Source organism: Leptinotarsa decemlineata, unplaced genomic scaffold (genome assembly GCF_025532065.1).
Source record: "Leptinotarsa decemlineata unplaced genomic scaffold, Ldec_3_MD MMD2_tig00026299_RagTag_RagTag, whole genome shotgun sequence".
Lineage (NCBI taxonomy): Eukaryota > Metazoa > Arthropoda > Insecta > Coleoptera > Chrysomelidae > Leptinotarsa > Leptinotarsa decemlineata.
This window is the reverse complement of record NW_027412676.1, coordinates 4094353-4612496: the sequence shown is the minus strand read 5'-3', so window position 1 is coordinate 4612496 and position 518144 is coordinate 4094353. Positions and strand designations below refer to the sequence as shown.

Sequence of the window (518144 nt, the reverse complement as noted above, 5' to 3'; positions counted from 1 at the left end):
AAATTAAAAATACATACAATAATATTTCAATCACAAATAAATGAATAATTTAATAAATATAAAATCAATTGAAAAAATTCACTGATTAGCATTACTTAATATAATTTTTTTGAATATCATTATTTTATATATATATATATATATATATATATATATATATATATATATATATATATATATATATATATATATATATATATATACATATATATATATATATATATATAAGGTGTCCCTGGACTTCCTCTTTTCCTCTCGGGAATGTATAGATGGGATCAAAATATCACCAGTACTTCATATAACTTTTTTTCCTAAAAGTCTTCGTAACCAAGTTACGGGCCCTCGAAGTTACAAAATGAAAAATGTTTTTCTTTGATACCTTTTCAAGTGAATATTCAAAATCATCCAAATTTTGGTAATTGACTAAACAAATGAATTTCGTCGATGAGCTTTCATGCAGAAGTCAGTTGTTTTGCTACAAAGTCAGGAACGGACTACCCCCGATGGTCCACACCCCAAAACTTTGAAATGACAGATATTTTTCAATATTTTTCAACAAAATAAGGTTACTTGGACAATTTTATGAATAAAAGTACTCGTGTGGAAAGTCGATCGGAGCAACGAGTCTTGATAAAAATGTAGTTCTACTCGACGACATCAAACCCGCTCGTCCACCATTATTTGAAATGAATTTGTTCCGTGTGGTGTATTGTCATCCTCGGTGGGAATGAATTTCGCAAAGTGTCGACAAAATCTCATTTGTCATCATCTGGCGATTTTTTGTTAAATGTTCGGAAGTCATCTGACCCTACTCAGATGACTTCTTACTGTGTGGGTACAATGATGTTGTTACATAAATACCGTTCGTGATTACCTGACAAATTACTCACAGCTCTTACAAAATGATCTACCAGAATACTTGGAAGAGATAAATTTAGGAATTAGGCAAAATATATGGTATTTACAAGATGGAGCTCCAGCGCATTTCGATAACCCTGTACCCTGGACTTTGGATTGGAAGGGGCCTTGATGCATCTATTTCTTGGCCAGCCAGAAGTATAAATCTTAACCTCATGACTTTCACTTCTAGGACGTGTATTCTGTTGAAATAATCAGCAACATCAAGTTTCAAATCGATTTCGTCAAAAACCTGTGATTTCCCAGAAAATTCGAGTTTCCTTTTCAAAACGGTACCGGATTTGTATTCAGGAAAAATGAAGGTCATTCTGAACATATTTTCAGAAAATACCACACATTTGTTAATATCTTTTGTACCTGCAAATAACATGAACATTCAGTTATTGAATGTATTAAATCAATGGTGTCACAAATGGCAGTAACTGCTCGTTATTTATCTGTAGCAACTACGAATGAATATTCACTGAAGAGTATTTGAAGAATAATGTAAAAGAGTCCCCCCATATTTATCAAAACAGGCTTTTCGAAAAAGTGCTGGGTGGCAAGAAAAATCAAAAATAATTGTTAAACTAATGGCGTTGCAATACCAATTCAATTATGACGCATAGATGAGTTTGGGGGTTTTAGGGGTTCAATATTCCACTACAATTTTTATGGCTGAACACATTTAGATTTAGTGATTTTATATGAAAAAGATGTTCTTACGATAAGAAGGTTATGGATCCATTTTCACTACAAAGTGGTGGTGGTGTACTCTTCAAGGGCTGTATCTTTATCATGAGCCCATTCGCATTATGGTGAGTTATATATCATCGAGTTATTTTTTACTTCAGAATATGTCCTAACTTTTCGTTACACCTTATATATTGAAACTCAATTCATGTTGAGAAGATATCATTCTTTTAATATCGAATTGGACAAACTTTTCATTGATAACTTGTATCTATCAAGAACAGTTTTTCCTCACGAGAACAAAATATGGCCACGATGGCCACGTCACAGGCCCACACCTATCTATCCATTTTTGATTGAAATGATCGTTGAGGTATTCTCGTACCTCAGTTTCAAAATGTGGTTGTGCACCGTCTTGTTATAGTCATATTCTAAGTCTTGTTCCATTATGAAATCCCGTCCAATAAATTCGAAAACTCATGCCGAAGAAATCTTACATATTTTCTTCCAGTGAGATGCCCATCAAAAAAATACGGACCGGTAACTCTTTTTCCAAGAATTCCACTCCAAACATTCAGTGAGCAACGCTGTTGATGGTTCAGGCATCGAACAAAAATGGGGGTTTTCCGTTGCATAATAATATATGTTATGCCAATTCACAGTTCCATTTTTATGAAAAGTCGCTTCATCAGAAAATAAGACGAAATCGAAAAAATCATTTTCCTGATTGATTTTTTCTAAGCTCCATCGGCAAAATTGACCACGTTTTTCCAAATTTCTTCCTCTCAACTCTTGCATCAATTGCATGTGGTAAGGATGAAATTTTCTTGCTTGTATCATTCGAGACACACTAGTTTGAGAAAATCCTAAGTCCCTGCTCAGGTCTCCGGTATTCACATGAAAATGTTCAACATAGTGAAGAGAAATTTGAAATTCTAGATATTTACCGATTCCAATTTGGACTATTATATTTTATTACATTACATGTGATAGCTTTCACTTTCAACACTATTTAACATTAATGCTCAAATATTTTTAGGACCTTTATAGTTTTTATATTTCTTCCATTTGAAATCTTCATCTTCATCTTGAAATATAAAAAATTATATAAAGCAATTAACTCGTTGCAAACTGAATTCGACAAAGGGGAACAATTCAAATATATTTGATGATACAGCAATTATCCCGAATTTTTACATCTATTGATTTTTAAACATCCTATAAGGTTGAACTTTGAACCTTTGTCTTTCAAATGCAATACGTCATAATTGTGATTGAACTCTTGCCCCTTTGTCAAACTATGATTCGCAAATGTTGAATTGGTTGTCCCAATTACTTCTATGATCTTTTATTCCTTTGGAAAAAATTCTTCCGGTTTGTCGAATATAAAATTTTGGACAAGAACCATAAGTCAACTTGTATACTCTTGATTTATCCGACACTGGAGTTTTATCATCATTGTTTCCAATAGATTTACTCAAATTATTGTGTTCTGTAGGCTACGTCTAATTACTTTTTTAACGACCGATATTATTAGTAGGATCACCTAAGTTAGTTGAAGTTACATAATTTTTAGTATCATTATTTGAAACTTTATGGATCTGGTTCTTCAGAGCTTGTTTCTGTAATGTTTTAAGAATAGTCTAGTTTGTGGTGTGTGTATAGCGAAAAACGTGTCGCGTTTTTGTAAAGTTTTAAGTGGAAATCTCACATTGAAGTGTGTTTTTTGAACCCGTTAGAATATGAACATGTCTGCAAATATTGATTAATATTTTTGTCTTCAAAGATTTTTTTGACATTGAAAAGTTTCCACAATCATAAAACGTTAATATTAGTACTCATAATCTAGACTGAATGTCGATTTTTAGCAGAAACATCGATTTCTTTATCGTTTTAATGTTCATAATATAAGTGATGAGAATGAAATCCTGTTCACCAGAATTGTGGTTAATGGATTCAATGTGAATAGATGCGGCTAACAATGAATAATTCATATTGCAACATTAAAAGAAATCATTCCTCTGAAAATACTGATGCAATTTCAACTCTCATTGTTTTGTTTCGGCTTTTGAATTGCATGAAAATGAGGATCTGTGAACGTCTATACCTTTCTCATAGCAAAAATTACCTGTTTTTGCATCGTCAAGTAGAACTCATTTCGCTAATGGTTTAATAAGTTTGTTGTGTAAATAACAATAGCATTCATCGGTTGGTTAATATTTCTAGCGCTTCCTTTCCCATTATTTATTTCACAAATATATGTTCAAGATCACTGAGTTGATGTATTATTGGGGAATTTTGAGTAAATATTTGTGTTTTATATTATTGTGACCCAACTTTCATGAAACCAAAACCCTGTTGGATCATTTCTATAATTCACAAGAATAGGAGAGTTGTAATAAAATGTATTTGGTTAGAAAAGGTGCTCCAACAAAAGTTGAGTTAATGTGTGATTGTAGTTACCGGAAATTCTGGAAATTCTAGAAAAGTGTTAGCTGAATGGACATTGTGTGTTGAATCACATCGTGTAAAGTGGAAACTCATTTCATATTTCACTTCGATAATATCAAAAAGATACAGTTTGGAAATCGAATTAACATTTACAAAGGTAAACAGGTGATCGTACAAAAAGAGTTGATAGGAAATAAAGACTGTTTTCTGACAATCCATTCACGTCAATATATTTCAATACTAACTTGGACGTATACCAACACATCAGATTGAAAAAATATAATGGAAATAATAATGAACTATGAATGAAGCTGCAGTACAGAAATTTATACATAAAATGAACAAAAATTAAGAGGAGCTAATAAACATCATCCTAGCAAGCGAAACCTGATTATTAGTGAAAATAGAAAATTTAAAAAGTGTTATAACAGATCTGAAAACTGGAAACTGAGGAACGAAGTGGAGTTGTTGAAAAGACAGAATAAATTGAACAATATAGTTGTTTATGGATTGAACAAAGAGCCTCATCAAATAAGAACCGAATTTATAACGGAAGAACTGAAAAAACTAATGAAACTCGATATACAGGAATAATAATAATAATATCATTTATTAATAAAGAGAGAGAATGTATATAGGAAATACAATATTTTTTTGCATAAATGATACCTTGTTTCTAGAAAAAATTACCTAACTTAACTATATAAAAAGAAAAATATATTCAATCCAATACAAAACCATTTCGAAAAAAAGCATTACACTTTAAAAATATATATGAAAATAACAATGTAATACAAAGAGCAAACACAATAACGAGAACATTTATACAGTAATTTTTTTTTTGCATAGATGATACATTCTCGATAAGTGAGCAAACACCTGTTTCGAAATGAAAGTACATTACTTAACTATCTGATTAATAAATATTCAGTCCAATACAAGAACACCACGAAAAAAGCAATACCCTTAAAAAATATATATGAGAATAACAGAGTACTTAAACAAAGCAAACATATTAATAAGAATGTTAATAAGAAGTACAAACATTTTGGAATAAGTAATAGTTATGAAAATAAAAATTAAACCCGTGCATGAAGAATTAAAAAGACGAGTATAAATAAGATTGAAGGAAATTAATCAGTTGAAGAAATTTGGTTCGACGATCTCATTACATTTGGCTCTTAGTGTTTCGTATATGAATCGTTTTACCTTATTTTTGAACATGTTAAAGTTCATCATTTCTTCAATATGGTAAGGAATAAAATTGAACGCCTTGGGTGCTATATAAGAAAATGATCGCTGACAAACAGATTTGCTCATCTGTGGTAAAACATAATGGTGTCTTTGTCGCGTACCATAATTATGCGTAGGTAAACTGGCGTGATTTTTTATTTTTGTATATTTCAATATAACATTCAAAAAATATAGTTGCCTCAGGTCCAGTATCCCGCATCCCTTATATAAAAATCTGAAGAATATCGGTGGGGTTTTTCCAAAATCAACTTCAGGAATCTGTTTTAGATAATCTCTAGTGCTAGTGGTATGATATGTGATCGTAGGGACCGACCCCAACCTACAATGACAAAGTTTTCTTAAGGTATCTGAATTTATAAAGGATGCTCTGTAGTTTTTTTGATGAAAACAACTCAATAATTATTATTGACTGGGAAAAACGAAGACAGCCCTGTTGAAAAAAATGTAATTCACATATTTCTAACAAAACAAGAAATATTCAAAAGCGTGAAGGTGTTAAAAGATACTGGCAAAGCAATTGCTCATGACCTGACTTCAATTCAACAGGAATAACTGAATGTTTTGAGAAGACACTTGAAAAATAATGAAGATAAAAATATAAAATGTTACATCAAAAGGAACAAGTTTATATTTGATAACTGGGAATTAGAAAATAAACGAACATTTACACAAAAGCCGAGCAGTCTTCCATCTACTCCTACACAGGAACTTATTTGGCCGGCCACTGATTCAGAGGAAGAAGGCAAAACTTATATGAGAAAACAATCGGAAAATAGTACTCCTTTTTCAACTGGAACTCTGAAAAAACAATTCAAATCACCACTAACACTACTAACAGACAAACGCGTAAAAACAAGATCCAGATGGCAACGATAATGTACCTGATGATCAGCCTATCTGCATATGTTCTGTAGAAATATCGATTGTTGTTTAATATTCTCAAGGTTTTATTATTATCATAAACTTAGCTAATTAGTAGTAAAACCATCAATGTATATTTTACATTTTGTTGTTTTTTTTGTGTTTTGATGAACGATATAAACATATTCAGAAGATCATTCGGTGAACTTTAGGAATGGATTCTTATATAAAACATTTTCGATTTGAAACATTGCCAACTTACACTTTAAATAGCCTCCAAGAAGTGAAGAGGTCTTACAGATCAATAATAATTACACACATTTCAAAATAATTCGAAATAATATCTGTAGTAATAGGAAAAGCAAGGATGAATTTAAAATCATCATTGAGGGACTCCATAAATCTTTTGACTGCATTACTTTAACAGAAACTTGTCAAATTCCTGATGCATTGGTATATGATATTGAGGGTTACATCACTCTCTATAGCCAGGGTAGTTTAAATCAAAACAATGGCGTGATCAGGTTCATCAAATCACATATGTACCAGTCACATGATCTTATTTCAATTAATGAAACTGTTTTAATCAAAACTAAAATTAAATGTAATTTTCATATATGCTTTCTACAGGGGATGATATATTGAGTGCGAGAAAAGAAGACTGTAATAATTTCATATTTTTAGGAGATATAAACATTGATTTATTGACAGAAAATGAGGTATCAAGAAATTACTTGGACCTTCTAGGCGAATATGGTTTTCAATCAACAATTAATTCCACAATCGGAGTCAAAAAATTCAAAGTCATGCCTGGATCATATTTTTATTAACTCTAAAAGCAATAAAAATGACATGATACTACCTATTACAGTAGACACGGCCATAACTGATCACCATACAATATTACTCCAGATAGTAATAAGTAACAAAATTGAATCGAAAAGTGACCAAACCAATAACAAAATCAGTTAATGTAGAGAATTATATGTGTCATGAATAGAAAAAAAATTCATATGATGAAACATTAAAAACTGAATATTTACAAAAGAAAAAAGAAGTAGCAAGCGAAAAAGGACTATTACAAAAATCGCGAGGTAGAGACTTGCCAAAAAAAATCAATAAAGATAAAAACTTTATTAATTTATAAAATAACACTAAATTCTATCTTCTTCTCACCAACTTCTGAGAGTGAAGAAATAAGTTCCATAAATGACTTGACAAACAAAAAATCTCCAGGATACGATGGCATTAAATCGGAAACTTCAAAAATTATTTCAAAGTATATTAGGTATCCTCTGGTTTATATAATAAATAAATCTTTTGAACTATGTCATTTCCTGATGATTTCAATCTATCAGTTATCACTCCCTTACGTAAAGGAGGAGATAAACAAAACATTACAAATTATAGACAAATCTCATTCATAACATCTTTGTGTAAAATATTATAAAAAACAAGAAACATAGGCTAAATGAATTTCTTAACAAATACCACATCCTGTCTGTACATGAGTCTACACAGGACGCAATTCACGCGCTAACAAATACTGTTTGTAAATGTCTGTATCAGGGACAAAGACTACAGAATACTATAAGACGTGTCACTCGCTCATTTTTCGACATCTGAGAAATCTCGCCGCCCGCTAGCGACAGCGGGTAATTACCAGCCGAGGTAGTACAGTATGTCGCTTGAAGTTACCAGTTCTCGTCGGCACACGAGATATAAAGGTTGTCCGTATTGTTTGGTATTGTCAAAGACTACAGAATCGGTAAACTTTGGTATTGTGATTGTGTTGTGTTCGTTCGGAGTTCAAAATATTTATTTTGTGAAAATGTCGACGTATTGCTCAGTGGATGGTTGTCTGAGTACGGTGGGAAGCCCAGGTATTTCGTTTTTCCGCTGCCCAAAGTACAGTGAAAGGTATGCATTCAATATATTCACCATTCATTTTTATTTTACCTATCTATACCATTTATGGTTTTGTTGTATAAAATTATTCATAACAAAATATACCGCATTTGCCAATCCAAACTCATTTCAATCTTTTTTCAAAATGTTCAGTTTATCGATTGATATACTTGAATTTTTTTTTAGGTGTCAACGTTGGAAAAATGTATTAGGCTTCATTGGGAATCATAGATATGCTAATCTTACCCCAGAGCAGAGTCACAATAGAATTAAAATTTGCAGCTTACATTTTAGAGCCGATGATATTGTGAATTCTCGTATTCATAGCTATGCTGTTCCTTCATTACGTCTGCCTCAAGATGGTTCTCAGAAAGGTTGGTTCAGTGAAGTTTATAGATTCAAATGATGAAAAAATCTTATTCCACTTTTTAACATATGAAATTTACAATATCAATTTTGTTATTTAAACCTTCCAGATGATGATGCCATTGCCGGTACTAGCAAGGATTTTATTTACATTGATGCTCAGGTTCAAACGGATCAATTAGGATCACGAGGTGAAATATCTTTTCGTTATATCATATACTTACCTGATCTATTTTTATATGCTTCGGAAACAAAAACGATGACAAGAAAACAATTATTGAAAGTACGCACATCTTTCTTTCAGATGAATGCAGCCAAACATCTGCTAAACTCTCTTCGGGAACTCCAAGAAAAGTGGCATTACGAAAAAAAATTGTATCATTAGAGAAAACAGTAGCTTCAACATCGAAAAGAGCACTGGACGAAACCGGAATTACTCTGGATGATGTTTTCAAGTTTCTGGATCGAAAATATCCTGAGCAATATTGTAAGCTCTTGAAAGCACAGCTTTCTTTGATAAATAAAGCACCAAAAGGGTCCAGGTATAGTGACGAATTCAAACAGTTTGCATTGACTGTTTATTTTCTTGGTCCGAAAGCGTACAAAAAATTTTCAATAATTTGTAGATTACCGTCAAAAACTACACTTCATCGTTTCACGAAAAATTGGATTGTTGAACCAGGCTTCAACGATTTTATTTTTCGTGTTATTGAATTCAGGATTGGACTCATGAAGGAGAAAGAAAGAGATTGTATTTTATGCCTAGACGAAATATCTTTGAAATCTCATCTTTATTATGATATTTCCAGAGACAAAATAGTAACATATATATAACAAAATATAAACATATAACATTATATAATTGTATTATTTTTGTTAATAAAACATGTTTTTCTGAACGTATGTTTATCATTTCATCAGTAAATCACTCTGATCTGTTTCTTAGATCATTTATTCATGAGTTTATCTATCATGTTTCTAGAAGTTAATCGACAAACAACTACTTTCGTATCTTTGTTTATCTGTCTGATACAACCGAGCAAGCGAAGTTTCAACTTCGGAACGTCCCCTGTAGATATCGCGAATAGGAACTGCCCTCGTATAACTGTCATGCGGCCGGCGGCTTCCGGACATCGTCTGTCGGCGATATGATTTATGGAAATCGCAAAAAATGCAATCCTGAGCCGTACCGACAAACGAATTCCTTGGAGTGAACCAACTTATAGTATTCGGTAAACTTTGTCAGGGAGTACCATCCATAGGAGTCTTTCTAGATTTATCAAAGGCATTCGTTGCCGTTGCCGTTGCAACGTTGCCATTGACCCCGGCATACTTTTAGCTCCTCTATAACATTGGCGTCAGAGGTGCAACGTACAACTTATTCAAAAGTTATTTAGGTAACAGAAAACATAAAGGAGAAATTGAAAATATGACAAGCGCTGAAGAAACAATAACGTACGGAGAACTTCATGGAATGGAACAAGGGTCTGTGATAACCTCTTTCTACAGGAAAAAGATGAACAAATACTTCATATTTGCGGATGATACTGTGATAGTCTACACGGCTCTTATTGAACATTGAAAAAACATATTACTCACCATTCAAGAGTCTTGAAAATTCTGTTCTCCACTATAATTTAACCATGAAACAATATTTGAAAATTGAACTTGTGAGAAAAATAAAATATTTAGCTATATTTCTAGATCCACACTTGAGATGGAATAAGCATTATTCATCTCTTGTGAATAAAACTACGTTTTCTTTTATTCAGATATAAACAGTTCATGTCTTATCTAGACCTCAAACAAACAAAAATTGTATACAAAACTTCAGAGGAAACTCATTTAAATTATGGGACCATAGCGTGGGGAGGTGTATCACGAAGTTATCTGAATTTGATAGAAGTCTCTCAAAGAAGATTCCTCAAAATGATTTTACAGAAAGATCTAAGATATTCTAGTGATTTCATTTACTCTGAAACACAAGTAATGGACGTAAGACAACTCTATACCGTACAAATATGTATTAAACAATATTTGAGCAAAGAGAAATCAAAGGTTCTCACCCGTTCCTACATTACGAGACAAAAAAAGGTATGTTATTCCAAAAATTAACAAAACAGTCGGACAAGAAAGTTTCAGTTGAATAGCCCCGAAATTGTTCAGTTACCTGCCGGACACTTTGAAAATTGAACCCTTCCTCAATAAATTCAAAAAACATTTGAAAAGGTTCTCAACAGAAAAAAAAATCTGTTTAAAATCTGTTTTTCCGTTAATCAGCTGTCGCCCCCATACGAACGACAACTCTCAGAAGTTGAGAAACTTGTGCGAGCTAAGGACTAACGAGGTCTTACAATTTAACGTGTAATTCCTAACACGGTTGCAGAATCATTCCAGCTTCAACCAGATAAATTCTCTCGAGAAAAATATCTGGTCGAGGCGGGTATCGAACCCACGACCTTCCGATCGTGAGTCGGGCACACTACTATCGCGGCCAATTCCAAATAGGAAGAAAAGAAATACGTAACATTATAATTATAGAAGAGTAAAAAAATGTGAATGGATTGATTTATATAAAGATTGTAATTTCAGATGTTTGTTGTGTTTTTGATATTGATTGTATTCTATTTAGTTACTCTTTATTGTCCTAATTTATTGTACTGTTTTATTCATACAAAATTGTGAATTATAAATGTTATTTTATTCTATTTTCAGATGTTTCAGATGTTTACTATGTTCAATTTATATTGAGTGTATTTTATTCAGTAACAATTGTCCTAATTCATTGTAGTGTGTCATTTATACACAACTGTGAAATATTAATGTTCATCTTATTCTATTTGATATCTGTATCAGTAGAAGTATCCGTTTATTCATCAAAGTATCGTACCCCACATATTTCACTTTATATTTATGTATCATAATTTACTGATGAATAAAATTATTATTATTAACATTATCTTTTTTTTTAATGTAGTGTGCGCTGGTCAGGCCCTATCCCCCGAAGCCCCGATACATTCGGGAGGGCGCGCCAGCATTATCAACCAACGACCACTCCCCACGCCGTGGGTCCGAGAATCATATATCCTGAGCAAGCGCAGTGAAGCAAGAATGGCAGCCTTCTGCATCTGTCCGACTAAGATTTCTGTCTTATTGCGACAAGCCGGTATGATTTTGAGATTCGAGAGTAGAGAGAGTATCATTCCACCAAGGACTCCAAAATAATCAGAACAACTACCTTGACCGAATAGTCTGGATAGAGTCTGCGGAGTTTGAAGGAAAAATCTCGATATTTTATGTGTTTTTCCTCCTCTTTTTAGACGATTTTCGCATCGCCAGGAGCTGAAAACTCCATGACCAATATCGTTTTTCTCTGGGGGTCGAGAAGGACTACATCAGGCTTATTAGCTTGTATCAGCCTGAGGATGAGCAACGAATAGTTCAAATAAATTCAGCACTTCTCGTTTCCCACAACGGATTTAATAGCTACCGGAGCCTAGGGCAACACCGGTGTCTAGTAATTTAGCACTCTGAGGGCCGCGTTATATCGATGGATATAGGCCGAGATAGCATATGCTGGACATGCTGATAGCAAGTGCATTAGGGTTTCGAAAGCCTCGCGGCAGGGTATGCATCTTGTGTCAGGAACCTCTATACCAATCACATGACTGCGGTAGACCAAGGTGTTGAAGACACCATCCAGGCAAGCCATGATGAAACCCTCAGTTTCCGACTTCAACCCACTCGACCTGAGAAAAGTGAAAGTCAGGCGCTTTGATAAGTCAAGGTCTCCAATGGCATTGGCTAATCTTTGTGATCTCTTCGGCTTTTATATGAGCAGTTTGCTGAAGGAGTTTCAACTCGCTGGCAGAGTTGTGGAAACCTCATTCATTGTCGAAAACTATACCGAGTTCACCAGCTGCTCGGGCAGCTGCTCCAAAGAGAAATGCTCCAATTCCTGCTCTCTCATGGTCACGTATCATGCAGAGAAGGAAATCCAAACTCCTGACGACTTTACAGGCTATACCCAGTACCATTCTGTCATGTAGACACTTCAAACTCAAAAGTCCACGGTCTCCCTGTTATCGTGGAAAGTACATTATCATTATTATTATCATTTTTTACCGAAGTATGCACTGGTCAGGCCTTATCGCCCGAAGCCGCGATACATTCGGGAGGGCGCGCCAGCATTATCAACCAACGACCACTCCGGCCAAATCGCGGTGGGTGCTTGTTAGTTTCTAGACCAATAAGTGTTCAGCCCATCTGGGCCTGGAGCATTATTATTATTATTATTTTCCAACCGTAGTTTGCGCTGATCAGGCACTCTCCCTCGAAGCCCCAATACATTCGGGAGGGCGCGCCAGCATTATCAACCAATGACCACTCCCCACACCGTGGGGTAAGTGATCATTGGGTCCGAGAATCATGTGCCCTGAGCAAGTGCAGTGAGCCAATAATAACAGCCTTCTGCATCTGTGCAGATTTCTGCCTTAGTGCGGCAAGCCAGTATGATTTTAAGATTCGAGAGTATAGAGGGCATCATTCCACCAAGGACTCCAATAATCAGAACAACCATCTTGAAAGGGAGGTATGGAGAGAGTCTGCGGAGTTCGAAGAGAAAATCTCGATATTTCATCCGTTTTTCCTCTTCTTTTCGAACGATATTCGTCTCGCCAGTAGCTGACAACTCCACGACAAATATCGTCTTGCTCTGGTAGTCGAGAAGCACTACACCAGGCTTATTAGCTTGTATCAGCCTCATTCATAAGGAAGAAATGAAAATCACTTACAGAAGTGAGACGAAGACTTTGAAGTGAACTGAATATTAGCAAAATTATAAAAATATGTTGAATTCAAAGTTGGTGGTTACCTACAACTTACAATAATAAGTAAAGTATTTATTATTTTGAAAAAAATATTTATGAAATTTGAGATTTCTATTAAGCATCAGATCCTAGTAAATTTAAGGAATTCGATTCGATTTGAAATATTTAAATTAGAAATTAGAAAAAATATATCATACGGAAGTAATTCAAAATATGAGATGAGCGAGAGGCCACAACTTGATATTTGATGAAAATTTTGCTATATTCCTCGAAACGAAGATTCTTGATTTCACAACTTGTCCTGTTATTTGATTTGAAGTTACTCTGGATGCATCTAATTTAATTGTCAAACATGCATATTTTGTAATGAATAAAATATTTCTCACTTGGTGTACACTTCAAACCACACTATATATTCTGAAACTCATTTCAAATAGATTAGAATACATTACAGTAAGCGATGGCGCGATTCCTCAAAAACCAACTCAAGTTGTTAGAAAATATTTCTCTCATCATCTAAGTATCTGAAATATAAAACCAAATCAAATTTATTTTCAAATAATATACAATTTGTTATATGACATAGTTATTAGATTTCAATTATCTTAAATAACGAGTAACTTTCACCTAGGCATTGGAATGCCTCTACTGTGTTACGTAACCCGTTCAGATATGAGTTCTATATGTACATTTAATGGAAACAATTTGACAATCCCAAGACGATAAACTATTTACCGAAACAAAAAAGTAGATATCATTTGAGTATATGCTTGTATAAGAAAATACAGTAGGAAATCTATTTTTTTCAGTGTATGTGGCTTGAGGGCATATTTGCATTCATAATTTTTTTTATTGTTTTCAATTCTACTGTGGAATTCTATATGACCCATAAGGTATTTGTGAATATCAAATGATAATAGAGCAAAAGAGTGTTCTCTAAAAATTTCTTCAATAATCATTACTTGTTTGTGAGTTTTTCAAGTGTTTCAATTGATAAATATAAAATGTATAGACACGGTGTGCATATTATTTGATTGATATTTCTACTTTGAAATGAGTTCAAAATGAAAATAGAAAGCCAAAAACATTTTCTCTTAGAAAATAATATCTTCTAAAAAATATTCCTCTATCATTTCATGTACAATTGAGAAACAAATTTTCTTTGAAATAAATACATTATACGCAAATTCAATCATATGGAATTGTTTTTCAGCCTCACATTAAACACTAAAAGCTCATAATAGAAACTGATAATCATATTTTTTGTATTTTTCACTTCCTAGTAGATATGCCTTGTGGTACGTTTTCTATGGTCAACCCTGTATTAAAAGCAAAGAAGAAAATAAGAAGATTTTTTGGAAAGTATTCTCTTCATATGCCTATATTTATCATGCATCCGTTGATTATTTAATCATTAGTTTCTGTGGGTAGGAATATCCAGCAGTATAAATCTATAAAATTATCAGTCAGTTAATATGAAATTGGATGTGTGAAATTCACTAGTCCAATAATCATTCTTTATCAACAAAATACACGTTCAATCGCGCTGCCATTTTAATTTCTCATAATTTATTGTTGCCGTATGTTTCACTGATTAGATTAATATGAATTTCTCGATTAGTAATTTTCCCATGGCATATTGCACATAAATTAAGATTCACATGACATGAATATCGTACTATTTCGTTTTACGAAGCATTGAATTTTCAAAGCAAAGTAAATATTACTAAAGCAGAGTACCATTTTTCTTTATTTTTGGCTATTTCATTGCTCATTCTCTTCTACGTTGGTGTTATTTTCTGTTACTATTACTGGCTATTTGTTTTCATTCTATCGGGTAGTTATGACAGAAAACATTTAGGAAAATATTGAGAAAAGTCATCACTCAAAATAGGTTTGGATCATAATTTTCAACACTAACTGATACAATTTAGTGTAAGAATATCACAATAGCTAGCAATAGGAATACATCGATAAGCCAAAACACGTATAACGGTTTTTGTAAAACTCTTATAGTGAACATTTTTCAATTAATTGTCAATATGGATTTTCATCCCGTATTGGCCAGTTTTTTCTAATTCATCATTATTTCTTGGACTGCAAGAACTTCTACACCGAATATCAATAATGAACGGGGCTTCCCAAGCGGTCTGATGCAGGACCAAGCTTCAACATCGACCACCGAATGAGTTTTTTTTCTGCTTTCACTGCAGCTTTTACTACAAGGCAACTATATGAAACTAGAAAAATAAAGCATACTAGTCATTGGTCTCATCAGTGGTGCTAAGCTAAAACACAAAGCTTGAGTTGAGTCAGTATAGGCGATTGCATTTTCTTTATGTCATTTATGGGATCGACAGAAGATTCAACAATGATTATCGATAAAATAGGCACCCTAAAGCGGTCCTTTGCCTCTACATTCGCTGCTGAATGTCTTCCACCACAAAGCAACCGGATGAAAACAAAGTTCAAAGACAAAGCTTGATCAAACACCAGACAGGGCAGTTTCGACCCGTCATAAGTATCATCAGTGGTGCTAGGCTGAACCACAAATGCATTGGTGTTGGATCACGAATATTGTGTTTTTGGGTCCTGGCTTTATCTAATAAAACTATATTATCATCCATTGGCAGGATAATGAAGAAAATGATTCATCGATTTTCCTTTTCTAGACTTTTTTAGAGCATCAATTTTTCATCAGATTTATGTAATTCTTGTAACTCCATCACTTAATATTATGATATACTGGTGTTATTTCCCCAAAACTTTTGATATTTCTTATTTTTTTTAAACTTTCTCCTTCAGGCAATTTCTGAGAAATAATTCACGACATACGTTTTTAGGCTGTCATATATCTATAATTTTGATTTTCTGTTAGATATAAGAATAAAATCAGATATCAGAATGAAAATACATCATCAGACAGATAGACATTAAAACACAAAATTTGAATAAATTTTAAAATGTTTTACTAAGAGGTCTAACTATGAAACAAAATGTCTGTGAATATTGAAAGATTTCATTTGAAGACCGTCAAACAATGTTAAAGAGAAAATTTAGGTTGAAGTGTACAAAAGGAGAGGTATAATGAGGAATTTGAAGTCGCTATTTACCCTCTTTCAGAAATTCACGGAATCTTATCAAGTTGAGAAATTGCTTTCAAAAATTTATTCCTACTCAAAACGTACAAAAATGTTGACTGAAAACCTCACACTTATTCAGTCGCAAATTTTCTAAACCATCATTAGAGATCCCGTTATATTCAAATATTCGTGCGATACAAATACCTTTCCAATTCCGTAATCCATTTTAGACCAGTCACCTACGACTCTCCTTCACAATAAATTCCAATGGAAGCGAAATTGGTACTACAAAAACCTTCGGCATTTCTTTCCTTATATTTTCAGAAATTAATTCATCATAAAACTGTTAATAATCATGAAGTCTTCTGAAGTAATCTTTAGCAATCCACATTGAAAGTATATCAGAGCAATCCTATAATTAAGTGTATTCGTATATCAGATTTTCGAAATTGAATGGCGAGATGCAAATGGTGGGAAACTGACACATTTTAGTTTTTAATTTTTTAAATAATTTTGACTCAGCATGTTACTGACCATTATTTCATTGCAGGGCGGAAGTTCAATCTCCCAGTATCCAAAACCGTATTTAATACGTGAAAAAATATATGTGAATGAAAAAATATTAAGAGGCATTAGAAAAAAGTAAAAAATAGAAAACAAATGAAAAATATATGTCTGAAAATTTATGATAATTATGGAACTGCGAGAAAGTAAATAGACTAAAATCATTCTCTTTTCTTTTTCTTGAATTTTAGATACAAGAAATGATCTATTGCCTAAAATTATTCAAAAAAAATATTGATTTCTTCTTTGAATGACACTTTATGCATATTTTTCTATTTCTGTTGAACCCGCACAAGGTTTGGAAAATATACTGCATCATTACTTTTGTGCAGACATTCATAGGTTTCAATTTAAGTCCTTCATTCAATATTTCTTGTTGAAACACACTTCAGAAACTGGAGGCACATGAGTAAACTCAAGTAAAGACACTGTACATTCGAATCAATCAACTCCAACTGTCCACACTACAACCATATGCCAAAGTTCATTTAGAAAAAATATAAGAATTGGAAAAAGGATTCATATTATTTTTGATCGTGTTATGCTTCCAAATCAGAGGTGCTTTGATCATTCAATAGATCTGAAAGATTTTGTCACACCATACATATATTTTAACATAGTATAAATATCAAATACATTACAAAATCAACATAGAAAATCTAACATAAGCTTCTTCCAGTGTTTAAATTAACGCGTTGACACTCAATAAATGATTTTTTCAAATCAACATTATATTTTGATGGATAAAATTTCAATGGTTACGGGTTCTGTTGAAAGATGAACATTTGTCATTGAATACATCACTTTCCGACTGTATATGTGTATTATGAATTTCCCTGAAACTTCCAACAGTCGAACAAGTGCTAAACAATGAAAAAATTACATCTACGAATAGCAAAAATCTAATAGCTCACATTATGAGTTTTGTGGTGAGCTGGAAGAGATATCAATTAATTGTGATATTGTGATAAGTATCATATTCTTACTTTTGTTTCAAACTCCTTCAGATTTAATTCGTCATCGTGAGCTAAACTAGCATTCACATAAACATACATGTTGTTATTGAATATGTTTGAACTCCTTGAAATATGTGATAATTATTATTGGCATCAATCTCAATATTAGTCATTTATCAAGGATCAAATATTTCTTCTCATTTTTTCTATCATTTAGAATTGGAATAAGAAATCATGAGTTCCAAGTTGAAATTATTCAAGGAACAAAATGCATGGAAAAAAGTGACCACACTAAAAATATTTCATGCATCTTGAAAGAAACTCAGATGTACCATTAACAAAAAGTTTGTTTTCATTGACTGGTCTATAGGCGAATGGCGACTAGATTGTTTGTAGGAAGAGAAAGTGATGACCCAAGGACGCGTGAAAGTTGTCTTCATTTCCTATACTGATCAATATTAGCTTGTGATTTTTTATCCTAATTGTTGTCGTATTCACTTATGCTTTAAAACATGATCTCATTTGATATATTATGTCAATCTTCCTAACACTGGAAATTATTTTCAATATGTTGTGAATTAGAAAGGACCAATTAGACGAGTTTGTGTATTTAGACTTTCATCAGTTCTTCATATTCGAGGTGATGAAATGAAAATTTTTCAATTCTTTTCCTATGAAAAATAATTGCAATAAATAAATATTATGTATATCAATATCTAAGAATACTTTAAACACTCAAAATATGAAATCTTCTTCCATCAAAACAGTTTTTTTATTCAAGGACACTCAAACAATATTCACATCTCACATGAAATATAGGCACGAATTTTCAGAAAATGAAAAAAAAGAGCACTTGAATTTGATTTTTATTTTGTATTCACATCACTAGCCTTTGTTGGAGAGCTAGCCATATGAATACATCTTTTTCTGATGTAAATGATATTGAATAAGGTGGAGTTTTTCAGTCGATATCGTTTTTAATCAGTTGAGTCTTTATAAAATATATACATATTTGACAATTCGTTAGTCTAACGAAATGTAATTTACCATACAACAGAATTGTGAAAATCGTCTCGATGCACAATGCAAGACTACTACTTCATGGAAAGGTGAAATTACGGCGGTCTCTAGTTTCGAAAGTTTTAATCAACTTGAATTGAAAGATCTTATAGGAATTGTTAATAGATTGGAAAATAAATCTGGAACTGAAATCTTAGATACCAAGTTTATTAAAGCTACGTTTGGAGTCATTGGTCATGTTTTGTTACATTTTATAAATATCTCTCTACAATATGGGCAATTTCCTGAGCACCTGAAAACTAGCATAATAGTACCTGTTCCCAAAGTCAAAAATACTAATAAGGCGGGAGAATTCCGTCCAGTAAACACCTTACCAGGAATGGAGAAATTACTAGAAATGGCTGTATACGATCAGCTCCTAAGTTATGTTGAGGCCAATAATATTCTCAAAAGTAATCAATCCGGTTTTAGGAAAAATCATTCTTGTGAAACGGCTTTACAACTTACGATTAGTAAATGTACTCAATCTATTGACATCGGAGATTATGTTGTAACAGTATTCTTAGACTTGAGAAGAGCTTTTGAGACAATTGACCGTAATATATTAATGAAAAAATTGGAAGCTATAGGTCTTAAAGGAACAGTGCTAGGATGGTTTGAGGACTACTTAAGCGATCGAAGACAAATCACTAAAGTGGGTAATGTTCTCTCATCTCCTATTAACACAAAATTTGGGGTACCTCAAGGAAGTGTCTTGCGCCCTTTGCTATTCTTATATATATTAATGACATCAGTTTATGTCAAAATTGTGACTTTATGAATTCATTTGCTGATGATGCAATGTTAACAACATCTCATAAAGATTTAGAGATAGCTTTGACAAAAATGAATATCTGCTTGGAGGAGATTCATAAATACTTGAACGTCAACAAATTAAAACTAAACGTGTCTAAAACAAAAGCCATGATTCTGACCACAGCATATAAATATAAATATATAAACATAAATTACTATTCTTTGGAAATTATTAAAGAAAAAATAGAATTTGTAACCGAAATCAAATACCTGGGATTCATGTTAGTCAACTGTTTATCTTATAATGCACACTTCAAATACATAACTAAAAAAATATCAAAGAAACTTTACTTTTTTACTCGAATCTCTTATCATTTGTCAGTTTCTTCCAAGGTCACTATATATAACACAATCATTCAGCCTCATTTCGAATATTGTAGTACATTACTATATGGGTGTGATCAAAACAAAATTTCTACTTTACAAAAACTACAAAATCGTGGAATGAGAGTCATATTAAAATGTAATCATTATACAAGCATAAAGTTTATGCTCGACGCATTACAATGGTTATCAATACAAGAAAGGTTCTATAGATCAGCAATGATATTTATTTTTAAGACTATTAATAATATGTTACCATCTTATTTTGATGAATTCATTATTTATCGTGATAGTACTCACAACTACGAGACAAGACATAGTTATCTTTTTCACTTGCCAAGATGCAGATTAACCAGCTCAATGAAAATATTGTTTTATAAAGGTTTAAACCATTTTAATAAGCTGCCAAGAGACATAAAACAAAGCGAAAGTATTTATATATTTAAATCTAAACTAAACAACTATATTAAAACAAACACAATTTTGTAGGAAAAGACTCAATTATGCAGAACATCAGTAGTCTTAAACCTTAACATTTATTATCATGTATCAGTATGTTTTAAATTGTTAGTATAGTCTTATCTAAGTTAGTTGATTTTGAATTTTATTTCCTTTTCTATTTTATTTCTCAACATTGTTAGGTTACAGTCATATGTATGACTCTAGTTATTAGTTATTATTATTGTTGGTTAAGGACATATTATTATTGTTTACTGATTTATTATTATTATTGTATATTATTATTGTATGTATATTAGGATTTCCTAAATAAACGTATTCATTCATTCATACATCACCCTTGATTCAGTATCAGGTAGCAGACGTGGTACTCCGTTTGATCACGAATGCACTGTGCACCACTGCCTTTGAAGAACGAAGTCTGAGTAAGAAGTGAGATGTCATTTATGGGATTGACATATAGGTACTTGAAACATGCATATTCAAGATGAACGATAGTATCGACGTCTCGAAATCTCTCATAACCAAATAGGCACTCACTCTCAGCAGACTTCAGTATTAGTCTAATCAACAAGTTCAAACACATGAAAAGTAGAGATGAAGGTCCTAAAAATATGAGCGATAGCTCATTCGATTCGGAATCACTTCTATAAAAATGTTTTTGAAGGATTTTGGTGCAGGTGAAAAATTGCAATTGTTATTAACAAAATAAGATTTAAAAAATTGTATTTAGTTTTTCGGTAATAACTCAAAAAATATTGATATTTAAGCAATTTTGAAAAAATCTCGTTAAAGAGGAGGAAATTTCCGATAAAAAAGTCCTGACTCCCGACTTTAACGGCATGCGCGCGCTGCCGTTAAAGAGAGTTTTTCAAAAGAAATAATTTTTTTATAACATAAAGTGTCATTTAAAAAATTTCAATAAAAACTAGTATCTTCTTAACACTTGAATGAATCAAGTCCCGTAGAAAAAAAATGTAATCGCCATTTTTCAAAAAGTTATTCAATTGTTAACTAATAAATTTTTTCCCAATCTGCGTTGGTATAAATAATGGAAATAAAGGAATAAATAATTGGCCTATAAATTTTAAACTATTGCAAAATGAAATATCTGAAAATTGTTGATATTTGTTTTGTAATTGATATTTAGCTTTGTCTGACATCACATTGAACAATGGCAGTCATTAACACAGGATATGAATTTTTTACATAATTTGTTTATTAAATTGTTTTAAACAAATAGCGAAATTAAATATTTTTGAATGAAAGAAAACTTTAGAACCAGCTACTTTTATATGATAATAAAGTCATAGGGTTCTAAATGGATTGGATGCTTCATCTTGTAATGTTATCCAGATTGGTGCTGATGAGGTAATAAGACAAATGTCTAATTCTGAAACTTCGGAGTTCGCCATTGAGGATGATAGTGTTTCATGTATGTGAAATTTTATATCATAACTCTTTCATATATAATTTTGTGTAGCGTTGTTACGAATGATATCTGATTTCGTTCCATAACCAATGTTTGGATTACAAACTGAATGGAAAAAGTTATTTTTGTATAATTCAATGTTCATATGAATGTAGTTGTTTTGAGAGAACGTTTTCTTCCAGTTTGCAACTAATTACTATTTGAAATAATACTTCAAGAAGTATTCTTTCCTTCACAGATATTTCAAATTTTTAGGAAAACTAGGTATGAATGTTACTTTTCATTTTTGATCTGCTCTAAGAAATGATTTGTTATAATCCATGTTGTCGTTGTGGAGTTGGCCACGGTGGTAGTGCGCCCGACTCACGATCGGAAGACCGTGAGTTCGATTCCCGCCTCGACCAGATATTTTTCTCGAGAGAATTTATCTGGTTGAAGCTGGGATGATTCTGCAACCGTGTTAGGAATCACACGTTAAAAGGTAAGACCTCGTTAGTCCTTAGCTAGCACAAGTTTCTCAACTTCTGAGAGTTGTCGTTCGTATGGGGGCGACAGCTGATTAACGGAAAAACAGTTTTTTTAAAACAAATACCTTGATTATTATAGAAAACATTTTATATCAATTCATTGTGATGTTTCAAATTTTTAAAATCACTTTCATTGATATTATTTCAAAATTGTACGAATCCAATGAAAGATAAATGATATAAATTGTATCTCAAAAAATTTCCAGAGGACAAATTTGAATATTTCGAAAACAAAACTTTTTTCGTGATTTCATGCCATGAATAAAGATACCGAATATTTTATGTCAGATATTGATTTACCTGAAAACATGTCGCAAACCTCTCAGTCGTGATAGTGCCAATTTCGTAGTTTCACACCATAAATTGTTTTCAGAAAAGATGGCTAATTGATGTGTAAAGTAAAATGCCGTTATTCAAAAAGCAGAAAGTGTGAAGCATCTTGTATAATAATTTTATCTAACTGGATATTATAAAAATTTGGACGTATTTTTATGCTAACAAATTAGACGATTACTGTTTAATGAGCTTGAAGAATTGCAATTTACCATACATTTCGTCGTTATGATCTCTGTAATTTAGAAGAAAGGTTTACCTCAACACATGGTCGCATATTCATTTTAGACTCGGTTTTGTTCTCGTTTAGACGTTCAACAACAGCTCTTATTCGTCAGCAGAGAGAAAATAAATTAAATGTGTCTATTATATGTGCTGCTCGATAAACTCCGAAATTGCTGAAATCTAAACTTACAACTTATATACGAGAGTTATTGAAATCTTTTTAAAAAAGGCGAAAGTGAAATGATTAGTTATCCTTCAATGTGTTATGAACTTGCTTTTTCTAGTCAAAACATATACAAGGTGTAACATACGTACTTTGATAATTCAAGTGACAAGTGACAAGTATTCCTGAGACAATTTAAAAAAAAATCTATATGAACTTCGTTTCGGAGATACGGAGTGTTAAAATTGGATTGTTTTGTTCGCTTTTTGAAAATAACTCTTGCCAAAAATAAGTTATTTGCACAAAATTCGGTACCCGGGGTTTTTTTGACGTGAGAAATCATAATTTCGTATTAATTTTCATGTAAATGGCGCTGCGTACGCTATCATTTTTTATTTCAAATTGAGTTTTCATGAAAAAACCTAATTACCACACTTTCTCCAAGTAAAATAGGTACACCTCCTCAACAACGCTGGAGGTGATCGTTTTCGAGATATTTACAATTTTCTATATCGATGCATATTACTTTATAGCCAAATTTGATTTCAATAATTGTTGTCACTCCCCGCTTGCAAATTAAGTTAATTAAATCGAGTAGGCTATGAAAGTTTGTTTATAAAAATAGAAGTTCGCTGTCACATTTTTAACTAATAATTGACAAATTCATAGTTTGGAGTTTATAAAGTCAAAGGCAATTTGAAATAAAAAATGACAGCGTACGCAGCGCCCTCTAGAGGTTACATGAAAATTAATACGAAATTATGATTTCTCACGTCAAAAAAACCACGGGTACCGAATTTAGTGCAAATAACTTATTTTTTGCAAGAGTTATTTTCAAAAAGCGAACAAAAAAATTCAATTTCAACACCTCGTATCTCTAAAACGAAGCATTTTCAGACACAAATTCATATATACTTTTTTTTCAATTGTCTCAGGAATACTTGGATATTTCAACATACTTATGTTACACCCTGTATATAACAAATAAGAAAAATTTTTGTGATATATATTTGTGTGAATTGCTAAATGTGGTCCACATTGCTAAGCAGGTTGAAAAGACATGCCAGTGTCGATAATTTTTGAAACCAAAAAATAGAATTATGAAACCCATTGGAAACAAAACAAAATATGACAAAAATGAAAGGAAGAATAATATAAGGTCGGGAAATGGAATAAGTGAAAACTTATCTTTCCATGTCCCAAATACACTGTGATTTCTTGAATTCAAAATACTATTTTTTTTCCCTTATTTTGATTAAATATCGAAAAAGCATCGTAATTTTCAATACAAAATTATCACGCCAAAATATCTGTGTTTTTAAAAAAATTGGTATGTTTCTTTTTCGTTGAAATCACTCCTTTTTGATTATGTAAGGAAAATACATTACTATTGCAAATCGCAGAAATTTCAGAAAACAAAAAACTCGAATTCAAATTTTTTCCAACTATGTGAAATTTAGATATCTTTATGGAAATGTCCACTAAATCACATGAAAAATGTAAGATTTTATGTTCACATTAATAAAAAATATGCTAAATCAATGAAACATGGAGATTGCTAGAAACATAAATACTGAAAAAACGATTTGAAGGGGTTTGTGTCTAAAAAATGTGACTGTTGCAATTTCTTGCAGTAGAAAATATCATAAATTAAAAAAATATGCTGGAAATTGTAAGATTGATTTTGAATAAAACATTCATCACAATATTTTTAAATATCGTAATACATTCATTCCTTACAATATTTTTGAATACATCATTCTTGCTGAATATTACTGGAGTTCTATCCCAATACCAAACCGTTATATTTAATAACTCGACACTTGTTTCAATCACCAAGTGCTCAGGAGGAAGATTAAGCAGTTTAATCTTCCTTTTGAACCCAAATATTCAACAGTTCAAGAAACCATTTCAATGAACTGTCAAAGTTCTCTTTTCTTTAGCCAAAGTTCTGAAGCGCACAAAATTGAAACAAATGTATGGCACATAATACTTTCCGAACCATTACAAGTAGTTGTGAACTGCCTCGGGAAGAACCCAAGAACGGAATTAATTAACAACACTTCCACTGCGACTCTCCAAACTGATTGTAGTACAACTATTGAAATAAAAAAAAACTCAAGCGTATTCCACATTTTCAGAATTGTCAAATGCTTTTTATAGATCCTTTCCAGTTCCAATCCCATATGATTGCTGTAAAAAGATCTTCGACAAATCGAGCCTTCCGAAGCTGGAGCCGCTGAAACTAAGCGACTCAAACATCGACGATTTGGACATTGCCAACCATAAATTGGATTCTTATTCAAAAACTCTCGACAATTAGATAAATCAACCTTACGTAAAAAAATGGTTTGCCTATTTTACAATCACATTCATTTTATGGTACCAATAATTTTGTACATTTCCTGTAAATGCAGAAGAAAGCGCAGATAAAATCTAGCTATTGAATATTCAAGCTACCCTTCATCGTCATCACTTAGGCCTTTCAGGCCGCTGAAAACCCTAGCCAATATTTCTCCAAGACAAAGACCTAGTCTCAGATACAAATTTCCAGATGATAAAGAAATCGACCTCACGTAATGTGAGGTGTTATATGCTGTTTATTGATCTTCCCTATTCATAACCAAGGTGACATGGATAAAAAAGGTCAAGGTTAATACTGACTTGCTGAATCGACATCTGGCGATGCACAGTTCGTAAAACGACGACACAAAGACCATTTATTTTCTTTGTTTCCTTTTGTTCATTTTAGAATATGTCATCAACTATTTTCCTATAAATAACGTTCTGCATGGCGGAATGAGTTAGTTACATTTTATAGTTAGTTATGTTCAGATTCCTGTTCCTTTCAAGTTATAATTGAAGATGTATAAAGTCAGTTTCTGTTCAAATTGTAACTCAGGGAAATTCAGAGTTGTTTGCCCATTTTCAAAATGAATAATTTTTAAATTGAAAGGGTTACATAATTTTTAAAAACTTATATTTTCAAAATAAGATTTAACATACATGAAATTCTAAACTAATATCGGTTTCTCATAAGTAGAATGCATGATCTACATCTATGTATATAGTTACTTATTTTGAAATTGATTACTTCCTTCCTTCCTTTGGAAGATTTCCATATTTTGTCGTATCAAGATCTTAGTATACATGATTGTAACGGGAATTGCATGTTGACTTAACAATGAAGAATGGTTGCTTTAGTTATTTTCAATGTTATTCGTTCAAGTTATAGGATCTGTTGCAGAGAAAAGACACAATATCCGCTATCTTAGCCCTATTCGTGTCAAAAATGGCAAATACATTAGGTACCTATCAGCTCCGTGAACAGTAATTCAACCTTTCTCTCCTTTTCATTTCAAATCTACTCATGAATAGATTAGCCATGAGAGAAAACAATGGGTTGCCATTGATGTACTCTCATGTTATAAATGAAAGAGTTGAAAGTAACAGATATACTTCAAAAAGTGGGGATGAGTTAATTAGGGAAAATTTTAAAAAATAGAAATTTGAAGACTCATAATATATATAAAAATACACCAACGTATTGGTCTAAATTTTCAACATAAAAGTGGCTTCCGAAACTGCTCGTACATTTGTTCATATGTTGGTTAAACTGGGCGGTTGTTATTAACTCGCTAAAAGGAACAAGTTTCACATTTTCGATGCCATAGACCAGAAAGATCTTGTGTCACTCAACATGCCTCGAAAATGGCCATAGAATAAGTGAGAAGTGTTTGAAATTGTTGAGACCGATAAACGACAATAGGTTTTTAGATAATTTTGAAAATTTAGGAATCAAATATGTGGAATGAAATTTCTTTTAAGTAATAATATTAGGTAGAAACCATAGATGATTACTAATACTGAGAATTCGATACCTAACGACACTCGTCTCGTGATGCACTGTTTGGAACCTTTGGTGTAGTAATGAATATCACTGAAGTTTCTTCCCAACACCAAACCGTTATTTTAACACCTCGACACGTGTTTCGATCACCAAGTGATCATATTCAAGAGGAAGATCAAAAACTCATCTGATAACCTTTATTTTATGACCCTCATGGTGTATATACGATTTCATTAGTCATCTTCATTACTTCATTTTCATTGTTCATACATTATTGACGTTTCACTTATTGTTTTATGAATCTATCAATCCATTTTGATTTCAGTTTGTTTTCTCCACAACTTAGCTAGTTGAATCTCACTCTTTCAAATTTTATTCTGATTTTCATTATATTTTCTTTTTTCAAATAGCTCATCCGAATATTTCGGTACCGGTATTTCAGTATTTATATTTTCCATTCATTGATTTTTTCATTTCCTTTAACAGTTTTTAGACAATGACAATTAGAGTCCGAGCCACTGATATTCACCTCCGTGTGTGTGAGTACTCGCAAAAGGTCAGCTTTGACTAATCTCGCAACACTTTTCACTTTACCGCTGAATACAGTCAACTCTAGTAAATGCTGCTCTTCAAATCATTCACTTTCAAAAGAACTCATCACTCAAATTCAAATACATTGATACAAAAATCAGGGTTGTAAGTAGTATAAGTAGTATACGTAGTCTAATCAACAAGTTCAAAAACATGAAAAATAGAGTTGAAGGTCTTAAAAATATGAGCGATAGCTCATTCGATTCGGAATCACCTCTAGAAAAATGTTTTCGCAGGTAAAAAATTGCAATTGTTATCAACAAAATAAGATTTAAAAAAATGGTATTTAGTTTTTCGTTAATAACTCAAAAAATATTAATATTTAAGCAATATTGAAAAAAGCTCGTTGAAGAGGAGGAAACTTCCGATAAAAAAGTTTCAACTCCCGAAACTCTATCTCCATTATTTATAATTTTAATTTGACTTTGAAAATAGGGTTCCGCGCGGCTGTTACGGCATGCGCGCGCTGCCGTTAAAGAGAGTTTATCAAAAGAAATAATTTTTTATAACATAAAATGTCAATTTGGATAATTTGAAATAATTCGAGTATCTTCTTAACACTTGAATGAATCGAGTCCCGTAGAAAAAAAAGTTTTATCAACATTTTTCAAAAAGTTATTCAATTGTTAACTAACAAATTTTTTCCCAATCTCCGTTGGCATAAATAATGGGATGAAGGTAAATAATTGGCCTATAAATTTTAAACTTCGTGGAGCCCTTTTGATATATATACTTCATACGATCCTGCGATAAAAATTCATAAAAATGTATCAATTTGTTAATTATGATTTTTTATAACTATTGCAAAATGAAATATCTGAAAATTGTTGATACAAATTTTTTTTCAATTGATATTTGGCTATGTCTGTTTTCACATCAAACAATGGCAGTTATTAACATAGGATATGAATTTTGTACGTAATTTGTTTATTAAATTGTTTTAAACAAATAGAGAAATTCAATATTTTCGAAAAATTGTTTTGCTATTTTGTTGTCTAAATATAATTATGATTAAAAAAATACCTTTTCTTAATTTTATATTTCGATAATTTAAATAATCATTATAGAAATAATTTTGCTTGTAAAAATCATAATTTACACTATTAAATAGTTTGGCAGCTTTTTTTTATTCATTGTTTAATTGTTTATCAGTTTAACAATTTGTTATGAACAAATATTGACCAACGTTATATTTTTTTTCTGAAGCAGAAAAAAATTATAAAAACAGCAATATATAAAAAAGTAACATAATTATAAGTGTATTATAATAAACAAAAAAAAATATTATTTATTGAAAGTTATTAACGAAAAACTAAATACAATTTTTTTTATCTAATTGTGTTAATAACAATTGCAATTTTTTACCTGCACCAAAATCCGTCGAAAACATTTTTCTAGAGGTGATTCCAAATCGAATGAGCTATCGCTTTTTAGGACCTTTATCTCTATTTTTTATGTTTTTGAACTTGTTGATTAGACTATAGGTAAACAACATGAGAACCACGAAAGGTGACATCATTGCAAATGAAATGAACCTTATGTTTCTCTTTGGGATGTTGGAAAATATTGCTTTCAGTAATTTTGGACAGGTCATTTAATGGATGTTAAAACAATTCAAAATAATCATGAATAACGTGGTAGAATATTGAATTTATGACTTGTAGGGTTAGTATTGACTTTAGACTATTTGTTCAAATCACATAAATACATAGCAAACCTATTCCCTATATCAGATATAGGTAACATTCCAGGTTTGTCGATGTGTTCATATCGGCAAATACATAGTACAACATAGATCGTTTTATGATGAATCAAAGTATTTGATTCATTATGAAATAATTGTACTCAACACAACTTTATTTCACTTTCGAACTTCAACTAAACTTATCGATCTGCTTATTGCTAGTGTTTATATATGGTAATGGAAGTCACTAGAAACCGATAGGAAAGGCTCTGGAAGTTTCTCGAAGCGACAATCGCCAAGTGCAAGTCGACTTGAGGGTGATCTTGGACAAGTCGCAATGGTCCACGACGATCAGCGACGGCATACGTTTTTTTTTGTCAGGGGGTGATTAACATCATTTTTAAATAATGTCTCTGATCAACTTATTGCGAATATGATTGTTGAAACTGTTTTAATCTATCTGCAGATTCATTGAAAAAATCACTTTATGGCCGACAGCTTACAAATACAATGTTTACTGGGTTGCAAGAGACCATCATGAAAACTTCGTGTTTTTCTATAATTTGACGACCTCGTGAATAGATTCACCACTTCTGAAATTCCCCTCTTTATGAATCAGATATATTTGAATAACTCTTTCACTTATTGAGGTGACTTTTGTTGGTAAATACTCTTCATGTAAACTCCTTTTGAAATCCAAAACAAATAACAATATCTTTTCACTTTTGTGTTACTCAGTTAATTTAATACTTTTCTACAAATCTCAACGTCTCCTTTGGAAAGTATACTGCTTCCAAAGTTTCAGCTTAGGAACACGAAACGATACATTTTGTTCAAAAGTTCAATACAGTATTGAAAATTTGCACAATCTACTGTTATTTAAAAAAAATCTGTATTTCAAATAATTCATCAGAATAAACGACAAATTTGGTTAAGCAATTACACTTTATATCCCAGAGTATTGCGGAATTACAGATGCTAACAAATAAAACTCCATTTAATGAATAAAATAATTACATTGATGAATAAATTCATTAGTAACGATAAAACCTTCAACATGAATATTTGTTCGATTAGGTGATTAGATTAGCATATGGAACACAAATTTTTCTAGTGGCAATCATAATGAATTTCTCTCGTCCCCAAAGCGATCTTTCTATTGATGCACTGGCATGTAAAAATGTTTTTCGTTCGTATTTCGACACACTGGTTTTTCGTGAAACTGTTTCTTGTGCTTGCACTTACTTCCATAAAGCCCTCGGAAGATGCTACTACTGACGTAAGTTTGGCTGATATCGATTGTGACACTTATAAACTGTTCCTTTTCCTTCACTTGGTCATTTGATAGATAATACTTCTAATATCTCGCTATTATTCTTTTTAGAAATTATTATGGATAGATATTATATCAAGAATCATAAAATATTCATTTCAACTTTTCAAAAAGATTTGTTTCTCAGAACTGATACGAATTGCGATAATTTCCCGAAATTTTTCGTAATCTACGTTTATGTAAATATTATATTCCTCAACTGACGTGAATTTTGTGTTTTTTCGATATTATTTCGAATCACAAACTCAGGTCACAAGCATTAAATATCACAAATTATGTTCTCTATTTCCGGGTGTGAAATTCAGTTTCGCGCATTACTGAACACTCATGAGTGGGTGGTTGGATGTGCTTTGGGTTTTGAGTACAGAAAATTTTCAATTGAAAATGAAATCAGTAAGTGATTGATATGAATTTTAGTTTTCAATTTAAAATGATTATTTCCCCCATGGCATAAATACTAAGAAACAGTTGGATGTTGAGCGGAAAATTATCTCAAGATGAATCCGTCAAACACCAAGCTCAGAATGTTATTATCTTGCAAGTCGTTCATATTTCTATCAACAAAATGTAACCTAAAAAACTCCCACTGCATTATCATATTACTTTACATCTTAAACGATTTGATAAATTTCATGATTATGAACCAACATAATGACAATCATGAAGTTATCGTTATTAATGAGAAAATACATTTCTCAAAATAAAATCTCGAAATACTCATCTCTCCCAACTGCCTACACGGTAGTGCCTACTGGAAAACAACTTCTCACCTAGATAATACTATGCTAGATATCACCCAACTAGCAATTTTATATTTTATAATGGTTGTTGGAACGTTTTGAAGAAACAAATTATGAAATTTTATTTCTCCCAGTAATGTTTTCAGTGTGTTTATAAAACAGCTATAAATAGGAAATTGCCACCGTTTTATAAAACATTATAGTCTTTATTGATACTTTGTAAGGCCTTTTACAAACACTACAAAGCAGTTTTATAAACATTTCGGCAGTTACTATTAAAATTTTCTAACACTCTTCATAAGTAGTTTCGTAAAGAAATAAAATAATTGAAATATAACTTTATAATAGTTTTTTAGTAATTTCAAGTAAGCGTTATGAAATATAATGCAGCATATCGATAACGATAAAATAAAAAAGTGATCAAAATGTTTTCTCAAAGGCACAAGAAATCATTTCGTATTGGACATTAGGAAAATATAATCGATATGTCACTAACTACAAACTAACATCAAAGGTTGGGGCCATTTTAATAATTCCACTTTTGTACTTGAAAAACAGGTAGAGACAACATTTGTGTTTCAAAGATTGATATTTTAACTGGAAATGAAATTTTATTGACAAATATATAGCCTTATTAGTAAAATTCAAGGGTGTCACTCTTTTATTAATGAATTTGTAAAAAAATATTAATTATACAAAAATTCACCCTGTTGACAGATTTATTTTTCAATCACAAATTAATTACCTCAGTTTTTTTTTTAAATTATCTGTTTGAAATCTGTTTTTTCTTTATTCAGCTGTTGTCCCCATACGAACGACAACTCTCAGAAGTTGAGAAACTTGTGCGAGCTATATATATATATATATATATATATATATATATATATATATATATATATATATATATATCTCATCTCCTAATATCACTATATGGGCATTATTTCATACTTTCAACTCATCTAATCTCAGTATTCCGAATTGCTATTATTTTAAAATGGCATAGTTCTATAAAATAATTTGCTATCAACAGCAAGAGTTTTAACGTATTTTAGCTTCAATGTTACCCCTGTATTCACTTAGTTCTAGGAGTGATGGCATTGCGGCAGAGTCGGGCTACTTTCAAAGCTATAGATTTTTATAAAAATGAAGATAGGATTTCTATCGTATTGTTTGGATAAATATTATCTGACTGGATGTTTTGGCTAAGAAGTTTGTTCCATCGATTATAAATGCTGAATTTCGAAGGAGTTTTGAGCTAGTTATTTGAGTGTATATAAACATGGTGCTCCACTCAAATCGACGGATTTTAATCAATAATAACATTTTCCTGTTTTCAGCAAAAACAAAATTGGAGCATTAGGTTATGGGTCTTCGTCTAAAACGAACCACTTTTCTTAATTTTTTTCCAATGACCAATATTACACGACGTTATTAGGTATATAGTTATTGGGACGCTACTCATATAAAACTGACAAATTATACTTCATTACACGATCTCTAATATCAGTGTTAGCTGGTTCTTTTCAAATGCTGCATTTTATTCTTGGCGACAGCAAATATTAAGCAATTTGATTTTACAACAGTTATTTTATTGTTTTGGAATTGTAGTAAATATACTATAATATGAAATAGTTGGGAAATTATCATTAAAGTGACAATATAGTAAATAAACAAAATTGTGTTTGAAAGCATTTTAAAAAACTAATGTCATTAAAGCTAGAGGAAGCAGTTATAAAATAATCTTGAAATAGTTTAATAAAAAGCATACAAACCTCACAGGAAAGTGCCATAAAACTGCTACAAAACAATTTACTTTTATAGAAAAATATGTTTTATAAGTTAGTTGTGAAAACATTTTTGTGATAATTTCGTGACTATTTTATAACGGATTTTTAATTTTATTTCATGAACGTTTCTATAACAAATTTATAAAACATTTTTATTGCCTGTAACTGTATTATGTTCACGGCTCGTCTAATATAATCAATTAGCATTTTGGAAGTAATTATGAATTACCAAAAAAATAAAACTGTTGCAGCACCATAAAATTATAAAACAATTTTGCTGGTTGGTCAAATTATATCCGACAGACATTTTTGCAAGATACCTCACAGAGGTGAGTATCGCAGATGTTTCTCGTTCATCCAGCAGCAGGACCATGCTGAAATTTTTCGAGTAGATCACGTACAGACCATCTTCGAGATATTACCTCTCGCAGGAATGATCTGACCCAAACAGAAAAGTGCCTGGGACTCGATTAATTTCAAGGCGGCTCGACTGCATGTATTAAACCTTCGTCTAAATTGAAATATTTATTTACTTATATCCATTCTCGATACAGTCTTCAGGTAGGTTTTGATCTGTTGCTGTTTTCTTTTTAATCAAGCTTAAAACAGAATTGTTGATCCTCAAGCGATACGGGGATTGGAAATCATCTATCATTGCGGAAGGATATATTGAGAACACTTAATAAAAACCGCTAATGAGATTTCAGAAATAGGCTCTATTATTCTCAAACTTAAACAGAAGATTTTTGAGCTATTTCCTGTATGGAAAAATTCGAATGTACAGTTAACTCTTCGGCAGTTTAAGAATGAAACTCAATGACTTATATAAGGAAAGTTGTTCAGCCTTCCCTTTGTGAAATCTAAAAAAAGCTATTCTTCTGTAATTCTAATTGCATTATAGGCCATCGAATGTAGGCCATCGACTCATATGGTGAATAGATATAGGAAAGCAAATAGAAAAATATCATCACTGTTCCCAAATAAGAAAATAATGCCTATTACATTTGGAAATAAGACTTTGATATCACGATTATTATAGAATTCATTGAAGAATATAAAAATAAATAGTGAAATATCGAATCTATTGCGTTTCGCTAAGCCTCTTAGTCATCTCATGATGATGCTAACTTAATTAGCGAAACACTAGTCGAGAAGCAGTATATTTGTTCTGGTGGAGAAAACGTGTTTTCAATAGGTTCACGAAAAGTGGTAGTTTTTGGTTTATTAAATACAACACTATTTATTAAAATTAAAATTTTATTTTCTATTGTCAATTTGAGAAATGTTTGAAATGATTTCCATTTTTCCAATAAAAGAGTCTATTCTCAAAATCTTGACGTACATTGGCAAAGGTTTCTATGGAAATAGCTCGGCATTCTTGGATTATTCTTTCCTTCAGTTGCTTTATCGAGTCAGGTTGCGTCTTGAAAACGACAGGTTTCAGTTGGCCTCAGAGGAAGAAATCAAGAGGAGATAGGTCTGGGGATCTAGGAGTCCATGCCCTAGGAGGGCATTTCTCAACCCATTGATTACCATAATTATTATCTAAACATTGCCTAACAGAAACTATATAATGAGGAGGTGCCCCATCCTGCTGATGGGATGAGGAGGTGCCCCATCCTGCTGATGGGATGAGGAGGTGCCCCATCCTGCTGATGGGGCACCTCCTCATTATAAAGGTGCCCCATCCTGCTGATGGGGCACCTTTCTTCTGAAGGTACATTGACGTGTATGTCTCTATGATTCTCTAATTCATGAACTATCTGGGGTTCGATAGATCTTTCTAGCATGTGAGCATACATTTCGCTATTCAAATTTTCTTCTATAAATAATGGCCCAATAACTGCATCACCCAATATACCAGCCCAAACATTAACTTTTTCGGGCTATTGACTATGCCCTTCTTTAAATAGTCGTGGGTTCTCGTCACTCCAGTAACGATAGTTTTGTTTATTTGCGTGCCCATTCGGATTAAAAGTACACTCGTCAGTAATGCAAATATTTCAGATGAGCCGAGGTTCAGCGATAATTCTAGCTGTCATAATTTCACAAAAATAATTTCTACTGACGGGGTCATCGTCACCAAGTTCTTGAAGGATTTACATTCCATATGGATGAAATGTATGTAGTTTGGGTACTTTCCTCACAGATTTGCGGGATAATCCAATTGCTGTAGCTGCCTGACGACTCGATGGAGTATGATTCATTACCAACTGTCCAAGTACTTCAATTTGCGTTTGTTTGAAGGTGGTTGACAATATTTCGTGATTTATTTCATTAGTTCGGACTTCCATTGTCTAATATGATATAAATTGATTTGAAATCTCTGAAAAAATCTGATTAAAATTAAAAAAGACTAGCTGAATATAACAATTATATTAAGCAAAAAAAACCTGAAACTACAATGAAATAAAATACAAGCAACAACCAAAAAAAGACTAAACTATCAACACGAGATGACCATTGAAAAATTATTAACAAAAAACGCAAATTGAAAAAAAAAATAAATAAAAAATAAAACAAATTAAATTCCAAACCAAGTTACTTCACGATGTTTCGATTGTTAGTATCCACAATCGTCTTCGGGTGATAACTGGGGTCATCTGACTATTTATAGGTCATTCGAGTGCTTTCACCTATTTCCTCTTCACTCTCTCCGCTTTATCGGTTTTAGCGGAAGCTAACATCTTGGCAAGAGTTGGTAGTGTTCCGCTTGATTAGAGGTTTCCATATGTTGCCTATCTCTACGCTAGCTTGGCTAAATGCGTTGTTGGACAACGTATATGTGGCTACTTTGAATTTTCTCCTAAACCAGTGTTCCTCCTTGTGGATGATTTTAGCTTGAGACCACTTGATGTTATGTTGATGAGTTCAGACATGCTCTTATATTCCTGAATTGCTGGTTTTATTTAATTTCAATTTGTCTTTTTTTGCTAAACATATTTGTTATATTTCAGCTAATCTTTTTTATACTTTACAGATTTTTTTCATGGATTTCAAATCAATTTATATCATAATAGACAATGGATGTCCGAACTAATGAAATGCACTTCAATTTGCGTTGCTTCGTCCAGTAATTTCGGCTGATCCCTTTTTTTATTTGTCACAGTACCAGTTCCTTTAAATTTTGCTTCTAGTTGGCGAATGTACACGTGACTTACATTTATCTCCGGGTGCCTCTGGTTAAATACTTACTTTACTTATTTTAAACAAACACTGATCTTCTCTACAATAAATGAAAATCATTTCCACACGTTCACCTGTGTTTTACACGATTGTTGCAAATAGAAACTCTGTTTCTCATATACAACAACGTATCGAAATAAAAATCAACTGTAATAATAATAAGAGTGTCGTTTCTCAAAGTAAAAAAGCAATACAAAAATACCTCTCAAAAACGAATATTCCAAACACATTTTTGTTGTTACTTTCACTTATCCACTGAGTCAAATTTTTCCAGGTACGATTAAACAAATAGTAAAGGCGTGAGAGTTTTAATGTCGATACTAAGATGGTGAAAAAAATGTTTTTGAATGTTTTTTGAATTAATAATGAGAAATAAAATTTGAATTTAAATGAATAGTACCAATGAAGAGCATTTCTTAAGAGTTTTCAGATAAGGTATCACCAATAGGGTGTTGTCTTTTAAGAATTTGAGTCGAGGTGGCTATACTAGGGAGTAAGTGAAAATGAGAAATCTTTGTTTGCTCCTCCCCATTATGGAAGTTGTTTTCAGCAATTTCTTATATTTTATTTGGTTGCTCCGACTGTTATGTTTCGATGGAAAATCGTTACTTTTTAGGAGAAAATAACTTTTATTCAACTCGAAGACTTTCATTTGACAACAACTACATCAATTTATTTTTTATATACATGGTGATATAAATTATACAGTGTAGGAAAAATTCAACAAAACCTAACATCCTCTCCCCCTTTTGCAATTAGAAAAATAAATACAATGGAAAATCAAAATCATAAACTTCAATTGCAAAAAAAATATCTTCATATCCTAGCTGACTGTATTCAAACCTTGCAGGTGGTTTGACGATTCTACCGCATCTCGTAACAATTTTCTTCATCTCGACGTTTTCATCTGCCTTCCAACGCCATATGTTGATCAAAATCAGCTGGCTTGGAGACGTTCATTTGGTTAATGGAGTTGTTTATACCCTGCAACCTGTTTTTGTCTTCTCTGTCAGGAATTTCCAGAGAATGAATCCTTTGAAATGGTCTAATGATTTCTTCGTTACTAGTTTTGATTTGAGCAGCCCTTGCTGTCCCGTCCTCACCAGGAATCAGTTCCTTTCTAAAGGCCAGTTCAAACGTTTGATGTTATCGGTAGTAACGTAAACTATATCTCCAACTCTGGGGTTTCCGGAATTTTTATGACCATAGTGCACTAATTCTGCCAGGTATTTCTTTCTTAATCGGTTTCTAATGCCATCATTGCAGATATTTTTGACGTGATATCAAATGATACCTGTCAATAAGGTCCAAATCGGGGGGTTTCAGTTCCGAGAATGTCTTGAATAAACATTGAGGGACTTGAAGGTGACAAATCCCCATTTTCGTAGACATAAGGTAATGGTCGACTATTTATGGCTGCCTCACAATCACAAATAATCGTGGAGATTTCTTCGAAATTAACTACTGATTTGCCTAAGTTCCTCCTGAGGAGCTCTTTCACTACTCTCACCAGTCGCTTCCACTATCGTCTCCACCAAACAGCGGATGGAGGATTGAATATCCATTCGATTTGTTTTGTTGAAGAGTAGTCCACTATTTCATATGCCAGTCAACTTTTTTTAGCCAGTTGTTGGCACCAATAAAATTATCCTTCCTCTTTTCGCTAGGAACCTTCTAAATATCATTAGAAAACCAGCTGTCGGAAGTGATCTAACCAGTTCCGAATGAATTCTAGAGTGCACAGGTAAACAAAACAGTTATGGAAACAAATTTTGGAAATAGTTGTTGATTTCGTTAACAATTTTTTCAAAACTTCTTTTTCGTTTGATCTGTTCTCCAAAAAATCATATTGTGATTCAAAAAAAATATGGTTATTATTGCAAAACTTTATATGTTTTTTACCACGAATAAAAGTGGTAAAAAACATAGAAAGTTTCGATTGTCTTTCCTTCATAATGATTTCCCACCACGTAGTAACGGCTACATCCATCAATTTACTTTTTCAATATTTTGGTAAAGTTATCAATAAGGGTAATTGGTCGAAAGTTCGTTACTAATTTTTTATCACCAGACATTAAAATCGGTATTATGATTGAGTCTCAGGAAGATTCGAATATTATCAGAAAATGAAAAAAATATATATTGGTGTACGAACAAATCATGAAAAAACTGATATACTTTCATTGAAAAGGTAAGAAAGTCATACCAATAAGTGAGTTGAAACGAAACACGAACTCAATTTTTGGAAGTCTAATTTGATACCACTGCTTCAGCATTTTCTTTCATTTAGAAATTCACCGTGTTCATATAATCGTGAAATTATGTGACCGAGCATTCTGTCTAAGAAAGGCAGTTTTTCATAATGATCTTTATTTTCCAACTGACTTTCTGTTTTTTTTTTTAGGTTTGCCCCGTCATAACATATGAACAAACTCAGAACCCGTTCTGTACTTCTTCAGAAAGTCCATGTCTAAATAACACTATAGATCGTTCACAAAGAAGCAAAAGTGAAGAAACATGGAATAATACATCTGACTGTATGTCAATTCAGAAAACCATAGAAAATCCATGTCCTGAAACTGCACTGCATCGCAACAACATGTGTATATTCATCATTAAAAATACAACATATCCTCCAAAATGTCCTTACGAAGAAACCGTTGGATTCAATAAATATGTCGAAGTAATTGACCCTAAATATTTTCCAATTTGGATGCCAGTTATTAGAGAGATTGGAGACTATGGCATTGGTAGGTACACATTTTTCACTACCTATATACCCATTGTATGGGCTATATAATATAAATAGCGAACCGTCCCGGCTCCACAAGGGTTCAATGCTGGTACCGGCCAATTTTCTGTTCCAAAATAAAAAGATAACCATTCACAGATCTACAATAATACTTCATAATATTCGTTATATTTTATTTTTCCTAGAACAAGTGAAATGTTTTCATATTCTTTTCGCAGATTGGAATGAGAAAAAGGAGGCTAAGCTGTGACTCCAATCATTTTTGATGACACTTTAGGAACTTCCATACCTCACATTGAAACACATAACTCCTCTTGATTGAAAGGTTTTATCTCTATAAATGTTATTCCACCGTAAACTCTTTAGAAACATACATTTGCTATTTATCTCGTCTTCTCTTGACTCGCCTCCACTCTCTCGTTTCGACAAGATTACCTTTTTTCACAAGAGAATAAGGCATACACGACAAGTTCAAATGTGATAGTAAGGCTTTGCACTCTGCTGCGTTCACAACTAGCCAAAAGCCAATTCGGTGTATCGCTGGAAATACTATAACCAAATGTAGCATTAGTTTTTTTGTTCAATTTTAATGCCAGTTTTCCACTGATTGTGAATAACTCTAGATAATTTTAACGTATTCAAAAAACACTTCATTGTGAGATATTCACCAAACAGTTTTACCAAAAATACTAGCCCGAAGACGCCATTGTATGGCGAAACACGAGTTGCGTTTTTGGTAAAACTATTTAGTGAAAATCTCACAATAAAATGTTCTTTGAATACGTTAGTAATGAATTTTCATCAAGTATCGGTCAATTCCATCATATATCTGGATAATTTTATTTTTGTATAGATATATAAGACACCACTAATCGAAAACTTGCTGCTCCTGCTCCAGAAAAATCATGTTCATTTATTTCAAAATCAATATGAACTCGTAAGAAGTCTTCATTTGAAAAAAAAGTTTCTCGAAATAAACACTTCAGAAAGATGTGTAAATCATGCAAAATAGTAAGTTTCAGCCACAAACTAGAAAAAAAGCCCGTTCGAAACAACTACTTTCATATAAATAAATAAACTTGGGAATCCACTACTATTATACAAAAGCACTTTTGTCTGTTCAGTTTGTACTACAAACATTCGTTATGGAATGAAAGCAGATGTCATTCAGAGAAAAGCTACGTAATATAGAATATGAAAGAGTTATGATATAAAAATGTCACTGACACGGAGCAGGCTCTGTGGACTTCGAGGTTTTAGGATAAGACATTTGTTTCATTGCCCCATCACCACCAATCTGGAAAACATCACAAGATGAAGCACTCAATTCATTCATAACATAAGGACATTATGTAAATAATTTATTTTCAAATTAAAATTGCTTTCTTCCTTCCATTCTTTTTTGTATAAAGATGGAGAAGTACTCCTAAAAAGCAAACACCTTTCTTTCTCCAAAATTAATCTCTCCTAAAAACATATCGCTTTCAAGTTAGAGTGGTTTTTTTCATTCACCCAAATAGATTGTAGAAGTTTGGAGTATTTAGACTGGAGTCAAAAGTTGATCACTAAAAAGCGAACATCATTAATAATATCATTTCGTGCACATAAGGTGAAATGGACACATTTTCATTTGAAGGAAAAAAAATAGATTTCTGGTGGATTTGAAAACTTCACTACAAGCCGAGTAGAAACAACAGATACTATATCAAAGAAATAAAGTATAATCTTTTCGTTTGGTATCTACAATGAAATAAAATTGCTTTGCGAGTTGTGCATGAAAAACATCATGAGTTTGTATACGGTAACTTCTATTTTGACTTTCTTTTTTCCTCTCTTGTCGAGATAGGTATATCTTGTTTCGTCTCTTTTTGACCAAGATGACTCAATCTCCTGACTTTTTGATATAAGATTTTTCAAAAGAAATAGATTTTCTTGTCTCGTTCGAGGGAAGACGAGACTAGACAAGAAAGAATAATCTCTTGTCTTGGTGGCAGCATTAGCACTGTTATAGAGTGCGAGTCTCTAACATGGAACAAATTCACTAAATCAAACGTGTTGTTTCTTTCGGAAATATGCTCGGACACGTCGATTAGTATTTTAAATTGCCTTTATTATAATGTAAAAAAATATATACAGTGTGTCTCAAATATGAGATATGACGTCTTCGATAATTTTTCTAAATGACAACGCTGTTTTTTAATGACTTTTATTAAACGGTTCAACAAGTTGCACATGCCTGCCAAATTTCAATTTTTTACTTCTTGTCCTTTGAAATTCAAAATATGAATTCATTTCAATAGTCTTTCTTTAACAAGTGTTCAAAATGTTGTCCATTTACTAACTGACAATACCCTAAACGTAACTGAAACTCGTTTTAAACATTTCTGATTACTTCGCCGGAAATTAGCATACACTCCTGTCTTATTCGTTCTTTTAAATCCTCAATGTTTGCCGGTTTGGCCTTAAAAACTTTGCTCTTCAAGTAACTCCATAAGAAAAAGTCCAAACCTAGGTGGCCATTCATAGGGTCCTCTTCTACCAATCCATCTGCCTGGAAATACATCATTCAGGTACTCACGGACAGGTCTTGCAAAATGTGGAAACCAGATGTTTCTATTCGGGACGTCAGCTTCTATAGGACGAGTGAACAAAATAGACAAATTCGGAACTAGGTCCTCCTGCAAGAAATCTAAATATCTTGTTCCAGTAATATTTTTTTTCATGTTAGTGATCGGTCCTATAACTCGATCACCAACAATCTCTGCCCAAACATTGACTTTTTCTGGATGTTCTTCGCTCATCCAGTGTGGGTTTCTGTCTGCCCAATAACGACAATTTTGACGATTTACCACACCATTCAACATAAACGTTTATTCGTCAGAAAATAGAACGTTTTCTTTTTGTAATACAACATTCCTGTCTGGAGTCTTCTATCTGGATCATCTTCGATGAGTTCCTGAAGGATTGTTATTTTATATGGATGAAATTTTTCAGCTTTAAGAACTCTTGCCACTGAAGACTGACTAATTTCGAGTTTCCTAGCTATCTGCCTAGTAGGGACATGGGGATTTTCTTCGACAGAGAGAAGAACATTCATTTTGACCTCTTCACTGAGCGCAATCCGACGATGATTATTTGTTTTTCTTAAATGTCCATTTTCCCGGAACTGTTTTCCGATCTTGCTTACGGTACTTCGCGATATGGGTGGTAAATCGGGAGAGTTCTCTCTGAATAAAAGGGTAACTTCATTTTGGGTTCTTGTCCTATCTCCGTAGCCAATCATCATTAGAATTTCAATTATGTTAAGTACGGCATTTTACTAATTGCAAACAACAAACTGTGAAACGACTAACAGTTTTTGTGCACAAATATGATTGGAATGCGATACTACTCTCCTTACTTTTTTCGATAATATTTTTATGACAATGTCACTGTCAGGTATCCCTGACATTCTAAGCATTTATTAAAGGAAGACTATTGAATTGAATTCATTTTCTGAATTAGATAATGTTTGTTAAATATCTTTTAAAGGACAAGGAGTGAAAAATTAAAATTTGGCAGGCATGTGCAACTTGTTGAACCCTTTGATAAAAGTCATTAAAAAAATAGAGTTGTCATTTAAAAAAATTATCGATGAAGTCATATCTATATTTGAGACACACTGTATAATTTTTTTTGCATGAAAATGAGGGCACTTCAAAATACTAATCGACGTGTCCGAGCATATTTCCAAAAGAAGCAACTCCTTTGATTTAGTGAATTTGTTCCATATTAGAGACTCGCATTGTTTAACATTATATGGAAACAATTATGATTTCTGAATGTGGTAAAGGTTTTTCAAGCGATATAAGGTTGGAATTTGCCACGCCAATTCAAACAACAAAAGAAGCAGTCATGAAGCATTTTTTGTTGTGTTCTTTGCATAGTCACTCCGAAATTCACTATGCTCATACTGACACACTATCGCAAATTTTCGTAGCAGGTTTTATAAACAACTTGGTGTATCTACGGCTGGAGTACCTTCACAATTTCCAATCCGTAGAATTCACTAATTCCGTTCAACTGTTCATCCAAATACAATCAAATATATTAGAATTAACTAAACAAAGACATGATTCATAATAGATTTGAATATAGACACGTACCATTTAGGTATAACATATATTTGAAATTGAGGATATCATAAAAATTATTCGTAAAATATAAAATATATCTATAGAGTTGCAATGTATTTCTCGGTGACAAAAATTTTGTTTATACATATTCTTTCGATTTTGACCAACCTGAACTGTTGGCCAAATGAAAAAATAATTTTTTCACTACCAACCTGAGAAATTGCTCCATTCCCCTAACGAGAATTGATATTTCTCACCCATGGTAAATAATGATAATAAAAAAACACCTATAGTAAAACCAATAATGATTGAGAGTAAAGCGCGTTGTTATATCTAAATTTTACGTTACCAGTTTATAGCAGAATCAAAATATAGTAAGCAGTAGAGTTGTAAGTTGTGGCAAATTATAGATAATACATAATACTAGTACGATTAAAAGGTATTATTTATGACAAAAATCAGTAATGAGCTTGTAATGAGTAATACTTATACATTTCCTGATTACTGATCAGTTAAAATTCATTATTTTCTGATTAGTGTTAGATATTTATTACAACTAGTGGCAACGCTGTACGCAACAATATTTCTGTCTTTGTCACTTTACCGTAACTTCCATCTCATCGTTGCAGTCCTCACTAATGTACTTGCAGCCATGAGCGTATCATTGGTTTGTGAATTATACAGCGTGAATTGTACGTTTTACAGTTAAGTTAGTCAGCAATCGACGTGTTGTGATAACAGTTGGTGAAAATAATAGTGCTAATAAGTGTTTAAGCGTTACATAATTATATTTCTACACCGTTCTCAAACTACTCAAAAAATGGGAGACATGGTCGGGCCTTCCACGTCGAAAAAGGTAAAACGGTCGGAGTCTCGGTCAGTAAGAGAAAAACAAATTGTACTGCGAGTATTTCACTGTCTTGAAAGAGATCATCAGCCACCAAAAGAAATGGGTAAAGAAACTTTTAGGAAACTTGTACACGAAATGAAATTTACGTACGGAAAAGTCGACAGGAAAAGCATTCTCATTGAACGTCAAGAAATAATAGCATAGAGAAGAAACTATCTAAGAAAAATTGACGAATTTCGGAAGCTCAAAAAAAAATTGTACTTCATGGACGAGACATGGGTTAATCAAGGACATACGGTCAAGAAAGTATGGCAGGATGGTAATATAACAAGTGCACGACAAGCCTTTATTGAAGGTTTGTCAGTTGGGTTAAAACAGCCATCTGGAAAAGGTAGTCGTCTGATAATTACGCATATAGGAAGCGACAGTGGATTTTTACCAAATGGTGAATTAATATTTAAATCTAAGAAAACAGGCGACTATCATGAAGAGATGAATGCGGAGGTGTTTGAAAAATGGTTTGAAGGCATCATTCAACTTGTGGAACCTGGGTCTGTCATCGTCATGGACAATGCCCCATACCATAGTCGACATTTAGAACCATTACCGAAACAATCATGGAAAAAAGCAGCAATTCAAGAATGGTTAATTAATAAGAACATCCAATACAACAAAGATAGTTTAAAGGCAGAACTACTTCAGCTAACAAAATTACACACAAACGAATATAAAAAATTCGCAGTGGATGAAATGGCGTTAAGTCGTGGAATTACAGTTTTAAGGTTACCACCATACCACTGCGAATTAAACCCAATAGAATTAATCTGGGCGCCAGTAAAAGGATATGTGGCACGAGAAAACAGAACATTTAAATTAATGGACGTGCAACATCACCTACAAGAAGCAATTCGAACTGTTTCTGCAGAAGACTGGAAGAAATGCATGCAACATGTTTTAAAAGGGGAGCAAAAAATGTGGGACGTAGACAACCATATTGAACACAATATTGAACCAATCATTATTCACTTTGATGATAGCGGTGGCAACAGTGACGAATCTAAGGTTGAAGATTAGACGAAAATTTGTACATTTACATTTATATTATATTCTATTATCAAAAATTTGTAATTCGTATTTTCTAGTACCCCTGACGATGAGTTTAAGTTACTCGAAAGCTTGAGAATAGTTATAAAGAGTTCACTTATCAATTGCTGCAACCCAATAGTGAAAAAAAGATATATATATATATATATATATATATATATATATATATATATATATATATATATATATATATATATATATATTGTGTTTTTTATTAATATTGTTGATTTATTTGGTACCTACTATAATTACCACGATTATTACTCCGTTTTCATAAGGCCCACCTAATGACTACAACGATTAGGTAAATTACGATATTGCAAAGTTTTAATGAAATAAAAAAAAATGTGTATGAATATTTTAACTAATTGTACTAAGAATTTTTCTTTCATTCCTAACCCTCTGAAAAATTAATAAGCACGCCCCCGATTTGCTGTCAACTGGGCTTACTTCTTCTCTCATCTCAATCATTATTGGTTTTAGTATAGGTAAATAATAAGAACAATTTTATAATTTGAAAGATATTCACAGAAACTTTTGTTAACTTAATTATCAACTAGAAGTAGAAAATTGAATATTGGAAATACGCTTGAAAATTATTTGAAATTATAATTAATTGTACAATTGTGACAAATCAGGCGAATTTTCACTTTTCACCCATTTTTCAATTAATTATATTGACGTTTTACTTATATAAATTTGAATTAAAACCGCATTCGGCAAAGTGACAGCAATAATAATCATTGTACAGTCTTTGGTTGTCATGGAAACGCCGGCAAACGTTTTCATTGCCTAAGTAGATGTTGCGCGCTTGACATGCAACAATTTATCCTTGGGTTGTCATATAACCAAAGAAATTTTTTTCTCACTATAATGCAGAATTGAAAAATTCTCTGAACATACAGAAGCGATGAGAGAAGTGGAACATTGAAATATATCAAAAATGCAATGAGATATTTCCTAGATTCATATCAAAATTTGACACATGCCAAATTTTTACATAAATAAAGCCGGTCTGATTAGAAACACGCTCCACTCTACTTGATATTCCGATATATCTAACAAAGTGTTAGAAAATTACTAATGAAAAAATTAAAATTGTTAATATATCAATGTTAGTTGTGAAAAAAAACTATATATACCTCGGCTGAGAAAGCTATTATTTACCTCGCACATTATATAAAAATGCTTGGTAAATGATAGCTCACTTCTCACCTTAGGTATATAATATACTATTTCGTTTATTTCCAGTTTTTTTGGAAAATACTTTTGAAAAGCAACTTCTCATTTTCCAATGAAAATCTGATTCATTCCATTTGTATTCAGATAATATTCCTGACTAACATTCAGAAATCGAATAGAAAAAGTAAGCAATTTGAAAACAATATTTTTGATGGAGGTCATTTCCTCTGAAACCACTATATAGGATCTAACAAGTCAAATGAATGAGTTTCGGTCCGGTCTGAGTTATAATAAGCTACACCTAAAGGTTGCAATATAAAAACAATATTCATCTCAGTTTCCTCTGTTGAATGTGTTAATTAATGTTGATTGATTTCCCCCGTGATGTTACTAGTTATTAATTTGTAGACTCTTGAAGTTCACCGATCTATTAGTCGTTCCATTACCCCCGTTTCTGTAAGTGTACACTCATTTCTGTATAGGATACAGATATGCAATCGACTCAGACCAGTGAATATTACTGAAATTTTTTCCCAACACCAAATCGTTATTTTTAACACCTCGACACGTGTTTCGATCACCAAGTGATCATCTTCAAAGAGGAAGATTAAAACTGGATCGATTAGATCATGTTTTGAAATTTCCAAAAATCACCTATTTCCATTATTTTTCAGGTATGTTCTACTGGACGGAGCCAACTACAGCATACAAGTTACCGTACAGTTTTTGTGATGATACTTTCTGTTCTTCCTCTTCCCAAGATTCAATAACAGAAAATAATTGTATGATTTTCCACAATCGGACTCATACCAAAGTAGTATCTTGTAATCAATCTTTCAACGCTGTTTGTGCTTACGAAGTAATTACAAACAAAAACAGTAGCTTTTGCTCCCAAAGTTATGCACCTGTATCAGTATGCAGGCAGAGTGATTATTCAACGAAATCAAAATGTTTTTGTATAGGAACTCCAGAAACGAATATGACAGAAAGGGCAGAGTTCTTGCAACCTTATCAAAACTTGATTTACGACTCTTTAGCCACTGACATTTGCTCCATAGGGTTGGAGAGAAGAGGAGATGATTACGTTTGGTCGGAGTCAAATTTGACCATTAATTATACCAATTGGGCTGTAGATACAGTCTTCGAACAGAACTATACCTTTGGGGGTATTTCTCCCAAAGGGTGGATCCTTACACAGTCTAGGGAAGAGCTAAATTGTACTCTGTATCAAAAAGATACAAGAGGGGCAAGTGGTGGACTAATACTAACATATGATAGGAATTCCACTTCATTTATATTATCATTGTACAATCCTACAAGCTGGGTTCACCAAAGTGAAACAGGACGTCCATTGATATTCTGTTTTTCTGATGCATCCACAGAGAAAATTTTTGAACGGATCGATGTTGGAAAGAACTATGACGAAAATTCAGCCACATTTTCTTTTGCACCCCTTACTGATGCGCCGGGAAGTTATTGGTGTGAGGGATTTCTTTATCCTAACATGGAAGTGAAAAAAAGCAACAAGTATATATTGAGGTAAGTGTAATTTGCATATATTCACCATCATTGATGCGCACCACTGACTGATAATGTTTAGACAATGGTGTGAAAAAATTAAAAATTCAAATGTTAACAAACTGTTGAAAATGTTATTTGTTGTTCTTTTCCATTTTTGCTGTCCAACTGTCTTTCAATCTTGATTTTTGTAGGTTTTTGATTCTCCTTATTTTTTATGTTATTGAAAGAGTTTAATTTCTATTGAAACAATGATTAAAGTATTTTTTGAATGGCTTTCCAAGTGGTATTGAATATGATAATGAAGTAATATAAACATATCAAAGCCCTATCAGGCTAGCAAGGCGATTCCAGCAAAATTGCAAAAAAAAATACATAAATTTGTAGCTGAATAGTTGCTAATTAGTTGCCAAAACAACGATTTTGTTGCTCGTGCCGATCCCTAGAAATCGCAAATAATGCTATCATGATATAAAGGTAGCAAGGTAACTTAATGAATTATATACTTTTCCTTTGATCTTTAGAGAAGATTTAGTTACTATTTAGTTGCTTAACCTTGGATATAGGGAAACATTTTAAATTTTTACTATCTTCAAACTGGGTTTTCCGGGAATTAAAGAGGTTCTGAATTTGTTGCTCACCAAGAGTAAACTTAAATATACCTTGAGTATCAGCAACAAAATAGTTGAAACCGATCGGCCGATTTAAATTTTTTTTATTTTCCACGTTCTTGCTATTTCGACACTGGTTTTCCTTGAAATGAAAAGTGTTTCAAATTTGTTGCTCACCAAGAGTAAACTTAAATATACCTTGAGTATCAGCAACAAAATAGTTGAAACCGATCGGCCGATTTTTAATTTTTTTTTTCTTTTTCCTCGTTCTTGCTATCTTGAAACCGGTATTTTCTGGAATACGGAGTATTATGAATTTGTTGCTCACCAGAAGGATACTCAAATACACCTTGAGTATCAGCAACAAAATAGTTGAAACCGAACGGCCGATTTTTATTTATTTATTTTTTTTCATTTTCCTCATTCTTGATTGATTTTCTTTGGAATAAAAAGTGTTTTGAATTTGTTGCTCATCGGAAGGGTACTCAAATACACTCCGAGAATCAGCAACAAAATAGTTGCCTTTGACCGACCGATTTTTAATATTTTTTTAAATTCTCCCTGTTCTTGCTATCTTGAAACCGGTTTTTTCTGGAATACAGAGTATTCTGAATTTATTGCTCACCAGGAGGATACTCAAATACACCTTGAGTATCAGCAACAAAATAGTTGATACCGATCGGCCGATTTTGATTTTTTTTCATTTTCCACGTTCTTGCTATCTTGAAACTGGTATTCTTTGGAATGAAAAATGTTTTGAATTTGTTTGCTCATCAGGAAGGTACTCAAATACACTCCGAGAATCAGCAACAAAATAGTTGACTTTGATCGGCCGATTTTTAATATTCTTCTGAATTCTCCCTGTTCTTGCGATCTTGAAACCGGTTTTTTCTGGAATACAGAGTATTCTGAATTTGTTGCTCACCAGGAGCATACTCAAATACAAATTTAAATACAAATAAATATTTAATTGAAGGTGAATTAGCACTTGTCAATATACGCTTGTTATTAAAAATGAAAAAATGTCGCTGACGTCAGAAAATTTCTACAAAAATTTCTACTAATGAATGCATCACAAAAGTAATAACAGACGAATCAGCACATTTAAAAATTTCTAAAAATGGAACCATACAATTTACAATAATTATTTTATTAAAACCGTTAACTTCTAATTAACTTTGTTTTTCACGATTCATACGTTTGATGAAATAGAAAGTAAATAATCCCTTGATTGATTAAGATATTTGCTCCTAATTCACCTATACAACTATTCTTGAATAGCCGAAACTACCTAAAAAGACGACGAACTGTCTAGCGTAACTTCCATCAGAAAAAAATCAGAGTTGATCTCTGGTCACGCCTAAACAAGATTTACTTCGAATATTTTAAAAATCAGCCGATCGGTTTCGACTATTTTGTTAATGACTCTACAGGTGTATTCAACTATTCTCCTGGTAACCGACACCTTTAATTCCAGGGAAAACCAGTTTCATGATAGCAATTATGAGGAAAATGAAAAAAAAAATTAAAATCGGCTGATCGGTTTCAACTATTTTGTTGCTTACCCTCCAGGGTATTTTAGTATTTTTCTGATGAGCAACGAATCAAGAATACTTTGTATTCTAGAAAATAACGGTCTCAAGATAGCAAGAACAGGGAGAATTAAGTACACTCCTGATGAGCAACAAATTTAAAACACTTTTCATTCCAAGAAAAACCAGTTTCAAGATAGCAAGATTGGGGAAAATGAAAAAAAAAATTAAAAATCGGCCGATCGGTATCAACTATTTTGTTGCTGATACTCAGGGTGTATTTGAGTATGTTCCTGATGAGCAACAAATTCAGAATACTCTGTGTTCCAGAAAAAACTGGTTTAAAGATAGCAAGAACAGAAAGAATTTAAAAAAAAATTAAAAATCGGCCGATCAAAGCCAACTATTTTGTTGCTGAATCTCGGAGTGTATTTGAGTACCCTTCCGATGAGCAAAAATTCAAAACACTTTTCATTCTAAAGAAAATCAATTTCAAGATAGTAAGAATGAAGAAAATGAAAGAAAAATCGGCCGTTCGGTTTCAACTATTTTGTTGCTGATACTCAAGGTGTATTTGAGTACCCTCCTGATGAGCAACAAATTCAAAACACTTTTCATTCCGAAGAAAATCAATTTCAAAATAGCAAGAATGAGGAAAATGAAAAAAAAAATTAAAATCGGTCGTTCGGTTTCAACTATTTTGTTGCTGATACTCAAGGTGTATTTAAGTACCCTCCTGGTTAGCAACAAATTCATAATACTCCGTATTCCAGAAAATACCGCTTTCAAGACAGTAAGAACGAGGAAAAAAAAATTAAATCGAACGATCGGTTTCAACTATTTCGTTGCTGATACTCAAGTTGTATTTGAGTATACTCCTGGTGAGCAACAAATTTGAAACACTTTTTATTCTAAGGAAAACCAGTTTCAAGGTAGCAAGAACGTGTAAAATGAAAAAAAAAATTAAATGGGCCGATCTGTTTCAACTATTTTGTTGCTGATACTCAAGGTGTATTTGAATTTACTCTTGGTGAGCAACAAATTTAGAACATCTTCAATTCCAGGAAAAACCAGTTTGAAGATAGCAAGATCAGAAAAAAATTTTAAAAATTATTTAAAAATATTTTGCTATATCCTGAGTTTAGTTCAGTAACTAGATCTTCTGTAAATATCAAAGGAAAAGTATATAATTCATTGAGTTACCTTACTACCTTTATATCACGGTAGCATTATTTGCGATTTCTAGGGATCGGCATGAGCAACAAAATCGTTGTTTCGGCAACTAATTAGCAACTAATCAGCAACTATTAAGCTACAAATTGATATATTTTTTTGCAATTTTGCGGGATTCGCCATGCTAGTCTGATATGGCTAACATATCATCAATGAGAAAATAATAATGAACAGTGTGATGAAACTTGAAGATATAATAGAATTCAAGTTATTCTCGAATTCATTGACTCTGCCGGAAACTGAAGCAAATTCGAATATAAAATCGATAGAAGTATATTTTAACCTACTTTTTACTCTCAGCTTGCCTTCGGTTTATTTTCCATGTAGATTTTCTGATCCTCTTTATGATTTTGGTCTTACTGTTGAAGTATTTTGAAGTGTTCAATTTTGATATCAAATGTGATCGCCAAGTAACCATTTATAATACTGAAAAAAATATCTAACTGTTCATGCTGATTGAAGTAGAAGGCAGAATGTGTACTAGTTTTCATCAAACGTAATCTTCTATCATTGTTTGAGTGACAAAGATTGTAAATGAAAAAGATCGATATAATGAATGTTACATCCAAAATAATGAAGATGTATGATTTTCTTGTGTTTGCTATCCTAACGAGTAGAAAGTCGAATAAAAGAGGCAAAAATTCTATGCTTATAAATAAATATTTATTTCAAATTGAGATGGGTATATTCTTGGAGGATAATAACTTTCGGGAAAGGAAGGTTTTAGCTTTCTACTTCTCCATCTTTATACAAACAAAAATGTGGAAAACTTTAAAAGAAAGGAAGAAGACATAACACATGTTTGGAGTATAAACTGGATAAGAAAAAGTATCTTTCAGTTTGTGTGTGAAGATGATCTCTATGCACTTCTCTGGAAGTTTCCCACATTTTTTCTATCAAGATGGAGAAGAAGAAAGCCGAAAATTTCCTTTCCCAAAAAAAGTCTAGTGCAATATTGAAATAAAGCAAGCGAAAATTTATATATTTCAACCTTTATAAAAGTTATTGTCTAATTTCTATAATTCCATATTCTAGAATTCATCTATTCTTCATCAATTATTTTGACTATTTAATAAATATCGTGTGATTGAGGAATGGTTACCCAATATCAATAATACCAAAAATGTTTAAAAGTCATTTTCAACAATATTTTTTTATTTTTCTTGTAAATCATTATTTCCATCAAGAATTATATTCCCAAAAACTCTTTTTTGAAAATCTTCTAGATTTTGCAACAGTTTTTTCGAAAGATGTAGATAACGAATTTGAAAAATATAATTATGCAGCTTCTAACAATAAAAAACAAAATGTAATGAATGATCGAAGAAGCTATTTCTTGTTTACAAAAAATAGAAAATTGAAATATTGTCAACTCTTTCAATAGTAATTTTTCAAAAACCTTCAAACAAAAGCTTCAAAAAGTGAAAAATTTCGGGCTTTTATTTTAAAAAATATTTAGGTTTTCATGTTAACTCACAACTAGGAAGAATCAACTAGTTAACAAAAGTAAAATTTGCTTGTCGATAGATTATTTCTCATTGATGTGTCTAGATAATACCTATTTTTTTCAATAATAATAGTTTTCTGTTCAAATATCTATTTGGTCAATGAGCGCAGAGGGTAATGAAAATGTAATACATACTGAAAATATTGATTAAAAAAAAATACAGCATGATACAGAAAGGTATAAATTTCTACAAAATGCAATGAAAAATCAATGTTTTTTGTAAGGGTAAAAAAACAAAAACCTGTCTTTTAGATTATTCAAAAAGAAATTGTAAACCTTCACATCAGTTATAAGTTATACATTCAACTTTTTTCAAGACAATTTAAAACAATTTTCGACCCCTAAAATGCATTCCCCGTACCTGATATGAACTTCAATTCATTCCATACTTGATGAGCACACTATTGTTTCTTCAACTATTAACTATCATACGGTCATTATAATTTTCCTCTTCAAAAATGATTGACATATGCTGCAACTTTATTTATTTTTATTTCGGTGAATGTACGAATTGTCCCAGTACCATTATTATATTTTCCACAAATACTTTTCGTCATAGTTTTGGGTTCCAGTTGAAAGAATAATAGTCGTTAATCAAACTCAAAATGGCAACTTCCCTCGGAATTCAATACCTAACTGTGCTTTCATTCAAATAAACCCACCATTTAGATGATATACCAAAATCAAATGAGTTCTCGTATCTATATCAACGATATACAACACAATACAATACAATATATTTATCTCCGTTGATAACCATTTGAAAAGATATTCAGGCAATCTGAAAATAATGTAACAATAACAATAAATGCATTCTCCGAAGAAGAGATTTTGCAAACTCTCAGAAAATTGAAACCAAAATTCACAGCTGGAGATGACCAAATTCCGAGCTTTCTAGTAAAAGACTGTGCATACATTTTTGCAAAGCCACTTCAATTAATTTTTAACATGGACTCAAAGACTGCGTGTTTCTTCGATAGATGGAAAGTATCTAAAATATGTCCAATACTGAAATCAGGGGCACCAAATAACATTCTGAACTATCGACCCATAACAATTCTGTCCAACTTTGCAAAGGTCTTTGAGATGTGTCTGTATAACAACTTTTTTCCTAAAGTGAGGAATAGTATAACTTTATATCAGCATGGTTTCATCAATAAACGTCCAACAATAACTAATATCAGGTGTTTCACACAAACGGTCAGCACTGCGTTAGATAAACAGCTACAGGTGAATACAATCTATACAGACTTCTCAAAGGCCTTTGATAAATTGAACCATCAAATTTTACTGAATGAACTCTTTTCGGTTGGTTTCGATAGTCAACTGTTGAATTTACTACAGTCTTATCTTCAGAATCATAGGCTATTTGTAGAACACAAAGGACACAAATCAACAGAATTCACTTCAACTAGTGGTGCTCCTGAAGGAAGTAATCTAGCTCCTCTTCTATTTTCTTTGTTTATGAATGAAATTATTTCAAATGTCTCTAGTAACATATTACTATTTGCTGATGACTTGAAGATTTTCAGACCCATTGAATCAACCGAGGACTATCTTATTTTTCAGAAGGAAGTTAATTCGATACATGAATGGTACATACTAAATAAGCTTCCACTGAATATTCAAAAGTTTAAATTTATGAAATGTACCCTCAAGCACAATAATACATAGTTTGACTATGCAATAAATGACGTCATATTAGAACAAAGCACAGAAACTAAAGATCTGGGCATCATATTCGATAAGAAACTTAACGTCACAAATTAATCAAATCACATCTTCTGCAAAAAAAATGCTTGGCCTTATCTTCAGGACGTGTAGAGACTTACAAAACCAAGAATGTTTTATTTATAACACTTTTTAATGCATATGTCCGATCTCGTCTGGAATATGGCTCCCTAATCTGGCCACCAATACACAATACAGCAACTCGAATCTTGTCAAAGAATCTTGATGAAATACATGGCTTACAAACTGTATGGAGCTCACCCATCCCAAGGAATTTATAATAGAGTGTTGCAAAACAGATTTGCCCTCTTGTCCTTAGGAAACAGAAGAACATATTATGCCTGTATCTTCATATATAAATTGATTCATAATCTGGTTGACTGCCCAGATTTGTTATCTCAACTAGATTTTCACGTACCGAGACGAAGTAGTAGAAACGAAATATTTTTCTATTGGCCTTTGCCTAGAATCAACGTGTTGATAGAATCCCCAGTTTATAATATCTGTAAAATTTATAATAGTTTCTATTCAAAATGAAAATTTTTTTTGTTCCATTTGGTCCTTCAAGTATATAATTCGTAACAAACTATTTTTATGCATGTCGAACTACAATCTAATTACAACCCATAAGTCCCAGAAAAAAGTCACAGGGGGCCAAAGCTGATGAATACCGTGGCTGGAGCATGATTACGGTGTTGTTTTTTACTCAAAAATCACTGACAAGCAATGAAAAGTGAGCAAGTGCATTATGATGATGCAAAAGCCATGAATTGTTTTTCCACAATACCGGACGTTTTCTTCGTATTGCTTCTCGCAAACGGCGCATAACTTCAATATAATACTCCTCATTGACCATACGACCATATGTTAAGAACTCCTAATGCACTACGTCATGGTAGTCGAAGAAAACAGTGAGCAAAACCTTGGCATTTGATCGAACTTGGCTTGCTTTTTTGGTCTTGGCTCTTCTATTGGGACGAGTGGTCTTGGGTTTTGATTTCATAATCATATACCCATGATTCGCCACCAGTTATGACCCTTTGAAGCAAATTTGCGACGGTTTTTTGGTCAAAATTCAGCAATATTGAAACAAACTCTGCCACAAGCTTCATGCCCAAAATTTCTGAAAAAATTGCATGACATGAGCCAACCGATTTGTCGACATCATCAGCAAATTGTCTACTAGTGATTCGGTGATTCTCCATAACACCACTCACCAACATACTGAACATGCTAAATAGCGGAAACTGTAAACATATGTTCGAGACGAGTGTAACAACATAAAAAAATTAAAAATCGGAAATCGAATTTACGTAACCTGCGAAATTTAAATATTCACCTTATTTTTTGAACAGCCAGGTTCAAATAAAATCATAATGTTATTGATTTGAAACTGCCAGAAGATGTGTCTTACTCACTTGTTTTGTACTTTTCATTTTTGTCATTCCTCACAGCTTTTTAGTTTATTCTTTCTCCTCGTTAAATTTGTGTCACTGTCAATTCACAGTAGATCGATTCTAAGTCTCATGAATGTTCTGATAGAAAATATTCAAAATTTACAATTTATGAGACAGATAGTGACATTTCTTAATATTTTTCATTTCAGAGGGGATACCGAAGAGTATATAGTAATACTCTCCACCACTTACAGCAGAGGAAGCAACCCCCTGACAGAATCAGGTCTTAAGTATTTTCCGCAACTCCTCGAACAAAGCTTACGAAATATCTCAGTGAATATGAGTTTCTATCCAAGAATATTCAAAGTTATTGCAGTAGATGAGGAACGTTCCAATATAACAATCAACTTTCATTTGACTACGCAAACTTCATCAATGTCATTGAAACACTACACTGTTTTGAGGAACTTAACTGAAAATATACTCGAAAATTTCTCTTTCGGAAATTTTCTAGTTGCGGACCAATGTCTTGGAGTTCAGACTATTCAAAATGATGGCGTAGTTGTAACGTGGCCTACGACGCAGATAAATCACGTTTCCCCACGACCTCGAGAGGGTTGGTGCCTTGACAATCAAGGTGCAATCATCAACAGATTATGTGAAGGTATTCGAATACCAAGTATTCTCTTTTGTTTACATTTAGGAGACTGAACAACTGAAAGTTACAAACGAAGACAAGTAATTTCTTATAAGTAAAGTATAAAAAAATCAAAGAAATTATCATTATATACGAAAATCTGTATGCTTGAGAAAATTATTGATGGAAATGATATACAATGAATATCATTTTAACACCTCGGCACGTGTTTCGGTCACCAAGTGATTATCTTCAAGAGGAAGATCTCACTTTAACACTTCGACACGTGTTTCGATCACCAAATCATCATCTTCAAAAGAAAAATATCATGTTAACACATCGACACGTGTTTCGATCACCAAGTGATCATCTTCAAAAGGTAGATCTTCCTCTTCCACCAAACCGTTATTTTAACACCTCGACAGGTGTGTAGATCAAAAAGTGATTATCTTCAAGAGGAAGATTTTCCTCTTCTACCAAACCGTTATTTTAACACCTCGACACGTGTTTCGATCACCAAGTGATCATCTTCTTCAAGAGGAAGATCTTCCTGAAGAGGTGTTGGGAAAAAACTCCAGTTATACTCATTACTATACTAAAGGTTGCAAAAAGTGCATCATATAAGTGAATTGAAATACATTATCAGTCTATGACTGAATTTTACAAAAATATTACCTAGCGCTCGTTACACGTCGATGCATGCTTATGAGTGTCGTATACTTATATCATCGCATAAGAACATCAAAGAACAAACCTGAATTAAGTGGTAGAACAAACCTGTAGTGTTCTACACTGTAGTTTTGAACTTCGCCTCTTGTATGTTATACTCTATTTCACCCAATTAAAAACCATTATTATTATTATTATTTTTTCACCGTAGTGTTCGCTGGTCAGGCCCTATCCCCCGAAGCCTCGATATATTCAGGAGGGCGCGCCAGCATTATCAACCAATGACCATTCCCCACACCGTGGGGTAAGTGATCATTGGGTTCGAAAATCATGTGCCCTGAGCAAGCGCAGTGAGCCAAGAATGACAGCCTCCTGCATCTGTACGGCTAAGATTTCTGCCTTAGTGCGGCACGCCGATATGATTTTAAGATTCGAGAGTAGAGAGGACATCATTCCACCAAGGACTCCAATAATCAGAACAACCATCTTGACAGAGTGATCTGGATAGAGTCTGCGGAGTTCGAACAGAAAATCTCGATATTTTATCCGTTTTTCCTCCTCTTTTCTGACGATATTCGTCTCGCCGGGAGCTGAAAACTCCACGACAAATATCGTTTTGGTCTGGTGGTCGGGAAGGACTACATCAGGCTACATTAGCTTGTATGAGCCTGAGGGTGGGGAACGAATAGTTCCAATAAATTCGGCACTTCTCGTTTCCCGCAACGGATTCGGTATCCCCCGGAGCGTAGAGCAACACCGGTGTCTCGTCAATACCGTAAGAGTGCCGTAGATGGTAATATAGCACTCTTAGGGCTGTGTTATGTCGATGGATATAGGTCGGGACCGCATATGCTGGACATGCTGATAGCAAGTGCATTAGGGTCTCGGGCGCCTCGCGGCAGGCCCTGCACTTTGTGTCAGGAACCTCTATACCCATCACGCGACTTCGGTAGACTGAGATGTTGAAGACACCATCTTGGCAAGCCATGATGAACCCCTCAGTTTCCGACTTCAGAGCACTCGACCTGAGAAAAGCGAAGGTCAGGTGCTTTGATAAGCCAAGGTCTCCAATGTTATTGAAGAAGACCCCATGCATTGGCTTATCCTTGTGTCTCCGCAGAAGTAAGGTGATCTCTACGGTTTTATCTGAGCTTTTTGCTGAACGGGTTCCAACTCGGTGACAGAGTAGTGGTCACCTCGTTCAGAGTCGAAAACTATACCGAGTTCATCAGCTGCTCGGGCAGCTGCCCTAAAGAGAAATGCTAAGATTTCTGCCTTAGTGCGGCAAGCCGGTATGATTATAAGATTCGAGAGTAGAGAGGACATCATGATTTTTCTCCAACGTATTCTAATTATAATCCTGGATGATTCTTCATCAAGGAGAGTGCCCAGTAAACGTACAGAGCATTGAGTCATGAACTTGCTTGTCCCGAAGTTACTGTTTTGAAACGAGCCTTTTCAGTTATTGACATAGATGATTACAGAAGTTATTTCTCAACAGTAACAGATAGGGATATCCCGGATATGTTATTATGATTTTTTTCCATAAAATATGGCAAAAAACACCTCCACAAATTATAGTCGTCAGTCAAATTAAACTCTGTATTTGAATCTAGAATGAATACCCTGGAAACAACTTTTTTATTATCCTTGAAAACTAAAGAATAACATTGAATTTTCAGGTAACTTTGTGGATGGAGCACAATGGACCGTGTTAAACGAAAGTTGTAATATTATCAGCCCAACAAACATGAGTCTCAACTTAACTAACATTATCAATGCCAACGATCCTGAAAAGTACATTGATGAAATTATAGAACTTGCTCAAAATTATGAGAAATTTGAGCCACGTGACATTTACCTCTTCAGTGAGTTTTTGAGACAATTTTCAAATAAATCGCCACTTGTTTTCAACTCAATTTTGGAAATCATAAATAATATTGGAATGGCACCAGTGGATATTCTGAAAAAATCCCAGATGACATATCAAGCAACTGACAGAATATTGGACATTGTTGGGAGATTGAAAGACACTTCTAATTCCACCACTTCAATTTTGAATCCGAAAGTCGCTGTCATATCCACCAGTTTCGATTATCAGGTGTATCATACCCTCGAAGTATCACTGAAGTTTGTTTCTTTTTCAATTGCGTTCTCAGATTCTATTTTAATGTGGAATTCCAGTGATATCTTCCAACTGATAATAAATGAAACTGTACTGAAACATGTTGATGTGACTCAAAGATTCAAAATCATTGTTACTTTACATAATGACACGAGTTTTTTCAACGGATTCTTTGACGAGAAGAGTTCCAGTGCTATTGTTAGTGTTCACATACCAGAAATACAAGAGGAAGTTGAAGCTACGTTGGTTTACCCAATGGCCTTTTTTGATGAGCCACCTTATTGTTCAAACTGGGTGTATGAAATTGATAAAACTTTTGGTTACTGGAATAAAGTCAGCACAGTACAAACAGAAAATAACAGATTGGTTTGCAAATTTTCAAATTTGAAGAATTTTGGTCTAGTCATTCCTACTAATATTACAAATGAGCTGAAATATCTCATGGAGTCATCTATTTCAAGCCGGGAAAAATCTAACCGGCTTTCAACTCTAATCAAAAGCTACTCCAAGTTTTTTCAGGTACAAGACGTTGTTCATGTTGCTAAAATATTGTCGGGATTCAGCCCAGTACAGAAAGAAGACGAGCTAAATGTAATTGCTGATATCTTTGACGGTCTCATCGATATTGACAAAGGAATTTTAGAGGAAGTACAAGTGCAATTTGGGTCTACTAACACTATCTTAGCAAGTTTTGATTATCTTCTTAGTGAATATGAAAATTCAATGGGAATTTCAAGAAAAAACTTCTACATTTCAATACTTTCCTCCAATCACTACTATAGAAATGAATTCATTATAAAAGATTGCGAAAATTATTGCACTATTGATCCCATACCTGAAGCCAATGGATCACCAAACGACGCCGAAATTATCGTCTCTGTATCAAGTCCAATAGAAAACCGAAAGTCAGATCCTAATTCGAAAGCAGTGATGACAGTATTTTCCAAAAATACATTCTTCGTGTCTGAAAGGGGAATGCCTCGGAAAAATCTTTCAAAAATAGTCGGTATACTATTTCCCAAAATGTATAATGCTGACAGTATGAATATCACATACTCGTACAGGTTTGATAACAGAACTTACAATCACACTTGTGAAATCTGGCAGGAATTTCAATGGATTCATAACTCATCAACATCACCCAAGTTTCATGATGGATTTCATAGCTGTTATCACAGGGGAATGGGTAAGTTTTCATTATTATAATTATTTCAAAATGGAAGGGATATCTTTTTGGGAGAGATTAGTTTTTTAAGGGGGGAAAGAGATGTTTTGGCTTTCTACAGCTCGAGAATCGTATTTATTCAACCATCAGAATGATATCCGATTGCATACATATAAAAACAAGATTGACCTTCACATAGACTGGAGATTTTGTTACACAAAATTTATAAAAATGACATTTGAAAACACTAATATTCATAGGACGCTTCTATGTGAACTTTGACGCAGTGAACGTTAAAATTGTAAACCTAATCGTCATCTCAGGCAAATCTCACAAATACGAGTATTTTCATATTAGTAATTCGGAAATTGTTATTCATTCTGATATATGTTGATAAGTGATAAAAAAATGGAGGCGAATTAGTTTCAGTCATTCATTTTGGCAAACGAATTATTCAGCAAGAATATATTTCGAATGAACAATTTTTTTTTCAATGAATGGAATTCATATAGCTGGGCTCGAATCAAAGAGTTGTATGAATGATTCATAAGAACTGTCGTTTCATATAGTTGAAATATGTTTGAAATATTGAATGAATCGTCTTTGAGAGGTTATCCAGAGAGGTGCCGATGAAGACAAATGTTTTTTTATCAGAAATTTCTGGAATTTCACTCAAAGATCGAAAGATTTCCTTATAGGTAAAATTCTGCACCCTCAAGCATTAAATTTTGAATGCAGACATATATTTTAAACCTCTAATATTTTCAGTGAGGTTTTCCCAGGTCGCCCCCCGTTTCGGCTCTCGCGGACATTGATCTGGAGTCGATTAGTAATTAAAAAATACACATTATTGTTTAAGAAAAATTAAATGGTATTGATCTCAAACTATGAATGAGTTCATCTCTCTTAATTCAAATCTCATATAAAGTTTTTGAAAAGGGTTGCATATTCCAGAAACCAATAACAATAAAAGTTCCAACGAGGACTTGGTTCCGAAGATACTATAAACAATAAGCAACTGAATTATGAAACAATGTACTTCCGACAAAAATCCTGAAAGGAATCAATTTTTTAATGCAAATTTTTCAATGCATATGCTGAAGATAATACGTCACTGATTTTGACGTAGTTACGTCATTGGTGATTTTCCAATTGGAATATAGGTATTGTGATATTTCTCTCTGTAACTTCAATGCTATGGCTTGTCGGATAATTTTTGTGTATGGCTCTGCAGCTTCCTGAAAGAACGTTCCCTGCAAGATGGATATCTCTCGAATACTTTCACCATCAACGCTGGTGTTCCACAGGAAGCCATATTGTCTCCACCCCTTCTCTCATTGTAATCAACGACTTATTGGAAAAAAACCAATCGGACATCGGCTGCGGATACACATCTTGACCTGCAGCAGGAAGTTGGATATCTAAATGAGGATCTAGAAGTAATTTTGAATTGGGATGGAAAGAATCAGATTCAATACAATGCCACAAAAACCCAGGCATCGGTTTCCTCCAAAAATATAATTGTTTCCAAACCGGATATGATAATGTTAGGTTGATGGTTAAAATGGACAGCAATATGTCTTGGCACAATCATGTCGCTGGAATTGCGAAGGCTGCTTGTCAAAAGCTTGGAACACTATTCCGAACCAGAAAACTGTACACACCTCAGAAACTTCTGATGCTTTATAAAGCTCAGATCAGACCTTCTTTGGACTATTGTTCTCATGTATGGAGCCTCGCCCCAGGCATACCCTGAAGCTGCTGGATTCCATCCAGAAAAGAGCCATCCGCCTGATTGGAGATGCAAACATCACTTGCAACCGTGATAGTCTGGAACATTGAAAAAAGGTTGAAGATTTGTCTCTCTTCTATAGATACTTTCACGGGAAGTGTTCAAGTGATTTGGCTAATTTGATTCCATCAAGGGCGATACGTATCAAAAATAAGCGAGGAAGTGTGGCTGCTCATCGTTTTGAGATTCAACTCAGTACACCTCGAATTTCACTGTTTAAGAACTCTTCCATTAGGAGAACAGCGTTTATGTGGAATAAACTTCCTGGGAACGTTTTTCCAAATGGATTCAATATCCAGCAATTCAAATCCAATGTGAATCACTCATTTCACAAAGGCACCGCTCTGAAAGCGCCTTGAGGGTATACAATTTTCAATTGAAGGTGATTCATTAGCAACGTCGCACTTGAAGTGACCAACGGATAATCCTCTTACCAACTCTGCAGAGGCGTACCAAAATAATATTTTTACTTATTTAAACACATAGGTAATTACGTAAAAATTGTTATTGTAGGTGGCGCTACCTGGTGTCAATGATAAAACTGATTAGATTTTCTCATTATGCCTAATACAGTTATTCAAAATAAAATTCACAAAATAATTATTATGTTCCTTTTATATAGAAAGAGAACTACAAAGCAAAGAAATAATTACCTATGTTATGCTTATGAACTTTCAGAATCCATTGACTCGTCCGAAGAGGAATCTCCAGTCATACTTGAATCTCTTATTATTTGGTCGAAAACAGTGTCTACCATCCCGTCCAATCTCCACAATTTCTTTTCTTCCTTGATCACATGTGCTACAGCATTAGCCCAATCTTCTTTCCGTATCCGTTCCATTGCGAGCGCAGAAATTTTATATGTCACGTTTTCACGAGCTACGTAACCCTTGATTTGAGTCCAGATTAATTAACTCGCAATGGTAAGGAGGAAGTCTCAAAATGGTGATGCCTTCAGCACGAACTATTGTATCCACCACATGCTGTCGATATCTGTCACAATGCTGTTTAATGACACTCAAAAGCTCGGCCTCAACCATGTCCTCGGAAAACCAACTCTGCATGTCTGCTTTTCTGGTGGTCATAGTTGGCAGTTGTTCTACTAATCGGCTGTGATAAGAAGCGTTATCCATTACTTCAAACCAACCTTCAAAGCGTTGGGCGTCCATGTCTTCGTGATAATCCCTCGGTTTTTTTAAATTAGTGCACTATCGTCTAAAAAGCCACTCTCGCTACCTATGAGGGCGACAATTAGTCGTTGCCCTTTACCCGTTGGTCAGCGTAACCCTGTTGATAAACCGTCCACAAATGCTTGACGATAACTAGTATTTTGCCAGATCTTAGATACTGTATGACTAGCATTCACCTACGTTTCGTCCAGATAATAAATATTTTTGTGAGCAGAACGCATTTCTCTAATAGAGCGAAGATATCTCCGTCGCCATGAGACTATATCTTCTCTTTCTATTAAGACAGATTTACGGGATCGTTTGGCATATATACATTTTAAATCTTCTTTTATTATTTTCCTTAACTTCTCTTTGCTCATTCTTGGAATGAGATCATTATCCATTACCTTTGTCCTAATGGATTCGAGGGTTGGCGCTTTATTCTCATAAAAGAAAGAATGAATGGTATAGCGTACACAATTTTTCTGGTACTCGTCCAATTCAATTTTTTTTTCTACCACGACAATGGAGCTTGCACAATCCCAGTCACCTTTTTTTCCCGTACAATGCGTTCAATTGTCGACAGGGATATTTCCGTTAAAAATTAACACTGAGCTACAGCTTCCTCTGTAGGCAGTATATTTTTTAAATTTTCGTTCACTCCACAGACAATCTGTTTTTCTTCTGACGACATAAACTTCCACTTTCTTTGTACATTACTTGGACCTGCTACGGCATCCATCTTAATGCTATGAAAATAATAAATTTCAATCAAACTATTCAGCTATTTGTTAGTTGTTTACTTACCTCAAAATCTATTTTAAAGTTATATTTTGAATAACACTTTATTGTGAGATTTTCACTAGAACAGATTAACAAATCCGCAACAAGTGTTTCGCTGCACAGTAGCTTTTTCAAGCGTGTTCACTAACAAACTGAATTCTATATACTTTTTGAAATATTACTATCTACCTAGAAACTAATAATATTCTAGGAACTAATTAAAGACAGTAATATCTGAGTTTAAGTGACATTTATACCTGAGTTTAATGACTAGGTCAACTAATTATCTCACAATAAAGTGTGAATGTGATGTAAATCTATGATAATGTATTTTGAAAAACAAGTATCGGCCAACTCTATCTTATATTCTAAAGTTAATAAATGTAACAATCTATTTAATAAATATAATAAAATATATTTAATAAATACAAAAGAAAGTCACCTTCACAAGAAACAGAACACACTACGCCTATGCAGATAAGGACGTTTGATTATGAAGAAACCGAATGACTAGTTATGGCATTTTAAGTACGCAAATATAATAGACCTGCGAAGTGTTGATCAGTTTACTGATGTTGCAAAGTATGCAACGAACTGATTCACCTATTCGCTCGTACATCCTATCGATATGCAGAAGTTATCTTGTTACGGGGTCAAATTTTATGGAATCATCTTACTTTTCAATTATTTACAATGGCGATGTATAGACAATAAAAATTACCCCGGTTAGAATTTAGTTCTAACATTTTACATTGTTGCCGTTAGCTCTCAGTTCAATTTGTACATGAGTTACCTTTAATTGAAAATTGTTATACTATAGTGCTTGTGTTTTGTTCTTTCAAAAAACGGTAACGACGATTCATGTCGACGCGTGTTTGTGACAGCTCCATTAAAATTGTTGAAAATCTAGTGTTAACAGTGAAAATCTAAAGTTATTTTTACCCGATAAGTTTTTCGGACGTGACAAGAATACTTCTGAAAAATTTTCAAGACTGGAGAGTTTCCCAATGAATTTTGAACTTGATATATTGAACTAAAACGATTATGTAATTGGAAAGTCTCCGTTCCCTCTCCTTGGAGCAAGTAGATATTATCTTGAAGACTGTTGTATATAAAAACTGTTGAGGATTTGGACAATTTATCAGCAGAAGTAAAAAACTTGAGAGAAGAAAATAAAATGCTCAAAGAAAAAAAGACACTCTAGACAATCGAAACAAAACTAGTAGGTTTTTTAAGAGGCTGAGGAATATCACAGTGAATAGGAGAATATATTTTGAATATATTGAAAACCGGTCATTCTTTCAAAAGTAGTCGAAAGAGTTTTCAGATTAGGAAAAATCAATACTGCTTACCGGTCAGGAGTTATGGAATTTACCAATGTCAAATATAGAGAGTTAATAATGGAAAAAGCGGGTAATTTAAAAAATTCAAGTTTTGCTGTATCACCATTCTACACTAGAAGAGGGATGCAAAAACGAGCTGAATTCAAAAAATTCTTGAAGAAAGCGAAGGAAACTGGTACTGAAGTACAAATCAAACCTAATTAACTATATATAGATGGAATAGGATACGCAATGGGTGAATGTGAACTTTATTTTGAATACGATAATCATGCAGAAGAGGCGTCGAAATCTAAGAATATTTCCAACAATCAAGATAATACAAAACAATCTGAGCATAGTTCATCCCGTCATTTAAGAAGTCAGAAAAGTAAATATCTAGATCATGCAGAGGACAACTTCACCATATTGTACCAGAATATGCAATCAAAAATAAAACAGATTTAATTAGCGCCTTCTTTGAGGATTATGACTGTAATCTAAGAAATATAAGTGTTTTGTGCATTAGGTACTGAAAGCTGGGCAAAAGAAAATGAAGTGTCTAGTTTGAATGTGAATAGTTTTAAGTTACTTTCAAATTACTGTAGAAAAAGGAATAGCTATTTGTACCTACAGATCTCTAAGTGGTAAAGTGTTGTTTTTTCTCAACTGTTTTTGTGAGCTGCTTTTCGATTTAATTTAAATTTATGAAAGCTACAATATATTATTATGTGGAGATTTTAACATTCATCTAGAACAGGAAAATACTCAAAAAGACAATCTCATTACCATATTGAACATTTTTGACATGTATCTTACTGAAAATACACACACTAGAGTTACCTGAGACAGTAAGTTCATCACTTCTAAAGATATTGATTCAAAGTATATCTCAAGCATTAAAAATGAATATTTTGGATTCGGAGACCATGATGGAAAAATAATCCTTCAACCTAATCAATGTCAACAGTCAGTTTACGAAACAAAAAGAATAATAAAAGTATCAACAAATACTAACGGCTCTTTTGAAAAATTCCACTTAATTTTCAATGATTGTTTCGAAAAATCATTTCCTCTGAGGAAATTCAAATTGCAAAATAATAACATCAAGACAGCATGGCTCACTACAGCGATAAGAGCGATGTCTCCTCTACATCGAGAGGTCCCAATTTTTTTTATGGACAAAACACTAGCACTACAGGAAAATCCCCAGAGCGGTGCCTGTGCGAAAATAGCGATTCACATTGGATTTGAATCGCTGAAGATTAAATCCATTTGGAAAAACGTTCTCAGGAAGTTTATTCCACATAAACGCAGATGAAGTTCGAGGTGTACTAAGTTGAGCCTTAAAACAATGAGCAGCCACATCCCGTCGCGTATTTCTGATATGTACCGCTCTTGGTGGAATCGAATGTGCCAAGTCACTTGAACACCTCCCGTGAAAGTATCTATAGAAGAGATACAAATCTCCAACCTTTCTTCGGTGTTCCAGGCTATGAAGGTTGCATGTGGTGCAGGTGGATGGCCCTTTTCTGGATGGAATCCAGCAGCTTCAGGGTATGCTTAGAGTTGGAGCTCCATACATGAGAACAATACTCCAAAGAAGGTCTGATCTGAGCTTTATAAAGCATCAAACGTTGCTGAGGTGTGTACAGTTTTCAGGTTTCTTGGTTCCAATTCTTTGGAATTCAAGCGACATGATTGTGTCAAGACATATTGGTGTCCATTATAACTCCTAACAAACTTATCGAAACAGAAAGCGGAATTGTCTGATCTGACATTATTATATCGGGTTCGGAGCATTTATCTTCTTGGAGAAAACCGATGCCGGGATTTTGTAGCATTAAATTGAACCTGGTTACTTTCACTCCAATTCGAAATCACTTCTAGATCTTCATTAAGATATACAACATCATGCTGCCGGTGAAGATTTGCCTCCGTAGGCGATATCCTGGAATCCAAATGGAATGATAAGACAAGTGTGCTGTCGTCAGCAAAGCAATACATTGGATTCTTGCTTTTTTCTAATAAGTCGTTGATATACAATAAAAAGAGGGTAGGAGACCATATTGTTCCCTGAGAAACACCAACGTTGATGGTAAAAGTATTCGAGAAGTATTCAGGAAGCTGGAGAGCCATACATAAAAATGATCCGACAAGCCATAGCATCAACTTTGGCCAGCAATTCCTCATGCCACACACGGTCAAAGGCCTTAGAAATATCAAGCGCAATAGCTCTTGATTCTCCATGTTTCTCGATTTCGTTATTCCAAATATGGGTGACATACGATAAAAAATCTTTGTTTCCGAAAGCCATATTGCTGATCGCTCAAGATATTGCAGCCTTCCGAATATTTGAGGATATGGTGGTTTACGACTTTCTCCATGATTTTTTATAACACGTATAGCAAAGCGACTGGTCTATAGTTATTTGGAAGATTTTTCTTGGCCTTTTTGGGAATAGGCTGCTCGCGAGTACACTTACAACAACAAGGAAAAACCCCTTTCTTGTAAGACAGATTGAAAAGTCTGCAAAATACTGATGCGAGTTCATTTGTGCACTTTCAAGTACGATGACGGGCACTTCATCAGGGCCAGACGCCTTGTTGATATTAAGCTGTTTCAAAATTCGCCTGACTAGACGATGTCGAAAAGTAATTTCCGGCATTGTGGATTCTAGTGTGGGAATACTGGATGGTGCCTTTTCCAGAAATTTTTTTGTGAAATATTTTGAAATATATCTTAGTTTATTGCAGAACATTGACAAAAATCATTAAGAAATCCAAAGAAATCCACTTTTCTCGTCTGATGAATGAACCTGATAACAAAATAAAAACAACATAGAACATTATCAATAATAACCTGAAACCAAAAACTGAATGAATATTCCAGATCCAATATCACTGAAGATGAATGAACATTTAATCATTTAATTGAACAACCCTATGAGGTTGTCAATCATGTTGATCATTATTTTCTCAAAGTTGTATGTGAAATGATCAAAAATCGCCAATGCACTTATACTCCATCACACCATTGGAACAATATACGCATCCCCCTCCCCCATAAAGGTTCATTTTTTCTGAGACCTGTTTGTGAATCAGACGTGAAAGTCATAGTTTAGAAATTGAAAAATATAATTCAAACATTGTGTAGAAACACTTAAAACTGATCTGATCCATCTAATTAATTTGTCTTTAGAAAACGGCACTTTTCCTGATAGCAATCATCAAACCGTTATTCAAAATAGGGAGTAAGAATGAAATTACCAATTACAGACCTATACCTCTTTTTTGCCAGTGTTATCAAAAATTCTTGAATTCATAATCAAAGATCAGCTAATAAAATATTCAGATCTAAACAACTTAATAAGATAGAAAACAATATGGTTTTAGATCAGAGGACATCATTTAATGAAATGAAGTTTAAACGCTCCGAAAAAGTAATAGTCCAGTCATTATAGTAAGTTCACCTCGGAATTCGAGATACCCAGCTGTAAGTCTGTAAATACTTGTATATTGACACCCTAAAAGTTGTCTCAAAACCTACATATGTTAGGTGTAAGCATCTATTAAATTTCAAGCTCAAAGGTCACAAAAATGGTTTTTTTGCGCTTTTTTTGGAAATATCTCATTTCCTATGGGTTTTTTGCTATTTGTATTTATTATCAATATTGTAGAATACAAAATTCTCTACAAATTTTGTTTGAAAAAATTTTTTATACGGTGAACCGTTTTCGAGATAGCACGCGGTCACAGCATCACTTCAGGTCAACCGGTGCCTCCGGTCGAAAACGCGCCATATATAGTTGATGAACTATCGATAAATCAATGATTATAAATATTTGTCAATTTTTATTAACTACTATATTATATTTTATCATTGTTTTCCTAACTTGTCCACTTTTTATTCAGTATTGATTTATTTAACAACACTTACCTGCCCATGTAATTGCAGAATTGTTAATGAAAAATAGGAATTATATTTGAATTTCCACCTAATTAATATTTATAACTTCTCACATGATGAAAAAAAAACAAATAAATTATGAATTAATCTTTTTATTAAAAAATATCATTGAATACATTTATTTTTATTGAAAGTAAAGAAATGGAATAAAGGGTACAAAAACTACAATTTATAATTTTAATCATCTTCTTCCTCTTCATCGTCGTCTTCTGGCTGCTGGTAAATTTCAAACTGGTCTTCATTATCGTCTTCAACGACATTTGTCTCAAGTTCTTCGTTAATGTCGCTCTGATATGGTAGAGCTTTGAGACAAGCTTGCCCATTACATTGGCCACAAGCTAAAGAGCATTGCAAGCCCGCTTTCCTGCATCCGCATCGCGAACCACAACCACTCCTTCAGTTGCAGAAAATTGTATTTAGCAAATCTTCTGGAGCAGGTGGTAAAATTGTCACGATAGGCTCCAGAAATTCGTTTCGCATTGCCCAACCCCATTCCTGGGCTTCCAAATCATATCCTAACCAAGTTTGAACTTGATAATATACACGGTTGAAATGTTGATGAGCAGCTGCACTTGTTGGTGGAATATTTGAAAGCTGCACAGGTTTATTGAGTTTTGTAGACTTGACGTAATGCATTTAACGAAGATGATCGAGACTTTTCACAGATTTTGGAGCATTATAGACTGCCAATAAGGTTTGAGTTCCACTCTCTAATAATCTCTGGGCCGAACAATTTTCTTCCTCAAATACTGCAGCTAGTTCATCCAAATTTGTCAGTTTCTCAAAAACTTTTAAAAATGATTTTTTTTCCTTTTTAAAAAGCGCAGAAGTTGTGTCACAGCCACTCAATGCGTGCAGAAATAAAATACAAAATACAAATACAACAATTATTTTGGAACTGTAATGCCTTCGTAAATTATTCATGTATTTATCAAAAATAATAGAAAAAGTATCTTCTCTGCTCCATACAACATGATGAAGAAGAAATCCGCCATCAATAATGAACGTCACATTATTTTCATTGAGAACAAAATCAATTGGGCTCATGTTGTCATACAATGACGATTTTGTTATTTTTCTCATGCCATCATTATCAAATAGAGCTGTTGGATACGGACTGTATTCATATTCAAGATTACTTTCTAATTGTTTGCAGACAGTAATTCTTTGGGAGAGTAATAATGGATCCACTGCAACTTTACAATCATTTATTTTTACACATTTGTTAACACTGGAAAGCGGCATTATAATCCAGTCATTTAAGCTTAAATTAGGTAAGAATCACGGAATTCGAGATACCGAGCTGTTAGTCTGTAAATACTTGTATATTGACATCCTAAAAGTTGTCTCAAAACCTACATATGGTAGGGTGTAAGCAACTATAAAATTTCAAGGTCAAAGGTCACAAAAATCGTTTTTTTTGCGCTTTTTTTGGAAAAATCTCATTTCCTATGGGTTTTTTGCTATTTGTATTTATTATCAATATTGTAGAATACAAAATTCTCTACAAATTTTGTTAAAAAAAAATTTATACGGTGAACCGTTTTCAAGATAGAGGGCGGAGAGCGCGCGGTCACAGCATCACTTCAGGTCAACCGGTGCCTCCGGTCGAAAACGCGCCATATATAGTTGATGAACTATCGATAAATCAATGATTATAAATATTTGTCAATTTTTATTAACTATTATATTATATTTTATCATTTTCTTCATGCATTAAATCTATATCTATTCAATAATACTGATAACCGTTTACTAAAATTAAAAAATAATTAAGAGAAAAACTTAAATCATAATATAATGTTAATTGAAAAATTACAAGCTGCAAATATTACTACTAAACAAGCCAGAAATGATGCGGATGTTCTTATTGTTGAAACTGCAATTGAAGAATCAAAGTCTAAAAAAACTGCAGTTATAATAGGACAAGATATTGATTTACTTGTTATTTTAATCGGGCGTACACTGTCTTACGAACAAGAAATTTTCTTTAAAAAAGTTGGGAAAGGTAATGTAAAAAGGGAGATATACTCGACTAAAAGTTTTGATAATTATCCTCATTCTAAAAAACATATTTTATTTTTGCACGCATTAAGTGGCTGTGACACAACTTCTGCGCTTTTTAACAAAGGGAAAAAAATCATTTTTAAATGTTTTTGAGAAACTGACTGCATTTGAGGAAGAAAATTGTTCGGCCCAGAGATTATTAGAGAGTGGAACTCAAACCTTATTGGCAGTCTATAATGTTCCAAAATCTGTGAAAAGTCTCGATCATTTTCGTTATATGCATTACGTCAAGTCTACAAAACTTAATAAACCTGTGCAGCTTTCAAATATTCCACCAACAAGTGCAGCTGCTCATCAACATTTCAACCGTGTATATTATCAAGTTCAAACTTGGTTAGGACATAATTTGGAACCCCAGGTATGGGGTTGGGCAATGCGAAACAATTTTCTGGAGCCTATCATGACAATTTTACCACTTGCTCCAGAAAATTTGCTAAATACAATTTTCTGCAACTGCAAGCATGGTTGTGGTTCGCGATGCCGATGCAGGAAAGCGGGTTTGCAATGCTCTTTAGCTTGTGGCCAATGTAATGGGCAAGCTTGTCTCAATGCTCTACCATATCAGAGGGACATTAACGAAGATGGAACCTTTGACCCCGAAATCAAGGAAGAACTTGAGACAAATATCGTTGAAGACGATAATGAAGACCAGTTTGAAATTTACCAGCAGCCAGAAGACGACGATGAAGAGGAAGAAGATGATTAAAATTATAAATTGTAGTTTTTGTACCCTTTATTCCATTTCTTTACTTTCAATGAAAATAAATGTATTCAATGACATTTTTTAATAAAAAGATTAATTCATAATTTATTTTTTTTTCATAATGTAAGAAGTTATAAATATTAATTAGGTTAAAATTCAAATATAATTCCTATATTTTCATTACCAATTCTGCAATTACATGGGCAGGTAAGTGTTGTTAAATAAATTAATACTGAATAAAAAGTGGATAAGTTAGGAAAAAAAAATGATAAAATATAATATAATAGTTATTAAAAATTGACAAATATTCATAATCATTGATTTATCGATAGTTCATCAACTATATATGGCGCGTTTTCGACCGGAGGCACCGGTTGACCTGAAGTGATGCTGTGACCGCGTGCTATCTCGAAAACGGTTCACCGTATAAAAATTTTTTCAAACAAAATTTGTAGAGAATTTTGTATTCTACAATATTGATAATAAATACAAATAGCAAAAAACCCATAGGAAATGAGATATTTCCAAAAAAGCGCAAAAAATCGATTCTTGTGACCTTTGACCTTGAAATTTAATAGTTGCTTACACCCTACTATATGTAGGTTTTGAGACAACTTTTAGGGTGTCAATATCAAGTATTTACAGACTTACAGCTGGGTATCTCGAATTCCGAGGTGAACTTACTATAATGACTGGACTATAAGGTGTACTTCAGGGATTCATAATAGGACACACTTTATTCTTGATTTACATAAATTACCTGGTACAGAACTTTTCATCAATGTCATTCTTTCTATTTGAAGGTAATACAAGTATTCTTAATTTGAAAAGAAATATAGATGAATTGGTATCAGATTGACGAATTGCAATGAACGACATTCTAGATTGGTTCATAGCAATCAAGCTTTTGATCAATTTCAATAAAACAGTCAATATGATTATTCACCCAAATAAGTCCCGCGAACAACCTGAAATATTTACAAAAAATTGAGTATTGAAGCCAACTACAGAAACCAAATTCTTGCCATATATGCAATACAAATTATAAAAAATTAACTGAGTTTCAACATAGCAAAGACTGTATACTAACAGTTATTTCCAGAGTACAATTATGGTGTCAAATTCTGGAGAAATTCTTTCGACAACAACTCGACATTTATTTTACAAAAGTGAGGTATTCTTGCTCTTTTGGGACTCCAAGGATCAGATTAATGTAAAAAACATTTCCTTAAGTTGAAAATATTACTATGTACATATTCAAAGTAAGCATAGCTGCATTCAAAAGAAAACGAAATTTCAAAAAAATTTCTGACATACACAATCACAACACTCGTAACAAGGACACTTTCTTGATACCATAATTCAATTATGAAGTGAATGTAAAAAGACCATCGGACATGGGAGTCGAAATTCTTGATAAATCAGCTAATACGTTAAAAAATACAACTTCAGTTTACAAATTCAAAATAACGTTGCGATAACTTCTACAGACTAAAGTGTAATATTATCTCAATGAATTTTTTGATGATTCTACCATCAAGTACATAAATGGAAAAGAAAATTGATATTTTTTCAGAATATCACCCAGTTTCAATATGATTTTCTGGCAAACTTCCGTATGACAAAAAAATAATGAAACATTTTTTCTCATGCTTTTCAAGCGCAACTTGTCATTTTTTACCTAAATTATACATAGTCATGAATGTAGTTTCTTGGGAAATCAAACTTGTCTTGTCTTGTCATCTGAAAGGTATTTCGATACTGCATTTAGCGATGCTCATTAATTTGATAATTTTTTTACTGGGTGACCAAAAATCAATTTTCAAGTGGGAGAATAGCTTCATATGTAACAAAATTCAACAGATAAATAAGATGTTCAAAATGTCATCCACCAGTCTCTCGATACGGATACATTTCTCTTGCAAATTGTCAATAACTTCTGGGGTAATTCTGCACATTTAGGCTCTAATTCGATATTTCAACTCGTCTAAAACATACATAGACTTTCGATTTCAAATAACAACACAAAAAAATCTTGTGTCATAAGATCTAGAGATCTTGGGTTTCACTCTATTGTTCCGCGTCTACCAATACACCTCGCGAGAATCGCGCGAACATCACGTGCATATTGCGGGGATGCAGCGTCATATTGCAACCATATGCTTCCATTTGGTAAGTTAGAATTGTTGGCGTTTGGAAAAATATTGGCAATGGAAGATGTAAGGGCCAACATCCCTGTCTTTCATTATCCCTGCCCAAGCATTGACTTTCTGAGGGTGTTGAGTATGCCCCTCAATCATCCAATGAGGATCATCTCCGCTCCAATATCTGCAGTTTTGACGATTCACAATACGTTATACAGAACGTTGAGATATGCTATTGTCTGATGCAATTTGCCGTTAAGTACTGTGAGAATTATCCTTTACACTTGATAGAACCTCAAGTTCAACGGTATCTTATATTTTATATGTTTGGCAAGACCAGTTTCTCTAAACTTTTTCTCAAACTCATCAACTGTTGAAGAAGTGATGGATCTAATTTGGTACTTCGCATCAAACAAGTCGCATGCTACTTGCTGATTTCTGGTTTCATCTTCGTATAAAAAAATTAATATTTCTATATGTAGTGAATATTTTCCAAAACGTCTTAACTCTCAATTGACATTTACTTGACACTAACTTTCTTTTTATCACAGTATTTGCGCCTTTTTCATCCATTTTGAAAAAATATCTCAATAAAAATCAAGTATGAGTTGATATAAGAGCTATTCATTCAGAAGTGAAATTTTCCACATAGAAATTCTCCTTACTTATGATAAAACAATCACCAGCCCAGGCTACTAGGAGCAATATTCGTACAATATTACAAACATGCAATAAGCTTGCGAACGGCTCGCGTGTGGCTCGCAAGCCGCATTCCAATATTTTTTCTAACGCCAATAATCATAACCGAATTAAAACATATTATTATAGCATGAAAATGCATCACCACATTATGCCAAGTGATGTTTGCAAGTTTCTAAATAACTATTTTCCTAGGAGATGGATTAGTAGGCGCGGAAGGATAGATGAGTGGCCACAAGATCTCCAAATCTGAAGCAACTGGAATTTTTTGTACGGTTATTGAAAATCGAAACCCTATGTAGGTATACTGTGAAATTTAAATGAGGAATTACTCCAGAAGTTATTCACAATGTGCAAGAGGGATATTTCGTATGAAAGTTTAAGATATCAATGCAATGCAAATTTGGATTTGTCGAATGAAATGAGTTATATTGTTTTCCATATTCGGATTCCGCCAGGAAAGTACTTTTGAAAAATATAATACTGTTTGGGTTTATACCGAGTGATTCAAAAGTTGATTTATTCAACCGTTCCTATTCTCAAAATGGTTTAAAGAATCTGTTCCGTAATGGAGAGGTTTGAATATTTGAGTTTCTTCATTATTTAATTTCAATATGAATTTTCTCATGCTGTAATTATTCTAAAATAGAAAAACATGTTTTCTTGATTTTTTCATGAAACAGTAAATTTTCTATTTAGGATCTGAATTTTCTTCGAAAAGTCCCTTTTGAAAATATGGAGTTGTACAGGCAAATACCTAGCAGTTCGAAAGTTGCATTAAAACTAGTTTCAAAAATATATTTTTTTTGACATTGAACTTCTTCCGTAAAAACTTCGGAAACGAAATTTTTTTTGTGGAATAAATTCAGGACAAATCAATAAATCAACCCTTATAGGAATATTAAAAATATTTTTTTTATTTTTCTCAGGAGACTCAATCTTGATAAAGACCTATCGAACAAAAAAAACATAAAAATTATATATTGAAAATTCTCATAGATAAACGATCTACTGAAGAGTTTGTCAAATATGTTAGTTTGGAATTGATAGTACCAAACAAAATTTCTCTCCGGTTTTCTATGAATTCACAATGTGGAATCTACAAAATAACATGTTTTTTTTTTAATTTTTGCATACTGAATTTTCAGTTTCTCATTCAAACTACTTATCAACTATGGAACAATCATTCAACATCTCTTTGTGAGATATTAACTTCATCAATAAAATTGTGTTCGATTTTGTTTTTGTTTCTATAATATAACTCACTATAACTATAACTATAATAACTGCATATTCATGCAATTCCATTACTTTCAGAAGGCGCTTTTTACAGGAGAATTATTTACTGAAAGTTACTTCTTTGCATGATCTACACATCCATGTATAGCGTTACTTATTTTCAAATTGATTACTTCCTTTTTTTCTTTGAAAGATTCTCTCATCCATTTTTTTTTGTATCAGATGGAGTAGTAGAAAGCCAAAAACTTTCTTTCCCAAAAATTAATCACTCCTAAAAATATAACCCTTTCAATTCAATTATTTACAATAATTTACAATCTTTCATTATTTGATATTGGAAGAAATACATTTCTGAGACATACCTATCCATGAATAAACTCATTTCTTGGCTTCTGGATCGCTCTGTATATATCTATACAGATTTTTGTTTTTCGAAAGTACTTCTCAGGAAGAATTTAAATATCGAAAGTAGTAGACGCGGAATGTTAGAGAGGAACCCAAGATCTCCAGATCTTACGCCACTAGATTATTTTTTCTGTAATTTCATTAAAATACTTACTTACTTACTTTGATATGCCACGCTTCTACTGATAGCCCTGAGTAATGGATTATATATTGATGTCTGTAACTTTTATATAAAAATATTCTGAAAACTTCACACTTTCATCTTTTACCTATAATGAAAGTTCAGTGTGATACATACACACTATATTAATTTTCCTCACTATTTTGTGAACTGAGAGACGAATAGCGTCAGACCGGATTATGTGTTGAAATTATTTAAAATCAGTTATATTATATCCATTGCTACCGAAATATTTTATATGCAAACAAAAATGTTAATATATTTTCATTCATATATCTACTAATTTTCTAGATACACTGCACTATTTTCGGATAAGGTTGACACCACAATTATAATGGAAGAGATACTGAATTCAAATCAATTAATAGAAATACTTCTAGAGAAAACAGTACTGGTCCTGCAGACTTATTACCGTGAATTTGAAGCCGAAGGAATACATGTCATAACTAAGATTTTAAGAAAAGTGACGAAAGTGAATAAGAATATAATTCAACTTTGTGTGAATATTATCAATTCCGTCATGAACATACAAAAAAAAGTATTGAAAGAGTCACAAGTGAAATTCCGAGCTACAGATCAGATCTTGGGTTATTTCTGGAAAATAGTAAAACTCATGGATTACGATGAGGAAAATTATACTCTCGTCTATCCTAACATCGGACTAACGGTATTTTCTTTGGAAAGAAATGGACCAATTGGAGTAGAAATAACAAAATTCGAAACCACATATACTTTCGATTTGTTATGGGAGAAACCCATGGAGAAAAGAAACATAACTTCCAAATCAACAACGATAGCTTTGAGTCAAGCACTGAAAGATGAGATTTTAAACAATCCATCTTCTGTTTCCTACAAAATAATAGTTGCAATGTTATTGAATGATGCTCTTTTCAACGAACCAAATGATAATAGAGAAGTTGGACCGATTTTTGAACTGGCAATTCCAAAATATAACACCTCTCTGAAACACGGGATTTTTTACCATCGGCAAGATCATGATTACGGTAAAAAAGGAAAATGTGCTTATTGGAATGATTCAGAAAATACCAATGGGTCATGGGAAATATGGGGACCGTTTGTTAAAAACTCGACATGTAGGTTTTTTCGACAAGGATACTTTTCCGTAATTTCAGAAGACTACTTCAATGTTACAGAAGCTTTGAAACTAATACGCGCCTCAGTTGTTCCAGATTTGAAAAAGCTTGAGGAAACGGAAAACATTTCGTATCTTTATGATCAGTTCAAACCTATAGATTTGAAGTTATTATTCGAAATTTTGGGAGAGGTAGTCGATTTAGATAAAAGAAGTCTTGATGTGATCAAAAGAGTAGCTGATAACATTTTTGCAATATCTAGTTCCATTTTAAACCAATCTCAGATTGACTATGGTGTATTGAACATTATTTTGGATATTATAAATAGAATTGGAAAATATTTAGACACTAATGTCTTCTACAATGTCAGTAAAAAGTTTTCTGTTTTGGTTTGCTCGGTAAACGAAACTGTAGGTATTGCGTTCAATGGAAGTTTGAGCTGTCTAAGACCTGAACATATGGAAGAATATTATACAGCTAAGCTTGTTTTGAGCAAAACACTAATCAACCACATTATTGTTGATGCGTCTGGAACAGACGACCTCAAAATTATATTTTCTGTGTTTTATGATAATGTTCTCTTCGTTGATGAAGAAAACTTACCTACCACATATATATTTGGACTTGCGATTTCCTATCCTGAAAAAAAATTGAATGGTGATATTTCATTCTTCTACACTGAGAATGAATTTTATAATTTGCCACTTACCTGTTCTTACTGGAAGTATCAAAAAAATAATCTTGGACGCTGGTAGAAGTTAGAACTTCTGAAATATCTTCATATAAATCTTGCCTGTACAGAAGTGCTGGATATTTTGCCTTGGTGAAAAAATCACCCAAAAATCTAACAGAACTGCTTCAAAACATTCAGCAGGATACTGAATCTTATACAGAAAAACTGAATGAATTGTGGAATATCCTATTTGGAAATAAAGACACTATCGAGCCGTCACATGTTTTTATTATGTCAACAATTTTAAATAGCCATGAAGTTGGAAGTGATGAAGTTTTGATGCTAATTGGTGATATTATTAGTTTGATGATGGATTTCAACAGGACAGTTCTTATAAAATCTCAACAACAGTATAGTTCCACTGACTGGATACTTCACAGTGTTGACACGCTAATAGCAAATTACCAAGGTAATATATGATAATTATCACAATTATTTGTGTACAGTACAGGGACTCATTTTGTATTTTTTTGTTATTGAGATACATATTTCTGAACGCTGATTACGAATCTGAAGTAAACACAAAACTTTAATTTATCCAAAATAAATTTTCTTTGAGAGTGATATTCTAAAAAAACGCCACCATTTCATGTTAAAGTGAGAAAAAGAAAGATTGCTTGGCCCTATTTCAGAAATTCTGACGAGCTTTGCTTCAAATAATGAAACTGAGCTTCACATCAATATTTGCAAATATATGTTTGACATTTAACTACCCCTAAAATAACATGATAATACGATACATCATGATTTATTTGATTACAATATATAAACAAGAATCGTTTTAAGGAAACTTTTTTGCACAATTCAGAGCCTTACACCAGTTGTATTTTGATATGACCGTGTTGTATATCGATGACTTGTTGCACAATAACAGAGAGTTTCAGTTTGAGAATTCAAAAAGTTGTACCGCGAAAAGAAAAACTTTTTCAACATTCACGGCCGAGAATAACTATGTGAAAGCTATTTTCCAATTTTTTTGGCCGTGGTCGGCAGGTTTTTTACCTTACGTTTCGTCCACTACTGCGGAATATATTATCAAAAACAACGTAGTAAAGGTCGCAGTGCCCGTGTTGGTGCTCCTGTTGTTCAGTGGGCGTGGCTTGCTTTATCTCAATTTGATCACCTGACCTTGTTTGTGTACCTCTAAGAACAGGTAGCCAGACTTGATTGATGTTCATTCTCTTGTTTTCTATTGAAATTATTTTTAGAAAAATGAGAAATGTCACTGCAGTTTCGTCCAATGAGGACATTTTCGAACTAATACAATAAACTTTTCATTGTATTGGTTTGAAAATGTCCTTATAAGACGAAACTGCAGTGAAGTTAGTTACAAATAAAAGTGGTAAAAAACATAGAAAGTTTTATTTCTCATTTTTCATTATGATCTCCTACCACGTAGTAACGGCTACATCCATCGATTTATTGAAATTATTTCTGTGTTTTTGAATTTCTATTGCCTTTCTATATACTCTTGGATAGTAATTTTGAGTTTCATCGAGTATTACTGAATCTTCCTATTACACTCTCGGAAAAAAATATTGCATATTCTATTTCAAGATTTTTTTCATATTAATTCCTTTTTCCTTAACCCGTTATTCATTTCCATTGATAAATATTCAAAGGCCGAATTATTTTACGTAAATTTTCTTTCAGAATAAATAAAAGAATGCTTGAACATAGTCGCTATTGGTGAATAAGAAAAACAATGGTACAAATCACAAACTTTGAATACTGTGCCTTTGACACTATTAATGTCTATTGTTTTCTTTATTGTTGTCAAAATTCGAGTACTTTATGTCTTGATTCTGTAGTTTTCTCAGTGAGATGCCGCATTTGAGCAAATTAGTTTGTGTTAAAATTGTTACTTCAGTCAATGCGGAATGCAAACAAGAAGATATTGGGCGGAGATTGCATATCCATCAATTGGCTGTTTCTCGTATTTTGAAGCTATACAATGAAACTGGGGAGTACAAAAGGCGGCTTAGTCAAGGATGTAAGAGATGTACAACTCCAAGAGTTGACCAATATTTGATATTGAGTATATTGTATCTTGTATATTGTATATTTTATTATATTATTATTTCTGAGGTGCTCCGCATCTCAGAAATAATATACTGAGCGCAAAGTAAGTTAACATAAGTGTCAAAACAGTGATGAGAAGACTCAAAGAGTTTATTGTTTAAGTTTGAAAATGTCCATATAGGACGAAACTGCAGTAACTTTGGTTACAAATAAAAGTGGTAAAAACTTAGAAATTTTCATTTTTCTTTTCATCGTGATCTCCTACCACATAGTAACGACTACATCTATCAACTTATAGACTCAAAGAAGTTGGTTTAAATCCAAAACGCCCTGCCAGAGTTCCTAGGCTTCTCCCAAGTCACAAATCTAGACGGTTAGAAGTTACCATGAGTTAGGGAAAATTCTTTTCACGGATGAACAAGAATACAGTTATGGAAATCAAATGGACGTGTTCAAATATATAGAACATTGGACTTAAGGCAGTGGAGTGGCCACCAAACAGTCCCGACGCAAATTCTATTGAACATTTTTGGGACATCCTGAAAAGACATATACGAGCACGAAATCTAGCTCCTAACTTAATTGCAGATTTAGGAATTGCTACACAGGAAGATTTGAATCGAATTCCACAAGAAACCATCAAAGACCTTTTGCGGAGTTTGTCCAGGGGGATGCAGGCTATCGTTAGAGCTAGGGGATGAAGCACTAAGTATTGAACTCTCATTATGTTGCCTCAAAGAACTTTAATTTTGTCGTCATTGTTGCTTGTTCTGATTAAATATCAATACCAAAACTAGTCTTTGGCGATCAATATACTTTAAATACTTCAGCATTTACCACTTAGTGATGAAAACTGCATAGAGATTCGGACAAAAAAAAACAAACATGAAAACAAGGCTTTGAACAAAATATGAAATATTTTTGTCTGTGAGTGTATACTAGTCATTATAATGCTCCCATCATTTTTAAATCAAAATAACGTACGTTTCTTCCACAAGAAAGAAAATTGCAAGGAATTTTACTTCGCAAAATTCGATTCATGTTGATGTTGAACAAAAATAAATTCCTCACAAACGGTATTACATTTGTTAACAAAGATGGCTTTGACTGCCTAATTTTTTGTGAAACGTGGAATAATCCATCGTTTTATTCATTGAAATATGATATATATGATTTTCTACAAAACAGTAACTTTTTTATTTTAATAGGGACCACCAGCCTGCTCTTCACAAATCTTGCTATTGTCATTTCAAGCAATATCGTTGGCATAGCTTTCAAAAGAAACTACGATAATTCTTGGATGATGGAAGTGATCAGTACGGAATTTTCATATGAGAAGTTGGCAGACGTAGATGCCTTGCTGGTTGTAGATCGTGAATTGCAAAATCAAATCCAGCAGACCTCCTCAAGTATAAAAATTATTGTTTTCTTCAATGACGCATTATTCCAAGGAAAGTACAATTACACCCGAAAGAACGTAGGCATCATAGTTGGTGCAACATTATCTGACATAAGTGAAGTGAAATTGACAGGACATATCCAGTAAGTAATAAATATTCAGGTGAGGAAATTGAATGGAAACATAGTTTCAACAGAAAATAAAATATCATTTACCATCTGCCATTCATTAAACAAGAAAGAAGGTACATAGATATTGAAAAATTTGAATTTATAAATTTCCATATTTTCCAAAAGGTTAACTTTGAAACCGTTTTTCTGAAAATCAAGGGTCATGAATTTAAGATGACAATCGTATCCCTCTATACGGAGTAGAATACGTTGAGTTCATTTTTTCATTCTGGAAATTGTTCTTTTACGCGTGCTTCAAATTTTTTACAATTTGGCCTGCATGAAATATCAAACCTAATCCATACGACAATTTATGAACATTCGATAACAAACTGTTTATTATTTTCAATATGCATGCTCAAACTCTCATCACCTGAAAATAATTAAAAAATTGTACTTCACTACTTTTTGGCTTCATGAAGTAGAACTGTTTACATCTTCTAGAAAATATAAAAATAAAAAATTAATTGAATTGTTCTCCTGTAGCGCATCAATCCCATTTTTACATTAATGGGCGTTAGCAAAGAAGTATTGACAAGAGATTTACGAACCTTTGAAAACCAGGTGTCCATTTCAATTATGAATTTATTTTCAATACTCTTAGTTGTCTGGCTTATTATTACAGAATTGAAAGCAATATATTTGAAGAAAAAAATACCTGAAATGAAGAGGAGCGAATGAAAATATACAATATAATGTAATACAGTTTGATATTTCATTAGTCACAATATTGTTTCTAAACTTACTCGAAATAGTCTCAGCGAGTCAAAACTCCCAACGTACAGACAAGAAAGAAAAAGCAATCATGTAGCATTACTGTCATGTCATCATAGCAGTCATATGACATGACGGTATGTTCCATTTTGGAAAAAGGAATTTTTAAATTATGGGTTTGATAGTAACTAAAGTATATACACGTATTTATCGTTAGAGTTAAGTATTACACGCAAATTACACACAATTTGGAAGTGTCCTGAATTACACACAACACTTAGAAATCACACACAAACCATATGCTTTCACACACCTCTACCAACCCCACGAGGGTGGGGTTGGTAGAGGACACGGTGTTGAGACTTGCAGAAGCAAGGTGTGTAATGATTTCAATGCAGGAGGTAATTTTTGCGAATAATCCAGTTTGTTGATACAGTTGTAACGTTTTTCAATTTCGATAGCTTCGTGCATTATTCTGGCTGAAAAGTATTTTCGGTTGTAAGGAATTTTTTTCGAAGCTCATTATGTGGCTTGTTTTAAATTGTTGTTTAAAGATCTGGATTTGATTTACGGAAAACAAGGTCATTCCCATAGGTTCTGTTGGCGACTCTTCTGTTGGCTGTAAATAATGTTCTTATGTCGTGTTGTCGTATTGAAGTTCGATTTCACATCTATCCACTGGAAAGGTTATATCATTGATGAGAATAAGAAACTCAGGTCCAAAGACCGGTCCGTGAGGAACTCCGTAGTCATGTTCAAGGGTACTGGACTGACATGGTATAACATAAATTTTCAAAACAATCAACAAAGATCACAATTTCAAAATAATTAACAAAGGCCGCAATTGCAAAACACTCGATCTAGGCTGAATTTTTAAATTCAAAACCAAATTTTTCCCTTTATGACTAAACGCAATCCTAATTCGAATCAACAAAGAACACATTGCGGTAAATATCAAGACGCACGGCCCTTTCAAAATTACAATTCAGAATACGAAAACTGCTATACAGCTAGTAGCCCAGAACATGACTATTATACCGATAAATGGTCAATACCCACAGGACCAGTTTGATTTATACTTTCAATATAATTAATATAACCATTACGATCAATATGATAATAGCCAAAATACTTCAGAGTATCAGGATTTTCTTTCACTCCCTAGACAATATCAACCTGCGGATTTCCATTCACCCCAAGACACAACGTCAGATATCCAAATCCAATCAAAGAACCTGAATAATTATCACCCCGATTCCGGAACACCTCACTTCATGCAATCGAAAAATGTATACTACATAAAAGACATTCAGAACACCTTTGAAATATCAATAGACACTGGCGCACGTACTTCAATATCTAAACGTGGGAAGGAAAAGTATATTCACCAATTCACAGAAAATAATCCAGCAAATCATAGACCAAAAAATTCTAATCACTAAGTCGACCCTAATAGATTTTCTTGAACACCACAACTGCATTATTAATTAGAAAAATACACAATCGATCACAAATTTCAAAACTGTTCCGTCATTCAAAGTTGCAGGTAGCGAAGTACCAGAAAATTTAAAAACCTAACCGAACACTACAAAAAGGATCTTCAAAATTAAAGGCAACCTTATAATACCGACGATATACTGCTATCTATCGTAAAACACAATTGCAATTCCCAAAACACTATCGACTTCATATACATAATTCTCGAACCATTTACGGACTCTGAAACAGTTTTACGATAACTTAAAATGAATCGATAGGATCCAAGAGATGAGGAAATCAATTGAAACTTGACTACTTAAACCTAGAAAAAAACCAATGAACAACCGAATTATGTCTGGAAATTTCTGACATATTCTATCTTGAACGTGACAACATACATTTGAAACTAATGATGCAAGACCCGTGCACACGAAATATTACTGATACCCCCAAATTCATAAAGAGGAATTCAAAACTCGAAAGTTCCAAAATGCTCGATCAAAGTATCATTCAACATTCAGCATGCTCATGGTCATCCTTCGTTTGTGTAGTTCCAAAAAATCTAGGCGCTTCAAGAAAACCCAAATGCCAAGTTGTGATTGACTTTCGGAAACTGAACGGATTATCAGTTGACAAGTATCCGTTGCCTAACATTTCTGACCTGTAAGATCGGCTCGGAGAGTGTCAATATTTCACCACCTTCGATCTTGCACCAGGATTTCATCAGATGTTCCGAAAACAGATTTCTCTGTCGAGAATGGGCACTACGAACTCATTCGCATGCATTTCGGTTTGAAAAACGCACCATCCACATTACTTCTTGGCATCTAACACAAGCGCTGCCTTGTGTACATGTGTGATATTATCATACGACTAAAGAAAGCAAATTTGTGAATTTTCAAGAAAGGGAAGTCACGTACCTTGGACATGTAATCACTAAAAATGGTGTTAAACCAAACCTGTCTACTTTGTAAAATTCAATGAGAATGAGAAAAGGGAATTTTTAATCAATGACAACAGAAATGATAATTCTCATTTTTTCTATCATTGATAAAGACAGACACCAGCTTATCAGTATCATAGATAAATCCATTCGTTTGTTTTATGCGTTTGTGTAGTGTTGTGTTGTCTCGAAAATTTTATGATTTCAGTATTTATTATTTGTATTATGTGTACAATGTGTCTGAATATTTTGAAATAGATATATTTTCAACACGAAGAAACTCTTTTTCGGTGAGTAATTCATTAAAGAATTCATGATCCCTGGTAACATTGAAATGATAACAGTTGAACGTTTTGTGAGAGGTATGTTTATGAAAATTCATTGTTACAGATCCCTGAAACAGAATTCAATTAAATTCGAAAGTTTGGCGAAAAACAAATGTTTTTTAAGAAAAAATGGATCCTGTTGCCAACCAACCCTTCTTTAAAATTCATTATTGTTTTCACAAATGTTTTCAAAGACGTAATTCAACCGAGAAAGCTACGGTGCTGGCGAAACGCGTCTAGAAATAAAAATGTTTGTGAAAATTGTTCACTTATTATAATGGAAAATGAAAAAAGACTAACCAAATATTATTAGAATGTCAATCATTATTATCATTCTTTTAGAAGGTAGTTTATGACATATAAAAAAGAGAAAAAACAATAATAGAAATGTCGGCAGAAAAGTTTTCAAAAAACGCAATAATATACCCAAACACGATGATCGTTAGATCTTCAGTTTCATTATTATTATTCAGACAAAGTACATGACTCACGAAGTATGGGTAATGATTATTCTTCACATTCTTTAGATATTTTTCTATAAACGCGATAATAGTACCAGAAACACAAAAATAATAATCGTTAGATTATTAGTCTTTCTCGTTATTTTGGCAAACAATTCACTCCAACAAAATATGGCACAACCTGTAATCAAAAATGAGGATCAATATACACTATTTCCAGTTCGTTTCATAAAGAAGTAATGAAAATGATATAGTTTTTATGTAATTTTGGCATAATTTGAAATATTTGCCAGTTCAAAGATGGGGGACTATTTAAGTCCGCATTATGAAACGTATAATGGAACCTTTTTTTAGAATTTTGTACAAGAGCGAAGATATCAGAACCGATACTTGTGCCTACTGGAGATACACAACGAACGAAAAACGTATCGAAAGCACATCTACCTATTCGAAACCCACCTGTTCAAACTTGATGTCAGTTTGTGAGAGTGAACTCGATGGATCGTATTTTGCCTTATTGAAAATGGAAAGAAATATCACAAACCAGTTGGAGGATATTTTGAATTCGTCCAGACCAGTTGCAAATCAGCTCGGAGATGTTTCTTCTATCTTGGAAAACCATTTTCAATATATAAAATCATACGATGTTTTTCTCATTGGAGAAATTGTAGGTGAGTTTGCAATGAAAAAAACATGAAGAGATTGTGAGTGATGTTGCACAGAATGATAAATGGGGGGGGTCCCCTTTCAACGCCAAAGATCGTGAGTTCGAATCCTCCTTCAACTTTTCTCGCCAGAGTTTATCTGAAGGTGGGTTGATTCTGCTCCATTGCGAACACCCCTATTCCTGACCAAGTGGCTGGTGGAGTTAGTAGACATGGCCTACTCAGAATACGAACTTGATGACCATAGTAGGTAATCTAAAAAAAACTATCTATGCGCTCAATATATCGTTAATGCTAATATACAGGACTATTTAAGTTCAAGTCAAGGCAATGGAATCTCGTAAATGCAAAGAGATGAAAAGTTAGTTATATCGAGGAAAAGTTGCCTCTTCTGGAATACTATTCAATGATATCGCTGAATCCACTCTATCTTTTTTGGTTCCGAACATATACAGTCAAAACGAATATTTCGAGAAAAAAATTCTGTTGTATTTTTTTTTACAGAATTATTAAAAATATTTTTACATTCCAACATAGCAACTTTCATCAGAGTTTGGTCACAGAATTTTTATGAAGGATGTAGCCCGACTTGAGACACCCTCAACTTTGAAATTGCAATACGGGCCTGACAAATTCTATAATAACTATATTTTATATTTTCAAAAAATCAGTACGCTATGTGAAAGGTGAGATTGATATTCAGGCCAAAAAGTCAATGGCAATCCAAAAAATCAATTAAAATATTAAACTGCGAGAAAAAAAATAATTCCAATGCAGAAAAAATAAAAATGAATATTTCGATTTCACATACTTCAAAGACTTCTCGTCCTAAAATCAGCTTGTAATAATCGATTGTGTGAACCGAATTGAAAAATATTGAATAACTAGGAACCGTATTAGAAATCGCACGTTACAAAATGAGATCTTGTTAATGATTAATTCATACAAGTTTTTACTTTTAAGGGTTGTCGTTTGTTCGTAGCTGATGTTTGACAGCTGGTTCACAGATTTCAAATAGTTTTTTTTTTAATTCTACAGAAAAAATCATGAAAACTCTTTGTCTTCTTATACATATCATAAGGGTTGAAAATTAATCTCTGCGGCCAAGGAATAATTCCTTGTCGTCTGCATATGAGGAATTTTATCACGTAGAAAAAATGTTTTTGATAGATCAGAACGTCTGTAGATCATTCTTCTTCAATCGAAAATTGAGTATATCACAAGGTTGTCAGTCTATTTTCCAGCGTGAAATATTATTTCAATTATCATTGACACATTTGGAAAAACTGCTTATTCTGTTTCAGGTAAACTAGTTGATGAACCATCTATAACTCTGAATCAAACGACCGTTGTTTCCAAAATAGTGAGTCATCTATTTCATGTAAACAAATCGGTTCTGAGGAAATCCCAACAAAAACATCAAGCGACAGATAGGATTCTGTACTACATTGATAACATTTTAAAAAAGTTCTCGGATAATGTTGATTCCAGAGCCATAATTCAGGACCATTTCACTATCATCAGGTACGATTTAAAAAACACCAGTATTGTAGGTGTCATGTTGAGTAGCTGCAACGATAAATATTGCGCAATATCTGCTCTAACCGACAAAATGAACATGACTGAGATTTCCGAAAATGAAAATTTCAATATGGCACTGATATTGAGTGAAGATTTACGCCAACAAATAGACGAAAACAGTGAAAGTGTCCAGCTGGTAACGAGTATTTTTTTCAACGATGATTTTTTCAACGAAAACTCACAAGAGCAGTATACTACTAGCAAGATTTTTGGTGTACTTCTCACAGGTACGTTGAGAATGGATATTTGTCCAAACAATTTCAAATCTGAAATATTTTAGGTTTGAAAAATCATATGACTGCTAAATTATCTCTGATTTATAATTCTGAGAAACATCAAGTGTTCGATAGCAATAGCTGTGCATTCTGGAATTATTTGGTAAGTACTTCATATGTAACCAACGATTTCTCAGCATAGATAGAACTGAGCTTTATTTTCAATTATCAGTAAAGAACTTTTCGACTTTACCCACTGTATTTTTCACAAGAACTTTCATCAAGAAAAACAATCTCAGAAAGGTCCAATCTAATCTGAGTAGTGCGTTTTGTTATTCGTAATGAAATGTGCAAAGTCATTTTTTCAAATACTCATTAGAAATGCAATGGAATGAGTACAGTGCCACAGAATATTGGAACATAAAAGTCAGGTCAAGCTACTACCTACTTCCATTTGTAGTGGATGGTAGTAGACATTTCATTATTACTGGCGACCTGATCCGACTTCGCATGGATAGCAGAACATATATGTCTTCATTTTTTTCCTGTCATAGAGTGTTATCAGCTTGTCCATGAAGAAGGTTTCCGTTTTCACCTGAAGAGCATGCTTTTAAAGATATAAAGGCTGCCATTTTCGCCTTCCCGAGAGTTCTAGAACAGTTTACAACATTCGAAAGTGTTCAAAAGCATTCAAAAACATTTTGGAATATCTCATAATATTCTGGAATAATCTGGAGCGTTCGGTTACATGCCGGGAACAAGAAGTTATAAGTTGTGTTAGCTTTCTATCTCTCATCAATAGAAAATGTGTTATTTTGTCTGACAGGTGGACTATTGTAAATATTGGGGCTGGAAATGTCGTCTTCTAGAAAATCCGGGAACACTAGAGAGTTGGCACCATTGTCAACTCCGTTATTATTCATGTTACGAATTCGGTTAAATGTGGAAACTAGTAACATTTTTAATGGCCTTCTCGATGCCGAAGAAAAAATTGACAGTGACGTTTTCAAAATATTTCATAAAATGATATTTTTTGAAGGAATACTCTATATTTTATCATGCATTTTGATTCGTAAAAACATTCTCAACAACAAAGCTCATATCACCTTTCTTCCTAATGTTGAAAATGAGCGACTTATGTGGAAATATTTATTTATTTCACTATTACAAAAAAAAATCTGATTTGGCAAATAAAACCTCATGATTGTCCATAATTTTGGTACGTATACGAATGACAATATTTTGTTACTAACAGTAAAAAGAAAAATTTGCGCTGGGATTTGAACTCGTGAAACCCACCGAGCTTTCTGGTATTTATCTACAAAACGATAATTTCCATTTTTAAGCCATTCCACTAGCCGTATTAATTTTGTAAATCAAAATATGTCTGCTATAATAATTGCATTAAAGCCGTTTTTATACAGAACAAAAATTACTGGAGCATCATATTAATGCTGTTGGAAAAAAAATTGTTTGATTCAATAAAACAGAATTATTATGAGCAATCAAGTTGCCTTGAAACTTTGTTGAAATACTTTTTGTCAAAAATTTTCAAGTATACAACTATTAACTACTATTCGAATACTTTTCGAAATTCCTTTTTCCCATAAAGAAAAATGTGATATGTTAGAATCCTACTTGGTTTGCTAGAAAAATACCGTAAGACCATTCCAACACTCCAGCAGTTCGTTCCCCGAACGTGAATTACCTAATCGGCGTTTTTTTGCTGTGCTTCATCGTCGATTCAAGAAGTACGAAAACGTTTTTGAGAAGAGGAGAACTAAAAAACGTGTTGTTTTATCTGAAGTTACAGAAATTGACAATTCAGCCTACTTTAAGGTGAATCTAAATAATTCCATCAGAAATTTATCTAGAGAAATAGCTGTTACACCGTCTGTTATTCAACAAATTCTGAAGAAATATAAGATTTCTTCTTACAAGTTGAGACCACTGCAAATACTAGAATGGTGACCCTGAGAGACGATTAGGGTTTTGTCGGTGGTTTAAGAATAAATGCAGACAAGATCCAAACTTCCATATTATATGGAGTAATGCGGCTAATTTTTCAAATTGTGGGATGTATAATAGAAAGAGTTTTCATTATTGGAGTAGACATAATCCATTTCTAGTCCATCTCCACAATTCGCAAGGACGATTTAGTATTAATGTTTGGTGTGGTCCATTCAGAGGCAGAATTTTCGGTCCATTTTTCTACCATGGTTCTTTGAACGGATCCCGTTACATTAATTTATAACAAGAGTGTTGAAAGAGTTTTTCGATGATATTGACCTGGAGGCTCGTCAGAGATCTATTTTCAGCAGGATAGAGCACCAGCACATAATTTCAGTTGCGTAAAAAGAATATTGCGAGACTGTTTTGGAAACAAATGGGTTGCTACAAATGGTCTTGTATTAAGAGGCCTCCTCGTTCACCAGATATCACACCTCTAGATTTTTATTTTTGGTCATTTCTGAGAAATGAGGTGTACAAAATAGATAAATATAATAATGAATATGAACTGAAAAGTTATGTTTAAACTATAATTGATAGAATGTTTTGCCGAAAGCAGCACGTGTTGAAAGCAACGTAGTGTCAAGAAAATGTCACACTTATGTGTTCAACAAGAAGGCAGTATTTTTGCATTTTCACTTGATATTTCATAGCTTTCCATTGGCTAAAACAAAAAACTTTTGTACTAGTGGAAGAAATGAATATTTCTACATAAGTCGTTCATTTTCAACTTTAGGAAGAAAGGTGATGTGAGCTTTATTGTTGAGAATGTTCATTCAAAAAATATCATTTCAAGAAATATTTTGAAAACGTGACTGTCAATTTCTATTAAAAATGCCACTAGTGTTTTGTATACTACAGCGTTCATATAAAAGTATTTTTTTCGAAAGTATCTCTAATATCACGGTTTATCCCATGGTTTATTGACATTCAATTTTTTTTTATTTCAGACCGATGAAGAAAATTTCATTGGTGGTTCGTGGGAAAAGGAGGTAGGTCAAAAAGAAACTGGCAAGACGATCATTTGCGAATTCAAACACATAACCCACTTCGTCCTACTTCTAGCAGAGTCAGAAATTTTAGATAAAGCCACTGAACACATTCTAGATATAATAACAAACATCAACAGCGTGCTCTCTTTATTAGGACTGTTTGGAATTCTATTAACCACCGTTCTATTCGACAGGTGGCGTAATAATACCGGAAACCAGATCTTGATTAACTTCACCTTAGCTGTATCAATTAAAAACGTAATGCTCTATATAAGTGTTGGGGTGTTTACTGAAAATGGAACTGGAATTGGGTGTAGCATTACGGGGGCGATTCTTCATTACTCCATTTTGGCAGAGTTTTGTTGGATGCTGATCATAGCCATATTGCAGTTCAAGAGATTCGTTGAAGTGCTGGGGGGACCACTGAAATACGTTCTATTAAAAGCTTGCATTTGTGGTTGGGTTTTTCCAGCTTTGCCTGTTTTCCTCGTCATCATAATCGATGTTCACAATTACTCTCGAGGCCAACTACATCTCTGCTACCCCTCAGGACTATGGCTCTACGTTACAGTATGGCTCCCTCTCCTAATTATTGTAGTCATCAATTCAGTCATATTTTCTTTCATAATTTATAATGTTTTTCATAACAAGACAGTATCAAGGGATCAAACGAACCATGAGATTTTGTTCCAATGGCGCCTGGCTCTTTTATTATTTACCATGCTAGGGCTCACCTGGCTATTTGGATTTTTGGGGTTATTATCAGTTAGTAAAGTGTGTTTGGTTTTATTCTCTTTCTTAGCTTCTCTTCAAGGATTCTTGATGTTTTTGTTTTTCATTGTGTTCAATAAGAGTACTAGATTCTTATACACTCAAAGTTTTAGATGGTGGCTGTATTCCAAAGGTTACAGAAATCATTATAAGTAGATAGATTCGCGACTATTCACTTCATATATTTAAGGACCATTAATAAAAAAATCAATTGGTTGTAAGAATATAGACGAGCTCTTGAATTCAACAGAATATTTTCGATGCATTGCCAATAGAAACGCGCTTACGTTTTTGATGCACCAATAAATAAATCCATCGAATCAATCGGTGATTTCCCCAATGAATTCAAGAAATCGTCTTCCCATAAATAACTTGAATAATGTAATTTGGTACAATAAATGTCATATGCTATCATTTGGTTTGTATAACGTGTATATAGGTATATTTTAATACAAAAAAGTTATGAAATAATAATTTCTATGTAGCAATAATCAGAATTGGCTATGTAAAAGCTGCATATAGAAAAAATTAGATGGTTATATTTCATTGAGAGTGGAAGGAACAACATATAATATACAAGTTTTTGACACATGATTCATATTAAACCAAAAAATACGTATCGGTAGGTTTCCAACCAGCAAATTAGCAGATATTGGTGGTTTCTTCTACGGAGAAAATACAGAGAAGGGAAGTTACTTCTTCGAAAAAGTAGAACACAATGAGTATTTGAGTCGATATATAAACACCAACAACACAATATATCACATATTAAACGAAAGCAAGCATAGAAAAATTTATCACATCACACAACGGTCATTTTATGGTGGTAATGGATTTAAAATAGGGGTGAGCAGCAGCATCCTTGAGGAGAAGGAAAAAGTAGCCAGAAAATATAGTCAGAAAATTCAACATACCCGAAGTAGAATAATTGGTAATCAAACAGGAATTTGGAAGAAAAACGATAACATCGACTCAGAATGAGATCTGATCAACTCAATATCAATTAAAGCAGCAAACCAAGCAAGTCACAGATAAAATCTGTTTCGTTGAGGAGTCCAGGAGAGAGCTGGTAATCAACGAGAAGGTATAGTTGAAGTGAACGATATAGTGCAACCTACCCTCCAATAGCTCCCCTTTAATAATATTGTTATGGAGCTAACTAATTTCGTTATTCAATAATCATCTTATGTGATATGCTCCTCTCATGCAGACCTTGTAGGTACGTGTGGCAGATACCCAACGGAAAAACAAACAACCCACCCAGCTAATGCCGCGCAGAGAGTTGAAGTAAAACCATCAGGCACCTGTGCAAAGTCTTAGATTTGGAAGATTCGTCGCAAAAAACTTCCCACTATGAAAAGCAGAAATTAATTTTGTTTGGTCGATCCGACCAACCGATAGACCGGTTTCGGGGTGATTGCCTCATCATCAGTACCAGGCATGGTCTCTTCAGAACGATATAAACCGTCTGAGTATCACGACCAAATGAAAATAATTCCAGCTAGTCATAGAATATCTCTGCAGTTGATGTCACAATGCACCTCTGCGAAATATTAATTATTATTCCGATTTCGACCCCGGAGTATGCTTGTGGAATTGTTTCCTGGGTCCGTCTGCAGGTGGCGCAGTGGACATCTCACTGAATCAACTGCAGAAAAATTCTATGACTAGCTGGAATTATTTTCATTTGGTCGTGATACTCAGACGATTCACACCATTCTGAAGAGACCATATATATCCCGGGTGTCCCACATTTTATGTGACAGTCAATATCTGGTTTGTTGAAGGAGATACACAAAAATGTTTCATACACAAGTTTTAGGAGTTCATGAGAGCTATATTTTGATATAATTTTTAAATATACAGGGTGTTTGGTGTAGGTGCCACAGACTAAAATTCTATTTTTTTAAATAGAACACCCTGTATATCATTACATATTCAGATGCTACGTTAAATTCTGATATCACTTCATGTTTGGTTTTTGAAATTCGGTTACGGCGTTGTTGAGTTATTGCTTAAAATGTAAAGTCTTGAGAACGACTATTATTTTTAAAAATATCTCATACAATTATTCTCTCTGCATCAGATCACATGAAAATTAGTCAAAATTTGGGTATTCGAAGTAATGGTTTCAATTTTGAGATGTGGAATTCAGTCGTGAATCATTTTGAATATGAAACAATTGCGAAATTGAAAGAGGTGTATTCGAAAACAAATCTTTAATTAATAACAATGTAAATAATATAATTTGATAAATTATTTCATAAGAATGGTAGGTACCTAGAAATAAGTCATAAAAATTGTTCAAAGTGATGGCCATTAGATATTATACAGGCTTCGAAACGTCGAATCACTTCTATCGTACAAGTCGCTCTTATAATATCAGGCGTAATATCACTGCACGCTAGTCGAATTTTCATTTTCAGATCATCCACATTCAAAGGGGAGTAGTGAAAACAATATCTTTTAAATAACCCCATAGGAAAAAATCAAGCGGTGATAAATCTGGGGAACGAGCCGGCCACCGAATTGGACCCTTATTACCAATCAATCTATTTGGGTACGTTATATCCAGATATTCAGTAACAACTTGTGAATTGTGAGGAGGAGCACCATCTTGTTGCCACCAAATTCCTTGTCGATTTGCTATGGGAATATCTTCCATCAACTGGATCAAATCATTTTCTAGAAAATGTAAATATCGCAATCCATTGAGATTTTCATTGAAAAAGTAAGGTCCTATGATGCGGCCATTGAACAATCCACACCATACATTAATACCCCAAGTAGTTTGAAAATTACTTTCGCGGACTCAGTGGGGATTTTCTTGAGACCAATAGTGACTGTTATGTCGATTCTGTGGAATCGCGATTCATCGCTCCACAAAATTTGACTGAATATGTTAGGACTTTCATGTAATATTACCTGAATACAAGCAATGAATTCAAGTCGTCGTTCAAAGTCCGTGGGTTTCAAACCTTGTACCAACTGAATTTTGAATGGGCGGTATTTATTTTCTTTCAGAATTCTCTGTACATTAGATTTACTCACACCGACTTCTTCTGCAAGAGTACGGATAGAAACATGTGGATGAATAATAATATAAGCCAACACATTGATCTCTCAATCTTCAGATCTCGTATGATGACGATGCTTTATAGTAGAAGGAAATGACCCAGTTCGCAATTTTTCTACAACTCTCGAAAAAGTCATTCGTGACGGAATGGGTCTGTCTGGAAAACGTTCTTGGTATAGACGTTGTGCTTGATGGCAGTTTTTCTGACATTCCCCAAAAATTAATAACATATCAATGCAATCACTTGGACTAAACGCGAAAGGCATATTGGAGTTTTTGCACAAAGAATACAGTTACTGTTTTGCAAAGAATCACTGAATCGAACTGACAAGTAGATACAATTCAACAACATTTGTTACTATGGCATCAACAAGCATAAGCTACTTGATGAAATTGTGCAATATAAAGCAATTCACCCTCAAGTTAGTCACATTCTCAAGAATTTCAATATTATATTCAACTGATATTGATATCGTATCGTAGATGTGAGAATAATAGTTTGTATTCAGTAGTAGTCTAGTTCAATTTAATAAAAGATATAGACTGGATTCGTGTACGAGTAAATAAGTTTTTTTGAAACTTTATATTTAAGGAAAAGTGCAATAACTCAAGAACGCCGTAACCGAATTTCAAAAACCAAACATGAAATGATATCAGAATTTGACGTAGCATCTGAATATGTAATGATATACAGGGCGTTCTATTTTAAAAAATGGAATTTGGTCTGTAACACCTACACCAAACACCCTGTATATTTAAAAATTATATCAAAATATAGCTCTCATGAACTCCTAAAACTTTTGTATGAAACATTTTTGTGTATCTCCTTCAACAAACCAGATATTGCCTGCCACATAAAATGTGGGACACCCGGTATATATATATATATATATATATATATATATATATATATATATATATATATATATATATAAATCTGTTCAATTCGTGAGGTTGCAGTCAATAGCTGGGCTGTTACAAAGAAAACTCTTTGTTATATGTCAATATGTATGAATAAACGAACTGATATTGACAGTCTCAGCAAAATTCACACGTACTTACTGAAATATGATAAAGAAAATGAAAGATCTAGTAATTCGACTATCATTCAGAATTTTCCCACTTGACATTGTCAGCCAAAATTTTATCAACTGTCATTATTTAATGTTTTTCTATCTATTTATATTTTATTCTCACGTTAGTAAGTTTTCCATATTTATATATTTTTTACAAGATATATTATCTTTTTTGAATTGAAGGGGTTATATTTTTTAGGAGTGATTAATTTTTGGGAAACAAAGTTTTTGGCTTTTTACTACTCCATCTTGATACAAAAAAAAGATGGATGAAGGAGTCTTCCAAAGGAAGAAAGGAAGTAACTCTATACATGAATGTATAGAGTCTGAAAGTTACTTCTTTGCATGATCTACACATCCATGTATAGAGTTACTTCCTTCCTTTCTTTGGAAGACTCCCTCATCCTTCTTTTTTTTGTTTTTTTTTGTATCAAGATGGAGTAGTAGAAAGCCAAAAACTTTCTTTCCCAAAAAATATATAATCTTATTATTGTAGTTGTCTTGACGAAGGTGTGAAATATACCGAAAGCTTAACATATAACAAAGAGTTTTCTTTGTAACAGCCCAGCTATTGACTGCAACCTCACGAATTGAACCGATTTATAATGGAAAGCTAATGGAAAGCTTCTTGAGGGCCTATAATTTAATGAGTTGTGAATTTTTTCACCATTGAAAAACATTTGTACAGTAAAAATGAGTGAAAAACAATAAATTGAACATATAAATTGTCGAAAGAATGAAACACGTATAGGATTTTTTGTGGATTTGATAAATACCTTTCATAAAATGTCATTTCTCAATGGGTATGATGATTTTATAATTTTGACTCTCAAAAAAGAGTAATTGATTGATAGAATTTTTATTATTATTTTGTTTCTGATGTAGTTCCAGTAAGTTACTATATATACTGCTGAGATTATCAATGTCAGTTTTCTCATTCATACAATCAGAAGACTTATTAATTTTAACCATTTCACGAAGAAGGCATTTGGAAATATTTTTTCTGTATGTAAAACTTTGATATTAGAGTAATTTGTTTTCATAGAATGTTGTGCAAATGCATATAATTTTTTATTTTGCTTTATATCACTTTTATGTGAAGTTATTCTATCATTGAAAATTCTAGATGTTCCAATATAATCCAAGTTACAATTATTACAAGGAATGTTATAAATCACATTTGAGTTTTTTGTAGTATCCGTTTTATCTTTCAATTTAATATTCAAATTCTTCATAGTTTCAATATTTTTTGGCATATTTTGATATTTTGTTCATTATGAAAAAGTTTTATGATATTTGAAGATAAATTTCCAAGGTTAGGTATAAATTTATGAGAAATATTGATAGGTGAACTATCATTACATACATTTCTGTTGATTACATCGGAATTTGTATTACTGCCGGTATATTATATGAAAACTATATTATTAAAAAGTTTTCTGGGATAAGAATTTTCGATTAATATGTCTCTAAGAAGTCTGAGATATTTTTGCTTGAAGGAAGTGTGTACTTATTTTTCTATTCTTTTTTTCACACTGAATTTCAACTGATTTTTTTGAAAGGAATAGTAATTGATAGATCTTCCTGAATTAGTAAGTTTGACATACCAATCAGTATGATTGGTGTGTCAAAAATTATAAAATCGTCATACCCATTGAGAAATGGCATTTATGTGAAGGTATGACATTCGTCAAATCCACAAAAAATCCTATACATGTTTAACTTTTTCGTCAATTTATTTATTTTTACTGTGAGTATGATTTATAATGTTATTCAATGAGGAAAAATTTCACAACTCATTAAATTATAGGTCCTGAAGAAGCTTCCCATTAGAAGCGAACGCTTGGCAAAGTAGAGCAGAGTTTGATTTTTTGAGAGACCCCATTTTATTGAATATATATATATACATATATATATCAATTCAATTCAAGTTTGGATTTTTGATTTTTTGATTGAGAGACCCCGTCAATTTATTTAACTGTATATATCAAATCAAAAATCCAAACTTGAATTGAGCAACTAAATTTCCTTTATTTTCAGTATTTTAATATCAATATAAGTTACAAAATATAATTGAAGCTTTATAACTCCTATTTAATTAAATGCGAGTGCTGTCATCATCGAGGCTCTACTCAAACTGAACGTGTCAACCTCTTGTTCGTCCTTTTATGCGGTCCGAACGCCTTAGTGCTGATACTTCAGGTACTTTAGGTAAATTTGCCTTATTTGGGTTACACCAGGTAATAATATTTGTGTTGGATCTTCTCTGTGTTTCCTGTTCCTAGAATAGTGTATTGTTTTGTGAATTATATTGAATGTGAGGTTTTGTTGTGTTTTGATTTGTATTTGTTTCTCGATAAGTGAATTATTACTGTTGAATTTATGGATGTTTGAGTTTTCCCAGATATCCATTCGGTTTCCCTTATTGACTTGTTTTATGAATTTTATGTTCTCTGGTGCCATACAAAACAAAAACATAATTTTCCTCCACCATGTTCTTATGATAATCCACATTATTTCAAAGAATTCGAAACCCATCCTTCACTTTCTCCGCAATACACAATGATTAGTTGTGATCCTTTGTTTGCAGGCATGTTAGGCAGACATTCTCGAACCATCCGTCCACCCTTTCGTAACTGTATCGTGAGTATCATAAGTACCAAGATTCGTCCAAATAGAAAATTTGCCGTTGTTCTTGTCTATATTTATTTTTTGGTTCTAAGTATTTGTTACGCAATTCCACTAGTCTTCTGCTTTCCATAACTGCTTGACGTTTGTTTGTTATTTTTAATCTAAATCCTAGTTTTTTATCCAATTCTGAAGAGTTTTCTCACAGCAGCTCACGTTATGGACGAAAGTATTCAATTTCTTCCTTATGATTTCAGTTGTACGAACCTCATTGCTTTTGTAACAGTCGTATATTGTTTTTTTCAATGATTTCATTAGTTGAACATCTAAAGGTTTTGGCAATCCTGTATCACATTTTACGTACAGTTGAGAAAGGAATTTAGGTCAAATCTGATGTTGCTTGTAATAGTTTGTTTCCCTCGAAACCAAACTTGAGATGTAGATTCTTATATACATTGAAATATACTCTCTGTGTTTCAATATTCAGATGCATCCGAATATTATTCACTGGTATCCCTTTTTCGCATTGTTCCCTATCGATATTGGAATCACTTATTACTTGTCCAAGGACGCCATATTTTACACACATAACAAAAATTTTGAGTTATTATAACTGCACCAATATCAAATTTCAACACTCTAATCGCATTCAGTTCCTGAAATGAACACGACGGCTATAACCATCCCCACATTCCTCGATTTCTATTCGTCACCGTAACATAAAATTTAATTTTATGACTCTTCAGCCAATCATTATCCAATACAAAGATCCAATACAAACATCCAAGTCTACAGTCCATGTGGACTAGTTCGCTGTCAGTTCATTTCTATGTCTTTGCCTTTTAGAGTGCCGCCATCTTCAAATGTGTACAATATCGTTTACTTCGACCATTCGAATCAGCACAATACAAAAGTATTGGCCGAAGGACTCGAACCACTATTTCACATTACGGTCAAATGAATATGAATTGAATTATAACCACATTTTCAAAGTGAAGCTATTTCTTTGAATGGTGTTTAGTACTGCTATTTCATTCATATACTATAAGTAATAATAAAACAAATAGAAATTAACTGAACGAAGTTATCACATATTTGACATCACCAGTTAAATTAGTAAATATACGATAAAAAAAAGATTAAATGAGAAAGAGGTGTAGAAGGTGAAGCATTCTGATATAACAGAAAGGATGAAAACTCTACATGGACGATATAACTCTACTGGGGAGAACCAGAAAGGAATTGAGAACTATATTTGAAAAAAGTTAATATTTGCAAAAATTTGTAGATGGCGAATCAACGAAGATAAACCCAAACTTGAAAATCAGGACAAACAGATCAGCAGATGCTAGAAAGTTTTTTATCGACCTTTTTTTTTGGGTATTTGTTACCTTCCACAACCTTTTACGTTTCGGAGGCCAAAATCTTCCTCCGTCTTCAGAAATTGATAAAAAATATGAAATTAATTTCATATTTCAAAACGTCCTTGACATCTGTCGAAGAAGTAAAGAAATAAGCTATCAAAAAAGGAATAACTGCGAATATATTAGAATTTTTTATCAATTTCTGAAGACGGAGGCAGATTTTGGCCTCCGAAACGTAAAAGATTGTGGAAAGTAATAAATATCCAAAAAAAAAGGTCGATAAAAAAATGATTTTTTTCCTCCACAAAAAATTACTTTCGTTGAAAATGGTAGAAAGCATTTTGAATTGTTTAGTATTACGGATAAAGCTAAGAGTGACAAACATATAGAAATAAGAATGAGTAAAGGGATCTAAAGCAGCTATAGATTTAAAAAAAATACAAAAAGCCAAGGAAAGGAAAAAATAGAAGCACAGTGGTAAGAGTATTGAAACAATGGATCTATGAGACTTCAAGTGCTGGCATACATGGATGCGAATATATGCACGAAAAAGTTGAATTGTTATAAAAAAGAGGATTGTGGCATTTTCGAGGAGTCAGTGTCAATATTATATTATTTTTAGATGATCAATCGAAAACACTTCAAGTAATGAAACAAATCTAATTTTTCATAAAAAAAAGAAAAGACAGTCTTTTCATTGAATCATATCATATCAGTCATTATGGAATGTTGTTTTCATTTCAAGCTACACAACGTTAACAATCATGATTTTGGATTCCGTAATCAATAAAATATTTAAAAGCAAGGGGTTACATATAACTTTTATTGTCAGGTTCAATCATTTCAAACTGAATTTTATGGAAATATGCAATGTTTAGTGAAACGATTGAACAATAATCATATTTACTGATTGAGGCAAGAAATAGAAGTTGAAACACTTCTAACATTATACTTACGTCATGTTATGTTATCAGTTGCGAGCTTGAAGCGACGTCTTCTTCCATTCAGTTTCAACTGGAATAATTTTTGGAGGGTAACAAAATGGGTGAATTCCATCAGTTCAGACTTCCATTTTCTATTATGATTAATAATATCAGTAATGATATGAATTTTTAATAATATCAGTAATAATATGAACAGAAGTTGTATTTTGGAAGTATTGTATTTTGAAAGTTGTGCAAAAGAGTGACTACTAGTACCACTATAATTATCATAGCAGGATTATTTCAACTGAAATCAATTTTAATTTTTAATAATATCAATAATGATATGAATTTTCAATAATATCAGTAATAATATGAACAGAAGTTGTATTTTGGAAGTATTGTATTTTGAAAGTTTAACTTATCAGGAATATCAGGAATAATATAATATGATTACGAGATAAGTTGAAGTAATGTGCATTTGTAATTGAAATCCACAATAATCACTCAATGAAGATGATTTAAAATACTTTAATGAAAATAAAAAAAAATGGAAACATCATCCATCAATATGAGGTATACTATCTCTGTTTTTTATGTAATGTTTAAAACAGAAAAGGGTACAAAAAATGTGGGAACCTTCCAAATAAAGGAAGGAAGTAATCAATTTTAAAATAAGTAACTCTATACATGGATGTATAGATCATGCAAAGAAGTAACTTTCAGACAACAACTGGAAGAAAAAGCTCTTCTGAAACAGCTACTTTCATATAAACATTGCATAACACGAAAGAAAATTTCTTTCGAAAACAAATACTTTCACATGTACACTGAATAATACAGAAGACACTTTTCTCTACTCATTTTGTATTCCAAGCATTCATTATGAAATAAAATCAGATATCAATCACAGAAGTTGAATTAATGGTGAAAAATTGCACTTACATGGAACACCGTCATCATCACATCAAGAAATCAGGACTATATAAATTGAAGTGTGGAACGTGTATATATTGGTCAAACTGGCAGAACATGGACCACCGTCATCATCACTGGTAGACATCGATGTTTTTCCATTAGACACTTGCCTTGGGGCTCTTTGGAAGGTTCCCATATTTTTTTGTATCGAGATGGAGTAGTAGAAATCCAAAAACTTTTTTCCCAATAATTAGTCACTCCTAAAAATATAACCTTTTCAATTTAAAGAAGATTCATCTTGGCTGGGATTTAATCAAATAGGTGATTGAATGTCATTACGATGTCATAGATGACATAAGTAGATCAAACTTATTCCGTAACATGAAAATCGTAATGCATAAATGAATTGGGTGTTTTTTTTTATAATGTTATCCAGATTGGTACTGAAGAGCCCCAAGGCAAGTGTCTTACGGCGAAACATTGATGTCTACCAGTGATGATGACGGTGTTCCATGTAAGTGCAATTTTTTACGATTAATTCAATGTAGAATTCCTGTGAATGATATCTGATTTCATTCCATAACGAATGTTTGGAATACAAACTGATTAGAGAAAAGTGTCTTTTGTATTATTCAGTGTTCATGTGAGTATTTATTTCGAAAGAATTTTTCTTTCGTGTAATTCAATGATTATATGAAAGTAGCTGTTTCAGAAGGAATTTTTCTTCCTGTTGGTTTCTGAAAGTTACTTCTTTGCATAATCTACACATCCATGTAAAAAGTTACTCATTTTAAAATTGATTACTTCCTTCCTTCCTTTGGAAGGTTCCCACTATTTTGTATCGAGATGGAGTAGCAGAAAGCCAAAAACTTTCTTTCCCAAAAATTATTCACTCCTAAAAATATAACCCCTTTCAATTTAGAAAAGGATGTTTCTATAGCATAGGGTTCACATTAAACAGGCTAGACTATTAGAAAAAAAAAAGAGCTAGCTAAAAAAAAAGAATGTCAGAAGAGAAGCAGATTCCGTTTCTTTTCGATTTCAAATATTCTTTGATCATCGTCATCAGGTGAATGACATGCACATGACTATACCATAATCAAGCAATCTCCTGAAGACGAATAACGGTCGAAAGTAATAAGTCGTGACAAATCACCCATTCTCCACCAGCCACACTTTCAGTTTCGAATGCAATAACGCCAAACAATTATTATTTATTGTCATGTGATGAATACGAACAATTATACTTTCAGTTTAAGTGTTCTGTGGAACGCCAACGGTTCTATTGTCTTTAACTTTCGTTGCTCTTACATCATTTCATAAATCGAATTCCGCGACGATCTAGTAAAAGTTCACTCGATGTCAACGCGAAGGGAAAACATTTAGGCAGGGAAAGAATGGATTTTGTAGAACTATATCCATAACAAATTGGGAATTTCCTGCATACAACTATCAATTATTTGTTACTAGATTCATGTCGGTCACAGAAATAAGATTGCTGATGCGATCAACACCCCCTTCTCGGGAGGTAGAGTTTCAAAATTCTGAGAAAAGGGGTTACTTGAAAAATTAAGAAGGTACTACACCCAGGCGTAAACCAACTGTTCCTATTTATGTTAAACAGTCACTGTTCCATCAATAATGTTATTATTACTACCGGAAATAGTCTAGATAGAAAACTGAGCTCCATATGGAAATTTCTGGCCACAGTGTTTTTGGTAGCACTCCTGTGAAACGGCTCGAACGATTTTTGTAATTGTTCCATGAAAATTCGGTAGATATATCACAGGGTGATACTATTAATTTTTTTTGACGAATCTTTATCTGTATTTATTTCTTTATTTGGGATCATAAAATACCTATAATCCAAAATTTCCACCCTTTTACTGCACCCTCCATCAATAGCAACGATATTCACCAGAATTAATTCCATTGACAGAACGTTTACCGGGATACCTAGTTCTATATATATTCATTAATCTTCAACTCTGAATAATAATTCTTTCTCGGATTTAAAAAAAAAAGTTCAAAAATGGTGATCTATTTAAATCCAGTTGGTTATTCATTAGAATGTTTCAATTTTCAAGTTTATTGATTTCCATTGCTTCCAAATGATTCAGTTTCAAACCTTTATTTTCTATGTGCAAAATTTTGGACTCTTCGTTAAAGATATGATTTTCTTCTAGATGATTTGAATATGTTAAATTTGTTTTCTTATTTATATAGCCCGTATGATGTTCCTGGATTCGATTCCTAAATGTTCTGCCAGTTTGACTTATATATACCTTAGGGCACGTTCCACACTTAATTTTATATACGTCCGATATCTCGAATTTGGATGTTTTGTCTTTATTATTTTTAACTAACTTTCCCAACATATTACTTCTTCTACTTATTCTAGGGAAAGTTAGTTAAAAATAATGAAGACAAGAGATTCAAATTCAAGAAATCAGGACTATATAAATTCAAGTGTGGAACGTGTATATATTGGTCAAACTGGCAGAACATTTAGGAATCGAATCCAGGAATATCATACGAGCTATGTAAATGAAAAAAAGGAATACAACATATTCAAATCATCTTCTAGAAAAAAATCATATCTTCAACGAAGAATTCGAAATTTTGCACATAGAAAATAAAGGTTTGAAACTGAATCATTTGGAAGCAATGGAAATTAATAAATTCAAAAATTCAAACATTCTAATGAATGACCAACTGGATTTGAATAAAAACCAAACAAAATTATTATTGATGTAGATGTGAGGTAATATGCTTCGTGTGATCATAATTGAACAGGTACCTTAAGTAGATTTTAGGTAACTTTTTTGGGGTAGTCTGAATTATGGTTACCTGTAGTATATAAATATTAGTGTAAGAAGCAACATGAATTATTAAAATCACTTGATATAGCTATTATGTTAGCGAAACATGTGATATTTTTCAAATAAAGTTTGTGGAGATCAAATCGTGATCTTCATAAAGTAACGTCCGAGTCAATCATAAAATTACACTCAATTGTTTAGGAAACTGCAAAACGTATTTCAATATTCAGTATACAAGACATGTTCAATACTGAACTAAATTTTATATAGTGCTGTATGGACGATGATCCAATCGAAGTACAATACTTTCCCTTTTTTAAATTTGTTTTCTAATGATGAAATTGATAAGAAGTTAAATTTTTGAATATTTGAGGTTGATACGAGATTTCATGAAATGTAAATGTATAGGTATTCATATTGAAAATATTTATAAAAAACAATATATATACTTAATTCAGTTTTGTCTCACAAACGAATAATACTTTGATACGTTTCAAGATTTTAATACAGTTACTTGAACTATCGGAGTATTTGGAAAATTGTTGAGAACTGCGTGCCTCTCTTTTTCATAGAAATAAAGTTTGTAAAATATTTGCAACATTTCAAGTGAATTAGCAGATATGAAAAATTGTCTTGAAGTTCTTGGAAAATACAATTTCTAATTTGTCTCAAAAGGATTAATTGTTTCTTAAGTTGGATGTCTTTTGTCTTTGAAAGATAACGTGTATTGCGAATGGCAGAAAGGTAGACAGAGAGGTGATAAAATTATAATAACTACCAAAATGTATAGGATTAGAAAGCCTATTGTTGTCAGTGATTCGCTTTTGTTTTTTCAAAAGCTTTCAACGCCCTCAATTAAATTGATTGGTGTCACTAGAACGAATAAATATAGTTTAAAAAACACGCTTTTGAAGAACATCAAACTAAAAAGTTATTTTTTTTAATAAGCTTCAAACAATAACGAACGAAGAATACTAGTAATTATTGTGAAATGAGCGATGGGCGCTTGATATTCAAAAAGTATGGCACAAAACGCCCACGCTTTTTTCACAATAATACTATTATTTTTCGTTCGTTATTGTTTTAAGCTTATTTTAAAAAAACATATTTTCAACTTTTCAGTTCGATGTTTCTTGAAAGCGTGTTTTTTTGGTTTTTTAATCTAATATTCATTTTTAATTTTTTAGTTTTGTATACTATAAAAGAGGGTTTTTTAGTTTTTTAAAACTTTATTTATTTTATATAAACTTTGGAATCAATCAGCCGTATTTTGTTCAGAAAACTGACCATTGATATTTTCCGATTCCGGAAAAGGAGCCTGAAACTCAGCTACCAAGCCCAAAGCAGCAGGCGCGCGTGTTGATAGAAAAAAATACTTTTTCCAAATGAAGAAATACATGTAAAGTGAGTTCGAATTATATCAAGCAATAATGTCGATAATTCTGTCAACTACAGATCCCGAGTTTGAGAGTTACAAGCAAACAAACAAACATACACACACACACACAGGTGAAGCTAATAAAAGCGTGTTAAAAAGCAGGAAGTGATGCGCTGAATGAGACATGAAAGCCAATTTTTGAATCTCTACAGCAACCGTTGGAAATTGGTGAATGCAAGTACCTTGTTTTCTTGTTTCAAGGTTTTCAATCAATCACAGATGTGTTGTCAAATTGTTCAATTGAATGTAGATACACTTTCCACAATTCGCATTCATTTCTAGATTCATTATATTTTCCTCAATTATTTGGCTTCTTTAATTATGGTGGAATATTTTTCCTATATTTCATCTCCCTTCAGACAAATACGCCATCTATAGTATCGACAGAAGACGCAAACGTCAAATATCAAAGATGAACGGCGCTCCTCCTGGCGTTCAAATTCAAAGCCAAGATTCGACATCGACATTGTCTTCTGTCGGCCACTGCAGCTTTCACTGCAAAGCTACTAGATGTACCTACTTGCGATATGACACTGGGCAGCGCTTTTTCGACAAATGGAGCTTGGCTTTGCAACTGCCCGCTCCATAGAAGCAGATGTCACCATCTTCACTTTCAGGCTTGTCTTTTTTAGGACAGTTATGTGGTTCAGCCTAGACTCATTTATGAGTCCTTGGTGGGTCGAAACGGAACTGTCTTGATTGAATAACAACTACATTTTGTTTAGTTGTGTTTAGGTATCATTGTGGATTACCAATGTTTTCGAATCATTTGTGAACGATCTGAGAAAGATAAAACTGAAATCATCTACAAAAAAACACAATTTGGAAAATGATGAAGAATTATTATCACGCAACATGCACCAATCCACAAATCCCCAAAATTACATACAACCGTTCAGATCTTCAATTCAAGAACCATCATGTGAAAATGTTCAAACTTATCAATTCATTTTCAATGGTAAATATTGAAATGCCAACCTGGCATTGTCAATCAATGCTACTTAGTGTGTGCTCAGCGCCTCTGTGAATGAACACCCGACAGTTACTGGATATCTTAATCAAGAGTACCTTAGTGTGTGTTTGGCAAGTTATTCCATATAGGGATAGGGTTCAACTTATCGCACCAGGAATTCTATGCATCTTGTTAACCATAATTTCCCTTCAAATATTTACAAAACCTATGAGTGTCTAACTTGTGTAGTAAAAAAAAATATCTTTTCTGAGAATCCTATTGGTGAAGATTGTAGTATCATAAAAACCCACCATTATTAGCACAAAAATTATATAGTTATTTGCGTTCAAATTCTAGAACTGAACAATTTTGCAAATTCAAAAAGTATATCACAAATTATTATATTTGAAGATCAGTAAACAACCTGGAAAAATATTAGTCATCAAATTATATGAGAAAATATTCAAATAAACTATTGGACTCATCACATCAAATAAATACATGTGTCCCTAGAGACTAATCTCCCCCCCATGCCCCCTGCCGGGTTGAGTGCCCTGAAGTAGAAGCTTTCCCCACCCAGCTATTTAGCGAGGAGAACCTACTACCCCACTCCATCCACCTCTGCTCTCCGAGCGGTCCTCAACTTGCTGATGGGCACTTCAGCAAGATTGACATCTGACCTCTTTTTGGTCGAAAGTCAGCCTTTAGGTGCTTTTACTTTCTTATCGAATCTTTGTTTTATCCGACTATTCCTAACTGAATTTAAGCATGGGGGCCCCCAAAAACTAACCGGCGGCTTTGTGTTGTGCATCCAGCGTTTCTCAGGGCATCCAAGAAAAAATTTTTGTCGCGATCGCGGTCGAAGTGTTCTTCGCTGAACCTACCTGGTAGAGAGTGTATCTGATTAGTGTTATACTTATCTGAGCCGCCTGATGGCGACTAACGAGGGCGGTCTGTTGTTCTGTTTAGTCGGCCTGGAATGTTTGTCCCTTTCTCGGAATCTGGGGTCATCTATATTTAAGGCATCGTGTAGATCGCGGAACGCTGGATTTGAGTGCGATCTGATTCTATCGAACGTGTTTTCTGCATGTTCTCTCATATACACGTCCACATATTGCGTGTCCAGGTCTAGGTCTCTGTGTATAAATCTGTTGGGTATATAATAAGGTGCGTTTAGAACGGCCCTTACGCTCGCATTCATAAACGATTGGATCTTCTTTCTGTATGTCTGTGCACACTGGCCCCAGGCAGTGCATGTATACAGTATTATTGGCATTAAAATCGTTCTGATCATTAGTAACTTGACTTTCAATGCCATGTTACTGCTTCTTCCTATGATCGGCGCTAGGCGTCTTCTGGCCTGTCTGGCCATTCCTATTCTCTGCTGTACGTGGGCCTGGAATGTTAGTTTCTTGCCTAGGATGACCCCCAGATATGTCGTTTTGTTTGCCTTCCGGTTTTATGAACCTGCAAGTGAACAGTATCGCCTGACTCTTGTCAGGGTTGATGCTGATCTTCCACAAGTTAGCCCACTCCTCCAATCTATCTACCTGTTGTTGAAGGTATCTCGTAACGTGTGCTTGACTCGTGGATCTCGCCAGAAGGGCCGTGACGGCCGCGTAGAGTGCCAACTTGTTAAAGTTGTTCTCTGGCTTGGGCACGTCTGCCATATATACGGAGTAGAGGTGTGGCGAAAGAACTGCACCTTGCGGGACTCCTGCCTCCAGTAGTCGAACTGTTGATAATTCGTCTCCTACTTTGCAGTGGCATCGCCTGTCAGTTAGAAAAAACTGAATTAAGCTTACCATTGGTTTTGAGTATCCAAAATCGCTCATCTTGGCCAGTAGCCCGTCATGCCAAACTCTGTCAAACGCCTTGGAGACGTCTAAGAAGATAGCTCCGGTGTTGTATCCTTTGCCAAGGTTGAAGCCTTCTGTCCACTACCCTCAGGACTTGTAGCTCTGTTGAGTGTTCTGATCTAAAACCGAATTGTTCGTCGGGGAGGATCCCTAACTCTCTAGTTTGTTCTTCCAGTCTTTTCAGGATGACACGCTCCGCCACTTTGCTTACGGATGGCAGTAAGCTAATTGACTAATCTGACGAAGCTTTCTCTTTTTGTTTCTTATCTGTTGAAATTAAATTTTTTGGTTGAAACTTATATATCGAAGCTCGGGTTGCGGTTTTGTAAACTATCCATTGAAAAATCTCACAGAGGAGTTTTACTTGAATACTATTCTAAACACTTTTTCCTCACCATAACTAAAATACTGTTTTTCGACGCGTAAGACTGACGTAAGATTGTGAGTCCTACCTCTCCCGATGGATACTCTTGTTTAAGGGGGTGCAAAATTTCAAAATATGTTTGAACTGAATTGGTAAATGAAGTGAGACACATCAGTTGAAATGTCTCCTGATAACCTAGTACTTCTGTAGTTATTTCCACAATACGTTGCTGGAAGATTATTTGCTTAGTGTTATTTTCAACTATCAAAATTTTATTCCTTGTCCACTTACAATAAGAGGCGAGGTTCTCTGGCTCACAGAGACAGGCTTGTCTGGCCATCAGGGGTGCCATCAGTACCACACCGTCAGCGGCCATATAGATCCTTCAAGATCTACCTCCTCTCCTTATTTTTCTGCAGAGAAAGGCTAGATGGACTACATATAGACTTGTGCACATTGCCAATTTCACAAGTCAATATAATTCCAAGTGAAAAAGACTGTTGGTATACACTGGAGGTCACAGCATTCTAGAAATTACCTCTGACTTTATGCCTCTAACTGTCAACTACGAACTGCTTTATAAAGTACTGTTCCCGAGTAGAAAAGACTGAATCCTCCGGGAGAAGGAAATATTGAGAGCAGATAGTTGTTGATTCACAGATGGATCAAAAACACCTTCTGTTTCCGGTGCAGGTGTTTTCAGTCGCAGAGCCAGGACAGTGATATCAACCTGCCTAGGAACCTATATGACTGTATTTCAAGCGGAAATTTACGCTATTGAATTGTGTGCGGAGATATTGGATGAATCACCTGATACACAACTCAATAAAAATATTCTCGGACAGTCAAGCGGCGTTGGAGGCTCTTGGTTCCTACCGAGCAACGTCTAAATTGGTAGCAAATTGCCAAAAACGACTTTCCTCAATAGGAAGACTTAACAGATTGTCTCAGGTCTGGATTCCTGGCCTTACTGGCCTGGAACACAATGACGCTGCTGACTTCCTTGCAAAGGAGGGTGCTGCAAGCAGCTTCATCGGACCAGCACCTGTCATTGGCATCGCTTTAGGCTTTGCCAAACAAAGATTGAACACCTGGATTGCAAGAAGATTTATGGAATTCTGGCAGACTTTTCCTGGATTGGCTCACTCCAAGGCGTTTAATCACCCTTCGAAACTTGATACCAATAGAAATGAACTACGATGTCTAATAGACCTTCTTACGGGTCACAGTCATTTGAATCATCATATGCAGACACTCGGACTGTAGGAAGATAGTTGTGTCGCCTCTGTTAAGAAAATGATAAAACAGCAGAGCACATACTTTGTGCCTGCCCTGCTGGGGACGAAATAATATTTTTAGAGATCGGCAGAGCCATACTTACCATCTAACCTGAAAGACCACCCACCATACAAACTAATCGGCTTCGTTAAGAAGCTGGGTTTATTTGGTCGAGTGTGAATAGGTGTGAGCCACAATAAACCCTTGCGGGTTGCGGTGGAGGGTCGAATAGATCCACCCACTTTGGACCCAACCCAACCTAACTAACAATAATTATGACAGAATGAAAACTAACTTTATTAGTCCATGGTCCGTTCATTCCAAAATAATATTTAAGAATAACTCGCAATGCATTGTCAAGAACAATTCAGTTTTTCCAGAATTAAAAAAGTTATAGATCACCTCCTCGTAAATATTTACCCGTAAATATAAAAAAAAAACTTGGATACAAGCTATTTGAGAATATCTACACAATTCTATAGCACTCCAATTTTAAGTGTAGATTGAAACTTATTCCTGATATTATTTCATTTTTGAACCTACAAAAATACCTATAAAGGTAAAATACTATCGAAAACTATCGACATATAGAAAATTCATACTCAATATGACAGATAATGTTGAATCAAATCATTAATATTTTTCAAAAACTATTTTCATTTTTTTGAAAAGAATATTTCTGGCTTTCTACTACTCCATCTTGATACAAAAAATGTGGAATTTTTCCAAAGAAAGGAAAGAAGCAATCAATTTTGAAATAAGTAATCCTATACATAGATGTGTAGATGTTGCAAAGAAGTAACTTTCAGACACAAACTGGAGGAAAATGTCCTTCTGAAACAGCTACTTCCATATAAACATTGAATCACACGAAAGTAAAAATATTTCGAAACAAATATTTTTATATGAACACTGAATTATACAAAAAAACACTTTTCTCTACTCAGTTTGTATTCCAAACATTCGTTATTAATTTCAATCAGATATCTTTCACAGGATTTCTACACACTATACTAAATGAAAGGTAAAAATTTCACTTATATGGAATACTGCCTCACTGGTAGACATCGGTGTTTCGCCGTAAGACACTTGCTTCAGGGCTCTTCAATACCAATCTAAATAACATAATGAGAAAAAAAATACACAATTCATTCATAAATTACGATTTCCATATCACGGAATAAGTTTGATCTACTTATGTCATCGATGACATCGTAATGACATTCATTCACGTATTTGTTTAAATATCACCCAAAAGGAATAATGTTTAAATTGAAAGGCTTATATTTTTAGGAGTGACTAATTTTTTGGGAAAGGAAGTTTTTGGTTTTCTACTTCTCTATATTGATACAAAAAATGTGGAATCTTTTAAAGAAAGAAAGGAAGCGATCAATTTAAAAATATATATAACTGTTTCAATGTAATTTCAATTCATAGATTTGTATACAGCAAAGTGTTCTTTTAGGAACAACAGTTGCGAGATCAAGAAACAGGCAACCAAATTTCCATATATTCACTAAAACTGCGCGGTTTACACTCATTATTTACATTACAGATGTTAAATTATATTTATTTTCAGTTTCAATAATCAAGACTCAAGGTAAGTAAATGGCAAGGTGTATGTATTCAATCAATTTGGATACAAAACTTTCTCATTGTGATTTTCTACTACTTGATTACTTCATCAGCATTCTATTAGTGTGACATACAGTGTTTCTTACACCTGAGGCCTCGTCATAACGCACTAGGATGCTGTCAGCGGACCACTGACCTGCTTTCGAGACAGACATTGTTTTAGTTTAAATGAGTTATTCAGGGTAGGTTGATAGTTTGTAGACGGATTATTTCTCGTTTCTCATTTCATATGAGGTAAGTATTATTGAACTCTGGCTGGGTTTCTTCATGGAATTGATATGTTCACGCAGCGTTCTAAATTTTTTTGTACAAAAATTTAATGGTTTTGATATTGACCGCGAATTTCTAACAAAATGATATAGATATCAGTAAAAAATCTTGAGAAAATGAATGATTCTCTTCTCGATCCACTAATAGCCTTAGAAAAAGTTCATCTGAAGAAATTCTTCTCTGACTCCTCTGACGTCTTTGTATTTTCATTTTTATTTGTTTGCCTCCATTCAAAGAAACTGCACAGATTCATAAATTCGTTATTCACTAGTTACCAGTTGGAGAATTTAGAACATTAAGCTGCATTTTCCGGATTTTCAACTCGGAAACTCTGACTTAGGATAGCCTTCCGACGCGTATAGTGACGTCACATCTTCACCTCGAGATATGTGTATCATCTCTAATAAACGGAGATCACCTTAAAATGCAATCCTGAATATACTGGAATTCGTATTGTATCGAGAGTCATTTCGGAGGCAAACCGATTAGTTCCAAACTTGGATTATTTTGGAATTTGGATAAGCAACGAGGTTACAGAGGAAAGTGAACTAGTGGAATGTAGAATAGAGTAAAGTCTATACTCATAAATGCGAAACTTATTCATCTCTGAATGAGTGAGTAAAAGGGGTGCTCACTCATTCATATCTCTATAAATGAGTGAGCTCCCCTTTTCATCACCGTTTCTCCGCACCGCTATATTTTAGGCGGCTGAAATTTCATAACTAGGTTTGTTATATGTTGTAGATGGACAATAGGAAAAGATTTTTGAATATTCCAACTGAGGCGCCAGTCGTATATTTTCGGAGGCTGAAATTTTGATATGTATAGGTTCGTTACACATTATAGATGTGCAATAAAAAAAGATTTTTGAATATTCCAACTTGGGCTCCAGCCGCGGGGGAAAATGGCGCGTCCATAAAACAAAATTATCTTTTCATCACTGTTCCTCCATGCCCTTAAATTTCCGCTGGGTGAATCTATATTTAGTATCAGTATTGCACCTGTGCGGAGCCGGAGCGGATAGCAGGTATTGAATAAATTTGTTAAATTTGCGTCAGCAACAACGTGTTTTGCTATCCAATAGCTACTTCTACTTTATCATGCTTGCTTGAGGAAGCTATTGTATAGCGAAACAAGTGTTGCGGTTTTGTTACCTGGCTAGTGAAAATCTCACAATGAAGTATTTATTGAAGTACATAATGGCCCTCTGCCAAAATATGACCTACAAATGTGTAATTGCTCTTCGCAGTCAAGAAATTACTCCAATTTTGTTATTATTAGGAAAGTAAAATACTTGGAGCGGATTATCAGAGCTGCCTTTGAGGACTGCCTCTGAGGGCTGCCTCATGGGGCTAATATCGATATTTTATTGAATTCGGCTCATCCTCAAGCCCAAAAAGAATTTGCAGAGCAGATTATAGAACAGCACAGCAAGGTATAGCAAATCCTTGTGCTATATCAGCTAACAATACTAGCTGTATTGTTATCTGCTCTGGAATTGTTTGATGCAAAAATTATAGAAGGCTAGAGCACCTGGTATGGTATACCTCATCTACGAATCTTTATGTGCAGGTACTTGGTAAATAATATAATATTTGGAGCGGTCCACGGGTCAACCTTTCGCGGTCCGTAAACGGTCCGCCTGTTGCTGACCGCGGCTCTATAGTAATGTACGCAGCAACCATTGGAAATTGGCGGATGCAAGTACCTTGTTTTCTTGTTTCAAGGTTTTCAATTAGTCACATATGTGTTGCCAAATTGTTCAATCGAATGTAGATACACTTTCCACAATTCGCATTCAATTCTAGAGTTATTATATTTTCCTTAATTATTCGGCTTCTTTAATTATCGTGAAATAGTTTTCCTATATTTCATCTCCCTTCATACAAATACGCCATCTATAGGATCGACAGAAGACTGAAACGTCAAATATCAAAGATGAACAGCGCCCCTCCTGGCGGTCAAATTCAAAGCCAAGATTCGACATCGACATCGTCTTCTGTCGTCCACTGCAGCTTTCACTGCAAAGCTACTAGATGTACCTACTTGCGATATGACACTGGGCAGCGCTTTTTCGACCAATGGAGCTTGATTTTGCAACTGACCGCTCCATAGAAGCAGATGTCACCACCTTCACTTTCAGGCTTGTCTTTTTTAGGACAGTTATGTGGTTCAGCCTAGAATCACGTATGAGACCTTGGTGGGTCGAAACGGAACTATCTTGGTTGGATCACAACTACATTTTGTTTTGTTGTGTTTAGCTATCATTAAGGATGACAAATGTTTTCGAATCATTTGTGAACGATCTGATGAGCAAAACGAAACTGAAATCATCTAAAAAAAACACAATTTGGAAAATGACGAAGAATCATTATCACGCAACATGCACCAATCCACCAATCACTAAAATTACATACAATCGTTCATATCTTCAATTCAAGAACCTCATGTGAAAATGTTCGAAATATCAATTTATTTTCAATGGTAAATATTGAAATGCCAACCTGACATTGTCAATCAATGCTACTTAGTGTGTGCTCAGCGCCTCTGTGGAATGAACACCCGACAGTTACTGGTCATCTTTTTTATCAAGAATACCTTAGTGTGTGTTTGGCAATTTATTCCATATAGGGATAGGGTTCAACTTATCGCACCAGGAATTCTATGCATCTTGTCAACCACCATTTTTCTTATCATATTTGCAAAATCTATGAGTGTCTAGCTTGTGAAGTAAAAAAGAAAATATATTTTTTGAGAATCCTATTGGTGAAGATTGTAGTATCATGAAAAACCATCATTATTAGATAAAAAATTATATACTTATTCGATTTGAAAATCTAGAACTAAACTATTTTGCAAATTCAAAAAGTATATGAAAAATTATTATATTTGAAGATCAGTGAACAACCTGGAAAAATATTAGTCATCAAATTATATGAGAAAAAGAATCTGCAGAGCAGATTATAGTACAGGACAGCAAGGTATAGCAAGTCCTGGTGCTAGATCAGCTAACGATACTAGCTCTATTGTTATCTACTCTGGAATTGTTTTATGCAAAAATTATGGAAGGCTAGAGCCTCCCCGATGGCTCGAAAGATTTGATCTGATAGCCTATTGCGTTGCAAATGAAGAGCTCAGGTGAGGCAACGGAATTGTTTCAGATACGATCGTACCAAGAGCACACGTCAGGAATGTGCTGCACGAACAGTCGAATGGAATAACACTTCGTACCTACTGTTAGCTCTTAGGTCACAAGTATATCAGACCCAACTTCGGAGCAGGCATCAACAAACGTAATCATTTGGGATGCGTGGAAATTATTAGATTTAAGAAATCTGAAAATTGCTGAATGACCAAGTCATTTATTTTTTTAAATGTGGAAATCGGTAATTAGTTGATACGTGAACTCAGGTAAATTGATTAATTGTCTTTTTCAATGAGTTTGTGTAATTTCTTTTCTGATGATCAAATTTTTCATCAACCCACACCTGAACGCAGGTGAAATTATCAATTATTGAGTAGGTAAAAGAGCATATGTTTCAAATTGTTAAATTTCCTAAAGCACCATTGTTAAGAATCACGTGTTAAGAATCACACGTTAAAAGGTAAGATTTCGTTATTCTTTAGCTCGCACAAGTTTCTCAACTGCTGAGAGTTGTCGTTCGTATGGGGGCGACAGCTGATAAACGGAAAAACAGATTTTAAACAGAACAGATTTTGAACCAATCAGGTTTTTTCAGTGTTTACTCGGTATAAACACGCCTGTGGAAGGTATTGTATAGTGAAACACGTGTGAAGGTTTTGTAAACTGGTCACTGTAAATCTCGCAATAAGCTGTTAGTTCAATATGTTGTATTAGTGGTTTAAAATTGTCCACTAGCACATTTTTTATAAATCAAGGTTAGACGAAAAATTTAATTTACCATCAATCACCAATATGTCATCAAAAAAGATAAAAGGTTTATAATATTTCTGGAAAGTGCTGAAATCTCTCATCCCATTTCTCCCAGATCAAATAGTCTGGATCACACGATTCTTTTTTGGAACTTCTGTACAAGGCTCATTCGATTCGTAATGACCTCTAGCAACTATTTGAAAAATTTCAAGAGGAACTCAAAAAAATTGCAAAAGTTATAAACAATTTAGTAAAAAAAGGGGGGTTTAGTTGTTTGCAAATATTTCGGAAAATATTAAAGATATCCAAAATTATAAAAAAAAACTCAAAGAGGAGAGAATTTACTGAAAAAAGTCTCACCTTCCGGAACTCTATCACTATTATTTATAATTTTAATTTGAAGGCGAAAATAGCGCTAAAAGCGGGCGATGCGCATCCCGCACGCTCTGACCGATACAGACCTCTAAACAATAAAAATTATTTGAAAAAAAATTTTCCCTGATTATTTCATCAGATATACCTACTTGAGTTGATTGAATACTTTTCTCAAGTTTCAAATTTACATAAAAACCCTGATAATTTTTAAACTGAAAATAGAAAAATTTTGAATTTTCACTTTGTTATCAATAATAAAAAAGTTGAAAAGTGAAAAATTGAATTGAAGCAATAAAATTTTTTTTCTCAATATTCTCCTTCTTAAAAATGATTTTTTTATCATTTTTATCTGAATTTGTTTAAAAAATTGACATAAACAAATGTATTGTTCATAAGGTATTTGAAGTTTTTCTTGGGGAATTTTCATCAGTGATGACTATTATGATTTTTAAAAATAAAATCATTTCTTTAAAACAATTATTGCTTAAAAACGAATTTGTTTATCAACAATTTTTTTGCTACTAAATTTGATCATTAAGGAACGATTTTTTTCATTTTAATTTCTATATCTCTTTGATATTCTGAAAAAAAAAAACGTTTTTTCAATTTTTATTTTCTCTATGTATTCCGTAAACAATTTGTTTTGAACGAATCAATGTCAACTATATATTTTTTTTAATACAACCAAAAAAACAAAAACAACCAAACCCTTTTTTTTACTAAATTGTCTATAACTTTTGCAATTTTTTGAGTCCCTCTTGAGATTCTTGAAAAAGTTGCTAGAGATCATTCCGAATCGAATGAGCCCCGAATCATAATTTTCGGTACCCTTGAACAAAAGTTTCAAAAAAGGATATTGTGACCCAGACTAAAAGGTCCTCCACGACAGAGTCATATGTGAACTATTCATTACCCATATATTCCTATATTAGTCAATTATACCTTCAAATATATTAATTATTCTTGTAATGTGTGTATCTTGATTATATGACTATGAATAATATTATCATCAAAAGAGTAAGTATGAATAATGGTGAGAAACATCTACTGAAATACCTACATACCAATGTTTCTTACTTACTTTCACTATCTGAATTGTGGGAATATTTCAGAATCATATGGCTGATTCATTCATTTGTGAGATACGCTCTCAATTCTCATTTTTTGGGTCAGATAATACGCTTATTACATTTTCCCGAATAGAATCACCTGAAAGAGTTGAAGACAAAAACAACTCTTTACTGACAGATCTGTGTGTCAATGACACATGGTATTTTTGTTTACTCTTGCACCGTCGAGCAATACTTCTGAAAATCAAGTTTTGATGGACTGACAACTTATTTTTACTCCTGAATTTTCCAGAAATAATCCATAGTTACGGATGCAGAAAATTAAAAACTTCAAATGCCATTGTCATCCCTTCTCATGACACTGAAATGTTTTTAAGTTGAATACTTGTAACAAAACATTAGGAAGTTGACAATATAAAGAAATGGAAATAAATGCAGTAGACCTGGTGAGCCATAGAATTTCGATTGTGAAAATTGTTTTTTGAGTTTATCACCTTTTCATCTGATTCAATGTTCATATGCGAAAGTAGTTGTTTCGAAAGGATTTTTATTTCACGTAGGTAAACCTTGAAAGTGGAAGTAGTTGTTTCGAAAGTGTTTTTTCTTTCACTTTGTCTCTAAAAGAAACTTCCGTGTACGCACTACATATCTTCATAAACATTTTTCATTATATTTTTTTTTGGGGGAAGGAAAGGATTTGGCATTCTACTTCTCCATCTTGATACAAAAAAAATTCCGGCATCTTCAAAATCAATTTTAAAAAAGTAACTCTATACAAAGTTGTGTAAATCATGCGTAAAGGAGTAACTTTCAGACATAAACTGAAAGAAAAAGCCGTTTCGAAATAGCTACTTTCATATATACATTGAATTACACAAAAAAACCTTAGAAACAAATGCTTGTATATGAACACTGAAACATACAAAAACACTTCTCTACCCAGTTTGTATTCCAAACATTCGTTATGGAATTGAATCAGATATCATCCACAAGATTGCTACACACTGTAGTAAATGAAAGAGGTGAAATTTCACTGCCACTGTCATCCTCACTGATAAACATCTGATGTTTCGTCGTGAGACACTTCCCTCATAAGCTCCTCTTCTTTTTTTTTGAATGTTTCAACATTTGTTGTTCAATGATGGAAAAGTACCTACGAGTAGAAAGCCAAAAAGCTGTGTGCCAAAAACTGATCTACTCTGAAATGATTCCCTTTTCAAATTTTCTTCTTCTGAGTGAGGATGAAACAGTGAGTTTTCCCAAAAGACACAGTATGGTTCGTATACTTTAGCATCCACAGTCATCTTACACGAAGTGAATACGATACGATATGTTTTTCAAAACGATTCATTTTTGAGGAAACAGTTTATGAGATTTCTGACTGAGAATATTTCTTAATATATCTATTTGATAAAAGAAAAAAATTGAAAAGCTCACTAAAACTAATTTGAAAAAGTTGAAAAAAGTATTACCAAGTGTAGTAGCTCAAACCTGAAGCGATATAAACTATATAATACCTATACCGTTTTGAATATCCAGGATCTATTTCTATAATATCATTCCAAAATAGTAGGTTCCAAATTATCAGAAATAATTGACGTTTTCGCCATAGTCTGTCTCTTGCAGTGGCGTACGAATATTATAATAATTTTTTCTCGAGGAAAAAACACAAGCACTACAGGAAAATCCTTATGGCGCTCTCAGAGCGGTGCCTGTGCGAAAGTACTGATTCACATTGGATTTGAATCGCTGGAGATTAAATCCATTTGGAAAAACTTTCTCAGAAACTTTGTAAACGCAGTTCTCCAGATGAAAGAGTTCTTATACAGTGAAGTTCGAAGTGTATTGAGTTGAACCTCATAACGATGAGCAGCCATAGTCCGTTGCGTATTTCTGATATGTATCACTCTTGATGGAATCAAACGTGCCAAATCACTTGAACACTTTCCGTGAAAGTATCTATGAAAGAGAGACAAATCTTGAACTTTTCTTCGATGTTTTAGAGTATCAAGATTGCGAGTGATTTTCGCGTCTCTAGTCAGGCGGATGGCTGTTTTCTGGATGGAATCCAGTAACTTCAGAGTATATATGGGGGCTCCATACATGAGAACAATACTCCAAAGAAGATCTAATGAGAGCTATATGGAGCATCAAAAATTGCTGAGGTGTGTACAGTTTTCTGGTTCGGAACAGTGTTCCAAGCAAGAAGCAGCTTTTGCAATTCCAGCGACATGATTGTACCAAGATATATTGGTGTTCATTTCAACCTCCAACAAACTTATCGAAGCAGAAAGCGGAATTGCCTGACCTGAAGCTATTATATCCGGTTCGGAGACATTCATCTCCTTGGAGAAAACCGATACATGGGTTTTTGTGACATTGAATTGAAATGAATTGAATATGATAAAATATATAAAATCAAAACCTGGCAACAATGTTTTTATATTAATGCAATATTTCTGAGAATTCAGTGTCTACTATTATGGAACTTTAGTATAGGCAACTACAGTCAGGTTGCCTATATGAACATTTCATTAGAAGAAACAACACTGAATCAAACCAAATCTCTATAGATACATATATCTCTATCAATTTTCTTGTGATTATATAAAAAATGAACTGAATTGAACTTGAAAATGCAAATATTCTAATGAATAACCAACTGGATTTGAATAGATCACCATTAACTTGTTTTCTTAGACCGAGAAAGAATTCTTATTGATATAGAACTGAGGTAATATGCTTCAGGTGATCATAATTGAAGAGGTACTTCAGTTAGATGTTCAGGTAATTTGTTGGAGGTAGTCTCAATTATTGTTGGAGTTTATTTTGTTTATTTAGTTTAAAATCGTTACTTTCTGTATAATTATATTTGATGTTTTGTAAATCTTTGATAATATGTATAAGTTAGCTGTGACGTTGTTGAAAAAAATAGATAATATTTTGACAGACGAAAATTTTGGATTTTAATTTGGTTTTTCGAGACTGGATATTTCCAATAACACCTAATTCACAGGTAAAGTCAAAACAATTATGGTTACCTGTAGTATATAAATAATAGTGTAAAAGTGTATTTTATGAAATTCAAATATAATTCGTGCCCACAAAAATAATTTGATGATAATTCAATCAAAAGTGAAAGTTCAGAAAACTCTCAAAGTTCAAGAGAATTTTTTGTGTATCTTGATTTTTACTATGTAATTATTGAGGTTTCAATAAAAAACTATGATGTGTATGATGTTGCATTTGAAAATATCATAATTGACTTCAGCAAATTAGGATTCATTTGATGTAATTTCCGTGAAAACTCGTTTATTTAAAAAATGTCATTATGGGTGACTGTTTTTGAGCATATTGGATTGAAACCCGACTGAAAGAATAAACTAGGAAAATGGTCGTACATCAACAACCTCAACAACCCAATCCTGCAATTGCAATAGAAATACACTAAGATCAAGGTTGAACTTATTGATGGAATTCCGTAGTTACAATTTTAGTCTCTGCACCCATCTGAGATATATTAATGGTCAGTGAAAGCTTGATAGAAATTAAAATACCCAAATGAGACTGCAATGTTAGCGATCCTATTTGAAGATTTATGTGAAAGGCATTATTATCTCTGCATGAGAAAGTGATAACGTTTATCATTCACTAAAATTTTCACTTTTTGAATACCTACAGTTCAGTTCCGTAAAAATCTCATTCAAATGAAACAACACTGATATAAAGAATATGAGTAAAATATTGATTGTATTTTTAATGAGTCTACCTCATTCAAAATGATGAGTTACTTATAAATCAAATATGCTTCCTTATAAAGATCAGTTCCGGTATGCTCAAGCATAAGCAACATCACCTTGAGTAATAGAACATCACTCGTAATGGTTTTATCAACTATACCCGTCTATGTCTGAAGATATTTCCACCAGTGGTACCTAAAGATTGTAATCGCCCGGAAAATCGTCGAATGGATGAGGATCCTCAAAAATATTTGATAGAATTGGCAATACTTGATGTAAGTCCATTTTAATAGAGTATCTGCCAATTTCATTATAATAAATTTTAACAAAATTGTGATGAGGATCTCCCTTGAATAATACTGTGGTCCTTAAATAGAAAAACAGGTGATGATCATGCAATTATAATTGCACATTCGTATATTTGATTTCTGAGAATTTTGACTACTGCAATAGCAATGGTTGATAATTCAATACTCATGTGAAAGTAGTTGTTTCAGAAAGATGTTCTCTTTCAGTTCGTATCTGAAAGGAGCTTCTCTATATGATCTACATATTTTTATATTGCACTCATTTTATTGTTTTCCTTCTTCAGCAATTTCCCCCATTTTAATAACGGAAAAGTGGAAAACCAAAATACCTTTTCCCAAAAATCACAATAGTTTATATTTAAAAAATATATCGAAAACTCACATCCGTGCTTTGTGGGTTCTTCAGTATGTCCTATAGAAAAGAACTATTTGCTTCGTGTGGGAAGATCTCTCGGATCCAAACCTAAACTTGAAGAGGACAACAATGATCTTTCAAATTACCATATATCAGTTTCTACATTGTTAGTGAAATTGAAAATCAATAGTGTCAATAATTGGAACGGTTCAACTTCTTGGTAAACATTCAGTACATTTTGTTTCCCAGAACATATAGAATAAAAGATACGTTATGTAGAAACTCGGAAATTCTCAAGCTATTGAATTGGCTATTCTCAAGATGCTTGAGCACGTTTGTCATGAGAGTGTACTTTATAATTTGCAAGAGAACGATAACTTTCAGAATAGTTTCAAGAATACATGGACACATGCTTATACCTGTAATAATGAGTTTGTTGACATTTCACATTTTTTTTCATACATTACATTTTGAGAAAATGAAGGAATATTCAAAGACTTAATGGAAAACACCAAGAATCCAATATATAGCTTTGCTGACGACAGCACACTAATCTAGTTTCATTTGGATTCGAGGTCATCGGCTACGGAGGCACATCTTCACCGGCAGCAGGAGGTTGCATATCTCAGTGAGGATCTAGAAGTAATGTCGAATAGAAGTGAAAATAACCAGGTTCAATTCAATGCCACAAAAACCCAGGCATTGATTTTCTCCAAGAAGATAAATGTCTCCGAACCGGATATAATAATGTCAGGTCAGACAATTCCGCTTTCTGCTTCGATAAGTTTGTTGAGGGTTGAAATAGACACCAATATGTCTTGGCACAATCATGTCGCTGATTGCAAAGGCTGCTTCTCAAAAGCTTGGAACACTGTTCCGAACCAGAAAACTATACACACCTCAGGAAGTTTTGATGCTTCATAGAGCTCAGATGAGACCTTCTTTGGAGTATTATTCCCATGTATGGAGCTCTGCCCCCAAATATACCCTGATTGGTAAGGTTGGAGATTTGTCTCTCTTCTATAGATACTTTCACGGGAGGTGTTCAAGAGCGGACATATCAGAAATACACGATAAACTGTGACTGCTCATCGTCCACCTCGAACTTCACTGTTCTTTTTTATCTGGAGAACTGCGTTTATGTGAAATGAACTGCCTGAGAACGTTTTTCCAAATGGATTTAATCTCCAGTGATTCAAATTAGATGTGAATCGCTACTTTCGCAGAGGCACCGCTCTGAGAGCGCCTCAAGGATTTTCCTGTAGTGTTTGTGTATTGTCCTTGAAAAAAAAAACTGTTGAACTGCTGACATATTCAAAATTCAGTACAATACGAAATATCCTGTGAGGAATTCCAAATTCCACTAACAACAAAAATGGATAGTCCAATAAAAACAACAACAATAGATGAATCGAATTCGCATCTCACTTTCAAGGAAAACCCCTTCTATTTCCACTGTACGATCCACGATACAAGAATATTACTTTTCGACAGCGTATTAGCAGACGAATACAAAGCATAATGAAGTATCTTTCATCGTATCTACCAACAGGGTTCAGTTTTATAAAAAGGATTATTTTCTATTTCAAAATAACTGTAGGCCGGTTCACTATTAGTGATGGTGATCTGGAACAAAATTGGGGTGACATAAAGAAGAAGATAATGCTACAAAGCCAGATATCAATGTCCTCCAGTTAGATGACTATAACAAAATCAAACATCTCCATATCAGGGCACACCATTCCGCTATTTGCATCGAATAATTTGTTAGGTGTCAAATTAGATACCAATATGTATTGGCACTATAACGTTTCCGAAATAGCAGACCCTTCTTAGAAACTTGAACACTATACAGCACTAAGAAATTGTTCACGCTTTTGTATCTTTCCAGACTTCAGGAAGCTCGAACCTTCTTTGAAACTTTGCTCATATATATGGAGCTACCGTGTTAGGTAAGACCTTGTTAGTCGATAATGCGATAGCGATATATATATATATATATATATATATATATATATATATATATATATATATATATATATATATATATATATATATATATATATATATATATATATATATATAGGTATATACTATATATATATATATATAGGTTTTCACGGATGGTAGAATATGATGTGTTGTTTTTCTGGGTGTTCACCCGTTGTGTACTATTCGATAGTCGACGTTTCGCCATCATCTCAGATGGCATTATCAAGACGAGTTACTGCTTCGCTTCGAGAGGTGTAACTGATGTTAGGTTCTTCTTGTGGTGTTTTTATATGGCTTCGCTTGCGTAAGTTGTATGAATTTGTTACCTGTTTTTCCACCTGAGGGTTGTTGATGGCTTTTGGCGGTTCTTCTACCTGCGATGGTTCATTATCAATTTGTGGTTGTCTTTGGTGGTTGTTTTTAATTATTGTTTTACAAATCCTTGGGATGTTTAGTGAGTCATCCCTTTTGTTGATGAGGCCTTGCTTTTCGATTTCGATAGCTTTCCTGTTTCGTTTGCGTTTACGCAGCTATTTTTATCAAGTACTTTCTTGGTTTTTTCTCATTTTGTCTTCAATCGAGGACCGCCTGCCCGGTACTGACGATGCCCAATAGGCTGAAACAGCTGTATACCGGTGGCTCTTAAATTGAAATCAATATGGAATGATCAAAGAGTACTTATCTATTTATTTTTTGATTTTCATGGAATTATTTTCCAGCAGCTTGACTGCATTAACCTTTCTAGATTTCATATCATTTCTAGAAACATGTGGATTCGTTTTCCGATGGCATTTCAGGTTAGCTTCCCAAATTTCTGCTACCGCAGTTGTCGGTTGATTGGTCAAACCACCAACACTGACATAAAAACTTGGCAAGTTGACTTGGGTGTCACACCAATAGGTGGTTCCACTTATGTTTCGTTTGCGTTTACGCAGCTATTTTTATCAAGTACTTTCTTGGTTTTTTCTCATTTTGTCTTCAATCGAGGACCGCCTGCCCGGTACTGACGATGCCCAATAGGCTGAAACAGCTGTATACCGGTGGCTCTTAAATTGAAATCAATATGGAATGATCAAAGAGTACTTATCTATTTATTATATATATATATATATATATATATATATATATATATATATATATATATATATATATATATATATATATATATATATATATATATATATATATATATATATATATATATATATATATATAAATTGGATAATGACTGGAGAAATGTATAGTAAAATGGATTAACATACATACTGTAAGTATGATTTGTAATGTTATTCAAAGGCGAAAATATTCAAAAATCATTAAATTATAGGCCCTGAAGAAGCTTCCCATTAGGAGCGAAAGCTTGGCTAAGTAAAGCAGAGTTTGATTTTTGATTTTTTGACTGAGAGACCCTGTTAATCCATTTCACTGACTTAGGCCGCTTGATTCCAGTCACTGCTCTTTTTGTAAACTACCTTATTTGGAGAACGCCGTCGCTGGGGAATTGAATTTGCGAAACGGTTTCTTCAAATGAAATAATCGCTACTTTCGCCCAAAAACCGTTCTCTGAATAGTCTAGGGCACTGGTTCCTAAACTATGGGTCGCGACTCACTAGTGGGTTGCGGGGGCAAATTGGTTGGGTCGCGGAATCAGATTAAAAACACTCAATACTTTTGAATTGTATTCCCCATTTTGAATGAAGGCGCGGGGAGAGTATCCAGTTCTTTCGAACATAGTCTTAGAAGAGCGGATGTGTTTTTCAACCACAACCTTAAAGATTTCAACTTTCAACCAAGATATTGAATCTCTTGTAAATCGTAAGCACCAGCTCCTCAAGTCTCATTTTTTTCATTTTTTTGTGTTTGTTTAGTTTTAAGATTCTGAATCAAAAGTTTTTTTTCTTACTGTATTTTATCTTCAATTATATCATTTTCTTTTAGAGCTGTATTCCTCAACAGTGAATTTTCCCGATAATAATAATAAAAATATTAGTAGTAATAATAATTATACTTGATATTATTTAATATGTGGGTCGCGAAAAGAAGTCCACAATGAAGGTGGGTCCCCAAGCAAAAAAGTTTAGGAAACGATGGTCTAGGGATATTCCTGCAGTGCTTTTGCGTCTCCATAAAAATAATTTCTGAATTAAAAGTTTTTTTTTGTACTGTATTTTATCTTTGATTATATAATTTTCTTTTATAGGTGTATTCCTCAATAGTGAATTCTCGCGATAATAATAATAAAATATTGTTAGTAATAATAATTATGCTTATTATTCAATATGTGGGTCGCAAAAAAAATCCACAATGACGATGGGTCCCCAGGCTGGTCTAGGGATATACCTGCAGTGCTTTTCGTCTCCATAAAAATAATTTCTTCGCTATTCATTCGTTGAAAATGAATATCGGAGAACCGATGGCGCACTTGTTACTAACCTCCGCACATATAAGTAGCTGCCAGCGGCGGGCCAACTTTCTCGTGCGCCCCTTTCTCCCCATACAAGTCGCCCTTCTCCCCAAGAGATCGTCGGCGGCCGCAGCTTCTTCGAAACTCTTTCAGTATCGTTTGTCTTCATACATGCGCGCCATGACATTTTTCTTGTGACCAGCGACTAACGGGTAGTTCTTGAGCACTCGGTGTAAAGTGATAGTGTTTGGTGGAACGAGCATAATCAGAATGAGGATTATGAGGGCTTATGTGAGTGTTGCTTTCATTGTAGTTTTCACCCTGCATAATCTGGTTATTTCAAAAAAGTATCCTGAACGGCATTAATAACATATCTTGATGTTGAATCTTCAACATTGAAATACTGTGAGAAAACAAACTTATTCGAAAATCGGGTTCTTTTTTTTCCAGTTTTGAGAAAGCTTTCGGGATCCACAAATATTTAATGTAATTCACTTTCGAAAGTCGATTTGGTGAGCTGTCGATAGATTTCAAGTTATATTCGAACATGGAGCAGAACGTATATTCATTTTCAAATTTTCGTGGTAGACACATTTACTAATTCTAATTTCAATAACAGTTTCCAAATTGTTGGAAATCAAAGTTCGGTTGAAGATTTTCACCACAATGATTCATTCCCTTTGAATAATAATATATTGATAGAAAGGGTATATTTTTAGGAGAGACTCATTTTTTGAAAAGAAAGTTTTTGCCTTCTACTTCTTCATCTTGATACAAAAAATGTAGGAATCTTTCAAAAAAGGAAGGAATCAATCAACTTCAAAAATTAACTATATACCAAGATGTGTAGATCATGCAAAGAAGTAACTTTCAGACACAAACTGGAAGGAAAAGCCTTTTCGAAACAGCTATTTTCATATAAACATGAAATAAAAATACATTCGAAACAAATACTTGTATATGAACGCTTGATTATACGAAAAACACTTCTCTCTATTCCGTTGGTATTCCAAACATTCGTATGATATCGAATGAGATTTCATTCACAGGATTCCCACACAATATAATTAATGAAAGAAGTAAAATTTCACTTACATGGAACACTGTCTTTCTCACTGCTGGACATTCGAGTCTTATCGGCTCTTCGGTAGCAAATACGGATAACATTATGAGAAAAAATACTCAATTCGTTCATAACTACGAATTTCCACATTTTTTTGTATCAAGATGGAGAGTAGAAAGCCAAAAACTTTCCTTTCCAATAAATTAATACTTCGTGGAAATTTGAATCAAAATGGATTTGAATTCATCCTACTGAAAAAAACTAGTTTCAAAGGCTTTCAAATGATTACTAGATATCTTTATGAAAGAAACATCCTATATAAATAAAAAAATTCGTAATAAGGTTAAATGTATTTCAGAAACATTCATCGATATATAAAAAATTATATCCTTTTGACAAAAGGAAGAAAATCAACAAATATCAATGAAAGCTCTTCAGAAGAATGTGTAGACATGTGTAAAAATGACACATGTCATTTTTAGATGCAAATCTGAGAGACCTCAAATGAAATAACAACTTTCACCCACGAATATTGAATTAGACATAAATCACTTTTCCTTTCTTGATTTGATTTGAAAAAGGTCGTTTTCCGGTAGGTGCTTTCCGGTAGGCATTTACCACAACCTATTGTGTAGGTAGTTGGGAGAGATGAATATTCCGAAATTTCATTTGGAAATATTTATTTTCTCATACTTTCAAGAGTATTTTGAAAAATTCAATATAATTCTTTAAGAGTTTCAGTAATAAAATGTCATCCAATTGTCCATTTGAAATGATGATAGTATAACTCATAGAGGTTCTACCAGCATTTCGGACAGAATGTCCTACGAAGGACAATCTTTAGATATGCCTTTAAATATTCTTAATAGCTTTTTCTCAAAATCATATATCACCAGCTCTCCAACTGAATTAAGCGATGACCATCCATACTCACAAGTCTTGAACATTCATTACTTCGAAGAAAATGAAGTGTTGGCTGCTTTTAAATAGATAAAACCAAAAATACCAACGGGTTCCGACAGCATCCCTGCACTGATTGTTAGAGATTGTGCATCGTTTTTGGCTCATCCATTGACAATATTAATAAATATCTGCATCAAAACTAGTACCATCTCAGATTTATGGAAATTATCATATCAAAAATATGCAACTTTGCCAAAGTGTTTGAAATCCTTATCTATAGCAGGTTATATCCTCATTTAAGCAATCAAATTACACCTCTTCAACATGGTTTTATGAAAGGTCGCTCGACAATCACCAACATTTTCAATGTTACCCAATATATTTCTGAAACCATTGATAGGGGATCCCAAACTGATGTCATATATACGGATTTCTCTAAGGCGTTCAAAAGACTCGATCACGGATTACTGCTATCGAAATTGTACAGGTACGGCTTTTTTCTGACCCTGATCCAACTTTTTATATCATACTTCACTGACAGGCGTTAGTATGTTATATTCAATGATTTCAAATCTGCGGAATATGCAGCTACCTCAGGTGTTCCACAAGAAAGCAACCTAGCTCCACTTCTTTCAACGCCCTAATAAATGACATAGTTGAGGTCATTGATATCAACTGTTTGATATACGCGGATGACCTGAAATTATATTGTGAGATCAATGGCATCGGGAACTGTTTTCAACTCTCCCTCAATCTGAAACATGTTGAGCAATGCTGTTTTCGCAACAATCTTCCTTTAAACGCGAGTAAATGTAATGTAATGACGTACACACTAAAGAATCGTGCATTTTCATATCAATATTTAATAAATGATATTCCACTTCTACGGCCTCTCACATTCACCGATCTAGGTGTTACCTTCGACCCAAAACTTTCCTTCGTACTACACATTGGCACACTGTCTGCTGTAAACAGAATGTATGGATTTATTGCACGAATCTCCAGAGATTTCTCGGATCCATCTACATCGAAAACCTCATACTATGCAGATGAAAATTAGAATATGCATCCATAATCTGGAATCCATCTCATCAGTTGTATGCAGAGAAAGTTGAATTCAAAAAAAAGATCTTCACTCAAAGTATAAAAATCATTCGTATCGTATTGTAAGTACTTATTTATTTTTTATTTTTGATACCCATTATCAAATCTTGAAGAGTATGAAAATATTTTGAGAAATATTTGAGACTTTGTTGAATGTTTCACATAGGTTTCGGCTTTTCACTTGAAAAAATGAAAGTTATGAAAGTATTACTGATTATATTATTTCTACTTTTGAGCATCAAAATATTTGTTGAGGTAGTATTCAGAAACATTTGTTTCGTAAAATTGTATATGTAAATACAACTGAAAAAAATATTGTATTACTTTCTTAACCAGGTAATATCAATAAAACTTTTTTTTAATTTTCAATATAGATGAATAATTTTAGTTTTAACTGCGTAATGAAACTTTAATAAGGTTTTCCTAAGCAATCCTATTAATAGTTTCAAAATTTTCTTCTTACTTTTTCTTCATCAAGAAACGGCCAAATCAATCAGAAAAAAAATGCTAATTGGTTGGTCTTTCACAAGAACACTTTTACTTAAATAATATTCTTTCAGTCATGAAACACAAAAACCAAACTTGATTCCCCATAAAGCCTGACAAGTATTCCTTCAGGACAATGGAAGTTAAATAAAGTTATTTCGACCCCAATGTTGAAAGATGAATCATTTTGTCAAAAATAACTTGTTTATTATTATCATTCCTCATATACAAATGGAAAGGAGAAGATTTCTTATAGTTATTTCAGTTCCAATTCTATATTTATCAATATTTTTCCCACTGTGAGATGTAGTAAACAATGAAGAAAACTCGTTATTTTAATTTCTGAAATTCCCTGTATACTTATACACAATTCATCTCGAATAAATTTACAGAAAAAAGACTATTCAACTATTGTATTGGAAAAAGCTTTCATCAACAATCCAAATACATGTAGGAATTAACTACATTAACGTTAATCAAATATCACAGGCACGTCTCCAATTCGGTAAACGAGTACAAAGAAATGGATAAAGAGGACTAGAAAGTTCGATTAACAACGTCATTATTCGTAATTTATTAAAATTCAGACATGTCCGTTATCCAGTCAGTATAAATTACATCTTTCATATCGTATAAAAATCAAACATAAGAGCGATAGGTGAAATTTCAATTTTAGTTCAGTGGAATTCAAAATTCAAAAGGATTTTGCTGATTTATGACATCTGAAAATAATAATTTCGGTTTTGTTATTTACTGACGGAGTTCAGTCTGACTCTAAATGAATTTATAGATAGATATAAAGCGACCTTCACGGCTTCACACAGGAAGCAAGCATTTGCCTCGCCCGGGTAACACCGCCGTATTCAATTTTCACATTATTCTCAACATCAATGATATCTATTATATAAAACAGCTGATCTTGAGATATAAATGGTAAAACTGTTACGACAATACAGTGTGTTAATTACATCATTTAGATATATCTCTAAATCTGTTTGACGGATTTTCAGGAAATTTGATTTGTAGGATTTGTTTCCACCCAGAATAGCAGAATAATTATTAAAATATTTGAAAAATCAGAAAAAAGTTTTGAAATTGAAACGTTCGATTTGTTAATTTATGACAGTTGTTATTATGCACGCAAATACGGGTTGGGACATTTGTAACTATTCGAATCAATAATTGTTATGTCATAATAAAAAGTCAGCAATATCCATCATAGAGTTATTGACAATTTCGCGAGCGAAAAGATGAATTCTTTCACAACACAAACGAAATATTCCGAATCAATCCAATACAGAGGAAAAATAAATCGCACTGTTCTACTGTTTGAGAGTTGAATTCTACTGAAGACTCCGTTTACTTTCTATAGCAATTATTGAATGGCTGTAAATAGTACAGATATCATGTATGTAGTACTAGCGACTCGCCCCGATTCAGCACGGGTACAATGCTGATACTAAATATTAATTCACTTACTGGAAAGTTGAGGGCATGGAAAAACAGTGATAAAAAGGTAACTTCATTTTATGAACGCGCCTTTTTTCCCGTGGCTGGCGCCTTGGTTGAAATATTTGAACATCCTTTCTTATTGCACATCTACAATAATAATGTAATGAAAATAATAGATCAAAATTACAAAAGAAAATTCACTGTGAATGTTTAAAGTGATCCCTATTGACAATAACCTACTGTTTTTAATAATCTGTTTTTAATAATCTGTTTTTAAAATCTGTTTTTCCGTTAACCAGCTGTCGCACTCCTACGAACGACAACCCTCAGAAGTCGAAACTTGTGCGAGATAAGGATTAACGAGGTGTCACCTTTTAACGTGTGATTCCTAACACGGAGGTATTGAATTTGTTTGATTGCATTTTTTGCCTGAATCAATCTTTTAGGTACCAGATATTGCCAGGTCTTTGAGTTGCGTATTAAGATTCTTAATCTCTATACAAAGTAGTCTAATGCACTCAGATCAGGTGATCTAGCGAGCTATTGCCCTGTTCGTATTCATCGATTTGGAAAGGTTCCCTTTTCAAACTCGTGCACAAGATAAAATCAGGAATTGATATCAGCTGAAATATTGGACGCTATATATGGAGTATTCTTGCATTCTTCAGATCAATAAGAATGTATGGTCGAATGACATCATCTTCAAAAAAACGATATCAGTTCTCGAACTGGGTGTATTCAATGGAATTATCTGTTCATACCGCTCGGTATCGTCAAACCCAGATGTGGTATGTAGCGCCGTCCTATTGAAACCACATCCAATTCATTCCAAAAGAAGTTGCTAATCATCGATGTTCATCATAATGTTCGCCGTTGTCAGTGATGGTCTGGCCAACGTCGTTCTAAAGAAATATGGACCAATGACGCAGCCAGCCTAAAATCTACACCAAACAGTGACTTTTTCGACAATTTTGTTTGTTCACTTCGGTCGGTAGCCAGGCGGTTCAACGCGGGTCCTTTGTTCACTCACTCGAATTGACTGCCGTGTTGGTCGGTGGTTCAAGCCCTAGCCTGAACTATCGATTTTCACTTGCTATCATCCAACCTTTGTTAGTTATCACACGTTAAAAGGTAAGACCTCGTTAATCCTCAGCTTGCACAAGTTTCGACTTCTTAGGGTTTTCGTTCGTAGGGGTGCGACAGTTGGTTAACGGAAAAACAGATTTTTTAACGTACCCATTCATCCAGAAGTGTGCCTCATCGCTGAGGATGATTTTTTGATGAAAATTAGGCACCAGAGCCCATTTAGCAAACACACGTCGTTGTGCAGATCCATGTCACGACGCAAAATTGGCCAAGTTGTAGTCTGCGTAAGGCCAAGTTTTTGTTAGCAAGGCGAAATCGATTGCCTCGAATTTTCCTACACACTCTCACAGACACCATCGATGTACATTTTGGAGCTACTCAGTTCACAACCTTCCGTATCGATATACGTATCTGATTATACCTGACTAAGAAATTTTATACCGAGTTTCGTGTTTCTGATGTTGAAAATTGCAGGAGTAGCCCACCATGAGGACGTCTCATAGCATAATTATCCTCCCCTTTGAGATAGAAACTAGAAAACCCTCAATGGAAGAGTTGTTGTTTTATCTAGCAGAGAGGTTCACTATGTTTTCAATATCAAGAATGAGAGCCTTCTTGAGAGCAGAATTGGAAAAACCCCATCTTTCTAGTGCTGGACATTGATAAATGAATACGTCCCTGGTTTTGAATTGTAGGAGTTTTACTATCCTAACGGTATTATGAAAACTATCTAGACAAGTGCAGAGTTTAAATTTCTTCACTCAATTTGATCGGATGCGATTTAATAATCTGTTATACAACCATATCCATTTAATTACTTATGTGTGTATACAATATAGGATAGTTGAACTTATGCAATACCTAATGAAATATGAAGCTGCTTGTTGCAGGCATGCATCATTTCTGTCGACATTAACCATATAGCAAAATAATTAATGCATTTGATTCATACAATATGAAGTCATGTCCTGTATACTTCTACATGAGGATTATATCATCAATTATAGAAACAATCATAGATCAAAACGAAAAGAGAGAGTTTCATTCGGAAGAAATGATTTATTGTACTGGGAAATTGATCTGAAAATTAGTGCTACAACAATTAATTACAGATAGGAAAATGAAGAAAGTTCTAGAAAAAGCGAAATTTATTAAAAGATATGTGGTTGTCTGAATGAACATCATTTGTAAATACAGATATCCTTAAAAATCTATCAAAAATAGTTATATAATTTCAAAGTTGCAAAACATTGATGTCTTCTCAGGAGAAACGCGAAGAATTTATAAAAACTTTCGTTTTCACCGCATTCAACGTAACCCAGTTCCAGATCCGTTTGAGTCATGTAGAAAATGATTTTCGTTGGCTAGAATCAAACATCCAATCGCAATCGATTCACTTTTTTGATATTATGCTAATTGAAAAATAACTAATTCCAGGTGTGTCATGAAGAGGGCGTGCTTGCCATAATTCGAAGTTTACCAATGAAATCTAAACTGATATCATGCATGAAAAAGATTTTTTTATTTCATATTGAAGGATAAACTCGAAAACTACTTATCCGGTTTTCACAATTATTTCATCAATAGAAATAGATACATTAATCGCGAGTAACATGGAATGCGTATTTTATGAGTGATGCCTTATAAAATTTCAATAGTGCACGAAGATTTCAGAACTTTGCCTGTAAAACTCCAATATTTTTGGAATATAGCGAGTATTTCCAGAAAAGTGTAAGAAATATATTAAACAATCGTAAATATTATCTACAAATGTCAAATTGATATGTTGAAATTCCTTCCCACTTATTACACCTCAATATCCATTAAAACCAGCAATGCTGACTCCTCTCAACCCAAAAAACTGTTCCTCCAAATAAATTCTAAGAGTTTTCAGATTATTCTCGTATCTGCAATGAAAAAGGTGTCTCAAAATGTATTTATCTATGAAACATTTTCCAGCTTTGCTCGGACGTTTAATATTTCAAATAACGGTTTGATCTCATCAAGTGTATATTATTTTACACAGAGTTTGTAGATTTTCTGATGCAGAATTTCTGAACTTCTTTTCACCGATCAAGATGGGATTCACAAGTTCCTTTGATTATCCAACAAATTGAATGAGTTAGAAGCAATTGTCGTGTCTCCAAACTATCTGCTTTTTTCGAGAACCTGACGTTTTCCAGAATGTATTCAAATAATACGTACTCCCAATTTCGATGAAACAAAGACTTAGGTTAGGTCCAAAATGAGTGGGTCTATTCGACCCTCCTCCGCAACCCGCAAGGGTTTATTGTGGCTAAACAAAGACCTTCTCCTCACTGGATGCTTCTACTGGGTATGTTTCACAATTATACTGTCACAATCCAAGATAAACGAAACGAGGATCTCCACTGAATTAATTAATATTTTCCTTAATAACTTTTACCTACCATCTATAATGAAATTATTAATTGGGTTTCTTCAACAATTAATTTCGTATCAAAATGAAAGTGTTAGTTTCATAATGTTCAGAACAACGATATTGACCTACCTAATCAAGAAATTATCATTGTTTCACTCTGTATATATTTCAGATGCACCAAAAAGTGAATAAACAATATACATATCGCACTGATAATATTACCCTAAAAGTCTCGAAGGTTCCAAAATAAATTAATGCATTCATTCTATTTGATGAAATATAATTTTAACAATATGAGTGATTGTTTATATACCTTGTTTATTTTTATAACTTAATGCCTAATACGATATCATCGCGAAGTGAAGAGAAAAGAGAGAATGATAAAAAGCATTGAGCACATTCTTAATAAGTAAAATGTTTTCACATCACCTTTTATAGATCATCTTTTTCACAATCAGTTTAGAAACTTTATGACTCCAACAGAACACTTGTAACTGAATTCTCTTTTTGCAATAATGATCAGTGTAAAAATTCATGAAGTCGGTCTGATATCAATCGAGGAATTTATTACTGGAATAATTTCTTCAAATAATATTGCTGAATTATGATAATATAATGACTACTGACTCTCTTTTTTTTTATTTCACTTTTTCGTGTGATGATGCGCACGGATTTACAATGAAGTGGCATTCAATTCATTACTGAAGAGATTCCTTGAATAGGGAACTACAAACCTTTTATTGATTTCTTGAATACTGAGAATATCTCAGTATTCAGTATAAAAAAATCATTACACTTTCATGACGGGAAAATTAACAAAAAATAATTTAAAAAATAAGATGGATTGATAACTGTTGTTCAATGTGAAAACCAAATAAAAAAAACAACACTATAAATTCCACACCCTTTGGGTGGATCTGTCATCAATTGTGTGAGGTTATGTATGTAGTTAAGATGCAAAATAAATCTGTTATCGAGTTCGGCGTAGATGTATAAAAAAGATAAACGGGATAATGGTGTATATCAGACACTGCATCAATAAGTCACTAAAACAAAAATCAAACTGCATTGGACAATATCGTTAACATACTAATTGGAGAGGGAATGAAATATGGTTCATGAACAATAGCATCTGTTGCACATTCAGATAAATAATTCGACAACAGAATCAATAAACCCAAACAGCAGCTTCAAGTTCTAGTATATCAAACAACAGGATTGAAGCACCATGAACCTTCAAGAAAAGCTTTGACTCATCTACGAAACCTCACGTGATTTTCAAAGAAACCATACCAATGTCCAGAAGATTCATCGAACTATATATAATTTTTATTGAAAAAAATAGAGGTGATTTATAGCAGACCGTGTATTTGCTTCAGCTTCAGTTTGTTCTCTACACTGAGAGCTTCCAGGATGAATAGGATTTTGATGAAAAGAGTTGGGGAAAGTGCTCTCATAGAAAAAAAAAGGAATTATTTTGTGTCGGCAAAACAAATACGTTTGTCAACGTGACATAAAGTAAAAAAGATCATTGTGATAAATTAAATACAAGTATACAAGTGAACCAACACACTACCATGGGGAACTCCATGAGTTACCACCGAAAGTTCTATAACTAATAATTATTAAACACTGACTGATGTCTGTTGTGTACAGCTACCGGACTGAGTCATGGCCGGTGGGAGGAATCGTATGTGCGTAAAATTTGGGTTGGTGTATGACAAAGAAAGTATTACGAAAAAAGGAATAGAAATTTTTGTTTGCAATATTACGTAGTACGGATTAAGGAATATTCAATAAATGGATGTTAAAATGTCATTTGGGTTCTTGTAGATATATAAAAAGCAGTTTATATGGAAGAAAATTCGGAAAGAGGAGCTTCTCATAGAAATTTAATTTACTTAGTAGTTTTCCGTGATATACACATTCGAAAGTTCGAAAAATCGACCGTGGTGATATCTCTGTGTTGCCCATTTTCAAATCCCTCAACGTTTTCCATAACAACATGTGAAATTATTATCAGATGATGAAAACCGAACTATGATCATTTGCGTGAGCAGAGATTCCTTCTTTAAAAATTGGAATAATTTTTGTTATTTTCTGGTAGTCCAAAAAAATACCTTCGGTGAGTCAATGGTTTGATAAAAAAATAGTTCAAGTATTCGAAAATTACTTGAGGTCATCGTATTCAGTATATTCAACTGATATAACATCAAGTTTTTTGAAGATAGAGTTTTTGACGATATTAAACTCCAAAATTCAAATTAACCTGCCTTTAGGTTGTTCCCTATAGTTCAGGTATATATTTCTAGAGTTAACTATAGTTTAATGCTTTCGCCTATTTTTTTTTTACTTTTTCCGTGAGAAAAAACTAAGACGTGTCATTTATAACGATGAACAAAATAGAACATTCCTGGTTTTGTTTTCTTATATTTTCCAGCACACTCAAAATCAATCACTGATTCAGTCAATATTCACATAATGCGATCCCCGAAAGTTAAACTTGTTCTGCCCACGAGGCCAAGATAAGTAATCAAAACGTGGATAAGTTTTCAGAAATTGAAAACAAATAAAGGAAGATGTATTATTATATTAGATTCTCTGAAAAGGCCAGGCAAATTCTATGTGAACTTGACATGCAAATGTCGAGAGAATAGGATACACAAGTCCATCGTTTGAGTGAGGTGAAAAAAATATGGGGAAGATTTGTTCCCTGAATATCTGTTATTTTTCAGTAAACGATTTTAATTCAGAAATCTATTTCATGTAATCATCGTAAATGATAGCAAAGGACCACAGGAAGTGGTATAGTGGTCGCGTCTATTATCAATTATCCGCTGCACACCTGAAACGAATTAGATAAATGATCGATTTCATGAGAACGCTGTACTCCTGCATAACGCATGCAGTTTTTCGAGCTTGTATTTTTTGTTGAATATCTAATGAAAGAAAATGACTTTCTCTTTTGCATTCGAGATGAAAATATGAATTAACATTTGAAAGTGTCAATTATTTTGGTTAATAAACTGAAAGATGAACCATACCATACCTTTCCAAAATTAATTTTCTGAAAATTTCATGAACAGGAATTTGCGAAATCGGTTAGTAGGTATTTATTGCATGAACTTTCGAGCTGATTGATGATAACTGATTTTTTATTTACAAGATGTCCTAACATGTACAGAGTTCTGCAGCCTGAAAAAGGTTTTTTTCAGAATAAAGTAGGTACACCAAATAGTCACTAACAGTGATTGATACATCCGATTTCTGAGGGACCTGGCTGGAACTTGATATATATTAAATGTATATTGTTAAGTTTTTGGTTACTGTCCACATCCATACAAAAATTGCTTGCTGATACATTCTAACTACTCGAATTGACAACAGAAAATCTTCAATTGTTTTGGACATCTCCGACATTTCACGGATAAGCCTTAAGAATGCGTAAAAACAACAGAATTCATCAGAAATTGAAAGGCAGAGGGATATCTGACAGGTGGGTCTATTCTAATATAAAGTTAGGTCGATTGAAACTGCTGCAGCTTTGGGGCTTCAATTCCAAATCAGATTAACTCTTAAATTGGGAGAGGATCTCTTTCTCTCTCTCTTCTACTGTCACCCTCTCTCTCTCTCTCTCTCTCTTTGATATTTTTCACTTCCAGAACGAAGAGATGAACTCTCACTTCTCTCGATGTGAATGTTTGCCTGAGCGGGATGTAGACCAATCTCGTTTATTGCACTCTGTCCTGCTTAACCTCTCCTGTTCAACCTGCCTGGCTGAGGCGGAAGAAGAACAAACAATTTTTGACATTTCCAATTTAATTCAGCATACTGTAATAGTAGGATTTCATTTTTATCAACAGAAAAAAGTGAATATATAGTTTGTTTTTTGAATTGATATGTCACAAAAACATAATAATTCAGAAAATCAGTTCTTTTGTATCAATCTTAGGTAATTCAATTGTGGTCTCAGAACAACCCATCTATAATATACTATACTAAATTCTCATAAATATTGTTGCATTGAAATGAAAACATTGTTCTTGGGTTTTGATTCTATATACTTTATCATCTTCTATTCAAATCATACGCACGCAACTAAACGGGCAACTTGTTTTATTAATTAAAGGAACTTCCCGTTAATGAAATGTATTCAACAACATCAATGTTTATTAAATGAATATAGAAAAATTCAATTATATTCTGCGACTAAAATTTATGGGGCGAAAAAAAAGAACGGCAGATTAAATTTACCATGAGATGAGAGAGATATGAATATTGGCTTATCAGTTGAGCGCGGTTAGGTTAACATTCATGAGCGTAACATTATAAATTTTATATCAGGTAAAAACCAAGGGATTTGTTTCGGAAATGAAACAAGGAAAATATCATTCAAATCAGTTCAATTTTGTGATGTGAACTGTGAGCAATATGGAAAGTGGAAGCAGTAAAGCAAACGGAGACGCCCGAATTTATCTGAGGAAGAAAAAACTATTATATACAATGTGTATTGTGGGTTCCATGAACGAATGAAAATATGTTGCATGAAGACGTAGTCGATTTGAGTAGTGATTTAATCAAATTGTTGAGAGAATTATCAAAACCTTTAAAGAAAATGAAAGTGAATGTGATAATGTATCTGAAGACAGGAATCACACGTTGAAAGGTAAGACCTCGTTAATCCTTAGCTCGCACAAGTTTCGACTTCTGAGGGTTGTTGTTCGTAGGGGTGCGACAGCTGGTTAACGGAAAAACAGATTTTAAACAGATTTTTTTAAACATTGAAACTAGAAGAAGAAAACAAATTCAGCTTGATGATTGTACCAAATACGCTATTCGTAGGAAATTCAATTTGTTCTTTTGCCGAAATGAAATCTCAACCTCAACCTCAAAAAAAGTCGCAGCCGAAATAAATTCCGATGGACCGATGCCTAAAATATCACGACGTGTATTATCGCGCACATGAAAAGATGTGGGGAAAGCGCTTATATAGAAAGAGAAGAAACTGGTTTGTGACGGAAAAATTACTTGAAAGAAATCTGAGAGTATCGTCTTAAAGGTAGAAAGATTTATATTTAGATGAGACTTAGTTGAATTAGTGCCATACTGTCTCAAAGGTATGGCGAGATTTAGAAATGAAAAGTTGTCGACAAGCTTTTATTGAAGGCTTCTCAACAGGATTGAAAGTGCCAGCTGTCAAAGGACGGAGGCTCTTAATAACTCACATAGGCAACGTTTTGGGTTTTTTGGAAAACGGCTTGTTACTCTTTGAGTCCAAGAAAACTAGCGACTAACACGAGGAAATGGATGCACAAAAGTTGGTTTCAAAAAGATTTTACCAAACTTTGAAACAAACTCTGTCGTTGTTATGGACAATGCCTCCTACCACAGAATTCGACGATAATATGTTAAAAATCCAATTACTCAGTGCTGCAAAGTTGGTTTCAAAAAGATTTTACCAAACCTTGAACCAAACTCTGTCGTTGTCATGGACAATGCCTCCTACCACAGAATTCGACGATTATATGTTAAAAATACAATTACTCTGTGCTGCAAAGAAACAGTTGAAGATATTTGTTGTCGACAAAATGGCTCGTGTACACCACCTCCCTCCTTTCCATTATAAACTAAACTCGATCGAACTCATGTGGGTTCAAATAAAAAGCCAAGTGGCAAGGAAATACTTGACTTTTGAAATGGATGAGGTGAAAGGCCTACTACCTACTGCGATAGAAAATGTCACAACCGAGTCATGGAAAACATACATTAGACATACGATAAAAGAAGAAGACAAAAAGTGTGATGTCGACACTAGAATGGGAATTGCAATTGAACCATTGATTATTACCTTGAATGATAGCGATCGCAATAGTCCGCAGTAGCTCATCATCCGACGAGTTTTCTTCAGACGATAATCACTGCACTAAGAACAATATTCTCAGGAAGAAAGACAGATAGACGTGTTTTCGGATTTGTCATCACTGGGATGATTTTTTCATGTGTAATAGTCTCAGATACTAAGCAATCACATAAAGTTATAATGACCTATAATAAATGACCCACAAGTACTAAATATTTCGAACCAAAAGGTTTCACTCATGATGCATGATCTACACATCTTCGTGAAGAGTTTGTTTTAAAGTAAATTGCTTTCTTTCTTTCTTTGAAAAATTCCCACGTTTTTTGTATGACGATGAAGTAGAAAGCCAAAACCTTTCTTTCCCAACAATTGGCGGTCATTACTACCGAGAATAAAAAGTTGACAGCGTACGATTAGCCATGAATATTACAAGGAAGTAGAGGCAATGACATATTCTCTCATGAAGACGCCATGAGATCGATGGAAGACTCATTTCACATTGATTTCGACCGCTGAACAGGAGTCGTCTGCTGTCTTTTCATAGGATTTCATTGTTGAAATCAGAGATCAAATAAAACGCATTTATGATTCAATATTAGACAGCGCTATTTCGACACGCCATGGGTCTCCTCAGTGGTGCTAGGCTGAACCACAAATGCACTGTTGAACTCAACTGTCTTCTGAGTTTTCTTCATCAAGGCCAGCCACAACTTAAATATAACGCCTGTTCCATCATACAAATAAAACACTCTATGGCTTTTGGAAATCCACACACAGACGATCATTCACTTGCGGTAACTGAAAATTCCAACAGTTTTTGTTTTTCCAGGAGCCTTATTTGTTTCCAGTAAAATATAATATACATATCAGTCTTCGTACAGTGATGACGTTGCTGAAAGAAACTTGAAAAGAAAACTGTGATTTTCATAATTAAAGGTTTACAGAACCGCGATACGTGTAAAATAGTTTTCTCAGGCAGGACGGAAAAAATGACTTCTGAATTATAACATATTATACTTTTGAAACATTAAATATTACATAAAGTGCAATCACATGATCGATTATGGGTTCGATTCAAGTATACCTGGTAAGAGAGAATATAATTTTCAATTTAGTAGTGAAAACAGGTTAACAGATGAAAACAGGACAACAAAGTATAAAATTCACATCGGTACAGAACTGAATTCAATGTTTTGTAGTGCATTTCATTAGTTCGGACTTCGATTGTCTAATCTAACCAAAAAATTAAAAAAAATAACTATTAACACGAGATGAAAAAAAATTATTAACAATAAATAAAGATTGAAAGATCCCAAACCAAGTTACTTCACGACGTTTCGATTGTTAGTATCCACAATCGCCTTCGGGTGATAACTTCGGAAGATAATTGCGGATACTAATAATCGAAACGTCGTGAAGTAACTTGTTTTGGAATCTTTTTATTTTCAATTTCAATTTCTTGTTAATAATTTTTATTTTTCATCAAGTGTTGAAAGTTCAATTTCTCTTTATTTTTCGGTTGTTGCTTGTATTTTATTTCATTATAGTTTCAGTTTTTTTGCCTACTATAATTGTAATTTTTCAGCTAATATTCTTCAATTTTCTACAGATTCTTTCAGAGATTTAAAATCAATGTACTGTACTGTACTATGTTGCTGTATCGCTGCTGTTCCAATCAGAATCAACGAACTTAGGCGTGCGCAGCGTTATAGCACAGTGCTTTCAAAAAATTGTTCTACAGCGCCATCTAGTGGCGAATTACACAAAAATTGATGGACTATAAACCGTTTCTATGAAAAATTACTTATACATGTCAAATTTCATCACGATCGGTTGAGCGATGTAGAAGTTTATCACTTACCAACCAACCAACCAACCAACCAACCAACAAACATCCATTTTTATATATTAGATATAAAAATGAATGTTTGTTGGTTGCTTGGTTGGTAAGTGATAGTATATATTTTATATATTAAAATGGATGTTTGTTGGTTGGTTGGTAAGTGATAAACTTCTATCTCGCTCAACCGATCGTGATGAAACTTGACATGTATAAGTAATTTTTCATAGAGAAGGTTTTTAGGCTATCAATTCTTCGTTACTCGCCACTAGATGGCGATGTATAACAATTTTTTGAAAGCTCTGTTCTATAACGCTGCGCACACCTAAGTTCGTTGATTCTGATTCTGTCAAAACATTGGAACAGCAGCGATACAGCAACATAGTACTAATTAGTACTACAACTACCAAATTCTACCAGGGCGAAGCCGCGGGCAACAACTAGTATATTATAAAACACATAATTTGAATATATACAAGGAAGGTAATAATGTTAAATGATTCCTCTCAGAAGTAGTTCAATATATTTGTACTTTTTCTGATCCAAGTCCCGCCTCAACTTGATCCAAGTCCCGCCTCAACTAAATGCTTCTCTAGAAAGTAAGAAAATACTTCAAACATTTTTTCTCAATTATCTCAATCAAATAAATGGGAAATCTATGAGAGTCTATGAGATTTGGACCAAATACAACAAATGTTATGTGCATAATTAAAATTTTATTTATATTATCTGCTTCAAAGAATGATATATTTTGGTGTTAATCCCGCATTATTCAAGTGAGTTGGTATCTACTTTCACTATTTCAGAACTATTTTACATAGAAAAAATTTTAAAAGAAAATGAAAATTGAAATATTCTAAACTGATTTCAATATCTGAATGTAAGGAATGTTTAGATTTTTTTCTTCCTATTTAATTTCAATCCTCCCAGTTTCTTGAACCGCATTTCATGGTCAATTTCCATTATTTCTGATATTTTTCCATGAAATTGAATTAAACGAAAATTGTTGTTGATAGTACTTCAGAGAATCGATGGGTTAGCTGGTCGATTTTGGATATTTGTTGAATGATTCAGGGGACGGCCGATAATTACTGATCATCCTGTGTTGTCAAATACAATACAAAATTCAATACCTATCTAGTAACTTTGTAATTTAATTTTGATTATCAAGTTGGCGGGAATTCGGTCAAAATGTTGAAGAAAACCAATTTCTAAATTTGTAATTGAATATTTATTGTTGTATTTATTTTATTTTTATCGTTGTTTTAACACATTGTAATAATTGTAATTGAATAAAATTGTTGGCAATCTGTAAGATTGCACTGGATAAGAACTATTGTTGAATTATAGACAGTTGAATATTTTTTTAATACAACAGTGACCTGTAAGGAGGCCTGTTAGACATTGTAGTTCATCCCTACTGTACTCCAACAACTGTTTCGTTTCAAACTTCGAAGGGTGAATGAACGCCTGGAAGTAAGCTAATCCTGGAAGATTTTGCAAGAAAGTCTTTAAATCTTCTTGCCATCCAGGTGTTCAACGTTTATTTGTCAAAACCTAACTCAATGCCAATGACACGTTCTGGTCCGATGAATCTACTTGCATCCTCGGGCATATACCAAAACGTTTAGTGCATTGTTCAAATACTTATTTGGTACATTGAATTATATATCTAGGACACTTGAGCATTTATAACACAAATACAGCTGATGAGTCTACCAAAATTTGTTTGTCTCTTCCTAGGCAAAAGTAGAAAAAATCTCATTTTGACATAAAAATCAAGGAAAACGTGTATACGCATACATTTTTGACACCAAAAACCAACCAAAATCGTAAAAAAAATGGTGGATAAGTTTTATAAAAATGCAATCAAAAGAAAACTGCATCAATATTACTTCAGAAAAATGAACCCCCTACACTTGACAAGGTACTTAGAGACATAAACGACCCTTCGGATTTGCCAAGTTTCAAATGGTAGTTTCTTGTTTCGTCAATTCGTCTTTCGTCACCTAGGGAAATTTTACCTGTTATGACCCATTTTATTTTTGTTTCGTCAACTGCAAAATATACCTGATTAAGGTGTTCTTGTTTCATCACCTCATCTTTGCACCTGCGCTAGTGATTAAGAGGCTTCTATTATACATTTTTTATTTTTATTTTAAAAATAATTAAATACGGTTTAAACAATTCGATTCCAAATAAAGTCTAGAAATTGGGAAAGTTTGCCTTCTTCAAACAAAAAATCAAATATTTCCTCTTTATAATATTAGTGTAGATTATTGATTCATATAATATTATTGTAAATAAGCATTAAAAAGAATTTAGGTTTATGGACTTTTATGGCCTTAGTAGTCCCAGTTGACGAATGCGGAATGAATTATTACCTGTGAAAAGGTCAAAAGGTACAGGTGACGAAACAAGAAATTTTGGGGCAGGTAACGAATCACGAATTGACTAAACAAGAACAAATCTTGTATAAATTATTAAAAAAATTAAATTTGAAATATCACAAACGACAATGCAATAGCTTGCCTTCAGACAGGAATGTACAGCACTTAGGGGGTTTCTACAACTTTTATAGACATCCTGAGGAAAGTTCTGGCAAACATTCTAACTTTTATTTTATAACATCAGAATAATAATATATGTATTTTTGAGTCACCTTGTATAATATTTTCAATAAATTTTTCTTCCAATTTCCGCTGCAGATTCAAATTTTTAAAATTCTCAATTTGCATTGCGATAATATTTTGTCCTCATTGTGGCCTTTGTGAAAAATTATATTCTTGAGCTTTTGTGTATATTTACTAAAGGTATATACTTTAGGTAAGTATTAAAATGTTTGACCCTTCGTCTCCTATAGGTACCTGTGATATCAATTTATTCCTGGAATCTATTTACCTACACCAAAAGTATTGTCAAATAGATTTTTGATTAAATTTCATTCTAATATTTAGAAGGGATATAAGAAATAGCTTGATGATCATAAATTCAATTTGTGCTGACATTCGAACTAGATTTATAAATTTTGAAGTGAACAGTGTAGTGATAAACAAGATGGGTGAGTTACTTATTTTATTTTTTCTATCATTGAGAAAGTGAATCCATTTCAAATGTCGTTGTAAAGTATTTCATAATACACGACAGTTGTGGAAGTAGTCGAAACTAAACCGTAAAGCTGGTGGTATCTTCATTATTTTTATAAGAGACGTATATGTATATGTTCATCAGATAAAATGACGTTTAAAAATTATTACTTCCTTATCTTGAGAATTTATATTTCAGTTTCACTTGAACTATTTAGCCGATTTGGTGATAAACAGGAAAACAAACTTTTGGGAAACATCAGAACGACAGTTGAAAAGTACTGAAAATGTTTTCTGTTATTTCAGACGGAATTTCATCTCTTCAACATTCAAGTAAATTATATCTTACTGCCAGTGCCATTCTTGTGATTTCATCAATCTGATCATTCACTGGATGTATTTAAACTTATAGAGCAGTGTAACTAACTAAATTCAAGAAAAAGTAAATAATTACCTACTTTCTTAGTAGTTTGTGTGAAAAAAATGACGAGAGTCTATCTAACAGTTTGATTTTTCACAACCCAGTACAAGAACAGCGAAGAAGTTGACTAAGTTCTCGTTAAACACATTTAATTTGGTAAAAACATTTCATCTCTCTTTATAGGGAGATAAAATTTTAAGTGAGTACTGTTGAAAAATAACTATTATTATTACTTTTCAGAAACCGAAGAAACCCTGATTCAGTTGCTAGTCAAAGAACTGAGCTGTGAATCCTGCTCCTCACAGGTGTCCCCTCCAATAATTCAATGTTTCTTTGGTCACCGTGAGTGCAGTAGGTGTACTGAAAAATCTAGAGACTGTAACATATGCACTTTACGCAGAAACTACAGTAGAGATAATTTTTTGGAAAGACTGTGTTTCAGAACAATTCTGAAATGTTCTTTCTCCAATGAAGGTTGCCTTTTCTCAGATAAGGCATTAGAGGTTGCAGTTCATGAAAAAAATTGCACTTTTGGTTCCGAATCATTTCGTTCAAATGAATACTGTAATATTGTGGAAAGTGGCGCAGCTACAATGAAGTCTTCAGAATTCAAAAATGATGATTGTGTGAAAACTCTTGAAGAGAATCTGTCCAAACAAAAATCAGATATTAGAAAAGGTGAGTTATCTAATGTTTTGTCAATTGCCCCAGCGGCATTTTCAATATTACTTTACTTCACTTCACGGTTATTTTCTGTATGAAAATTTAAATTTGTTTTATGACTTTTTACAGCTTTGCCTGGAGAACGTTTGGAAGACGTCCTCACCTCCGCATTGCAATGTCCAGTTTGCTTGACGAGAATTATCCCACCAATACCAGAATGTACCAACGGTCATCAGATTTGTTTTCGATGTTGCTCGAGAGTAAAGAATTGTCCTGTGTGTAGAGGCCAAAATGTAGCACAGGAGAACAGGTTTTTGGTAAAAATATTCGAAAGACTAGATATACGTTGCAAAAATGCTGTCAACGGCTGTCAAATCCACAAAAAAGGACGATACATAGTATATCACGAAAATGTGTGTGAATTTGCCTTCAGATCGTGTCCACTGAGAGCTACTGACAAATGCAAATGGGAAGGTTTCAAATCTGACCTCGTACATCATTGCATGAGAGAACATGCTGACATGATTAGTTCGGAATCTGAAAATAGGTGGGAATTGAGGGGTTTCAAGAATCAAAAACGCCCTCAATTCAATCTCCTGTATGCTCACGATGTTGTGTTCAGATGTGGCTGGGAGAGATATGGACTGTCGAAAAGATTCTCCGTGAATCACATAGTAGACGAAAATGACCCGACGTCGTACACTTTCGATCTCAAGATAGTTAAACCTGGAACCGATATTGTATTTATGGTTTCTAGTGGCGTATGTTTTCCAGTAAGCAATTTTCGTTTCATATCGGTGACTACTTCTTATATAGTTTTATCTAAGAAAAATATTTTAGATTTTTGTGATATTAACGGTAATCTCAGCTATATTATAAAAATCAATAAAAACGTTTGAATGTTCCATTTTTTCATGAGACTATTTTTATTGTACCTATTGCATCGGTTTTATCAATTCAGAAACTTAATTCCTATAATAATTGAGTTTTTGAATCGACTTCAACTATTATTCAAATAAAAATCACTTTTGTCTAATTACTGCTAGTGTTTTCATTCATTTCATTAAGGTGATCATGAATTACCATAAAATAGACAAATCATCAGTTACACATATCAAACAAAAATAATTATCGTATCAGTACTTGCAATCAGCATTCTTAGTATTGACAATCATTGAAGAGGCACTTATTGTAATAGCAACAAAAATAAAAAGTGATAAATATCATACCAACATATTTTTTTTATCTTGTACCAAAAATGAACGTTGTTAAAACTAGTCTCTAGACAATATCTTATTTGTTATGTTGCGAAGTGCGTTTCTAGTTATATCATTCATTAATACTTATTCATATAATTAATTTTGTTTCATAAACATGTCATGTTGAATATAACCTCATTTGAATTGATTAACGTTAAGATCCTTATGTGGCAAAACCCCAACAATCAAATGCCTGACAACGTACCATTTGGCATCCAAAAAGTCCGTCTTATGAAAAAAACTCTGGGATAAGGAATTAATAAGCAGGAGATAGTAAAATGAATAATGAATAAATCAAATTAACTAAAAGAACAATTTGATCAGGCCAGTCACGATTTACCTACACTGTAGGTTAATGGACTGACACCTATCAGAAAACAACTATTCCCCTGGCTAATACCATAATGAGCGTTGAATTATGTCCGGCAGATGTCAGGGGGCAGACATCTTCACAGAAGTATTTTGCTGTTGGCGATACAACTGCTGGAATCGATTTTCAATTATAGGAACCGGAATAGTTGTTTTCTGATAGGTGTCAGTCCATTAAGCTACAACATAGGTAAGTCGAGACTGGCTTGAACAAATTGTTCTTTTAGATTGATTTACAGCCAGTCTTCAAGTATGCCCACTGAATATATGTCAATGAATAGTACCTGGGCCCACATAAAAATCTGACAGTAGTCAAATCATCAATGAAAAAACTATCCAACAAATTTTGAAAGAAATCTTAGACAGCAAACATGAAACTGAACTGAAATTAAAAATGCCATCCAAGCAAGTAAGGTTCGGCTACTTCTCGAAATAGAGAACTGTTACAAATAATTGAAGAATTGAAAATATTCAATCGGAAAAATAATATTGTTTTGTTCGGGCTGAATGAACCCGTTCAAGGAATTACCGGTGATTTCATTTGTCAACAGTTGAATAAACTTTTAGGAGCGGAACTTTCATATAAAAACAATGATGATATCTATGTCCTTGTTAAACCAGACAATTCTCCCATCAAAGGTAAACTCAAAACTTCTCTCAGAAATAAAAATTTTCTTAGAAGTTGTGAAAGAAACAAAAATCTCAACTTCAAACGACTTCACTAAAGATCAGCGTCAAGAACAAAAAGTTAAAAAAAACTACCTTGAGGAAGCGAAAGAATCATCGAAAAAATATTCCAGAAGTTATATAAAACCAAAAAATAATTTTAGGTGATACAACGTATGCTTAAAATCTGGTCGCATTATGAGAAGAAAACGAAAAGAAGGCTTATAGCGCTCTATCTATACCAGTTCCCTCTTCCTACTTGCCATCAGTACAAAAAGAAAAAAACAATTACCACCAACCACCAGCAAGAGGTGGAAAAAGTCAAAAAAGTGATATTACTGCAAAAATTACCTTCGTATTCGGTCACTTCACAATCTTCAAAACAGAAAGCGTAAACCTCTTTCAATTTATATTACATTTCACAACTTGTAGTTTGATATTGCGGTTATCATCGCAAAAATGGACCAGTATATCAGGGATGTTGAATATATTCCTGAAGTCATTATCTTCGGTGGCTGAACTCAATAATAATCATGCCAAAATTGCAAACAAACCTATTTTCAGTGAATTCCATCAGAATATTTGTAGTCTAAATAAAAATTTGAATGAGCTAAAGATTCACTAAAGTCAGTTATCCTTTGGCTGATACTTGAACTGATTGTTTAGTACTCAGTGAAACTCATAATATTTTATACTTATTATATAACGAGGGGGATGTAAATAAAAATGACGGGATAAATACATTTCATTTTCCTAATAAAATACTCCAAATTGCTGATTTCAAAGTGTTAACCATAGGAATAACATTGTGTCAACTTGAAAAAAATTGGTTACGGGTATTTATAGATTTCCGGCAACAGACGATGAATATTTTATTGAAGACCTGGAAAATTGTCTGCAGAAAATTAATAAAATATATAGTACTGATCATCACATAAAAATCTAAGATCTGAATATGAAAATAAAACAAGATTCAGATACAGTGTTTGACAATAGAATAACCGAATAACTTTTTTCGAGATCAATTGCCCTAACACCAAACTGATATTTTTGCACTCGACGCGCGTTTCGCCAACAAAGTTAGCATCCTCAAGAGAAGAAAATTGATACCTAGTCTAGTCTGGTTAGTCCTTATATACTAAAATTTGTTACCTGAGGTTGTATACCTGAAGTCCAATAGGGAATTTCTCGGTAATTAACTACCTGCAAGTTTTTAGTAATTATTCTCTTCCTAACAGAATATTAAAAAGCGGGCTAAACGGGATGGGTCCCTTATCGCCATTCATGTTGTTTTTACATTTTGCTATTTCTAGATTCTCACATGCATCGAGTAGCCTGGTGTAGATTGTTTTCACCAATTCTGTGGTCCTTGTCTAGAGCATGTTGGGCGACACTGGATTTTTCTATTCTTCCGTATTTCATGTGTGCACAATGCTCCTTGAAGCGGGTTTTAATCGCTCATTGGCTCTGGCCGATGTATTTGCTGTTGCAATCTTGACAACTGATTTCGTAAATCACCGACCTTTCTGTGTTTTCTAGTCTATCTTTTGGATTACCAAGAAGCTGTTGTAATTTATGAGAAATTTTATATGCAACTTTCATATTTACTTTATCGAATATCTGTTGAAGCCCTCTCGTGTATTGTTGTTCATATGGGATTACTATAAACTTGTTATTACTCTCCTCTTTTTGAAAAGTCGAAGATTTACGAAGTGCTTCCCTAAACTTGCATTTTCTAATTATCTTGTCAACTACATCTGGGATAAAACCGTTTACTTCAGCTACATACAACATACCGTTTGCTCTCTTTTCATTGTCGTACTTATCTTTCTTTAAAGGAAAAGTTATTAACCTGTGTACCAGAAATTGCAGTGCCGCCATTTTGTGTTGTGGACAATGATTCGCACAATATAGTATATAAGGACTAACCAGACTAGACTAGGTATCAATTTTCTTCTCCTGAGGATGTTAACTTTGTTGGCGAAACGCGCGTCGAGTGCAAAAATATCAGTTTGGTGTTAGGGCAATTGATCTCGAAAAAAGTTATTCAACTTTCACACCAAAGGTTCCAATCTCATCGTTATTAATAGAATAACCAATTATAAAGCAACAATTGATCATATACCCTTTCCAGAAGTCAACAAAAAAAACGTGAGAGAAATTAAAACTATTAAATATTTAAATTATAGTAAACTAATAACAAAAATTGCTTCACTTGATCAAGTGAAATATCGTTGTAAATAAAATAAATTTGTTTAAGACAGTTAATTTAATAATTTGCTATAGTACGGAATACTCAGTAAGAATATTTTCAAAATTCACTGAAGAAAGTACTCAAACAAAAAAACTGAATCAGCGGCATCATGAAAACTGGATTACATTAGTATTAATCAAATCAATTACGAAAAACACAAATTATATGACGAACATAAAAAATACGCTTCCAACATTGAAAGAAAGGAAAAATATATATGTCGTAGAAATACATTAAATAAGATGATTAAAAAGGGAAAATTGAATATTAGAAAAAACAAATTGAATGTGGTAAATATGATTCAAAAAAATTATGTAACTTAATAAATCGACTAGAAAAGTGTGATAAACGTAACAATTGTTATATTTGTTTTAACAAATACTTACTGATGATAACCATATCCTTACAAAGGGCGGCAAAATAGCTGAAGAATTCCATAATTTTTTCTCCAATATAGATTGTAGTCTTACTAAAAACACACCTCTACAAAATGATTCTGCTCCTATACTAAAACCAATAATGATTGAGAGTAGAAGTAAGCCCAGTTGACAGCAAATCGGGGGCGTGCTTATTAATTTTTGAGAGGGTTAAGAATGAAAGAAAGATTCTTAGTACAATTAGTTAAAATATTCATACACATTTTTTATTTATTTCATTAAAACTTTGCAATATCGTAATTTACCTAATCGTTGTAGTCATTAGGTGGGCCTTATGAAAACGGAGTAATAATCGTGGTAAATATAGTAGGTACCAAATAAATTAACAATATTAATAAAAAACACAATATATATATATATATATATATATATATATATATATATATATAGTGATAAGTGAACTCTTTATAACTATTCTCAAGCTTTCGAGTAACTTAAACTCATCGTCAGGGGTACTAGAAAATACAAATTACAAATTTTTGATAATAGAATATAATATGAATGTAAATGTACAAATTTTCGTCTGATCTTCAACCTCAGATTTGTCACTGTTGCTACCGCTATCATCAAAGTGAATTATGATTGGTTCAATATTGTGTTCGATACGGTTGTGTATGTCACACATTTTTTGCTCCTCTTTTAAAACATGTTGCATGCATTTCTTCCAGTCTTCTGCAGAAACAGTTCGAATTGCTTCTTGTAGGTGATGTTGCACGTCCATTAATTTAAATGTTCTGTTTTCTCGTGCCACATATCCTTTTACTGGCGCCCAGATTAATTCTATTGGGTTTAATTCGCAGTGGTATGGTGGTAACCTCAAAACTGTAATTCCACGACTTAACGCCATTTCATCCACTGCGAATTTTTTATATTTGTCTGTGTGTAATTTTCTTAGCTGAAGTAGTTCTGCCTTTAAACTATCTTTGTTATATTAGATGTTCTTATTAATTAACCATTCTTGAATTGCTGCTTTTTTCCATGATTGTTTCGGTAATGGTTCTAAATGTCAACTATGGTATGGGGCATTGTCCATGACGATGACAGACCCAGGTTTCACAAGTTGAATGATGCCTTCAAACCATTTTTCAAACACCTCCGCATTCATCTCTTCATGATAGTCGCCTGGTTTCTTAGATTTAAATATTAATTCACCATTTGGTAAAAATCCACTGTCGCTTCCTATATGCGTAACTATCAGACGACTACCTTTTCCAGATGGCTGTTTCAACCCAACTGACAAACCTTCAATAAAGGCTTGTCGTGCACTTGTTATATTACCATCCTGCCATACTTTTTTGACCGTATGTTCTTGGTTAACCCATGTCTCGTCCATGAAGTACAATTTTTTTTGAGCTTCCGAAATTCGTCAATTTTTCTTAGATAGTTTCTTCTCCATGCTATTATTTCTTGACGTTCAACGAGAATGCTTTTCCTGTCAACTTTTCCGTACGTAAATTTCATTTCGTGTACAAGTTTCCTAAAAGTTTCTTTACCCATTTTTGGGACCAATTCATGCTCGCTATGTGCCTCCAGAACTGTTTGTAGTGTGGGCAGCTCAATTCTGAAAAAAAACTGTGAATAGTTCTGCGTATACTGGTTTTGGCTTCTTCATCAACTGTGATTTTTTTTCGTCCGCTACTAGTTTTTGGCGTTTGTACGTCCCCATGAATTTCTGTTTCTCTTTGTATTTTGTAAATCGATGATTTTGGTACACCGGTATAATCAAAGCACATATCAACTAATTTATCTTCTGTAATTGTGGAACTTAATGATGTAGAAATGCCCGGTTGGTTATTCGGAGGTACACACGTATATTTACAGCACATACGCACAAAGTCATCTTTTGGTGGCTGATGATTTCTTTCAAGACAGTGAAATACTCGCAGTACAATTTGTTTTTCTCTTACTGACCGAGACTCCGACCGTTTTACCTTTTTCGACGTGGAAGGCCCGACCATGTCTCCCATTTTTTGCGTACAGCGTTGCCACTAGTTGTAATAAATATCTAACACTATACAGAAAATAATGAATTTTAACTGATCAGTAATCAGGACATGTATAAGTATTACTCATTACAAGCTCATTATTGATTTTTGTCATAAATAATACCTTTTAATCGTACTAGTATTGTGTATTATCTATAATTTGCCTCAACCTACAACTCTACTGCTTACTATATTTTGATTCTGCTATAAACTGGTAACGTAAAATTTAGATATGACAACGCGCTTTACTCTCAATCATTATTGGTTTTACTATAGTAACAATCGTCTACTTCACTAATTTATTTATCACCTGTAGACGAAAACGAGGTTGTAAACTTCGTACGCACTTTGAAAAATAAGAAAGCAGCTGGGCTGAAACGTATCGAAACAGATGTTATCAAGGCCTTACCAGATATAATTTCTCCATTGCTGGTCCATCTAATTAAAAATTTCGCCCCAGTCCATGTATTTTCAAAAAAAATGAAGCAAACAGCAGTCATCCCCAACTACAAAAAAAAGATAAGAGAAAAGTGTGTAACTATCGGCCAATTTCTGTGAAATCCACTCTCAAAAATATTGGAAAAGGCCATTAATGCTAGGTTACTGATTTCACCAACAAATATTAAATATAATCGAATAGTCAATTCAGATTCCGAGAAGGTTTATCTGCACATGACACAATAGCTTCGTTAATGAAAGCTATACACAAATCTTTGAACGAGCTAAAATGTTGAAAATACATGATACTTCTAGCACTACTTGACCAATCATATATGGAATGCCCCAAGGCACGGTCTTGGGAGCTATACTTTTTTCAGTCTACATAAATGACCTTTTATCCCTAAACAACAAAGGTGAAATTATCAGTTTCGTTGACGACAGAGCTGTATTATGTACTGATCAAATCTCAAAGTCTCATTACGAAGGAATCTCATGAAATCATTCAATTGGTTTAGACATAAACAATCAACAGTTAATTTCATTAGTTCGGACTTCCATTTTCTAATATGATGTAAAATCTCTGAAAGAACAAATAAAAATGCAAATTTAAATGAATAGCTGAAAACTACAATCATATTAAGCAAGAAAACCCTGCAAATAAATTACAATAACATAAATGAAGGATAAAATTAAACAATCGAATGAAATGAAAATCAAAAAAAGTTTCGTTTGTTGGTATCTATAATAATCTTTGGGTGATGACTTGACTATTCCTCCGAAAGATGACTATTTATAGGTCATACGAGTGCTTTCACCTTTCCCTTGTATCCTCTCTCCAATTCACCGGTTTGGCGGGAATGCGGGAGATAACCGGTTGACAGGAGTTGACCGTTTTTCGCTTTATTATGGGTTTCCATATTTTGCGTATCTCTACTCCAGCTTGGCTGAATGCATCGTTGGAAAACATGTATGTGGCTCCTTTAAAATTCATCCTAAAACTGTATTCCCCACTATGGATGATCTCAGCTTGGAACCACTTGAAATTATGTTGATGGGTCCAACATGCTCTGCTATTCCCGATTTGATAGGTGTGTTTCTTGTGCTCGGCAATGCGGACTTTGGATGACCTCTTAGTTTCACCGATGTATGATTCTCCACACTCGCAGAGTATCCAGTAAAAGCAATTCTTGAAATCGCAGTCCACGTTTGGTGGCCTGGTTTTCGTGAGGGTGCTACGGATTGTCGGAAAGGATAAGAAAACTTGGTTCCAAGTAAAACATCAGAACCTGTTTCAGATACGGAAACACCGTCATAAAAACCCACGAGGATGAAAAGTCATTCCGAAGTACACATCGTATAGTACGCATCAAACATGTGCCTGATGTAGCAGTGAAGTGAGCCTGAAGTAAAACTCCATTCAGAACACATCGAGTCAGTGTATGATGTAATACTAAAGTTAGTCCAGTTCTGGTCACCTAAAATTCGTTGACCAGGCATCAAATAGTTACTCAACGTATACATAATATTAAAAAAAATAATTATCGTGATATAATATGGACTCCCGTCACAATAAATTCATATTTGTTCTAGCTCTTTTTTAAAAATTAGAAAGGTCTTTAATATTCGGAAATAGGAAACTATTCTACGTTTGTTTGAAGGTGATTGACAATGTTTCGTGATGAATTTCACTAGTTCGGACTTCCATTGTCTATTATATAAAATGATTTGAAATCCCTGAAACAAGTAAAAAAGAATAATTAAAAAGAATAGTTGAAAATAACAATTATATTAAGCAACAATAAACCTGAAATGAAATGATAGTGAAATAACCTACAAGTAAAAAATATAATAATTGAATAAATAAAAATTAAAGGAATGCAAAAAAAAATAATAAAATAAAAAAATAAAAGTGTAGAGATTCCAAGTCACGTTAGTTCACGACGTTTCGATTGTTGGTATCTACAATCGTCTTCTGGTCATCATCTCATGTATTTTATTACTCCTCCACAATATTTCTTTAAATGGTTTGAAACCTGCTTAATGAATAAACAATCACGTCAATATTATTTTTATTTCAGATATTCGTGTGTTGTTTGATTGTCACCACCCTGGCGGTAGATGAACATCGTCCAAAAAGAAAAGATGACCGTGGAAAGAGAAACCTCGAATATCAGGTTTCTCACCACTACTCGGCGTTACCTTCGTACAGGCTGGAACGGAGGATATCCACAGGTTCCCAGTACCAAATTCCATCACAGTATTTTCCCAGACCATATCGTAAAGGTAGACCAAATTCTTATCCTGTTCCTTATTATGCGGTGCAAATGGAACCACTTTTCCATTACTCACAAAGAGATCCCTTGTATGATACTAACATTTTGTCCCTAGATACACACAACGATGACCCACTAACAGAAAACAACCAAGTTCAAGACAACGTTGATCGCTACGGATATCACAAGCCTCGCATCATCGAAAGGCCAGTTTATATCAAGGAGCCGGAACCCATAATCGAAATTATCATCAAAGAATCGAACGTTAGTCTGCCAGCTCCTCCTCCACCACCTCCACCTCCAAAAAAGAAGAAAGAAGAAGTACAGGTATTTTACGTCAAGTATGAGAAAAATCCTCATGGTACTGGAAAAAATAGTATTATATACGACAAACCAGTTCCCGCAATTTCTCCAAAGCTTCCTGACCGTGAAGAAGAGGAACACGCAGAAGAAGCTTCTTATAATTATCATTCGGAATCTGCAACAGTAGTTCCCCCTCCAAGTACCACTTTGAGAACAGTTATTAGACCTGACTCTGAAACATACCATAGCCCAAGTGGAGTTAAAGTGACTTTTGGTAAAGAAGGGTTTGACTACGACAAGAGATCTCCCAAGCCTGAAGACTTCCAACCTCCTCCGTCATCTCAGCTTCCTCAAGGAAGACAACTCTCTTCTTTTTCCAATACTTACTTTAAAAGACCAGCGACGTCTCAAAATTATCAGACGCTTCCTCCTGGATTTAGATCTGATGTCAGACCACCTCAGTCATATAGACCATTCACATTTTCTTCTCCATCTAACTTTAAAACTTTTGGACGTCAATCTGCACCATCTCAATATCAGCAACAAGCTCAACAACCCTCAAAATACTCCTTCCAATCTCCTCCTTTTCCAAAACCCAATCAGCAATTCAACAGTTTCTCTTCGCAGTCACCGCACTTTTCACATACTATCTCACATCCTCCTCCGCCACGTTTCCAGAGTCCCAGACCTACAGCACCACAAGGACGACAGCCTGTCCCCTACAAACCATTTGAGAATTTGAGGCCACAACAGACGTTTTCACAACCAGCAGTTGATAATTTGAAGCATCAACAAACATTCTCACAACCAGCAGTTGACAATTTGAGGAATCAACAGACGTTCTCACAACCCTCAGTCGACACACTGAGGTCACAACAGACATTTTCACAACCCCCTCCTGTTAGCTCACCGCTTACTCAGCATCATATCCACAGACCTGAAGCACATTTTCCCGTACACCAACAGCTCCCTTTGACCGAACAGACGCACACGTTCAACAAGCCAAGATTCAGTCAACCAATTGAATCACAATTTAATAATGTAGAATCGCCACATAAACCTGTTCTACAACACTCAACACAATACAATCCTCCACAAGCTTTACAACAATTACCGAACCAACAACTCCACCAGAACTTCTTGAAACAGCAGACGTCAAATCACCAGCAAAACGTTCTGCAACAAAACTTGCAACAACAGCTTCAAGGAAATTTCAACCAACAAAATCAAAATTACCAACATCAGCAAACACTCTACCATAATCAAATAAATCATAATCAACAGCAACAATCAGTTTCGCAGAATGAACATTTGAGCGAGATACAGGGCTCTATATTGCCAGCGGGAGGACAACTAATTCCGTCAGTATCCAAGTATGAGCAGCATATATCTTCAGTGGAGCCAGCTACTCACGGGCAGTCCACACAACAGTCATCACAACAGTTGTCTCCCCATAGGCAGCCTCAGAACACTTCACCTCAACAGTATCAGCAAGTGTCTTCAGATTATCAGCAAACCCGAAATTTTCCTCAGCAGTATCATCAACATGCGTCCAGTCATGAGCAGTCTCAAATTTTGTCACCGCAGCAATACCAACAGAAAACTATCCAACAATTCAACTCGAATGGCAACTCTCGTGGACAAGGTTCTCGTGAAGTGTCGATCAGGCAACAAAGTATTCAGGATCAGCAAGAAGAACAGTTAAGGCATTTCTATCAGCAAAATCCAGATATTAAACAGAAAAATCAGTTTGGATTTGGATCCACAACACCAAATCCCAGTGAATATCAGGCAACCAGAAAAGCATCTGAATCTGCCAGTAGCACTCCCAGAATAAGTTATCAGTCTACTACTTCGAAACCATCTAGCACTACAACTGAAGAGGTCGCAACTCCTTCCACAACTACGAAAGATCCCAAAATTCTAGAAGCCCAACTACCAGATGAAGTTCCAGAAGAACTCAGGCAACAACTGCTTTCCTCTGGTATCCTGAACAACGCTGATATATCTATATTAGACTACGACAAGGTTGGGGACATTCCTTTGTCTGCGTTACCACCAGATCAACTGGCCAACTTCTACAGTGCCGGAGGAGCGGCTCAAATTGGATCAGGTGACGTTTTTGTCCATTATTTTTAATTTTATATCTTCATTCATTATCTCGACGTCAACTGTTTTCAGTTCTGAATAGCAAGCCCATATGATCATTTGATACCTCTCAAAATTGTATAATTTTCACGGCGTAATGCCGTCTATTAAAAGGGAAGCACGTAACGATTTCGAAATGGTGAAAACGCAACTCGGGGGTATGGTATGGTAAAGTTGAAAAAAACATGTTCTTCTCAGAAAAGTAACCTTTATGTACAAAGGTCGTAGGTTGCCGTACGGCTTTCAAAAATTTGTTTTTATATATCAAGAAGTGTCCTTTATTTGCCACGCCGGATATCAGTTCCCTACTCTTAGACCTATATAAGGGTGTTCATTTGATTACTCATAAAACTTAGACATTTTATCACTTTTTTCGCTCTAGACCAACCTTTTTGTTTTAAAATAATTGTAAGGCATTAATGCAGTCATACACATGCCTCTGGGGTAATTTCGTAAATTTTAATATCGAACCGTCTTTCTATGAAATATATAGAATTTGAGAAAAAATTCAACGTATCCACCGTCGGACTATCATTCATTATCGACCAGGGTCGATAATTTTTGAAACCAAAAATGAAAAATAACAGTACGATGAAACCCATTAGAAAAGGAGGAGAATATGATAAAAATGATAGAAAAATATTATGGGCGAGATGTGGGGAAAAATGGAAAAAAATGATAAAGCAAATTTATAATTAATAAAAATATCTACAACTTTTGTATCATCAATTTTTTCACATAACCTCAAACAACTGTTCATGCAGCTGCAGTTTCGTAAGAAGGTATCATCTTTCCCTCCAACCGATTTCCTGGAGTCTTTGAAGTCCACTAAATACTCGTTAGGACAACAAGAGGATTGTTCCGAATTCTTGGGGTTCTTGTTGAATACTCTTCGTGAGCAAAACAATAGCAAAATCAATACTCCCAGCCGCTCTGGACTGAATGATTCCGTACAACCCATCTCGTCTTGTGTTTGTAAATCTTTTGCTGGAAAAATCCTCACTTGTTTACTTTGTGGTAAATGTTCAAAAAGAACTGAAAACTTATGTGAATTTCTGGAACTTCATCTAGCTTTTCCTAATACGACTAATAACCAGTCCGTGCAAAGCTTATTGTTAAATCATCTGAAAATGGAATTTTTAACAGGCGATGATCGACTGTATTGTCAAACGTGCGCTAAACTAACTGACTGTTATAAGGAAACAAGTATAGCTGAGGCACCAGTCAATCTAATAATAACACTGATGATTTTCAAACAAGACTCAACCTCTAACGGAAGCAAGAAACTCTTTGGAAGGTTCGAAATAGATGAACATTTCAACCTAGCAGACCACTGTTATAATATTCATGCAGTCATTGTTCACTGTGGTTCTGGCGTTGAATGTGGTCATTATTACGCCTTGGTCAAAGAAGAAACGGCCTGGTATAAGTTTGACGATAGTCGTGTCACGAAGTGTTCTGGTGATGCATTGAATTTATTGGAGCCTCTGGAGACACCCTACATTTTGTTTTATGAGAGAGAGGACATTGTTAGATCAAGATCTTCAGATGATGTGATGCTGCAGGTTTTTCCGGGTTTTCCTGCAGCTGAAAAAGCAAATGCGCCACTGGAATCAATGAAGTCGCCCCGGAGCGCCAATTAATTTTTATTGTTGTATTTATTTTATTTTTATCGTTGTTTTAACATATTGCTCAAAATAATATAAATATAATGCATTCACCTCAAAATATATGTAAAAAATTCAAATAATTAGTTTTTGGTTTTTTATTTTCAATCGAAAATTCTCGCGTCAAAATATCAGCTTTTTTCAAAAGGTCGGTGTGCTTTTTGTTCGTTAAAATTTTTACTTTCTGAATTCGAAATATTTTTTTATTCATTATGGACAATTTCATCAAAAAAATGTGATTGCTGCAATTTTATTCAATTAAAAAGTTTATTCATTAAATTCTAATCACATTCATGTCATAGAAAATCTCATAAAATATAAATATACATAGATCGTACTATTGAATTTAGATAGTTCATTCTGATTATGTTATTGATTATAATATTTTTACAAACGTTAATTCTGTTATTCATAAATATCTTATCTCGAATTTCAATCACTTATCCATTAGTTTTTGTCTCTTTGGTGGCATTTCTTCATTGTTAGAATCGACAAACCTTTCCAATTCTAGTTGTTCTTCAAGACCATCACCTTCTTCGTCTCCAATATTACTTCCAGTCTGCATTGGTTCTATATCCACAATTTCATCTGAATCATTAATTTCCTTGTAGGATTTTTCTTCCATATTGGAGCAATTTTCAGAACCATGACAATTTGAGCATAAATTTGTGCATTTTAAACCATGTTTTCGACAGCCACATTTTAAACTGTTACATCCAGTTTCACAGCTGCAGCAAATAGTTTTGGGCAATACTTCTGGAATTAATTAATGCCTTTTCTGTAAATTGATGTTGCTTCCAGCCCCAATCTGTTGCTGCCAGTTCGTTATCCAGACAAGTTTGAAGCTGATAATATACCCTGTAACAATGTTGTTCTGCTGCTTCTTCTGTGGGTGGGGGGTGTGCCAAAATGAAAGATAATTTGATTTTTGCCAATTGATATTTTTGAAATCTGAATTGATTCAGTGTTATTTTTTCATTTTTAAATTCATAAATATATTTGATTAATTGTAATCCATTTTTTTATATCTTCTTTATGAAAAACATTGGCCAAATTTGACAAATTTTTAGCGTCTAATAATGAATTTACGATACTTTTCTTTCCTTTTCTGGCAAATCCAGATGTTGTGTCGCAACCGGAGAAACAATGCAGAAATGCAACAATATTTTTGAAGGAAACACAGCAAATATTATTTAAAGAAGAGTCTACAATTTTCTCAAAATATTGTAGATGTCTTATTGAACATTAACTTTATTAATTTATTTGCTTGTTAATTTTAGCAGTATATTTCGATTTGCATTTTTTTTTTCATCAGTGTAACATAGAATCTTACGTTTTCACCAAATTTCGTAGTTTTTTTTTGATAAAGATAAAAAACCAAAAACTTGGTTATTTGAATGTTTCGCATAAATTTTGAGGTTATGTGAAAAAATTGTAGATACAAAAGTTGTAGACCTGTTTATTACCTACAACTTTGCTATTCAAATTTTTTCCATAGGACTTATAGTTTTGCCGGAAATCGAGATAAACCATTTACCCTTAAAAACTCACCCCCTTCCACTTCCCCAATTCAGATCGGCCGCAATTTATTTTTCCTTCCAGTGTTATCATATTTCCCCCTTTTCTAGTGAGTTTCATCCTACTATCATTTCTTTTTCACTTTTTAGCATTTTTGAAGGTTTCAGCCCTGGTCCATAGTTCAGACAAATCCAAATAAGTTTTTACCTGATATTACGGTTCAACATCATGAGACATCTCCTCATTATGATATTCTGCTTCGAAGATATCTAATAGATGACAATTATTCAAATCATTGGATAGGCAGACGTGATTTCTCCGAATGACCTGCTAGATCACCGGATACTCTCTTAGGTTATATTTGTGGTGATGAATGGAATCTCTTACATAAATGCAGTATATTCAGGGAGTCATAAATAAAATCAGAGATGCTTGCAAACAAATTATCCCAGAAACGTTTCATAATGTATATAAGAATGAACTTCTTTATTATTAGAAGGTGAATGATGGATATTTCGATATTTATTGTGATGAACTGGAGTAAGTTTTGACTGAAATTTCAATTGAAAACGAATATAAAACCTTTAATTTCATTGACAGAATTTTCTGATGTTCCAAAAATATTTGAATAAGGACATAAAGAGAGGACAGAGACAAGGTGGTATACACAAATGTAAAAGAAGAAATAAAATCTCTTCATATCAATTTGACTTGGGTTGCTTATTGAACTGTTATTGGAAAGGAAGTGAAATAATAACAAATGGATATTCAAAGAATGGTGCAATATGAAGCACGTTTAGTAGTGAAAGATAGGAGTGGCAGAGATATTCTGCTTTAGGTAAACCAACAACTTTGACTACTCCTCTCCTTGTGCACATTGGCAACTGCACAAGTCAATTCAATGCAGAGTGCAACAGACTGTAGGTTGACATTGAAAGTCACAGAATTCTGGAAATAACCTCTTACTTTATGCCTCCAACTGTGAACTACGAACTGGAGGATTGGATCCTCCGGGAGAAGAAATATTAAAAGTAGTTGTTGGTTCACAGATGGATCAAAATCATCTACCGGTTCTGGTGCAGGTGTTTTTAGTCGCAGACCCAGGACAGAGTTATCTCCCTGCCTAGGAACTTATGTAACTGTATTTCAAGCGGAAATTTACGCTATTGAATTGTGTGCGGAGAGATTGGATAAACCCAGCCTCACTCACAAGTCAATAAAAATATTATCAGACAGTCAAGCGGCGTTGGAAGCTCTTGGCTCTTACCGAGCAATGATTAAATTGGTAGCAAACTGCCAAAAACAACTCTCCTCGATAGGAAGACTTAACAGATTGTCTATGGTCATTGCCTTCCAGGCCATACTGGCAATGAAGCTGCTGAGTCTCTTGCAAAGGAGGGTGCTGCAGGCGGCTTCATCGGACCAGAACCTGTCATTGGCTTCGCTTTGGGCTTGGCCAAACAAACACAACACCTGGATGGCAAGAAGATTTATGGACTTCTGGCAGAATCTTCCAGGATTGGCTCACTCCAAGGAGTTTATTCACCCTTCGAAGCTTGATACCAACAGTTGTTGGACTACAGTAGGGATGAACTACGATGTCTAACAGGCTTTCTTACAGGTCACTGTCATTTGAATCATCAAATGCAGAGACTTGGACTGTCGGAGGACAGTGTGTGTCGTCTCTGTTTGGAAAATCATGAAACAGCAGTGAATATACTTTGCGCCTGCCCCGCTGGAGACCGAATCAGGTTTTTAGAGTTCGGCAGATCCGTACTCTCACCATCTGACCTGAAACACCAATCACCATACAAACTAATCGGCTTCGTTGAGAAGCTGGGTTTATTTGACCGAGTGTAAATAGGTGTGGGCAATAATAAACCCTTGTGAATTACGGTGGAGGGTCGAATAGACTCACTCACTTCAGACCTACCTACTTACCAACTCCTCTTCTTGCCGTCATGAATAAAGAAAAAAAAATCACTCATCAATTAGATATTGATAGAAACTTCCTGTATGGTTTACTTACAGTAGAGTAGAAATAATCGGCATCCTCGAGATTTTGCAAAGGATACAAAACTTATTGTCGCTGTGAATATAAATTTCTATGATCTGTACTTTTCAATATTACTGGAGTTTTTTCCCAAACAAACACGTGTCGAGGTGTTAAAATAACGGTTTGGTGTTGGGAAAAAACTCCAGTAATATTTATTACTACACCAAAGGTTCCAAACAGTGCATCATCTGTATTTTTGTTGGGAAACTTATTATAAGATATATTATTCTCAATTACATATTACAATTTTCGACGGTTTCCACCATTTTTATCTAGTTGTCAAAATGTAGATATACTAGGAAAGACATTTAGGAATTCGAATATACAGGTCGTTTCTTTCATCATGTGGTATCATTGCTATATTTTAAACCGTAACAGATACAAAGATATAAAATGGAAAAAATGGTAACTGTCATCGAGAACAATACAATAGTCTAAGAAAATTTACTCGAAGAAAATTTACACTCTTCTAGAGTTATATGAGGAAAACCAAAAATGTTGTTTTTCGTTTTTTTGGAATGGAATTGTTATTTCGGAGAGCATAAAAAAATGGAAAAAGAAAATGCATTCGAAATGTACTATGACAATGTGATTTTTAAATACAGGCCTGTCCAAGATTATATCACATTTGATATTTTTATAGCGTTTCATTTGAAATAACACCATCATCAGTGACAACAATCAAACAGAAAAACAATTTATTTTATCATGAACTTTTGGTGAAAATTAAACCAATACGGAAATTCAAAGTTACATGGCAATCTACAATAAATTCTCGAATTAACGACCTCTTTGTTGCATGCACATACGTTGTCAGTCCAGACAATTTCTGTGGCAATATTCTGGCATGATAGGTGTAGTACTAATACATGAATCTCTAATATTTTGTTTGAGATGGTTGATATCTGTACTTGGTGTTGAAAAAACTTTATGCTCAATGTACTCTAGACAAAAAATCTAAAGGAGTAAGATCTGGAGAATAAGCTGGCCAGTTAATTGGTACATTGGTTCCATTCCATTTTCTTGCGAATATTGCATCTGAATGTTTCCTTACTACTGCTGCATTATGGGGAGAAGCGCCGTATTGTTGAAAATATTGTATTTCATGGCGGATACTCAGTGGCAATTCATCTAAGTAGCCATCGAATTCATTGAATAGAAAATTAATATACCTACATTTCACTATAAAAATGATCATCGTATAAGAAAGGGTCCAAGGATGTTCGTTCCCAGAATTCCCAACCAAACATTTATTCCGAACCTTTTTTGGAAATTGATTTACCTATGTAAATGTTCATTTGTATTATTCCACCTATAATGGATATTTCTGTTAAAGCAACCATTGTTGGTGAATTTTGCTTCGTCCGTAGATATTATTTTTTAGAAATATTTCCAACTTCCCTATTTCTACGGCTCAACTACTTCCCAAATCGTACTCTCCTTCCGTAATCCCCTTCATAGAGGTGATGTACTTTGCGTATCCTGTAGCATTTATATTTGTTTTTCAAAATAGTTCTGGTGGATTTTACAGAAATCCCCATTTCGTGGGCAATTTCTCGTAAAGAACAATCTTGATTGGCATAATTTTTGTAACTGGCCAATCCTATATAAAAAAAGATGTTTTCACTATGTACATTTTTATGTGGTAATATTTGCTTACTCATAACATTTATAAGATTCCTCAGACTTCTAGTAACCACACATTTTTTTGTTTTCTGACTGTCAAATGAACCATAATCCCTCAAATTTATTTCTAATCGTCTAAAAATTTGGGTGTTCGGAATACGACGATTAGGGTATAGCTCAACATATATATTCCTTGCCAAAAGAGGAATTCTATTTGATTTTTCATAATTTAATAGCATATCAGTCGTTACATCATTTGAATACATCTTTGGTATCTTCGTAAACGTCTAACAGGTCTCAACAGATATCAACAGCTCATTAATTTTTCCTGCCATAGAAACCAAGCAAAGCCTACGCGTTCAAGATGGTAAATGAATTGAGATGCTATTTGATTATACCAAATTATACAACAATCGAATTTTGACCAAAAACTGATATTTTCGTCACGCCAGGATTGAGATTTTTAAAAATATTACTGATTATAATTGATTAGGGAGAAATAAGCATTGAAAGAAGAATTACGGCAATTCAAAAATTTACAAAACGAAAAAGTACGCATTTACATTATGTTAGGGTACCTATCTGTCGAATTTATTGGGTTGTCTGAATTATATTTTGAAAAAATCGAAACAATTTACAAAAGAAGTAACTACAGGACCGTAATTTAAAATTGTTGTCACTGATGATGGTAGTTATTTCAAATGAAACGCTATAAAAATATCAAATGTGATATACCCTTGGATTCTGAATTTATTGCTTTATCAATATCTGTAATAAAAAAGACAGGCCCGCATCTAAAAAAAAAGGTTGATGGTGGCCATGTTGACACGAAACGTTTTATCGAATATTTATTATTACATCATCATAGAACTCATATTGAACTCATCATGTTTTTTATTTAATATTGAAATGTTTGTTATTTCAATGATTTCATTAATGAAATTAGTGTTAGACATGATGAATATTCAACAAAAAGTTCGTTCGTTCGTCAACTTCATCATTTTCTTACGATTAGTGTTATACTTCGTAAGGTTTTTCTGAGTTTACTAATGTTATCATTACACATTTTCAACAGATTATTTAATTAGTTGAATATTCTGAAATTTTTCCAATAAAAGCACCATATTTTTAAGAGTTTTGAAAATCGTATAGTTCAGAGTAAACATTCCAAGTCTGTGGCTCATTACCAGTGAATTCCAATGTCTGAAACAGTTGACCAACCCATACAAAAGTGAAACCGTCCTTCACCTCTGTTGTCCTTCAGGTAGTGACCCAGTTCCATCCGTCGTACAAAGAGACGGCACCAAAGTGGAGGAACGCCTCATCGAAGACGAAGACGAGTTGGAACCGGCTGCTTCCGACATCCAAGAAGTGAGCGCTTTGCCACAAGGCCCGCCTTCCGCAGTCGACCTCAAGGTGGTGCACTACGATCCGGACACCGACAGCGGCCAGCAGGTGCAGCAAAAGTACGTCGAAGACGAGGCCACGCAGGTGAATCCCGTCGTTCTCAACGACAGCTCGTACAACAGGTGAGAAATTCCAGGGATGGTATAGAAAAAAACATTGCAAACATGGTATAAATAAAAGTATATGGACAACGAAAGGTGACATTGCAGTTGTTTCTTGAAATTATTTAAAATAATTGAAAGAAACAAATTCATTAGAGAGGAAAGTTTCATCTGCAATATACATATGAAGAAGTGGATTTGCAATTTTTCTTTCATTTATGTCATCACAAAGCAAATTCACTTTCATAAGAAGTTTTTCTAATATAACATAAATATAAATAACGATAAGACGTCCCTCTTGTATTTGTGTTTGATTCATGTGAATGATTTCGGAATGAAATAAATTAATCTTTGGAAGTATGAAGTTCAGCTGTTGAGTTCATCATGATTATATAACAAATTTCATCATTTCAGCATATTTGCACTTACACCGCTAAGCTATGGTTTGAAGGACTTGTTTCTGACATTTTTCTTCTTGGTGACTCTGATGACGTAAATGGGAAATGCGCCTGGATGTAGAATATTTATGACTGTATATCTCAAATTAATTTTCTCACGCTAGTCCACAGTAATGACAATAACGATTTCAAAAAACACATTAACATATACATAAACACCCAACTTTCCACTACATAGTATAAAAAAAGTCGTTTCCCGCTGTCTGTCCATATGTATGCTCAGATCTTTAAAACTACGCAATGAATTTTGATGCGGGTTCTTTAATAGACGGTGTGATTCAAGAGGAAGGTTAATATGTATATAACATGCATAATATAGTAGAGAGTAAGAGAGAGTAAGAGGTTTCTAATGTGATATAAATTAACACATTTTTTGCGCTTATATTGCAAACGCTGGCTGAACCCTACGCGACAGTTAAAACATTTTACTAAAGTATTGTAAACTTTTAAAAACTCTACAAAAAAGTCCGCGATGGAATATGTCTATTTCTTTGGAATAACCCAGAATAGGCATTTGTTATTCTCGAGAAATAATGACTTATTTACGAAGCGATTTTAAGCAATACAGCATTAATCCTAATCCAATAAGTACCTTTAATACATTGTGCGTTTAATATAGATTAATATGACACTTCACAGCAATTAATTCAAATGGATATTCTCGAAGAATTTAAAATTCAAGGACATAGCGGTTGCGGCGGTACCGGCCGGGGGAACGACAGCGCGTGCCTTCGCCTTATAGCATTGAATGATTAGCAGTAATTTCATCCGTGTGAAATCGGGGCTGGTCGCTAGTTTCTTTTACAATACACATACACTCGAAAAAACTGACCACAACACCTTAGATTTTTTGAATCACACAGAGCACAAATATGTAATATTGACTTTCTCAGTCTAGTGGGATATATTGGAAATCTGCCAAAACTAGAGTAAGAAGTGAAATGGAAGATTATGTTTACACAGATAGTTTTCAATATAGAATATTCGAAGGGTAACTAGAAGAGTACTAATCGTCTCTAGACACTTATTAGGTATTCAGTTGGGTTATCAAGGTTGCTCTCCAGACTGTAATGGCATATTTTAAGTGACTTTTAAATAGTGCGAGTTTTTTTATTGTGCTATGTGAGTATTCCATTTCAGGTTTTTATTCATTCAAACACCCAAATACTTTATTTCATTTCTTAAATCAATTGTCAGATTTTTCCCTTCAAAAGGTTTGTGAACTTAACATTGTCAATTAACGATTGTTCTGTCAAAAAGCGGATATTTTTGGCACGAAAGATCCTAATTTTTGTAACGAAATATCAGTTGTGAACTCGATGTGAACACGAACTGGAAGGTGAACAAAAATTCAGTCAAAGACGCGCGGTTTAAACAGAAGCCTGTCCACGGATTACTTTTGGTGTCAGCCATTTGGTATGCTGCTCAATTTGGTGTCACAACAGAAACAATAAACAAACATTAAAAACCTCAAGGGTATTTTCCAATGACAATCAATATTATTGCATAAGAAAGAGGCAGAACATCCAAATTCTTACAAAATCCAAATTCTCACTCATCAGTCAGTCTATGAAAAGTACAATTCCAAAATCTGAGATTTAGTCAATTATAGCTGTATTTCTGGACATAAATAACTTCAAACTTCTATCTCAAAAGCTTCATCATAGTGGATACTCCATCAAGACGAAAGATAAAAAAATTATTTCACATCCATTCCCACAATCAATGTCCGAAAGTATATCTTCATATTTGAGATATTGAATGAGGTAGCTAATGAGGATGATTCAGAAGTTATTGGGACGTTTGTCTTTGATTTGTATTTTGAGTTTTCTGAATATCCCATAAATGGCATCTTCGTAAGTAGAGTTTTCAATTTCTATGTCAAGTCAAGTTTGTTTTTTCATGACAGAATGGATCCACAACCCGGTCAAGAACCATTGATCTATGACATAGAAATAGTGCTCTCTAGTATTATATCGTGGATTTTATTGCTTTGATATTGTTTGATTACCTGATTGCAATGAAAGCTTCAGATAGGAGAAGCAAGCAATTTTTTAGTTGTTGGCTTTGCAACGAACTCTTGTTGGAACCATCGTTTATTATTAATATTCGTAATTTGAGTTTCGAATGACATATAACGTCTTCGTGAAAGAAGTCGTCATCTTCACTTCTAAGTCAGGATTATCCTTCATATGGACAGAAGGGGTCAAACATTTCATCCATGATCTTGCCTAGAGCTCTCATGATCAACGAATTGACCTACAGATGGTTCATCAATCCACAATCACCATACAAAACATTACATGTTCTCTTAGAAATACAATGATCACTGAAAATTGTATTTAGGAAAAATTGAATCTGAAATATTTTGAACGTTCACACAATATCTGTTGTATGAAGTATAATGAGTTTAATCATCATTTCACAGATACCTTCCTCTTAAAGTAAATGGTACCCAATTCCCTATCCCAGATGTACCGGAGCTCAAAGGAAAGAAAATATCCAGCGTGGTCGTACTTGCCCCAGTAACCTACGACTTTTCTTCTGACCGAAAAACTAGACAAACAACTAGAGAGCTGTCACAAAAATCAACTGATATTCAACTGATCGAAGGGATTGCTCTAAAGGATTTGTTGGCAAATCCCACACAGGAGAATTACAAGAAATTTTTAGAAAGCGAAAGGAATTCCAAGAGTGACAAACAGTCAGTAATACTGCTAGTTACAGAGTAAGTAGCCATTGTTTACTGTTTTTTCATCAAGCATGAGTATGTAAACGCATCCTCTTTAGAAGCTGTCTTTTTTTTCTACCTTCATTTCGTTCCTAAATATATTTTTATGGAATTTCCACTTCCATTGGAAAAAATTGTCAGCTGTGAAAATTTTTGTACGAACACCATGTCAAAACACACTATAAAGTGTGTGTCACATTTAGCTCCCATCAGAAGTCTGGGATGAAGGAGCTAAGTTATCAAAACATGTTTTGTACGTACCCAGTAGAAACGTATCCCATATTGAGATTCTGTCAGAAATGTACTCTTGTTGTATTGTATGGGTATATACCGAGTGATCAGAAAGTTTGATCTATTCAACCGTCCCTATTTTCAATCAACACTCATTTGTAGAGTATGTTTGTTTGTAAATGTTTGAAAATGTATTTTTTCATTATCGAATATTAACTTGGTTACCCGTTGGGTAAATAGAAATTCAAGAACAATTTTTTTGATTATTTCCAATATTATTGCAGATACTAGTACTCCCTGAAACCCATTTTTAGGTCAATACTCAGGAAAGTTATAATAATCTTTTCAAAAACTTGGATAATGAAATTTTAGATTGAAATAAATTCTAGATAATTTTATAGATCTTCAGATGATCAAACTTTTCGGGTATATGAAATTAGTAAAATTTTATAATAACAGTTTGTTCTGGAGACTCAATCTCAATAAAGTAAAGACTGTTATTGAACACAAAAAAATCTTGAAAATTAGTGAAAATCTTCGAAGAAAAATAATCTACGAAACAGTCTACATCGTCAACTAGGTTTCTATAAAATCACAACGTGAAACGAATGAAGTTTTCTTAATGAATTAATGAAAAATATCCTCCAGTTATTCAGTCAAATTACTTTTCAATAATGAAGAAAACAGTCATTTGAAATTATTTTTCCTGAGAATTCAAACTTTGTCAATAAAATATCCATGACACTCTATATAGGTCACTTTCAGCGGGAAAATCAAATATACAGTGTGTTCCATTTTAGAAAACCAAGGAAAAGATCTTTTTGAGTTACCATTCACCCAATTTCGTAAAAAAACATTTCGGTACAATTATTATTCATTATTTCAAAAATGAACTTTTCAAATGGAATCTAATTGAAAATGTCAGATAAAAAGATACATTTTTTGACGTTATTTTTAGAATAACTTCTGAAACTCTTGGTATATACCTGAACAGTTTTATGTTTTTTGAAATTACTTCTCAGATGGAATCCGAATAAAAGAGTAATAAGTGCCATCATATTTTAAAAAACCCTAACTTTGTTACGCCACACTTCTACTAGGTACGTACCTTGTATGTTGGAGAATATTCCTGAAGAGTCCAATGTATTGTTATTGTTACGTTTTTCTCCGTGGGTTCACCAATGATTAAATACACTGAAAAATAATGAAACTCAACTTTATTTCACTTCAAATGTAACAAACACTTCAACCAAAACTTCAACTTTTATTGGAATGCCTATCGCCTTATTAGATCGCTTCGCGTACCGCACTGTCACTTCCAGTTGACTATCTCGATGGGCGAGTGGCGCCTAGATGTGGCAATCGAAGGCGTCGAAACATTCCTTGGAATTCCAACAAGGCCGGTAGCATTATTCTCTCTAAATCTAGAACGGCAGCGAACATTGTACATTCGCGCGCTCTTAGCTATGTCACAATTGATTCATGGCTACCGGTGGCGGCTCTTCAGAGCATGATTTACAACAATATATACAACTGTTTTATGAAATATTTTTTGATAACTTCACTCCTTGATCTCAAATTCAAAATAGGATCTCGATGTAATACAATGTATAATACAATCGTTATTTCACTTATAATGAAACTTTTTTGAGTGAAGCAAATCTGTCATTTCATAAACATCCCCCTTATCAACCATAAAAACCTTATAATATTTTAAAGGGTACTCAAATAAGTTGAAACATCTACAGATACCTAGTTTAGTGATCCAACAATAATTTTTCTGAAAAAAGGTTGATTGGATAACAGGATCAATTGCTTTTTAAAAAAAACAATTGTTTTTTGCCGCCATTTCGAATTCAATTAAATTTTTCTTCAGGGCTCGAGAACTAGTTTCTTCATGTTAATATTACTATTTTAAAAACCATTGGACATATTTATATACATATACAAAAAATTAAAAAATATTGCAGCAACCAAATTTTCGAGACAACACCACCATGAAACATACGAAAGTTTGTTGTTTGTTTCATGTCATTTTTTTCATGTCGTTTTGTGTTGGTGTTGTCTCGAAAATTCAGTTGTTGCAATTTCTCTATTTTTTTAATGTATCTCATATGTCTAACAGTTTTTAAAATAGTAATATCAACACGAAGAAACTACTTTTCGAGCCCTGAAGAAGAATTCAATTAAAATCGAAACGTTGGCAAGAACGAATTGTTTTTTAAAGAAAAAATGTATCTTGTTACGAAACCAACCTTTCTCCAGTGAACATTTACATTTATTTGAGTAACATTTGATATTTTATTACTGCATTGAACTAGATACGAGTTTAAAATATATGAATTTTTTTTTCAGTCCTTCTGAAGGCAACATCAAAGAAAGGGAAATATTCATGTACGATGTAGTTAGTCAAAATGTCACCAAACTGAGTGGAGAACTATCTTCTGCATTTGTTGAAGCAGCTGAAGCCAATTCTGAAGATAATGTTGAAGAAACTGCCGCTTCGAATGTTATCGAAACACGAGTTTCTTTCACAGGAAAAGTTGACAGACAAGGTTATCTCGAAGAGGATTTAGAAGATTCCGCGAGTGAAATTGAAGAATCAAAGGTGACAATCAGAAAAACCTTTCTATTTTATCATTTTATTTCCAACTAAAATGGGTCAGGTCAAACAGAAAATATAAAAACAATACGCAGTTTTTATATACCTGAGGTACCTCTTCAATTATGATTACCTGAAGCATATTACCTCACTTCTCCATCAATAATAATACTTCCTCGGCTTTTTAAGAAAACAAATTCAATAATGGTGATCTATTCAAATCCAGTTGATCATTCATTAGAATGTTTGAATTTTTAAGTTTATTGATTTCCATTGCTTCCAATGATTCAGTTTCAAACCTCTATTTTCTATGTGTAAAATTTTGAACGTTTCGTTAAAGATATGATTTTTGTTCTAAAACATGATTTCCATATGTTGAACTTCTTATTTACATAGCTCCCACGATGTTCCTGGATTCGATTCCTAAATGTTCTGCCAGTTTGACCAATATATACCTTAGGACACGTTCCACCTTGAGTAACAGGAACAATTATATTGACAAAAAAAATTGTCAACTTTCCGAATTTGCTCAAATTCTTCTTTACAGTTCGAAAGCAAGTTATCAGTGTGTTTAAAAAATTGTCATTTGAAAATCACCAAATATATTAGATACATAATAAAAAATTAAAAACACTAGTTTCAGTAGACGAACACTACCACAACGAACATGTCATTTGGAAAAACGAATATGCTCCTATTACTCATTACTGTTATTAAATGGGTGGAAGATGAAGAAGTTGTACTCTCTTACCAATCAAAATTTGTCGGAGTGAATGCATTCATGAAGACAATTAAATGGAAGTTTCTCACAGTTGAACCGGACATTACCTAATAATTTTTCCAGGCGGTAGCTTGTTGCGATTTTTGCTTACATGACATCAAGAAAAAAAGGTGCCTATTACTTAGTGGTCCAAACCCCTACGAGGGGTAGATGTTACCCTTTGAATTTTAAATGGGAAGGAGGGGTCAAGTGGCACATCATTTTGATTGGCGTTCAATTCTGCATCCAATGGTACCCTGACACATTATTTACACACGTAATTAGAATTTGCCTGTTCTGTCACAGCATTCTGGAAATGACCTCTGACTTTATGCCTCCAACTGTCAACTACGAACTGCCTTATAAAGTACTGTTCCCGAGTAGGGAAGACTGGACCTTCCGGGAGATGGAAATATTATGAGCAGATAGTTGTTGGTTCACAGATGGATCAAAAACACCTTCCGGTTCTGGTGCGGCTGTTTTCAGTCGCAGACCCAGGACAGAGATATCAACCTGCCTAGGAACATATGCGATTGTATTTCAAGCAGAAATTTACGCTATTGAATTGTGTGCGGAGAGATAGGAAAAATCCAACCTCACTCCAAGGCGTTTATTCACCCTTCGAAGTTTGATACCAAACAGTTGTTGGACTACAGTAAGGATGGACTACGATGTCTAACAGGCCTTCTTTCAGGTCACTGTCATTTGAATCATCATATGCAGAGACTTGGACTGTCGGAAGACTGTGTGTGTAGTCTCTATTTGGAAAATGAAGAAACAGCAGAAACAGCACATACTTTGTGCCTGCCCCGATGGGTACCGAATCAGGTTTACAGAGTTCGGCAGAGTCGTACTCTTACTATCTGACCTGTAAGACCACTCACCATACAAACTAATCGGCTTCGTTAAGAAGCTAGGTTTATTTGGTTGAGGGTGAATAGGTGTGAGCCCCAATAAACCCTTGTGGGTTGCGGTGGAGGTTCGAATAGTCCCGCTCACTTTGAACCTAACCTAACATAACTAAACTGTATCAAAAGAGACCTACATATGTATAGCTCAGTTATTAGACTGATTTGTGACTCTCGATGAAACAACGAAAAGTTTTGTATTTTAAAATTACATGCTAAACTTAAATTAACCCTTTGAGTAACCCTGATCTTCCTAAATTAGATGGATTAATTTTTTTTCTAGATTCCCGTAATTGACCCATTACAAGACGAAGTCATGGAAACCGAGTCTTCGGAAAACCTAGAACGTTTCGTGGACATTTCTGATCATCCCTTGGAAGATTTTGCAGTTTCCAGTTCAAATTCTTTACTAAAAACCGAATATACTAAGACTGGTAATTCATAGAAAGGCCATCAAACCCAATCAGGGTGAAATCAATTTTTTTTGTAAATGTAAAGGTGAAACATTTAGATGTTTCCTGAATTTTAAAAGAACTGCAGAAAACTGTTTATCATAAGACAGTTCTCTGCAGTGATGTACCTAACAAAATTTTTGTGGGAGACTGAAGTTCAATATTTTTAATACTTCATTCACATTCAAAAATTGAATGGTAATGTCCGATATTTAATGAAAACTAATGAAAAACTTACTCATACAGTTTTCGAAATATCTAAAAACGTGTCGCGATTTTGAAAACATTTATAGAGAAAAAACTCATAATAGTAAATTTTTATTAGTTTTACCGCGAAATCACTTTTTTGAATGATGAACAATTGTTACATCAAATTTTTAGGTATTTCATTTCAATTATATTAGATACATTTTTATTACAACTACATTTGAGTTTTGTCGATTTAATTGTTTTTTCTGAAGTTAAAGTCTAACAAAATGTTGTAAACTCGAAGTTTTGGCAATTCATGTTTCCTTCAGTAGATGAGTGATAAGATTAATCACAAACAAGTGATATTTCTCTAGCTTAGAATCACACTGAAAAATGTTTTCCAAAAGTATGCTGAAAGTTCAAATGATTGCATATATATATATATATATATATATATATATATATATATATATATATATATATATATATATATATATATATATATATATATATATGTATATATATATATATATATATATATATATATATATATATATATAGATATATATATATATATATATATATATATATATATATATATATATATATATATATATATATATAGTGATTAAATATCATTTCTATTTTTTTTTTATTTTCACACAGGCAGCTAGTCTAGAACGTCTTGAGTAAAATCAACAGTTGAACACAAAATATTGAGATTAATATAATGGATTTTGTGGCTGTTGTGTTAAAATATTAATATTATGATGATAGTATTATCCAGATTGCTCGAAACTTGACCTTGTGATCTGAAACGTGTACAGTGTAAGATATTTTGTATATTTTCTTAATAAAAATATATTTATGCTTTGACATATTCATGAGGCTTATTTCATTTCCATTTCTATTTTCAATCTGTTGACCTTATTCTAAGATTAATTCATCTGATTTCATAATAAATTGGGCAATCTATATGATATCCTAACAGCATAATCTATTGAGATCCCAAGAAAAAAAGCACGGTTGAAAAATAGTCATTGATTAAGTGAGCATTTATGAAAGATGGAACTGGAACTTCTTCAGCACTTCTGCTTCGAGGATTGCTTTCTATCTCTTCAATCGTCGCAAAACGCCGTCCTATCATGGGTCTCTTTATTTTTAGAAACAGGAAAAAGTCACAAGAAGGCAAATCTGGTGAATATGGTAGCTGAGGCATGATTACGGTGTCGCTTTTGGCAAATAATTACGAACAAGCAATCACGAGTGAGCAGATGCATTACCGTGATGCAAAAGCCATGAATTATTTTTCCACAATACCGGACGTTTTCTTTGTATTGCTTCTCGCAAGCGGTGCATAACTTCAAGTTACTCCTCATTGACCATACGACCATGTGGAATTGACCACGGTAATCGAAAAAAATAGTAAGCGCAAAACCTTGATATCTGATCGAACTTCGCGTGCTGTTTTTGATCTTAGCTCTCCTGGGCTTTTCCATCTGGGACTATTGGACTTCGGGTGTTTCGATGTCATGATTAGTCACTAGATATGACCCTTTCAAGCAAATCTGTATCGCCGTTGACGTCATTCAACAACTCCTGAGCAATGCTCATGCGACGGTGTTTTTGTCAAAATTCAGCAATTTTGGAACGAACTATGCCGCCACAGGCTTAATAAGATATGCCGACATCCTCAGCAACTTCTCTCATAGTGATTCGACGATTATCCATAACAATTTTTTTCACTTCCTCAATATTTTCATTGGTTAATATGCTGGGGCTTACAAAGTGAGCATCGTCATTCACATCTTCTCGACCATCTATGAAAGGTTGTACCACTTGTAAACATTTTTCTGACTCACAGTACAGTCACCGTATGCCATTGTCAATATTTCAAGTGTTTTTGAGCTCTTGATTTTATTTTTTACACGAAATTGGAGGCAATTTTTTTATCAAATTTTTTTTCGATAGCAGAAAATCCCCGAACACGCAAAATCCTTTTGACAAGTATGCCTCCCACCAACAAACTGAACATGCTAAACAGCTGAAACTAATAAAATGAGATGATTGCAACTATGATATTTATGTAATTAAGTATTAGAAAATGAACTCAACAGGTTGTAGGACATGATTGACAAAACACATTAAGTTTGACAGAATTTCTTGTTCTGACCATTAGGAGGCATACAAGTTTAACTTGTATGCCTCCCACCAACAAACTGAACATACTAAACAGCTGATTCTGTGGACATATGTTCGAGAAGAGTGTACCAAGATAAAAATAATCGATAATCGAATGTACGTGTCCGGCGAAATTTGAACATTCACCTCATTTTTTTAACAGTCCACGTACAATCCCTTACACACAGTGTTGTTTCAGCTCGAAACAAAATGTAACAGATCAAAAAGTAAGATTTGACAGAAAATTTTGAATTTTGACTGAGTCGCACTCTCAGAGTAATAATAAAACATTGACTTGCCATGCCTGTACGGTGCCTATACCAAAACAATACATGTGTTCTGAAACGGTACCGTACTATTCTTTTCTGTACAACTTATGGGTAAGGGGGGTGGCGGGTAATAAGAGATTATGGAGAGTTTGTTTACATTTGGAGTAAGTGGAACCATAATCGAAAATTAGCATGCGCTGTATACGCCAATTACGGGGCTCAAAACGAATTGACATTCGACATCAAACAAATTGTTTGATCTGTGGCATAAAACCTTAACATTGTTGCAAATTGATTTTCGGGCAATGTCTGGCTGTAGACATCGCATGTTTAAATTCCATTACATTTTAAAACCAAGTAATTTTGTATTTAAACAATATCTGGAACAATTTTTGAGTAAAACTTATCCTAATGGATTTTATATTAAACAGTAATAATGAGAAAGGATGATGATATATTGTATATGGAAGATTCAATCTGTTTGAAGAATACCATTAGATGAGATTTGATGATTTCTTGTTTTGTGATTATCCATACAAATTAAATAAGAGTAAATTTCACTTAGGTGATTTAAATCAGTTTTTTTATTCATGGAGTTTTGTGAGTGTGCTATATGTACCATTTCTAGGAAAAGCCTCTTGGTAGTGTTTTTTTCGGTTGATAAAATTTTAATTGAATTATAATCCATACAGTGTCCTTGTTTAGAGACATGTTCACTCAAAGCACATCTTTCCGGGTGTAACCTACTGTCACTTTTGTGTGCTGTGATCCGATCTTTTAATAATCTAGATGTCTGTCCTATATATTCTTTGTCACAGTTTCTACATGGTATACAGTAAACGACATCCGAACAGTTGTTCAGATGTAGTTTAAATATTGAAAATAAAAAAATCTAATTCGAGATATTTATTCACTGAATGAAATATTCCTGAATATTGTCATGAATATTGTCATGATATTTATTCACTGAATGAAATATTCCTGAATATTGTCATGTTACAAATATTAGAAATGTATTCAAATTAGGATGTTCCTACTCCCAAAAAAATGTATACTGAAAAATATACTAAAATAACAACTCTCTGAATTCATCAGCGCTAATTGAAAAATAATAAATATATCATTTCATTCAAGAAGGAAAAATGTATAACATCAAGAAATGAGCGAGATATAGGTTTCTCACTTCAAAAAATAAACCCACAAATAAAGTATTTTAAATGAGTGGTATGATGGGTTCTTCTATGAATTTCACTTACTCAAAGTTATCCAAACTTTGCTCACCACAAGAGTTTTCCTGCTATTTGTCCAACATTTAACCTTCATTATCACTATTTGAAAGTGGCACACTGAAATTGGAATAAAAATCATAAAGATATTTTTCTCATAGGTTCCTCATAAACATTTACAACTTTTTATGACTTGGAGAGCAACTTGCATTCCCTAGTTGAAAAGTACTCATTACGTTTTCAATTTCTTGGCGCACCGTCTTGTACCAGGTACCACTCCGTTTCCTTTTGGGCATATTGATACTATCTTGAAAAAGAGTGATAAAAATTATGAAAACAAATGATACAAAAGAATGTGTCATTCACTTACTTTTCTCTACTGAAGATACACAACTAAAATCACTCTAGTTTAAACATGTCAAATCAACAAATACCACACACGAACTCTCCTCGGGCCTGAAATGAGGTATTGTAGGTAAAGCATCGTGGCTTCATTATGTCATTTACTTACTTTTCTTAAAGACTGAATATGTAACTCTACTGTTTGAAGATGCAAAAGCAAACTATTCGCTGTGCTGCAAATTGGACAGCCTCAAACTATAAATGGTACACTAAACATGAGAGAATTATACTTTGATAATGACACCATACACCATACATTACACACGCAAACCTGCCATGTCAACCGCCATGTTAAATATCAAATGTCGATTTCAACGTAAAGCTGACAAGCGATGTCTGTCGCGTGCTACACTTCAATTGACCAATAAGAAACGTCCAATAGTTCACTTCCCAATTTCTCTGTTGCCAGGATTTGTCGCTTTGTAATTGAATAATTTCAATTACAAAAAGACAAATAGGATGAGAATTAACCGATACATTGATGCATTGGTTCATTTATTGGCCCAGTCGAATTTTTTTGTCGTTTCCAACAGTCAGAATCTTCGCGTTAAGTTAACAAAGTTAGGTTATGCATTCGATTAAAATCTTCAAATATTTTTCTTTTAATAATATTGAATTATTTGAATACGTTATCATAAGATAATTCAAAATTCAAGTAATAATTATAATACAATATTCCAAAATATACCGTGGGGATATATTCTAAGAATATACCATATGGTATATTCGATCGACAATATTAGTAGAGGGGAAAAGACGGGTCTGGACCTCCTCCCAAGGGTATGCCCCCCCAGATACACACCACTGACTGTGACCTTGATTCGTTTTTTTATTCTCTGCCTATGAGTTGACCTTGAGTTGTGTGTAACATGATGAGGTGAAACCCCTTTTTTACTCTCCGCCCATGAGTGGCATTGAGATGTGTGTGATGTCATGACCGTGAACCGCTTTTTACTGTACAGCTATGATTTGGCCTTGCATGGTCACATGACCTTGGAAATTTCCTAAGCGATTTCGAGCTACGAACACGTCATATGACCTTGGGAGAAAATTCTGATCGATATTGACCTCGGAACACGTCATATGACCTTAAACACAAAGTGTGGATAGACAACCGGCTTTGCCCTTGATACATGAGCTCAAATATAAAGAAGATGTAACCTTGAACCCCTTCCCTCCTGATAATTTTTCTATAAGTATGGAGTTTCATACTTTCACATTCAGTTCATATAATCTCAAGTGTTCGAATAGGTGATTAGTATTTGTTGAGTTTCAAGGTGATAACGAGAAGTAACTAGCAATCCAAGTAGTGAGTGTTGACATCGTCATAGAGGTGAACATATTTTTTATATTCTTAAACTGTAATTTTCACTATTTTTTTTGAAATGGATAATTTGAAATTTGACATTGAAAAGATTAATTTTGCAATTAATCAACAAAATGAAGTTTTAGAGCAGAGATCCATAACATCATTGATTGTCGATAAGGGTTATAAAATTGAAAAAATGACTATGCTTTCTACACGATATGGTAAATCCATCCAAGTAGTTTTATTGGATGAGGAAAGTAATACTTCCTTCAAATCGTGGCTACCAAAACGTGTCACAGAGCAATTCACAGAGGACATTATTCGTGAAGTGAATTCAACCAAATCTAAATTCATTTTTACATATATGGGTCAAAGTTCTCAGGATTATCCTGGTGCCAAGACCCGCTCATTGGTAAAATTTGATATTTTAGATTGATGGTGTTGATTGTGTCTTTATTCTCTTTGTAAATAGTGAAAATATGGTTTATTTATATGAAATATGTATCAACTCTCTCGCTTCAATCATGGTCAAATTTCAAGTGAGTGTTTTTTTTCCATTCACAATATATCTCCCAAACTAATGAATGTGATTTGTATTTTTTCAGAGCTGTTCATTCTGCAAATATGTGGATGCAATATTCAGCACAAGAGTGGCCGGAAGCTGTGGATTTGGATTCTGCCATAAGAAAAATGGCTTGGGAAATGGCTGATCTGAGTTTTGACGCTCTACATTCATCAAATTATGATTTAAGTGTATGTTATGATGCTGAGGAGGTGCGAAAACTTTTGGAGCTTAGTGAAAAGTATGAACTTGGTGTGGCATTGTGTCATAAATATTCGTATGGAAGCAGGAATTTGGATGACTTCTGTAAGCTAATAATTGAAGCAGACTTGAAACATTTTCTTTACGATATATGCACATACCTGCCGCAGAATATTATAGAGAAATATCAATTGGAACCGCGAAGTCCTAACCCACAACTGGAAGAATCATTAACTGATGGTGATGTAAATAATTGAAATCTGTTGTATATGGTATGAATAAAATAATGTTGCATATTTGCCTATATCTAGTGAATAAAAGACAAAAAATAATTATTGATTGTTTTATTATTTATCGAATATTTCATGATGAATTACATGTCAATCTTATTATAATCCAGTCTGAACAGAGCCGTTAAGAGCATTATATGATAAAACAGCATCGTGGAGGATGAGTGCATATACTTTGGTGTTTGCTGGAAACTTCACCTTGCGTGTTTCAAATTCTATTTTGATGTCGACAGTGGATGACTTCATAGCATCGGGTTGATGGGAGCAGTCGATGATGAATAGTGGATTGTTGCGAAAGCTGCCAATATCCATCATCGGCTCACTCATAATTTTATCGTAGTAGCTGCGTTGGAAGTTTTCATATGCATAGTAGGCTGATGAGTCTAACTTCTTATCGAAATCCAGATTCCAACGCTCATATGGATATACTTCAGAGTTCAGAGATAGTCGAATATTATTAATATTCACATGTGAGAATTTAGTTACATCTTTTGATATATTTTCGGATTGATTAGTATTTTGAAAGCCGATAATGATATATCGTGGTCTTTCGAGACTGTTGGTTGTCTTCACAGCCCATATATCTGAGGATGTATCACGAAGTGTGGGTAATTCATAAAGGTCCCACATACGATAAGCCACCTTCACTTTAGCATTATTAGAATTTTTATTGATGCGATTCAATAGTTTCAATTTTTGGCGATCTTCCGGCACAATGTGTCTGATTCTCCATTCTATTTTATTGATTTCTAAATCTGCATCAACTTCTCCTATGAATGAATTTTTGAAAGAGCGTGCTATAATCAAAATGAGCTCCTGCTTCACATTCAATATCCCTTTATTGTAATCTTCAGCAAAACCCATGAGATACTTCAAGGGTAATTTGCCGCTGAATACATTGCTGACGGAATCCAATATATCTTGTTTATTCACATCAAGACCCCATCCTATCGGTAGTAGTGAATTTGCTTGTGTTTGTCCGAATGATATCATCGTTTTCATTGTTGTAGTTATACCAGGTTTTCGAACAACGACCACTTGTTCACCCCCCATTTCATAGCGAATTTCATCGAAGAGAAAAGCGAGGGCGTTATTGGATAGGTAGCACTGCTTCGTGGTATCAGATGGTGTGAACTTCCCCTCGATATAAATGTAACTGTCTGCTATATCCAGTATAAGATCTTGAAAATTGATTGGAATTCTTATTTCATCTGAATTTTTGTAATATGGTGAACCATACGGCTTATATGTATGCTCATGATGGCTAATGAGGGAATGGTCGAACATTGGCTCTTCGAATACCTCCAATTTATCACTTGTGGTGATGGTAGCCATGTTATTACTATTTTTTATATCGCACCTTCAAACCAATGGATTTGAGAAAGTTCACGCTACTAGCACTTATTCTATATCTTGACCGTTTGGCTAACATATGTGGAATGAATCGACTTTTAGATTTCCCCTCCTTTAAATGCACATGACTATACTCTCCACCAAATGCATTACGTTGATTCATCAGCTGCCGCTGCTGCAATCGATGACTATTAAAGCACAATCCCATTTTTTTTACAATACTTGTAGAGTTTATATCTTCATCAAATATTATCATCTGCACAGCGCTGGGAAGTAATAAATACTGAGTTACTATTTTATCAGTTTCAGCTTTATATTGATTTTTTCACAGATGATCATCGCTCACCATCGTTTTTGGTCAATTGTTTGGATACTTATCGAGGGTTGTTTTTTCAAATCAGATTGCATCGATTTGATATCCTTTTCCATATGCTCACAATTTCTCACAGTTTCTACTAACTTCAGTCCAAGCGCAATGAGATCTTTTCTAACAGATGAGGAATGTGTTTCTACTCTATCTAATCTCAAATTAATTTTATCAATGTCAGAATCTATTTCTCCTCTAATCTTTGAGATGTAAAAACCAACATAATCACGATTAACACAATCCGTACTCTCTTCAGGTTGTGCTATATTTTTCAAACGTTTATTTTCCATATCGAAGTTTCCATCGGAAGTCAATTTGAAACCGGCTCCAGGTGGTCCTCGCAAAACAGTATTTGAAACAGCCTTACTTCTGCGACCAAACTTATCGATGCTTCCTCCACTCATTTTTGTGATACACTTATGACGGTCGTTGATGTTGTGATTCAACATATGAGAAATGATGATTGTTATAGCTTTATCAATTCCAATTTAACTATTATTTTTTCACCATTGAAATTGATCAGCTTACCATTATCATCCAATATGCGTAGAGTGATATTGTCGAGATACTGACGACCCCCAGGTTGGATTGGCATATATATAATATTTTGTGGCTCTTTGGTGAGTTTGTAACCGGGCTCTACATCAATATCAAATTCAAAGATGCTATGGATTTCATCACCATTTGAATATGCTCCAGCTGTAACATTACAATCCACACGAATTATTCTTACCTTATTGATATTCACAGGCAATGTTGATTCGTGTGTTTCACCACAACCGAACACATTATTATCAAACCCCAGAAGTTCAGCAATGGTGTTTTCATGTTTGAGATTGATGAAATATTTGGAGCGCATTTCGCATTTCAGAGTGTTGTTGTTTGCATGTAGGAGAAATACTTCGTTGATATTTTCTTCATCCCCATTTTCTAGTTTCACTTCTTTGGATTTGATGAATCTTTGAATCACCTTATTGATTTCATCAATTTCATAAGCCCCAGGTGGAATTTTTATAATAGTGGGGGGTGAGTTTATTGTCTGCGAATAGCCGATAACATTATTCTTAGCATCTACATTAAATATGGAGTTGTAAGAGTAGAAACCATGTAATCCCAGACCATAATTACTGGTGGCATCCAATTCGATGGGAGGGTAGAAGTTGGCGCTCAACTCGCTAGAGTATCCCGACAATGAAAACGTACGTGACATGACTGATGAATTTTCACTGATTCAAGTCTTTTTATTGCTGACAGCAGAAATTGTGGAGTAATCGTTGCTTTTTCGGCGATCTATCCATATCACTATGTGTGACTACATTCACATCATTCACTTTACAATAACAACAGAAAATTTTTCTTGTAGGTGGACCATCATTCACATCAGAAATACAGCTGCTGCCGCCGCTGGAATCATTGTAATGCTCTTGGCAGTACTGATACTTCATCACATCAATATCATTTTGTAGGTTTTGTGGTAACTTATCCCATACAGATGCAATTTCATGTGATGCACACCCAATCAACACCTCTTTCGGCATATCAGCGAGTTGTTCTTTACTCATTTTTCGTAAAGTGCGTGCTCTGGAATATGCGATCAATGAATGACTCATCCTCTTGATACTCTTTCTGTCCTGTGCTGGTGTTATTTCCATGATTTGTTCTGGAGAAACTTCAAACACAAATGACCACACCATACTGTGTTGAATTGTTGTTTACGCTCATAGTTATAAGTAATAGTATTGATAGAATTTGATCCCTTATAGAAATAGTAAATCAATTCTTTGGGAGGGGGTAAATCACCAAAACTATCAAAATATTTCACAGAAGTGCCGCTTTTTCTGTATGCTACCCAATGTGTTCCTCGGCCATGTCGACTATCCAGATTTACTATAGCAGATTCATATCGGCGTGGTCCTGATTTTGGTAAATCATCACGCATATATACCCCCCGAAAATATGGAATCATCATTTTCTTAGCGTGATAGATGAGGTCGATGTTGGAGAGAGCTCTTTGAGGTAGCAAATCTATGAGTTTTTTGGATTTTGAGGTTTCAGATATAGTCCTAATCCTTTACGGTAAGGTTTCAAGTAGATACCACTCCCTTGTTTACCTAAAGCAATTGCCTCCATGTGTTTATTATGTCGATTTGTTTCACTCAACTGCTCCCTACTCGCTCTGGCTGCTTGAACTGCTTTCGTTATGCCAGCTGTAGCACCAGCTAAACTTCCTAACGCTGATAAACCAGCAAAAATTGGAATGAGTGGTAGTATTCCACCAATTTTAGGAATTGGTATGATTCGAGGTGTGCGAATTCTCTTTTTGCCACCTGCATCTCGCGTATATTTGCGTGCAGCTTTTAATGCAATTTCAGTTGCTTTTTTAGAATTTTTGACAATAAATTCACTTCCTCCCGCTTTGTGTAAAACATCGCGCACTTTCTTAACGATTCCAGATCCAAAAGCTATTAACTTAGAATCTTTTAATTTTTTTGTAGCTTTTTTTTTCTTGATAGGACGTTTTTTTTGTATGCGCGACGGCTTGGATGGTGACTTGCAACCCATACCAAATCGACGTTTTCCCTTCATTATATTTGTAATTAGCCAAGCGGCTCCTTTCTCTCCAATAGAAGCGTCTTTTGCCTTGAATCGATTCCAAGAACTTTCAGCAAGTTCCTGATCCGCTATGTGTCTAGCTACAAGATTGTTGGGATTATGTGAATATGCAATATCGTGTTTTTTGCATGCAACATCCAGTTGATTGACACCTGGATCACCTCTCACCAATCTTTTCTGCAATTTGGTGCCGGGACCGCAATACTGATAGCCAGGTAAGTGTAATTCGAATGGTAGATTATTAATGAGTGAATTTACCAATCCTCTACCAACTTTATTCGAATGCAATTTAGTAGATCTGCATCGGTTCATAACCCCCATTTAAATAAAGAAATCGATATGGAACCCTGCTTATATAGTCTCCAACTGTCATACAATGCGCATACTACAGCAAAAGCAACAATTTTCCATCGATAATTTCGATGAAAAAGTGGGTTGTGGATCGGGAAGTGGTGTCAAACAGCGTCATGGATCTTTACTTCCACTATCCATTCGCGGACTGATTATTGGACCTTCTAATTGTGGCAAAACAAATGTTATGATTTCTCTGCTGACTCATCCTCTAGGATTACGATTTGCAAATGTTTATCTGTATTCAAAATCTCTTTATCAACCTAAATATGAGTATTTACGTGAAGTGCTAACTCCAATTAGAGGATTGGGATTTTACACTTTTGCCAATAACGCAGGTGAAATAGTAGAACCGTCAGATGCCAAAGCGGATTCGATATTCATTTTTGATGATGTTATGTGTGAGAAACAGGATGTTATACGATCATATTTCAGTATGGGTCGTCATAAAAATGTGGATTGTTTCTATCTAGCCCAAACATATTCACGAGTCCCAAAACAATTGATTCGAGATAATGCAAATTTTATTGTGCTGTTCAAACAAGATGATATGAATCTCAATCATATTTTTTCCGACCATGTGTCACCAGATGTTACATTCAAGCAATTTCAAGATATGTGTGCGAGATGTTGGAAAGATAAATATGGATTTTTAGTAATTGATAAGGATCGAGAAGTGCTAGATGGACGTTATCGAAAAGGATTTGACGCTTTCATATATCCTTGACGTTCTTGAAATAATTGATTCATTCAAGTGCTGGATAGTGTAGACAACACTTCATTGTACTCATTTTCGGAGTGAAAACAATATGGAGGGGAAAAATGATGACGAAATATGTTTAAAAAGAAAATTAATTGAAGCAACGGATGCCGTTCGAAAGAAATTCAATTATATCAAGAATAGTCGCCAAGGTGATCAATCAACACTCGAGAGAATCTACGAGCCAATAATAACACCATTGAAAGCAATATCTGCCAATACTGGAGGATTATCTCAAATGAATGGAGTTATACAGAAAACAGATAGTGGTACACCATTCACCGCTAAAACTATAATTAAAAGTGAGTTGAAACCAAAATTTGAAGGTGCTTTTTCGAAGGCTCATCAATCTTCTCAATTGTCAACTTCAAATTCAGAATCACCAAATGCACTTGATAATGGTGATGAAGTACAAATGCATATACAAAAGTTACTATCAGGAAATCCCTCATACGATACAGTCTTTGGAGTACACATGAACACTGATACGGGAAATTTACAAATGGGTGTAGCTGATGTGGAATTTATCGATGAGAAAATTGTGTTCAAGAAAAATGGTAAAACTATTGCCACATATCAGGGCACACCAAAATTATATAAATTGATATTCATGAAAGTACCATCGGGAAATATTCCCTCTTCCGATATGAGCACTTATGGTGATATACTCAAATTAACAAAGGCGGCATATAAATATAATGAAAGAAAACAGGGTCTACTATCGAATAATTGGAAGAAATATCGTGAAATAATTCTACCACTATTATCCAATGGAAACCCTCTGCCAAACTCTAGTAGAGAAGGTGCTGGCATGATCAAACCGCCAACCCAAAAAAAATATATCAGAAATAAGCATATAGATTATGTATATTGGAATAAACTCGAAGAATTGATTGATCGCCTTCGATTACTTTGGAGTTCACGAATGGCTGGTCATACCGGCCACGATAATGAAATATTGTCCATAATTGAGGAATTACGTGAAGAAGGATTAGTCTATTAATCACAAAGTCATAAACACAGAATCAGTTTGTGAAACTGACTCATCACTAAATGATTTGAGGAATGTGGAAATGTGAATTAGCGTTATAACTGAATTGATTGGTACTTTTACTGAGCGAGTTGATGAATTTGATCAGTCAGTAATTAAACCTGCACTTGAACAGTAGAGAAGTGAATCCTTAACATAATAATCTTGAGTAATATGAGTGATGCAAAATGGGAGATTGTGAAAGAAATACATAAGCCAGCGCGTCGAAATTTTCCCCGTCGAAAGACAATAATAAAGGGATTTTCGGACTTGTGGCAGATGGATTTGATGGAAATGCAATCATATGCTAAAGAAAATAACGGGAATAGATACATACTCATAGTAATCAATTGTTATTCAAAATATGTATGGTCAAAACCGTTGAAAAATAAATCTGCTGATTCAGTTACTGCAGCTATGGCAAGTGTGTTGGAAGATGCAAAGCATGTGCCGAGAAACTTACAATCTGATCACGGTAGTGAGTTCTATAATTCAAAATTTTCATCGTTAATGAGAAAACACCATATCAATCATTACTCAACATTCAGCACAAAAAAAGCTTCAATTGCCGAACGAGTTATCAGAACTTTGAAAAGTTGGCTTTATAAACAATTTTCACTTCAAGGCCATTACAAGTGGTTGAAAGTTCTTCCTAAAATTACCAATCAATATAACAACAAAGTTCATCGCACCATTGGCATGAAGCCTGCAGAGGTAAAACCATCTACAAAATTGTTCGTTTATACAAAATCTGAGAAGCCAAGTGGTAAACGTGAAAAAAGTCAATTCAAAATTGGAGATATGGTACGAATTAGTAAATTTAAAAACATATTCGCCAAAGGCTATACTGCAAACTTCACCACTGAACTTTTTAAAGTTGTGAAAATTAATAGTACAGACCCTATAACTTATGAGCTAGAAGATGTGAATGGACATCCAATCAAAGGTTGCTTTTATAAAATGGAGTTGAATAAAGCGAAAGATCCCAATACATATTTGGTTGAACGAGTTTTGAAAAAGAAAGGACGTCGCCTATTTGTGAAATGGTTGGGATTTTCTGGAGATCATAACTCTTGGATTGATGAAAATTCATTAATGTAATTGCAGTATTATTGTTTTTGATGAAAAATAAAGATATATAAATGAAATTGATTTTTTTTTTGAATTTTGATTTTAAATAGTAAAAAAAACAAACAATATTCAAACTGATTTTATTCATCACATTTATATCTATTAATGCATTTGTTTAATTATTAGCGTTCGTTGTGATAGGTGGCACCATAACCAATGGAATGTAAGATCGAATAACGTTGCCATAGATTTCTAGTCTCCTCATCTGATCTTCACTCTCCAAACACCAACAATCCCGGAAGTGAAAGTTCTCATCGGGATGGAAATCACCAACATTTTCACATAATATCCATCCATTTCTACACATACTACATAAATTGTTCCAACAATCTACTTTGTAGTTATCACAACGCATACAACGTTGAATTAGTAACTCGCGATTTGATGCACAATTCACACACATACTTCTACAAATTCCTATATTGTTATACACGATTTTGGTAAAACATTTGTAGCACTGATGATGGACGCATACTTCAGGAGATGAATCATTTGACGTCTTCGGAATTGTGAATGGACTCGGAACTGGAACTGGATTCTCCAACACACATCTACGACACAAACCAGTACATGGATTAATATACGTCTCAGGCCAATAACCTTGACAATTATTACAAAATATAGTTTTATCAATTTTAATTGGATCGCCACACACTTTCGGTTTTGAATTCCATTCTTTCGGAAAAGGCATATTAGTATTCACTATTAGATGGTGCAATATTCAACTGACAAATTCAACTGCACTCTCATGAACCTATTTTTCCTATCATAAACTCATAGAGAGAATAGAGGGAGAAGAGTGGTGGGGCTACCACCTCCACAATCGAACAAATCATAAAAATCGAATGCTGATTCTGAAACTTCACTTCACTAGTACTATTAGTAACTTCAAGCTTTTCACTCAGAAATAAAGAAAAATGAATTCTGCAAAAATTAATGAAGTTTTGACAAGGTTGACACTTGAAGATGAAAATAATTGGTTTTCGGATGAAGAAGACGAACTTCCCAACATCATTATCGAAGGAGAAGATAACATCGGAGGAGAAATCGATATATTCGATGTAGCACAAGAAGATGGTGGAGCCATAGCTGCTGCTGATAATTTGCAGGATAATGAAGGTGTAATGGATCCAGAACTTGAAGATGAAGGCATTGATGATGATCCAGCGACAGACAATGGCAACATTATAATAGGGAGCCGGTGGATGAACATTAGTGAGACAGTGGAAAATAATTTAGATCTGTACTGTGTGACGGACTCTCATGTGCGTATACGAACCATTAATGATAGCATCCACACATTATGTTGGTGTTGTTTTAGATTTTATTCCCATCGAAATAGAAATAATGGTGGCGAATATGAACATATGGATTTACATTACACTATATCGATGATGGAAATAACACAAACTTGGTGTGAATCTTGTGACAGACCTCTGACGAATTTTCGCCGTTTAGATGCATGCATTATTTGTAACAATGTCCCTGCACAATGAAATGTTATAATAAATATCATTGATTTCACTATTGTTGATGTTATTTTAATAATGAACCTTTTGATGGAGAAGAAAAGTCCTTCTCAAAAAATATGATTGACACAATATACATGATAAACTAAAGTATATTGTTGAGGCATCCAAGTTTTTTTCTTAAAAAATAATTGTATTCTAGTCGACGATTTGAATTCAATTGAATTCTTCTTCAGAGCTCAAAAAGTCGTTTTTTCGTGTTGATGATATTAATAATTTAAAACCTATCAGAGATAGTAGATATTTGAAAAATAAAAATCATTGCAACAACAAATTTTCGAGACAACATCAACACAAAACGAGATGAAACAAACAAATGGCTTTATCTTTATATTCATCATTCATTTTTCACATTGAATTTTGTATTGAACTTACCTAATTTTTTTCTAACATCTATAAGTGATAGATATGAGTAATCAGTTTTCAATAAAATAATGTCTTAGGTTGAACACTGCCCCAAATCACGCAGTATTCCGTGTGCACCAACCAAATTATGTACACTCCGAGTACACTAGCGTAACCTAACCATTCTGATCATCATCGATAACGACTATTTCAGGATCTGGAGAATCAGCTATCATAATGATTTCTGGGGGTCGGCGAATTGATTTTGTACAATTTCTTCATCCAAATACGGTTCCATAAGGTCAGGGCTGGGTGAATCCCGAAAGATTGGAAAAAATTCATTCATCACACCAAAGTCGCCGTCGCTATCATTTGGGTCGTCAAATAGACCGTATTCGTCAGCGTCGAATTCGAAACCACGGTCCTCATCCAAATCAATTGTGGTGTCTGAATATCCATCGAAGTTGTTGTCCACACCCGTTGAATTGATAATTTCAACTTGAATGTCTCCATAAGCTGAATCCTCAGAAGGAACGAAATATGGTTCACTCGTTGAATCGGCTTCTTGCACAACCGGTGTTACTTGATTCATGATGAGGGAACAAGTGGTCTGTTACTTGCAGTGTGAAGCTGAAAATCTCCAATCTTTCGACATTGACAATGAATGACATCACAAATCCTTGGGATATTTCCCAAGGATTTGTCACATGACCTCGATATATGAACACAACTTATTTATATCTCATATGACCTTGTGTTATGAAATGTCATATACCCGCCGACATGGAGTTTTGGCCTTGGTTTTACTTGATTCATTATGAGGGAACAAGTGGTCAGTTACTTGCAATGTAAAGCTGAAAACTACCAATCTTTCGACATTGACAATGAATAACATCACAAATCCTTGGGATATGTGTGTCATATGACCTTGATTATATTTTGTGTCACATGACCTCGATATATGAACACAACTTATTTATATCTCATATGACCTTGTGTTATGAAATGTCATATACCCTCCGACATGGAGTTTTGGCCTTGGTTTTACTATCTCATACGACCTTGTGTTATGAAATGTCATATACCCTCTGACATGGAGTTTTAACCCTAACGATTGACTTTGTTTTCGACAGATAACTTTTGAATGTAATGAATGATAATCTCATTCTGTTTTCTGAAAAATAACCATTGATTTGTCTTCATCTGAGTCATCCATCTCAATATAGGATGTAGAATTTTTTTTTGATCTGTGGCATTGACGACATTTAATAATCAATGCTACAATCATTTTAATTTTTTCAGAGATTGAAAATAACTTTCTAATTGTTACTTTTATATATTTTTTAAATAATCAGATTTGCACTTTTAGTTATGAGTAGAAAGTAAGATACATAAATATTATTTGTTTTTTAGAAATAAAAATGACTAATCATTATTTTCCTTATTTATTTTTCAAAATATAAAATATACTTTTTTACATATAAATAGAAATTGCATAACATAACTTTATTTTGTTTTTTTTAAACTAAATGATTAACTGATACATTCATTATTCATTTTTTCAAATATGAATAATCAATTTTACACTTTTAAATATGACTAGAAAGTGACACTCACATATAACTTTATTAGCAACATACAAAAAAAAATATTTACAAAATATTTATTGGGGGAGATTTCTCGACACGATTGCTCTGAATAATACAGATATGAAAATAATATAGAAAATATTATGATACATGAATTGCAAATGTATAGGGAAAGATAAAAATTTTTACAAGAGATGTAAGATGGAATTTTCATGTATCTCCTTACTGAAGATTTCCAATTGTCGAATTTTGGGAGAAAGTTTTTTCATGTGAGCAGATCTCTCTCGTTGAGCTGCTCTCATTTGTTCACATTCCACTTTGAGGAGAGAAACTTGCTCTTCCAGTTCAACAAGTTTTTCCTTCTTCGCTCTATATTCCGTTTCGAAGCCATTGTAAGCGTGATACATCTCTAGAAATTTATCTCTCCTGGATCTCATAAATGAAAACCAATCGTCTGAGTTTTCGAGGTCAATCGTTGGGGGAGGCGTGCTTCCAGCACTAACATTATCGTATTCAGGAACCTGTGGAATGAAAGGATATGATGAACTAACATCTTGTCGCGTTTGAGTAATGATAATTACCTGATGGAGTGATGTAGAAGGTCCTGCTATGACTTCCATCTCTCTCACTTTTATCGACTTGACTTTATCCCTTTTTTCGTGTTTCGCCTTGTGTCTCCTTCTAGATGGCGACTTCGAGGTAGACTTTTTAGACTTCTTCGCCTTCTTCATTATTTTTTCATCACTCTCCATTTTTTTTCTTTTTCGTCTCTCAAGGTCATCATCCGAACTGTTCTGAATGATTGAACTATGTGGTGATCCCATATTCTTCGAATATGTTTCCTCCATCTCTAATATGTTACTCACAACAGTTTGTGATAAGTTCGGAAGTGACTCATCAAGATTCTGGGTGTGAGTCGCCATCACATTATCAATGTTTGAGGGATTGTCATTCATCTCCACATGGTTTGGATTGAATCCATTTAAAAATGATTTAGCATTGTGCATCTGCTGAATGGAAGTCATCACCGGTTGTGGTATCTCCCCGCCTTCCTGAATGATCACGTTCTGGTGGACAATTACATCCCTGCGATCCATTTCACACATTTCTGATCGGTTCACAGAGCTTGATGGTTTTAATAAAGCTTCTTTCAACAAAGACATGGTTCTGAAATCAAAAAATAATAGACAATATAATATGATTAAATTTAATTAGCTAACAAAAAAGTTTTCATCTTTTCTTTTCATCACCTTGATACAAAACAGTGGAAATCTTTCAGAAAAAGCAATTTCAAAAGAGGTAACTATATACGAAGAAGTAACTTTTAATCACAATGTACCCTTTCTAAAACAACTACTTTCAAAAAAAACATTGAATTACATGAAACAAAAATTACATTCAAATCAATTACTTTCATATGAACACTGAATCATACAAAAAAAAAAACTTTATAGAAAAACAAAAACCGTTCTTTACCAAAATTATTCTCATCTTAAAATATAACCTTTTCAGTTTGATATGAATAATATAGTAGGTTGTACTTACATCGAGATGAATTTTCAGCTGCTAAGATTTGAAGGCTTTGATGGAGTTGCTTCACCTGCCTGCTTTATTGAACTGAAAGGAAGGAATCAATTTCAAAAAAGAATTCCATATAACATCATCAAAATCTCAATGACCTTTTAGAAACCTTCAAACTTGTTTCACACTTTTCAAGGTTGTATTACGTTCACATAAAAACCAATGACCTTTTAGAAACCTTCAAACTTGTTTCACACTTTTCAAGGTTGTATTACGTTCACATAAAAAACAACTACTTTCATAGAAAACAATGAATTATATGAAAAAAAACTCTGAACTGATAATTTGATATGAACACTGAATTATACAAAAAAAAATTTTGAAACTGAAAAGAAGGAAGCAATTTCAGACAAGAATTTCATATATCATTGTCACATCTCAACTTCCTTTCAGAAACATTCAAATTTTGTTCAGAATATTCAAGGTTATAGGTATTAAGTATAAATAACCGTTCTTTACCAAAATTATTCTCATCTTAAAATATAACCTTTTCAGTTTGATATGAATAATATAGTAGGTTGTACTTACATCGAGATGAATTTTCAGCTGCTGAGATTTGAAGGCTTTGGTGGAGTTGCTTCACCTGGCTGCTTTATTGAACTGAAAGGAAGGAATCAATTTCAAAAAAGAATTCCATATAACATCATCAAAATCTCAATGTCCTTTTAGAAACCTTCAAACTTGTTTCACACTTTTCAAGGTTGTATTACGTTTACATAAAAACAACTACTTTCATAGAAAACAATGAATTATATGAAAAAAAAACTCTGAACTAATAATTTCACATGAACACTGAATTATACAAAAAAAAAAAATTAGAAACTGAAAAGAAGGAAGCAATTTCAGAAAAGAATTTCATATATCATCGTCACATCTCAACTTCCTTTCAGAAACATTCAAATTTTGTTCAGAATATTCAAGGTTATATTAAGTATAAATAAAAACTCTCTTTCGAAAACATCTACTTTCATCAAAATCAGTTGATTTACACAAAAAAAAATACTTTTGGAATAGATAATTTTATATGAACACTGAATTGAATACAAATTAGAAATTCAAAAAACTAAACACTCCTAAAATTATAACCCTTTCAATTCGAAATGAATAATATAGTACACTGTACTTACATTGAGATAACTTCAACTGCTAAGAATCGTTGATGATTATTGGGTTGCTTGAGTCAACTATATCACTTGACTTGAGTGTGTCACTGCAAGTTAGTTCGATGGGTAAGAGATACTAAAACAGAATGATGTGTCGTCCCTTCTGATTCTGTTCTGCTGTTCGGAAAGGTCAGCCCTTTCTGGTGGGGATTGAATTCGAGTCTTATGATTTGTCCCAACGATACAAAATTGAAAATGGAAGAAAAGGGTAGTAACAGTTTATTGTTGGTAGAAACTAATTTGAGATTTTACAATTGTTCAGAGTGCAGGGTCATATAATCACAAAATTGTTAGAATTCCGCCTTTATCACCCTATAAAAACTCCCCGAATATCCTAATGGACATTTCGACGGTTTCTACCTCAATTATGTCAATGCACCTCTGAACGTGCTAATGAATTTTACGATCAGGGTTTCCTACCCGAATTTTTTTTCAAATAAACCATTCAACCTCTTGCATCCCTTCAATAAAATAATATTGTCTAGACACGCTATAAAAGTTCCTGAATGGATACTTCGAGGGTTTCTATCTCAAATATGCCAATGCACTTCTGAACGTGCTAATGGATTTTACGGTCAGGGTTTCCTACCCGAATTTTTTCTTCAAATAAACCAATCATCCTTTGGCATACCTTCAATGAAATAATGAGATTGAGTAGAATACTGCACCATATAATCATAAAATATTTTCTCTCCAAAAATAAACCAAACAACCTTTTGCATCCCTTCAATAAAAGAATGAAAATTGTCTCGACATCAACAGCATATAATGATAAAATATTTTTTCTCCAAATAACCAAACATCTTCTCGCTTCCCTTCAATAAAATAATGAAATTGTCTAGACTTCAGAGACATATAATCATAAATTTTTGTTTGAATATCGATATTTTCTACCCACAAAGTTACAAAACTTAGATACTAAACATCCTTTTTTCCCAAAAATGGCGAATACGCGCAATTGTCAGTTTTTGGAATAAAATATAATAACTGAATATTTTTTCTAAATCATATACTCGCGCTAAACTAATTGTGACTCAATCACTTATGAACATGAAATCTTAATTCTAATTTATAGTGACACCACAAACGATTTGAACGATTCTTTTCGTCAAATATGAATTTTCCAAAATGTTAAAAGCAAAAATTAGATTTGTAAAATTCAATTACTCGATTGCTCTTCCAATAATGCAATAAGGAGATCTAGGTTTTCATCGATGGTATTGTTGGAATCTTTCATTACTTCCAAAAGAATTCTCAGATTCTGTTGGGAGCTTGTTTGATAAAATTCAATATCGGAATGACCCCAAGGTAATGTTTTGGTAGTATTCGGAATTATGAATCTTTTATCATCGTTATGCGACAGAGCGACTTTATTACACATCAAAGTATAAATATCATGTAAATCACTTCTGAATACATTCATCTTTCGCAATATTGTTCCACCTGTTTCAACAATCCTAATGTAATCGTCAATTGAAATCCGATTTTTAATCACGGATTTTTTGACACCCTTAGCCCTTTTAATTTCATTTGACACACTTTGGATGTGATATGCTTTTGCTCCAGTCCCATGAAAACTAATAATAGTATCGTTTGGAAGTTCGTCTTTCATATTTCCAATTACCGACTTCGTAACTGGCACATGGAACTTATTTTCCAACGGATAGTTGGAAGTGTCAAATTTATCAACATTCTCAATGATAAATTCATAAAAATTATCTGTCATTATTTTCAAAATCAAAGAGTCTGTGTCGGTGTAGAGAAGAGAAGAACGTGATCCGAAATGTTTTTTAATAACATCATAGAAAAAGTCGTAAATGACAGTTTTCGACATATCCAATATACTAAACCCCAGATACAATGGTTTGTTGTAACAAACCTTAACTTTATCCATATGTATGACTACAAAGTCTTCTGCAATTATGGATAATGTTTTGAAATTAGGGCGAGCTATCAAAGCGTTAGCACCCATTCCTCCCCGTATAGATTCCCAATGTGTAACAATTCGAATGTCTCTCCTGTTGTAAACATTTTCCAAAGTTTTCCCATAAATAGAGTTCACATTTAATTTGAAGTAATTCTTCTCAAACTTATTGGTGGCTTCATTTCTCAGTTTAGTATTTAAATCGATATATTTTTTCAACCATTGTGACTGATCGAATCTGAGAACTCTATGGGTTCTAATCAGCTTTAAACCATTACGAAGCGCCTGTTTCAAATTTCTATAATGAACGATATATTTATTTTTATCATTCAAATTAGGTATAAGTTTGGCTATTTTAGACTTTGACCCAGGCGGTATGATACTTTCAACCAAAAATGGTAAGTCTGAATGTAAATCGTGCATTTCAACGGGGTAGTGAATATCAACTTCAAGAATGTATCCTTGAGAATTTTCATCTGGAATACTGACGATATCTAGTTTACTTATTTCATCGGAGGTCAACCATGTGAACCCTCCAAAAGGTAGTGATTGAGACATGCTATGACCATACAGATTTGTTGCATCCAAATACATGATAAATGATGAAGCTTCATTAGGATTATAATTTGGAAGGAATTGATTATTTGCAATGTGCTGTCTCTCCGAACATTGACTAACACCGCCACGAATACCTTTTTGAAAAAAATGCACCATGTCTATATCAGTTAATAATTCCAACTTGATGCCTGTATATTTCAACATAGCGTCCCAAGAAAGTCCTGGAGATGTGAAATAATGTGCAGGATCCAATTTATATGTACTCAAACTCATGTTTCTGAAATTTTCGAAAATATCACACAGTAATAGAACATCTGATTTTAAGTAAATATCAGAATATTCACCCAAATCACGACAATTGAATGTTTTCCATACCTGCTTCACTCTATCATATTCATTATCAGAAATATGTCTTTCATTCAGTTTGTCAAAAAAGTCCGCCTTTGATGGTATAGATGAATAATTCAATTTATCTAAAGAATCGATGAAACTGTATGGAAAAACACCTTTCTGTCTCATAAGTTTAAATTTATCATTTTCTGGAAAATGTTTTCTCATTTCCACAAAATGTTTCTCATCTAAATTATCGCCCAACTCTTGAAGAGATGCACTCATAAATTTGAAACTATCAATGAACCTTAATTTCAAAAATACTTTTTTCAATTGCCCATTTCGATTTAATTTGTTTTCCATAAATAAATGTTTCGTGAAAGAAATATATTTCTCTTTAGTTTGAGCGAGGACGTCAACTTTACTTTTATTGGTGCATAAATCTTTTATGAACAAGTGACAGTCATACCCACTGAGATTATGGAAAATGATCGGAATGAAATTGGGCAATTTGAAATTGAGATTACATATGGAATGTGTTGCCCCAATATTTTTTTTTCCTGTCAGGTGACAATGATCACGGATTTTAATGTCATTCTCTTCGAATGTCTTTCCACATATAGCACATGTAGTGGCATTATTGAAATCATTTTCTTCCTCAACAGTCAAAGGGTTCATTGGAACGATATTTTTCAAATATTTGTGATATATATTGGTGACGTCAGCCTCCAACTTTGAAATGAAAACTTTAGATGCATCAGCCCCTCTATACAATACGAATTTTGAAATTGAATCATCAAAAGAGCACTTTATGAAATATGAGAAAGCGTATGGTTCATGAAGATAGGTTCGATTTGTGAAAGACTTAGCAGGATTTGGCTCATTTGTGTGCAGTGGTTTAAGGATTGATTCAAAATCTCCATACACCGTGAATGGAACCCTCAACTGTTTCTCAATATTTTCAAATTTCAAAATATTCTCAGGTACGCATTCACCGAATTTATCAACTCTGAATTTAGGGGTTGGTGTTGTTGTCGATATGTGATTACAATCATTCAATTGATGTCGCAATAAACCCCGCTCATTACTAAAGTATAATAAACAACCATCACAGAAATATTTTCTATGTTCATGTGCTGATATTTGAGATGATACTAATCTCGATAAATCTTTAATCCAACAATAATGACTGTTACCAGAATCATCCATTATATTAAGCAGATTCACATGACTATTAAGTCTACGTTTCGAATAATGTAACGGGCCTACAACATCATATGAATCTTTACCGTTTTTGAAACATTTTTCTAAACCATAAACATTGATAGAGCAATCATTCATAATCTCAAATTTAGGAATATCTTTCAACTTTACTGGAAAATCCATACCTGCTACATTCAACACGGTAGAGAAGTGAGGATAAGATGAAATTTCACACACTCTCACACTGGCAGGATACAAAGCTGAAGTTACAGCCCATGCAAAACAGTATTGATCTTGATTAATAACATTCACAACACTTTTCTTCAACTCAATGAATTTGGGTAACTTGATATAAGAAGAGCCTCCAAGGGGACTATACTTGTTAACATTTACTTCCATAAACAGAATTTCCTCGATAGTCCAACCTGAAAATTTATTTTCTCTTCACATCTAATAACCAATTTTGTGAATACATCACTTACCTGAATCTCGATGTTGAAATTCCATTGCTTGAGCAGTTAAAGCATCAATAAAAATGTTATAAATCACATTCAAATCCATCGATTGATCGACAACTTGATTGGGACTATTGAATGATTTTACTTCTAAATTCTCCTTAGTTTGAAGATAGTAACGTCCAAACACCTCCATATTGACTTTCACACTTTTATGGATAACTAACACTTCTTCGAGTAGTTTAAAAACTTTTTGCTTCAATTCATTGAAAAATGTTGGGTAATCAATGTGACGGTTTTGACTATCCACTCTATAGCTCACAATTCTACACTTGAATGCTGTGCGTATGATTTTAACACCGTCCCCATATTGAATACATGCATTTGTTCTATGTTGCAAAGTCCTCCGATGAATATTCATCTGATCACTTGCAATATTCAAATTGCAACACAAACAGGTTTGCATTTCTGGAGATAATGGAGCGTTTAACCTAGGCCTCTTCGACATTGATGGTCCTTCATTATTTGCAAGAATACATGATTCTCGCTGATGACGACGCAAGTTATCACTCCGAGTGAAACTATTTCCACATTCACTACACGTATACATCTTTTATATAATACCACACGATTATGATGAGAATACGGACAAAAAAGAAACATTCACAACACACATGTTATATGTGCATAACCCCCCACTCCAATGCAAGGTAAATCTACGTCATTTTATCAAATATCACTCAAACTCAAGGTAATACATCAGTAATATCGTTCAAAATTTTTCCCAAGGTCATATGACGTGTTCGAAGCTCGAAATCGCTTAGGAAATTTCCAAGGTCATGTGACCATGCAAGGCCAAATCATAGCTGTACAGTAAAAAGCGGTTCACGGTCATGACATCACACAAATCTCAATGCCAGTCATGGGTGGGGAGTAAAAAAGGGGTTTCACCTCATTACACATCTCAATGCCAGTCATGGGCGGAGAGTAAAAAAGGGGTTTCACCTCATCATGTTACACACAACTCAAGGTCAACTCATAGGCAGAGAATGAAAAAACTAATCAAGGTCACAGTCAGTGGTGTGTATCTGGGGGGGCATACCCTTGGGAGGAGGTCCAGACCCGTCTTTCCCCCTCTACTAATATTCTCAGAATATTGACAGGAGAATAATCCATTTATAGACATTCTATGCACATTCTTTTGGGAACAATCCTGACATATTCTTCAAGCATATTCTATGAATATTCTAAAGGCATGTATATATTCCAAGGATATTCCATGAATATTTGGAATATATACATTCGTTTTATGATATAGAGGGAATATTCCAAGAATATCTGGTGCTGTGTGAGTTAACGTGGTTAGCGAAACGAGCGTCGGGAGATCGTAATAATTTTTTTGTTCTGGCGTTGGGAAAGTGTTTTCAATAGATGCAATTTACGCCAGAAGTTCCAGTACCAACTATCAAGATGAAAGAAGTTGTTTCCAAAGAATTTTCCTTTCGTGTAATTCAAAGTTTTCTACATTTTTGTATAAAGATGGAGGAGTAGAAAAAGCCAAAAACCTTTTTCCCCTCAAAAAGACCTACAACTTTAGCGGGAACTATTTTTTCACGTTTTTTCAAATGACTTTTTTTAAAAAACTTTATGCAATAAAAATCATTTATTTCTTACGAAATTTGAATCAAACTTACCTTTTCTTGTTTAATTGTATTGTTTCATTCATGATATTTAAGATTTAATTTTGATGTTACCTAAATCCAAAAAATACCATATCATAATGTTACTGTCCTAGAAACAGTTTTCTTTGAAAATCAACAGTGAAATTCATCACGGAAACTTTCAGATGTTCTGATATTCTGTGATTAAGTTTTCCACAGTACTTTTCTTTCACACCATCTGAAAGAAGATCATTCAACAAAAAAATGGCAATGATCATTTTACCCATGAGATATTTTTTCAGGTTCAACAAATTATTTTTGTTGAAAAAAAAAGGAAAACATCGGTTTTTCCAATTTTTCTAAGAAAATTTCATTATTTTTGTTCTCAGTTTATTTCAGTAGGTCTGTTTTCACTGGAAATCATAAAAAATCTTTTTCATCCTCTGACATTTACCCCATTTCACCCTTCCCCACTTCACTAGCTTCTCTAATAATTGAATGCCTTTATCTCTTGTCTTGCATTTCTGACAGGCTTTTGCATTGGTCTAATTGTAATATGTATGCGAAGACTATTAGTTTGTGGTATGTGAGCAATATGCACTTCGTGGATACGTATTGTAAGTTGCCTATCAAAAACACAACCATCGGCGCAAGTGTCAACGTCTAGGGAAATAAAATGTCAAATTAGTCACCAAACAATCGTTGTAATGTTAGTGTATGTGGTGTGAATTTGTGCTATTTGAAAAAATATCAAGCAATGGAAGGTTCACTAAGCAAATGGACAAACGTTATGAAGGGGTGGCAATATCGATGGTTTGTTCTGGACGACAATTCAGGCCTGCTTTCCTACTATACGGTGAGTACCCACAATCATGCCATCTTTTGATGCCTTCTAGTTTGGAATATTTTATGAACTTCCAGCAAAAAATCGTCACATGTTTTGTATTTACCTTTTACAAGGGTTCAACACGTTAAATTGTATTCGATTGCATAAACGGGGAGTAATTAAAAACAATCAATTTGAAATAACCTCTGATGTTTGTTAAATTGACTTTGGCGTTAAACATAGACCCTAGGCATTCTCAAATCACATCTTCAACCAATGTGGGATATCCCAGTGTCGATCATAGTCTAGTGATGTATTCAAACAGCTTCTAAGTTGGAATTGTTTATAATTAGTTTAAAACAATAACATCATATCAGTGCTACAGTGGCGTGCACATTTTACTCGCAAATCTTCATAATATCTGAAGAAGATAAATAAATTGTTCAAATTCACATTTGTTTATAATTTTACGGATATCATTGTGATCATTATGATAACGTAATTATGCCCTTATCTTGTTTTATTCGTAAAAACAGAAGAAATGAGAACATCAATGTACACTCAGTAGGTAGATAAATTATTAAGTTTCTTTTGCAAGAGGAGAGAAACAATTTGTTGATGATTTATTATTTCAATGTTTCCTCAGAACTTTGCTAGTTTTCTCCGATTATTAATTTTGAAAATTTTGAATAAAAAAATAGTACTTACTTCTCTTTCCAGCAAGATAGGTACCCTTGAAAAAACACTCAAGTAGACAGAAGTGAACAATTCCAAAAAAGTACTTGAAAGCAAATAGCATTCTTTACTTTTTTCATTTGTAAGTTAGACTTTTGTTATGCTTTGTTATGGAATATCTATATGAATATTACTGGAGTTTTATCCCAACACCAAACCGTTATTTCAACACCTCGACACGTATTTCGATCACCAAGTGATCATCTTCAAGAGGAAGAATGAACTAAATACACAAAGGTACTAACGATGATATCCTTTTACCATAGATACCTCTGCTAGGTACCTGTGTCTTAATTGTCTTAAATTAATTTTACTATGTTGCTAGTCTTAAATTAATTTTACAATGTGGCCTTAGGTAATAGTCAAGTAAATCTGATAATCAAAATATTATTTCAACAAGCTATATTTTATACTATTAGTTATTGGTCCATTATTGTTATTCATAATATTCATTATGTTTAAGTAGGTACTCATTTCTACACTCTAGGCATCAAAATATGATGGGCGATTGCTGATTTTTCAGGTCTTCCATATTTTAGGTGTGCCTTATATCTTAATTTGATAGATCTTTTAGTCTGTCCATAATATTTTGCGTCGCAGTCCTCACATTTAATTTCGTCAATTCCAGACTTTTCCGAATTCTCGACTTTGTCCTTTGGGTTTCCTAAAAGGCTCTGTAGTGTATGATTTGTTTTAAATACCACCTTCATACCTAGTTCGTTGAAGATTCTTCATGTAACGGTGGTATGGAACTGATATTTATCTTGGTTTTGATCCTATATATTGTATAGGTAGGTTTGGGCCTTATATATTGTATAAGTTTCAAAATGTCCTTATAGGACGAAACTGCAGTAACGTTAGTTACAAATAAAAGTGGTAAAAAACATAGAAAGTTTCATTTCTCTTTTCTTCATCATGATTTCCTATTACGTAGTAACGGCTACATCCATCAATTAATTGATTAATTAATAATCATCTTCATCACGATCACATGTGATGGCGTCATGGCAACAGAATTCAGCGTGGGAACGGAGTGAGAGAGTAATAGAAAAAATTGAATAGAGGATAGAGGAATAGAAACTCGGTGAGGGAAATATAGGTATCACACAGCTGTACGTATTAAACTTTATTGGCGAATTTTTGTTATTTCGGCTTGCGGAAATCGTCAGATTATATATTTTTCGTTATCCTTGAATTATTTCCTTCACAATAAAAAAATTAGCTACGCTCGAGAATGTCGAAATGACGTTATTTTTTTACAACTTTCCTGCCCTCCCCTTTCTTTACGTCACTCTCAAATTGTCAGATTACTGGAATATAAACTTTTCAACAGGTAATTAACTCACCTTACCTTAATCTGACGCGCTCGAGAATTTCTGATGATCATTTTTTTTTACTAATCTGATCCTTTATCCCTCACAGGCGGCCTTATATATGGGGCTCATATTTGGTGGAGTACTTAACCGGGTACAAGGTATCCCCCTGTATTATTAATCTGCCGCGCTTCTGTAAATCCCGAAATCCCCGCTTGGGATCCCCTATTATTACAGTGGACACTATACAGTATACACTGTTACATCCGTACAATGGCACATATTGTAAAACTTATAAACATGAATTCATAATTTATAATGTACTTATACTTGATGTTATGTGAACAAGACTCTATTTAAATATAAACATAAGTTGTTAGATCAGCGTGTCAAGTATTACAAACATGTCCAATAAACATATTGCTGCTGAAATTTTAAAGTCTGAAAAGATGCATAAAGGTAGGCTCAATCCGGAATTGAGGCTAGTTGAATCCGTAAAGGAGAAATCGGTAGCAAATAACATTGTTTTCACGCAAGCTAATAAAGGCAAAACGGTCATAGATATGAACATGAAATTCAAGATATTACAGTCCCGGATAAAGTCAAATTGATTTTATTCGATGTAAAGAATCTGTTTCCCAGTATTCTCCGAATAAAACGATTATTCTTGTAGAAAATCTATTAGACGAGAGTTCTGTCAATCCGGATGTGAAAAAGGAAATATTAGACTTGCTTACGGTTTTTTTGTCACAGAATTACTTCCGATTCAATGAAATGTTTTACTCATCCTGCAAAGGTCTCCTAATGGGAACCCACTCAGTCCCATTCTGGCATAGATTTTGATGGACGATTTGGAGAGAAAGATAGACAGTAACCCACTGGTAAGAAGTTTCGTGTATTGGTATCGATATTTGGATGATATCCTGGTATGTTTCACAGGAACGAACAGACAGTTCACTAAGTTATTGAATTTCGTCAATTTTCTCCACCCTTCTCCACATTCACTATGGAGATGAAAAAGGAGGACTCTATAAATTTTTTTGACTTGACAATAACGAAAGTTAACCAACATGACTTTTCAATTTATCGTAAACCAGCACATACAGATATTATCATTCATAATTCGTCTACCCACCGGTATTAGCTCAAAGTAGGAGCATTCAACAGTATGATTCACAGACTGATGAATGTACCCTTGTCAGAGGCGAATTTCAATAAAAAACAGAATATCATAAAACAAATAGCTGCCAACAATGATTACGATAGCAGTCTAATACATTCTCTATCATCAAAATAGTTATACTGCCAAGCTTTGAAGGAAGTTTACCCAATTCGAAGAGATGAGGATAAACTGTATAGAACCTCAACCTACGTAGGCCAACCCATTACAAATATTTCATATTTTCTGCACAACAAAGTGTAAATATTGCTTTCAAAACCAACAACAACTTAGGCATGCACATTAAGAATAACAAAGATTAAAGTTCAGAAAAATAGGGACTGCATTGATTATCATTTGGGTCATGTCCGATGTTTCATATAGGTCAAACTGGAAGAACGTTCAAAGCCCGCATAAAGGAACACAGAATGGAAAAATAAATTCCACATATGCCACTCACTCAATCACAGAGGGACATGAGTTAAACCATGAATTCAAACGCCTCCATTTCCATAAGAAAGGTTTGAAACTTAACCTGTTGGAGAGTATGGAAATAAACAATTTCAAAAACTTTCAATATCTTATGAACGATCAAACTGAACTGAATGGACATTATTGAATCTGTTCATTTCCAGGCAAGAAAAGTTAAGTATAATTACAGTACTTTGGAAAAATTTAATTTATTCGTATATAGTTGATGAATTGATACCTGACCGTTTCAGGTAGATTCCATTTATTAGAAAGTAGGCATACAAAGAAGTAGGCAATATATTATAATAAAATATAGTTGTAATTATGAATTAACTTTTAGTTTATGCTTAGAGAGCTTTTGCATAGCGAAACACGTGTCGCCAACTAAAAAGTAAATAAAAAGATTGGAGCCATTTTAATAATATCACTTTTGTACTTATGAAACTATCAGACATTGTGCTTCTAAGATTATTTTTACTGTGAATGAAATTTCATTGACAAATATATAGCCTACTTTTAGCAAAATTTAAGAGCGCCACTCATTTATTAATGTTTTTGGAAAGAAATTATCAATTATACAAAAATTCACTATGTCAACGTATTAATTTTCTAGTCGCAAACTTGACTCAGTTTGTTCTGAATAATATAATCTTATAATATCTATGTACTTTTCACCTGTAAATATCATTACTATAAGTGCTGTATCAAGCATTTCAACTACTATGTTTACCCCTAGAAAACTGTTAAGAAACACTTAAGTTCTAGGAGTGATGGTATTTCGGCGGAGTCGGACTACTGTTTTCAAATTCGATCCTCACCATTGGGATTTCGGAAACTATGAGAGATACGAAGATGGTTAAATTGGGGCAAAGTTGCGCATTCACCTGACTAACAATATGCCGTTGAGAAAGTTCTGGAATTCCAGTATATCCGGAGATATCCGGAAAAAACAGAAATTTTAAGAAATGATTTCGAAAATAAATTGCACTTCCACATTGCCACTTTTTCCCTGCTACACAATCATGTTTTCAGATTTGCTATCTGACGTTTCGTCTTCCGGTCACCATCTTCAACTTTATTTTTTCTTATGGGCGCTACATTGGATTCTTTCTTTTTTGAATAGAACCAGATTTAACCTTTTCAATGATGTATCATTCTTTTTCGAAAAATTGGAGATATTGGAAAAAAATAATTCTTATCATGATAGCCTTTGACTTTGATGTTTCTAAATTTGACTTTCAATTTGTTACACTCAATGAAATTTGGTATTGTACGAGTCATTGAATTTTTGGCGAAAAATGGCGTTCACGAATGAAGAAAAAGGAGATATGATACAAATTTATTACAAATACGATAAAAACAGTGTTAAGACATCGGAAATGTATTTAAACTTGTATCCCGAAAGACGACAACCACATCAAACTATGTTCAAGTTATTGGATCAAAATCTCACCGAGTTTGGTTCATTCGAAAAGCCGAGGAAAAAATACGAAGACAGAATGGGCCGGGAAAATTTGATAAATGAGGTATGTATGAGGTAAGTTAGACAATGTATCCTTTTCAATAAAAATTAATAAATTGTAGATAAACACGAACCCGGGGAAATCTACAGGTCAAATTTTCTCCGAAATGAATATTTGTCATACAAGTGCTTGGAGACATCTCAAAAAAAGAGCTTTGAAATGTTACAAAATACACACGTTAATACTGAATCGCACTTGAGGTCGAATTTCTCGGAAGTGCTTGAGTTTGTTCATGTTCTAAATGTGTTCGTTATTCCGGTTGAATATCCCACAATTCGTAAAAGTGCTTTCATCTGTCCAAATTACATTTTCCAGGAAAACAGAAAAACCAGGTGTTCTCATTAGCCAATTACAAAATTCTAATCGCCTTTCGGGATCACCTGGATGCCATTTTTGAGATATGTGTATTTTTCCGAATCCTTCGAAAAATAAGGTCAGAAAAAAATAAAAACCATTTTCCAAAATTTCTGTTTTTTCTGGATATCTCTGGATATACTTGGAATTTTAGAACTTTCACAACGACATATTGTTAGTCAGGTAAATGCGCAACTTTGCCCCAATTTAACCATCTTCGTATCTCTCATAGTTTCCGAGATCCCAATGGTGAGGATCGAATTTGAAACACCCTGTAGATACCTATTAAAGTGCTGGTATGAAGATAGGATTTCTCATGTATAGTTTGGATAGTTTCTTCCATCGATTATACAGGCTAAAGTTTCAAGGAGTTTTGAATTAGTGATTTGAGGGTATATATACAAGGTGATCCATTTAAATTGATGGATTTCAATCATTGATAACCATTTTGTATTTTCAGCAAGATAAAAAATTGAGCAATAGGTTACGTGGGTCTTCGTCTAAACGATCCACTTTCTTTATTTTTTTCCAATGACCAATATAACACGACATTATAAGGTATATAGTTATACTTCATTACAGACCTCTAAATTTAATGTCAGCTGGTTCTTCTTAAATGAATCCGGTCAATCTAGACATTGGAAGGTACATAAATTTACAACAAGCTGCAAACGCGGGTAATTGTTTAAAACACAGTTGAAAATAAGATTTTAAAATTCCGAATGATTGCGAAGCCTGGAAAAAAAAATTATTCGAGTTCAAAGGTCAAAAATCTCGAAAAAAATTGTTTTTTTTGCGATTTTCAGGAAAACGGTAAGTTTTATCATAAAATAACCTCAAATAAAAATTGTAGATCATAAAACTCTCTACAAAAAATGTATCATTACTTTTTTTTCTTAGAGCCACCGTTTCTGAGATACGACGAGTCAAAAATTTGTAAAAGTTGTAATCGTCATTATATGCACACGTTTCCACACCACCTATGTCACATGTCTTTTGTGATTCTGTCAAATTGAAAACTGGCATTATAAAATATATTAGGAAGGGTTGGAAATTATAAAAGCGATTGAAATTAAAAAAAATTAAAAATTTATTCATCTGAGTTATAACTTTCAAATACTTCTTCTTGTTGTTCTTCTTCTTGATCTTCTTCTTCTTCTTAATACTCATCCTGGGTATAGGTAAACTGCGTCAAGAGTGATGTATCGCATGTTTCCTTGTTGGTATCAAATGAATCCTCCACTATTAGTGATTCAGCATTAGAACATGACGCCTTGACAATTTGTACATGCCAGAAAACACAACTTTTTTACAACCACATTTAGCGCTGTATCCCTTTTTACAGTTGCAAAAAATTGTGTTCAGCAGTTTTTCCGGCGCAGGTGGGAGTAAAGTCTGAATAGGTTCTAATGCATTGTCGACCAACTTCCAACCCCAGTCTTTTGGGTCTAGCTGATAACCAAGCCACACTTGAACTTGGTAATATACCCGGAAAAGATGTTGATGAGCAGCAAGTGAGGTTGAAGGAAACAAGCTAATTGCACCTGTTTCTTATTTTTAGTGTTTTTTACGAAACATGCATATCGATACTTATCTAAGCAGGTGGTTTTTTTCGGAGCTTTGTACATAGAAAGAAGAAACTGAATCCCGTTGGTGATAATTTCTTGTTGAGTCGAATTACTTTTTTTGAAAACTTCAGCACATTGAACTAAATCTTGTTTTTCAAACATTTTAAAGACTGTTGCTTCACATGTTGTTGCTACATGATTTTGACTCTTTGCAAAAGTAGATAAACTTTTTGACGAATATATTTCAGTTTGACTTTGAGCTTTTCCTGGCGTTAGAAAGAAAATGGTTTTTTCAGGTGGAGTTCGAGCAGTAAAAAGTACGAGTAAGTCTACATCTTCACCAACAACAATAGTTGTATTTGTCAAATTAAATTGCTCTATAGCTGTTTCAATAATCAGTACGTCGGCATCGTAATTAGCCTGTTTAAATAATATATTTTCGCCAATAAACTTATCCTTCAACATTGAAACTAACCGAGATTTGTTGTGAGTATTTGCAAGAAATTTCTGTTGACTGGTAGGAACTGTCATGAATTCATCAAATAGAATATCGGAAGATGAAGATGTTGCTAAAGTTCGACGACGTTGTTCTGCAGCTTTAATATTTCTCGTGCAATCATCAGATAGCGATCAAATACGACCGTAATTGTGTCTACGTACATACTGAACGTATTTATCTAAAATAATGCTAAATGTTTCTTCATTATCCCACACAATACGATGTAGTAAGTATCCACCGTCAATGATGTATGTCGTATTAGTATTGTAAATTTCAATATATACAGTGTGACCCATTTAAAATGGAACCACCCCTGTAGAATGTGCATTTTTCAATCAATCTCAATTTTTTTTAATTGAAATATTAAGCATGAAAAACTGTATCTTGACACTAACTTTCACAATTTTAGTTTCATTTCCAAGGCACTCTATGGTTTTTTTTGTTTGTCAAAAACGGCAAAAATTTATTAGTCAATTTTTGTTTTCAAATTTGACTACACCACTGGATTCGTAGTCGTTATAAATCAAAACTGTCAAATTTTCATTAAAAAATATTTGTTAACAACGAAGTTACAACAACTTCAATTTTGGAAACAAAGTATTTGTTTGTAATTTTTATTCAGATTATAGACATATTTGAGATCTGACAACACTGTCATCACCAAGTAGAACACCAGTGAATTTGTACAGTGAAAATCCGAAGTCAACAGCTCAATGCGTTCTACAGTTATAACTCCTGAAAATATGAGAGATTTGTGGTGCAAGCGTTTTGTAATAAAAATCTGACTACGCCACTGGATTTGTGGATAATATTCCCTTAAAATCATTCATTTGAGTGTAGGTTACGAGAAGTGTATTCTAGAATAACAGAAAATTAAAAATTCATTTTCAAGTTATGCAGTACTTAGTACATTCTTCCGCATAGCCGCTAAAATCAAATTGATTTAAAGCATGGAAATCATGTATTCAATAATAAAACAGAGAGCAGGACAAAAATTGTTCCCTGTAAATTCTTCATAACTCAGCTAAAACAATCTTTTAGAGGAGATATCAATAATTTGAGGAAGCTGAACTCATTATGCAAAGGTTTTATAATAAATCAAACGTAGGCTGTGATTTTGACAGTTAATCATAAATAAAATAATAGTTGTTAGTTACGTGCATTTAATAATGGCTTTGCAATTATCATTAGAAGAAAGAATTGAAATTGTGAGAATTTCTGGGGACAATTATCATAGTGAAAGAGAAGCAGCTAGGATATTTAATCACAAACATCCAAATCGACTTCCCATTGACAGAAGCACCGTCAGTAAAATTAACAAAACATTTAAAGAAACCGGTGCAGTCAGCAAACATATTTTAAAAAATAATCACCGAAGAAGAAATTTAAACGAAGGTGCTGTTTTAGATTATTTTAGAAACCACCCAAACAGAAGTTTACGAGTCGCCAGTTTGGATTTAAACTTACCGAGAGAGACTATTCGACGATGTCTTAAACAAAACAAAATGAGAGCATTTAAACCTAAATTTCTTCACTCTTTAAAGGCAGGTGATGAAGTGAAACGTATGGAATTTTGTTTGTGGGCACAAGGCGAGTACCTGAATACAAGAAATGTTTTAAATTGCATAATGTTTAGTGATGAAGCTTCTTTCAGCACCAATGGGGTAGTTTCATCGCAAAATGCTCGGTATTGGGCTACGGAAAATCCGCACTGGATCATAAATTGTAAAAGTCAATATTCCGAAAAAGTTAACGTTTGGTGTGGTAGGTATAGTACAAAATAGAATAATAGGTCCATATTTTTTTGATGGAAACATAAACGGGCAAAATTTTTTGGAATTTCTAAATAACCAATTATCGGACGAAATAGATGAAATGCCTCTTGCGGAACAAGTAAATTTATATTTTCAGCTCGACGGCTGTTCCGTGCACAATTCGAGGATTGTTAAAGAGTGGCTAAATAACCAGTTGCCAAATCATTGGATAGGACGAGGTAGTGACTTAATTGAATGGCCACCTAGATCGCCTGATCTAACAATATTAGACTTTTTTCTGTGGGGTATTCTGACACAAAAAGTATACAGAACAAGACCAACGAATCGAGCTGAACTCATGCAAAGGATACGACAAGCTTGTGCCGAAATTACAGTTCAACAAATAAGAAATAGTGTAAACAATATTCGGAAGAGATACGATAAATGTATTGAACTTAATGGAGGTTTGGTAGAAGCCACAAAAATTTGAATGTTTAGTTTCAAATCAATGTTTATTTTAGTATCAGTTTTTTCTTAATGGCAATTAATTGTTGAATAAATACTTTGAAACTTGTTTGTATACATTTTGTTTTCATCAGCTATAGAAGAAGGTAGAGTAAGTTCAGAATCTCATAAAATGTGATTTTCCAGGTGCGCTGTTACAAAAGTACTATTATTTATTATTGAGAAACTTCCAAAAAGCTTACAAGTATGACCATTAATACTTCAAGATTCTATCAAGATTTGGTAAAAGCGCAATTGGGAGATCCCATGACATGAGATTCTGAACTTGGTCTACTACTGCATAACTTGAAAATGAACTTTTAATTTTCTGTTATTCAATTATTCAATTTTTATTTTAATTTTCACTTCTCGTAACCTACACTCAAATGAATGATTTTAAGGGAATATTATCCACAAATCCAGTGGCGTAGTCAGATTTTTATTACAAAACGCTTGCACCACAAATCTCTCACAGTACCATATTTTCAGGAGTTATAACTGTAGAACGCATTGAGCTGTTGACTTCGGATTTTCACTGTACAAATTCACTGGTGTTCTACTTGGTGATGACAGTGTTGTCAGATCTCAAATATGTCTATAATCTGAATAAAAATTACAAACAAATACTTTGTTTCCAAAATTGAAGTTGTTGTAACTTCGTTGTTAACAAATATTTTTTAATGAAAATTTGACAGTTTTGATTTATAATGACTACGAATCCAGTGGTGTAGTCAAATTTGAAAACAAAAATTGCCTAATAAACTTTTGCCGTTTTTGACAAACAAAAAAAACCATAGAGTGCCTTGGAAGTGAAACTAAAATTGTAAAAGTTAGTGTCAAGATACAGTTTTTCATGCTTAATATTTCAATAAAAAAAAATTGAGATTGATTGAAAAATGCACATTCTACAGGGGTGGTTCCATTTTAAATGGGTCACACTGTATATATATATATATATATATATATATATATATATATATATATATATATATATATATATATATATATATATACATATATATATATATATATATATATATATATGTATATTATATATATAGATATATATATATATATATATATATATATATATATATATATATATATATATATATATATGTATATTATAAGCAGTAACTCGTCTTGATAATGCCATCTGAGATGATGGCGAAACGTCGACTATCGAATAGTACACAACGGATGAACACTCGAAAAAACAATACATCATATATGTATATATATATATATATATATATATATATATATATATATATATATATATATATATATATATATATATATATATATATATATGAAATCTAGAAAGGTTAATGCAGTCAAGCTGCTGGAAAATAATTCCATGAAAATCAAAAAATAAATAGATAAGTACTCTTTGATCATTCCCATATTGATTTCAATTTAAGAGCCACCGGTACACAGCTGTTTCAGCCTATTGGGCATCGTCAGTAACGGGCAGGCGGTCCTCGATTGAAGACAAAATGAGAAAAAACCAAGAAAGTACTTGATAAAAGCAAAAACTGAAATTACAAAGAGATAACATACAAGCAACAACCAAAAAATACAAAACTCGAAATATTAATAAAAGCTGAAAATTGAAAAATTTAAATTATTATTAACAAAAAATGAAAAAATAATTAATAATAAAAATTGAAAGATTCCAAACCAAATTACGTCACGACGTTTCGATTGTTAGTATCCACAATCGTCTTCGGGTGATAGGTGTTTTTTAGTCTTTTCAAACTATATTCATTTTATCTAAAATCTAAACTTTGGGATTGATCAGCCGTACTTATATTGTTTACAAAAATTGCCAATGATACTTTACGATTCCGGAGAGGGAGCCTGAAAATCAGCTACCAAGCCCAAGGCAGCAAACGCGCAAAGGAGGGTTACAAATAAGGCAGCAGGTGCTTGTTTATAAAAAAAAATACTTTTTTCAAATGAAGAAATGCATGTAAAGTGAGTCCGAATTATATCAAGGAGGTTACGTACAGCGCCATCTGCTCGCGAATAGATCAAGCAATAATGTCGATAATTCTGTCAAATACAGATCACGAGCTTGATAGTTACAAGCAAACAAATATACATACAGTTGAAGCTAATAAAAGCGTGTTAAAATAAAAATAAATTGAATATTTATCCCGCCTGAATCGTTTCCTGAATTCAGGTTTTTTTCCGTTTACTTCCGATTGTTGAATTGTCCAGATATACAGTTTCAATAAAAATGAAGTAATAAACGCAATCATCAAAAGATATTTGTCGGGTCAATAAATTGTGTGTATTTTTCAAATTTCAGTCCATAAGGAGGTCGTTTCAAAAATAGAATTTAATTTTCGTCACTGCTACTATAAATTGATTCCTCGTGGCTCGAAGATTTCTTCCTTGAGGTCACTATTTAACTTATGATAACAACTATTTGTGACCATCAATCCAAAATTTGTCATTAAAACAAGTATGATTCCGATTCATTTCACCAGTGAAACGAAGTGATTCACAAAGGATGAATAATTAGTTCATTTATCAACTTTCTATGGATCCCAGCCACGCGAACAGGTCAATCAATATACATTTTCTATAATACATGCATACAAAATAGTAGAAAATAGCTATTTATGATGGGTGTTAAAAGTAAGGTTTTATTTTGTGAGTTAAAAAGAAAAATTTCACGAACAAAATAAAACTTACTTTTAACACAAATATCATACAAAGTTTTTTGTACAACTTTCCTGTTTTCATAATGAAATAAATAAATTTATATTTCTATAAAAACACATTTTGACATATCTTGTCAGTTAACTATTTTCATGTTATTGCTTTGCTGTAAAGTGGCCGTGTCAGGTGACGCCGAATCACCTGGTTACCACCAATCAGTATTGTTTACAGCTCCCGCGTTTTATTCAAAGTCACATTTAAAGTTCTTGCTGGTGTTTGAGGTCTTGCATAATGAAGAACAATAGTGAGGAACTGTGTGTTCCTGACGATATTGAAGACGTTGCAAAAAGAGCTTCAATTGAATTGTTACCAAAAAACCGGTTCAGCAGTACGACATCGCCTATTCTAATTTTCTTAGCTGGTGTAGACGTCGAAGGAAATTTCAGCGAAACCGTCTTCTTAGCCTATCTAGAAGAGATATCAAAAATATGGAACAACTCGTCAACTTTGTGGAACAAGTTTTCAATGATAAAGTCGAGTGCGCTCGTTAAAAATATTTAATATTTAATACAAGCAAATATTTCAAGGTAATAACATTTTTAAAGCAGAAAAATGAAAGTTATAGGCCCAAAAAATCAAAAACTCTTACGTTTGAACAATTCCAGAGGTTTATAAATAAAGCGCGAGATGAAAAATGTTTGATGATAAAAGTTGCTACTATTTTCGGAATATATGTAGCCTGCCGGCGTGAAGAGCTGTGCCATTTATTAATACAAAACATTAAATTAATGAATAAATCATTGATTGTTCAAGATCCAAATAAAAAAACAAAAATAGATCGTTTTTTTTGCATTGTTGGAAAAAACATTGACTATTTTAATACATTCCTTGCATTACGCCCTTCTATTATTATCAACGTTTTTTTCTGAAATACTCCAATTATGAATGCAGTGCAGTGCCGGTATACACACGTTTGGGAAAATGATCTCTACCATTGCTGAGTTTCTGAACCTCCCGGAACCAGAGGAATATACAGGTCACTGTTTCAGAAGGAGCAAATACAACGGATATTAAGAAGCACGGAGGATGGAAGTCTACAACAGTAGCTGAGGTGTATTTCATCAGTTCGGACTTCCATTGTCTAATATAATATAAATTGATTTGAAATCTCTGAAAGAATATGTAAAAAAATTAGAAAGATTAAACGAAAAAATAACAATTTTATTAAACAAAAACTGAAATTACAAAGAAATAACATAACAAGCAGCAACCAAAAAAATAAAAAATTGAGATATCAATACAAGCTAAAAATTAAAAAACTAAAAATATTATTAACAACAAATGAAAATTAAAAGATTCCAAACCAAGTTTTGTCACGACGTTTCGGGTAATAACAGTTATCACCCGAGTCAGCAACAAAATAGAAACAGTCTCTGCGTTTTAAGATGAGCAACAAATTATTATAGAAAATATTTTACGAAAAATTCGAGAGTTAAGCTAGTGTGGCCGGTTTGCAGGTTTACCAGTTTCCAATCTCTTCCGAACTCCGGTTTTAATTTTGTTTCTGACTCTCTACAGTTTTATGAGGAGCAACAATTTTTTGAGGGTGGTTGACAATGTTTCGTGATGCATTCCATTAGTTCGGACTTCCATTGTCTAATATGATATAAATTTATCTGAAATCCCTGAAAAAATCTATAAAATATCAAAAAGAGTACCTGAAAAAAAAAACAATTATAATAAGCAAACAAACTGAAATTACAACGGAATAAAATACAAGCAACAATAAAAAGAATCATAAAATTGAACTATTAACATGGGATGAAAATTAAAAATGATTAACAAGAAATTAAAATTAAATATTAAAAGATCTCCAGCCAAGTTACTTCACGACGTTTCGATTGTTAGTATCCACAATCGTTCTCGGGTGATAACTGGACTTATTCGGCATCGTCAACAGCCATCTTGGGTTCAAACAGGTTGGAGCCTAGCTCCCTTACCCTTTGTACTGAGGTTCGTCAGAAAGACAAACGGGTCAATACTGATTGTTCGGCATGAATGTCCTCAGACATCAGTGCCGCCCTTCACGTGGACCCCTACCTGGCTGGGGTATTTGGATGAAGATATTGTTCATCTTTTAACGGGGAACATGAGGACCTTACTCGACAGAGTGTCTGGGCCTTCTATATCGGAAGGGGTCGTCAACTGTTTGGTATCAAGCTTCGAAGGGTGAATGAACTCCTTGGAGTGAGCCAATCCTGGAAGATGCCAATGACCGGTTCTGGTCCGATGAAGCTGCTTGCAGCACCCTCCTTTGCAAGGGAGTCAGCAGCCTCATTGCCTTCCAGGCCAGTATGACCAGAAATCCAGACCAGAGACGATATGTTAAGTCTTCCTATCGAGGAGAGTCATTTTTGGCAATATGCTACCAATTTAGACGTTGCTCGGTAGGAGCCAAGAGCTTCCAACGCAGCTTGACTGTTCTAGAATATTTTTATTGACTTGTATATGAGGTTGTATTCTTCCAATCTCTCCGCACACAATTCAGTAGCGTAAATTTCCGCTAGAAATACACTCGCATAGGTTCCTAGGCAGGTTGATATCTCTGTCCTGGGTCTGCGACTGAAAACACCTGCACCAGAACCGGGCCAGAGTGACTGGATTTATTAGCAAGACTTCAACCTTTACAAGGTTATCGACATCTCTTCCGTGACTTTCCAAAAATAAATATTTTTCATATTTTTCTGTCACATTTTTTGGGACAGAAAATAAATATTTATAAATATTGTAATTTAAATTTATTCAAATTTATAATAAACCGTATATGAATTCTCATCAAATTACCCCAACTTTCCCTAGATTCACACTCGCACCACCTATAAAGGACGGTATATGCTGAAACTCATTTTCTACTTCTGGAGTTCTTCGATTATTTATTTGAAGAATACTTTAGAAAAAAATAGGTTTATTAGTTTTTTCTGCAAAAATGCCAAAACTGAAATTGGTCGCAGTCAAGCGGAAAGTGCTAGGTATAATTCAATTGTACTATCACTCTTTATAGTATCCTCCATGATGTTGTTGTATATGTCCAATAAAATGAGGATTCAAATTACCATGCAAAAGGCAAGCCTGCATTTTTCAATATAAGTTCATTTTAGCATACATTCAAAGGATTTATAGTTGAAAAATGTTGAATTTCATTTAGGGGATAGAAAATGAATAAAAACTACCCCAAAAATCCCTTTTTTGAATATATCTCGAAAGCATAAAAATATATGAAAAGAGGTATGAAAAAAAAATTCTCGTGATTATTTTATAAGATATACTTTGGTTAAATAACTAATTTTTAAAAGTTTTTAATTTACATGAAAACCTTCATAATTTTTAAACTAAAAATTTAGATTTTTTTACTCCTTGAAACTTCTCTTGAAAGCCTTTTAAAAAAATATAAAAATTTTGATTTTTCACTTTGTTATTACTAATCAAAGACAGTAAAACAAAATTCAATTGAAGCAATGAAAAATTTTTATTTATATTCAAATTTATTTATATTCTTATTATTGAGAGCTAAATAAAAATGGTTTTTACGCAACTTGTAGCTCTATTGGTTTGAAAAATTATTATAAACAAATGTATTGTTTATGAGATATTTGAAATTTTTTTGGGGATTTTTATCAGTAACGAATTTTATGATTTTTAAAAACAAAATCGTTTCTCAAAAAAAAATATTGCTTAAAGCATTTGTTGATTAACAATTTTTTTTGCTAGTAAATATGAATATTGAGGAATGATTTTTTTTAATCATAATTTCTATTTCTTTTTATTCTGTGTTTTTTATTCATATGGTTTATTCACATGGTTTTTGTGTCAAAAAATACGGAAATTTTTTTTACACAAAAAGAATGAAAAATGTCAATAATTAAATTACAGGAGATTATATTTTTTGGATCTACACGTCTTTGTATATAGTTAGTTATTTGAAATTGATTGCTTTCTTCGTTCTTTGTTTTGGAAGATTCCCCACATTTTTTTGTATCGAGATGGATTAGTAGAAAGCTAAAAATTTCAATAATTCTTAACCAAATGCCTCAATTTTACTTTTTAATGTTTTTTAGGTGAAGAAGAATGTTCAGTACTAAAAATCATTATAATCGAGGACCCTTTCTTCTTCAGAATCCTCATGAGATTCAGCGTTTTTCAAAATATCATTAATAATCAGCCACCATTAATAATTTCCTACGTATTGTATGAAGTCATCATCAAGGCCTGACGCAGTTTTTCTGCATCCACATCGTTGAGTCGCACAGTTGGTATGACAGCTGCAGAACATCTGAAAATATAGTTTCAACAATTAAATTTCAATAAAAAATGAGAGTTTGAATAATAAAATTATAATACTTTGCAAATTACCTGTCTTAACAAATCTTCAGGCGCAGGTTTATCGGTTGTCATAATTGGGATCATCAACATATTAAGTCGTTTCCATCCCCATTGCTCAGGCTGAAGGTTATTTCCACTCCATTGTTGAATTTGATAAAAAACTCGTTTAGCATGTTGAATCAAGCTGAAGATGTAGGAGGTAAACTTGCCAGTCGAATTTCAGTCTTAGTTTGTGTAGGTTAACAAAAAGTTTATAACACAGTTCTTCAATTGTTAAATTTTCATCGAGATGTGCATATAAATAAAATATAAATAAAGTTGCTGCATTTTGTAGATGCTGGAAGTTCCTCAGTCAATTTTTCAACTCGTACAAACTTTGTCTTGTCCGCAGATCGTTTTCTGCAAACTGAAAACAGAATTTATAATAATTAAACTATTGTTTTCAAATAAATAATCTGTACATACTGACCTACTGAGTAAATTCTCAATGTCTTCCGATATTTGAAATTTTATTGATTTGAAAATTTTCATTCAAAATATAGAAGAGTAATAATTTCTGAAACAAAAATATTATCGTCTTTATTACAATGTCATGCTAATCGGCAAAATTTCCGCTACTGGTCAACGGAAAATCGTCACTGGATGAGGTTTTAGCAGGATGGAGCAGGGAGGCGAGGATGGATTGAATGGCCAGCGCGATCACCTGATCTTTCATCATTAGATTTTTTTTATGGGGATATGTGAAGGGCAATGTGTACAAAACTATACCCTCAGATTTTAATGACTCAATAGAACGAATAACGCTTGCGATTAGGTCGGCCATGCCTGATATGTTGAATAATGTTTGAAGACAGTTTTATTTGAGATTAGGATGTTGCCAAGACGTTTGCGGTTAACTTCGTTAACTTCATTAACATCCATAATTATTTTTCGCATTCTACATCCAATTTCGGTAACCACATGATTTCAATTTATTTTATCTTAGTTGTTGCAATGAACTTAAAAGCGATAATATCAAAAAATTCCCCTGTCATGCGAAGGGGTTTCAAGGAAGGGGTGACATTTTTAAGTAGAAGAATGTCAAATTATAATTTACATTTGACGTCTTCCGGGTTTTTTTTTAATATGTAGTGTAACCGTAATAATGAATTTATTCCATTTGGCTTTTACACACTGTATATATTTCGCAGATTAAAAAATAAAAATTTATTTTCGAAAATATTTTTGTGTATAATAAATTATTCAATTTTTTTACATAAGAATGAATAAGATGAATAATTCATTAAATTCTTATAAATCATTTCTTGCAATGAAAACATTTTACTGTTAGGTTCTGTCATCGTAGAGTAAAACATAAAATAATATACAGTATATACAAACCATCATGAAATCGACATGACTCCTTACCTTCCCACACTCTATATTTCAGGTAATTTTTCACTTTACTTTTGTCTATTAATGTCTTTAAACCATTTTTTTCACAGTTGCAATTGTGTCACAATCACTTTCAAGAGGCAATTCACAAATAGAGCACAACTCACGCTCCATTTTCACTTTTCACAGGTTCTTCAATAGAATGCAAAAAAACACTCTAATGAAATGGACGCAAACACTTTCGGAAATGAAAATAAATAGAACTCGCATTCATTCGTATGTGCACCTGGGAAACTCTGACAACACTTAATCTATTTCGTAGTGCTGGAGAGATATAGCCGCTCTACTGCAGCCCGTCCGAACTATAAGTATAAATTGATTATTGCAAATATATCGGTTTCTATTGCAAATACGTCAAAAGTGATCGATAACGATTTTATAGAAAAATTTATTGCCTACATTTGTTTCGACCTTTTTTTCATATATTTTTATGCTTTCGAGATATATTCAAAAAAGGGATTTTTGGGGTAGTTTTTATTCACTTTCTATCCCCTAAATGAAATTCTACATTTTTTAACTATAAATCCTTTGAATGTATGCTAAAATGAACTTATATTGAAAAATGCGCTTTTTGCATGGTAATTTGAATCCTTATTTTATTGGACTATATAGTGGTATTAATGGCTTCAGTACTTGAGCATGACAAAGAAATGTGTTTTTGACCAGTCAGAAATAATGCCTCACAAAGATCTTCCCTTACAAAACCAAGTATTTCGTGAATATCCTAATATTATAACCAATCATCTCTTTTTCATTCGTACATTCGCTTTCTATAATAGAGAAAGAACAATGGTTTCATTAAAATTTTCAATAATGCTCAAATGCAGCAGCTGAAACTTTCATTGTTGAAGAACAAAGGGAGGAAATACTTTTCAATGAAGGCAGTAATTGTATTCTCGCAATGTATGATACCAAAACTGCCTAAAACTTTAATGAACTGTGATACAAACGTTTCATAGCATTGCCTTCAAAGAACAAGAGCGTATTGACAATTTAATCGTAAATTATAAAATCAATGGGTAAATACTCAATAGGGTTTGAATTGAAATATTGTTATATATATAGATCATTTGCAAATGAAATCACATTATATTCATCTGCAAACAAAGGTGCAGGTATTTAATATAATTAATTTAAATTTATGTCGAGTTCCTACCCGCTGGTTTTATCAATCAGTGTCATTTTTGGTATTTCTTTGAAAACACTATACAACTCACTTGGTTGCCTCTGATGAAGGATGCAAGAAAATTAACGTATTTAAATAGTTTCCTTGCAAGTCCATAATAGAAAAATAATACTTATATAGTCGAAGTAAACGATATTTTGCACTTTTAAAGCTGGCGGCACTCTCAAAAGCACAAAAAAATTTATACATAGAAATGAATCGGCTGCGAAATACTACACGTGTACTGTAGAATTGACAGTTCGTATTGGATAATTTTTACTAACCGAGTTTTATAATTGGCTGAAGAGTCATAAAATTAAATTTGAAGTCATGTTACGGTGACAAATAGAAATCGGGGAATGCGGGGATGGTTATCGCCGAACTAATCGCGATTTGAGTGTTGAAATTCGATATTGGTGCAGTTATAATTAGGTACTTGAAGTTTTTGTTATCTGTTTAAAATGTGGCGTCCTTGGACGAGTACTTCTAGTAATAACATGTGATAACAACGTAAATAATAAACAAACGTCAAGCACTTATGGAAAGCAGAAGAACAGTGGAATTGCGTAACAAATACTTAAAACAAATAACTAAATATAGACAAGAACAATGGCAAATTTTCTATTTGGACGAAACTTGGTATGACACTCACGACACAGTTACGAAAGAGTAGACTGATGTTTCGAGAATGTGTATGCCTAACATGCCTGCAAACGAAAGATCGCGATTAATCATTGCGGAGGAAGTAAAAGATGGGTTCCGAATTTTTTGAAACTATGTGAAAAAAATTTGAGGACTGCAATGTTGCCTGTTATAACAACATGGAAGCTAATATTTTCGAGGAATGGTTTAAATACGCATTGATCCCAAATTTGGATGCGAATAGTGTAATAGTTCTTGACAACGCTTCCTATCATTCGCGACAGCTCATCAAAGTACCGAATAAAAATTCGAGGAAAGATGAAATACAAAGTTTTTCCAATAGATAACAATTTGTATTTTGAAGATTACTATACCAAAAACCAACTACTTGAAGTTTTACAAACATACACATTTGAAAAAGTGTAGGCCCTTGAGAGTATTGCTGAAAATTATGGACACACCATTCTGAGACTTCCCCCTCCCCTATTTTTGTGTTTTCAATCCCATCGAGTTGATTTGGGGAAAATTGAAACAAAGCATCAGGCGTAAAAATAATTTTCCAAAATTGATATATAAGGTAATAGAGCTAATTAAAGAAGAAGTATTTAATATTACCGAAGAAGATTTGCAGAAAAGGATTAAAAAAGTAATTTTAATTGGAAAAGAATATATGGAGATTGGACACTTACATATTAACGGTGGAAATAAATTCATTATTTGTATAAACGACAACAGTGATAGTGAAACAGAGAATATGGAAGAGGAATTATCAGAAGCTTTCGAAGAAAGTTAGTGAAGTGTTTTTGAAGCGATCGATTGTATACATAAAAACGAATAACGAAATTAGTTAGCTCCCTACCTATATTATTAAAGGGGAGCTGTTGGAAGGTAGGTTGCACTATATCGTTTACTTGAACTATTCCTCCAGAAGAATGAGATTGCAGAAGATAACTACTTAAAATCAATCAAAATTAATCAATATATAGCTATTTTACAAAAATGTTTCTTCAGAGGCATATATAATTCAAATAAATAATCGATTAAAGTATAACTTACATGTCTACAATTTCTCTGATACGTTATTATGTTCATCAAAGACAACTGCAACTTTAAAAAGGGTGAACTGGCTGTTCATTAAACATCAATTGGAGTACCTATGTTCGATACCGGGATTGAAAAATTTAGAGACAAGAATTAATTTAGAGAGAGAAAATGAAATATATGAGATTCTCAGTTGAATGCAATTTTCATTGCAGTTAAATGGATTTTTAATAATACGTGTAATAACAAACGTTACAGAGAAGGAAATTTTGTGAACCAAATCATTATACGTGATGCTTTCCAACAGCACGTTTTATAATACACTGACAGAAATAAAGACTTCAACAGACGGATATTGCATGAAACAGGGGAGAAAAAACAGACAGGATATAGATGGCTACAGGTTCTCTAAGATAATCAAAAAAACTATCTCTGGCTGGTAGATGCAGTCAATACCCCGCAGCTATGGGTGAACATCTTCCTGAGATATGTCACAGGAGACATATTTCCAAAATTCTTTATTTGTCTATTTGGATACATCAATAACAAAAAATCTATTTACATATGTGAAAAAACGTATTCTTCCTCATATGGGAGTAGGGATAGGGAAGGAAGGGGGATAAGTATAGGGGTGGAAGGGGATTGGCAAGAGGACGACTGTTTTGTTGAGTCTAAAGCCCATTTCACACAGAACAGATGTCTGTCAGAGACGAGGCTTCGGCAAGGCACGGACGTGGCGGAAGCGTGGCGTATGCAATGCACACAGAGGGGCGGGACAGTGGCGAGAAAGAACGCCACTAACCTGTTGGTGTGTACTACAACATGACTTTTTCAAGCAGTGACAAAGATGATGAGGATATGTGGGATTTGGTGTATTTTATCAGCAATTTTCTGCCAAACCTTGTCTTGGCACTCATATTACAATATTCAGCACGATTAAAATTAAATAAACAAGGATATTTATCAACTTCTTCGCAAAGTTGTATGTTGGAGTCAACAACATTTCGCCTTTTTTGGAGGATGAAGACGGATATACACGTGGTGAGGAACTGGCGTGCCCCTTCTTATACGCCACGAGAGACGATGGCGAGGGCGGGAGGGCGACCGCCCGCGCCACGTCACTTCTATGCACATTGGATCTTTTGTTTACATAGAAGAGATGCGAAAGGGACAAAGGTCCACTCCAAGTGTCTGCCAGACGTCGGTTCTGTGTGAATTGGGCCTAACAAGACGGCAGAATACATGCCGCCACACAGTCCCTCTCCGCTCAACAGATTTTTGCTTTAACCTAGGTCTATGACGTCTCGCTTCCTGCCGAAGCTCACGCGAGAGCTCCTCTTGCGGTGCGATTTCGATTTCCTGTTCATGAAAAAAAAGGTATGAGTAAATCTGCTATCACGCTACAGCGAGAATTATCTTATCCAATTTTTCCATGGACTAAACGTGGTCGTGTTCTCGCCGTTCATGGAAGATATCCAGTGAGGCATAGATCAGCCCGTGTTCACGGGGCTGATTATGATAACTCCTAATAACCGTAACGTCCCTCGTCAGCGGACTCTTCGGCAGAAAGAACTTGAAGAATTTCTGAAACAGCCTCCCTGATATGTTTAGTGACTGTCTCGACTTCAGCCAAATTTAACACATCAACCAATGAAATTTATCCGTCACTATTCGTGAAAATACAAGGCACCTTGTCCTACATCCTTTCGAGTCTCTGTAAATGAAATATCTTGAGGCTGCAGAACACATGACTGGTGTACAACATAGCTGGTCTTATTACTTTTTTTGTAAATAAGCAATTTGTTAACACTGAGCTTTGAGTTCCGTGCAATGAGCGGATATGTGCGTTTTTTCGCCGCAGCCGCTCGTTGGGTCGCCAGGCTCAAGTGTTCCTGAAAATTCAGGCGTCTATCCAGGATAACTCCCAGATATCGCGCGCTTTTCTGTACATCAACGCTCACGCCTTTGATTCGCAACTCCCCGAAGATCTTTACGTTGGTAAATTTCTTCGAAAATTTAACGAGCTCGGTTACCGATGTGTTCATCTGAATTTTATTCCTATCAAAGTACGGCACGACCATCCTGTCGAGGTGGATATCTGCAGCTGCTGCTTAGCCACCTCGCTCGAGAACGAATGAGCGTAAACTTCGGTATTGTCTGCATAGATACCCACATTCGTTCGCGAGAACATGAGAAAGTCGTACGTGAACAATGAATACAGATACGGTGATAAGCAGGACCCCTGTGGGACACCTGCTTTAATCGGTTAATGTGCAGATGTGGTTTGGTCCATTCTCACACAAAAATTTCAGTTGCTCAGGTAGCCACATTTTGGCGACAAACCCTTCTGGGAGACATAATTCCCGAGCCACACTTTTGTGGTGCTCATCTGTCTGACGAAGCTAGTCGCAGACTGACCGTCTATCAGGTCTTCACAAGGAAATTCGGGCTCTGTTAGCAGAGAGCATACTTTGTACCTGCCTCGCCAAGGACCGTAGCAGGTTTTCAGCGTTTTGCAGAAATCCTCTCTTGCAAGATGACCTTAACGGTTACTCATCAAATAAAGTAATTTGATTCGTAAAGAAACCGGATCAATTTGGTAGAGTTTGAATAAGTGTGAAAGATAAATTGACTCACTTTACCCCTATCTGCCCACCTATCTACCTACTCTTCGTAGATTGTGTTGGGCAGATAATTTTCAGACCTGCTTCCTTCAAAACTTTTTGGACATATTCGATCGACACTGGCCTCTGACGATAAGTTTTTCAAGATCAAAAACCACTTTTGAAGAACCTATAATTCCAGTTTTTGCGTACCTACAATAATGGGAATTCTCAATATCAAATTCAATCGTATCTTTTTATCGGCGGTGAGTTGAATTGATAACATTTACAGACACAGATAAATGTATTTTCTTTTTACCGACCATTTTAACAATTGTATTGATACAGGAAGTGTTTTGCAAGAATAAACACGACATTTTGAAATTTTTCATTTTCAAACTAGCAGGTTTGTTATCGTAAGTGATTCGTTCTACTCATTCAATCAATCGCTGTTCGTTCGATTTCAACTTTCGTTTTTTTCTCTCATTTGTTTTTATTGAATAGTTATGACGAATTTTGCTTATTTTTCAAGCATATATCATTTGTTTTTTATCGTGTCAATATCAATGTGAAGTGATCTCCTAAAAATTACGATTCAATTGTAATGGCAATTTAGAAGTTTTCCATTCTAATAATTTTAAATACTGACGGCATCATTAGGCAAATTATTGTTGATATTTTTAGACTTTGGCCATGTAAGATGTTAATGATTCAATACCCTATCACTTTCGAAACGAACATTTAATATTTGTCATGATGATATTGTGTACAAAGTTTCATTAGGAACGATATTCCACATCTCTTTCTTTCAATAACAATTCATAATGTATACAAATTTCACATATAACTACGTGTTTCTACATGAATTAAATAACAATGACAATCGGTAAATATAAAATCTTTTTATGAAGAAAATACTTTCACTAGTATTCGACAAAAAATCCAGCATTTTGCATAATTCTTGGTAAACTTCCTTTTTTTAAAATTATCCCCTATGAACTTTGCGATAGTTAATATTCTTAGTTAAATGATAAGAATTGTAGTTCGAATAAAAAGTTATTGTTATCGCTATATTGAGGAACATTATTTTCGAAAGCTTTTCGTAACGAATTCAACATATTTAATGAAATTGGCTTGTGTTTTACAATAGAAACTATCATTTTGTGATATTATAACGAAATTTTGGAAAAAACAACAAAAAACTCTGAAATTAGCATGTTCTAAATACTGTACAGCCGACAACGAATGTATAATATTGTAGAATAGATTCGTATAGAACATTATGTCTAGGCCGTTGAGAATTCAACCAGCAGGACATAAGCCCTTTACGCTTTCCTCTGAATCATACATACTCGAAATGGTATTTCATTTGGGCTCTGTAGTGTTAAAGTTTGCTATAGTAAAGTTGATTATTTCTAAACAGGTGAGGTTACACGAATAAAACACATTTTTTTATTGTAATATTTAGTAAATTACCAAAGTAGATAAATAATAATTGAATAACAAGTTTGTTTGATTTAAAAATAAAATTGCATTATTTTCATTTTAACATATTACTATACACTTGTAGAATTAGAATTGCAACCTCTGGCCTAAAATAAATCTGAAGAAAACACTTTTCCGCGCCAGAACAAAACCCCGTTTCGATATGCGTTTTGCTAAACAAATTACCATCATCAGGAGACGATAAAAACAGAGTTTTGTTCTAGTGTGGGAGAAACGTTTTGTTTGGAAAGTCGAATTAGAACATAAAAACAGTGTGAACTCTGGTCTGAATTGTCAAAAGAAGAAATGGCTTTAATTTTTTAAAACACCCGCTATAGTATAAATTTTTAAAAGATCACTCTTGGTAATGCCCGTGACATCATATTCTATTTACAAACTTACGGTGAAGAAAATATGTTACAAATAAAATTATTGAATTTTGAGAGTGAATGAGTTTAGGAAAAGGTTGCTTTCTCAAACAAATTATGAAACCAGTTTAAGTGATAATAATGTCCAAATGAATGAAGTGGATATATATTACTCGATTACCATGTATAATTGACTGTTTTCTTTATTCTGTTTCTCAAAAATTCAAAATAATGAGTGAAAATGTCGAGAATACACAAGTGAACTTTTTTGAAGTATGAACATTATTGGGCTAACCGCATACTGGCAATTTTTTAATTTCCCTTATTGAATGATTTGTCCATGTAGAAACAAGATTTATAGATGAACAAATTCATAATTTGATTGACAGTTCGAAAAATACCTAATCACTTCATTTATTAATTTTCGCCAGTATTCGGAGAGAGACAGGTATAAACATTTGTTTCCTTTTTTCCAGAAACAATTTAAGTCTACAAGAAATTCGAACGTGTTGTAATTTTTTAGTTGCCGCAACTAAACAATTGCCTATCCCAACTAGCAATTTTATATTTTATAGTGGTTGTGAAAACGTTTCGGAGAAACAAATTATAAAACTGAATATGTCCCAGAAATGTTTTCAATGTGTTTATAAAACAGCTATAAATAGGAAATTGGTACCGTTTTATAAAACATTATAGTCTTTATCAATATTTTGTAAGGCCTTTTACAAACACTACAACAAAGTTTTATAAACATTTCGGCAGTAACTATAAAATAATTTAAATACAATTTTATAACAGTTTTTTAGTAATTCCAAGTAAGCTTTATAAAATATAATGCATCCTAAAACGATAACGATAAAATAAAAAAGTGTTCAAAATGTTTTATTAAAGGCGCAAGAAGTAATTTTTGTATTGGACACTGGAAAAATATTATAGATATGTCACCAACTAAAAACTAACAAATAGACACGTTGGGGCATTTTAATAATTTCACTTTTTCATTTATAAAACTGTTGGAGACATTGCTTATGCTTCAAATATTGATATTTTAACTGCGAATAAAAATTTATTGACAAATATATACCCTATTATTAGTAAAATTTAAGCACGTCACTCTTTTATTAAAATTTTTGGAAAAATTTATTGATTATACATAAATTCACGAGAGCGACGTTTTCATTTTCTCGTCGCGAATTGACTCTGTTTGTTCTAAATAATATAATCATATAATATCTATATACTTTTCATCTGTAAATATCACTATATGTGCAGTAATTCATATTTTCAACTCATCTAATGGCTGTATTCCGAATTGCTATCATTTTATAATGGCGTCGTTCTATAAAATAATTTGGTATCAATAGCAAGAGTTTAAATGTGTTTTAGCTTCTATTTAACCACTATAAAACTGTTAAGAAACACTCAGTTCTAGGAGTGATGGTATTGCGGCAGAGTCGGACTTGTTTCAAAGTTATAGATTTCTATAAAAATGAAGACAGGATTTCCCACGTATTGTTTGGATGAATATTCTCTGTCGGGATGTTTTGGCTAAGAAGCTTCTTCCATTCATTATAAAAGCTGAATTTCGAAGAAGTGTTGAGCTAGTAATTTCAGTGTATATAAACGTGGTGTTCCACTTAAATCGACGGATTTTTATCATCAACAACCTTTGTCTGTTTTTAGCAAGAACAAAATTGAAGCAATAGGTAACGTGAGTCTTAGTCTAAAACGAACTACTTTTCTTAATTTTTTTCCAGTGACCAATATTACACGACGTTATTAGGTATAAGTATATTTATTGGGACGCTAGTCAAATAAAACTGACAAATTATACTTCATTAGACGACCTCAAAAATCAATGTCAGCTGATTCTTCTTAAATGCTGCATTTTATTCTTGGCGACAGCAAATATATATTAGCGGAAGCAATTTGATTTTATAACAGATATTTCATTGTTTTGGAATTGTAGTAAATATACCATACTATGAAATAGTTCGAAAATTATCATTAAAGTGACAATATGATAATGAAATCAAAATTGTGTTTGAAAGCATTTCAATAAAATAATTTCATTGAAGCCACGGGAAGCAGTTATAAAACAATCTTGAAGTAGTTTTATAAAGAGCATAAAAGCCTCACAGAAAAGTGCTATAAAACTGCTACAAATCGATTTACTTTTACAGGAAAATATTTTTTATAAGTTAATTGTAAAAACGTTTCTGTGATAATTTCGTGACTATTTTATAACGGATTTTCAATTTTATTTCATAAACATTTCTAAGACAAATTTATAAAACAATTATATTGCTTACAACTGTATTATATTCACGGCTGGTCTAATATAATCAATTAACATTTTGGAAGTAATTATAAAATACTAACAAAATAAAACTGTTGCAGCACCATGAAATTATAAAACAATTTTGCTGGTTGGGATGTGCCGGCTCTTATGAGAAACAATATATTTTATTCTTGTTATTTAAAATTTGCTTGAATGTAAGTAATTCTGACTGAAAACGATTTTGAAGTCTGATAGAAACGACTGACAAAAAATATCTTCTGATGAAGGTATCAGTCGAAGTCGAAATTAATGATATTCATCTTGTGGGTTGTTGGCTCAAAAGATCATTTGATGAATGAATACGTTGAAAGTAGCAGGATTATATTTAGAAAAATTGTTATTACTAAGAGTTCAATATTTATGAAACTTGTTATTGAAACAAAATGTGGTTTGGGTCATGATTTTTTTTTAATTTGGCTATCAGTTTGGTGTTAACAATTTTTGTGAATAAGAAAATGTAGAAAAGCTTTGATGCAAAACTTATCTGATAAGATCAACTATTAGTATTACTATTAAAAAAACTATATTTCATATTGAAAGTACAATTTCAAGTTTTCGAACATTTCAATTCAGTGGTATAAAAAGTTGAATTTTCGAAAGATATATGTGATGAAGTAGTATATCAACTCAGCAATATATTTTTAGAATTTATGGAAGGTCTCAAGCCATTCATCTCGTTTGTACAATTCTGAATAATCCCAAATTTTGAATTGTTATTTGATCACGTTCTCTTACTTTTGCTACTTGTCTGATTTTTTTGGCTGACTTTCACACCGTTTTGTTTAGAGTTGTTCGCTTGAGGTTTAGAGTTGTTCGCTTGAGGTTTAGAGTTGTTCGCTTGAGTATTGTCCGTTTTCTTGTAACTCTTCATATAAAAGTCGTAGAACATTTTGTAGATGATAACCACATTCGGGAGATATATTAGGAGAAACTGTTTTGGTATCTTGCAACTAGATGGCAAAGCGGTCAATGCGTGAAATATTAGCAGAGTGAATTGTAGCTGAAAGAAAAAGAACATTGCATTAATTTTAGAGTGATTAACACATACGTGTTCAAAACATTTTCATTGAGGTTTCTCACCATTTGGGCTATTGTTAATCTAGGTTTCCACGGTGCTAATTTCTTCTGCCATTCTGGCCCCAAGGAAGACAGGTAGTAGTAGGTGTACATGAGGACGTGGATAAATGAGTTTACCATCACAGGAAATGAAGCCATTCCACCTGAAATAATTCAAGATTGATATATTCATCATCGGAATGTTAACATTTTTTGTTAAATTATTATAGAGTATTACCATTTCGAAGGACAAAATTTAGTCACCCAATTGCTGAATGGCTTGTTTTGGGATCTATTCCTAATTCATCTTGGAATTACCTATCGATGTATATTGTTCAACAGATCATTTTTATTATATACATGATAATATTAAAAAAATTGACTATTAAACTCTACACGTGTGACAAGTATCAATGGTAATTTGGACATTTGATTTTAGTCATCTATTTTGAAAATCTGACATGAAATATATTTACATATATTTCAGCAAGTATATTACTTAGGGGTCGTTTCTTTCGATCAATTTCTAAACGAGTACGTTATACTTTTTGAAAATTTGTTGTTTCATGGCTCTTCTGAATAATTTCGAATAGTCTCATTTTGATTCTCTATATTTCGTGAGTTTTTTATCTCATTCATGCAGAACGAAGCTATATTAAAATACATTCAACTGAGACGGCGACATATAAACATAATAACTCCTATTTATCAGTAATTCATTATTATTGATTTGTAACAAATCGTTTATGTTATATGAATATTATTTTAATAATTGCATTTTTAGTGACAATAGTGATGTTACCCAATATATGAGCAAACATTTTGCCCTATGATTTGTTCTCTCAGATTACTTGTATTCGTCTATGCCTTTTCACAACAGATGATGAATGTTCAACCCATCTCGGATGTTGATCTTATAATAAATAATCCTATTTTTAAATTTGGATACTTTTTCTATAGTTGCACATCCACCTTGTCACAATTTGATACTTGAATGCTTATTTTCTGTTTTCTGGGTGATGATTTGAGAGTAAAGAGTTTCAAACTTTACTTTCAATGTGTTCAAACTGTTTTGTCATTTAACTAGATTTGTAAAATATTTCAAGTCATCTGTAAACATCTTCCCGTATTTTGTCTGTATACACCATTGCTATATTATCAGCATATGTAGAGATGATCTGCAAGATTAGTGATTTAATTCAGCATTTTTTCATATATCAAAAATAATATACGACCCAAGATCGTGCCCTGTGGAGCCTCTATTGAGATACATAAATATATACTCTCTTCACTGCCTATTTTTTCACTCTGGGGTCTGAAACACAATTTTACAGAACATCAAAATCGGGTTTAAGAACATCATACCCTAACATACAAGTTTATTCAGGTGTTTTTTATGAAACTTCGTTTTGGCTAAGTGAAAGAAGACTGCAAAACCTTTCTCGGACTTTTCCAAGCCACCTATTGTATCTTTAGAGAAATCAAAAACAACTGATTCTTTGCTACTGTTGTTAATGAAGCCAAATTTTATGTCATTTATAACTTTTTTTTTCTGAAAACAACTAGTCCATTTTTTAAAGTGTGCTCAAATATCTTGGCTAAATTGCTTATTACGGATGCGATTACGATATTATTGATGAAGTAACGTCATACTTATTCTTTCAACATGTGACAAATAGGGGTGATGTTCTATATTCAGTATGCCAGTTTCAATATAGAAATGAGTCTCGAAATATTTTCATCAATTTACTATTCGATACAGAAATAACACAATCCGGGCTGCAGACCATGGTCGGAAGAAACTTGTAGTAACCCAAAGGTTTTGTCTGCTACTGCGGCAGACGTAACGTTTAGTATAATCGAAGTAACCGATATAGTAATTCTTAAAGCTTCGGCGAACTCAAAGGTAAAAAAAACCAATACAAAGAACTAATGCCGCTACGAATTAGTCCACGTGGACTGAAGAATTGGCGGTTCGTATTGGATAATTTTTACTAACCGAGTTTTATGATTGGCTGAAGAGTCATAAAATTAAATTTGAAGTCATGTTACGGTGACCAATAGAATGTGAGGATTGTGAGAAAAGTCGTGTTGTCAATGTTCAGTTCAGAAACTGATCGTGTTGAAATTCGATAGTGGTGAATTTATACTTACTTAAAATTTTTGTTATTTGATTAAAATGTGACGTCCTTGGACAAGTGCTGATAGTAATAACGAGTAACAACGCAGACTTTTTCCTGTGTGGTGATTCCAATAGCGCTGGTGAACAATGCGAAAAATTGATACCAGTGAATAAGATTCGGATGCATTTGAATATTGAAACACAGAGAGTATGTTTCAATGTATATAAGAATCTAATCAAGTTTAGTTTCGAGGGAAAAAACTATTACAAGCAACATCAGATTTGACCAAAATTTCTTTCTCAACTGTACGTTAAATAGTCAAAAACAAACCTTATGAACGCAAGACGCGATTTAATGCGGGATTACCAAAACCTTCAGATGTTCATCTAATGAAATCATTAAAAAAACCAATATACGACTGTTGCAAAAGCAATGAGATTCCTACAATTGAAATCATAAGGAAGAAATTGAACACTTCCGGCCATATCGTGAGCTACTGTGACAAAACTCTTCATAATTGGATAAAGAAACTAGGATTCAGATTTAAAATAATGAAAAAACGTCAAGTAGTTATGGAAAGCAGAAGAATAATGGAATTGCGTAATAAATACTTAGAACAAATAACTAAATATAGACAAGAACAACGGGAAATTTTCTATTTGGACGAAACTTGGTATGACACTCACGACACAGTTACGAAAGGGTGGACTGATGGTTCGAGAATGTGTACGCCTAACATGAAGTAAATGATGGGTTCGTAATTCTTTGAAATTATTTGGACAAAAACTTGAGGACTGCAATGTTGACTATCATAAGAACATGGAAGCTAATATTTTTGAATCAAAGTACCGAATAATAATTCGAGGAAAGATGAAATACAAAGTTTTTTAATGGATAACAATTTGTATTTTGAAGATAACTATACCAGAAACCAACTACTTGAAGTTTTACAGACCTGCACTTGAGGGTATTGCTGAAAAGTATGGACACACCATATTGAGACTTCCCTCCTACCTATTATTGTGTTTTCAATCCCATCGAGTTGATTTGGGGAAAAAGGAAACAAAGCATCAGGCGTAAAAATAATTTTCCAAAATTATAACAAAAATTAGTTACCTCCCTAACTATTTTATTTAAGGGAAACTGCTGGAAGGTAGGGAGTACTATATCGTTTACTTGAACTATACTTCAGGTTCTATTCGACCACGGCCTATACCAGCCTGTATTTTGTCCTCTTCAATCGTGACTTCGAACGTTAAAGCCTTTTTGAAATGATAAATTATCAAAAACACTTTATGGGATTTCATACCATTTCTTTTGCATGTTCTTCATTTAGTTCATTATTTGATAAAAAAGAGGCATACATGAGTGATGATATCATCATTCTATATTCTGGACCAAATATTTCGAATGCTGAAATATTGGACGTTTTTTGGTTTAATTTTACCGCACTAACATTCCATACTTATTTAATTTTCGTATATAATTCACATTACCTCCTACGAATTTACATCCGATGTAAGTTAAGAGGTATGTCGACGCGTGGTGATAGATGTGCAGTGGTGACACTTGGTTGGATTTTTTTCTGAGAATAAAAAATACCGTTTCAATCAATTCGACCATTTTCAGTAAATAAATCCAGTAAAAAGCTCCTAACAGTTTCACTGGATTTGGATTATTGGAATAGTCAACTGGTGCGCATCCGAACTTGATTTCTCCTTGCGCCCATCCTGCGGTATACATCTGGAAATATAAAAATTCAATGAGATCAAAAAAAACATACCGGAGTAGTCTAAACCAGTGGTTCCCAAACTATGGGTCGCGACCTACTAGTGGGTCGCGGGAGCAATTTGGGTGAGTCGCGGGAGCAATTTGGGTGGGTCGCGGAAACATCTTAAAAACACTTAATACTTTTGAATTGTTTTTCCCATTCTGGAAAAAGTCCAGGGGAGATTATTCAGGTATTTCTAACATAGCCTTAAAAGAGCGGATGGGGTTTTCAACCACATATTTGTGTGAAAGCGCATACTCCACTTTGGTATATTCAAAATATAATTTATAGAAAACACAGCCCACCAAAAAAAAATTTTGTCTTGCTGCCGAAAAAAATTCAACTGATTTTGGTTAATTCATCTGTGCTGATTCCAAACATACAAACCTTTTCTTTGTATCTGCTCTAATTTTCGAGATATAACATACTCATCAAATACTTAAATATTCTTACATTTCTGTATATTCCACCACTATAATTGCAATATGTTTATAAACAAACTTAACAAATTCTAAGACAAATGCATACTAATGACTTCTAATTAAAGTGTACTTAGTGGAAATGCTCATAACATGAAATTAGCGCTAATTATTTCTTACCTATTGTCCGATGAGTAAATAGTATTTTCTCGGAAATGGTCTTCATAAATTTCTATAAAGTCGACTATATTCCATTGTAAAATTTAGTGTGACCTTGAGTTTCGTTGCAAGAGTTCGTTTTTGACAACTGAAATCCCTGGCTTCTACAAGCAGGCGTTGTTGTGTGAATAACCCGAACGTTTTTTGCTACATATGTTGCGAGTACATTGTAAAGAAAAGTAGAAAACCAGTTTTTGATTTTATAAAAAGGGCAAATCAAGCCTATTTTGGTATTCAGTGCGACAGTGGACGAAAGGACAACGAAAATGTTTGGTGTTCCAATGGTATGGAGGGAACCAAAAAATCATTTTGACGATTGCTATTTCTGTCTTGTGAATATAAAAGGCATTAATAATAACAATCGCCATACGTGGACATATCCTAACCTGGATTCAGCAATAAGACCAATTCCACATCAGCTTGAGCAGATGCCCATTCCAATATTAAGCAGCCTACCTACGTTACCGAGGATAATGTCGAAACGTTATCTGTCGAACTACAGACTAATAGATTTGAGGAAGACGACAGTGATTTTGAAGGGGATTCAACACGTCCTGCGCGCTTTACTCAGGACGAGCTAAGCGATCTTATTAGAGATTTGAACTTTCCAAAGGATTCTTCCGAGTTGCTTGCCTCCAGACTAAAGAAAAAGAAACTTCTTCACTCAGACACCAAAATTACGTACTACCGTAATAGAGAAAAAGATCATTTGCCTTTTTTTTTCTTAGCAAGATGATATGGTTTTTTGTATCAATATTAAAGGACTGTTAGAAAAAATGGGTGTGTCGGAGTATACACCAGATCACTGGCGTCTTTTTATCGACAGTTCCAAACGCAATTTAAAGTGTGTCCTTCTACATAATGGCAACAAATATAGAAGTATACCAATTGGGCATTCTACAAAACTGAAACAAGAATATAAAACAATATCGCTGGTGCTGAAAAACATCAAGTATGACCTACATCAGTGGGCAATTTGTGTTGATTTTAAGATGGTGAACTTTCTCCTGGGACAAGGTGGCTATACAAAATATCCTTGTTTCCTGTGTCTTTGGGATAGCAGGGCTGAAGGACCTGAGTAGAAGAAAATGGCGGCGTTCTAGAGATGCTTCAGTTCAAGAAGAAGCTAATGTAGTTAACGAAGCATTGGTCGACCGAGAGAAAATAATATTACCTCCGTTACATATTAAACTAGGGCTGATGAAACAATTTGTAAACGCCCTAGACCAGAATCGTCTTTGTTTTGAATACTTGTCCAGCAAATTTCCTGCACTCAGTAAAGAAAAAATTGAAAGCCGGAATATTTGATGGGCCTCAGATACGACAACTTATAAAAGATTCGCATTTTACAGAATCGATGACTGAAATTGAGTGTAATGCATGCTGCTCTTTTGTGAAAGTTGTGGAAAATTTTCTTGGAAACAATCAATCGGAAAATTACCGGGATTTAGTGGAACAATTTTAACAAACACGGTTGTTATATGAGTATTAAAATTCATTACCTCCACAGCCACTTAGACCGTTTCCCAGAAAATATTGGTGACCTTAGTGAGGAACAAGGGGAACGCTTCACCAAGATATCAAAACGATGGAAACGAGGTATCAGGGGAGATGGGACACTCTCATGATGGCGGATTACTGCTGTAGTCTTCAAAGGGACCGTCCTTTCAAACCCTTTGCAAGAAAATAATATAAAAAAAGTTTTTAGGTGACGCCGAATAACAGATTTGTGCTGCGATGCTAGTTAGGTTACATGAAAAGCTAAGTTTTCTTATATGTGTGATGATTTTTGTAAGTATATTGTTGTACAATAAATATCTTACTTTTTATTCGTGTTTCGTTTATTTGATGGGTAGCAGAACTACATATATGTAGGTAGTGCTGCGTTAAATTACCAAATATGTTAGAAATGTGATCTGTTGCCGTATTTTCTGAAAACGATCTGATGGAGCAAATCTGGTGGCATTTTTGGATTCAGCAGACCCAAATTACCTAGAAACAGTAAAAAAAATTCCGGCAACAAACTGTGTGTTTACCAGTGAAATTTATCTGATAATCTTGGAATGTAGCGAACAAATTGAAGTGGCCTTTTCAAATGAAAACACAATTGGAAAGCATTTTTTCTCGAAACAAACATGAGAGACTTCAAGAAACTGAATATTCAAAAAGAATATGGATGACTTTCTTTCAGTTTGTGTCTGAAAGTTACTTCTTTGCATGATCTACACATCCATGTATAGAGTTACTTATTTTCAAATTGATTACTTCCTTTCTTTGGAAGATTCCCTCATCCTTTTTTTGTATCGAGATGGAGTAGTAGAAAGTCAAAAACTTTCTTTCCCAAAAATTAATCACTCCTAAAAATAGAACCCCTTCAATTCAATATGGACACATTTTTGATCATCCAACTATTCTAGATGTTCAACCATATTTATCCAAAATACTTTTGAGCAAAATGATACATATCCTCAAATGTGATAGTGTTAACACTAGAAGAGATGTCGATGGCCTTAACACTGCATATTTCAATTTGATAAGTAAAATATCTTTATAATTTACCCTTTTTTCATTCTTGTTCTTTCCGCTATTGATCATAAATAGATATCACATCATCGGAATCACAGATAAAACCATTCGTTTGTTTCATGTGGTTTTGTGTTGGTGTACTCTGTACAACTGACTTGGGCCATAAGTTGACAATTAGGCTGGCCATATATACCTTCGATGTTTTTCACGTGAGCTAAATTCCACCAAGATAAAAATAAAAATCATTCATTTTTATTATTAGTAAATAAGAGATGAATGAGAGTTGTCGTTCGTATGGAGGCGACAGTTGATTAACGGAAAAACAGATTAAACAGATTAGAATGAAACTTGCAATTCATGACAATTCGTCCCAGTTTCCTACATACATAAGATTTTTTTCAATAACTATTAGTTATAGTTTCTCTTCCATGGCTCCTCCACCTATTGATAGATTTTGTCTGTAAATTTTTGTTTATAGTTGAACATTTCATATTATGTATTCGATGAAAAAACTTCATGTTCACATATTAGTAAAACAGACTAACACAGTTTACTCTAATAAATAAATACAAATTAGGTCTGGAACTAGAGGTGGTTCATATTATCACCGTGAGGAATAAAGTGTATATTCATTGAAAAAATAACGCTGCAGGTCATCCAATGTATTTTGTAACTGTATCGGATATATAATGAGACTACGATGTGTATTGTTAGATTGTTATCGAGATCATTATACTCACCGTATAAATAATGAAAATGCAGGAAAGTATTTGGAATACATTGTAACATTTAATGGTGGTCTTTAAATTGAATGGCTTCCGATTCTTCATGTACGCTGGTAATATGACTAGGATCAATGCTAAATATATTGCTATAATGACTAAGGTTGGAACAGGGCTACCCATTAGTGTCCAGTGTTTTACTCTCGGATCTGAAAAGAAAACTTGTTATTATGCTTGAATGTGAAAATAAATTGAGCAATGTGGTAAAACACTCAACTGATTGCTAATCAACATCGGAAAGTTCTTGGTATAAATGATTTTTAGCCTGTTTTGTTAATATTATAACTAACCATAATAACTAACTAATAAATAAATGTTATGTGTAATATCAGAAATTTTGTACGCAAGCAAATGTATATCGAAATTATCATTTGAGATTGACAGCAGCAATGTTTCATATATTAACGAAAAATACAATTTGCTTAGAAAACGATTTCCTATTTCAATATGAATGACGGCCGCAGAAAAGTGTGGTCCCAAGTTTTGATACCCACACACAATTTACAGGATGCAGAGTAGAATGTATGATTCAATGAAGTTTCGTGTAAATTTGTTTTCGGAAGTTATCCGTGCGAAATCGGGGTGGAGATGTCCGAGCTTTCATCGAAACTAATCTCTTTGATATAATATAACAAAACAATTCACTGCATATTGTTGTTTAAATTGAAAAGGAAATATTTTTGGAGATACTATTTTTCGAAAAAAAGCTTTTTGGTTCTTTGCTTCTCAATTTTTGTATAAACTTCCAAAAAAAGTTTGTAGAAAAACTCCCAAAGGAAGGAATAAAGTAATCAAAATCAAAATAAACTTCACAAAAATGTGTAGATCATGACGGTACATCCGCAACCGCTATGTCCCTGCATTTTGAATCTGCAATATCTTCTAAAATATTAATTCAAATTGCATGCTGTAAAAGACCGTATCTATCTATATTAAATGCATAATATATGTAAGGTACTTAATTTGATGAGGATTAATGTTGTATTGCTTAAAATCGCTCCGTGAATAAGCCAATTATTTCTCGAGTTTGAGTATACCCTTCATGATAGCACGACCAGCTGTCGAAAGCGCTCGCATATAATAAATAGGAGCTATAAAGCTTCAAATCCTTTTTGTAACATATATCAATATAAAAATACTGAAAATAAAGAAAAATTAGTTGCAAAAAAGCACATGAGTAAAAATTTGTTTCCTAATAAATAAACAATTTTTTTTGTATGTAGGTATATATATATATATATATATATATATATATATATATATATATATATATATATATATATATATATATATATATATATATATGGGATATTTAATGACTGAATCTATGAATTAATTAGATGATATCTTGAGGTTGCAGTCAAGGTCAAGGATGAAACCTCTTTGTTAGTTTGTCAAGCTTTCGGAAATGTTTATTTCCTTCTTCAGGACAACTGAAATGATGATTGTAAAAATATATGTATAAAATGTTACAGATATAACTTACTCAACATGAGATTAATATAAAAAATTAGCAGCAAATCGAACGAAAAATAATTTCAAAGTTAATTTTGACATGAATCAATAAATGACAATTATTTGTTAATAACATAAAAATAATAATTTGTTTTACAATCAGTCAGTTACATACTGGATGAATCAGCATTACTATTATGTCTTCTTCGACTATCATTATCTAATTTAAATGAATAAGTATAAATTTTACTGAGATTATTTAAGCAGTTTTTTATTCATGGATTTTAATTCTTTACTTATATGTATCATTTCTAGAAAAGAATTTCAGTGAATTCATTAACAATAAAAAACTTCCAGAAAATTATGTCATATTCAGTTTAGATGTTGTGTCGCTTTTCACCAATCTACCCAAAGAATTATTAAAATCAGTCTTGAAAGAAAAATGGAATGATATATGTATTCTTGATATTGATGTTTATGGAGATTTTGGATTTCATTTTCGATTCTACATATTTTAATTTTGAAGGAAAATATTATAAACAAATTTTTGGCACACAGATGGGATCTAGTATCTCTCCAATTTTGTCCAGTTATGTACTTGACGAATTATTGAGAGAAACAATTCCTAAACTAAATTTTGATATACCTTTTATAAAAAGATATGTTGATGATCTTGTTCTTTTTGTTCCAGAAGATTGTATAGTGGAGACCTTAACAATTTTTAATAATTACAATGCTGATATTCAATTTACTGTAGAAAAAGAGATTGATAGAAGTGTTCCATTTTTGGATATGACTCTCATAAGAACAAAAGAAAATGTTATAATAAGCAAGTGGTTAAGGAAATCTATTTCTAGTAATAGATGCATCAATTATCATTCTTATCGTCCAACTAAAATGAAATTGAACATGATTGTTAACATAAAAAAAAGAAAGTTTTTGGCTTTCTACTACTCCATCTTGATACAAAAAAAGGGATGAGGGAATCTTCCAAAAATTAATCACTCCTAAAAATATAACCCCTTCAATTAATGAAAAAAAGAGTTATTTATACAACAAATTCCATATTTAAAGATGATTGCCTCAATACTTTAAAAAGAATTCTTATTGAAAACTCATATCCAGAAAAACTTGTGAACACTTTACTTTTTACTACTAAAACAAATTCAATTCAGATAACCTCAAATACATACCAAGAAAACCAAGATTCAAACAGTGAAAAAATGAAAGTTAACAATTAAAATTGAATTGAAGGTATGAATAAAAGGATAAATTATAAATAATGAAAGCTCCAAGAATCTTATTTTATACCTATACCCCTACCAATGGGTAGCTTCACCCAAGTACCTATTTCAATAGGTCATTACTAACAGTTACAAGCTGACGTGACACTGACAGAAAAAAATTATATGTTCTGTTACGCGTTAGAAGCTGATTTCAGTCGCTAGTAATATATAAAAAATGCTTTGAACTACATTATGAGCAATATAACGGTTCAACCGTCATATTGCGTCTAGGAACATACCTTTTGCGATCAGTCGAGAAGTTTCATATGTAGTAACGTGGACAAAACAAGCATATTTTTCCAACTGATTCTGGGGTTTTTAAAACCCGCACTTGTGCGGGTTAAATATATAAGTTTGGAAATGTCCTTATAGGACGAAACTGCAGTAACGTTAGTTACGAATAAAAGTGGTAAAAAACATAGTAAGTTTCATTTCTATTTTTTTCATTAATTATTCAATTGATTATAAAAAATTAAATTTTTTGAGCATTAAAAAAAATTCTTTTCTTATAAAAACAAGTATTCTACTTAAAAAACATACACTTATTTATTTGCATGCTATTTCCTGAGCTTTTCAATTAATTAAGTTCTATGAATTATTTTTTTTTCAAATATTGTTTTTGTCAGATTAAGAAAATCCCCCTAGATAATCGTCAGATTATGAGACGGCACGTCTAAAACATAAAGATGGACCATATATATCTTACTCTGACGCGCTAGAGTATTTCAAAATGGCGAATTTTTTTTGCACATTATAATAATTGTTGCGAGTTTGCGTCAGATCGAAATCGTCAGATTATTGAATAAGAACTTTTTTTGTTGCACTTAACATCCCCTTAGAAAATCTGACGCGCTCGATTAAATTTTTTTCTTTTCACTTTTAACCCTTACGTACAACCACCCACATCATGCAAACGATCAGATTAACATACCAACATTATTGAAAATACGTAGGACAATGATGCTATCGATATCTGACGCGCTCGAGTATGTCCATGCAACAGTATTTTTTTACATATTTAAAAATCTATAGCCGCTTCCCCCACCGATGAAAATGTATATATTATATAACTTTTTTTTCTTATCATTTAAGCTTTGCAACCTAATATGTCTTAATGACGCTCGAGTAAATCCCCATTTTGCATCGTGGGCTCCCCTGCTATTTGTAGAAATGAAATTAATTGAGAAATGTTAGGAAAATTCGAAAAACATAGTTTTTCCAAAATCATTTTTATTAACTGACATATTATATTTATCGGTTATGAAAGAAATAGTTTTTGAAATGTAAAAGAAATTATTTCTGATTAACTTCTTTATCGGCAGAAGTAGTTTTATGAAGTAAAATCATCTAACTTTTTTTTGAGATGATAATATAAGTAATAATATAAGTTTGTGGTCACAAACCGAGTTATCAAGAAATTTGGTGACCACTTAAATTCCTAATTTTAAAAAGGATATTATTGATATGGTTATCAGTTTCAATGCAGCGTGATAATCGCTTCAGTTTTTCTTCTTCGCATGCTGCACGTAAATAATTTTGCCTACCAATCAATTATGCTCTCGATTTTCCGTGGAAAAGTATTTCAATCGGTTGTATTGTTTCAACGCCGACTACATACCATTAGAAACATATTAGTTGTCTAGCCTCCAATATAGAAATAGTCCAAGTTCATGACATTTCCTTACGACTCGAGTAATTGAAATATACCGAAAATTTGACGTGGAAATATTGATGGTATTTGAAAAATGTCAATTATGAGATGAAAAATTAATAGAGATGACCAACTTGGAAACTGGAGAAATAACGAGTCTATCTCGTCGAGCCTTCAGCATTACCAAGATGGCTGACGATAAAACTCAGAACTGAAAAACGCTGGGTGTTGTTGAATTGAAACACCTGAATTCGAAAAGGTTTTTCATGCTGTGATACAGAAAATTCTTTGGTCAATTTTCAGATGAGCCTAGCGGTATTGCCAAAATGCCAGGTTTTTTTATTCACACAGCAATTTCGTATGAATTATATTAACTCCTTTACTTCGAAAAAATTCAACCTTTTTACACATATTCACGCTTTCCATACTCTATCTAACATGTGCTAAAAAGTCCCGGGCCTAAAAAATAGCAGTGGAGCCCACGATGCATAATGGGGATTTACTCGAGCATCATTGAGACATATTAGGTTGCAAAGCTTAGATGATAAGAAAAAAAAAAATGTTATATAATATATACTTTTTCATCGGTGCGGGAAGCGGCTATAGATTTTTAAATATGTAAAAAAAATACTGTTGCATGGACATACTCGAGCGCGTCAGATATTGATAGCATCAATGTCCTACGTATTTTTAATAATGTTGGTATGTTAATCTGATCGTTTGCATGATGTGGGTGGTTGTACGTAAGGGTTAAAAGTGAAAAAAAATTCAATCGAGCGCGTCAGATTTTCTAAGGGGTGTTAAGTGCAACAAAAAAAAGCTCTCATTCAATAATCTGACGATTTCGATCTGACGCAAACTCGCAGCCATTTTTATAATGTGCAAAAAAAATCGCCATTTTGAAATACTCAAGCGCGTCAGATTAAGATATATAAGGTTCATCTTTATGTTTTAGACGTGCTGTCTCATAATCTGACGATTATCTAGAGGGAATCGCCTAATCTAACAAAAACAATATTTCTTTTAAATTTGTTTTAATTCATTGAACTTATTTATTGAAAAGCTCAGGAAATAGCGTGCAAATAAATGAATGTTTTTTAAGTAGAATACTTGTATTTATAAGAAAATAATTTTTATTACTCAAAAAAATTTAATTTTTTATAATCAATTGATTAATTAATTATATATATATATATATATATATATATATTTATATATATATATATATATAAATATTTCATGGAATTATTTTCCAGCAGCTTGACTGCGTAAAAACATGTGGATTCGTTTTCCGATGGCATTTCAGGTTAGCTTCCCAAATTTCTGCTACCGCAGTTGTCAGTTGATTGGTCAAACCACCAACACTGACATAAAAACTTGGCAAGTTGACTTGGGTGTCACACCAATAGGTGGTTCCACCTAACTAACTTTCAAAGCAGATCACACTGCAACGCAACTAGTTAAAATCAAAGCCCCCCAAAAACAAAGCACACCAGATCCCACACCCGACAGTGATGTTTCGATATGTCATTGGTATCATCAGTGACGCTAATTTGGACTCAACTGCCCTGCCAAGCCTGTGGAAGTGAAGGCTATGACATCTCTTCTTCCAACTAATTTGATTTACTTCAATATTCGAATATTCTCGTTATTACTGCGTTGTATTAAATTTCAACATTGATAACTTATTTTAAATATTGAGTGAAAGTTTCAAGAATGTTTTATAGTAATATTATTTTGATCTGATACAAAGACTGTATTGTCAACTTTACCAAAATGACGATACAACAACAGACCAGGTGACGATACAAAGCGAACAACCTTTTGTGAATGATACCCTAGAAAATGCCAAGATGATGAAAATTTCCCTTTCAAAATAATTTGGTCTGATGACACTACAATCTCCAAATATGACATTTTCAATTGGCGGAATGCTCATTATTGTCACACAAAAATCCTCATGTACACAAAGTGTTTAGACATCAACATCGTTTCAATTTTAACATATGGGTTAGGATTCTCGGTACGAATGTTATTTGGCCTTGTATCTAGCAAAACAATTCAACAAAAGAGCGGTACATAAATTTGTTAGTAAATGATTTGGAAGACGCTCTAGATAATTTGCCTTTAACGGTTACTCACAGCTGGTTTCAACAAGATGTTGCTTTAGCACATAACGCTAGAATTGTTTTGATTATTTGAACCGTTGCTTTCCAGGACAGTGGATTGGTATTCATAGTGATACATCCTGGTCTGCAAGGTTCACCGACCTAACCCCACTAGACTTTTTCCTTTGTGGATATATCAAGAATCAAGTGTACTCTCATAATTTTCAAAATGAAGAAGATTTGCAAAGATTGGTTACTGCATCCTTTAACAATATTGTTTCGAATATGTTAACTGAATTCATCTGTGAGACGAGCGTACGTGTGCTTAGAAAATAACGACGGGTTATTTGAACACTTGTTATAAGTTTCTGTTTATTTTCTATAATACATATTAGCTTCTTATTATTACATTACAATTACATTTTATAAACTTAACGTCACAGAAAAATTCGGTTTTTCTCGGATATCTCCAAAATTACTCGGAATATTGAAACTTTCTAAATGGTATATCATTAGGCACATAAATGCGCTACTTACCGTTTGCGATATCACCATGATGTTCATTCTTATTTTGGACACAGTGTATAGTAGACATTTCTATAAGAATGAAGTTAAAGTAATCTTGAAAATATCAGATTGAAAATATCAGAGAGGGCATCTATGAGAATATTCTAAGCAGTTGAAGTGAATAATTTGAGTCCGTTTCATCACTGACGACTAAAGATTTGATGAAAATTCAAAGTTTGTTTTCCAAAAAACTTACAGATTCTGGATATAGAACTTTTCCGTTCTTTCCTGAAAGGTGGATATATTTTAACCAATTATTGTTGCTCTAACTCATCAATCTCTATTATAATATAATATTATATAGTCAAAAGTGTAAATGTTTGGAGCATGTTTATCTGAAGAATCATTTTTAGATTACCCATATCTCTTCCTAAATAAAACCTGAGATTAAAGTTACAGTGACGCTTTTATGTAACATTAGTAAAAGATACAAAACGTATTATGGAACATATTTGCCAGGCACTAAGAATTGAAATGAAATTGTTCACATTATTATTAACATGCACTCTTCAATTTTAATCTAACTACAGCTCAAAATAATCAGGATTAGAATGTTGTTTGATTATAAAACGTTGCGCGATTGCCGATTGAAATAAATATCCAATTTTTGGTACATCTTCCTTACCTGCATTTTTTTCCAAAATGTCATGATATAATTTTTGTAGAGTATCCATGTTTCAACCACACGTCGATGTTTTTCTACACTAACGAACCCCTATTCTATCCCTATCGATACTGGATTTGCATTTGCAAAATTTTCGAATTAAATAAATCATCTTAGACAAACCCGATGTCAAAGAGCACCTATTGTGTGGTAATAACCTTGTTGAGTTACGTATAAAATCGTGATTTGGAGTTTTGTACCAAAGCATTGAACATGGTAGGAATTCGTGAAAAAGTAGAATACTTTTTGTTGTAAAATAGTCCGGAGGATAATGTCTTTATTTACAATGAAACCGAGTTAGTTGAGGAAGATTTTCATTGAACTCTAATTGTAATTGTACTCTGTGTCCAAGATAGAAAGAGGCAGCATGGAAAAATCAAAAACCGGGTGTACTAGAAAAAAAATTGGCTATTTCAGAGCTTCTTCGAATGTTATTTCAAAAAACACTTTCTTTTTTCCACTTTTCAAGCTTTAAAAGATGGCGTTTACATATTTATAATCGAACTTTTCGTCTCCGAGAACAATTAATAGTTTTATATATGGACCGGTATAAATTAGCCTTTTAGGCGACATTTTCACTGATGTATCACCATAATCGTACAAAATTTGCAACCTTTTCACAATTTAAACGACTTTGTAATACTTTTTCCTTACTGGCCTCCTTTTCCTTGTCCGAAATTTGTAAATAGTTTCTCTGTCATTATTATATTTTCTATTGTTTTCTTTTGTGGCAGATGGAATTAGTTTGAAATGGCTTACGCTACTTCCAATCCTCCATTAAAAACAACTTGTGTTTGAAGGCTATAAACATTAACTATTGATACCCATCAAGTTGAAGGTATAGTTCAGTTGTGGTTGAATTATATTCATCATCTTAAAAAAGGAGAAAACCGGAATTGGAAATATCAAAAAGTTATCTCTTCTCGATATGTTCTCTTCGACATTGGGAAGTTTTGTGATTAATCGATGTCTAAGAAACGTATAGTCTATTTTAAATATCAACACGATAATGCTAAATATACTTTTCGAACGTTCAGCGGTTATTATTTCTACAATACTCTTTCAACTCTATCTGAATTTGACCGTTTTGACTGCTGTCTTTTAAGGAAGAATACTAGGAAAAATTAAGAATGTATTTACCTAACTATTGTTATATGGAGCGTAAAATTTGTGGAAAAACTCCATTCATATTCTCCATCTATATTTATAACTTTGATCACTTCACTATCGAAACATTTTTAATTTTGACTATCTAAACGTCGGTGTGAACGTCACCAAAAATGAAATCAATCATTGAAATTTGACCAGTTGTTTAATAACAATGGACATTATGACGATCGAAAATTTGTTATTTTGGTTCCAATTTCTATCGTCTCTACAAGCGGGAGCACGTGGAATTCGCTCATTTCCATGATCACTTGTGTTTATGTTTCATTTTTAATGTCTGCACTTGCACGAGGCAAATTTTTTCCTTCGATGAAGCTATTACAAAATTGAATTTTGAAGCCTTCGTCGTTATAAAATAGTTTTATGTGAAGTTATAACGGAGGCTCCTGGTTTTTAACGGAGTTCAGAAATTTGTAATGTCAATATTGTACTTTTTTATACGGTTTTCAAAATTATGAAACTAAAACTTTATATTTCAACTCTTCTATAAAAATGCTTTCAACATAAATCGTGAGGGTTTAGGTTTTCATTTTTAGCAGCAGCTAAAAGTCAAGTTTTAACAAAAGAGACCGAAAGGCACTATCGCACAACACTAAGGAAACGACTTATCTGTACAACGACACTTTTATTAATGAATAATCCCCTTCGTAATAAACTGAAACATCAGACAGTGAATAATATTAAGAATGAATCATAACCCCTGTTGATTCAGACGGCAAGGAGCGATGCCATAACAATTCGGCCATCCTGTATAATTCCGTCCTCGGTAATTTTCTGTGACTTGGTCAGCTCTTCACATTTGTGACCTGAAAGCGGAAATCAACGGCAGTAAGTGGTTCAAAGAAAAACCCGGTCTAGGTTGGACAACAACTACATCATCCTCTTTCCTTTTTTTTTCAGCAGATTGTTTGGCCAGAGCCTTCTGCTGTGACTCTCCCAAAGCAATTGTATTCGCAGTACTCCACAGGTTACCTTTTAGGTCGTCCCGCCCGACCACCACCATATTGAAATCAAACCTAAACGACTTTTTTTTTCAAAATGAAGCATTATTCGTAAACCTAACCTAGCACTCCACAGGTTACCTTTGAGGTCGTCTTGCCCGACCACCACTTTTCAACTTTCTAAAAGATCGATTAAATCGTCTCTATCTCTCGCATTACTTTCGGTGTCACTACTATCAATATCTTCGGTACAACTTCGGTAGGGTCTCAGGATGTCAGCTGCTACCAACGTTCCAAAATGTTTATATCCCCTCATGCCCTTTATACTTCGTATTTTGTAACTATCATTGTCAAAGACCTTATCTATTTTGTAAGTGCCAGAAAACCGTTTGTTCAACTTTTTATTGATACCCTACTCGTTACATGAATTGCCCCCTTTCCACAAAACTAAATCACCCTTTTTATATTTTCTGGGTGATTTTCTTTTACGATCATATCGGACTTTCATTTTTTCGCAACATACTCACGATGCTCACTGGCTTTTTCCCTCTTGTTGGTAAAGTCAGTGGAACATGAAGGTTTTTCTGGGTTATTAAGAAGATTTCCTTTATACCCGAATAAGAGTTGAAAGGGACTGTGTTGTGTGCTACTATTAATGGTATTGTTGATTCCCCAAATAATTTCAGGAGTTTTGTCGTCCTAGTAGCTATCTTCATCAATACACGCGGTTTTCATTGCATCTAACGATGTTCTGTAAAATCTTTCAACCTGGCCGTTGGCTCTAAGAGTGGCGGTTGCCGTTCGAATGTGTTTATTTTGCTTGCTGTCTACGAACTCTCTGAAATATCTGCTAGTGAACGCCATACTATTGTCAGAAATTATACGTTTTGGATATCCAAGAAATTCTCCAAAAATTTGTCGCAAATTTCTGATACACTCCGTTGAACCTAAAGTCCGAGGTGGCCTTGCCACCACATTTTTCGTAAATGAATCTACTACAGTTAAAATGTATGTAAAACTACTGCTCATAGGAAATGATCCGATATGATCGATGTGAACAGTGTGCATGGGCATATTAGGTTTCGAAATTGGATGTAGTTCACCTTCAGCTTTGCCATAGTTACCCTTGCCAAATCCACAATCTAGACAAGAATGTACATATTTGTTGACAAAACGCGACATTTTTGTAAACCTAAACTGATCTTTAATTAGTTACGCTCTGGACCTGGGTGACCTATTTCGTCATGATATTTTCGAAGTAATTGAAATCTTGCCAATCTTTCTGCATATAATGTTTTTTTTTATACAATCGATTATTTTTATATGAGAATTTCTTAGTCAGATTTTTGTCAAAGCGCTCGTCTTTTTGAACTTGTGGAATTATCCCGCCCGAACTAGTGTCTGTATGTATTTCTATTCTCAAATTAGGATCATAAGGCACCAAAATCGGTTTTGATGACAACAGGTTTTTGAGTTCTGAGAAAGCTGAAATTTGGGGTTGGCTCCATTCAAATGGAGCGTTCTTTCTAGTTAATTTTGTGAGCGGTAAAGCGAAATTTTGAATAAATTTACGAAAATACCCTGCCAAATCTAGAAACTGCCTAACTTCATGAGCATTTGAATGTATTTTGAAATTTTTAACCGCCTCAACCTTAACTGACCTCGACAAAATACCGTCTGGACCGATTTCATGACCAAGAAAATGTACTCGATTTTTCAAAAATGAACATTTTCTCAGATCCAATCTGAATCCAGCTTCGCACAGAATTTTGAAAACCATTTTTAGTAAATCTAAACCTTCGTCAATGGAACTTGACGGAATCAGTAAATCATCCATGTAAACTAAAACTTGATGATGACGTAAATTGCCTAAAGTATTATTTAAGGTCCTTTGAAATACAGACGGAGCATTGGTTAGGCCAAATGGCATTTTCAGATACTCAGTGAACATCAGGGGTGACAAAAGCTGTTTTCGGAATGGAGTTTGCAGCTACAGCTATTTAGTGAAACCCCTGGTTACAATCTAAGCTAGAAAAATTAAACTTGCCTTCTAATAAATTCAATTGCTCCTCTATGTTTGGCATCGGATAAGCATCTCTAATTGTAACTTTATTTAAAGCCCTATAATCTACACATAACCGTAGTTCGTTATTTTCCTTTTTAACTAATACTATAGGACTCGCAAAATCTAAATATGACTCCCTGATTATCCCTGCATCGAGCAACTCCTCAATTTTCCCTCTAACTACTTCTCTTCGTTTCAAGGACAATCTCAGTCCGAGAGCCGACGACACAAATTTCTGTCATATCTTATTCACCGGGAACGCCTATATAGTCGATAGAGTACATCTTTCTGATGAAGAAAAGTCATTTCTTGCACCTGGAGGGTAGGACAACCCCTGCGGGGGAGTGAAATTAAAAAGCGGGTGGTGTGCCAAATGTTATTCACCTCAAAACTTATTTTGCAGGTAGTTAATGATAAAATGTTTCTTACACCTGGCAAGCGGGACAAAATTGTTCTTATAGGTAGTCAATCATGTAATATTTCACGAAGGTGGTGACAAATCTTATTCACTCTGAAATTTATATGAGACTCAAGTTTAGAGTATAAATAAGAAGAAAAAAAATCTTACGGCTTGAACGTGGACCAAACCAGTTCTTACATCGACCTGAAACTAAAAATTGAGAGCGCGCGCAATGCACTTTTGCCGCGGTGCGGACAAGGTGTTAGTTATAATGCTAAGCAATATGGTTCACGTAAAAGAAGAAGTTAAAATCCACATGCACGTCGGAGTAGGAAAAAAGCAGCGATTTGTTGATCAGCAATTTATTTAAAGAATTAGGAAAAAAATTTATGTTTAGCGCTACCTGCTTTCCATGCTCTAACTGGTCCTTCTTTTTTCCGAAGAGGTAAAAACCAACCGTTCAAACAGCTAGAAAAAAATAAGAAATTCATTGACTCATTGTGGAGTTGGCCGCGGTGGTAGTGCGCCCGAGTCACGATCGGAAGACCGTGGGTTCGATTCCCGCCTCGACCAGATATTTTTCTCGAGAGAATTTATCTGGTTGAAGCTGGGATGATTCTGCAACCGTGTTAGGAATCACACGTTAAAAGGTAAGACCTCGTTAGTCCTTAGCTCGCACAAGTTCTCAACTTTTGAGGGCAACAGCTGATTAACGAAAAAACAGATTTTAAACAGATTTTAAACAGACAGATTTTGTAACATAGCTGACTTGAATATTGAAACATCAATCGCAGTGTTTGAAGAATTTGTATGTAAAATGTATGGATTTTGTAAGATTCATTACATAAATGAGGCGAGAGTTCCGGTTTTTGCAAGACTTACAAGTTTAATGAAGACAAGAATTTCAAAATCGCATCAAAGAATTGCGACGGATCAGTCCTGCCCCCAAGCAAAGCGTCGTTAAAGCAATATATTCTTCGAACGATGTATAGTGCGAACATTTGGCGGAATGCTCACAAACAGAAAATAACTGATCTGAAGATGAAAGATTTAGGATGGAAAATAGAGGAGAGCATATGCTCCTTCAAATGGTTTGAAGGAGATCAAATGCCGATAAGTATCGATGACATCATTGTGGAGAACGAAGAAAATGAAGGTCTGTATTGTTATTGAAAGTTTTTCAACTCTTACCAAATATTGATCAATTGTGTGATTTCAGATCAACCAGAGGAACTTGATGATGAAATCGGCCATCCTATGGATGACTTGGAGTTAGATCCAGACACTCCTCATCAGAAGATTCAGATAGTGAAGGAGAAATTGAAACAATTCAATTTAATAATTGCATATTCTTTCAATATAAAAAATGATTATACTGCTTATTGTCTATTTTTTCCATATTCATCTGAGACATATTCATTTTGAAAACAGTATCAAAGAAAAATCACCTTGTACGCACCGCGGCAAAAGTGCATTGCGCGCGCTCTCAATTTTTAGTTTCAGGTCGATGTAAGAACTGGTTTGGTCTGCGTTCAAGCCGTAAGAATTTTTTTTCTTCTTATTTATAGTCTAAACTTGAGTCTCATATAAATTTCAGAGTATATAAGATTTGTCACCACCCTCGTGAAATATTACATGATTGACTACCTATAAGAACAATTTTGTCCGGCTTGCCAGGTGTAAGAAACATTTTATCATTAATTATTCATGAAAAACTACCTGCAGAATAAATTTCCAGGTGAATAATATTTGACAAGTGCAGTAGAAAAAGTTACATGTTTATTATCATCTTTTGGATCTATGTCCCGCTGACTGACCTCGGCACTATCATGTACCTTTCTTACTTGATGAAAACAGCTAAATCTATCAATAATAATAATAATGATAATAATAATAATCTTTTTATTTACTCAGATTGATTTGTATAACCACAGGAGCAGAAGTGCAAATGAAAGAGAGGAAAACATCAATGTACAATATTGAAAAGAAATAAAACTATACGAAATAGATAATGTCACAAAGTTATAAATTAAAAAATGTGATAATTAAAATAAAATAAATATATATACATATCTATATATATATATACATATACATATATATATATATATATATATATATATATATATATATATATATATATATATATATATATATATATATATATATATATATACATATACAGTGTGACCCATTTTTAATGTTGAAGTTGTAAACCGATTTTAATAATTTTTTTTGAAATGTCAAGTACTAAAAGGTCTACTTTCGGACAAAATTTGAAATGTTTATTAAAGTTTCAGGGCATACTACGATATTTTTTCTTAGTCGAAAATCGGAATTTTTATTAGCGATTTTTTTATTGAAATAGGATTATTTATTGACTTTTCATGGGTTTTCGATTGTGTGAACCATAATCTTTTGCTGGACAAACTTTCAAGATATGGTGTAAGAGGAATACCCCTATCCTTACTAAACTCATACTTGTATAAGAGAAGGCAAGTAGTCAAAGTTGGAAAAAGTCTAACTACTGAAAGAAATATTGAGGATGGGGTACCACAGGGATCCATTCTAGGACCCTTCTTGAATTTTGCTTTTGCCAATGACTTGTCAGTGTACCTAAATAAGAACTCGGCCATTCACTGTACGTGTTATGCTGATGATACTAATATATTATTTATTGAAAACGATATGGACTCCGCGAAAAACACAGCTCTAGAGACCTACAAAAAAGTTATTATGTTGTTAAAGAAAAACAATTTAATTTTGAATGAAGCCAAAACTAACTTGTTAAATTTCAAGATGAATACTACGATTTTTTTATTGAAAAAATCACTACGCCACTGGATTCAGAGTGCCTCTAAACAGGTGTGATCAAAATTTCATGAAAAAATATTCATTATTAACAAAGTTATGACAACTCAAAAATTCGAAAACTCACACAGGTAACAGTTACAAAAAACACCCTATATCAACAGATATAGCCATGAGAATATATTTTTTATGATTTCAACAATAAAGTGCCGCCAGATGAAAAAAAAAACAAATAGCGTAAATATTTTTAATGAAAATAACGGAATTACATTCACACAATTCAACTAACAATGAAGCAAAAAATTTTAATAAACGTAACTAATAACTAATTATTGAAATGTTTCGATTCATTGCAACAATTAAATCTAACTCATATTCTAGTAGCCTCTACTAATCCACCACGTATTTCGATACATGTGTCTTGCGCTTACGAATGTTTCTGATTACGTTCCTTAGTTCTTGAGGGCTAATATCTGCACATACCTGTCGAATTCTTGCACAAAGTTCATTTCTATCTCTTGAGCGGTTTTTGTAAACCTTTTGTGTGAGAAGTCCCCAGAGAAAAAAGTACAAAACTGTGAGGTCTGGAGATGTGAGTGGCCACTCTATAAACGGACTACCACGGCCTATTCATCGGTTTGGAAAATGTTCGTTAAGCCATTGCCTCACAGCTCTGGCATAATTAACTGAACACCCATCTAACTGGACAATTAAATTTGATCGTTCATTGATTGGCAGCTCGTGAATAGCATCCCAAAACTCTGTGTTTGAAAATTCTAGAAACCTCTGCGCATTAATGTTTTCCTTAAAAAAGAGAGGACCAATAATTCGTTCGTTCAATATCCCACGCCAGACGTTGATTTTTTTGGGAATACTGGCTTTTACAGTTAGGATTATCCGCTGCCCAATAGCGACAATTCTGTGATGACAGTACTCCATTTGTAGTGAAAGTGGCTTCGTCGGTATATAAAATATTATTTAGGAAATTTCTATTGTTTAAATATTCCAGGCGTCTTGCTTCGTCGCCTTCTTGAAGTGTATGTAAAAATTTTGGCTTGAAAGGTTTAATATTCTTCGCCTTGAGACATCTCCGAATAGTTTTTCGTGGAATATTCAAATCTAAAGTGGCATTCCTTATACTGGCATTAGGATTATTTTCGAATTAATCTAAAATGATTTGATCATTCCTGTCATTCCTGTTTCGTCTTTGTACAGGATTACTTTTTAACATCATTTTTGATACTGCACCAGTTTCATTGAATATTTTATTTATTTTATTTACCGTACCGCAGCTGATACGAGGACGATCTGGATGTCTCTCATTAAATACTCTACAAACCTCTCTAGCACTTCTAACGTCATCTCCCGAAAGGCGTTCAATTTCAATTTTCTCTCTTACGCTCAGTCTTGCAGCCATGACACAAAATAATTCGAAAAACTGTAAGGTGAATATTGTTGACAGTAAATAGTACACTTAAATCTTTCACAAGTGTCAAACTGTAATATCATTTCCATGGCAACTAAGATTTAAATTGAAATATTAGGTCTTAGTTTTAGTTAATTTGCGTGAAAATTTGAATGTAATTCCGTTATTTTCATTAAAAATATTTACGCTATTTGTTTTTTTTTTCATCTGGCGGCACTTTATTGTTGAAATCATAAAAAATATATTCTCATGGCTATATTTGTTGATATAGGGTGTTTTTTGTAACTGTTACCTGTGTGAGTTTTCGAATTTTTGAGTTGTCATAACTTTGTTAATAATGAATATTTTTTCATGAAATTTTGATCACACCTGTTTAGAGGCACTCTGAATCCAGTGGCGTAGTGATTTTTTCAATAAAAAAATCGTAGTATTCATCTTGAAATTTAACAAGTTAGTTTTGGCTTCATTCAAAATTAAATTGTTTTTCTTTGACAACATAATAACTTTTTTGTAGGTCTCTAGAGCTGTGTTTTTCGCGGAGTCCATATCGTTTTCAATAAATAATATATTAGTATCATCAGCATAACACGTACAGTGAATGGCCGAGTTCTTATTTAGGTACACTGACAAGTCATTGGCAAAAGCTAAATACAAGAAGGGTCCTAGAATGGATCCCTGTGGTACCCCATCCTCAATATTTCTTTCAGTAGTTAGACTTTTTCCAACTTTGACTACTTGCCTTCTCTTATACAAGTATGAGTTTAGTAAGGATAGGGGTATTCCTCTTACACCATATCTTGAAAGTTTGTCCAGCAAAAGATTATGGTTCACACAATCGAAAACCCATGAAAAGTCAATAAATAATCCTAAAACACATTTCTTTTTGTCTAGAGCACTTACTATTCGATTTTGAAATTCACACAGTGCCGTATCAGTATTTTTTTTCTTAGTGAAACCATGTTGTGAAGGCGATAACAAGTTATTAGCTATGAAATAGGATTCCAATTGTTCTTGTATGTTAATTTCATAAAGTTTAGAAATACTTGAAAGAATACTAATTGCTCTATAGTTATCCATATTGTTAGGATCACCTTTTTTAAAAATAGGAGATACACTAGCAAGTTTAACCCTTTTGGGGTTGAGAGATTATTTAAAAAGGTCAGGACACCACATAATTCATTAGAGCAAATTTTCATTATTTTATTGGAGATTCCATCAATCCTAGTGGAGTTAGAGTTTTTCAATCTGTTAATCGTTTGTGTGAGTTCCCATTCAGTAATTAGAAACATAAAAAAGCTTGAGTTATTTAAGGTGACATTGCTCTCGAGAAACTTTGTGTCAACGGAGACGTTTTCAGATATAGTCCTAGTAAAATGTGGATTAAATTTTTCAGCTATCATTTCATCTGAATATTGAATATCATTGAATGTTATAACTATTTCACCATGTTCCATAGTTTTCTTTTTTTGTAATTCCTTAATTATGGCCCAAGTTGTTTTAGATTTGTTGCATGAGTTTAATATCAACTCATCATAATATTGTCTATTCAGCGATTGCAGTTTCTCTCTGTATTCTTTATTGCACTTCTTACATTCTTCCTTATATCTATTTTCATGTCTAGCTAATGTATTAAACAACGAAACTTTAATTTTTAGCTCCCCTATTTCACGAGTCATCATTATTTTGTGTGAAGTAATTTTTTTTGGTAGCCCTAAGGTAATTTTTGTTTTTGGGAACGATATTTCAAAATAATATGTTAGAGTTTTACTAAAAGCATCATATGCTAAGTTGGGGCAACCCTGAGCACATACATCTGTCCAGTGTTCTTGTGATAAATAATTACGAAATCTCACAAAATTTTCATTGCATAGGTCACGACGATATGAAAAACTATTTTCTTACCATTACTGACTTCATGTTGCAGATCAGAAGTAATTTTCAAAAATTGTGAGTAATGGTCTGAAAGATGAAGGTCTACTATATCCACATTATAGGGGTGGCTTGTTTTGATAAAAAAGTTATCAGTACATGTCCTTGAGTTTGCCGTAACCCTTGTTGACATTCTCAAACCGATTTCAATGTCATAAGAAGATAGCAGGTCCTCTAGAAGAGTAAGATTGGTGCTATGTAATAGAAAATTGACATTGAAGTCTTCGCCAATGATTATCGATGTAGTCTCATCATCAATTTCTGAGAGAATTCCACTGAATAAAAGCAGAAATTCACTGTAGTCACCATCAGGCGGTAATACGGCGGTGAATAAGATTTGACAGTGATTTTGTCGCCGGCTCCCGGACTATCTATAAGGGCGGTAACATACAGGTTTAGACTGATCAATCAGTGTAATTTCAAGTTCACAACCCTCAACAGATTCTAACTGTGCCGAACTGTCAGCAAAACAATGCTGCTACTCATTCAGAATACCACAAACTTTTTTTTTGACTCAGAATAAAATTTATCATTAACATCTACCTGATCTATTTCAAATTTTCTAGAAACCACATTTGTTTTTCAACAGACTTACCCTGGGCCTTCCCATAGTAGGGAAGTTGGTACATCTACATCCTCTGCCAATTAATTTACCCTCTTTTCATACCATTTCCTGACTCATGTTAGAAACGGGCACCATACAGCTTGGACCTCTAATTACAATTCCAGGAATACTAAACAAACATTTTTCCAGTTGAAAATGCCTACTCTCCATAAATATTTCTTCATCTTCGTGGATGTTGATAATTTTAGCTGGTACCATTGTCTAGAACGGGGGAGTATAGTGATGTCTTCGCTAACGATAATCTTGGGAAGTACTCCACTGGCTTCCAAAGTATCTTCTCCAACAAATCAAAATCCGATTTTGTTAACTTGGCTCTTCCTGAACAAATAACGAGTGCGACTCCCTCAGTATTTATCACGGGTTGTCCAATTATCAAATTAAAATTTTCCATGTCAGCATCGGTGACGAAAGCGGATGTTTCTAGATTGATTCCATCCAGTTCTAGAGTAAAGTTCACAGCTTCCTTTGTTGTTATAATAGCTCCACCAGAAGTTTTCAAAGAATTGCTTACAGGGTAGGTTTGAAGATCATTTTCCTTGACAAAGCTTGAATGGATAATAATTGAATAGAATCCATATTCAAAAAACTAATAAATAGAGTTTATTCTATGATTTTCACTATAAGGGTTTTACAAAAACCGCGATACGTGTTTCGCTATACAATAGCTTCTTCAAGCATAACTGTCCAAACAAATATTTTTTACGAAATAAATGTAGGTATGTACCAATCACATTTTTCTAAATGGAAAATTATTTTTTTCATGGGATGCAGAATTTTTCCCATACATCGTGCAATATCAAACCAAACAATATTAAATGAAAAAACATTGTCAATATTACTAATTTGTTTTTCATGTTATGGTGTATATTCATGAATTCAGGGCTTAGGTTCTAGATATTTAAATTTGTCAACTGACAAACTAAAAAAAGGAAGAGTTTAATGAAGGTTGGTAATGAAACTTTTATAAAATATTTTCGACATGTCTTCCATTTTCTTGAATCAGAGCTGAAGTCTATGTTTGAAAGACTGTTCTATCCTGCGCAAGACAGCTGGTGTAATGCTGCCAAAAGCATTCGTTATTCTAAGTCACGTATTTTCGGAAGAAGCTGGTGGCTCGGTGGTTCGACGTAAACCATATTTTTTGTGTATCCCTATAAGAAAAAATCCAGTTTTGTTAAATCTGGTGATCTAGCGGGCCACCGTACAGGCCAATTCCGTCCTATACATTTATTGGTAAATACTTCATTTAGATGATCTCTCACTTCTGCCTAATAGTGAGCAGGTGCACATACATTGTTCCATTCATATGTCCCTGAAAAAAGTATGGACCAATTACATATTCTCCAATGATGCCTCCCCAGACATTTATCGACCTCCTATATTGATAGTCCACCTGTCTCAATAAGAGGGGATTTTCTGTCGAATAATAATGGTAATTATGTCGATTCACAAATCCATTTCTATGGAATGTCGATTCATCCGACGTTATTGAAGAAATATTTGTTTCGACGAATTTTTCCCATGGCCCAATTGCAAAATCCCACTATTTTCTCAAAATCGGCATACAGTAGTATGAGATGGATGAAAGCGATGTTTCTTCAAAATTCGTTGCACTGATCTCTCACTTATATACACTATTCCACCAATTTGTCGTTGACTCCTACTAGGATCTTCTTCAACAGCAAGAAGAACTTGCAATTCTTTATCTTCATTAGTAGCTGGCTTGATGCGCTCATGTTTAGAATAATTGGTACATCCGGTTTCAACAAATCGTTTCATTTTATTTTATTCGCTGAAGTTGTTTCAGACCGAAAAAATATGGCACAAATTTCGATTATTGAAATCATTGTAATTATTCAAGTACGTACATTTTGCGGTGTAATTCAAAACTTGTTTATCTAGCAACAGATACTTTAGGCATGGGGCGATATTTTAAGGAAAGGCTTGGACAAAAACTATGCATCAAATGAAGAAATTGCACGGTGTTCTATTTAGGGAATAAATGTGTTATAAACATAACATATATCTCGATCACAGTCGTCACATATGGATTTCACAGTAAAAAAATCAATGATATTATGGCGATATAATAGAGAGTTGTCATTTTTAGAAAAAAAAATGGGAAAAACTATAGGACACGCTACCATGTACAAAATTGAAATAAGATATCTTTCGTACATTCTCAGTTGTCAAATGAAATTTCGCTTTGAAAAAAGTCGAGTTTATGGCGTAGAAATAAGAAGAACGGCCATTTTTAGAGAAAATGCTTTTTTAAGAAAAACTATTGAACCTAGCCATAGGGAATACTTAATGAAATTTGTAAAGGTTTCGTTGTCGCTCCTTATGGATCAATAATATACAGGGTGTTCCATTCAAAATAAGGAAGATTCTGCAAATTTTTATTTACAATATGTGGCAAGCGGTTTTTCATACCCTGTATATCACAGGTCGACTTCAGATATATCGATTGAGAGAGTTACCAATGTAGAATATTTGACCAAAAAAAAAAATTCAATTGCACTTGGCACAACCTTATAATTTCAAATATTCTGAGTGACGAATATTAGAAAAAAAAAACTGTTATGCTAGATATCTCGAAAACCGTCAATATTTTCGAAGTGTAGATATACATAAAGTGTGTTTTATTTTCTATGTAGAAACCGAAAAAACGATAAAAAATATAGGTTGCCATCTGACAAAACACAGTTGGGATCCGCCCAGAAAAAATTGAACACCCTGTGTAACACCCTGTGTAACACCGCGTCACTGTTGCAGGGCCCTGTATAAATCGCTATGAAAAAAGTATTCACTTGGGAGGTTCATTGTAAATTTTATGTCAAGGACAAATTCATGCTAAGAAATTTTACGCTTTTCCTTCGTTTGTAAAGCGGTTGAGCGGGTGTTGAGCGGGCTAAATGTACCATAACGAGTATAGTCTTTGTACTTACTGTTTACGTTTTGTAGTTGAAAAATGTAATTTCTGTATTTCAATTCATGAAAGTTTCTAAACTTTTAAGTTTGAAAGTGTTTTAAAAAAAACTTAACACAGCTTGATAGGTATTTGAATAGAATCAATAATTATGAAATTTGATCCGACTATCAAGGGATAATTAATAGTGTTATTATATTTCAACATGAAATTTTTAGCACAGATTAGACGATATACATTGAATACATAAGAATTTTTCAGATATTTTTTATCTTTTGGACTTTGGTTTGTTTTAGGAATCACACGTTAAAAAGTAATACTTCGTTAGTCCTTAGCTCGCACAAGTTTCGACTTCTGAGGGTCATCGTTCGTAGGGGTGCGATAGGTGATTGACGGAAAAAACATATATTTCGAATGAAAGGTATTTCAATTTTCTATACAAGGACCTCCACTTATTTGAATTTCGATAACCAGTTGCGGAGTTATTGATGTTTGAATTTGGGACAAGGAATTTCGTAACTCCGCCCGCCTATGTCAGATTTTTTGAATTTAATGTTTCTTGAAGAGAGAAATAAATGAATACTTAACATATTTTGCAATAGATAAGTTTTAATTTCAAGGCCATAAAACGAAAGCATTCTATTTTAACCTCGTTATTTATCTTATACATGAAAAATAATTTAAGCAAATGTTCAAAATGTTCTCCTTGAACCCCCTAACAGTAAACCAGTCTATTTTCGAACTCTTTGTCCTCGGACTACCCCAGATTGATTTCAAAAACTACACCTCAACGATTTGATCTCCACAAACTTTATTTGAAAAATATATCACATGTTTCGCTAAGACATTAGCTTTTTCAAGTGATTTGTGATATCCCAGATTGCGTAACATAAACTTTCGATTTGATATAACCCCAAAAAAACAACGGGCCACGCCTACCAATCCACGTGTCTGGGTATGTCCGATCTTACCAATCCTTTAAAGTCCTAAAATAAAGAGAAGACGCACCATCTTGTTGGAAAACATGATTTTTGAATTCAGTTTTTTCCTCAGGAGTGACCTTCTCAAAAAATAAGCAAAAAATAGCATTCATCACGAAAACAAGTAAAGGGTGAAACTTCTGACGTATAGGGTGTTTTTCACTACAGACCCAACGATTTATATGTTTCTTGTCTTCTAGCTACTCTGGCTCTAGCTACACTTTCAGCTGTTTGAAATATCCAAGGATATCTTTCAATGAACACCATTTGTGTCCTATGAAAATTACGGCTGGTGGCGAACCTTTTCTGAAAATTTTAATAAATAAAATGAAGCAAATTTTTGGGACATCTGTCAAGCTAACACAATAGTCTCTGTTGCTAGGATAACACGGTGTGGATTTTCATTTACATAATTTATACAGCTGACATACATAAAAAGGACGAATCAAACCAGTTTGAAAAGTACATGACCTATAACTAGATCGGAAGATATTTTTTTGTTGTTCTCATGTATGGAGCTTCCCCCCAAACATACCCTGAAGCTGCTAGGTCCATCTAACTGGAGACAAGAACATCACTTGCAACCTTGATAGTCTAGACTAGATCATCAAAGAAAGGTTCGAGATTTGTCTCTCTTTTATAGATACTTTCACGGGAGGTGTTCAAGTGACTTGGCACATTTGATTCTACCAAGAGCGGTACATTTCAGAAATACGTGACGGACTGTAGCTCCTCATCGTTTTGAGGTTCAACTCAGTACACCTCGAACTTCGCTGTTTAAGGATTTATGTAGAATAAACTTCGTGAGAACGTTTTTCCAAATGAATTTTATGTCCAGCGATTCGAGTCCAACGTAAATCTCTACTTTCACACAGGTACCGCTCTTAGAGTGCCTTAAAAAGTTTCCTGTAGTGGTTGTGTTTCTTCCTTGAGAAAAATAGGTATGTCTCACGAAACACTAAGGAACGAACAATAAATTTCATTTGTCTATTAAATGAAAATAATTACGATTATTTCTACAGAAGAATTAAATTTTGTGAAACAATGGGGGATCTTATAAATGGAAAATATTTTGCACATTATTTGCTTTACTGATAGGTGTACGTTTTTCTTGATGGACATATGGACAAAATTATCTCTACTGGAGCGATGAAAATCCGCGAATTTTTAGGGAAAGTTATACAAAGTTGAATTGAAGGGGTTATATTTTTAGGAGTGATTATATTTTTGGAAAAGAAATTTTTTGGCTTTCTACCACTCCATCTTGATACAAAAAAAAGGATGAGAGAATCTTCCAAAGAAAGGAAGGAAGTAATCAATTTGAAAGTAAGCAACTCTGAAAGTTACTTCTTTGCATGATCTACACATCCATGTATAGAGTTTGAAAAGGTAGCTGAATGACCTTCAAAATGAGGTATCATTCAACCCCTATCCATATAAGATTATAGGGGTTGTCTCCACCTCCGCTAGAGGGTTGATATAATTTTATTGAAAAATGTCCTATTCAAAAATTAATTCAACTTGTTTTTGCAGGAGCCGAAATATACGTTGCTACGTTTTTTAGTAGACACCTTGTATAATGACAAAGCAATTGATGAAATTTGTTAATTTGACAGAAACTAGTTTATGCCAAATGATAAAAAGAATCACGATGCAACAACACGTACACAAATTTTGCTTTCAAAACAGACAACCTGCATAGCAAAAAACTTTCAGGTAAATAATCTAACATTGGTGGAAAATATAGATATAGACAGTTTTACAAAAAAGATGTGTTGTTCAAACCCATAATAAATTTAATCAGTTCTTACAATCTGATTTTCCTAACTCGATCTTCGCGAGGAACGCCCAGCAATTACAAGCTGTTTAATGTTCCTTTTTATAGATCAAATTGAGGAATAATTTCGCCATTCATCACAAGGCTAGTGCAATTAAGATATTCTTGATAACTTCAATAGACCGGGAAAAAATGTCAAAAATCATCGTTTCAACTCAAATGGCTTTTTTGCTTTATTGATATTATTCGATGAACAAAGTGGAAAGTATATTAAATGGGGGAAAATTGGTGCGCTAAGGGGAAGCGAAACAACAAAAAATATGTAAAAGGTGGAGACAACCCCTATAATCTTATATGGATAGGGGTTGAATGATACCTCATTTTGAAGGTCATTCAGCTACCTTTTCAAACTCTATACATGGATGTGTAGATCATGCAAAGAAGTAACTTTCAGAGTTGCTTACTTTCAAATTGATTACTTCCTTCCTTTCTTTGGAAGATTCTCTCATCCCTTTTTTTGTATCAGATGGAGTAGTAGAAAGCCAAATACTTTCTGATATTTTGATGTACTGCTCTGTTGAAAAAATAAGGTGAATTTTCATTTGGATGTCTTTGAGCTCTCTCTCAGCAATCCGGTTTTTATTCCCTCTACGTCGCAAAATTCCGTCCTTTCGTCTCTTCAATTTTGGGAACACGAAAAAGTCGTAGGGGTCAACTCCGGTTAATATGGAGGCATCATTACAGTTTTGTTTTTGGCCAAAAAAATTACGAACGAGCAATGACGCGTGAGCAGGTGCATTATCGTGATACAAAAGCCATGTATTGTGTTCCTACAATATCGGATGTTTTCTTCGTTTGCTTCTTGCAAGCGGTGCATAACTTCAAGATAATACTGCTTATTGACCGAACGACCATGTGATAAGAACTTCTTATGCACTACGCCGCGGGTATCGAAGAAAACAGCAGAACTTTGACATTTGATCGAACTTGGCGTGCTTGGCTCTCCTGGGCTATTCCATTAGACCGATTGGACTTTGGTTGGTTTCGATATCAAAACTATATAGCCATTATTCGTTACCAGTTAAGACCTTTTTAAGCAAATCTGAGCGATACTCATGCGACAACTTTTTTTGGGTCAAAACTCGGCAATTTTGGAACGAACTTCGCTGCCACACCCTCATGCCCAAAATTTCCGAAAGAATTGCATGAGATGAGCCAACCGATATGCCAACATCCTCTGCAACTTGTCGAATAGTGATTCGACGATTCCCCATAACAATTTTCTTCACTTTCTCAACATTTTCATCGGTTGTTGATGTGCTAAACAGCTGAAACTATGAACATATGTTCGAATCGACTGTACCAATAACAAAAAAACGTAAAAAAATCGCTAATCGAATATACGTAGCCCGCGAAAGTTGAACATTCAAATTATTTTTTGACAACCCACTACAACTCCCGAATACTATTGTAACTTCAAACTATAACACTTATTCATTCATTTATTCACGAATGGAATTTGGTATATTTTTGAAAAGTTAAGATTATTGTTTTCCACAGGACTTTATTCTTTGACATGTTCTGAGAGAATCTAGTTTACAAATGTTATTCACTCGCCTTTTCTAACAATGGTTATATTGCTTGTGAAAAACATTGTGGGGCACCATACACAGCTTTCACAATGAAATTTGTTTCTTTTGATAAGAGCTTGTCTAAATGAATATTTTTCAAACATCTATACTTCTCTGTATCTGTAGAGTAGGGAGGGTGAGTGTAGACTCACACCACTTAGGCCACATGTGACCCATTGTACATCCTCCCGATGAGTTGTCCTCCTAGGTCATCGTCCATCCTGTCCTTTCCAGGAAGGTGGACAGGTTACTAGGAGACATCTCCTTTATATTGGCAGGTGTAGGCCAACACTCGCCAAACACACTCTCTTTGGTAACCTTGAGGTGTCTCACGGTGGTCTTCGTGAAAGTGTTGGAAGGTCCAGCGATATTACTGTCGTTGCGCGGCTTCTTCAACCTTTTTGGGGTTCCCTCTGTGGACATTTCCGAGCTGTTGTGTCCAGCCTCGGGATTGGTTTTTGTTGTTTCTGTTTTTGTGTTGTTTCATTCATGTATGTTCCCACGAGTAGCAAAAGAAGAGTTGGTCACCTCTGACAGAGCCCTGCATTACCAGAGGTAGGTTGATTACAATGAGGTTTCGCCCTGTTTCCCAAGGGGATCGTTCGTGACCGCATATTCTCCCTGCGGCCATCCAGCTGTCGGCACGACTCCTTACGTGTTAGCTTGGGTAGGCTGGTCCACTGTGACATGATTTGTAAAGTCTTTTGGGGGATTTTAGTTCTCTTCATCCTACTTATTTCTGCAACTGACCAGGAGTCTGGCGACCCCGTCCGTAAGGCCACATTGGCTTCCCGGACAGGTCCAGTCCCCTGGCCATTCCCCTATCCGCTATCTGGGGACGCGCCCGATAGGTAGCCCAACCCACGGGAACATCTATACTTATAATAAATTGATGGATGTAGCCGTTACTACGTGTTAGGAGATCATAATGAAGAAAAAGAGAGTTGACACTTTCTATGTTTTTTACCACTTTTTTTGTTACTAACGTTACTGCAATTTCGTCCTATAAAGACATTTTCAAACTTATACATTAAACTAACAATGGTTGATTACATTAGCACCCCTGTAGGTAATAATAGAGATACTTGGCTTGATCGAGTACCTGAATTTTGTTTACTAGTTACATGCGGATATGCTCATTTGAAAACCGGTGAGTAAACTAAATCGATTTGATCATTTAACAGATTGCACCAGCAATATTTATGCTTGTGAATTTCCAAGGATTCCAAATCATTAAGTTTGCAACCCTTCCTTGCACAGTGCAAAATTTCTGTATCATTTAGTTCGGGAACTTGTGGTTGTATGCCAAGGAATGGTTTGAAAACGTCGAATCATTTTTTCTCACTCTGAAGGACCTTTCATGTTCAGCATACCGTTTTTGGAAATTTCGACCACATTGTCCCACAAAAACTCATCGGTTTTCAAATTAGCATATCCGCATTGTAACTAGTAAACAAAATTCAGGTACTCGATCAAGCCAAGTACCTTTATTATTACCTACAGGGGTGCTAATGTAATCAAACATTGTTAGTGCATTGTATAAGTTTGACAATGTCATAATAGGACGAAACTGCAATAACGTTAGTTACAAATAAAAGTAGTAGAAAACATAGAAAGTTTCAATTCTCTTCTTCTTTATTATCTATACATATAATAGCCAATGGAACAACAATTATTACAGTGTTCTGCAACGTAACTTGATCACCGCAATAGTAATAATTCAATCAACCCAAGTTATTTCCTCTTACCTCCAACGAATTTGGTTCCTATAAATCCAATAGCTAAAGTAGTTACATGGTGTTATACATGTAATCGCGATACTCGTTTGAATTGTGAAAAACGCCTTTTCCTGAAATTCATAAATCTCAAGGAGGTAAGTGCAATAAAGCTGAAGCAAGGCGAGAGGAGAGTCAAAATAATTAAGGGTTTTGCAGTCGAAACTATATTTTCCCTGAAGTCATCTGACAGTGGCTGAAAGAAGAGGCAACATTGAATCACTTGCACGGTAACCAGATTTGTCGCCCTTCAATTTCCTTTGGTATGGATACCCAAAAAGTAACACAGGAAAAGATTTCGGTTGAAAAAACCAGAATATTTTGATTTCAACTCATTTTATAAACATTCAATAATTTTTATAGACCGATGATAGATCGATTTTATTTATTTTATCTTAATTGTTACAATAAACTTGAAAGCGATGGCATTTTTGAATAGAGAATGAAGATACCTTTCAAACAATATACCACAAGCCTATACTTCCCATTTGAAAAATCGGTGGTTGTACCAGTCATTCGACGGGGGTTGAAGGTGGGGGTAGCATTTTCCCGCAGAAATATGTCAAATTTGAATTTGACTTGTTTCGGGATTTTGTTAAAATATGTACCGTAACCGAAATAATGAATTTATTACATTTAGCTTTTACACACTGTATGTTGAGTTGTTGATAATAATATATTAATGATACACTTCTTACTCAAGTTGTCGAAAGTTTTTTCTGGTGTTTGACCATCAAGTATATATAGTAAATCTCCACTGCAATTTCTCGATCCCAGCCTATAATCTAACGGGTGACGGGCCCAGACACTACCTCACTGAATGCCATAAGTGGCAAAGAACATGCTGCAAGTGTAAATCGTGAAGATGAACGTTGAAATATCAAGAATTGGATCCCTCAACAAAAACAATGTTGACACCTGAAAAAATGGACATGGAAGCATTGCTAATCAAATACGATATCTGTATAATATGTTCATGGTGAATGTACTATACCAAATATCATTGTCGGCGATGAAGAGTCCAGGAAAAAACTGGAAATATGGATAAAAAATGACATGAAAGCAAAATCTGATATTATCATTTACATAAGTCGATAGGAACTCAAACAAATTAAAGGATGTACTCACAACCCGTGATGTCTGGTTGAAGTTAGAAATCATTTTTCAGTCTGAAGGTCAAGCTCTTCTTAAGCAGCTTACCCTGCACTGTATGGAAGTAGGAAATAATGTACGTGGACCCATCAATCAATTTTTGTATGTTTAGTTGCAAAAAATGAAAGTTCAAATAAATTTCCATTTGTTAGCTATTACGCTGCTTTATAGCATGTCCTCCAGTTTCGAGAATTTTTGATGCGCAATAGAGAGAACTGATGTCCTGCGTGTGAAAGTTATTGATGAAAGTGATGCTATAGTAAAACCAATAATGATTGAGAGTAAAGCGCGTTGTCATATCTAAATTTTACGTTACCAGTTTATAGCAGAATCAAAATATAGTAAGCAGTAGGTTGTGGCAAATTATAGATAATACACAATACTAGTATGATTAAAAGGTATTATTTATGACAAAAATCAGTAATGAGCTTGTAATGAGTAATACTTATACATTTCCTGATTACTGATCAGTTAAAATTCATTATTTTCTGTATAGTGGTAGATATTTATTACAACTAGTGGCAACGCTGTACGCAACGATATTTCTGTCTTTGTCACTTTACCGTAACTTCCATCTCATCGTTGCACTCCTCACTAATGTACTTGCAGCCATGAGCGTATCATTGGTTTGTGAATTGTACGTTTTACAGTTAAGTTAGTCAGCAATCGACGTGTTGTGATAACAATTGGTGAAAATAATAGTGCTAATAAGTGTTTAAGCGTTACATAATTATATTTCTACACCGTTCTCAAACTACTCAAAAAATGGGAGACATGGTCGGGCCTTGCACGTCGAAAAAGGTAAAACGGTCGGAGTCTCGGTCAGTAAGAGAAAAACAAATTGTACTGCGAGTATTTCACTGTCTTGAAAGAAATCATCAGCCACCAAAAGATGACTTTGTGCGTATGTGCTGTAATTATACGTGTGTACCTCCGAATAACCAACCGGGCATTTCTACATCATTAGGTTCCACAATTACAAAAGATGAATTAGTTGATATGTGCTCTGATTGATTATACCGCTGTACCAAAATCATCGATTTACAAAATACTAAGAGAAGCAGAAATTCATGGGGACGTACAAACGCCAAAAACTAGTAGCGGGCGAAAAAAAATCACAGTTGATGAAGAAGCCAAAACCACTATACGCAGAACTATTCACAGTTTCTTTTTCAGAAATGAGCTGCCCACATTAAAACAGTTCTGGAGGCACTTAGCGATCATGAATTGGTCCCAAAAATGGGTAAAGAAACTTTTAGGAAACTTGTACACGAAATGAAATTTACGTACGGAAAAGTTGACAGGAAAAGCATTCTCATTGAACGTCAAGAAATAATAGCATGGAGAAGAAACTATCTAAGAAAAATTGACGAATTTCGGAAGCTCACAAAAAAATTGTACTTCATGGACAAGACATGGGTTAACCAAGGACATACGGTCAAGAAAGTATGGCAGGATGGTAATATAACAAGTGCATGACAAGCCTTTATTGAAGGTTTGTCAGTTGGGTTAAAACAGCCATCTGAAAAAGGTAGTCGTCTGATAGTTACGCATATAGGAAGCGACAGGCGACATATAAGAAAACAGGCGACTATCATGAAGAGATGAATGCGGAGGTGTTTGAAAAATGGTTTGAAGGCATCATTCAACTTGTGGAACCTGGGTCTGTCATCGTCATGGGCAATGCCCCATACCATAGTCGACATTTAGAACCATTACCGAAACAATCATGGAAAAAAGCAGCAATTCAAGAATGGTTAATTAATAAGAACATCCAATATAACAAAGATAGTTTAAAGGCAGAACTACTTCAGCTAACAAAATTACACACAGACAAATATAAAAAATTCGCAGTGGATGAAATGGCGTTAAGTCGTGGAATTACAGTTTTAAGGTTACCACCATACCACTGCGAATTAAACCCAATAGAATTAATCGGGGCGCAAGTAAAAGGATATGTGGCACGAGGAAAACAGAACATTTAAATTGGTGGACGTGCAACATCACCTACAAGAAGCTATTCGAACTGTTTCTGCAGAAGACTGGAAGAAATGCATGCAGCATGTTTTAAAAGAGGAGCAAAAATGTGGGACGTAGACAACCGTATTGAACACAATATTGAACCAATCATAATTCACTTTGATGATAACGGTAGCAACAGTGACGAATCTGAGGTTGAAAATTAGACGAAAATTTGTACATTTACATTTATATTATATTCTACTATCAAAAATTTGTAAAGAGTTCACTTATCAATTGCTGCAACCCAATAGTGATATATACAGTGTGACCCATTTAAAATGGAACCACCCCTGTAGAATGTGCATTTTTCAATCAATCTCAATTTTTTTTATTGAAATATTAAGCATGAAAAACTGTATCTTGACACTAACTTTCACAATTTTAGTTTCATTTCCAAGGCACTCTATGGTTTTTTTTGTTTGTCAAAAACGGCAAAAGTTTATTAGGCAATTTTTGTTTTCAAATTTGACTACACCACTGGATTCGTAGTCGTTATAAATCAAAACTGTCAACATTTCATTAAAAAATATTTGTTAACAACGAAGTTACAACAACTTCAATTTTGGAAACAAAGTATTTGTTTGTAATTTTTATTCAGATTATAGACATATTTGAGATCTGACAACACTGTCATCACCAAGTAGAACACCAGTGAATTTGTACAGTGAAAATCCGAAGTCAACAGCTCAATGCGTTCTACAGTTATAACTGCTGAAAATATGGTAATGTGAGAGATTTGTGGTGCAAGCGTTTTGTAATAAAAATCTGACTACGCCACTGGATTTGTGGATAATATTCCCTTAAAATCATTCATTTGAGTGTAGGTTACGAGAAGTGAAAATTAAAATAAAAATTGAATAATTGATAAACAGAAAATTAAAAGTTCATTTTCAAGTTACGCAGTAGTAGACCAAGTTCAGAATCTCATGTCATGGGATCTCCCAATTGCGCTTTTACCAAATCTTGATAGAATCTTGAAGTATTAATGGTCATACTTGTAAGCTTTTTGGAAGTTTCCCAATAATAAATAATAGTACTTTTGTAACAGCGCACCTGGAAAATCACATTTTATGAGATTCTGAACTTACTCTACCTTCTTCTATAGCTGATGAAAACAAAATGTATACAAACAAGTTTCAAAGTATTTATTCAATAATTAATTGCCATTAAGAAAAAACTGATACTAAAATAAACATTGATTTAAAACTAAACATTCAAATTTTTGTGGCTTCTACCAAACCTCCATTAAGTTCAATACATTTATCGTATCTCTTTCGAATATTGTTTACACTATTTCTTATTTGTTGAACTGTAATTTCGGCACAAGCTTGTCGTATCCTTTGCATGAGTTCAGCTCGATTCGTTGGTCTTGTTCTGTATACTTTTTGTGTCAGAATACCCCACAGAAAAAAGTCTAATATTGTTAGATCAGGCGATCTAGGTGGCCATTCAATTAAGTCACTACCTCGTCCTATCCAATGATTTAGAAACTGGTTATTTAGCCACTCTTTAACAATCCTCGAATTGTGCACGGAACAGCCGTCAAGCTGAAAATATAAATTTACTTGTTCCGCAAGAGGCATTTCATCTATTTCGTCCGATAATTGGTTATTTAGAAATTCCGAAAAATTTTGCCCGTTTATGTTTCCATCAAAAAAATATGGACCTATTATTCTATTTTGTACTATACCACACCAAACGTTAACTTTTTCGGAATATTGACTTTTACAATTCATGATCCAGTGCGGATTTTCCGTAGCCCAATACCGAGCATTTTGCGATGAAACTACCCCATTGGTGCTGAAAGAAGCTTCATCACTAAACATTATGCAGTTTAAAAAATTTCTTGTATTCAGGTACTCGCCTTGTGCCCACAAACAAAATTCTATACGTTTCACTTCATCACCTGCCTTTAAAGAGTGAAGAAATTTAAGTTTAAATGCTCTCATTTTGTTTTGTTTAAGACATCGTCGAATAGTCTCTCTCGATAAGTTTAAATCCAAACTGGCGACTCATAAACTTCTGTTTGGGTGGTTTCTAAAATAATCTAAAACAGCACCTTCGTTTAAATTTCTTCTTCGGTGATTATTTTTTAAAATATGTTTGCTGACTGCACCGGTTTCTTTAAATGTTTTGTTAATTTTACTGACGGTGCTTCTGTCAATGGGAAGTCGATTTGGATGTCTGTGATTAAATATCCTAGCTGCTTCTCTTTCACTATGATAATTGTCCCCAGAAATTCTCACAATTTCAATTCTTTCTTCTAATGATAATTGCAAAGCCATTATTAAATGCACGTAACTAACAACTATTATTTTATTTATGATTAACTGTCAAAATCACAGCCTACTGTTGATTTATTATAAAACCTTTGCATAATGAGTTCAGCTTCCTCAAATTATTGATATCTCCTCTAAAAGATTGTTTTAGCTGAGTTATGAAGAATTTACAGGGAACAATTTTTGTCCTGCTCTCTGTTTTATTATTGAATAAATGATTTCCATGCTTTAAATCAATTTGATTTTAGCGGCTATGCGGAAGAATGTACTAAGTACTGCATAACTTGAAAATGAATTTTTAATTTTCTGTTATTCTAGAATACACTTCTCGTAACCTACACTCAAATGAATGATTTTAAGGGAATATTATCCAAAAATCCAGTCAGATTTTTATTACAAAACGCTTGCACCACAAATCTCTCACATTACCATATTTTCAGGAGTTATAACTGTAGAACGCATTGAGCTGTTGACTTCGGATTTTCACTGTACAAATTCACTGGTGTTCTACTTGGTGATGACAGTGTTGTCAGATCTCAAATATGTCTATAATCTGAATAAAAATTACAAACAAATACTTTGTTTCCAAAATTGAAGTTGTTGTAACTTCGTTGTTAACAAATATTTTTTAATGAAAATTTGACAGTTTTGATTTATAACGACTACGAATCCAGTGGTGTAGTCAAATTTGAAAACAAAAATTGCCTAATAAACTTTTGCCGTTTTTGACAAACAAAAAAAACCATAGAGTGCCTTGAAAATGAAACTAAAATTGTGAAAGTTAGTGTCAAGATACAGTTTTTCATGCTTAATATTTCAATAAAAAAAAATTGAGATTGATTGAAAAATGCACATTCTACAGGGGTGGTTCCATTTTAAATGGGTCACACTGTATATATATATATATATATATATATATATATATATATATATATATATATATATATATATATATTGTGTTTTTTATTAATATTGGTCATTTATTTGGTACCTACTATAATTACCACGATTATTACTCCGTTTTCATAAGGCCCACCTAATGACTACAACGATTAGGTAAATTACGATATTGCAAAGTTTTAATGAAATAAATAAAAAATGTGTATGAATATTTTAACTAATTGTACTAAGAATTTTTCTTTCATTCTTAACCCTCTCAAAAATTAATAAGCACGCCCCCGATTTGCTGTCAACTGGGCTTACTTCTACTCTCAATCATTATTGGTTTTAGTATAGAAAAAATGAATCCGGAAGTTTTGTTCAAAATGCAATCTACATTCTGAACATTACTGGAGTTTATTCCCAACACCAAACCGTTATTTCAACACCTTGACACGTGTTCCGATCACCAAGTGATCATCTTCAAGAGGAAGATTGAACTAGTTTACTTGGTGATTGAAGCACGTGTTGAGGTGTTAAAAATAACGGTTTGGTGTTGGGATTGAACTACAGTAATATTCATTACTACACCAAAAGTTCCAAACAGTGCATCCCAAATTTACATTTTCTTAAAAAAGTAAAGGGAATAGAAGGTTCAAACGACCTGCCTGAAGGGATTGTCAAAATTATTTTTGTGGTTAGGTTGGCACCACTCACGCAAAGTTTGAGCGCCACCTGTCATTTAATTTGTTTACAGTACTCAAATGTGTTTTGCGATTTTCACAATGGATAAAAATATCCAACAAAGCATTTGTCCTGAATTCTGCATTACAAATAGAATTTCGTTTGGCGAAGTGATGACAATGTTGCATAACACTTACGGTGAATCGACTTCATTAAAAACACGTGCGTATGAGTGGTACAGTGGATTTGAAAGTGGTCGAGATGTGGTAGATTTTCCACGCTCTGGTCGGCAATCAACGTACTCAATTCCACCCCACTATCCCTAACAGTCCTTTTAACTACACCCAATAAAAAAATATACAATATAATTCTAACATTCATAATTAAATCTAAAATATCAACAGAAAACGTAGTAACTCGATTGATTCGAAAATTCTGTAGCAAAATGAACTCCGATTTGATGCCAGGGGGGGTTAAAAAAAACATTCTCAATTGAATTCAACATTTAAAGTAAAGGAAATAGTGAATGAAAGTCTCGCGAATCAGTTCGTATCATTTTGAATGATATTTCGGCAATAAACGCATTTTCTCTCGACTAGTGCCAAAAAACCTGAATTGTATGCAAAAACTCAATCGCGTTAAGGTGGCCGAAATCATGTTAGAACCAGTCAAATCTAACTCCACATTCATGAAACATATGTCAAACATAGTGACAATGAGACGTGAATTTACGAATTTGACATGCAAAGAAGTCAACAAGCTTCGGAATTACACCTTCCAACTGAGCCGATACCGAAAAAAGCTCGTCAAAGTCAATCAAAAGTGAAGGTGATGTTAGCAGTATTTTTTTTTTTTTTTCGATTACCGCGTTGTACTCGGAATTATGGCCAGAATATGAGGAAGTAAATGAGGCAGTATCTGAACGTTATACGGCGTTTGAGAAAGTAAATTCAACAGAAAATACCAGATATGTGGAAAGAAAACTCATATATATTGTGCACCACGATAACGCACCATCTCACAAAACTATCACTGTGAACGAATTTCTGGCGAAAAATTCAACAGAACTTATCGACCAGCCACGGAATTCACCTGATGTGGCTCCGGTCGATTTATATTTAATTCAAATTACCACTTCTAGACACCCGTTTTCAGTCGAAAGATAACATAAAACATAATTTGCAGCGAGTACTGGGTTGGCACAAGTGTATTGTTTTGGAACGAGTGTACTTTGAAGGCGGTACAATGAATTTGGACGAATGATACAACTTTTGCGTTTCATTGACCAAATCCCGGTACTTTTATGACTTAGTTGTTTGTTAATTTTATCATACATATGAAAATGGGATAAGTTATTTCAATGCAATGTTTTCAAAATATTGATGATATACTTGAAGCAGATAAAAAACTAAAATTTACAACGATGTATAAAATTGAATTCGATTCAATTTCTATTGTCCACTTTCTAGTTATTCTCTATAAATGAAATCATAAATATGTTCAATATCGTGAAAAATGTTTTGCTTTAAAAAAACTCTTGGAACCATCTAATAGTTTTATGTTGCTTCTAATGTTTGACATCACATTTACTGAAATGATCTCGTATTATAGTTATATGTTCTTGAGATGTTTAGGTCTCTAATTAGGCGGATGGCTCTTTTCCGGATAGAATCTAGTAGCCTCAGGGGCTAAGCTCTATATGTGAGCAGTATTTCAAACATAATTTACTTTAGGAAAAAAACCAAAGTATGTCTCCAATGGTAGGCAGAAAGAAATTGTGGAAAACTTTGATGGAATTAAACTTCAGCTGGGAAAAACAAAACATAAAATCGCTTTTGATCGAAAATGATGAAATTATCTGCTGAAAGAGACATTAAGTGAGATATACCGTTTGAAAGGATGTCGCCAGACAAAAACATTACAAGTTCACGCGAAGCATTTTTAGAAGACTGTTTTACCGGATAATAGTCGCCTTCTTAAAAAGAAAAGCTACTGTTGTGTTGATGGTTTATTGGCGGTTTATGGCGGCTCATTGATGTTTGAGTCATAGCATTCTGGCGATTACCAAGAAGTCATAAACGGCGATGTGTTTGAAGACTATTTTGAGCAAATGTTAAACTTCATTCGACCTAACTTTGTGATTATGATGAATAATGAAAATTATCATTTCAGAAAAGTTGAAAGAATATCTACCACCTGATACATTGAGAGAAGACATCAGCTTCTTCTCAGGGGATTTGATAAAAAACATACCTTTTGATAACAGTATAGTTGAAAAAGAAATATTGTCCATAGTATATTCAAATAGAGCTGGTTTCACGGAATATGTAGTCAACAAGATGGCATGGAAACGAAAAATTATTATTCTGTGTCTGCCCCCTTATCATCGCGAACTTTATCCCATTGAACTCTTTTGGGTTCAAGTAAAGGGTTTCGTTTCGAAGAAATACGACATTTAAAATAAAAGATGTCAAAATACTCTTTAAGGAGTCCTTAACAAATTTCGATTCTGAAAAGTAGAGAAAATATATTGCACACGTTTTAAAAGAAAGGACATGTAGAAAATAGACCATTTAGTTCAGGAAATTGTATAACCTTCAATTATAACATTAGACGAAGATTCATCGGTTTTATCTAATGATAACGCACCATAATTTTTGCTTATATCTTAAATATTTTTAATCAAAAAGTTGTAACAATATCAATTGTATATAAATAAATTAGTCCTTTATTAGTATTCTTTATTAAATACCCAAACGCACGCCACTGGAGGTATAAAATTACCGGAAAGCTCACGAAATCTTTTGTTTGCAATCCGAACCATGTTAAGAATTACAAACCCGCCTATATCTATTGTGTCAAATAATAACAAAATCACAAAATTCTGTTTGAGCAGTCTGTTAGCGTTTTTTATTTATGAGTATACTGAGCATTAATTATTTTTTACTATTAGAAAAGTGAGCATAGGCCGTGAAAGATGTAGACAATTTGTTACTAACGTATGAGAAACGTATTTAGTGTTACATTTTTCTGTAAGAAATGTTCATTCATTTTTATTGAGGAAAAAAATTATCAGAAACCTTATACATTCAACCGTGCACACAATGTATATGTTAATTTCATGCATATTTCATAAGGTATTTATCTATCCAGAAATCTTACAATGGGTATTTTATGAGCTTTTAGATTATGTATTTATTCATTATATTCAGATGAATCGATTATTTCGAAAGCCAGTACCTATACGCAGAATATACTTTCTTAATTCAGGTGTTTTTTTATCTCTTGTATTGTATTTTTTTTTAATTGATTTACTTATTTTAGACAATAACGAATTATGACACAATTCATTCATTGACTCAATTATACAGTTTGAAGTTTGTCTTCTTAAGAGTTCAAACAGAAGAATCTAATGAATTGTTGTGAAAGATTTTCGATACATAATAATAACTTCCGTGAAACTGAATAAGTTGGGAGCCATTCATTTCTTTTAAGTGTCCGGAAAATCCTGCAGCTTCATAGTCTACTTTTCCCATACTTTCATGAAACCCATTCCAATAGCCTAGTTCCTTGAATCATTCTGTTCAGAGTGAGTCAAATTGGACACTTAAAATTTCTAAATACCTGTGAGATGAGAGATGCCATTATAAATGAACGGTTCGATAATTCTACCCCTGAAAACACCTGTCCACACACTAAATCCAAATCTTCCTTGACTTTTCTACTCCACAATAGAATGAGGATTTTGTTGAGCCCAAGTATAAGAATTGTAGCAGTTGAAAATGCCGGTACAACTTTGACAAGCTTCGCTTGTCCGAATACAATTTAACGAAAAATCACGCACTTGATTACAGCTTTCTAGGAACCACTGGCAAAAAGCCATGCAGCGTTCAAAATCTCCTGCTCTGAGTTGATGAATTCTTCTGGGCCTGTATGGCTGCATCTTGTGTTTTTTTCAAAATCCACCTAACGTTAGTTCTTGGTAGGCCTGTTGTTAAGTTCATATTTTGCGTTGTCGTTTTAGGATTATTCCAACTCCTTATCCATATTTTATTCATATAATTTCAAATTGAACACCATTAATTAGGTTGTGTCGCAATCTTGCGATACAAATTGCTTACTCCTTCTTCATTTTCCCCGGTTTTATACAGGGTGTAACTAAATAAGTGTAAAACATTCAAGGAGGTGATTCCTCATCGAAAAAAAGATAGGATCTTTCATATAAAGAAATTTCATTGGAGCATCCCTTGTTAAGATAGAGAGCCCCTTAAAGAGGGTACATAAAATTTGTATAATAATTTTTTTCACAAGCACTAAAAAAGTTACAATATTGAAATTAACCTTACGTTTTGTACTACCAAAAAAATACTTAGCCAGAAATGTATTTGGTTTACCCCATGGTTGTAAGGGGTGGAAAACGCAACCCCTAAAATTTATTTCCAATGTAACTTTTTGTCTTATAATTTGTTTACCATTTTAAAATTTATTTCTGATAGCCTGTTTCATTCTAAACAAATAATGTCTCTTGGGTTTTTTACCCAAGATAAACCAGTTCGCAGCAAAAAATTATTTTAGGAACAACTACAAAGATACATCGTCATAAATGCGAAAATACGAAACTAATCTATCTAGTAGGTCGCTATTAGCGATAGTGGCAATCAAATTGGTATGACGTTGTCAGTTTGTGAATTTTCGAAATTGAATTAGTACTAATCGTGTGTTGTTGTTCTGTTCTTAATTTGTTACTTTAATAATTCACTTGTTATTAAAATGGCATACACAAATGAGCTAATGGCTCATATGTATTACGTTTACGGTCTGTCGCAGAGGAATATGTTGGAAGCTTCTAGAAGATATGCTGAAATGTATCCTCAACGGCAGCATTCTTGATATAAAATATTTACTATCGTACTCCTGTTCGCGATGTAGAGGACTTGAGAAACCGCATCATCAATGCGTGCAGGGTAATCAGAGAGACTCCAGGAATATTTGAGCGAATACGTGAGTCAATGCGCCGACGTCTAGACGCATGCGTACGTCTGAAGGTAGACATATTGAATATTTACTATGATTTCTACATGTTGTGTGTTTTGTTATTAATAAATTAGTTTTGTTTATTACCCTTTAATCGTTTAATGCTAACTAACTACAAAATAACAATAAATCCAGTTCGCATTTTTGACGATGTATCTCTGTAGTTGTTCGTAAAATAATTTTTTGCTGCGAACTGGTTTATTTTGGGCAAAAAACCAAAGAGACATTTTTTGTTTAGAATGAAACAGGCTATCGGAAATAAATTTTTTAATGGTAAACAAATGATAAGACAAAAAGTTACATTGGAATAAATTTTATGGGTTGCGTATTCCACCCCTTACAACTATGGAGTGAACCAAATAAATTACTGGCTGAGTGTCTTTTTGGTAGTACAAAACGTCAGGTTAATTTCAATATTGTAGCTTTTCACAAGCACTAATGCTTGTGAAAAAAATTGTTATACAAATTTTAAGTACCCCCTTTAAGGGGCTGTATCTTAACAAGGGATGCTCCAATGACGTTTCTTTATATGAAAAATCCTATCTTTTTTTCGATGAGGAATCACCTCTTTAAATGTTTTACACTTATTCAGTGACACCCTGTATAAAACAGACATCCCATTTTTCATAATTATCATACTTCATTGCGAATGTGTTTGAAAATTAAACAAAAACTACTAATTGAAGAGCGTCTGTCTTCAGTCCTTGAATCAAAATTTGACAGGTACTAGTGAAGATTTGCATTCTGTTTTATCCCTGCATCGTCCAAAGCCTACTTGATCAAAGTGCGAGTTTCAAAGTCTACATGAAAAAACCTAGATGATATGTATTTCAAAGATGATTCTAGCAAAACATCCAGTGTGATACATTTTTGAAAAGGTAAATTTAAGCTCTATTGAAAGATGTTGGAATATACAGGGTGTCTCATGAAAAATAGTTTTCCATAAATAACTATCGATATCTCATTTGAAAAAAATAGTTTTTTACACCATTGAATTCTACGTAAAAAAGTGATTTGGAAGTGTTGTCATAGAAACAAGAGATTTTTGACAAGGAAAAAGTTACAGCGACTTTTCAAAACTGTTTTCGGAAAACATGTTGTTACTCAGAAACGGTGATAAATATCGATATGCGGTTTTCACCATTAGCTTTGTCATTAAATTTGACACTCAGACACAACCATCAGTTTTCAACTATCTAGTTTGAAAACAGGAGTTTTCCTTTAAAAAAGTCCAATTTGGCCCAATCCGTATAAGATCCTTTGGTTATGTTTACTATATTCTTCTGGACATAATTTGGATTGCCTATAAATTGCTTGCCTCCTATCGTCCAATGCCTCACATTAAACATGAGGAAATGCCCCTGCCTCTCTGTTGCATTGCCTGCAACAAAAATCTCAGGTATCCCCTGAATGGACAATATCTGGTGACCAGCTCTGTAATTATTCTGAGCCGATCCTTGCTGTTTCGAATCATTTATTTTTTCAGGCGGTCTTTTTATAAAGGCTTCTCCGTGTGCTTTTCTGGGTGTATCTGCTTAGTACTCTTCATGTTTGCTACTAACCCATTTTTTTATCTGGTCCCGTACCACATATTTTGGTATTCCCGTTGCTGGTGCAGTGCTAATATATGGAGCTGATGATCCGTGTCTAGCACAGTCTTCAACTTTTTTGTTGCTTGTGATAACTGAGTGTTCAGGCACCAGCTATAGAGTCAATCCTTGCTGTTTCGAATCATTTATTTTTTCAGGCGGTCTTTTTATAAAGGCTTCTCCGTGTGCTTTTCTGGGTGTATCTGCTTAGTACTCTTCATGTTTGCTACTAACCCATTTTTTTATCTGGTCCCGTACCACATATTTTGGTATTCCCGTTGCTGGTGCAGTGCTAATATATGGAGCTGATGATCCGTGTCTAGCACAGTCTTCAACTTTTTTGTTGCTTGTGATAACTGAGTGTTCAGGCACCAGCTATAGAGTCAATATATTCCGGCCATCTAGTTTCTTCAGTTCTTCACGTCATTCCTTGACCAGTCTCTATATTACCCTCAGATTTATCAGTGTCCTGTGTGCAATTTAGCTGAAGGTAAGAATATTGATCGCGACAAATTTCTCCCCCAAAACATATTCCAGCTCACGTCCCATGTTCGGTTTATGACCAATATTTGTCACTCCACATATTCCAAAACTCTAAATTTTCCATTCTGAATCGATTCACTCTTGCTTTCTCCGTCATTACAAGATGTAAAGGGCTGATTTTCACCATAATTAATAGCAGCATTTCTATGTTGTTAGATAGATAAAATCATTACAAATAACATGTTGAAATAGTTTCCATATCAAACAATAGGAACATTGTTAAAGCATGGAAAACATTCGAAATGAAAAGGGAATATTTTAAGGGGAAAGTAGTTTTCCCAATTCTGTTTCATCTCCTCTGTAGACAACCTCAACAAAATTTCAGGATTTGCAGAAGTTTTCATGATGGTCAGTTTACGGTGTTTTAAATCTTGATACGGTGCCACAAATATATATAGAGAACCTAATTATCATAAAAAAACTGACGTACTTTTTTGGGTGCCATTTTGAGGATGAAAAATGAAAAAGCTATATTTCGTAAAGGTCGTGAAATTCAGGACTCAATGAAAAAAAATTAAAAACAATATCATCCCCCTGGAAAGGATCCATGACGTCAATTTGTGAACATTTGCAATATCTAGCAGACGATAATTTTTTGCATAATTTTTTAAGTAGGTGGAAGGCATTGAAAGACATATTCATGTCAAATTTCAGCTCTATAGGTAGGAGCAATTTTGGTGAAATGATGAAAATATTTAATATTTCCACCATTTTGAATTTCGATTGCCAATATTTAATCGGATTCATATCTGAACCTCCAAAATAGCTGTTTCAAAAAGTTCTACAAATCTAAAATTTTGGTAGGGTACAGCTGCCGGTCATGGCCGGTGAGAAGCTCCATCCTCAAGATGTACAGTAGATGTGTAGAAATCTGTTATCAGTCTATTAAATTATTCGAACCGTAAACATCCAAATTCAGGACCGTATTCAGTTAGTGATGGAGTTTGAAAGTAAATTGCATAAACTTATTTTAAATAATCAAACACGTGAAGATACGATACGATTTCTCCCACCGTCCATGGCCCACAGTCCGGTAGCTTTATACATGACTTCCATGTTTTCCATGTTTCCAATGTTCTCAATATTCAAAATGTATACTATTTTATAACGTTATTTCTAACGATTTTATACAGCGTGACTCACGGTCGATGGTAGGTTAGACGTTTCTGGAAAACGCAAAGCATGATTTTTCTGAAAATTTCACCTCTCACATTTCCTCACCTGTTCTATCGATCTAAAATATTTTCAGCATTGCGGCGTTGCCACTTCTATCAAAAAGTCCTAGCAATTATATTTTTTTAAATGGAACACCCCGTATATTAATACATTTTTGGAATCGCTCTAGTAGTTAAATACTTTAATAAATTGCCATACCGTTCAGATGCTCACAATATCAACATTTGTTACAGGGGAAAACTAACGCCCCCTACACACTGTACAGAATTACTTAAAAACTAGTTTTTATACCAGATCGCACGAGTGTACAACTCAATCTCTGATGAATTTAAACTGAATTTAAAAATCCAAAATAGCATTGTAACGAAAATATTTGAATGAAATCTAATGTACACCCATTTTCAATAAGAATCTTGAGATGTAGTTTTTGAAAAAATAAGAATGATATAATTTGTAACGTTGCTACTTCCTCCTTTTCTGCACATTCATGCCTGTGTCTAATATACTATTGACTTAATTACCACCATCCTGGCAGGCCATGATGAACCCCTTGGTTTCCGACTTCAGCCCACTCGACTTGAGAAAACCGATAAGGTCAGGCGCTTTGATAAGCCGAAATCTTTAATGTTGTTGAAAAAGAGACCCCATGCATTGGCTTATCCTTGTGTTGCCGCAGAAGTGAAGTGATCTTTGCGGCTTTTATATGGGCCTTTTGCTGAACGGATTCCAGCTCGGTGACAGAGTTGTAATCACCTCGTCCACTGTCGAAAACTAAACCGAGTTAACCAGCTGGTTAACTCGAGTAGCTGCCCTAAAGAGGAATTCTCCCATTTCTGCTCTCGCATGGTCGCGGACCATGCAGAGAAGGGGATCGGAACTCCTGACGATTTTACGGGCTCCATCCAATACCATTCCGTCATGTAGACACCCCAAACTCCGGAACTCAGTGATATCCCTGTTGTCGGAGGAGATACAACCGTGAAACGGACGATTTGGGATCCAAACTCCTAAGGAGGTGCATCATTTTTCGAGTCTTTACGTCGAGTTGATACAGCTCCTCCCGAGCCCACTTCACTACTCCAAACGAGTAGATTAAGATTGGAACGGCAAGCATGTTTGTGCAGAGACTTTGCTCTTCTCTGACAGTTCCGATGATCAGATCTGTCGGAAGTTTGTGCTGATACTTGTGAGTGGCTTTGGTTCACCCCGGTATCATTATTATTATATTTTGCTTTTTGGATAGCATGCTCGGGTTAGGTAGACTCAATTCTGCCGTTGATGTGATTTTCATTAAACCCATTATTCCCAAACAAGCCAATCACTGTACCCTATTTTTTTTCAATAGCATCAGTTGGTTTCGTCTTTTGTTATCAAATCGAAGAAATGAATAATAACATTGACTGTCTTTTTTTGTTTCAGTCGAAGGAAAAAATGATGCGTGGTGTTCGGAGAGGGTGTGTTCGATTGAAAGGAGCCGTGATTGGTATAGATGATGAAGACGATAGTACATTCACCGTAACGGTGGACCACAAGACTTTTCATTTTCAAGCGCGAGATGCCGAAGAGAGGCAAAAGTGGGTACACGCGCTGGAGGAGACCATCTTCAGGCACGGCAGCAGGGTGAGTGATGGGAAATCAACAATAATTCAAAATCTCTAGAAAAAATACATTTCTTAATTGAATAAGGAGTATTTTTGCAGAAGAGATTATTTTTTGAAAAAAAAGTTTTTTTGTTTACTACTTCTCCATCATTATTCAGAAAAATTCTTTATAGAGATATGTAGATCATGAACAGAAGTTCCTGGAAGAAAAATGGAAGCAGAACTCTTTCCGAACAACATATAAACATTGAATTACACGTATTGACGAGATAGATCCTCAGTTTTTGGGAACGAAAGGTTTTCGCTTTCAATTTCTCCATCTTTATACAAAAAAATTTAGGAATTTGATTCAATTCCATAACGAATATTTGGAGTACAAGCCGAATAGAGTAAAATGTTTTTTATTTAATTCAATGTTCATAAAAGTGGTTATTTCGAAAGTATTTTTCTTTCGTGTAATTCAATTTTTATATGAAAGTAGTTGTTTCGAAAAAAAAATCCAATAATTTTTAACTTTCTTTCGTCAATTTATATGTTCAATTAATTGTTTTTCACTCATTTTTGTGATTTATAACATTCCTTGTAACAATTGTAATTTGGATTATATTGGAACAACATTTAGAATTCTTAAAGATATAGTAACTTCACATAAAAGTGATATAAAGCTTAATAAGAAATCATGTGCATTGGGGCAACATTCTATAGAAACAGGACATAAACCAAATTACTCTAATATCAAACTTTTACATACAAAAAAAACTATTTCCAAACGCGTTTTCTTGAAATGGTTGAAATTAATAAGTCTTCTAATTGTATGAATAAGAAAACTGACATTGATAATCTCAGCAGTATATACAGTAACTTACTGGAACTACACCAAAAATCATAATGATAATAATGAAAATTGTATCAATCAACTCTCTCTTTAGAGTCAAAGATTATGAAATCATCATGCCCATGAAAAAAGACATTTATATGAAGGTATGACATATGTCAAATTCAAAAAATCCATACATGTTTAAGTTTCTTTCATCAGTTATATGTCAGATTCATTGTCTTTCACTAATTTTTTCTCTAAGTATGATTTGTAATATTATTCATCCACAAAAAAAAATCCACAACTCAATAAATTATTATAGGCCGTGAAGAAGCTTCCCAGTAGAAGCGAAAGCTTGGCATATATATATATATATATATATATATATATATATATATATATATATATATATATATATATACAGTGTGTCAATTTGAAAACTTCCCACCCTCAATATCTCCCTTCCAGTACATAATATGAAAAAATGGTCAGACAGGTCAACTTTATTTGCAAGGGGGACACTCTGAATGAATATTTTCAACCCTCGGGGTTCAACCCCCTAGGAGGGGTGGATGTTACCCTCAGAATTTCAAATGGAAAGGGGGGTCAAGTGGCACATCATTTTGAAGGGCATTCAATTCGCTTGCCGACGGTGCCCTCATTTATTATTTTCCGATCAGCAGTATCCGAAAATGTAGTTCTAAACTAATAGAAGTAATTAGAATTGGCCTATACTAAAATGCCTGGTTATCAAGTTAGTATGCAAAGAAATACAATTTATTGACTCTCTTATAAGTAAAACTTGTGATGACGGGTCAGCTTTTCAACTTTCCATCAGGGGTAAAATTAGACAAGCCTCAAAAAATTTACATTAATTAGTTATCTGATTTCGGTGACTTTCATTTGGGTTTATTATCGGATTTAAAACTCTTATCCCTTTTTTGTTACTTCTGCTATAAAAAGTATCGTTTTTTGAGCAAAAAAGGTGTTCATCGCATTCAAGCCATTTGGTAGTACTATCATTTCAGTTTCATTTGTTGAGCTGATCAGCGATACCTTAGAAAGTGTATAAATTGTAAGAATGGTTTACACTATCCAAGACCGAATTGAAATAATTTTTATTTATGGAGAGGTGGGCAAGTGCGCACGAAGGGCGGCATCTCTTTTTAATGAAAGAAATCCAAATCTTAATATAAGTCACCGGTATGTGCTTGATTTGGTGACAAAGTTTTCCGAAACTGGTTCGGTGAAGAATAAAAAAAGGAATAACCCCAGAGTACTGAATGAGGATGCTCAAATTGAGGTGTTGGGAACATTTGCTGCAGAGCCGACTAGCTCCTTACGATCAGTAGCAGAACAGACGGGAATGTCACACGAGACTGTAAGGAAAGCACTGAAAATGCACAAATTTCATCCATATAAAATGCAGATTCTCCACGAGCTCCATGAGGATGATTATGACAGAAGAATAGAATTCTGTGAAATCATGACTCTTCGAATCAATGCTTTACCTAATCTTCTGTTCAATATCTGTTTCAGTGATGAATGTTCATTTTTCCTGAATGGCAATGTTAATAGGCAAAATTGTCGCTATTGGAGTGACGAAAACCCTCACAATTTTCGAGAAGGACATACACAACACCCACAAAAAGTTAATGTTTGGGCTGGTATTCTTGGAAATGCCATTATCGGACCTTTATTTTTTGAAGAAAACTTGAATGGTGATCTGTACCTAGATATGCTTCAAGCACCTATCGATCCACTTATAACTCACGAGCTCGAAACTCAAATTGATGCACACGGTAATTTACTGTTGCAGGAAGATTTGTTACATTTCCAACAGGACGGTGCGCCACCTCATTATTTTCGCCCCGTCCGACAATGGTTGAACGAGCGATTCCGGGAGAGATGGATTGGCAGAAGGGGATCAATTGAGTGGCCACCGAGATCACCGGATTTGACTCCATTAGATTTTTTTCTTTGGGGATATCTCAAATCTGTCGTTTATAAAACACAGCTCACTGATATGGATGACCTCAAAGGACGAATTACAGCAGCATGCCGGTCAATTAGTGGTGAAGTTTTCCAAAATGTTCGAGAGGAGTTCGAAAACAGACTGTATTACTGTTTAGAGCAGAATGGACAACATTTTGAACATATTATCAGATAAAGCGTAACAAGATGGTTGAAATTTGTTTTTTGCAATTTAGTATTTTTTGTTTGCACTCGATGCGTATTTCGTTAACTAAGTAGTTCTACATTCCTCTCACATCCACGAATTCGAATATTACTCAAGGGTTGGAACGATGCTACCTAGTACGATGCTCACCTTTTCCAATAGTCCATTACAATCATTTGTTTTGAATACCAACCTGAATACCAAACATCTAGTGCGGGCGAGTTTTAATCATTTATTCTTATTCACTTCTAATCACCGTTCGTTTGGAACGTTATTGTTCAAAAACTGCTCATCAAAAACTAATGAAAAAGGTATCATTGGCAAGAGAATTGAATGCCCTTCAAAATGATGTGCCACTTGACCCCCCTTTCCATTTGAAATTCTGAGGGTAACATCCACCCCTCCTAGGGGGTTGAACCCCGAGGGTTGAAAATATTCATTCAGAGTGTCCCCCTTGCAAATAAAGTTGACCTGTCTGACCATTTTTTCATATTATGTACTGGAAGGGAGATATTGAGGGTGGGAAGTTTTCAAATTGACACACTGTATATATATATATATATATATATATATATATATATATATATATATATATATAGTGTTACCGATAAAGTCCGCATCAAATGGGAAACTTTTTTATTTATCGTTTTATGTGAAATTTGATTTTGGCAGTAGATTCTGCTTAAGAAATGATGTCAAATGGCGTCTACAAAATAGGTCACGTGATTTCCTTAACCTGTCAAAATTGACATTTAAAAAAAGAAACATCGAAAAATGACATTATTCTTCAAAAAATCCAAAAATATCAAAGGATAAAAACATTTTCTTTTGTAATTTTATACCCACACACCAAGTTTCAAACCCATAATGAGTATTTTATATTTTCACTATTTTTCCGCATTCCTGCTTTTTCTACTTGAATGCTCATTAAAAAACTCAAGTACTGTATAGTTTTGAAAGCCCCGTTGAAACTAGATGAATTTTGCATCAAGTTTGACAACTTTTATTTTTCAAAATTTGTTTTTAACATCAAAGAGGCTCTTAAAATATTATTATATTACAAAAAAAGAAATTCGGTGACGAGTTTAGTTAAAATAAATGATTTAGTACAGGTGTGCTTAAATTTTGATAAGTAGAAAAAGCAGGAATGCGGAAAAATAGTGAAAATATAAAATACTCATTATGGGTTTGAAACTTGGTGTGTGGGTATAAAATTACAAAAGAAAATGTTTTTATCCTTTGATATTTTTGGATATTTTGAAGAATAATGTCATTTTTCGATGTTTCTTTTTTTAAATGTCAATTTTGACAGGTTAAGGAAATCACGTGACCTATTTTGTAGACGCCATTTGACATCATTTCTTAAGCAAAATCTACTGCCAAAATCAAATTTCACATAAAACGATAAATAAAAAAGTTTCCCATTTGATGCGGACTTTATCGGTGACACTGTATATATACACAGTGTGTCTCATTTCTCATGGAAACACCCCCGTATCTTCCGTAATATTCGAGGTAGAACGATGAAACTCTCTGGACTGATGGAAATGCTCAAAATGCACCTACCACCTGAATGGGGTTGGCCAAAGTGATATACACTGTCACTCACTCGCGATGGAACACCCCATTTTTACGGTAAAACATATTGGGGGACAAAATAGGCTCAAAATTCCTTCAGATTCGTGATCAGGACTACCAACTTACTACGATTACACTTTTTTCCTGAAAAAATTTCATTTCTGAAAAATCAGAATTTGTCTCACTTCTTATGTAAACACCCCCGTATCTTCCGTAATATTCGAGGTGGAACGATGAAATTCTCAGGACTGATGGAAATGCTCAAAATGCACCTACCACCTGAATGGAGTTGGCTAAAATGATATACACTGTCCGTCCACAATACAAATGGGGTGTTCCATCCCAAGTGGAAACATAAGCTTGCGTTTACGCAGCTATTTTTATCAAGTACTTTCTTGGTTTTTTCTCATTTTGTCTTCAATCGAGGACCGCCTGCCCGGTACTGACGATGCCCAATAGGCTGAAACAGCTGTATACCGGTGGCTCTTAAATTGAAATCAATATGGGAATGATCAAAGATTACTTATCTATTTATTTTTTGATTTTCATGGAATTATTTTTCAGCAGCTTGACTGCATTAACCTTTCTAGATTATCTATATATATATATATATATATATATATATATATATATATATATATATATATATATATATATATATGTATAGCGGTGAAACGGCACAGTGGTAGTGCGCCCGATTCACGACTGGAAGTTCGTGAGTTCGATCCCAATCTCGACCAGATATTTTTCTCGAGAGAATGTATCTAATTGAAGTTGGAATAATTCTGCAACGTTACTTGGCTGACGGACTGCGAATAGTCATGATGCTCCCTAGGTGGCTCGGGGAGTTATTAACATTGCATACCCAGGACACAAGGCTAATGACCAATGTAGTCGATATAGATGACAAAAAGAAAAAAAAATAACAGACTAAAACGCTGAAAGAAACATCCTCTCAGATATCTCGTTTCCTTCTTTTCATAAAAGAGGACGTATGCCTCTTCACTAACAGGCGACTTTGGTGAAGTTGGGGACTCGTATGAATCGTTGTGTTCGTACCACATGCCAGTGTAGGGGTGTCTGCAGTATGCTGTGTGAGTTCCGCTATAAGGAGTCACGTTGCCTGCTGCCTAATTGCTCATATCTGAACCATCTAGAGGAATATCTCCGTTGAAAAGAATATTTCAAAACAAAATTACTTCGGAAAATCTAATGGATTGATAAGGATTTGACAAACGAAATTATCCACAATCTTGAAGTTCCATATACACAATCTTATAAATTATCTTATCTAGATCTAACAAGATTGTCATCTGATGAAAGCACAAAAGTATAGAACTGGTTCATTTAACAAAGTTTCAGTCATTTTTTAGATTAGAAAAACGGTCGTCTGGAGGTAGTTCTTTTGTACATTTTATGTCAGTGGCACCTACGGCCTGATGATTTCGAGAATGGGTTCATTCAGGCTAATTTAGTTTTTTATTGAAAATTATATATTATAAAATTAAATCATCTCCCAAGTATCCCACATAATTTTCGGATCTATATGTCAATTAACAACTGAGCAAGAGCAATTGAAAATGTGAGATCGCCTGCGGTACATCTTGACGTCACACCAGGCAAACGAGCTTCGAGCGGTGGTAACCGGGCCTGTAGTTGGAGATTATGAATCGCTGCTATCGTCAATTCAATTTAATTTTCTTCAAAGTAATGTCTAGATCAATTCTGGGTAACTGGCATTTTTGAGACAAAAGTTCTATAATTAATAAAGAGTACCTTGGGATTCCAAGACATAATTTCGAATTTTTCTCTATGACGTGAATAGATCTTCGCTCAATATCGTTTTTCTAATTCCAGTTTTCAACTAATATTCCAGACAAAGTAAAATCTGATGATGTATCAACAGAAGTCATGTCTGATGTACTCAAACCCTCACTGTCCTCGGGGGAACTTGGTAGTAATTTTTTCCAATATTTTCTGTATTTTCTATTTCTTCAGAACGATTTCTTTTTCGGTGGTATATAATATTTACGGTCAGTTCAGCTTTAGATCTTCGAAAAACCTGTTTATTAACTTGAATTCCAACATCAAAGGTATTTTCCTGTGTACCTGCTTAATCAGACATGATTTGATTTTTAGCGATATCTTCGTTACAAGTATTCAACAAAATTTGTTTTTCTTTTTTTTGAAAAAACGGCGGAGCTTTAGATGTATGGGCCGTCGGTCCATCAATCTGGCAATCAAATATATGCGGAATTAAGCCTGGTTCAAATATAATTTTTCCCACTTTCATAGATTTGATATACATGTAATTTTCTAAATCTGTTTCAACCTGAAGTTCAAAGTAGTGCTCAGAGTAAACTATTTTTTTTATCAATCAGTATCATTCATACTTACATTAAAATGATCTTCGCAACAAAAATGCGTCCCCTTGGCAGATACAAAGTCGGCCCTCCGCATAGCGCGCTGCCATAACTTTCGTAACAGTGAAATAAAAATTTTGTCTGGTGCAGTTACCGAAGAATTCTTGCATTTAGGAACGATGCAATACTTGTAACGTCCTTTTTTATCGTTATTCATATTCACACAGTTGACACACTGCAGTAAACAACACACAACTTGCTTTCTACGGCTTTAGCACACGTATTTCGCTCATCCGCCAGCACTCCCTTGTCGCAGAGTCGACTGATGTGACGTCAAGCTTAACCACACCCCGTTTCGGTGAACGCCACATTCAACAATTAATTTGAGGGGGAAGATAAAGAATGAAAATTCAGATTTTTTGCAGATGTACTATTTGAAACATAAACTTTCAAATTATGAAATAAAACAAATTTGTTAAATGAGCCCATTGTGGAACTAGCCAGGATCACCCTGGGCGACCCTGGGAAGCTGGCGCCGAAGAAATATCTGGCGATGACCAGGAAAAATCTACCAGTCAAGATTTCTGACTGGCCACTGTCAACTAAGGAAATACCACAATATGGGGCTAGTGGACATACCTCTATGCAGGATGTGTGAACAGGAAGATGAGACTGTCAGGCATGTCCTATGCGAGTGCCTGGAGTTATCGTCATTAAGAGAGTGTGTGTTTGGCGAGTCTTGACCTACACCTATCGATATAAAGGCGATGTCTCCCAGAGACCTGTCCACCTTCCTGGAAAGGACAGGATGAACGATGACCTAGAAGGACAACTCCTTGGGAGGATGTACAATGGCCTGAATGCTGTGGGCCTACACTCACCCTCCCTACTCTACAGATACAGATACGTCAAGTTCCAGGTTCCAATTGTGCCTATCAAGAAAGACATCGTTATATTGAATAATTTTGCTTTAGGATGCGTCAAATTAGGGTTTAAAAATTGTATTCCAACACAATAATTTCAATGAATTCTTGTGAAGAAAGTTATAAGTACATACAATTCTCTTAATATGTATGTCCTATGAATATTATCACAATATTGCAGGTTTCGCCGATGGCACTCAAGTAGTTGGGAACAAACAAACTTTTGAAAATACAAAGTTGTTTTGTCAAAAACTAAAGTGTTCAGAATTATCAAAACATTCTGAAATTATTAATAAACAGAGTAGTATACACAACTCACGATCTTGAGTTCGAATTCGCCATCGACTAGATATGTTTTTCGCGAGAATTTGTCTAGTTGATGATGGATTAATTTTGCTTCTTTACATGGCTGACCAGACTACGAATAGGCATGATGCCCCATAGGTTGCTATTAACGTAGTTGCTAGGGGGTCTATTAACATAGACCACCAAGAACACTAGGCTCATAGTTGCCGATATCGAAGATCCCCAAAAAAATAGAAACAAGGACATAGGATATATCACAAAGAGGTTAAAGGACATTAACACACAATAAATACCTATTCATTATACTTGAATTATCGAAAGTATTCAATATCTGACTCGAATATTAATTGATAGGTGTTTGAATTGTTTCAAATTGTAAATTCATGAAATGAATTTTTAGGAAGGAATGTGCAAATTATTAATAACTTTCGCTGATGTAGTTTTGACAGTCACATTCTAAAACAATAGATATTCTTTGCTTTGTTTTCATTTACCATTTCATTGTGTTTTTGCTGATATGCTGCAAATAATTAAAGGACATATATCAAACGAACATATATTTCGTGAAATTCTAAATATCATATCTATTTTTTTTTCAGATGAGATGGGACACACATCATCCTTCCCCGACCATCAAAGATTTCGACAACAAAGTTTCCGAAGCGGACGCATATCTTCAGATCATGATAGACCAAACTAAGGTGAGTCCATTTGCGAACATTTTCTCATTCTCTGTTGTTTAGTTCAATTCCAGATCCCACATATAGACTATGATCGATAATTTTTGAAACAAAATAAAAATAATAATAGGATGAAACCCATCAGAAAAGGAGAAGAATATGATGAAAATGAAAATAAAATAAAGTGGGAAGTGGGAGGAGGTGAGTTTTTAAGGGTAAAAAAAGTCCTATGGGAAAAAATTAAATGACAAAGTTGTAGGTAATAGAAAGATCTACAACTTTTGTATTTTCACATAACCTCAGAATTCATATGAAAAACTAAAATAACCAAGTTTTTGGTTTTTTATTTTTATCTTTGGTGAAAACTTACCTTTTCATATCCCAAATATACTGTAATTTATTTCATTCAGAATATTTATTTTTTCACCTCACTTTGACTTAATATCAAAAAAGCACCCTAATTTTCAATCGAAAATTCTGGCGTCAAAATATCAGCTTTTTTCAAAAAGTCGGTGTGCTTTTTGTTCGTTGAAATCTCTACTTTCTGATGGTGTAAAAAAATATACATTACTATAGTAAATGTTCTTAGACAACACGATTTTTTCATTTTGTTCAATTTCATCAAAAAACTGTGATTGCTGCAATTTTATTCAATTAAAAAGTTTATTTAATGAATTCTAATTACATTCATGTCATAAAAAATCTCATAAAATATAATTATACATGTAGATCGTACTATTGAATTTAGATACTTCATTCTGATTACGTTATTAGTTATAATATTTTTAAAAACGAATTTTAATCACTTATCCATAAGTTTATGTATCTTTGATGGCATTTCTTCATCATCGTTAGATTCGACAAACTTTTCCAATTCTAGTTGATCTTCGAAATCTTCAAGACCATTACCTTCTTCGTATCCAATATCCCATATGGGTGGGAGGTTTGCTAAAATGAAACATGATTTAATTTTTCCCAATTGGCTTTTATGAAATCTTAATTGATTCAGTGTTATTTTTTCATGTTCATATTTATAAATAGATTTGATCAATTGTAATCCTTTTTTTATATATTCTTTACTTGCATCTTTCTTATAAAAAAGATTGGCGAAATTTGACAAATTAAGGACTCCGGTTTGAAACTATTAGACGTGAAAAAATAGATTCTTTACATTTCCAGAACCTGGTTTGATTATTTGAATTTATTTGATATAAAAGGATCAAAAGATCAATATCTTGACCCATAACAATGACAGTTTTATTAGTATCTCTGGCAATTTCTATCGAGGTCTTAATTATGTCAGCATCAGCATCTTCTTTTACTTCTTTACAGAAAAACCCTTGTGACTATAATCTTTTCATTAAAGTTTTTATTATTTTGTCCTTGTTTTTCTCGTTGGATAAAAATGTTTCTTACAAAAATAGTCTTTTTGTATGGTTTTGATAGTCAAGCTCTGGAATATTGCCTGAGGTTTTTCTACGAATACGTTCTCCTCTTTTAGTTGAAGAAGCTTCTGGTACTGTTGTGACAGTAACTGATTTTTTAATTTCAGGGTACCCATCAAAGACAAAATACCTGCTTGCTGTGTTATGTTTTTCTACATAAAAAACCAAAAACTTAGTTATTTGAATTTTTCACAAAAAATTTTGAGGGTATGTGAAAAAATTGTAAATACAAAAGTTGTAGATCTTTTCATTTCCTACAACTTTGCCATTTAACTTTTTTCCATAGGACTAGTAGTTTTGCCGGAAATCGAGATAAACCATTTTTTACCCTCAATAACTCTTCCACTTCCTGAACTCATATCGCCCGTAATTTATGTTGCTTTTCATTTTTATCATATTTCCCTCTTTTTCTAATGGGTTTCATCTTACTATTTTCTTTTCACTTTTTACCATTTTTGAAGGCTTCAGCCCTGATCTAATTAATAACTTTTTATTGTGATAACTATAGAATAAATGTCCTATGAAGATCGCCGGTTGTAGTAATGTGTCAGAACTTCAATAAAATATGCCAAGATTGACATATTTTTCTGTTCACAAAAATATATACTCTTGTCAATTTCTTGTGTAATTTCTAAATCTGATCCATAATTTTAAGAATATTATATTAATCTCAATACCTACATAAATAGTATTTAGTATAATTTTTTTATGAATCATTCATTTTTTGTTTCCTACTGCATATTTGCAATTCAGTAAATTAGTAATCAATTATTCATTTATCAGTTGTGTGCTTGTACTAGAATTTAGCTTTTCGTGTAATTGGGACTTTATGCCCGTAGGAAATCAATAATATATATATATATATATATATATATATATATATATATATATATATATATATATATATATATATATATATATATATATATACATATATATATATAATCTAGAAAGGTTAATGCAGTCAAGCTGCTGGAAAATAATTCCATGAAAATCAAAAAATAAATAGATAAGTACTCTTTGATCATTCCCATATTGATTTCAATTTAAGAGCCACCGGTATACAGCTGTTTCAGCCTATTGGGCATCGTCAGTACCGGGCATTTTTTTCTTATTATTTTTCATAAATACAAGTATTCCACTTAAAAAACATACACTTATTTATTTGCATGCTATTTCCTGACCTTTTCAATTAATTAAGTTCAATGATTAAAAAAAAAAAAAATTATATTTTTTTGTCAGATTAGGCGAATCCCTTCAGATAATCGTCAGATTATGAGACAGCACGTCTAAAACATGAAGATGAACCATATATATCTTAATCTGACGCGCTTGAGTATTTCAAAATGACGATTTTTTTTGCACATTATAATAATGGCCGCGAGTTTGCGTCAGATCGAAATCGTCAGATTATTGAATGAGAGTTGTTTTTTGGTGCACTTAACACCCCCTTAGAAAATCTGACGCGCTCGAATAATTTTTTTTTTCATTTTTAACCCTTACGTACAACCACCCACATCATGCAAACGATCAGATTAACATACCAACATTATAACGAATACGTAGAACATTGATGGTATCAATATCTTACGCGCTCGAGTATGTCCATGCAACATTTTTTTTACATATTTAATAATCTATAGCAGCTTCCCCCACCGATGAAAAGGTATATATTATATAACATTTTTTTCTTCTCATCATCTAAGCTTTGCAACCTAATATGTAAATCCCCATTTTGCATGGTAGGCTCCCCTGCTATTAACACATTGTGAATTGCTTGTCTGTCTATGACCAGCAAAGAATTGTGGGTTCATGTCATTATTGACTCCTATGAGACTAAAAAGATCGTAAGTAATCCGCTAAGCCATTATCTTGTTCTCGAGAAAATATAGTTTCATACATTTTGCATTTATGTTTACAAAAAAATGTCGTACTCATAACAGTAGTATATAGAAATGCATTGATAATGCTTACGTAGAAGGCCATAGCACTAGAATATTTTGTAATATTATGATTAATAGTGATGATATATGTTCATAACTACTTAATAATCATAGTAAAGTAATGTGTGTCTAGGAGGAAATAGTTATAGTTGTATTTGTCTAGGGCCAGTGACAGATTTTTGCGATCAATTCATTCCCAGCCGATAATTTTAGGAATACAGTAAAAAATAAATCAGTAAAGATTTTCTTCTTCTTTAAGCAATGACTTCGAGCTACGCTCGAGAATGTTGAGATGACTTTTTTTTTACAACTTTGCTGCCCTCCTCGTTCTTTACGTCACTCTGAAATTGTCAGATTACTGGAATATACACTTTTTAGCATGTAATTAACTCACCCTGCCTTAATCTGACGCGCTTGAGAATTTCTGATGATATTTTTTTTTACTAATCTGATCTTTTATCCTTCACGGGTGGCCTTATATATAGGGTGTGTAGGTACTTAACCGGGTACAAGGTATCCCCCTGTATATTAATCTGCCGCGCTTCAGTAAATCCCGAAATCCCCGCTTGGGCTCCCCTGTTATAATTTGTTAAACAAAACTTCACAAGTATTTGGTGCTCATACACAGGCAAGCAACAAGCAAGCTTAGACACACTGAGGCATTACCACGAAACTGAAATGATTTTCAGGCAATTATTGGTCAAATCAAAAATAACACATTTTCATAGTAGGGATGAGATCCCATTATCTAAAAGAAAGTACGCGAAAGTTTAAATGAAACTTTTTTTGTCGACTTCTTTTGGATTTATTCATCTTTCACAATCTGAAAAATAATTAAAATTGTAAAATGATGGATGTAGCCGGTAACTACGTGGTAGGAGATCATAATAAAAAGAGAAATGAAAATTTCTATGTTTTTTACCACTTTTATTTGTAACTAACGTTACATATGGACGTCCTATATGGACGAAACTGCAGTAACGTTAGTTACAAATAAAAGTGGTAAAAAACATAAAAATTTTCATTTCTCTTTTTTAATTAAAATTGTAATGGAGAACATTATACAGACTAATTCACGGTGGATGGCACATTATACGTTTTTGGAGAGCAAATTCGGACATTCTTTTCCCAATTAAAAATATTTCGACAATACGGTGTTGACACTTCCATTAGAAAGTAGTAGCAACTTTGATTTTTTAGATAGGACACCATTTATATAATGTTATTTTTGGAATCTTCAACAATTACCAGGCAACGTTTCTGGATGTTTCCCTATACTTATCTGTTTCCATTTTCGAAATATAAATTAATTTAAATTTTTTTCTTCGGAAATCATGACCTCTAAGCTGATATCTTTGAGTTGAGGAATACTATGGTACCGGTGTTGCCGCTTCTATTAGAAAGCAGTAGCAACTTGATTTTTCAAATGGAACACTCTGTATATAATATTATTTTTGGAATCTCCAACAATTGCCCGACAACTTTTCTTGATATTTCCCTATACCTATCTGTTACCGTTTTCGAAATAAAAATTAATTTCAATTTTTTTCTTCGAAAATCATGACTTCTAAAAATGCCGATATCTTTTAGTTAAGAAGTATTATGATATCGAAATTTGGTTTGGAGTTAGGTGATACTTGGAGGCTTCCCACACTTTAGCGTAATCTTCGTTAGTTCACTACAGGGTGGTAAAAAAATACAGTTTTTTCGTTTGCTTGAGAAAGTGACTGAAATTTGATTATTCCAAATGAGCGCTCTGTGTATCATTACAAATTCAGAGAGTTGTTAAAATTTGCTTTCTTTCTGAAAATATCATGCGTCTACCTAAATAGTCAAGTTTCGGACTTTAGAATGGTATTCCCATTCGGTATTTTGTAGGCAAGCCATGATTACTATTTGACAGTAATTTTGTGACCTCCTAATAATATTGACATTTTCGTCACTACATAATCTCTGTTACTTCACTACAAGGTGTTTTTTCGTTTGCTTGAAATAGTGACTAAAAGTTGTCTATTTCAAACGGAACACCTTGTGTATCATTACAAATTTCAGAAAGCTGTCAAAATTTGCTTTCTTTCTATGCATATCATGCGTAAACCTAACCAGTCAAGTTTCGAACTTATGAGCATTTATTTGTGAAAATGTCCCTTCAGAATAATATTCCCATTCGGTATTTTGTAATGTAACATCTACGGTTTTTATATACCTAATTTTCAGCTGCTGTCACCAGATGCGGATTTCTCCACATCAAATTTTGGATGTTGGGCAATTCCGAAAAGACTGTTCGAAAAGTTCGTTCAGATCGCACGACGGCCGGTCTTTTTGATATCTGATCATTTGGTATACCTATTTATATTCTCTCTCATTATATAGTTCCAGAACGACGCCGAATATGAATTTTATTCTTAGATAAAATTCTTTTCACTTACTATTATCTCCTCGATAGATTGACTAAGAAGTCTCTAATTTGTTTTTGTTTTCTTAATTTCATCCTACTCTACGACTACGAGGATGGTATTTTTCTCAGTCCAAAATAAAATGAAAGACCAAGGTTTCAAAAATTAAGTGTAATGAGTGAAACAACGACTCCATGGACAAAATAATAAAAAAACAACGTGTGAAATCTTATATAAAAAAATGTTAAATTCTATAAAATAAAAGAAAATAGAACAAAGAAAATGCCGCCAATTTGACTGTGCTATTTACTAATAATTCAACCTGTTAAATAAATACTAACGCACCAACTCAGTACAAAATACTTTCAGTTTTACTTTTACTTCAGGGAGAGTGGTGTATAACCTTAAATTTGCGTCCTTTTTTGTAATTGTAATATGAAGTCCAGCTAAGCAACACGCACTAGGAACCCAACAATATATAACCTCTTTGCAAATAGGAAGTGAACTCAGACAAAATGATGTCTCTTGGACAAGAAAATCTCCAGAAAATCAACGAGTTTTGATGTTATTGAATATTAACATTTTGTTAGATTACATACAATTACAATTTTTAGTAATTTTCGGTGTAAACAAAAAATTAAAATAACTCTGCACCAAAAACTTTAAAAAATGATTATGCTCTTCAAAAAAAATTGACTGTGGTTGACACCATAGTTGTGTAATTTGTAATATTACAGGCTTTTGAAATAAACCGTCGTATACAGAATGCTGTTTATTTATCATTTTAGCAAAATTTTTTATTCGTAGGCCCCATTTATAAAAAAAGGTACAAAAATAAAACTTCACTTAGATGGCCATGACTTCAAATCTAGATGTATTTTTAATGCTGAACAGCTTTTTCAAATAACATTTCCCGAAATTTTTCAAAATAAGAGTACTTTACTTTTGTCTCAAAATCAAATATCAGAAGGCTCCTCGTATATTAAGTGTGTTTTACTGTATTTTGTTGTTGCATGTTTAGTTTTAGGAGATACACAAACTTTTACCTTACCTTACCTTAATAAATAAGTTTCCCATATGGTGCATACTTTGGGGATGATACTGTGTATATGTATATATGCGAGCGTTTTCGACAGCTGGTCGTGCTGTCATCTAGGCTCTACTCAAACTGTTTTAGTAGAGCCTATATGATGACCAGCACGACCAGCTGTCGAAAGCGCTCGCATATAATTAAATAGGAGTTAAAAAGCTCCAAATCCTTTTTGTGACTCATATTAATATTGAAGTACTGAAAATAAAGGAAAATTAGTTGCATCATTCAAAAATATGTATATATATATATATATATATATATATATATATATATATATATATATATATATATATATATATATATATATATATATATATATATATATATATATATATTGACAATATCAATTTTATTTTTTTCTGACTTTATTTGAAAAGATATCAAAAAACGAATAACACTTTTTCATTGGCACTTTCAAGGTACTACACGATGGTATTTTTAGTTTTTATATCCGACGTTTCGTTTTCAAAAAACCATCATCAACTTTATTTTTTTAAATAGCCCGAAAAAAAAGTACACCCTGTATCTGATTACATTTTTTATTACGAATTCAACGATGTAACACATGTCATTGTTTTCTTTTTAGTTTAAGGGAAAATTGCATTTTTTTTATTTTTAAAATGTATTTTTAAGTAGGTTAGTAATGATTTTTTTAAAGTAATGAAAACAACAAAGAAATTAACGCATTTTTTATTTAATTCAAAGGAGGTGTTCAAACGGGTTTCCGTTATTTTCCAAACATAAGTATGATCTTCTAACTGTAGAACTTAAAACATCACGTAACATCTCTGATGTAATACTGTTAAATGCGACAGTTACACATTCTCGTAACTGCTGTTCAGTTTCAAAAGAATGTTGGTAAACCCGGTTTTTAACAAAACCCCATATGAAGAAGTCCAGAGGAGTTAAGTCAGGGGATCGCGCTGGCCAAGACACTTCACTAAAGGTTCCAATCCACCTTCCAGGAAATCGCTGCGAAAGATACTCTCGAACTTGTCTAGAATTATGTGCAGGAGCACCGTCTTGTTGAAACCAACAGTTATTGACCTGTGCAAGAGGTAAATTATCTAAACAGTCTTCTACATAGTTTTGCAATAAATGATGGTATCGTTCGGCGGTCAAAGAATTATAGTAAAAAAACGGACCTAGTATTTTAGTTCCTAAAATTGCACACCAAATATTAAACCCAAAATGTTCTTGATGTCTTGATATTTTCTTAACACGCGGATTTTGCTGAGCCCAGTAATGCGTATTGCGGCGGTTGAATATACCATTATTAGTGACCATACTTTCGTCGGACCATATTATTTTTGAAGGGAAATTATAATCTTCTTCACACGCGCGTGTATACCATTCGCAAAAATTTCGGCGCCGTTCGAAATCCCCTGGTTTAAGTCCTTGGCAAATCATAAATTTATAGGGGTGATATCTATTTTTACGCAAAATAAATTGTGCTGTGGATTTGGCTACTCCTACATTATTTTCGATTTGCCTAGTTGATATTTCAGGGTTCTCAACAACTGCTTGTAAAACATTATTTTGGGCTTCTTCTGAAGATTCCTTTTTCCGAGATAAAACAGGCTTTTTAAATGAACCATATTCTTTTAAATTTCGAGCCAGCTCTAAGAAAATGGACTTACATGGCTGCTTTCTTTCTGGATATGTATTAAGATACATTGCTGCTGTATTTACAGTATTTTTGTGGCACAAAATGTAGCACGTTAGCATGTCAAACTTTTCTTCATGGCTATAATGCTCACCGGCATATTCGACGATAATAACACAATATTATCTATTCAACAATAAACAATAATAACGACAACAGTAACAATAACTCTAAAAACAACAACTCGACAAACAGGCTAAAAACAACGACAATTACTATTTTATCGTGTAATTAAATAATATTTGACAGGCTCGGTGACAGGTATTTACGTCAAAGCATTTGTTCGCAACGCCTACTTAAAGATTTTTTTTAAAATAGAAAAAATGTAAAAATGTAATTTTCCTTTAAACTAAAAAGAAAACAATGGCATGTGATACATCGTTGAATTCGTAATAAAAAATGGAATCAGATACAGGGTGTACTTTTGTTTCGGGTCATATAAAAAAATAAAGTTGATGATGGTTTCTTGAAAACGAAACGTCGGATATAAAATCTAAAAATACCATCGTGTAGTACCTTAAAAGTGCCAATGAAAAACTGTTATTCGTTTTTTGATATCTTTTCAAATAAAGTCAGAAGAAAATAAAATTGATATTGTCAAATTCTCGTTTTTCCCAAATATCCCAGCAGGCCATGAAAATTCTTCAAGTTTCTAAACGGCATGTAAATAAGCTTTAAAGAACACAACTTTTTCCTAATTTAACCTAAGCTGTATATCCAACAGGTACTGAGATTCCCATGCTTAGGATCCTTATCTTGGACACACTGTATACTCTGCTTCACCATCTTCATACAAAAAAATGTTGAAAGTCATAACCTTTCCTTTCCAAAAATGAATCTCTTCTGAAAATTTACCCCTTTCAATTTAAATAGTGCTATATTAAGTGGCTGGTTCCATCGAATCTTTTTGAAATGGGGAAGAATTCTTAAAGCGGATTCACAATGAACAGATTATCGATTCGATACCTTTTGTGAAATCAATTAACGGAAAAGCGCGTGGGCTTTAAAAAGCTGAATCCTTATAGCAAAGCAGCTGATTACGAAGTTCTATTGCATTATATAAAGACAATTATTCATATTTCAAAGCTTATATGCTCAGTATAATTACGTTTGACGTATTAACGTTCATTCTATTCTTTCATCATAATATACAGTATGTATTACTGCCAACGAACCTGATGTAAGTCTATGACTGTTCTACTGTCATATTTGTTTTTTATTCTTGATAGAAAGAATACATCACTTTGTAAGGAAAAACAAGATATTGTCGGGCAGACAATATGGATTTCAAAACGAAAAGTCAACCCAGATTGTAATAACGGATGTCATCGATTACATGTATCATCAGTTGGACAACAAGCGACCAGCACTTGTAATATGTATAGACCTTAATCAGCCATTCCAAACTCATGTCTAAATTTAAAAAAAATGAGATTCAGTGGTAAATCAGTTGAGCTATATAATCGGACTCAATATTACTACCTGGACTGAAAAGTATCGGGCCTAACACATAGATGGCGCTGGTCTTATTGAATTCACCACTTTTTCAGTCAGTACTTACCTTCAGAAGAAAGCTGTTGAAATTTCAACAATTAAACGTTGGTTTGCTGACTTCAATCGTGGTGATGCAGAACGCAGTGGACGTCCAAATGAGACAGTAACACCAGAAAACATAAAAAAATCCACAAAATCGTTTTGAATGATCGAAAAGTGAAATTGTGTGAGTTAGCTGACATTGTAAAAGTATCAAAGGAACGTGTTGGCTTTATATTGCATGAGCATTTGACTAAGAGAAAGACTCAAATAGAGTGCCCCGCAAGCTTACTGTTGACCAAAAACAAGAACATCTTGATGATTCTGAGCAGTGTTTGGCCATGTTTAAACATAACCAACCGGCATTTCTGAATCGATATGTGACAATGCATGAAATAAGGATCCATCACTTCACTCCTTAATCAAAACGATTGTCATCTAAGTGGATAGCAACTGGTGGTTTATGGCCTCTGTATTCGCGGTATGCCACAGATAACTATATTGGGACCAACACTGTTCAATTTATTTTTGAATGATCCATTGTTAGTACTATCAGTTTCGCTGACGACACTGTAGTGATGTTTATCTCAGAGTCACGGGATAGTCTAAAAATATTAGCAGAAACCAACATGAAACTCTTAAAAACGTTGTTCGACGACAACTTGCTCACATTTAGTGGAATATTAATACTTTGGAATCAGCAATGTTATAAAATAAGTGAGAACGTTTTTAAGTTTTTTTGGTGTACATTATCTAAACATTTTGTGCTTTTCCCTCATCCAATCTCATCCAAGCTATGGAATTATTGGATGGGTAGACTTACAAAAAGGATTTCTAAAAAAATTTTGAGAACATTCAAAAATGGACCTTGAAAGTAATACATGTAAAACATTAGAAATACCAGTCAGATTTGTTACAGGTCTTAAATAATAGGCAAACCTATGCTCAAAATATTTTAATCGCTATAAAAAAAATCTTTCCCTCTGATGAAAACAACATACTTATGATACAAGGTATAGAATCATAACAGAGAAAAAAAAGTAAAGGAAGTTATCGGTGAAAAGAATTACTCTTGCACCCAAATTGTTTCAAGTGCTGCCATTATATTCAGTTAAAAAACGTTATTTGTTGAGACAGGAAGGTCGCTTTTTCATTTCGATGGCTCCGCGAATTATCCGAGCTTGTAGTGTTTTCGCTGTGGCAACGGTCTAAGTATTCGCAAAGTCTATATTGTATCCTGTATCTTGATGATGTTTGGACAGGGCTGAGGATGGGTCTGACTTTCGGACAGCAAGTTGATGATCGTATACTCTACTTGTCAGACATCTGTTGGTCTGGCCTATATATGTTCTATGGCAATCGGAGCATGGAATTTTATGTATACCCTGAGATTCATTGACAATTTTGTCCTTGGGGACATATATTGCTCACTTCATTAGCATATTCTTCATATATTTTAATACAATTATGACACTGTATGAGCCTAAGGGTGGGAATGAATAGTTCCAATAAACTTGACACTTTTCATTTCCCACAACGGATTCAATATCCACCGGAGCGTAGGGCAACACTGGCGTCTCGTCAATAACGTAAAAGTGCCTTAAATGGTAATAAAGCACTCTTAGGGCCGCGTTATATCGATGGATGTAGGATGAGACTGCATACGCTGGACATGCTGCGGCAGGTCAGGAACGTCTATACCCATCACGCTACTGCGGTATACCAAGGCGTTATAGACAACATCCTAACAGGCCATTATAAACCCTTCAGTTTTCGACTTCAGCTCACTCGACCTGAAGACAGCGAAGGTCAGGTGCTTTGATAAGCCGAGGACTTCATGTTGTTGAAGAAGACTCCATGCTTTGGCTCATCCATGTGTTGCTGCACGAGTAACGTGCTCTCTGTAGTTTTTACGTAGGCATATTTGAATGTCCAGGTCGGTGCCAGAATTGTGATGACCTCGTTCAGTATGGGAAACTCAACCGAGTTAATCAGCCGCTCGGGTAGCTGCTTAAAAAGGAAAAGTTCCAATTTCTACTCTCTCATTATTAATTCTAAAAGACATAGATATTATAAATGGTCGTTTTAATAGTATCACATATGCGATTAAAAAACTAACTCACAACAAACCTTACTTGATGAGCACAAGACTCATTCAAGACTTTTTTAACTTCTCCATCATGCATACATTCGAAGTTCAGAAATATCTAGCAATGTAGTAGGCACGGATACTATTTTGTTGAGGATGATACGGCTTTTTGATAGCAATCTAATAGAGCACTGTACAACCACTGCATTACTCTCGTTAACTGATGACATTTTCAAAGTATTTGATGAAATTAACTTAACTCTGCTCGTTCTCCTAGATTTTAGCAAAGCGTTCCTTACAATCGAGCATAAAACACTTTGTAATAAACGAAGTTATTTTGGATTTCCTGGAGATGACTCTCTCGTCGAGAGCTATCTGGATGAACGTAGTTGTCTAGATCAAATTCCTCTGCCTGTAATATTCGAGGTGCCAAAAAAGTTCAATACTTGGGCCATCGCCATTTTCTCTCTACATTTCATATTTCTATAAACATGCAAAAAATTTCCACATTCGGCGTTATACTGACGATACCCAGTTCTTTTCCATTCGAGAATCTATACATTGCTGTGAGTTGATTTGATCATGATTTACAATCATTGTATTATATATCTGTGGCACATAACCTCAAACTCAAGAGTTCTTAGACCTAAGATAACGGAGAGAGTGCTAGTTCTGTGATCAATCTAAAATGATGAATGCAAGAATCATGGACTTTATTTTGATTTTGATTTACGATTTCAGAGACATAGCAGTCATCTCTGTTGAACTTTCTACAATGTTCTTAGACAGCTGTTTCAAATTCTAAGTTGATGCTGGAAGTATGTGAGTCTCTTATTTTTCCGAAACTATCATACTGTGACTTTATTTACGGTCCTGCAATCTCACAAACTCATTCAGTTCGCATCCAGAGGAGTCAAAATTCATGTCTTCGCTTTTCTTGTGGCATAAGGTAATATGATCGCATTAGCTCATAAATAAAAGAATCGGGATGGCTATCATTCGCTGACAATCACTCATAAAAATATTATAATTCAAGAAACGAGAATATTTAGCTGACAAACTCAATACATTTCGAGAATACCCTCGTTATGATGCCAATACTCGTAACAAGCTTTCACTTCTAATTCCTAAACATTCGACTTCCATTTTCACTCGTATCTCTTCATATAATGCCAATTTATTTGGAGACCTTCCCAGTGAGTATAGATACTATTCAATTTACAAATAAAAAAAATAGTAAACTGCTCTTTCTCACTCGCTGATTGTCTTACGTCGTTCTGAAATTCTTTTGCAAACTAACATCTCTGCTGGCGATAGGCTCTTGGTACTATAAATGTTTATCTTTTTCTATAATAGTTATCAATGATAATAACTGTAGTGGTTTAGTAGAAAAATAGCTTTGCAGACACTTTATTCTTTCTTTGGAATAAAGTCGATTCATTATCATCATTATTAAAAATGTGGATTGGGGTAACCTCAGGGCGACTCAATTTGACAGGTACAGTGACAACCTGTCTCTTACAACTGTAGATTCAATCGAGAACGGATGTACACCACTGTGCCAATTCACGGCTATTTTTCACTTAATATACTTTTATCGTATGTTAGGGGCTGTCGAAAAAGGGGGCTAGGAGATTGATAAAAAATAATGTATCGAAAGTATTTAAACATATTCTTAGACATTATTGTGCATTGAACCTTGAATTCCAAAAAATATCCTGAATCTATGTGAAAATTAGTTGAATATCATTAACTGACAGTGCTATCAAATAACTTCAAATATTAACAGTTCAAGGAATATTTTTGAAACAACCAACTCGAGTCTTACCTCCTCGAGTATTGGTGGTAATTCATTATTAAATGATTTGAAATCCCCGAAACTACTGAAAAAGAAGAATTAAAAATAAATAGCTGAAAATAACAATTATATTAAGCAAAAATAACCTAAAATGAAATAATAGTGAAATAAAATACAAGTAAAATTAAAAACGATAGAACAAAAATAAAGAAATACAAATAAATTTTAAAAAAAATAAAAATGTTAAAAGATTCCAAGCCACGTTAGTTCACGACGTTTCGATTGTTAATATCTACAATCGTCTTCGAGTGATGACTGGACTGATTCCTCCGAGAGATGACTATTTATGGGTCGTTCGAGTACTTTCACTTATCCCCACTTTCCATTTTTTCCGCTTCACTGGTTCAGTGAGAGATGACCGTTTGGCGGGAGTTGGCCATTTTTCGTTTGATGATGGGTTTCCATACGTTGCGTATCTCTACGCTAGCTTGGCTGAATACGTTGTTGGAAAGCATGTATGCGGCTTCCTTGAATTTTCTCCTAAACCAATGTTCCTCTCTGTGTATGATCTCAGCTTGGGACCACTCGATATTGTGTTGATGGGTCCAAACATGGTCTGCTATTCCTGATTTGCTAGTTTCCCCTCGCTGGCTGTGTTTCTTGTGCTCGGCAATGTGCACATTTAATGGCTTCTTAGTTTCACCAATATAGGATTTTCCGCACTCACAGGGTATTCGATAAATGCAATTCTTGGAATCGCAGTCCGCGTTTGGTGGCCTGGTTTTCGTGAGGCTGATACGGATAGTGTTACCAGATCTGAAGCAGGTTCTGATGTTGTACTTGGAACCGATTCTTCTTATCCTCTCCGATAATCCTCTGATGTAGGGAAGTGCAAACACTGGTTGTGACGGCATTTGTTCCTTGCAAGGCTCCTGCTGTCTTTTAGCTAAAGTCTTTTCTACCATCGCTTTGGCTAAAAGACAGCAGGAGCCTCGCAAGGAAGAAATGCCGTCACAACCAGTGCTTGCACTTCCCTATATCAGAGGATTATCGGAGAGGATAAGAAGAATCGGTTCCAAGTACAACATCAGAACCTGCTTCAGATCTGGTAACACTATCCGTAGCAGCCTCACGAAAACCAGGCCACCAAACGCGGACTGCAATTCCAAGAATTGCATTTATCGAATACCCTGTGAGTGCGGAAAATCCTATATTGGTGAAACTAAGAGGCCATTAAATGTGCGCATTGCCAAGCACATGAAACATACCCGGCGAGGGGAAACCAGCAAATCAGGAATAGCAGACCATGTTTGGACCCATCAACACAATATCGAGTGGTCCCAAACTGAGATCATACACAGAGAGGAACATTGGTTTAGGAGAAAATTCAAAGAAGCCGCATACATGCTATCCAACAACGTATTCAGCCAAGCTAGCGTAGAGATACGCAACGTATGGAAACCCATCATCAAACGAAAAATGGCCAACTCCCGCCAAACGGTCATCTCTCACTGAGCCAGTGAAGCGGAAAAAATGGAAAGTGGGGATAAGTGAAAGTACTCGAACGACCCATAAATAGTCATCTCTCGGAGGAATCAGTCCAGTCATCACTCGAAGACGATTGTAGATATTAACAATCGAAACGTCGTGAACTAACGTGGCTTGGAATCTCTTAACATTTTTATTTTTTTTTTTATATTTATTTGTATTTCTTTATTTTTGTTCAATCGTTTTTAATTCTACTTGTATTTTATTTCAACATCATTTCATTTCAGGTTATTTTTGCCTAATATAATTGTTATTTTCAGCTATTTATTTTTAATTCTTCTTTTTCAGTTGTTTCGGAGATTTCAAATCATTTTACATATTAGACTATTTAAGGATATGGTGGTTGACGGCTTCCTCCATGATTTTTTATATCACTGATGGCAAAGCCACTGGTCTATAGTTGTTTGAAAGATTTTTCTTACCCTTTTTGGGAATAGGCTGAACGCGAGCGATCTTCCAACAAGAGGAAAAAACCCCTTCTTTGTGAGACAGATTGAAAAGTCTGCAGAATGTTGGTGCGAGTTCATTGGGCACTTTTTAAGTACGATGACGGGCTCTTCACCAGGACAAGAGGCCTTGTTGATAATAATCTGTTTCATAATTCGGCTGACTAGACGTCGTCGAAAAGTAATTTCCAGCATTGTAGATTCTGATGTGTGAATTGTGGGTGGTGCCTTTCCCAGAAAGTCGACTGTGGAGCTAATAGATTTGCTTTTTCTATGACTGTTGTTGCAATTGAACCATCCGCTTCTGTTAGTGGTGGAATTGTGGATTTTTTAAAGTTTTGATTAACAGCTTTAGCTACCGACCAGAACGATATAGACCCGTTAGGATTGGCAAGCAGTTATCCCTAATTCTCTGATTGTGAAGTTTTTTGCTTTCATTTATTCTAATTTTGCATTTGTTGCGAGCATTAACGAGTCTAGTTCTGTTCTTGGTACTGGGATTTTCACGCCATTGCCGTTAGGCGAGATTTTTGGAGGCGATAGTCTCCTCGCAATCATTGTTGAACCAAAATTTGCCATTTAGTGTCAGTTTATCTCATACTGAATCATCAAGTCCCCATATGTCAGTAGCCTATTTACCTGTACTACACAGTGAGAAATACATTAATTTCGTTTTTTTTTTCAGAATCTAGAAGAAAGAATAAAAACAATGACGGACTCTGATGAGAAAACGAAGTGCCAGCTCATTTTGGACCATGCTAATGTAAGATATTCATTTCTGTTTTGAGATGTGGCAAGAATTAGTAATGATCATGTTCAGAAACTAATTTGAAAAACTATTTTGCCATTGACTCTTTAATTTTCTTGACATTAACGGCCCCATTTTTCTGAAAATAGAAATATGTATTAATTTTCCATATTCAACTACCATTCAATTTTGTCCGCTAGATGTGTTTATTATCCAGTGTGAATAAAATATGCACCAGTGCCTACTTTATAATACTTTGAATACAATGATTTTTTTTTCAGATAATGCTGGATAACATTAAACACTCGATAGTTCTGTTACAAATAGCTAAGGTGAGTCGCACTATTTACAAAAAGAAAAAATGATTATTTTTACGCTTTGTAGATTCAATTTGACCAAGTAGTGCCATTATGAGATTTTTGGGACTTGATACAATATGTAACTCTTCAAGTTTATCACTGGCACTGTTTCTTGGTGAGGTTTTGATCAACCCACTCTTAGGGAAACAGTACAATCGCCATCTGGGAAAAAAATTAAATGGAAAAGGGGTCTTGTGACACATATTTTTGAAGCTCCTGACAAATGCCTCACAAGCCTAGAATATAATGTTAATATCTTCAACTACTACAAAATGGCGGAACTTTTAATAATTGCCTGAATACATTGACATTTAACTACATAATATGAGCTAATAAGCTTGAGGTCAATTCAGAAGATGTTTGTAATGGTTGCCTTGAACTTCTTGACCTATGAACAGCCCATCCGATATTTCACGCCGAACATTTTCGAACACAGTAACGTCAGTATTTCTACAAATATTTATTATTCTCTGCCGTATCTCCAATATTGAAGCAGGTTCAGTTTCGTACACTTTTTCCTTCAAATAGCCTCATAAAAAAGTCCAAAGGTGTCGAATCTGGCGAGCGGCTAGCCATTCTGTAACCAAATAGTTTTTTACTCGTCTGGAATAATGTGGTGGTGCTCCATCTTGTTGGAATACAATATCCATATCGAATTTATTAGGATTAACTTCGACAATTTCAGTGATGAGAGGGTCAACAGTAGTTTCCAGCATATTCAAATACAGTCCCCCTGTTAAATTTTAAACAATAAATAGAGGTTCTACAATATGGTTTCCCAATATCCTTGCCCTAACGTTAATTTGTTCTGGATATTGGGTATGTGTTTGTTTCCAGGAAAACGTGAGGGTTAGTGTCACCCCGATAACAGCAAATTTGTCTGTGAACATTGTCGTTTAAAAAATGTACATTCGTCACTAAAACAAATAATGTGGAGATAGGTAGGACCATCTCACCTATTATTTGCACTTGCTGTTCTTCCGGAATGGACGGATGACCTGAGGGTTTTTTGCTATGTACACTACCGGTAGTTGTGAATTTGGATACAAGTTCCCTCAAATATTTTGTACAGATAGGATGATTCGGAAAACGTTCATTAAAAATCCTTTCGGTCTCGTGAAAATTACGCTTCGCACTGTAAATAAAAATCGCTTCAATTTTTTCTTCCAATGGACGAGAATTGAGCATTTTAGAGATTGTTCACGTGGTACCGTTCTACTAGTACAACCGAAAACTAAATGAGAATATTTAACTGAACAATGATGTTCATTGTCGTACTAAAATTTTTTGTTGTTTTTATAAACAAAAAATTAATTAACAAACATTATCGGGTTGTTGGAATTGCCATATGGCAGATAAAAATGAATATTTCTAGAAATATTCATTTCAGGAAATTATTAAATCTTCCGCCATTTTGTAGTAGGTGAAGATATTGACTTCATATTCTAGGGTTGTGAAGTATTCGTCAGGAGCTTCAAAATGATGTATCACAACAACCCCCTTTCCAATCATTTTTTTTTTCAGATGGCGCCCAGGCGCCATCTTGAAAGTTTCATGAGTCAGATGCTACAAACACAATACGCATATATACAAATGCCTCAAAAACCAAAGAAGGCTCAGGATCACTGAGCCTAAGGATTAAGTGGAGAATGGGAAAAAATACCAGCGTGGTCCAAACAGAAATGGCTAGTATCTCAATCGCCACAAAAGAAATAACCAGGAAATAAATGTGTGGCATAAACATAACAATCTGCACTGATAGCAGACAAGCCCTATTAGCCTTAGACAGACAACGTGCACCTAGTACTAGAGTGCCACCAAGATTTAGCCAAAGCCTCGATATATAATAACATCCTGAGGTGGGTTAAAGAGCACGAAGGAGTAAAGGTAATCGCATTGTCAACTCTTTAGCCAAGGAAGTGGCTGGTCTGAGAATTTTAGGACCCAGTCGCACCTACGGCTTGATGACTACGACAATTGCGGAACTAGCCAAACGTCACACCCATGCTCAATCCCTAAAGATATGGGATGAAATTAACGAATGCAATCTTGCCAGGATCACCCTGGGCGACCCTGGGAAACTGGCGCCGAAGAAATATCTGGCGATGATTGGAAAAAATCAATGCTCAACAGTAGGATTTTTGACTGGCCACTGTCAACTAAGAAAACACCTCCATAATATGGGGCTAGTGGACACACCTCTATGCAGAATGTGTGCACAGAACAGAAGTGTCAGGCATGTCCTATGCATGTCCGGAGTTATCGTCAATAAGAGAGTGTGTGTTCGGCGAGTCTTGGCCTACACCTGCCAATATAAAGGAGGTGTCTCCCAGAGACGTGTCTACCTTCCTGGAAAGGACAGGATGGACGATGACCTAGGAGGAGAACTTCTTGGAAGGATGTACAATAGGGTACATGATGCCTAAGTGCTGTGGGCCTACTCTACAGATACAAAGATATGCAAAATATAATGCAAATCTTTCAGAACGCCATTGAATTAATGGAATCCGACAGAGTAACAATCACTGAAATTCATGACGTAATGATTGATCTGAAAACGAAGCTACAAAACAGACCAGTTGACCAATTTTATGGTAAATCTGTCATTGATTTATTGGAGCAGTTTGGTGAACCGCAAAAATAAATTTCAAAACTGAGTTCAATAATAAATTGATGGATGTAGCCGTTACTACGTGGTAGGAGATCATAATGAAAAGAGAAATTAAAATTTCTATGTTTTTCACCACTTTAAATTGTAACTAACGTTACTGCAGTTTCGTCCTATATGGACATATTATTATTATTAAAAATAAGTATATTGTATAAGTTTGGAATGTCCATATAGGACGAAACTACAGTAACGTTAATTACAATTAAAAGAGGTAAAAAACATAGAAATTTTCATTTCTCTTTTCATGAGTTCAATAACTTTCTTACGCGATGTTTGACATATTCTAGACTCCAATAATTATTTAATATTGACTCAAATAGTGACAACATGTAGGATGAGGTTGGACTTTTGCGTGAGATGCAACCACATCTCGTTGAAGAAAATCGAGTGTATTTACGCTGGGTTGACTTCTATACGAAATCAAAAGACAAAAATCACGGCCTGAATTGAAAAAAATGGTTTGTTATTTTCATTCCTGTCTCTAATGGAGCAGTTTCTTTCGTTACTCCATCCATACTTGCTCCATCAACTGGTTTAGTGAGCCGAAGGGAAGCAAAGACCATAAAAAAAGAAAAGAAGAAGAAGAAGTCTTTGGAAAACATATCACGGATATGTTGATTATATCACATATATGGGAACTGTTCATTTTGCATATTCCTTTGAATATAACGCAGAAATGCTATCGATGCCAATTGAATACGTTTTTTGAATTGAGGGTAACTAAAAAATTTACTTCGGGGTAACTGGGCGGAAAAACATTGAGTGAGATGTCACTTCAACTTTAATACAGGGTGCAATTTGGAAACTTCCGACCCTTAATATCTTCCTTCCAGTAAATAATGTGAAGAATCCAAAAACAGGTCAATTTTATAGTCGAGGGGGACACTTTCAAAGAATATTTGTAACCCTCGTGGTTCAACACCCAAGGAGGGGTAGATTTTACCCTTAGAGTCTTAAATGGGACGGGGTGTCAAGTGGCACATAATTTTGGCGTTCAATTCTGCTTCTAATGGTACCCCTACTTATTATTTTGATGTATTGACTCCTTTCAATAAAAATTGTTAAAAGAGTAGGTGGCACCGTTCCAACCCTGGAATGACAGGAATAAATGTATTTCGCGTGGGATCTTTCATTTGTTGGTTATTGTCCTCTTACAAAATAAAATTTGCGAGAAAGACATTTCAAGCGTAAAATCTACTTACGCTTATCTTATGAACTGTTCGAGATGTCGTCCATTTTGCTCTAAACAGTAATAAGGTATGTTTTTGAACTTCCCTTCAACATTACGGAAAACTTATTCTTTCAATATCAGAAGGTTGTGTTTTATAAACAACGGATTCAAGAAGCCCACAAGGGGAGAAGTCTAAGGGTGTTAAAATCGATGATTTCGGAGGCCATTCAACTGTTCCTCTTTTGCCAATCCATCTATCTGGAAATCTCTCGTTTACCCACTGTTGGACGGGAATAAAATAATGAGGTGGAGCATCGTCCTGCTGGAAATGTAACAGATCTCCCTGCAGAAGTTGAATACCTTTCGCATCCATTTGAGTTTCTAGGTCTTGACCTATAAGAGTATCGATGGTCTCTTCGAGGATTTCAAGGTACAGATTGTCAGTCAAGTTTTCTTCCAGAAATAATGGACCAGTTATGGCATTTCCAAGAATACCAGCCCAAACATTAACTTTTTGTGGGTATTGTTTATGCCTTTCCCGAATAATATGTTGGTTTTCGTCACTTCAATAGCGACAATTTTGTCTATTAACATTGCCATTCAGAAAAAAATGAACACTATTGCTGAAACAGATGTTTAACAGAAGATTGGGGATGGCATTGACTCCATGAGACATGATTTCACAAAACTCTATTCATCTATCATAATCATCCCCGTGGAGCTCTGGAAGAAACTGCATTTTATAAGAATGAAATTTATGCATTTTCAATGCTTTTCTCAAATTCTCGCGTGACATTCCCGTCTGTTCTGATACTGATCGTAAGGAGCTCGTGGGCTCGGCAGCAAATGTTCCCAAAACTTCAATTTGAGCTGCTTTTGTATCTGATATCTGTACACTTTCTGCGATGAGAATTAAAAAATCAGCATTTACTAAACATAACTTTTACAACCATCTACGCTTCACTATTGAACCACTTCTCAATATGAATTAAGCTCCAATTAATGGCTAATGTTACCCCTAATAAAGGGTTGGAACAGTACCACTTAATATTCTTACCAGTTCTGGTCAAACCATGCATCTTAGTATAATGTGTACAAATAACTACAAATAAGTCAGAGTACCATTGGAAGCAGAATTGAACGCCAATCAAAATGATGTGCCACTTGACGTCCCTTCCTATTAAAAATTCTAAGGTTAACACCTACCCTCCCAGGGAGTTGAACCTCGAGGGCTACAAATAGTCCTTGAACGTGTTCCCTTTGACAATAAAATTGACCTGTTTTTTCGATTCCTTATATTGTTTTCTGGAAGGAAGATATTAAGGATGGGAAGTTTTCAAACTGACACCCTGTATTATAATTTTGTAAGTACATTTGGTACAAGAACAACCCGTTGATATTTTGGTTGACAAGTACAATTTTGTAACATGATAGTAGTACTCCTTATTGCAAATTTTTGCTTAGATCAAAATATTTTGTTAGGGACAGAACACAAACATTACCGGAAAATTTTTAAGGCGTTCTAAGAGCGGTGCCATTAGCGACTAACGTTGGATTTGAATCGCTGGAGAATAAATTCATTTGGAAAAACGTTCTCAAGAAGGTCATTCCACATAAACGCAGTTCTCCAAATGAAATAGTAAAGTTGGAGGTGTACTGAGTTGAACCTCAAAACGATGAGCAGCCACAGTCCGTCGCGTATTTCTGATATGTACTGCTCTTGGTGAAATCAAATGTGCCAAGTCACTTGAATATATCTCGTAAGAGTATTTATAGAAGAGAGGCAAATCTCCAAACCTTTCTTCGATGTTCCAGACTATCAAGATGCAAGTGATTTTCGTGTCTCCAATCAGGCGGATGGCTCTTTTTTGGATGAAATCTGCAGCTTCAGAGTATGCTTAAGGGCGGAGCTACATGCATGAGAACAATATTCCAAATAAGGTGTGATCTGAGCTTTATAAAGCATCAAAAGTTGCTGAAGTGTGTAGTTTTCTGGTTAGGAACAGTGTTCCAAGCTTTTGAGAAGCAGCCTTTGCAATTCCAGCGACATGATTGTGCCAAGACTTGCTGGTGTTCATTCTAACCCCCCAACAAACTTATCGAAGCAGAAAGCGGAATTGTCTGTCCTATTATATGCGGTTCAGAGACATATATCTCTTTGAAGAAATCCGCCGATGTCTGGGTTTTTGTGCCATTAAATTTAACCTGGTTACTATCACCCCAATTCGAAATCACCTCTAGATCCTCATTGAGATATGCAACTTCCTGCTGTCGGTGAAGATGTGGATCTGCAGCCGATGTCTTGCAATCCAAATGTAATGATGAGACAAGTGTGCTGTCGTCAGCAAAGCATTATATTTGATTCTTGTTTTTTCCAATAAGACATCGATATACAATAAAAAATGGTTGGAGACAATATAGATCCCTGGGGAACACCAGCGTTGATGGTAAAAGAATTCGAGAGACATCCATCGACGGCCACTTACAGGGAACGTTCTTTCAGGAAGCTGGCGAGCCATACACAAAAATTATCGGACAAGCTATAGCATCAAAATTTAGCCAGCAAACCCTCATGTTATATAAGGTAAAAGGCTTCAGAAATATCAAGCGCAACAGCTCTTGACTCTTCATATTTTTTCGATTGCGTTATTCCAAATATGGTGGACATACAATACTAGGTTAATCTTTGTTATTGATAGTCATATTGATGTTCGCTCATGATGTTAAAGCCTTTCAAATATTTGAGGATATGCTGGTTTACGGCTTTGTTCATGAGTGACTGGTATATAGTTACTTGGAAGAGTTTTCTTGCCTTCTTTGGGATTATGCTGAATGTGAGAAATCTTCCAACAAAAAGGAGAAACCTCTTCCTTGTAAAACAGCTGGTACGAGTTCAGTGGAGCACTTTTTCAAGTACGATGACGGGCACTTCATTAGGACCACACGCCTTAGTAATTTTCGGCATTGTGGATTCTAGTGTGGAAATAGTGGGTAGTGCCTTTCCCAGAAAATCAAATGTGGAATGAAAAGCAAATTGTTCAGATTTGCTTTTTCCTAAGTATAATTTGTTTAAGCGTGCGCATAAATGCGGTAGCAATTTATTCGACCAATGGTCAGCTGCGACCATTATCTCAGTATTGTTTTATCAATTCTTATTGTTTTTTTTTTATTACGCCACATTTCAATTTTTCCACTTTTCAAATATGCTCGTTTTTTATGTGAAATTTGCAACCTCCCTTCCCCATGCTTGGGATATTCATTATAACACATTTCATTCAGATTCATACTGAAACCGTTTCGTTTAATGGTTTGCTATATGACTTGAACTTGAATTAGAATATATTTTTTCCAGCATGATTTTCTCCGGCAAGTATCTCTTATCCTTAAAATAGACATCCACCGCTGAATTATAAATAGAGCGTTTTGATTGCAGAACACGGCGCACCCCGTAAATGGTATTTATCATCAGAGGCCGGGACCTTCGCACATTGTCGCTTCAGAGGGTGAGTTTTATCTTTTATATTCAATGCAGTATTTCGGTTGGTTGTTGATGGTGGTTCTAATGTGCAAGTATTATTAATTCCCTCATTTAGCCTTAGCTAATATACAATATGTTTGATCCTAACTATCATTAGGCTAATGTCAAAATATTCAAACAATGAATTACAAATATACAGGGTGTAACTAAATAAGTGTGAAACATTCAAGAAGGTGATTCCTCATCAAAAAAAAATAGGATCTTTCGTATAAAGAAATTTCATTGGAGCATCCCTTGTTAAGATACAGCCCCTTAAAGGGGGTACATAAAATTTGTATAACAATTTTTTTCACAAGCACTAAAAAAGTTACAATATTTTAATTGACCTGACGTTTTGTACTTCCAAAAAGATACTTAGCCAGAAATTTATTTGGTTTGCCACATGGTTGTAAAGGGTGGAAAACGCAACCCCTAAAATTTATTTCCAATGTAACTTGTTGTTTCATTATTTGTTTACCATTTAAAAATTTATTTCCGATAGCCTGTTTCAGTTTAAACAAAAAATGTCTCTTGGGTTTTTTGCCCAAAATAAACCAGTTCGCAGAAAAAAATATTTTAGGAACAACTACAGAGATACATCGTCATAAATGCGAAAATACGAAACTAATCTATCTAGTAGGTCGCTATTAGCGATAGTGACAATTAAATTGGTATGACGCTGTCAATTTGTGAATTTTCGAAATTGAATTAATACTAATTGTGTGTTGTTCTGTTCTTAATTTGTTACTTTAATAATTCACTTGGTATTAAAATGGCATACACAAATGAGGAAATGGCTGATATGCATTACGTTTACGGTCTGTCGCAGGGGAATGGGTTAGAAGCTTCTAGAAGATATGCTGAAATGTATCCTTAACGGCAGCATCCTTCACATAGAATATTTGCTCGACTTCATCAACGATTACGAGAATATGGTTCATTCGACAAAAGAACGCAGGATTGTGGCGCCATCGAGAAGTACGAACACCACAGCTTGAGGAAGCAGTACTTAATTTGATTGAAGAACAATCTACTACCAGTACTAGAAAGATTGCTTTCCAGCTAAATGTGACGGTATTTTGAATTTCAAAGGAACAACTCTTATACCCTTACCATCTGCAACGAGTACAGGCACTGTTACCGCGAGACTTTCCGAACCGTCTTGAATTTTGGAATTGGATGCTGGAAATGATTAGAAGAAATTGTGACTTTCTGAAGACGATAGAATTCACAGACGAATGTAGTTTTTCTCGGGACAAGATTATTAATTTTCATAATAACCATATATGGGCTGATGAAAACCCTCACGCTATTGTCGAAACTAACCATCAAGAACAGTTTTCTCTTAACATGTGGCTCGGAGTTATTGGGGATGATTTAATTTGGCCTCATTTTCTACCTCCTCGATTAAATGGTGAGGCATACGTTCAATTTTTAAGAGAAGTGCATCCAGTATTGCTGGAGGAAGTTCCTTTGGGCGTCAGAAAGGATATGTTTTTTATGCATGATGGGGCTCCCGCCCATTTTAGTCAATTAGCACGTCAGCATTTAACTGAAACATATGCAAATCAATAGATAGGTCGAGGAGGACCACAGAACTGGCCCGCTCGATCCCCGGATCCTCTCGATTTCTCTATTTGGAGCCATTTACAGTATTTGGTTTATCGTACTCCTGTTCGCGATGTGGAGGACTTGAGAAACCGCATCATCGATGCGTGCAGGGTAATCAGAGAGACTCCAGGAATATTTGAGCGAATACGTGGCTCAATGCGCCGACGTCTAGACGCATGCGTAATGTCTGAAGGTTGAACATTTACTATGATTTCTACATGTTATGTGTTTTGTTATTAATACATTAGTTTTGTTCTTTACCCTTTAATCGTTTAATGCAGGTACTAACTACAAAATAACAATAAATCCAGTTCGCATTTATGACGATATATCTCTGTAGTTGTTCGTAAAATAATTGTTTGCTACGAACTGATTTATTTTGGGCAAAAAATCCAAGAGACATTTTTTGTTTTGAATGAAACAGGCTATCGGAAATAATTGTTGAAATGGTAAACAAATAATAAGACAAAAAGTTACATTGGAAATTTTAGTGGTTGCGTTTTCCACCCCTTACAACCATGGGGTAAACCAAATAAATTACTGGCTAAGTGTCTTTTTGGTAATACAAAACGTATAGTTAATTTCAATATTGTAACTTTTTCAGTGCTTGTGAAAAATATTGTTATACAAATTTCATGTACTTAAGGAGCTGTATCTTAACAAAAGATGCTCCAATGAAGTTTCTTTATATGAAAGATCCTATCTTTTTTTCGATGAGGAATCACCTCCTTAAATGTTTTACACTTATTCAGTTACACCCTGTATACGTATATATGACTGGTTACATCCACAAATAAGAAACTTCAACCACTCATATAAAATATTCACAAATAGCTGGGCAACAAAGATAAGACAAAACTATTGATACGAATACAAGGCAACAAAAGCAACACTTCAAAATATTAATGAAATTATATATATATATATATATATATATATATATATATATATATATATATATATATATATATATATATATATATATATATATATATATATATATTTCAGTACACCTCTTATTTTTGGTACCTACACAGATATTTCTATTGTTTCTGGTATTATAATTATGATAATTTTCATTATATGTTATTTTCCTGCTCAAGTAGTTCGGAGATAGATGGTGATGCATCTCACGTGACTCACGGTCGATGGTATGTTAGACGTTTCTGGAAAACGCAAAATTTCATCTCTCACATTTCCTTACCTGTTCTATCAATCTACAATGTTTTCAGCATTGCGGCGTTGCCACTTCCATCAAAAAGTCCTAGCAACTTTATTTTTTTAAATGGAACACCTGGTATATTAATACATTTTTGGAATCGCTCTGGTATTTTAATACTTTTTTGTTAATATCTGTTTTCGAGATAAAAAATAAATTGTGCTAAATATGGTCCAAAACATAGCCTTAATTGAAATTAAGTACATCAGTACTCTCAATTCATGAAAAGTTGATATTTTGATGATAGTTTGGACAAACTCGAAATATTCAAATAACACCAAGAAATCGACTCCATATCATACAGGGAGTGCTAAAATGACTAATATTTCCATTGTACATAAAAGTAGTCAAAAGCTCATTTTTTCAAATGAAACATCCTGTATATTACTCCGTAAATTGAAAGATGGTGAAAAATGCTTCAAGATGATATATCATGTCCCTATACCTAAATCGTCAAGTTTTCTCAATAAAGTCGCTTCTTCTCGAAACATTATTTTTTTTAGAATTTGGATTAGGGTAGCAGTGGAATTATCAAGCTTATAGCAGTGCGGTAACTTTTATAAGTAATTTACAAAGAGTTATCGACGGTGTTTCGAATCATCTTCCAAAATGAATGCAAATATCGATTATTCAAACGAAGTTCTTATGAAATTATTCATTATACAAATGAACAAAGTGATCAAATCATTGTCAGAACGTGTAAAAAATTCAACCAAATGTATCCTGAATTAACACCAATGAACGAGAGGAAGTTTGTAAGGTTACAAAATAATTTCCTTAACTATGGCTCAAAGTTTCCAGGGAACAACTGTACCAAATATCAGTCATTTCTAGGTAAAAAGTAAGATTTGTGAAAGTACAGACAATAACAGAATAGGATGATTCAAATATCACATTTTCACAATAAATGCTGAAAATGTTGTCCATTACATTCTAAACACATTAAAATGTTTTTTTGTACGCGACTTGTGGTTGCTTTTTCAATTTCCTGGGGATCCAGATCTTCAATACTCCGCACTATTCGCCGTCGCAATTTTTCTTTGGTAGGCACTGGAGGACTGTATACCCTTTCTTTTAAAACACCACATAAAAAAGTCAAGTGGCGTGAGATCGGGTGATCTCGATGGCCAATCCCACGGCCCTAAACGCCTAAACCAACGATCGTCTAAGAGTTCGTCAAGTTTCCTGGAAACTTCCTGGGTGGAATGAGCTGGCGCTCCGTCCAGTTGAAACCACGAATTCCTATATTCCTCTAAAAGCAAATTTTCAAGAAAATCGGTTACAGTGGTCCTTAATATTTGGAGATGTCTCTCTGCATTCAGTGTCTTCATAAATAAAAAAGCTAATTTTATTGTTCTTCAGAATACAGAAAACATTCAGGTCAAATTTTTCTTGAAAATCTATTTCTCTTGTAACATGAGGATTATGATCAGCCCAAAAATTTTTATTCCTTCTATTGAAAATACCATCCCTCGTAAATTTTGATTCGTCGCTCCAAATTATTTTTGACAAAAATTCCCGATCTTCTTGTGTATGAATCAAAAGGGATTCACAAAAATGCATTCTACGTTCGAAGTTTTCTGCTCTTAGAGCTTGAACTTTAGTAAATTTATACGTATGCATTCCGTGATTTTTCAAAATTCGTTGTAACTGAAGCATGTGACACACCTAAATCTTTTTCTGCACTGCGAATGGAAGCTTCTGGATATGCATAAAAATATGCCAAAACGTTTAACAGTATTGTCCTCATTTGAACTAACAGGTTTTGGTAATGTTAAAGGCGCTTTTAACATGGAGCCATAGTTGAGGAAATTATTTTGTATTCTCACAAACTTCCTCTCGGTCATTGGTGTTAATTCAGGATACATTTGGTTGAATTTTCTACAAGTTCTGGCAATGATTTGATCACACTGTCTGTGTATAAAAAATAATTTCATAAGAACTTCGTTTGAGTAATCAATATTTGCATTCATTTTTGGCGATTTTTTTAAACACCGTCAATAACCATTTATCAATTAATTATAAAAATCACTAAACTGTCACAAGCTTGATATTTCCACGGCTACCTAGAAATCAAATTCTTTAAAAATTAGTTTTTGTACAACTATTATTGAAAATCTCTTTGATAGAAACACTTTAAGCAGAACACCTACCAAAAAATCATTTAGAAAAGTTCACACATGCAGTTCGTGCTATTGGTAATATTGAATCCCTGTGAAGTTACTGACGATGACGAAGTAGTATTCATTCCAATTGTAGAAAGTCCTTCATGACTAACCAATAATCCTCCTTAAAATAACGTGAGTTAGCGTATGTAGTTGTAACATATGCCTTATAATCCAAAGATCGTGTGTTCAAATCCCATGGACCCTATGATTTCTTTTATTATCAGCAGTAACGTTATACATAAAAATTTGTATGATACATTTGTTATTTTATTTTGCTCGTGAGTTTGCTCCACTTGCTGACGCTCGTTTTGCAATAATCCCCACTCACAAAATAAAATGCCACTTTCAACACTTCTTGTAGGTAAAACGTGAATAACTATTTTTCCACAAAAACGGCTTTATTAAGAAAACTTGACGATTTAGTTATGGGGACATGTATATCATCTTGAAGCATTTTTCACCATCTTTGAATTTATCGAGTAATATACAGGGACTTTCATTTGAAAAAATGAACTTTCGACTACTTTTATGCGCAATGGAAATAATAGTAATTTCAGCACGACCTGTATGATATGAAGTCGAATTCTTGGTGTTATTTGAATATTTCGAGTTTGTCCAAACTATCATCAAAATATCAACTTTTCATGAATTGAGAGTACTAATGTACTTACTTTCAAATAAGGCTATGTTTTGGACCATATTTAGCACAATTTTTTTATCTCGAAAACAGATAGAGATAGGTATAGAACATTATTAACAAAAAAGTATTAAAATACTAGAGCGATTCCAAAAATGTATTAATATACGGGGTGTAATTGCTAGGACTTTTTGATAGAAGTGGCAACGTCGCTATGCTGAAAATATTTCAGATCGATAGAACAGGTAAGGAAATGTGAGAGGTGGAATTTTCAGAAAAATCATGCTTTGCGTTTTCCAGAAACGTCTAACCTACCATCGACCGTGAGTCACGCTGTATATCAGTAACATTGTTTAATAGTACACAAAGTATTTTAATGACATCCATTTCTATCCTCTCAACATGTTGACTATTGGTGTGTCTCTTGATACCCCCAGTATGATATATATATATATATATATATATATATATATATATATATATATATATATATATATATATATATATATATCGAGAAAGGTTAATGCAGTCAAGCTGCTGGAAAATAATTCCATGAAAATCAAAAGATAAATAGATTAGTACTTTTTGATCATTCCCATATTGATTTCAATTTAAGAACCACCGGTATACATATATATATATATATATATATATATATATATATATATATATATATATATATATATATATATATATATATGTATACCGGTGGTGTAACTCTCGTTACACCTCTCGAAGCGAAGCAGTAACTCGTCTTGATAATGCCATCTGAGATGATGGCGAAACGTCGACTATCGAATAGTACACAACGGATGAACACCCGGAAAAACAACACATCATATTCTACCATCCGTGAAAACCTATATTGTAATATATATACAGGGTGTCCCTGGACTTCCTCTCTTCCTCTCGGGAATGTATAGATGGGGTCAAAATATCACCAGTAATTCATATAACTTTTTTTCCTAAAAGTCTTCGTAACCAAGTTACGGGCCCTCGAAATTACAAAATGAAAAATGTTTTTCTTTGATAACTTTTCAAGTGAATATTCAAAATCATCCAAATTTTGGTAATTGACTAAACAAATGAATTCCGTCGATGAGCTTTCATGCAGGAGTCAGTTGTTTTGCTACAAAGTCAGGAACGGACTACCTCCGATGGTCCACACCCCAAAACTTTGAAATGACAGATATTTTTCAATATTTTTCAACAAAATAAGGTTACTTGGACAATTTTATGAATAAAAGTACTCGTGTGGAAAGTCGATCGGAGCAACGAGTCTTGATGAAAATGTAGTTCTACTCGACGACATCAAACCCGCTCGTCCACCATTATTTGAAATGAATAATTATCAAAGCAGAAATAATAATGATAACGTTAATTCAACAACATTTATAACAGAAATAATACAAAGTATGCTAAAATGAAGTCGTAAACAAAAAGTACAGTACCTATATGGAAGTTTAAGTCACAATTGTTATAGCAGATATTTTTTCAAAAGAAATATCAAGTTCTGTAGATTCGTGGTGTTTTAATACTAACAAGCTACTCTACTATGAAATATCGAATTCATTCCATATTTTGTATGTACATAAAACGTGTGGAATAATCACGTTTCGTGTTGATCAGTTATCTGAATCTCATGAAACTCAACATTCGAATGTTTCAAAGTCTTCTTCACAGCTAAACTGTTGAGGAGTTTCACTGATAATTATAATTTTATGGGAGAAATTCTTTAACACGAATCTAAATTTAGCTGAAAAAACGCACATAGGAAAAAATATTTACTATACTAATAAAAAGCAAACGAATGAACTACAAAAACGGCTGCACATGATCAGGTGAAAAATATCCAGGGAATAATTATGTTCCATTTTTTCACAGATGTTGACAAAAAAACCTTTTAGAAAGTTTTGATAAAAAATGAGAAACTGGAATGCGATTTTGTTTTGTTGAGTGGTGCGTTGTCATATGACTATCATTGTATTGTCAATATTCTATAGGATATTTTGATTTTTTTTGATATGGCCGAACAGTTTACATTCAATGAATATGCAGATATGCATGTATTTTATGGACGAGCATTTTGTAATGCTGCAGAAGCTCGTCGTCTGTATTCCGAGCATTTTCCCAATCGAACGGTACCGTCAAGAGAAACATTCGAGCGTGTCGATCGCAGCTTGAGGGAGACAGGTATGTAATAATTGATAATTAATTTGAGCACGTTGTTTCATTTTGATATTATTGTAGGTACAGTTTTGCCAAAACGAGGTGGTGAGGGCGCTCCTAGGACTGTACGTACCGTTGTATTGGAGGAAAATATTTTGGAAGCCGTCGCTGATGATCCTTCAATGAGCATCAGAAATCTATCAGAACAGTTCCATACATCCAAGTCCACTATTCATAGAATAGCGAACAACTGCTCCACCCATTTCACATCCAGAAGGTACATGCCATGACACCTCAAGATTTTCCAGCACGACTGGAATATGCCAATTGGTTCATGGATAGGCAAAGAGAGGATATGACTTTTATTAATCGAGTTTTATTCACTGATGAAGCAGGTTTCAGTAGAGATGGAGTTATCAACTCTCATAATCTCCATATATGGGCCGAAGAAAATCCCCATGGGATATTGCAAACCAAACACCAACGGAAATTCAACGTGAATGTTTGGGCTGGTATCATAGGAAATCATCTTATAGGACCATTCGTTCTACAGGACCGATTGAATGGAGAACGTTATTTGGAGTTCATTCAGAACGATTTGAATGGACTTTTGGAACATGCTCCATTGCAAACCCGAAGAGATATGTGGTTTATGCATGATGGCGCTCCTCCTCATTTTAGTTTGATTGTGCGTGACCATCTGAACCATATTTTCCACAATAGATGGATTGGTAGAGGTGGGCCATATTCATGGCCATCGCGGTCTCCGGATTTAAATCCATTGGATTTCTTTCTGTGGGGGCATCTAAAAAGCTTCGTTTACGCTACACCTATTCACACAAGAGATGCATTGTTGAATAGAATAACATTACATTGTGAAGCCATACGAAACGACCCTGGAATGCTATTTCAAGTACAGAGAGGGTGTCTTCGCAGACTAAGAAAATGTATAGAGAGAGAAGGTGGTCATATCGAGCAGTTTCTGTAGCGAATTTTTCATTTCTGTTTGCTCTTGAGGCTCTTGAGTTTCGTTAGTTAAACGTGTTTGCATTATAAAAATTCGTTATGATCATTTTACCTATCATTTCCATTTTCCTTAAAAACTAATATTTTCGAATAATGGTAGACATCCCAAGATAAATGTTGTTGAATTAACGTTATCATTATTATTTCTGCTTTGATAATTATTCATTTCAAATAATGGTGGACGAGCGGGTTTGATGTCGTCGAGTGAAACTACATTTTTATCAAGACTCGTTGCTCCGATCGCTTTTCAACACGAGTACTTTTATTCATAAAATTGTCCAAGTAACCTTAATTTGTTGAAAAATATTGAAAAATATCTGTCATTTCAAAGTTTTGGGGTGTGGACCATCGGGGGTAGTCCGTTCCTGACTTTGTAGCAAAACAACTGACTCCTGCATGAAAGCTCATCGAAGGAATTCATTTGTTTAGTCAATTACCAAAATTTGGATGATTTTGAATATTCACTTGAAAAGTTATCAAAGAAAAACATTTTTCATTTTGTAACTTCGAGGGCCCGTTACTTGGTAACGAAGGATTTTAGGAAAAAAAGTTATATGAAGTACTGGTGATATTTTGACCCCATCTATACATTCCCGAAAGGAAAAGAGGAAGTCCAGGGACACCCTGTATATATATATATATATATATATATATATATCGAGAAAGGTTAATGCAGTCAAGCTGCTGGAAAATAATTCCATGAAAATCAAAAGATAAATAGATTAGTACTTTTTGATCATTCCCATATTGATTTCAATTTAAGAACCACCGGTATACATATATATATATATATATATATATATATATATATATATATATATATATATATATATATATATATATATATATATGTATACCGGTGGTGTAACTCTCGTTACACCTCTCGAAGCGAAGCAGTAACTCGTCTTGATAATGCCATCTGAGATGATGGCGAAACGTCGACTATCGAATAGTACACAACGGATGAACACCCGGAAAAACAACACATCATATTCTACCATCCGTGAAAACCTATATTGTAATATATATACAGGGTGTCCCTGGACTTCCTCTCTTCCTCTCGGGAATGTATAGATGGGGTCAAAATATCACCAGTAATTCATATAACTTTTTTTCCTAAAAGTCTTCGTAACCAAGTTACGGGCCCTCGAAATTACAAAATGAAAAATGTTTTTCTTTGATAACTTTTCAAGTGAATATTCAAAATCATCCAAATTTTGGTAATTGACTAAACAAATGAATTCCGTCGATGAGCTTTCATGCAGGAGTCAGTTGTTTTGCTACAAAGTCAGGAACGGACTACCTCCGATGGTCCACACCCCAAAACTTTGAAATGACAGATATTTTTCAATATTTTTCAACAAAATAAGGTTACTTGGACAATTTTATGAATAAAAGTACTCGTGTGGAAAGTCGATCGGAGCAACGAGTCTTGATGAAAATGTAGTTCTACTCGACGACATCAAACCCGCTCGTCCACCATTATTTGAAATGAATAATTATCAAAGCAGAAATAATAATGATAACGTTAATTCAACAACATTTATAACAGAAATAATACAAAGTATGCTAAAATGAAGTCGTAAACAAAAAGTACAGTACCTATATGGAAGTTTAAGTCACAATTGTTATAGCAGATATTTTTTCAAAAGAAATATCAAGTTCTGTAGATTCGTGGTGTTTTAATACTAACAAGCTACTCTACTATGAAATATCGAATTCATTCCATATTTTGTATGTACATAAAACGTGTGGAATAATCACGTTTCGTGTTGATCAGTTATCTGAATCTCATGAAACTCAACATTCGAATGTTTCAAAGTCTTCTTCACAGCTAAACTGTTGAGGAGTTTCACTGATAATTATAATTTTATGGGAGAAATTCTTTAACACGAATCTAAATTTAGCTGAAAAAACGCACATAGAAAAAAATATTTACTATACTAATAAAAAGCAAACGAATGAACTACAAAAACGGCTGCACATGATCAGGTGAAAAATATCCAGGGAATAATTATGTTCCATTTTTTCACAGATGTTGACAAAAAAACCTTTTAGAAAGTTTTGATAAAAAATGAGAAACTGGAATGCGATTTTGTTTTGTTGAGTGGTGCGTTGTCATATGACTATCATTGTATTGTCAATATTCTATAGGATATTTTGATTTTTTTTGATATGGCCGAACAGTTTACATTCAATGAATATGCAGATATGCATGTATTTTATGGACGAGCATTTTGTAATGCTGCAGAAGCTCGTCGTCTGTATTCCGAGCATTTTCCCAATCGAACGGTACCGTCAAGAGAAACATTCGAGCGTGTCGATCGCAGCTTGAGGGAGACAGGTATGTAATAATTGATAATTAATTTGAGCACGTTGTTTCATTTCGATATTATTGTAGGTACAGTTTTGCCAAAACGAGGTGGTGAGGGCGCTCCTAGGACTGTACGTACCGTTGTATTGGAGGAAAATATTTTGGAAGCCGTCGCTGATGATCCTTCAATGAGCATCAGAAATCTATCAGAACAGTTCCATACATCCAAGTCCACTATTCATAGAATAGCGAACAACTGCTCCACCCATTTCACATCCAGAAGGTACATGCCATGACACCTCAAGATTTTCCAGCACGACTGGAATATGCCAATTGGTTCATGGATAGGCAAAGAGAGGATATGACTTTTATTAATCGAGTTTTATTCACTGATGAAGCAGGTTTCAGTAGAGATGGAGTTATCAACTCTCATAATCTCCATATATGGGCCGAAGAAAATCCCCATGGGATATTGCAAACCAAACACCAACGGAAATTCAACGTGAATGTTTGGGCTGGTATCATAGGAAATCATCTTATAGGACCATTCGTTCTACAGGACCGATTGAATGGAGAACGTTATTTGGAGTTCATTCAGAACGATTTGAATGGACTTTTGGAACATGCTCCATTGCAAACCCGAAGAGATATGTGGTTTATGCATGATGGCGCTCCTCCTCATTTTAGTTTGATTGTGCGTGACCATCTGAACCATATTTTCCACAATAGATGGATTGGTAGAGGTGGGCCATATTCATGGCCATCGCGGTCTCCGGATTTAAATCCATTGGATTTCTTTCTGTGGGGGCATCTAAAAAGCTTCGTTTACGCTACACCTATTCACACAAGAGATGCATTGTTGAATAGAATAACATTACATTGTGAAGCCATACGAAACGACCCTGGAATGCTATTTCAAGTACAGAGAGGGTGTCTTCGCAGACTAAGAAAATGTATAGAGAGAGAAGGTGGTCATATCGAGCAGTTTCTGTAGCGAATTTTTCATTTCTGTTTGCTCTTGAGGCTCTTGAGTTTCGTTAGTTAAACGTGTTTGCATTATAAAAATTCGTTATGATCATTTTACCTATCATTTCCATTTTCCTTAAAAACTAATATTTTCGAATAATGGTAGACATCCCAAGATAAATGTTGTTGAATTAACGTTATCATTATTATTTCTGCTTTGATAATTATTCATTTCAAATAATGGTGGACGAGCGGGTTTGATGTCGTCGAGTGAAACTACATTTTTATCAAGACTCGTTGCTCCGATCGCTTTTCAACACGAGTACTTTTATTCATAAAATTGTCCAAGTAACCTTAATTTGTTGAAAAATATTGAAAAATATCTGTCATTTCAAAGTTTTGGGGTGTGGACCATCGGGGGTAGTCCGTTCCTGACTTTGTAGCAAAACAACTGACTCCTGCATGAAAGCTCATCGAAGGAATTCATTTGTTTAGTCAATTACCAAAATTTGGATGATTTTGAATATTCACTTGAAAAGTTATCAAAGAAAAACATTTTTCATTTTGTAACTTCGAGGGCCCGTTACTTGGTAACGAAGGATTTTAGGAAAAAAAGTTATATGAAGTACTGGTGATATTTTGACCCCATCTATACATTCCCGAAAGGAAAAGAGGAAGTCCAGGGACACCCTGTATATATATATATATATATATATATATATATATATATATATATATATATATATATATATATATATATATATATATATATATATATATATATATATATATATATATATATAACCCATGAATAGGTTAGAGGTGATAATGGGTTCCACACTCTTCATGTTTCTTAAAATCAATGATGTTTCACTGCTTTGAAGAGACTTGGGGGATGCAGAAGGATAATATAAACGATTCGATGAAAAATAAAAATGTTACTGCAGTAATGAGTTTATCCCATTTTTGTTACTTCAGATTTAGTAATCGATTCCAAACACCGGTTATGACATTTTGGAAATGCTACTCCTACAAGAGGATGGAATGAAGTATTTTGGTGAATCAATAATAGCTTATTTATGTATTTTGTCAAACTTTTGTTTAGGGGGAATCACTCGAAAGCCAAATATCTAGTTTTTTTTGAGTAAACAAATGAATAATTCGAGAACGTCATTACATAAACTCACATTAGTATTATGTCAGGTATACAGGATGTTACATTTGAATTGAGAAAGTTGGTACCAAGTTCCGCAAGAGAACACGTCAATAAGAGAAAATCACCTAGTCTTCAGAATTTTCCCACATGACTCTCTATCAAAATTTGACTTCTTTCAAAAATCTTTTTTTATTTCTGTTCGTTTTGTTCCAGTTTCATTATTTTTTTATTAATGAATGTTCCATATTTATATATTCATAAAAAAGTATCTTGTAATATTTTCAGTTGTCCTGAGAAAGCTAACAAATTTACCCTCAGCTTGACAAATAACAAACAATCTTCTTTGCAACAGCCCTAGCAATCTGACTGCAATCTCTTAAAATAAATTGATTTATATTAAAGTCACTCACGAATTCTATCTCCTACATATAAATATACAGGGTTATTCAAATTAGTTTCTGTACATGGGGATCTCATAAACGATAAGAGATAGAGAGACCTATTCAATGATGTAAAAAAATCGAATATAGCTCTTTTGGTTCTGGAGATATACAGGAAAAACAAAAAAATCCCAAATTATTTTTTTGACTATATCTTCTTTATTCGCAGACATATTGAAAATCTGTCCATATTTTGCTATTGGCACTTGATGTGGGCTATCAGAATATGTCCTTGAATCTTTTATACAGGGTGTCATCTGACTTGGACCACCCTCATTTTTGAGTTTTTGAATACGAGCCTGTATTTTTTGTTATAGTTTTTGTATCGACGACGAGTGTCATATTCTGAAATTTACTATTATTTCCAATGGTTGCTCAATAGTAAAAATAACAAAATACAGGGTCCTACCCTAGAATTTAATGCACTAAACCTCACAAAACTTCTGATCGAAATCCTATCTCCAAAAATCATAAAGGAACTTTTGTTTTACACACCGGCATTGTGGTGTCCAATTTATTCCTATTTTATACATTCACTTGTATTTATGCTATTTTTGGCCCTTATACAATTGGTTCTTATTCTTTTATATTTTTGTGCTTCAATGCTTTTTATAATTGTATGCTCTCTATGATTTTGATGATTTTGCCTGGCAGAACTATAATGCAAAAAACTATTGTAAAAAAATCCTGATGACTCTACAATTAGTTAAAATCAACAATTTCAAAATATGAACTCATATGATTCACTTTCAAATCAATATCTTTAAATACCTCAAAAAGTGGGAATTTATTCTGATGGATGATTCTCAAAAATTTTACTTCTTTACTACTTTCTCAACTACGTTTTCTCTATGTCAAGCCAGGCACAGAAAATACCCTTTCTAAATTTCATCTTCCACACATACAATCTATTTTATTTCAGAATGTAATTCAGGCAATGTTACCACCTGTTCCATCAGTCTCTTCAGACATATACACAGAAGCCACCGATTCTAAGTGCGACATTACTAAAAGTAGATATCTCTGTCTGTATCACTTCTCAGTCTACGTAAATCACTATGAAAAACAATCCTATGACTGAACAAAATAAGAATAGTACTACAATCTACAATTCAAAGTTGGTGGAAAGGGGTTTCTTTGTGTTCAGATTGTCTTCAAAAAAAATAAAAACTGGAAAAATTGAGTGATACAACTCAAAAATCACATTGTTTGATAAAAATATTCGTAATAATAATTTAGCAATTAAATGTATTAAACCCGTCCTTTTGTTTAACTTCAGACTCCGTATCGGTGCCCGGAGAAGCCGTTGTTCAGCAAGGTATCGAATTTGGTTCGGAATGTATGGAAAATTCGAAGCGACTCCCCAGGACAATCGGTGAGTTCGTTTCTTTCTTCTCCACTCTCACACTTCCAAATTTCTGACAAAATATTTAAAAATTATCGAAAATGGTTGTATTGTTTTCCAAAACATCATATGTGATGATGATATAAAACATTCATTTATAAAGATTTGAATGGAATCTTCAGTGTTGGGGTTACACTTAGGGACCTCCAAACGACAGGCAAATTCAAAAGAGTACGAGTATTCCCTTAAAGTACTTTAGTTGCAGTGGTAATGTTGGTTATTTCTCAGAAGTCAAAATCAAACCTTATAAACGCAAGACGTGATGTGATACGGGATTACCAAAACCTTTAGGTGTTCATCTAATAAAATCATTGAAAAAAACAATATACGACTGTTACAAAAGCAAAGAGATTCCTACATAAGGAAGAAATTGAATACTTCCGGCCATAACGTGAGCTGCTGTGACAAAACTCTTCAGAATTTGATAGAGAAAATAAGATAAGTCAACAAGGGAAACCGCATGGACATGTGGGAAAACTTGAACATCCATAAATTTAACAGTCATAAATCACTTATCGAGAAACAAGTACAAATCAAAACACAACAAGACCTCACATTCAATATCTTAAACAAAACCATACACATTCCTAGAGAAGATCTAACACAAAGAAGAGTACCTGATGCAGAACAAATACAGACAAATTTACCTAAAGTACCTGAAATACCTGAGTTAAGACGCTCTGACCGTATAAAGAGGCAGACAACACGATGACCAGTTCAGTTTAAGGAGTGCCTAGAAGAAGACAGTACTACCAAGTGTCGAAAGCGCTCGCAGATAATTGATAGAAGATATAAAGCTTCAAATCCTTTTTGTAGAATTTAATATTGATATATATATATATATATATATATATATATATATATATATATATATATATATAAATTTCAATATTAAATTCTATATATATATATATATATATATATATATATATATATATATATATATATATATATATATATGTGTGTGTGTGTGCGGGTGCGGGTGCGCGTGTGCGTGTGTAAAATCGAGAAAGGTTAATGCAGTCAAGCTGCTGGAAATAATTTCATGAAAATCAAAAGATGATTAAATAGGTACTATTCTGATCACTCCCATATTGATTTCAATTTAGTAGCCACCGGTAGACAGCTGTTGCAGCCTATTGGGCATCGTCAGTACCGGGCAGGCGGTCCTCGATTGAAGACAAGATGTGAAAAACCAAGAACAGTACTTGATAAAATCAACTGCGAAAACGCATGCGAGACATCAGGAACTCTACAATGAATTGATGGAATTGATTTTACTCATTATTTGAAAAATTGTAAAACGTGTTAAACTTACGAAAGTGAGGTTGGTAATCCCTTTCACTTCCCTTACATGAATTTAAAAACTTTACATTATGTAATGATTAATTACATTACTTGAAAAACATCAGTATTTATTAAATCATGGTCTCCCATGGAGACTATGATGGAGCCACAGAGGAAGTGACCATTTTTTTTTATTTTGAATTAAATGGATGTATGCGAAGTTGACAGTAATGAAATTATTGACAGTGATTTTTTTGACCTCATTTCCAACATACAATGAGAGATGAAGAATAAAAAATATAAAAACACCAACTATCCAGGGTTGCCAATATTATATTGATATTTGGAAGGGTTATATCAGTTGTTAGAAGTTCCTTAAAGAGGGCGACTTAGTAGAAATGAATAAATTATGTTAAAATGATTTATGTCAGTTCTATAATTAATTGAATTTGGTCCTTTTTCAGAAGTATTTTCAATTATCACCATGTTATTTGAATCCCTACTTTCCAACTGACCTTTATAAACGAAATATTCATTATATATATTATTATATATTTTTTTATTATATAAATTAGTTATTGTGATTCTTATATAATCAGAAATGATTGTTGAATAACGAAATTAGTTCGCCCCCTAACTACACACATCGGAAAAGTCTAGGGATATTTTTATAACATACCAAATATCATAAAAATAAATGCATGAGGTCGTTTAATTTCGATTAAATTGGTACACTCGACCACCCTGTACATTTCTATGGGTTGAACAAAGCCTGCAAAAACGGTAACTAATCTTTTATCAAGTTTTTTACAAACTGTAGGTTTTCGGCTAAAATGAATAATTTAAAAGTGTCGAGTTTGAACATTCTATGCAGTTCTTGCTCAGCAATTAAACTGGAAATATTGTGCTTTAACGTGGAACGCCATCACTTACCATTGGCTGAGATGAATAGAGCTGTAGGGCTTCTTCAAGGCTTCTTAGACGACCTGAAAATAATGAACGTTTGAGACACGTCCAGGAAGTCCACACATACAGAGGTGGTACAGTAATGCTATGGGGCGGAATCATGATCGGCGGCAGAACCGATCTCGTTTTTCCAAATCGCTCCCTCACAGCTCGACAGTACCTCGACACCATTCTTCTACCTATCGTCCGTCCGTTTGCTGGTGCTGTTGGTGAAAACTTCCACCTAATGCACGATAATGCTCGTCCACATGTCGCGCGTCTAGTGACTGACTGGCTCACCAACGAAGGAGTTGATATATTGCCATGGCCAGCACAATCACCGGACCCGAATCCCATCAAGCATGTGTGGGACATGCTTCAACGAAGAATTACTCCGCATATGGGGAACATTCACACAACGTTTCAATTGAGAGAGCTTTTAATCGCTGAATGGGCAAATGTACCTCAACAAGACATTGACAATCTCATTTTGTCGATGCACGATAGATGTAGGGCCGTAATAAACCAGCGTGGAGGCCATACTTTGTACTGATTCCAATTTTTTTTGTATTATGATTTTTTTTCGGGGTGCCAAAGAAGAGCCATTTTTTTAGGTTTGCTTATATGCGCACTCAGTATTTTTGACCATTTAATAAATTTTGTTGTAAGTTACATTCGTTTAATAATCACCCGTCAACTTTTTTTCCCTAAAGCGATCTAAAAAAATTATTGCCATTTTCAAAAATATCCCTAGACTTTTCCGATGTGTGTATATTATTAAAGGGGAATTGTTGGAAGGTAGGTTCCACTATATCGTTTACTTGAACTATATTTGTAACTAACGTTTTTGCAGTTTCGTCCTATGAGAACATTTTCAAATGAATACAATAATACAGTTTATTGAATTCGTTTAATAATGTTCTTATAGGACGAAAATGCAGTAACGTTACTTACAAATACAAGTGGTAAAAACATAGGAAGTTTTTTTTACCACTTGTATTTGTAACTAACGTTACTGCTGTTTCGTCCTATAAGAATATTTTCAAACGAATACATTAAAACAGTTTATTTATTGAGAAATAAAACTTCCTATGTTGTTTACAACTTGTATTTGTAACTGACATTTCTGCTGTTTCGTCCTATAAGAACATTTTCAAACGAATACAATAATACAGTTTACTGTATTCGTTCTTCTGTATTTTGGAACTCATCTAGCGACCTGAAGACTCATTTGTCTTCCTGGAGCTCTTAGAACCACATTAGGTTTCGACGATCAGCTGACGTGAGAATATTTCTGGTTTACTCTGAAAACATGAAATTTCGTTAATTTCCAACTGTCTTGGTTTAGTGTCGAATGCACGACATCAAATTGGTCTGGAACCTGTAAATATATTCAACTACATAAACGTGGAACACAATATATTTTCCTCATTGTCAAATGAAACCGACACACGTGAAGTTTCTAAAAGTTGCTGTTGTAGTTCTGAATAGGAAATGTTGGATTTCCTCTAGCCACATGTCACACAAAACGAACCTCCGTTCTGCGTCACTTTCTGATTTTTCTTGTTGAATAAAAACCGGTGCAAACGAGCGTCGGATACGAGCCCGTCCACTCATCAGTATTGGCTCATGAGAGACAGATTTGTTCTTACTCCTAAATCCAAAAACGTTTTGAAACTGCACGAAACAGTATGCCTGGTAGTAATAAATCCCTGACAGTCCAGGAATAACCCGTTGAACCAGAACAGAAATCGAACGATTCCTTCGTCATCTATAGAACAAAGTTGAGTAGAAAAAAACGAACAAATAGACCCTAGTATTGATATTAGAACGAAAATTTGAATTGCGATTCATCAGTGGATCACTTTCGAGCATAGTTTTGGTGTTTCAAGAAAATTTCTCATGATTGTAATGTAGACCGTTAGAAATAATTTTTGAGGGTAGAAAATGATCAACAGCATATCTCATTACGGGAAAAATAAATTAAAGTAGATCTAAGGTAAGGGGAGAGGTGGAAAATGGTTTATCATGATAACCACTAAAACTAGAACTGCTATTGAAAAATATTGAATACAAAAGTTATAGGTCTGCAAATTTTCTATGAACCATTTCTCTTGTTTCTTCGTTTGCTATTTTTTCTTCATTTTTTTCACAATATAACTTACTTTTCTGACTTCTAAATATATTGCGAGTTTTTTAAATCAAGATATTCAGAATAACATTTAATTTTGATGTTTGTTTGAAGGTGATTGACAATGTTTCGTGATGAATTTCACTAGTTCGGACTTCCATTGTCTACTATATAAAATGATTTGAAATCCCTGAAACAAGTAAAAAAGAATAATTAAAAAAGAATAGTTGAAAATAACAATTATATTAAGCAACAATAAACCTGAAACGAAATGATAGTGAAATAACCTACAAGTAAAATAGATTCCAAGTCACGTGAACTAACGTGACTAACGTGACTTGGAATCTCTACACATCTTTAATTTTTGTTATTTTCTTTTTTCATTCCTTTAATTTTTATTTATTCAATTATTATATTTTACTTGTAGGTTATTTCACTATCATTTCATTTCAGGTTTATTGTTGCTTAATATAATTGTTATTTTCAACTATTCTTTTTTAATTATTCTTTTTTACTTGTTTCAGGGATTTCAAATCATTTTATATAGTAGACAATGGAAGTCCGAACTAGTGAAATTTAATTTTGATGTTAAACTCACACAAAAACCTCATTTTTAGCCTAAAATACCCATTTTTTATTACCTTCTTTCAGATAACGTGGAAGAAAACTAACATAACTATGGGAAAAAATCTGAAAAATATGAAACGTGATATGATATCATTTTGAGTCATTTGTTTGAAATTTTTTCTCAAATATCTTATGAAGTATGTGGTTGCAAACCGTTGCAATATGATATTTTGCAAAAAAAAAATATATATTTTCAATTTTCCATATAAGTATGAAAAACCGAAATTTTGAAAATTTTGAATTTTGAAAACGTTCAAATTTAAAACTGTATTAGGACCCATCTTATTTCTAATATATATGAACAGCATCTTCAAAATTTCTGATTTCAATGGTGAAATAACTTCATTTGTTGATGATACAGCTATCACTTTTGTTGGAAAAACGTGTGAAGAATTATACAATCAGTCTGAAATAGGCATCAAAACGATTTTCAAGTAGTTGAGTTCTAATTTATTGAGTGTCAATGTCAAAAAAAAAACAAGTTTAATGCATTTACTCCAACAACTAGAGATCAACCAGCTACAAACATCATAAAAATCCCCAAAACATCTTGTGCAAATGTTTTCCCAATTGTAGCTGTACTTCTTTCTATACAGAAAACGGATACAATAAAATACCTAAGGGTATTAGTGGACCAATCTCTTCGGTGGAATGCACACATTGATTATACAGTAGCTAGACTACGTAAATTAATATATAAATTGTATCAGCTCAGGAATATACTAAACAGGGAAATAATACTGATGGTGTATGATGCCTTGGCTAACTCCATAATACGTTATTGTTAAAAAACTTACATGTTTCAGAGTTTATTATGGACTGCTAATTCTTCAATCAAATCTGTACAGCATGCTTTCAATACTCGTAACAGTTCAATCAAGACCATGAATGTTCCACGATGCAGACTCACGCATAATCAAAAATTTATAACCTATCTGGGACCCAAACTTTACAACACTCTACCTGAATCATTGAAAGGCATGAGAAACAAGCTCAAATTCAAAAAATACAGTTGAAAAAATTTGTTGACAATAATTATGATATGCTTCTTCTGATACTTGAATAAGAAATATCTATTATTAGAGGTGTCTTTCAGAGCGCATCACACACAGGTCTTTCTCTCTCTTTCTCGTCCTCTATCTTCTCAATATATCTTCCTTTCTATATTCTGTTTCTATGTTTGGTTATACAGGAAAAGATATACTATTTAGTTCGCTGGCTACAATACAAGCTTGCTTAGGTAGCCGTAACTTTCATTAGAATTGTAAAATCTCTACATTTCATGCATCTTTATTCATTTATTTTATTTTTATTTTAATTTTATTTCATTTCATTTTTTTATCCTTTTGTCATAGACGACTATGTATTTTGTCTTATTACTTACTTACTTTACTTACTTACTATTATCATTATCGTCATTCAATTGTTTACCGTTTACGAAATTCGTTTTCATATGTGCAAAAAAGGAATTATGTTCAAAGTACTACTTCCAGAAAAAGTTTAAAAATTTTAATTTTTGCAGAAATTTTTGTGCGCCAGTTTGTTTGGCCTTCTATGTATTTCACAACAAAAAAATAATTTCATATATAATTATTTTTTCCTGAAATTCTGTCTAGTCTCTTGATCAAACCTTCCAGAACTGCACGTCAGTTCAAAGGGTTTTATTAATAATTAACCGATCCGGATACAAAGAACAGTGGGTGTTTAAAGGCACAAAATTTTTAACGTAGGTGTAATACAACAGGTGTGTAAAATGAAAATATTTTCTATATTTTTTTCTGTGTCATTATTTCTTCTTGCACTTTACTACTTCACTGGCCAATATTCAGTTTTTGTATTCCATTAACTTTCTGTCATAAATAATGATCACAACTATCACACAGCATTCAAATTTTTCGAAATTATTCAGTTTTGTTATGAAAATATGGAAAATTGTCCAAAAAAAAATGATTTTCAATGTGCTACTACACACTTAACCTTCCTGGCATCGAGTGATTTTCAAATTTTCTGATACCTACCGCGTAGTGAATTCCCACTCAAAAAAAACTTTTCTTTTGATTTTCATATTTCGAATTATTACGAAGTAACTATTGTCCAGTTAACATTGATTATTAATATTTTGGTTAAGTTCAGGTTATTTTATTCCATTCACTTTATTCAATGAGCTTTTTTCCTGAGAATAGTACAGCGAACGTGTCACGAGAGTCAGCACTAGTAGTAGGGACAAACATAAACTATTCACATGTAAAACAGTTTTATTTACGTAATATTAATTCATTATTTGAAAATATAAATCTGATATAAAAAATTATTTTGTGCTAGTATAATGCCAACAAAGCATTGTTGTTTTGCGAATTGTACGTCGGATAATCAATATCCGGAAGAAAACTTGTTTTATAATAGCATTTATATAACCTCATATTAATGAGGTTAGATGTAAGAAATAGATACAAGCTTCGAGGAGAGTGGATTTAACAGTGCAAAAAATAAATAAATATTCATATGTATGCTCTAAACATGAAGTGAATAGTAAATTTTCCATCGTTAATTACCATTGATTAGAATGAGATAACCTCAATCGTTTATTAAATCATATTCATTTATTATATTTAATTAAGTTTATTTCATTACATCTATATTTGATTCATATTTCACTTGGAAATAAATCTGAAATTCATAATTATTTTTAATTTCATTTATTACAGTTTGAATCTACCGCTACTCTTTTACTCGAGTATGTATACTACTAACCTGTCTATTAATTCACTTTTTTCCAGTTACTTTCAAATTACGGCATGCAAGCCAACGTTTTTAATGTTACTCCAGGAACATCTTCTATTAAAAACATTCTTTTTTAATTGTACTTTACCATATTAGTGGAGCGCCTGGGGGTTTTCACCTCGGATTAGAGGTATAGTGAATGAATTAATATGATCGATGTGGGATATTGTTTTTTAAACTATAAATTGCAATGTTTACCCAAATTTTTTTTGTGCACTCCGTTTTTTCATTGTTTAAACAAATTATTATAAGAAATTAATGTTTGGCCATATATTTTCACTTTAAACAGTATTTTTTTATTTATATGTTAAATCTTACCTGAGTAGACATATAGGAACATTTTTCAAAGATACCTGTGTATAAAAATAGCAGTAGGGATCTCGAACAGGTAGAAAAACGTGGAGGGGAGAGCGGAGCGACAGCTGCTATGTACAATAGAATTTCTCGGCCAGTTTAATTATAAATGAAACGTACTCTATTGTGTACATTTAAAAAAATAAGGTAATTGATTACGACTAATGAAAAGAAAAAAAATTATTAGTACAAAATCTGTTTATTTAAATATATTACATTGTTGTCTACATCAAATATTTTCTTCTACTTCATCTATCTGTATAATAGGTGAAGTATTGGAACAACTATTTCCGCTGCACTGTGAACATGTTACATATTAGCGCTCTTCCCCTTTTTTTTTCGTTGTAAAAGATATTTACAGTTTTTTTGTTTATTGAAACCGTAGTTAAAAGTACAAAGAACAATGTAACGAAGTACAAACAGAAAATTATTGCCAGAACAAAAATGCAAGAAAAACATTGAATATAAAGTGAGAACTCAATCCTATAGATGATAGGAAGTTCAATTAAGAAATCTATATCTTTCCTCAGAAGAGGCATCATCCATACATGTTGCCATATTTTAATTTTCGTTGTAGCAGTTTCTTTCGGTTGTGTTTTGTCATATAAAAATTCATTTTTATAAAAATTCACCATATACAGGGTGTAAGTAAATAAGTGTAAAACAGTTAAGGAGGTGATTCCTCATCGGAAAAAAGATGGGATCTTTTATGTACCCCCTTAAAGGGGGTACATAAAATTTGTATAACAATTTTTTTCACAAGCACTAAAAAAGTTACAATATTGAAATTGACCTGACGTTTTGTACTACCAAAAATTTATTTCCAATGTAACTTTTTGTCTTAATAATTGTTTACCATTTAAAAGTGTACTTCCGATAGTCTGTTTCATTGTAAACAAAAAATGTCTCGTGGGGTTTTTTGCCCAAAATAAACCAGTTCGCAGCAAAAAATTATTTTAGGAACAACTAACTACAGAGATACATCATCATAAATGAGAAAATACGAAACTAATCTATCTAGTAGGTCGCTATTAGCGATAGTGACAATTAAATTGGTATGACGCTGTCAGTTTGTGAATTTTTGAAATTGAAATAATACTAATTTTGTGTTGTTGTTCTGTTCTTAATTTGTTACTTTGATAATTCACTTGTTATTGAAATGGCATACACAAATGAGGAAATTACTGATATGCATTACGTTTACGGTCTGTCGCAGGGAAATGGGTTAGAAGCTTCTTGAAGATATGTTGAAATGTATCCTCAACGGAAGCATCCTTCACATAGAATATTTGCTCGACTTCATCAAAGATTACGAGAATATGGTTCATTCGACAAAAGAACGCAGGATTGTGGTCGACATCGAGAAGTACGAACACCACAGCTTGAGGAAGCAGTACTTAATTTGATTGAAGAACAAGCTACTACTAGTCCTAAAAACATTGCTTTCCAGCTAAATGTTGATCATATGACAGTATTTCGAATTTTAAAGGAACAACTCTTATACCCTTACCATGTGCAACGAATACAGGCACTGTTACCGCGAGACTCTCCAAACCGTCTTGAATTTTGGAATTGGATGCTGGAAATGATTAGAAGAAATTGTGACTTTCTGAATACATTAAAATTCGCAGACGAATGTAGTTTTCCTCGGGACAAGATTATTAATTTTCATAATTACCACATATGGGCTGATGAAAACCCTCACGCTATTGTCGAAACTAACCATCAACAGCAGTTTTCTCTTAACGTGTGGCTCGGAGTTATTGGGGATGATTTAATTGGGCCTCATTTTCTACCTCCTCGCTTAAATGGTGAGGCATACGTTCAATTTGTAAGAGTAGTGTATCCAGTACTGCTGGAGGAAGTTCCTTTGGGCGTCAGAAGGGATATGTTTTTATGCATGATGGGGCTCCCGCCCATTTTAGTCAAGTAGCACGACAGCATTTAACTGAAACATATGCAAATCAGTGGATAGTTCGAGGACCACAAAACTAGCCCGCTCGATCCCCTGATCTCAATCCTCTCGATTTCTCTATTTGTGGACATTTACAGCATTTGGTTTATCGTACTCCTGTTCGCGATGTAAACGACTTAAGAAACCGCATCATCGATGCGTGCAGGGTAATCAGAGAGACTTCAGGAATATTTGAGCGAATACGTGGCTCAATGCGCCGACGTCTAGACGCATGCGTAATGTCTGAAGGTAGACATATTGAACATTTACTATGATTTCTACTTGTTGTGTGTTTTGTTATCAATAAATTAGTTTTGTTTATTACCCTTTAATCGTTTTATACAGGTACTAACTACAAAATAACAATAAATCCAGTTCGCATTTATGACGATGTATCTCTGTAGTTGTTCCTAAAATAATTTTTTGCTGCGAACTGGTTTATTTTGGGCAAAAAACCCAAGAGACATTTTTTGTTTAGAAAGAAACAGGCTATGGGAAATAAATTTTAAAATAGTAAACAAATAATAAGACAAAAAGTTACATTGGAAATAAATTTTAGGGGTTGCGATTTCCACCCCTTTCTACCATGGGGTAAACCAAATAAATGACTGGCTAAGTATCTTTTTGGTAGTACAAAACGTCAGGTTAATTTCAATATTGTAACTTTTTCAGTGCTTGTGAAAATAATTGTTATATAAATTTCATTTTCCCTCTTTATGGGGCTGTATCTTAACAAGGGATGCTCCAACGAAGTTTTTTTTTATATGAAAGATTCTATCTTCGATGAGGAATCGCCTCCTTGAATGTTTTACACTTATTCAGTTACACCCTGTATTTCACCATCTTAAAATGAAATATGCAGATTAAATCACAGCATATAAATATGTAGAACGACATATTGGATGATTTGCAGAACCATTTTACATGATTATAATAAGCATTATTCGTATGGGGAATTTTATTTTATTCAATAAAATTAATGATTTTTTTTTTATTTGTCTGTTGAACAATTTTAATGAATGCTCCATGATACTGATAAAAAATTGGCATGTTCGTTGGAGAATAAATAGAATTCAATTATGTTTTTCAGGTGTAGTGGTACCTACATCTTTGGCGGTACCTGACATGTCATATTCTAGTTCAGAGGGGGAAGAAGATTTTTATGACGCCAACGATTCACCTTTCACCCCTGGAAGTCAAATACCTACACCTACGTGAGTATTCATACTTCAGATTTAGGTTTTATAATTCATAGAAATGAGGAAATTCGCGATTGCTTTTTGCTGCTTATAACAATTACAAGGGATATTAAAGGACTCAGAAATGCCCAGCTTATAAAAATAATTAATGCAGTCTGGCAATTCGAATTTCTTTTGTTTTGGTTAGTTTCCGGGTTTTGCCGAGTTCCTTGGTTATAATCTCCAAACATTTCAACTGCGATGAGGAAGCTATTTTGCAGATAAAATGTGCCGAGGACGTACAGAAATTATGAATCGTCCCTTTATAGATTCTGAAAACTACTGTACTTTTTTATTTTTTTCTCTATTATTGGTTACAAATTATCTCTTGATTTTTCTTTTTTTTTTTTCCTTTTTCTTCTGAATATGCAGTTATTTACATGTAATTTTTTTATCATCCTCACACTGATTATGCATGGATATATCAAACTTCATTCAACTGAATTTGATCAAATATCAACCTATTTCGTTTTGTATAAAACCTTCATAGACTGAAATGTGTCGCACTAGTGCAATGGAGTCAGGTCTGTATTGAACTGTCATTTGCGCTTTTTTATCAATCTTGATAACTAAGAAGTTAAAAATAATTTTTTCAAAATAAGCTTAAAACAATAACGAACGAAAAATACTAGTGTTATTGTGAAAAAAGCGACGGGCGCTGGATATAAAAAAAATATGGTACAAAGCGCCCACGCCTTTTTCACAATAATACTAGCATTTTTCGTTCGTTATTGTTTTAAGCTTACTCAAAAAAAATGTTTTAACTTTTCAGTTCGATGTTCCTTAAAAGGGTGTCTTTTAGTACTATATTTATTTTATCTAAACTTTGGGATCAATCAGCCATATATTGTTTAAAAAAATGACCATTGATATTTTCCGATTCCGAAGAATGAGCCTGAAAATCAGCTACCAAGCCCAAGGAAGGCAGCAAGCGCGCAAAGGAGGGTTACAAATAAGGCGGCAGGCGCGCATGTTAAAAATAAAATACTTTTTTCGAATGAAGAAATTCATGTAAAGTGAGTTCGAATTATATCAAGGAGGTTACGTACAGCGCCATCTGCCCGCGAATAGAGCAAGCAATAATGTCGATAATTCTGCTTACTAGATCATCCATACTTTGCAGATGTGGAGGTATGTGTGTATACAGGGTGTTTATTAAATATGCGGTAAAAAATTGAAGGACTATTAGTTGGCCTATTCTGAGGATATTTTCTCCACTGATGATTTTTGATAGGGCGCTTTGTTTCGCAGATACGGGGCGAAAACGAATTTTTACAATAACAATTTTGGTAATTTTATAATTATTAACGTAGCCGAAATAAAAGGATAGACTTACCAAGTAATGAAAAATCTAACAATTCCGATGGTACCTATCAACAACATTCCGTTCACTACAAACGGCTGCAGACATTCAAAGTGATCATTTGTATGAATCGACCGTCTTAAGAATCACAAAATAAATTGTAAGACCTCGTTAGTCTTTAGCTCACACAAGTTTCGACTTCTGAGGGTTATCGTTCGTAACACAGAGCCTGCTCGATCACCGGACTTAAACCGCCTGGAGTATTTCCTATGGGGCCACCTTAATTCGTTAGTTTATACTACTCCAGTGGAAGATGTGGAAGATTTAAGAAATCGGATAATTCCTAGGTGTAACGCAATCAGAAACGATCCTGGAGTTTTTGAAAGAGTTCGGGAGTCAATGACGAGAAGATTGGATTCTTGGGAGGTAGTCATTTTGAAAAGTACTTTTAGATTGAGAAACGTTACATGTAATTTTTGGTAATCAATTGTTATTGTCGTTAGAATAGTCCAAGGAATATTCCCTTAATTTTTTTGCCGCATGCTTAATAAACACCCTGTATATGTTCGATATTTTCTAAAATGTGAAATTATATCTCTTAAAAGTATTAACCACGAACAGTTGTGGCTCAATAAAAAAATATCAGTTAGCAGTTGGCGTCATATACAGGCCCCCACAGCAAGACGTTTCAACATTCGTGGACGCATTTGAAAATACTTCAAACCTAATTTATCCATGCCTAGACGATTTCGAAAATAAAAACGTTGAAAAATTCCATTATGTATTGAAGACTTTTGAATTGAATCAAATTGTGGATTGTCCAACGGGAGTAACTAATAGAACTGCGAGTCTTCTTAATTTGATTATAACAAACGACAAATTCGTAATCAAAAAAAGTGTGCTTGATAGCGGTGGTACATCTAATCATATGTTTTCTGACAAAATGGTTTAGACTTTAACGGCTGAGTTTTCAGTGTCATTTCTTTTCGAGTTTGAAAGCAGTGGATTTTTGGAATTTTTTCCTGACGTTTCGCTGGCGCGAGTGGCTTGCTTCTTCAGAGGTTTAACCATCATGGCTTGCTGTTCGATGACTACCTTTTCGGCTTCGTAACGCTTATTTATGCCTAGTCAGGTGATCAGTTGTATTTGTACCTGTATTTGTATCTGCATTTGTACCTGTACTCGTTCCTGCACTTGAACTTGGAACATTAACTCTCTTGCTGCCTGCTGTCCTGTTCGTTATTCTCGAATTCCTTAAAATGGGGTTCCACATTTGATTGAGGTGCACCGCTTGTTCTTTTCGGTTGAAATTCTCCGTGTGTTTGTGGATCTCTATTACCTGCCGTACCAGTCGGCTATGTTTTCTGTAAATTACGAGTAACTGTTGAGTTCAAAAAACCAAAAATTTTCACTTATAGAAATTTCAAATATCCCAATGAAGAACATTTTCAGGAGATTTGTATTCACTTCCACTTCATATGATTTCTGACCAGGCGGGGGTTGATGACAAAATAAATTTTTCAATGAATTTCCTCATGAGTTTGTTTGACGGACATGCTCCCTTCATAACCTCTAGAGTAACTAAAACAAAAGCCTTCTGGTTGAAGGATACTATAAAAGAAATAATTTCCAGGAAAAATAAAGCTCTCAAGAACTAGAAGAAAACGAAATCAGTTCACCATTTTCAATTTTATAAAGATATGCGGAACAATGTGAACAAAGCAATAAGAAAAGGAAATAAGGGCGTATTTTATTCATAGGTTTAGTAATTGTAAGAAAAAACAAATGTTGTCTACACTAACAGAATCCAGCATTTTACCTGAACAATCAAAGATTCCAAATGAGGTCAATGCATTCTCAACTGACTTTACAAATCGATGAACCACCTGACGAACTTTTGAATGTAAAACCAATCAGAAAGTGAATGCGTCATTCCACTTTGAAAAGGTTGATAATTAGTTCGTCTGCACAACTTTATGTAACATCAGAATAAAGTTCTCATGAAGTCTAATTCTACTAAATTTAAGGACATCCATCGTCCAAAGTATTGAAGAGGGCTATCAAAGTGTAGCTTCGTGGTCATCTGAAAAAATGTTCATTGCTTCCTACAGTTCAATCTGGATAATAACCAATGTGAGTATAAGAATCTTCGGGCTGTTATACCCCAGGGATCCGTTTTTTGGGCCGTTATTGTTCACCATATACACTACAGGTCTCACAGATTCTTTTGAAAAATGTTCGGCTCGGATGACAGGCAAATATACTACAGCTTTCCTCCGAAAGACAAAGAAACTGTCTCCATTATCATCAATACAGACATTGATGCTTTCCTTAAATCTGCCTCAGATCACTGTTTGAAGATAAATGCCAGTAAATCCAATATTATTGTATGAAGTTCAAAGGTACTTGTGGTACTGGGACATACCCAGTTTCACGAATTTTGCGCAGGCAATTATTCCACCTTCACCATATCCATCGTGTATAAAGCCCTTCCATCACAAGACTATCAACAAGGAGTAATATTTTGTAAAGAAATGCTTGAAAGAATCAGCGCTGATCCAATTTTTTCAATTCGAGTTTATGGACAAATGAATCAAACTGCACAGAAATATTCAACATACACAATTCACACTATTGGGTAGTAGCATACCCACGGATAGTAAATAATGATTGCTTTCAGCATCAGTTATTTATTAATTGGTAAGCTGGTAATACATCATTTGACCCAATTGAGCTAACTGAAGATTAGACTAGCAACAGTTTTTACGATGTTCGCAAAACCATATGCCAGCCTTCCTTTGAAAGGTATCTTTAAACTTGCGCAGAAATATGTGGTTTCAGTTAGATAGCGGTCCACCACATTTTGCTTACCAAGTACTGTAATTTTCAATTATTGATATTCTCAAAAGAAAATGAATAGGAAGAATGGAAGAATTCCCAAACGCGGTCCCAGGAACCATGTAAATGAGGGTGTCTATGAACTACAATATAATAAGAAATAAAAATTGCTAAGAGGAATCCATGTTGTGTTGTAAGAAATACGAAATAACATTTCATCATTTATAAATCTCGACAGAAATTTCATTCGACTCTGCAGATTATGCATCAAAACTGAAGGACTCAATTTTTTCTTCCATTATCTGAAATTATTATACAACAACAATAAAAATAAAAACAATAATAAAAATTAATTGGCGCTCCGGGGCGACTTCATTGATTCCAGTGGCGCATTTGCTTTTTCAGCTGCAGGAAAACCCGGAAAAACCTGTAGCACCACATCATCTGAAGATCTTGATCTGCCAATGTCCTCTCTCTCATAAAACAAAATGTAGCGTGCCTCCGGAGACTCCAATAACTTCAATACATCGTCAGAACACTTCGTGATATGACTATCGTCAAACTTGGTCTTTGACCAAGGCGTAATAATGACCAAATTCAACGCCAGAACCACAGTGAACAATGACTGCATGAATATTATAATAGTGGTCTCCTAGATTGAAATGTGCATCTATTTCGAACCTTCGAAAGAGTTTCTTGCTTCCGTCAGAGGTTGAGTCTTGTTTGAAGATCATCAGTGTTATTATTAGATTGACTGGTGCCTCAGCTATACTTGCTTCCTTATAACAGGCAGTTAGTTTGGCGCATGTTTTGCAAGACATTCGATCATCACCTGTTGAAAATTCCATTTTCAGATGATTTAACAATAAGCTTTGCACGGACTGGTTATTATTCATATATGCAAAAAAAGCACAAGCACTACAGGAAACTAACTCCTTAAGGCGCTCTCAGAACGGTGCCACTGCGAAACTAGCGATTCACATTGGATTTGAAACGCTGTAGATTCAATCCATTTGGAAAAACGTTCACAGGAAGTTTATTCCACTCGAGCGCAATTCTCCAAAATGAAAGAGTTCTCGAACAGTTAAGTTCTAGGTGTACTGAGTTGAACCTCAAAACGATCAGTAGCCGATCAGTTCGTCTTGTATTTTTGATTTGGTGGAATCCAATGTGCCAAGTCACTTGAGTACTTTCCGCGAAAGTATTTTTAGAAGAGTGACAAATTTTCAACCTTTCTTCGATGTTCCAGACTATCAAGGTTGCAAGTGATGTTCGTGTCTCCAATCAGGCGGATGGCTCTTTTCTGCGTAGAATCTAGCAGCTTCAGGGTATGCTTAGGGGCGGAGCTCCATACATGGGAACAATACTCCAAAGAAGGTCTGATCTGAGCCTTATAAAGCATCAAAAGTTGCTTAGGTGTGTACAGTTCTCTGTTTCCGAACACTGTTCCAAGCTTTTGAGAAGCGGCTTTTGCAATTCCAGAGACATGATTGTGCCGAAACATATTGGTGTTGTTACGTTTCAATTTAGCACTAGATCAAAACTGCTTCAATGTGACCTTTCAAAACACTACCTTACCTTTTAAGATCTTTATTCAGAGGTTGTTAACAATGCAATTCAGTTACAAGTTGATTTTATTCATAATGGGAATCTTCCGTTCCATAGAAAACCATACCTGAAATGTACAAGAATATATGTATGCTCCCTGACTAACTGCTTTGATCAGTACTTACCATTCACTTCGCATTCGACGTTGGAAATCCGAAATTCCTCGCTAGGTTGAAATAATTGTTATTGTATGTTTCTCAGTTTTCTTCACCTATCATTTTTCAGCCGTTGTCTGCCTTATTCTCTATACCTTTCCAGAAGTTTTACTTACTTATTAGAGTCATATCGCCTGAAAAACAATATTAGTTAGCTCTGGGTTTCTGAATATTGTTTGATATTTTCGGTAAATATTCTGCATAATATGAATAGATTTATGATGTTGTGCACAGCACCCCCTTGGTGCTTGTAGCTTAGATTGGACACACTGTGACAACAACTGGATAGCTGTCAGATGTGGCAGTCTCTCGGATTTCGGGGTTGACCTTCGTTGAGCTTGGTTGAGAGTTCAAGTGTACCATCTGACTGGCTTGTAGGATATATATGTTTGTATTTTTGCCATCCTTCACGGGGATTATTTCTACAAGTCAGGATTGTATAGTGGAAGACTGATTGGTCATTTTGGTGTGGATATTTGCAGTCTGAAACTTAAACTCTGTTGAGGATTTGTGGTGGTTACCGAACTTATTGTGCCAGGTGGAAGGATTTCCGAAATCAGATTCATAAGAAACAGAAGGCCCTTAGTCACTCTTCAACTCAAAGTAGGACTTCCGTGCAGAGCACCGCACACGAAAAAACGTATAGAAAACCCCTTGGCCAGGGTTTTTTTTTCTGGGGTGTAGAACACCTTGTTGACAAACTCCCCGGATTTAGAGGTGTTCAGCTACCTTTGGGGTCCTATTTGGTGATCCATTACTGGTCCATCTTGTTGTGCCCTACAGGGTGATCTATCTTGGTGGTGCTACAGGGTGATCCATCTCGGCCGTACTACAGGGTGATCCACCTCCGTCGAACTACGGGGTAGCCTAACACCATATACCGGGTGGCCCAAATGGAGTACGCAAGTTATAATTGGTTTATTTGAATATTTGTGTAATACTGAGTTATTTAAATAATTGTTTGCCCTTTTTTTTATTGTTACCTGTTTAAATAATTGTTTGCCCTTTTGTTTATTGTTACCTGTTGATATAGTAATTGCCTTTCTGGCTGAATTCACCGCTAGTTGGCAACGTGTTTGGTTTCATTTGTAAAACGCAAATTGAGGTGTTGTCTTCCTTTTACAATTGCTTGTTGACACCGATGCGCCTACGCCTGAGATCACGCGACGCAAACGAGATTGTCTTACCTTCCAATACTAGTATTTACGATTTCGCCCACACCTACTCAATTTTCGTGGTAGTTTTACTTGACGTATTGTAGTTTTCTTTTAAGCGTCGTTACTACCATAATTTATGGCTGATTGAATTTGTGGTTATATACACCGCGCTCAGTGGCCTCTTGTATTGACATTTGAACATCGCGTAGTAGTGTGAATATCGCATTGTTGTCTTAGAAGCGTTTTCGATTAATCCATGTAAGTTAGGTTTACTGAGTAAATCATATTGGGATCTTTATCTTTTATTTCCAATATTAATTGGTAAGTTAATAATATTGTAAGTTACTTAGGGTATCTGGAGGATTAAATTTACCTGGCGCCCATTAAGATCTATTTGAAATTTGCTAATTTGGTTAACCCACTCCCGTCTCCACTGTTTAGCTTAGCCGCGGATACCCATCTGTCTTATTTGTTACCGACAGATGATTTAGTCTCCTCTTGTGGTTTGTGAGGTGACAGTGTCCACTTTAACCCCCAACAAACTTATCGAAGCAGATAGTGGATTTGTTTGACCTTACATTTTCATATCCGGTTCGGAGACATTCATCTTAATGGAGACAACCGATGCCTGAGCTTTTTTGGCATTGAATTGAACCTGGTTACTTTCACCCCAATTCAAAACTACTTCTAGATCCCTGGGGAACACCAGCGTTGATGGTGAAAGTATTCTAGAGATATCCATGGACAGCCACTTGCAGGGAACTTTCTTTCAGGAAGCTGGAGAGCCGTTCACAAAAATAATCCAACAAGCCATAGCATCGAAGGTCGCCTGTTGATCTTTGTTTCCGAAAGCCATATTTAAGATCACTCAAGATCAATCAGTTTGATCTTCCTCTTGAAGATGATCACTTGGTGATCGAAACACGTGTCTAGGTGTTGAAATAACGGTTTGGTGTAGGGAAAAACTCCAGTAATATTGGTCTATAGTTATTTGGAAGATTTTTTTCGCCTTCTTTGGGAATAGGTTGAACGCAATTTTTGTTGAACCAAGGTTTGCCGTTAGAAGTTGGTTTCATGGAAAAAGGGATATATGCAACCATGGATCTGTTCTGTTTTAAATCTGTTTTTTCGTTAATCAGCTGTCGCCCCCATACGAACGACAACTTCCGTTACTTCAAAAGCACAAATAGATGGATTTTTATACCTGAAACAAACAGAGGAAATTTCGGAACTGGTCTGGAAGATCCTCCCACTCAGCAGATCTGTAATGCCAAACTTTGCGAGACTTACATTGTTTCCCAACATTTATCGGTAATTCACTCAACACCGAAATGAGTTTGTGGTCAGAAGATCCCAATGGAGACCTTACGGTGACTGTGTAAATTTCTGGATTGGTTGTTAGATATAGATCCAGAACACTTAGCATATTCTCCATCATGGTCAGGAATCCTGGTTGGCTCGTTTATAATCTAAGTCCGCAGCTTATTGCAAAAGCATCAGCTTCGCGACCTTGTTCGTCGTTGACATTAGAAAATTTGAGACGTTCGATATTGTGGACATTGGAAGTCGCCGAATAAGGAAATTTCGGCATTGGGATGATTGATTTGCAGAAAGTCAATGATGTTTGCAAGTGAAGAGAATAGTTCCCTATATTGTGTATCGCTAGGTGGTCGATAAACGCAGAATATGATTTATGTGATCTTCTTCGATATTATTTTGAAGTACATAACATCAAAGTTTTGGGGTTCCAGCAATTCCTTTCGTCAGGAGAGATCCCTTCTGATAAAAAGAGATATTCTAAAGTTACGTCTGAATCGGGAGTAAAAATCATAGCCGGGATATGGAAAATTGGCGGGGTTTGTTATATCATGTATTTTTCTTCTTGAAGTTGAGAAACATGACATTATTGTTAAACTAACATTTTTTATTGTTGATTAAATCCTAATTAAATATTTCAGGTTAGAAATAAAAATATTGACTAAATATACAAATTGCTATAAAAACATTAGTAGAAAGATCAATATCACCTTCTGCCCTGAATATTCATCTCACCTTTTACAATGCTTTCAAATTTGTTGAAGATATATTTTTCAAAAAAAATTTAAGCAAAACCGCACAATTTCCAAGGTGCGCCTACACTATATCATACTTCCACAGCCCAGCCTGATATACGGGAAAATGGGGCATGCTGATTTGAATAATATGGTTCATATATTAAAATATCTTCTGTTCGTTGAGAGTTCACACAGAGAGAATAGCTCATGGGTGTAGGATTTGCCGAAGCTTGAAATTGAAAAAACAGCGATCTTTTCGAGAACTGCGACCTTTGGCGGTATAGTTCGCCACCGCATTCGAAACAGAAACAATCCCTGCTACGCAAGCTCAATCGTCTCGAGGGCTCGACGCTGCGTCGCGTTGTATTCACATAGCCGTCGAATTATCGGTGTCCATAACCCCAAAATAAAATGTGAATCTTCCTAACAGTCATCATCCGTAGAAAATCGCAGCAGCAATAATTGTGATTCTGAAAGTAATATTGAGTGTATTTATATTGTTTTCACTGTGATCGTAAATGTAAATTGTAATTTGTCCGTGCGCTGAACTCGTTTCGCAGTGAATTTACTGGTTTGCGGATTCTTTCCAGTAAAAAGATGATGAAGATATTAGGCAGTAGGCTGAATTTTAGGCGACGTAGGTAAGGGGTGGAAATGGGCTGTGGGCGGGGAAGGGATCGAGAGTGGGAGCTTGTTGTGTAACCGACTTTGATTTTCAAAGTGAGGTTATTAGTTTTTTTTCAACGTGTTGGGAATAAATTTACGTTTGTTAATATGCAATAGGATAAGATCAAAGCAGCGAGATAGTGGATGTAATGAGCCAATTATGTTTTCCACTGCTCGATTTAGAAGACTTAGATTCCGTGTTCACAAAAAAAAAACACTATTTGAATTGTTGATTATATTATTTACTTTTTCTCATACTTTTTCCTCGCCAGAACAAATATGAGGTCTCCCGACGCGTGTTCTTCTGACTAAATTATCATGCAACAGCAGGGTCTGCTGCATGCGTCCCTTCATCATATTATTATATTTGCCTTGGACTAGCATAGCCAAGTCCATTGTGGTCCAGAAGACGTAGTAGTAATTTATTCGTTACAAGGTTCCAAAACAGTGGGGGCAAAACCCCTGAGGAAAACTCCTTGCTGTGTCGTTGGTCGCTCTTTTTCAGGAAACCAGCTTGGTCTTGTGAGACTATTTTGATTTTTCTGTAACCCGACAAAACTGTTTCCGTTGACATAGCTGAGCTGTAGGCATTTTGATCGTGATCCGCTGGTTTGGTAGCCATCTCAATGTCCCAAATATGCTTGTCAAGTAGTTTTTTTTTTGTCTTGAATGAAAAGACATGAGACTGATTGATCTCAAGGTCTTCGCCGTTTCCTGTCCAATTTTCACAGGTTTTGGAATGAAGGTGGCGCTAATCAGTCTCACAAAGCCAAACTTGCTATAATGACTTTTTTCAAGTTTCAGTTTTTTGCAGTTTTACTGAGTTAATGGTCCATTCAATTTTCTCCAAATCTACTACTTTCTTTGCCATCAGCCAATTCTTCCTGGACATCCTATTAGATGCTTCCAGTTCTAAATTTGTCCAGGACTCCAGTGTTAGATTTGTTATTTCTAACTCGGGGAAGTGCATCCGAAGAAGCTCTCTTATTTTTGTCTACTTACCGGTATTTGTTTCAATGTTATTTATTAAAGCCTGCAGTCCCTTAAGTCTGGCACTTACTTGGATCTGTTCGACCTCCTCGCATTGCCTTCACCATGAGTCTCTCTAAGATTCCCTCAATACTTCGTGGTATCCAGTTAGGAACATTTCGTATTGATCCCAGATACCTGATTTTCTTGTAATTTCAAAGGTGTTTCTAGTTTGTTGTCTAATCCGAGCCAAATCTTCATTCCACCAGGAAACATTCCTGTTTTATTTCTGGTTGATTCTAAGTATATATAGAATCTCTCATTACGGAGCCCATTCGGTTCAAACAAGTTTCCAGGTCAGCCTTACACCATTTATAACTCAAAAAAGGCTGGACCGATTTTCATGACTTCTTGTTTGTTCACTTTGTCTCCGCTCCGTTTCACCAACCAAGTTGGCGTCTTCAGTTTCCTTTATCTCCTGAAGACGCAAACTTGATTGGTGAAACGCGCGTCAAGAAGAGTATTGCATTTATGGAAACTGAGAAAAGTTTTTGTTTTGGATTAATTCTACGCCAGAGTTTCCAGTTTTACCATTTATTAGTATTGAATTAATAAGAATTATTGAAACATTCGAAAATTTTAAAAATAATTGAACATATAACAAATTGATGACGTTAGGTTATGACAGTTGTCAGTTGAGGTTATGACATTCGTATTTGTGCGAGCATAAATAATTATTATGTCATAATGGAAACAAAGTCACCAATATCCATCAGTGTCATTTACATCTAATATATGAAAGAAACTCGCAAAATTGTGTTAGTTTCACCATTTATTACTCAAGAAATGCTGGACCAATTTTCATAATTTTTGATTTGTTGGATTCACCTCCGCCTGATTGCGGAATTTTGCGAATCAATCAACTGCATAGTATAAAACAAAGTCGTTTCCCGCTGTCTGTCCCTATGAATGCTAAGATCTTTAAAACCACGCAACGGATTTTGATACGGGTTTTTTAATAGATACAGTGATTCAAAAGGAAGGTTTATATGTATATAACATGCATAATATACTGGAGATACACTGATAATTTTAGAGGTTTCTAATGCGATGTCGTAAATAAACACTTTTTTTGCGCTTACATGGCAAACGCTGGCTGAACCTTACGAAATATATCAAAATAATGTACTACAGTATTGTACGCCCTCAAAAGGTCTACAAAAAAGTCCACGATGGTATATGTTCGTCTCTTGAAAATAACCCACAATAACCATTTTTTATGAAAAGAGAAATGAAAATTTCTATGTTTTTTACCACTTTCATTTGTAACTAACGTTTCTACAGTTTCGTCCTATATGGACATTTTCAAACTTGAACAAGTTTGAACAAGTTGTTCAAGTTTGAAAATGTCCATTTAGGACGAAATGGCAGTAACGTTAGTTACAAATAAAAGTAGTAAAAAACATAGAAATTTTCATTTCTCTTTTCATCATGATCTCCTACCACGTAGTAATGGCTACATCCATCAATTTACCATTTTTTTATCCTTTACATTTTTACGAAGCGATTTTAAGCAATGCAGCATTATTTTTTATCCAATTAAGTACATTAAATACAGTGTGCATTCAATATAGATCAATATAGCCCTTTACAGCATGTAATTTAAATGAGTATGCAGGGACATAGCTGTTGCGGTGATACCGGCCGAGGAGCCGCACGCATAAATATCGTGTCAAAGGCTTCGCTTCGTCCTATAGCACGTTATGATTAGCAGCGATCGCACGCGTTTATACGTATATTTAGTATCAACATTGTACCAATGCGGAGTCGGGGCGACACAAAATCTACTGCTAAGCATGAAAATGATCTGGCACTGCTGGCTGCATTAGTTTTGCCCGACTTCGTGCTTCACGAAAATGAAGAAAGGTATAACTCAACTATTCTCGGTGAAAAAAAAACTCAGAGAACATATTTAGAGTAAAAGTGGTAGAACTAATAAACTACTTACACCTTACGTCAACTCAAAGCCAAAATAATGTGAAAAACAAAAAAATATTCTTTGTAGTTGTAAATTCATGGGTTTCTGGTAAGTTATTTCTGTGTATTGTTTACTCTAGGAATGGGTATGATCAATTTTCAACTTGTAGAAAATATTATCATTTATGATCCAATCTAATTTGTTATGTTGCAAGGCAAATCTAACTATGAGTAATTCAATCACTAAAGACTCAGAGCACCTTGATTAACCTAATACCATACCTATATTCAAATCGGGAAATGAAATAGAAATTGAAAATTATAGAGGTGTCTCAATTATGTATCTAGGTTATTGGAGCAAATTTCATACTCAAAACAGTATAAATTCGCTAATAAATACACAGCACCTGAGCAGCATAGCTTTATGGCCCAAAAGTCAATACTAATTTATTCATTTTCAGCAATCAAGCTTCTGAAACTTTACAACATAAATCTCCATTGGACACAGTATTCACGGACTTCCGTAAAACCTTTGATCATGTAAATTATTATGTGCTTTTGTTAAAAATTTGTAAATTTGGTTTGGCGAGGAATTTTCGTGAATTAATTAAAAATTACTTGAGAACTAGATTTTTCATTGTTAAACTTAATGTAAACACTTTGGGAAAATTCCATGCTAATTCCGGTATTCCTCAGGGATCAAATATTGGACCTCTTCTACTTATCATTCATCAATGATTTACCTTAGGTCTTACATGATTCACATTGTCTGCTCGTTGCAGATGATCTCAAAATTCTTAAACGTATTTAAACTGTTAGAGACTGCTTATCACTATAAAAAGACATTAACAACATTCTGAATTGGATTTACACTAATAAGTTATTTTTCAATATTAAGAAATGTTATACGTTAACAATATCTCGATTGAAAGTATACTTAAATTTGAATATCATATTGATCGAGAGATCTTGAATGTAAAAACCGAGGTGAAAGACTTAGGCATTACTTATAATAGTACTTTTTCTTTCACAAAGCATATAATGTTGTTAAGGAAATCTGCAAATTGTATGTTGGGATATTAAATGAGACAAACGCGTGAATTCAATGATATAAATACACTCAAATTACTCTACTATAACTACTCTAGTTAGACCGAAACTGGAGTTTCGGTCTAACTAGAGAACTAGAGAATAATTTAGACAGGAGAATACAAAACTACTTTAAAAGAAATCAAAAAGGTTCGAAACAAATTTTTTCGATATCTTTTCTTTAAAAAATAGCATAAATAAATTAATCAATCCATGCTGAATAACACAACTTTTTCATATCTTGATATTCCAATATTCTTTTAGCTACAACTTTTTCAAACAGTTTAGAAAAAAAATCTGCTGAATATTTCTATAGATTTCATAAAAGGAAAGTTTTCAGAAAAACTCAAATCTCTGGTCACAAATCTAGTTTTTTATTTCTGTTACAACTATAAAGCTCCTAATTTGATTGTTTTGAAATCGCGACATAGGTAACAAACGTCAGGTCGGTTAATTTACATATTTACATATGACACTATCAATAAAACTTAACACTAAGCGATAAATCAAATTATCAAATATATTCGAATAGTCAGATCACTTCCTTGTAGAGACAGATAGAATTTGGTACATTTGTACTACCACCTCCTAACGATCATTTTTAGATATGTTGCCAATATTTCCCATCACTCCTCCCTACACCCATCCCTCCTAAAATTATTTCAACCTCCTGAAAGTCCATCATTCCGTCATCATCAATAAAGCTAGAGAGAAGTTGATCTTCAGAAAATGAGGTGATATTTTAAGAATATGTATTTGAATAATTTTAGATAAAAGTTACATATAACAACTCACCTATCAATATGTTTTCAGTCGATTCTTCTCTTCATTTTTGGCCACCTAGAAAAATCAATACCGCTCCCCATAAGGCTCTGGACACGTCATCATGAAAGGAGGATATATACTATTCGCCTTCATATCTTCTCTTTTCACGCCTCCTCTTACTTTTCTCTCTCGCTGTCTCCCTCTCTCTTAAGTAGTTGTCCTATATTATCGCGCCATGTATCAACACATTATCCAGTCCATTAATGAAGCTCCTTAGCCCCATAAGAGGTGTGATAGGTGTACTGAACCTAAAACGTATTAATGATATATTTTAGACACATCGTGCGTAAGATACAATAATAAAAGAGACAATAGTTTTGTTCTGGTTTCAGTTTATAGTGTTTCGAATCGCCCAAAATCAGTGAGTCAGTTGTGGACTGAAAAGGTTAACTCGACAAAATGTTCAGTACACGTTTGGGTGAATGTTTTCTGACTTTTTGGAACAGTCCGAGCAGAGAACCAGAACAAGCCTCCTGTTTCAGAGTGGACACCAAAGTCATTGATAATATCGAATTAAGTTTTTCTATGATGGCTTGGCTCTCAGCTAGCTAAACCCAAAATTAACTGAAAATGTCTTCGATGCTAAACCTGTTTAAGAGTACTACTGTAACTACTGAGGGGTCGAGGAGCAGGTCAATATGTACAGATATATTTTATTTTGTTGATGTCAATTTCATCTCTTCCTTTTATTATTTGCCACCTTATGAGTTTCAAATGTATTTATTAGAATCTAGGGCAGCTTTGTCAACAAAAATGAACGTGATTCCCTGATTATATAACATTTCTGATTCTGTTAGTAGTAACTTTCAACCATGTAGGTGACCAACTGGTCTTTTGGCCCAAATTTATTGATGATGGATTTTCAGAGGTTAGATATTGTTGTCGAGAGTTGTGATTATAACGAGGTCATCTTGAGAACACATGGGAAAATATTCCATAAGTTTTTTAACTTTTTCAAATCTCATACATCTACCTAAAAGTGTCAGTAGGCAAAAAAAAACAGTATCTTAATATCCCCACACAAAACATAATTTTCTTTTCCGTTTCTTGAAAATGGCTTCAATGTCAAAAGTACCATAAATGGAACGCTCCCTCTATTGAGTAAATTCATTGTGGCCGTGTTGAGTGGCAAGAGTAACGAGTTTTCTTATGAAATATCAAGTGGTAGTATCCTCGCGGGGCCCACAGACGAGAATACTTGAAGAATTCGCGTATCAAACAAGAGTCATTCAGATCTTGGCTTTTGCGATGAGATGTTTTGTTATGTCGTTTCAAGTTTCGTCGTTGTTTGGTTAATTAATTATGATGAAAGTTTCTGAGGAATTTTCGAGCAGCTCTTTATATTTCCAATTAAAGTATTGATTCTACTTTATTATTTTGCAATAATATTTTTCCACGCCCACACTATAATATACACCTGTAATCCATTGCCCGTAATCCGTTTCATAATGAGATCCATTATGATACAGATTTTTCATAACGATAGATAGATAGATTTCTAATCATTAGAAACCTACAATTTTTCAATCAAACATGCTGTACATTTGACGTTTGTCCTAAATTCCTATCTTGTTGTGTTATTTGTCAAAATCAGTAGGTATTATTAGGTATTAAGTTTTCACAGAATATAGCTAATTTAAAGAAATGAACTTTAAACGTTCAAGTCAGTCTCAGATATACCTACACAATAGGTTGAATGGACTGACGCCTATCAGAAAACAACTACTCCCCTGGGTAATACCACGAAGGGCATTGGATTATATCCGACAGGCGTCAGTGCAGGAATCTTCACAGAAAATTTCCTGCATATGCAATTAGCAATACAACTGAAAGAGTCGACTTTCAATTTTGGAACGGACACACTTGCAGACCGGTTTCGGGCTCATTAGCCACTCATCAGTGCAAGATAGTGGCCATCATCGACCTAAAGTCAATGATATTCCATAATTGGAAATCGGAATTCTTTCAGAGTATGTCATTCCTTTTCCTAAGTTGAAGCGAAACAACAAAATGTCACTCCATCTAGTGGACGAGGTACTATAGGCGTCAATCCATTCAACCTACTGTGTAGGTATATCTGAGACTGGCTTGAACGTTTAAAGTTCATTTCTTTAGATTTGTTTACTGCCAGTCTTCAAGCATAGCCCACTGACTAATAAGAAAGATTTTCTTCTTTATTCAGAGGAATCGGGCAAATTTCGGATATGCAGTTGGTTAGTACCTCGTCCACTAGATGGAGTGACATTTTGTTGTTTCGCTCTGAAAGAATTCCGATTTCCAATTATGGAATATCATTGACTTTAGGTCGATGATGACCACTATCTTGCACTGATGAGTGGCTAATGAGCCTGAAACCGGTCTGCAAGTGTGTCTGTTCCAAAATTGAAAGTCGACTCTTTCAGTTGTATTGCCAATTGCATATGCAGGAAATTTTCTGTGAAGATTCCTGCACTGACACCTGTCGGATATAATTCAACGCCCTTTGTGGTATTAGCCAGGGGAGTAGTTGTTTTTTGATATGTGTCATCCATTCAACCCACTGTGTTGGTATATCTGAGACTGGCTTGAACGTTTAAAGTTCATTTCTTTAGATTTGTTTACTGCCATTCTTCAAGCATAGCCCACTGACTAATAAGAATATTGCTAATCTTCGATAATTATTTTATCAAAACGTCTGATATCAACGATATAAAAGAATTACCGTCGATTCCTCTACACATATTGGAGAAAGCTGAAAATGCAGTACAAAATATTTTACCCCAAAAATCTAAGAAAGTTTACGAAAAACTATATCAACGGTTTGTGGTCTAAAGAAATACAAATAATATTTCGACATTCTCCGATAATGTTTTGATTGCTTATTTTCAAGAAATAATGGAAACTATGAAGTCGTCTAGTACGTGGACACATTATTCAATAATAAAATCGTTAGCAAATATCAACCTTATGTGATTTTTTTTACGTTGAAGATGATCACTTGGTTATCGAAACACCTGTCGAGGTGTTAAAATAACGGTTTGGTGTTGAGGAAAAAAACTCTAATAATGTTCATTACTACACCAAAGGTTCCATACAGTACATCACAAGTAAAATTAAATATTGTCAATTAAATTAATGTAAATTAAACATAAATCTACTCGTAATTATTCTTTGGCTAGAAATTGACAATAAGTATAATGGAAGAAATACCAGCATATTTCAGTAATATTGATGTACTTCTGGTAGGTTGTGATTTATAGATAGTTAACTTTTTGCCCTATCAGGAGTTAGCCTGCTACGTGCTGCATGATGGATATTACAAGCTTCAGAAACAACTTGTTTGCTGAAGACATCTCCAGCTAGTGATATCAGGTATATAAAAGCCTACTAATTCATTGTCGTTTCATGAAAATCCAAACAGTAACTATGTGCTGATCCTAAGAAACAATTTTGGTGTCTGTCATATCGTCACCCCTATCATCAGTGACACTGTTCGTAATAGTTTCGATTACACTGCTGTCTCCTTCTTGAGCAGTAGCTATCCTGTTTTTATTTAATTGGTTTGTCCATGTTCATCGTCAAGAAAAGTGGATCCACAAACGTGATCAGTGTCAGCATTTTTTATGCTATCTACATTAGAGAAAAGTGCCCCTTAAATGTACCTTAATTTCAAATTTTATACAGGGTGTCAATTTGAAAACTTACCACCCTTAATATCTTCCTTTCAGTAAATAATATGAGGAATCGAAAAACAGGTCAATTTTTTAGTCAAGGGAGACGTTTTATTTTTTTATAAACAGTTTCCGAATAACAGTGTTTAAACTTATACATATAATTGGATTTTTCCTGTTCTAAGATGCATTATTGAATCGACTTTACAAAATAAAATTTAATTTGGGAGAAAGGCATTTCAAACATAGAATCTACTTACGCTTATCTTATAAAATGTTCGAAATGTCGTCCATTTTGCTCTTAACAGTAATAAAGTCTGTTTTCGAACTCCCTTCTAAAATTATGGAAAACTTCACTAGGAATTGACTGACATGCTGCTGTAATTCGTCTTTCAAGTTCTTCGATATCAGAAGGCTGTGTTTTATAAACAACGGAACAAAGATGCCCCCAAAGAAAAAAATCTAAGTGTGTTAAATTCGGCAATCTCGTAGGCCATTCAACTGTTCCCCTTCTGCCAATCCATCTCTAGTTCAACCTGTCAGACGGAAAGAAAATATTGAGGTAGAGCACCGTCCTGCTGGAAATGTAACAGATCCTCCTGCAAAAGTACATTACCTCCTGCATCCATTTTAGTATCTAATTCGTGAGTTATAAGAGGATCGATAGTCTCTTCAAGAATTTCAAGATACAGATTTCCAATCAAGTTTTCTTCTAGAAATAATGGACCAATAATGGCATTTCCAAGAATACCAACCCAACCATTAACTTTTTATAGGTAGAGTGTATGCCCTTCTCGAAAAATATATGGGTGTTCGTCACTTCAATAGCGAAAATTATAATCATCTTCGTGAATCTCTTGAAGAATCTGCATTTTATAAGGATGAAATGTATGCATTTTCAATGCTTTTCTTACAGTCTTGCGTGACATTCCCGTCTGTTCCATTACTGTTCGTAAGGAGCTCGTGGGCTCCTTACAAACAGTAATTTGCAGCAGCAAATGTTCCCAATACTTCAATTTGAACTGCTTCATTTAGTACTCTGTGGTTATTTCGTAAAACTTATTCACCAAATCAAGCACATAATGGCACATATCGGCGACTTACATTACAATTTGGATGTCTATTTTTACACTTTTATACACTTATTGAAGTAATCACTAAACAGCCCAACAGGTACAACTGTATGCACAAAAATACCACATTTTTTGCCTGAAAACAGAAATTTTTCACAGCAGAAATAGCAAAAAATGACGGCTATCTGTACACTTTTTGCGATGAGAATTAAAAATGCAGTATTTACTAAACACAACTTTTCTACCATCTACGTTTTACTATCAGACTACTTTTTGATGTAAATTAATTGGAGCTAATGGCCAATCAAAATGATGTGCCACCTAACCTCCTTCCCATTTAAAATTCCAAGGGCAACATCTACCCTTCCTAGGGGGTTGATCCACGAGGGCTACAAATAGTTTTCGAAAGTTTTCCCCATTGACAATATAGTTGACCCGTTTTTTCGATTCCTATTGTTGTTTATTGGAAGAAATATATTAACGGTGGGAAGTTTTCAAATTAACACCCTGTAAGTGTAGATGTATGAATCAACACCAAACAGCGCTGTTTCGACCCTCCGTAGGTCTCATTAGTGGTACGAGGCTGAACCAAGAATACTTGCTGAACTCAATTGTACTTGATAAGTTTAGTCGGCTTTTCAAAATTCTTGCGAGTGAAATTATTAGGGTAAAAATTTAGGGTTCTTCTTCATTTCAAATACAACGAATTATTTGCTTCTTTATCGGGAATGTTGCTATTCGAAAACTAAATCAAAAGGACGAATTCATCTGATAACAATTTGAATAGCGATTCAACAATGTTAATCAGTTGAAAATCGTTAGAAAATATTTTCAGTGATAAAAACTACCTAAAAAAGTATATTTGAATGAATAAAATATTTTAGAGAAAGTCACTGAATTTTTGTTTTTTCTTATCATAACACTACGGAAATTGCTAACATAATTCTTTTTTTTTACAGTAGCATCATATCCTTTGATAATGATCCTCAAACGCCTGTTCCTGCCGGAAAATCGTCAACTCCGGTACTTGCAAATAGCACAAGGCAAAAAAGTATTCGTTCCAGGTCGACCAATTTAGAGGACTTGGACTATGATGGTAAGAATTAACTCTGACCTATGAAATAACTAATATACCTTAATTTGACATTCAATTGCCTCACGATATTCAAGCAACAACAGGTACACTGCTCACACTCGCGAGGAATTATTCAATAAAATAAATTTATATTTAGTTCTTCACAAACATTTATGAAATCCAAAAAGGTTCCTCTCTCAGGTAACCTGTGCAGCTCTGGGACCTCAGCTCTGGGCCATCTCCTGGAATGTCCTCTACTGCAGCCATAGTGGTGTACTAAAAAGACTCCAGTTGATTGATCTACAATGAGGTTGTCAGATATTGAAACCGTTGTGGGGAATGATACAAGCTGATAAACCTGATGTAGTTCTCCTCGATCATCAGAGTAATACGATATTCGTCGTGGAGTTGTCAGCTCCGGGTGAGACGAATATTATTCGAGAAGTGCCATTCTGTTATAATGCTTGTTCTCATTGTTGGTGTCCTCGGTGGAATGATGCCCTCTCCACTCTCAAATCTTAAGTTCAACCCGACTTGCTGCAGTATGGCAAAAATCTTGGACAAATGCAGAAGGCCATTCTTGATTCATTGCGTCTACTTATGGCACACGGTTCTTGGACCCAATGATCCCTAACATCACGGTGTGGGAAATGATCTTTGGTTGCTAATACCGGCGCGTCCTCCGAATGTATCGGACCTTTGGGGACAGTGTTCAACTGGCGCAACTATTTAGTTGATAAATACTAGTAATGATAAAGTTGATGCAAGGTAGATTCATACTTTTCTGCTCTTGAAGAGAAGGATACGTCGTCACCTAATTGCATAACTTAGCCTCAAGAGTTAGAGAACTGAGAAGCTTTCGCGCTTGATCCGATATTACAGGCAGTTGGGGTCGTTTAGTCAACATCCATCTGCTCTATAGACTCCGGGTGGGAATCTTCGGTTACTTCATGATCCATAAGGTCCCAAGAGTAGCTGCAGGACTCTATGGAAAATTGGATATTTTAATTGGGATATTTTAAATAATTTCCAACAGCAACGATTTAATTGATGAAAGACATTTATGGAGGAGTAAATATTTGTTGTCTTCAGTGTGAAAAATAAACAAAGTTAACTCAATAGCAGTTACTGTAATTAGGTAAATATGGAAATAAACATTTATTAACTATCCCAAAACATTAAACATCGACATTCAAGGAATCACTTGCATATAAAGCCATAATATTATTCAATATGTTGCATCAAGATATTGAAGATTTGCATATTATACCATTTAAAAAACAAATAAAGGAGCTATTAACTAATAAGGGATATTACAGCGTAGAAGAATTCTTAGAAAGGGATACACTGTTATAATGATAATTGCTTCCACTGCATTTCTTTCATCCTAGTTAGTTTTATGTATATATATATATATATATATATATATATATATATATATATATATATATATATATATATATATATATATATATAGTTGTATGTGTATCTGTGTTTGTGAAATAATCAACTATAGGCATATTGCAATGCTGTCAAATGTTAGTAAATATGTAGCGGAGGAGCTACCTATATATATATATAATATATATATATATATATATATATATATATATATATATATATATATATATATATATATATATATATATGTATATATATATATATATATATATATATATGTATATATATATATATATATATATATATATATATATATATATATATATATATATATATATATATATGTATATATATATATATATATATATATATATATATATATATATATATATATATATATATATATATAGGATGAAAGAAATGCAGTGGAAGCAATAATCATTATAACAGTGTATCCCTTTCTAAGAATTCTTCTACGCTGTAATATCCCTTATTAGTTAATAGCTCCTTTATTTGTTTTTTAAATGGTCCAACAATTGCCCGACAACTTTTCTTGATATTTCCCTATACCTATCTGTTACCGTTTTCGAAATAAAAATTAATTTCAATTTTTTTTCTTCGAAAATCATGACTTCTAAAAATGCCGATATCTTTTATTTAAGAAGTACTATGATATCGAAATTTGGTTTGGAGTTAGGTGATACTTGGACACTTCCCACACGTCAGCCTAATCTCCGTTACTTCAATACAGGGTGGTAAAAAAATACAGTTTTTTCGTTTGCTTGAAAAAGTTGCTGAAATTTGATTATTTTAAATGGAACACCCTGTATATTATTGAAAATTTGGAAAGCTGCTGAAATTTGCTTTCTTTCTATGTATATCATACATATACCTAACTAGTCAAGTTTCGGACTTATGAACATTTATTTGTGAAAATGTCCCTTCAGAATGGTATTTCCATTCGGTATTTGGTAAGCAGGCCATGATTACTATTTGACAGTAGCGTTGTGACATTCTCCTAATAATATCGACATTTTCGTCACTTCAGAAGTTGCAAATACCTTCAAAACGATGGAACAAAACTATTCAAACGAAGTTCTTATGAATTTGTTTATTATTTTTGGACAGTGTGACAAAATTATCAGCAGAACATGTAGAAAGTTCAATGAAATGTATCCGAATCTACCGCCAATGAACCTCAAGAAATTTATACGAATTCAGAACAATTTCAATGCATTTGGATCAACTTTAAAAGCACCAAGAAACTTGCCTCGACCCGTAACTTTCGAAGACAACCAGATTAATGTCTTAGCATATTTTCACGCATTTCCCGAGTCATCGATAAGAAGTGCTGAAGAAGATTTGGGTATAAAATATTCATCGGTTCAAAGAATCTTGCAAAGACATAAAATGCATGATTATAAATTCACCAAAATTCAAGCAATGAAGCCTCAAGATCCTCAACAGAGAGTAGAATTTTGTGAAATGTTGATGACACGCATTCAAGAAGATCCACTTTTTTTAAATAAAATTATTTGGACTGATGAATCGAAGTTTTCGAGAGAAGGGATTTTCAATAGAAAAAATCGTCATTATTGGTCCAGTGAAAATCCTCACGTCACAAAAGAAGCCGGATTTCAAGAAAAATTTTAATGTCTTCTGCATGTTGATGGATAACAAATTGAGGTACGTGATATACGAGGAGTCATTAACATCCAGAAGCTACCTGAATATTTTGGAGAATACTGTAGACAGTTTCGTGGATAATCTGCCACTCGAAGATTATCGAAACTGTTGGTACCAACTAGACGGAGCTCCTGCACATTGCACAAGAGAAGTGAGCGCAGAACTGGATAGACTATTTGACGATCGGTGGATGAGGCGCTTGGGACCATGGAATTGGCCAGCGAGATCACCCGATCTTAATCCATTAGATTTTTATTTGTGGGGAATGTTTGAAGAAAAAGTTTACAAAATACCCGTGCGTTCGAGAGATGAATTGTTAGAAAGGATTGCCCAAACATTTGAAGATTTGGATCCCAATGAAATCAGATCTGCCACCACGAAAGCAGTCAACACCCGCATTTTAAAGTGCTTGGAAGTGAACGGCCAGCGATTCGAACATATTTTGAAATATTCCACATGATTGTTTTACTTTTTTATAATTATTCATATCAATATTTCCAATTTCAAGTTTCTTGGTGCTTTTTTAAAGTTTATCCAAACATATTGAAATTGTTCTGAATTCGTATAAATTTCTTGAGGTTCATTGGCGGTAGATTCGGATACATTTCATTGAACTTTCTACATGTTCTGCTGATAATTTTGTCACACTGTCCAAAAATAATAAACAAATTCATAAGAACTTCGTTTGAATAGTTTTGTTCCATCGTTTTGAAGGTATTTGCAACTTCTGAAGTGACGAAAATGTCGATATTATTAGGAGAATGTCACAACGCTACTGTCAAATAGTAATCATGGCCTGCTTACCAAATACCGAATGGAAATACCATTCTGAAGGGACATTTTCACAAATAAATGTTCATAAGTCCGAAACTTGACTAGTTAGGTATAGGTATGATATAGATAGAAAGAAAGCAAATTTCAGCAGCTTTCCGAATTTTCAATAATATACAGGGTGTTCCATTTAAAATAATCAAATTTCAGCAACTTTTTCAAGCAAACGAAAAAACTGTATTTTTTTACCACCCTGTATTGAAGTAACGGAGATTAGGCTGACGTGTGGGAAGTGTCCAAGTATCACCTAACTCCAAACCAAATTTCGATATCATAGTACTTCTTAACTAAAAGATATCGGCATTTTTAGAAGTCATGATTTTCGAAGAAAAAAATTGAAATTAATTTTTATTTCGAAAACGGTAACAGATAGGTATAGGGAAATATCAAGAAAAGTTGTCGGGCAATTGTTGGAGATTCCAAAAATAATATTATATACAGAGTATTCCATTTGAAAAATCAAAGTTGCTACTGCTTTCTAATAGAAGCGGCAACACCGCATTGTCGAAAATATTTTAGTTGGCTAGAGAATGTCCGAATATGCCCTCCATTAAATTTTCAAAGTGATCCGTTGTCTGGTTCACCAGAAACGTCTAATGTGCCATCCACCGTGAATCAGCCTGTATAAATATATATATATATATATATATATATATATATATATATATATATATATATATATATATATATATATATATATATAGTTGTATGTGTATCTGTGTTTGTAAAATAATCAACTATAGGCATATTGCAATACTGTCAAATGTTAGTAAAATCTTTGAAAAAGTAATACAATAGACTGATCACATATCTAGAGAATAATAATCTTCTAAGTTATATGCAGAATGGATTTAGAAGAAAGAAATCGACTACTCGAGCTAACTATCAAGCTCTATGTAAAGACTATGCTGGACTTGTCCAAGGCTTTTCACAGTGTTGACCATAGGCTGCTTATCACAAAACTGTCGTTCTATGGTATCAAAGGGCTGCTACTCGAACTAATTACGTCCTATTTGAAAAATACTCAGCAATTTGTCACTGAAAAGGATACTGATGGAAATCTAATGAAATCAGAAATGATATATATTGTAAGAAGTGTACCCCAGGGGTCAGAGTTGGGCCCACTACTATATATTCTTTACACTAACACTGTACCTGAAGTTGTTGATGTATGCATGGTCCAGTATGCCGATGACTGTTCTGTTGTTTTGAGTTCAACCGATCACAACTACCTACAGGCAAATATCTTTTTCAAGCTAAAGATTCTGGGGGAGTACTTTACATCAGACAATCTTAAACTGAACATTAACAAGACACAAATCATATCTTTTACCCAAAACGGTTCAAATAATCAGTGACCCAACTTTTCTTTCTTGGAAATTGAAAACTTTGCTTCTTTCCAAAGCTTAGTATTCACTGGAAGAATCTTCAATGATAATTCAAACTGATGTTGTTCGCGTTAAATATTTCATGTCATAACATTCTGCATTGTGATGTAGTTTAGTCTCTTTTGAACCCTACATATAGATGTATATGTTCGTGTTCTGTATCTACTATAATAATATTACATTAAGTATATTGACTGTGATAACCTTGTTATTCATACATCTTTGGCCATTTATATTCTTATATTCTTAACCTATATTAAGGATACTGCCTCATAATATTCTACTATTTCTATAATGTTTACTGTAATTGACATGTTCTACACCTGAAAAAGTGTTTTATTACAAAGAACTAACTATCAAACGTTGCAGTTTCGAACTGAAAAGTTCAGCTACAAAGTTAAAATGTGATATAAACCACTGAAGTAACTTGTCGTAATCACTAATTCTATGTACAAATAAAATAAATTATTGATACAAATTGTATTACCACTTTTCATGAGCACCTTAGATGAAAACGTAGATGCATCTTTTTTATAACAGACACCAAAAGAATGAAATGTCGAGATATCATATTCGATAATCCACAAGAATCCACATGCAGGATATTTTCCGAGAATTCAATTTAAGTTCATATTTTCATTTTCAACCTCTCAACTTAGCTATGGTATCCGGGTACGATCAATTTCCACAGAGCTATCTGAAATACGCTTGTTACATATTGAACGAATATATGCAGATTCTTTGAGGGTCACCATTTTGTTGTGTAGTTTTTAAGCATCAATTTTTGTTTTGTTTCTGTCTTCTCAGAACAGATCTCAATTCATTATTAGTTCTGAAAGTTGTTCTCATATCATATCTGGGAACGTGATGTATATCCCTAGTTGTCCGAAAGATTTCAGAAAGAACAAGTTATGCAATGAGAAGAGAGAATACAGTTCCATAGTCACAATAAAGCAATCGCATTCAGAAACCTTTTACTCATTTTTACACCAGTAACAGAACTCACATCCAAAAATACCTAAAAAGCTATTTGAAGAGAAACAAAATCGTTTTTTCTTGTAAATCAATAATTTCTGGAAAAAAACAGATATCGAAAGCCATTTTCAGTAAGGTATCACTAGACCCCCATTCCCACCAGAAAAATTGGGGATGACATCACCGATAAGATGATTGAAACCTAATAAATTGTGAGAAATTAATGAAATAAAACTGCCTTAAACAAATTTATTTCCAACAATATTTCACTAATCACGTACTAATTTATTCACTACAACACTTAGCAACTAACGCTTAATTTATTTCCACTATTTAAATTTCTTGTTTAGCCGCTCGTTTCACTTTCTGAATTGCCCTCTTGAGTCGGGAAGACAGGCTTATATCGGTAAAGGTCCTTTCGAGAATTCTGTAGTCGGTTCGGTCCTAGAATTTTACCGGCTATTCCCGACTGTATTCTTTCGCGGTGATGTCATGTGTTTGTTCGCTGAATCGGCCGGCATATCGGTCAGGGGCAGCTTCAGATTCATTACATTGCCCCCTTCTTAAAGACGTTTCGCTCCGAAATGTCATCCTTGGCTTGTGTCGATACCTACAAGACTCCCAATATCTGCACTGTGAAATTCGATGGAAGTAACACTCCACAGTCTTCATGCTCGGTCGCACACCAAAATCTTGATGCAGCTGGATCTGAATATCGTTTCCAACATGCTTCTCACAATTCTCCAATCCAGCCTTTCAAGCCCAGAGGCTAATTTCGGGATTGCCAAGTCCACAAGATTCTGGTCAAGCATCGTGTCCCTCAGTCTGGTAGGACTCTTCCAGACATCTTCATAGGACGGTTTGTCTCGAGAATACTTTTTGGTCACCAAGTCGAAAATGTTTCTCTAACCCTTCTTCAACTATAGCACTCCTCCGACCTCTAGATTCTGTTCTCGTAATGTTTGGACCTAACCGAATTTCTTGTTGAGTACCACAGCGATACCCCTGGACTTTGGAGATCCTCTGCTTATATCGGTAACGGTCCTTTCTAGAAATCTGTAGTCGGTTCGGTCGTAGAATTTTATCGGCGATTCCCGACTGCATTCTTTTGCGGTGATGTCATGTGTTTGTTCTCTGAGTCGGCCGGCATATCAGTCAGGGGCGGCTTCAGATTCGTTATAAAATAATTAACCAAGAAGATAAGGGTAGCTTTAAATATGGAATGCATTTTTTTTTTTAGAATACAAATTGGTAATGAGGTTGTTTCCTGAAAAATATGTTCTTGATAATTTAGAAACAATGGTGATTGAAAGTAGTAGTTGTAAAGTATATGCAGTATTGGAAAAAATATTCACTTCCACTTTTTTACTTTTTTGGGGTGAATTAAGAATATCTAAATTTCTTTCAGCTCTTTACGAAGAAAGTGATGAAAATGGTTTAGAATTAGAAAGTCACGGCTCTGTGATTAGGCACTTATTATCTCAAGTGAAAATAGGCATGGATTTGACCAAAGTAGTACTGCCGACTTTCATTTTAGAAAGGAGATCGTTATTGGAAATGTACGCGGATTATTTCGCACATCCAGACATGTTTTTGAAGTAAGTATTTAGACATTTTCTTTCTAGAATAAATTGGAAAGAATGAAAATCTGTCTCATATTTAAATAATTGTCTTTATTACGAATAATGTCCATAGTACGTTACCTCCAATCATTTTTGCTTCTTCAAAATTGCTTGTCACAAAAATATTATTATTTCAATAATTCACAATAAAATTCGTATTCTACACTTTATATTCTAGGTTAACGGTTTAAATACAATTATTCAACCTCATTTTGATTTCTGTGGAAGTATAGTATATTCCTTTGATGCTAACAAAATTTCAAGTCTACAGAAATTGCAGAATTGAGGAATGCATATAATCTTAAGGTATAAACTGATATACAAATATTATTTTCATGTTGGACTCATTAAAATGGTTATCAGTGTCACAGAGATTCATTCATTTGTTTTAAGTAAAACATAGTTTTTCAAGAAACACCCATAATAACCAATAATTTTCTATTTCTATTTTATCAATAAATGTTTGTAGAATAGCCGACATCAAAGATCCCAGAGATAGAATGGTTCAAGTAGTTCGATGGTATCTTTCATCCTACCATGCTGGTAGAAAAAGTTCAGTAGCAAAAAAACCATACAATCCTGTACTAGGTGAAATATTTCGCTGCCACTGGGATGTGCCAAATGCCGATATTGGTACCAACGATACCCTAGCCGAGGACGGACCGGTACCTTGGTGCAAAAAGAGTCAGTTAGTATTTGTTGCGGAGCAAGTTTCACACCATCCTCCAAGTAAGTACAGTACTGAAGTTTGATGAGATGATTCTTAACCAACTTAATATTAAACACCAACCTATTATATATACTCTTAAAATGAGTGAGTAAAATCCACAAACACCAATGAAAATATTTCAGGAAAGTGTGCAAATGCTTGTATAGTTTGAAATCTTCTCCATCAAGTGCATAAAACCAACTTAGAATGCATTCAAAATAAGTTTCTAAGTTGCATTGCTTTTAGAATGTGTTTTCTTTATTAAAAATATAACAACAGGGTACAGTTCAACACAGTCAAGACCCTATAAATATAAAATATGTTGTTATTCTTTCTAATCAGCAAAAATACTGGTCTCGGGATTCACAAACATTCAACATGACAAGTAAAACACTAAAACTACAAAACCACTATAAAGCTACTATTAGTAACGTATCAGACATGTGCCTCGAAGCTCAGATGTTCTATTACATTATTGATGAATGAACTATAGCCCGGCAACTCACAGATATGGACAGGTAATTCATTAAAGACTTTTACAGCCTGTGTAACAGGGATTGTATGATCCTTTGTTCATTCTTACCATGCTCTGATGACAGTCATTTCTACCCCTTGTAAACATAATAATCATAAAGCTGGTTGTTGACTAGTAGATCGTTGTTGCTTTTGAGTCTTTTGTTTTTTATTTTATATATGTTCATGCATTGCTCAAGTTTAAGTAGATATTTAATTGGATGTAGTTCAGTCTGTGAGAATAGATCATTTGTGTGGATTCCAAATGGAATTTGAAATAAAATCTCATTGATTTATTTTGTAGCGTTTGAATTTTTTTGAAATTAGAAATGCCACAAAGACCCCATATGATTAACAGATACCTAAGATTCGCCAATATATATGCATTGTAAACCAAGTATCTATTACTGAAACTTAAGTAACTGGAACACCTATATAGAACTCCTAACATTGGTACAATTTTATCATTAATATGTTCTATGTAACCTAACCAGTTCAACTTATCTATTGTGAGTCCCAAATACTTGGTTTTTGCAACATTCATTAAGGGTAAATTATTTATTCTCAATTCAATATTTCCACAAATTCTATTTTTTTGTTTAAATAGCATGTAAATGGTTTTTTCAGAGTTCATCTTGAGTTTATTATGAGGAAGACAATTTGAGTATTTAGAGAGATATTCATTAACTGTGTTCTCCAATAAATGTAAATCATATCCACTGTACAAAAGGACAGTGTCATCTGCGAACGTGAAATACCTTTCCGTAAGGCCGGCCTGCCTCAGTGACAGTAGCATCAGTGTATACAACAGGGGTCCCAGAACGGATCCATGTGGTATGCCATAATTACACAACACAACAAAGTTTTTGTTTCGGGGTTGAAATTAGATGATTTTAATGTATTTCCACGTGTTAAAACCGAAAGTGACCATAAAAATTATATATTAGCTCTTGTTTTCAAGATATAGTATCATTATATTATATATATGTATATTGAGTTTTCAACAAATGAAATATTTCATCACCAACAGTTGGTACACATTTTTGTTTACATAACACCCCTCTCATCAGCTGTTCTTAAGTAGTAAACATAACCTATGTGAGTTTGTCAATTGTACGCACGTGGTTGCTATTGAAATTATCGTGTGAAGTTGATTTTTAAATTAATTTAAGTGCTGATCTGAAATGCCTCGAAAGTGTGTGAATTCTGTCGATAGCTTTTGCTACATATGTGGTGAAATAACATTTAAGGCTCAGAAACGTAAAATGACACCTATCGTTAAGACAGCCTATGAACATTATTTTGGTGTGAAAGTTGGGAATCAAGATAAATCATGGGCTCCTCATATATGTTGTAATTCTTGTTCCGTCATATTGCGAGAGTGGCTGAAAAATAAAAACCGGGCAATGGCTTTTGCAGTACCTATGGTTTGGCGTGAGCCTACCAATCATACAGACGACTGTTATTTCTGCTTAACTCCTCCCATTAAGCAAGGTTTATCTATGAAGAAAAGAGGAACGGTTAAATACCCTAATCTCCCATCTGCTCTTCGGCCTGTACCACACTCAGACAATTTGCCAGTCCCTTCTCTACCCCAAAACTATGAAATTTTAGAGGAAGGTGATGAAGACTGTTTAGAAGGAGCAACCCATCCTTCTACATCCTATGACCCTGATTTTGAGGTAAGCGATAGGTCTAGTGATCCGCACAGAATTAGTCAAGCAGAGTTGAGTGACCTTATAAAAGATCTTCGCTTGTCTAAGGAAAAGGCTGAGCTGTTAGGGTCAAGACTACAACAGTGGAATCTTCTAAAACATGATGTGAAAATATCTCAGTACAGACAGCGTCAAAAAGATTTGCTTCCTTTTTTTGAGAAAAAAGAAAACCTCGTAGTTTGTTCTGATGTTAATGGTTTGATGGACTGCTTGAATTTGGATCACACTCCATCTGAATGGAGACTGTTTATAGACTCTTCAAAACTAAGCTTAAAAGCTGTACTTCTGCATAATGGAAATCAGCTACCCTCTATTCCTATAGGTCATGCAGTTCACATGAAGGAAACGTATATAAATATGAAAACACTTCTCCAATCAATCAAATATGAACAACACGAGTGGCACATCTGTGGTGATCTGAAAGTCATTGCTATACTCCTAGGAATGCAATTAGGGTTCACCAAGTACTGTTGTTTTTTGTATCTGTGGGACAGTCGGGATAGAAAATCTCACTATAAAAAAATGAACTGGCCTACACGAGACCTAAACCCTAATGAGAAAAATGTAGTTTACGAGCCTCTTGTAGATCCTAAGGATGTTCTCCTTCCCCCATTACATATTAAGTTGGGACTAATGAAAAACTTTGTGAAGGCCATGGACCAGGAAGGACAAGCTTTTAAGTACTTGAGAGCAAAGTTTCCCAGGTTGAGTGATGCTAAAGTCAAGGAAGGCATCTTTATTGGGCCTCAAATCCGTGAAATCGTAAATGATCCTGCTTTTGACATGATTTTAACAGGAAATGAAAAAAGAGCCTGGGAAGCCTTTAAGGGGGTTGTACTTGGGTTTTTAGGTAACAAAAGAGATGATAACTTCACAGCATTGGTTAAAGAGCTTCTTCAAGCTTACCACCAACTTGGATGCAACATGTCCTTAAAAATTCATTTTCTTCACTCTCATCTTAATTTCTTCCCACAAAACTGTGGAGCTGTGAGTGACGAACATGGAGAAAGATTCCATCAAGACATTGCCTTAATGGAACAGAGATATCAGGGCCGTTGGAATGAAGCAATGCTTGCAGACTACTGCTGGTCTGTGTGTAGGGATGCTCCAGAAGTGTTTTATAAAAGACAAGCTAAACGACAGCGATCTTACAATGAATCGGATGGACTTAATTGAAATTTGGTGGTACAAACTTCTTTTATTTGTCAAAACACTAAGAATAATGTTTTTTTTATTAATTTTGTACTTAAAATTTTCTAAAAGAAACATAACAATATTGTTTTATGTATTTTTATCGACCTTTTTTTGGGTAATGGTTACCTTCCACAATCTGAAAAAATATAAAAATTATAATGGAGAACTTTATACAAGTGTAGAAGGGCAAACTTTTTAGTTTACCCCGATAAGTTACTGCGTAAAAATCAAAGTATTTTTCACAAAGAAAAATCTTCTATTTATCAGTAACTTGTCGTATTTCACAATTTTGCCTATCAAAAAAATATTAAGAAATTATACTTATCTTTTACGTTTCGGAGGCCAAAATCTGCCTCCGTCTTCAGAAATGGATAAAAAATCGAATTGATATGCAGTTATTCCTTTTTTGAGAGCTTATTTCTTTACTCCTTCGACAGATGTCAAAGAAGTTTTGAAATATGACATCTGTCGAAGGAGTAAAGAAATAAGCTCTCAAAAAAGGAATAACTGCATATCAATTCGATTTTTTATCCATTTCTGAAGACGGAGGCAGATTTTGGCCTCCGAAACGTAAAAGATAAGTATAATTTCTTAATATTTTTTTGATAGGCAAAATTGTGAAATACGACAAGTTACTGATAAATAGAAGATTTTTCTTTGTGAAAAATACTTTGATTTTTACGCAGTAACTTATCGGGGTAAACTAAAAAGTTTGCCCTTCTACACTTGTATAAAGTTCTCCATTATAATTTTTATATTTTTTCAGATTGTGGAAGGTAACCATTACCCAAAAAAAGGTCGATAAAAAACCGATTTTTTCCTCCACAAAAAATGACTTTCGTTGAATGTTTTATGTACTTTCACTTTTCACGTATAGTATAACTACTCTTTAAGATTAAGTACTGTGTATCTCAAAAACCAGAGCTAATAAAAATTTTTCATTGTTATTTTCGTTTTTATCACCCCAAAATTAGTAGAAATTGACTAATTTAGTGTAGGAAACACTCAAAAAATATTTTTTTGTTGTGTTGTGTTATTTTGTGGGAAAGAAAGTTTTTGGCTTTCTACTACTCCATCTTGATACAAAAAATGGATGCGGGAATCTTCCAAAGAATGGAAGGAAGTAATCAATTTGAAAATAAGGAACTCTATACATGGATGTGTAGATCATGCAAAGAAGTAACTTTCAGACACAAACTGAAAGGAAGTTCTCCTGAAACAGCTACTTTCATATGAACATTGAATTACACGAATTCTTTCGAAACAAATACTTCTATATGAACACTGAATTATACAGAAGATAATTTTCTCTACTCAGTTTGTATTTCAAACATTCATTGTGGAATAAAAATCAGATATCATTCACATGATATTATTTTGGTTTTCACCTAGGCTTGCGCCAGCAATGTTGAACCTCAGTGGCACATATTTTGAGAAAAATATGTTTTGCTAGGTTTGTAATAAAATTTCCAGAGCACAAATTATATCATTGGATTCGCACAATGATCACCTTATATTAGTGAAAAGCTGGATTCGAAAATCCTAATTAGTACCAGTTGTTTTTAACAAATTTATGTAACACTTTGACCTATGTATTTACACTTTCTTGTGTGTTGTTGTTATTGAATATTAAAAAAGGATCAATAACACTCGATTTGCAAAAGCAATATCATTATGAAAGTATAGAACCTCGAATATAGCAGAAACACGTGAAGCTTTATAGTTTTTGTTGTTGTTATTATTATTTCTTTGATTGACAACTTGTTCATTTTGTGGAAATTCATGTTGTGGACAAACACATATACGAATAATTTTTATCTAATAACATGAATAGTCTGACAGACTTATTCTAGTATAAGACTATTCACAAATCTTATCATACAAATTTGGAACATTTAAACTGAGAAATCAGTAAACATAGTTGTTAGGCAAGATACCAGATTCAAATGATTTGTTTATTATATTTCCTTCATAATTGGGCGTATCAAAATTTGATCATTTTCGGGGGTTTTAGTCATACCCGAGTCAACAAAACCAGATTGTTGACCTGGTATATTATATATCTTGAAATAGATCTACAGTTATGTAGTTTCGCATATTTTTATTTGTTTTTTTTTTGTTTATTTTTAATTGTTGTATTATTTTTAGTGTTTTCTTTTATTCAATTTATATGTTACATTGTCCCTACTATAAACACTTAATGTTTTTGGGATTAATAAATTCATTTATTCATATTAAACAAGGATTTTTTCAGGAGTCAGTAATTAGGCCTATTTTGTTTCTTATATATTTTAATGACCTAGTAAATATGATGGCTGACAAAGACAGTCTGTCAGTTAGTCTAAACCTAACTGTATATAAAATCACTGTCCCTTTTTTCAGCTCTATTCAATCATATAATCCAATCACTCTCCTTAATTAAAATCTTTTACAGTTTCAGCGTTTTATGCGGAACACTATAACAGAAGGATATGTTTCAATGCTCATGTTTACACCAAGTCAAAATTCCTTGGTCTCTCTGTATGTGTCTACAACATAGGACAGGGTATCGTTAACGTTATTGATTATGATGAAGAGTACTTCCTCACTTTTCCCAATGGTTATGGTCGGTCAATATTAACCGTTCCTTGGATAGAACTAGGAGGCACAGTTACGATAGGATGTCCCAAGACAGGTTACAATTGTACAATAGAATTTATCACAAAACCTTTTTATGGCAATAAGAAGAATAGAATTACAGCGGAAGTTTTCGGCCCAGATGAGAAGAAACCATTCCTTACTGTTAGTGGAGAATGGAATGGAGTGATGGAGTACAAGTGGACGGACAAAGTGAGTCGTTTCGGACAACAACAAAATTAGTCATAAATATTTTCTGATGTATTTTTTTATTGTACCAGAAAACGTTACGTATTCATGATTTGAGGCTGTTTCTACTAGCGCAATATTTTGTGTAGAAATAGAGAAATTATTCAAAAAATTAGTACTTTCAAAACCCCAGTTTCAAATGACATATATTTTGTTAGTTTGATACTATCGTTATTCTTATTTGTCTAGAAAATAGCCTAATTTTCTTATATTTGGTCAAAATGGTATTTACACTAAAACTGAAATGAATGTTCTGTTATTTTTAACAGCAAACTACTCCAGAGTCTAAGGAAATAAACCGCCGTTGTCGCTATGTAAAAGAAATTTTTACTCAACTATAAAAACTAACTAATTAATAGAAAACAATAAGCACGGCAGTGCTGCCAACTTATTATGGGTATTGCATAGAGATGTCGCCCCAGAGGGCAAAGAGAATTTTTGGTATTTCCAACACCCCCACTTAACAAAAGTTCGCCATAAGACATCAAAAAAATTTAACCTTAACCTAAACCCTTCACAAATTTTTTATTTTTAACATTTTGTAATGGTTTGGTCAATATATCTGCAATCATTTCATCTGTTGCCAAATATTTCAAATTTATAATATTCTTAGATATTATATCTCTCAAAAATTGGAAGACTGGGTTACTAGCCAACTTTTGAGCGCTTTGGTTATCATTAAATAAGTCAATACAATTCAGATTTCCAAGAAGTTCATTTAAAAGGTTACGCAAATAGATTGCTTCTTTGGCTGCCTCACTTAAAGCCATGTATTCTGCTTCGTTGTTTACAGCTTTTCCATGATATAAACCCCTTTAAAAACTTGAATACATATCCTGTAAAAGATTTTCTGTCATCTTTACTTGATCCCCAGTCGGCATCAACATAGCCTTTTAAATCTAAGTTGTCTTTACTGAATATCAACGAAAAACCCTTCGTACCTTTTAAATATCTTAGAATACGTTTTGCACTTTGCCAGTGTTTCTTGGTATAACAATTATTATATTGGCTTAGTAGACTCACAGCATAAGCAATATCAGGGCGAGTCATAACAGCTAAATACATGAGATCTCCGATCATTTCTTGATAAGGTGTGTTTGAATCACATATTCGACCCTCGCCATTGCTCAAGTTGATACTACTATCCAATGGAGTACAAACAACCTTACTATCTAGCATACAGAATCGTTGCAATAACTGTTCTATGTACATTTCTTGGTCAATCTTAATACAATTAGAGTCTCGCCTAATTCTCAAACCTAAACATTGTTTAGCTTCACCAAGATTCTTAATCTTGAATTTTGAATTCAAATAATGAGATTCAAGGAATTTTGTTTCATTACTATTTCCTGAAAATATGAAAAAATCATCAACATACAGTACCAACTATTGTTAAAAAATTATCACTGCTACGTTTAATATATACACATGGTTCACATTTAGATTTAGCATAACCTATTTCCAACAAAACTTGGTCAACCTTTTCATTCCATGCTCGACTAGACTGTTTCAAACCGTATACAGCCTTTGGATTTTCTTTAGAAACAAAACCTTCAGGCTGCTGCATGAAAACATTTTCTTTGAGATCACCATTGAAAAAAGCTGTCTTAACATCTAAATGTATTATTATCTAACCTAACTGCTAACGCAACCAATAAACCCAATGTAGAATGCCTCACTACTGGAGCAAAGGTTTCTACATAATCTACACCTTCTCTTTGTGTATAACCTTTTGCCACTAGTCTAGCCATATGCGTTTCATTATCACCATCACTGTTGATTTTAAAAACCCATTTACTTGCTACCATTGCACTATTTTCCGGCAGATCAACGAGCTCCCAAGTATCGTTGTCGTTGAAAGATTGGATTTCTTCCATCATAGCCTTCTTCCATGCATGGGTGTATGGACTTTAGAAAGCTTCGGCAACTGTTTTGGGTAGATTGTTTGCAGATGCTGCTGTTCCACCCACATCGACTGCACCATTGAAGTACATAACATAATCATCATATGTTTTCTTCTTCGGTTCTTGTTTTGACCTCCTGGGAATGCTTGGAAAGTTTGAGTAATTGCCTGACATATCAGGAATATAATTACTGTCCAAATCATTTGACATATCAGTATAGAAGGAATAATCAAAGCTGGCATTAACTTGTTTAGCTTCTTCCCCCACTGCATCAGAATCTCCTTTCGGTTCTTTGTTTGCTTGACAAATCGTCTATGAATATTTCCATGGTTTGCTTTTCCATAATAGTCACATCTCGGCTTATGATGACTTTCCTCGTCACTGGATTGAAACATCTATATCCTTTGGTGGTTTCATCGTATCCTACAAGAATATGCTTCACTGATTTCTAGTCCCACTTACTCCTATTGTCTTTGGGGATATGGACCATGGCCGTACTTCCATATAGTCGAAGATGACTCATATCTGGTATTTGGACTTAGATGTTGAATATGAAATATGTGAAAAGTTCATTCCCCTTAATTGCTTTTTGACATTTCAATTGATATTCAAAAAAATGAAAATGTTAAAAAATTTAATTTTCAGGAGATTGAGGAGCAAGTAGATGTAAACACTTTACATATAATCAAGAAACAAGTGAAACCCATTAGTCAACAAGAGGAAAATGAATCACGTAGATTGTGGAAAGAAGTAACAGCAGGGCTGAAGTTTAATGAGATTGACAGAGCAACAAATGCTAAACAGACATTGGAGCAGAAGCAAAGAGATGAAGCAAAAGAAAGAAAAGAAAGCGGCAACGAGTGGCAAACGAGGGTAAGAAAACTATGTGTTTCAGTAAGAAAAATGTATTATGTTGTGTCTGAGTTTATAAATTACTTTCCGTAAAATTTTCTAAATTAAAAAAACTAGTGAGAATCCATCCTAACACTGTTTAATAATTCAAAATTTCAAAGATAACCCATAATCTGAAAAGCAATTTGAAAGTGGATGAAAGTGTGATAAAAATAGATTGATTTGAGGAGGTATACTGTGTTCTTCATATTCGATGAAATGATATAATGACTACTTGAGCTGAAGTTTTAAGCTTTCACGACTGGAAGTCAAATGGAAACTGTGCTCAAAAACGTTAATGATACCCTATGTTGTGTATTACTATGGATGGGGATTGGTAGGGAGAACTCTTTTGATCCTCGAGCCAATGAGAAGAGTACTTGCCACCACTTCTCAATAAATATTACTGACACGAGGCATAGGGTCTCATTAATAAGTCTAACAACTAGAATGTCGCAATGCATTGTTGTCAATCACCACTGAAAATCTCCATCGCAGTTGTGATCGAAACATTTGTAGTCAACCCATCCATCGTATCGCAGCTACCTAGCCCCGATTACCACTTGGCGGCAGTCGTTTGACTTGTCCATTTCGTCCATGTATTCAGAAAACAGTGCAGCTTTATGGACGTATTCCGTTTTTCCTCCCATCTTTTTATTGGCCATTTTTTACAATCTTGTTTCCTTACTACTTTGTACCGGTTCTTTTGTTGGTCATCTTTTCCGGAAATAATTTGGGTTGTCCGTAAATTACTTGCCGCCATTAATTCAGGGTTTCACATTCACATGAAATATGCCTCTGTCTTATTACATTGTCTACACCTGAGGTCTATGTTATGCAGCTTCGTTTTGATCAGGTGTCCTCCAATTAGGTAATGCCTGGTGAGTAACCCGGTAATTCTGAACTGATCTCTGCTTCATTACAGCAGTTCTTCACTATTCGTGTTATGCGTATTTTTCTTTCATTTAGTAAAATGTGTTGGTATAATAGTAATGTCCTCAAATAGGACTTCCCTCTTGACGAGTATATTGTGTACATAGAACTACTAATCTTTCACAATCAAATAAATTTGAGGATTATTCAACATATCTTACAAAACTTGTTGATTATACAGAGAGTAAAAGGTTAGGTTTTTTTGAATTTTAGATCCTGCTACAAGAAGCTGATAATTATCAATGGCACATATTCTAAGAGTCTAATGGAAATAGTTGATGATAACGACAACAATGACCTCAAATATTGGCACTTTGTATTCTGAAAAGATTATCTCAAAACCGTATCGAAGTTATCACCCGCTGCAAAAATTTTTATTGATATTCTTAGACTCTCTTGAAACAAGTTGTAAAGAATAAAATGTGATTTTTTTAGGATACTGGTGATGGCCATTATTTATCAATTTCAAATTCTTAATTTCGTGTCAGCATTCAATATAACAAGAATTTTTTCAACTGCATTAAGGAAGAAAGAAAACTTTATTGATGGAGTAGAAAGCCAAATAGCTTTTTCCCTTTTCAATTTAAATGAATTGCATATGTTGATTTCATTAAAATGAATACATCTGATTATATCTGAAACTTGTTATCAGACTGAGAGATCTCATGGAAGTGTTCTTGCGTGTATTATACTTGTGAACATCATTGATAAATGTGTATGGATTGAGAGGGTTACTCTTACTTCAATTATACTTGATTAATATAGAATATTTACCATATTTGTATTTGTGAATTAGATGGTTTGTGTACTATAGGTATTTAAAATATTCCAACTCAAAATAGTAATATTTATATTTCAAGCGCTTCAGAATATTGTCAAATTTTTGTCTCACAAGAAAAATTGCTTGATATCAATCGATAATTAGGACAAATGCATATGTACTAATCCTAATTTGACGATCACAACAACTTCTAAATTCGACAACGATTTTCCGATATCTTTAAACAATACCGTAAAATGACCACACCATAAAATTCACTAGCATACATGAAACCACCGTTCAATATCATGAATCAATATTGATTTCATGGAACATAAAATATCTGTAGAATATTAGGAAGTGTCTAACTTCCCGGACACTGGTAAATATATAACACGCTCGATATAATACTTTCATCAGCGAGTGATTCATCCAGACTTGTTGCCTAGGACATGAATAATTTTAAGGAAAGAAAGTTTTTGGCTTTCTACTACTCCATCTTAATCTTTTTTTTTGTATCTTGATACAAAAAAAAGATTAAGATGGAGTAGTAGAAAGCCAAAAACTTTCTTTCCCAAAAATTAATCACTCTTAAAAAATATAACCCCCCAATCCAAATAATTTTTAATTTTATCAACTTGTCATAGTTTGAATCCTGAAATTATTGTGAAATGGAATTCACCATGAATATCCTCATGATTTTTCTGCTGTCAACTGCTGTCAAATAATTATGTAGTTATTTTGTTTGAGGGAAGTAAATTCACAGGTTTTAGATGTTGAAGTAGAAGGAATATCTCAAGTAAACTCTTGAATGAATGTTTTAATTTTAGACAACTCAATTCATACTTTTTATTATGTCAAAATTAATGTCTCAACTACCAATAAACATAAACAATGTGAACAAAAAAAATTAACAAAGTATGAAAATGGTGGTTTTTCATAATTTGTTAATCCCATTGTTTGTCATAAAATATTCAATCTTGGCTTTAACAGCGGTTTGGTAAGTGCATCTGCTACTTGGTGTTCTGATGCTGTTTTTTGAATTGAAATAGCTCCATTTGAGACCAGTTTCCTTACGAAGAAATGTCTTATATGAATATGTTTGGAACGTCTGTGATATTCCGGATTTTGGGCCAAGAGTATTGCAGCTTCGTTATCGACCATCAATACCATATCTAAAAATTCTGCATATAGCTGTTTCAACCAAACCAGTTCACAGGAAGCTTCACTTGCAGCTGCTATATCAGCTTCCGTTAAGGAAATAGCTACTGAGGTTTGTCGTTGACTGAGCCAAGATATCGCACCGCCAGCATACATACAAATAACACCTGTTGTTGAACGTCCTGTTGTTTCATCTCCGCCATGATCAGGCCATCCACACTGGTTGTTTTGTACGTTATACCATAATCTGTTGTTCCTTTGGAGTATCGAATTATTTGTTTTATTTGGATACAATTATGATTGCTGGGATTTTCTAACGACCTGGAAACAACACTGATTGCATAAGCAATGTCTGGTCTTGTACCTGTCATTAGATACATAAGAGCCCCAACCGCCTCTCTGTATGGAAAAGTTGTATTCAAATCCATTTCGAATTCATTCTCTGATTGAATTAAATTTTTTACAATTGGTGTTGGAATGGGTTTACAATCTTGCATGCCAAAGGGTTCTAATATTTTTCTTGTATAAGCTGCTTGATTTAATTGAATAGAACCATCGTTTCTAGTTTTGATTTCTAGTCCTAGGAAATAGGAAGCAGGTTTCAGTGTCATTTTGAAATCATTCTGCAAGCTTTGCAAGAAATTATTCTTCAATGTATCATTAGTTGTTGCAAGCAACCCATCATCAACGTATATGACCAAGATTATCATATCATTTCCATATTTCTTCATTTATAAACATGGATCTGCATCACTTTGCTGGAAATCAAGTTTCTTCACAACATCATGGATCGCTTATTCCAACATCTTGGTGCTTGCTTGAGTCCATATAAACTTTTCTGAAGCCGACATACTCGATTAGTACCATCCTCATATCCTTCAGGTTGCTTCATATAAACTTCTTCGTCAAGCGCTCGCCATAGAGAAATGCAGAAGTAATATCAAACTGGGTGAGAGTAATTTTTCTACTAGCAGCAATACTCAGAACAGCTCTTATCGTATTACCTTTTGGCTACAGGGCTGAAGGTTTCATTGTAGTTTTCACCCTTCCATTGTGAATAACATTCGATAACCAATCTGGCCTTAAATTTATTTACAGAACCATCAGCATTCAGCTTCATTTTGTAAACCCATTTACGTAGAATTGCTTTCCTACTAGGTGGCAGTTCTTCCGTAATCCAAGTTCGATTTTCATTTAGGGCTTCAATTTCATTTTCCATTGCTCGAATCCAATGTTCTTTCTCAGGGCAGGGGATGAACTCTTTGTAAGTGAGTGGCTCTTGAGATTCGGTTATTTCACTAGCAACAATAATGGCATAATCATCGAAATGTAGTGGCTTTCTGATTTCATGTGTATGTCTCAGCTGCCTTTTTATTACAATGTCCTCATCTTCCAGAAATGGATCTTCTACCTATTCAGTTTGAGAGCCGGAGATACCCGGTGTATTTTTAGCATCTGTGTCTACTGGTATGTATTCTTCTAACGTCTCATTTTTATCAGTAGAAGGTACTCTTGCCATAACAGAATTTCATGGTTTATCTTCGTAAAAAATTACATCACGAGATCGTATTCATCATTCTCATATCCAATGAGTACTCCTTTTATAGCCTTTCTATCCATTTTCTTTTGACATCTTTTTGGTATGTGTGCATGGCAATAACTGCCTATTACTCTGAGATGCCTCAAATTTGGCTTCTTTTTAAACGATATTTTGAAGGGAGATTTGTTTTTAATACCAGATGTACCGGATCTGTTTAAAATATAAAACCACCATTTTCATAACTTGGTAATTTTTTTTGTTCACATTGTATATGTTTATAGGTAGTTAAGAAATTAATTTTTACATAATGAAATGTGTGGGTTGAGTTGACTAAAATTAATACATTCATTCAAGAGTTTACTTGAGATATTTCCTCTACTTCAACATCAGAATCCAAATGTAGATTATAAAACCTATCGATAATTGATAGTCTTCATCTGACAACAGTCTCGCAGATTTGAGTCGGTATTTTTTTCGTCGTTTTAATTTATATTTATTCGAATCTTCAGTACCTAACCTCTCATTTGAAACGTTTACAACGGTTACAAAATAAAATCAAATAACTTGAATCAGAGAGAAAAGACCAGTAATCTGTATATACCTAGAAAATTATTTGATATTAGAATGTATTTTGAAATCGATTGACAATTTTGTAGTTTTACATATTTCTTAGTTGTATTATTCTCAGTATCCTCTTTATTTTTCAATATGTATGTTACATTGTCCCTACTATAAACATGTAATGTTTCTTGGAAATAATGAATTCATTATTATTTATTATTATTAGATAAACAACTACTTTTTCTCTTATAGCTTTTCACAAAAATGAACGAAGATGTCTATCTCTACAAAAAGCCATTGCATCAACGGTTGTACAGCACGGCATCAAACACCTGAAATTATGAGTCACCATGTATTTGTTACGAATAACACTGTGCTTTTCTCAACTCTCCTGGAGATCGTTTCGCCTGAGTTATTTATTAGTAAACTGTGATATATCAATTTGAGAGATGTATTTTCCAGGATTATGCTGATATCGGGCTTCTGAAAAGTATTCGAGTCATACCGACACCTGCATTTCTTACTTGGGAAGAAGTAGTAATTATTAATAGATATTTTATTTTGATTCAGGGCAAATACTTCTTGAGGAATTATTTTATTCTCTTTTTTACGATACAGTTGTTGAACAAAAACATTTTTCAAACCATCGTTTAATATTTGGTTTCAGTCAAAAGATAATTTCATTTGATTCATCATTACTTCAGGTTATTTTCATTGGGCAAATGGAATTTTGACTAAAATAGATGAGTTGGTAGTTTCAATAAAAGCTAAAACATTTCTATTTACTTCCTCCCAGTAGATGAACATGGATTGTTAAAATATGTTTTTTCAATTATTTGCTGCATATTAAATTGTAAAGGAAAAAGTATCTTTCGATAACAACATATTATAAATAAAGTGTTTTTCAAGACTTGAATTATAAGCACAATTTATGTAAATGTATTGCATAACTATTGAGTGAATGGTGTAATAACGCTTGTGAGATAGTCAAAATATAATGCTTACTATAATCTAGTGATAGATTTAAAATTTCATTATCACTATCTCATAATTCATAATTCAAGAATTACCTCTGGCACTTTTAACTTGTGTCGTGCACTATAGAATAAACCAAAACACCGAAACAAATATAGTTATTAATTTACAAAAGTATGTTTTGAATGTGAATATACCAATTAAGATAACGAATCAGTATTAATAAATGAAAAAATTCCTCACTATTTGAATCTTTTTATCAAATTTGTCAATTGAAAAAATTATTTCTCCAAACACAATATTTCTCATATAAAAGTATATAAAACTACATATTTCAGTACATTCATGAAGTTTTGAATTATATTCAGCTTGAAATACTCACTTTGTTAGCATATGATACCGATGTAATATTAATAATTTGGCTCAAGCGTTTATTTTTCAGTTGTCCGAGGATGTATAATCTTTCATTGGGAAACTTTATTGTAACTAAGGGACTCTGCAATTTCCCCAATGATGTTGTAAATAGTTTTTGGTATACAGTGCGGGATAGCATTTATGTTCATAATGTATTTTAATGGTGGATTAAGTTTTAATGATTATAATAAATATTATTTTAGCTTTTGTATAAGTGGTGTATGTGCAAAGTTTTGATGTTTCACAGGCATTTACAGTTCAAAATTGAAATTTTTCCACTTTCAATATTTTCTCTCACCAGTTATTTTGTCAAATCACTCAAATTTCTTAAGATTCCAAAATTATTTCATATTATATTGTGTCAAGTATAAAATGAAAAGTCGAATTGAAAGTACTCATTTTAACAAAGTTATAGATAAATTCTTTTGATTGATTTTCAAGTTTAGTTTTCTGAAATTCATAAAAGTTCCAGAACAAAACTATTCCTTTCAGGACACCCTAAGTGAAGTAATGTATTGAAATATTGAAACCTTCCATATGCACCAGTTTCCTTATAATTAATAAATCCGCATTTTTTCTGTAAAATATTTTATATGTGACTTGCCTGAAGATTGGTGACACTTAGTACAATCGAGATTTGTAATGTAATTTACTTCCATAGTTTAATGATGAATCCTTTAATTAAACAATGAAAAACATCAATTTCTTTGAATAATTTCATTAGTTTCATTTCAGATATTCATCAGTATTTTATGGTGTTATAATCTTGAATTATATGGAGAGGGATCTTAACTTAAAAAACAAATTGAAAATTTAAGATTTCATTTTAATGGAACTCACACATAATTAAAATACTCTTCATCATCATCATTTGATCTTAATTTTTTCAGTAATGCAGGAAGCATGACGTAATCATTCGTTTCCCAGTCTTTTTCATCTTGTGGTGGATGTGAAACTTTTTCGGACAAAGTCGTTTTTATAGGTTTACCATTTCTGTCAACTGAAAAGTAATCCTTGATGTCTTGCGGGATTATCAACGAAGGTCGGGCATTTTGTAGGAAAGACAAATCTTCTGGGTATTCTGAAGATTTGGTGAATTTGAAGTTCTGTAAAAAATATAATTTCACTGACAGTGATTGTAGTCCATTCAAATAACATTCATTCAAATAACAATTAACATTTATTCCTAAAATATAGAAAGAGGTTATAATGTACATTTGAAAAATCTTCAATAACCATTTATCCACTCATAATATTTTTGAGACCTCTATCAACCTGAAGGAAAGGGAAAAGTTCAAATTTCAAGTATGTGCAAGTCAATTCTGTGATGCCATGGCCGTTATCGGACTGTTAACCAGCTGTCACTCTTTACGAACTACTACCCTCAGAAGTTGAAACTTGTGCGAGCTAAGGATTAATAATAATAATAATAATTTTATTGCAATACGATCTACAAGTGGACACAGCAAAAGTCAAACTTTTGAGAAGTTAATTCTCATTTACCCTGGAATTACCAATTTTAAAATTAACAGATATTAATGTATCATCATAGACAAATTACAGTTGAAAATTATATAAATTAAAGAGTTTTTCAAAAATATTCATGATAAACAATATTTACATAGCTATTTTTATTAATGATTTTCGTAACAAATTACAAATTAGCCAGCAGTTATGACTGAACTTCTAAACTTCTTGAAGACTGTAATATTTTTAAGTTCCTTCGGTAGAGAACTATATGCTTTTTTTGCCTGATAGTAAGCTCCTTTCTCATAATATGTTGAGTTATGGCTGGGAATAGCTAGTTCGTTACATTGTCTGGTGTTAATATGCATATTATTCGAATATTGACCACTATTTCTGGGAAACAGGTATGGATATTTTTTTACGAAACAGACAAGACCCAAGAAGTACAACGAGGGCACTGTCAAAATATCAAGTTTACAGAAGAACTCTTCACAAGAGCTTCTTTGATCTAGATTTAGGATACATCTCAGGATTCTTTTTTGAGTAATAAATATTTTTTGTGAGTATACTGAAGAACCCCAAAATATAATACCATATGAAATCATTGACTGCGCATGTGCATAGTAATATGTTCTCAGGCTACAAACAGAGACTTGATCCCTTAAGTATCGTATCACACCACAAATAGAGCTTAATTTGTTATTCAATAAATTTATATGGGTTTGCCAACTGAGGGTTGCATCCATCGTGACACCTAAGAATTTAGTGTTATCCGATATTGGAATAGACATATTTTTGAGTTTTACATATAGAGATTCCTTGCAGTTTATTGATTTGTTAAAAATTACTAGTCCTGTTTTGGTAATATTTAATTTAAGCATATTTGCCTCTGACCATTTGACTATACTATGGCTGAAGCTTTGGTTGAGAGTTCTACTGCATTTGTTCCAGTGATAATGACTGATGTGTCATCTGCGAACTGGTATACACTACCAAGATTCAAGGCTTTGGGTAAGTCGTTCACATATAGAAGGAAGAGTATTGGTCCAAGGATAGAGCCCTGAGGTACACCCTGCCTAATCATAATTCTACTAGATATATAATGGTTCTCTGCGTTCATTATGCTAACAACTTGGGATCTATTTGATAGGTATGATCCAATGAGTTCATAACCCACACCCCTTATACCATACTTTTCCAGCTTATTTAGGAGTTTTTCGTGGTTTACCATATCAAAGGCCTTTGAGAGGTCATAGTACAAGCCGACCGAGGTTTTTTTGCTATCAGCATTCTCTGTTATTTCTTTTACCGCATTAAATATCGCCAGTTCGGTGGACATTCCTTGTCTGAAACCAAATTGGTGAGAGTTCAGAATATTATTCGAGTTTATAAATGAGATGAGCCTATTATAAATTACACGTTCAAATATCTTACCAGGTGATGGAAGTAATGATATTGGTCGGTAGTTATTAATGTTGTTCTTGCAACCTTTCTTGTAGACTGGAACTACTTTAGCTATTTTAAGATCATCTGGATAAGTACCAGTTGATAGGCTTTCGTTGATTATATTTGCCAAGGGTTCACATATGTAATCTGAAATTTTTTTCAATATTGCTGGTGGTATGTTATCCACACCGCATGAGTATTTCGGTTGCATATCATTCAATATATTGACTATTTCTGGACAATCCACCAGTCTGAGAAATATTGTAGTTTTGTTGTATGCTATGTTATCATTTTCTACCTTATATTCATTGCTGAACTGGGTGAAAGATAAGACGAGGTCTTATCTTTCAATGTGCGATTCCTAGTACTACTTGCATATGTTACAGTACAGGAATATATACAGGGCTAATCAAATTCAAGTTAATGCATGGGGATCTCAAAAACGGTAAAAAAGAGAGTTGGTTAAATTGGAACAGGGATATCGAAAATACTTGTTATGCAAGCGGTGAGAAAATATTTGTTTCTACTCGTTACAAAATTATTAGAAGTTTTACCTGCATTGAAACGGTATTCAAAAATAAAAATATTGGTCTTTACTGATAACTTTTTGGAATCATATCATGCTGCTTTGAACCAAGTCTTTCGTTTATTACATTCATGTGACACTTTTTTTATAAGTCTTTTTTGTAGACATGGTGGTGCTTTTGTAATATTAGCAATAAGGCCGCATACTATATTTGTAAACCATTATTTTTCTAATGAAACTTCACATAAACCTCAAAATACGCAGTGGCAAATTTATTCAATATTCATTAATCACAAAACTCATTATTATATCTTAAGACTAGAACGCACTTGTGTGTTTATTGCTAAATCAATTAAATTTTCTGGGTGGAGGGCCAATTAATTCACTGCAATGTGGATGAAATATTCAAAAATTCATTATATGATATAAACATGAATTAAACTCAATGAATAAGCATACATATTATCATGAATGGTTTGTAACAATTCCAACACCAACTGTACAAGATATTCCATTTAATCAAATATGGTTAAAAAATATTAATATGATATTTTATTTTTTGAGTGAAGAATTCAAGAATTTCCAAGCATACTACTAGGTCTTAATAATCTCAGAAGTGAAACTTACTGCACAAATGTTTCATATTCTTCATTTTGCCAGGTAAGTCATTGAATTTTTTTGTTGTTACCGGGTACACTGTGGATTAGGATTTTTTATATTTCTTCTGAAAATATATTTTACAGGTCTTGCTTGTTGAATAAAGATAGGTTGTTAGAACTATTTGTTGGGATATTCCATGAGACAAGCCATATTTCAGGAGAAAAATGCCAGGTAACATATGTCTATGTGTGTATTATATGAGCCAAGTGATTGATTATATTATAAAATAAAGCTTTTTGGAAGTTACAGTCAAGGTTTGAGTGCTACATTTTTTCCTGTTAATAAGCCTCCTTTTCTGATATTTACTATTTTCTTTGGCACATTCTAAATCTATAAATTACCATGATTCTTATCTAAAACCAGGGTATTTACTAACGAGGGCTCAAATGATAAAATCGGTATATCTGAATAACAAATATAAGATATTTTGATTGAAGTAAATGACACTGACAATGAATTTAAGGAAAAAAAAATTATTGGAGAGTGATATAAATCACAAAAAAAGACAAATCATTAATGAATGTTTAAAGATAGTTGGCAATCCTCTTCAGATCCATTGAAATCAGCATTTCACAACTATTTTACTTTCTAATGAAACTATGTCACCTGAGTTCAACTAAGTTCAAAATTGTTTAGCGGAAGATGCACAATGTGTGTGGGAAAAAAAATTATTATCCGTCCTGTTTCAGAGGTACCACTATCTAGTATGCTGTCTCAGAAAAAAAAACACTTAATAATACACCAAATTTCTAAATAGTTTCGTTTCAATGCAAATGACAGTGCCTCCAAGTTTTACAAGTTTCAATAATTTTGTTCTCACAAGATATCAAACTTTTCAATTTTGAGAGCTTTACTTGCAATTGTCCAAAAGAGTCATTATGAAATTCATATATTGCAGGATTGAAAGAAAGTTGTCCTAATACATTTAAAGAAATTGAACGCTATGCCATTATTGAAGATACAATAAATAGTTCTGTTCGGGATAATGAAAGCTTCGCCAGATAGTTATTGTATTGTCAATTATAAAAATTCGAATTTCACAAATATTTGAACTATATAGGACTGAATGAAATATGTGTAGCATTCAAATTTGATCATATTATTGGCATAAATCGGATATATCGGAAACACTTTACCTTTACACCAAATCTAGAGCACTTTCTCTACGCCTGTGTCGCTAAGTTAGGATAGTTAGGAGATGACTAAACTCATTTATGTCATTTACCCTCTACAGAAAGTGCTCTAATTTTCTATGTACATGAAGTATTTTTATTAGATTATCATTATTATTTCTTATTATATAACTTCAGTTATCACAGCTTTTCAAGCATAAAAAGGGAGTTTTCGAACAGTGCTTAAATGCTGTACAATCAAATTCAAAATTTCTCATATGATTCTACAAGCACTTCCTCACAAACTTTTTTCCAATTGTATCAAAAATCCTTTGATTGAACACGTACTGAAGCCACATGGAACCCGATACAATCCGGCCTAAAATATCGTACAGATCGTACGGAATTTCTTGGTCGAATTTTTACCGATTTAGATTTCTTGTTGGTTTTAGTGGATTTTATATATTCCTTTGTTTTGTTTTATGTATGTAACTTGTATTTGATTCCACAAAATAAAGTAAATTCAATAATATTTTGATTGATAATCTCGCTTATTATATAGACATATTTATATCTCTAAAAGTCTAAAATCATATCCTATTGATGTAAAAAGTTTGGCCGTATTTTGAGAGACAATTTGTGAGGAAGTCGAAATTTCTTGCTGCTTGTCTGGGTTCTAAACTTTCCATAAACTGAAAAGAATCTTCTGAAGTGTAATGAAGGGCAAACTGGAAAGTTCACCCTGAAAATTCACTGTTTTTTTTCAAGGACAAAACAGAAGCACTACAGGAAAATCCTTATGGCGTTCTCCGAGCGTTGCCTGTGCGAAAGTAGCGATTCACATGGGATTTGAATCGCTGGAGATTGAATCCATTTGGAAAAACGTTCTCAGGAAGTTTATTCCACATAAACGTAGTTCTCCAGATGAAAAGTTCTTAAACAGTGAAGTTCGAGGTATACTGAGTTGAAACTCAAAACGATGAGTAGCCACAGTCCGTAATGTATTTCTGATATGTACCACTCTTGGTGGAATCAAATGTGCCCAGTCACTTGAACACCTTCCGTGAAAGTATCTATAGAAGAGAGAACAAATCTCCAACCTTTCTTCGATGTTCCAGGCTATCAAGGTTGCATGTGATGTTCGCATCTCCAATCAGACGGATGGCTCTTTTTTGGATGGAATTCAGCAACTTCAGGGTATGTTTGGGGGCAGAGCTCCATACATGAGAACAATACTCCAAAGAAGGTCTGATCTGAGCTTTATGAAGTATCAAAAGTTGCTGAGGTGTATATAGTTTTCTGGTTCGGAACACTTCCAAGCTTTTGAGAAGCAGCCTTTGCAATTCCAATGACATGATTGTGCCAAGACATATTGGTGTTCATTTCAACTCCCAACAAACTTATCGAAGCAGAAAGCGGAGTTGTAACATAAACCACTGAAGAGTCCATGCAAAACGTGCTTCGCTTAATAATAGCTTTCTCATACCCAGTAAGAGTGTGATTGGGTGGGAAACTGTTGAAAATAGAGGCTTTATTTTTTCTACCCAGCCAGCGCAACCTCAGGGCATTATTATTATTATTAAGACTACTGATGATGACAATTTGACGTATCTAGAGACATCATTTTTGTTTTGGTGAGAGAAAAGTATTTTCAATAGATGCATTTTACGCCAGGTTTCAAATTCTGCTCATTTAATCCACTAACAATTTACTGTAAGATTTTTACTATGAGGGTTTTACAAAAATCGGGACATGTGTTTCGCTATACAATAGCTTTCTCAAACAAGAATGTTGGATAACTCATTATTTCTAACAATTTTATACTCTCCTTCAATCAGATAATTGGTTCAACTACTAAAAAAGACCGAATAGTATCTATAATTCACTGAGTTCTAGTACTAGAACTAAGTTAGGTTAGGTCAAAAGTTAGTGAGCCTATTCGTCCCTCCGGCGCAACCCGCAAGAGTTTATTGTGGCTCACACCTATTCAAACTCGACCGAATATACCCAGCTTTTTGACGAGGCCGATTAGTGATCTTTCAGATCATTTAGTAGAAGTGTGGTTCTACACCAAACTCTGAAAACCTGATTCGATCTGCAGGGGGACAGTCACAAAGTATATGCTCTGCTAAGCTGGAACTTAATCATGAGTTATTTCCTGCTTGAGAAATCTATTGTATAGCAAATCTCTTGAAGCGGTTTCTTAAACCCTCATTGTGAAAATCTTTCAGTTAGTGTTAATATGGATTTTCATAAAATAATTGAATAATCAATGGAAAAAATGAAATTTGAAGCGGTTTTTTAAACCCTTATTGTGAAAATCTTTCAGTTAGTGTTAATATGGATTTTCAGAAAATAATTGAATAATCAATGGAAAAAATGAAATTTGTATACTTAGTTTGCTTTAATGGTTAACAGAATTCTTTTGGTGTCAAAATTTGTTTTCAGAAGTTATTTTTTTTTAGGTTTAGGGATCATTTCAGAAAAGCTAACCATCTAAAGCAAGCTGAAAAAATTAATTTCATTTTTTTCCATTGATAATTTAACTTATAGGGAAAATGTATGAATATGCGAGTTATTGACTAATTGAACACTCCTCAATGGTTTATATTACATAGTAATTTCATAAGGTGAACTTTTCAGTTTGCCTTTTATTAAAGCAGAACCTCTATCAATTAAGATTTGTTTATTTTTTAAACCCAGATGATTTTCGAGAAATATAACTATAAAATTTTTGGAAAAGAAACCATCACAGTGACATCAACTATCATTGTTCTTGATTAAAATTTCAACTTTCCATAATTTCCTATAGCACTATTCAGAATGTATATATGTACTCATTAACACTTACCTCTGGTAGGCAATGGTGCTGCACACAATAAAAATTAATATTATTTTCTTTGTGGCACCAAGTTCCATCAGGAAAGTAAGGGGATATTCCAACATCATTGAGTTCGATTCTTGGTGTATAGAATGTTCCTGAATCAGCCCTCCTGCAGAAAATGGCACATCCCATCCATACACGTCCTGAAATTTATATTTTTGAATGATTCATAATTTCTTGTGTACAGTGCGTAAAAGCCAAATGGGTTAAATTCATTATTTCGGTTACGGTACATATTTTAACAAAATCCCGAAACACGTCAAATTTAAATTATGATTTGACATACTTCAACGGAAAAATGCTACCCCTACCTTCAACCCCCGTCGAATGATAGGTACAAACTCCAATTTTTTAAATGGGAAGTATAGGCTTTTGATATATCGTTTGAAAGGTCTCTTCATTCTCTTCAAAAATGTTAGTGCTTTCAAGTTTATTGAAACAATTAAGATAATGTATATTAAAATCATGTAGTTACCGAAATTCGATAAAATACACTCAAAACTCATTTCATGTATTGATATATGATGGAATCGGCCGATACTTGATGAAAATCCATAACTAACGTATCCCAAAAACACTTTATTGTGAGATTTTCACTAAATTGTTTTACAAAAACGCAACACGTGTTTCGCCATACAATGGCTTCATCTGGCGTGTCTTTCAACTCTTGAAAGACACTTTATTGTGAGATTTTCACTAAATTGTTTTACAAAAACGCAACACGTGTTTCGCCATACAATGGCTTCATCTGGCGTGTCTTTCAACTCTTGAAAGACACGCCAGATGAAGCCATTGTATGGCGAAACACGTGTTGCTTTTTTGTAAAACAATTTAGTGAAAATCTCACAATAAAGTGTTTTTGGAATACGTCATGTATTGATAATAAGAAAGTGAGCAAAAACCATAGAAATGTTTTTTTAGGTGGTATCCTTAAAAAAACTGTAAATAATTTCCGTTGACGTTAGTTTAAAACGCATTGTCAATTTGTTTTGTATTTTACAACATTAGTTGTCAATATTTCAATTTAAGTTTGAAGTTCGTTAACTGCAAGTCTGACAAATGGTTAGATTAACGGAAATGCATAAAATAACAGTTTTACAAATGATTGGTAACAGAGATAAAACCCGAACACAACAGGAAGTAGCTCTGTCATTCGAAGGGGTTTGAAGGTAGGGGTGACATTTTTATGTTGAAGAGTGTCAAATTATAGTTTACATTTGATGTTTCGGGATTTTTTAAAATATGTACAGTAACAGAAATAATGAATTTATTCCATTTGGCTTTTACACAGTGTATACTAATAGTACCTATTCAATTATATCAAAATGATCAACATATATTACTAATTGTTTTTGTGTTAATTGACAAAGCTCTTAATTCTAAAATATGTAATTTTCCTTTCAATTATTCACATATTTCCCAAATGATTGTGTTAGCTATAAATCTTGCACAATGTCTAATTTATTCATTCATGTTATACCCATTACTCGATTTTAATTTACTTACAATACCAAGAAAATATGGTTCAGTATGTTGAATAATGGATATTTAGATTATATTTAATAGTTATTTATGTATCAAGGGAATTAGGAGGGCCTTAATTACCGATGGCAAAGTTTGCGTCCCGAGGGCCTCTGGCCCGAGGGACAGCAATTGCCTGAGGTTATTAAGGCTCATTAATTCCCGTGGTACATAGATAATTTTATTTCTGACCGATTTCAATATACCTTCCCGGTATATTTGAATCAGGTACCGTTGATTATAGTAGAGTTTTCTTGTTGCTAGGTTGTTGCTATGTTACTTGTTTATAAACAGAACTTTGTTATCAAGCTGTGTTTGCGGTGAAAACGTGTTTTCTACCCCAAATATAATGGAGGATATTTTGAAAAAAGCTGAACAAGCAAGAGAATCATTAATTCCATCGAAAAGTGAAGCCGTATACCAAAAAGAATACAAGATATATCTGGACTGGCTGACACGGAAAAATGTTATGCCAAAAGATGTCACTGAAACTGTATTTCTGGCATATTTTCAAGAACTGGTAAGGAATTTTCTATGTTTTTCGGTAGATTTGGTAGTAATTGTGTTTATTCGTTTCAGTCAGAAACGTATAGTCCGAATTCTTTATGGACTAAATGGTCAATGCTAAAATCGATGGTGACTATACATGAGAAACGAGATATCACCAAGTTCAATGAACTACAGGCTTTTTTGAAACGGAAGAGTAAGAGTTATAACCCAAAAAAGTCTGAAATTGTTTCCAGTGGCGGAAGTAATTTTCAGGGAACATTTCAAAATTGTACATTTATTATTTGTAATGACGTGAATAAATAAAATATGGTTCAGTTTTCATTTCTATTTATTTTTACTTGTGAAAGGTAGAGGGAATTATAAAATCTATAATGTCCCAAGGGAGTTATGACCCTCTTTATTGATAGCGTAACTATGACGATATAAGCTTATAATATCCCGGTCAGAAATAAAATTAATAACTGGTTTAACATATTCAGTATTGTGTACAATACAGTATTGTGACGCCTGAACATGTTATCATATAGCGAAACATGACGTGGTTTTGAAAACTGTCAAGTGGAAATTTCACAATAAAGTGTTTTTTTGAATACGTTACAATGGATTTTTATCAAGTATCGGTCACTTCTATCATAATGACTGATATTTTGGACATATTGATACTGAAATAGCATCACACAAGTTTAATGGTTTATTGATGTTATTGGATTCTTGTCTATACAGCAAAAAGTGTTCGCATTTTTGTAATATCATTATTATTTATCCCTAGTCATAGTTTTGCAAGTGTTCATCAATTGAATGTTTATTCAGTTAGAAATCAAAATATTGCCGTTTCAGTAATGCCATTACTATATAGTTTCTGTCGGAATCTTCCAGGATTGGCTTACTCCAGCGTTTATTCACCCTTCGAAGTTTGACACCAAACAGTTGTTTAACTACAGTAGGAATAAACTACGATGTCTAACAGGCCTTCTTACAGGTCACTGTCATTTGAATCATCATATGCCTCTGTTTGGAAAATGATGAAACAGCAGTGCACATAATTTGTGCCTGCCCCACTCTTACCATCTGACCTGAAAGACCACTCACCATACAAACTAATCGGCTTCGTTAAGAAGCTGGGTTTATTTGGGGGAGTATGAATAGGTGTGAGCCACAATAAACCCTTGCGGGTTGCGGTGGAGGATCGAATAGACCCACTCACTTTGGACCTAACCCAACCTATCAATAAAAACATTTTTGAAAATTTCGGAGGTTTTCCTTTATAATACCGATAAAAAATTCTACTTACTTTCCTTCGTCTTTGAGCTCAGTATTTTTGTCTGACAATTTATTTGTATATGAACAAAATCAGCTAATGCAGTATACCATTAATAAAACAATATAATGAAATATCACAATTATTGGTCATATAATGTAAACAAAACAAATTTTTTTCCATAACAGCAGTGAATTTAGATTTGTTAAAACATTACAAAATATTAAAATTGGTGGAATATTTTCGAAATTACATAAATTACTTTTCATTCGTCCGATATGTAACTCTATTCTATACCTTTCTTTCAAACAGTCGCAGAGAACCACATTCTTTAATATTTGTATCCGAAGCATTGAAAGCCAACATTCCCAAATGATGAATAGATTTCTGGTGTCTCTCTTGGTTTTCTTATCATATGAAATGCAGTAATGTAAGTGTATTATATGTTGTTAAAGGTTTGATTTCCTCATTTTGTGTACAATAAATATTGATTCACCGTCAGAATTTATTTTCAATGTTATTGAACTCACGATTTTGTTATTTCTTCACAACTTCTTGTTTCTCAATAAAACTCTTACCTACACTTTAATTGGCCTAGACAAATTTTACTAAGAAATTCGTTTGGCTCAACTTTCTCATTACTTCATATTTTTTTGTTCTCCTGGTATGTCTTTTGTTTTCAATTTGCTTCTTATTGTCTGACTTTATTACTCTCATTTTATTGTTGGTTTGTACTTTCAGTTATTTCCGCAACTCATATATTTATTAATGGGAATCACACTCATATCATCTATTCAAAAATGCTAGCAATGAAGAATAATGCTGAATATTAGACAATCCTTGAGTTTTCTTATATTCAATAGAGGTACTGAAGGGTGTTCAAATACAACTGAACATCAAAAGATATATGTAGTTATTGATCGTAATTATTATTTTTACCTTCTTCATGGGGTGCTTGGAGCCCAGAACCACTACTGTCTAACTCTGGTAACACTTTTGAAAACTGTGAGCATTTTTTGCTGGCATATTCAACTACTGACAATTTGGATTTGCAAATCTATAAACAACTGAAATTAATGTGGTTTCTAGATTCTCTGAATATCCTCACCTTATCGTCAGTACAAAGTCCAAATTCAATACTATTTCCAGTACATCCCTGATCGGTATTGATTGGTGTGGGATTGTTACAAAATCTACGCTTTGTAGTATGCCCCATCGATTTCTCTAAACAACCTGAATTACAAGCTCCATCTTTCCAGGGCCCCCAACCCCCAGGCACTGTCTTTACAGGTTTTGGCAGATCTTTTCTTAAACAATTTCCACCGTAGCAATACTGAAAAATTAACCTTTTTTATGTTTTGAATAGTTGAAAATTCAATATTCTATGTAAATAACTGCCAACCAACCTTCCCAACTCCACATTGTGTACCCTCTAAAGCTGGGCCAGCAAAATAGTATCCACTCCTGTGTGGTGTCTTACATTGTAGATTATAGCAAATAGTAGATAATTCTTGATTTGGCAAAATAATAGCATCTCTGTCTCTCAATAATATTTCACATTGTTTTTTGGCAGTGTATATTTGACCAGGAGTGTCCAAAAACTTTGAATGATCAGTTAATTTTGGAGATTTTGCAGAATCATGTAAACATTTTGCCCATCTGAAACAAACATTGAACAATATCACTGAATTATATCGCCTAGATTTGTAGACTTACCCTAAGTTTGACATAATTTTGGCGCTACATGTTGACCACTGAGTTTCTCCATTTGTTCCTCTTGATGGAGACATAATATACCCTTCTTTGGGGCAGCTGTTGCCGCTACTATCATGGTGCATACCAAGACTGGAAAATAACATTTTTTCAAAATTTGTATAGGCTAAAAAAAGAAATATGTACAAGAACAAAGAAATCTTCTGGACATGATCATATAAAATGTACCCCTGTTTTCTTGCTACTCCAGAAACACACCAATTTTATATAGTTTTGATGACTGGACATACGAATATATTGGTTCACACATTTTTACATATTTATATAGTAGATCTCGTAAATTAAGAATCGTTTTCAGTCGTTTGAGTATTCAAACCTTTTCTATGACACTTCATCTAGTTTCATAGGCATTCCCTGACTAAGAAACATTTTAATACATGTAATAACAATTTTTATTAATGTGTTATCATACAAACTGAATAGTCCGATTCATCAATTATCGAAATGGCAACTCATTGTTATATCAAGAAATATAAATATTATACCAAATAAATACATACTTGTGACCAATTTCGTGGGCAAGAATATAAACGCTTGTGAATCCGGCACTCGGATATGGTTTTCCGAAAACGTTCGTAGTCCCAAATTCGGCAATAACGCAAGCATATCTATCCAGACAAACTCCTCCAACTGTAGCTAACCCCATTGTCACACCACTTCTCCGACCCTTTTCATAGGCAAAAAAATCCAAACTATGAATAACAACAAATTAAATTCCTTTAATGTATTGCATGAGATAGTTTACCCTGATACATAGAGTCCCATATCCCAGTGTTCTGGATTGGAGTCATCTGGTGGGTTCAATTTTTCTTGGTATTCACAAAAACTATCTAGTAATTTTCCTCTTTCTCCATTGTAATGAGGCATGTCAGTGGGTTGCCTTTTCATTATATCCAGTCTTACCAAAACTAACTCCAACGTATTGCCTAAACTAGGATGATGGTACAAGGCTTGGACCTAATAATAGATAATAAAAATAAAAACCTGTTTTAAGAAATATTCTGTATTTTTATTTGTCTTGCATTCAAATAATAATGCTTTTTAACAATACCGCTAAACATTCTCAAAAATCATTGAAACTATAATAAAGGCAAGAATAATGGACTTTGTTAATTGTTATGGGGAATTTGATGATTATCAGTATGGTTTTATCAAGGGTAGCAGCACTCTAAGCGCCACAATAGATTTCATTCACAATATTACATCGAAATTGGATAAAAAAAGAATGGTTATTGCAGTGTTCATTTAACGTTGTTGACCATGCTGTTCTTCTGAACAAACTATGTTGCAATGGTATAAAGGGCAAAACTCATTCTCTCATTGAAACATTTTTAAAGGAAAGATCGTAATTTGTCGTTGTTGGCGAGAGCATGAGTGAGCATATAAAAAATAATTGACCACAGGGATCCGTTTTGGGACCCCTGTTGTATATACTGATGGTACTGTCACTGAGCCATGCCGGGCTTACGGGAAGGTATTTCACGTTCGCCGATGACACGGTCCTTTTGTACAGTGGATATGATTTACATTTACTGGAGAACACAGGTAATGAAGATCTCTCTGAATACTCAAATTGGCTTCCGCATAATAAACTTAAGATGAACTCTGAAAAAACCGTTTAAATGCTATTTAAACAAAAAAATAGAATTTGTGGAAATATTGAATTAAGAATAAATATCTTACCCTTAATGAATGTTGCAAAAACCAAGTATTTGGGACGCGTAATAGATGATAAGGTAAACTAGTCAGGTCACATTGAACATATTAATGATAAAATTGTACCAATGTTAAGAGCTCTATATAGGTGTTTCAGTTAGTTAAGTTTCAGTAATAGACACTTGGTTTACAATGCATATATATTGGCGAATCTTAGGTATCTGTCAATCATATGGGGTAATTGTGGCATTACTAATTTCAAAAATTTCAAACGCTACAAAATAAATCAATGAAAATTTTATTTCAAATTCCATTTCGAACCAATACAAATAATCTATTCTCACAGACTGAACTACACCCAATTAAAGATCTATTTTAACTTGAGCAATGCAAGAACATATATAAAATAAAAAATGAGACTCAAAAGCAACAAGATCTACTAGTCAATAACCAGTTTTATGAGAATTATACAAGGGGTAGAAATGACTTGAACCTGAGCATGATAAGAACCAACAAAGGATTATACAATCCTTTTACGCAGGCTGTAAAAGTCTTCAATTAATTACATGTTCATATACGTGGGTTGCCGGGCTATACTTCATTCCTGAGCCTCGAGGCATATGTCTGATACGTTACTACTATGAGCTTGCAATGGTTTTCTAGTTTTTGTTATTGTCGTGTTGAAGGTTTGTGAATCCCGAGACCACCATTTTTGCTGATTAGGGAAAATAACAACATATTTTATATTTATAGTGTCTTAACTGTGTTGAACTGTACTCTGTTGTTATATTTATAAAAAAAAACCTTTCCAAATTGTTTCCTCACAGCCTTCAATAAATACACCTCAAGAATTACATGCATTGTAATAAACTGTAAATCAAATTTAAAAGTTTTGGGAGTTGTAGAAGGAATATCTCACAAAAGAAATGACAGAACTCGTTTTGAGACAGGATCAGAGGAACCAAAGCAAACCGCGATTTTCTCGATCCTTCACCAAATCAACTTCTAAGTTTAAAAACATCATTTTCAACTTGAACAGTAGATTTTCAAAATTATCGGTAATTTTTATTTGGTTCATTTTTTTTGAATATGTTTTTATTTTGTCAAGTTATTTTTGAATTTTAGAATTGAAATTTTGTGTGAGCTGAAATTTATTGAGATACAGTTATTTACCAATGGCAGTCTGAAAGAAAAAATATATTCCATGTCAAAAACATGAGCATGAGATCAGTACTTTTAATTGTATACCATCAAATTGAATTAGACACCAAATCTTCGATGAAGATCAACTTCGTTACCAGTTACCAATAAGTTGGTGACTATGAGATAATCGTTCGAAAACTATAGTTATTGTACCTAAACAGAGAAAACATTTTCAGTATCCAGTACCAATAATTCAAAATCAAACATATTTAGTACTTTTATTTCAAAATTTCTTGAAATATTTTCAGTACAAGTGTTAGACAAATGGGGTCTATCAAGTATTGTATTTCTTGATACTGGATACTTTAACATTAGCTTCTTTTAAAAACCGATTAAAAAATCTTACATTGAAATGATGTTCAGAAATCAAAACTGTAAAGATTTTTTTTCATCAATATAATTCAATACTTCAAAATCTGTATTAAGTATTCAATTAATATTACTGGAGTTTTTTCCCAACACCAAATCGTTATTTTTAACGTGTTAAAAGGTGTTAAAAATAACGATTTGGTGTTGGGAAAAAACTCCAGTAATATTCATTACTACACCAAAGGTTCCAAACAATGCATCATAAGTATTCAATTAGAAAAATTCTCACCCCATTCATATAAGCTAGAAGCATATCTTGGAGTTTTTTGTCGTCATTACCGAAATGTGGGGCAAATATCCTGTATGCAGCTTCATCGAAGAATAATGCTAATTCAACCGTCAAACTAGGAGTGTTGTATGCTGCAGCTTCTGGATAATTGTTTCCATAATATCCTCCAAAATTGTTACTACTATCTCTTGTGTTATGGTACCTTCTGAAATTGTGTATATCGTCTGGCATGGTATTTCCATAATACCTCAAAAAATTGTAATTGGCGTCAATAACGTTGTTATAATTTGGCCTGCTATCTTCGTTTTCCCCCCAAATGCTCCCAGCTATCGGAAATGCTTCATTATTCAGGAAATCTGTCAAGAAATGGGCTCTCTTGACAATATGGGGGATTTTTACTTCACCTTCTCCAAAAAATGTTTCAACCAGAGGTGCCTCAAGTTTTAACATCGCAAGTAGGCGTTCCGTTAAAGGTTGCAATTCTAAGGTAGTGTTTTCTAAGAATATCAAGCCTTGCTGAAATCAAATATTTATTCAAGTACAAAAAAAACAATAGTAATAAATCGTAACACAGAAATTATCAAGTAAGTAAAGACAATAACATTTATGGATCAGCAGAAGCCTGAATCTACGAATGTCAAAGGCCAACATTGACCACCTAACGAGATACCTTCTCCTACGAGTATCTTTCCCTGCAGCCTTCTTTGCAAGGCAACTATTTGAAACCATGGCACCATAGCCCAAAAATAAAGCATTTGTTATCCAATACTATGGTTAGGCGCGGTACGAGGGAGGGAGAACGTACGACTCATATTGAAAAAAAAAATTAAATATACAGTTAATCAAAATTCAATAAGCCACTGTCTGATTAAATCTTCTAAACAATGAAATAAAAAATAGGCATTTGAAATAATAATAATTCATGGTACATCCGATACATGGTACCTATATCGATACAAAAAATAGTTACTACATTACAAAACTATGATGGGAGATGCTGTGAAAAAAAAAGTTTTTTTCCTAAGAAGCTACCTTGAATTGTATAAATCAACTCTATTTCGTAGACCTTCTTTATCCTTTCTTCCTTCACGGTTTTTCTTATCTGCATTACATCTTATTATTAAGTCTAACTATGACTCATCCCCTTTTTTTCTCTTAACCACCATATATATATATATATATATATATATATATATATATATATATATATATATATATATATATATATATATATATACCTGCCTGCCCGTCAGTACCGGGCAGGCGGTCTTCTATAAAGGTTAATGCAGTCAAGCTGCTGGAAAATTATTCAATGAAAATCAAAAACTGAATAGATAAGTACTTTTTTATTATTTCCATATTGATTTCAATTTAAGAGCCAACGGTAGACAGCTGTTTCAGTCTATTGGGCATCGTCAGTACCGGGCAGGCTGTCCTCGATTGAAGACAAAATGAGAAAAAACCAAGAAAGTACTTGATAAAAACGCAAGCGAAACATAAGTGGAACCACCTATTGGTGTGACACCCAAGTCGACTTGCCAAGTTTTTTATATTTCGCTTGCGTTTACGCAGCTATTTTTATCAAGTACTTTCTTGGTTTTTCCTCATTTTGTCTTCAATCGGAGACCGCTTGCCCGGTACTGACGATGCCCAATAGGCTGAAACAGCTGTTTACCGGTGGCTCTTAAATTGAAATCAATATGGGAATGATCAAAAAGTACTTATTTCCGATGGCAATTCAGGTTAGCTTCCCAAATTTCTGCTACCGCAGTTGTCGGTTGATTGGTCAAACCACCAACACTGACATAAAAACTTGGCAAGTTGACTTGGATGTCACACCAATAGGTGGTTCCACTTATGGTTCGCTTGCGTTTACGCAGCTATTTTTATCAAGCTATCTTCAATCGAGGACCGCTTGCCCGGTACTGACGATGCCCAATAGGCTGAAACAGCTGTTTACCGGTGGCTCTTGAATTGAAATCAATATGGGCTCCCTAAACTATTAAAAGTATATTACAAAGGGCTCCCTAAAAACTTTTCACGTTAAAAAGGTCAACCGTCAAAATAGGAGTAATATTTTAGTAGGGACTGCTGATAACTACATTTTAAAATACCATTTTTGAATTATTAAAATATTATATATCCTTACCACATTTTTTGGAGAACAAATACTGATTGATGCAACTATTCTGTCATCCTTATGTAGGTAATGACAACTTTTTGGATTGTCCTTTAATACTGTCACTCCATTTACATCATGAAGGTAGGTTTTGAAATTCGAAGCCGTTATGTCTGGATTTCTTCGCAGTTTTAGATCTATTGGCCTTAAAGAAAGGTTATTCAAGATATGTAAATAATGTTTACTGAACATTTTCAGTATATTGAAAAAGGATAAACATTGTTGAACTTTGAGAAGTCTACTAGAAATATCAACACTATTGTCCATAGTACTGGATTCTGTACTAACTCACTAGTAGTCTATTTTTTAGTTCAAAGACACTATAGTAAAACTTCATTTATGTAACGATATGTATATGATAGAAAGTCGCTTCCCAAAGGTACCTATGGAGTTTTGATGAATGTAATAAAAGTGGATCAAAAACCTAGATAAGTCAAATTAGTTGATGAAAGGTGAATTCAAACAACCTGCTACTGAACAAAGAAACAACCTAGAAATATTCAGATAATGAAGACTAGGAGTTTTTTTCTTAATGTAATCCCCATTCCCCATAAAATAGTACGTCACCCGACTTCCTGTATTCGTGTCTATAAATTGTAATATTGTAATTGTTATTCAGCACACGAGTAGTACTGTAATCAGGGTTACTTTTACTGTAACCCAGATTCCCATTCTCTTGTTCATATCAATGGTAGTTTGAGACGAATATTTAAAAGCAGAGTCAGTGTTGCATTCTTGACAAAAAACTAAAATTAATAAATATATAATGATAACAGTAGAGACGATAGAAAAATCATTTTATACTGGATGGATTTCTTGATTTTGCGGTCTGTAGGAATGTTAAGTAATACGATTCCAATCTTCCCTTTCACTTGGCTACAGGTGAAAAAGGCTACAGAAAAAAAGTATTAAAACGCCTTGCACCAAATTTTTGAGCGGCCTGCGCAGAATCTGTCTCAAGAGGAGAGACATGAGCAGGTTAACAAACGTTTGCGCTCGAGCGATAATTCACCGAAACTAGAGGCGAAAAAGCCCTGCACCGCTGAATCTAAGGCATCGTCAGGTGCACCTGACGTGCAAAAACCCTCATATGGGAAAGTTGTCGCGGGTATCAAGGTAGGAATCTTGCACCTTGATTATCCGACTAACTCATTAACGGCCAATCAGCTGAAATCTTTTCAGGGGGCTAGTTTGTCGGCTGTGGAGGTTATTCCGGATAATGGGTCACAAGTACAATTCCAGAGCTGCGTCTTTCGGCCTGGATGGTTACAGGTGGTCTATGAGGCTTGCGGTTGTAGTTAATACCCTGCGCTTCCCTGAAATGCGTCATAGGGGACCAACTTCCGAAGCAACACATCTGTGTGGAGTGGACTATCCTCTACAAGGAAAATTCAGGACCTGGTCAAACATGGACCTTCGCTGTAGACGATGGGTCCATGGCCGTGCTGGCGAGGATGGGTTTCACATCACATTTTGGTTTTGGGCAGATCTTATTCCGCTCTCGGGGACTCTCCCACAAGAAACTACTCAATCGTGTCACTTTAGTGTACCCGTTAGAATAAATAATGCGGGGCCGAGTGAAAATCCACCTACGGGGAGGAGTTTAACCAAACCTCCACCCCATCATAGCGGTAAATCAGCGGCTCACACCCGTCCCAATGCCGGGAAAACAGGTGTTTCTCAGGGGACGAAGCCAGAAAACGTCTCGTCGAGAAAACCAGGGAAAAAGGCCGGACGTGGCTCTCTGAAAGCGAAGACGAAAAACGTCTCGTCAAAGGGACCAAAATACCAGCAGGCAACTCAAAGACGGCAGGTGTTCTCACCTCATCTGAGCCTACACATCCCTCGATCCTGAGAGAGGAGGGTGGAGGTGTCCTTAAGGACCCGCAATTTCGTTCCTCCTAGGGTCGAGGGGTTCGAAGTTTTCGGCAACACTTGTTAACTTCAAGTGTTTGCATGCAAACTTACAACATGCCAAGGCCGCTTCATACGTCCTTGGAAAAAACTTCAAAGATGAATTAATCGACCTTGCTTTCCTGCAATATCCATGGACAGGAAATACAAGCCGAGTAACCGGACTGAGCAATATTCCTGGTGAGGTAATAGCGTGCCCTGGGGTGAAACCCAGAGCATGTCTGGTCATCAGGAAAGGTATTAATTACTTTTTGCTTACATGATTCCATCTAGGACAAGAAGGGTAAGACGAATATTATCGCCTGCTCTACCTACTTTCCGGGAGATTCGGATACTGTACCTAATCTAGCTGTTGGACGACTTATCGACTATAGCAAAAGGAACAAACTACAAATCATTATGGGAATTGATGCCAATTCACACTACAGCGTGGGGCAGCACGAATATAAATCGTAGAGGTGAGTTACTCTTTGAATATATACTAGGGGAAGGGCTGTCTGTAATTAATGAGGGCTCGGAGTAATAGGCAAGAGGTATTAGACTTAACCATCAGTTCACATTCGCTGAACAACAAGATACACCATTGGTCTGTATCTACTGAACCTTCTTGTTCAGACCATAGAACAAAAGCCTAGAAAAGAAAAGAAGTTCGACGATTAATCAATCGAGCTAAAGAGTCAGGTAACTGGGAGCTTCATAAAACTACTCTAACGATATACAACAAGGAAATCAGAATGGCAAAACGGGAGTCTTGGAGGAAGTTCTGTGAGAGTATCTCTGATTTACCTCGCAGCACAAGAATTCACAAGATTCTCTCTAGAGAGCCGACTGCTGAAATTGGTCGCTTAAATGACCCGATGCAACATTCACGACTTCTAGTACAGAGCTTTTGATAAAAAACCACTTTCCTGGAAATCCGACTCTTGATAAAAACAGACCTCCCATCTTCGAGGGTGCTAAACCCTCAAAAAAAAAACGATTGGGACGTCGCAGTTGAATGGACTATCAAATCTTTTCAGCACTTCAAGTCTCCTTGAGAGGATGGTATATTTTCAGCTCTTCTTCAAAACGGACTGAAAATAATTTTACCTATTCTCACAAAATTGTATAGAGCTAGTCTGGCGTGGAACTATATACCACCCAGTTGGTTGGCAGCAAGGGTGGTATATATACCTAAAGTGGGTCGGAGAGTCCCACCCCTAAATCAGTACGACCAATCAGCCTTATATCCTTCCTGAATACTGGACGCACACATCAGGAGGGTAGCATTATATGCATCTCCCCTGAATAACCACCAGTATGCTTATCAAATTGACAGATTTAGCATTAAATAACCTTGTTGAGAAAATCTCCCAACCCCTTGACAAGGAGATTGCGGTTGCTGTATTTCTTGATATTGAAGGAGCATTTAACAATTCACTACCTAAATCTATGGGATTGTCTCTGGCTAGGAAGGGTATATAATCGACCATACCTGGCTGGATCTATGCCATGCTAGTAAACAGAACTTCAACTACGACTCTTCAAGGCGAGGACATTAGGTTCAGGGTCACCAGGGGCTGCCCTCTAGGTGGGGTACTATCTCCCCTTCTGTGGTCGCTCCTGATGGATAATCTGCTTGATGCCCTCGACAGAAGAAAAGTTGATCTTCAAGCTTATGCAGATGACCTTGTCATCCTGGCAAGGTTCACATCGTGAAAGGTAACTTGTAATATCCTCTAAAGCCCTGTCGACCCCAGCAAAACTGTGTTAATCCCCTTCACCAAGAGGACAAAATTGGACGATCAAACGCCACTTTCCCTCATTAGTAAGGTCATTCCATTTGGTGAAATATTTTGGCATTATCTTTGATAAAAAACTCACCTGGAACGCTCACTCGGAAAAAGTTTTAGACAAAGCCAGACGGTCTCTATGGACATGTCGAAGGATTTGTGGTAAAACTTAGTGTTTAGCTCCCAAACAAAACTGGATTTATGTGGCTGAAAGCTTTACAGAAAACGGACCATGCAAAGCTCTCTGGCTTACAGAGACAGGCTTGTCTAGCTATCAGTGGTGCCATCAGTATCACACCGTCAGCGGCCATGGATACCCTTCTAGATCTACCTCCTCTCCACAGTTTTCTGGAGAGAAAAACTAGATGGACTGCATTCAGACTTGTGCACATTGCCATTTGCACAAATCAATTTAATGCAAAGTGCAACAGACTGTTGGTTGACACTGGAAGTCACAGCATTCTGGAAATGACCTCTGACTTTATGCCTCCAACTGTCAACTACGAACTTCCTTATAAAGTACTATGCCCAAGTAGAGAAGACTGGATTCTCCGGGAGAAGGAAATGTTAAGAGCAGATAGTTGTCGGTTCACAGATGGATCAACACCTTCTGGTTCTCGTGCAGGTATTTTCAGTCGCAGACCCAGGACAAGGATATCTACCCGCCTAGGAACTTATGCGACTGTATTTCAAGCGGAAATTTACGCTATTGAATTGTATGGTGAGAGATTGGATAAATCCAAACTCACATAGAAGTCAATAAAAATATTCTCGGACAGTCAAGCGGCGTTGGTAGCTCTTGGCTCCTACCGAGCAACGTCTAAATTGGTTGCAAATTGCCAAAAACGACTCTCCTCGATGGGAAGACTTAACAGATTGTCTCTGGTCAGGATTCCTGGCCATACTGGTCTGGAAGGCAACGAAGCTGCTGACTTCCTTGCAAAGGAAGGTGCTGCAGGCAGCGGACCAGAACCTGTCATTGGCATCGCTTTAGGCTTTTTGCCAAACAAACTTTGAACACCTGGATGGCAAGAAGATTTATGGATTTCTGGCATAATCTACCAGGATTGGCTCACTCCAAGGCGTTTATTCACCCTTCGAAGCTTGATGCCAAACAGATGTTGGACTACAGTAGGGATGAACTACGATGTCTAACAGACCTTCTTACAGGTCACTGTCATTTGAATCATCATATGCAGAGACTTGGACTGTCAGAAGACAGTTTGTGTCGCCTGTGTTTAGAAAATGATAAACCGGCAGAGCATATACTTTGTGCCTGCCCCGCTGGGGACCGAATCAGGTTCTTAGAGTTCGGCAGATCCGTACTCTTACCATCTGACCTGAAAGACCACTCACTGGTCTGCGTTAAGAAGCTTGGTTTATTTGGCCGAGTGTGAATAGGTGTGAGCCACAATAAACCCCCTTCGGGTTGCGGTGGAGGGTCGAATAGATCCACTCACTTCAGACCTAACAATGTCAGAAAATGTGAACTTGACCTGGAAAAGTTAATATAGAGTTTTCCCAGTGTTGAGTACTGTTCTTGACAAAACAAAAATTTTTTCCTTTTTGTAATATGCCTTATACAAATTCAAAATAAAAAGAGCATCTTTCCATACATGGACTTAACCTAACACAATAAAACGCATTCAGCGCTATATTTAATTTTTGGTCCACTTTAAGTATATTTGACAGCCATTGGTTGACTGCAAATATTTATTAAATATCACATTCATTACTTTCAACCAATTTGTTAAAAATATTTTGTAGTACGCATTTTCCATAAAATTTTAACAAATACTTGAAATTGTTTAATAATTTATGTTTGACGTGTTTCAGGCTACAATACCTCAGGAATAGTAACTCACCTTTGGAACGCCAAAAAACTGTAATCTATCTCTTCAACATTGCCTTCGCTTGAATCACTAATATCTCTGACTGGTAGTACCATAGGTAGATCCACCACTTCGTAATCAGGTATCATATCTTTATCAGCTGTTCGAAAATAATAAGCTAGCTCAGCTTCATTCATCACATCGTGGAGAGCTTCTATAGAAATGACACCACCGTAGCACGAACTTTTGAGGATCAGTAAGAGAATACACAGACAAAACATTTTGCAAAATCAAAACAATAACTGCAGGCCGTCGATGTAAATTCTTATATATAAGTGGTAACTTTACTGTTACTCACACATCATGCTGGTACTTAGTGCAAAATTTTGAATAATTCGGCTTCAAATAATCTTTTGAAATGTGTACTCAGTGTGATGACCCCTCCAGGTGGAAAAGTCTTAATTATACAAGAATAACAAATACAAACATTGGTCTCCGCGGACTCCATAGTGGTAATCAGTTTGAATAATGGACTTTGTTTCAATAAAGATGATTCACGTTTCGCGTCTATACAATTGTGCAAATAAAGAATGTGTAAGTAAAAGTTTTCAGGCCAGCCGAGATGATTAAGTGGTTCACTTTTCACCAGTGACAATTCTGACCAGTATTGTTCATGTTCTCAATATTCTCTTTGTTAATTTTTACAATGTCAGAGAATGTGAACTTGACCTGGAAAAGTTAATAAAGAGTTTTCCCAGTGTTCAGTACTGTTCTTGACAAAACAAAAATGTTTTTCTTTTTGGAATATGCCATATACAAATTAAAAATAAAAAGGGCATCTTTCCATACATGGATGGAATATGAAAATAAAATAAGTACTACCTATTAATCTCCGAAATGTTTTTTCATCAATGATTATACTTTTGTTTGAATCCTGAAAAAGCATTTGACATAATAGCAAAAAAGTTGCATGAGAAAATACACGAAATATAGTCAGAACCACTCCTGAATCTACTTTATAAAACAAATGATGAATCAAGAAGTGAACTTTCTTACCATTCAAATTTCGGGGCGAAAGTTGCTCGAGCAAAACTTATCATTGAACAAAAAATAATTGAAGATTAACCTTTGTAACATATCCAAGTTCAATTAGGGAGGAAACGGTCTGGCCCTCCCAGACACCACAGTATTGTTACGTTTTTCCCCGTGGGTTGAACAATAATTGACTTCACTGAATTATCAAACTTAACGTTATTTTACTTTAAATACAACAAACACTTCAACTAAAACTTCAACTATTATTTTAATGTCTATCGCCTTACTGGATCACTTCGCGTACCGCACTGTATCGTCCACTTGATTGTCTCGATAACCTCGTGGCTAGCCTGTAAATATCGTAATCGAATGTTGTAGAAATTTTGCCAAAGTTCCGCCGAAATCGGCAGCATTATTCTCGCTCCTTCAAGGGTGGCGGGGAATCATCGTACACTCGTGCGCTCTTAGCCACGTCACGCCTTGTTTATGGCTACCAGCGGCGGCTTTCTTGGAATAAATTTCTGCTAAAATATTAAAATATTCTCAGAATATTTTTGAATTATACTGCAAATATTTTGTGAATATTCTGGGAATATTCGGAATGGACTGTTTTGAGTATTCTAGTAATATCCATGGTATACACTGAAAAATATTCTGAGAATGTCTATAAAAAATTCATAACTTAATTTAATTGAATGTTCTCAGAATATTGTCATAATATAATGCAAATATTTTATGCACGTTCTATGAATATTTGGAAAGCCTTGAACAAAATATTCCGATATCATTGGTAGGATGTGGAAGTCTATATAGTCAGCATAAAACTTGGGTGCTTGGAATTCGATGAAGTCCACGAAGGCCATTTTTGCCTGATCCTGATTTGCGAAGGTTCTACCGGTGAGAAAATTATTGGAGTGCTTGAAAAAACGGTAGTCGTTTGGCGAATGGTCTGGGGAGTATGGTGGATGAGACATAACTTCGACGCTCAATTTGTTCAATTTTCGGACGGTTATTTGTGAAAAGTGCGGACGGGCGTTGTGGAGCAGAATCTGACCTGTTGACCAATGCCGGCTGCTTCTGACGCAATTTTCGGTACATTTCGTCGATTTCCTTATAATAGAACTCTGCTGTGATGGTTAGGTCCAGTTGCAGAAAGTTATAGTGAATCACATCAGCCTCTGACCACCATAGAGTAACCAACATGGTCTTTTTTTGGTGGGTTTTTGGTGAGAAGTGCCTGGGTGGCTAGTACAATTTGAAAGAAATGCTAATTAAAAATGGCTGCAGCTAAAAAATGGCGGATTACATATTTTATCACAACTTCCTCAATATGGGTATCAAATGACAGAGCCTGGCTAGTAGAATATTAGCACTGTCATATTGATTTGTTTATCTTTTAATAGTTTGTCTTGAATTGTTTATAATACGACCCTGTAGATAACAAAACAAAATATTTTGGATTTGTCAAAGAAAAAGTCAATAAAAGTTTATCCCGACTAAAAATATGACTTATTTGGCATTTTCGAGTTTGATAATTATCAAAAAAACAACATTTGGTGACCTCCACGTGATCACGATTTGGAGAAACGTACGTCCAAGCGAGAAAGTGCAGGTCTGAATCAAAGTCTGTCATCGGACTACGTATGGCCAAACGGATTTGGAAGTCGTGAGAAACCAGAATCCAATCTAGAAAAACTAACTGAAAAAGTCGTTGGAAGATAAATCTGGCAAGTCAACTTCCTTGAAACATGAGGTTCACTCGAAGCAGTCTGTTCACTCGAGAGCCTCAAGGGATACCGTATTATCTCGACGAAGTAGTTTGGATTTGGAAAAAAAAAGAATAGCTCTAAAAATGAAAAGACAAAGATGGGAGCTACAAAGAAAATCCAGAGAGCTGGAACTGGAAGAACAACAACTGGAAGAAAAGAACCGTTAGATAGTTGAAGAAGAAGGAAATAGCTGATAGTTTACACCTTCTTCAACTCGAAGAAGAATTGCACGAAGCCGAGATAGATGCCTAAGAAGAGGGCAGCAGTTACGTTCAATCAGAAGCAAGGAGCTGAAATATCAGGAGAGAATTAGTTGAAGAACAAGAACAAAACAACAGAGTAATCAATGGGTAGATTACACATCTGAAGGTTGAAGTTCAATTTCACGAAGAGAAACCAGGAAATATCACATCACAAGATATGCAAAGGTTGATCCACCACGGTGATCCACCGTTTTGACCACTACAAGGAGTTCTTTCGGACGTACCCAGGGACTTACTAAAATAGCTGATGATGACTTCTTCTTCCTCTTGTACCTGGGAAAGTACTGCTCCTATTCCATGTTGGGATGCATCCGTGTCTAGTAAAAACAGGCCCTCCCTTTAGGTACTCCAGGACCGGTGCGCTGGTTAAATGTCTCTTCAGATCAGCAAATGCTTACATTTGTTTCGCCATAAAATGGCTTCCTCGGGCGTGTCTTAATCATTAAGATACGTTGGTTATGGATTTTCATCAAGTATCGGCCGATTCCATCATATAGCTAATGCTTGCTGGCGGTCTGGAGACCAAACGAAAGGTGTTCTCTTTTCACTTAAGCTATGCAGCAGTCTGGCAATTTTTCCAAAGTCCTTCACGAAACGCCGGTAATAGCTACAGAGTCCAAGGAAGCTCTAGTGACATAATTAAGCCTACTGTAGTCTACGCAAAATCTCGTCAATCCATCTTTCTTATTCACCAACAGGTGACGACCAGGAACTGTTTGATTCCTCGATTACTCCTTCCTCAAACATGTCCTTAACAATAGATACAGCTTCGTCTTGTTTTGCGAAGAGAAGAAGTCTCGGTGGTTGGCGTATGGGCTCGGCATCGCCAGTATCACTGCGATGTTGAACTAGATCCGTTCGACAAATGATTTTGCCTTTTACAAACCTGTCGTTCTCTTCCTCGGCGAATCAGGTGGCCTTGGATAGTTCTTCCTCAGACAGATGGCTCCACATCTTCTCGAAAGAGTATATGATCTCCTTTGCAGGTTGTTGAGCACGCTGTACTTCTTCGATTTTGTCGATTTTCACGATCGGTTCGTAGGTGAGAATCACTCTGTTGTTATTAGGGTTGATTATTCTTACAGGAATGGTCTGATTATTACCATTCACGAGAGATCTGGCCACAATAATTCCTGAGTTCAGAGCCATTGGATGGCTCTTTCAATGCTGTACCCAAGCCGCCAGGTCCAGCAATTTCCGCTTGAATAATTTTCTAAGTGTTAGGAGAGATTTTGGAATCTTCCAGTATAACCACCTTGGCGCCGTCATAAGGCTGAGAAGGCACGTCCTCCACCGTTCTCAGCTCTGTCGAACTCTTGCGGGTTGCGGTGGAGGACCTGATGCGGTCCCCAGCGCAACCCGGCAGGTACAAAATATATGCTTTGTTAATGAGGTAGTCGGATAGTCAAGTTGCAAGATTACCACCTTGATACCCACGACAACCTTCCCATATGCGGGTTTTTGCACGTCACCTACTCCTGACGATGCCTTAGATTCAGCCGTGCAGAGCTTTTTTGCCTCTGGTTTTGATGAATCATCACTTGAGCGCAAACGTTTGCTAACCTGCTCATGGAGGAATTGTTCCCCCACCTGAGACAGATTCGGCGTTCGCCGCTCAAGAATTTGGTGCAAGGCGGTTTTATAAGGTACCCCGGTCAGTTGGAGTCATAAACTCGACAACCACCTCCTCTGTAGACTCGCTCCTGGACAAAATTTACAGGGAGGTCAGTTGTAGTCGTAAACTCGACATCCATATCCTCTGTAGACTCGCTCCTGAATTAAATTTACAGGGAGGTCAGTTGTACTCGTAAACTCGACATCCATATCCTCTGTAGACTCCTGGATTAAAATTGCAGGGAAGTCAGTTGGAGATGTAAACTCGATATCCATCTCCTCTGTAGACTCTCTCCTGATCTAAGTTTACAGGGAGGTCAGTTGAAGTCGTAAGCTCGACATCCATCTCCTCTGTAGAATCAGCGTCAGAAGGAATTTTTAAGTTTATTCTGTCCATAAAAGTCCCACGAGTAGCTAGGGACAAGGCGATGCTACGACGTGAAGGCGCTCGCTATCTCGAAGGTTCCGTAGGGACAGCTGATAGGCTCAGTGTCATTCATCATCTCGGCACGGATACACACACCTTAGGATTGAGCCATCATTGAGATGCCATTCAGTTAGGAGTTACAGAGCCAAAAGTGATTCTGTCATTACCGTATCTAACAGGGCTACGTGGAAGCAGGCATCCGATGGCCGGTTAAAACAAAAAACAATGTTTAAAATTTTCTCGAAAAGTTCAAGGTTTTGTGAAGAAACAACACATTCAAAAATTGTACCTCTTCAACAGGAGGTATAATACAATGTTCAGATGATGGGAATACAAACCATAACATAGGTCAATTATAAAATAATCATAAAAATTATTAACTTTTCTTTAGGGGAAAAAGTTTGTGGCTTCCTAAATCTCCATTTATATTATACAAAAAAATCTTCCAAAGGAAGAAAGAAAGCAAAGTGTATCTCATTCATTCTATAAAGACGGAGAATTAGAAACTCAAAACCTTCCTTGAAATAAAATACCTAGTGTTTACCTTTCATTACCAAGTAATACGCCTGAGCTGGCAGCACGCAGAAATATTGAACTTAGTTCACTTAGTTCATGTTTTAATACATTTGAAAAAATATTCAATTCAGAGCCATATGCGGTTGCTTATACGGCCGATAAGTAATAATAAGATAATGAATTGTCAAGTTCTGAGAAGTAACAACAAACGTCAAAACATGTAGCACAAAATCCGTTATTGAAGTTGGATCATAAAAAAATAAAACGTACTGAAATTCAAGTATATATATTCATAATAAAATCAGTTAACTTTCAAAACACATAATTGAAATAAATATTCTCTCTATGTATTCAATCTGATATTGACAGTTTCCACAACCATGACGAAAAAAAATCAGGCCCGGTTGAAACCATCTGTTTGACGCTTACGACTCAGATTTAGAACGGGATCGTTTGACAGAACGATACTAACATTTGGACTCCGATCTTGACCGACTAAAACTACGCTTATAGTTGCTTCGTGACCTGATATCAAAACACTTATCCTTCCGTTCATCACTTCTTGAACGAGATCTTGGCGCCGACCCACTCGAACGACTATGTGATCTCTTCCCGCCGATCTTTCTGTTTGATTTGTCCATGGTCGAAAGGGTTGGCGACTTTAATTCAGTTAGCGAACGGTTATTGGAAGGACTACTGGACCTCCTGGACAGCTGGTCACTTCCACAACTCGACATATATCTACTACTGCGTGAACTGCTGCTGCGACTATGATATGAGCGCGAAGTTCCGTACTTACTGCTGGCCACAGTAAATACAGGGGTACGGCAACTACGCCTATAGTTGCTTCGTGACCTGATATCAGAACACTTATCCTTCCGTTCATCACTTCTTGAACGAGATCTTGGCGCTGACCCAATCGAACGACTATGCGACCTCTTTCCGCCGATCTTTCTGTTTGATTTGTCCATGGTCGAAAGGGTTGGCGACTTTGATTTAGTTCGCTAACGGTTATTGTAAGGACTACCGGGCCTCCTGGACAGGAAAGATACAATAAACTTCCAACTTTTTTGATAGGGAAAATCAGATTTGCTTTTGGAGAAATTCTTGTCAGCTTGATTATATATAGGGGTTTTTGTAGGTTTGGCTGATTTCATACTGTAGAGGTTCAGCACATGAGTCACATAATTTGCTTGATGGACAGTTTTCTTGAGCATACCCAGATAAACTTCAGGGTTTTCATTAACTTTGGTTTCAAAAGTTTGCTTCAACTTATTCATGAGCTTCACAACTTCAGACTTATCACCAATCACAATACCATCATCCACATGAATACCAACAAATAATTTGTTTTTATTCGATTTAAATACACATTGATCAGTGTTCAGCTGGAAAATCCTCTCTTTCTTGAGAAAATCAGTTAAACGTTTGAACCATTGTTGAGGTGCTTGCTTCAGACCATAAAGTGTCTTTTTCAACTTTCAAATTTTTCCACCTGTTTCAAAATCTTCAGGCAAATGCATGTATATGACTTGTTGTTAATCACCATACAGGAAGGCTGACTTTATGTCAAATGACATCATTTCTAAATCTTCAGTTGCAGCGATAGCCAAAAGCATTCTGAGAGAGTTAGCATGAATGACAGAACTAAAAATGTCTGTGTAATCAAGTCCATTTTTCTGTTGGCATCCTCTTGCAACGATTCTTGCTTTGAACTGACCACTGTCTTTAATTTTAAATAGCCACATACTAGTAACTATTTTTTTTCCTTTGACTTCTTGTGGGTTTACAAGATCCCACGTTTGGTTTCTTTTCAGACATTCTTTTTTCTTCATTAATGGCATTTATCCATTCTGCACGATGGTCACTCTTCATACAGTCTTCATAGGTAATGGGAGATTCCTCAGCAAGCATTTCATAATCTTTAAATCTTGCAGGAAGTCTTCTATTTCTTTGTGATCTTTGGTTTGGATTTTGATTTAATATTTCAACATCATTTTCATCTTCATTGTCTTGGTTTACATCTTCTGTATCTGTACCAAGATGTAGACATCTTGTTGCTCTTTGTCTCTTGGTGTTGAAAGGGTTTCTTTTCATATTAGCAACAGCACATATTTCACATATCACTTCATCTTCACATTTGGTTATGTGTTCTGGCACTCCCCGACACAAAGCAGGGATTTTCTTGAGATTTGAAAGACCAACATGACCCAATTTACGGTACCATTCCATTATTTCATTTTTATTTGCAACATTGCCTTCTGCTCGTTTTCTTAGATTCACAACAAACAATCCATTTTCTGTTTGTGTGCCTGTTACAATTTTATCATCTTTCAAAATATCTACTCTTCCTTTCTTGAATCTCACTTCTCCACCGTTATCAACTACACATGTTACAGATAGCAGGTTTTTGGTGAGATCAGGAACTTAGCACACATTTTTGAGTATCAGTTCTTCTGAATATACATCTCCACTAGCTGAAGATTTCATAGCAACACCTTTCTTTGCACTAGAGATGTTGGTCACAGTTTTTACAATGTCACTCAAATTTTCTTTTGAATTGGTGAGATGAGTAGTGCAAGCACTATCTACACAATATACACATGAGTCATTGTTAACAGCTGCAAGAGCAGTTTCAGTTAAACATGCCATTTCTTCATTGTTTGAAGCAAGAGTGGTTTCAGTTAGGAAAGCCACTTTTTCATTGTTAGTTTTACTTTGATCTGAGGGTATTTGTTTAATTTTCGGACGGTGATTTGTCAAACGGGCGTTGTTGTGGAGCGGAATGGAACCTCTTCTGTTGACCAGTGCCAACTACTTTTCAATTTTCGGTACATTTCGTCGATTTCCTCACAATAGAAATCTGCTGTAATTGTTTGGTCCAGTTGCAGAAAGTTATAGTGAATCAGTGTCAAATCACTGTCCTAAACGTCTCCTGTTGTAGAGAATGTAGAGCATCCACTTTTCATTCACATGTGCCAATTCGACCAAAAATGGGTAATTTTTGTTGCGCAAAAGCAACGAAGAGCAGATCTCGAAACGTGGTTGTGTCAATCGATCAAATCGTGGGGCACCCATCGCTTAACATCATGATAATAAGCTCCTCACCATTGGGACCTCGGAAACTGTGAGAGATACAAAGATGGTTAAACTGGGGCAAAGTTGCGCATTTACCTGACTAACAATATGCCGTTGAGAAAGTTCTGAAATTCCGAGTATATCCGAAGGTATCCGGAAAAAACAGAAATTTCGGGAAATGGTTTTCATTTTTTTCTGGCTTTATTTTTCGAAGGATTCGAAAATAAATTGTACTTCCACAATGCTCCTTTTTCCCAGCTATATAATGGTGTTTTCAGATTTGCTATCCGACGTTTCGTCTTCCGGACACCATCGTCAACTTCATTTTTTCTTATGGGCGCTACATTGAAATCTTTCTACTTCGAATAGAACCCGATTTCATCTTTTCAATGATGTATCATAAGTTATCATTCTTTTTCGAAAAATTGAAGATATTGAAAAAAATTAATTGTTATCATAATAGGTTTTGACTTTGATGTTTCCAAATTTACTTTTAATTTGTTACACTCAATGACATTTTATTAATGTACAAGTCATTGAATTTTTGGCGAAAAATGGCTTTCACGAATGAAGAAAAAAGAGATACGATACAAATTTATTACAAATACGATAGAAACAGTGTTAGGACATCGGAAATGTATTTAAACTTGTATCCCGAAAGACGACAACCTTTATCAAAATATGTTCAAGTTATTGGATCAAAATCTCACCGAGTTTGATTCGTTGGAGAAGCCAATAAAAAAATACGGAGACAGAATCAACAATCAAGATTTGATAAATGAGGTGTGTATGAGGTAAATTAGACATTGTGCCCTATTCAATGAAAATAGAACTTTGAACAAATAACAATAATCAACTAAAATGTATAAATACAGAAGTAAATCACAGGCAATGCTCAAAATACTGGCCTTGTTCATAACACAACTGTGTCCTTCTTCGAATATTATTCACTGATCGATTAACTTTCCTCCTCCTCGATTTTCCGAACACTCTAACTCTCTGTGTTGAAGGTCCTCAATATTTTGATATTCCCTCTGACTAAAAACTCTATTTTTCAGTGTACCCCATAAGAATTTAACCATAACACTTGAGTCTGGAGACCTTTCTCGCCACTTCACCGGCCCATTATTTCCTATCTATTTATCAACAAACCTTTCAGTCAGGTAATTAGATACGCAGGTAATGTGCGGTGGAGCACCATCACGTTGAAACCAGATGTTATAGTTAGTCAAAGGTAGATCATCCAAATAGTCTTTGAAAATCGACATTAAAAACTGGTGATAGGTTTCTCCATTCAGAATTCCATTAAATAAATGAGGACCCAAAATTTAATCTTTGTAAATTCCTGCCCACATGTTAATACTAAATCGCACTTGAAGTCGAGGAACTGCCTGGGGTTTTTTATGCTCCAAATGTCTTCGTTATTTCGGTTGAAATATCCCACAATTCGTAAAAGTGCTTTCAACGGTTTGGTGTTGGGAAAAAAACTCCAGTGATATTAAAAAAAAAACTTTATTACTAGGATTCCAAAAATCACAATTTTACACAGTCATCATCCACATATTCAATAACTAAACTATCTCCATCCAGGATAAATTTACTTTCTAGCAAACTTTTCAACACAGAAGACACATTTTGTGAGATAATTTGATTGTCACATTTTTTGAACAGCCTAAGTTTTTTCTCGGTGCTTTTATTATTGTTATTCTGTAGATTCATTTCTTGTGCTATAGCATCAATAGCCCGTCCAACTGACCACTGACTTGAAACGAAAATGGGGGTAGCTTTTTCTGAGTGAAATACATTGAAATATATTCTGTTCGCAACTGGTATAGACTTAAGTCCAGTGGCTTTATTTTTGATTTTCATGAGTTGAAGTTTGCTAGCCATTTCCCTACTTTTGGTCTTTTTCTTTGCATCATCTATCTTTTTTTCTACCTGAAAACCATAAAGTCATAACTGTAAATAAGATATAATTGGTACTCTAGTATAATTTATTAATATTAAAGATCCCTATGGTATATGTTATGGATATGGATGTTTTGAAAATATTTAAGTAAAGCCATGATGAAGAGATAGTAATGGGGAATATTCCTCCTGACGAAAATCAAGTAGTTCTCATAAAAGAGCTCTTAAACAACACATTTTAAATTTATCATTTCAACCCTTTTCTTTGAAAAATCATTTAAATACTTAAAAAAGAGGAATGAAATAATGCATTCAACATTTAAAGGGATTCGTTTCTATTTCACCATTTGGCAAAATCGGTTATAGCTAATAAAGGACCATGAATCTGTTACCTGAATGAGACAAAAAAAGATGACATATTTCAGAGGCGAGCGGTTCTGTTTACTTATGTTCTGAGTTCCGAGACATTCTGTGACATATTACATTTTGTGCACCTAACCTATCTTCCTCTATATAAATAAATAACAAAACAACTGTTGTTTATGTGGCTTGTGGAGGTGGTATTGAACTAAAATTTATATTTTGCCTTAATTGTTGATTTATAAAGATAATTTTCCTTTTTTTAAAGTAGAATATCTAGATACGTATAAATTATTTCAATTATTTCTAGGCGCTGTTGCCAATATGTGAATTAAAAACAAATCCCTTTAAAAATTTGAAACATCAATTGGAATACTTTTCGAAGTGAATTTGAAAAACTCATGAACTAAACTCAACTTTACTTTGTTCAAACTTGCATTTGCTGTAATAACCCAAATTGAGGAACATTCCCCATTCTGGAAAAAAAGAAAAAAATATATTGTTGAATATATCAAAGTGAGGAAAATTAAGCTAGTAAGTTACTTCAGTTACACAAGTATATTTTCAATCACAATATTGATTGAGATATTGCAGTGCCAAAATTGACAAATTAACAATAAATTTTCATTGCAGTAATTCATAAATTGTGCATCTAAGATAAGTGAAGCGCCACAATATCTAAGTATGAAATATGAAATTTCAGAGGTGAAAAACCTACCAAGCTACACATTGAGAGAAAATCTGATGTTTCTCTCGGTTTTATTTTCAAATCAGAGATATACATCCGATTTTTCTCTCAATGTGAGGGTTCACCTGACAAAATAAGGCCCCTGGGGACATATGAAATCCTTGGTCTACACTACCCCTACGGCAAAAGTAGACAATCTGAATTGCGTAATCGCTGGATGCTACACAATTTGAAATACATCCAGAATATTTCAGAGTGATCAGTAGTCATTTTAAAGAAGAAGCAATGCATGATTTTGGCGAAGAGTTGTCTTTTCTAACAGTATCTAGATACACCTGATTTTAAAATATTTTACTTCATGTCAGATTTACACAGCAATAAGAAAACTAATTATTGTGTGATCAAGGGATATGCCATAAAATGGTTTCTATTTTATTTGGAAAAAATGTATTTCTGGACCTCTGTTTATACGAACTCTTCTTCAGAAAATTAGCAACTGAACACTGCACTTAAGAAACACCCTCTATGGTGTTCAAACCAACCTTGCAAAATACAAAATCAATGAAAAATTTAATGAATGTACATATTTATTACCTACAATTCAAGACAAAGAAATTGATAAAAAAGTAAAAATATACTTAATGTTGAAAGCATGGCATTCTGTGAATCAATATATGGCAGAACTTCCTCAACTACAAATTTTTTACAAAATACATTCAAAATATTTCTTTTGCTGTATCCTTTGTAAGGAAATGTACATTTACATCCAATATTATTCTATAGTATAGTCTTTTTTTGTGAGTATGTATTTTTCTACTATGCGGGAGAATATATGCACCGATAAGACTAATAAAATGACCTACAACCAAACATGAGAAACTAACCTCTTGATCCACTACAGCTTTGGCTTCATTAAACATCCTAACAGGTTTAGCATATTTTTCCCTTTCCTTTGCTAATGTATCTGCATCGGTTGGTTCACATTCTGTCAAATGACGATGCTTAACACAAAAGTGCTTTCCACATTTCTCACATATTAGGGGGATTATACTCTTTTCACTACATCCCTCAGATGAACAAATAAATAACTGTCCAATTTTCGTCAGTTCATCATCTGTGACAATTTTTGATGTTTCGCATGCCTGAACATGAAGATAAAAGTGCTCTGAACAAAAAGTTTTACCACATTTACACTGGAGAGGAAGAAAGTCTAATTGGTTGCATTCAGACTGTGCACACTGCTTACCAATTTTTGGTAATTCCATTTTGAAAAATACCTTCATTGATGTTCACTTATAGAAGAGAGCATAATATCACTCCACTTCTGTTCTTGTTCTTTCAGAGTAAGATGAACATCTCCGGAATCAGCCTCTGGATCAGAAAGTTCCCATGTAGGAACTGTAATATCGTCTTCAGGAAGAGAATCTGTCCGCCAAGTATCATCAATTAGATCCACAAAATATCCTTCAATGGAGACCTGACTATCCATCTAAAATATTATGAGGCTTGATAGAATATTGAGTTTTTTCAAGAAATCACCTTCTCACCTCACTATTGTCAAAATTTAAAAGTTGGTAATTCACGATTTTGTATTTTAATAATTTCGAGACAAAGAGTGAGGTAGAAGCACAGAATAGTAAGCAATAGTATTGCCAACCTATAGATTCCAAAGTCGGTAAAACCGATCGTAAAAAATCGGTTGATTTACAGACACCAATTGTCAAAAATAAATTTATTGAACAAAAAATAAACATGTTTTTATTAAAAAAACGTTCAAAAATAAAATAACACAAAAATAATACATTTCGAAATAAGTCAGATACCTATGGCAAGTAGGTACCAAATCTAATTTTCAGTTGATGATGAATTATACAAATATTACTTGTTCATATAAGACATTATTTTTTCATCAATGGAAAAATTATATATTACCTATATATTTCTTAGTATGTTATACTCCTATAATACTTTCTGTGTTTAATTTGTTTCTTTGATTAGTTTTCATTAAATTTATAGAAGATACCTAATACTCTTTATACATTAGTCGAGGAGTGTGGAAGAGTTAATATGTTAAAAGCAAAACAAATCAAAATATTGAACATTGAAAATCCGTTACTTATTTTCAGTTTTTTCACTTCTTGTCAAAATAATACGGCGTCGTCTGAGAATTGAGATTTGTCAGTATTTATCAGTAATCGCCATGCAGAGTCAAGTGTTTGTAATTCGGTAGCGTTTATTAGATTAGGAAATAAAGGAGCCTGCATATTGGCGGAGATACCAGGATTCATAAATGCATTTCTCCTTGTGAATATTTTGTTAGCAACGGTTAGTTATTGAATTGTTCCCACTTTTTATATTTATGTCCTTGTCACAACATTTACAGAAAGCCACTTGGTCACCTTTTTTACTTTTTTGTAAACACCTTCTATATTCGGTAACTTTTTCCCTTTCCTGTTTACATCTTCGGATATATTTAATTACTATTTTTCTCTTCGGTTCACTACCTTCACTACTTGAACTACACATGTTTAATTAAGGAATAAAAAGACAAAAGTATAATTTCCCAAACCGTCCCAATGTAATAGTAATTATAGATGTTTTCTGGCGTTTAATCGTATTCGAGCGTGTATTCGAAAACGATTCGTAATGACGTCATTAATAATAAGATTCGCTAGAATATAATGATTCAGTTTGTGTCAGATGTCAAAATAAATAATAAAAACAAACTTTTCAATTTTATATAACTTCAATTAGAATAGGATTTGTGCAAGTAACAATTTTCCAGCTTTATTTTCAAAAGTTTTCAACATTTTATCAAATAAAATCAGAAACTGACAACTGACGTAACATAACGTCGAATTCCGCTTCAAAACCCACCTCACGCTAAGGCGTTTTCTGGCGCTCGTCTGTGATTCCAAAAAAATCGTTCTGACGTTAAAACGATGACGTCAGATCAATTATGTTTTGAAACGTATTCATGATGATTTAAAACTAGCTTGAGGTTGGTTTTGAAACAGAATTTAACGTTACGTTAAATCAGTTGTGAGTTCCTGCTTTATTTCAATCGTTTTAGTTTATAAAATGCTGAAAACTTTTTTTAAAATACTTTGTAAGGATGTACAAAATAAAGCTGAGAAATTATTAGTTGCACATATCCGATTCTAATTGAGGTTAGAGAAAATTGAAAAGTTTATATTTACTATTGATTTTGACATCTGACACAAATTGCATCATTACATTCTGGCGAATCTTTTTATTAATGACATCACTACGAATCGTTTTTGAATACACTCTTGAAAAGGATCAAACGCCAGAAAACATCTTAGTTTTGAATCATCATGAATACATTTCAAATCATAGTTGATGTGACGTCATCGTTTCAACGCCAGAACGAATGTATTTGAATCACAGACGAATACGTTTTGAATACAAGAGCGCGAAAAAACGCCTTATAATTTGAATCGTTTTTGATACTTTTAACAATTAACATTTGACCATTATCAATGATTTGACAACTATAGCACCACAAATAACAGATTTTCAATGTTGTGTTTTTTCCCTGTCACTGTTTTTTATAGTAATTTTTTGTATGCCTGGCACCATCAAAGATGTGTTCCAAAAGTGATATGGTTTTTGATTATATATAACCACTCGAGGCGTTAGAGGTTAACGAGAGGCTAAAGCGCCCAGTCCGTACCAACGTTGCCAAGTGTACCCAGTTTGTTTTCCAAAAATGATATGGTTTTTGATTATGAATCACCACTAGAGGCGTTAGAGGTTACAAAGAGGTTACAAACCCAGTTTGTATTTCGCGGGAAATTACAAACTATACTTTAAAAATCAAGGTATGTGTTAGAACTTGCTTTAGTTATACGGTGGTTTCTTTTTTTTATCTACCTGTAAAGAAATTTGAATTCAGAAAATGCCAGTTATATGTAGTATATCTTAGAAAGCTGAAGTTTGAAACAGAAACAGAAAAATAAAAATGGTTTGTTGATTCTAAAATCAGCTAGAATAACACTATTTTGAAATTTATTTTCATTTATTTCAGATTTTGAAATTTGGACATCAAATACTGAAACAATTAACAATTGCTCCTATGTCTTGAAAAGTAGGAATGCTAGTACTATTGGTTAAATAGTGTATTTATTATTACGAGTGCAACAGGAGTACAAGTGAGTACTAATTTGATTATTGAGTGTAAAGGTATAGAGATTGGATACAGAGATGCTACATGGATATGGTACTGCTGAGAGAGGGTACCTATATTTCAAAAATCAAAATAAATATAACCCTATATAAGTACAATTTGATGAAAGGTGAGATAAAATAAAAAAAATCTCTCTGTCGTAGGTTATATCCTCAGTGACAACAATGATCGAAGACGTAGATTGTTGAAGAGCCAGGGATCTTGTAACATAAATAGTTCTTGCACAAGCGAAATCAAAGTTGTTAAAGAAAACAACAAAATTCTGGTAGAGTGGAAAAAAGTACATTAGGATCATGAGCTTGATATAGGTACAACATATTAGATTGCCAAAAACTGAAAAACAAAATATTGCCACAAAGATAACAAATGGTGTATTTTATCAGTTCGGACTTCCATTGTCTAATATAATATAAATTGATTTGAAAATCCTGAAAAAAAAAACAGTTAAAAAATTGATAAGATTAACCGAAAATAACAATTTTATCAAACAAAAAAAAACAGAAATTACAAAGAAATAACATACAAGCAACAACCAAACAAATGAAAATTGAAATATTGAAAAAAGCTGAAAAATAAAAATTAAAAATTATTATTCACAAAAAATGAAAAATAAAAAATCAAAAGATTTCAAACCAAGTTATGTCACTTGTGTGACATAACTTGTTTTGAATTCTTTGTTATTTTTTATTCTGTGTTATTTCTTTGTAATTTCTGTTTTTTTGTTTAATAAAATTGTTATTTTCGGTTAATCTTATTAATTTTTTAATTTCTTTTCAGGGTTTTCAAATCAATTCATATTATATTAGACAATGGAAGTCCGAACTAATGAAATACACCACGAAACACCCCAATACCCCAAAGGTAATCATATTTTATACTTATGTTATCATCAGAGACTTACTAATAAACAATTCTTATCTCAATTTCTGCAGAATCCTGTGATTCAGATGTAAAATAGCATATAAATATTCACTTAATTTTGAATTATTCACCGTTTACTAGAGCATTAATCTAACACATTTTTTCACAGAATCTTGGAATCCACTCGTCATAATTTTGGTGAACATTTGAAAAGAGTAGATTTGTTAACTAGTAAGGATCTGAGGAATATAAATATAAGCTATGGTCTTGAATTGAAAGATTCAAATGATGCCTTTTCTGTTGCTCTTTGGGTGAAGAAATGTGAAAATCTCAAAGAAAATCATATTTTGTTGCATAAAGAGCAAGGAAGGTACCATTTATTTTAATAAAAGAGGACTTTTGCTTGATAATAATGAATACGTTTCAAAGACAAATGATGAAACAGTTTCCATCTACAATTACCATTGATAGTACCCATGGCCTAAATGACTATGATTTTGAAATGACAACCATTATGGTCTTAGATGAATATCACCATGGTTGTTCAGTAAACAAAAAAAAAACGCGTTCAGAAGAAAACATTTCAACGGGCCTCCCCACAAGAACTGACAACATATACATTATATATACATATACATTTTTTAGTAATCGAATTAGAGGCCCCTGAAGTTTTTTTTACAAATCAGTTCAACCTATAAGTGACCACCAATATTGTTGATTATTACCATTTCGATATGTATGTTTTTTGTTTGGCGATAAATTCTTATTTTTATAAAGTCGTTTTTATTAGCGTAGTTCCTGAGTTACATGTCGATATTCCCGCGAAATACGAACTGGGTACACTTGGCAACTTTGGTACGCACTGGGCGGTTTAACCTCTCGTTAGAGGTTAGAGAAAATTGAACGTATTCAAAAACGAATCGTTTTTGAATACACGAATCGTTTTTCGTGTATTCTCGAATACGATTAAACGCCAGAAAACACCACTAATTGTGGTGAGAGTGACAAGTGGCAGGTGATCAATCTGAATTTGGAATATTTGAACAGATGATTGATAAAAGTTATGTTCTAAAAATCACTACCCCTTGACCGCTACCACCGTTATGTCGATGACTGCTACTGATGAGAAATTTTGACAGTGATTAATTACCTGGAAAATGATGTATTATTATTTTTTACGTACGGTTTTATTCTTTGAAAGTAATTTTTTTGTCGAAGACTCAATATTTGGGTATATAACCTTTCACAATCTGAAAAATTTACAAAGCTGAATCAATAGAAAATCTGCTGAAGTGTAATAAAAAACAAACTGAAAAGTCCACCCCAAAAAGTTACTAGGTAATAAAAATAACTAAACTGATTAGACTCTCTTCAGTATTTTATATATAGAAAATCTGCTGAAGTATAATAAAAAACAAACTGAAAAGTCCACCCCAAAAAGTTACAGAGTAATAAAAATAACTAAACTGATTAGACTCTCTTCAGTATTTTATATTATGTAGTAATTTTTTGAGGTGAAGTTTCCAATTTGCTTTTTATTACACTTTAGCAGATTCTCTTTTGATTTATTTATTTTTCAGATTGTGGAAGGTAATATACCCAAAAAACAGTAAAAATGACGTTTGTATCTGACTATACACCTACCAATTAATCAATCTTATAGTACAAAAGTATTTTCTCCCAAAAATTCGTATCGAACTTGTACGGTATGTCTCATCAATTTGATGATTTAGTCTGCTAACTAGTAAGGTTATGCTGAAACACACTATATAATTGAACGGGATAACTCATTGCAATTAAATATAGTTTCAAACATATACATTTTTTAGTAATCGAATTCTGCATTCAAAGAGCATTGCTGACTATCAGTTCATCCGTTGGTTAATTTATGCGGGTATATATTTTACAAAAAAAACGCTTGTTTCATGTCAACTGATCTTCGTGTGAAGTCGTCCTATTCAGCATCAGGCCTCTCGTCCACTGGAAGCGGAAAGCTGAAGCTGCGACCACAGCATAATATGCTGTGCTGCGACAGGGTATAAAAGTAAACACAAGTAAGTTCACTCTCCGCCATATTTGGGTCAAGATTTCCCACCTCGAATTTTATGCTCAGTCGACCTATAGCACAACCGACTGAATCTGATGCATTTACCAAGTGAGCCAAGTTGAGGCATAGACTATTATTACAGAGTGACTCGTTGTAAGTGGTGGTTTTGTATTTGTGTTGAATTTGTGTTTAGTTTCAAAATGAACAAGTGTCGAGCTGTGGATTGCTGTAATTTGTAGGGTGATGTCGGCATTCATTTTTTTCGATTTTCAATTGACGATAAAAGGTATGTTTTTCTATTATTTATTATGTAAGATTGAAGTAATGAACATATAACAAAAACCATGAAATAAATTGTTATAGACCATATATAGTGGAGTCATTAATATGCAGACTTTTTATTATGAATTTAATTTGATGAAATTGAACTTTACGAATCATTGATTTGAAAATCATGCCATTAATGAGATAATTCACCGAGCTCCTTTCTTTTTGCGTGAATGGGATTCACCCACATTTTCCGTCTTGCGTCCACATCGCTTGTGCCTGATACGACGATGAATTGAAAGTGATAATTCCATAGCGAAAATTTTTCATCAAAATAATGAAAAAACTCGTTCCGAAGAACCATCTCACTTAATACGAATCCGGACGAATACTCAGCAATGGACGATGTGCATCGCATCTTTTCGTAAGAAGGGCGTTCGCAAAAATTCGTTGCTCCACAGTTCGCAGCTTTCCGCTCCCAGTGGACGAGAGGCCTTAGCCTCAGATTTTTGGAAAATTTGGCAACACTGTTCACGTTTTTTCTTCCACCCCAACATCGTCAACGTGCGCGTCGAAAACTGTGGATAGAAAGGCCATAGTAAAATGCTAAAAGACCGTGTAGCTGACTTCACACTAATCTTTTGTAAGCTTTTACACACTTACTTCATGGCACGGATCAGTCTCTCTCAGACATAGATACCGAAAAGTGACGGATTATAAATAATGTTTTAACTTTCGTAATCGGTGTTAATAATTTTTTATCCAACTCTTCTATTCACGTCGAGATTCATCCATCGTTTAGAAGAGCCCATCTATAGCCTTCAAATCACCAGTTCGCTATCTCAGTATATACATTTTTCAAGTGAGCTCAGCTGAGGTCAGAGAGGTGTCCACTGGACTCTACCTCATCTATATTTGTACCTTCAGTCGTTGTTGTACCATTTCCTAAACAAATTTTTAATCGTCACTCTATATAAAGTGTAAACGAATTGTCCTCTTATTTTATTATCGAGTACAACAAATGTGAAATTTTAAGATTTGATGCTATTATTCATAAATAAATTGTACTCACTTTCAGAAATATTGTACCATGTTAGGTTATCACTATATAGGGACATTATCTGTAATAAAGAACACCACACTAATCATGACTGAAAAGTTTGGTTGTGTTTAATGTTCTTCAACACTTTCACCGGTCGAATAAAATAGACGATTAAATAGAATAGAATATGTTTATTTCATCACATTAACTACAAAAGTACAATAGTGACAAGCCAAAGTGACAAACAAGAATAACAATAATTGAACGCTAGTTATTGTTATACACGCTGATTACATCTAAAACAATTATGGAAAAAAAATAATAAAAAACACATGTAACATATTAAAATATTACCGCTCATTAGGAAATGATACCCACACATACTGAAGTATTAATAGATATAATAAATTATGGTCCTCATATCATCCTAAAGGGCCTAAAGAGTATGTCTATTGACATCGTTATTGTTTCATCTTACATCTCAGCGAAATACCGTAAATGTCCAAAACATATATCGTGCGATATAACCAAGTGCCATCATGGTGTAACATCGCGACATGGACTTGTAACCTAATGTAATATCAAAGACATGTCATTGTCAAAGAATTATTTGCTGGAGTACTCAGTAAAGAGCTATGGTAATAATATTGATATTGGTGAATATTTGAACTTTTAAGTCATTGAAGTTGATATTCTTCAAGTGTTTTATTCTTCTATCGGGAGAAAATAAATCTGTAATATTGACTATTGTATATATATATATTAGAAATTGTGTATTTTTAACACATTTCAGCGATTACAGAAACAAATTATTCAAGAAACGATGAAAACAGAACACAGCCTACAATGTTTTGAAATTCGAAAATTATTAGGTTATCACTCACTTCTAACTACTGTCTATTTTGAAATAGGTCAATCAACGACCATTTGCGCACTGTGTACTAGCATTGTATATAGTATATCCCTATACAAAGGTACTAGTATTGTATATAGTAGTCTATATACAAAGGTAGGGGAGACCGGGTATGGTTGTCTCACGGATTGGTTGTCACAGCGGCCATATTGGAAAATTGAGCGAACGAAAGAGTTTATCGAACAAAATCGAAGGATCGCGAGAGCAATATCTGTATCCTAACGTCACTTCAGTTCACTCTCATACTGTGTGAGGGGGATACGTACATTTGTTTTTTTTTCGGACAGCAAAATTAAATATTTGTGCATGTTTCGAGTCTCATAAGTATACTAGAATTTTTCGTAGGTATATATCATTTCATGTATTTTCAATGTGAAATATGTGGTTCACGATATCACTATCCGTTTTTATGAATGAATATCGATTCAGAGTTATTTCAGGGGGTTATATCTTAAAATGTGTTTTGGGGCTGGTTGTCTTAACTTGACGGAGGCTGGTTGTCTTAACTAGACGGGGGCGGGTTGTCTTAACTTGACGGGGGCTGGTTGTCTTAACTCAACGGGGGCTGTTGTTGGCTTTTCGAGCTTCTGCTACATACAATTTTATTTTTTTCAGAAAAAAATCATAGAAATGTCGTGGCATCGTATTATGGCATAGTATTATACGCGATACGGCGTGCTGCAAAAGAAGTGATTTTGGAATTAATTATTATCACACTCTGACACGGTTTTGTAAAAAATTCACTGTCGAAGAAATAAGTCACACGGTGTTATCAATACCATCAACAAAAATTGGTTATCAAAGGTATAGGCCAATCTTCACCGACAAATAGAAAAAGAAATTAGAAAGATACATACTTATGGCTTCAAGTATTTATTTCGGTTCGTCTCCCACGGATATTCGAAAAACATTTACCATAATTGTGATTTCGAATATTCATTGAATTTTAGACTGACTAAATATAATTTCGCTAGTATGGGTGTTTTTAGTTTACAAGCATTGCGACCTGATGGATATTTTTGGTATTTTAGTTACCAAATAGTTATATCGTTTTGGATATAATTGATTACGTATATTATTCCATTTTGAATAAAAATATTCATTTGAGCATTTTTATAACCATCATTACCTATGTGACTACTTGTCGGCAGATACTGTGACAACCATCCCCGGCCTGGGTTTAAAAGTCACACTTTTTCTTTTCCATTAGAATTGATATATTTTTTCTATGGATGATGTTAGAGAGAAAAAAATATTCTTTTCAAAATGAGTATAAAAACATTATCCATTGATGAAAAAATTTCATTGATAATTTATAAAAAATGTCACTAAAAATGCAAAAGACAAAAAATGTTACTTCCAAACCCGGTCTCCCCTACTAGTGAGAAATTTGGTACAATTGTAGGAAGAAAGTTGGCAAACTTCAACTCGTCACTTATTACTCGATAAATGCTATTTTTTATGCATAAACGTATCCATGAGAAAGTGAGAATCAACTCATAATCGATAATTGTCACTTCCTAATTGTTACTTGCTACTTTTGCTAATCGACAATACATAAATTCACCATTAGACTGGAATTTATTTGATCGATATCCAGATGTCTGTTTATGTCAGTTTCATTGTAGCTAACCACCAAAAGTGACGTGATATGATTTAAGTAGATAAAATGAAAATGGCCCCATTTATTTGTACTTCGAATTCCCAGAGTCACGTAGATTATGGTATTCCTCTGCTTGCTTCAAAAAGCACAGATTACAGAACTTGTACAGGAACATATCATAGATTCATTCCTAGCTACCCACAACATTTTGATTGCGTAAGTATGTTTCATTTAAATCCAAAACACGGGTACCAGTGGCAAATTTAACAGAGAGGCGTTCCCTCTCCTGGAGCCAGGGTAGTGCGCCCTAGGTTAGGTATTCATTCATTTATTTATTTTATTTATTTATATATTCGGGATACAAACAGAAAAATCCACGACAGTATCCACATAATTGAATTAATATTGAATTGAAAGTAACCTACATTACACATGTACATAGTGTCTAAAATGAAAGATGAATTAGAATGGGGAATGTTCCTCAATTTGGGTTATTACAGCAAATGCAAGTTTGAACAAAATAAAGTTGAGTTCAATTCATGAGTTTTTCAAATTCACTTCGAAAAGTATTCAAATTGATGTTTCAAACGTTGGGTTTTAATTTTTAAAGGAATTTGTTTCTAATTCACATATTGGCAACAGTGCCTAGAAATAATTTAAATAATTTATACGTACCTAGATATTCTACTTTAAAAAAAATAAATTATCCTTATAAATCAACAATTAAGGCAAAACATAAATTATAGTTTAATACCACCCCCACAAATCCACATAAACAACAGTTGTTCTGTTATTTATTTATATAGAGGAAGATAGGTTAGGTGCACAAAATGTCACATGTCACAGAATGTCTCGGAACTCGGAACATAAGTAAACAGAACAGCACACCTCTGAAATATGTCATCTTTGTTTGTCTCATTCAGGTAACAGATTCATTGTCCTTTATTAGCTATAACCGATGTTGCCAAATGGTGAAATAGAAACGAATCCCTTTAAATGTTGAATGCATTATTTCATTCCTCTTTTTTAAGTATTTAAATAATTTTTTAAAGATAAAGGTTGAAATGCTAAGTTTAAAATGCGTTGTTTTAGAGCTCTTTTATGAAATAACTACTTGATTTTCGTCAGGAGGAACATTCCACATTAAATACAATAACAAAAAAACTGATTAACAGTTATTAACTAAATATATGAATGAATTGTAACTGATAAAAATAAGATTTCAAAATTTTTTTGTCCGTAAGCAACAACGTATTAAAAATATCGAAGGATTTTGCAAGAATATTTCCCTGTTTAACGCATCGACATAGAGGAGGGTTCTGCGAACAGTTTATTCTCTTAAAGAAGGGTAATATGAATAATTCATGTACTCTTATTGTTCTATTCGATTTTAAATACGTTCTAATCTATATTATATTGTGGACTCCAAATGGTTGATGCAAACAATAACTTACTCAAAGCAAATGCATTATGAAGAGATGTTATTGATTTTATTTGATAGAAGAAGTTACATTTTCTCGTGACATATCCCAGAGCTCTACTACTCTTATTAATTACATAATCTATATATTCATCGAAAATAAGGTTGGAGTCAAAAATAACTCCTAAATCTTTAAATGAATTAACTCGTGAAAGCAATATAGTATTTATGTGATTTGAAAATGTATGGATATTTTTGTTAGGGGTGAATATAATGCAACTACATTTGGAAAAATTGAGATATAAATTGTTTTCTTTATAAGATTCAAATGAATTATTTATTTCACTCTGCATTCTCAAGCAATCTGACAAAGATTTTATTTGAAAATAAATTTTCAAATCATCAGCATACATTAAAAACTTGGCATTCTCAAAACATTGTTTAATGATATTAATATAGATAATAAAAAAAGAGCCCTAGATGGGACCCTTGTGGTACTCCAGAAGGTGTTGGATAAGGTTCAGATGAATAACCGTCTATAAAGAAATATTCAAACACTATTGAGAATTGAAATGATCTTGTATTTTTCATTCTCCTTATATGCAATGAAATATTTTCACAACTCAGCGAGTAAATTAGTGTGGAGGTGGCACATTCAATAACTATTGCGTTTTTGCTAGCACCTTCAATGGACAAGTTTAAGGGTATACAATGGGTCTCACTGCTATAAAATTTGTAATATAATTCTCAGAATAGATGGAAACGCTACAGATTCAACAAACCCATAGAAGTTATCGTTAAAGTAGTATTCATTACAATCACAAGTGATGAAACCAATGGATCAATTCCATCCATTAGGGAGAACAAAATCAGGAGTGATAGGCCGTGGTCAAATGGAACCTGAAGTACCAAACGCTTCGACTGCGAGGGCAAGGATAGTATCATGAAGTCTCAATAACAACTCAACTCAACTCAGTAATAACATTGTCCTCACAGTCAACTTGCTTGAAATTACAAAAAATATTCATTCAGAATACAAATATGAAAATAGTGTTTATATCTCCCAGAAAAACGTAACCTTGGCGGTGCCTATGTAATAATTGAATCGTTACTTCCCTCAGTTCTACTTTTTCTCTGAAAAAGTATCTGTCGGGTATCAAAATTGTATCTTGTATACTTTATAGGGATTGTTTTCACTGTAGATAATTATTGATTAGGAAGGAGTTGTTAAAAAAAAACGAAGGAAATAAGTCTACATCTAATACGATGGACTAGATGGCGGACTGGGATTTTAAGAAGCAATTGATAATTTTATTACTTTTCAGCTAATCATAAAACTCGGTTAGTAAAACTTATCCAATACGAATCGCCAATTCTACAGTCCACGTGGGCTAGTTCGCTGCCGGTTCATTTCTATGTATTGGTTTTTTTGGCCTTTGAGAGTGCCGCCAACTTTAAGAGTGCACAATATCGTTTGCTTCGACTATACCTGCGTTTTAACTGTCTTATAATAATTTCACAATGTTGCGTTATCAACTAATCAGGTAAATCTCATAAGTAAAAATATTATTTTAACAAGCTACATAGGAAACTATTATACTAGGTATTAGTTTAATATCTAATTAATACTACACCTTAAGTTCCAAACAGTACATCACAAAAATTATCCAGTTAAACAAATCCGTCATAACCACACAATTCTCTATAATAATTGAAAATTTCTAATCGTCAAAGCCTTCAATATACATTTTTGATAATAATTCACTTATCCTAGAGTCAATTATTTTCAAGACCACATATAGTGACCAACTCCCGATTTTCAGTAAAATATGATATTTTAAGCGAGTGAAAGCTAAAATAAAGCGAGAACTAGTGGTGAAAGATGTTGCTCTCAAAGATGATATAAAGAGTTCTTATACGAGAGATTTCTCATCAGATATCAATCAGGATATACACACAAATAAGTACCCACGAGCCACTGGTGTAGATTCCGTCAAATACATACAAACAATCCAAGAAAAGGTAAGCCATCCAAATATCTTTTTTGTAAAAAACTTTAATATCCTTATGATGATTTAAGCTGAAAACAAATCCACTTCTTCCAATTGGTCAAAAAATATCTGAAATGAAGGATGCTTATAAACCTTGCAGTCGCACTCCCAAAATCCGAGACGTGGTTGCACCCGCTCTCTATGCTATTTGTGATGTAAGTTATCCACTTGAAATTTTTGGCGGAAATTAATAATTATTGTTCATTCATTTCAAAGATTTCAGGTTTAGGAAGACCGCTACAGCCCATGATACCTCCAGAAAAAGAAGGACATTGGAAATACTTGGATATATATATGACAGAAAATAAACTGAAATATATACCCTACAGCCGGGATCAAATGGAGAAATCTAAAGAAGACATAATAACATTCTACACCGGTACTGGTCAATATAAGGTTAGCGGAGTATCTGCGAGTTTTTTCTGGTTTTCCCATTTCACTTATATCTGTACGCAAATACGTATACATGCTCTATACAGAGTTATTCAAATCAGAGTCTGTGCATCCGAATCTCGTAAATAGTAAAAGATAAAAAACATTTTTTTCAGTTTCGAAAATGTACGGAAGAAACAAAAAACTCCACATTCTATTGTAACAATTTAACGAATTTACTGTCTTAAACAAATTTATTTCTAACAATATTTCATTATCAAAAACTAATTTATATTCAACACTTAGCAACTAACGCTTAATTTATCTTCACTATTTGAATTATTTAACCGCTCGACTCGCTTTCTGAATTCGACTCCCTCTCTGGACGAGAAACGGGCCTTATATATCCGTAACGATCGTTCTAGATTTCTCTAGTGGTTTCGGTACTCAACTAGAACTCAACCGGCGGATTGTCGCCTGGGGTGATGTCATGTGTTTATTCGCTAGCTGAAATATCGGTCAGGGCCGGCTTCAGATTCGTTACATTGCCCTCTTTTAAAGACGTTTCGCCCCGAAATACCTGCAGGACTCCCCATATCTGCACTGTGAAGTTCGATGGAAGTAACATTCCACAGTCTGCATGCTCGGTCGTGAAAGATGGTTACCGCACATCAAAATCTTGATGCCGCTGGATCTGAAGATTGTTTCCATGCTTTTCACAATTCTCCAATCCAGCCTGTCGAGCCCAGAGGCTAATTTCGGTATTGATAAGTCCACGAGATTCTGGGCGAGCATCGTGTCCCTAAGTCTGGTAAGACTCCTCCAGACATCTTCATAGGACGGTTTGCCTCGAGAATGCTTTTTGGTCACCAAGTAGAAAATGTTTCTCTGACCCTTTTTCAACTGTAGCACTCCTCCGACTTCAGGATTCTGTTCTCTTATTTTGTAGCTGACCGAATTTTTTGCTGAATACCACAGCGATGCCCCTGGACATTTAGAGATCCTCTGCCACGCAGTGAGCTAGTGCGTAATTAACTGGAACCTTGAAAAGGTCTCGTGGCTCTTCTTGAGTTACCCCATGTACGACCTTCTGTCCGTTCGAGTATAAGGACATGAATTTCTGGAACGTCATTTCATCTTCTGGTGGTCTGAGGGCGCGAACTTATTCGTGATTTTCAGCACAAGGAGTCAGTCTATTAAAATGTACGACCCTAGGCTTTCCTTGAGGTGGCTTATGGATTCGGTAGACGAGGTCATTTATCATCTTCATGATTCTGTACGGACCTTCCCACGATTTCCGCAACTTCAGTGATAAACCACGGCATCATTTAGGGTTCTACACCCAAACTAGATCACCGGTTTCGAATCCTCCAGCATTCGCTTTGATGTCATAGGCCTTCTTCATCCTATCGCTGGCACTCCGGATGTTTAGACGGACTCGTTTATGGATGTCGTCCATTCTCTGTCGAAGCTTGCTGACAGTCTTTCCCCGCATCCCAAATTTCAGATCGCAAAGAAGCCGCAGCTCTCGGCCCATTATAATACTGGCAGGGGTTTGGCCGGTTGACTCGTGCACTGCCGAACGATAGGCCAACAGGAACAGGTGGAGGTACTGGTCCCAGTCTCTTTGATGGTCAGAGAGTACCTTGGACAAGTGGCTGTTTATGGTCTTATTTATTCGTTCCACCATTCCATCGGGCTGTGGATGTAAGGCTGTGGTTCTGGTCTTTCGAATGTCCAACAGTTTACATATTTCTTGGAAAAAGTTGGACTCGAAATTTCTGCCCTGGTCCGAATGCAGCTCCAATGGGACACCGAATCGACATATCCATTCCTTTACCAGAACGTCAGCGACGGTAAAGTCTTCCTGGTTGGGCAGGGCGTAGGCTCCTGCCCACTTACTGAAGTAATTCATGGCTACCAAGATGTATTTGTTCCCATGGCGCATTGGATTTCGGTCGTATCCGAGGTCCGTTACTGGCAGCACCAGTCCTTGGCGTCGGCGCGACAATTAACCCAGTAAAACCGTTGTCTTACTTTCTGGAGGGTCCTCATTACTCCCAGATGTCCTCCAGTGACTCCATCATGGATTTCTTTGAGCACCTCCCGATGTCTGTTTCTGGGTACCACTGTCTGCCGCCTTTCTTCTCTACTGTCTTCAGACTCCAACACCCGCTTCAGAACCCCGTTTTCCAAGGTAAGGTGAATAACCTGCTACCTCCTGCCACGATGGTCTTTGATTACTTTTCTTCCATCCGATGACTAAACCAAGATCTGGGTCTTTCTCTTGATCTTCCATGATCTTATTGTCTTCCCAGTTGTTGCCTACAGCTGTAGTTCTACTAATAGCTGCTTCCTTCTCTTCTGCTCGTCGGCAATGTGATCAGTCATTAGGGCATGGTCTCCGTGACAGGGCATATGCGTTTTTATGGCTAGTCCCAGCTCGATGTTCTATTTCAAAGTCAAATTCTTGAAGTCTCTCAATCCAGCGCGCTACTTGGCCCTCGGGATTTTTGAACTGCAGAAGCCATTTGAGAGCTGCATGGTCCGTTCTCAACAGAAATCTTCTTCCATACATGTATTTGTAGAAATGCTCTACGCCTTTGACAACGGCTAACAGCTCTCGCCTGGTGACACAATAATTGCGCTCTGGTTTACTGAGCGTTTTGCTGAAGTAGCCAATTACTTTCTCCTGTCCATCCTGGATCTGAGAGAAGACTGCTCCAAGTCCCACGTTGCTGGCGTCCGTATCTAGAATAAATTTTCCGTCACGTAGGGGATAGCTCAAAACAGGAGCGTTGATCAAAGATCTTTTCAATTTCTTGAACGAGTCTTGGCATTCCTCAGACCACTGGAACTGGATCTACCCTTTTGTGAGTCGGGTCAATGGTTTGGCGATGTTAGCAAACCCCAGCACATATCTGCGGTAGTAGGTGCACAAACCAAGGAAGCTCCGAAGCTGATGTATGTCTTTTGGAATAAGCCAATCCTTAACTGCTTTGATCTTTTGTTCGTCTACCTCTACTCCTTCCCCAGAGACAACGTGGCCGAGGTAACGAACATCTTTCTGGAACAGATGGCATTTCTTGGGACTAAGTTTCAATCCAGAACTCCTCAGACGCATGAATACCTCCTCCAGAGTTTTCAAGTGATCGTCGAACGATTTTCGGACCACGATTATATTGTCGAAATACACTAGATACGTCTTCCATGAGAACCCCTTGAGAACCTTCTTCATCAATCTCGTGAAGGTCGCTGGAGCATAAAGCCCAAATGGCATAACCGTGAACTGCCACAATCCTGAGCCGATGGTGAAAGCAGTCTTTTCTCGATCTTCTGGGGCCAATTCAACTTGCCAATATCCACTCTTCAAATCCCCAAAGTTGAGAACATCGTGGAGCCGGCTAGCGTGTCTGGGGTGTCGTCGATTCTTCTTCGTCACGTTATTTAGCTGGCGATAATCCACGCAGAATCTTGTCGAGCCGTCCTTCTTCTTCACTAATACGACTGGGGAAGACCAAGGGCTGTCAGAAGGACCCCTTCTTTTTCCATATCGCTGACTATCTTGTCTGCCTCTTCTTTCTTGGAGGGAGTCTTCTAGCTGATTGCCGGATTGATAGATCATTCCCAGTGTCAATTCTAAGCTGAACCACATTCGTTCTGCCGCCTTTCCCTTCTCCAATATCGATGATTTCCTGGTACTTCTTGAATAACTCCCTCAGTTTTGCTCAGTGAGTTGGTGGTATGTCCTTGGAAGAAATGTCAATCAACTTCTCCAACTCTTTAGGTAAGTTGTTGGCTTGGAGAACAGAACTGCGTACACTCCGTATCACAAAGGAAATGGACGAACAGTGCCCCGGCAATGTTCCTTTCTTTAAGGTCACGGGAAAGTAGTTGACATTCATGACCCTGACCGGTATGTTTCGGGACCTTCTCTTGGTTCAGTCAAGTTATTCCATAGTCTATTCTGGAGCACTGATTTCTTTCCAGAACAATCTAGCTCCCTCTCGTCCAATTCTTGCTTCAATTCGGCAACTTTCAAGTCCACTAGGCGCACTTTCCTTGAACACATTTTGTCTCTTATTGTCTATTTTCCACTAAACTGACGATGTCCACCTATTTTAATCGAGTCCGAAACACTTATTCATTTTCACAACTCAGTTTATGTTTCCGTAGTCCGGTACTGTCCACTTCGCGAAACACAACGAATCACTAGTCGATTTTACCGCAATACAAAGATTGTCCACCATGCGCTCACGGATTTATTCTATAAATCCACTTCTGATCACCAATTGTAACAATTTAACGAATTTACTGTCCTAAACAAATTTATTTCTAACAATATTTCACTATCACAAACTAATTTATATTCAACACCTAGCAACTAACGCTTAATTTATCTTCACTATTTGAATTATTTAACCGCTCGATGCGTTTTCTGAATTCAACTCCCTCTACTCTCTGGAATGAATGAATGAAAATCGTTTATTCAAAATTTTAAAAACAGGCCTTATATATCGCCCCCCCATGCCCCCTCCCGGGTTGAGTGCCCTGAAGTAGAAGCTTCCCCCTCCAGCTAGTTAGCGAGGAAAACCTAATTCCCCACTCCATCCACCCCTGCTCTCCGAGCGGTCCTCAACTTACTGATGGTCACTTCAGCAAGATTGACATCTGACCTCTTTTGGTCGAAAGTCAGCCTTTAGGTGCTATTCTTTCGCGGTCGGATAAGTATATATTGCGTTCTAGATTTCTCTAGTGGTTTCGGTACTCAACTAGTCGCGGTTTGTCGACTGGGGTGATGTCATTTGTTTATTCGCTGGCTGAGATATCGGTCAGGGCCGGCTTCAGATTCATTACACTATTTTTGACTGTATCTATCTTCTTTTTCCTCAGACATATTTGAAATCTGCTCAAACTTCGACACGGAAACTCTCAATCAACTACTCGTATGTCTTCATAGAATTTGTATACAGGGTGCTGCCCGACGTGGCACAGCACATTTTATATACGGACCTGTATTTTTATTGGTGAATTTTTTTATCGACAATTTCCATTCAATATCATGTAATGATTTTCTTGAGAGTTTCAGGTAACTGATGATTAACAAATAAATTATTATTTTTTACGACTCTGATAATCCTATGAATGGAAGAAATACTCGTAGATACACACTTCTACATATCAACTGATTCTTCAAAAAGTAATATCTAGACACTTTTTTGCTTTTTAAAAAAAACACTTTTTGACATTCTACTTCTTTCTCCATCTTTATACAAAAAACGTGGGAAACTTCTGAAGGTAGGTAGAAAGTAATTAAGTTCCAAATAAAATTTGTAAGAAGATGAAAAGATGTGTAGATCATGCACATAAGTTATACTTTTAGCCACAAACTGGAAAAAACGCTACCGAAACATGTACCGCTGGTCTGAAAAAATTGTAGGCTAACATAAAAAAAACAATTTTTTGATAAAAAGTGATTTTATTATTTAATATAGTTGCCTTCGAGTACGATACAATGATTATAGCGATCATACAATTTTTCGATACCGTTTTTATAGTAATATTATTCTTTAGCCTCAAAATAGGCCTCAGTTTCGACCATTACCCATTCATCGGTACTAAATTTCTTTCTAGTGAGTATTCTTTTGCAATCTGAGAGAAGGAAAAAGTCGTTGGGAGAACCAGATTTGAAGAATACGTTGGATGTGGATGTAATTCGAAGCCCCATTCATGCAATTTTGCCATGGTTTTTATTGATTTGTGACACGTTGCATAGTCTTGTTGAAACAGTACTTTCTTTTTCTTCAAATAGGGCAGTTTTTCCGTAATTTCACTCTTCAAACGCTCCAATATCGCTATGGAATAGTCGCTGTTGATGGTTTTTTCCTTCTCAAAATAGTCGCACCCCAAAACACTTATACCATAACCTTGCCAGCCGAGTGTTCCTGCTAAGAATCATCAATTCGTTGTTGCTTTTAGTTGATTGTGAGCACGCGCGGCACCCACTTTGAACAGAGCTTTCGCATATCCAAATATTCTTGCACGATATAATAAATAATAATAATAATAAATGGGCTTTATTCATTGACATACATTGTTTATAAAGAAGAAGTAGATACAAAAATCAATGAAAGGGCGAAGTTCAGCCGAGGCTGTTCTACAACTTGACCTAGGGGATAGCATGCATTATATACCTAGTATACATTGGTGAGTAGTTCACGAATCTTTGTGAAACTAAGAAAAAACATAGGTTATAAATTCCAAAGTAAGTATTAAATAAGGCTCATAGCTTGAGCTTAAATAAGGTAAAATATATAGCAAAACATATACAAAAGTGAGACAAAGTGAAAACCATATGAGCAAGGCATAACATGAATATGTTATCTATCCAGAAGACTTCAGATATGTTTTCAACTTTTTCTTGAAATTATATATGGATTAGTGTCTAAATTCACTGGGCAGAGCGTTATATTGTTTGATAGAGTTGTAAATAAAACTACGAGAAAAGCAGGCTGTAGAGTGTTTTGGAATAATAAAAGTGTAATAGTTTTGTGTCCTCGAATTATTCTGAGATTTGAAAGTTTTATATTTTTCATAAATATTATTTGGCTTTTTGTAAATGAGGAATTTATGTATATTGACGAGTAGGTGGAACTGCCAGGTTTTAGCAGTCAGTAACCTCGAACTTGGGAGATATATGGTCGAATTTTCTCACACCATAAGAAAGACGAATGCAATTTTGTAAGCAATTTACATCAATTTGTATCAAAGCAGGCCCGTAGATTATATCGCAATATGCTAATCTAGACAATATGAGGGTTTCGCAAAGTTTCAACTTCAATTTGGAAGTCATAATATCTCTACTTCGATAGAGTTGCCGTAAGATACTGTACGAGCTACGACAAAGTGAATTTATATGTGAATGTGAAATCCCAGATCAGCATCTAGCCACATACCCCAAGTTCTTGCTTTTTGTAATTATTTGCAATAAGTTGTACAAGTTGGATTTCAATTATTTCTTCAAGTTCCCACCTTTTGTGTTTCGGGCCAAAAAATATCAGCTGAGATCTCTTAGAATTCAATTTCAGGTTATGAGCTATAGATATATCAAGTAACTTTTCTAGATTACTGTTAATTTTTTCAATTGCCACCTGCCAGTTACTTGGAGAAAATCGATAATATAACTAAGTGTCATCTGCATAATGATGAACTGTGCAATGATCAATTATTTCATGGAAGTCAAATATATATAGAGAGAACAAAATGGGGACAAGGATAGAGTCCCGAGGTACTCCATAGTCAACAAGTAAAACACTAGAACCCTTTCCATCCAGACACACTGACTGAGTCAGTATAAAGCTTGGGTGTAAGATTTGACTAGTTCCGCAATTGTCGAAGTCATCAGGCCGTAGGTGCCACTGGTTCCTAAAATTCTTAGTCCAGCCGCTTCCTTGGCTAAAGAGTCGGTAATGCGATTACCTTCACTCCTGTCGTGCCCTTTAACCCACCTCAGGGGACACTCCAGTACTAGCCCTGAGGTTATACGTTGTCTGTTCAAGGCTTATCGGGCTTGTCTGCTGTCAGCGCAGATTGTTATTTTTTTGCCAGAAATTCCTTTCTTGGTTATTTCTTTTGTGACGATTGAGATACCAGCCAGTTCTGTTTGGACCACGCTGGTATTTCTTCCCATTCCCCACTTAATCCTTAGGCTTAGTGATCTGGAGTACACTCCACACCACGAGCCTTCTTTGGTTTTTGAGCCGTCTGTGTAAATCCCTATTGCATTTGTATCATCTGACTCTATGTTCCGCTTAATTTGTATTTTGTAGGGTTTATTTAACACACACCTGGGTTCAATTGCATCACTTGTTGCCTGCAGCAAAGGTTGCGCAGTAAGCGTTTCCCGCCATAGGCCCAGCCTTAATTGACCCATTCCTACTTCGAGGTTTACACCAGCCGTGCGCAATCGTACAGGTCCAGAGGGGTCAGACCCGTAATTAATTCCATTGCCGCGGTTGGTGTTGTTCTCATGACTCCTGTGATATTTAGACAAAAGCCAGTCGCTGTATTTGATATAATTTTTGGATGGCCGTTGCTTGTAGAACTTTCGGTCCCCATGCAATGGCTCCATACGTTAACATAGGTCTTATTATTGCAGTGTAGATCCATGTGACCACACAGGGTGACAGACTCCATGCGCGTCATATTGTCCGCCGACATTGCTCATAAGCCACGTATGCTCTTTTTGCTCTACTCTGTAGATGAGAGGTCCATGTTGGCTTCCTGTCGAGGATAGTACCAAGGTATTTCACCTCTTCGGAGAAGTTTAGTTTGCTTTTGAAGATTTCGGGAGGTTTTAAGCCCATTAAACTTCTTTTCCTGGTGAAAAGAACCATCTCAGTCTTCTTGGGATTGATCAACAGTGAGTTTACAGTGTTTATAATAATTTGAGCCCATCCTGCGCTCTATCGCACAGTGTGTTAACAAATTTGCCGGTCTGCAAAATAACTATGTCATCTGCGTATGCAATTGTGTAGAATCCATTTTTGTTGAGGTGATTAGTCAAGTTATCCAGAACTATGTTCCAGAGAAGGGGTGATAAGACCCCTCCCTGTGGACATCCCCTCATGACCAGTCCTTTCACTGTGATGTGTTCTACATTAATACTTATTGCTCCACTAGAGAGCATCTTGAGTATCCATTCTCCTACTACCAGAGGTACATTCCTGGAGTGTAGTTGCTGGGTAATTATTGGAAAGGATGTTTTATCAAACGCTCCCTCGATATCTATGAATATACCTAGGATGGATTCTTTGTTGTCCAATGATCTCTCGATTCTGCAAACCATACGGTGAAGGGCCAAATCAATAGATCTTCCCGTAGTATATGCATGCTGATTTGGATGAAGTGGGTTGTGAACTAGTACTTCATCTCTTATGTACCGCTCACATAGCCTCTCCATAGTTTTAAGAAAAACAATGTGAGACTAATTGGTCGGAATGCTTTCGGTAGGGTGTAGTCCATCCTACCTGGTTTGGGTATAAATACTACACTGAAGTAGGGCTAGTTATACAGTCAGGTCCTGGTGACTTGAAGGGGAAAAAGTCCGATATAGCCCATCTTATTTTGTTCTCATCAATTACTGCACTAGCAGATTGCCAGTCGTATTGTGAGGGTGTTTTTGGTACATCCGTCCAGTTCGTCGTTCCAGGAAAGGCAGAACCTGGGAAGTGAGTTTCCATAAGAATATCAGCACTCTCCTGGAGGTTGGCAGCTTTGTCGCCATTTTCCCTCGTCAGGATGCCGATACTCTTATGGTAGTCTAGAAGCTAGTGGGAAGTCTTCGACTGCCTCACAATAGACTCTCCAGGCTTCTCTTTGTTTCTGTCTACAAACTTTTTTGAACTCTCTGAGGTTGGCTTGATGTATACCCCAGTCCTCTTCGAGTCTTGTACGCTTTTCCTTGTTAAAGGTCGTTCTTGCTGTCTTCCTGAGGTGTTCCAGTTCATAGCACCACCATGTGTTGGTTGTGCCATCTGTTTGAACCATCCTCATAATACAGGATTCCTTAGAGGCAATGTCTATTTTGTTATGGATAGATTCCGTGTACCTTTCCACTTCTTCATTGTTGTCAGGAGTCAGGACCTCTATTTCCTGCAGAGCTCCTCTTAAGAATCGATTGTGGAGAGCTACATCCGTCCTCTTCGAGTCACGGGATTTTACAGGGGTTCTGAGATTCAGGCTTACCGTATAGGACAGCCAGCGGTGATCTGACATAGAAATATGGTCCGAGACTTAGTCTTGGATTTTGTTTGATATTTTGGCTGTCGTTAGCGTTATATCTATTAATGTTTGACTACGGGCGTTAATATATGTCGGCTCCGTGCCTCTGTTCAAGATTGTTAGATCTTTCCTAATTATATATTCATATAGGAACTTACCTCGGGAGTTGATATCCTTGTTGCCCCAGCTCAAGTGGTGAGAGTTTGAGTCGCAACCCAATATGAGCTCCACTATCTGGTTGAGGCAGTGATCCACTAGTACCTCCGTTTCTGGCCTTTATTATCCAGTGCTTCTGGATCAAAGCTATTGCCTTCTCCAATACATCAAGGTGGCTACATAGTGTTGCCGTTGCCGCCTTTTTGTGTTGGAGGTTGAATTGTATCATTTTTATCTTTTTTCCAACGTCCTTGCCCATAAAACGGTTGTTGGATTTGGAGTTGATTTTAGAGGCCCATCTGCTCCCCCGCCAAGGGAGAGGCGGCCTCGCTGTTTTTGGGTGCCTTCTCCGTCAGGTCATCGACTGTCATCTGTTCAGATGCTTCAACTTCCTTTTCGGGTCCCATGGTGGCCTTGGGGTCAATATCCAATTTAGGTGGCTTGACTTCCAAGGATCTAGGGTCTCCAGAGTTATCCTCTGCTTCTTTACTTGTTACACTAATAGTCAGTGAGGTAAACGCGTAGCTTATCCTCATCGACTTCTTCAGGACAGCCATATAATCGTCTCCGATCCCGAAGGCGAAGAGGTGTCCTTGTGGATTCATCTTCATCTCATGATGGAAAGTGCACCATCTTGCTACCATCAGGTCAGGGTTCTGCACCTTCAGCCGACCCAGCACCCTCTCCTTTTCACCGGATGTCGTCTTGTGGACGTCCTCCGATATTCAGAGTGAGGCTTTGGTAAGCTTTGATAACTTATCCACACAATGCAAGTGATGCATCCTCCCACAGCTTAATATTCATTGTGGCTTTCTTCAGCCACTCTAGCGTCACGTCGTCATCGCAGACCACTCTGATAATTTCACCGGAGTATGTCCACGACTTGAACGTGGGCGGTTTGCTGTTGTTGCTGGAGGAGGAGAAGATGATCTTGTCCAGCTCTTCCAGCAGTTGTTTTTTGATGAGACTCTCTCGTTCTGCGATAACCTTACCGTACGGGTTAGTCTCATCTATGATGGGGCCTTGAGGTGTCTCAAGACGGCCTCCACGAAGGTTTTGGAAGGTTCAGCGACATTACTGTCGCTGCCCAGCTCCTTAAACCTTCTTGGGGTTTCCTCCGTGAAAGTACTCACGTGAAGGCGCTTTCCTGCAGTGGCAGCCGGTTCCTTGCCTTTTATCAAGGCGGAGATCTTGGCGCCCGCCCCAAGAGGTGCCCTTGTTGTTGGAGATGGAGTGGAAGAGGAGGAGGGTGCAGTCATAGTTGCTGCCATTTCTGCCTCTTTCGCTCTCTTTCTCCTCTTGGCCTCGGCGCCGCTAATGCGCTTACGCCTTGGCCTTTGTGTTGCATCGAGAGGTGGTCTGCTATGTTCAGCCTCATTCTGAGCGGTAACTTGGGTGAACACTTGTGTTCATCTCCAGCCCCCGCCCTAAATTGAGCTGAGCATTGCTGTCCTGCCTCGGGATTGGTTGTTTTTTTGTTTTGTCTTGTTTGTTTGTCTGTATTCATGTGTGTCCCACGAGTAGCAAGAGAAGAGTTCGACACCTCTGGCAGAGCCCCGCATTACCAGAGGAAGGCTAATTACAATGAAGTTTCGCACGGTTCCTCAAGGGAATTGTTCGTAACAGCATATCACCCTGCGGTCATTCAGCTATCGGCACGATTCCTTACACCTTAGCCTGGGTAGGCTGGTCCGCGGTGGCATGTTTTGCAGGGCTTTTGGGGGTAAGGCCACACTGGCTTCCCGGACAGGACCTCCAGTACCCTGGCCGTTCCCCTATCCGCCACCTGGGGACGCGCCCGATAGGTAGCCCAACCCACGGGGTTCAAGAGTTTATTTTAAACCTCATTGATTTATTCCTTCCTTCAGAAGTTTCCCACATTTTTTTGTATAGAAATACAGAAATAGAAAGCCAAAAAACTGTTTTCTCAAAAACTAATCTCTCAAAAAAATATACCCCGTTCAATTTGGTGGACACTTTATTATTTGAAAAAAAGCACCAAATACCTGAAAAGGCCCTTCATTTCTAATAGGTTTTTAATTCGACATACAAGATTCAAAATCTTTAAGAAATTTTGAAGAAATAGTATTGTCCTATCTTCATTTTGAGTACCGTGATTACTAGTGATTACTATAAGTTATGACTTCTCACGATATTCAATCATCAATTCTGGTGTTGACTTCGACCTGCAAATGTTGAATTCATCAAAATCAAAAATAAGTATCTGAAATAATTGATACCTATAGCAGTGTCTTTTGAACACTGCAAGGGCGGGAGTTGAAGGTTCAATTTTTTTACAGATTCTGAAGCTTGTACAATTTGGGAAAACCTCACTGGTTAAAGCTTTCTATTATTAATACATTTTAGAAACTTCATGTTTTATTTATTCAAACAGGATTGGATTGCCAAAGGAGTTGTCAAGAATCAGCTGTGGTAGTAGAATAGAATCAGAGCCGTAATAGAAAAAATTATAATTTACCTGATGATTATCAAATGACCTGAACTGAAGAATATCGAAATTTCGAAGTTGGAGTTTTTTTTTGCATATCTTCGGGCTAAAAGTGCTACATGTACTCGATGTACTCGAAAATAGTCAAATAGTCACTACAATTTAACCTACATTATATATCTTAACGTTTTCGAGACCCCATGCATAGACTTGAATTCAAATAGCTCTGTAGGTATATGTATGTTTCAGGAACTAAAAAATCAATTACCTGGACCTCTAACAGGCAATAACTCAGTTTATGATAAAGCTGTCTTCAAAAGTCAATACCCCAACAGATTTCTATCTAGAGGACAAAAATGTTGCCCAAATTTGTAAGTAGATCTATAGATGATTCGGAGACTTTTGTAATCCCATCAAAATATTTTCTCCCCACACATTTTTCCGTTGCAGTGGAATGCAATCGGAATACCAAGGAAAATATTTACCACAAACTTACTCAGATCTTTATCCCTACATCCACGAAAATGGAGTACAATTTGAAGATTCACTGGCCCAGTCAGGTTCCTGGCAAACCCTTTGTCCTCCAGGAATGTATTGCACCGAGAACTGTCACATCGGAAGCGGTTGGCCCGTTAGGTCTGTTGTTGATATAGGAATGGAAAAAAGAGAAATCGTTCATGCACCTTGTCATTTGAAAGTTGAATGAAAAATTGAGAAAAAAATATAAAGATTCAAATTCAATATATCACTGCCCTTTTAAAAAATACAAACATTCATGTATGTATAGAACATCTCCAAATATATAAATAACAGTTGCATTTCTTTGGTTTTATTATGAAATACATATAATTGTTCGAGGTTGAACACATTAAACTAGAACAAAGAAGCACCAGACTCATTTTCTAATTCGGAAAGACCACGGATTCTAGATCTCAGGAACCTCGTAAAATCATCAAAACAGGAAAGATCCATATCGATTTACAGGATGAAATCAACGGCAGCTCATTTTTTAAGCAATGAGATTTTTTTTTCATATATCCAATGATTGAAACCAGAGCCCAAGAACAAACCATTCGTGAATTAACAAGACAACTCTTTTCCTTCCTGCAGTAGGTCTTATCAAATAGTACCTATAAGGTTGAACCACGAATGCATTGTTGAACACAAGCGTCTTCGAGATCGAATCTCAGTAAAAGTGAACATCGGTAACTCCCCTTACGAAAACATCATCTATGGGATGGGAAATTCGATTATTGCTTGTCGAAGACAAACAAAAGTCTCCACGGTTGTTTTGGCAAGCTTCAACATCGACCGTTTTCGTGCTCTAGTTTCATCTAGTTGCCATGCAGTGAAAGCTGCAAAGACAGAGAGCTTTTTTTCTTTGGGCCGACGATGTCGAAGCTTAACTTTGAAACAGACCGTCGCTTCATGGGACCGTTGTTCAACTTGGATAAGCAAAGTTTGAGTTTTCTGTCAATCCCAAAGTTGGTGTCTTCAATGTCAACGGTTACTTATACTCATGCTTGTCCTTTAAGGACAGTTGAGTCCGACAATCTTCAGCGTAGCACCACTGATGAAACCTATGGCAAACCGAAACAGTGCTGTCTGGTGTTTTATCACGAATACATGCATTTATCTTTCCTAATCTGAAGCTTATACGAAGTTTCTGAGAAATTTTGAATGTTATTCGGAAAATTAACCAAAATAAAAACTCTCGGTGAAATGTCATAACTAAGTTAATTTCTTCAGTGTCTTCGAAAATAACAATTTATTGCAACTCTTATTCTCCCAGTAACTTTTTGTGTGCATTGAATTGAGATAAATAAATTCAAGTCAATACCAACTCAGTTTTCATAAATAATTATTGTCCTACAACTTGAGAGCTGCCTTATCTATATTTAAAAATATAGATCTGATATAAAAAAAGTATTTTGGGCTAGTATAATGCCAACAAAGCATTGCTGTTTTGCGAATTGTACGTCGGATAATCGATATCCGGAAGAAAATGTTTTTTTTATACCATTATAAAACCTCATATTAATGTAAGAAATGGATACATGGTTCGAGGAGAGTGGATTTAACAGCGCAAAAAATAAATTAATATTCATATGTATTCTCTAAACATGAAATGAATAGTAAATTTTTCATAGTTAATTACCATTGATTAGAATGAGATATAATCTCAATCATTTATTAAATCATATTCATTTATTATATTTAATTCATATTTCATATTTCACTCGGAAATAAATCTTAAATTCATAATTATTTTTAGTTTCATTTATTACAGTTTGAATCTACCGCTACTCTTATTCTTACTAGAGTCTGTATACTAACCTGTCTATTAATTAACTTTTTTTCCAGTTACTTCAAACCTTTTAAACTGAGAGCTTAGCGGAACTTTCATTAGTCATTTCTGGAATATACAACTTCTATCAGAACTTCATCTTATAAGCTTTTAATTGGGAAAGACAAATTAATTTACAGTTTGAGATCAACATGGGCTCATTTTTTATGAAAAATATTACCAATTGACTCCTGACTCTTCGCGAGAGGGTTTGGATATACAAACATGAAGTTGTACTACGTGTAAAAGAGAGGTTTGTGAAATCAACAATAATACCAATAGAAAAATATTTTTACTTGAATTACAATTTCAGAGATGACGATTTCAACTTTTTGATTCGTCATATCTCAGAAACAGTGACTCTAAGAAAAAAAAGTAGTGATACATTTTTTGTAGAGAATTTTATGATCTACAATTTGTATCTGAGGTTATTTTTTGATAAAACTTACCGTTTTCCTGAAAATCGCGAAAAACCAATTTTTTCGAAATTTTTGACCTTTGACCTCGAATACATTTTTTTCCAGGCATCGCAATCATTCGGAATTTTAAAATCTTATTTTTAACTTTGTTTTGAACAATTATACGCATTTGCAGCTTGTTGTAAATTTATGTACCTTCACTCTTATTTTTTAGTCTAATTTTACCGGACTATATGAGTACATTTCAGATTCTTGATACAATTTTTGACAACAAAAAGAGGATGACTATCAGGAACGTAATGAAAAGTTCTGATGCTGATTTTTGTCGAATACTGATAGAATGGTGCCTACGTTAATCATCGTTTCCCATTGAATGATATGTTTAGAATCTGTTTTATCGTTAACCAGCTGTCGCGCCCCTATGAACGACAACCCTCAGAAGTCGAAACTTGTGCGAGCTAAGGATTAACGAGGTCTTACCTTTTAACGTGTGATTCCTAACACGGGTTGGACGATAGCAAGTGAAAATCGATCGTTAAGACTGGGGCTTGAACCACAGACCAACACGGCAGTCAATTCGATTCGATTGACGTCAAACCGTCTGGATACCCAACACTCAATATCCCAGGATTATCAATCTATACTAATATAAATGTGAAAGTTTGTGAATATGGATGTATGTATGTATGTTTGTGGCTCTTTCACGCCTAAACGACTGAACGGATACAGATGAAACTTTACATAAATACAGCTTATACATCACAATAACATATAGGCTACAATTCACAAAGGATGCAGGATGCTAGATGGTCGCTTGGAGGGTGGATGGTAAAGGTGGATGGTGGAGGTGCAATGCATCCTGGACGCAGTGAAATGAAGCCAGTATCCAACTGAAAGCGGAAAAGTAATAATAATGTCTCTCTCTAAAGTTGCGAAAAAATTTTACTAAGTTCATATTCGAGAATTATAGTGGCAAATAGTGTTATGAAAAAAGCGTGGGTGCATACTTACAATTTGAGGCGTCAACAGGACATTCGTCAGAGTCTGCAAAAAAATTACGACAACACCCTGACAAATTTTATTTGTATTTAAGGATGTCAGATGAGGCATTCGACCTTCTTTTGAAGTTGGCTGAATGCAAATTGCAAAGAACTTCAACGAACTTCAGAGAAGCTATATCAGCAGTGTCGTCAAAATTTTTGAATTTTTACTCAATGAGTCTGCTGGGTCCCAAATTGCCCTTCTTTTGTACACAGAACTTATTACGTTTTCCTCCCTAGCTAGGCTACCCGGCTGGAATATCAAACACGACTGGGTTGAATAGACGCCTTGCGTACCTTCGGATGGTTTCTGGAGGTTAGATGGTAGTGAGGGGCAACTGCGACTGCCGTCGTTCTGTTACTCACGTTTATAAATAGCAGGATGTTCGCCAGGCAGCTACCTACCATCCACCATCCTACCAACCTTCCTGCAGTGCGGCCCTAGCCTTGAAGTTACATGCAGATAATACACGTAAGATCGTTTATCTTAAATAGTTCTAAATAAAAGCCGGCGATAGAATATATCTACCTCTTATGTGGTAGCCACTATATGCAAAATACTCAGCCATAAAAACAATTAAATTGGGTACTTTTTTTACAATACACATTTTAGAATATCTGTCAAATTCTTATAAAAATTAATACAATTGTCGTTTTAAGTATTTAATATAGATAAACTTAGTCCTTTACAATAAGTTTAAAAGTTATTACTATAAGATTAAATATAAGATTAACTTGAAGCAATGCAACAAACCATTACGCGTCGCGTCTACTATAAGACGATGGGGACGATGCGCGGAGTGGACGGGCGATCTAAGCAATGAAGCGTCATCGCCGAGAACGCGTGAGTGCAGACGTCGCGTTGACGGTTGTGTTAGTTTTGCGAATTTCTTTCTTTATAGGTAAGATAATTCGATTTTCGAAGCTATTCATTACTTGATCCAGTTGGCATATTTTTTTAGTTACTGTATTTTTTAAGTAAAAATATTGATTACCAGCTGTTGTCCGCTCTTGCATTAACGTAGGTACAGCGGAAGCTATTGACCCTAGAATCTTGAAATATGCAGGTAGGTTCTTTGTATAGCGTAAATAAGCATCAAGAAAGGGATTCAAGGAGGAAAAATAGGGGTTCTAAAATTGTATTGAATTTCATCAGTTTGGAAGTTAGAAATCTGAAGTTTTGGGTTGATAAAAAAATATTGTTACTATTTGTTTAAAATGGTCTGTCACGAAATTTAATGCGACAAAATAATAAAATGTATCAAGAATAAGGTAAGACGTAGGTATTTATTATACTTACATTCATATTTTTAATAGTTTTCTTTTCCAAATATTACATGATTAAAAATTATGTCTATTATATGTTTCATATCTTCGATTTGTTGGTCTAAAATCTACCTTTTTTCTTATAATGCGTATTATATTGTATCAAACATATAAGTTAGTTTATGTTAGGTCCAAAGTGAGTGGGTCTATTCGACCCTCCACCGCAACCCGCAAGGGTTTATTGTGGCTCACACCTATTCACACTCGGCCAAATAAACCAAGCTTCTTAACGAAGCCGATTTGTTTGTATGGTGAGTGGTCTTTCAGATCAGATGGTAAGAGTACGGCTCTGCCGAATTCTAAAAACCTGATTCGGTCCCCAGCGGGGCAGGCACAAAGTATATGCTCTGCTGTTTCATCGTAAATGAGGTAGTCGGATAGTCAAGTTGCAAGATTCCTACCTTGATACCCGCGACAACCTTCCCTTATGAGGGTTTTTGCACGTCAGGTGCACCTTAGATTCAGCCGTGCAGGGCTTTTTCGCCTCTGGTTTTGGTGAATCATCACCTGAGACAGATGCTGCTTACGCCGCTCAAGAATTTGGTGCAAGGCGGTTTTATAAGGTACCCCGCTCTTGAGGAGACTACTCAGTCGTTTCCTGGTTGCACCACCAAACCTTTTTTTTTAAGTTCAGTTATTTGATCAGGAGTTGAGGAGTTGAGAAGCTCTCGCTCATGAACTAAATTTACAGGAAGGTCAGTTGGAGTCGTAAACTCAACATCCATCTCCTCTGTAGACTCAAACATATACTACGTTAGTGAAATACTGATGTAGGTAATATATAAAGTAATATTATTATGTATTATATTCATCCATTTTTATTCAAATGAATTAGTATACTTCTTATAAGTTAATTATATTTAAGGAAAGAAACCTACAAATGTTATTATTGTTACGTTTTTCTCCTTGGGTTGACCAATAATTGACTACACTGTATAATCAACATTATTTTTTACAGGTTACGGAAATAATATTGGTGCATTCTTTATAATTTATCAATCATGTCAGGCTTAGGCACCAAAAGAGATAAAGATAAACGGAGAAAATGGCAATCTGGTTCAGCAAAGAGAGAAAGAAAATTTTTGTTTTTTTAATAAAAGTAAAATGAATAAATAGCCGCAGTATCAGTGACTTCCACTGAGGTTTTAATACGACGACCTAGACGTGATGTTTTTTTTATTATTTGTAAGTCGGAATTTCTTTATTTTCAATTTTGTTGTTTAATGTCAAAAAAAAAAATGAGTCGGAATTTCTTTATTTTCAATTTTGTTGTTTAATGTACAACATACAAGTGTTTCTTAGTGAATAAATGAATGTTTAATTTCAAATGGTTTTTTTTATTTTATGGATCCTCCTTCTTGCACCATCAGAAGGCCTCGCGAAATGTATCTTGCCCACATTAAATTTAGGTCTTGCGCCGTCACTGCCCCAACAGATTGATTGGAAGACGAGATGCACTAGAGTAGCCACTTCGTTGTCTCGAGATCACACTACTTGACAACTTTTTTTGGGTTACATGAAATCCAAGTAATGAAGGAAGTATCAAAAAATGGTTAAGGCTTTCACGGCCGAGGTTATCAGTGTCACTATTTTTCGGGTTTGAAGGCTGTGGATTTTTGGAGTTTCATCAGATGTTTATACATCCGGGGTTAATATCCGATGACTGAATATTATGGTTTCGTAACGCATGACGGCAGGGAGAAAAGGGTCAATGAATGTTACTGACAAATTACCTTATCCAGGTACAGGTATTAGCATTACAAACTACCTGACACAGCATAAATACGCGTTACGAAACCGTAATATTCAGTCATCGGATAGTAATCCAGAATGTATGAACCTCTGGTGAAGATAGCCACTCGCGCCAGCAAAACGTCAGGAAGAAATTCCAAAAATCCACGGCATTCGAACTAACTGTGGTAAGTATATCAATAAATTTCAGCAATGCCTTTACTATTCTCCAGAAAAAAACACCTCTTTCAATTTGAACATTTGGTCTGAAATTATAAGTTTGGTTAGGTTAGGTCCAAAGTGAGTGGGTCTATTCGACTCTTCACCGCAACTCGCAAGGGTTTATTGTGGCTTACACCTATTCACACTCGACCAAATGAACCCAACTTTTTAACGAAGCCGATTAGTTTATATGGTGAGTAGTCTTTCAGGTCAGATGGTAAGAGTACGGCTCTGCCGACACACACTGTCTTCCGAGAGTCTGAATCTCTACATGTGATGATTCAAATAACAAAGACTTGTAAGAAGGCCTGTTAAAGATCATAGTTCACCCCTACTGAAGCCCAACAACTGTTTGGTATCAAGCTCCGAAGGGTGAATAAACGCCTTGAAGTGAGCCAATCCTGGAAGATTCTGTCAGAAGTCCATAAATCTTTTTGCTATCCGGGTATTCAACCTTTATTTGGCAAAGCCTAAAACGATGAAAATGACAGGTTCTGGTCCGATGAAGATGCTTGCAGCACCTTCCTTTACAAGGGAATCAGCAGCCTCGTTGCCTTCCAGGCCAGTATGGCCAGCAATCCAGACCAGAGACAATCTCTCAAGTCTTCGTATCGAAGATTTGACAGATTGGAAATGAGGAAATTCATATTAAGTCATATTAAGATGCTTCATTATTGAACAAATTGAAGGTACACTGATTATACAGCAAATTCAATGATACATGTGATGCCATTTAACATCAGGATGATTTTAATTTTTTTCTACGACTCATGAACGAAATTTTAAAGAAATATATATGCTGAAAACACAATTGAGTACCCTTCAAAACAGAAAGTCATAGTTTATTTTAAAAAGTTGGGGGGATGACTGGCAAGTAAAAAGGTTGGAAGGAGTGGGTAATTTTTGATATCACCAAACGTATTTTGGCGTATGTTAGAGTTTTTCTTGAAAATAAATCAATTTATCAGTTACATATGGTGCCATATTCTCATAAAAAATCCAAGAAAAAAAATTATCATGAATAACTGTTTTATTGGAAGCTTAAACAACTCAAGTAAACATAAATCAACATTTCATTTCGAACTTTTTCATGATCGATTTACTCACAATTTCAAACAACCAAGTATGACTTTAAACCAGAAAATGATGCTTATAGTAAACGAGGTTGAAACAAAAGTCTGCACATGATAGCAATATATCTAAAAAAAATAGAACAGGCACGTAAAAAAACAGGACAAATGAGTAACTGTAGAAAATTTTGTAGAAAAATCGTGAAAACTGAAATAAGTTCATTATGAAAACTCAATTTTTATTTTGAAAAAATCAGACAAACTTTCGCCGCCAATAATAATCTTGTAATACATTTCATAAAAACGAAATATATTCAAGCAAAAAAGTGTAATACTTGAAAAATTCGGAATGTAAACATGTAATTGCTAGTATTTTAGTTTTTTTTGGCACTCGATTAATCGCCGCCAAAGACACTTATGGTGCAAAAAGATAGTAAGAAATGCTTCCATTCGAGAGATTATTAGAGCCGTAATAAACCCAAACAATATCGGATATCCTATGGTCATACGATGTATATCCATTATATGTCCAATTTATATCCAAAATGGAACTCCATAAGATATCCGTCATGCACGTCCATGAGATATCCGTCTTGACATCCATAAGATATTTCTCCATGGACGTCCACATGATATTAGTACCTACACCATAATCTTCTTCTCAATAAGCAAAATTTTTTTTGATGAAAATCAAATCAGCATACATCTCGAGAATACCAAAAAAAATCATTTTTCAATATTTCTGAAATTAAAAAAGAATTTCGAAATTTTAGGTTTTTTCCGTAGGTTTATCTTCGAAAACAAAAAACCTAGACAATATTTTTCAGTACCTATCACTCAATAAAACCCGAAACTAATCAACTTTGTCCCAACGCAATCTATAATCTCCATCTCTTACGTTACGAAATCCTAATGCATGGCCTCGAATTTGAACAGTTATGTATGAAGTGTATGTTGTTTTATACCCATACTCAATATACATAAAATGTGTCAACTGGAACGACTGGGATTGCAATATTATATAATCTTTCAAAATTAAACATATATGAATAGGTTGCTGATGCTGACGGAAATATACTTTTTCGTTTTAATCATGTTTTCAATATAATAAATCGATTCGAGCCAGTCCGGTACTGAAACGGAAATTTTAGTATGTTTATTCCTTGAAATGTTCTCACATTAACGTCCATCGTCCTTTATTGTCCATTCGGAAAGTGTCAGTTACCTTCAGTACCTGCTTCAAAGTCCTTGTTGGTCGAGGAAGGACGACCGAGGTCATATCGGGGCCGTCAAACCTGAGTAGCCCTCCCCCATGTATATATCGCTTTTTGACCTGTGTTTGACACACGACTTGCACGAGACTGTTTCCTCCCCAAGTTGTTCTTTTTAATCTTTGTTATAGCTGGTGTTAGGACGTTGCAGCTTTGTGTTCATTAACCTCCACGGCGCGGCGTCTAGTCGAAGCGATGTTGCCGTATCGTTTTACAGGTTAGATAATTTCATCAAAGTTTTTTGTGATAAATTGATTAAACCTGAATCATTTCGATGAATATGAAATAACAAAGAACTATTAATTTTATTTGTTTTTAACATTTTCACATTATCTGAGTTAAAGAACTTACGAGGATCAGATGATATATCAGCATGAATTTGTGATGATTAAATATATTAACTAATATTACTGGAGTTTTTTCCCAACACCAAATCGTTATTTTTACACCTCGACACGTGTTTCGATCACCAAGTGATCATCTTCAAGAGGATATTCCTGACAGTTCACATCACTGTGGACAGCACAAACGTGCTGGGTTGAATTTTTTGGTGCATCGTCTTTTGACTTACCCTCTAACACATGATAGCTTCACAAAAGAAAAACGTACAATACAGGAAATAGCAGCCACTAACGGTTTCCCGAGGGGTATTGTAGATGACATAATTAGGAAAAAGAAGTTTAGGTTAAGAATGAACGAAATCTCGACTTTCAGAAAGGACGAAAACCAAGATAAATACATCTCAGTTCCATACCACCAATATACGAAGAACTTTGGAAAGATTTTCAAGGAACTAGGTATGAAGGTGGTTTTTAAAACAAGTCATACACTGCAGAGCCTTTTGGGAAGTCCAAAAGACAAAGTCAAGAATTCGGAAAAGTCTGGAATTTACGAAATCGAATGTAAGGACTGCGATGCAAAATATTATGGACAGACAAAAAGATCTATTGAAGTGAGATATAAGGAACACATAGCACACTTAAATTTGGAAGACCTGAAAAATCAGCAGTCGCCCATCATATTTTGCAACAAAACCATTCCATAGACTTCAGTTCTTTAAGATTAGTTAGACAAGTTAACAACAACAGGCAACTAGATGCCTATGAGAGTGTAGAAATAAGTAAACATAATAATATTATGAATAACGATAACGGACCAATACCAAATAGCATACTATATAGATTGTTGAAATAATATTGTTGGGTTTACTGGTTACTACAAAAAGACACATTATAAATATATTTAGATAGGCAATATTGTGAAACTAATTTTATATAGCTGAAAATTGTTCTATTTATAGCTGTAACATTTAAACATACATAAGGACATATTGTAAAATATTAGAAAGGCCAATTGTAAAATTAATTTAGGGTGGTACACTTGTATGGGTGGTATTACTGATTACTTACCTGTATGATGTACCTGAATAACATAAATAGCTTTAGTTTTGAATAGTTTCTAGTTTTATCTTCCTCTTGAAGATGATCACTTGGTGATCGAAACACGTGTCGAGGTGTAAAAATAACGATTTGGTGTTGGGAAAAAACTCCAATAATATTCATTACTACACCAAAGGTTCCAAACAGTACATCATAACTATATTAACTAAATGATATGGACCAAGTTCGTGATTTGCGACCCTCTGAAATAATATCTGGCCATTACATATTTCCAAATTAGTAAAGAACAGTACGTAAGGTCTAGTCTGATCGGTTGAATATGTTGTAGAAGTAAGGAGGGGGCGGTGTATAGATAAATGATAAATGAGTGATAAGCGATAAGCGGCAGACTGTCTCAACTGTTTTTCCACCACCCTAATCAACTGCCCATCCAAAGTTCACCTGCCACACTATACCACTAGACCTGACGAACGATGCTTTCCATGAGAAAACATCTATGCAGGTCAAGTCACGACACGCAGACAAAATGAGATATACGCTGTCTGTTCAAAAAATTAGGTGAATTTTCATTTTTCTAAAAAAATAGTTATTCATCAATTTAATTTTTTTTTGGTATGTCCTCTCTCAGCTATTTCGATTTTTATATAGTAAATCGTTGCAAAACGTCGTCCTTTCATGGGTCATTTCAACCTTGGGAACAGGAAAAAGTGGCAGGGGGTTAAATCTGCTGAATACGCTGGCTGAGCCATGATTACGGTGTCGGTTTCGGCCAAAAAATTACAAACAAGCAATGACGAATGAACAGGTGCATTATCGTGATGCAAAAGCCATGAATTGTTTTTCCACAATACCGGACATTTTCTTCGTATTGCTTCTCGTAATCAGCACATATGACTTCAAGATAATAGTATTATCTTGATTTTTGGTCTTAGTTCTCCTGAGCTCTTCCATTGGCACAATTGGACTTTGGTTTCCATGTCATAACCATATACCCATATGGTATACCGAGATCGCGGGATTTGACTTCGTTTGAATTTTTCTTGTGGGGTTTTCTTAAGTCGCAGGTGTACGCGAATAAGCCACAAACCACAGCGGTCTTCAAAGCCAATGCCATCGGTCAAATTCAGCCTGATTTATGCGCCAGAGTCATGGAAAATTGGACGTATCGAATGTGCTACATCCAGAGAAGCCGTGGCGAACATTTGAATGATGATAAACTCCACACATAATGTCATTAATAGATATTTCGAACGCATAAAAAAATTTCGATGATATCTCACACATGCTTTGTTTTATTTAAAATCAAAAATAGGAAGCTCTTGATGAAAGACCCTATTCAATGAAAATATAGAAAGCTAGATAAGCTGGAGTTGTTATTAGTTAACAATATTTCTCTTAGACGAAGGTTTGGTACATGCAGTTGAGCCGCGTTGAAATTAATCGAGTCCCAGACAATTTGCTGTTTGGGTCGGATCTTTCATTCACTGATGAGGGTTAATACCTCGAAACCGGTTGTAGGTGATGTACTCGAATAATTTCATCATTGTCCTGCTGCTGAATGAACGAGAAACATGTGCAAGCAAGAGTAACCTCTCTGAGGTATTTTGCATAAATGTTTGTCGGATATTAGTCAATTTCCAGCGTGGTATTAGCCGGGGAAGTAGTTATTTTCCGGCAGGCGTTCACCAGAATCTACGGTGTAAGTAGTTGGAAAAGATGAATATTTTGAGAATTTTTTCAAAATATTTATTCTCTAGGAAAATATTCGCTGAGAAAATTTTATGAGTTATCTATCACGAGTTTTTTGTCGATTTTCTGAGACATACATCTAATGCCTCTTATTGCTCAATTACTCAATCACGCTTTTTTCCGATTTTCAATATTATTTTCTTTTATAGCAGACGAACATACCTCTGCAAATACACCTACAAAATTATAGTAGATGCGACGTCAACCGAAAATTTAAGGACTACCTAAGTCCTATCAGCAGTGTTTTTCAAATCCTTCTGGTCAAAATATAGTGACAATCTATAGACGTATCGACCCGTTCATATAAAATCAAATTATCTTTTTCTAGAGCGTCCTATATTTTGAAAAATATATCTACCTGATGCCGACATTTTCATGGATCTATAAAATAATGAAAAGTTAAAAAATCTCACTAACGAAACCTCTCCGTCTCAAAGAAGCTAAGTGCCTTTTTAAAATTTTTTGGGTACCACAAACCTGGTTTTCTTAAAATTGGCTTCTTTAGGACGAAAAAGTCTTCAAACAATAAAAAAAAAATAATATAAGTACTGTAGTTGCTTTATAGTAATATCAGCACAACGTGACAACTCAGCATCCGATCAGACTATCCGGCGGGGTTGTTTTTGTTTTGAACACAGAGCAACCAATGAAGTTCCCGCGAATATATCCCGTGTCTGCTATTCGTTCGACTCGACTCGATCTAAGGACAATGCACTAAACAATATTGCTGTCGCTGTCATCGTCATTCATTTGTTAGCCTCAGTAGTGTTTGTGTGGAGTGTTAGAAAGAAATACAAAAATTATCAAATATTTTCCGCCTGCAATAACATGATTTATGCAGGCAGAAACAAATTTGAGGTGAGTCATTTGTTTAGAAATACTATTGCATATGAGTATTTGTTACTTTGGTTGGTTTCTTGACGTACCAGCGTTTGAAGTAAAACAGCTGATTGCAGTCGATGAAACGTCAACTTGATTTTATAGGATTGTGCATTGTTTTGCTTTCAGAATCTTTGTAAACTCCTGTTTGGTCCTAGAGTTTATTTAAAACCAACGATATTATACTTTGTTGGCATTAATTATCAAATTTCTTTGTTCCTGAATATCTACTAATCGTACAGAATATGTCCGCCGTTTATTGACATATAGTACGTCTTTAATTTTGTATAAATTTAAATTCGATTTTGTTTGATTATTCACTTTCTTGTGCTTACTGTTTGTTATGAAAATTATGAATGAACGTCGCAATTGACTTTGAACCGCAATTATTCTGTTTTGTCCAGTTCTGATTCTTCAATAAAACGAAATGTTTATTTGCATTCTGTCAAGATTCTGCATGATAGTTAGTTTCATTAAATCTTTTGAGAACTTTTTCAATGCCACTTTGTTACTTAGGTGTTCAAACAGCGGATTCTGAAAATAAATATTTTATATAAATTGTACTAGACTCAATCACATTCATTGGTGAATCTCTAGGAATTTTGTTGACACATCGAAGCACTTATTTTCTATAAATAACTGGAAAGGTGGAATGGACTGATCAATGATCAATGCTCTGTTTTGCTAGAACGCCTTATATTTTTCATTCATGGAAAATTCGGCTTTTCAAACCTTTGACTTTCTGATGGGAGAATTTGACTTTTTGAGGGGAGAAAATGATTTGGAAAAATTGAAGAAGTTATTAAAAATCTCATTTTCACACAAACTTGATTGAGATTATTAATGTTCATTCAATATCGTAAATATCCCATCTGACTTCTCCAGGCCGTGTGAAGAGGTGGAAACAGGGTGAAAATATTTAGAAAAATAGTATCTTTAAAAATCGACCTTCTATAACTATCAGGTGGAGGTTGATTCGACATCGTAAAAGAGTTCAACAGTTCGTTTGAAAGGATGGAAAAATTTAATAAAATATGAATGAAATATTGAAAATCCATAAATATCAGGACCGCAATATTCGGATGAGTTAGCTAAAAAAAAATACATATAAAAGAATGAGAAGAAATAGAAAAATAATGTTTTTCGATATTTTGAAAAATTACCCTTCTTTTGTTTTTTTTTTGTAAAAATATAAAAAATTTATAGATGACGCAAATCACCTGAATATATTTTTTTGGTTATTTTTCATCCCAATCGAAACAAAAATTGACGTAAAATGAAATTTTGAATAGAGTTATTAATAAAAAAATCCCATATGATCGTACTGTATATTATAGATCATCAGCAAATATTTTTATTTTTCTGTGTAAATATAAACTAAATGAGGAGTTTATATACACTGTGGCCCATTTTAAAGCGGGACACCGACCTAAAATTTGCATCTTGTCTCCCATTTCAAAGAACTTCATTTTGAATTGTACCAAGAGTTCAAAAAAGTGTACTTTGGAACCAAATATAATTTTCTTCCTACAAAAACCAAGGCCTGCTGCGAATATTTTTATAGGTTAAAATACAAGAAATTATATTAGCTACTTTTGAGAAACATGGTATTCAAATACGCACCTTTTCATTTTCAATTCAATTTTTCATGCGTTTTTTCGATTGTTTTGTACCTCTTTCCTAAAGTACAGGATTCTTCTGAATGCAACTATTGAATATCCGTGTTGAACATATTACCAGTGCGATATAACACTTTCAACAGTTCGCCTCCTTACATTAAAATGCTTGTGTTGCACTCCGGTGTAACAGCGATCTTGCCACCAGCGCTTCATACCGAAGCGATTTTAGCGCGCCGATGAAAACGCAAGGTGTGATACCTGTTTTAGTTCTGCCGCCGTCGTCTTGAGATTACACGGGTACATAGACTTATAGGTATTTCATTTCCTATTTTCATTTAAACGCCAAAACATTTAGGTCCTATATTTTTTCCGCTTTATTTGTTTTGTTTTATTTGTTTCTCTCTATTTACCAATCGAGTATGTGAAGATTGACTGTATAATCAGTCACATTGAAAGAAACTATTATTGAAGTTTCCTAAATGATAACTCGTATAATATGAAGATGCAAACCAAGTTGTAACCAAGTTTTAACTAAAAAATATAGTCCAGTCATCTTAGTAAGTTCACCTCGGAATTTGAGATACCCAGCTATAAACTCATACTACATGTATTTTGAAATCCGAAAAGTTATCTCAAAATCTACATATGGTAGGGTGTACGCAACTATCAAAATCTAAGGTAAAAGGTCACAAAAATCGATTTTTTGCACATTTTTTGCAAATATCTCGTTTCCTATGGGTTTTTCGCAATTTGTGTTCATTATCAATATTGTAGAGGTTCAAATTCCCTACAACTTTTGTTCCAAAATGTTTTTTATATGTTGAATCGTTTTCGAGATAGAGGACGGAGAGCGCGCGGCTATAGAGCATCATTTAAGGTCAACCGGTAGTTCCGGTCAAAAACACCATATAAAGTTTATTAATTATTGAAAAAACATAATTATTAATATTTTTCATTTATTATTAACTATTACCTTATATTTGATAATTATTTCTATGTTTAATTAGGAATAAATTTGTTTAATAACACTTACCTGCCAGTGTAGTTATAGCATTGTTAGAGAAAATACTTATATTTCAATTCTAATGTAATTTAAAGAAATTCTCAATTGATGTTTTCATAAAAATATAGTCCAAACATTTATGATTGCGGTAATTGGAAACATTTAATAAAAATCTTCTTCATCGTCGTCTTCTTAGTATTTCAAAGTCCTCAACGAAATTTGTCTCCAGGTCTTCCTATGATTTCTTGGTCAAATGTTCTGTCTTCATTGACGTCAATCTGATACGGTAAAGCATTGAGACAAGTTTACCCATTACACTGGCCACAAGTTAAGAGTACTGCAACCCCGATTTCCTGCATCCACATCGCGAACCTCAACCACTCTTGCAGTTGCAGAATATTGTGTTGACCAATTCCAATGGAGTAGGTGATGAAATTGTAATAGGTTCCAGGACTACCGGGACTACCGGTTGACCTTAAATGATGCTCTAACCGCACGCTTTCCGCCCTTGTAAGGAATTTAATCCTCTACAATATTGATAATGAATACAAATAACGAAAACACTCATAGGGAACGAGATATTTGCAAAAAATATGCAAAAAATCGATTTTTAAGATCTTTCACCTCAGATTTTAATAGTCGCGTACACCCTACCGTATGTAGGCTTTGAAACAAATGTTGTGATGTCAAAGTACAAGTTTGAACGAGTGTATAACTGGGTATTTCAAATTTCGGGAAACTTACCCAATTTTGACTAAGATGACTGGACCAATACGTTCATTACATCCAGCGTATTCGGCATGTTCTCGATACAAAATGTAAAACAATCATCAATAATTTTTCAAAATATTATTTTACTGTCATAATATATTGTTTATTGAATGTATTATTTTTTTGTGTTCAGCTTGTTGAAAGATTTTATTTTGGTTTTGTTATTTTTTTTTTTTTCGTTAGTCACTTGGCACATCGGGAAATACAGAAGATGGTAGAGAACTAGATGGAGACAGTTCAGACGCTCGGCATTGGTGGCAGAATAAAAAAAACGCCAGAAAATCGAATAGGATTAGTTCTAGCCCTTGCACTGTTGGCGTAGAAACAGTAAAACAACAGGTTTGTATATGCATGATTATTTTTAGCTTTTATTTAAAAGCGAATTTTCGTTGTTGTTGAATCGGATATTTGAATTGGTGAAGTCTATAACTCGTCGTATAGACTAACTCGAAGTCTATACGACCAGAGATATTTGTCAAACATAAGAAAATGCAACTAGTAAATAAAATTGCAATAACATCAAAAACTCTATGAAACGGATTATGATACCAGAGTTCGGTATTGCGAAAATTTATTGAATTCAACTAGCGAAGAACCGAATGTTTTGAAATATGTTTTGTTTTTTGACGAATCAATATTCAAAAGTAAAGGCATGGTAAATAGACATAATATGCACTACTACTCAACGGAGAACCTCTATTGGATGAGAGTCGATAACCAACACAGATGTTCGATAAATGTTTGGGGCACATAATTGAGTATCATGTCATATATAGGACCATATATCTTTGTTGGGCCTTCGAATGGAGAAATTATTTATAAAATTTGTTGGAGGATGTACCGATTGACACAAGGCATAAGGTATATTAACAACATTATGGTTCGCCTCCTCACAACCAAAATTGAGTACGGAGGCTTTTGAACAGGTAGCGAAGCAACAAATGAATTGGAAGAAATGGACCGATTCACTGGCCAGCATGACCCCCAGACCTCACGCCCGTAGATTTCGATCTATGGGGCAATCTATAAGGAGAGGTATATCGAGAGAAACCAACGATATCAGAAGAGATGAAGAATAGGATTAGAGAAGTTTTTCGGTATATTACAAGATTAACTTCAATTGAAGTTTGAAGGGAAATTGCTTATAGACTACATTTATTCATAGTTCAAGCATCTATTGTGAATTTTTCATTTTTGAGATTATTTGTTTTCATTTTGTTACTTGTTTTGCCCAGCACTGAAAAAAAACGTTATTGCTTATATTTAATGACTTTTTCATACTTTCCTCAAGAAGTAGATACATTCCCGATGGAAATGAGGAAGTTTTATTCACCCCTGTATAGAAAAAGCGCCGTTTGGTAAAATTATGAAGACTAAATGAAAAAACACTATTCACAAAGAAATCTGGTTGAGTAGGAGATATTTGGTGTTGAAATCAACCCATTGTTTAACATATATTTCACTATAATTTCTGAACCACCCGGTATGAACCCAAACAATGCTATATTTTTGAGAAACACTCTGATGTCCAATAAATTCAATCGAGTGGAAAAATAGGGAGATATATGTTTGAAAAAACATAAATTTGGTCGGTCACATATTTATTGAACATCCTGTATATTAGTAATGATCATTAAAACATAGCTTTCATTAATTTCCATAACTTTTTCCCGAAACATTTTTTTGTTTATCTAATAGGAAAATAGCTATCAACCACCCACTTATCGTTGATACGCCTTGTATTTGTTAAAGTACTTGTACAAGTACGCGAGAGTTTTAACGAGGGAGTACTTTGATATTCATTTGATTTCTTTAAATCTATACCTATACGGCCGTTTTTTAGCTGATCCCACTATTGCTATTTCGGAAACGGTAAGACCTAAACGGTCGGTTAAATTTGGACAAAAGTTCCCTATGTTGGGAAACTAGAGTAATCTGTTGTCAGATCGAGAATATCAGTGAATGTTTGAAGTCAATTCGAATGGGATGAAAACTAAATAGTCTAATCATTATTTTATGTAGGAGGTTATATATTATAGTAAATTCATCAGACCCGGTACATTAGCCTTTTATTTAGCTGTTCGGATTGATTTCGCATAGTATAGACATAAACAATAGATAGATTTATTCTCAATTGATACACAAAAGTGCTTACAGTCGTCAGTTACATAAATGAATGTCATCAGATTATAAACCAATGGTTAGTTACATGCGTCAGAATAAATATCTTAAAATGTTAGTTTAACTAATACAACTATATGCACATAGACAAAAACTTACTAAATATAATTAAAATAAATAAAATATTACCAATTATGAGAACACATGCTTTATCCCGTCATAATAATCATTTGTACTGTATAAACACATATCCTTCAAGATTTCTTTAATTTTATTTCTGAAACTAGTCAATGACAAGTTTTGTATATAGTCTGGAAGCTGGTTGAAATAGCTTATTCCTACTATTTTGATTTTGTTAATTCTATGGCGAGGTTGTAAAATATGATTTTTCCCCCTGGTGTTATATGTGTGGTTCATTCTGTAATTTGAAAAATTATCTATGTGTTTTCTAATATATATATATATATATATATATATATATATATATATATATATATATATATATATATATATATATATATATATATATATATATATATATATATATATATATATATATATATATATATATATATATAAGATTTTCGTACACAATGCTGGAGTAGAGAGTCATAATACCTAGCTTTTCAAAAATTGGTTTGCAAGAGTCATCAAATTTGGCTTTTACAATTGAACGCACAGCTCTACCTTTTGCACCATAAATATTCTTTGCAAGTGGGTATCAGCTGCATTTCCCCAACTTAATATTCCATATGTCATGACCGAATGAACAAGTGCATAGTAAACTATAATAGCAATATCTTTATTGGTGAGATGTGATATGCTGCGTTTAGCAAATACTGTTTTTGACAATTTGCTACACAAATAGTCAATTTGAGGTATCCAAGACATGTGATTATCCAAATATACACCAAGGAATTTGACACATTTAGTTTCAACAGATGTATAATGAGTTGTAAATATACAAGTTTGAGTTTTATAGTGATTTAGATACAATTCGTTGAGATCAAACCATTCTTTTGCCGTTGACATAATATTAGTAGGAATAATAAGGTTTTCATTTTTGTTATTAGAATATGTGAAGTTTGTATCATCTGCATACAGTATTGTAGTAAGTTGTCATATACATTGGTCATAAAATCAGGTAAATAATTTATGTAGATTAAAAATAGAAGAGGTCCCAATGTGGACCCCTGACGAACTCCTCTTTTTGAAGACAGTTTCTCACTGAATTTATTATCCCTGTACACAGCTTGATATCTGCTTTCTAAGTAAGAACATATTAATTTGTTGGCTAGTCCTCTTATTCCATGCCTGTGAAGTTTTTCTATGAGCTTGGTATGACTTACACAGTCAAAAGCTTTAGAAAGATCGGTAAAGATTGTGGTGCATTGCTCTTTATATTCGAATGCTTCATAGACTAGGTATACCAACATCGTACTGCCATCGCTCTCTGGTGGTCAGGGTTGGTACTATAAATTCTATAATACACTAAAAGCTAAAATCGTATTTATGACTTTATATGGGCTGTATTGTTCATACGATTTAACATTTTGAAACTCTTTTATAAACATCGAAAATGATAGAAGTCTCGTGTTCGATTAAAAATATTTTTAAACAAAAAAATGACACATGGATGTTTTATTGTGGTAGTATTTAAAAAAATATATCGTAAAAATTAATTTGTTCAAAACAATTTTTTTATTAAATAAATATAGAAAATGTGAATTAAAAAAAGTTTTTTTCAGAATATCAAAGAGAAATAGAAATTATGATTAAAAAAAATCGTTCCTTAATATTCATATTTAGTAGCCAAAAAAATTGTTTATCAACAAATGCGTTTTTAAACAGTAAAAAAAAATTTTAAACGATTTTGTTATTAAAAATCATAATATTAATCACTGATAAAAATTCTCACAAAAAATTTCAAAAATCTTATGAACAATGCATTTTTTACAACAATTTTTTAAACAAATAGAGCTAAAAATTATGAAAAATAATTTATGTTACTTCAAATGGTAATAATACGAATAAATTTGAATATTGAAAAAAATTCATTGCTTTAATTGAATTTTTCACTTTTTAAAGTCTTTGATTAATAATAACAAAGTGAAAAATACTTTTTTATTTTTCCAACGTATGTGAATTTGAAACTTGTAAAAATTAGTTAACTAAAGTATATATAATAAAATGATCACGGGAAAAGTATTTTTTCCATTGATATTCGTTTATTCAAGTGTCTAGAAGGTATTTGAATTTTTTTCGTAATAATGATATTAAATGGGTTAAAATATTTTTTATTGTTCAAAGGTCCGTATCGGTCGCTTTTAGCGCTATTTTCGCCTCTAAATTAAAATTATAAATATTAGTGATAGATTTCCGGGAGGTGGGACTTTTGTCCTCTTTAAGGATCTTTTTTCGAATTTCGGATATCTTTAATATTTTCCGAGGTATTTGCAGAAAACCAAACCCCCCTTTTTGACCCAGACTACTAAATCGCTTCGTTTTTAGATTGAAGTTGTGAAGGAAGAGCCAGCCAGTAGGCATGTCATCAGCCATAATATTTATCACTAGTTTTTTATTGAACATCAACATTAGATTATTCATGTAACACTTCATTGTTGTCACATAATTCATTATTGCCACATAATTCAATATTGCGGATAAATCCTCTGGAAAAGCCATCCCACCATTTTAAATAAATACTATATGAACACATGTGGAATGCCCTCTATTCAATTTTTAAATCAATATAAACACTATTCGTGAAAGCTTCGTTGATTATAACATTAATTGGAAGTCTTCACATTCAGTACCCTTAGATTAGATTGTCGGGGAGCTGGCCCATGGCCTGATTCACTGCGACCTTTTCAGATCTATTTTGGTGCTCATTGGTTGTCAGAGCTCATTGTCTATCTTGATCTCTTTGATGAGACTCCATAGCTTCGACACTGACACCTTCATATAGCTGGCAGCCTCTGGTTTCTCTTCCCCGCAGCTTGCGTGTCTCAGCCTTGCTATCGCTTCGCATTCACAGAGCAGATGCAGTGCGGTTTCGTCCTCTTCTTGACAGAGTCGGCTATGCCCTGTTATTAGGCCCATCATTACCCTTACAACCTTAAAGTTGTGGTTTAGCAGGTCTTCCATGAATCTGGGCAATGGTTTCTTTATGAACTTTTTCGCCTGCCTCATTCCTGGGAGCTTATTCCACCAATCTATCGATTTGGCTAGCATCCATGAATTTATGGATGTCTTTATACATGTTTTCGCTACTCCGCAGAAGGGTACTGTGATGCTCCTTGGTTCAGTATCCTTGTATAACAATAATTATTACTATAAATGATTTCATTTTTAACAATTACAGCAAGTATTATAGTAGTGCAGCTCGATGGAAGTGAAAATGTTTTTTAGTTTATTTTCCATGGAACGAGTCGTCACGGTTTCTCGAATCATATAGATAGATAGATAGACAGATAACTTTATTAACACTTTATTAACTACGTAAATACAATGTATATTTGTAGCAGGTCCAAAAAGATGTACATTCGCAAGGTCCTGTGGATCTAAACTCCACATGGAATCAATAACATAACTATTTCAGGTATTACTACAACTACGCGTATCGCTGACAGGTGTGTCCATATACTCACGAATTGAATAGATTCCATTTTCTGAAAGAAATCTTTTTATTTAATTTTTTGAAGCAAATCATATCTAGAATCTTCCAACTGGATGGTAATTTCTTGTAGAGAGCAATATCTAGAGAATTATTAGCAGATTTATTTAATCTAAATTCCCGAAAAGTTCAGTGTTTGAAGTTATATTGTTTGATACAAGGGTGGTCTAAAATGTTTCCGACCTAACAAAGATAAAGACGTTTTTTCAGACTTTTTTTCAACAGTCTCCTTTCAACTCTGTAACTCTCTGCAAAATAATTGTTCGCGAAGGTGATTGCCTCTTCGTTTGACGAAAATCTCTGTCCTCCGAGCGCAATTTTTAGATGAGGGAACAAAAAGAAGTCAGTCCACTGTTTGGAATGTATTTTTGTTTTGGGCGTATAATGGTGTGTCCAAGTTTCATCTAGAGAAATTAATCGGCGCCAAAACTCGGATTTATTGCGCATAAACTGCGCCAACAGAGCGTTGGAAATGTTCATTCGAACACGTTTTTGGTCTAACATGAACAAATGCTGCACCCAACGCGCGGACAACTTTCTTATGCCTAAATATTTGTTTAATATGTGACAAATACGTTCTTTTGACATGTTCATAACCTCTGCTATCTCTCTGACTTTACTTTGGAGGTCGTCTAGCACCATTTGGTGAACTTTGGAGGTGTTTTCGTCGGTAGTTGCAGTTTTAGGACGTTCCGAACGTTCATTGTCTCCCAAGCTCTTATGACCACGTGTAATTCAGCAACCCAAAATTCCACTGTAGCAAATGATGACGCAGAGTCCTTATACACGGAAACCAACTCATCTAAGATTTGCGTAAGCTAATTGCCTTTCAACTCGATACTCGATTATGTCCATTTTCATAAAAACACCCACATCAACTCACTCAAACGACTATTACATGGCCAAAATGGCTGAAACTTTGGTAACTGTCAACAGATGTACAACGAAATTCACTAACTTTTATTTACGAGTGATGCTATCTTTACGTTGAGGTCGGAAACGTTTTAGACCACACTCGTATATTATTTGAATATTTTTTTATTGAAAATAAATTGATCTGTGGAGAATAAGTATTTAAATTCATTGAAAAATATCGATCCTGAACTAACAGAATCGTTGCCAAGTGGAGCAACTCCTAATTATTGTGGGTCAACATTAGTAAAATTTTGTAACAAGTCATCTAAATCAGTCAGTCTCACTCCTTCATATATGAAATGTGAGTAAAAAATTTAAAAGTTATATTAACTGCGTGGATGTAAGAGAAGGTCGCTTTGAATATTTTCTAAAATAGTGTATTCCTTCAAATCTATTTTATTGTTCTTAAACCTATTAAAGGTATTCAAAGATTATTTAGAACAGTAATTATATTTTTTAAATTTTTGTGCCAATTTATCCTTTTTAATTTATTATTGATCATTTTTTAATAAATGCTTATAGTTTGTTTTCATCAATTTATTCTGAATCTTCATTTCGTTATTCTAACGACATATCAGTCGAAATATACAAGAACACACATACCTAATTGAGAATCGACTCTGTATAGTATTAAACCTAAAATGCCAAATGGGGATATGTGAACATTAAATTTTCTGAACTGTAATCTCCAAAACGCAGTTTTCAGAATATTTTTTATGTAATATTGTATTCGGATTTTCTTAATGTCAATTTCGTTAAAAATATAGTGATATATTCCAAAATCTACAGTTTTGAATTTTGTTCTTCATTTAATTTGATTTTACTGTAGTAAGCTAGCATTATCGATAATCTACAAATGAACACAGTATAAAAATAAGTAATCTGGTAAATATATGCAAACAGATTACTTAGTAAGTTCTTCGTAAGACCGCCTGCAATAAACTATTTTATAGCACCCAATAAACGGAATAATTTTTCCTTAACTTTCGAAATATTCGGGAGAGGTAAATGCGCAATGAAACTATTTTATTTCCTTTCATAAATAACTTAGTACATCTGCAGTTTCAAAGTATCTTGGAAACTAAACAATGTTGTAAGTCCATTCAAATTGCTGATATGTGTGATTTTACACCAGATTAGTATTTCATATCTTGACATTTGAACTTCTTGTGTAGCAGTTTGAATTCTTCATATTCTCGCGTTTTTATCATAACTGGAGTCATATTTCCCATAGTTTTCACAATGATTTATCTCTTATCGTAACGGTCTTTCTAAGAAATATATTTTGATTTTCTCCCGGACAAACCACAAATAGATAAATCGCAATTATGTTTTTATTCCGAACAAACCATCGATAGGTTCGAACAAGTGATAACAACAAAATCCAGTATAAAATCCAGAAATAATGAGTCCTTTCAAAACTTCCAAGCCTTTCTTATATATTAGGCAACCTTGTGGATCTGTTTCCTTAACTTATTCTCGTACCGATGATGGTTATATTCTTCTTTTATTATCCTGTTCACATCATTTCAGATTTTTTGCAAAAATGTTCCTTATTTTTCAACTATGCAACCAAGATTATTAGTTCTAGAAGAAAATTGATAAATTCGAATGTAAATTTGCTTTGATCATGGTGAAGTAACGATTTAAATTTCTGAATTCAGAAGAATCAGTAGAGCCGCCTTGTAGGTTCGTTATTTTATCAGAATATTGCTGGGATGGTGGGTTGTCTAGTGAGCAGGAGTAAATAAAACCGAGGAGATTTTCACGGTCAGAATTCAAAAACGATTCAGATTAGTACCTATCGTAAAGCCAACACAAAAGCAAGGTTCTAGCAAGGGACTGTCCGAAACCTAAAAACATCTAAGTAAGGTTTTTTGGACAAGAATAATAAGATCACCTATGAAAGATTCACGTCGAGCACTGTCAGACCTTTTATTCATTTTTTGGTGGTAAAAAAAAGCTTTCAAGACATATTTACCTGGTAATAGGAGAAATTCTTCGGAAAAGCTATAGTTGCATCATACATATCATTCTTTGAGATATGAGGAGACACTCTAGAAAGTACCAACGGAGAGCCGTAGCAAGTATATAAGAAAAAATATCAAAAATGATGATAACCCTGATATTGTTGATATATTTTGGAGCGGTCTGAGTACTGAAATCTACAGTTCATTCCTAAAATTAGAGGATAGTTTTAAGCATTTTCCTTTTCTCTGTGCACCTAAGACAGCTGTTGACGGGGGTAATAATTATCGAGTTTGATTGAAGTTAATCGAAAAGTAGATTCTGGATAAATTAAGATTCAGGCAGTTACTTTTAACTGCTTATTTGTTCCCTCATTTTCAATTTACGTAAAGGTCTATCTCTGTCAGTTCAATACTCGAATCTTTTGATTCAATATTGTTCCGAAGTAAGAATTCTCCAGTAGTAATACCGTGATCAAAACGACCTATAGCGGCGTATTAATATCTTTTCTGTGAACATTTTTTTTTGTATTAAGTATTGGTTCTTTAAACTTGATGTATATATATTTGCTGTTTTTTTACATTAGTTCGTTGCAAATAACATATAAAAATCAGTTTTTGGGTTATTACACAGTTGGTAGTGAAGTTTGTAAATATTTCTTTCTATATATCAATTTAATATAAGTTTCAAGCTTGGAGCTTCGTTGTAACGTTTTGTTTATTTCTCCAACCTCTTCCCTGTTTTTCGGCTGTAAAAAAACATATTTTCCTTACCCACGTCCAGCCCCGACAATAATCGACTAGCCTGGGCCGAACTACCTTTTGGTAATTACATAAATACCAAGATAGGTTATAAAGTACCTACTTCTATCTATCAAGCCTGAAGAGGCTTGATACTTACGGACGTAACTCCTCACATTTTAAATATGCACTCATATTTAAAAATTTCAAGGTTACTTCACTACTACTATTGAACGATATTTTCGATAATTCTTCAAGAAATAAACGATTTGAGCCAGGGATTTGAACGCTATTCGCAAAAATTCATAAAGAGCTCAGCTTAAAAAAACTTTTTTTATTTGGGGGGAGGGAGGTAGGCCTGCGAAGTATTTTTTAATCAAACCGAAGTATATGATATGTTATCATCAACCCAGTTTACCCATTCTCAAACATACATACATACATTATCTCAAAACATCAAATACTTGCATATTGTACCCTTCAAAAGACGAACAGGAGAATTACTAACGAGTAGGAGATATTATAACCTGGAAGAGTTTCTACATGGGGATATATTGCCATAAATTACTGTTTTAACTGCATATTATTTTCATTTTATCCGCTTTGTTGACATTTTTCAAAAACTATATATTGTTGAAAATTGTATATACTTCTTATATAACACAGAAAATAGCTTCAAGACTGTTATATTACTATAAAATGTTACTTGTACTTCTTCCATGGTGTAATTGATTTCATTCTTTGTTTCAGTTGAACAAGGTGTTTGTAGAAGATGAGGCACCAATTAACAGAAAGTTGCCAAAAGAATTACTTCTGCGTATCTTTTCCTATTTAGACGTGGTATCCCTTTGTCGATGTGCTCAAGTCTCGAAGGCATGGAATATTCTAGCTTTGGATGGTTCGAATTGGCAACGAATTGATTTATTCGATTTTCAAAAGGATGTAGAGGTAAAATCCTCAAATATGGAATATAGGTAGAAAGTTCTTGAATATTCCTGTAAATTTATAACATTGAAAACAAAACAAAAAGTTATTTACAAATTATTGCAAATAACTTTTTGCAATATCATCTTTTAAAGATTTAAATTAAAATCCTATTCATCATCAGAGACCAGATAAAATTATAAATGATCCAAAACAATAATCATCAGTTGAAATAATAAAAAAGTTGGTTGAGTTTTGATATTTATTGAATATTTTACAAGTCAAATCCAGTCTAAAATGCAATACTAGTTAAGAAAAACTCAGTGTGTTGTGCTGATTTTTATGATGCACTTGTCATTTTTATAAAAAATTCATTGATAAAGGTTTTGTGATCCAACTAATTTCATCAAATGTTGTTTTTGTTGGGAAAGGGATCAACATTTTTTTGTAGTTGAACAATTTAGTTTTTGTCAAAGTTTCGGGCTTTGTTGAATCAGGGCAATGCATATTGCAATTTGACCACATTTTTGATTATGCAAACCATAATATTTTAGATTTTCAACCTTTGTTAAGTGTACAACTCTTGAATCTGATTCCTTAACATTTTGATCCAAAGAAGTTTCCATCTCTTTTTATACTCTGATATCATTCCATCATCTACAATTCGAAAAAATGATGGACAGAAACGCTCAATTCTAATCAGTGGTCTTCTCTGGATAGCTTATTAATTATTATTGAGTTTGTAGTTTTAGGAGGTTCATGTTGTTAGACCCTTATGACCTTATGTTAGACCTATGTGAAATTGTTATTGCGTAAATTGTTTCCTTATGGTTTTTTTTTTGTAGAAACCGGATGATGGATTTAATAAAGTCCGAAACATTGGCAAAACTAAAATGTTTCATCTATGAACATTTTTATCACTTTGCAACAGAAACAACTTTTGATTATGAAAAATTGTTCAATATTTCATCAGATTCATAATGATTACAACTTATATCAAATCTGACAACTCTATATCTTGTTAAAATACTTATATAATTTACTTTAATGAAAGAATAAAAACACTTTTGTCTAATTACCACCAGTTAATTTTATTTATACAACTGGTTTCGGATTTAACCCCCTTTTTTTTAAACTGATCAAGTTTTTAGGTGAGATGGAAGGACAGTTAGTTGAACGAACCAGGGTGCCAACTTTAAAATTCAAAACTGAAGATTGTAGGGGTTGTTAAACTTATGAATTCAAGAGTGAAGACCTACATAAATCGAGTTGCTCGTTTAGGGGTATATATTTCTAGTTTTTAATTGATTTGTTAATTTCCATGACTTCCAACAAATTCATTTTTCCCTTTATTACATATGTGTAGGAGTTTGAGGTTATCTTTACTTATCTTGTGTTTTGATTCCTGAAGATGTTCATACATTGTAAAAATTTTGTCCAAACAGGTGTGTTTACGCAGCCTTACACCAAAATGTCCACTGGTTTGACCTGTATATACTGCAGAGCATTCGCTTCATTCTATTCTATATATACCTGATTTTTTCATTCATATAGAATAGAGTGTGGCGAATGCTCTGCAGTATATACAGGCCAAACCAGTAGAAATGTTTACGTAAGACTTCGTGAATACGCCTGTTTGGACAAAAAATCTACAATGTATGAGTATAAATAAAATTAACTAGTTGGTAATTAGACAAAAGTGTTTTTATTTATTTCATTTTTATGGAATGTATAGGTCAACAGTTTCTAAAGATTGTACAACTTTTGTTTTTAAATAACAATGATAGTATGCAAAGAGATGCTTATAATTTCAAAATAACTAGTTCAATGAACTCTCACCCTTCATAACACTAATAAAACATTGAAATGTAACGATGATCCAGTACATGAATCCCTAGGCTATTGTCAAATGATTCCATAAAAAACTGGAACATAAACACTTGAAGTTGAGTTCAAACAACTTCCTATTTTAAGTGATTCAAAAATGTCATAACTAAAACATGGGTTTAGGCACTGCCTATCAGGTTTTTATATACTTTACAATATTAGTAGGCTGTAGTCGCTTTCGTAAATGGTGTGAATAGAAACAGTGTTACTTTCTTCTGAAACTGATACAGGGTTAGTAGAAACAAAAATTTATGAATGGTTATATTCCTAAATTAGTAGTCTGTCTGTACATCGAAGATATTTGAGAAATACTAATTTTGGGGTCTTTATTAACGCAATAAAAGCCAAAACAGTTTTATAATGACTAATTCAACAAAGGAATGGGATGCCCGAATGAAATGTGTAGCCACACTGCATGTTTTATTTTCTAAAAAAAGACAAGTGATGACTGAATTAGATGAGGAAAGATTCAAGTTGATCCAATATTTTTCCACTCTGTATAACCAATGCACGAAAATTACTATTTGAAAACTGCCAATTGGGCGAAAATATTTTTCGCAACAGTGAGATGTGATGTGTGAATATATTTTACTTCACTAATACAAATCTGGGAAGAATATAATTCCGGGAAGAAAATATTCCCGTTTTTACAATAGATATGTCATTAAAGTTCTAATTTTAATAAGAAAAATAATGAAAATACATTTATTATTGAATTGAATTCTTGTGATGCAATGTTTGGAACCGTTATTCTAACACCTCGACACCTGTTTCGATCACCAAGTGAACATCTTCCTTTTGAAAATGATCACTTGTGATTGAAACACGTGTCGAGGTGTTTAAAATAACGGTTTGGTGTTGGGAAAAAACTTAGTAATATTCATTACTACACCAAAGGTTCCAAATAGTGCATCACAAGAAAAATGAGTTCAAACATTTAATAGTTCATATGATAAATTTATTGATGATTAGTGGTCAGGAACGGATTTTAAAACAGTCGTGTAGTTGGGTGTAAATACTTCTGAAATCGTGAATTGATTTCATTTAACATTGTGTTCATATAAGTTTTGTGATACTTATTTTATTATGCGAATTAGATTCTGTATTATTGATCATGCTACAATTTTGTTTCCAGGGCCCCATAATTGAAAACATATCTCGGCGATGTGGTGGGTTTCTACGACAACTTTCTCTACGTGGCTGCCAGTCCATAGCCGATGGCTCAATGAAAACTCTAGCTCAATTGTGCCCCAACGTCGAAGACCTGAACCTGAATGGCTGCAAGAAACTTACAGATTCCACTTGCAATGCTTTCTCTCGACACTGCCCTAAACTACAGAAACTCAACCTCGACAGCTGTGCTTCAATAAGCGACAATTCCCTAAAGGCATTGAGTGATGGCTGTCCTAACCTGACACATATTAATATCAGTTGGTGCAGTAACATAACAGAAAATGGTGTTGAGGCCTTGGCTAGAGGTTGTTGCAAGTTAAAAAGTTTTATCAGCAAGGGATGCAAACAAATAACATCCAGGGCTGTGATTTGTTTGGCGAGGTTCTGTGGCCAGCTCGAAGTGGTTAATTTGCACGGGTGCAGTGTGAGTAACATTTAATAATTTGTAATATTAGTTTCAAAATGAATGAAGATTTCAATTTGAAGCTACAATTGAATAGACAGCCTGTTATAACTTTTTTGTTTGAAACTGAAGCGTTAAATCACAAAGATTTAGTCTCACAATATGAACTTGGGGTTTGTTGATCTCTAAAAGTTTCTATCTTGATAGGCATCAGTCATTTAATGTTGTTAATATTACATTAATAATATTTTTAGGAACATTGTCACTTTCCTCATCACCAATGTTTTAATGAAATATCAGATGTTTGACAGTTCTTTATTCAGAGTTTTGGAATAATCGCTCCTTTGATGTGTCCATTTTTTCGCTACTTGGGAGCCGTCTGACTTCCATTTCTTTCAAATACGCAGAAAAACTGCAGCTTCATGAGCTTATTACTTTTGTCCTACCATCTTTACAGGTTCGTCTTTGTTGGATGATTGTCATGTTCTTCTGGATATAAGTCGGTTTGTTCGTAAATTGCTTCTCAAAAAAACCTATTAAAATATATTTTTCCGTTAATGAACGACAAATTTCAGAAGTCGAAACTTGTGCAAGCTAAGGATTATCTTATCTCCTATGATTCAGGTAATCCATTGACATAAAATATGACGAGCTGTCTCTTATTGTATTGCCTGCAACTAAGGTCTTTGTTTGCCCTATTTTGTTCAGGTGTTCTCTAAATAGACAGTGTCCAGTTCGTATTCCAGTAATTATTCCGGGATGATTCCTGTTCTGCTTCCCGGTGTATTTCACCAGTTTTTTTATTGGTCCATTTTCTGGACAAACAAATCATGGGACCAGAAGGGTCCTATGAACTAAGAAAGGTTTTCAAGTACATGAATCGCAATAAACTAAAACTCAACACCTCCAAAACAAAATATAGAAAAACTCATTAACTGTATAAAATCTAATCCCTGATTTTTTTTTCTGTTTTGTAATATATTTGTTATGTACCTATATCCTCATGTTGAAACCATTCTGGAATCATTGAAACATGCGTTCCATTTTTTTCTTCAATCATTCATCATTTTGTTATTTATATGTTATTCATTTATATATTTTTAAAATAATGTATATATATTAGTATGTACTAAAGAAATCAATAAATATATTATTATTATTATATCAGAGATTCTGGTAACACCACCGGTGATCGAGGGCCCGTGTATGCGGTGTTAAGTACACTCAACAGCTTTATTATTGCCTTTGGTTACGGAGTGTCCAGGCATCCAGTATAGTCAGTCAGTCAGTATAGAGTCGGATATGTCTTTTATTTTGGAAACAGTGTGTCTTATCCATAAAAAATATAAAAATCAATTTAGTAACACCTCAACTTATAGTACGCGTCAGACTTACTCCGTTTCCCTTCCCACACCTTCTCTAGCCTTTACACATAATTCTATTATTTTCAATAGCAAGAAGTTATTTAACCACCTTCCCATTAATTTAAGGCGAATATATAATGAAAAGAAATTCAGAAAGAAAGTGAAAGAATTTCTTGTTGAGAGGCCCTATTATAGTGTGGACGAATTCTACCAAGGCTCTATCGAGTAATTGGCATGTAGCTTTGTGTAAACAAGTTATTGAAACCAACACGAAATGGCTATCAATGTTCATTATGTAGCATTATATATTTACATTTACCCAATATTCATAAATTCATTTACTTATATTTATATCTGTTCAGCTGGACTTAATATTGTTCTGTCCATATACTCTGCTTTCGTCTCTAAGCATTATTTTATAGTTTATATTTGTTAATTGTCCCATATATATGTTTTACTTTACTAGACTTTGTCAATAAGATGTTCATATCTTGGGTAATAAAGCATATTTTGATTTGATTTTATTCATCTGCCAGTTTCTTAAGTGTTTCAGAGAATTCTCAGACCAGTATCAATGCCACTCTTGGGCTTGTCAATGCCCTAAGTGCAACATGGCAGCTAGGTGAATATTGATTTGCTCATTTCGTTGAGACCTCAAGCTGATATTTTTTGTTCATTGCAAGATTTTTTTCGTCTTTTGACGGAGACAATAGCTTAATTGTATAATCCACTGTAACAGATGTTTTTACCAAGCATGTTCTCGGAATAACTGTTTCTGTGTCTACAAAGTCATGTGGTACATGAACATATTTGATGTTCATCCTTCCACATATTCCAAAATTTTAATTGTTGCCCGATCCCTTACAGCTTGGTAAATATTCTAATCTGAGTTGATCCACTCTTACCTCCCCATCATGTAATTATATAAAGTAATCAGATTTGAGTGTGTTTCCAGTGCTACCATTGGTGTGATTTTCATTAACATCATCTTTGTCCACTAAATAATAGAATCTAGCGATACTTGATGAAAATCCATAACGTATTCAAGAAACACTTTATTGTGAGATTTTCACTGAACAGTTTTACAAAAACGCAACACGTGTTTTGCTGAACGTAGGAAATAGCAGTCTTTTGATAGTATCCAAAAATATGTGTCATGTCCCAATCTCAATATTTTCAAACAGTTTTTATTAATTTTATAGCCGTTCTTCAAGCATGTTGAGTGACACTAGATTTTTCTAGTCTTTGAAATTGGATATGTGCTGTATGTTCTTTGAAACGAATTTTAATGACTCGCTCGGTCTGCCCAATATATTTTTGTCACAGTCCTCACAGCTTCTTTCAAATATCCTCGAATTTTCATTTTCCAACATCGTATCATTAGAGTTACCTAACATTTGTTGAAGAAAACACGAAGTTTTGAAGGTAACTTTCCCGTTCGACTTTTTGAAAATACGATTTATTCTGTTATTGTATCTTGGTTCATACGGAAGAACAATAATATTTGAATCTACGTCTTTTTGAAAAATCGAAAATTTACGAAGATTCTCTTTAAATTTACGTTTCCTAATTATTAAGTAATCTACAATATTTGAATATCCTTTGTTTTCAACTATGTTCCTGATAATATTTTCCTCAATATTTCTACTTAAGGAGAAATTAACAAGCCTATGGATAAAAAATTTTAGACCTGCCTTTTTGTGTTGTGGACAATGATGTGATCTATCAGGAATATAGCTAAAAGTACTACTAGTCTTCCTGTAGACATCAAATTTTAGACCCCGATCACTCATTATTTTCAATTTCATATGAATATTTGGGGTTCTTTTGTTAAGAGGGAAAAAATCTCGAACGGGCTATTTGAACGATCAGATTAATACCATTAAGAATTTCATTAGTTCGGATTTCCATTATCTAGTATGAAACAAATGAAAATTCAAATTCAAAAGAATAGCTAAAAATAACAATTATATATTAAGCAAAAAAACCGTAAAAAGAAATCACAATAAAATAAAAAATTAACCAAAAAATTTAAAATTAAACAATTGAAAAGAAATAAAAATTAAAAATCCAAAGATTTCACAGCAAATCACTTAACGACATTTCGATTGTTAGTATCCACAATCGTCTTCGGGTGATGACTGAACTTATTCCTTCAAGAGATGACTATTTATAAGTCATGCGAGTGCTTTCACCTATCCCAATCTCCGCTTCACCGGTTTAGCGGGAGATGACCGTTTTCCGCTTTATTATGGGTTTCCATAAGTTGCGTATCTCTACGCTAGCTTGACTGAGTCGTTGGACAACATGTATGCAGCTTCTTTGAATTTCCTCCCAAACCAGTTTTCCTCCCTGTGAATGATCTCAGCTTGGGACCACTTGATGTTATGTTGATGTGTCCAAACATGATCTGCTATTGCTGATTTGCTGGTTTCTCCTCGCTGTGTGTGTTTCTTGTGCTCGGCAATGCGAACTTTCAATGGCATCTTAGTTTCACCGATGTAGGATTTGCTGCACTCACAGGGTATCCGGTGAATGCAATTCTTGAAATCGCAGTACGCGTTTTGTAGCCTGCTTTCCGGGAGGGTGTTACGGATAGTATTTCCGGATCTGGAGCAGGTTCTGATGTTGTACTCGGATTCAATTCTTCTTATCCTTTCTGACAATCCTCTGATGAAGGGAAGTGCAAGCACTGGTTGTGACAGCTTATCTTCCTTGCGAGGTTCTTGCTCTCTTTTAGTGAAAGTCTGTTCTACCATCACTTTGGAGTAACCATTTTGTTAAAGATCTTTTTTGCCTAATTACTTCTCGAGGCCTTCCTTCGTATTACAGAGCCCGAACGCACGGTCTACTATAGTCTTGATGATTCCGCTACTCTAGTAGACCATGCTTTCAGGTCTTTTTGGTTCACATCGTATTTTTGAACTTTTTGGGTCTAGTTAATATCATGTTAAATATAGTTAGTCCATATCCATATTTATGTAATTGTCGTTGTATATTATGACACAATAAATTCTTATTATTATTGTCAGGTTTCGGCACCTATGTCTCTCGTAAAAGTATTTAGTCAGCATCAGTGCTACCTCTGTCTTTAGAATCACTCACATAAATTTAACCCCTCCCCTAACAGTTACATCTCTTCATCTTGGAGTTGTACAGATCCCTCTATTTTGATTCTCTTGGCGAAAGTAAGTACGGTCGATTTAGATGGGTTTCAGACCATTTTGTTATAATATTTAGGACCTGGTACATGAGTTACCTAACTATATTATTGTATTTTTTATGAACGTAGATGACTAGGTCTTCATTGTATTTTAGATCAATTGTAGCCCAGGATATGTAGTAGCTCGTCTATTTCGTAAGATTGGGATCTGAAGGAGTCTTGATTGCAAATTGATCTCGATTAAGTTGTCTTTTAGCTAGTAATACGTTCCTAATATGTCTAATATGTAGTTTTTCCGATCCTTGATGATAATTATACAATTTTCACATTATAAACTGATGGAGCTACCATGTAGTGAAACACGTCTTGATTAAAATTTCATTATGTGAAAATTATTATCATGGATAGTATTATTGATATTCATCCAATAATGGATCAGTGTATTCATAAGTTTTCTGATGTTTTTAATGTAGATGACATGAAACTCAAAGCCTTCGCTATGTCCTGTTCCATTTTCCCGGGTGTTGCAATGAAGTTGGCCCTATCAGTATCCGGGTATGGTATGTATTAGAGCCAAATTTGATCTGATAATTACACACGGTTTTCAAAGTAAAAGTTTCGATCCTTTTTGCAGAATTATTGGATATATTCCGTCTGGTCCTGGCAAGGCCTCTTTCAGGGTCTCTAGTTCTGAATTTATTTTTGAGAATATTAATGTTACTTTTAGGTAACTGCTTTCGGTAACAGGTAAGTTACCAACAAACATGCTAGTAAAATTTGTTGTGAAATTATCTCGTAATGTTCAGTATCTTTGTTTACTAAAAATAGTTTCATCGCCCCTTTTATCTCGTTGTTCGTTTCTTGAATTCACTATATTCAGAAGTTTTGGGATAATGAAAGTAGCAATAACTTTTGGAGAAACAGTTCAGAAAAAGTCCTGGAAGGGTATATTACAATAACTTGTAGTGAAAAAAAACTTAATTTAAAATATTCATGTCGCACACAAAGTGTTACTACTGCTACTTCTTGTAGGGTTTCCAAAACTTTTTACTTGTTTACTGTATTCTTTTCATCATTTTGAATTGAACTGTTGATTCCATGATTAAATCTACGAGGTCATTCAATTCATTTATTTGCACTTTTAATTCATTAGAAACAATGAAACCTAATAACATAAACAATTTCTAACAAAGAAAAATTTAAAATAGTATTAAAGAACTATTTGTTTCATTAACATAATCATACTAGTTCGTTTTTTCTGTTATTAATTAGACCAATTATGAAATAGCTCCATTTGAAGATATTTATGTAGGAATATTTCTATTATAAATAATTTCTTATATAAACCAACGTAGTTTCTTGAGAATAAATGAATAATTATACTATAAAAATTTAATGTTTCAGAATATAAAAGATGATGCAGTTCAAGCTCTGGCAGATAAATGCACCCGTCTTCACTATCTTTGCCTCTCTGGATGTTCATCTCTGACAGACGTATCACTCATAGCTTTAGCTTCAAATTGTCATCTTCTCTCAACGCTGGAAGTAGCAGGATGCTCACAATTCACAGATGCTGCATTTCAGGCATTAGCTAGGGTGAGATATGCCTCCTTTAATCTTCTCGGTTGAGAAATTATATGAATTTGTGTTGAACTGAATTTTGAAGAAAACCAGTGAAAAATGAAAATTATTATAAATATCGAGTTGTGAAGGAAATAAGGTACTAGGATATGATGAAAAAATAAATTTCGCAATTGACTCAAGCAAAAAAAAGAGTTGATCAAAATTATAACATAAACTAGAGAATCATTTAGAACCGAGGTTATTTCAACATATTTAGATTGTTTTGTGAGTCATTTTTGTGACTATGACTGACAAGTCTTAGTTCCTTATTACTAAACTTTTTCAAAATAATTTCATATCTCATTGTTGACTATGCTGTTTTGTTGGAATTATGAAAATATAATTCTCTCTTTTAGTTTGAAAAAAAGTGATATTTATTTCACTTTTTAAAGAAGTTTTTCAAAGTTTCAATTTTCTAAGGATCTGTGATTTTTTCAGAATCATGTAGAATATTCATGTTATTTGGAAAAATAGCTCCCTAGCTTTTCATTTCTCCATCTTGTATACACAAAAAAAGGTGGGAAACTTCTGAGGAAATGAAGAAAAGCAACTTTGTTTAAAATAAAGTATTTACAACGATATGTAGATCATGCATAGAAGTTTCTTTCAGATACAAATTGGAAAAAGCCCTCTTGAAATAACTAGTTTCACAAAAATATTAAATTACATGCAAAAACAATTTTTTTCAAAAACTATCGTCATATGAATATTTAAATGTACAAAAAACATTTTTTTTTCCATTGAGTTTGTGCTCCGAACATTCATTATGAAATTCAAACAGATAGCATTTGCAGGAATGTCATACAACATAATATCGAGTGGTCCAACGAAAAGTATGCACCTTGCTTTTCTCCTTTTTTTGTAACTTAACGCAAAAATGCTCGGACAGGTCAATTTTGCTTTTGAAGGGGACACATTTTAGATGTATTTTTCTACCTGTGCCTTCAATACCTTAGCGAGGGTGAGTAACAACCGTACAATTTTAAATGGAAAGTGGGGTCGAGTGATATATCATTTGAAAGGGCACAAAATTCTCTTTCCAATGATACCTAATTTGTTGTATTTACTTGAATAGTTATAAAAAAAGCAAGAACATTTACTCGATATTTTTGGTGTTAATGAAAATGCGGAACAAACGGCATTTTTATCACTACTACATTCCTCAATTTCTCTCGTGCGTTTTTTGGTTCAAATAACAACAGCAGATAAGTGTACAAAAAGAATTTAGGCAAACGTTCATTGATTCAGTTCGGTTGCTTTAGAATTATTTCAACTTTACTGTAAAAATGGTTTATTCCATTCCTGAACGAGTTGAAATTGTTAAACTTTATTATCAACATAATAGTTGTGCTAGACTTACTGCTCGCCTCTTCAATAACAGTCAAGTTAGTCCAAGAGGCCCAATCGAATGGCCTGCCAGGTCACCTGATTTATCGCCTTTAGACTTTTTCCTTTGGGGACACTTGAAAAATAAATGTTTTGCTACGCAGCCCGAGTCCATAGTAGATCTTCGCCAACGAATTACAGCAGAGTGCAGAAGTATAACACCTGATATGCTACAGAATGTTAGGAATAGATTTGAACAGAATCTGTATTATTGTATGGAAGCAAATGGGTCACATTTTCAGCACTTGCTGAAGTAGGATTCTACTAAGTCAATTACACATTTCAAAGTACTGGGTTGTAGTTGTTTTTATTCATAATACTCACATGTTTGAGTGAAGTACAACAAATTAGGTATCATTGGAACGATAATTTTATGCCCTTTCAAATGATATATCACTCGACCCCACTTTCCATTTAAAATTTAAGGGTTGTTACTCACCCTCGCTAGGGGGTTGAAGGCACAGGTAGAAAAATACATTTAAAATGTGTCCCCCTTAAAAGCAAAATTGACCTGTCCGAGCATTTTTGCGTTAAGTTACAAAAAAGGAGAAAAACACGGTGCATACTTTTCGTTGGACCACTCTGTATATGAAAGAGCATTGATATAAAATTTCACTTACATGGAACAGTCCTTCCTGCAAACTCGGATCAAGAGCAGGAGCTCCTAAGTTATGCAAGTCTTGAACCTGGCTGCAACTTCTTTCTTCAGAAGTTTCCTCCTTTTTTATAACAAAACAGAGAAGTAGAAAGCCAAACGCTCTCAAAAAAAGGAGTCACTCATAAAAAATATTCCTATTTCAATCTAATTCATGTTATACTGTGATATATCTTTATTTCTGTGTGTATTTATAACTTCCCACGAGGTTTAATTTTCTGAGTGTTCAACTATACCTATGACCGAAATATTGTTTTTTACATTTATCAACTGAGCAAAAATATTCTTTTTTCATTATATTATATGTTTCTCTAATTTCAAGATGTTGTTTTTGAAAAGTATCTGTCACCCAGCTTGTTTTATCATGATCATTTTCACGCTTTTTATTATTTAAAAAAAACACTTTTCATCATTTCCGCAAATTTATTTGTTCATTTCGTTGAAATGTCTGCTATATGTATATGATGTTTTGACGATTTTATATATTTCATTGTGGCTAACTTTTACAATTAACGATTTATGATCAAATAAAAAATTGTCGTTAACGAGAATCTCTGCATGAACGTTCCAAAAAATGTTGTCGATTCTGGTTCTGCTATGAACATTTACTCTAAAGTTTTCAAAAACTAATTCATCAAGTCTCAAATTGAGACAGAACATTTTTTATTTCATTTTCTTCTTTGAAAGTTATATTAAAATCTCGGGTATCTCAAACACCTGAGTTTACCAAACAACATATATTCAGAATTATCTCCAGCTTGCATATAATTGAAAATTTTCAGTGTAAGCTCTGTATACATTGATGTTATTTTTTCTATATGAGGTCAATTCCCGAGCATCTATGCCAGTGGTCGCCAACCTCTTCAATGTGTTGAGCTACTTTGTTAATTTTGGAATAAACAGCGAGCTACCCACACGGAAGCCACGTAACGCAACGTAAATGAAATAATCCACAGTTAATTTATCATTATATGTATTTATTTTACTATTTAACTGGTAATACATAATACATAGGTACTAATAATAAACTAATAACAAAATAACTAATATTACTAGTACGTACTTGTTCATAGCTACATTCCTACCTATCAAATGAAGGTGTTTGAAAAATAAACACAAACTTTTATCCAGCCACAACGGCATGTCACTTATGATTTAAAAATAGTTAATAATAACAACAAAAAAGTAACGCACTATCATGAACATAAACATTGAAAAATAAAAAAGCACGTTCAATGAGAAGGCTGACACTCAGACTCATCGATAATTTTTTTAATGTTTGCAGTATAATTTGATGCAGCCATTCGAATACAATTATCCAAATGTTCACATGTAAGTCGATTGCGATATTTGTTCTTAATAAACTTCATATTGGAAAAAGAAGATTCACACAAATAGGTTGAACTGAATAATGCTTTCACTTTCAAGGCAACACGGCATAAAACTGAATATTTGTCTTTACTTACAATAGGCCAGATACATTCAGTACTTGAGACTAACGATTTTAAGGCTAAATCATTTTGAAACTCAATGACTTCCATTTCTGTTGCAGCGATGTCTTCGCCAAAGTTCTGCATGACACAAGTTGCAAACTGTTGGATATCAATTTCCATAAAGGGTGAAACAACAAACTGCGCTACTAAAGCCATTTCATTGAAATCCTTAAAACGATTTTTGAAGTTATTCTTCAGGGTAGAAATTATTTCTACATGATATTTGTTGTCATAGGGTTCTAATGGATTTTGAGATATTTTTTCTGAAAGAATAGGAAAATGCTTGGCATCGCTGTTAATTAGGTTTTGTTCCCAAAACTACAGCTTTTTGATAAATGCTTTTATATCAGAAATCATTTCCGCTAGTTCTTTGTCTCTCCCCTGAAGCTGCAAATTAAGTTCGTTTAATTTCTCTGTAATGTCCACGAGAAAACCAAAATCTCTAAGCCAGATTGAATTTTCTAGTTCCGGAGTCGGTTCATCGCGTTGTTTGAAAAATTGAAATATGCCAGATAGGACATCATTAAAACGTTTCAGCACCCGTCCTCTACTTAACCATCGGACTTCAGAGTGAAGGAGTAGGTCCCCGTTGTGACAGTCAACTTCATCGGCCAAGGTTCTGAATAATCTTCTTTTTAACGCTTGAGCTCTAATCTTGTTCACAATTTTTACCACCAGTTTCATAACGTTGTTTAGTTTCAGGAAATTTCCACATAATGCTTGCTGATGGATAATGCAGTGGTAACAGAGAAATTGCGGAAAAGTTTCATATCTCGTCTTTATTTCTAAAGTTGGCAAATAACGCATCAGCAGCTTCTAAAAACGCCTATTTTATCATTTCCCCGTCTTCATAAGGTTTCTTTTTTTGTGCAATTATCTGGGACACACGGTACGATACTTCAGTTTCAGCCTTATTTTTGTCGACTGTTCTTAAAAATATTGATTGTTGTCCAATTAACTGCTTTTTTAACTGTTTCAGTTTCTCCTTTCTGGCGGCAGAATGTAGTGGGAATGATTTTTCAAAATTAGAATGTACAGTTTTGTGATGTCTCTCAATATTTTCTTTTTTAGCAACTGAGACCGAAGTATTATATAACAAACACATATTTTTATCTTTAAGTTCTGTAAAAAAGTATTGTTCTTCCCATTCCGAATGAAAGTGGTATGTCTTTGCCTTCTTACAACTGCTTGCCATAATATTATTTTTGTTGTTCTCTACTAACCCAACCGCTGGACGTTGGTTAAGCGTTCAGTTTTAAACTAAGCGCAATGTCGCCGCGCCGTGCGTAATAATCCCGTTCAAAGCAATCCAGATCGTTCTCGAACACTAACGCGCTGGTCCGGCTGGTCGGTTCTAGCCGATTCTAGCTTGATGGCGTCAGCGGCAGATCGCTCACCGCAACGTTGCCGCTGTTTATGTTTAATATTATGACAATTAGATTTTTTTGTGGAATTTTCGGAAGCTTCTCTGATTTTTGCAGTTTGTATTTTTCAAATTAAAATCGTGAGAGCTACCAGAATTGCCTCCGCGAGCTACCGGTAGCTCGCGATCGACAGGTTGGCGACCACTGATCTATGCCATCCTCGAATCTTACCAAACTCTGATGGAGCAGTCACCCTCACAGAGCATCGACCTACCATAATAGTTTACCAGATTGATCCATTGATTGAGATTTGTTAAATTCCATTCTACTTTGATTTACTGATTTATTTCCAACATGCTGGATGATAAATATCCCCACATTTTATGCACTGAACTTTCTTCACAGCTTTTTTCAGACAATGTTTACAAGTAGAATCACTGTTTTTTAGAGCGTTGTGTTATTGAACTTCCGTCGCTCGCCATTTTCAGTGAGTTGTGAGTGAGAATAATAATATCACAAAGAAATATCATGTCCATGATTTTTAGACTAGACAAATAAAAAACATTTGCAAGAACTTCCTATGAGAGGTAATGAAAGTCTTTCGGATATAATACAATGTGCGGGAAATAGTTGTTTTTTAGCAGGCATTTGCTAAATTCTACTGTGTTGGAACATGGGAAAGAAAGATTGTTTTACAACTTGAAAAATTTATTTTCTCAAAATAATAGCATATTCGTTGTCTCACAATTGTATGTACTTATGAAATGAATTAATAATTTTCAAATTTCTAAAATCAGAATTGCAGATATTTGGAAAAAATGGATTTGGACGAGTGTGTTCTGATCACTGATGCTACTTTAATTCATTTGGCAATGGGTTGTCCTCGGATTGAATACTTGGTAAGTTTAAATTAGTTTCGGTTGTTGAATGGAAGAACAACTCAGTAGCACTTGTGCTAACTGAGTTGAACTTCGTCTTTTGTTATATCAGCAACTAGCTCTGTAGTTTATTTAAATATTTGTATGTAACTACAGCTTGGAAACAATAAAGACGATTATTATTACTATTATTATTATTATTATTCAATTTTAAAGTAAAGGCAGATTTATTCAGGAAATTGTCCAATGAAACAAGTTCTCTGCCATTACGGTGTATGAGACCAAGCCAAGGGTGTTCCAGCAGAAAACGCCATCTTATAGGCAGAGGTACAAATTACACTTCATACGCCAACCCAGTTTGTGAGACCTAGATTATTTTTTTGGTTCTATACACTGAAATTCTGTTCTCAATTGAGTATGAATCGATATCCCATGTGAGCAGTAAATTATTTTCATGGTCTCTCACCTAACATTTTTATATATACTTGAGGTGAATCCAACATTTTAAAATATATTTGGCCGTAATTTCATTCGTGTTGGGCAAATGTTTACTTGGTACTAAATTTTACACCTAGGTCTCCAATTTCATCTATACGTGATAATTGATTACCAAGAATTGTACAAGGAAATTTGATAATTTCATAACTTATAGAATTGTAAGAAAGATATTGTAAAGCATTTATTTACATTTGAATGTACTTTATTGATTTGACCTAATTCAACTGAGTTAACTCCTTGCAAGAATTAGCAACATGGAAGGAGTTCCCAATAAAGTTTCAGATCATCTGCAAAGAGAAGAAATTGAAATTCTTTATACAAAGAGATAAGTTGTTAAAGAAAAGGTGAGCAGAAGTAGACCAGAGAAAGATCCTTGTGGGACTCCACATGATACTTTAATCAGATGTAACCTGCCACCTTTACACTTCAAAAAGCTAGGTTTTGGAAAGTCTGTATGTATAGAGTCAACCTGAGATTTGTACTAGAAGTTGGAGACGAAATAATTTTGATAGTTGTATTTATAGATGAAATCAAAAGTGACATCGAGACTGGTCTGGAAATACCTTGAAGAACTGAGGAAATTGGCGGACAGGATAGATTAACTATATACTGGGTGCCAGGATATATATATATATATATATATATATATATATATATATATATATATATATATATATATATATATATATATATATATATATATATATTCAGGATAATTCGTGACTGGATATATTATATGAAGAACAGTATTTTGGGGTTGCAGTCAGGTTTTGAGGGCTATTCAAAGAAAACTCTTTGTTTTTGTCAAGCTTTCGGTGGTGCTTACCACCTTATTTCTCAGGATAACCGGAATTACTTACTCCCGTGAGATTGTATCTCATAAGTATCTCTACAAAACATGAAACATTTCTTTTTTTGATGGAAGTGACTGACTCCACCATACCCGCAAGTTCAAACCATCCACCATCACACAAAATGGCTGCCTATAACGTATTCATGTTTAGAATGTTAAGAATACCACTTAGCAATGAATCCCGGAACAAAGAACGGAAAATCATATACCAAATAGCGAACGAGAACGGATACACCCAAAAGACAATAGATAAATTAGAAAACAGAATCAAACAAAAAATACAGAACCAGGATCAAACCACTCCAACAGACAAAACAACACAACGATGGACAGCATTTACGTACGTAGGACACCAAACCAAAAAACTAACAAACATCTTCAAACCCCTGAACATCAACATCACATACAAGCCAAACACGAAAATAATGCAAAAAATAAACAGCTATGAAAAAGAAGAAGGCAAAAACCTAAACAGGGTGTGCAGCATACAATGCTCGGACTGCAACAAATTCTATATCGACCAAACCAAGAAAAAACTGATCCAAAGGTACGACGAGCACAAAAAGGCATACAGAAACCTAATAATATATAAATCAAATCTCGCAACACACGCCATACAAAACAACACATAATTTCCCCCCACCAGAGAACATAAAACTCATAAAACAAGTCAATAAGAGAAACCGTATGGACGTCTGGGAAAACTTAAACATCCATAAATTTAACAGTCATAAATCACTTATCGAGGAACAAATACAAATCAAAACACAACAAGACCTAACATTCAATATATTGAACAAAACAACACACACTCCTAGAAACAGTAAATCTACAGAAGATCCAACACAAAGAATATTACTTGGTGTAACCCAAATACAGTACCCGGATTACCTGCACTGAAGCGTTCGGACCGCATAAAAGGACAAACCACAGGTTGACACCTTCAGTTTGAGTAGAGCCTAGATGATGACAGTACGCATATAATTGAATAGGAATTATAAAGCTTCAAATCCTTTTTGTGACTTATATTAATATTAAAATACTGAAAATGAAAGAAAATCAGTTGCACCATTCAATATATATATATATATATATATATATATATATATATATATATATATATATCTGCGCGCATTAGCTGAGTTAGTTGTTCTTTTTCTGTTGGGTATCTGCCACACGTACCTACAAAGTCGTAAGTCTGCATGAGAGGAAATGGGCAACCTTGAGCATGTCATAATGCACCTGACTCCCATCCCGGAGTTTGCTTGTGGAGTTGTTTCCTGGCTGCCACGCTTACTAATAATAATATAAAACCAGTGTTACTGCGTTTGGAACAATGGGAACAAAAACTTGAGCACCAACTCTGGCTCTGCGACTGTTGTCACATCGCCTTTAATAATGTCTACTGCAGTAGTAGACGAAACGTTGGGCATAGAAACCAACAGACCACGGATAATGAAACCCGGAAAATAGCTTTCACACAGTAATCTCCGGCCGTGAAAGTTTACATTCTTGAATCAACCTTGTGTATGACCAGAAGATTATGACATCCAGCAAGGATAATACACAAACTAAAATAGGGCCCAAGATTGTTGGATTGGTGTCATGAAAAAGATGGGAGAAACGCCATAAGCTCATGAGGTTGCAGTGTTTTCCAAGGACAGAAATAGATAAGACTTCTGCATAAGCCCAGCTATTGATCATTATTGTTCTTGCACAACCACGACACATATTTTGTGACAAAAAAATACAACATTTTGGGGATTTCAGGATGGATACAAATAACTCTGTAGTTGACAATGTTATTTTTTTCCTTTTTTGAAATTGGAGAAATAGAGCCATATTTCCAGAAGTCGGGAAACTTCCTTCATTCAGATTTATAGTAAATATGGAAGGAATAGGTATTGTAATGCATATATACGCATATATTCCTTTCCCCACTTTTTTTCAAAATCAATCAACACCTCATTTTTAAATTGTAACAATCTATAAAAATACTGAGAAAAAATAATCTTCATTTTTCATAAAAAGTTATGCACGTAAAAATAAAAAGAATTATGATATTGTTTCATCCAAAGGTGCAGTAAACCTTTTTTACATTTAGACAACGATTTGGGAATCAACTATGAAGACTAGAGCTACATAATAGTTATATTCCTCAACCAAAGCAAGTTGAATTGAATTTTAAAAAATCGATCTGAAACTCTAATAGCAAGTATAAATCAACGGACTTTGTAGCACTATTTGGAACAAACTATATAGAATGTAGCTGCGAACTATTTGCAATTCCGTGAACCTAAAAACTTACATTTTATAAAATAGGTCGATATTCTTCAGCACCACAGAATTTTTGATTGATGTAATTAGAAAAGAAACGACTTCATTTTTGCGAAACATATTAATTTCACGTTGATGTTGAAGGATTTTTTCTTTATAGACTTTATCTCATTGTGAGCTCATAACAGACGAAGGAATAAGACACCTATCAATGTCACCCTGTGCTGCTGAAAATTTAACGGTTCTTGAACTGGATAACTGTCCACTGATTACTGATGCCTCGTTGGAACACCTCACTTCTTGTCACAATTTGCAACGGGTTGAACTTTATGACTGTCAGCTCATCACCAGAAATGGAATAAGGAGACTTAGGGTGAGTATTGAGTAGTGTCGGTATGCAGAATTTTATTTGAAAGAATCTCGGTATTCCAATCTGTTTCATGAAATTTTAGAAAGCAATTATTGTTGCAGAATAATAGCAAAAATTAATTTATAGTTTATTGTGTTTGTTCGTACTTTTTCAAGTACTATGGTTCAATGTTGTCATACAGGGTTGCTGATATAATTGGAAATGGTCGATTATTTCCTAAAGTAAGATACCTAGCGAAAAATGTTGAGATACAAAAGTTTTAGGATTTTTTGAAACCTGTCATACTAAATAAAAATTGAGTATACAAGATCAGTCAAAAAGTCTTGAAGAAATAAAGTTGCTCTTTCTTGAATATAACACCCTATATATTATTCCATATTTCAATATTGCTCGAAATTCTGAACAAAATTAATATAGCAACATTGTAGCGTTTTCACCATAAAGTGGGAGACCAGTAAGCGTTACAAATGAAGAAAATTCTTTGAATGTCATGTTAGATTTGATGGAAAATCCAATAAATTTGGCACAGCAGTGAGCTTTGAATCATAACATTAGTCGATATTCCATTCAAAAAATTTGCAAATTGCAAAAATTCCATCCTTATAAAATTCATTTGGTACAAGAATTGAGTGAAGACGATTTTGATCGTAGAATTGAGTTCTGTGAAGTTATGGATAAATTAAATGAAAATGTCAACTTTTTCAACCACATATTGTTTTTTGAATCTACATTTTGTTTAAACTGGCACGTAAATCGACACAACTGTAGAGGAAGTTCACACTCGACGGTCGCATATCAAGATGAAACTTTTCCTGATGAACAGATTGGACGCAGGGGAACAATTGAATGACCCGATATGACCCCACTTGTCACATAAAAAATGTAGTCTACAAAAATAGGCCGCCAAATATCGAAGAGTTGCAAGAAAAAATGAGTTATGAAATTTCTACCTTTCCTTCTCACATGATTTCAGATTCACTACAAAATTTTGTTCAGCGAGTTCATTACTATCAGGAGGTAAATGGTAAACACTTTGAGCACCTCATCAAATAGAATTCCAAAGAAAATAATTGTTGTTTATTAAAACTTGTTTTTTCTTTTTTTCTCCTGGCATAACTGTTGTTTTCATAAAATTTTAAATATACTGGACATTCATTGAAAAATACATTTTATCGTTTCATGTATTTTTATCAACCCTGAGCAATGGGGAATGTTCCTCAATTTGGGTTATTACAGCAAATGCAAGTTTGAACAAAATAAAGTTGAGTTCAATTCATGAGTTTTTCAAATTCACTTCGAAAAGTATTCAAATTGATGTTTCAAATGTTGGGTTTTAATTTTTAAAGGCATTTGTTTCTAATTCACATATTGGCAACAGCGCCTATATCAAGTTGAAATAATTTATACGTACCTAGATATTCTACTTTAAAAAAGGAAAATTATCTTTATAAATCAACAATTAAGGCAAAATATAAAATATAGTTCAATACCACCTCCACAAGCCACATAAACAAAAGTTGTTTTGTTATTTGTTTATGTAGAGGAAGATAGGTTAGGTACACAAAATATCATATGTCACAGAATGTCTCGAAACTCGGAACATAAGTAAACAGAACAGCATGCCTCTGAAATATGTCATCTTTGTTTGTCTCATACAGGTAACAGATTCATTGTCCTTTATTAGCTATAACCGATGTTGCCAAATGGTGAAATAGAAACCCTTTAAATGTTGAATGCATTATTTCATTCCTCTTTTTCAATTATTTCAATAATTTTTTAAAGAAAAAGGTTGAAATTATAAGTTTAAAATGCGTTGTTTTAGAGCTTTTTTATGAAAACTACTTGATTTTCGTCAGGAGGAACAACCGCATTATGCTTCTTTTATTTTCTGTAAAAAAAATTACATTATAGTGTAATAATATCCACATACTCCATCTTGTGTGACTCACATAATAAATGTCTTATCATTTCCTACCTTTTCTTTAATAAATTTGAGAGTAGTAGAAAGTTATTTTTAAATTTCGATATCTCAAAACTTGTTGAATGTAGGAAATGATGTGCTTTATCAATTTTGTTCAGAGTTTCGAGCAGAATTGAAATATGGAATAATATATAGGGTGTTCTATTAAAAAAAAACAACTTTATTTATTCAAGACTTTTTGACTAATCCTGTTTACTCAATTTCTATTCATTGTGGTAGATTTTTTAAAACCCTAAAACTTTTGTATTGTTGTAAATCATGCCCGAAAGAAAATAACGCCGACCGCCGCTGGTAGCCATAAACCAGGCGTGACGTGGCTAAGAGCGCGCGAGTGCACGATGATTCCCCGCCAATTGAGAAACAGCAAGAATAATGCTACCGACTTCGACAGAACTTCGGATAAATTTCGACGACATTCGATTACGATATTTAAAGGCTAGCCACGAGGATATCGAGACAGTAAAGTGGACGTTACAGTGCGGTACGCGAAGTGATCTAGTAAGGCGAAAGACATTCAAATAATAGTTGAAATTTTAGTTGAAGTGTTTGTTGTATTTAAAGTGAAAAAAAGTTAACTTTGATTATTCAGTGTAGTCAATTATTGGTGAACCCACGAGGAAAACGTAACAGTATCTTAACATTTTCGCTAGGTATCTTACTTTATATATCAGCGACCCTGTATATTGTCAAATTTAGTTCTAAATAATTTCATTAGAATAAAAAAGTTACAAAAGTCTTCATAAATTATCAACTTAAAAAAACTATTTTTGAACAATCATTTCATTTATAATAATAAAGGGATCATGCAAGTACAAATTTGATGTCGTTCAAAATTTCATAGGTACGTATTGAGTAGATGATCTAGTTACTCATTCAAGTACTCTATAATCATACTTTGAATTTTGGGTATACAATACTAGAAAAACTTCAAAATAGATATTTGAAATATTGTGATTATAAAATGCAGTTCTTGATTGAAGATCACTATTACACCAATATTATGAAGGAGTTGAAATTGATAAGTTTCAAATCTCGAAGGACTATAAATGGCATATGCTTTACTAATAACTTGATAAAAGACTAACCGTTCAGAATCATTGAAACAAGTCACATTTGATATTTCAATGAAAAACCTCAGGAACTCTAACCTTTTTTCATTGGACGCCACTCAATCAATTATGGTCAGCACTCTCTAATCGATCGGACACTGAGGTTCATAAATCAATATGAAGATGCTCTTTTGAAAGATCTCTTTTAAGTCTTGAGAAATGTCTCCAATTGATATTTCTGTGATATTCTTATTAATAAATGTGGTTTTTTCTATTGATTGGGAAAGGGATCAAAAATGTTCGTAGGTAAACAATTTAGTTTTATGCCAACGTTTCGGAGTTTCAAACATTAGTTATCCATGTCCAAACCACGCAAAATTCTAATTAATGTTACATAATCTATTGATCACTATACATTGCGAACGTAAATAGTAGAAAAAAATCGGTTTTAGTACTTTTCAATAAAAAACCAATAGTGTGACATCACTAGCCGCCGAGAGGGCGCTAACTACTTTTTTTTCAAATGGAAGGTACTTATTTCAATTCTCTATACATGGAAATTACAGCCGGCTTCGGCATAAAAAATAATTGCTTCTGATTTTTTCCTCAAAGATTTAGCGCGAACCATTTTATAAAATTAAAACAAAATGAAATGAAGCGAATTCTTAGTAGCAAAAGTACAATCCCCTCTGTTACTAGGGTAACACGGTGTGGATTCTAAGCTACAAAGTCATTCACAAAAAATCCTAAATCAGATTAAAAACAGAAATGCGCTTTTTTTTCAAATACTTTTCTATTTTATTCGAAATACAATTAATTTCCGTAAAGAGTTTCTTTCTCTTACACAATACTAACTTGTGTAATCTGTGATAACTAATAATCCTCTTTTGATTGCAAAGTTACGAATTATCGTTTTTCATAGTCTCCAATTCTCCGTAACCGGTTATCCGAATTCAAAAAAGTAAAGGTAATTGTATAGAGAATTGAAAAACCTTTAGAGCAAGAAGTCACAAGTCCTCTCTTTTTATGTGAAAAAAAGTACTGATTCATTTTCATACCAATTTTGTCCGATTTTAATATATTGCCCTGTTTAAAAGTTAAAAATGGGGTATGACTTTAAGGTATGCTTGTTACTCTGTCTGTAGTTTACATTGAGTTGAGAAGTAAAATTTGGAAAGTAAACAACACAATATCTGTGAAGTAAAATAAGAAATAGTAGACGTTGGTAGGACAAGTTTCTACAAAATATTGAAAAATATTTTATTCAAATACAAGAAGGAAGATATGAGAATTCATGTTATAATATTAGTTTATTTTCCTATTTTGATTCATTTCACTTGTCTCACCGTAAATATTTATATTGAATTACAAGATTTTATCTAATTACGAAACAAGACAAAGTTTAATTCGAAAGAGGTATATTTCAGGAGATTAATTTTTGGGAAAGGTTTTGGCTTTCAATGGGATTAAATAAAATAAGCGAACAAATGTCATTATGTACTGTCATAGATGAATTGAGTAGAATTAACTCATTCGTGACATAAGTCCATAATTTTATGAATTAATTGAGTGCTTCATATTGTAATGTTATCCACATTGGTGGTGAAGAGGCAAAAAGGCAAGTGTCTTATCTGAAATATTGGAGTGCGCCTCTTTCATATGCCATATTATCTAGCAATCCTGTGAATGATTACTGATTCAATTCCATTACAAATGTTTGGATCACAAACTGATTAGAGAAACGTGTTTTTGTACAATTCAATGTTCATATGAAAATAGTTGTTTCGAAAGTATTTTTTCTTCCAGTTTGTATCTGAAAGTTACTTCTTTGCATGATCTACACATCTTTGTAAGGAATTTATTTTGAAATTTATTGCTTTCTTCCTCCTTTTGGAAGATTCCCACATTTTTTGTGAAAAGATGGAGAAATAAAAAACCAAAACCTTTCCTACCCAAAAGACAAGTTGTTGATCAAAAATTGTCAAAGTTGAAGAAAAAAAGTTGAATGAAAAATGGTTTTATTGAAAGATAATAAAACAGTAGATAATAGAAAGGTTTTGTGTGAAACTCTTACAGTTGTACCTGAGAAAATTAATTAAAAAAAGTCCTTTCTTTGAACAGAATAATAAAGAAGATGTTTATATTTGAGGGTTACAATTTACAAAATGGAAATTATTCTGTCCGTTTTTTTTGTACGATTTATGTGACAATGAGATTTGTTTCATTAAATTATAAAATATACTTTGTGTATACCGATTCAGGCTCGCCCCTTTTTTTTCTCTCTTAGTATCAATGTGGAATTTTGATGGTTCAAATGATATCATAATTTGGATTGATTGGATCAAAAATATTTTACATTTTTGGATTCAGCAGTGAAAATATACTTACTGTGAAGTTTTTTTTGTAAAAACAATTACGACTAAGAGGTTGCGACCACTGAAAAATATTTGCTCTGCTCCCATGATCCAATGAGAAAATAAAATCAGTAATTCTGTTTTTCCAACTACACTGTTATAAAAAAAAAAACTATTTTTTCAATGCCAGCATAATCGCTCATGATATTATTCAGAAAGGTTAATCTTTTATGCTTTCCGATTTTGAGTCAAGGAAATAGGCTGATATTTGCCACACTGAAAGTAATGACGAATTTGTTCCAGAGACGCTGTGGGAGATTACCACGAGGAAATAAATGGAATATCTTTTGAAAATTGGTTAGAAAATATTTTGGCAAAACTTAATAATAACTGACAATTTTCTTAATTTTGATTTTTTTTATCATCAGATTATTTATATAGGTATGTAGGTTGTTTTGCGTCACATTATATATTTTTAATATATTTCTTTCCAATTTCCATTGGTATTGAGTTATTGAAAATTTATATTTTTGAAATTCTTAATTCAAATACATAAACGACATTGCAATAATAATTTGTCCTCCTAGTGGCCCACATAAAAAATTACATTCGTGTGCTTTTATGTACATTTATTGAACCTCGGTTTGGAATATAGTTTACAGCTTACATTATCTTCTGGTTGTAATTGAAACAATTTAGTATAAGATGTCATATTTATTGGTACCCAAATCTCCTTAATGTACTGTGTCAAAAACAACTGATTAATATCATAACAATATACAGTGTGGCATACTTAAGGTAAAGACACCCCCTGTATTTTAGTCTGAAAGGAGATATTTGATTTTGGGTACAGGCATAGACATTCACAGGTCGCACTTTTCGCAATATTTAGCCCGAGTGACAGCCTTAAACCCAGCCTACTGAGTGTTCCATTTGAATTTCCATATTTGAAATAATACCAATCTCATGACGATAAATAGGTAGATCTGTATTCTTGTTGTAATTCAGATGTTCATTACATCAAAATTCTGGGAAAACAGAATTCTTTTAGAATTATATAATGAGCCGTATGATGTCATCAGAAAAAAAATTTATTATACAATTGAAATTATTGTCAAAAAAATTGTGAAGGAATGGATAGATCATTAGATCATGGAAGTAGAGCAAATGTTTCTTCAGTGGTCACAGTCTCTGTATTAAAAAAAGTTCGCGGTAAGTATATTTTCATCAAAATAGGATGCTCTCATATAAAATGAACTGCTGAATCAAAAAATGTAAAAACATACGGAGATTTTCATTTGGAATTCCAAAATTTCTAATATTTTTTATCCAATCCAAATTGTGATAGGTACCATTCGAACCACCAAAATTCCACATTGATACCAGGAAAGACAAAAAAATTATGGAGGAGAGCCTGAATCGGTTTACACCAGGTATAAAGACTGTTGTAATATGTGTGAAGGAAGATAATCTTCCGCATAAGAAGTTGAAACAGTTTTAAAAGCTGATAAGGAGGTTCTACCGATAATTGTCTGTGAGATTCAAATTTTCCATTTTTGTTTACATTAGTATAGATTAGCATATTAGCAGACATAATCATTGGGCTTCATTATTATGCCCTATAGGATAATATTCATCAAAATGAATCTTGTATCACAGATATAAACAAGCCACTTCATGGAGTTGATAAAACATAAAAGTTGGAAAGGTCAGAACTTTTGAGCCGTTGATTTTTGTGTAAATCCAAACATGGCCCACTTGAAAACTCCCAATGTGATTTATAAAACTTTTTGAACACTTATATATTAGAAAAAATATATGTGAATGCTACGACCAAATGTAGAATATAAAAGTTTCAACACAACTTGGTAAGAAATATTGTTTAGACTATAATTGGATACCAATAATGTGAATACTGATACCACATTTCCAAGTTGAGAAAATATTTTAAGTCAGTTTTCTTGAAAGTATGAAAAACTATCAGATGTTGGATTATTTTGAATAGATTCATGGATGTAGCCAGTAGCCGTTACTATGTGGTAGGAAATCATCATGAAAAATTAGAATTGAACCTTTCTATGTTTTTTACCACTTTTATTTGTAACTAAAGTTACTGCAGTTTCATCCTATAAGGACATTTTCAAACTTATACATTAAACTAAAAATGATTGATTATATTAGTAGGTTGCACCACAATGTTTATGCTTATAAATTTCCAAGGATTCCAAATAATTGAGTTTGCAACTCTACCTTGCATAGTGCAAAATTTCCGTATCGTTCAGATTCAGGAACTTATGGTTGAATCCCAAGGAATGGTTTGAAAACATCGAATAATTTTTACCTAGTCTGAAGGACCTTTCATGTTCAGCATACCATTTTGAGAAATTTCGACCACATTGTACCACATAAACACTATTACACTCCGGATACTTAAGCTTATAAACTCCAGATTTCTACAACTTGTCTACTTTATCTTTGGCATTGAAAAGGAAATCAGATAACCTGGCATGTGGTCTGAATGCCACTTCTACATTGTTTTTTTTTTGAAGAAACCTGCAATTATCTCTTTAACCAAAATATGTGATACAAATTTTTTGATATCTCTTACTTTTAAAGATTTTAACAATATTATATTTCCTGGACTATAGCAATTACGGCAAAATTTGAATGAAGTATTTTGTTTGTCTTCTTGTGGCAAACAAAAAGTTCCCATTAGTTTTTTCGATATTTCAAGTTTTTTAGTTTTAATCTGTCTTTCTTCGCCGAAAATTGTCATAAATGATTGAAATTTTGATTTCTGTAATGATTCATGAACTATAATACTCACTGAAAAACTGTAATGGAGTATATTATTTGTTTTTTTTTTTTGGGGAAATATATTTTGTCACAGATTTCCGATTTGCGAAATTTCTGAAACTCATATATCTCAGCGCTTGGTTCAAAAATAGGAGTGGTTCAAATTTGAAATCGTTCTCTTGTTCCAATCAAAAGTAAATTGAAAATGACCGCCGTGCGCACCGGTGACAGATAATAAAAAAAAATAAAGATCATTTCCACCAAAGCAACTCTTGGTCTATCTTTTCAAATAAATAAGTTGGGCTCAACTCCGAGGACCGCGGTACACTACTTTCTGAAGGTTGTAATATAATAGTCAGTTATAAAGTAAAAAATAACATAGCGTTTCATCTTTTCAGAATCACTTACCAAATATAAAAGTACATGCCTACTTTGCACCCATCACACCCCCACCAACTGGAGCAGGCAGTCGTCAGAGGTACTGCAGGTGTTGTGTTATACTATGAGGAAACTGCCCCTCTGGATCCCAAGGCCATGATACGCCATCTTCGTAATGCTATGTGTTCATCGAGCTTCTCATAGTAATTGTAGTTGGATTGGTGCAAGGCATTTTTATAATACTAGTCAAGCTTAACATCTTGTGACATCGACGGAGTAAGTCATTAAAAATGGAACCAAGAAAGTGTTGGTTGAGATATCGATTTGAAAATGTGAATTATATTTATTCATTGGTATTTTTTCAGAAAATCACAAGATGGTATAAAAAATGTGTGAAAAGTGAGTCCCAATAATGAAGTTTAATGAAAAAAGAAAAATAACACTTCACTTTATCTAAGAAGTATTAAAAAAAATCAACTCGAGTCATTTTTTCAGTGTCTCTTCAAACAATGAATTTTGAGTAATTTTGGGGTTATTTTTGAGACGACATTCTAGCAACACCTTCAATTTTAATTAATTCTTGCTCCCTTTTGTATAATTCTGGCGATGTGTTTTTAATACTCTCAACGAGAAAATTTAATGTTTCAAAACTATTTTTTAATTTCAAGACAATTTTTACAGTTTTGTGTTTTTACATTATTAGTAATAAATGTCTATATTTTTATCAGGGTATGTAAATCGAAGAAAACATACCAACATATTTTTCAACTCATACAAATAACGAAGTTTAATGATTGACAATACACATGTCACTCATTTTTCCTATCAGTTGAAGTCGAAGTGTTTGCATATAATGTACACCTCGAATTTGAGGCTGAATTAACATTTTCCGAATTAATTCAATTTTCCTAAATTTGTTTCACTGAACAGAAAATAACCACAATTTCACTCATTTGAGGAAATTACGATTTCAAAGATTATTTCAAAACTGTCTAATTCTTTTCAATGAATAATTTTATCTATAACTAAAATAAACTAGCAAAGAAGCAGATATATTGAATAATTTTCGATTCGAATTATTTGTTCCATCTCTTTAAATCTCTTCAAATGATTTCTTAAGTAATTCATTTTGCAGTATCAACAGTTTTCAATGACTGAAAATCATCTTAATCTTTTAGATTTTTTTTATTATAATTTTTTTTTATTCTTCTTAGCAATCAAATTCGAAAACTATTTGAAAAATATTTTTACCATACCATTTTCACATTTTATTGTTTTCAGTAAACGTTGAAAAGTGTGGAAAAAAATGAATATGTAAAAAGCCATGCATTAGTAAAATGTGCAAAAACTTGTTTCAATTAACAGATTCGTAGATCTAGTTGAACATATTTAGTACATCAGTGACAACAGTTCATTGTGAAAGTTTTTGCAACATTAAAACGATTTATTGAAAACGAAATGGGGGCCATAGGGGGCTATTTCATTCAAGTATAAAACTGAATTATGAAAATTATTATATATCCATTATATAGAGGCCTTTTAACAAGTTGTCAGAACTTTAATCAATTCAGTAAATTATTTGTGTAAATAATTATAATAATACTATTATATTGATGTCACCTTTTGAGTTAGATGATCTTTAAATTCAAGGTATAATTAGTCGTCATGTTTGTTACATCTTTTGAACAGATTTTCAATTCATTATTGGTTTCACAAAAGTTTTTAACCTACCGTCTCACTGGTAAAAATAATTCTACATAAAATAAGCACACTATTCTAATCTCCCTACAATAAAACTAAACTTAATTGCAAATATATATTATTGAATTCAAAAATGTACAAACTAGAAATCAGAAATCTTGACAAATTTTAAATTGAATTTACGGTAATTTTTGAATAACGGATTTTTTATTGAGTAAGATTTGTCATTCTCAAAAATTTATTACATAGGAATCTGTTGGTATAATTCGCATTTGATTGACATGTGAAGGAGTTGATTTCGATGCATTGAGATGCAATAGAAATTCGAAGGACCAAAAAGTATCACTACGTCAAATTGTTATGTCATGCTATATTGAATAGGTTTGAGTTTTGTGAATATTTCCATTCTGGTAACATAAGTGGAACATATTTTTGTGTGAAAGGCCTAGCAGTTCGGCATGGGCTCTAGCAGAAGTTAGAAAACTGTACATACTCAACAATTTCGGAATGAAAATTATCATCTGGATCCCATCTCTTTGTGTAATCTGAAGTTAACCAAAAAATAACAAAAATTGTAAATCAAATGATTTTATTCTTGTGGCTGTGTTACATTTGAATGTACCTAACCACTATTTAAGAAAATGGAAAATGAATAATCAATACTGATCAAAAGTATCATGGAATACAAACTTTAAGTTTTGTATTGACTCATCTAAATATTCTTGCCTCAGAATTAATTGTAGGAAATTGATGTATTTTATTTTCACTTCAAAATTCTACTATTTTAACGAATTGCCAAAATATTTTAACAAGTTTCATTTCAAGAGGGTAGGTACTATTTAAATAATAACCACTGGTTGATTCCTTCAAGACGGTTTCATCCTAAAAGTCAGTTCTCTGCAGCTGCAACAGTTGATACATATAATTTTTAATTAAAATTCCCTAAAAAATTCTCCCTACATTTTTCGTGTAAAGGAATAAGCAGTAACAGAATTGATCTTTTTCTAGACTTTTTCATTTTTGTGTCACTTTAACTACTTTTCTCTTATTTCAGTACTCATAAATCACGTGCTATTCAGTTCATGAACTAATTCTATGATTTTAAAATATTCAGTATATTCAATTACTTCGATTTTGTGAAGGTAAATTGTAATTTTAGGATATTGTTAATATCCACGATTATTATTCGTTTGAAAATTGTCAAGATTTCTTGGAGAAATCATTTTAATTTTGCTAGTGGAGAAGTAATTAAAATGTAACAAAGAGATCTTCTAGTAAATTCTTGTGTGTTTTATTGAACTTTTGATTCCTCTGAATAAGTAAATGGATCTGAACAGTAGTGCAAACAATATAAAAACATAGTACTTCTTATATATCTTGAAATGTCTGTTGAAGTGAGTTTTTTTATACGTTTTGATTGATTAGTAATTTTTCAAATGTTGGATTATAATTTACAAGTATGTGTCATCACAAGCACAGTAATACTGAAATTATGTGATAAATGATGCACATTCAAATGCTACTGTAATTCTTTGAAATACAGTTTGTAGAAAATGTTTTTCTCAATTACATTAATTAGTTGTATATTTGTTGTTGAGTACGTTACTGTAATCTTGGAAAAAAATGAACATTTTTCATTAGTTCAACAAAATAACAAGAAATAATATTGAAAAGGGGTTTCTCATTTCGAGAAAAAGTGGAATCGTAAAACAGACTTTTCAAATTTAAAATTATTGTTTTCGCACTTTATTTTGACAAAACAGGAAACTTTATCCCAATATAAAATAATAGGTATTTAATATTCATAGTCGTGATTGACAATGTTATAAATGTTAGAATCCCTACTTGAATGTTTAAAACGAGAACAGTGGAAGGGTGTGATATGTAAAGGGATCAATCGCCTATTCTTAAACTCAAAGTTCAAGATTCGAAATCAAATACCCTTTATTGATTTTAATTTTGTCATGAAGAGGCATTAAATCAAACCTAAAAAGTTATTTTAATTTTTTATTTGATTTTTCACTAATTTTTTGAATTGGAAATACAATATTTGTTTATGACTAATTAAAACAAATGAATTATTTGATGGAACAATTCAAAACATGTGGCATCCCACATATGTTTTGTATCAGCAGTTCCTTTGGTGAGGCGAGTTCATTTCAGTTATTTCAGGTTGATCCTTTTATTATATCCACTCAGTGTGGAAGCAACATACTTTGATTGCCAAAAGAAAAAAATGCAGGTGCTCTCCGCACAGCCTTCCCAGTCATCATTTAGTATTGCTAGATGAATTATTTGTAATTATATCTTCATCTATCCTCTTATTATTATCATTATTGAAATTTATTGTGACTTCTAAAAATAGGTAGCTACTATTTGACATTTCTTAGAGAGAACAGTAGAGAACTATTTTCCTGACCAACGATGTATATTATTTTTTTAAAATGGGTTTTATTTAATTGGTGAGCCTCAAAATGCCTGTGATACAAAAGAAAAAATTTTGATGATATGGTTATTATTTAAGCCAAAAATTTAAATGCAAAATATTTGAAACTTTTATGTTTCAAAAAGATCATTTTGAACAGAAAATTCAATGAATAAAGAAAAACTTCGGTGAAAAATTTCATCTGTTTTTCAAGAATAAGGTGTTTTTAGATATCACCCTCTGTATATATTTTTGTAGTAACTGTTTAGGTTATTTTATATTTTGATAATAAATTTGAGTTTTTTGAAATATTTTTTCTTTTTTTCTTTTCAACAAATCATATCCCTATGACTGGAATTGAAGTAACTAATTAATTGTATGGTTTTTGAAAACTGTCATTGTGTTGGAGCAGTTTCGTCTCTTCCAGTGACAAAACTTTTATGCAAAGAAGTGAATCATGTTTCAAAGGTATTCAAGATGCTGCCGAGGAGTTGTAGACCAGTGATTTCATCCAAAACTAGTCTAGAGGCCCCCTAAGAAAGTGAAAGCTCCTTTTGTGATTGAAATTTTATATCAAAAATCTTCCATATGTTACAATATGTTGTTATCTCTAGACCAGGGGTCTCCAAACTACGGCTCGCGGGCCAAATCCGGCCCGCCAGTGTCATCAATCCGGCCCGCGACAGCCAATGATTTACTGCCATCAATCTGGCCCGCGACAGCCAATGATTACCTTATTGTTGTTACTAATGCTGTGATAAGTTGACGACTTAACGACAGAAATGATGACAAAGAAAACTTAACTTGAGTATCTAAGTTTAAGCATATTAATAATTAACAAATAATTGAAATGAATCACAGTAAAACAAAAACACTAATGAGATTTTTGTAATTGTGTTTTTTCACCGACAATACTTTGTAGTTGTGGATCAATTTTACTTCATTCTTTGTTTACTTCATCTTGGAAAACGTTTTCTCACACAAGTAAGTAGTACCAAAAATAGAAAACAACCCAGGAGCAAATTTATGCAAATTATCAAATTGTTCCAGTGGAAGACTCTTATTCCAACAAAGATGAATTTTGATATTTCTTCTAAAGCATATCACTGCACCGTAAATCAATAATTTCCATTTGGACTTCCGAAGCCAGGGTTTCAATGTCAGAATCAAAAGGATTTTGAAAAAGCTTAATTTCATTCGCAATGACATCAAAATCTGAAAAACGAGTATCAAAATTTATCTTCAAAGCACTCAAAGTTTCGATTGCAAAATTGACGGGAAATTCAGTCTCTGTAGTGTGGCTGAATATTTCACATGTTTCAAAATATGTGAAACATTTTTTACGTAATTGCGATTCAAATAGTATTATTTTCTGCCTGAAGGATTTGATATTGGTGTATAAATCAGGGAGAAGCTGATTTTCTCTTTGCAATCTCAAATTCAGTTCGTTCATATGATTTGTCAAATCTACATAGAAGGCTAACTTCCACATCCATTCACTATTTTGTAAATCGGCAAAAGGGCGCTGCTTCTCATTTAAAAAAAATTCGATCTCTGCTCGAAGTTCAAGAAAGCGCTTAAGGACTTTTCCGCAACTAAGCCAGTGTACGGCAGTATCTCCAATCTGTTGAATAAACTCGCGGAATTATCGGTGATTCAGCCCAGTGGATCTGATGAAGTTAACAACTGATATGACTGGTTTTAGAACTTCAGACATATCCAAACATTTTCCGCACTGTTGGACTGTTGATGAATGATACAATGTAAGACTAATGATTTGAACCACCATCATTTTTTACAGCCTTTGACACAAGTGCAACCACTCCTTTATTTTTACCATACATATTTTTGCCTCCATCAGTTGATATAGATTTCAAATTTCTCCATCGAAGGTTCTTTTTATTAATGGTATTTTTAACTCCCTTAAAAATATCTGCCCCAGTTGTCGTGCCGTGAATACTATCAATATCAAGTTGTTCATACACTTCATAGCTTTTATCTACTCCGCGAATAAAAATCAACACCTGAGCAGTATCTGACACATCCGTTGACTCATTCAATGCTAGAGAAAACCACTCATGAAATCCATTTTTGTCAGACAGTTGACATGATATATTTTCTGCGATGTCTTGCACCCTCCGAGCCACGGTGTTCGCTGACAAACTAACACTTTTAAATAAATTTACCTTTTCGGGGCATATTTCTTCGGCTACTGCAATCAAGCATTCTTTTATCATTTCTCCATCGGGGAATGGTTTGCCACGTTTTCCGATTTCAAGAGCCACACGAAAGCTGGCGCGAGTTTTAGATTCTTGTTCAGTATTCGCTTTGGTAAACAAAGATTGCTGCGATTTGAGTCCGCGTTTCAAAGCTTCAAATTTTTCCTTTCGCAAACTTCCTGTATACTTGGAGTAACTTTGAAGATGTTTCGATTCATAGTGTCGTTTAATGTTATAGTCTTTTAGAACAGCTATGGTTTCATTACAAATTAAACATAGCGCCTTATTACTGGACTCAATCACAAAATACTGAAAGGTCCATTTTTCTTGGAACGTTCTGCATTCACTGTCGATTTTTAGCTTCTTTTCCATACTAACAAATCACACATAAAAACAATAAGTCAAATCAAAATACTATTATTGACGGGTGTTACTTTATTTCACAATATAGAGTGTCGCTTCCTTCGCCTTTCCTACGCAGACTAACTCGCAGTTACGCCGCTAGCCTTTTTATATGCAATTATTACTGCCATCTCGAGGTGATCGGAATACACTAGCTAGAACCAGAACTTTCTCGAACCAACGCGGTAATTCCAAATATTTAATTACGCCTAATACCACCTAGCGGGTAGCTGAAAAAGATAGTACATGGTACCACTACTCGCCACTAGATGTCGTTAAGTGTCACAATACACAATAATAATTGAAATGCAGAAAAGCGTAAGTTTGCTTAGGTCACGCACTTTGCGACTATCCGAGTCTAGAAATATAGTTAAAGACAGAAATTGGTCCTTGGAACAAACTGAAAAAAAAATTATGGCCCGAAGGCTTCAAAGTTTGGAGACCCCTGCTCTAGACGATATTCATTTCAAACTACATACTTTGGGCCTGATGATGCACAAGACATTAAGGGCCGGTATTTTAAGGTACTTTATTCTGTCTGTTTGAAAAATTTGTTTAAAATCTGTTTTTCCGTTAATCACTGTCGCCCCCATACGAACGACAACTCTCAAAAGTTGAGAACTTGTGCGACCTAAGGACTAACGAGGTCTTACCTTTTAACGTGTGATTCCTAACACGGTTGCAAAATCATTCCAGTTTCAACCAGATAAATTCTCTCGAGAAAAATATCTGGTCAAGGCGGGAATCGAACCCACGATCTTCCGATCGTGAGTCGGGCGCACTACCACCGCGGCCGATTCCAACTTTATTATATTTATATAATGAATAATGTTATTTAAACGACGAATTTTAATTTGGCCGGTCTTACCTTACCCTGTAAAAAAGACCAAACGACAATCGAGAATTGTAAGTACCTATTACATAAAGAAGGAAATCATGGTCTATAACGAATGACTGAAATGAATTTTTCTTAGGCATTTTTATGTTTTTCAAACTTCATTGGCTCAAGAAAAATAATACAGATGACAATGGAATCAATCTGAATACAATCAAGTTAACATTTGAAATACTGGGAAATAGGTTTTTGGACTTAATAAATTATCATTAACCACTGAAACATTTCCTGACGGTTGGAAAATTGCCACCATCATTCCTATTGAAAAAATTATAAACACCGTTTTAGGATCTGATTTTAGACCCATAAATACTCTGCCAATTTATGAGAAAATATTAGAAATCATAGTGAAAGAGTAATTGATGAAATTTATAGCGAAACATAATATTTTGATTATAGAACAATCTGGATTTAGGGAATTCCATTCATGTGAAACTGCACTGCAATTTCTAATCTCTTCGTGGAAAGTTGAGCTATCTAAAAATCGTATTATAGGTGTCGTCTTTCTGGATTTTGAAAGGGCATTCGAGACGGTCAACATTGAGTTACTTTTGATGAAATTAAATAAGTATGCTCTAGATTATAAAGTATTAAAATGGTTCAAAAATTACCTCACATATCGGAAGCAGCTAGTTGAATATAATCAAGTGATATCCAGTACTTTAAATGTAATTTCTGGAGTCCCTCAAGGGTCAGTATTGGGTCCACTGCTATTCTTGCTGTACATAAATGATATTGTGATACATGTTAAAAGGTGTAAGATAAAACTGTTTGCCGACGACACTATATGTTGTACTGTTCTGGGACAACTAATGAAATCTCAGAATGTTTGAATGAGGAACTATTGAATATAAACGAGTGGTTATGTGACAACGGCCTCAAGTTAAATGTTAATAAAACAAAATGCATGTTAATAGCTTACAAATATCGTTTAAGACAACTGCAAGATGAACAGCTGTCATTGAATCTTCATATTGATAATGTCATCATTGAAAGGGTAACAACTTTTAAATATCTGGGAGTGGTATTAAATCAAGAATTGAACCTTAATGCGCACTGTAGTTATATTCAGAAGAAAATAGCCACGAAAATTCATCTTTCATATAGATTGAAAAATAAAATAAGTGAATATGCAAAATCAACAATTTATAAATCAATAATAGCACCCCACTTTGACTATTGCAGTACATTACTCTATTTTGTGAGCAATGAAAATCTAAACAGACTACAGAAACTTCAAAACAGATCCATGAGGGCAATATTAAGTTGTAATAAACGCACATCTGTGGAATACATGTTGGAAACACTGTCTCTTATGTCTGCTAAACAAAGGATAACACTGAATATATGTGTGAATTAACGTGCGATTCCGTGTTAGGAATCACACGTTAAAAGGTAAGACCTCGTTAATCCTTAGCTCGCACAAGTTTCGACTTCTGAGGGTTGTCGTTCGTAGGGGTGCGACAGCTGGTTAACGGAAAAACAGATTTTTTTTTAACATAATATGCTAATATTTAAAATTAAACACAATATGTTGCCAAATTATCTGAGTGATCAGTTAACCTACACAAGTAGTATTCCTACACACTCCGCTAGAAATAGAATAGGAAATTTTTATATCAACAGAAAACATATAGGTTGTGACTCGTTGTATAGTTCTGGTCTGATTGCATTTAATAATTTGCCAAATGATAAAAGACTGTAGTAAAGAAAGATATTTTCATCGTCAGATCATGAAATTCTTCAATATTAGGGGCACTCTGTGATTTTCACCTTTCTCCGGCGACTCATCAGAATTCAAAAGTAAATCTTGAAGAGAAACGGCCAGTTTGATTATCATAAAATCAATTAAAGAGGGCCACCATCAAAGAGGCTGTCAGAGGACGCTGATGGGTGAGAGGTCAAGACGACAATTTATCATTCAGCTATTTAAGTACTTCTGAGATGAATATTTGACTGTCGCTTGTTACGAGCTTCAAGTTAATTTCATGAGTAGCTCCGATCACAAATTTCCAAATGATACAAACGTATTCTTGTCAAGTGGCTCATCGAATACAAAAAACAGTTCACTCCGCAGGGAAATCTACCTGACGAAATAAAATCAATGAAAATAAAGAAATAATAAATGAAAAATTTGACTGAAAATGAACAATGAGTATATTTTTAAAGAAATAGAAACTAATTCGTAAAGAAAATACATTGTTGTGATCTGAGATGAAAAAATTAAATGAATCGAATAATGAGTTTAGGTCAATAATATATAAGCAATAAAAATAAATATAAACCATGGTATG

The 518144-nt window shown here is 34.0% G+C and overlaps 13 protein-coding genes and 3 long non-coding RNA genes across 20 annotated transcripts; 8 read left to right on the top strand and 8 right to left on the bottom strand.

Annotated features, from left to right (window-relative positions):
* Nucleotides 1-30471: 30471 nt before the first annotated feature.
* On the top strand, nt 30472-92958 carry LOC111504690 (uncharacterized). The gene is given in 13 exon segments (XM_074180616.1): nt 30472-30604; nt 38776-39121; nt 47049-47913; nt 56113-56567; nt 58892-60520; nt 76293-76344; nt 77261-78816; nt 78819-79205; nt 82027-82360; nt 86665-86981; nt 88280-88783; nt 88837-88934; nt 91732-92958. Coding segments are annotated over 13 exon segments (7611 nt in total). The 5' UTR covers nt 30472-30505; the 3' UTR covers nt 92701-92958.
* A 34466-nt stretch (nt 92959-127424) lies between these two features.
* LOC111504688 (uncharacterized) lies at nt 127425-176842 on the top strand. 2 transcript variants are annotated; one of them, XM_074180735.1, is made up of 7 exons: nt 127425-127577; nt 157141-157345; nt 157451-159751; nt 167918-168182; nt 171048-171347; nt 173937-174189; nt 176135-176842. In XM_074180735.1, the coding sequence occupies exons 1-7, from the start codon at nt 127557-127559 to the stop codon at nt 176294-176296; spliced, it is 3507 nt and encodes a 1168-aa protein (XP_074036836.1). In that variant the 5' UTR covers nt 127425-127556; the 3' UTR covers nt 176297-176842. The 2 variants fall into 2 exon arrangements, with proteins under 2 accessions (XP_074036836.1, XP_074036835.1); XM_074180734.1 differs by having other exon boundaries at nt 157141-159751.
* LOC141484954 (uncharacterized) lies at nt 147126-148583 on the top strand. Its single transcript, XM_074180675.1, has 2 exons — nt 147126-147666; nt 147781-148583. The coding sequence occupies exons 1-2, from the start codon at nt 147582-147584 to the stop codon at nt 148548-148550; spliced, it is 855 nt and encodes a 284-aa protein (XP_074036776.1). The 5' UTR covers nt 147126-147581; the 3' UTR covers nt 148551-148583.
* A 3198-nt stretch (nt 176843-180040) lies between the features above and the next one.
* Nucleotides 180041-180848, bottom strand: LOC141484955 (uncharacterized). The gene is made up of 3 exons (XR_012466899.1): nt 180680-180848; nt 180539-180624; nt 180041-180475 (listed from the first exon to the last, which is right to left on the bottom strand). It is a non-coding gene; the product is annotated as an uncharacterized lncRNA (long non-coding RNA).
* Nucleotides 180849-181315: 467 nt separating this feature from the next.
* LOC141484973 (uncharacterized) lies at nt 181316-182977 on the top strand. The gene is made up of 2 exons (XM_074180733.1): nt 181316-182418; nt 182485-182977. Exons 1-2 carry the CDS (start codon nt 182372-182374, stop codon nt 182897-182899), a joined length of 462 nt encoding a protein of 153 aa, XP_074036834.1. The 5' UTR covers nt 181316-182371; the 3' UTR covers nt 182900-182977.
* A 10915-nt stretch (nt 182978-193892) lies between these two features.
* On the bottom strand, nt 193893-195617 carry LOC141484972 (uncharacterized). The gene is made up of 3 exons (XM_074180732.1): nt 195546-195617; nt 194582-195167; nt 193893-194521 (listed from the first exon to the last, which is right to left on the bottom strand). The coding sequence occupies exons 2-3, from the start codon at nt 195161-195163 to the stop codon at nt 194186-194188; spliced, it is 918 nt and encodes a 305-aa protein (XP_074036833.1). The 5' UTR covers nt 195164-195167; nt 195546-195617; the 3' UTR covers nt 193893-194185.
* LOC141484971 (uncharacterized) lies at nt 195546-202222 on the bottom strand. 2 transcript variants are annotated; one of them, XM_074180730.1, is made up of 4 exons: nt 201242-202222; nt 196709-201184; nt 196110-196181; nt 195546-195617 (listed from the first exon to the last, which is right to left on the bottom strand). In XM_074180730.1, the coding sequence occupies exons 1-2, from the start codon at nt 201822-201824 to the stop codon at nt 197904-197906; spliced, it is 3864 nt and encodes a 1287-aa protein (XP_074036831.1). In that variant the 5' UTR covers nt 201825-202222; the 3' UTR covers nt 195546-195617; nt 196110-196181; nt 196709-197903. The 2 variants fall into 2 exon arrangements, with proteins under 2 accessions (XP_074036831.1, XP_074036832.1); XM_074180731.1 differs by having other exon boundaries at nt 195563-195600; nt 196165-196181.
* A 1325-nt stretch (nt 202223-203547) lies between these two features.
* On the top strand, nt 203548-390627 carry LOC111512193 (oxysterol-binding protein-related protein 9). Of its 2 annotated transcripts, XM_074180727.1 has the most exons (14): nt 203548-203731; nt 285574-285774; nt 294521-294622; nt 311244-311321; nt 311588-311638; nt 318941-319010; nt 334010-334105; nt 345305-345428; nt 365776-365912; nt 373581-373770; nt 374264-374523; nt 380360-380754; nt 383340-383567; nt 388793-390627. In XM_074180727.1, exons 1-14 carry the CDS (start codon nt 203633-203635, stop codon nt 388874-388876), a joined length of 2115 nt encoding a protein of 704 aa, XP_074036828.1. In that variant the 5' UTR covers nt 203548-203632; the 3' UTR covers nt 388877-390627. The 2 variants fall into 2 exon arrangements, with proteins under 2 accessions (XP_074036828.1, XP_074036829.1); XM_074180728.1 differs by lacking the exon at nt 334010-334105.
* On the bottom strand, nt 220013-221841 carry LOC141484969 (uncharacterized). Its single transcript, XR_012466909.1, has 3 exons — nt 221104-221841; nt 220665-221040; nt 220013-220584 (listed from the first exon to the last, which is right to left on the bottom strand). It is a non-coding gene; the product is annotated as an uncharacterized lncRNA (long non-coding RNA).
* LOC111504689 (very long chain fatty acid elongase AAEL008004) lies at nt 232220-248462 on the bottom strand. The gene is made up of 5 exons (XM_023159364.2): nt 248302-248462; nt 240568-240758; nt 236389-236635; nt 232794-232933; nt 232220-232713 (listed from the first exon to the last, which is right to left on the bottom strand). The coding sequence occupies exons 1-5, from the start codon at nt 248348-248350 to the stop codon at nt 232435-232437; spliced, it is 906 nt and encodes a 301-aa protein (XP_023015132.1). The 5' UTR covers nt 248351-248462; the 3' UTR covers nt 232220-232434.
* LOC111512192 (A disintegrin and metalloproteinase with thrombospondin motifs adt-2) lies at nt 389591-414907 on the bottom strand. Of its 2 annotated transcripts, XM_074180725.1 has the most exons (11): nt 414274-414907; nt 408693-408867; nt 406544-407059; nt 403832-404043; nt 403587-403778; nt 403030-403158; nt 402720-402972; nt 402422-402646; nt 402253-402370; nt 397992-398167; nt 389591-391035 (listed from the first exon to the last, which is right to left on the bottom strand). In XM_074180725.1, the coding sequence occupies exons 1-11, from the start codon at nt 414519-414521 to the stop codon at nt 390766-390768; spliced, it is 2514 nt and encodes an 837-aa protein (XP_074036826.1). In that variant the 5' UTR covers nt 414522-414907; the 3' UTR covers nt 389591-390765. The 2 variants fall into 2 exon arrangements, with proteins under 2 accessions (XP_074036826.1, XP_074036827.1); XM_074180726.1 differs by lacking the exons at nt 408693-408867; nt 414274-414907 and adding an exon at nt 407576-407709.
* On the top strand, nt 398900-400372 carry LOC141484970 (uncharacterized). The gene is made up of 2 exons (XR_012466910.1): nt 398900-400065; nt 400125-400372. It is a non-coding gene; the product is annotated as an uncharacterized lncRNA (long non-coding RNA).
* A 9531-nt stretch (nt 414908-424438) lies between the features above and the next one.
* LOC111505770 (AN1-type zinc finger protein 1) lies at nt 424439-427163 on the bottom strand. Its single transcript, XM_023160637.2, has 2 exons — nt 426783-427163; nt 424439-424880 (listed from the first exon to the last, which is right to left on the bottom strand). The coding sequence occupies exons 1-2, from the start codon at nt 427161-427163 to the stop codon at nt 424476-424478; spliced, it is 786 nt and encodes a 261-aa protein (XP_023016405.2). The 3' UTR covers nt 424439-424475.
* A 14-nt stretch (nt 427164-427177) lies between these two features.
* Nucleotides 427178-427601, bottom strand: LOC111505772 (anaphase-promoting complex subunit 13). Its single transcript, XM_074180729.1, has 2 exons — nt 427446-427601; nt 427178-427387 (listed from the first exon to the last, which is right to left on the bottom strand). Exon 2 carries the CDS (start codon nt 427385-427387, stop codon nt 427178-427180), a length of 210 nt encoding a protein of 69 aa, XP_074036830.1. The 5' UTR covers nt 427446-427601.
* An 8702-nt stretch (nt 427602-436303) lies between these two features.
* LOC111505775 (uncharacterized) lies at nt 436304-453890 on the top strand. Its single transcript, XM_074180724.1, has 6 exons — nt 436304-437057; nt 440104-440283; nt 440342-440467; nt 440529-440708; nt 453322-453443; nt 453523-453890. Exons 1-6 carry the CDS (start codon nt 436908-436910, stop codon nt 453776-453778), a joined length of 1014 nt encoding a protein of 337 aa, XP_074036825.1. The 5' UTR covers nt 436304-436907; the 3' UTR covers nt 453779-453890.
* A 12435-nt stretch (nt 453891-466325) lies between these two features.
* Nucleotides 466326-512643, top strand: LOC111505776 (F-box/LRR-repeat protein 2). Its single transcript, XM_074180721.1, has 8 exons — nt 466326-466505; nt 470103-470258; nt 480090-480287; nt 483286-483747; nt 489658-489849; nt 495572-495673; nt 499441-499653; nt 508229-512643. The coding sequence occupies exons 1-8, from the start codon at nt 466476-466478 to the stop codon at nt 508334-508336; spliced, it is 1461 nt and encodes a 486-aa protein (XP_074036822.1). The 5' UTR covers nt 466326-466475; the 3' UTR covers nt 508337-512643.
* Nucleotides 512644-518144: the final 5501 nt, after the last annotated feature.

Excerpts from the sequence above, each read along its gene's own strand:
- LOC111504689 (XM_023159364.2), bottom strand. The coding sequence starts at position 248,350 with ATGGATACTCTACAAAAATTATATCATGACATTTTGGAAAAAAATGCA. Across the intron at positions 236,636-240,567 it reads GCATTTTCATTATTTATACG|ATGTATACCGCAGGATGGGC; the intron begins GTGAGTATAATG and ends TTATATTTCCAG. Across the intron at positions 232,934-236,388 it reads CGGATGTAAATTCGTAGGAG|GTGGAATGGCTTCATTTCCT; the intron begins GTAATGTGAATT and ends GAATTATTTCAG.
- LOC141484973 (XM_074180733.1), top strand. The coding sequence starts at position 182,372 with ATGAAATATGTATCAACTCTCTCGCTTCAATCATGGTCAAATTTCAA. Across the intron at positions 182,419-182,484 it reads CAATCATGGTCAAATTTCAA|AGCTGTTCATTCTGCAAATA; the intron begins GTGAGTGTTTTT and ends GTATTTTTTCAG.
- LOC111512192 (XM_074180725.1), bottom strand. The coding sequence starts at position 414,521 with ATGTTTTGTCTGTGTATTCTCTTACTGATCCTCAAAAGTTCGTGCTAC. Across the intron at positions 402,371-402,421 it reads GACTTTGTACTGACGATAAG|ATTTGCAAATCCAAATTGTC; the intron begins GTGAGGATATTC and ends AGTTGTTTATAG. Across the intron at positions 398,168-402,252 it reads CCAAGCACCCCATGAAGAAG|GACGTGTATGGATGGGATGT; the intron begins GTAAAAATAATA and ends TATAAATTTCAG.
- LOC141484971 (XM_074180730.1), bottom strand. The coding sequence starts at position 201,824 with ATGTATACGTGTAGTGAATGTGGAAATAGTTTCACTCGGAGTGATAAC. Across the intron at positions 201,185-201,241 it reads ATTTCAACATCGAGATTCAG|GTTGGACTATCGAGGAAATT; the intron begins GTAAGTGATGTA and ends ATAAATTTTCAG.
- LOC141484954 (XM_074180675.1), top strand. The coding sequence starts at position 147,582 with ATGAAGTCTTCAGAATTCAAAAATGATGATTGTGTGAAAACTCTTGAA. Across the intron at positions 147,667-147,780 it reads AAAATCAGATATTAGAAAAG|CTTTGCCTGGAGAACGTTTG; the intron begins GTGAGTTATCTA and ends GACTTTTTACAG.
- LOC111505776 (XM_074180721.1), top strand. The coding sequence starts at position 466,476 with ATGATTTATGCAGGCAGAAACAAATTTGAG. Across the intron at positions 483,748-489,657 it reads TTAATTTGCACGGGTGCAGT|AATATAAAAGATGATGCAGT; the intron begins GTGAGTAACATT and ends TTAATGTTTCAG. Across the intron at positions 499,654-508,228 it reads ATGGAATAAGGAGACTTAGG|AATCACTTACCAAATATAAA; the intron begins GTGAGTATTGAG and ends TCATCTTTTCAG.
- LOC111505772 (XM_074180729.1), bottom strand. The coding sequence starts at position 427,387 with ATGGATAGTCAGGTCTCCATTGAAGGATATTTTGTGGATCTAATTGAT.
- LOC111505775 (XM_074180724.1), top strand. The coding sequence starts at position 436,908 with ATGAAAATGGCCCCATTTATTTGTACTTCGAATTCCCAGAGTCACGTA. Across the intron at positions 440,468-440,528 it reads CTCTCTATGCTATTTGTGAT|ATTTCAGGTTTAGGAAGACC; the intron begins GTAAGTTATCCA and ends TTCATTTCAAAG. Across the intron at positions 440,709-453,321 it reads CCGGTACTGGTCAATATAAG|GAACTAAAAAATCAATTACC; the intron begins GTTAGCGGAGTA and ends TGTATGTTTCAG.
- LOC111505770 (XM_023160637.2), bottom strand. The coding sequence starts at position 427,163 with ATGGAATTACCAAAAATTGGTAAGCAGTGTGCACAGTCTGAATGCAAC. Across the intron at positions 424,881-426,782 it reads AAGCTGTAGTGGATCAAGAG|GTAGAAAAAAAGATAGATGA; the intron begins GTTAGTTTCTCA and ends TATGGTTTTCAG.
- LOC111504688 (XM_074180734.1), top strand. The coding sequence starts at position 127,557 with ATGAGGATTATGAGGGCTTAT. Across the intron at positions 171,348-173,936 it reads GTAATACTGCTAGTTACAGA|TCCTTCTGAAGGCAACATCA; the intron begins GTAAGTAGCCAT and ends TTTTTTTTTCAG. Across the intron at positions 174,190-176,134 it reads GTGAAATTGAAGAATCAAAG|ATTCCCGTAATTGACCCATT; the intron begins GTGACAATCAGA and ends TTTTTTTTCTAG.
- LOC141484972 (XM_074180732.1), bottom strand. The coding sequence starts at position 195,163 with ATGTCTTTGTTGAAAGAAGCTTTATTAAAACCATCAAGCTCTGTGAAC. Across the intron at positions 194,522-194,581 it reads CTTCTACATCACTCCATCAG|GTTCCTGAATACGATAATGT; the intron begins GTAATTATCATT and ends TTCATTCCACAG.
- LOC111512193 (XM_074180727.1), top strand. The coding sequence starts at position 203,633 with ATGGAAGGTTCACTAAGCAAATGGACAAACGTTATGAAGGGGTGGCAA. Across the intron at positions 311,322-311,587 it reads TCATTTTGGACCATGCTAAT|ATAATGCTGGATAACATTAA; the intron begins GTAAGATATTCA and ends TTTTTTTTTCAG. Across the intron at positions 334,106-345,304 it reads GCGACTCCCCAGGACAATCG|GTGTAGTGGTACCTACATCT; the intron begins GTGAGTTCGTTT and ends TATGTTTTTCAG.